General features: G+C 43.1%; 9 protein-coding genes and 2 pseudogenes across 22 annotated transcripts; 6 read left to right on the top strand and 5 right to left on the bottom strand.

The window, feature by feature from the left end:
• Window positions 1–33,265: 33,265 nt before the first annotated feature.
• LOC129863618 (calcium-binding mitochondrial carrier protein SCaMC-2-like) lies at window positions 33,266–65,965 on the bottom strand. The gene is made up of 9 exons (XM_055935732.1): window positions 64,584–65,965; window positions 45,233–45,359; window positions 44,836–44,923; window positions 43,734–43,845; window positions 42,429–42,587; window positions 41,591–41,743; window positions 41,034–41,309; window positions 37,127–37,277; window positions 33,266–34,126 (listed from the first exon to the last, which is right to left on the bottom strand). The coding sequence occupies exons 1-9, from the start codon at window positions 64,944–64,946 to the stop codon at window positions 33,942–33,944; spliced, it is 1,614 nt and encodes a 537-aa protein (XP_055791707.1). The 5' UTR covers window positions 64,947–65,965; the 3' UTR covers window positions 33,266–33,941.
• Window positions 65,933–68,745, top strand: LOC129863619 (nuclear apoptosis-inducing factor 1-like). The gene is made up of 3 exons (XM_055935733.1): window positions 65,933–66,516; window positions 66,750–66,797; window positions 67,041–68,745. Exons 1-3 carry the CDS (start codon window positions 66,072–66,074, stop codon window positions 67,505–67,507), a joined length of 960 nt encoding a protein of 319 aa, XP_055791708.1. The 5' UTR covers window positions 65,933–66,071; the 3' UTR covers window positions 67,508–68,745.
• Window positions 68,746–69,366: 621 nt separating this feature from the next.
• Window positions 69,367–153,057, top strand: LOC129863617 (early estrogen-induced gene 1 protein-like). Of its 3 annotated transcripts, XM_055935728.1 has the most exons (12): window positions 69,367–69,473; window positions 70,021–70,378; window positions 124,646–124,766; window positions 125,988–126,017; window positions 145,293–145,409; window positions 145,803–145,849; window positions 146,131–146,303; window positions 146,575–146,682; window positions 147,357–147,585; window positions 147,927–148,051; window positions 148,853–148,922; window positions 149,043–153,057. In XM_055935728.1, exons 2-12 carry the CDS (start codon window positions 70,233–70,235, stop codon window positions 149,086–149,088), a joined length of 1,212 nt encoding a protein of 403 aa, XP_055791703.1. In that variant the 5' UTR covers window positions 69,367–69,473; window positions 70,021–70,232; the 3' UTR covers window positions 149,089–153,057. The 3 variants fall into 3 exon arrangements, with proteins under 3 accessions (XP_055791703.1, XP_055791705.1, XP_055791706.1); XM_055935730.1 differs by lacking the exon at window positions 125,988–126,017; XM_055935731.1 differs by lacking the exons at window positions 69,367–69,473; window positions 70,021–70,378 and adding an exon at window positions 136,740–136,945 and having other exon boundaries at window positions 124,708–124,766.
• Window positions 153,058–154,538: 1,481 nt separating this feature from the next.
• Window positions 154,539–168,197, top strand: LOC129863616 (dolichol phosphate-mannose biosynthesis regulatory protein-like). The gene is made up of 4 exons (XM_055935727.1): window positions 154,539–154,605; window positions 155,068–155,157; window positions 155,365–155,467; window positions 167,109–168,197. Exons 1-4 carry the CDS (start codon window positions 154,603–154,605, stop codon window positions 167,162–167,164), a joined length of 252 nt encoding a protein of 83 aa, XP_055791702.1. The 5' UTR covers window positions 154,539–154,602; the 3' UTR covers window positions 167,165–168,197.
• A 97-nt stretch (window positions 168,198–168,294) lies between these two features.
• Window positions 168,295–195,688, top strand: LOC129863614 (phosphatidylinositol 4-phosphate 5-kinase-like protein 1). 3 transcript variants are annotated; one of them, XM_055935726.1, is made up of 10 exons: window positions 168,295–172,945; window positions 175,412–175,462; window positions 178,038–178,192; window positions 179,937–180,061; window positions 184,717–184,751; window positions 184,858–184,913; window positions 185,018–185,130; window positions 189,561–189,723; window positions 189,844–189,882; window positions 190,342–195,688. In XM_055935726.1, the coding sequence occupies exons 1-10, from the start codon at window positions 172,745–172,747 to the stop codon at window positions 190,802–190,804; spliced, it is 1,401 nt and encodes a 466-aa protein (XP_055791701.1). In that variant the 5' UTR covers window positions 168,295–172,744; the 3' UTR covers window positions 190,805–195,688. The 3 variants fall into 3 exon arrangements, with proteins under 3 accessions (XP_055791701.1, XP_055791700.1, XP_055791699.1); XM_055935725.1 differs by lacking the exon at window positions 189,844–189,882 and having other exon boundaries at window positions 168,295–171,436; XM_055935724.1 differs by lacking the exon at window positions 189,844–189,882.
• Window positions 195,689–207,722: 12,034 nt separating this feature from the next.
• LOC129863613 (myomegalin-like) lies at window positions 207,723–215,159 on the top strand. 2 transcript variants are annotated; one of them, XM_055935723.1, is made up of 12 exons: window positions 207,723–208,768; window positions 208,874–208,993; window positions 209,229–209,321; window positions 210,036–210,254; window positions 210,606–210,776; window positions 211,080–211,190; window positions 211,342–211,479; window positions 211,692–211,871; window positions 213,535–213,729; window positions 213,853–214,044; window positions 214,423–214,555; window positions 214,752–215,083. In XM_055935723.1, exons 1-12 carry the CDS (start codon window positions 208,463–208,465, stop codon window positions 214,898–214,900), a joined length of 2,007 nt encoding a protein of 668 aa, XP_055791698.1. In that variant the 5' UTR covers window positions 207,723–208,462; the 3' UTR covers window positions 214,901–215,083. The 2 variants fall into 2 exon arrangements, with proteins under 2 accessions (XP_055791698.1, XP_055791697.1); XM_055935722.1 differs by lacking the exons at window positions 207,723–208,768; window positions 208,874–208,993; window positions 209,229–209,321 and having other exon boundaries at window positions 210,040–210,254; window positions 214,752–214,931; window positions 215,071–215,159.
• A 6,778-nt stretch (window positions 215,160–221,937) lies between these two features.
• On the bottom strand, window positions 221,938–226,456 carry LOC129863185 (nucleoporin NUP188-like; annotated as a pseudogene).
• Window positions 226,457–226,907: 451 nt separating this feature from the next.
• On the bottom strand, window positions 226,908–238,744 carry LOC129863184 (nucleoporin NUP188-like; annotated as a pseudogene).
• Window positions 238,745–242,397: 3,653 nt separating this feature from the next.
• On the bottom strand, window positions 242,398–305,521 carry LOC129863612 (volume-regulated anion channel subunit LRRC8A-like). Of its 4 annotated transcripts, XM_055935719.1 has the most exons (4): window positions 305,396–305,521; window positions 304,189–304,331; window positions 281,530–283,651; window positions 265,869–269,837 (listed from the first exon to the last, which is right to left on the bottom strand). In XM_055935719.1, the coding sequence occupies exons 3-4, from the start codon at window positions 283,639–283,641 to the stop codon at window positions 269,562–269,564; spliced, it is 2,388 nt and encodes a 795-aa protein (XP_055791694.1). In that variant the 5' UTR covers window positions 283,642–283,651; window positions 304,189–304,331; window positions 305,396–305,521; the 3' UTR covers window positions 265,869–269,561. The 4 variants fall into 4 exon arrangements, with proteins under 4 accessions (XP_055791696.1, XP_055791694.1, XP_055791693.1 ...); XM_055935721.1 differs by lacking the exons at window positions 265,869–269,837; window positions 304,189–304,331 and adding an exon at window positions 242,398–242,479; XM_055935718.1 differs by lacking the exon at window positions 304,189–304,331.
• Window positions 305,522–333,306: 27,785 nt separating this feature from the next.
• Window positions 333,307–340,059, top strand: uck1 (uridine-cytidine kinase 1). Its single transcript, XM_055935717.1, has 7 exons — window positions 333,307–333,514; window positions 333,809–333,968; window positions 334,206–334,302; window positions 338,419–338,561; window positions 338,706–338,800; window positions 339,160–339,208; window positions 339,293–340,059. The coding sequence occupies exons 1-7, from the start codon at window positions 333,428–333,430 to the stop codon at window positions 339,478–339,480; spliced, it is 819 nt and encodes a 272-aa protein (XP_055791692.1). The 5' UTR covers window positions 333,307–333,427; the 3' UTR covers window positions 339,481–340,059.
• A 168-nt stretch (window positions 340,060–340,227) lies between these two features.
• LOC129863609 (rap guanine nucleotide exchange factor 1-like) lies at window positions 340,228–462,702 on the bottom strand. Of its 6 annotated transcripts, none has more exons than XM_055935713.1 (28): window positions 462,621–462,702; window positions 397,321–397,466; window positions 386,000–386,178; window positions 383,430–383,586; window positions 382,891–382,979; window positions 382,599–382,751; window positions 379,911–379,970; window positions 375,855–375,969; window positions 375,337–375,523; window positions 373,468–374,001; window positions 370,238–370,455; window positions 359,293–359,460; window positions 353,808–353,969; window positions 353,382–353,471; window positions 351,555–351,640; window positions 351,137–351,242; window positions 350,175–350,250; window positions 349,596–349,680; window positions 349,347–349,439; window positions 348,959–349,073; window positions 348,790–348,860; window positions 345,789–345,873; window positions 345,571–345,665; window positions 343,136–343,214; window positions 342,804–342,905; window positions 342,551–342,648; window positions 342,241–342,369; window positions 340,228–341,512 (listed from the first exon to the last, which is right to left on the bottom strand). In XM_055935713.1, exons 2-28 carry the CDS (start codon window positions 397,432–397,434, stop codon window positions 341,362–341,364), a joined length of 3,597 nt encoding a protein of 1,198 aa, XP_055791688.1. In that variant the 5' UTR covers window positions 397,435–397,466; window positions 462,621–462,702; the 3' UTR covers window positions 340,228–341,361. The 6 variants fall into 6 exon arrangements, with proteins under 6 accessions (XP_055791688.1, XP_055791685.1, XP_055791686.1 ...); XM_055935710.1 differs by lacking the exon at window positions 462,621–462,702 and adding an exon at window positions 461,657–461,932; XM_055935711.1 differs by lacking the exon at window positions 462,621–462,702 and adding an exon at window positions 461,657–461,932 and having other exon boundaries at window positions 351,137–351,239.
• Between the last annotated feature and the right edge of the window lie 7,323 nt (window positions 462,703–470,025).

The following is a 470,025-nucleotide window of genomic DNA, read 5'->3' as shown; positions in this document are numbered from 1 at the left end:
GATTCAGTTGCAGAGGGAGGTGTTTAGTCCCAGGGTCCTTAGCTTGATGATGAGCATTGAGGGCACTATGGTGTTGAACGCTGAAGTGTAGTCAATGAATAGCATTCTCACATAGGTGTTCCCTTTGTCCAGGTGTGAAAGGGCAGTGTGGAGTGCAATAGAGATTGCATCATCTGTGGATCTGTTGGGGCGGTATGCAAATTGGAGTGGGTCTAGGGTTTCTGGGATAATGGTGTTGATGTGAGCCATGACCAGCCTTTCAACGCATTTCATGGCTATAGACGTGAGTGCTACGGGTCGGTAGTCATTTAGGCAGGTTACCTTAGTGTTCTTGGGCACAGGGACTATGGTGGTCTGTTTAAAACATGTTGGTATTACAGACTCAGACAGAGAGAGGTTGAAAATGTCAGTGAAGACACTTGCCAGTTGGTCAGCGCATGCTCGGAGTACACGTCCTGGTAATTCATCTGGCCATGCGGCCTTGTGAATGTTGACCTGTTTAAAGGTCTTACTCACATCGGCTGCGGAGAGCGACACAGTCGTCCTGAACAGCTGATGCTCTCATGCATGTTTCAGTGTTACTTGCCTCGAAGCGGGCATAGAAGTTATTTAGCTTGTGTGGTAGGCTTGTGTCACTGGGCAGCTCGCGGCTGTGCTTCTCTTTTTAGTCTGTGATAGTTTGCAAGCCCTGCCACATCCAACAAGCGTCGGAGCTGGTGTAGTACGATTCAATCTTAGTCCTGGATTGACACTTTGCCTGTTTGCTGGTTCGTCAGACGGGATAGCGGGATTCCTTATAAGCTTCCAGGTTAGAGTCCCGCTCCTTGAAAGCGACAGCTCTACCCTTTAGCTCAGTGTGGATGTTGCCTGTAATCCATGGCTTCTGGTTGGGGTACAGTCACTTTGGGACAACGTTTTCGATGCACTTATTGATGAAGCCAGTGAATGTGGTGGTGTTCTCCTCAATGAACATATTCCAGTCTGCGCTAGCAAAACAGTTCTGTAGTTTAGCATCCGCTTCATCTGACCACTTTTTTTATAGACCGATTCACTGGTGCTTCCTGCTTGAATTTTTGCTTGTAATCAGGAGGATAGAATTATGGTCAGATTTGCCAAATGGAGGGTGAGGGAGAGCTTTGTGCGTGTCTCTGTGTGTGGAGTAAAGGTGGTCTAGAGTTTTTTGCCCCTCTGGTTGCATTTGACTGACCTCTTGAGGGGTGGAGGGAAGGCTTTAGGTGCAACACAGTAAACAGGGTCGTGTTCATTAGGCACCGAACAGAAGAAAGCAGATGTTTATTTTTTTTAATTGCAAAACGTTTTTAATGATTACGACCCAGTGTAACGAAAAAAAAAGGTTCTGTCCTGTGGTATGAGGGCCTTAGGTCGGGAGTGTGACAGTACCTTTCCAAATTGCCCTCGTCCCAGAACAGAGATGCAGTTGAAATCTCCCATTTGCATCCCACCATTCGCTTTCGTCCTGATCAAAGAGCGAAGAAGGAGGGAATGTGAAAGACGAGGGAGGGGGAGGTTAGATACCTAGGTAACAAACACCATTTCCAGTCCTGAGGGTGCTTAAATAATACGATGTGGATTTCAGTTACTGGTGTGCGTGCGTGCGTGCGTGAGTGAGTGAGTGAGTGAGTGAGTGAGTGAGCGAGCGTGCGTGCGTATAGGAGGTGGTTATAGTGGGTGAGAGGAACATACTTAGGAGTTGGCTTGGGTGTTGACCTGTTATCCTCTGCTGAAGTAACTTTGGAGGACTGAGTTAGGGAAAGGAGAGAGAACAAAAATAACCATGAAGACAGACATTTGACGAGCCCCTAAACATTGTGCAACTTCACTGGGAAAGTGAGACCACAGAAATAAAATGGCTAGAACCAAATCCTAATTTTAGGAGTGAAACTATGAGCGGAGACTTTGTAATGATTAGAAAAACAACAAGAACAATTTCGGACACTCATGAACCATAGTACAGTGTGTTAGGAATGTATTCAGACCCTTTGACCTTTTTACACATTTCGTTACATTACAGCCTTATTCTAAAATGGATGAAATATATATATTTTTTTTATCAATCTACACACAATGCATCCTGTTTCCATTAATCATCCTTGAGATGTTTCTACAACTTGGTTGGAGTCCACCTGTGGTAAATTCAATTGATTGGACATGATTTGGAAAGACACACACCTGTCTATATAAAGGTCCCACAGTTGACAGTGCATGTCAGAGCAAAAACCAAGCCATGAGGTAGAAGGTATTGTCCGTAGAGCTCCGAGACCAGATTGTGTCGAGGCACAGATCTGGGGAAGTGTACAAAAACATTTCTGCAGCATTGAAGATCTCCAAGAACACAGTGGCCTCCATCGTTCTTAGATGGAAGAAGTTTGGAACCAACAAGACTCTTCCTAGAGCTGGCCGCCCGGTCAAACTGAGCAACTGGGGGAGAAGGGCATTGGTCAGGGAGATGACTCCGATGGTCACTCTGACAGAGCTCTGGAGTTCCTCTGTGGAGATGGGAGAACTTTCCAGAAGGACAACCATCTCTGCAGCACTCCACCAATCAGGCCGTTATGGTAGAGTGGCCAGACAGAAGACACTCCTCAGTAAAAGGCACATGATAGCCCGCTTGGAGTTTGCCAAAAGGCACCTAAAAACTCAGACCATGTGAATCAAGATTATTTGGTCTGATGAAACCAAGATTGAACTCTTTGGCCTGAATGCCAAGCGTCACGTCTGGAGGAAACCTGCCACCATCCCTACGGTGAAGCATGGGGATGGCCGCATCATGCTGTGGGGATGTTTTTCAGTGACAGGGACTGAGAGACTAGTCAGGATAGAGGGAAAGATGAACGGAGTAAAGTACAAAGAGATCCTTGATGATAACCTGCTCCAGAGCGCTCAGGATCTCAAACTGTGGCGAAGGTTCACCTTCCAATAGGACAACGATCCTAAGCACACAACCAAGACAACGCAGGAGTGGCTTCAGGAGAAGTCTCTGAATGTCCTTGAGTGGCAAAGCCAGAGCCCGGACTTGAACCCGATCGAACATCTCTGGAGAGACCTGAAAATAGCTTTGCAGCGACGCTCCCCATCCAACCTGACAGAGCTTGAGAGGATCTCAAATCAAATCAAATTGTATTTTCACATACACATGGTTAGCAGATGTTAATGCGAGTGTAGCGAAATGCTTGTGCTTCTAGTTCCGACAATGCAGTAATAACCAACGAGTAATCTAACCTAACAATTCCACAACTACTACCTTATACACACAAGTGTAAAGGGATGAAGAATATGGACATAAAGATAAATGAATGAGTGATGGTACAGAACGGCATAGGCAAGATGCAGTAGATGGTATCGAGTACAGTATATACATATGAGATGAGTACTGTAGGGTATGTAAACATTATATTAAGTGGCATTGTTTAAAGTGGCTAGTGATACATGTATTGCATAAAGATGGCAAGATGCAGTAGATGGTATAGAGTACAGTATATACATATGAGATGCGTAATGTAGGGTATGTAAACATTATATTAACTTCTTGAGAATACAGGGGGTGCTGTTTTCGCATTAGCATAATTTCCTCTACAGATTAAACTGCCTCTTGTTCAATTATTGCTGTTACTATATGCATATAATTAATACCATTGGATAGAAAACAAGCTATGGTTTCTAAAACCGTTTCAATTTTGTCTCTGAGTGAAACATAAGTCATTTGACAGCACTTTCCCTGAGCAAGAAGAAGATTGCAAGATGTGTATGCTCGCTTCAACGCTCTGCCTATATATGGTCACGCCACCTATGACCCGAAACACACTTCATTCGTCTTCCTCTGGGTGTCAGGAAGACGTCAGAGGAGAATTTTTTTGTTTATCTTGTACTGACGTGAAATAAGACCTATTTCTTTAGCGTGACCGACAACTTCCGGTTTTCTGAAACGCGCGTTTTAGAGGTGCAATTGTCTTTTGTTATGCTGCCGTTACGGATGAAAACTATCTCCGTCTTGAAGTTTGTTTGATACATGTGACCATATCATCTTAATGTATGTTTTTTCAATATAGTTTAATCAGATTATTTGAATTTTTTCGGGAGTTTTGCCGTGTTCCGTTCTGTGAGTTTTTTAACTTTGGACAGAACCGTGCTAGTCGACCAGTACCTATGCTAAATGAAGAGGGAAAGTTGCCATTGTGAATGGATTGAACGACTCATCAGGACTAAGGACACCTTTATTTCACCTTTCATCAACATTCTGATGAAAGATCAGCAATAGTAAGACCCAATTTACGATGTTATTTCATATATCTGTCGTGCATGTGAACTGGTCGGGCGCGCCCAGCTGGTTCTGGCTGGCGTGGCTATGCTAATTTAGCGCTACATTTTGTTTTCGCTATAAAACGTTTAATAAATCTGAAATATTGTTTGGATTCACCAGATGTTGGGCTTTCAATATCTGTACGCTGTGTATTTTTTCTGAAATGTTTTAAGACAAGTAATTAGTTATATGACGTTGGTCTCTGTAATTGTTCTGGCTGCATCAGCACTATATCAGATTGCAGCTGCAATGTAGAACTGTGATATATACCTGAAAAATGCACATTTAAAAAAAAATAACTATGCTATACCATAAATATGTTATCAGACTGTCATCTTATGAATTTGTTTGTTGGTTAGTGGCTATATATATTTTCATTTAGTCGAATTAGTGATAGCTACTGACGCAGTGCTCCCGAATCCGGGTTAGGTACTCGGTAGAGGTTTTAAGTGGCATTGTTTAAATTGGCTAGTGATACATTTTTTACATGTATGGTGAGAAGAATGGGAGAAACTCCCCAAGTACAGGTGTGCCAAGCGTGTAGCGTCATACATGAAAAGACTCAAGGCTGTAATCGCTTCGAAAGGAGCTTCAACAATATTTCCGTTTTTTTTATATTTTATACATTTGCTTTGTCATTATGGGGTAATGTGTGTAGATTGATGAGGAAAAAAAAGATTGAATCAATTTTCGAATAAGGCTGTAATATAAGAAAATGTGGAAAAAGTCAAGGGGTTTGAATACTTTCCGAATGCACTGTATGCACTATATGATCTGACAGCCAGTGTGTGTATGTGGAGGTGTACTGACTGATTTATCTGTCCCACTGTATGTTGTCCACAGCGGAGATCAGTGCAGTGCTAAAAGTGGACAACAGGATGGTGGGCCGGACACACTGGAGAGTTCTGAGCAAGGACGCCTGGGACCAGAGCTTCAGTATCGAGCTGGAACGGGTTAGTGTTCTCTTTCGCACCAGTAGGAGCAGTTCAAGCATTACATTTCTTTTCTCAGATAACATCCTGGAGTTGCCAGGAGTCATGTTAAACTGTGTAAAAATGCCAAATGTTTACCCCCCCCCCGTCTCATCAATGCTTAAATCTTCAGTTGGAAGACAATTTTTCACCCCATATTGATAGTAAATATTCAAGTGGGGTAGGATTTAAGTGTCTGCTGTTGGAAAGCAGTCTGCTACGGACATGACCATCTCTCCCCCTCACGCACACGTGCCAGCAGCTTTCCTCCTTGATCATCTCCAGATAGACTAGTAATGATCTTCAGCTGCAACCATCAAGCTCCAGCGTGCTCTGACAGAAACTCTCACCGTGGCCATCCAGAGTCTCTGCTGTTGGGTAGCAGAGACAAATCACCCGTCTCTCACGCCTCCACTCCCACTCTGCAGATGTAATCCCACTGCTAATCCTAACATTTTCCACTAATCTCAATCCTTGCCTCCAAAAACCCTAACATGGGGCTATGATTCAGCTCCAAGACTACGTTCAGCTGAGCTGCTGCTCCTAGCGCGAGGGCACACACTGCTTTCAGTTCCAAGCTCTCAGCCTAGGTCTTAAAAGGTCACAGCTGAGTCGTGCTGCACTGTTCTTTGGGGTTGTGGGGCTGAAAGCCTCTGGAGTGGGACTATTTTAAGGGAAGTGAGATAAACAGTTTTTCTTGTAGAGGAAGATAAGGGAAGACCGTGTTGCAATCTGTTCAAGATGGTCCATCTTTTTACATTTCTTCCCCTGGCATTCTAAAAATCACTAATATGTGTGTACGTGTCCAGTCCTGGGAGCTGGAGATTGGGGTGTACTGGCGGGACTGGAGGGCTCTGTGCGCATTCAAATGTCTGCGTCTAGAGGATGATTTGGACAACCAGCGCCACTGCATGTGTCTCTACCTGGAGCCCCAGGGCATGCTCTTCGCTGAGGTCAGTAGCACCCGTATTTCACAATCACCCTTAATTTCACAATCACCATTAAACATGTTACAATCACTAATATCAACAATCACCATTAGACATTCAGCCCCACAACCCCAAAGAATTTGTCATTGGCTTTGATACTCTGATTGGTTAGAGATGATCCAAATAGCTGATGACTTTTATACAACACCCCTCATTTTGACGTCACCACAAATGACTTCAACGATGGCAGTCTTACTGAAGTATATATCAAATATAGAGCAGTGGGAGAAATCAGACTGAAATCAAAGCAAGGTGGTGAAACATATCCAATTCTTCCATGGTCATGAATGGTTGAAAGGAAGTGGTGTAATAACTAGTGATGAAACAAATAAAAAAAATTGTTACATATTTTGGATGATTAGTATATTGATACTAAAATAAAATTGTTCTAGGTAGAGTTAGCTAGCACTAGTAGGCTGTACCGCCGCTAAAACTCATGTTCATGTTCATCTTAGAGCTTGTTCTCCATCTTCTTTAGAAAATAGTGAGCCAACATGTTTTCAGCACTTTCATTTCCATGACTGAACCAAAGTACATTTTTTATGCTCTCATATACAGAGCAATATATTTGGAACATCAAATCGCAATATCGAATTGTAATTCATATAGAATCGTGAGAATCACAATAGATATCATATGGGTGTCACGGCCGTCGAAAGAAGTGGACCAAAGTGCAGCGTGGTGAGCGTACATTTCCTTTTATTATAGAATGTCGCCAACAAAACAAGAAACAAAATAAACGACCGTGAAGCTTCCGAGGGCTATAGTGCCACTAACAAAGTCAACTACCCACAATCACAGGTGGGAAAAAGGGTTGCCTAAGTATGATTCCCAATCAGAGACAACGATAGACAGCTGTCCCTGATTGAGAACCATACCCGGCCAAAACATAGAAACACAAATCATAAAAATAAAGGACATAGAATGCCCACCCAAATCACACCCTGACCAAACCAAAAAGAGACATAAAAAAGGCTCTCTAAGGTCAGGGCGTGACAATGGGCACCTAAGTATCGTGATAAGTGTTTTCCATAAGCATTAGTCGGTTACAGAGTGATTTTCACCCGGTTACATTTTCCAGGTCATATTAACTAGGCTACTTTTAATTTCAAAGTTTCAATTGGCTGGTCCGTTGAGCCCTCTCCCGCTAGATATGCATCTTCTAGCGATCTATTGATAGGATCGGCGCCTGTCAGTCATAAAGCGTGCGATGACAGGGAAAATCAGCAGAGGTGAAGAAGCGAAGTGAGAGGTTTCACTCTCACCAAAACCTGTCCAAAATAAGCACAATGCGCTTCTACGCGCTTATTTTGGACCTAAGCTTCTCACCTGCCTTCCACCGTTGGGACAACGACTCCCATTGTTAAGCCGGAAACATGAGCATCTCGTCATTATAGTCCTACAGATCTCGGGTTTCAATCGGTTCTCTTTACACGGAGGGGAGAGATCATGATGCTCATGAATTTACATGTCCCATGGTAACGCTGAGTCTAATGACTTAGCCTAATGATTGTTTTCTGACACATTCATTTATTTTCTTTTGTGTATTTCACAAAGCCAGCCACGCGAAGTCGTGACGCATAGACTATTTACTGTGCGTTGATTGACAACTGAACAGAACGTGTTGACTGGTTCATAAAAAGGTGTCAACCTGACTCTATAAAGTCGATCTCCTATATCCCTTTGCAATTGATAAATCACGCAACCTGGTTATACACCAGTTTAGCAGGTACACCAATCTACACTGAACAAAAATATAAAAACCCAACATGCAACAATTTTGATCGAGCTACAGTTCGTATAAGGAAATCAGTTGATTGAAATAAATGAATTAGACACTAATCTATGGATTTCACATGACTGGAAATACAGATAGGCATCTGTTGGTCAGACACCTTAAAAAAAAGTTGGGGCGCGGATCAGAAAACCAGTCAGTATCTGGTGTGACCACCATTTGCCTCATGCAGTACAACACTCACCTTTGCATGGAGTTGATAAGGCTGTTGATTGTGGAATGTTGTCCCACTCTTCTTCAATGGATGTGTGAAGTTGCTGGATATTGGCGGGAACTGGAACACACTGTCGTACACGTCGATCCAGAGCATCCCAAACTGCTAAATGGGTGACATGTCTGGTGTGTATGGAGCCCATGAAAGAACTGGGACATTTTCAGCTTCCAGAAATTGTGTACAGATCCTTGTGACATAGGGCCATGCATTATCATGCTGAAACACGAGGTGATGGTGGTGGATGAATGGCACGACAATGGGCCTAAGGATCTCGTCACAGTATCTCTGTGTATTTAAATTGCGATTGATAAAATGCAATTGTGTTCGTTGTCCGTAGCTTATGCCTGCCCATTCAATAACCCCAACGCTACCACCATGGGGCACTATGTTCACAATGTTGACATCAGCAAACCACTCGGCCACACAAACGCCATACACGCCATCTGCCCGGTACAATTGAAACTGGGATTCATCCGTGAAGAGCACACTTCTCCAGCCTGGCAGTGGCCATTGAAGGTGAGCATTTGCTCACTGAAGTCGGTTACGACGCCGAACTGCAGTCAGGTCAAGACTGTGGTGAGGATGACGACCACGCAGATGAGCTTCCCAATACGGTTTCTGAACAAGTTATGCAGAAATTCTTCGGTTGTGCAAACCCACAGTTTCATCAGCTGTCCAATTGGCTGGTCTCAGACGATCCTGCAGGTGAAGAAGCCGGATGTGGAGAACCTGGGATGGTGTGGTTACACGTAATCTGCGGCTGTGAGGCCAGTTGGTCGTACTGCCAAATTCTCTTCAACAACGAAGCCGGCTTATGGTAGAGAAATGAACATTAAATTGTCTGGCAACAGCTCTGGAGGACATTCTTGCAGTCAGCATGCCAATTGCACTCTCCCTCAAAACTTGAGACATCTGTGGCATTGTGTTGTGTGACAAAACTGCACATTTTAGAGTGACATTTTGTCCCTAGCACAATGTGCACCTGTGTAATGTAGAGGCAAAAGAAACACACACCTATTTAGGCGAGCTGCTGGCTAGCGGAGTAGAACACTTGAAAAATTTAAGGAGAGCCGCACACTAGGAGCTCAGATGCAATCATTTTATAACCTAACATCCAACTGTGTGGTGACTAGTTTATATTGTGTCAAAGGACACACACAGGTGTCTGTAATCATGGCCAGATGTGGCCTGATATCATTGGTTCATTCGCAAATATAAAAAAATAACATACCCAAAGGAGGGTCTGAAAACACATTATCAATACTGTCATCGGATCTTAGAATGTGCCAATGTTTGTGAACGATTCCCTTAATTTGTTCAGAGCACTTTGAATAGCGGGTAGTTAGAAGGCAAGAATGCTTCTTTTTGCGAGACTGTCCTTGAAAACGATCATGTCTCGTTTTGTTTAGAATTTTCTCAATGGCAGTATTAATCTGATAATTTTTGTACCCCCTCTCCTTGAATTTTCTTTGCGTCTCAGCCATATTTCTGTCGAAATCTGATTGTTTTTTGCAAATTCTTTTGATTTCGACAGAATTGGCTATAGGGCAAACTGTTTTTCAAGGGAAGCGGGTGACAACTATCAGCCCTCAAACTGTTACGATCAGTAGGTTTCCTGTAAAGATCAGTGTATAGAAACCAGAAGTTATCCTCACACTCAGCACAAGAGTTAAGAAAAGCATGGAATTCCTGGAGCTGTTTTGCATCACCCCTCCAAAGAACAAAAATGTAATCAATATACCGTTTCCAAATAATGATGTTAGGCAAGATTTTTTGTTGTTGAGAAGATTGAAAATGGACTGTTTCTCCATGTAACCCACATTCAAATTAGCATAGTTAGGAGCCATGGGGGATCCCATAGCAGTACCCTTTGTCTGAAAAAATAAATAATTTAGAAACATGAAGTAGTTGTGTGTGAGTACTATTTCAGCCAATATAATGCATGCACTGGAAGGTAGTTCATCAGTGTCACGTTGCAGAAGAAAATGTTCCATAGCTTCAATACCGCCCTCGTGTGGAATATTTGTGTACAACGACTCAACATCAAAAGTAACTAACAAAGTATTCTCAGGGAGAGGATCAAGAGATTCAATAATAGAGATCATACTGCTGGTGTCCTTTACAATGACGTATCGGATTGTAAATCATGCAAAGCTTGTTTTTCCTCCTTAGGTAAATTATGGAAAGATATGTACTCCTGTTTGTTCTTAAGGAGATGAACAACATCATTCAGAAATAAGCTTTTTGTGTGTATGGAAAATCTATTATTTCAGCTCATGAAACATGGGATATTTGCATCCAGGACAGCTTGAATTCTTTGAGGCATGGATTCTACAAGGTGTAGAGTTTAAACATTGCTCAATTGGTATGAAGGGACCTAACGTATGCCAGGAAAACATTCCCCACGCCTATACACCACCAAACTGTACTGTTGACCCCAGGCAGGACTCATGCTGCTTATGCCAAATCCTGACTCTACAGGAACCGGGATTTGTCGGATCAGGCTATGTTTTTTCACTCCATTGTCCAGTGTTGGTGATCGCGTTCCCACTGGAGCCGCTTTTTCTTGTTTTTAGCTGATAGGAGTGGAACCCGGTGTGGTCGTGTGCTGCAATAGCCCATCCGTGGCAAGGACCGACAAGTTGTGCGTTCCGAGATGCCATTCTGAACACCACTGTTGTACTGCGCTGTTATTAGCTTTATATTCAACATATTTTATTGCCTAGACACTGTCATGCATGAAAAGCCAAGGAGGCCGACTGTTTCTGAGATACTGGAACCGGCGCACCTGGCACCGACGATCATACCACGCTCGAAGTCGCTTAGGTCACTCCTTTTGCCCATTCTAACGTTCAAATTGAACAGTAACTGAATGCCTTGACGCCTGTCTGCCTGCTTTATATAGCAAGCCATGGCCACATAACTCACTGTCTGTAGGAGCGAACCATTTTCATGAACGGAGTGGTGTAAATAATAAACTGGCCACTGAGTATATGTCCATGGTATCGCATCGGGGCATGTAAACCAAAGGATTTTCTAGGTTTCCTTTCCTAGGATGTTGGGGCTTGCTAAACAGTGACGCTAAAGTGAGTGACTCTCGTCTCATCAGTCAGTGTAGCCTACCGAATCGCATCAGTGAGAGACGTTTATTTGGCTGTCTAATTTTCATAGGCTACCGGTAGGCCTAGGATTTTGGGCTATTATCTGCAGATAAATGATGTAAACATTCAATGAAGACTTTGAATCATAACTGCAGGAACAATAGGTAGTGGAGAGCCTCATTCTGGTCCAAATATGATAATCATGGATACATTTAATCAGTGATTCGTATTTCTGAAGAAGCAACGAGAATGCCCGTCTGTGTGTGTGCGGTGTGCGCGCCTTGCACTTTGTGTAGCCGTTAGCGATATTGCTAATGAAAACAGTCTTCTGGTAGATGGAAAGGCTTTCCCAAAAAACTTCTCAATTAAATGTTGAAGCTGCATAATGTAACTTTTTGGGCGACCTGACCAAATTCACATAGAATGTGTTATAGATCTGTCACTCATTGAAGGCAAGTCTAAGAAGCAGTAGATATGTTCTATATGCGCCATTTCTATCCTTCCCGTTCTTAAGTTTCAGTTTTGCATCTTTTACTTTTGCACACAAGCTTCAAACAGCTGAAAATATAATATTTTTGGTTATGGAAAAGATTTCACAGCTGTTTAGATGGTAGAATGATTATTTACACTATACTTGCTTGTTTTGTCACATAAACTGAAATTAGGCCAAAGTAGCCTCTGCTTAAATGGCAGATATCATGATTATTTTAATAAATCCACTGGGTATTTGTTTTGAATCTAACATCACGTGTGCCACAAAAACACAGCTAAACAACAGCCTCTTTCTAGGTGCACACTTGAATTAAAAAGGAACTATACCCAGAAATCTAAATTTCACAGATTTTTCCCAGACCTCAAAAGTGGTCTCCTGATGTGGTTTAAGCAATTGTTGGGAATTAGAATATATCTATATATATATTTATATTAAAACATCAACCTTACCATTACTCGTTCCTACTGCTAATAGTATGTTTTAGATGTTTTTATCCAAAAGCACATGGAGTAGCCAGCAAAATCGAAAAAGTAGGCAGCCAGGCTCCCCCCGGCTAGGGGGTGTTAAGATTTTGGTGGCCCCTATCAGGAAATAACAATGCTCAAATTTTTCACACTTTTTTACAGTTTTTTCTACTGACCGTTACTGCACTTTTGGACATTTCGTCAACTTTTAGGGAACGCGCTTCGTGACTTTGGATTTGTTTACCAAACGCGCTAACAAAAGTAGCTAATTGGACATACATAGCGGACATTATCGAACAAATCAAGCATTTATTGTGGACCTGGGATTCCTGGGAGTGCATTCTGATGAAGATCATCAAAGATAAGGGAATATTTATCATGTAATTTCTGGTTTCTGTTGACTCCAAAATGGCAGCTAATTTGACTATTGTTCTGAGCGCCGTCTCAGATTATTGCATGGTTTGCTTTTTCCGTAAAGTTTTTTTGAAATCTGAGACAGCGGTTGCATTAAGGAGAGGTATATCTATTATTCCATGTGTATAACTTGTATTATCATCTACATTTATGATGAGTATTTCTGTTGAATCGATGTGGCTATGCAAAATCACTGGATGTTTTTGGAACTAGTGAACGTAACATGCCAATGTAAACTCAGATTTTTTTATATAAATATGAACTTTATCAAACAAAACATACATGTATTGTGTAACATGAAGTCCTATGAGTGTCATCTGATGAAGATCAGCAAAGGTTAGTGATTCATTTGATATCTATTTGTGCTTTTTGTGACTCCTATCTTTGGCTGGAAAAATGACTGTGTTTGTCTGTGATTTGGCGGTGACCTAACATAATCGTTTGTGGTGCTTTCGCTGAAAATCCTATTTGAAACCGGACACTTTTAACAACAAGATTACATTTAAAATGGTATAAGATACATGTATGTATGAGGAATTTTAATTATGAGATTTCTGATTTCTGAATTTGGCGCCATGCATTTTCACTGGCTGTTGTCATATTGATCCCGTTACTGGCATCTCAGCCATAAGAAGTTTTTAAACATGCTACACAGAAAGCAGAAGTTGACTACTCCATTGTCAACACTGATTAAATCAGTAGACCTATACCAATATCTTTGAAAATACCATATAAGTATCATTAGCTTAAAAAAAAAGGTTATTTTATCATATTTTGGACCAGAGTGAGATGATCTCTCCACTAGCCTACCTATTTTTCCTGCACTGAGGAGGATTCACCATTTTCATCGAATGTTTTCATAATTGATATGCAGATAATAGCCAACAAGGCTACCAGTAAGCAAATTAGGGCGCTAAATGAACAGCTCTCTTACAGATGCAAATCCGTAGGCTACTGACGAGTCACTCACTTTAAAGTCACTGTCTGGCAAGTCCTGATGTACTTCATATCTAAAATACAAACGACATCTTTAGTTTACCTGTGTTGATGCGATACAATGGAGATATAATTACGTTGTATGATTTATGAATGGCAAGGATATATGAGATCAACTTTATTCAGTCAGTTCGACAACTTTGATAAACTAGTCAAGCTTGCTGTACGCCAATCAAAGCACAGTAAATAGCCCATGTGCCACCACACGCTGCCCCTTTTAAGACAAACGTTCCAAAAGAGATTGACATGGCTACAGTTGGCTAGCCAAGACTAATGCTTCGGAGTCTTTTGGTAGCTTTCATTTTGCAGACTATCACCAGTAGTCAGCATATTGCTAGTATGTTCACTATTGAAGGTTTACCTCTATAAATCACTTTCCCTAAAATAAGCTCAGCGAGTAGATTGATGTGCGGTTCTTTTTGCTCTGGAAGGCATCAACTCTTGTACTGTTTGAGTTGTGACTCGCAGGAGCGTGGTGGTGCTTGAATGAACGGTCAATCATATTGAATACAAATATCATGACATTTACGCGTGTTGTCTTCAATTGTTGACCACTGTAGGGAAAATGTTGAACAGGAATGCAAAAATGCGTTGAAAGTTACTGACGTGTTTACTGGCCCAGGTGTGCCATTAATGTCGGACTCTGCACGCAAAAGAAAATACATTCAAAGGTGCCAGAAAACAATAGGCTAAGGGGATTTTGACTCATCATTACCACATTATATGGGACTTGCAAATTCATGCACTTCTCCCTCTGTGTAGAAATTCGATAGCAACCACAGCGCACAGAACACACACGCACTCAGGTACCGAGAGGCAGAGCCGTCAGCAGACTGTCAAGCCAGCAGTGTTTCCCTGTCATCGCTCACTTTGTGACTGACAGGCGCCTGTCCTATCAATATATTGCATATAGTTCATTCTAGCGGGAGAGGGCTTGGCAGACCTTTTTTCTGACTAGCGAATTGAGAAGTAACAAAGTTAATTTAGGAGGAAAAAGTACTGACAGCCGGCGCTAGTGGAAAACACTGGTAGAGTGGGCATCATTTGTAAGAAATGTCATATTGTCATCAAGATGATCGTCATCATGATTAATACTAGCCTGTTTGTGCTGTAAAGCCAACTCCTATGTCCATAGTCATTGTCATGTTTGGTATGACCATAGAAGTTGGCTTTACAACACAGACAAGTCTGAGACCAGTCATGATTATCACCTGTGAGGCGATGTTGCTGAGCACCTGCAGCTTTCAACAAGTACCCTGACTGCAGTGTGCAATTCGGGGGCGGGGTGCAATGTGCTCGGAGTCAAAACGTTTGACCCCGCTCACCGTTTTTTTTTTTTGTCCATCTGAGGTTTGACAGTCACACTGAATACAAACACACACGTTTGTGCAAGGCACGCGTTGAAGACAAAACGTATTTCATTTTTGAAGATCGTAAGAAATATTATATAAAGTGGTACCAGCACATTACCAGCACATACCACTACTTTTGCTTCATGCTATATTTGAGAAAAGCTACTGATATTGTTGCAGTGAACAACAGACTTGTTATGTATGTCACTTACTGTTAAAATTGTGTTGATAAATGTTATAACTTTGTAATTATATTATTTAATTGAGCATTATTATACACAGTTACTACCTATTCTGATTTATAATGCTATTTACTTTCCTCATGAGAATGGAGACAGACTATACCATATAGAGATACTGACAAGCTGAATGTGCTTTGTACATTAAGTTATACCAGCTCCAGTAAAAAGATCAGAGACTCGGGTGACTTCTACGTCATCTTTACTAAACAACACAACACAATTAACAATTGAAACAATTAACACAGCAGAGAAAAACAAGGTTTGACCACTCCTCAAAAATGGCTTCACTCTTGCTCCTCAAAAGAGGCAAAGACAGTAATATTCTTGTTGTCAACTGCCTCCACATAGAACATCTCATAATCTCTCTTTAACTGGAACATGAATGGTTCCTTGAGGAGAATATTTCTACATCATCCTGAAATATATTGGAGAGAGGGGGGGTTAAGTCTTTAAACATTGGTTTAAGACTATACCACTCATCCTACGACACCTCCTACCTGTAGTGTGTTTTGTGTTCGCCGCCATTTTCGATCTTTCAACGTCTCTTCTTCAGACCTTAGTGAGTGAATGACATACATTCATATCGCAAATATATTCAGGTCAGTTTGGCTACAGTGAAACAAGTGATTTTAAGGATTCAAATGAATTTTTAAAATAATGTTCAAGACTTACAGCATGGGAAAGTTCTGCAGGAGAACTAGGCACCGACATTGCCTAATTTGCTGCATGTTTTCCTTTGAAAAAGAAAATCATACAATCGGAAGGGTATCCCAAAAATACATTATATCAAGTAATGATGAGAATTTCATAATTTATATATACCTCAGTGAAATCACACTGCTTCCATTGCAATGTACAGAGTGTACTGTAAGTCAAGAAAGAGTAGGTTGTTAAGTTTGATAGATATGATAACACTAAATAATAATAATGCCACCCCCCCACCAGGAATATATTTCAGGATGTAGAAGACATACTAAGACAGACTCCCAAGAAGTCACAGCATGTCACATCAGCATCCAGCTCTGCAGGAGTTTGATGTATTTAAAAAAAAAAATTTCACCTTTATTAAACCAGGTAGGCAAGTTGAGAACACGTTCTCATTTACAATTGCGACCTGGCCAAGATAAAGCAAAGCAGTTCGACACATACAACAACACAGAGTTACACATGGAGTAAAACAAACATACAGTCAATAATACAGTAGAAGAATAAGTCTATATACAATGTGAGCAAGTGAGGTGAGATAAGGGAGGTGAAGGCAAAAAAAGGCCATGGTGGCGAAGTAAATACAATATAGCAAGTAAAACACTGGAATGGTTGATTTGCAGTGGAAGAATGTGCAAAGTAGAGATAGAAATAATGGGGTGCAAAAGAGCAAAATAAATAAATAAATACAGTAGGGAAAGAGGTAGTTGTTTGGGCTAAATTATAGATGGGCAATGTACAGGTGCAGTAATCTATGAGCTGCTCTGACAGCTGGTGCTTAAAGCTAGTGAGGGAGATAAGTGTTTCCAGTTTCAGAGATTTTTGTAGTTCGTTCCAGTCATTGGCAGCAGAGAACTGGAAGGAGAGGCGGCCAAAGGAAGAGTTGGTTTTGGGGGTGACTAGAGAGATATACCTGCTGGAGCGCGTGCTACAGGTGGGTGCTGCTATGGTGACCAGCGAGCTGAGATAAGGGGGGACTTTACCTAGCAGGGTCTTGTAGATGTATGAATTGTGTATGTAGTGTAAAAACTGTAGGAAATAGGTCCCAAAAAGTGTCAAGAATAATAAACAAGAAAAAGTATGAGCAATAACAAGTGTGCTTTGCATGATGCAAGCACAGAAATAATAATAACGTTTCATATGTTATAACAGAAAATAGGACTAATATAATATACTGAATAGCCAGCATCTTACCATCAAAACAAACATCCCACAGTTGTTTGAGAAAACTTGCTTTGGAAGGCCCTGTGGTGTGAACAAGTCTAAGGGGTGTTTAACTGGCGGCAGAGAAGTCAGACGCATGAGAGAAATAACTGTTTCCAACGGCGCAGTTTATTACAAAAAACCCCACCGGAAAACAGCATAATAAAAATCAACGGGTAACATAACCCGACGCGCACCAGTACAGACGTTCACAAACACTTACAATAAACAATCTCCGACTAGGACATGAGGGGAAACAGAGAGTTAAATACACAACATGTAATTGATAGGACTGAAACCAGGTGTGAAGGAAGACACGACAAAACTAATGGAAAATTAAAAATGGATCAGTGATGGCTAGAAGGTCGGTGACGTCGACAGCCGAACATCGCCCGAACAAGGAGAGGGACCGACTTCGGAGGAAGACGTGACAGTGTTGAGGGGCACTCTTACGGTTTGGTGACAGCCCGCCGCAGCCTCTCAGCTGCCTCCTTGATCTTGAGCTCCCGCTAGATCTCCTACCTCAGCAGGATGCGCGCATCCTCCAGCCGCTGCTGGAACTCCGGGTTCAGGATGTCACCCTCGGTGATTGTCAAGAAAATAACTGCTGGTCTCACGGCCAATGACCGTTAATTAACAGACACATGGTCTGCATCAGTGGCTTGTAGGCTTTTGGAACATCTACATTTTAAACAGTCCAATAAACCCATGTAATATAGCCTACATCTTCACAATAAATCCATTATTTATTTTAGACAGGCTAAAGAAACATGATATGAAGAAAATGTAGTCTATTTCAGAAGAACATACTCTGAGTTGTCTTCATGTTAGGTCCTAGGTCCTCATCTAGCTTTGCAATATGGCTGTGGGCTATACTAGTTAATTTAGCGGACAAGATTTGCATAGAATTCCGTGGCATTATTTTGTAGTATGAAGAATACAATTGAACAAAGTTGAATAAAATAGAAAGGTGTCACGTTCTGACCATAGTTCTTGTGTGTTTTGCTTGTTTTAGTGTTGGTCAGGACGTGAGCTGGGTGGGCATTCTATGTTGTGTGTCTAGGTTGTCTGTTTCTATGTTTGGCCTAATATGGTTCCCAATCAGAGGCAGGTGTTTTGTGTTGTCTCTGATTGGGAATCATATTTAGGTGGCTTGTTGTGTGCTGGGATTTTGTGGGTGGTTGTTTCCTGTCTTTGTGTTTTCTCTGCACCAGATAGGGCTGTATCGGTTTGCCACATCTGTTATTGTTGTAAGTGTTCACGTTATTCGTCATTAAACATGTTGAGCACTGGCTACACTGCGTGTTGGTCCGATCCCTGCTATAACTTCTCTTCTCGTGAAGAGGAGGAAGGCTGCCGTGACAAAAGGATGATTTGTGTTTGTAAGGGTGCGTGCTGGTGGCAGGGAAGTCAGGCGCATGAGATCGAACTTGGTATAAAACGGAGCAGTTTAATAAGTGCTCAAAAACTCAGACAACCAAAATATACAAAATAATACACGTGGGTACAAAACCCGTCGCACACCAGAACATATCTTGCACAATGCTTACAAACAAACAATCACCAACAAGGACAATGAGGGGGGAACAGAGGGTTAAATACACAACATGTAATTGATGGGATTGGAACCAGGTGTGATACAAGACAAGACAAAACCAAAGGAAAATGAAAAGAGGATCAGCGATGGCTAGAAGGTCAGCGACCTCGAACGCCGCCCGAACAAGGAGAGGGACCAACTTCGGCGGAAGTCGTGACAGTGTTGAGCGGTTAACAAAGAAATAGATACTCCTATATGCTTAATTTAGTTATTAATGTAACTTTAGTTGTTCTACAAACATCTGGCTGTATGTTTTGATTCTTAATACATTGTAAGGCTGCATGATGCGACTAATGATGATTTGAAAAACGTTGCTTGAAAGGCATAAGCTCTGCTTAGTTATTTGCACAGGCTGTACACAGTTCATCAGTTTCTCATTCAGAATTTGACAAGGACTTGATAATGTCTCCGGGCCGTAATGCCCCCTAAAAAAATGCATGCCTTTTGCAACCAGTGGCCGTTGTGCCCTTGGGCAAAAACTAATAATAATAATTCCCTTCTCCCTGACAGCTGCATGCTCCGAAGCACCTCTCACTCACATGGCTCTCCATCACGTGATCGGGTCTTTCTCACAGGCTACAAGTGAAGACAGACACATTGGGGACGCAAATGTGCGCGTCCTTATCCAATTCCGAGGTGCATATTGAAGATATTGTAAGAACTGTTCACCTTTAGTTTTCGTCAGCCAACAAGATGAGTACGTAGGCCTAACGAACAGCAAAAGCACCAGGCTATGTCTACTATCGTCCACAGTACAAAAGTTGACCAATTCTATTCTGTGCGAGAAATAAATATTCCAAATATAGTCTGGGACAGTTGTGGGATGCAATAGATCCCAAATTAATTCCACCACTAGCAACAAAAAACTTGTTTTACGCAATGAAGCTGACACAACAGATCAGAACATTATCTTCCCAAAACTTGAAACTCACTTACTGCTTATGTATGCCAGTTAGGCTCTACAACCCTTGTAAAGGGGATTAATGTGCTTCATTTTAAGAAGTTATTTGGCCACTTTAGTTGTGATGCAAACCTTATCAAAACATATAGGTCTATGGGCTAGGCTACATGAGGTGTGACACTATGATTAGAAAAAGTCGCAAAAAAAGGGCATTGTTTCTTACCTTATGCTGGGCATCATTCACAATTAATAATAAATCATTCACAAGTGATAGGTTAATATTGTCACCCATCAGACTATTCTTGATTTAATCTTGTCTTTACATACAGTAAATAACATGTGTGTGGAATTTGTTTTGATTTAGAATGGACCATTATCATGCACCTGTCTAGAAACAGGGGCAGGGTAAAAAAAGACATGTCATCTATGCACTTAAAATAGCGAATGGAGGATGCTTTTCCTGTGGTTCATTTTCATGCCAGCCAGGTAGGCTATACTCCTGTTGTAAAGAGAAGCAATGTGCTTAATATTAGGAAAGTTGAGAAATAAATATAGTAGGCCTAGCCTATAGAAAGCTGATGGGATCCTCCTCTTTTTAACAGAGGCCCTCACACTGTTTTCTCATGCAATTGCATAGCCTAAAGAAATGTTGCCCAACATGAGCTCATGGGCTCTCATTAAGTATTTTATTTTTGATAACAGGACTCGCTGCCAAAGAGGAATCTAATATACATTGACTCAGGGGTGTGAATATTTATGTAAATTTGATATTTCTGTATTTCATTTTCAATAAATGTGCATGTTTTCACTTTGTCATTATGGGGTATTGTGTGTAGAATGGTGTAAATGTTTTATTAATTAAATGCATTTAGAATTTAGGCTGTAACACAACAAAATGTGGAATAAGTCAAGGGGTATGAATATTTTCTGTATTTTCTGAAGGCACTGTATTCTGAATCGGGGAGGATGGACAATTTTTTAAAATTGTTTTATGTTGATAAAAAAAAATTGGGGGGGCTTTCAATCTTCAATAGCTCTTACACAAAGCGTGCCGTGACTATGGAAATGTAATATTCAGAACAGTGGCGGTCAGTGCCGTTTATGATGAGGGAGGACAATTTAATTTGTTCATGAGCATGGCCTTATTTCTAATACAGCATGTTGGATGACTGTCATTCATATTCCATTCACACTGTTCAATGTTTAGGCAGGTTTAGGCTACTACATGATACTGAAATTATCCCTATACCCATCACGAGGGTATCACCTAGTCTAAGAATGAAAGTTTACAACGTAGGTGCACACAGGTCGAGAGACAAATTTGAGATGACAGAGTGACACATGGACAGACAGTGACACATTCAATACCGCCTTGCATCTAGCTTATCTAGGGTGTAATCATTAGTCCAACAGTTGCAAACAAGAGTTTCTATTGGACAAATTCTGTTTTTTTATCCCTGTTTTGTTTGCTTCCAAGTCATTTGCTAGCGAAGTAAGTGAAACTGAAAAAAATTTAACTCTTGCTTCTCCATTTTTGAATAAATTAATTTGTTTAAAACTGTTGAACTATTGTCTTTCTCTGAGTCAACTACTCACCACATGTTATGCACTGCAGTGCTAGCTAGCTGTAGTTTATGATTTTAGTACTAGATTCATCCTCTGATCCTTTAATTGGGTGGAGAACATGTCAGTTCATGCTGCAAGAGCCCTGATAGGATGGAGGACGTCCTCCGGAAGTATCCATAATTACTGTGTAAGTCTATGGAAGGGGGTGAGAACCAAAAGCCTCCTAGGTTTTGTATTGAAGTCAGTGTACCAAGAGGAGGATGGAAGCTAGCTGTCCTCCGGCTACACCATGGTGCTACCCTACAGAGTGCTTTTGAGGCTACTACAGACAATTACAAAACAGTGTGTTTTAATCAATTATTTGGTGAATATGTGTGAATATATTTAGTATAGTTTTACCTAAAAAGGATAACTTTTTCAATGTTTAAAAAAAAAAAAAAAAAAAAAAAAATCCTTGAGGGTGAGGGTCCTCCCCTTCCTGCTCGTCGGACATCTCATTCCAAAATCATGGGCATTAATATGGAGTTGGTTCCCCCCCTTGCTGCTATAACAGCCTCCACTCTTCTGGGAAGGCTTTCCACTAGATGTTGGAACATTGCTGCGGGACTTGCTTCATTCAGCCACAAGAGTATTAGTGAGGTCAGGCACTGATGTTGGGTGATTCGCCCTGGCTCGCATTCAGTGTTCTAATTCATCCCCAAGGTGTTCGATGGGGTTGAGGTCAGGGCTCTATGCAGGCCAGTCAAGGTCTTCCACATCAATCTAGACAAACCATTTCTGTATGGACCTCGCTTTGTACACAGGGGCATTGTCATGCTGAAATAGTAAAGGGCCTTCCCCATGTTGCTACAAAGTTTGAAGCACAGGGTCTTATAGAATGTCAGTGTATGCTGTAGGGTTAAGGTTTCCCTTCACTGGAACTAAGTGGCCTAGCAGGAACCATGAAAAGCAGCCCCAGATCATTATTCCTCCTCCAAACTTTACAGTTGGCACTATGCATTGGGGCAGGTAGCATTCTCCTGGCCAAACCCAAATTCATTCGTCGGACTGCCAGATGGTGAAGCGTGATTCATCACTTTAGAGAAGGCTTTTCCACTACTCCAGAGTCCAATGGCGGTGAGCTTTTCACCACTTCAGCAGATGCTTGGCATTATGCATGGTGATCTTAGGCTTGTGTGCGGCTGCTCGGCCATGAAAACCCATTTCATGATGCTCCAGACGAACAGTGATTGTGCTGAAGTTGCTTCCAGAAGCAGTTTGTAACTAGGTAGTGAGTGTTACAACCAAGGACAGACGATTTTGACGCGCTATGCGCTTCAGCACTCGGCAGTCCCGTTCTGTGAGCTTGTGTGGCCTACCACTTCGCGGCTGAGCCGTTGTTGCTCCTAGACGTTTTCACTTCACAATAAGAGGACTTACAGTTAACCGGGACAGCTGTAGCAGGGCCGACATTTAACTAACTGACTTGTTGGAAAGGTGGCATCCTACTGTATGACGGTGCCACATTTAATGTCACCGAGCTCTTCCGTAAGGCCATTCATTTGCCAATATTTGTTTATGGAGATTATAAGGCTGTGTGCTCGATTTTATACACCTGTATAACAGGTGTGGCTGAAATAGCTAAAACCACTCACTTGAAAGGGTGTCCACATACTTTTGGCCATGTGTATATACACTGTGCTTTCGGAAAGTATTCAGACGCCTTTGACTTTTTCCACATTTTGTTAAGTTACAGCCTTATTCTAAAATGGATTACATTTTTTTTGTTCCTCATCAATCTACACCCAATACCCCATAATGATATAGCAAAAAACAGTATTACATTTTTGCTAATTTATAAAAAATAAAAAATAAAAATGTATATGACATTTACATAAGTATTCAGACCCTTTACTCAGTACTTTGTTGATGCAACTTTGAATCCGATTACAGACTCGAGACTTCGTGGGTATGACGCTACAAGCTTGGCACACCGGTATTTGGGGAGTTTCTCCCATTCTTCTCTGCAGATCCTCTCAAGCTCTGTCAGGTTGTATGGGGAGCATTGCTGCACAGCTATTTTCAGGTCTCTCCACTGTCATGAAGTGCCCCTTTTGGGTGAGGATCATAGCCCCCTCTCTCTCTCTCTCTCTTTCACCACAAGTTTATGACGGTCGTAAATACCGAAACTCCTTTCTCCACTCTGCCAAAAGGAAAATTTAGAATCTCTTTGTTGCCACAGAGAAAGACTTTGCAGTACGGTAACCTCAAAAGGTTGAATAATGTCGCAATATTTCTGTATTCAAACCAGTTGAAATTGTCCTTGGGTATTTAAAGAACAATCCTGTTGAATTTGTTAATAATTTGTAATGTAACTAAAGATGGTAGAACAACATAACTGTATCTCTTAATGTATATATTTCCCAGATGTCAGGTTCACATCCAAATGTGTGGTAACATATATGATTAAATATGAAACTATTTGTTAGAAGATGAAATGTGATGTTATTCTTCTAAATGAGAAAATGTTTTTTTCATGTAAAGTTTATCCAATCAGTGGCCACGCCCCCATCAGAACAGACATTATACCCAAACGTCATGGAACGCCTCTTTCCACAGAGTTCATAAAAGGACTTGTGACAATGTACATTCAGTCAAGATAACACAGGGCCGGGGTCCCTACGTTGAAATGGCTAAGAAATCTACAAACTAAAGACCAATTATTTAGTCTGCAGCTGTTTAAATACTTTAGTCTGGTAAATGCATCCAATCTCGGAACAATCATACTCTGAAAGATCCATTCTCAAGAACATTTCCGAATGATACGCCTGACGTATCCATTATAACAAGCTACAACTACGAAAGACCTCTGGTGATCTCTGGTGGACAAACCAGACTTTCTGTCGACAATCTATCCAGCAGATGGACCCGCGACCACAGAGAGAGAGACAACAAAGGTATACACTCGTAAATATGTAAATTGCAATTTATTTTCGAATGAGCGGCTGTCCATGTTCAAAGTATTAGCATTTCCATGAGTGTAGTCAACTGTATGTCCGTGGGTCCACTCTGAGTTTCCTACTCTTGAGCTGTCCCTACCCCTTTCCTTTGTCTACCAAGCCATCATAGCGGTTTCCTCCACTAGGGACTTTTCTTTGTGTCATGTTAGTAACCAATATATGACCTACATTGGTTACTATGTAATGACCTACGTATGACCTATGTGTGTTTATGTAATTCTGTGATTGATTAGTTAGTAAATAAATAAGCCAATTTGTATATCGCTGATTCATGATTTATGTTAGGGTTCGTGCAGATACCCAAGGGTTTGCGACGTTCAGGAATGAGACTGGTGAGGTAGTAATACACAAATAGAAGACTGTAATCTATAAGATATGAAAATATCTGAAGAGTTAATTCGGGAAATAGAGACTCTTTAAACATTTTCCCGTGGTGCCCCGACTTCCTAGTTAATGAACGTTTACATGATTAGTTTAAACATGTAAGGAATAATTACACATAGAGAATTGATTTGATAATATAACAGTGTTCACATTTAATGATAGTCACGTTACGACACCAGAGATGTTCGATCGGGTTCAAGTCCTGGCTCTGGCTGGGCCACTCAAGGACATTCAGAGTCCCAAAGCCACATCTGCGTTGTCTTGGCTGTCTGCTTAGGATCGTTGTTCTGTTGGAAGGGAACCGTCGCCCCAGTCTGAAGTCCTGAGCGCTCTGGAGCAGGTTTTCATCAAGGACCTTTCTGTACTTTGCTCCGTTCATCTTTCCCTTGATCCTGAATAGTTACCCTGTCCCTGCCACTGAAAAACATCCCCACAGCATGATGCTGCCATCACCATGCTTCATCGTAGGGAGAGTGCCAGGTTTCCTCCAGACATGACGCTTGGCATTCAGGCCAAAGAATTCAATCTTGGTTTCAACAGACCAGAGAATATTGTTTCTCATGATCAGAGTTCTTTAGGTGCCTTTTGGCAAACTCCAAGTGGGCTGTCATGTGCCTTACTGAGGAGTGGCTTCCGCCTGGCGACTACCATAAAGGCCTGATTGGTGGAGTGCTACAGAGATGGTTGTCCTACTGGAAGGTTCTCCAATCTCCACAGAGAAACTCTGGAGGTCTGTCAGAGTGCCCATTGGGTTCTTGGTCACCTCCCTGACCAAGGCCTTTCTCCCCCGATTGCGCAGTTTGGCCGGGCGGCTAGCTCTAGTAAGAGTCTTGGTGGTTTCAAACTTCTTCCATTTAAGAATATTGGAGGCCAGTGTTCTGGGGGACCTTCAATGCTGCAGAAATATATTTGGTACCCTTACCCAGATCTGTGCCTCAACACAATCCTGTCTCGGAGCTCTATGGACAATTCCTTCAACCTCATGGTTTGGTTTTTGCTCTGACATGCACTGTCTACTGTGGGAGCTCAATTCCGAGTCACATAAGAAAGGGTCTAAATACTTAAGTAAATAATATATTTGGTTTTCATTGTTAATACATTTGCAAAAATGTCAAAAAAACAGTTTTTGCTTTTTCATTATGGGCTATTTTGTATTTATTTATGGATCCCCATTAGCTTGGCAGCTACTCTTCCTGGGGTCCGGCAAAATGAAGGCAGTTATACAATTAAAAAAAACATTACAATACATTCATTAAAGAATTCACAACACATTAAGTGTTTGCCTTCAGGCCCATACTCCACTACCACATATCTACAATACATGTGTACGTGTGTATATAGTGCGTATGTTATGTGTGTGTATGCATGTGTCTGTGCCTATATTTGTGTTGCTTCACAGTCCCCGCTGTTCCATAATTTTTATCTGCTTTTTAAATCTGATTCTACTGCTTGCATCAGTTACCTGATGTGGAATAGAGTTCCATGTAGTCATGGCTCTATGTAGTACTGTGCACCTCCCATGCATGTCATTAATGTTAGCTCTCCGTGTACTTTTAAGGCCCAGCCGTGCTGCTCTGTTCTGAGCCAACTGCAATTTTCCCAATTCCCACTTTATGGCACCTGACCACACTACTGAACAGTAGTCTAGGTGCGACAAAACCAGGGCCTGTAGGACCTGCCTTGTTGATAGTGTTGTTAAGAAGGTAGAGCAACACTTTATTATGAACAGACTTCCCATCTTAGCTGCTGTTGTATCAATATGTATTGACCACGACAGTTTACAATCCAGGGTTACTCCAAGCAGTTTAGTCACCTCAACTTGCTCAATTTCCACATTATTCATTACGAGATGTAGTTGAGGTTTAGGGTTTAGGGAATGATTTGTACCAAATACTATGCTTTAAATTTTGGAAATATTTAGGACTAAGTTATTCCTTGCTACCAATTCCGAAACTAACTTCAGCTCTTTGTTGAGTGTTGCAGTCATTTCAGTCACTGTAGTAGTTGACGTGTATAGTGTTGAGTCACCTCAGCTACCCTTCCTGATTCTACCTGGATTATGTTTGAGAGGCTTCCATTGAAGAGCACCCTCTGTGTTCTGTTAGACAAGTAACGCTTTATCCACATTAGTGTCTAGATTGATGAGGATTTTTTATTTATTTAATCAATTTTAGAATAAGTCTAACGTAACAAACTGTGGAAAAGTCTTTCCAAGTGCATTGTATATGAGTGGAACACATTCTATTTCAGTGCCAGCAATATGGGAGGGAAAGGAAGAGATTGTTATTAGATTTAAGGAGTAATGGTGTTGAAGAGCCAAGCTTAAATTAACTGCTGGTAAAATCTTCAGGGGATGTAGTATTTAATTATCAATTTATTTTTCAAGAATAATGGATAGGATTTACACCTTCCCTATCGGTCCACACTCCCAGTCCAGTTGGTGGTGGTAATGCACCTTACAGTTTGTAGCTAACTGTAATATAAAACCCACAGTAGAATCCATTGCGCCTGTTTCCGGACTGATACACACCGACCGACCACATGACAGAGGAATGTACACAACGACAAGAGGCATAGAGACATTTTGTGAGGTAGCTCTAACCGATTGATAGTTGTAGTAGTAATTAGCATTCTTAAAAGTGTACCATATCACAATAATTTTTTTCGGTTTCAATTTACACTTCACAAAATATAAAACGCAACTTGTAAAGTGTTGGTCCATGTTTCATGAGCTGAAATACAATATCCCAGAAATGTTCCATACGCACAAAAAGCTTATTTCTCAAAAATGTAGTGCATAAATTTGTTTACATTCCTTTTAGTGAGCATTTCTCCTTTGCCAAGATAACCCACCCACCTGACAGGTGTGGCACATCAAGAAGCTGATTAAACAGCAGGATTATTACACAGGTGCACCTTGTGCCGAGGACAATAAAAGGCCACTAAAATGTGCAGTTTTGTCCCACAACACAATGCCACAGACGTCTCAAGCTTTGAGGGAGTGTGCAATTGGCATGCTGACTGCAGGAATGTCCACCAGAGCTGTCATAAGCTGCCTCCAACGTTGTTTTAGCGAATTTGGCAATACGTCCTACCTGCCTCACAACCACAGACCACATGTAAGGTGTTGTGTGGGCGAGCGGTTTTTGATGTCAACGTTGTGAACAGAGTGCCCCATGGTGGCGATGAGGTCGTTATGGGTAGGCATAAGCGACGGACAAAGAACAATTACTTTTTATCCATGGCAATTTGAATGCACAGAGATACTGTGAAAAGAGGCCCATTGTCGTACCAATCATTCGCCGCCATCACCTCATGTTTCAGCATGATAATGCATGGATGGCCCCATGTCACAAAGAGCTGTACACAATTCCTGGAAGCTGAAAATGTCCCAGTTCTTCCATGGCCTGCATACTCACCAGACGTCTCCATGTTTGGGATGCTCTGGATCAAACAGTGTGTTCCAGTTCCAGCCAATATTCAGCAACTTCGCACGGTCATTGATGAAGAGTGGGACAACATTCCACAGGTCACAATCAACAGCCTGATCAACTCTATATGAAGGAGACACGCTGCATGAGGCAAATGGTGGTCACACGAAAATATAAACACAACATGCAACAATTTCAAAGATTTTACTAATGGATATGAATTAGGCCCTAATCTATGGATTTCACATGGCTGGGAATACAGATATGCATATTTTGGTCACAGATACCTTAGAAAAAGGTAGGGGCGTGGATCAGAACCAGTAAGTATCTGGTATTGAAATTGTTGCATTTACATTTTTTCCCTTATGCAAAACACCTTTGGAGATTGTATTTTTTAGTCTACATTGCATTTTTCCTTAAAATGTTGTGTGAAGTTTGTGGGGGTTAATTTGGTAGCCTTTCACAGGCCAGATAGATTGACCAATACTGCCACCCATATGATATTAGTACTACAGGGTGAAGGCTCACTCTTTTCATAGTTATACATGCTCTGCCGGTTGCTTTTGTCAACTGCCATCCCAGTGCAACAGTGACAAAAGCAGAGTTAAAATATAGTTTGACTAATTTTCACTATGGTCTGAGACAAGTTTCATGTTTGGTCATGTTTTATTTGCTTTACAATCTAACTCCCTCTCCAACTATGTCAATGAGGCCTGATTGGCAGAGGCTGGGACAGACATTGATCCACCATTTACTTTGAAATATTAGTACATAGTGCTCAAGATGTGAAGAGATTCAGATGTGGGCAATTTAAACCATGACTCAATACAAAAGTATAATATTGAGTTACTTTATTAACAGTTGTTCCCATATAAGCATAAATACATTTAGCTTTACATTCATTCAATAGATGCATTCTTCTACAAAGGACAACAATGGTTCATTTACATAGTTTCCAATACATTCAATAATTTTCTAAATGCATTGAGCTCCAAAAGTATTGGGACAGTGACAAATTGTTTTGTTGTTTTGGCTCTGTACTCCAGCACTTTGGTAAATAATGTATTGATACTTTTTGGAGTCACTTATTGTAAATAAGAATATATTATTACTTCTAAACACTTCTACATGATTACGGATAGTGCTGAATGTATCGTAAATAATGATGAGTGAGGAAGTTACACAAATATCATACCCCTAAGACATGTTAACATCTCACCATTCAAATAACGGGAGGGGAGGTTAGTATTTTTTTCGTGGGGGGGGGGATGTCATGTGTGTGTAACTTTCTCACTCATCATTATTCACGATTCAGGATTATCTGTAACCATGGTAGCATAAACATTAATGTAGAAGTGTTCAGAAACATTCTATTCTTATTTACAATAAAAGCGACTCCAAAATGAGCGACTCCATTAATTACCATTAACTTCTATTGGGCACAAAATAATCTGAAACAAAAACAAACAGCAAATGCATCCAACAAGTTTGTAGAGTAACAAGCTTGATGTAATCATTGTGTGCTAGGAATATGGGACCATATACTATACTAAACTTTTGACTCCCTAAAATGGAGGGATTATGTACAAGTGCTGTAATTTCTAAACGATCACCCAATATGGACTGTTTAGAATATGGACAAAAATACCCTAAGATTAAAGCTAACAGTCTGCACTTTAATCCCATAGTATCATTAGGAATCCAAAGTGCTGGAGTACGAACCAAAACAATGTCACTGTCCCAATACTTTTGTAGCTCACTGTAAATCAGGATTTTTAGTCTGGATGTTTTGCAAAATATTTCAATACCGTGAATGAGCTGTTTTGATTCAAGAGACCACCTAAAGACTCTACTGAATATACCAAACATTAGGAACACCTTCCCAATATTGATTTGGCTGGATGTCCTTTGGGTGGTGGACCATTCTTTATACACGCAGGAAACTGTTGAGAATGAAAATCCCAGCAAGATTGGAGTTCTAAAACACAAACTGGTGCGCTTGGAACCTGCTAACAAACCCCGTTCAAAGGCACTTAAATCTTTTGTCTTTCCAATTTACCCTCTGAATGGCACACATACACAATCCATGACTCAATTGTCTCAAGGCTTAAAAATCCTTCTTTAACCTTTCTCCTCCCCTTCATCTACACCGACTGATGTGGATTTAACAAGTGACATCAACAAGGGATCATAGCTTTCACCCAGATTCACCTGGTCAGTCTACGTCATGGAAAAATAATGTGTTCTTAATGTTTTGTATAGTGTATAGATATACTATACATTTTAGCCTTCAGCGATATATATGAATTTCAAGTTTACAAAAGCGATGAGTCAAATTTCCTGCTCGTCAATGCAGGAAATAAGGCGCTATATTTCAAGCAGTATGGAGTGGTATCCCTTAGGTGGGGTACAATAATACAGACGCAGCCTTTTCCATCTTGTGGAGAGAATATATGGATTCAGGTATTTGCTCTGAAGCAAAAGTACAAAAGATAACTACATATTTTTGTGGAGCTGCACCAACTAGAAAAAGCTGCACCAACTAAAAAGCATTTAGCCAAATAGTGACAACCGACTAAACTCGAACAAGTCCCAAACTCAAGAAATACTAGCTCAAAGACCGTCAGATTATGATATTGAGTAATTTCATTTTACCGTCCAAAGAAAATCTATGCAGGCGGCTTTATACTCGTATCCCCGTGGACCGGTTTGTACATAAAACATTCTCCATTCAGGCTGCAAAGGAGTCAATTCCTTCCTTAACTCGATTTAATGGAGAGAAGACCGAAAAAAAACAGGGAAAATGTCTGTGCTTTCTTTATGAAACACCATTGTCTACCATCATGCTACAGTGAATAATGCTAGTCCCGGATGTTGTGCATCGGGTTGCAGCAGTCTGTCTTTTCCCCCTGAGCGTGTTCGAATACTGATACACTAACTGTACTATTTATGACGTGAATTGAGTATATAGTATGCTTATTGGTAATAGTATGGATATAGTTAGTATGCCAAAAGTTTACCAAAATACAAAGTATACATGCAGTGGATACTTTCTGTGCTTTTAGGGCCCATAATGCTATTCAGAAAATGGGTGTGGCTTCACCTTTTCAGATTTATAGAAAATGGCGTAAAATATGTATCCGAAGTCCGACGAGAGTTGATACAAATTCATTGCTTTAACTAATTTTGACAAATGTTGAGCAATGTAATGACTTTTCAAATAACTTTTTATTTTATTTTTTTTATCCCATTTTCTCCCCAATTTTCGTGGTATCCAATCGCTAGTAATTACTACCTTGTCTCATCGCTACAACTCCCGTACGGGCTCGGGAGAGACAAAGGTCGAAAGCCATGCGTCCTCCGAAGCACAACCCAACCAGCCGTACTGCTTCTTAACACAGCGCGCCTCCAACCCGGAAGCCAGCCGCACCAATGTGTCGGAGGAAACACCGTGTACCTGGCCCCCTTGGTTGGCGTGCACTGCGCCCGGCCCGCCACAGGAGTCGCTGGAGCGCGATGAGACAAGGATATCCCTACCGGCCAAACTCTCCCTACCCCGGACGACGCTATGCCAATTGTGCGTCGCCCCACGGACCTCCCGGTCGCGGCCGGCTGCAACAGAGCCTGGGCGCGAACCCAGAGACTCTGGTGGCGCAGTTAGCACTGCGATGCAGTGCCCTAGACCACTGCGCCACCCGGGAGGCCCTGACTTTTCAAATAACTTACACTATTCTTACGAACTATATAGCATTACAGCAGTATGTACAGGTTTGTTAACTAGTTACTAAAACATCAAACTTGCCAGACAGTATATTAGCTATCTGCTATCTAACTAACTACCCAACGTTTAGTGACATGATTATTTACATAATTCTTAGCTAAGTGGTATAGTCTTGCGTTTCAATGGCTATCTACTCCGATTTCAGAGCCTTCTCGTATAGAATAACTGATGAATTTACAAACGCTCAACACCCGTTGAATATGGCCGGTGTGTCAGTAAACGCTGGCCAAAAAAGGCGTAGTTAAATTGTTGCCAACGCTCTGGATAACATGAAAACAGCCTAACCAGTTCTGCTAGGGTGAGTAAAATGGTCAAAGTGAAGTGTTCTCTCATCATTTGTGTCTGGAAGTAGCTAGCCAACGTTAGCCAGTTAGCTTGGGTGCTTGACTGCCGTTGAACGCTCGGATCAACCCTACTCCTCGACCAGAGCTTCCAGTGTGCACTCTTGAACACTCCGAGAGCGAAACGCTCTGAATTTGCAAATGGACAACACTCTGGATTTACAAATGCCCAGAGCGCACTCTATCACTCCAGATTGAATTTACAAACACACCTGAAATCGTAAAATGTTTAGCTAGTCATTTGTTACGCTAACAAGCTAGCAAGAGGTTCCATAGCAACAGCATCAACTTCCGGGCACAAGTGATGCTCTAGTACGCTCAACTGAAACGATGCCGTTTGTTTACCGTATACTAAAATTCACTAATAGTATATAGTATGTTAGTATGGGCATTCAAAAACCGCTATAGTTTCAAAATGCTACTGTGGACCGGGGCTAGAATTAGCCACTGTAGCATGGTGGTGGAAAATGGTCTTTCATAATGAAAACATGCACATTTTCCCCGTTCCCCCCCCCCCCCCCCCCCCCCAGAAACGACTCAATATCGCCATCTTCCTGTCCGAAATGTTACACAGGAAGTGACAGCGTAACGTCTCAAACCTTAAATCAGTAGGTAGGTAATCATTATGTGTTGCATTGTATCTTGGAAAACAATATTTTAACAGTTTCTGAATATGTTATAGTATAGTAACTAAACATCTGCTAACAGTATCTATTCTTTGAGCGCTGCATGTCTTGGACCATATTTATTTAAATATCTGGCTACAATAAAAAAATGTATTAGCATCAAGACATACACACTTCTTACCAGCTGTTTTAAGACTAAGTGGACAATAATACACTATGGGCATCCAACCTGCATTGCCCTTTCTGTTCAAATCAGTTGTTTAACATTCTCATCAAGCTATACAATGAGAAAAAGGAGAAATATGGAATTAACCAGATAAATCAAAATTGTGAGTTGAGGTTTTGCTCCCTCCAGACAAATTCATAACAGCTAATGCCCTAATAGTTGCAGCCTCTTACATTTTAATGAATGCTGCATTAAGGCGGATACATATTACATAGGACAACTTTAGATGACAATTAGAAAATCAGTCTTTCACAAGCCAGATAGGTTGACTAATACTGCCACCTATAGGATAGTACTATTGAGTGAACATAACAGTAGCCGCCACAGTGCAACGGACAAACAAAAGCAGATTTTTGGTCCCTAAATACATTTCCGTCAACAAATTTCAAGCAGGTTGGAGAATACTGGAGTTCCAGTGAAGAGATTGCTTTTCAGTTAACCTGGGTCTTCAAATTTGATAATAAAAAGCCAACAGTGGACTCATGTTGAAGTGCCTCTGGATTGATAAAATAACTCCTTACATAATGATACTTTAAGATTACAGCTATGTGAGAGGATCTCCATCCCCACCTTTCTTCCAGTCATAGTGTCCGTTCCCATCTCTCCATTGCTTTTTTTGTCCTTAGTGTTGTAATATGTCTCTTCCCTCCCTCCATGTACATCTCCCCATCTGTCTTCATAACATTTACAGAATGAGATGGTCTCTAACAACCCCAGCTCTGTCTGCTGAGATTCCTCCCTTTTTTCCAAGTCACCCGCACCGTTGCTTGGCAAAGCAAAAATGAACAACTTGGTCTTAAGGGGAGGTGCTACCTCCCTCTGCCCCCAGACCTCAACGTGACACCACCCCCAGACTCATCTTGAGGTTCTCGTAGACCACATAGCTGATGCTGACCGCTGGAATGACCTTCATGAAGTTTGGGGCCAGGCCTCGGTAGAGTCCAAATGCCCCCTCAGTCTTCACAATGTGTTGGAACAGCCCCGACATGGTCATCTGGGGACCGCCCTCGATGGTGGCTGAGGGGAAAAAACATAAGATGAGCGACATGAAATACACATCAACACTAGGGATGCACCACTCTGGAAACTGGGTCAATGTTGATATTATTAGACATGCTGGTCAATGCTGATGTGGCAACTATATACACAGTGCATTCGGAAACTATTCAGACCCCTCAACTTCCCACAATTTGTTACGTTACAGCCTTATTCTAAAATGTATTAAAATAGTATTTTCCCCCTCATCAATCTACACACAATACCCCATAATCACAAAGCAAAAATAAACTGAAATATCACATTTACATTAGTCAGACCCTTTACTCAGTACTTTGTTGAAGCACCTTTGGCAGGGATAAGTCTTGAGTCCTTTTGGGTATGACGCTTCAAGCGTGGCACACCTTTATTTGGGGAGATTCTCCCATTCATCTCTACAGATCTCCTCAAGCTCTGTCAGGTTGGATGGGGAGCGTTGCGACACAGCTATTTTCAGGTCTCTCCAGAGATGTTCGATCGGGTTCAAGTCCGGGCTCTGGCTGGGCCACTCAAGGACATTTCAGAGACGTGTCCCCGAAGCCACTCCTGCATTGTCTTGGGTGTGCGCCTAGGGTCGTTGTCCTGCTCAAGGATCTCTATACTTTGCTCCGTTCATCTTTCCCTCAATCCTAACTAGTCTCCCAGTCCCTGCCACTGAAAAACATCCCCACAGCCTGATTCTACCACCACGATGTGTCATTGTAGGGATGGTGCCAGGTTTCCTCCAGATGTGACACTTGGCATTCAGGCCAAAGAATTCAATCTTGGTTTCATCAGACCAGAGAATATGGTTTCTCATGATCAGAGTTCTTTAGCTGCCTGTTGGCAAACTCCAAGTGGGCTGTCATGTGCATTTTACTGAGGAGTGGCTTCCGCCTGGCGACTCTACCATAAAGCCCTGATTGGTGGACTGCTGCAGAGATGGTTGTCCTTCTGAAAGGTTCTCCCATCTCCACAGAGAAACTCCAGTGCTCTGTCAGAGTGCTCAATGGGTTCTTGTTCACCTCCCTGACCAAGGCATTTCTCCCCCGATTGCGCAGTTTGGCCGGGCAGCCAGCTCTAAGAGTCTTGGTGGTTCCAAACGTCTTCGATTTAAGAATGATGGAGGTCAGTGTGTTCTTGGAGACCTTCTGCAGAAATGTTTTGGTATACCCTTCCCCAAATCTGTGCCTTGACACAATCCTGTCTCAGAGCTCTACGGGCAAATCCTTCGACTTCATGGCTTGGGTTTTGCTCTGACATGCACTGTCTGTCAACTGTGGGACCTTATATAGACAGGTGTGTGCCTTTCCTAACCATGTCCAATCAAATGAATTTACCACAGGTCGACTCCAATCAAGTTGTAGAAATATCTCAAGGATGATCACTGGAAAATGGATGCACTTGAGCTCAAATTTTGAGTCATCGCAAAGGGTCTGAATCCTTATGTAAATAAGGTATGTTTATTTTTATAAATTTGCAAAATGCTTAAAATATATATGTTTTCGCTTTGGCATTATAGGGTATTGTGTGTAGATTGATATAAAAAAAAATCTAAATTTAGAATAAACGTGGAAAGGTCAAGGGGTCTGAATACTTTCTGAATGCAATGTATACAGTACCAAAAGTTTGAACTCTTTCAAGGTTTTATTTTTTACTATTTTCTACATTGTTGAATTATAGTGAAGACATCTAAACTACGACATAACACATATGAAATCATGTATTAACCAGAAAGTGTTACCCAAAATACATTTGAGATTCTTCAAATTGCCACCCTTTGCCTTTATGACAGCTTTGCACACTCTTGGCATTCTCTCAACCAGCTTCATGAGGTAGTCACTTGGAATGCATTTCAATTAACAGGTGTGCCTTGTTAATTTGTGGAATTTATTTCCTTCTTAATGCATTTGAGCCAATCAGTTGTGTTGTGACAAGGTAGGGGTGGTATACAGAAGAAAGACCTATTTGGTAAAAAAGTCGATATGTGAAAAAAGTCTATATTATGTGATTGAGTGCTGCATCAGATGACCTGGCATCCACAATCACACGACCGTAACACAATTGAGTTGGATTGGGATGAGTTGGACTGCAGAGTGAAGGAAAAACAGCCAACAAGTGCTCAGCATATTTTTTGCAACTCCTTCAAGATTGTTGGAAAAGCATTCCAGGTGAAGCTGGTTGAGAGAATGCCAAGAGTTTGCAAAGCTGCAAAGGGTGGCTACTTTGAAGAATCTAAAATATAACAAATATTTTTTATTTTTGAACACTTTTTTGGTTACTACATGATTTCATGTGTGTTATTTCATAGTTTAAGTTTTCACTATTATTCTACAATGTAGAAAATAGTAAAAGAAAGAAAAACCCTTGAATGAGTAGGTGTGTCCAAACTTTTGACTGGTACTGTATGTGTGATATTTGTTTTGATTTAGAATAGACCATTATCATGCACCTGTATCAAAACAGGAGCAAGTGGGAAAAATACATCTTATTTTTGAACTTAAATAGCAAATAGAGAACACTTTCCCTGTGGTTTATTTTCATGCCAGCCAGGTAGGCTATACTCCTGTTGTAAATATAACCAATGTAATTAATATTAGGAAAGTTGAAAAATAAATATAGTAGGCAAATTTACACTGTTATACAAGCTGTACATTCACTACCTTACATTGTAGCAAAGTGTAATTTCTTCAGTGTTGTCACATGAAAAGATATACTCAAATATGTGAGGGGTGTACTCACTTTTGTGATATACTGTATATACTACCTCAATAAGCCTGGCTAACCGGTGTCTGTATATAGCCTTGCTACTCTTATTTTCAAATGTATTTTTACTGTTGTTTTATATCTTTACTTACCTACACACACCTGTTTTTCCGCACTATTGGTTAGAGCCTGGAAGTAAGCATTTCACTGTAAGGTCTACACCTGTTGTATTCGGCGCACGTGACAAATAAACTTTGATTTGATTTGAAATAGGTTTTGGCAGTGGGTGTGGTGTACCTTGAGCCTGCATTCGGGTCCTGACCAGGGCCAGGGGGTAGCTGGCCAGCTGTCCACAGGTGCTGGAGGTGGTACCGCAGGCTAACAGGACGAACACCCCCGGGTCAGCACTGTCTGTGGCATAGCGCTGCAGCCATGAGTTCTTCAGAGTCTGGATGGAGGGAGACAAGAGTGGGGAAAAAGAAAGAGATAAAATGGTTAGCTGAAGAGAGAAAATGTGTGGTCCTGAGAGATAAGAACACCAGAGAGGAGACTGGATGTCCTAATAGTATTACAAAGCCTCTTAGCAACACACACACACGGTTTCCGTTACAGTAATTGCTGGCTTTTGGCCAAAAAATAAATAAATAATTTGCTGGCCAAATCGATTAATTGATGGAAATACCAGTCGAGTGTGTGTTTTCATTAGTCATCATGCATCTTATTTACCTAACAACTATCACATACGCACAGCACAGGACTACAAAGCCGATTTTCAGCGTCTCCCCAGTTGGTTGCTGCTGGAAAACGTGCTTTTATAAGCCAAGTCATTGGGCAACAATTCTAAATGCTTTGATGGCCACGATAAAAAAAATTATACTATTTTTTATTTGGTAATTGAATATAGGCCTACTGCTGCATTGGCCTAGGCTTTAACTTCCATTGTCAACCAAAAGTAAAAATACCTTTTCAACATTTTGTTACATTACAGCCTTATTCTAAAATTGATTAAATAACTTTTTCCCCCTCATCAATCTACACACAATGCCCCATAATGACAAGTGAAAACAGGCTTTTAGAAAATGTATTAAAAATAAATACATGCCTAATTTACTTAGGTATTCAGACGCTTTGCTATGAGACTCGAAATAGAGCTCAGGGGCATCCTCTTCCCATGGATCATCCTTGAAATGTTTCTACAACTTGGAGTCCACCTGTGGTAAATTCAACTGATTGGACATGATTTGGAAAGGCACAAACCTGTCTATATAAAGTCCTACAGTTGACAGTGCAGGACAGAGCAAAAACCAAGAGGTCGAAGGAATCATCTGTAAAGCTCAGAAACAGGATTGTGTCGAGGCACAGATCTGGGGAAGGGTACCAAAACATTTCTGCAGCATTGAAGGTCCGCAAGAACACAGTGGCCTCCATCATTCTGAAATGGAAGAAGTTTGGATCCACCAAGACTCTTCCTAAAGCTGCACTCCCGAGTGGCACAATGGTCTAAGGCACTGCATCTCAGTGCTTGAGGCGTCACTACAGACCCTGGTTCAATTCCAGGCTGTATCACAACCGGCCGTGATTGGGAGTGCCATAGAGCAGCGCACAATTGGCTACCCGGGCAAACTGAGTAATCGGGGGAGAAAGGCCTTGGTCTGGGAGGTGACCAAGAACCCGACGGTCACTCTGACAGCGCTCTAGAGTTCCTCTGTGGAGATGGGAGAACCTTCCAGAAGGACAAACATCTCTGCAGCAGTCCACCAATCAGGCCTTTATGGTAGAGTGGCAAGACAGAAGCTCCTCAGTAAAAGGCACACGACAGCCCGCTTGGAGTTTTCCATAAGGCACCTAAAGACTCTCAGACCATGATTAACAAGATTCTCTGATCTGATGAAACTAAAATTGAACTCTTTGGCCTGAATGCCAAACCTGGCACTATCCCTACGGTGAAGCATGGTGGGGGCATCATCATACTGTGGGGATGTTTTTCAGCAGCAGGGAAAGGGAAAGATGAACAAAGCAAAGTAGAGATCCTTGTTGAAAACCTGTTCCAGTCCTCAGACTGGGGCGAAGCCCGGACTTAAACAAGATTGAACATCTCTGGAGAGACCTGAAAATAGCTGTGCAGCGACGCTGCAGGGAAAAGAAGAATGGAAGAAAATCCCAAATACAGGTGTGCCAAGCTTGTAGCGTCATACCAAGAAGACTCAAAGCTGTAATCGCTGCCAAAGGTGCTTCAACAAAGTACTGAGTAAAGGGTCTGAATAGGTTAGGTTAATTCAGGTTATTTCTATCGCTTTCATCTCTCTACTCAGCCGGTTTGCATCCCTTTTTCTCTTTTTTGACTTGGACTATTGCTAGTGAAGTGCAACATTGTATCATATCAATCAACTGGGTTGGCTGAAGTTGTCACTAGCGAACTTGCGGGTTGATCACAAACAGTATATCGCTCTTATGCGGGGGAAAACTTTGGAACATGAGCTCAATTGCTGGTGTTAAGGTATTTAAGTTCTTTATTTTTAAACCTATTTTCGCTTTGTCATTTTGGGGTATTATGTGTAGATGGATTAAATAAAACACTCATCAATTTTAGAATAAGGCTAATAACGTAACAAAATGTGGAAAAAGAGAAGGGGTCTGAATACCTTCCGAATGTACCGTATATACAGACACTTAGGCGGCCAAATAAAATCCCCCGCGGGCCAAATTCGATAGGCAGCAACGACGAGTGAGAAAGTTAGTGGCATAAATATCATACCCCCCAAAAAACGTTTTACCTCCCTTGTTATTGTAATTAGAGGTTAGCATGTCTTGGGGGTATGATATTTGTGCTTCCATCTTCCCCACTCATCATTATTATTCCTAATCCTTTAATCATGGAAGCAACCACATTAATGTAGAAGTGTTTAGAAACATATTCTATTCTAATAAAAAAAAAAAAAAAAAAAAAAAGTGACACCAAAATGACAGTACATTATTTACCATTAATTTATATTGGGCACAAGATAATCTGAAACACAACCAAAACAAATGCATCCAACAAGTTTGTCACAAGCTTGAAGTAATCATTGCATGTTAAGAATATGGGACCAAATACTAAACTTTTACCACATTAACACACAAGTCAATTTGTCAATTGGTCCCCTAAAATGGAGGGATTACACACAAAAAGTGCTGTAATTTCTAAACGGTTCACCCAATATAGATGAAAATACCCTCAAATTAAAGTTCAGTCTGAACTTCAACCTCGCAGTCACCGTATCACTTCAAATCCAAAGTGCTGGAGTACAGAACAAAAACATAATTGTCACTGTCCCAATACTTTGAGCTTACTGTACATATACGTAATGGGGAATTTATCAAAAATAAACTATCAAAAAGGGGAAAACCAAGTCACACAATGAATGCGCAAGAATTGGCGAGAGACAGCTAAGTGCATTCTGGAGAGGGACGTCCCTATATCTTCGCCACACACCACCCCCCTTGTCTAAAAATTTTAAATTATACTCAAGATACATTATCTTCACACATATTTTAGATGCTTTTCACTTGGCCAATTGCCACGAGTTTTGCCCATATTGGCATAAGCCTATACAAGCTTGTGATTTGAAACAATCCACAGCAAAAAACATTTAAGAAGCTAATGATCCTTGATTCTTATGTTGCTAAGTCATGCTCTCTGGTGAAGTACTTTGAATAGACAGGAGTAATTAAAAATGTTGGGCTAATTTAAATCAATTTACTTTAGGGGAAGCTTTGAAAGACTTCCTCATATGCCATTTGTCTTCTGTTCTATTGGTTTTCATATCAACTTTCTTTCGTTGTCCAGAAGCACAGTCATAGTCATATTATCAACCGTTTGTAACTGAGATTTTCATCTGTCACATAGGCTCATGGAACCGCTCGCATCAGGTGCGCTGTTTAGAATGTTGTTTTCCCAACGAATTGCATTTTGGCAAATGTTTGAATAATATGTTTAATTGGCGGCTTCTTTACAGGAGTTGCATGTTCTGTTATGATGCATTACCCATAATCTAAATGTGATTTCTGTCATTCTGAGCACTGTGGTAAACACGCTAATGGGTTACACACCTAATGCATATGGGTCCCGTAAATTTCCCATAACGGACGGTTAATTTAAATCTACCCGGTCACCTTGTCCGGCGTCACATTTTCCTAACGTAAACCTTGACACACACACACACACCTCGTAGACAGCCAGGTCAATGCCAGCGTAGGGGATGATGCCTATCAAGTTGGGAATGTATCCCTTGTAGAAGGCGGCCATGCCCTCCTTCCGGAAGATGTGTTTGGCGCAGTCAGCGATGCCAGAGAACTGGCCTGTCTTCCTCAGGGCTAGGCGGGTCTTCAACACCTCCATGGGGTAAATACTGCTCTGGGCAATGGCTCCAGCCAGAGATCCCGCCACAAACCTCTCCAGGATGCCCAGTGTCTCCTGGTTGCTGCCTATCAAACGTTTGATCTGCACAACACAACTCTGGTTAGTGACAGTCCTCAAAAGCATTTGAGCTCAACTGTGAGAGGCCATGAGAGGAAGTAGTCAAGGCCAACTTGGTAAGTGACAGGAGCTTATAGTAGTATTTCCTCTGAGTATTTTCTAGACAAAGTCTGAAGGAAATATTTTTTTGCCGAAGGACAGTAAACTACAGAGCGGTTAATACCAAAACGTTCATTGACTTCAACTTGACAGCACTAGAAAGGGTCTCGCCATATTAAAGTAAAGGTGCTGAACAATAGGGTTACCTGCTCGTAAGCCATGAACTTGATGGCTGACTCAGGGGCGATCTTGATGACGTTCATGCCATTGCCTCGCCATAGTGACCTCATACCGCCCTCGCGTATCATGTGGGTGAAGCCGCCGGAAATGCACATGCTGTTGGTACGGGAGGCGTGGACCTGGCAATGAGACCGTAAGACAGATCGTTACATCATTCAATCGCCATGTTGGCAGGTGAACTCAAGTTTTTTAACTGACTTGAAACAAGGAGGAACCGTAAGCCACTTTTTCTCCTCTCTATGATGTTGGTGGAATGTGTCAACACATTGTTCATGTTTTCATGTCATTTTACTGTTATAGTGCTCTGTTTCCATCTATCCGCTCATTAAAAAAAACACTGGGAATGAGTGGACACCGATAGATGGAGCATGGGATGAAAAGATAAAGAAAGAAGAACGAACTCTGAGTTATCTATCCCAGTGGGCTTCTGCTGACACGAGTGCTTCTGTTCTGTGCGTCTCAATCATTGCGGGTGCTATGAGTGGAATTGCACTCACTAGCAGAAAGTGTCCTATGGACTTATGCAATTGTCTCTCTGCAATAGGATATATACATAGGTTTTATTAATAGTGTATAAGCTAAAGGTGGGGTGAGGTTTTAAGCTTGTTTTTAATGTGAGCCAAATATCCTGACTGGCTGTTTAAAGTTCAAGTGAGATAAGAATGGTTGCATTAAAGAGGATCGGGGTTCACTTGCAGTGTGAACACAAAAAGAACTGGAGTTTTTGTCCTTTTTCATTCTTAACTGAACTGAGGTCAGTTTTTTTTAATAGTTTTTTAAATAAATATTCTCTCATGTCCTTACCTGCATGAGCACTTTGAGCCGGTCCAGGGGTGCGGTGCAGGTTCGAGACACGGCGCCGGCTGCCCCTCCAGCCACCAAGTGTCGCCACCACATCCCAGTCTTCTTTTCCTCGGCTGTAAACTCATCTGGCACCATCAAACTCTCCCCCACATCGAATATCTACAGAAAGACAGGAGCAGGTCAGGGCAGTGGAAGGAGGACGACACACACACAGCGGGGTACCACGATTGACATATGAAGTTGTTGGACTGGTGGGTCAATTTTCCTGATTCTAACCTGTGACCAACAGTATTATGAAATCAGAAGCCAACACATATAGGCATCCCATTGGGATATAATTGAAAGCTTTGTTTTGACAACTGTAGAGGGGGGTCCAATAAGGCAGAGAAGCATCACAGGTTTTCAGTATGTAAACCGGTATTACAACACAGTTCCACCTCCTGCAGGGGATCAGCCAGTCGGTGCCCCATGATAATTTAAACAGGAATGTCTCTTGACATTAACTGTGAGCTCTTAGAAGGAGGTTGGGGGTCACGACAAATCGTGAGTGCACCAACTGTATTTCAGCTGCGAGAGACGCTTTTAACCCATTCAAATTCCCTTAAGTTCAAGTCCACTTAGAGAGTGGTAGTCTCCCAATTCAAACAGGTCCCCCTGTGTCACACGGAAACGTACCGTGATAGCTGGTCGAACCGATGAGGATATAACATTCACCGGGGGAATCAAATAAAAAGGCATCCTGCTCCAAAACTCTAATTCATGAAAGCGACAGTACTTCTTACGGTCCCGTGTCACTCCAATATAAAAATGGACCTTTATGAACACGACGAGTGTGTGAACTGAATCTCCACTATGATCTACAGGAACGGCTGTCTGCCCTCCTGGCCTAACAGGTAGTGGAAAAGCTTGCTGATTGACGTCAGCGGAAGGTGGTTAGTTGATCTCTTCAAGGGGATTAAGCAGGATCACATTGACCCGTTTGGCTCCTTTAGGGAGTATTTCCGGGAACCCTAGGCAGGGCCTAGACGGCTAATATGGCTGGGGCATGGAGAGCGTCTGTGGGACCATTAACAATATATGAACACAACTATGCTTTTCTATAAAGAAAAAAAGGACAAACAGCCCTTAAATTCCTTCCTTTGTTTACAGTATTTGTCATTCAAAGCATTAATAGCTGAAGACAGTTATACAAACGTGTTTCATACTATCCTGGTAGATTTTACTTGATGAAAAAAAAAACAAAGCGTGTTATTTTGAACAACCCTGAGAGAAAAAGGGCTGTTTGTCTTTCTAACTTAGTCTTACCGTTGAGTGTTTCCAGTGCAGGATGATCTCGGGAATGTTATTGGCGGGGTGCAGTAGGTGGTAGTCTCTCCACTCGTTCCAGTTGATGGTCATCGTGCCATTCTTGTCCATGCTGTTGACAGAGAAACAGAAAAAGACCAGAACCATTACAATGTAGCTTTTTACAGCGCATATTCTCTTTTGTTTTACCAGACCACCTATGTGTGTGTGTGCCTGAATTCAGAAGCAGTATGCTCACACATACACACCTTTTGGATAAAAGGTTCAAAGCCTTTAAGTGCTGCTTTTTTCCCTTTCCAAATTGAAGCATGAAATGGGCATTTTGTGTGTTGGGAATCATTCAGTACTCTTCTTAATTTGGACTTTTCACAAGTCATTGAAGGGATGACGGAGAGGATTCCATTACTTACTACATTATTCTGAGACCAGCAAGAGGTTGAAAGAGAAAGAGAAAAGGGAGAGGGGAGGCACAGAAAATGAGAGGACAGGGAGAAGCACACACACACATTTAGAACTAAAAAGAAAGAAGGGGGATATCATGGAATCTTAGTGATTCAGTGATTCCATATTGGACATGGTAAATGGCTAAATATGTAACAAACAAAAAAATAGATCTACATATTGGTATTAAAACAAAGATGCAACACTTCACTTCAGTCAGAGAAGAAAATAAAGCTAGGTTTATATTAACCAGAGTAAATTATAATTTCCTCCTCTAACCAATATGCCTAAAAAGTGTGCTTCCTTATATCTATAAAAACGCCAATCCCCAAAAAAGCCATGACAGCATAGGAGTGGCAGCTCTGACCAGGGCTAGCAGGCAGTATCCCAGTGCTTGGAGGGAAACACTTCTGTGGAAGGTTCTGGTGGACTCGGGATACCCAGATGATCCAAGCATCTAGCTAACCGGTTCGCCAGTCAGGATTTAGAGGTGAAATGGAGAAAGGGGGCAAAAAAGAAGAGAGAGTAAGAAGTAGAGGGAGTATGAGGTAGAGAAGAGACAAAATGCATGCTGGACTGACTAACACAAACAGACAGTTAGAGCTAATGGTTTAGACAAGAGTGTTGGGTGAGACACGTCAGCCCAGGTTGACAGCCTTACCTTTTGAGGATCTTCTCTGCCTGCTGCTCGGAGATGTTAACCCCCAGGTCTCGAAGGGACTGCATGATTTCCTGCTTGTCAATACGACCTGCGGGGCAAAAGAGTAAACATCAACATCAGCCACTCGTAAGGGGCTGACCGGATCTCACTGACCGGATATTATATCAAAGTTTTTACTACCAGCTTATAAAAGAGTATCTTAATGTATTAGACCTAAAGGCTGAATTTCCTCAGTTAATGTCATTGTGTATGCACAGCTAAAACCAATGCATCATTTCCCCCCAAGTGAATAGTACAGCATAGCACTTTGTAGGCTAAACCGTGGTTTAAGATAAACATAGTGAAAGCATTCAGTGGTTGTGTGGCTCCGGCCTATGCGGCCCCTCTGTGTTCTTACCATCGTTCTTCTTGTCCAGGCTTTTGAAGACCAGCCGGAGCTTCTTTTCGTGGTCTCTAAGATAGTGGACAAACTCCTCAAAGTCCAGCTGGCCATCCAGGTCCTTATCTCCCGCTTTAACTATTTTCTGTCAGAAAATAAGGAGGAGAGGATTTTTACACTTCAATAAGAATTCAAATATGAATTTACATACGGGCTGAAGAGTAGCAAGGATAGAACTGTAAGTTTATAAAGAAAATTGACGATTCTCAAGGCAAGTGGAAATTGAAGCCTATGTTTAGTTAAAACTATGACAAAGGGTGAGCCTGTTACATTTGGATAAGGAGACCAAGACAAAGACATGGACTGAGTGATTTGAGAACAGGAGTGTAGATCAGTGAGTGGAAGGTTACAACCACAAGCCACCTGGGTCTTGTTTGCTCCAGAGTGGTCACATAGTTGACATCACCTGGTCCACCTGCTCCATTAGTGTGGAGTGTTTAGACCAGGGCTGCCTAAATTTCAGTTTGTTTCTACCTGGTAGTTAATTGCACTCACCTGGTGTCCCAGGTTTTAATTAATCCCTGATTAGAAGGAGAGGATGAAAACCCTCCAGGACCGGAATTGGGCAGCCCTGGTTTAGACCATCACAGGCACGTTGAACTCTAGCTCAGGCCTAGCTAAAGGAGCACACAGGCTGTTCAAGCCATTTAATTTAGTTTATTAATTCGACCATAAAAAATAAATAAAAATCTGTTAAAACATGAAAAAGCCATACATGCACATGAGTAAAATCATGGAGGATAACACATAATAAAGCCTGGGACTTATTTCCATTGTGGTCCTCTTGAGACAAGATGGCTAGGCAAGATCGAACACAGTTAAACACAGTATGGCATTGAGATAAAACATAAAAACAACATCTCTCTCATTGCAGTTACATCGTAGGGGTTATTCACATGGGCACAGAAGACAAACATATTTTACTTTATTTTTAAAGCTGCCCAGAGGACATTGTTTTTATGGGCAGATGCAACTCATTCCATTCTGAGGCTCCAGTATACAAGAAAGTACCCTTTCCCAGCATTACTCCTGAACCTGCATAAGCACACATCAGCAACACCTGATCTGGTGCTGTGATTGTGTGCATCCCTAACACGAGGAAAATAAATAAGATTTGATTTAATTTAATTAGTTAGATATCTGGGCGCAGAACCATAAATACTCCTGTAAACCAAACAGTCTAATCTTGGGCACCCTAGCCTCAACAGGCAGCCAGTTAAGTTCCCGAAAGCAGCTCCTGCCTATGTGGGTACGTGGACTCACCTTCAATACTACCCTGATCAGCTTATTTTGGGCTATCTGGAGCTTCCCCATCATAAGTTTAGATAAGCCCCCAAACCAGGAAGTACTAGCGTAGTCAAAATGGCATTGAATGAGGGCTGTGGCTAGTACTTTCATGGAGTCCTTATCAAGCAGTTTGGACTTTCTAGCCAAAAACTTAGTCCTGGCATTAACCTTCCCTAGAACTTTATTGGCCATGCTCACACCTCAACTTCCATCAAGGATACATCCCAGGTAGCTAACAGAGGTTTTAGTAGTCAGCACCTCACCACCTAACTCCACTCTGATTTCAGAGGACCTACTCAATGTAGGTCTGGATCCCAAAATAATTGCCTCAGTTTTACCTAAGTGCAGAGATAGCTTATTATCTCCAAGCCATTTGCTAATGTTAGTAAGCTCTGTGCTAAGTATGCTCTCCAACATAGTTTACTTTTGTGAAACACCAGAAGTGTAGTCATCCGCATAAAGGAAAAGACGGCAAGAACAAGCATCTTTCATATCGTTAATATACAGTAAAAACATTAGAGGCCCAAGCACGCTCCCCTGCGGAACGCCACAACTCATTGGTTTTGCCTGAGACAGTGACGCACTAACCTCTACTACTTGCTTTCTACCTGATAAATAAGACTTTACCCAGCCTAAATTGATGGTGCTTAACCCCAGTGCCTCCATTTTGGAGATTAGGAGACAGTGGTTAACTGTATCAAAGGCCTTTGTAGTAGAGGTCGACCGATTAGTCGGAATGGCCGATTAATTAGGGCCGATTTCAAGTTTTCATAACAATCGGAATGGTTATTTTTGGACACCATTTTTTTTTTTTACACCTTTATTTAACTAGGCTAGTCAGTTAAGAACACGTTCTTATTTTCAATGACGGCCTAGGAACGGTGGGTTAACTGCCTTGTTCAGGGGCAGAACGACAGATTTTTATCTTGTCAGCTCGGGGATTCAATCTTGCAACCTTACAGTTAACTAGTCCAACGCTCTAACCACCTGCCTCATTGCACTCCACGAGGAGCCTACCTGTTACGCGAATGCAGTAAGAAGCCACGGTAAGTTGCTAGCTAGCATTAAACTTACCTTATAAAAAACAATCAATCAATCATAATCACTAGTTAACTACACATGGTTGATGATATTACTAGTTTATCTAGCGTGTCCTGCGTTGCATATAATCGATGCGGTGCGCATTCGCGGAAATGTCGTTGCTCCAACGTGTACCTAACCATAAACATCAATGCCTTTCTTAAAATCAATACACAGAAGTATATATTTTTTTAAACCTGCATATTTCACTAAAAGAAATCCAGGTTAGCAGGCAATATTAACCAGGTGAAATTGTGTCACTTCTCTTGCGTTCATTGCACGCAGTCAGGGTATGCGATAATAATAGACTTTTGTTTTCGAAATGATAGTTTCCGGATTCGACCATATAAATGACCAAAGACTTGTATTTCTGTGTGTTATAATTAAGTCTATGATTTGATATTTGATAGAGCAGTCTGACTGAGTGATGGTAGGCAACAGCAGACTCGTAAGCATTCATTCAAACAGCACTTTCATGCGTTTTGCCAGCAGCTCTTCACTGTGCTTCAAGCATCGAGCTGTTTATGACTTCAAGCCTATCAACTCCCGAGATTAGGCTGGTGTAACCGATGTGAAATGGCTAGCTAGTTAGCGGGGTGCGCGCTAATAGCGTTTCAAACGTCACTCGCTCTGAGACTTGGAGTAGTTATTCCCCCTGCTCTGCATGGGTAACGCTGATTCGAGGGTGGCTGTTGTCGATGTGTTCCTGGTTCGAGCCCAGGTAGGAGCGAGGAGAGGGACGGAAGCTATACTGTTACACTGGCAATACTAAAGTGCCTATAAGAACATCCAATAGTCAAAGGTATATGGAATACAAATGGTATAGAGAGAAATAGTCCTATAAATACTATATTAACTAAAACCTAAAACCTCCTACCTTGGAATATTGAAGTCTCATGTTAGAAGGAACCACCAGCTTTCATATGTTCTCATGTTCTGAGCAAGGAACTTAAACGTTAGCTTTTTTACATGGCACATATTGCACTTTTACTTTCTTCTCCAACACTTTGTTTTTGCATTATTTCAACCAAATTGAACATGTTTCATTATTTATTTGAGGCTAAATTGATTTTTATTTATGTATTATATTAAGTTAAAATAAGTGTTCATTCAGTATTGTTGTAATTGTCATTTATATAAATCGGTATCGGCGTTGAAAAATCATAAATCGGTCGACCTCTACTTTGTAGGTCAATTAGTACTATTCCACACAGATTTCCCTCATCAATCTCTTTCCTGATGAAGTCAGTGAAGTAAAGAAGACATGAATCAGTGGAGTATGTTTTTCTAAAACCCAACTGAAAATCATACATTAGACTTTGTTTGTTGACATATTCATAAATTTGCTCAAGCCCAACTCTCTCCAGGATCTTTGATGTTACACTGAAGATAGATACAGGCCTATAATTCCCAGGGTCAGACTTTATCCCCTTCTTATACAGAGGTATAACTTTAGCTTGCTTCATGTCTCTGGGAAAGAAGCCCTGTTCAATAGAGATTAACGATATCTGTAATACAAAGGCCAATTTGCTCAGCAGAATCTGAGAAACCTTGCAGGAATATTATCCAGGCCTGTGGCTTTGGGGCATTTAAGCTCTGCTAGCATACTGACTATTTTGGCTGTTGCTACCTTTGAAATAGAAAAAGAGTATGGCTGAACCCCTAACTCTGCATAATACTTTTTCACTTGTTTGTTTCCATACAAACCAGAACTGGTGGGTAGCTTGCTAACCAGCTTGCTGGCAACAGAATAAAAAAAAAAAGAAAGAAAAAGAGTTGAATTCATTGGCAACCTCTGCTTTTTCATATACCATCTCCATGTTCAGTCCAATACTGATTAGTTTTTTGTTGTTGTTAATACTACCTAGTTCCTTAAATGATTTCCAAAGCTTTTTAGGGGTCATTTTTTCTCTCATATTTTCTCAGTAAAGTAATCCCTCTTAGCTTCATCCATCCTGCTCTGTGATGTTTATATAGGACAAAATCAGGCTGCTCTTGAGAGTTCTTACATTTCTTAAAGGCCTCATTCCTTGCTTGGATAGATTCTAGAATCTCATGATTAAACCAAGAGCTAGATCTCTGCTTTACCTTGACCCGTCCAATCGGAGCAATCACATTCACCACATCAAGGAATCTACATTTAAAGGCTTCCCAGGCACTGCCTACCACTACACTATCCAGCACAGGTGACCAGTCAATTTTACCCACTTCCTCCCTAAACATTTCAACACAGTATTTTGAGTCCTCTGATTCTAACTTTTGTGACACTTAAATATATATATTTTTAAATCATCCTTGAGAAATGGATGGGATGCATTAACCTCTACCACAATGGGCTCTGAGCCAAGGAAGGGGAAGACCCTCTATTGATAGGGAAAGCTAGGCCTCAGATCTGCTCAGGGATTTGAGTATTGTATCTTGTACAGTCAATCTTCACTCACAGTTATGAATGTTGGGTGAGGAGTTTATCAGTGGGCGTAGGCAAGCTCAATTAGGCAATATCTGAACTACTGACCTTTAGGGAACATGTTAGTGGACAGATAAAAGAGTAACCCTTAGTTACCTTAGAGGCTTTTCTGATTGATGAAAATTCAAGGAGAAGCAATTTACATAATATGTACAGTACCAGTCAAAAGTTTGGACACACACACACTCATTCTTCTTTTTTTTTTCTTTTTTTTTTATAAACCATTTTCTTAATTGAAGAATAATATAGTGAACCAAAAAAGTGTTAAAATCAAAATATATTTTATATTTGAGATTCTTCAAAGCCACCCTTTGCCTTGGGTGTAGCACCTTTAAAAATTGTTTGTTTACCCTCAGAAAGAAGGAGACACCTTTGACTGAACATAAGATAAACTCATCCATGTGCACAAGTTGGCTATTATTTCTGCAAGCGAAAACGTTGGGGCAGATTGGAAAGGAAAAGTGGACCTATGTCCACCAGTTGTTTATAAAAGAGAGAATTTTCCAGGTAAAGGCCAAATTATTGAGGAAGTACATAAGTCCTAGCGATTAAGGAAATTAGTTCGAAGTCCAGTAGTTGACACTTCGATTAACTATTGCGCCATTTTCTTACACATTCCTCAGAATTCATTCAAGTTAAGTTATTTTGACCACAAGCAAATATCAAGCAATGCATTAATCCTGTCTGTTTCTAGAAGTTTTTTTTAGACACCTCGTTCCACAGGAAGTGTCTGTGCATGGTAATTCGCTGATGGATACCTGCCAAACCCCTGATCTAGCCTGGAATAATTTAATACTCTTAACTTCTCTAGGATATGTGGGACGCTAACATCCCACTTGGCCAAAAGCCAGTAAAAATGCAGTGACAAATTCAAATATATTACTATAAAAATCAAACTTTCATGAAATCACACCAAATTAAAGCTACACTTGTTGTGAATCCAGCCAACATGTCTGATTTCAAAAAGGATTTACGGCGAAAGCACACCAAACGATTATGTTAGGTCAGTACATAGCCACAGAAAAACAGCCATTTTTCCAGCCAAAGAGAGGAGTAACAAAAAGCAGAAATAGAGATAAAATGAATCACTAACCTTTGATGATCTTCATCAGATGACACTCATAGGACTTCATGTTACACAATACATGTATGTTTTGTTCGGTAAAGTTCATATTTATATCCAAAAATTTGAGTTTAGACGGGACGCTACTGTCTCACTTGGCAAAAAGCCAGAGAAAATGCAGAGCGCCAAATTCAAATTAATTACTATAAAAATTACTATAAAAATCTAACTTTCATTAAATCACACATGAAAGATACCAAATTAAAGCTACACTGGTTGTGAATCCAGCCAACAAGTCAGAATTCAAATAGGCTTTTCGGCGAAAGAAAACGATGCTATTATCTGAGTTAGCACCATTGTAAACAAAGAGAGATAAGCATATTTCAACCCTGCAGGCGCGACACAAAACGCAGAAATACAAATATTATTTATGCCTTACCTTTGACGAGCTTCTGTTGTTGGCACTCCAATATGTCCCATAAACATCACAAATGGTCCCTTTGTTCGATTAATTCCGTCGATATATATCCAAAATGTCTATTTATTTGGCGCGTTTGATCCAGAAAAACACCGGTTCCAACTTGCTCAAACGTGACTACAAAATATCTAAGGTTACCTGTAAAGTTTGCCAAAAAAATTCTGTGATCTGTGTTCAATACAGGATTAAAACCAACTATAGCTAGCTTTCTGGTCACGCGCTTCTATCTAACAGGACACTTCAAGTGACTCTCGTTCAAGATGGCCCTACTTCTTCATTACACAAAGGAATAACAACCAATTGCTCAAGACTGTTGACCTCCAGTGGAAGCGGTAGGAACTGCAAGCAGGTCCCTTAGAAATCTGGTTTCCCAATGAAAACTCAGTGAAAAGAGTGACCTCAAAAACAAAAAAAATCTGAATGGTTTGTCCTCGGGGTTTCGCCTGCTAAATAAGTTCTGTTATACTCACAGACATGATTCAAACAGTTTTAGAAACTTCAGAGTGTTTTCTATCCAAATCTACTAACAATATGAATATATTATCTTCTGGGGATGAGTAGCTGGCAGTTGAATTTGGGTATGCTTTTCATCCAAACGTGAAAATGCTGCCCCCTATCCTAGAGAAGTTAAGAACCAGTTCAGTGTCAAGAGTATGAACAAAGTCTAGCCTCTCGCTCATGTACCAAAGCCTGTGGCAGAGTTTACTGAAGTCTGACATCATTGCCATTGGATTAAGTTACAAAGCACTTAAATGAATGTCAAACTCATGGTTATCAAATTAATTGGTTTAGATACTTTGTTGGCAGTGATCATTATGGTCATATTTGACCCCTATGAAAGACCAATAGACCAAGTAAGGACAGTGGATGAAGCACATTCAAATTTCAAGGAGGTTCTGGGGTTCTGAGGATAATGCATTGCTGACTGTTATTTAACCAGATATCATATGATATCTGGTTAAATAACAAAAAGTTATTAATAAAAATTATGAATTTACAATTTATTATTTGGTGCAATTGGAAGACCAGATTAAATTAAACAAAATAACTTGCACAAGTATAGCCAACGATAAGAGGTGGACATTTTTTGTAATAGCGGTCAGATTATTAGTGCAATATTACTCAGAAGATAATGGTTAGCTGTAGGAGCCAGATGGCTTTGGAATGTGCTGGTTAGACTGGAGGAAGTCACAGGATTGCTATAAGGGATACGAGTGGACATTTTTGGATTAGGAAAATGAGGTGTTGAGGTCAGAAATGATGGTTTATTACCCTATTACTTCATCTTCCTATCGAAGAGAAAGAGTGCCTAAATTGGAGTATATACAGTTGAAGTCGGAAGTTTACATAAACTGAGTTTTAATGTATTTTGCGAAGGTGTTTCACAATTCCTGACATTTAATCCTAGTAAAAACTCCCTGTTTTAGGTCAGTTAGGATCACCACTTTACTTTAAGAATGTGAAATGTCAGAATAATAGTAGAGAGAATGATTTCAGCTTTTATTTCTTTCATCACAATCCCAGTGGGTCAGAAGTTTACATACACTCAATTAGTATTTGGCAGCATTGCCTTTAAATTGTTTAACTTGGGTCAAATGTTTTGGGTAGCCTTCCACAAGCTTCCCACAACAGGTTGGGTGAATTTTGGTCCATTCCTCCTGACAGAGCTAGTGCAACTGAGTCAGGTTTGTAGGCCTCCTTGCTCGCACATACTTTTTCAGTTCTGCCCACAGATTTTCTATGTGATTGAGGTCAGAGCTTTGTGATGGCCACTCCAATACCTTGACTTTGTTGTCCTTAAGCCATTTTGCCACAACTTTGGAAGTATGCTTGGGATCATTGTCCATTTGGAAGACCCATTTGCGACCAAGCTTTAACTTCCTGACTGATGTCTTGAGATGTTGCTTCAATATATCCACATATTTTTCATCCCTCATGATGCCATCTATTTTGTGAAGTGCACCAGTCTCTCCTGCAGCAAAGCACCCCACAACATGATGCTGCCACCCCCGTGCTTCACGATTGAGATGGTGTTCTTCGGCTTGCAAGCCTCCCCCTTTTCCCTCCAAACATAACGATGGTCATTATGGCCAAACAGTTCAATTTTTGTTTCATCAGACCAGAGGACATTTCTCCAAAAAGTACAATCTTTGTCCCCATGTGCAGTTGCACCTGGCTCCCTTGGTTAGCGCGCACTGCGCCCGGTCCGGCCCGCCACAGGAGTTGCTGGTGCGCGATGAGACAAGGATATCCCTACCGGCCAAACCCTCCCTAACCCGGACGACGCTAGGCCAATTGTGCGTCGCCCCACAGACCTCCCGGTCGCGGCCGGCTGCGACAGAGCCTGGGCGCGAACCCAGAGTCTCTGGTGGCGCAGCTAGCGCTGCGATGCAGTGCCCTAGACCACTGCGCCACCCGGGAGGCCATTCTTGAAATGTTTTGACTGACCTTCATGTCTTAAAGTAATGATGGTCTGTCGTTTGTCTTTGCTTATTTGAGCTGTTCTTGCCATAATATCGACTTGGTATTTTACCAAATAGGTCTATCTTCTATATACCACACTACCTTGTCACAACACAACTGATTAGCTGAAGCGCATCAAGGAAAGAAATTCCACAAATTAACAGGCACACCTGTTCATCGAAATACATTCCAGCTGACTACCACAGGAAACTGGTTGAGAGAATGCCAAGAGCGTGCAAAGCTGTCATCAAGGCAAAGGGTGGCTACTTTGAAGAATCTCAAATATAAAATATATTTAGATTTTACACTTGGTTACTACATGATTCAATGTGTGTTATTTCATAGTTTTGATGTCTTCACTATTTATTCTACAATGTAGAAAATAGTTCAAATAAGAAAAACCCTGGAATGAGTGTGTGTCCAAACTTTTGACTGGTACTGTATACTATATACTTAATTTTAGTATACTCTAAACAAACTGTATTGTTTCAGTTGAGCATACTAGAGCATTGACTGTCTACCGGAAGATGCTGCTGTTGCTATGGAACCTTTTGCTAGCTTGTTAGTGTAACAAATGACTAGCTAAACATTTTACGATTTCGGGTGTGTTTGTAAATTCAATCTGGAGTGATAGAGTGAGATCCGGGCGTTCGTAAATCCAGAGCATTGTCAGATTGTCCATTCGTAAAATCAGTGTTTCCCTCTCGTAGCGTTCAAAGGGCACACTGGACGCTCTGGTCAAGGAGTAGGGCTGATCCGAGCGTTCAACGGCAGTCAAGCACTCAAGCTAACTGGCTAATGTTGGCTAGCTACTGCCAGACACAAATGAGAGAACACCTCACTCTGACCATTTTACTTTCCCTAGCAGATCTGGTTATCCAGAGCGTTGGTGACTATGTGCTGCTGGCAACAATTTAATGACGCTTTTTTTTTGCAGACCTTTTCTGATACCAGCCATATTCAACAGGTGTTGAGCGTTCGTAAAGTCATCCGTTATTCTGTGTGAGAGTGCTCTGAAATCTGAGTAGATAGCCAGAATGAACCATGTCCGTTTGAAACACACAATGACCATACCACTTAGCCAAGAATGATGTGAATAATCAAGTCACTTAACGTTGGTTAGATAGCAGATAGTTAATAATTCTGCCTGGCAAGTTCGATGTATTAGTAGCCAACTAACGTTAACTAGCTAACATACCGGTACATACTGCTGTAATGCTATGCGGTTTGTAAGGATAGCGTAGCTAGAAAATTGTCAGCCAAAATAACGTGTAAAGTAACTTATGAAAAGTCATTACATTACTCAATATTTTCCTAACATTTGTCATAATTAGTTAAAGCAATGAATTTGTATCCGCTCGTTGGACTTAACCTGTCTAGGATCAGCGTGGCGCTAGCGGCACACCCCCCCCCCCCCCCCCCACTGAAAAACCAGTGCCGCGAAATTCAAAAAAAATATTTTTTTAAAATATTTAACTTTCACACATTAAAGTCCAATACAGCTAATGAAAGACACAGATCTTGTGAATCCAGTCAACATTTCCGATTTTTAAAATGTTTTACAGGGAAGACACAATATGTAAAGATGTACATCTATTACCTAAAAACACATTAGCATAATCCACCATCTTTTATTTGTCCACCAACACCAGTAGCCATCACCAATTCGGCTAAACTAAGATATTTATAGCCCCTAACCAACAAAAAAACTCATTAGATGACAGTCTGATAACATATTTATGGTATGGGATAGGTTTTGTTAGAAAAAAGTGCATATTTCAGGTAGACTTCATAGTTTACAATTGCACCCACCATCACAAATGGACTAGAATAATTACAATGAGCAACGTGTTTACCTAACTACTAATCATCAAACATTTCGTAAAAATACACAGCATACACGAATCGAAAGACACAGATCCTGTGAATACAGACAATATTTCAGATTTTCTAAGTGTCTTACAGCGAAAACACAATAAATCGTTATATTAGCTTAGCACATAGCAATTAGCAGCCCAGCATTGATTCTAGCCAAAGTGAGCGATAAAAGTCAACATCGCCAAAAGATATTAATTTTTTCACTAACCTTCTCAGAATTCTTCCGATGACACTCCTGTAACATCACATTACAACATGCATATACAGTTTGATCGAAAATGTTTATATTTAGCCCCCAAAATCATGGTTAGACAATGTGAAATGTAGCTCAGTTGGTCAGAAAATGTCCTTGCGCCACTTAGACAGTGATCTACTCTTTACATAAATACTCATAAACGTGACTAAAAAATACAGGGTGGACAGGGATTGATAGACAATTTAATTCTTAATACAATTGCGTTATTACATTTTTTAATTTATCCTTACTTTTCAATACAGTTTGCGCCAAGCGAAGCTACGTCAAAAAACATGGCGTCCTAAGCCACTAAAATGTTTCGACAGAAACACGATTTATCATAATAAAAATGTCCTACCTTGAGCTGTTCTTCCATCAGTATCTTGGGCAAAGGATCCTTTCTTGGGAGAAATCGTCTTTTGGTGGAAAGCTGTCCTCTTGCCATGTGGAAATGTCAACTGCGTTCGGGATGAACTGAAAAGCGTGCCCAACTTTTCACATCGTTGCAAAAATAAATGTCCCAAAATCGCACTAAACGGATATAAATTGCTATAAAACGCTTTAAATTAACTACCTTATGATGTTTTTAACTCCTATAACGAGTGAAAAGATGACCGGAGAAATATAACAGGCTAAACTAACGCTTGGAACAAGTGCGCGCCGGTGTCCTCTTGGCTCATGACGCAGCTCCCAAAGAATGACTAGCTTCAGGGTTTTTTCATTTGTAGGGCCTGTGAACGCGCAATCGACCCCGTTGGAATCGTCATCACGTAAAGGCATCCAGGGGAAGACGTAAGAAGTGTCCGTATAGTCATAGCAACGACAGTGCCCTTTTAAATGACTTCAGAACAGTGGCCAACATTTCTCAAATCTGACTCCATGTCAGGGAAATTGCTGTAGAATGGGCTCTGTTCCACTTAGAGACAAAATTTCAACTCCTATAGAAACTATAGACTGTTTTCTATCCAATAATAATAATAATATGCATATTGTACGATCAAGGATTTTGTGGGAAGCCGTTTAAAAAATTAGCCAAATTAGCATAAGTAGTCTAAACAGCGCCCCCATCCCCAACAGGTTATTAAGCTACATATTTTCCGCCATTTTCTTCAAATCTGAAAACGCTGTGAAGCCACGCCCATTTTCTGAAGAATTGCATTATGGGCCCTAAAAACACGGAAATAGTGTCCACTGCATGTATACTGTACTTCGTATTTTGCCTAATTTAGTATGACATCCGGGAACTTTTGGCATACTAACTTTATCCATACTATGACCAATAAGCATATTATATACTCAATTCACATCACAAATAGTACAGTTAGTAGGAGTATTCGAACACAGCTAATGCTTTTGAGATAGTTCTTATAAATTAAATTAAACTGTTCCACAAAAATGTACAGATGAAAACCATAACTGGCCACAATCAACAGCAACTCTATGCGAAGGGGATGTCATGCTGCATGGGACAAATGGTGGTCACACCACCATATTGACTGGTTTTCTGATCCACGCCCCTACCTTTTTGTTTCATGTTCTAGTATCAAAAAAAGTTTTGGTATACCGTGCAACACTACCAGTGTCTAGTTGCATCTTTAGATTCCATAGTTACCACAGCTGAGAAGCACATCAAAAGCAGCTAAAAGTCCTCTGGTAAAAATAACAAAAACTCTGTCCAGCAGTTGAAGCAACCATTCCGAAACAATGTACAGAAAACCGCACACATGAAAAACACAATGGTCCTTGGCTCCAGGCGATGAGATGATCTGGGAAGATCTAAGCTGGTTTCTCAAATCAAAACAACTAGCTAGTTGATTGGAGAAGTAGTCAAATATCCAAACCAATTCAATGTTGATAACCAAAATGTCTGTATTCAAAACTTGAATAGTTATCAATATTGTTTTTAAGGTTGATTTTAAAAACAACGCAAACAAACAAACACTTGAAACAAATAATTATTGAGAAATTACAGGAGTAAACTACCAAGGCTGCCACATCAACCATGGATGTTGGGGTCGTGCTGACGATGATGAATATGAAGTTGACAAATTGGGAAATTTCTTAGTCGTCTGGTGGTCAAAGCAAGAGTGTGAAAAGTCTGGACAACCTCTCCCTGCTCTTACGGACTCCTACCCATGAGCCCCCTCTCGTTCCAGTTACTGTAACCAGCATCCTCACCCACTGAGCACCAACCGACACCGGACGTCCATGGACGTTGAAAGGTAGATGAAATTAGGTCAGTCACCCTGGCCTTGATTTCAACATCCACAGGCGTTGTTTTTTTGGTCCGGTCCGGACCAGCCTTGATTTCTACTACTTCATTTGGCCCAAACATAGACCTCCATGACTGGTTCACACTTGGACCGATCTAGACGAGACCAAATCTGAACCAATCATAGACGTCTGTTTCACAACGTTTGTACAGTAAAGAAAAGTATAGTTCACTACGTTAGTCTTATAGAGCACACAAGTTAAGTACACTATAATGTACTATACTTTATTGTACTGAACTATACTCTACTTGACTATACTCTACTGTGCTGTGCTTTGATGTCAAACTTGTGAAACATTGATGTCTATGATTGTTTCAGATAGGCTACCAAATGTGGTTTTGTTTGGTGGCAGAGCTCATTAAAAGAACAGCCAGTGTGTAGAATAATATTCCCAGGAGGATATTGCACATTTCTACCTTTTTGCGTACCTATTTAGGGCACATCACCATAAAGAGAATGACATTCATATCCATAATAATGCTTTTCTGTGTAGTACAGATCATGGACCCATGATGAAATTATTTTACAACAAATATGTTACTGGTGTAAATCCACTTCACTTGCTGTATAGTTCAATAACCAAAATAGATTCTCAAACTCTGTTATGTCAAAGCTGACACCCCATTCCTTCAGCAGACATCTTTGAATCTAGATTCTGAGCAGATATTTAAGAGTTTTTAGAAAATGTGTTCCCATAAAAATATATAAGATTTCCCCAAAATTCTGTTACCGAACTATGCATTTGCACAGTTCTTCCAGTAAATGCTTTTTGTAAAATGTTCAATGTAAATTGTTAAAAGTAGTCCTTAGAGTTGTATGGTTTGTTAAAGTTTGAAATCAGTGTTTTTTGTTTGGAATACATTTTAAGTAAGAAATCAGTCGGCACTATTGTTTTACAGTGGAATTGTCCAGTAACACCATCTGAATTATCAAGGTTTCATACAACACCGCTCTTTGAACACCCCTCTTTAAATTAGGCTACTCTTATTTTACAAGCACATTCACTTATTTGAACCAAAATGATTATACCCAGGTTGTTTATTTTTTTTTTTCAGTTAGAGGATTCACTTTTTTCATTTGGCGTTTGTGTCTGTCTGCTGATTTGGGTTTATGGCAAACTGACATCCATTGTTGTGTGTAGGCCTAAGCTACTAACACAAGACAATTGTATTTCTTCAAGAATGTCAGCTTTGCCAGGATTTACTTTAAGATAAAGATAATACCTTCTTAAATTGCCATCCAAAAATAGATTTGTCCTCCTACACATTTCTGGCCATGAAGTAATAGTTACAGAACTAGGGAGTTGACACTGGCAGCCAGTCATGACTCATGTCCATCAGATCTGGTGCTGAGGATGGCGACTGATCAGGCGCTAGGAGACCATCTCACAGGAGAAGTAGAGGTTAGGAAATACAAGAGGAAGATAAACAAGAGGGTACAAGGGGTTCCCTCGAGGGAATATGGGGGAAATTGGAGATAATTAAAGATAGTTGGACAAGGAACGAGTGGTTCTCACAGCAGTGAGGAGACAACTACTCATACAACAAGTTACAAACAAAATTAAAATATTCTAGTGAAGTCCAACAGGCAAATCAAATGTTTAGTCACATGCGCCGAATACAACAGGTGTAGACCTTACAGTGTAAATGCTTACTTACGAGCCCCTAACCGACAGTGCAGTTTAAAAAAAATATGGATAAAAATGAGAAAAATAACAAGTAATAAGCAGTAAAAAATAACAATATATACAGGGGAGTGCCCGTACAGAGTCAATGTGCGGGAGCACCGGTTAGTTGAGGTAGTATGTACATGTAGGTTGAGTTAAAGTGACTATGCATAGATGACAACAGAGTGGCAGTGGTGAGGGGAGGGGGGGTGAATAGTCTGGGTAGCCATTTGACTAGAAGTTCTGGAGTCTTATGGCCTGCGCTACCCTCTATAGTGCCTTGCGGTCGGAGGCCGAGCAGTTGCCATACCAGGCAGTGATTCAACCAGTCTGGATGCTCTCGATGTGCCAGCTGTAGAACATTTTGAGGATCTGAGGACCCATGCCAAATCTTTTCAGTCTCCTGAGGGGGAATAGGTTTTGTCGCGCCCGCTTCACGACTGTCATGGTGTGCTTGGACCATGTTAGTTTGTTGGTGATGTGGACACAAAGGAACTCTCCACCTGCTCCACTGCAGCCCCGTCGATGAGAATGGGGGCGTGCTTGGTCCTCTTTTTCCTGTAGTCCACAATCATCTCCTTTGTCTTGATCACGTTGAGGGAGAGGTTGTTGTCCTGGCACCACACGGCCAGGTCTCTGACCTCCTCCCTATCAGCTGTCTCGTTGTTGTCTGTGATCAGGCCTACCACTGTTGTGTCATCGGCAAATTTAATGATGGTATTGGAGTCGTGCCTGGCCGGGCAGTCATTGTTGTTACCTACCCTTACCACCTGGGTGCGGCCCATCAGGAAGTCCAGGATCCAGTTGCAGAGGGAGGTGTTTAGTCCCAGGGTCCTTAGCTTATTGATGAGCTTGAACGCTGAGCTGTAGTCAATGAATATCATTCTCACGTAGGTGTTCCTTCTGTCCAGGTGGGAAAGGGCATTGTGGAGTGCAATAGAGCCTGCATTATCTGTGGATCTGTTGGGGCGGTATGCAAATTGGATTGGGTCTAGGGTTTTTGAGATGTTGATGTGAGCAATTACCAGCCTTTCAAAGCACTTCATGGCTGCAGAAGTGAACGCTACAGGTCTGTAGTCATTTAGACAGGTTACCTTGGTGGTCTGCTTAAAACATGTTGGTATTACAGACTCGGACACGGAGAGGTTGAAAATTTCAGTGAAGACACTTGCTAGTTGGTCAGCGCATGCTCGCAGTACACGTCCTGGTAATCCGTCTGACCCTGCGGCCTTGTGAATGTTGACCTGTTTAAAGGTCTTACTTGCATCGGCTTTGGAGAGCGTGATCACACAGTCATCCGGTACAGGTGGTGCTCTCATGCATGTTTCAGTGTTATTTGCCTCGACGCGAGCATAGAAGTAGTTTAGCTCCTCCGGTAGGCTCGTGTCACTGTGCAGCTCTCGGCTGTGCTTCCCTTTGTAGTCTAATGGTTTGCAGGCCCTGCCACATACTACACCGTCTCTGACGCTCATCAGATGACTCAGTCTTAGTCCTGTATTGACGCTTTGCCTGTTTGATGGTTCGTCGAAGGGCATAGCGATTTCTTATCAGCTTCCGGGTTAGAGTCCCGCTCCTTGAAAGCGGCAGCTCTCGTCTTTAGCTCAGTGCGGATGCTGTCTGTAATCCATGGTTTCTGGTTGGGGTATGTACGTACGGTCACTGTGGGGACGACGTCATCGATGCACGTATTGATGAAGCCAATGACAGATGTGGTGTACTCCTCAATGCCATTGGAGGAATCCCGGAACATTTTCCAGTCTGTGCTAGCAAATCAGGTCTGTTGCTTAGCATCTGCTTCATCTGACCACTTTTTATTGATCTAGTCACTGGTGCTTTCTGCTTTAATTTTTGCTTGTAAGCAGGAATCAGGAGGATAGAATTATGGTCAGATTTGCCAAATGGAGGGCGAGGGAGAGCTTTGTATGCGTCTCTTTTAGAGGTCGACCTGGCCAATTAATTCGTTTTCATAACAATCGGTAATCTGCATTTTTGGACGCCGATTATGGCCGATTACATTGCACTCCACGAGGAGACTGTGTTCAGCAAGGAGCCAAGGTAAGTTGCTAGCTAGAGCTGCTCTTTTTATGACTGAGTTCATGTTGAAGTTTTTAAGCACTGTTAACACTTTCACGAACCATAAAACATGCTTCTCCCTATAACCAACCAACACACTGCAGCTGCAAGGAATGAGCAGCCAAATGTAGCCTATTGATAAGCCTGCGTTTTATTATTTGCGGCTCATCATTTCTATTTTAATATCAAGGAATATTTGTGCATGAGGCAAAAATAATGCAGTGCAACTTGAGTTTCAACATCGTGCAGGACGGTGCCCACTCTCTCTGGTCAGTCTCACTTGAGGACGGGAGAGAGAGCAGGGACTGTGAGAGAGAGGCCCTCTGCTGCTCTATCCCTCCATTCCCTGAGACTGACCATGAGAAAAATCCAGTAAAACAAAAAAGCTAATTATTTGTATTTATGCTCAGCTGTGCCTCTTTAGTAAAACTGATTTATTTAAGTTTTGAAATATAATATGGTCTGAGAATAACAATATTGTCAGGTCAAGCAATTAGGCTACTGCACAAACCTCATTCCTACAGAACAGTTTTTATTAGGGTAATGTTGCGTAGGTGAACACTTTTTAAGTCATATTTTAACAAGTTAATCTGAGTGGTAAATCTTGGCTTGGTTTTTAACGACCCGAAAGTGATAGACTCAGAAACAGTTGGTGACTACTGCTTTACTTACTAGCTTTTGCCCATAGTTATAGAATAGATTATTATGTAAACACTGAACAGGGAGTCAACATTAAATCAGTTATTCCTGTCACAGTGTTAATTAGCTTGCTTGAACTTATTGTGTTTCACCTTCAAGTTATTAATCTTTAGAAAGATATAGTGCATTCGGAAAGTATTCAGACCCCTTGACTTTTTCCACATTTTTTGTTACATTATAGCCTTATTCTAAAATTGGTTAAAATTGTTTCCCCCCTCAATCTAAACACACTATCCCATAATGAAAAAGCAAAAGCAGGTTTAGACATTTTTGCTAATGTAGTCAATAAAAAACAGAAATATCACATTTACATAAGTATTCAGACCCTTTAACTCAGTACTTTGTTGAAGCACCATTGGCAGCGATTACAGCCTCAAGTCTTTTTGGGTATGACACTTCAAGCTTGGCACACCTGTATTTGGGGAGTTTTTCCCATTTCTCTCTGCAGATCCTCTCAAGCTCTGTCAGGTTGGATGAGGAGCGTTGCTGCAGGTCTCTCCAGAGATGGTATATCGGGTTCAAGTCTGGGCTCTGGCTGGGCCACAAAGACATTCAGAGACTTGTCTTGAAGCCACTCCTGCGTTGTCTTGGCTGTGTGCTTAGGGTCGTTGTCCTGTTTGAAGGTGAACCTTTGCCTCATTCGGAGGTCCTGATGGCTCTGGAGCAGGTTTTCATCAATGATCTCTATACTTTGCTCTGTTAATCTTTGCCTCGATCCTGACTAGTATCCCAGTCCCTGCCAGTGAAGAACATCCCCAAAGCATTATGCTGCCACCACCATGCTTCACCGTAGGGATGGTGCCAGGTTTCCTCCAGACGTGACGCTTGGCATTCAAACCAAAAAAATCAATATTGGTTTCATCAGACCAGGTAATCTTGTTTCTCATGGTCTGAGAGTCTTTAGGTGCCTTTTGGCAAACTCCAAGCGGGCTGTCATGTGCCTTTTACTGAGGAGTGGCTTTCGTCTGGCCACTCTACCATAAAGGCCTGATTGGTGGCGTGCTGCAGAAATGGTTGTCCTTCTGGAAGGTTTTCTCATCGCCAGAGGAACTCTAGGTTCTTGCTCACCTCCCTGACCAAGGCCCTTCTCCCCCGATTGCTCAGTTTGGCCAGGCGGCCAGCTATCGGAAGAGTTTGTGGTTTCAAACTTTTTCCATTTAAGAATGATGGAGGCCACTGTGTTCTTGGGGACCTTCAATGCTGCAGAAATGTTTTGGTACCCTTCCCCAGATCTGTGCCTCGACACAATTCTGAGCTCTACGGACAATTTCTTCGACCTCATGGCTTGACCTATGGGAACTTATATAGACAGGAGTGTGCCTTTCCAAATAATGTCCAATCAATTGAATTTACCACAGGTGGACTCAAGGATCTCAACGATGATCAATGGAAACAGGATGCACCTGAGCTCAATTTCGAATCTCATAGCAAATGGTCTGAATACTTCTGTAAATAAGGTATTTATGTTTCTCATTTATAATAAACTTGCAAAAAAATCGAAACCTGTTTTGCTTTCATTATGAGGTATGTTATGTAGGTTTAAGAAAATTGTTTTAATACATTTTAAAATAAGGCTAACTAACAAACTGAATAATGTTAAGGGTCTGAATACTTTCCAAAGGCACTGTATTAAAACGATACACTTACCATAAGCTCGAGTTCTGTGCGATGAACCCCCAGTTTCTTGAGCCCAATGGACAGGTCGTTGACGCAGATGCCCCCATCACCATTCACGTCCAGGACTTGAAACAGCACTTTCAGTCTGTGGTCCTGCTCGGGTCCACCACAAAGTTCGCATGGATACGATGGCTCACAGGAGTCATCACAGGAACCTGTTTTCTCTCCTGACAACGGCCGCTCCCGAGCTGGAGGTGGGGATGGGAAGGATGGACCCCCAGTATCCTCGACCCCGCCACCTGGGTCAGATCCCCGGTGCGCCTCATCTGCTTGGCATTGACAGAAGACCACGCTGAGCAAGGGGGACACGAACGACCCTTGCTTGTGCATCATACGGGTGGAACCAATATTATCAAACTATTAAAATCGATAGCCGATATTTTACTATATCTAAATTTAATGTGAATTGGGGTAGCTTGGCTAGCTGCCAAAAATGGACAAGTCTATTTTAGCCACCACGTCACGTGCGTTCTAACTAAATTGTTCAGAAGGACTACTAAAAGTAGTGCAGACAAAACAGTCAAATGTAAACCTTGCAATGTAACCATCTTATTCCACCGTTATCCAGGTTTAGCCCATAACGGTTGACTTCTTTAATTCTCTGCTAACTCGGTTGGCTTACTAGCAACCGGTATAATAGCTAGCTAGCTAACGTTAGCTATTTTAGCTACGTCTGCCAGCTGAGAAGTGATGAGGTGGATGCTGAGCCTCGTTACAATGTAACTTAGTCAATATACTGTAAATTTCAACAAGTTTTTGCTGTAATGTGCCACGAAAGTCACTTCAGTGATACCTTCTACTGGTATTGAAGATGTCCACAGCCCTTTCTTGGCTATAGCCGGTGAATTCCTCCCGTTTGACTTGGCAGTTGGATTGATAAGTGATACCACAAAAAAAAAGCCGGTGCCGTAAAGGGCTCTTCCTGCCTACTTAGCATTTTCAACCTAGGGTTCCTGCCAGGAAATGACTAGTGAAGAATGAACAGTGAATAGGGAGGGTGTTGGAATGTGCATGATGGATAGGTCCAGTAGCCAATCACCATCGTTGATGTAAATTTGTAAAACCCAGAACGAAACCGGTTAAAATGAATCCATAAATGAAAAAAAAACGAATCTCATGAAAAACATCCACATTACAACACAGCCTACATTCATATTGATGCAATGTTGACATTTTGTCAATTTGTTGTTGTTTTTTACTACATGGAGCGAGATAATTACTTTAATTGGGATAAACAATTGGCATTTAGTTTAGCCAACCGCAGCAGGCAAAACTGGAGGAATGTAACCAACCACAGTTGGTTGGGCGGAGTTCTAACCACAACGAAGGTAAGCGTTGTTTGTAGGAAGAAGAAGCCGATTCTGGAAGCCATTACGTTGCACAGATCAATTGAGTAAATCCTACTATTTTACGTACAATACGCACAATTATTTAAAAGAAACAGCAATTTATGCAAATATGGCATCGAATGGCAAAAAGAGAAAAATGAATTTTTCGGAGAGAGAGGTCGAAATTATTGTGGAGGAAATTGAGAAACAAAAGCACATACTCGTTAACCACTTCAATGCGGGAGTCACTCACATAGCAAAGAATAACGCATGGATAGAAATCCTGAAGAAGGTGAACGCTGTAACAACCTCCCCAAGAGAATTGGCCGAGGTCAAGAAGAAGTGGTCAGATATGAAGACCGAGGTGAGGCGCAAAGTGGCACAGGCGAGGGCGGCAATTGAGGAGACCACTACCGACTGCACTCCGGTTTCCGTTATCCTCACTGCTATGCAGCAGCGTATTTGTAACCTCTTGGGAGAGGCGACTATCATCAGTTTACCTGCTGGAGACCCAAATGCTGAGATAACTTTACCTGTTACTATGAGCTCAGTCACCACCGTGACACTCACGGAAAGTATGCTTTTCATACGTTTCTAACCAGGCTGCAATGACTTTGGCAAGAAGAGCTAGAGCAAATTCCAGTTTTTCAAAGCTCAAATTTCCCACATTACTAGTATGAAGATGATAACGTTATTTATTTATGTCACAATAACCATTTATTCAGGTTGCCACCCCAAATGAAAGGGAAAACATTCGCTTTTAATACATTGCTTAACCCATTCAAAACACTGTTTCTGATATTTGTAGGCCTTCAGACAGCTTCAGCATCATGCGAGGAGACGAAATCCCTAGATGGTAAGTCGTTTTTTCGGTTTGAAGTGTCTGGTTCTGTAAATTGTTATGGAGGCAGTCGCAAGGTGAACAGGCTTTTCTTACAGCCCAGCACTAACACATATGATGCAGCTAATCAAGGTCTTAATTTTAATAGTAGAATCAGAAGTGTTAGTGCTAGGCTGGAGAAAAATCTTACACAGCCTGTAGCTCTCTGGGACCAGGAGTGAAGAATCCTTTTCTAACAAGCTGTCTTTTTCCCACCAGCTGAGACCACGTACCACACCCTGGAGGAAGGCGGCATGGTGGAGTACTGCACCACCACCGAGGCCACACCCACCGTGGTGACCGCCATGGAGTCGCATCCAGTGGAAATGCTGACGGCAGTGTCTTCGACCCAACCGCCCAGCCAGGCCAAGCCCCAGGAGCTGAAGAGCCGCATTGCACTCAACTCGGCACGGCTCCTTCAGGAACAGCGGGTCACCAATGTGCACGTGAGGCAGATCGCTCAGCATCTGGAGGGCCAGAACCAATTAATTCAGATGATCCGTAGGTCCCAGGAGGCGCAGGCCTACGCCCAGGAGAGGCAGGCCCAGGCCCTGGAGGGCACCCATGCAGCCTTGCTGGCCCTGGTTCAGATGATGAGGCCGGCTCTCAAAGACCTGAAGAAGTTCCTGCAGAGCGGGACTGACAACTCCAACAACTCGGGGACTCCTGCAGAGGGCTCGCAATAGAGGCCCAAGATCCCGTTGCCACAGCCAGCCGAGAATGAACAATGTGTGTGTGTGTGTGTCAGAGAGAGAGTGTGTGTCAGAGAGAGAGTGTGTGTCAGAGAGAGAGTGTGTGTGTCAGAGAGAGAGTGTGTGTGTCAGAGAGAGAGTGTGTGTGTCAGAGAGAGAGAGTGTGTGTCAGAGAGAGAGAGTGTGTGTCAGAGAGAGAGAGTGTGTGTCAGAGAGAGAGAGTGTGTGTCAGAGAGAGAGAGTGTGTGTCAGAGAGAGAGAGTGTGTGTCAGAGAGAGAGAGTGTGTGTCAGAGAGAGAGAGTGTGTGTCAGAGAGAGAGAGTGTGTGTCAGAGAGAGAGAGTGTGTGTCAGAGAGAGAGAGTGTGTGTCAGAGAGAGAGAGTGTGTGTCAGAGAGAGAGAGTGTGTGTCAGAGAGAGAGAGTGTGTGTCAGAGAGAGAGAGTGTGTGTCAGAGAGAGAGAGTGTGTGTCAGAGAGAGAGAGTGTGTGTCAGAGAGAGAGAGTGTGTGTCAGAGAGAGAGAGTGTGTGTCAGAGAGAGAGAGTGTGTGTCAGAGAGAGAGAGTGTGTGTCAGAGAGAGAGTGTGTGTCAGAGAGAGAGTGTGTGTCAGAGAGAGAGTGTGTGTCAGAGAGAGAGTGTGTGTCAGAGAGAGAGTGTGTGTCAGAGAGAGAGTGTGTGTCAGAGAGAGAGTGTGTGTCAGAGAGAGAGAGTGTGTGTGTGAGAGTGTGTGTGTGAGAGAGTGTGTGTGAGAGAGTGTGTGTATGAAATGTGTTTGTGAGCTTGCTCATGCTTGTATGAAATATGAGAACTTTGAGAGAAAGATAACTGCAATGAGTTCCCTTAGAATGAGCATGCACAGAGGTTTAGGGTTGTAGTTCTAGATAGACATACTACATATCTAGATAGAAATAAGTTGCTGTAATGGTTGTAAAATGAAGTCACATTTTCCACTATTGATTGGTATAATTGACCATAGCCATACTTACTAAAAAGAGTATATAAAATCTTCAAAAACATATTCTTCTTAGAAGAACTAAATTGACCCAGGCAGAGCTGTTCTATTATTTCAGTTGTTATTCCTTATATGAAATTGGAATGGAAGCCATTTTTCTTTACAGACAATGGGCCAGAATTGCATCACGATTTTGTATCTGTGCAGAATTGTTTATTTTTCCAAGTGATATCAAATATTTAAAAAATCATAGCAACAAAAATAAACTTTGTTTAAATGATACCATGAAATATTCGTCTTTACTTTAGTCTTTTTCAACCTTTTCTCTATGTTTATGTTATTGCATTTGTAGGACTGAATCTGACCCATTCATCTCTGTAGTGTTTTGAATTGTTTAACTATTTCATTAACTGAAATATTGGGGATCTGATGGGAAAATACAGGTAGTTGATGCTGATACCACTTACTGTAAAATGTGTGCTTTAATGCAATACGAATCTGGGGATGCAACGTCAATGTTACAATTACCAGCAGATGGCGGTATATGTTAAGATTTAAATCACAATTTGACATTACAGCGTGTAGACTTATTTTAGTGATTTCTCAGGTCTACAAATAAACCTACGTTGATGTTTTCACATAATAGTCATATGTTGAGAGTAGATCTATAGAGGAACGCAATTTTCCTATGTCGTTTTTTTAATCAAATTAGCCTAACATGTTGATTGAGGTGTATTAATGAACAGAAAATTATATCACTTTTGGCTGGATAAAATAAATTGATTCTAATGTTTAAGATGTTTATATATGTAAAGACTGTATCAAGTCAGGTGACTTATTAAACATAATGCAAAACGTAACCTACACGCTTCTCTAAGCCAATAGGCGGTGCTTAGCAGCTCTGTTTGGAAGAGAGGAGGGACAATACCAGCCCACCCTGATTCAAAGTAAAGTGTGAATGTCCTTTTATTGGCCTGAGGAGATGTCCTGTTGTCTTCGTTGAACATGAGGTAAACTACTTCTTTGACATAATTTCACTGCCTTCGAGTTGTGCTTGTGTTGTGTATCACCTTGGTGAATTAATGTCGGCCTGTGGGTGAAATGCGATTGTGTTTGCGTGGAGGGTTGACAAGAAATACTTGGTAAAATGTATGCAGAAGAGTCGAATTGGATCATGGGACGAACGAACTACCTTTCATTGTTATTGTTGACGGATGCTGACTCCTGGAAATCACCGATTAGCGAATAAATGTGTGCATTAAATTGTTTGGGGAATGGTGTAGTTTATTGTAATTTCTTAATCCCATAACCAACACGGTGTAAAGAAAAGCCAAATCTTTACAAAGCATTTATTCTGTGTAGGGTATGCCTTCAAAATATTTTCTTTAGAGTTGGCCAAATTGAATACCGTAAATAAGTTTGTTATAGATATTTAATGAAAGGCTTATTACCTATGTGAGATAAGTTGGGGATAACATATGAGATGTGTTTGTAATCATCTCCAGCATATATGATCGTAATAAAGCACCTATTATTGTATTTTTTCCCCTGCTCCAGGTCCAAATCAACACTGGGTCATCAGAGATACTGAGCCAACACAATCAAGGACTTCCAAGCTCCTGATTGAAAACGATTTACAAAAAAAAAAAACTTTGTTTCATTTCCTATACTTTTTGTTGGTCAATCCCAAAGGTTAAATTTAGGAATATGTCTGCTGCATAAACCTATCAATTATTGACATATTTCAGTTCACCAGTTCAACCGTCTCAATGGCGTTTTTAATGAAAAAGAAGAGGTTTAAGTTTCAAATCCATTTTACATTGGAGGAGCTCACAGCCGTGCCGTTTGTCAACGTGGTACTTTTCTGCAAGATCCGATTGTTGGACGGTGGGGACTTTGCCGTCTCATCATCCAGGTAAAAAACAATTATCATGTCAATGCATTTTTTACATGGGGTAGGGTAGGCTATTGCTAGCCTGGCTACCAGTCTGTTTTACATGACAATTCTGTAAGGGGGTTACAAGAAAGCAGGAACAGGCTGGCACCCAGGCTAGGCTATTGCCTGAATGTCCTGAAAGCTTGATTTGATCCATGTAGGTTGGCACAAGAGTTTTATCAATGTAGGGCACAAGAAGGATTAGCCTGAGTAGGCCTACACAATAGATGACAAGTGGCGCACACCTATTAGTATTGTAAACAGAGGATTATTAGGTAGCTATAATAAGCAAGGTCAGTTTTCTAAGCATAATATATGTTTCTTTAAGAGAATAATAGGATCTCGAGAATAATAGGTGAATTGGCTACTTGGATCCCTGCCAAAAGTTGCAACAAACGTAATAACAATTTTATGTTTAGGTTTTGTGCATTATATTTGTTGCTTTTTGCAGATTTGTCACTCTGCCTGTTTAAAAAAAAAAAAAAAAAATCTGTGCGCAGACACCAAATAATAATTTTAGCAGTTTGTTTAATGGAATGATATAGGGATATCTCCATATTATCCTTTTTGGCAACAATTACATTTTTGTATATGTACATTTATGTATAAGTAGGCCTACTTGCAGGTAGGTAAATGGCACAGATGTTTAATTTGTATTGCGTCAAATTGCTTACATTTACATTACATTTAAGTCATTTAGCAGACGCTCTTATCCAGAGCGACTTACAAATTGGTGCATTCACCTTATGACATCCAGTGGAACAGCCACTTGCTGTGATTGTGTGTGAGTGCTCCTATCGTTTCCCTGTCACACTCAGCGCTCGAGGTTGGCAGATGGCAGTGACCTTTCCAAGCAATTATTTTCCTTATAAATTGTTTTGAGTTAAATATCAAATGTAGACCGACAAGGTGGAAACAAGTGCTTTTGTAGACAGTTATCCTTCATAGGCTTGGTTCATTTCAATTAATTGCATTCCTACACTCATCTTACACCATCTGGGAGTCTCCATTTGTAATTGTGTGTTTATATCTCAGCATGGGGGATATGTTCAGGCATGGGGGAAATGTGGAAATCCATGGATGTAGTACTCCAAAGCAAGTAGTACTCCAAAGCAAAACAGTCCTTCTCATAACAGTTGTAATCCTCCTAGAGCTGTATGTCCGCCAGACAGGGTGGCCTACATGTTAATCGATCTATAGTAGCGGTCTGTTAAGTGGTACCCCGTCCCACCGTCTACCAAAAATTATCAGCAGCAACCCCCCCCCCCACCCACCAGTGTGTAGCATCCTTTTACTATATTCCTGCACTAGTCCACTTACTCTAACCCTTCACGTTAGCGCAGGACTAGCCCTAGTCTATGTACACTAGGCTACAGCCCTAGTTCTCTGCTACAGTTGTTTTTCTCCTTCCCCCTCTCGTCATGTTTTGGGTAATGATCTCATCCACTCTCTCCCTGGAATTACTGTCTTTGATTAAGACACCAGGGTCTAGTTAGCCTCTGCAGAGAGAGAGAGGGAGATCTGTCAGGGTATTATGCAGATTTATACAACGGGTGGTTCTAATCCTGAATGCTGATTGATTAAAACTGCATTCCAGCCGGTGTCTGTTCCACAAGTTACCACCAGCTAAATCTATGGCGTTAAAATGCATATTTACTCTGTTCCATCTGACTGCGCAATCCACTGTCTCATCAGCCCAGCCAGGAAATTTATAAACTTGATCTCCACTATAAAAAGCATCTAGAAATTATCTCACATTTCTTTTAGACTAACATTTAGTTTTCAGCAGCAGAGATTTCTATAAACCTTACTGTCTGTCTCTCCGACATTTGCAACATTGTTTCAATATTCAAATTCGATTTTCAGTTGTCCCATAGTAATGAACGCATCATTTTTACTGATATATACAAAGAAATGTCATTTGAAAAAAGGTCAAACGAAACGAAGTACAGCTAGTTTGCAGTCTTTCCAGCTTCTGCTTGAAGTGATTGTGTTAGCTGTGTTGTTGGCTAGCTCCTCTGAACAACAGTGTCCTGACGAGCGAGCACATTTTCCATGCCAGGCTAAATCGCGCCTCATTAGCTCATCGTTATGGATGTATTGAAATAAATGTCACTAGAAAACAGCTTAAACAAATGCAAATGCTGCTACTTTGTTTTTTTTCTGGCTGCACTGTTTGACGTGGCTGTAAATTAGCCGTAGTTGGCTGGGTTGCCTTTGCCTTGCTTAATGGAGAGAACTCTGTCGTCAAAGCACTTCATTTCATATTGTCAAGGTGTAGGGTTTGAAATAGTGGATTAGATATATGGCTAGATCCTACAGTGCTGGCCAACATTATTGCCATCCCCAGGGACTGTGTTACAAGGGTTGTTGTTGTTACATCTCTCATTCTCGTGCATATGTTGCTTGTATGAAAGGGCCTGAATTGAAAAAGAGACGTTGATTTGTGTTTCAACTCTGGAAGAGACTGAGTTGGCAACTTTGACGAGACATTGCTGTAATGTCGACAAGGCAACGCTGAATCAAAGGACTCTGACCTAACGTTGAACCTCTTGGATTGTCAGCTCTGCAAACCAACCAACCAGATTTCTAGTTTGGGTGCAAACTGTAAATTTGTCAAAGCACCTAACCACCACGTACGTATACAGTAGATACATAAGTCAAAGTATGATGTATTAGTAGTTGTAGAAGTCTTAGTGTCATTATTGTCACGTTCGTTCTCCTCCTCATCTGAGGAGGAGCATGGATCGGACCAAAACGCAGAGTGATATGAATACATCTTCTTTTATTAGACACGAAGACGAAACGAACACTATACAAACTAATACAAAAAACAATAAACCACGAACGTGAAGCTACAAAAGAAAGTGCACACAAGCTACTAACGTTAGACATAGACAATTACCCACAATAGCCTAATGCCTATGGCTGCCTTAAATATGGCTCCCAATCAGAGACAATGAATGACAGCTGTCTCTGATTGAGAACCATTCAGGCAACCATAGACATACCTAGACACCTACACTCAACACAAACCCATACACTCTACCCAAAACCCCCTATACCATACAACCACCCAAGACGAGACAAATACACAAACATCCCCCCCTGTCACACCCTGACCTAACCAAAATATTACAGAAAATAAAGATAACTAAGGCCAGGGCGTGACAGTACCCCCCCCCCCAAAGGTGCGGACTCCGGCCGCAAAACCTGACACAGAAGGGGAGGGTCCGGGTGGGCCTTCCTACGGCGGCGGCTCGGGTGCGGGACGTGGCCCCCACTCCACCATAGTTAATACCCGCTTTGGTGGCTCTGGCAGATCCTGGCTGACTGGCGGCCCTGGCAGATCCTGGCTGGCTGGCGGCTCTGGCAGATCCTGGCTGGCTGACGGCTCTGGCAGATCCTGGCTGGCTGGCGGCTCTGGCAGATCCTGGCTGGCTGGCGGCTCTGGCAGATCATGGCTGGCTGGCGGCTCTGGCAGATCATGGCTGGCTGACGGCTCTGGCTGGTCATGGCTGGCGGACGGCTCTGGCTGGTCATGGCTGGCGGACGGCTCTGGCTGGTCATGGCTGGCGGACGGCTCTGGCTGGTCATGGCTGGCGGACGGCTCTGGCTGGTCATGGCTGGCGGACGGCTCTGGCTGGTCATGGCTGGCGGACGGCTCTGGCTGGTCATGGCTGGCGGACGGCTCTGGCTGGTCATGGCTGGCGGACGGCTCTGGCTGGTCCTGTCTGGCGGACGGCTCTGGCTGATCCTGTCTGGCGGACGGCTCTGGCTGATCCTGTCTGGCGGACGGCTCTGGCTGATCCTGTCTGGCGGACGGCTCTGGCTGATCCTGTCTGGCGGACGGCTCTGGCTGATCCTGTCTGGCGGAAGGCTTTGGCTGATCCTGTCTGGCGGAAGGCTCTGGCCCTGCCAGTGCGGGGAGGTGGAATAACCCGCACCGGGCTATGCACACGTACAGGAGACACCATGCGCTCTACCGCATAACACGGTGTCTGCCCGTACTCTCGCACTCCACGGTAAGCATAGGGAGTTGGCGCAGGCCTCCTACCTGACTTTGCCACACTCCCCTTTAGCCCCCCCCCCAAGAATTTTTTTGGGCTGACTCACAGGCTTCCTACCGCGTCGTCGTGCTGCCTCCATTCGCCGGTATCCCTCCTCACACTGCTCCAGAGAATCCCAGGCGGGCTCCGGCATTCTCCCTGGGTCGATCGCCCACCTGTCGATCTCCTCCCACGTAGTATAGTCCAGACTCTGCTCCCATTGCCATAAATCCTGTGTAGGTTGCTCCTGCTGCTGCTTACCACGCTGCTTGGTCCTTGTCTGGTGGGTAATTTTGTCACGAAAACTAAGGCCAGGGCGTGACAATTATTGACATCCTTGGCTCTATGGACTCTGCAAAGTAAAACAAAGGATTTGTTGACAATAGTAACGAAGGTCAGGTGGACTCTGAGTACTAGACAGCTGTTTCACCGTATGCCACTACTACCGACCTAGTGTGTGTAGCTCAGTGGTTCCCAACCTTTTTTCTTACTGTACCACCAACTGAATTTTGCTCTATCAAGAGAACCCCTGAAGTGCCCCCTCATGTGCATTTTTCCAGTAAGCCTATGGGTCTTCTCAAGTACCCCCTGTGGATAGGCCAAGTACCCCCAGGCGTCTTACTGGTTGGCAACCACTGGTTTAGCCTAACCTTTTAAGTTCTCTGACACACAGACATGTGTCCATTGGCTGTCCTGTTGTAGCCCAGTGTGGTGGCTGGGGTTTTGAATACGGGGAATAATGAGAATAACAGTTACAGTAGAGAACTGCAATGTCCTCTGAAAGAGGAGCACACCGTCTTGTCTGGTGTATCCGTTTTCTAGTTTGAATACTGGGGGGTCAGTGAGCAGAGCTATATTGACCTATCAGGCGTATGCAGCAGTCATTGTTAAACACAGCCATGCATATTCCACAGGAACTTGGAACTCAAACACACTTCTCAAACTTGGTTGTTTATCATGGGTATAGCTGTAAATGTTTGTATCCTCCAATCCAGAGGTGTTGTCAATGACTGCATGTGTGTTGTGCATGTGTGGCCCACTGCACCATCTGATTAAGTGTGTATATTTGAAAAGATTTGAAGGTGGAAAATATGACAATATAATCCACACAATGTGTTTTTCTCAAATAATGCAAGTCTTTTTATGATTTAACTAGGCAAGTCAGTTAAGAACAAATTCTTATTTACAATGACGGCCTAGGAACTAGAGGTTGACCGATTAATCGTAATGGCTGATTAATTAGGGACGATTTCATATTTTTTTTTTACACCTTTATTTAACTGGGTAAGTCAGTTAAGAACACATTCTTATTTTCAATGACGGCCTAGGAACGGTGGGTTAACTGCCTTGTTCAGCGGCAGAACGACATATTTTTACCTTGTCAGCTCGGGGATTCAATCTTGCAACCTTACGGTTAACTAGTCCAACGCTCTAACCACCTGCACCTAACCACCACCATTGCACTCCACGAGGAGCCTGCCTGTTACGCGAATGCAGTAAGAAGTTGCTATATAGCATTCAACTTATCTTATAAAAAACAATAATTCAATCATAATCACTAGTTAACTACACATGGTTGATGATATTACTAGTTTATCTAGCGTGTCCTGCGTTGCATATAATCGATGCGGTGCGCATTCGCAAAACAGGACTGTCGTTACTCCAAAGTGTACCTAACCATAAAGATCAATGCCTTTCTTAAAATCACTACACAAGTTTTTATTTTTAAACCTGCATATTTAGTTAATAATGCCTGCTAACATGAATTTCTTTTAACTAGGAAAATTGTGTCACTTCTCTTGCAACAGAGTCAGGGTATATGCAGCAGTTTGGGCCGCCTGGCTTGTTGCGAACTGTGTGAAGACAGCCAACTTCGCCAAACGGGGGATGATTTAACAAACGCGTATTTCCGAAAAAGCACAATCGTTGCACGACTGTACCTAACCATAAACATCAATGCCTTTTTTGAAATCAATACACAGAAGTACATATTTTTAAACCTGCATATTTAGCTAAAAGAAATCCAGGTTAGCAGGCAATATAAACCAGGTGAAATTGTGTCACTTCTCCTGCGTTCATTGCACGCAGAGTCAGGGTATATGCAACAGTTTGGGCCGCCTGGCTCGTTGCTGTCACGCCCTGACCTTAGTATTCTATGTTTTCTGTATTATTTTGGTCAGGTCAGGGTGTGACGAGGGTGGGTATGATTGTTTTGTATTGTCTAGGATGTTTGTATGTCTAGGTGTCTGTGTGTAGTCTAGGCATATGTAGGTCTATGGTGGCCTGAATTGGTTCCCAATCAGAGGCAGCTGTTTATCGTTGTCTCTGATTGGGGATCCTATTTAGGTTGCCATTTTCCAGTTTGGTTTGTGGGTTATTGTCTATGTGTAGTTGCATGTCAGCACTTGTATCTTATAGCGTTCACGTTCGTTTTGTTTTTTTGATAGTTTGTTTAGTGTTCTTCGTTTTATTAAAGAAGAATGTATTCTTATCACGCTGCGCCTTGGTCTCCTCCTTACAACGAACGTGACAGAATAACCCACCATAACAGGACCAAGCAGCGTGAAAAGGAGGAACAGCGCTTAATGGGGAAATGGACCTGGGAGGAGATATTAGATGGAGCAGGACCCTGGACACAGCCGGGGAGTATCGCCGTCCTAAGGAGGAGTTAGAGGCAGTGAAAGCGGAACGGCGATACTACGAGGAAAAATACCGGAGAATAGAGGAACGGCAACGATATGAAGGTACACGGCTAGCACGGAGGCCCGAGAGGCAGCCCCAATATTTTTTTGGGGGGGGGCACACGAGGAGATTGGCTGAGTCAGGTAGGAGACCTGAGCCAACTCCTCGTGCTTACCGTGGGGAGCGTGTAACTGGTCAGGCACCGTGTTATGCAGAGATGCGCACGGTGTCTCCAGTTCGCATTCTTAGCCCGGTGCGCTCTATTCCAGCTCCTCGCATTTGCCGGGCTAGAATGGGCATCCAGCCAGGACATATTGAGCCAGCTCTACGTTCTGGATCTCCAATGCGTCTCCACAGTCCAGTGTATCCTGTTCCTCCTCCCCGCACTCGCACTGAAGTGCGTGTCCTCAGCCCGGTACCACCAGTTCCAACACCACGCACCAGGCCTCCAGTGCGCCTCCAGAGTCCAGTACGTCCTGTTCTTCCTCCCCGCACTCGCCCTGAGGTGCGTGTCCCCAGCCCGGTACCACCAGTTCCGGCACCAGGCATCCAGTGCGCCTCCAGAGTCCAGTACGTCCTGTTCTTCCTCCCCGCACTCGCCCTGAGGTGCGTGTCCTCAGCCCGGTACCACCAGTTCCGGCACCACGCACCAGGCCTCCAGTGCGCCTCCAGGGTCCAGTACTCCCTGTTCCTGCTCCTCGCACTCACCCTGAGGTGCGTGTCCTCAGCCCGGTACCACCAGTTCCGGCACCATGCACCAGGCCTACGGTGCGCCTCGGCAGTCCAGAGCGTCCGGTGACAGTACCCAGTCCAGAGCGTCCAGCGACAGTACCCAGTCCAGAGCGTCCGGCGACAGTACCCAGTCCAGAGCGCCCGGCGACAGTTCACAGACCGGAACCTCCAACGACGGTCCCCAGCCCAGGGCCTACGGCAAGGATCCGCAGTCCAGAAACTCCGGCAATGATCCACGGGTCAGTGCTACAAGAGCGGACTCAGTGTAAAGAAGGGGGGCGGCTTCCAGAACCAGAGCCGCCACCGAGGGTAGATGCTCACCCGGACCCTCCTCTATAAGTTCAGGTTTGCGGTCGGGAGTCCGCACCTTTGGGGGGATACTGTCACGCCCTGACCTTAGTATTCTATGTTTTCTGTATTATTTTGGTCAGGTCAGGGTGTGACGAGGGTGGGTCTGATTGTTTTGTATTGTCTAGGGTTTTTGTGTGTCTGTGTGTAGTCTAGGCATATGTAGGTCTATGGTGGCCTGAATTGGTTCCCAATCAGAGGCAGCTGTTTATCGTTGTCTCTGATTTGGGATCCTATTTAGGTTGCCATTTTCCATTTTGGTTTGTGGGTTATTGTCTATGTGTAGTTGCATGTCAGCACTCGTGTCTTATAGCGTTCACGTTCGTTTTGTTATTTTGATAGTTTGTTTAGTGTTCTTCGTTTTATTAAAGAAGAATGTATTCTTATCACGCTGTGCCTTGGTCTCCTCCTTACGACGAACGTGACAGTTGCGAACTAATTTGCCAGAATTTTATTATGACATAATATTGAAGGTTGTGCAATGTAACAGGAATATTTAGACTTATGGATGCCACCCTTAGATAAATACGGAACGGTTCCGTATTTCACTGAAAGAATAAACGTTTTGTTTTTGAGATGATAGTTTCCGGATTCGACCATATTAATGACCTAAGGCTCGTATTTCTGTGTTATTTTGTTATAATTAAGTCTATGATTTGATAGAGCAGTCTGACTGAGCGGTGGTAGGCAGCAGCATGCTCGTAAGCATTCATTCAAACAGCGCTTTCGTGCGTTTTGCCAGCAGCTCTTCGCAACCACCTGCCTTACATTGCACTCCACGAGGAGTCTACGTGGCAGGCTGACTACCTGTTATGCGAGGGCAGCAAGAAGCCAAGGTACGTTTCTAGCTAGCATTAAACTTATCTTATAAAAAACAATCAATCTTAACATAATCACTAGTTAACTACACATGGTTGATGATATTACTAGTTTATCTAGCGTGTCTTGCGTTGCATATAATCGATGCGGTGCCTGTTAATTTCTCATTGAATCACAGCCTACTTCGACAAACGGGTAATGATTTAACAAGCGCATTTGCGAAAAAAGCACTGTCGTTGCACCAATGTACCTAACCATAAACATCAATGCCTTTCTTTAAAAACAATACACAAGTATATATTTTTAAACCTGCATATTTAGTTAATAGTGCCTGCTAACATGAATTTCTTATAACAGGGAAATTGTCACTTCTCTTGCGTTCCGTGCAAGCAGTCAGGGTATATGCAGCAGTTTGGGCCGCCTGGCTCATTGCGAACTGTGTGAAGTCCATTTATTCCTAACAAAGGCCGTAATTAATTTGCCAGAATTGTACATAATTATGACATAACATTGAACGTTGTACAATGTAACAGCAATATTTAGACTTAGGGATGCCATCCGTTAGATAAAATACGGAACAGTTCAATCTGTTCCGTATCTGTTTCGATGTGAAATGGCTAGCTAGTTAGCGGGGTGCGCGCTAATAGCGTTTAAAACGTCACTCGCTCTGAGACTTGGAGTAGTTGTTCCCCTTGCTCTGCATGGGTAACACTGCTTCGAGGGTGGCTGTTGTCGATGTGTTCCTGGTTCGAGCCCAGGTAGGAGAGAGGAGAGGGACGGAAGCTATACTGTTACACTGGCAATACTAAAGTGCCTATAAGAACATCCAATAGTCAAAGGTATATGAAATACAAATCGTATAGAGAGAAATAGTCCTATAATTCCTCTAATAGTTACAACCTAAAACTTCTTACCTGGGAATATTGAAGACTCGTGTTAAAAGGAACCACCAGCTTTCATATGTTCTCATGTTGAGCAAGGAACTTAAACGTTAGCTTTCTTACATGGCACATATTGCACTTTTACTTTCTTCTCCAACACTTTGTTTTTGCATTATTTAAACCAAATTGAACATGTTTCATTATTTATTTGAAAGTAAATTGATTTTATTGATGTATTATATTAAGTTAAAATAAGTGTTCATTCAGTATTGTTGTAATTGTCATTATTACAAATTTTTAAAAACAATCGGCCGATTAATCGGTATCGTTTTTTTTTTGGTCCTCCAATAATCGGTATCGGTATCGGCGTTGAAAAATCATAATCGGTCGACCTCTACTAGGAACAGTGGGTTAACTGCCTTGTTCAGGGGCAGAACGGCCGATTTTTACCTTGTCAGCTCGGGGATTCAATCTAGCAACCTTTCAGGTACTGGCCCAACGCTCGAACCACTAGGCTACCTGCCGCCCATGGCTTGTATTGCGATTTCTATCTTGAGCCTGTTGCTTTTAATAGTCTGTGAGGAGCATGTTCGTGAGTCAGTGTCTATTTCAATTTATTTGTCTGCTTCAATGGCTTTTTCCAGAACTGTGTGTGTGAGCAAGACAGTGGGCACTGCTGTTTGTCAAGTCCCGTGGTAGAATTGGCTCAATCTCCTTGTACCAGGCACTGGCAGTCCCATTGCACCCATATATCCTACTGAGTCAATCCTTGGTCTCAACAATTGTGTGTGTGTGTGTGTGAGAGAACAAGGGGTAGGCTGGGAGTTATGTCATGAATGTTCCAGACCATTGCCAGTCAGTATTCAGGGACAGAGATGAGGGATAGCGACAAGTATGGAGGGAGAAATAATGAGATGGGAAAACTGATACTGCAGACACTAACAGACAGGTTTTTGTTTTCCAAGTCACTGCTCTCTTGCTCTCTTTCTCTTGTTCTCTGGCTCTCACAACAGTACAGGCAATAGAAGGAAGACACTAGCTCAGTGTCATTTTTTATGTGTTTTAAATAAAGTCAAATGCTTTTGTGAATATAATGTATATCTTATGCTGAAACTACACTGCAAACATTGCCTGTGTACCGTGACTTTTGATTCACATAATAACATAAAATTATGCCCCTGTCTGTTTCTCCTATGCATAGTGCATACATGATGCTTGGTGGTGCATCAGTAGCCAATCCAGCACAGTGTCAATTGATTGAATTCAGCTTAAAGTTATTGAGTAGGACAGGGCATCTGGATATGAAGGAAACTTGTCTGAAACATTATTTCTCTTCTATGGGCAGAGTGGAGGGACTGATTGAACTTAAAACTGTTTTAATTCATCTTTTCATTGTGAATGATTGTCTCAGTGTTACGCTCGACTGTTTCCAGACTCCATATAATGAGGGTATCATGGCACCGATCATCAAATTCAGAAAGCAAAACAAACGACAATACCCGCTGGCTGGCACCTTCATTAATGTTTTGAGGGTGGCCGAAAACCACTGGAGTGGCAGGGGAGTTACAGTATTTAGCGTTGGGGGAGTTAATGTTAGCCCCTGGCTCTGCTGTTAGCTCTGCTGTTATGTCACACTTTGTTCCCGACATTTACTGTGCCAAGGTCACCGCACTCTGTGTTACCCTTTAGCTGGCTCTCTCCTGCTGTTCCTATGGGAAGGGCTCTCTCGCTCTTTCTCTCTCTCTCACAGGGTTGAAAATTGTCACCCTGGTGAAACATTGGACGTTTACCATAAAAGTTGTTAAATACGTGTCAGTGGCATTGTTTACTTACATTATTATTACGTTGTTGTAAAAAGTTGAAAGTTGTAAGAAGTTTGTGCACAAGAGGAAAAAATGACCTGTTATTTGTTTTGGAGTTGGTCATGTTTGTTGTTCCCCAGCGTGCTTGGTGATATGTTTTGTTCAACGGGGATAAGTTACCATGGAGACACCTGTGCATTGTCAGTGTCACCCCCCGGGCCTGAAATCTCCTCTACCTCCCTCCCGTTCTTTCTAGGTCTTTCCCCTCTCTGTGTGTTTCTCTTTCTTTCACTCTCTGACCCTTTCCTCCACTCTCACAGGAAATGTGTTTCAGCTGAACGTTTAGCTTTTTCCAGCTTGACTGAAAAGAAATGTTCCAAATCTGTGTTTTTTTCTTAGATTTTCCCTCGTCATATAACTGGCATCCCATCCAAGAAAGAATAGTTCAGATTGTGTTAAATTAACACGACCAGTCAAAAGTTTTTGGATTCAAGGGTTTTTCTCTATTTTGTACTATTTTCTACATTGTAGAATAATAGTGGAGACATCAGTCCTATGAAATAACACATATGGAATCATGTAGTAACCCAAAAAGTGTTAAACAAATCAAAATATATTTTATATTTGAGATTCTTCAAAGTGGCCACCCTTTGCCTTGATGACAGCTTTGCACACTCTTGAAATTCTTCAAGTGCATTTTTAATGTCTTCATTATTATTCCGGGGAGTAGCCTAGGCTTGATCTTCATCATTGGGTGAGTCAGTGCCACTGGAATGTTTATTTAGTAGCCTACTGTAGCCTATAATATATATTTCTTTCTAACAATCTGCGTGTCTCTTCATTGGCCTGGGCTATTGTTTGCATTCAAGACCAGGTTGTTTTTATTGATCTCAGTTTGTCAGAGTAGCCACTTATTTCAGTTGCTTGTGTGGCATTAAAAAATATTCTGCTAATGCCTTCAGTTTATTTTTATTTATTTTTATTTCACCATTATTTAACCAGGTAGGCAAAATGAGAACACGTTCTCATTTACAATTGCGACCTGGCCAAGATAAAGCAAAGCAGTTCGACACATACAACAACACAGAGTTACACATGGAGTAAAACAAACATACAGTCAATAATACAGTAGAAAAATAAGTCTATATACAATGTGAGCAAGTGAGGTGAGATAAGGGATAAGTAAATACAATATAGCAAGTAAAACACTGGAATGGGTGATTTGCAGTGGAAGAATGTGCAAAGTAGAGATATAAATAATGGGGTGCAAAGGAGCAAAATAAATAAATACAGTAGGGAAAGAGGTAGTTGTTTGGGCTAAATTATAGATGGGCTATGTACAGGTGCAGTAATCTGTAAGCTGCTCTGACAGCTGGTGCTTAAAGCTAGTGAGGGAGATAAGTGTTTCCAGTTTCAGAGATTTTTGTAGTTCGTTCCAGTCATTGGCAGCAGAGAACTAGAAGGAGAGGCGGCCAAAGGATGAATTGGTTTTGGGGGTGACCAGAGATATATACCTGCTGGAGCGCGTGCTACAGGTGGGTGCTGCTATGGTGACCAGCGAGCTGAGATAAGGGGGGACTTTACCTAGCAGGGTCTTGTAGATGACCTGGAGCCAGTGGGTTTGGCGACGAGTATGAAGCGAGGGCCAGCCAACGAGAGCGTACAGGTCGCAGTGGTGGGTAGTATATGGGGCTTTGGTGACAAAAAAATTCTTCTGTTCCCAGAACATTTTTTAAAAACGTTTTCAAGTTGAACCTTTTACTGCAGTGGGCTAATTCAGGGCCACACAGAGTGATTCTTGGTAGTCTTAAACAAATCTACTTTGAAACAAAAGTCTACACCTCACACACATGGTTATGGGCTCAAAAAAGAAGAAGACACCTGTACCATGTCAGGTATAGAGTTGTAATGTGTTCAATTTTGAGTTTGCATCCCAATATTACACTTTATATACATCACAGAAGACTGAAATATAAAAAACTGATTTACATAGAAACATCGGATTTTTGTCATTTCTTTTTAATTCATCTTCATTAATTATGAAAGATATGAATAACGTTTCAGCCATAAGGCCGCCTTTGGTCATTGACTGCAGGAAAGGGCTACAGTCAGGAAACAGTATGGCTTCATTTCCAGAACCAAAGGGAAACATAAAAAAGCACATACCCTCGACTTCCAAGGAACCATATATGCTAGTAGGGTAGTGTGCGGTGGCAGGCTATTTATTAAGCAAGATTGTAGAGCTGGGCGACATAGACCAACATTCATATTGCGATAAATTGCCTGATTTGATGCGATAACAATAAATAGAATGATACGCTTATCATTAATGTACACCCGTTTTTTAAATTCTCCTTTAAACTTCTAGTAGTTTATGGTTGTAGCCATCAATTGTCCCATTAACAATCACCCATATTAGCAAAAGTATTTAATTTCAAACTCTCGTTTAGGCTACTTATCATAATGAATGATATCAGCAAAATGCCGGCGATAAGTGATCGGTATGGTCGGTGTCGATCATTTTCGGGTTTATCGTCCCAGCTCTACCCTAGTGCACTAAAGAAGCTAAAGTGTGTTTTAGTGGAACAGGTGTGTGCGTGTGTGTATGTTTGAGTCTGTGATTCTGAGGCTACTATGATTGTCAAGCAAGTTGATTACCTCATCATGATCTCACCATTGCTCATTGCTGATGGGGATCCATACCCTATGTGCCATGGTTTGCAATATGAAAGCTCAGTTATGTCCACAGACTTTCTTCTCCACTTCTCTCTTGCTCTCTCTTCTCTGCTTTTCTCTCTCCATGAGTGCTGAAGGAAGCAGCATTGGCCTTTTGGGAGGGGCAGAAGAAAGGGAAAGACTGATAAAGTTGGAGTGGTGGAGAGGAGAACTCAATCTAGTAGTGTTCAACTAAGAAGTAGGTGAAACGAAGCCACCGGCAGTGAGAGAGAGGGTGGAGATGAAGAATGACCAATCGCTTCAAACACACAGTCATTCCCCTATACGCTCACACACACAACAGTAACACATACACAACAGCACACTCTTAGCGCACACAAAAACGTATCACAAAAACTCAGTGTTTCCCTCAGAGCAACCTTATGGCAACCACATTTGATTCCCTCCACTCCTATGTGAACCCATTCTCTCAGAATGTGAGGAGTTATTGTGTGCTTCCCTGCCGTCCTTTGCCTTTAGGCCTATATTAGCTGAGTCAACATGGCTTCATGGCTTCTTCCTGTCTGTTCTGTTGTTTAGTCGGGGACTTCTCAGGTTCTGAGGTATTGGAGGTTCCCTGTTGTCTCCCAGCTGCTCTGCCTCAGCCCTCATTCCTCCTCAGAGTTATTGCCCCTTCCAGAAACTACCCCTACCCTCTCCCCCTGAGGCACTTCATGTATGTCTGAAAGGAATAGGACTAGGGGCTTTAAGCCCAAAAGCCTACAGCCAGAAACTTCAGCCTAGAAGTCAGACCAACAACTAGGTCTGGTAACTAATCAATTTGGTATTACAGTAGATCCACCTTGCCCTTGGCTAAGCTAGGTGGAAAGTTTGCTGTAGTGCTTATACCTAAAAAGTCTACATTAAGTTTTTAGGGAAAAGGAACTAGGTGTTGTTACTGGACAGGGCCTTTGTCTGCGCTCTGCTGGCTTCACTCAATCACGGTTCGGTTCAAAGGTCAGAGGTGAAGGGGTGAGGTGGTCAACCAGCACCACTGTCCAGTCTGTGTCCCGTTGCAGTAGGAAGGTGGGAATGTCTACATGTGGGAATGTCCAGTCTCTGTGTGTGGGAATGTGCAGTGTTTGTGTTTTTTTTGTGTCTGTCGATATGATGACTTGGAGAATTCCACAAGGCTGGCCTCGCTCTTTCCCTTTACTGCTCTGTTATACCTCTCCCTGTCTACTCCTTTCTCTTGACTGCATAAACACACACTCCCATTCACTTAGGAAGTGCCAAGCTATCAGCTCTCTTTTTTTTCATTCAGCCTACTGAAGCTACACTGGAGGTATTTACCCACTGGGAACAAACTGGTTAAATCAACATTGTTTCAACGTAATTTGTCAACGTATTGTGACGTTGAATCTATGTGTAAAATACATTGGATTAGAAAAAATGTATAAACGTAAAAAAAAATGTTTTGAAGGTGAAATTTCAACCACGGGATTATGTCATCATGGTAACCAATTTTCAACATAGACAAACCGTTTAAAATACGTTGAATTTGTACCTTGAAACAACGTCAGATCTTCAATGTAATATGCACTATAGGAAAATCAACAAAAGGCTGGTCAGCATCTTCTACTGGAGAGTTGATCTATCTACAGCACCTCCTACTGGAGAGTTGATCTATCTACAGCACCTCCTACTGGAGAGTTGATCTATCTACAGCACCTCCTACTGGAGAGTTGATCTGTCTACAGCACCTCCTACTGGAGAGTTGATCTATCTACAGCACCTCCTACTGGAGAGTTGATCTATCTACAGCACCTCCTACTGGAGAGTTGATCTATCTACAGCACCTCCTACTGGAGAGTTGATCTATCTACAGCACCTCCTACTGGAGAGTTGATCTATCTACAGCACCTCCTACTGGAGAGTTGATCTATCTACAGCACCTCCTACTGGAGAGTTGATCTATCTACAGCACCTCCTACTGGAGAGTTGATCTATCTACAGCACCTCCTACTGGAGAGTTGATCTATCTACAGCACCTCCTACTGGAGAGTTGATCTATCTACAGCACCTCCTACTGGAGAGTTGATCTATCTACAGCACCTCCTACTGGAGAGTTGATCTATCTACAGCACCTCCTACTGGAGAGTTGATCTATCTACAGCACCTCCTACTGGAGAGTTGATCTATCTACAGCTATCCCTCTGGTCTCCCATCCAGGGTTCTAACCAAGCCAGCTTTGATATTTGCCACTGCCTCTTACCAATGTGCTATCGTGAGAATGATTTTTGAGAAATCTCCACTTAATAGATGAATTCCCACTGGGCACAAACATCAACGTCTAGTTCTGATTTTCATTTGGTTGAGTTGTCAACTAACGTGAATTCAACAAAAAATGTCAACACGTCATTGGATTTAGGTTAAAATTGCAATGAAAAAAAAGACAAAATTGCCATACGTTGATGACTTTTTGCAAATACAATTATCCACGTTGATTCAATGTCATCACATAGATTTTTTGGTTGTTAAAATGACATGGAAACAACGTTGATTCAACCATTTTTTCCCCCAGTGGGCTGTTGCTATTGAAGTCATTCCAAATGGCAGGTTTAACAGAGCAAATGAAATGTAACCATACTTTATCAATCATACATCATCAATGATGCAATTTAGGCCTAAATACCATTTGGGAAGTCATGGACAGCTATTGTTTCAATTCAACCCAGGATTCAACTAAACATAGACAATGCAAATGGAATCTATAAGTTAATAAAACATATGTTGGATTCACATCTCTATCAAAATGAAAGAATATGACTAAACCAAATCAAACTGTATTTAAAGTGCATTTAAAGTTTGATTTGATTTAGGCCTATTCTTTAACTTAGTTTTTTGGGTTGAAATGGAGATGTGAATTCAACATATAAATTATGAATTTGTTGACAAACTGGAATTAAAGCCACACTCATTGGCACAGATGGAACTAACCAAGCAGAAGAAGCAGACTCCCTCAAATGTTGATATTTGGTTACGTCGACAACCAAACACAATTCAATATCACTTTTGTAATACAGTAAATAGCCTATTAACCTTTTCAACATGTGAGTTCCAAATATCTCTAACGGTCGCCCCAGCGTGAGTTTTTTTTATGCGTGTGATGTCAGAATGCATTCACTGTTACAAAATGTGATTGTTACGCAACAGGACAGTTAACCCGCGGTGCCCTCAAACCGAGACACATGCTGCCTGCTAATTATCTATAGGTTATATTTCAACTTGCCAATTTTAAATTATTTTCGAACAAGTTTTTTTTTTCTAACAACAGTTTGAAATGAGATGTGTTCCACCTCCTCATTAATTCACATAGAAGTTGCCCATTTCACTGTTGTGGACAATTTATGTTTGAGGCTTTACCAAACTGGAAAAACTTCTCTCTTCAATGACAGCACAAGCACCTTCCCAGTGTTTCCCCAGATCAAGTATGCAGACATTTGCACAGTCTAGCACAAACTTTTCCTCCCTGGCACATGTTCTGGCTGGTGCTCGCATTGCCTTCATTGTTGTTTTGCTTACAAATAATAACTGTGGACATGTGTGCATTCCAATCAAAGTAAGTGCCTTATTTCCTGTATCATGCATTCTGATTCTTGCACAGATTGTAATGGACACATACTGTATGATGTGTGTAAAATATGGTTTTTAAAGGTTGTACTGATTATGATGCGCTAATGCTAAGCTATTTTCCAGTGTGTGGTGCCATGTTTGTTGAAATTATAGCAATGCATTCTGGGTGTCACGTAAACATCTGTCCGATCAAAGATGTTATAACAAAATGAGGTGAGGGGTGGTTCACTCATCTTTCGAGTAAACTTACGGAAGTGAATAAAGGGAAGTGGATGATGGTAGACAACACACCCCCTTCAACACGCATACTGCAAACAGACCAAACTCATCTTGTCTCCTCTTCTTATCTCTGGTTGACCCCAAAAAACAAACATGGCTGCATGCACAAACTACCCATTGTCTGATTTTTGTTAAAAAAAACCTCAATTATTTCGATCAATGGCGATGTGATAAATTGTAAATAGTCTTTTCTATTAGCTAATTCATATTATTGTTTCTGTCAGCCTAGAGTTAGCTAAATATGACCGCTTGTGTTAGGTCAATCTTTCCTCAGCCATAGGACTAATGTAGCCTATATTTTCCAGTTTGGATGATTGTGTTATGGTGTCGCTACTTCTGTGAATGTCTGAACATTGCATCCACAAATAAACTGGTCACATTCAGGACATAACTTTGTAAGGACTGTGTTTGTGCAAAATGTTTCCGGGAAAAAAACAGTGTGGCCAGCTCGAACGCTGACTGTGGTGTCAATTGAAACTGGACGTTCTAAATAAGTGTTCTAATCACACCAGTTTGAGCGTACACTGCAGGGACCACTAGAATGATCACACCCGTGTGTTGGTACGCATTAACAGCTTCTACCCTCTAGCCATAAGACTGCTGAACAATCGTACCAGTACCTCCTGTATATAGCCTCGTTATTGTTATTTTATTGTGTTACTTTTTATTTTCTATTGAATTTTTTACTATAGTTTATTTATTGAACTGTGTGGTTGGTTAAGGGCTTGTAAGTAAGCATTTGACAGTAAGGTCTACACCTGTTGTATTCGGCACCTGTGACAAATAACATTTTATTTTATTTGAAAGGTTGTAGGGCTATGGAGATCTTCATAATTCCTATAATAATCTGCGCAGAATCTCGAACGGTATTGATCACTTGTACGACGTTCTCTAATAATCTCAATTGCAATCTGGGTCATTTGGCTGTGCTAGATGAACCACAGTGATAACACATGAAGTTGTTGTATAAATAAACAAAAGATCTGCCGCTGCATTTTCATTTGAACTTTGTTGTGCTTTTAAATGGTTGAAAGTGCAGTGATAGCACAACTAAACCAAAAAATCAGATATTGGTTTTACGTTGGAACTGGGTTGTGCTTTTAGATGGTTGAAAGCATCGTGGTAACACATTCAGAATTTGAGTGGGTGAAAATAGGTTGTAATCTCATTGATCAACATATCAACCAAATATTACCTAATTATTCACATTAAAATGACATGGTGTGCTCAGTGGGTAGTCTCTAGCATTTACGCTCTAGGAATGTCTGTATACTGTATGTATGTGTTATGTAACACAAAGCATTGTCTAAGTGTTTGTTAAACATTGTCAAAGCATTTGTAAAGCGTTTTCTAATCGTTGTTTAAGCGGTGTCTAAGTTTGTTCTCTATGGGTCTGTCAAACTGACACAGTCAAGTTTTTTAACTGTTAGAGGAGAGGGATATGGACTCTGCCTACGAAGCAGTTTACACAGCTTCTGGGAAATGGGAATTGGGATCCTCCTCCACAAGAGAGTGCGGACGGACGGGCTCTTCAACTACCCAAGCTGACTGTCTGGCACCCTTGCCTTATGTCCCCAGGACAGAGTTTAGTTAAAAAACAGACAGCCTCCCAATTTAGACAATCTTAAATTGTAAAAAAAAAGAGAGACAAAGAACATTCTAAGTAACTAAAACCATTAGCTTATATTCACATTTCTTTCAACTGTGTGAACCTTTGTGTTCACTCTTTTAGTGAGGCCCTTGTCATCTTTCTCTTTTTCTCTCCTACTCTTTCCATTTCCTCCCTTCAGTGGCTCTGAGATATCTCTCTCTGTCGCTTGATCTTTTTCAATCTTCTGTTTACTTAAACACTCAGAGCCACACTCTGTTCTGCCACTTTGGACAATTCTCCTCTCCCGTTCCCAGTCAGTTAGAACCGGCACGCTCCGATTCCAATCCCTGGGCTTATCTTTATTTTCTTCATTTATTTTATTGAACCTTTAATTAACTAGGCAAGTCAGTTAAGAACAAATTCTTATTTACAATGACAGTCCACCAAAAGGCAAAACAAGCGCTTCTTAACAACCGCTCGCTTAACCCGGAAGCCAGCTGCACCAATGTGCCGGAGGAAACACCATTCAACTGACGACCAGGCGCTCGGCCCGCCACAAGGAGCCGCTAGGGTGCTAGAACGCGATGAGCCAAGTAAAGTCCCCTCAGCCAAACCCTCCCCTAACCCGGACGACACTGGGCCAATTGTGCGGCCGGTCACGACACAGCCTGTACAACCCCAGGCTGTAGTGACACCGCAACACAACGATGCAGTGCCTTCGGCCGCTGCGCCACTCGGGAGGCCGATCCATCGATATTTTACTGAAAGTCTCCCTTGATAAGAGTGTATGTTGACCAAATATATATATGTGTGTTTTTTAAATGTAACCTTTATTTAACTAGGCAAGTCAGTTAAGAACAAATTCTTATTTACAATGACGGCCTACCGAGGAACAGTGGGTTAACTGTCTTGTACAGGGGCAGAAAGTCATATCTTTACCTTGTCAGCTCATGGGTTCGATCAAGCAATCTTTCGGTTACTGGCCTTACGGTCTAACCACTAGGCTACCTGCCACCCCCAAGAATGGCAAAAAGTATAATTATTCAAGTGAACACAAATCCCTCCCTCTTTACTCTAGCTAGAGATATCTCAATAACAACGATTTGGGTCAATTCTAAATTCAAATCAGGAAATTAAATGAAATTGAACCACTGGCACACTATCACAGGTCCTATGATGATTAGATTACACAAGTGAAATAAGGTCAAATACATACTGTAGGGTTATAATGAACTTACCCTAGTATTATATTTTCTCTTTATTCCCACACTCTCTATCTCTACTTTACCTGTTGCGATCTGTCTACGTTTTTCTGTGTGTGTGTTCGTGTGTGTGTGTGTGTGTGTCCTCTTCCTTCCTAGCGCCAGGCTGGGATCTATTGGAGTGTGTCTCTAATGAAGTAATCAATCAGCCAGCCACGTGGGTTGTTCTGCTCTGACGTCCTGTGTGTGTGTGTGGCTCGAGGATCACCAAAGGTTAATGAAGGGACTACTGGGAGGCAGGGAGGCTTTGAAAGAAAATACATCAGCACCACAAAGGACACACACACAGGCATTTTCTGTGACGGTCTTCCAATTCACCCTAGCCTGGTCCTAAGTCTGTTTGGGCTGTCTTACCAACTCCTATGGTATTGCCGTGTGACAATGACAGTAGCAGTTGGCAAGAAGGCACAAACAGATCTGGTACCATGCTATATTCACCCCAATAAGTCATAAAAAATAGAATAGTCCGAGAATTATCCGTCCTTTTCCTATGGCTATAAGTGGATTGCATCATAATCCATATGTACCCCATGTTGACTATCAAGTTCTACTTGAAGACAGCTGATCAAAAAGAAGACAGCTGATCAAAAAGAAGACAGCTGATCAAAGAACCATACCATGTTGTCATATCCATGGTGTGTTTACATTGAACAATGTCCAATATGCCTAGCGTTTAATTACAGCGAGTGGGAATATGGGGTGCAGATCAGATTTCTCATGGTTTAGTTGAGTCACAGGTGGCTGGTAGCCTTTGGCATGACCTTAGTTGGATAAGATTGTCATGTACCTATGTCCTGTAGTGCCCACATTGGCATTGGGCTGCAGTGCACACTGGCATAGACTGGTATACCTTCCCTCAGTCTCCGGGTGCTCTTGTGCTTTCTCTTTTGTTTTTGTCTTGCTATCTCCTCTTTCGGTTTTTCCCAAACTCTCCATCTATCTAATCTCTATCTTTCCTTCCTGTCTGTGCTCTCTATCTATCCATCCTCCTTTTTTCTTCTTTGTCTCTCTTCTCTCCATCTCTCCATGTTTTGTATTAGACACAGGCTGGCTGCATGTGGTTCTAACTGTTCTGTGTCTGATGTCATCCATTGCCGTCACTGTAATACTATATAGCACCAGAGGTTGGAGTTACAGTATGACCTAGCCTACATTATGCAACAGTCATGTGCTCCTAGGGCCATGTCTTGGTCTATAAAGGCCAGTTTGCCTGACCAACACTGGGAAGAGAACAAGACACCCACAACTAGGACTGTTACGGTGACCATATTACCATCACACCGGCGGTCACGAGTCATGATCACAGTCAAATTCCACTTGACCCCTTAGTCACAGTAACAAGGCTTCTCCAAAACTGCACTCTGATGTTGCTGGTGATCATTAGTAGCCTACCAAACCAAACTGCCTAGTACTCTATTGTCCCTCTAATCACTCAAAAAATCTATACAAATATAATCGAAAATCAAATTAAACACCTCATGAGAGCCCATGAGCTCATGTTGCGCAACATTTCTATAGGCTATACAATTGCGTAAGAAAACCGAGTGATAGCCTCTATTGAAAAAAGGAGAATCCCATCAGGCCTACTATTATTATTTCTCAACTTTCCAAATATTAAACACATTGCTTCGCTTTACAACAAGAGTATGGCCTACCTGGCTGGCATGAAAATAAACCACGGGAAACGTGTCCTCCATTCGCTTTTTGAGTGCATAGATGACATGGTTTTTCCCCCCTGCCCCTGTTCTGAGACAGGTACATGGTCCATTCTCAATAAAAACGTATTATTTAGTGTACAGTGTCTTCGGAAAGTATTCAGACCCCTTGACTTTTTCCACATTTTGTTACGTTACAGCCTTATTCTAAAATGGATTAAATATTTTTTTCCGTCATCAATATACACACAATACCTCATAATGACAAAGCGAAAACAGTTTTTTTTAAACATTTTTGCAAATGTATTAAAAATAAGAAAACAGAAATATCTTATTTACATAAGTATTCAGATTCTTTGCTATGAGACTCGAAATAGAGCTCAGTTGCATCATGTTTCCATTGATCATCCTTGAGATGTTTCTACAACTTGATTGCATTCAAGGACATGATTTGGAAAGGCACACAACTGCCTATATACAGTGCATTCAGAAAATATTCAGACCCCTTCACTTTTTCCACATTTTGTTACGTTCTAAAGTGAATTAAATGTTTTTTCCCCTCATAAATCTAAACCCCATAATGACAAAGCAAAAACTGTTTTTTGCGCTAATTTATATTAAAAAAAATATCACATTTACAGAAGTATTCCGACCTTTTTCTCAGTACTTTTTTGAAGCACCTTTGGCAGTGATTATAGCCTTGAGTCTTCTTGGGTATGGCGCTACAAGCTCGGCATACCTGTATTTGGGGAGTTTCTGTCATTCTTCTCTGCAGATCTTCTCAAGCTCTGTCAGATTGGATGAGGAGCGTCGCTACACAGCTATTTTCAGGTCTCTCCAGAGATGTTTCATCAGGTTCAAGTCCAGGCTCTCGCTGGGCCACTCAAGGACATTAAGACTTGTCCCGAAGCCACTCCTGCATTGTCTTGGCTGTGTGCTTAGGGTTGTTGTCCTGTTGGAAGTTGAACCTTTGCCCCAGTCTGAGGTCCTGAGTGCTCTGGAGCAGGTTTTCATCAAGGATCTTTCTGTACTTTGCTCCGTTCATCTTTCCCTCAATCCTGACTAGCCTTCCAGTCCCTGCCGCTGAAAAACATACAGCATGAGGCTGCCACCACCATGCTTCACCGTAGGGATGGTATTGGCCAGGTGATGAGTGGTGCCTGGTTTCCTCCAGACGTGATGCTTGGCGTTCAGGGCAAAGAGTTCAATCATGGTTTCATCAGACCAGAGAATCTTGTTTCTCATCGTCTGAGAGTCCTTTAAGTGCCTTTTGGCAAACTCCAAGCGGCTGTCATGTGCCTTTTACTCAGGAGTGGCATCCGTCTGGCCACTCTACCATAAAGGCATGATTGGTGGAGTGCTGCAGAGATGGCATGTCCTTCTGGAAGGTTCTCTCACAGAGGAACTCTGGAGCTCTGTCAGAGTGACCATCGGGTTCTTGGTCAATTCCCTGACAAAGACCTGTGTAAAATAAATAATGCATTTATTGTGATGGTGTAGGCTATATGACATTGATTTAGTATACTTTTTTAAAATGTAGATGTTCCAAAGGTCTGCATCAGTGGCTTGTAGGCTGTGTGTGGAAGTCAGGAGTTGGTAAATATGTTTATGTTAATTAACGGTCAATTACCGTGAGACCGGCAGTTACTTGCTGCCAACCTCATCCTCTGTCTAAGACATCCTTTCTGATCTGAGATCCCAACGTACTTAACATCAAACTAAATGGCATTAACTCTAAGCTCAGTGCGAAATGTGACAACCCTGGAAAATGCCTGACATCAATAACAAGATAAACATCAACACGGGGTGCCTGGATGAGGCACAGGGGCGAATTGTATCCATGGAAACCTCACTGGCAGACGCCATGGAAACAATAGCATCTGCTAGAAAGAAAATGTAGCATATGGAGGAGAAAACCTGGAACCTGGAAAATAGGGGGCAAATGAGGCATTTTCAGGGGATTCAAATACCCAAACGAGTTCAGGATTCTTCACCAAGAAGCCCTGCGACACTTCAAAACTCCCGAAGAGGCAAAAAGGTTTTTTGAAGGACAATCCTGGCCACTGAGAAATGGAACAATGACAAAAAGCGATTACTGTTATTACTATTGGAGGTAAGACAACATATAGCCGCCATTCAATGACCCACCCGCCCCGCTAAATGTCATTATAGATGTCTATTTTTATTTTTTATTTTATTTTGGCTGCAAGAGGGACAGGCCCTATAGCCTAGTAATGTTTCAGCCTACTTTTATTTCCCCTTTTATGTCAAGTGAGAAAATGAACCATTTCTGTCTGTTATCTTGTCTGTAGAATATAGGCTAATTGGCAGACAAGGTGATCAGACACTGTCAATTTATATTAGGCCTATAGCCTACTTTTTAATTTGTATTTATAATTTTCACATAGGCCTTCACCATTGATAGCCTGTCAATTACGACCCATCTACAGACCTAACGAGAGGCTCAGTATGTCAATTTTATGCCTATGGTTATGACCGCCTTATCCTGTTGATAGTTTATTTTAATAATAACAAACAACTTATCCTATCCTCTTAGGGACTTGCTCCCTCATTTCAGTTTTATTTAGTTCAAATGATTATTGACTATGTCCTTTGGGGGATGTATTTGTAGGCTGGGCTGCTGATTTTATTGATTTTATTTCTCCCTCTCATTTTTACTGTGGTCTGGATGGGGGTTACGTTGTCATTTACATAATGCGGGGCAGACAGGATGATGCATTTTTCTCTCTCTCTCTCGGGAGATGTTGTGCGTTGCGGACTTTTCCCGTTTTTTGGAACGCAGAATTGTGACTGAGCGTGGGTTTAACAGATCCAACAGGATATGTCGAGTTGTTTGGGAACTCGGCTGGGGTGTTCAGAGATTGTTATTTTATGTAAACCATTTATTTTTCTTTTATGTGATTGCAGCTGTAACTACTGTCCACCTTTACCCAAAGATTACTTTCACTAGAGTTCGATTACTGTTCGATGACGTTGACTAGTACCTTAAATCTACTGACATGCAACTGTCATGGTCTAGGCCATGCAATAAAACGGGAAAAAATACTATGTGCTCTAAAAAAGGAAAAAGCAGACATTGCGCTATTACAAGAGACGCACCTCTGTGATGCAGAATATGCTAACCTCCCAAACACGGATACTCCTGCTTTCATGTCGAAACATTATAACCCTGTTCAATGAGCATTGTGTTTCCTTTGTCGTGCTGGCTGGAGATTTTAATTGTACCCTCAACTCAACTCTGAACAAATAATCTCAAGCCCCCACCGCAAACCCTAGATCTGCAAAGATGTTGAACTCTCTTTCTAAAGAGATGTGACTGATAGATATCTGGAGAGAGACTAATAGCTCATCTGCGGACTATACATACTACTCCAATGTCCATAACACCTACTCATATAGACTACTATCAGGAATCAAGGTAAGACCCAGATGCAGACACGTCGACTTGACAATGGTTCAATATTCCAACAGGGGCAGGCAATAGACAAGTCAAGGCAGGCAGGGGTCAGTAAACCAGGTGGGGCAACGGTACCGGACGGCAGGCAGGGTCAGGGTAGGCAGAGGTCAACAAACCAGAGGTGGGGCAAAGGTACAGGTCGGCAGGCAGGCAGGCTCAGGGGCAGGCAGTGGTCAGGCAGGCGGGCTCAGAGTCAGGACAGGCAAGGGTCAAAACCAGGAGGGCGAGAAAAAGAGAGACTGGGAAAAGCAGGAGCTGATAACAAAAATGCTGGTTGACTTGACAAACAAGACGAACTGGCAACGGACAAACAGAGAACACAGGTATAAATACACAGGGGATAATAGGGAAAATGGGCGACACCTGGAGGGGGTGGAGACAATCACAAGGACAGGTGACACAGATCAGGGTGTGACAGATTACATTTTTATCCCAAAAATGTTAATAAATTATGCCACTTGTACAGTCGTTCCCATAGCACTTTCAGATCACGCCTTTGTCCGCCTCCAGAGGTCAAAGAGATGGAAATGCAACACCTCCATGGTATCAAATTAAGCATTACATACATTGGTTACTACATGGATAGACAACTACACACAAGACAACAAAGACTCAACAAAGACTTAGTGTGGCTTTGGGATGCTGCCAAAGCCACACTAAGAGGTCATCTAATTGCATATGCTTCCTCAAAGAAAAAAGCAATGAAAGCACACAGGTTAGATCGTGAGAGGGAGCTGGAACACTGTGAAAAGGTACATAAGCAATCCCCAGACAGCGCCTCCTGGAGTCAACTTAAAGCAGCCAAAGCCAATCTAAACATGGACTATACTCGGGAGATAAAAAAAGTTGTCTTTACTAAACAGAAATACCCTGAGTATAGCAATTGGCATAGCAGATTGCTTGCCTACCAATTAAAAAATTTGCAGTCAGAGCGTACAATCATGGCCATCCGAACAGCAGATGACAAGGCCACATCTGATCCAAATAAGATACATTTAACTTTTTGTGATTTTTACTGCAAATTATATACTTCTGAGAGAAAACATACGGATGCAGGACACCATTCCTTCCTAGAGGGAATCGTGCTACCAAAACTATCAGAGACCGACCAAACAGATCTCAACTCCACCTTCACTCCTGAGGAGGTTCTAGATGCAGTTATCTCCATGCCACCTAACAAGTCCCCAGGCTCAGACGGTCTTTCGGTCTTTTGCTAAATAGGGCTATCTTCTGTATACCACCCCGACCTTGTCACAACACAACTGATTTGCTCAAACGCATTGAGAAGGAAAGAAATTCCAGAAATGTACTTTTAACAAGGCACACCTGTTAATTGAAATGCATTCCAGGCGACTACCTCATGAAGGTTGAGAGAATGCCAAGAGTGTGCAAGCTGTCACCAAGGCAAAGAGTGGCTACTTTGAAGAATCTCAATTATAACATATATTTTGATTTGTTTAACACTTTTTTGGTTACTACATGATGTGTTATTTCATAGTTTTGATGTCTTCACTATTATTCTGCAATGTAGAAAACATTAAAAAAATAAAGATAACCCTTGAATCAGTAGGTGTGTCCAAACTTTTGACTTGTACGGTAAGTCATTGTTCTACAGTACTGTACGTACTGTGTGTATTCCAAGTTTTCTTTCATGATATCTTTCCTGTTTTCCAAAATTCTAAGAAAGCTTAGAATTATTCTTACCCCTACATGGTTCTCTTACAATCACATTTGAAGATAATTGTGGGTGATTTCAATCTCTTCCATGACCCCCTTGTTCTCCCTACGTCACTTGAAAGGATTCCTTGGGGGTCTGTTCAGAAGGGTTCAACGTTACACATTCAAAAATATTGTGTGTTCTCTGTTGTGCAGAATTGAGCATCATGTCAGCGCTATTCACTGCATTTCCTTCTGCAACGTTCTGAACATTTTACATCAATGAATACACCCCAGCTAAACGCTGGCAGTGTTTTCAGCGGATGTTTGGGTGATGCGTGAGCACTCTATTGGATTTTCCTGATTTGCTTCCGCCCGTTATGTTTTCATCATGTTTTTCAGTCTGGCTCTGGTTACCGTTGATGGGGTCCTGGAACTCGTCGGAATTGTTAATGAGAGACTTTGTAAACAGGACTTTCCTCTCACTTCTCTCTTTCCCTATACTCTGTCTTTCTGCTCTTTCTCTGTCTCTCTCTCCCACTCTATTGCTCTCTGTCTGTCTCTTTCTCTCTCCTAACCACGTAAAAGATATTATAGTATACTGATGTGTAAATACTATAGTATTCACTGTAGTGTTTTTGCGGACTTTACTGTAGTTTGACTGCAGTATTTACTGCAGTATACTAACGTAGCCTGTGACGCGGTTAGCCCTTATGGCTGGGACCACGGATTGTCCAGCTTGTGACTGTCTAGATCCCTGCAGCTTCATTAAACAGTACTCACAAAACACCAGTCTCAACGTCAACAGTGAAGAGGCAACTCCGGGATGCTGGGCTTCTAGGCAGAGTTCCTCTGTCCAGTGTCTCTGTTCTTTTGCCCATCTTAATATTTTATTTTTATTGGCCAGTCTGAGATATAGCTTTTTCTTTGCAACTCTGTTTAGAAGGCCAGCATCCCTCAGTCGCCTCTTCACTGTTGATGTTGAGACTGGTGTTTTGTGGATACTATTTAATGAAGCTGCCAGTTGAGGATTTGTGAGGCGTCTGTTTGTCAAACTAGACACTCTAATGTACTTGTCATATTGCTCAGTTGTGCACCGGGGCCTCCCACTCATCTTCCTATTCTGGTTAGGGCCAGTTTTCGCTGTTCTGTGAAGGGAGTTGTACACAGTGTTGTACGAAATCTTCAGTTTCTTGGCAATTTCTCGCATAGAATAGCCTTCTTTTCTCAGAACAATAATATACTGACAACTTTCAGAAGAAAGTTATTTGTTTCTAGTCATTTTTAACCTGTAATCGAACCCACAAATGCTGATGCTCCAGATACTCAACTCGTCTAAAGAAGGCCAGTTTTATTGCTTCTTTAATCAGAACACAGTTTTCAGCTGTGCTAACATAATTGCAAAGGGTTTTCTAAAGATCAATTTGCCTTTTAAAATGATCAACTTGGATTAGCTAACACAGTGTACCATTGGAACACAGGAGTGATGGTTGCTGATAATGGGCCTCTGTACACCTATGTAGATATTCCCTTAAAAATCAGCCGTTTCCAGCTACAATAGTCATTTACAACACTAACCATGTCTACACTGTATTTCTGATCAGTGTAATGTTATTTTAATGGACCAAAAAATTGCTTATCTTTCATAAAAAAGGAAATGTCTAAGTGACCCCAAACTTTTGAACGGTAGTGTAAGTATTCAGACCCTTTGCTTTGAGACTCAAAATCGAGCTCAGGTACATCCTGTTTCCATTGATCATCCTTGAGATGTTTCTTCAACTTGATTGGAGTCCACCTGTGGTAAATTCAATTGATGGACATGATTTGGAAATGCTCATACCTGTCTATGTAAGGTCCTACAGTTGTCAGTGCATGTCAGGGCAAATACCAAGCAATGAGGTTGAAGGAATTGTCCATTGAGCTCTGAGACAGGATTGTGTTGAGGCACAGATATGGGGAAGGGTACCAAAACTTTTCTGCTTCATTGAAGGTCTCCAAGAACACAGAGGCCTCCATCATTCTTAAATGGAAGATGTTTGGAACCACCAAGACTCTTCCTAGAGCTGGCTGCCCGGCCAAACTGAGCAATCGGGGAAGAAGGGCCTTGGTCAGGGAGGTGACCAAGAACCCGATGGTCACTCTGACGGAGCTCTAGAGTTCCTTTGTGGAGATGGGAGAACCTTACAAAAGGACAACCATCTCTGCAGCACCAATTAGGCCTTTCTGGTAGAGTGGCAAGACGGAAGCCACTCCTCAGTAAAAGGCACATGACAGCCCACTTGGAGTTTGCCAAAAGGCACCTAAAGACTGTTAGACCATGAGAAACAAGGTTCTCTGGTCTGATGAAACCAAGATTGAACCCTTTGGCCTGAATGCCAAGCATCAAGTCTGGAGGAAACCAGGCACCATCCCTACGGTGAAGAATGAAAACCTGCTCCAGAGTGCTCAGGACCTCAGACTGGGGCGAAGGTTCACCTTCCAACAGGACAACGACCCTAAGCACACAGAAGTGGCTTCAGGACAAGTCTCTGAATGTCCTTGAGTGGCACAGCCAGAGCCTGGACTTGAATCCGATCGAACATCTCTGGAGAGACCTGAAATTAGCTATTATTTTGGGGTGTTGCTACAGGCCACCGAGTGCTAACAGTCAGTATCTAAATGATGTGTGTGAAATGCTTGATAGTGTATGCGATGTAAACAGAGAAGTTTACTTTCTGGGGACCTGAATATTGACTGGTTTTCATTAAGCTGTCCGCTCAAGAGGAAGCTTCACACTGTAACGAGTGCCTGTAGTCTGGTTCAGGTAATTAATCAACCTACCAGTGTATTTACAAACACTACAGGAACAAGATCATCCACATGTATCGATCACATTTTTACTAATACTGTTCTAAAGCTGTGCCCATACCCATTGGATGCAATGATTACAATATAGTGGCTATATCTTGGAGAACCAAGGTTCCAAAAGCTGGGCCTAAAATAGTGTATAAGAGATCATACAAAAGATTTTGCTGTGAGTTCTATGTGGATTATGTAAAAAATATTTGTTGGTCTGATGTGATTAATAAGGAACATCCAGACACTGCACTTTATGAATTTATGAAATTGCTTCTTCCAATTATTGATAAGCATTCACCTGTTAAGAAACTGGGTGTTATAACTGGCTGCACATCTGACTGGCTGACTTACTGCAAATGTAGTAATTATGTGACTAAACTTAACAAAAAGAAGAAGAAACTGTATTATGAAGCCAATGTCAATGATATAAAGAATGATGGAAAAAAATCTCTGCCGTATTTTAAATGAAATTATGGGCAGAAAGACAAATTCAACTTAATCTTTCATCGATTCAGATGGCTTATTCATCACAAAAGAATTTGATGTTACCAATTATTTTAATGATCACTTCATTGGCAAAGTGGGCAAACTTAAGCAGGAAATTTAAACAACGAACATTGAGCCATCATATTCATGCATAAATAAACTAATAATGAAAGAAAAGCATTGTAAGTCCGAATTTTGTAAACGTTAATGTGGGACAGGTGAAAACAAACATCCTGGCACAAACAACTTAGATGGAAGGCTACTGAGGATGGTAGCTGACTTTATGGCCATCTCCTATCTGTCATATGTGGTGTACCGCAGGGCAGTTTTCCAGGCCCTCTTCTTTTTCCTATTTTTACCAATGACATACCACTTGCATTAAACAGAGCTTGTATGTCCATGTATGCTGATGATTCAACCATATATGTGTCAGAAACCACAGCTGATGAAGTCACTGAAACCCCTAACAAGGAGTTGCAGTCAGTTTTGGATTGGGTGGCCAGTAATAAACTGGTCCTCAACATCTCTCAAACTAAGAGCATTGTATTTGGTACAAATCATTCCCTAATCTCTAGACCTCAGCTGAATCTGGTAATGAATGTTGTGGGTGTTGAACAAGTTGAGGAGACTAAATTACTTGGTGTTACCTTAGATACCAAACTGTCATGGTCAAAACATATAGATTCAATGGTTGTAAGGATGGGGAGAGGTCTGTCCATAATAAAGAGATATTCTGCTTTTTTGACACTACACTCCACAAAGTCGACTCTAGTTTTGTCTTTTCTTGATTGTTGTCTAGCCGTGTGGTCAAGTGCTGCTAAGAAAGCCCTAGTTAAGCTGCAGCTGGCCCAGAACCGATCGGCACGTCTTGCTCTTCATTGTAATCAGAGGGATAATATAAATACTATGCATAAGAGTTGAGACTGACTGCATCACTTATTTGTTTTTATAAGAAACATTAATGTGTTGAACATTCCAAATGGTTTGCATAGTCAACTTACACACAGCTCTGACACATACACACTTACCCCACCAGACGTGCCACCTGGGGTATTTTCATAGTCCCCAAATCCAGAACAAATTCAAGAAAGTGTACAGTATTATATAGAGCCATTATTGCATGGAACTCCCATCTCACATTGCTCAAATGAACAGCAAACCTGGTGTAAAAAAACAGATAAAGCAACACCTCACGACACCATGCCTCTCCCCTATTTGACGTATATATTTTGTGTGTATGTATTGATACGGTATGTAGGCTATGTGTGCCAGTTTTAAAAGTATGTAGTTCTGTCCATTAGCTGTTCTTGTCTATTAATGTTCTGTATTATGTCATGTTTCATGTTTTGTGTGGACCCCAGGGAGATTAGCAGCGGCTTTTGCAACAGCTAATGGGGATCCTAATAAAATACCAAAACATTTAAAAATACCAGTATACTGTTGTATTTACAGTTAACTATATTATCAATACTGTAATAAAAGCAAACTGTAGTATATACAGTTAGAATCAGGAATTCCCCAGGGTAGCTGCTTAGGCCCCTTGCTTTTTAAAATGTTTACTCACGACATGCCACTGACTTTGAGTAAAGCTAGAGTGTCTATGTATGTGGAAGACTCAACACTATAAACGTCAGCTACTACAGCAACTGAAATGACTGCAACACTCAACAAAGAGCTGCAGTTAGTTTCAGAGTGGGTGGCAAGGAATAAGTTAGCTCTAAATATTTCTAAAACTAAAAGCATTGTATTTGGAACAAAACATTCACTAAACCCTAAACCTCAACTAAATCTTGTAATAAATAATGTGGAAATTGAGCATAACATTTGATTTAAAAAACAGATTAAAAACACCTTATGGAACAGCAGGGACTGTGATGCAACACAAACATACGCACTATACATACACATGGATTTAGTACTGAAGATATGTGGTAGTAGTGGAGTAGGGGCCTGAGGGCATACAGTGTGTTGTAAAATGTGTGAATGTATTGTAATGTTATTAAAATGATATAAACTGCCTTAATTTTGCTGGACCCCAGGAAGAGTGGGGATCCATACTAAATACAAATATACTACAGTAATTAATGTAGTATTTTTGCAGATTGTAGTATACTATAGCATTTACTGTAGTGTTTTTGCAGACATTACTGTTTTATTTACTGTAGTGTTTTTGCAGACTGTAGTATACTGTAGTATTTACTGTAGTCTTTTTTCAGACATTACTGTAGTATTTACTACAGTGTTTTTGTTTTATTATCTTTGACATAGAAGTGGAGACTTTCTCCTTCAGGAAATCTACTGGAGAAATGCTAAAAGAGCACATTTTCCTTAACCTGTTAGGAGGTAGAGAGGACTGGGGTGTGAAAGGATAGCTCAGAGTTTTGCTCTTAATTGTAAGCTGTAGGGAACACAATATATGGTCTATACTTGGCATGTGGGTTTTTCACTTATGGGTGGCACAAATTGTGATATGGGGGAGGGGAATGGGCAGGTTATATGCAAATTAAATACTGAAGTTTTTAAAATTTTAAATGTTATTTTATTTATTGAAAATTCGAAACATACTTGCAGTGAAGCCGCTCAACAACTACATCATACCAGTCATCCAACAGATTCCCATTCAGAGTGACACCCAGAAGCATCCAGGGTCAATGCCCTGCTCAAGGGCATGTTGACCGATCTACCACCAGGCCAAAAAACGTGAACCCGAAACCTCCAAGATCATCCCCACAGTTCCCCAATAGCTGTCCCTCAACCATTCGAGACCCCTCCCACAGTCCCCCCCAGGAAGAAAAATAAAAAATACAATTAATTCCATTCCCCCAAGAACCCACCAATGCACCAACAACCAAGAGAATAAACCCCCACCCCCAAGACCCCCCACCCAATGCACCAACAACCAAGAGAATGAAATAAAGAGAAAAGAGGAAAAGGGAGAAGAAAACAGCAAACAACAATGCAAAAAAAGTTTAATAAAACAAAATAATACATTTGAAACAAAGGACATCAAGAATAACTAAAATCATAACAGCAATGCCAACTGTATATGTTTGTGTGCATGTCTGGCACTATTACATGTATGTGTGTGTTCTTGTATGTGTTTATTTGAATGAGAGTGTGTGTATATGCATGTGTACAAACACCTGCACGGCATCAGCCTCAGGCAAACCACCATTAGTTGTAAAAACACAGATACTTAGTGTCATTCAAATGTACTTTTTATTATGTTTTATTTTGACTGTTTATTTTTAATTTTTTTACTTTTATCTTTGACCATTGTTATATGTCCCACACAGCAACTCCACTCCCACTTGTCTCCAATTTCACATACCAACCCTCAGCTTCCCTCAGCCCATCCCATCTATCTCTGCTGGACACCCACTTCGGGTTTCTACGCAACACATATCTTTCAACTATGCTGTGATGTTTAACGTACAATTTCAATCTTTCTAATCAAATAGAATCCACATATTGCGAGTTGAAGATACATACTTTTACTAAGAATATTAGTATATGAGTAATTGACTGACCCGTCCTCTCCAGATCTCCTAACAGTACTATTTCTATGGTCAATTTTAGATCAATGCTATGCATTTTCAGCCATTCCTGAACCTGAGACCAGAAACAGGGCAATAACAAAATAAATGTTCTATTGATTCTGTATCCTCACAACAAAATCTGCAGAGCTTCAATGATTTTATGCCCCAAATATTCAACATTTTGTTGGTGGCAAGAATTCTATATAATAATTTTAGCTGAAAAGCACGAAGTCTTGAATCTTGCTTTGTTTTATATATCAACTCATACACATTTATGCTATTTTTATTCCTCCGACAGTTTTGATCCTTTATATTGGGCAGACAGACCAGTTCCCTACCTCCTCCCGCTGCCACCTGCCGCCTCCATTTTTTGGGTAATGCTGTAATCAATTGTATGTACTCTTGGATTGATCAGACCTTTCTGTACAATTCTGATAACTCCATGAAGGACTATTTATGGTATTTTATCAACCAGCACAGTTGAGTTCAGCCATAATATTTGTTGTAATATTTGTTCTATCTTTTCAGGGGGATGAAATTGAAATTGTAGCCAGCTCTGCAATGCTTGTTTGAAAAAGAGAGATACTTTGAAAAAAGTATCATTTTCAATTAATTGAACGGCAATCTGCACAAAGGCAAAAAGGCAATTTTTAAACAATCTTAGTAATCTACTTGAGAACCATTTAGGGTTCAAATAATAATAAAAAAATGAGTGAAGCTTTTATATTTAATAATCTCAACCCACCCTATTCATTGTATAGATAGGCATGTTTTATTTTTTCTGGTTTAGCGTCCCAGATAAAGCTAAATATTTTTTGCTCATATGATTTGAAAAACAAATCATCAGGAGTTGGCAGCACCATAAGTAGGTGAGTAAACTGAGATATAACTAAGGAGTTGAATCAGGGCAATTTTTCCATAAATAGACAGGTATTTACCTCTCCGTGGTTGCAGGATCTTGTCTATTTTTACAAGTTTTCTATTGAAATTCATTGTGGAGAGCTTATTTATATCTTTTGTGATATGAATACTGAGTATGTCTACTTCACCATTAGCCCATTTTATAGGTAAACTGCAGGGTAATGTAAAAGTTGTATTTTTTAAGGATCCAATATATAATATTGTACACTTATCATAATTGGGTTTTAGTTCAGAGAGTACAGAAAAGTTATCTAGATCTTCAATGAGACATTGTAGGGATCTAGTGTTATGCTGGTGAATGAGGACCCAAAAGCGACTTAACATAAACAGAGTCTTTATTCCAGTCTTAAACAAAAACGATACTCCTGGATATATCTTAGGTGACACCTGCTCACACGCAGCATCTGAAGAAGGCAAAAACACGACAGGGCGGAACAAGGACACAGAAAAGCAAACATCAAACAAGGATCCGACAAGGACAGAAGCGGAAAACAGAGGGAGAAATAGGGACTCTAATCAGAGGGCAAAATAGGGGACAGGTGTGAAAGAGTAAATGAGGTAGTTAGGAGAATGAGGAACAGCTGGGAGCAGGGACGGAACGAAAGAGTGAGAGCGAGAGAGGGAGAGAGGGAGGGATAGAAAGAGGGAAAGAACCAAATAAGACCAGCAGAGGGAAACGAATAGAAGGGAAGCACAGGGACAAGACATGATAATCAATGACAAAACATGACAGTACCCCCCCACTCACCGAGCGCCTCCTGGCGCACTCGAGGAGGAACCCTGGCGGCAACGGAGGAAATCATCAATCAACGAACGGTCCAGCACGTCCCGAGATGGAACCCAACTCCTCTCCTCAGGACCGTAACCCTCCCAATCCACTAAGTACTGGTGACCACGTCCCCGAGAACGCATGTCCATGATCTTCCGTACCCTGTAAATAGGTGCGCCCTCGACAAGGACGGGGGGGGGGGAGGGAAGACGAACGGGGGCGCGAAGAAAAGGCTTGACACAGGAGACATGGAAGACAGGGTGGACGCGACGAAGATGTCGCGGAAGAAGCAGTCGCACAGCGACAGGATTGACGACCTGAGAGACACGGAACGGACCAATGAACCGCGGAGTCAACTTGCGAGAAGCTGTCGTAAGGGGAAGGTTACGAGTGGAAAGCCACACTCTCTGACCGCGACAATACCTAGGACTCCTAATCCTACGTTTATTGGCGGCTCTCACAGTCTGCGCCCTGTAACGGCAAAGTGCAGACCTGACCCTCCTCCAGGTGCGCTCACAACGTTGGACAAAAACCTGAGCGGAGGGAACGCTGGACTCGGCGAGCTGGGACGAGAACAGAGGAGGCTGGTACCCAAGACTACTCTGAAACGGAGATAGCCCGGTAGCAGACGAAGGAAGCGAGTTGTGAGCGTATTCTGCCCAGGGGAGCTGTTCTGCCCAAGACGCAGGGTTACGAAAAGAAAGGCTGCGTAATATGCGACCAGTCGTCTGATTGGTCCTTTCTGCTTGACCGTTAGACTGGGGATGAAACCCGGAAGAGAGACTGACGGAAACACCAATCAAACGACAGAACTCCCTCCAAAACTGTGACGTGAATTGCGGACCTCTGTCTGAAACGGCGTCTAACGGGAGGCCATGAATTCTGAACACATTCTCAATGATAATTTGTGCCGTCTCCTTAGCGGAAGGAAGCTTAGCGAGGGGAATGAAATGTGCCGCCTTAGAGAACTTATCGACAACCGTAAGAATCACAGTCTTCCCCGCAGACGAAGGCAGACCGGTAATAAAGTCTAAGGCGATGTGAGACCATGGTCGAGAAGGAATGGGAAGCGGTCTGAGACGACCGGCAGGAGGAGAGTTACCTGACTTAGTCTGCGCGCAGTCCGAACAAGCAGCCACGAAACGGCGCGTGTCACGCTCCTGAGTAGGCCACCAAAACCGCTGGCGAATAGAAGCAAGCGTACCCCGAACGCCGGGGTGGCCAGCTAACTTGGCAGAGTGAGCCCACTGAAGAACAGCCAGACGAGTAGAGACAGGAACGAACAGAAGGTTACTAGGACAAGCGCGCGGTGACGCAGTGTGAGTGAGTGCTTGCTTTACCTGTCTCTCAATTCCCCAGACAGTCAACCCGACAACACGCCCCTCAGGGAGAATCCCCTCGGGGTCGGTAGAAGCCACAGAAGAACCAAAGAGACGGGATAAGGCATCAGGCTTGGTGTTCTTACTTCCCGGGCGATAAGAAATCACGAACTCGAAACGAGCGAAAAACAACGCCCAACGAGCTTGACGTGCATTAAGTCGTTTGGCAGAACGGATGTACTCAAGGTTCTTATGGTCAGTCCAAACGACAAAAGGGACGGTCGCCCCCTCCAACCACTGTCGCCATTCGCCTAGGGCTAAGCGGATGGCGAGCAGTTCGCGGTTACCCACATCATAGTTGCGTTCCGATGACGACAGGCGATGAGAAAAATAAGCGCAAGGATGGACCTTATCGTCAGAATGGAAGCGCTGGGACAGAATGGCTCCCACGCCCACCTCTGAAGCGTCAACCTCGACAATAAATTGTTTAGTGACGTCAGGAGTAACAAGGATAGGAGCGGATGTAAAACGCTTCTTGAGGAGATCAAAAGCTCCCTGGGCGGAACCGGACCACTTAAAGCACGTCTTGACAGAAGTCAGAGCTGTGAGAGGAGCAGCCACTTGACCGAAATTACGAATGAAACGCCGATAGAAATTAGTGAAACCGAGAAAGCGCTGCAACTCGACACGTGACTTAGGAACGGGCCAATCGCTGACAGCCTGGACCTTAGCGGGATCCATCTGAATGCCTTCAGCGGAAATAACAGAACCGAGAAATGTGACAGAGGAGACATGAAAGACGCACTTCTCAGCCTTCACGTAGAGACAATTCTCTAAAAGGCGCTGGAGTACACGTCGAACGTGCTGAACATGAATCTCGAGTGACGGTGAAAAAATCAGGATATCGTCAAGGTAAACGAAAACAAAGATGTTCAGCATGTCTCTCAGTACATCATTAACTAATGCCTGAAAGACAGCTGGAGCATCAGCGAGACCGAACGGCAGAACCCGGTATTCAAAATGCCCTAACGGAGTGTTAAACGCCGTTTTCCACTCGTCCCCCTCTCTGATGCGCACGAGATGGTAAGCGTTACGAAGGTCCAACTTAGTAAAGAACCTGGCTCCCTGCAGAATCTCGAAGGCTGGCGACATAAGGGGAAGCGGATAACGATTCTTAACCGTTATGTCATTCAGCCCTCGATAATCCACGCAGGGGCGCAGAGTACCGTCCTTCTTCTTAACAAATAAAACCCCCGCTCCGGCGGGAGAGGAAGAAGGCACCACGGTACCGGCGTCGAGAGAAACAGACAGATAATCCTCGAGAGCCTTACGTTCGGGAGCCGACAGAGAGTATAGTCTACCCCGAGGGGGAGTGGTACCCGGAAGGAGATCAATACAACAATCATACGACCGGTGAGGAGGAAGGGAGTTGGCTCTGGACCGACTGAAGACCGTGCGCAGATCATGATATTCCTCCGGCACTCCTGTCAAATCACCAGGTTCCTCCTGAGAAGAGGGGACAGAAGAAACAGGAGGGATAGCAGACATTAAACACTTCACATGACAAGAAACGTTCCAGGATAGGATAGAATTACTAGACCAATTAATAGAAGGATTATGACATACTAGCCAGGGATGACCCAAAACAACAGGTGTAAAAGGTGAACGAAAAATCAAAAAGGAAATGGTCTCACTGTGGTTACCAGATACAGTGAGGGTTAAAGGTAGTGTCTCATATCTGATACTGGGGAGAAGACTACCATCTAAGGCGAACATGGGCGTGGGCTTCCCTAACTGTCTGAGAGGAATGTCATGCTTCCGAGCCCATGCTTCGTCCATAAAACAACCCTCAGCCCCAGAGTCTATCAAGGCACTGCAGGAAGCAGCCGAACCAGACCAGCGTAGATGGACCAACAAGGTAGTACAGGATCTTGATGGAGAGACCAGAGTAGTAGCGCTCACCAGTAGCCCTCCGCTTACTGATGAGCTCTGGCTTTTACTGGACATGAAATAACAAAATGTCCAGCAGAACCGCAATAGAGGCAAAGGCGGTTGGTGATTCTCCGTTCCCTCTCCTTAGTCGAGATGCGAATACCTCCCAGCTGCATGGGCTCAGTCTCTGAGCCGGTGGGAGGAGATGGTTGAGATGCGGAGAGGGGGAACACCGTTAACGCGAGCTCTCCTCCACGAGCTCGGTGACGAAGATCTACCCGTCGTTCTATGCGGATGGCGAGTGCAATCAAAGAGTCCACGCTGGAAGGAACCTCCCGGGAGAGAATCTCATCTTTAACCTCAGCGTGGAGTCCCTCGAGAAAACGAGCGAGCAACGCCGGCTCGTTCCAGTCACTGGAGGCAGCAAGAGTGCGAAACTCTATAGAGTAATCAGTTATGGATCGATCACCTTGACATAGGGAAGCCAGGGCCCTGGAAGCCTCCTTCCCAAAAACCGAACGATCAAAAACCCGTATCATCTCCTCTTTAAAGTTCTGATAATCGTTAGTACACTCAGCCCTTGCCTCCCAGATAGCTGTGCCCCACTCCCGAGCCCGACCAGTAAGGAGTGATATGACGTAGGCGATCCGAGCTCTCTCTCTTGAGTATGTGTTGAGCTGGAGAGAAAACACAATATCACACTGGGTGAGAAAGGAGCGGCACTCAGTGGGTTGCCCAGAGTAACATGGTGGGTTATTAACCCTAGGTTCCAGAGACTCGGAAGACCAGGAAGTAGCAGGTGGCACGAGACGAAGACTCTGAAACTGTCCTGAGAGGTTGGAGACCTGAGCGGCCAGGGTCTCAACGGCATGACGAGCAGCAGACAATTCCTGCTCGTGTCTGCCGAGCATTGCTCCCTGGATCTCGATGGCAGTGTTGCGAGAATCCGTAGTCGCTGGGTCCATTCTTGGTCGGATCCTTCTGTTATGCTGGTGAATGAGGACCCAAAAGCGACTTAACATAAACAGAGTCTTTATTCCAGTCTTAAACAAAAACGATACTCCTGGATATATCTTAGGTGACACCTGCTCACACGCAGCATCTGAAGAAGGCAAAAACACGACAGGGCGGAACAAGGACACAGAACAGCAAACATCAAACAAGGATCCGACAAGGACAGACGCGGAAAACAGAGGGAGAAATAGGGACTCTAATCAGAGGGCAAAATAGGGGACAGGTGTGAAAGAGTAAATGAGGTAGTTAGGAGAATGAGGAACAGCTGGGAGCAGGGACGGAACGAAAGAGAGTGAGAGCGAGAGAGGGAGAGAGGGAGGGGGAGAGAGAGGGATAGAAAGAGGGAAAGAACCAAATAAGACCAGCAGAGGGAAACGAATAGAAGGGAAGCACAGGGACAAGACATGATAATCAATGACAAAACATGACATCTAGCTTGCGGACTTAAAATAAAACTTGAGTCATCGGCATACATGGACACCTTTGTTTTTAAGCCTTGGATTTCTAATCCTCTAATGTTGTTATTGGATCTGATTTTAATAGCTAGCATTTTGATGGCCATAACTAATAGATATGGTGACAGCGGACACCTTTGTTTAACTCCTCTTGACAATTCAAAACTCTCTGAGAAGTAGCCGTTATTTACTATTTTACATCTGGGGATGCTATACATTATTTTTACCCATTTTATAAGAGAATTACCGAACTTGAAAAAAACAGGCATTTATAAATAAAGTCCAGTCTTACTTTATCAAATGCCTTTCCAAAATCCGCTATACATACCATTGCTGGCTTCTTATATGTTTCATGATGTTCTATTATTTCTAGTAGTTGTTGTATATTATCTCCAATGTATCGTCCATGTAAAAAACCTGTCTGATCAGTGTAACGGATGTGAAATGGCTAGCTAGTTAGCGGGTACGCGCTAGTAGCGTTTCAATCAGTTACGTCACTTGCTCTGAAACCTATTAGTAGTGTTGCCCCTTGCTCTGCAAGGGCCGCGGCTTTTGTGGAGCGATGGGTAATGACGCTTCGTGGGTGACTGTTGTTGATGTGTGCAGAGGGTCCCTGGTTCGCGCCCGTGTCGGGGCGAGGGGACGGTTTAAAGTTATACTGTTACATGATGAACAATACCTGGTAAAACCCTTTTAATTCTGAGTGCTATGCATTTTACTAGTATTTTTGCATCACAACATGGAAGTTTAAGGGGCCTCCAGTTTTTTAGATAGACTGGGTCTTTATATTTGCCATCTGGGTCTGAGTACCTGACAGACTACCATTTCTATAGGAGTAGTTAAAACAATCTAACAATGGAGCTTTTAGTACATCGTAAAATACTTGATATACCTCTACCGGTATACCATCAAGCCCTGGGGTTTTTCTAGACTGAAAGGATTTAATAGGCTCAAAAAGTTATTTCTCTGTAATTTGGCATTCACACTGATCTTTCTGTACATTTGTTAATTTTCAATTTTTTATATTATTTGGAAATAATTCCTTACCATCATCTTCATTCGGTGGGAGAGGATGAGACAGAAAAGAAAGCATCTGCCTAAAATAATTAGCTTCCTCTTTTAAAATAACATTCAGAGAATCATAGATGACTCTGTCTTCAGTAACGAGTTTCTGCAAATAATTTTTGTTAGCGTTCCTGTATTGGAGATTCAGGAAGAATTTTGTGCATTTTTCTCCATATTCCATCCAGTTTGCTTTATTTTTGTAATAGATTACATTAGATCATTCTTGAATAAGTTCCTCAAGTTCTTTTTGTTTTTCCTCTAACTTATTTTGTATCTCTGTAGTATCGTTTTTATTGCTATCTACCTGTACTATTAGTACATGGATTTCCCTTGTTCATCTTATCTCTTTAGCCAGAAACTGCTTTTTTTTTTATTATTGATGAATATTGAATTGAATGACCCCTGAAGGTGCATTTAAAGGTATCCCAAACAATAAGGGGATTTGATAAAACCTATATTATACTGGAAAAATTCAGTTATAAATGATTTTGTCTTAGTTAAAAATAAGTTGTCCTCCAGTAAACTTTGATTAAATTTCCAATATCCCCATCTACGTGAAAAATCTATAAGAGTTATGTGAAGGCCAATTAGATGATGATCCGATCGCATTCGGTCTCCTATTAAAACTTTTAAAATCTTTGATGCAAGAGGGAAAGAGACAAGAAAGTAGTCAAGACGACTAGCTTGATTAAGTCTCCTACATGTATCTCACTAGGTTGGGGTTTTTCAATCTCCAAATATCCACTATTTCTAATGTGTCCATAATATTTCTGATATATGTATTATTTATTATTATTTATTTATTATTTATATAGTATTTATTTCCTTTAGGGCACGGTGATGATAGTTTGTAGAGTGATTACCTTTACGGTCCATTGAGGTACTTAACACTGTGTTATAGTCTCCTACCATAATGATTATATCATTTCTTGCCTGTAAGTTCAATACATTGGTATAAATGTTTTTGAAGAAGTGTGGATCATCCTGATTTGAACCATATAGATTAACGAGCCAAATCTCTTTTTCGTCTACTTTCATATTCAAAAGGATCCACCTTCGTTGTGAATCATTCCTGACTATTTGCACATTCAGATCGAAATGTTTGTTAATTAATATCATCACACCCTTTGAGTTCCTTTGTCCATTACAGAAAATTATTTCACCACCCCATTCCTTTTTCCATTCAACTTTATCTAAGGATGTAGAGTGAGTTTCCTGTAAACAGTATATGCTATATTCCTTTACTTTTAGCCATGCAAAGACTTGTCAGGACCCGGTGCGAGAAACGGTCACTAATAATCGTCAGAACCCAGAAGATGAGGCAGACACAGCAGTACTAGAGATGGTGGTTTAATAAAATAACAAAATCTTCAGGCAAAGAAACTAAATCCACAATGTCCAAAAATAAAGCCAAGAGGCACAAAATGGAAATCCTCCAAAATACAAAAGAAACTCCACAAAGTGGTAAAAAACAGCAGGGAAAAACAAACCTCAAAAGACTACTCAAATAATACACAAGAACTAAACCAGAGAACCTCTGGAAAATCCAACAAGAGAAATATCTGTATAAAACAAGGCTTGGGCTGGGTGCTAACTTACAAACACTGAGCAAGGAACTGAGGAACACACAGGGTTTAAATACTAACAAGGGAATGACCTACAGGTGCAAACAATAATTAGAGCAAGAAAAACAAAAGGTACAAAAAAGGTGCAATGGGGACATCTAGTGACCAAAACCCGAACAGTCTTGGCCAAAACCTGACAAAGACTGATCTTCTTTTTTTATAATCTGATAAACCATTACAATTTTAGGCTATACTTATTTCACCCCTTACCATAACTAGATACTATTCTCAGTCTAAATTGACCATACTTAGTGCTTGTAAAGTTACTGCCATCAGAGGTATTATGAAGGTCAAAACTAGAGCTTTCAAATGTCTGATATTTAGAATTCAAGAAATAGGTTCTAGTAATATTTGTTTTATTCCCTTGTCTGTTTGCCTGTAAGCCAATGCCACAGATGTTAGAAAAGTGAGACAAGATATTATGTGTGTAGCAAATCTGAGTAGGTTGATGTGTATGATATTGGATGTGATATAGTGAGAGTGTGTACGAAGTCTGTATAAGAGTAAGAGTATAATGTGTGGTGTCCAAATAAATAATAACTCTGCCAATTTGCATGGTTGAGTGTCTATGTGTGCAACATGTAGTGCGTATAGCCTTAATATTCATGATGATAATTGTAATCCATATCGTATCACCATCATAGTTGCATCATAATTACCTTTAACATAATTGAAAACACATCCGAGCATTTCCATAGCAATGGACGTTTCACACGATCATGAAAGAGACCTTGCATTACTCTAGAGATGGCTTCACTACAGTACAAATGTATTCCGTACAATATGTTATTATTCCCCAATGCTCCTATTCTGACATCTTCCCATTGCTTGTTGTAAACAAATATAAACTTGTAGACAAATAGATAAAAAAGATAGACAAACAATAAACACATTAAATTATAAAACAGTTCTCGACAATAGAGAGAGAGGGAGAGAAGAGAAGAGAAAAGAGAGAAAGAGAGAGTGAGAGAAGAGAGCGAGATCAGGTGTGTGTGTATATGTATAAGTCCGTATGTGTAAGCAAGCATGTAATTGAGTACGTGTGTGCTTTTATCCACTTCATAATGTTCAGATATTTTTACAGTTCCCATACCTTCTTTTTTTTGTAACCTGAAGTCTCTGTAGAATTTAGTACAGTCACGGTGTTATGGAGCTGTCTCGGAATAGCTGTCCATCTATAAAGAGTTTGTCCACAATGATAAAGGCACGCTTACCATTCTCCCTTTGTTGTCTTTGTACCGGATACAGTCTCTTACGACGTTTGTTTATCTCCCTTGGAAATTGGTCATTGAGACCGAATTTGGTACCTTTAAGCTCCCTTCCCCTGCTTTTGATCAGCTCCTTTTGTTGGTAGTGTTCAAATTTTGCCATGATCGGTCGGGGACCCTTGGTCTTGTCGCTCCGAGCTCCATGTCTGTGTACTCGTAAGTAAATTGTCCGTGTCTGTAGATTAATCAGTTTTTCTTTTTTTTTAGGGTTAAAGTTATTTTGTGAGATGGTCGATCTTTCCATGATGGAGAATGTTGTTCCTCCATAGCGTAAAGCTGTTGGTACTCGTCGATTTCCCTCAGGATCTGCTTAGTGTCCAGATTGGCTCTTTACTGCAACCAGTTGTTTTACGAAAAGATAACAATGAGTCTTTCTCACAACGACAACAGGTGTCTGTAGTACAGCCAATACTGCAGTTTTTAATGTAGTTAAAAAAGTGGAGTAGTGTTTTTTCAGATTGTAGTGTTTTTGCGGATGTTACTGTAGTATTTACTATAGTATTCTACAGTATGCTACAACGTTATATAGTAAGTCCTACACATGATTGAGGGATACTAGAGTGTGTAGTATAGTATTCTACGGTATACAGTACTTAAATTTACTATAGAATTCTTTAGTAATTTCTGTAGTATTCTATAGTAAGCTGTAGTATTTTTTCATGTGGGTATCCTGATGTTCACTGTAATCTGTCGGCGGCTTTTCCATTTATGCAGCCCAGATTGGAGACAGATGTGTTCCATCTGCATTTGGGGTGCACACGTGTCTGTGTGTGTTTTTGTTTGTGTGTATGTGTTCTACAGCACATGAAGCGTTGTTTCTACATGTACAATTAAACTCTAAAATAGATAGTTACTGTTCATTGTGTTGTGCAGTGGATCTTTCTAGCCAACGGCAAAGTGTGTGTGTGTGTGTGTGTGTGTGTGTGTGTGTGTGTGTGTGTGTGTGTGTGTGTGTGTGTGTGTGTGTGTGTGTGTGTGTGTGTGTGTGTGTGTGTGTGTGTGTGTGTGCTTGTTCGTCCATGTGTGGATCGCACGGTCAAGGCCACATCAGCAGATCTGTGCAGTGTGTGTGTGTGTGTGTGTGCGATATTGTGTCTGATCTGTGCAGACTCCCTCTTTCCTTACTGCTAGCCTGGGATTTCTTACCTTTTCATAATCGTTTGTATTTTGTTATTTCTGTGTGTTGTAACTCAGTTATCTTTGTCAAATGTTGAATAAAGATTCATATTATATAAGAATGCAATACTTACTCATGTCACACACCGTACATCTGTAGACTCCAAAGTTTTTCAGGGGGTTCATATTTTTTTTTACCTTGCCTTAGGTCACATGCATTTTCATTTAACAATCCTATCTCAAGTTATAAGGAACACAAGGACAAAGTAGGTTTTTGGAAATACAATGTGTTTATTTCAATTAGCCTAATTAATACAAATAAATTCAATATACAGTACCAGTCAAAAGTTTGGACACACCTACTGATTCAAGGGGTTTTCTTTATTTTTACTATTTTCTACATTGTAGAATAATAGTGAAGACATCAAAACTATGAAATAACATATGGAATCGTGTAGTAACCAAAAAAGTGTTTAACAAATCAAAGTATATTTTAGATTTGAGATTTTTCAAAGTAGCCACCCTTTGCCTTGATGACAGCTTTGCACACTCTTGGCATTCTCTCAACCAGCTTCACTTGAAATGCTTTTCCAACAGTCTTGAAGGAGTTCCCACATATGCTGAGCACTTGTTGGCTGCTTTTCATTCACTCTGCGGTCCAACTCATCCCAAACCGTCGGGTGATTGTGAAGGGTCATCTGATGCAGCACTCCATCACTCTCTTTCTTGGTCAAATAGCCCTTACACAACCTGGAGGTGTGTTTTCGGTCATTGTCCTGTTGAAAAACAAATTATAGTCCCATTAAGCGCAAACCAAATGGGATGGAATATCGCTGCAGAATGCTGTGGTAGCCATGCTTGTTGAGTGTGCCTTGAATTCTAAATAAATCACAGACAGTGTCACCAGCAAAGCTCCCCCATACAATCACACCTCCATGCATCACTGTGGGAACCACACATGCGGAGATCATCTGTTCACCTACTCTGCGTCTCACAAAGACACGGTGGTTGGAACCATAAATCACACATTTTGACTTATCAGACCAAAGGACAGTGGTTTATTTGCAGCAACTCGACCATGAAGGCCTGATTCACGCAGTCTCCTCTGAACAGTTGATGTTGAGATGTGTCTGTTACTTGAACTTTGTGAAGCATTTATTTGGGATGCAATTTCTGAGGCTGGTAACTATAATGAATTTATCCTCTGCAGCAGAGGTAACTCTGGGTTTTTCCATTCCTATGGCGGTTCTGATGAGACACAAGTTTCATCATAGTGCTTGATGGTTTTTGCGACTGCACTTGAAGAAACTTTCGAAGTTCTTGACATTTTCCAGATTGACTGACCTTCATGTCTTAAAGAAATGATGGACTGTCATTTCTCTTTGCTTATTTGAGCTGTTCTTGTCATAATATGGACTTTGTCTTTTACCAAATAGGCCTATCTTCTGTATACGACCCCTACCTTGTCACAACACAACTGATTGGCTCAAGCACATTGAGAAGGAAAGAAATTCCAGAAATTTACTTTTAACAGGGCACACCTGTTAATTGAAATGCATTCCAGGTGACTACTTCATGAAGCTGGTTGAGAGAATGCCAAGAGTGTACAAAGCTGTCATCAAGGCAAAGGGTGGCTACTTAGAAGAATATATTTTGATTTGTTTAAAAACAAATTGGTTACTACATGATTCCATATGTGTAATTTCATAGTTTTGATGTCTTCACTATTATTCTACAATGTAGAAAATAGAACATCTTCAATGAGGCGCCATCGGACAAACCTTCATAGGTTTTCTTCCGTGGCTCTACAGTAGTCACTGTCACAGCAGTCCTTTGGCAATACAGAGACATATAATAGAATATTACTTTATTGTCCATCTCACAAAGGAAATTACACATGGCAGGAGCACAGGGGCCCTGGAACTAGGATACTTACCAATATCGTCCTCTGGTCTCTTCCACTTAGAGCAGTAGTTGTCAACCGGTTTCTGTTCCCTTTCTGTTTATCCATGAGGGTTAAAATCCCCTTGTGCGTTTTACCAGTAAGTCTATGGTCTCATGATTCTTCTCAAGTACCCCTTGTGGATAGGCCAAGTACCCCCAGGGGTCCTAGTACCCCTGGTTGAGAATCGCTGTCTTAGAATGTGCCCTCACTGGCACTATCGCTGATCTGGGACCTGCCTGGGTGAGACCCTGCTTGGCCCTCTGGGCCTGGAGCCTCCAGGGTGGCTAGAAGTGGATGATGCTACAGCTCTGCTAAGGCAGGCCTTTGGCACTACAGAGACATAGAATAGAATGGTACTTAAGTGATTTAAGGACATTTATCTTTTGCTATGCTCCCAGTCCAAACTCGCACAGATACCACAAAAACACACTTTTTAGCAGGAACACAGGGTCAGCTGCCCTTAGAGTATTTTAGGGGTTAAGAACTACCTTGACTACTGACTAGGCTACCTACCGAGATCATCCACATCCTCTGGTCTCTTCCTCTTAGAGGATTTTGATCCCATGCTGTTCGTGCTCCATGACCTCCAGGCTGAATATGAAGGGAATGTTGAATCTGTCTAATTTAGAATGTGTCATTCTAGAATTGTTTCCAAGACCTGAAAAAGTTATAATAACTGAATTTACTTCAATATTTGAAAATACACTGCTCAAAAAAATAAAGGGAACACTTAAACAACACAATGTAACTCCAAGTCAATCACACTTATGTGAAATCAAACTGTCCACTTAGGAAGCAACACTGATTGACAATACATTTCACATGCTGTTGTGCAAATGGAATAGACAAAAGGTGGAAATTATAGGCAATTAGTAAGACACCCCCAAAAAAGGAATGGTTCTGCAGGTGGTGACCACACACCACTTCTCAGTTCCTATGCTTCCTGGCTGATGTTTTGGTCACTTTTGAATGCTGGCGGTGCTTTCACTCTAGTGGTAGCATGAGACGGAGTCTACAACCCACACAAGTGGCTCAGGTAGTGCAGCTCATCCAGGATGGCACATCAATGCGAGCTGTGGCAAAAAGGTTTGCTGTGTCTGTCAGCGTAGTGTCCAGAGCATGAAGGCGCTACCAGGAGACAGGCCAGTACATCAGGAGACGTGGAGGAGGCCGTAGGAGGGCAACAACCCAGCAGCAGGACTGCTACCTCCGACTTTGTGCAAGGAGGTGCACTGCCAGAGCCCTGCAAAATGACCTCCAGCAGGCCACATTGTGTTGTCTTACTAATTGCCTATAATTTCCACCTTTTGTCTATTCCATTTGCACAACAGCATGTGAAATTTATTGTCAATCAGTGTTGCTTCCTAAGTGGACAGTTTGATTTCACAGAAGTGTGATTGACTTGGAGTTACATTGTGTTGTTTAAGTGTTCCCTTTATTTTTTTGAGCAGTGTACATTTTGGCTCAGTAATTCTGCTATCTCTCTTTCTAGTGTTGTGTTAGCTTATAACCCCTACATTCTGCATTTCCTGAGTTAAACTATAAGGCATGGATAGCGAAAGGAGGAAGTGAAAAAGAAAGAGAAAGAGAGGAAGACAGTGAGACCGAGACAGAGAGAGACATTGATGACACGTTGCCTGTAGTCTAGACCAAACAAAAGGGGAAAGATTCTCTGACTAAAAAATCTCACTTAAATGAACAGGGAACTTGTAGCACTCTGCTGACATAGATGGAGTAGTGAAAGTTTACATTTCCTGATTTTTTTAAAAGTATGGCCTGTGAGCAAAATGAAAGGATGGCCTTTGTATGGACATCCCGTTGTTATCAAGTTTGGTTGTGTAGTACCAATAGTCTTCTTCTCCTCCTTTCATTCACTACTGTCTTTCATGACTACTGTGTGTTCCATGGTTGTCATGGCGCCATGAGGTCACCTGGTTGGGGTTATTGTCTTGCTGGAAGATCCAATTGCGGCCAAGTTTCAGCCTCCTGGCAGAGGCAACCAGGTTTTGGGCTAAAACGTCCTACTGGATAAAGTTCATGATGCCATTGACGTTAACAAGAGCCACAGGACCAGTGGAAGCAAAATAGCTCCATAACATCAAAGATCCACCACCATATTTTATAGTAGGTATGTTTTTTTTTCAGTATATGATGCCTCTTTTCAATGCCAAACCCACCACTGGTGTGTGTGGCCAAAGAGTTCTAATTTCATGTCACCTGACAATAGCATGAAATCAAAATCAAATCAAACTTTATTTGTCACATGCGCCGAATACAACAAGTTTAGACCTTATCGTGAAATGCTTACTTATAAGCCCTTAACCAACAGTGCAGTTCAAGAAGAGTTCAACTAAAGTAAAGTAAGCCTTTTGGTCCTAGACTTGGCACTCCGGTACTGCTTGCCTTACCGTAGCAGAGAAAACAATTTATGACTTGGGTGACTGGAGTCTCTGACAATGTTATGGGCTTTCCTCTGACACCGCCTATTATATGGGTCCTGGATTGCAGGAAGCTGGCCCCAGTGATGTACTGGGCCATACGCACTACCCTCTGTAGCGCCTTACGGTCAGATGCCAAGCAGTTGCCATACTAGGCGGTGATGCAACCGATCAGATGCTCTCGATGGTGCAGCTGTAGAACTTTTTGAGGATCCCCCAGATCCCCAGACCCATGCCAAATATTTCAGTCTTCTAAGGGGGAAAAGGTTTTGTTGTGCACTCATCACGACTGTCTTGGTGTGTTTGGACCATAATAGATTGTTGATGATGTGGACACCAAGGAACTTGAAACTCTCGACCCGGTCCACTACAGCCACGTTGATGTTAATGGGGGCCTGTTCGGCTCGCATTTTCCTGTAGTCCACAATCAGCTCCTTTGTCTTGCTCACATTGAGGGAGAGGTTGTTGACCTGGCACCACACTGCCAGTCCAGGATCCAGTTGCAGAGGGAGGTGTTTAGTCCCAGGGTCCTTAGCTTAGTGATGAGCTTCGTGGGCACTATGGTGTTGAACGCTGAGCTGTAGTCAATGAACAGCATTCTCACATAGGTGTTCCTTTTGTCCAGGTGGGAAAGGGCAATGTGGAGTGTGATTGAGTTTGCGTCATCTGTGGATCTGTTGGGGCGGTATGCAAATTGGAGTGGGTCTATGGTATCCGGGAGGATGCTGTTGATGTGAGCCATGACCAGCCTTCTTGAAACATGTCGGTATTACAGACTCAGTCAGGGAGAGGTTGAAAATGTCAGTGAAGACACTTGCCAGTTGGTTTGCACATGCTTTGAATACACGTCCTGGTAATCCATCTGGCCCTGCGACTTTGTGAATGTTGAACTGTTTAAAGGTGTTACTCACATTGGCTACCGAAAGCGTTATCAAACAGTCATCCGTAACAACTGGTGCTCTCTTACATGCTTCTGTGTTGCTTGCCTTTAAGCGAGCATAAAAGGCATGTAGCTCGTCTGGTAGCTCATCACTGGGCAGCTCGCGTCTGGGTTTCCCTTTGTAGTCTGTAATAGTTTTCAAGCCCTCCCACATCCGACGAGCGTCAGAGCTGGTGAAGTAGGATTCAATCTTAATCCTGTAATGACGCTTTGCTTGTTTGATGTATCGTCTGAGGGCATAGCAGGATTTCTTATAGGCGCCCGGATTAGTGTCCCGCTCCTTGAAAGCGGCAGCTCTAGCTTGTAGCTCGATGCCTGTAATCCATGGCTTCTTGTTGGGATATGTACGTACGGTCACTGTGGGGACGACGTCGTCGATGCTCTTATTGATGAAGGCGATGACTGAGGTGGTGTTCTCCTCAGTGCCATCGGAGGAATCCCGGAACATATTCCAGTCTGTGCTAGCAAAACAGTTCTGTGGCGGAGCATCCGCGTCATCTGACCACTTCCGTATTGAGAAAGTCACTGGTACTTCCTGCTTTAGTTTTTGCTTGGAAGCAGGAATCAGGAGGATAGAATTATGGTCAGATTTGCCAAATGGAGGGCGGGGGAGAGCTTTGTATGCATCTCTGTGTGTGGAGTAAAGGTGGTCTAGAGTTTTTTTCCTCTTGTTGCACATGTGACATGCTGGTAAAAATGTGGTAAAACTGAATTAAGTTTGCCTGCATTAAAGTCCCCAGCCACTAGCAGTGCCACTTCTGCGTGAGCATTTTCTTGTTTGCTTTTGGCCTTATAGAGTTGGTTGAGTGCGGTCTTAGTGCCAGCATCGGTCTGTGGTGGTAAATAGTCGGCTATGAATAATATAGATGAGAACTTTCTTGGTATATAATGTGGTCTACAGCTTATCATAAGGTACTCTACCTCAGGCGAGCAATACCTCGAGACTTCTTTAATATTAGATATCGCGCACCAGCTGCTATTGACAAATCAGTTCCAATCCAAGTGCCAATGCCATTTACCAAACTCCAGGAATTTACATTTGTTGGATGACATGAAAATAGAGCTCTTTGGCCACACACACCAGTGGTGGGTTTGGCATCGAAAAGAGGAATCATATGCAGAAAATAACTTCATACCTATGCACCAAGCAAGCACACACACCCACACACTTACAATCTGACTTTAGGTTTCATTCTCTAGTTAGTCATTGGTGGCAGTGTAGTAGCATTGAGCATTGAACGTAAGGGGCTTTCCAAGCAGTAGATCTCTGTCTTTGGCAGTGTAATGTATCTGATGTGTGTAATAGTCCCTTTACTACAGCCAAATATATTTATAACTAACCCAAGATAGTTAATCTGTGTCATTTACAGTGTTAGCAAATTAAGCTTAGTAGGCAGAACAATCAAGGAGGTGGGAAAAGCCAAGCACGAGCTAGTGAGATCCTATTGGCGCTTTGCAACATGTATTTGCATATTTCCGTTAGGGAACACCACCTCTGTGAAGTGCGCGTGTGCACAAACTCAATTCGACCTTGCACCTCTTCTAAACAACGCAATTTTTTAAAACTGGCAAAGTATCAAGTCTATAAAACTTTGTGTACTGTGTTCGTAACAGATTCTAGTTTTGGGAGCAGAAAAATGTATTGAAATTAGATGTTTCATCGATGAGACATTAGCAGAATATCGGCCCAGTTTCACCTAGTTCCATCCTCTTCCACTACCCGCGTCTGGACTTCCTTTAGCCTCTCTGGGGTAGGTGGGACACCTGGCCAATAGCCAGGGAAAATGCAGAGCGCCAAATTCAAATAAAATTCTATAAAAATCAAACTTTCATTAAATCACACATGTAAGATACCAAATTAAAGCTACACTCGTTGTGATTCCAGCCAACGTGTCAGATTTCAAAAAGTATTTTCGGCGAAAGCATAAGATGCTATTATCTGATGATAGCACAACAGTAAACAAAGAGAGTAGCATATTTCAACACTGCAGGCACGACACAAAACGCAGAAATAAAAATATAATTCATGCCTTACCTTTGACGAACTTCTTTTGTTGGCACTCCAATATGTCCCATAAACATCACAAATGGTCCTTTTGTTCGATTAATTCCGTCGATATATATCCAAAATGTCAATTTATTTGCCGCGTTTCATCCAGAAAAAACACAGCTTCCAACTTGCGCAACGTCCCTACAAAATATTTAAAAAGTTACATGTAATCTTTACCAAAACATTTCAAACTACTTTTGTAATACAACGTTAGGTATTTTTATACATTAATAATCGATCAAATTGAAGACGGGATGATCTGTGTTCAATACAAAAAGAAAACAAACTGACGCAACTTTTCTCGTAATGTGCCTCTCTTAAACAATTCACTTCAAGTGACTGTCATTCAAGATGGCCGTACTTCTTCATTACACAAAGGAAAAACCTCAACCAATTTCTAAGGACTGGTGACATCCAGTGGAAGCGGTAGGAACTATAAACAAGTCCCTTAGAAATCTGGTTCCCAATGAAAACTAATTGAAAAGACAGTGACCTCAAAAAAAAAATCTGAATGGTTTGTTCTCGGGGTTTTGCCTGCTACATAAGTTCTGTTATACTCACAGACATGATTCAAACAGTTTTAGAAACTTCAGAGTGTTTTCTATCCAAATCTACTAATGATATGCATATCGTATATTCTGGGGATGAGTAGCAGGCAGTTGAATTTGGGCATGCTATTTATCCAAAAGTGAAAATGCTGCCCCCTACCCCGAAGAAGTTAACTACAATATTTGGTGGTGAGAAAACTTTCTAAATGGATGCTTCAGCTTTATAGTCTGTGACGTGTCTGGGTTACCCCTTCTGTCTGTGCTACAGCAGAGCAGGTGGTTTTCATTTGCTGTACTTTTGAGCTTGGCTCTTGATTATGTACTGTACAGTAAGCATTGGCCGGAGAGATGCCCAAAACAGAGCTAGAGAAACTGATAATATTGACGATGATAATGGTATGAGGATAATGATTGATGATGATGATCGTGATGGTGATCTCTGTCTGTCTATAGGGAGGAGGTTCAGCAGAACTGTGTTCGTTGGAAAAAGAAGTTCTCCTTCGTCTGTAAAATGAGTGCCAATCCTACCACTGGAGTCCTGGACCGATGCATCTGCAGGGTTTCTGTACGCAAGGTAACTACATCTCCCATCAACCCCTGCTCTAGTCATTTACCCTGCCAAATAATGGTACTGTCTATTCTGTAGTATTTTACCGTACCAAATAATGGTATCGTGTAGACAACATTGGGGAGATATTTTCCTAGTGCAAAACAGCCTATGTAGTGAGAAAATGTTGCCCTGCTGTAGTGTCTTTCTAAAATGTTATGCATATTTTGGGCAACTTTTACTTACTGCGTAAGCTTTTTTGCCCAGGCTCTCTTTGTCTCAAAAGTGCCTTTTAGTTACATTGTTAACCTGTTATAAGAAAATGAATCTGTAGTTACTCTGGTATTAAGTATACCTTGTTAATGGAAGCCTTCTCCCTTACTTTTTTATCGCCAACTCTGATGTAAATGAGACATTCCCAGACTTTTCACACACCTACTACACACTAGATCAACTTTGACAGGTGTTTTTCAATGTATTTTTTTGCAGTCAGCGTAGAAGTTCTATGGACTCTTTTATATTTTTTGTTGTTTACTTTACGCTCTTATTAGCGACAATGCTAGCTGCAGTACATTTAACTAATTTAGTAGACGCTCTTATCCAGAGTGACTTACAGTAGTGAGTGCATACATTTTCATACTTTTTTTGTACTGGTCCCCCGAACCCACAACCCTAGCGAATCAAACGCACAACCCTTGTGTTGCAAGTGACTTGCTCTACCAACTGAGCTACACGGGACCAGTACTCCTCCCTATGGTGTTACCATGGTATCAGCAAATATGAGGATTGAAAAATGTGACTCTACCTTTATTGTATCAGTAATGACTGATTGGAGATCAGGGTGTGGCTAGAATCACACAGCTCAGTATCTGCTACTATGACATGGAGTCCTCAGAACTCAGATCAGTTCATCTGTAGGGAGTGGGGACACTATAATGTAATGCATGTAAACTGTTGTTAACGTCTCAGCTATACACTTTGTGGTTTTATAAGACACATTTTCTTCTAGTGTAGCATACAAGTGCCCACTGTTAAAACCACATTCTGTAAGATTATTTAGAATGAAAAGATTGATTGTTTATAATCAAACTTTTCAAGTGGTTCCTTCCTTTAATTTGTAATTTGTTCCTTTAATCCTGCTGTAGAATTGACTATAGAAGGAAAGAAGGTGTGTTTCTTCTGAAAGTGTTGGCAGCACACAGGAGTTTGTGCTTCAGGTATTTCATCTGCTTCTTCTTGTCATTGCAGGAGCTTAAAGGAGGAAAGACGTTTTCAAAGGTATGAAGACAAAAAAAAAATGGCCGTCTAATTTTTCAGCGTACCTCCACTACTTTATCTTTAGCGGGTAGATCAGCTTTAACGTTGCTGATAGATTGTGGCTTCCATCAATGTTATTGTCTACATCATTTCCAATCCCCAATATATACTTTTTGTAAATATACGGTACCAGTCAAAAGTTTTGACACACCTACTCATTCCATGGTTTTTCTTTATTTTTACTATTTTCTACATTGTAGAATAATAATGAAGACATCAAAACTATGAAATAACACATATGGAATAATCTAGTAATTAAAAAAGTGCTAAACTATCTACAGTAGCTGCAAGTTATATTGTATTATTTTATTTATTTTTTATCCCAGGCCCCTGTCCCCCAGGAGGCCTTTTGCCTTTTGGTAGGCCTTCATTGTAAATAAGAATTTGTTATTAACTGGCTTGCTTAGTTAAACAAAGGTTAAATACAAAATAAAATTAACAAATTCAAATATATTTTAGATTTGAGATTCTTCAAAGTAGCCACCCTTTGCATTGATGACGGTTTGCACACTCTTTGCATTCTCTCAACCAGCTTCACTTGGAATGCTTTTCCAACAGTCTTGAAGGAGTTCCCACATATATTTTGATTTGTTTAACACTTTTTGGTTACTACATTATTCCATATGTGTTTTGTCAAAGTTGTGATGTCTTCACTATTATTCTACAACGTAGAAAATAGTAAAATAAAGAAAAACCCTTGAACGAGTAGGTGTTCCAGGCTTTTGCTTGGTACTGTATATTTTACTTTATTATTTTCCCCTAACCCTACCACCCCGCCCCTATTTGGAGTAAACTAATGGACGACAACGCTTAGTCTTCTACTTCCAGTTTATACATACTATATACATTTTACGGACGCAGTATATTTTACAACGCTTATCTTTTTTGTATTTAGTCCCATCCTTCTCTCAACCCATCCCATATATCGCTGAAGACCATCCAGACCACACCGTTTGATTTTTATTTGACATGTATTTTTCAACTGTGCTGTTTCACAAAAGTTCTGAACTTATATATATTTTACGGACACAGTATATTATACATTAGTTATCTTATTATTTTTAGTCCCCCCCTTCAGCTCCACTCAACCCCTCCCATCTATCTATTTTTATTTATATTTGCCTTATATTTTTCAATGCTGCTGTGATGTTTCACAAAACTTCACAAAAGTTTTACAAACATTTTCTACAGATTGTAAATTAATGATAAACATTAATTAATTAATCACCCAGCAGTGCTATTTCGTCACGCCCTGACCATAGAGATACTTTTATTCCCTATGTTGGTTAGGTCGGGGTGTGACAAGGGTGGGGTATCTAGGTTATTATTTGTCTATGTTGGCCTGGTTGCACTGCATTTGACTTCACGGTTCGTTTTTGTTCTGTATTGTTTTGGTGAGTTTCTTTAATTAAACATGTGGAACTCTACGCACACTGCGCCTTGGTCCATTAATTGTACAAACGACCGTGACAGAAGATCCCACCACTCACGGACCAAGCAGCGTGCACAGGAGGAGAGGGTATACTGGGCCTGGGAGGATATCCAGGAGGTAAAGACATCCTGGACTTGGGAGGAAATAATGGCAGGAGACAAAAGCCTGCCATGGAAGCAGGCGAAAGCAGTGAAGGAGGGACAGCGACAACACCGGGGTTCGCGGCCACGACGTAGGCCCAAGAAGCAGCCTCCCAAATTGTTTGGGGGGGGGGGCACACAGGGTGGTCGGCGGAGCTGAGGGGTGAGTCAGAGACCTAGGAGGAATATTGGGATAGATTGAGCGTGGAGTGGTTGGCGAAAGTTGAGGAGAGTGATGAGAGAGAGCTGTTGGTTTGGCTGGAGAGGCAAGACAGTCGCCCTGAGGAGCATGTTAGCCCTCCGATGCCACCTGTGCCAGTTCTCCGCACTCGCTTTGAGGAGAGTGTCATCGTTCCGGTACAATGTGTGCCGGTTCTACGCACCGTGTCTCCAGTGCGCCTCCACAGCCCGGTACGTCCTGTGACAGCTCCCCGCACTTGCCGTGCGAAGGTTGTCATCTGTCCAGCACACGTTGTGCCAGCTTTACGCTCCAGACCTCCAGTGCGCCTCCACGGCCCAGTACGTCCTGTGCCGGTTCTACGCACCGTGTCTCCAGTGCGCCTCCATAGTCCGGTGCGTCTTGTGCCAGCTCCCCGCACTTGCCGTGCGAAGGTTGTCATCTGTCCAGGACACGTTGTGCCAGCTCTACGCTCCAGACCTCCAGTGCGCCTTCACAGCCCAGTACGTCCTGTGCCGGCTCCACGCACCAGGCTTCCTGTGGGTCTCCCCAGCCCGGTACGGCCTGTGCTGGCTCCATGCTCCAGGCCTCCTGTGCGTCTTCCCAGCCCGGTACGTCCTGTGCCGGCTCCAAGCACCAGGCCTCCAGTGCATCTCCCCAGCCTGGTACGCCCTGTGCCAGCTCCACGCACCAGGCCTCCAGCGACGGTCTGCAGTACGGAGCCTCCAGCGACGGTTCCCGGTCCGGAGCCTCCAATGACGATCCACGATCCGGAGTCCCCGGCGACGATCCACGGTCCGGAGTTTCCGGCGACGATTCACGGTCCGGTTCCTCCGGCGACGATCCACGGTCCGGTTCCTCCGGCGACAATCCCCGCACCGGAGCCACCCCCAACGTTAGATGCCCACCCAGACCCCCCCCTAATGAGTCAGGTTTTGCGGCCGGAGTCCGCACCTTTGGGGGGGGGGGGGGGTACTGTCCCGCCCTGACCATAGAGATCCTTTTATTCTCTATGTTGGTTAGGTCGGGGTGTGACTAGAGTGGGTTATCTAGGTTATTATTTGTCTATGTTGGCCTGGTATGGTTCCCAATCAGAGGCAGCTGTTTATCGTTGTCTCTGATTGGGGGTCATATTTAGGCAGCCTGTTTTCCACTGGGTTTTTGTGGGTCTTGTTTGTTCTTGTGTAGTTGCCAGTTGCACTGCATTTGACTTCACGTTTTGTTTTTGTTCTGTATTGTTTTGGTGAGTTTCTTTAATTAAACATGTGGAACTCTACGCACGCTGCGCCTTGGTCCGTTAATTCTACAAACGACCGTGACATATTTGCAGAGTTAGCTCCAGGTAAATGTTGTAATTCTTCAGTCATTCCTGAACCTGCGACCAAAAACAAGCTACATATGGACAGTACCAAAACAAATTATCTAATGATTCTGTCTCTTCGCAGCAAAATCTGCAACGCTGGGATGGTTGTATCCCCCATATATATATATTCTATTGTATGCAAGAATTTTGTATAATAATTTAAACTGAAAGGTTTTGAATACAGCATTGTTTTGTGCATCAGTTCATAAACCATGTCCAATGGAATTGGTACATCGAAAATCTCTTCCCAACTATTTTGTAATCTATATGGCACAGCTGTCAATGTTTTGGTCCTTAAATGAAACTGGTATACTTTTTTATTTATCACAATTTTATTTTTACCAATTTTGGTATTTAATGCAGGGTTGACAGGCAAGTTCCTTACTTTCTCTCCCTTCCACTTGCCTCTCTTTTGTGCTAATGCCGCAATTAGTTGGTTGTCATTTTGAGTAGCGCAGACATTTCCATTTTGTTAGCTGCATGTGTGACATAACTCCACCAGTCCTATTTATTTATCATTTACAATGATTATACAATTTTATTTAGAATTAAAAATGTATATATTTATATATATACATTTGTATATTTGAGTTTAACCATCATATTTGTTGTAATATCTGTTCTGTCTTTTCTGGTGGATTAAACTGAAATTGCAACCAACTTTCCAATTTTTGCTCATATAATTAAAAAAAACTGTTTGCTAGGTGTAGGCAAGGCCATAAGAAAATATGTCAACTGTGATATGACTAAAGAGTTATTCAGGGTGAGATTTCTACAAATAGACAGGTGTTTTCCTTTCTATGGTAGCAAGATCTTATCTATTTTTGCTAACTTTCTATTCAAATGTATTGTAGTGAGATTATTTATTTATTTTGGGAATGAACACTGAGTATGTCCACTTCACCGTCAGACCATTTTATTGGTAAACTACACAGTAATGTAAAAGTAGCATGTTTTGGTGATCCAATATGTAATATTGATCATAATTTGGTTGTAGTCCAGAGAGGTTAGAAAAATGATCTAGATCCTCTATGAAGCTGTGGAGGGATCTAAATTGTGGATTTAAAAGAAAACATGAATCATCAGTGTACAATGACACCTTTGTTTTTAAGCTCTGGATTTGTAGCTCGTTGATATTATTGTTGGATCTGATTTAGCTAACATAGCTAACATTTAGATTGCCATAATAAATATAAATGCCGATAGTGGACAACCTTGTTTTACTCCTCTTGACAGTTGAATACTTTCTGAGAACTAGCCTTATTTACTATTTAACACCTAAGGTTACTATACTTAACTTAAACCCATTGTATAAGAGTTTCTCCCAAATTGAAATATTCCAGACATTTATATATGAATTCCAGTCGTACTTTATCAAAAGCCTTTTCAAAGTCAGCTATGGTTTCCCAGATTTGTCATAGTGTTCTATTGTTTCCAGTGCTTGTCTTATATTATCTCCAATGTATCATCCATGTCTGATTAGGATGAATAATATCTGACAATACCTTTTTAATTCTATTTAATTATCCTCCCTCTCTCATTTTTTTCTAGAGTTTTTGCATCACAACACTGACGTGTAAGGGGCCTCAAATGTTTTAAATGGACTGGATCTTTATATTTACCACTTGGGTCCTGTTTCATTAATAATTATATAAGACCTTATTGAGTATCTTATGATTTACCATTTTATTAGGACTGGTTAAAACATGCTAATAATGGTCCTGTGAATACATCAAAGGTTTGGTATACCTTAACTGGTATGTCATCCAGCCCTGGAGTTGTCCCAGACTTAAAGTCTTCATTTACATCAAGTTCCTCCTCTGTAATTTGGCCTTCACATGAGTCGTTATTTACGACTGTTCATTTTACATTATTAATAGCAACAACAAAAAACGTGTAACAAATTTGGTAGCATTTCTATGTTGAAGGTGAAAAAAATAATTTGATGCATTTTCCCCCATATTCCATCCAGTTCGCTTTATTTAAAAATATACATTACACTTGATCTTTCTTGAATAAGTTCCTCCATTTCTTTTTGTTTTTCCTCTAACATATTCTGTGCCTCTATGATACAGTTTTTATTGATATCTATCTATACTGTTAGTCCCTCTATTTCCTTTGTTAATATGAATTATTTTTGACCTAAATTGCATTTGTTTTAACGATTGAATTGCATGACCTCTAAAGGCACATTTAAAAGTGTCCCATACAATAAGGGAATCTGCTGTACCTATGTTATTTATGAAAAAGTCAGTTCTAAATTATTCTGTCCTGGTTAAAAACAAGTTGTCATCCAAAGGCTTTGATAAAATGTCCAATATCCTCACCCACATGGAAATTCTGTAAGAGTAATGCATATGCTAATTATTTGATGGTCCGACTGCATTTTGTCCCCTATCAACACTTTTTAAACTTTTGGTGCCAGTGTGAATGACATAAGAAAGTAATCAAGACATCTAGCTTGATTAAGCCTCCGCCATGTATATCTCACTAGGTCAGGATATTTCAGTCTCCATATATCCACTAGTTCCAATATATCCATGATATTTGTGATTTCCTTAAATTCATAAGGGTGATAGTTTGTTGTGTGATTTCCTTTACATTCCATTGAGGTATTTAAAACCGTAATATAATCTCCCACCATAATAATAGAGTCTTGTATTGCTTGTAGGCTTGATCAATTATTATATACAGTTGAAGTCGGAGGTTTACATACACTTAGGTTGGAGTCATCAAAACTTGTTTTTCAACCACTCCACACATTTCTTGTTAACAAACTATAGTTTTGGCAAGTCGGTTAGGACATCTACTTTGTGCATGACACAAGTCATTTTTCCAACAATTGTTTGCAGACAGATTATTTCACTTATAATTCACTGTATCACAATTCCAGTGGGTCAGAAGTTTACATACACTAAGTTGACTATACCTTTAAACAGCTTGGAAAATTCCAGAAAATGATGTCATGGTTTAGAAGCTTCTGATAGGCTAACTGACATCATTTGAGTCAATTGGAAGTGTACCTGTGGATGTATTTCAAGGCCTACCTTCAAACTCAGTGCCTCTTTGCTTGACATAATGGGAAAATCAAAAGAAATCAGCCAAGACCTCAGAAAAAAAATGGTAGACCTCCACAAGTCTGGTTCATCCATGGGAGCCATTTCCAAATGCCTGAAGGTACCGCGTTCATCTGTACAAACAATAGTATGCAAGTATAAACACCATGGGACCACACAGCCGTCATACCGCTCATTTAGGAAGGAAACACATTCTGTCTCCTAGAGATGAACGTACTTTGGTGCGGAAAGTGCAAATCAATCCCAGAACAACAGCAAAGGACCTTGTGAAGATGCTGAAGGAAACAGGTACAAAAGTATCTATATCCGCAGTAAAACGAGTCCTATATCGACATAACCTGAAAGGCCGCTCAGCAAGGAAGGAGCCACTGCTTCAAAACCGCCATATAAAAGCCAGGCTACAGTTTGCAACTGCACATGGTGACAGAGATTGTACTTTTTGCAGAAATGTCCTCTGATCTGATGAAACAAAAATAGAACTGTTTGGCCGTAATGACCATCGTTATGTTTGGAGGAAAAAGGGGGAGGCTTGTAAGCCAAAGAATTCCATCCCAACCATGAAGCATGGGGGTGGCAGCATCATGTTGTCGGGTGCTTTGCTGCAGGAGGGACTGGTGCACTTCACAAAATAGATGGCATCATGAGGGAGTAAAATTATGTGGATATATTGACGACATAAGTCTCAAGACATAAGTCAGGAAGTTAAAGGTTGGTCGCAAATGGGTCTTTCAAATGGATAATCATCCCAAGCATACTTCCAAGTTGTGGCAAAATGGCTTAAGGACAACAAAGTCAAGGTATTGGAGTGGCTATCACAAAGCCCTGACCTCAATCCTATAGCAAATTTGTGGGCAGAACTGAAAAAGTGTGTGGAGGCAAAGGGGGTCTTCAAACCTGACTCAGTTACATCAGCTCTGTCAGGAGGAATTGGCCAAAATTCACCCAATTTATTGTGGGAAGCTTGTGGAAGACAACCCGAAATGTTTGACCCAAGTTAAACAATTTAAAGGCAATTTGTGGAGTGAATGACTCCAACATAAGTGTATGTAAACTTCCAACTTCAACTGTATATATACACTGAGCAAAAATATAAACGCAACTTGTAATGTAAAGTGTTGGTCCCATGTTTCATGAGATTAAAAAAAAAATCCCAGAAATGTTCCATACTCACAAAAAGCTTATTTCTCTCAAATTGTGTGCGCAAATGTGTTTACGTCTCTTTTAGTGAGCATTTCTCCTTAGCCAAGATAATCCATTCACCTGACAGTTGTGGCATATCAAGAAGCTGATTAAACAGCATGATCATTACACAGGTGTACCTTGTGCTGGGGACAGTAAAAGGCCACTTTAAAGTGTGCAGTTTTTTCACACAACACAATGCCACAGATGTCTCAAGTTTTTAGGGAGTGTGCGATTGGGAACTCACAGGATCAACACAAGGAGCTATTTGTATTGTGGGACTTTTTGTCATTTTGTGTCCTCTTGCCCGGTAAAAGACCAGGGTCACCAGTAGGAGCGAGTACTCTGGTGAGCCATATGGAGAACTTTTCTGCTTCCCTTTCTCGCACCCCTTTTCATGTCATTCTGCTGTGGGGAAACCAGTCCAAATCTCTCCTGGAAGTAAGAGAGATTTTAGGGTCCTCAATGACTCTGGGGCCGATGAGAGCTTTTTGGACGTCACACTGGCTTCCGAGCTGAACATCCCCACTCAACCCCTCTCCATTCCCATGGATGTTAGAGTGCTGGACGGGTGCGCTATAGGTCAGGTCACCCATAACACCACTCCCATCAACCTACGTGTGTCAGGGAATCACAGCAAGACCATTCAATTCCTTCTCATCAAGTCCTGCCAAATTCCCGTTGTTTTGGGATTCTCCTGGCTCCAGTGACACAATCCCCTCATCAACTGGTCTACGGGTGCTATCATGGGCTGGAGTCCGTTCTGCCAACGCCATTGCCTGAAGTCGGCGCAACTTTCCCTGGGATGTCTTCCTGGGGGCTTGGAAGCTGCTCCGGACCTCTTTGCCATTCCGGCGGAGTACCAGGAGGTGTTCAGCAAGTCCCGGGCCACTTCCCTTCCGCCACACCAACACTATGACTGCGGGATTGACCTTCTCCTCAGCACCACGCCGCCCCGGGGACGTCTGTACTCTCTGTCGGACCAGAGTTCAAGGCTATGTAGACCTACATTGGGGACTCCCTAGCTGCAGGATTTATCCGTCCCTCTTCCTCTCCCGCTGGCGCAGGGTTCTTCTTCATGGAGAAAAAGGACAAGACCCTGCACCCGTGCATTGACTATCGGGAACTCAATTACATTACTGTGAAGAATTGTTATCCGCTACCACTAATTTCCTCTGCCTTCGAGCCGCTCCAGGGGCCCACTGTTTTCTCCAAGCTGGATCTGCGAAACGGCTACCACCTGGTGCGGATACGAGAGGGGGATGAGTGGAAGACCGCCTTCAACACGGTCAGCAGCCACTACGAATATCTGGTCATGCCCTTTGGCCTCACCAATGCCCCTGCCGTGATCCAGGTTCTGGTGAATGATGTTCTCCGCGACATGTTGAACCGGTTCGTCTTCGTCTACATTGATGACATCCTCATCTTCTCCCGCTCCCCCCAAGAACATGTGCTCCACGTCCGACAGGTTCTCCAGCGCCTTCCGGAGAACCCGTTGTTTGTTGGAAAAGGTGGAAAAGTGCGAGTTCCATCGCTCCACCACTCCCTTTCTGGGCTACATCATCTCTGCCGGGAGTGTCCAGATGGATCCCGAGAAGGTGAGAGCGGTGGTGGATTGGCCTCAGCCTACTTCCAGGGTGCAGCTGCAATGCTTCTTGGGGTTTGACAACTTTTATCACCACTTTATCCGGGTTTACAGCACCCTGGCCTCCCCCCTGTCTGCAACTCAGCTTTACCAAAAATCCGGGACCTTAAACACCACTTCACCACTGATCCTATCCTGGTTCATCCTGAACCTTCCCATCAGTTCGTGGTGGAGGCCGATGCTTCAGATGTCGGAGTGGGGGCTGTCCTGTCCCAACGTTCTGCCCTGGACCTTATGCTACATCCCTGCGCCTTCTTCTGCCACCGCCTCAATGCCATGGAGAGGAACTATGATGTGGGGAATCGGGAGCTTCTTGCGGTGAAGATGGCGTTGGAGGAATGGAGGCAGTGGCTAAAAGGGGCGGAACATCCGTTCATTGTGTGGACCGACCAAAAAACCAAGCGCCTCAACTCCAGGCAAGCGAGATGTGCCCTGCTGTTTACACGGTTCAACTTTTCCCTCTCCTACCGGCCGGGGTCCAAGAACGTCAAGCCAGATGCCCTGTCTCGCCGCTATAACCTCACGGTTACCACCCCGGAGCCCGAGATCATCCTTGCCACCTTGTGCCTGGCGACGGCACTCATCTGGGGTATAGGGAAACCGGTCCGGGAGGCGCAGCGGTCCGAGCCACACCCTTGGGTCGGGGCCAGATAACCGGATGTTTGTGCCTGACACTGTCTGCGGTCCTGGAGTGGGCCCATTCCTCCAGGCTTGCCTGTCACCCGGGCTCTCGTCGCACCCTGGCCTTCGCGCAACAACGCTTTTGGTGGCCTACTATGGTTCTGGATGTTGCCGCGTTTGTCGCCGCCTGCACGATCTGTGCACAGAACAAGACTCCTCGGCAAGCTCCGGCTGGTCTTCTCCAACCACTGCCTGTCCATCACCGTACCTGGTCCCATATATCCCACTGCCATCCTGAAAGCCGCCCACTTCATTCCTCTTCATAAACTACCCTCGACCAAGTAGACGGCCCAGCACGTCTTCCAGATCCACGGACTCCCGGTGGACATGGTCTCCGAAAGGGGTCTGCAGTTCTCGTCCCGGTTCTGGAAGGTGTTCTGCTTGCTCATTGGGTCATCGGCCAGCCTGTCATCCGGATTCCAACCCCAGTCCAACAGCCAGTCGGAGCGAGCGAACCAGGACTTAGAGACGACTCTTCGCTGCCTAGTTTCCACCAACCCTGCCACCTGGAGTTAGCAACTGGTATGGGTTGTGTACGCCCGCAACACCCTTCCTTGCTCTGCCACGGGTCTCTCGCCCTTCAAGTGTTCCTTGGGATATCAGCCTTCGCTCTTCCCTGAGAAAGAGGAGGAAGTCAGCAATCCCTCTGCCCAGATGTCCATCCGCCGCTATCGCCGTACCTGGAACTGTGCCCAGGCCACCCTGTTGAAGACCACTTCCAGGTATAGGCGACAAGCGGATCACCACCGGACCCCTGGGCCACGCTATCGGCTTGTGCAGAGGATATGACACTCCACCCCGGGACCTGCCCCTCTAGGTGGAGTCCCGTAAACTTTCCGCCCCATTTCATCGGCCCGTTCCCTATCTCTAGAGTCATTAGCCCCACTGCTGTTTGTCTTTTATTACTCCGTACCCTCCGTATTCACCCACCTCTCCATGTGTCTAAGATTAAGCCTGTGTCTCACAGCCCTTTGTCTTCTGTTTCCAGGCCCATTCCCCTTCCCCGTGTCATCGATGGCCATCCGGCGTACATGGTGAAACGCCTCCTGAGTGTTCGACCACGGGGCAGGGGTTTCCAGTACCTGGTTGACTGGGAGGGTTATGGCCCGGAGGAGAGGTGCTGGGTCCCCGCTAGAGACATCCTGGACCCAGCCCTTATCGCCGACTTCCACTGCCGGCACCCCTGTCAACCAGGTATGCGCCCAGGTAGAACACCAGGTGGCACCACTAGAGGGGGGGAGTACTGTCACATCCTGATCTGTTTCACCTGTCTGTGATTGTTTCCACCCCCCTACAGGTGTCGCCAATCTTCCCCATTATCCCCTGTGTATTTATACCTGTGTTCTCTGTTTGTCTGTTGCCAGTTCGTCTTGTTTGTCAAGTCAATCAACGTTTTTTGTCTCGGCTACTGCTTTTCCCAGTCTCTCTTTTTCTTGCCCTCCTGGTTTTGACCCTTGCTTGTCCTGACTCTGAGTCTGCCTGCCTGACCACTCTGCCTGCCCCTGACCCTGAGCCTGCCTGCCGACCTATACCTTTGCCCCACCTCTGGATTATTGACCTCTGCCTACCCTGACCCTGTGCCTACCTGCCATCCGGTACTGTTGCCCCACCTCTTGTTTACTGACCCCTGCCTGCCTTGACCTGTCTATTGCCTGCCCCTGTTGGATTATAAACCATTGTTAATTTGACGTTGTCTGCATCTGGGTCTTATCTTCATTCCTGATACTGAGGGTGGGTGGAGGGGTGCTGAGGAGTATTTCTGTCTGTAATGAAGCCCTTTTGTTGGGAAAAACTCATTCTGATTTGTTGAGCCTGGCTCCTCAGGGGTGGGCATGGCAGCCACATGGGTAGGCCTATGTCCTCCAAGGCCCACCCTTGGCTGCAGTCCTGCCCAGTCATGTGAAATCCACCCCACCTAGAGGGAGGTGGAAAAAATCACATCTCCCAACTTCCGGCGCCGCCAGAGATGGCCGCCTTGCTTCACGTTCCTAGGAAACTATGCAGTATTCAGTTTTTTTATATATTATTTCTTACATTGTTATCCCAGGAAATCTTAAGTTTTATTACATACAGCCGGGAGGAACTATTGGATATAAGAGCAACGTCAACTTACCAACATTATGACCACGAATACGACTTTCCCAAGGCGGATCCTCTGTTTGGTCCACCACCCAGGGCAATAGATCGGATCATAGCCGGCGACCCAAAACAACGGCGCCACAGAAATGGCAGATGGAGCGGTCTTCTGGTCAGGCTCCGTAGACGGGCACATCGCGCACCGCTCCCGAGTATACTACTCGCCAATGTCCAGTCTCTTGACAACAAGGTAGATGAAATCTGAGCAGGGGTTGCCTTCCAGAGAGACATCAGAGATTGTAACGTTCTTTGTTTCACGGAAACATGGCTCACTCGGGATACGTTATCAGAGTCGGTACAGCCACCTGGTTTCTTCACGCATCGTGCCGACAGAAACAAACATCTCTCTGGTAAGAAGAAGGGCGGGGGTGTATGCCTTATGATTAACGAGACGTGGTGTGATCATAACAACATACAGGAACTCAAGTCCTTTTGTTCATCAAGAATTCCTTACAATCAAATGCCATCCGCATTATCTACCAAGAGAATTATCTTCGATTATAATCACAGTCGTGTACAGTGGGGCAAAAAATTATTTAGTTAGCCACCAATTGTGCAAGTTCTCCCACTTAAAAAGATTTTTTATGAATTTATTTGCAAATTGTGGTGGAAAATAAGTATTTGGTCACCTACAAACAAGCAAGATTTCTGGCTCTCATAGACCTGTAACTTCTTCTTTAAGAGGCTCCTCTATCCTCCACTCGTTACCTGTATTAATGGCACCTGTTTGAACAGGTGCCATTAATAGGTGACCAAATACTTATTTTCCACCACAATTTGCAAATAAATTCATAAAAAATCCTACAATGTGATTTTCTGGATTTTTTTTTCTCATTTTGTCTGTCATAGTTGAAGTGTACCTATGATGAAAATTACAGGCCTCTCTCATATTTTTAAGTGGGAGAACTTGCACAATTGGTGGCTGACTAAATACTTTTTTGCCCCACTGTATATCCCCCCCAAGCAGACACATCGACAGCCCTGAAAGAACTTCATTGGACTCTATGTAAACTGGAAACCATATTTCCTGAGGCTGCATTTATTGTAGCTGGGGATTTTAACAAGGCTAATCCGAAAACAAGGCTCCCTAAATTTTATCAGCATATCGAATTACCCGGGCTGGTAAAACCCTGGATCATTGTTACTCTAACTTCCGCGACGCATACAAAGCCCTCGCTCGCCCTCCTTTCGGAAAATCTGACCACGATTCCATTTTGTTGCTCCCAGCCTATAGACAGAAACTAAATCAGGAAACGCCCTTGCTCAGGTCTGTTCAATGCTGATCCGACCAATCGGATTCCACGCTTCAAGATTGCTTCGATCACGTGGACTGGGATATGTTCCGCACAGCGTCGTACAATAACATTGATGAATACACTGATTCGGTGAGCGAGTTTATTAGCAAGTGCACCGGTGATGTTGTACCCACAGCGACTATTAAAACCTTCCCCAACCAGAAACCGTTGATTGATGGCAGCATTCGCACAAAACTGAAAGCGCGAACCACTGCTTTTAATCAGGGCAAGGTGACCGGAAACATGACTGAATACAAACAGTGTAGCTATTCCCTCCGCAAGGCAATCAAACAAGCTAAGCGTCAGTATAGAGACAAAGTAGACTCGCGAACTTAACGGCTCAGACTCGAGAGGTATGTGGCAGGGTCTACAGTCAATCACGGTCTACAAAAAGAAAAACAGCCCCGTTGTGGACCACAATGTCTTGCTCCCAGACAAACTAAACAACTTCTTTGCTCGCTTTGAGGACGATACAGTGCCACCGACACAGCTCGCTACAAAAACCTGCGGGCTCTCCTTCACTGCAGCCAACGTGAGTAAAACATTTAAACGTGCTAACCCTTGCAAGGCTGCCGGCACAGATGGCATCCCTAGCCGCGTCCTCAGAGCATGCACAGACCAGCTGGTTGGTGTGTTTACGGACATATTCAATCTCTCCTTATTCCAGTCTGCTGTTCCCACATGCTTCAAGAGGGCCACCATTGTTCCTGTTCCCAAAAAAGCTAAGGTAACTGAGCTAACTGACTATCGCCCCATAGCACTCACTTCCGTCATCATGAAGTGCTTTGAGAGACTAGTCAAGGACCTTTATGGGGAAGTGGAGAAGTGGTCTGTGGTCACCACCTGCAGAATCACTCCTGTTTTGGGGGGTGTCTTGCTAATTGCCTATAATTTCCACCTTTTGTCTATTCCATTTGCACAACAGCATGTGAAATTTATTGTCAATCAGTGTTGCTTCCTAAGTGGACAGTTTGATTTCACAGAAGTGTGATTGATTTGGAGTTACATTGTGTTGTTTAAGTGTTCCCTTTATTTTTTTGAGCAGTGTATATTTCGGTTCAGTATATATAAAAAAAATCTTGCATATCTTAATTTATTTCCACAATTAACAAATAATATGCGTAATAATGTAGGCAGTTCATACGAAGGATTGTTACCTATAACCAGGATTGGCATTACAATAATTACATTTTTGGCAAGCAATTATATTTTAGCAAACAATATTTGTGATTCATCTTCTATTGATTACCCCATAGCAACCGATGTGGGATACATACACACACACTCACACTCACACACACACACACACACACACACACTCCCCACCCTTCCCCCCCAACAACCACAAGCTCAGATGTTCAACAGTTGTTCCATCCACAAGCCCAACTCAAGAGATGACTAGATGTGCGAATGCATATACAGTTGTAGCTGTTTGAGAAGGCATCCAAGAGTGGGGCGATTTGATTAACCAATACCAAGTCCTAGCTGATGGAGCTCAGATACCCCCCTACTCTAAAACACACACACGCTGGTCCCCCGTTGTGACCGTTTTCCCAAGTATCTCTGTGCAGTCAGACCTTTTGATTGTTTTGTGCCACAAGAGCTGCAATAATTTGCCCCCTCTCTAATTGGGGCGGCAGCGTAGCTTAGTGGTTAGAGCGTTGGACTAGTAACCGGAAGGTTGCAAGTTCAAATCCCCGAGCTGACAAGGTACAAATCTGTCGTTCTGCCCCTGAACAGGCAGTTAACCCACTGTTCCTAGGCCGTCATTGAAAATAAGAATTTGTTCTTAACTGACTTGCCTAGTTAAATAAAGGTAAAAAAAAAAAAAAAAAAAAAAAAAAAAAAAAAAATTGTCCAAGTGTGACCTCCTCCCCATGGGTTACTGCAGCTAGTGTAGTCAGCACTGCCACTACTTGGGTGGGGGCACCTAACTGAAATTCCCACCGGCTAGGTACAAGGTCATCAAGGTTCTCATTAGCAGCTTTGATAAATCCCTTGTATATTATGCTCACCCATCAGGGGACTTTAGCTTTGTAGGACCAACCCTGCCAGGCAGGAGCAGACTCTTGTAGTGCCAGTGCTGCTTTAGTGGGTCTCTGACCGTGTTTATCTTTCTGTCTTGGCTGCGTATCGGCTACAGTAGGACTATAAAACAAATATGGACTTCTCCTTAGGGTGTGGTTCGCTCAGGTGGGTGTCTAGGGTATAGGGTTGGGGACCGTTCCATCATGATAGGACAAGAAATAAATCAACTATATTTATAATTTATTTTAAAATGAATAACCCATATCTACACAAAATTGAAGGCTCCACTACTTTTGTGTGGATGCCCTTTTGGGCGTGTCTGTAGTTGGCACAGTGTTTGTGTGTTACAGAGTGTGTTACAGTACATTTTACAGCCTCAATAACGGTAAAACCGCTGTGGTAAAAGTAACTTAATCGTAATCGGTCCATAGCTCAAGCCAACTAACTGTAGTATGACATACATGTGACAAAACATTGTGACACAGGATGGGACTTTTGGGGATGTTGGGAAAATAGGACAGTGACATGAAATACTTTTTCCCTGCCTTATTTTCCATCCATAGTGTTTGTAGTTTATAGGGTTTCCACTAGTTGACAGTCAACTGTGTGAAGTACCTTTTTAGCTCTTCAGTGACCCTGACCTAAGTTTTTAGGTGTGACCTACCAAGTAACCCAGCCAGTGATTAACACAGGTAACTAAGGGTGATGTCTGGATTGGCTACAGCGCATGCATTTTTGCTAACCCTAACCTAATTCTCCTTACCTACTTTTATTCTCCTAACCTGCTGCGTAAGTTCTCCTAACCTGCTACGAAAAGTCAATTTTAAATAAGCTGTATTCTATCCAGTCAAAACCATAACTAAGTACTGTGGATAGTGCCACCATTACCAACAGGCCCTTTGGATTTCTAGAAATGACTGACATAGTATAGTATAGTGTCTATACTTGTGCTTCAGAAGACATACTGCATTAAGGTATTATAGCATCTTTAGTCTCTTGCCACACACTGTTTAGTAGGAAAATGGATTGTCCTTTTTGACATTGAAGACAGTGCATGGGAACTGGGAAGCACTCATAGTGGGAAGAGACAGGGCAGAGGCCAATCATGATTCTAGTGCTGATTATTGAAAAGGCATGTGACTGGTGGCCTTAAGGCACCAGTTTCTTTATCTAAGAGGAAAGTGTGAGGACATGGACCTCCCCTTGTCCATTAAAGAAGGAAATGTATGCATGCGCGTGTGTGTGTGCGTGCGTGCGTGCGTGTGATGTGTGTGTTGGCCTGCGTCTCTGCCTGCCTGTGTCTGTGTGTTAAGGCTGGGTGGATGTTATCATTGAGATTGTGCTTCCCTGTCCCCCTTGTTTCCTCCATATTTGCTGATCCCGTTCATCCGGGAAAAAGGCACTGTACCGGAATGTCCTCTGAATTAGCCGAGAGAGAGAGAGAGAGAGAGAGAGAGAGAGAGAGAGAGAGAGAGAGAGAGAGAGAGAGAGAGAGAGAGAGAGAGAGAGAGAGAGAGAGAGAGGAAAGAAAGGTTTTATGTTGTGTGAATTGTTAGATATTACTGCACTGTTTGAGCTAGAAACACAAGCATTTTGCTACACCCGCAATAACATCTGCTAAACATGTGTATGTGACAAAATAACATTTGATTTGATTAGAGATGTAAAGAGAGATAATGATACTCTAGGTCAGCTTGCTCTGCAATTCACTAGCCACAGGGCATGTGGCATGGGAGTATAGGAGGTCTTTGACATCTCTGGGTCTGTAGGCGTTTGACACAGAGGGCAAGAGGAAGATGACTGTGGAAAAGGACTATTAGTTCTCTGAGTTTACATTTACATTTTTACATTTAAGTCATTTAGCAGACGCTCTTATCCAGAGCGACTTACAAATTGGAAAGTTCATACATATTCATCCTGGTCCCCCCATGGGGAATGAACCCACAACCCTGGCGTTGCAAGCGCCATGCTCTACCAACTGAGCCACACGGGAGTTCTGATGTGTTTGCCCAGTCCTGCTTCCTCTCAGTAGTGCAGGACAATGTCTGTCCAACTTACAGTAGTCTATAGCTTGTCACTCAGACTCATGGCACTCCAGCCCAGAGATGTGTGTCAGAGATTGAGTGGCTGTGTCTGTGGGAAGATACGAAGCTAACAGTTTGCGAATGAAAATGCTCCAATACATACAGCTATTGTGGATACAACGAGAAAAGATTTGTGATCCGCACGTTGGTTTTGAAACCTTGTCTTCTGACCACGTTAAAACAGTAGGATAATATGTTGATTCTAACACGACTCACAATTTAGATGACTGGTCCGACTGGTTGATTATAGCCCTCGAAGGCAAAAGTCTGGGGATGTAAAAAAACATATATGAAAAAAATGAATACAGTACTTTTACTGGTGGTGACCATCAGTCAGTCGAACTTGGCGTCTCGACTGTGTTGCTATGACAACCCGATTATGAGTGTGTGAGTGCATTAAGCCCCAATCTCGTGTTAAAGCTGCTTTCTGCCGGAAAGTTAACGATCTACCCATGGCCTTTCGCCTGTGGTCACCATACGTGTCCTTAAACTGTGGCGAGTCACACTTACCAACTAATGGCCATTAATTAGGTGACATTGAATAAAGTGGGAAAAAGTGAAGCTGATGGCATGTCATGAAGCTGATGTGCATTATTTGCTGTATTTGCTTGTCATAAATACAACTTTACACTGTCATAAGCATGACATAACAGATACCATTAATAACCATTTCTGTCAGGATATGACACCTAACAACCTTTATTCATATTTGTTTTATACCCAAATAAGTTTCTTTAATAGACATGATTTGCGTTATATTGTATACAATAAAACGAAGGCCTAGAAGAGGACCTACAATGACGTTTCTAACATGGTTTCAGTGTCCGATGTGGTCTCATAAGCAACCATGACGTCCAATTGCGTAATCCTGTCACTAGGGAGGTAGTCACATGACTTCAAAGGCTCTATGTTGTCAGGGAAACAGTAAAAAGGTCAGTGTCATGTTTACCCAAGATTGTGCTTGTTTGTGTAGTGGTTGTGAATGTTGTCACAATGTTAGGGGCTAGTCGTTTTGTATATTAGCTATCTCTCCACTGAACATCATCTTTGGAGTGGAACATTCATTTAAGTCAATAAACCATTATTATAAAGACCTCTGGCTCTGTTTTGAGATTGATTAAGATTTGAGCGAGAATTGAGTGAGTCGATTCCTGCGTGCTAAACGAATCAATGTGGAGCATACCGAAGACAACAACTAGCAGGAAAATCTTTAGCCTCTATAAGTAAAATATGCTTTTGAAATCCTGATGGAATTCCCTCAGTTGAACCAACGTAACAACAGCACCATACCCTGTCAGCAATGGTTTCGCTGGCTGGTGACATTATGTTATGGCATATTTGTGTTCATCCGGATTGGCTGGAGGCTGAGACAGAAAAGAGAGGGGTAGATTAAATGGATAGAAGGAGAGAGAGAGAATAGTGAGATAAGGGGACAGAGAGAAAAAAAGAGAAGAAGAGAGGAGACCGAGAGAAGTAGGTGAGGGAGCACTAGTTGTCCCTAATCGAGTGAGAGGCATCACGGTTGGGTGACCTCGCCAGCCTCATATGGATAGTTATGTAACGGCTCTTTGGGGGTGGTGTGTGTTAGCCCTTCGCTCATCTCCCACCCAGTAGAGTAAAAATACTGGAATGGCATGCCGAAAGCGAGCATACACATCATGCTTATACAAAATGCATGATGTGTGTATGCGCCAGTCCCATTGGGGAGCTGGTTTGAAACCACCCATCTCACATTGAAAGGAAGCATGCCTAAGTACAGCAATACCAAGGGAAGCCTTATTACAATGGGGGCAGGTGTATTTAATGCAGAGTTGGTAACCACATGAGTACCGGTATACCAGAGAATTGTCATTCTATTCTGATAACGGTATACAAATTTTCTATATGCAATTTGTTATCATCATCATCATCATCATCTCTCTTTCTTCCCTCTTCTCCCTTTCTCTCTCTCTCTGTTTCTCTTTCTCTCTGTTTCTCTTTCTTTCCCCCTCCCTGCAGCTGGGCTTTGCTGACCTCAACATGGCGGAGTTTGCTGGCTCAGGCTCCACCGTGCACTGCTGTATTCTCGAGGGCTACGACACCAAGAACACTCGACAGGATAACTCCATTCTCAAGGTAACCACACACACACACACACGTTCACATGAGCTCATCGAAGCCCCATGTGCAGAGACATGTCCTCTGCACTCTGCACAGAGAGGTCAAGGCCATGCTGAGACTTGTTCAGGTTGAATGAACGGTTAGCTTTCCAACTAGACATTTAGAGTGGACAGTTATTTGCACAGTAAATGGATGAATAGACTGATCTTGCCAGGTGCCACTCTTTTGGCTTATTTTTAACCTGACGGTTTTTATCAAACTTACTCACATAGCTACCGTACGTGCTGTAGTTTTGAATGCAACGAGGGGAAAAAAACAGTAGTTGAAGTGTTCTGTTGTAACATTTTACAATAATATCAATAAAGATGATGTATGATAATAATTATAATATTGTTGTCTATTTTCTAGGTTACTATTGGATTCACACTTTTGTCAGGAGATCCCTGCTTTAAAACGTGAGTTGGACCTCTGGCGCCACCTTTTGGCCAAAATTGATATCATAAAGTAAATCACCTCAGATTCTGGAAAGTCAGGATTTCCTCCTTTAACTCTCTTTCACTCTCATCCCAAAGAGTTTTCCTCACTCATTGTCTTTTCTGTCTTTTGGGGCTCTTGGTTAAAATGATATAAAATACGATCCAATTAATGTGTGTATTTAGTGCTTACTATGATTACTTCATAATATAACTACGAAATGATTGAATGGTTTATTTTTATTTGACCTTTGATCCTGTAGGCCCCCCAGCACTGCCAAGTCCGTCTCTATCCCGGGCCAGGACCCCTCCCTGCAGCTGGACTGTAAGGGCGAGGGCACCGATGCCAACTATAACCCTCCCCCAGGGGGCGTCACCAGGACATCATCAGGACGGCCCCTCAAACCCAGACTCCCCTCAGCTCCCATCAACTCTGGTACGACAGTGAATCACATCTGATTGCTGAAACTTTATTAATGGGCCAATCTGCAGTTCAAACAAAACAAAAAAATATATATATATATATATATATATATATACCCAATGCAGATTTTCACTTTAATTTATTATCTATGTATTATCAATTTAATCGTTTATTTGTGTATTTTTTAATAAGTTGACTCTCCTGTTGTCCATGTGGGACACCATTTGTTGAATTTCATGCCACAGAAGCTAACATCATCTTGTGTGTTGTGTTGTGGCCCCAGGTCTACCTAGGGAGCAGTTGGAGCAGAACCTGTCCAGCCCAGATGAAGTGTTTCACGCAGGACACTCCCGGAACTCCAGCTACGCCAGCCAGCAGAGCAAGATATCAGGTCAGTTAACTTCTTTAAGATTGCCAAACTTACTATTGTGTATGTTGGCAGGAGTAGGGTGAAGTGGCCCCTAGGCTCTGATTTTGGATCAGATTGGCATTTTCCCCACTAATGGTTAAGGTTAGGATTGGTGGAGGGGAAGCTGATTGTAGATCTGTACCAAGGGGAATTTTTGCCCTGGAGCATGTTGCCACAGGGCCATAGCTACTCAAGTCCCCCGTCCCGTCACCCGTCCTGTCACCCCCCCCCCCCCCCCCCCCCCCCAAAATGCACTGACTTTCTTTATAACTACTACTTTATTGAGGGAAAATGTACTTGCTACGACTGTGATATGTGGTTCTCTCGCCCAGCTTTCATAAGATGAATGCACAAATTGTAAGTCACTTTGGATAAGAGCGTCTGCTAAATGTAAAAATGTAAGTCAGGGCGTTCATCTTAGCCTTGGACTAACTCAATTTGGTTTGATTGAGTTGATCTAAACGATTCCTTGATTTCATGACTGGGGAGGAGAATGATGGATAAATAATATCTGTCATAGGGTTATATGACAATCCTGTGTGTGTATGCGCGTGCCAATGTGTACTGTTTGTGCGTACACGTGCATCTGTACTGTATGTGCATGCACAGTGTGTATATGGGGGTCTGATTTACTTGTCCCTCCCCTTCTCTCCCAGGCTACAGCATGGAACACTCTCGCTCCTCCAGCTTGACAGACCTCACCCACCGCCGCAATGCCTCAACCAGCAGCAGTACCTCCGGGAGCCTGGGCACCCCTACCCAGACCCCCCACGTCTTCGCCCACCGCCTCGCAGCAGACCCCCAGACACCAGGAGAGCCAGGCACCAAGCCTGAGAGACCCATACGGCCCCTACGCCCTGTCCTGCTCTCCAATAGACCCTCCAGGCAAGCCACACCACACGCACACATAGACAGACACAGACACATACACACAGACACACATTTAGATTTTTCGAGGTCATTACATTTATTCACAAATATCCAATCTGTTGCTGGGTTGCTGGTTACTTTTCCGCAGTAATATATCGAACCCTGTTTCGGCGTACCGTGTCAAATAGATACGCGTCAAAGAACAGTATTTGACATTTCATATAATGAGACTACTACGACCTAAAAAGCATTTGATATTAATAGCCTTGCTCAGGTGTTAACTGCACCGCAATCACTGATGACTGAGAAAGCCTCGATCAGGTGTTGTTGGTTAACCATGTCATGTGACCTGCCAGGAGGAAGAAGGACTCTGTGGAAAGCCACCCCACCTGGGTGGACGACACGCGCATCGACGCCGACGACATTGTGGACAAGATCATCCAGAGCCAGAACTTTGCTGATGTCAACAACCACAAAGAAGGTATGCGGAGGGGAGTAGCCATGATGGAACGGTGAAGACTAGTTGTGAAGATTGTGTATTTATTTTGTATATTTTTTTAACCTTTATTTAACTAGGCAAATCAGTTAAGAACATATTCTTATTTACAATGATGGCCTACCCCGGCCAAACCCTAACCCGGACGACGCTGGCCCAATTGTGTTGATGGAATAGCTCGTAGAAAATGACCACACAAGTGATAACGTTGTGCTTCTCCATCTTCTTCTCACTATTTTATCCTATACCTATTTTATCCCTCTGTGTGCCCTCTCTCTCTTTCTTGTCTTTTTTTATTTTTTATATTTATTTATTTATTTATTTTTTGGGGGTGGATCAGCTTAATATTGCGGAAAGAATGTTGCTTCCAATGTAATTGTCTGCATCATTTCCAATCCCCCATATCTTTTTGGGTAAATATATATATCCATTCACGTATGCATACATATACACATATATACATACACATACCTACATAGACATACATACTTTTTTTAAAGAGTATACCTTTATTATTATTCCCCGCAAACCCTACCACCGATCCCCCAATTGGAGTAAACTGATAAACATTTCTGTTTTTACCTTCAATTTATACATCTTATACACATTTTACAGACACAGTCTACTTTATAATAGTTCTCTCTTGTTTGTTCTTAGTCCTTCCTCTATTTCTGTTGTCCATCCAGTTTGATTTCCACTTGTAACTGTGCTATTTCACAATAGCTCCGCACCTATACACATTTCACATTTCTCTTTCTTGTCTTTCATTCCTGCTTCCACACACAGACAGCAACCTCAGATTGTTTGTCAGCAAAGATGGGACTACAGCCCTGAGTGGGACACAGCTGGGAAACAGGTGATTTGTGCATGCAAGATTATCTGTGTGTAGTATGTTATGAGGATCCAGAACATATCATTTGTTAAGGTAATAAAAGAAAGAATTGAACCCCTTCGTCTTCTTATGTGTTTGCTGTAGGGTGATTGCTGGTGCCTTTGAGCCAGTAGTGATCGAGAGCCACTAACGATGAAGATGGATGGATGTCAAATCACTCTACCCCCCCTCCCTCCGTCTCACTCATTCTCTCAGCTGGTGGGCAAAGGGTACATGAGGGACACTGAAGACAACTCCACTGTTTTGAACTGTTTTGTGTGTGTGTGTGTGTATGTGTGTGTGTGTGTGTGCACAAATGCACATACGACTGGCTTCCTTTTGATATACACCACTTCAACAAACACCACTATACAACAGGCATTTAAGCAGATATTTAAGGTGATGTAGGTGGGAGGTGTGACGTATGAATAATCCATTAATGTAGAAAAGCTTTTAAATCGATGCTTTCATCTGGGGGACCGTAGGTGTAAAGTGTGCAAAGTGCTTGATAGAGAGAGAAATGGAAAACAATCGCATCGTGGAAATTGTAGTGCAACACTGAAAATCAGGAAATGGCATTGGAGTCAAATGTGGCTGCCTCAAGTTGGAACATTATGGTTTACCCTATGTGTATAATTTTGTGTATCAATTCAAGTGAGGGGAGTGTGCTAAAACCAAGAAAGATGTGGATAAATTGAACAGACCATTTGAACTAGGCTTCAATGGGTGGTTTTCAATGTGAAATGTTCTATTTTCGATGAACCCCTTGCAATCCTCAGATTCCAGAACAACAGTACTAGACCTGGGGTCAAAGTTACTGTATAGCCCAAATAACCCATGTTATAGAATTATAAAGTTATAGAATGTTATAGAATATATGCATATAAATATGTAATATCACAATAGATAATGTTTATATACGGACCTGAGAACGAGAAATGTGTGCACATATGGCTGGCCATATGCAACTGTACATACTGCCATTGTCTATGTGTGATTCATCAATTACTCTCGGTAAATGCAGGTAGGGTTGGTAATTGATTAGTCTACGCCCTTGGTCTTCTCCTCCCTTGGGTCTTTTATATAGTCTGCTTTACGTCCTTAAAGTAAAATACTATCCTGAAGTTCACCAGCTGGCTTGGTGACTATACTGTAAAAGTAGGAAAATCAGACTCAACTTTTCTTGGTTCCTCTATTTTTGTTGTTAGTCATGTGTCTGTCTTAGGATATATGGATGGTGGGTTTCCCTGTACTGTTTTGTCCCTGGCCTGTCACTCATCTGTCATGTACGTCAGACCTAATTGATTTGAGTCACCACGCCCATGGCATCAGTCCCTGTTCTCAAGGACAGGAGCTGTCCGTTACCAGGTTTCTGGGATGATTATAAAACTTCTTGAGCTGCTAAAAAGCACTTTTGGATCGGTGTTCTAAACAAACCAATGTTTACAGTGTGACGCATATTATTTCAAACTTGCTTTCTCGCTACAAGGGAAGAGTATTGTTTTTTTTAAACCTGGTTACTGATTTTGATTGAATTGGGGCCCATAATATGTTGTTAAGTTACTGAAGTGGGGTACTAAAGTTAGCCAGCTAACTTCACAATCCTTCTTTGTGAAATACTTTCGATGTGGCCTTGGCTATATGAGCTGTCCAACGGTTGCCGTTCCACTTAAGTCGCAATATCACCCGAGATGTTGCCTCGTTATCAAGCGAAATCAACTTACAAGTGAATAAGGGCTCTAATGACACAACTGACAGTATCTGGTCATCTTCTCCAAAATGACCAAGCTATTCTATTTCCTGAGGGGAAATGTAATTTCATTTCTGTCGCCCCCGGATTTTGAATGTGTCAGAAGAACATTGCATTGTAGGTATGGTGTAGTCAGAGCCAATCAGAGCCAATGAGTCAGTCTCATACAGCTGCCCCATGTGGCACAATGCACCTGGTGTGCACTGGCTAACAATGGAGGGTTTTCAGAAGAAGCTCCACCCTCATCCCCAAATGACAATGTCCTTTTGTATGCGTGCTTGTGCCTGTGTGCCTGCGCACGTCTTTGCGAGGGACGGAGAGGGAACGAGAATGTGTGAGTTTGTGTGTAAACGTCTGCATATTGTGCGCGTGTATGTCCGTGTGTGCATGTGTGCGTCTGCCTGTGCACGCGTGTTCGTGCATGTGTGTATGTCTGTGCTGCAAATGTATGTGCGTGTGCAAGTCGAATTGTTTATGTGTGCTGAGATCAAAACAGCTTGCCACTCGCCTGTCTTACGGTTCTTGACCCCTGAGTATCCTTTCAGTTGACCTGAGTCCTCAGCAGGAAAACGGACCTATTACTTAGCCTGTCTTTTCGCCTTTAGTCTGCTCATGTAAAATGTCTTTCAAAGGAAAAAGTGATCATGGGCTTTTATCTACACACATGTAGCCTCAACATACTGTATCTTCCTAACAAGGATGTGTTTTATTTACACCATGCCAGACATTCATAGCATACTGAGATTTGACATTCAGAGGCATAGAGAGAAAATGTCCAAAATCCTGGCCCTTGAAAAATAAAATTGGTATTTTTGTGCTGTTGCAATGTGCTTTTGTTTTTGTTTCACTTTCCAATGTGCATCATTGTCGTTGTAGATGTTGCTGTGCATACCGTATGGGTGTACTCTGTGTCCTTGAGAAAAAGGAAACATTAAATGCATAAGCTAAAACTCCTCTGACATGAATACACACGCATGGGAAAATGTTAACGACACAGACATTCTTCGTAGCTTTATTATAATAAATGTGTCAAATTGATGTGGACCATTCACCTCTATTTCATTAACTTGATATGAGTAAGACACTGAATCTGTGTATTTTAACAGGGGCTTTTACAGCAAAACGACTATCTTTCACTCTGCCTCTCATTACATTACACTGTCTCTTAGTAGTATAATAATTATTTGTATTAATGATAAACTGATAATAGTTCTAATGTCAAACACTTAATTCATATTTTAGTTTTTTGTATTTCCAAACCAGCTGGCTGGTTTACTTTGTGCTCTCTCTTCTTTGTAACACGAAAAAAAATTGTATACAATTTACAAACATTTTTTGGTCTACTCTAGAGTTAAAATAATTGATGTTTCTGATTCTCCTGCTACTGATTTTATGTGTACAAGAGGGCTTGTTGTATAATCCTTGTATTGTTTGGGTTCTGTTTTCCTACGTACTTGACTGTTTGTAACCAGAGTAGAACCATGTTAACATGAGGTTCTGCTGCCATGAATGGAGCGCCAAGGATTTTATCCTGCATATTTGAAATATGAATGCATCAACACAGGGTGAGATTTCTCTGGTGCAACACACCATCAAATATTTGTCATTGCATTTTAAATCAACCAGAATATCCACCCCATGTTGTGGGTTGAAGAACTTGCTACAGTAGGTAGAGGATGGCAGTCAACACTGAGATTGCTCTCTGGAAGATAGAGGGGGAGTACTGTAAATCACTTTCATGGTTCAAAAACTCACATGGGCCGTTCCTAAGGCTCATCAGCTCAGTAGGTAGAGTAACCATGCTTGAATGGGGACCAGATATGCTATTCCTAGATTCATAACAGCACATAGGTCTGGGCAACTATCTTGACCTAACATTTCACCTATTTTAATTATTTAACCTTCATTTTATACCTCTTATTTTGTCATCTTTGTAAATTGATTTTAAAGCTATGCACACGAGTCCAAGACTCTGAGGGTCCACCCAAACTCATGACCTTGATTAAGATTAAAGATGAGATTTTTCTTTTAATGATTTAAAAATCAACATTTCATGAATTTATATCAATAGACGACTATTGAAATGACAATTTTTCAGATTTTCCAGAGTTATTGTGAGATATTTATTTTACACACACACTTACAGGCATTGCTCCAAAGTTTTCTCATCTTAATTTTTTCTCCTAAAATGTATTTATTCTATTACTTTAAACTCACATGTGGAGGTACACTGTTACATGATGAATTGGAACTATATTTCTACACACTATTCTAATGTTTCCTATTTTAGATTGTAAATGTCTACAGTGTAAATGTCAGTGTAAATGTCATATTTTGTGGAAATAAAACTATTGTTGGGCATCTGAAAAACTTTTGGGCTGATTTATTACAAATCCATAATACAATGTAGCTCAGAATTTCATATAGGAGTCTATACCTCGGTGATGATCATGCTGTTACTTTGACTCCATCTTGTAGTTGAAATATGTCTGAGTTACATGTGTACACTAGCATCTCAAGGACACACCCATCACTTACATGTGATCGAGATTTCAGGTCATGAATCCTCCAGCGGGTACAACTATGACAAGATGAATCCTCCAGCGGGTACAACTATGACAAGATGAATCCTCCAGCTGGTACAACTATGACAAGATGAATCCTCCAGCGGGTACAACTATGACAAGATGAATCCTCCAGCGGGTACAACTATGACAAGATGTTGGGTGGCCACATTCACATTTACCAAGGAGGATGTTGAAATAGATTCATAGGTGGTAACACTCTATTATGGTACGCCTACTAATTTGAGAGGTAACCCAACAGCAATGGACAAATGGCAGTGGTGGAAAAAGTACCCATATTTTCATACTTGAGTAAAAGTAAAGATACCTTAATAGAAAGTTACTCAAGTAAAAGTGAAAGTCACCCAGTAAAATATTACTTGAGTAAAAGTCTAAAAGTATTTGCAGTGGTGGAAAAAGTACCCAATTGTCATACTTCTAAAAGTCTAAAAGTATTTGGTTTAAAATATACTTAAGTATCAATAGTAAATGTAATTGCTAAACTGTACTTAAGTATCAAAAAAAAAGTAGAAATAATTTCAAATTTCTTATATTAAGCAAATCAGACGGCAAAATGTTCTAGATTTGTTTATTTATGTATAGCTAGGTGCATACTCCAACACTCAGGCATCATTTACAAACTAAGCATGCGTGTTTAGTGAGTCCACCAGATCAAAGGCAGGGGATGACCAGCGATGTTCTCTTGATAAGTGCGTGAATTGGACCATTTTCCTGTCCTGCTAAGCATTCAAAATGTAACAAGTACATTTGTGTGTCAGGGAAAATTTATGGAGTAAAAAGTACAAGTAAAAGTAAAAGTTGTAAAAAATATGAATAGTAAAGTTCAGATACCCCCCAAAAACTACTTAGGTAGTACTTTAAAGTATTTTTATTTAAGTACTTTACACCACTGACAAACGGAAGAACAGTAATGTATGTAGCAGGCCTAATAGTAAATTATGATAACATAATTATTTTCAATTTGAATCACCATTTGGCAAGGTGCTCTAGTCTACCTGACTTGTACAGAAAACCTTTATAGATGCTGGCATACAACCGAAGTGGGAAACCTTTTTAAACAACAACTCCCAAGAAAACTATGTATATAGCGTGACCCTGTATATAGCTTACTTACTTTCTCGTGGTCATCTTATTTCTATTCATTATGTGTTTTTGTTCTACTTAACTTTTTCGTTATAGTACTACTGATATTGATTACTGCATCGTTAGGCAAGAGCATGCAAAAAAAGGCATTTCACTGTAATGGGCACGTGACAATGAAAAAAAAAAAGATCCGGGTCACCTTCGCAGTTTACGGAAGTGATTCATACGCGGAAACAACACGTCAGAAATGGTGAGAGAAATTACAAAGTTGTGATTTACCCTGCATAATGCTGCCATTTTTATTTATATCCACAAATATATTTAATTATATACGAATTAGCTGGTAAAATGTCGTTAGGGAAGCTCCAGAGACCAAGTCAAAGCCAGAAAAGGTGTATGCTAAACTGAATTAGCTAGCTAGCTTCCTAGATAATCTCTCAAACCTGTCTGTACTGTATGGTAGTTACAGCAATCTATCACACTATTGTCTTTTTTGTGTCATGCCTGGTTAATTTTATCACCTGGCCAGATTGTCAAATGAAACTTCGTAGTGTTAGCTAGTTTACCTGGTTAGTTATATGAATCACCGTATACTTAAAGCTATCTAACCATGCGTACTAAGTGTTCTTATTATTAGTAATAATAGCTATTCATATGATGCATTAGCTATTTTTAACCTCACACTCATACATTTGGTCTTAATTTCTTGTAGGCCACAGGGGAAGACCAAGCAGTTGGCATGGGCCTTGTTGGCTTCAGCCTCCTGTTGTTTACATACTACACAATATGGGTAATCATTCTGGTAGGTAATTTATAGCCTAGATCTGCTATTCTGGTCCAAGATCTGTTTGTGCTGTTTTGCCAACACCTGCCATGTTAGAACAATGATTTTCCAAGACAGCACAATCCATTCTGGGACCAGGCTATAGATTAGATCTGCAATTAAATTTGTTGCCTGAAATCGTTTTTGTGTCCACTGACTAACTGACTGATAATGTACCTTTTCCAGCCGTTCGTGGACAGCGATCATGTGGTCCACCAGTATTTTCTTCAACGGGAGTATTCTGTGATTCTACCTGGGATCGCAGCATTGATACTGCTGCTCAGTGTAGGTGAGTTCTGGAATGCTACATTGGATGGGTTCTAATCCAGTGTTTTGGTCCCTTCCCCGTTCCCTGCCTCCAGCCAGTAGATCTGAAAGAACTGGATAGACATAGGATCTATGTATTCTAGGGCATTCTGTTTGTTCACAACGATCTCCCTGAGCTAGGTGCTGCTGTGATGTCTATCTGGTGGTCTACAAATCACCAGAACTTAAAGTGGTACTGACAGTGTTTTAACTACTTTGCTAATATGAAACAAACATATTATCAGTCAAAAATATCAAATTCCCAGTTTATGCTTTGAAACCAATTCAATATGAGGTTTTAAAAAGAGGTTCTATTTGAGTCAAAATTCCATGACATACAGTAACGCATTGTTGGCAAAATAGATGGATGCAGTTCAATGCATGATTAATATAATTCACCAATACATTTTTTGGTAGTCTAAAAAATATTGTTATCAGGTTGTAAATCACAGCTAGCCTGGCACATTGTTTGCTGCCTCCACCCATTCGGGATGCTCTGTTTCAGTTTTCATTACAGAAATATTTTGGGGGGGAAATGGACGACTGTAACTGGGAATGTCAGTACAATCAAACTAGCAAGGGAAAAGTCAGTCATAACGTGAGTAAGAGGCTAGCACACGTGTCAAACACAAGGCCCGCAGTCTGAATATTACGCACAGGCGAGTATAAATGACTCAGTCGAGTCATCTACTTTATGAAATTACTGCCTGATGTGGTTGCATAGGTGAATTCAATTGCGCTGCATTTGTGTTCCATTTACAGTGCACAGTGGAGGGAAAGAGTACAGACACATGCCACAGTCCTAGCTAGGCTACTAAATTGTTGCTGTCTGGTTTCGTTTTTTAAAGCTTGACAATGAATAACTAAAAAAACAACCTGCAACGAAACACCATGCAAAGGAAAAACATGTAGGCCTATTACAGCAAAATCAGAGCAGTAGCCTAGGCTGGCTATTCAACTACAATACGTTTTGAGTGCACCATACAGCAATGCTGCATTTAACCACACCGGTGATCCATGCAGTGCAAACATTTTTTATTTTTTAAAACAGCTTATAGCTAGGTTTTTGTTATGAAATACTTTTTGATTAAGGTCGCAGCATATTATGCAAGCATAGCAGCAAAGGCAGGACAAATATTATTTATCTTGTTTGTTTTAATGTTAAAATGCTATACACAGTATCCTATGTACATAAGTGGACATTATAAAGGGCCATATTTTTTTCAAAATAATACAGTGCCCGGGTTGGTTCGCAGTTCCAAGTTTCTTTTTTTGTAAAAAGAAAAATGGCTAAGTCTGGGCCACGAATTCATTTTTTTTTTTCAATCTGGCCCATGCACTGATTGAGTTTGACACCCCGAACTCTATTTATGTAGCTATTTATTTAGCATGCTAAAAATACGGAGCCTAGCTAGCTGCTGGGAGGATGTCATGTCGTTGGAGGAGTGGGTGAGTGACCGACTTTTCCCAATCATACCGTTTTTTGTTGGCTACAGCTAGAGATCACTTTCCTAACTAGCTAACTATGCTGAACTTGAATGACTTATCCTCAGTTAACATATATCTTAGTTGTCAATCACATTTATTTGGCATAGATCAAATGGGTGGGTAGGCAAGTTCCCATTCAGTTGTCAAAATGTGGGTTCTGACAAGCATACATTGCAGAAGTACGAGCAGGCTACTATTCCCCATCGTTTATCAGTGCAATTTTGAAGGCCAACTAGCTGAAAAAGTTTGAGAGGGTTTATCTAATGTTCTCTCATTAGCAGGGATATTAGCAGGGATGCACAATAGTCCCCTTTCGTCGTTTTGAATCCAAAATAGGTGACATAGCTTTGTGATTAGTGTAGGTCCGATGAGAGAAGTTTGGGAGGGAGGTGGTTTGGATCACTACTGGCTGTAAGCGGACGAGTAATGCGCGTTTGGAGCAATACTGGCTGTATCCAAGGCTCAGCCAATCCTTTACATAACAACAGAATGCAAGAATGCAGCGCAGCAAGCGACTGAAGAGAGAAGAGAAAACCAATTTGCTAGTTACAGCATCAGCGCGCGCTCTGGTAAGACAGCATAGAGTAGAAAGGCAGTTGCAGCAGCGCGTCTCCTGAACCACAATGAAGAGGTAACGTTAGAAGCCTGACCACGGAGACGGGGGTGAGAAGGTGATGAGAAGGTGATAAAGAGTACTTCATGAGCTGTAACTGAAAAACAACTGAGATTTGGAAAGTTTGAGGTGAGGGAGAAAGTGTGGTGGAACAAGTATTGGCATTGTTAAGTATCTTGCTAGCTGGATCGAATTCTCCGTTAACTAGCCAGAGAAATGTTGCGCAACATTAGCCAACTCATCTGATAAAAAGTTTATGGTGTGACAATTAGCTTGCTAATAGTCAGACAGCTAGCTAACGTTACAACATCAGATGAGCTAACATTAGTGTAACGACCCGGTATTGTGTTCTGTGTTTGTGGGTGTGTTATGGTTCTCATGGCTACTAGCAGGGGTTAAATATGTCAGGACAGATGGAAAGGTTGGGGGGGTATGATGGGTAATCCCGCGGGATTTGGAAATGCATAAAGAGGGATGAGTGTCTCATATCTCTCTCTTCTGTTCGGGCCTTGATCTGTTCCTTGGAGAGTGACCTTAACTCGACATGTATAATTGTGTACGTTCGTCATTAGCGGCGTGGGCTGTGGCCTGAACAATAGCCCAGTTTAGGAATAAACCTGTGTTCTGACCTGTACACCTGGAGTCTGTCTCTTTTCTCTTTAATGACCCAGCCGGGTCATTACATTGGTGTCAGAAGTGCTTTCGAACTAAGGGATCGAGACTAGGCGAGTTAGCTGTTCAGTATAGGCCGGGTTAGCTTTAGCGTGACTCGCATCTACGGTCATGATGCCTGGGGCGAGGCGGAAAATTAAGGAAGAGTCGGACAAAGTGTCCGTTGTGAGCTCGGGGGTACCCGGTCGGGAGGGTCAGGCGGCGACTGCCGTGGAGGGGCTTGAGAGCCACTTGGCGGGAGTTAAATTGTCAGTCAGCAAGATGGCAGAACTGGCGGGTTTTCCTTCACATCGCTCGAGAGCAGACGTCACGGCGACGGGGATATCGACGTCACCGGGTGCGGAAATGGCTGGGCCTGCTTATGTAAACAGAGATGGCGGCGACCTATTGCCATTAGCCACGGTAGCGGCTAAACTACCAAAGTTCAACGGACAAGGTAAATGGGAAGTTTTTTTCACTCAATTCGAGTTGTTGGCTAGAGCTGGGAGGTGGTCTGACGAGACGAAAGCGTTACAGCTTGCCCTGAGCCTGGCGGAGGAGGCGTCGGAATGCCTGCTAACGCTAGCCCCGGGCGATAGGGGCGACTACGGTGCGCTAGTGGAGGCATTGGGGGGCCGTTTCGGCAGCGACGCGCAGCCCAACATGCTGCGTATTGAACTGTGTAACAAAAAGAGACTTCAGGGGGAATCATTAAAGGCGTTGGCAAGTGGTATTCTGAGCCTGACCAGGCGGGCTTATGCAACTATGCCGATTGGGGTGCAAGACGAGCTGGCACGGGACAGTTTTATTAGAGCGCTCTCTTCCACCGAACTGGGTAAGCATGTTCAGATGGCGGACCCACCATCTCTGCAGGCTGCAGTGGAGATAGCTAGGAAGAGGGAGCTGATCTGGGGTGAGGGAGTGAGAGTGGAAGTCACCAGTCAACCAGAGGTGAGAGCAGCGGTGGCTGGGGTGCCAGGGGTCACAAAGCCAGAGTGGGTTGACGAGTTGGGCGGGCTAGTCAAGACTGCTTCGCTTGTCATGGAGAGGGGCTCCAGGCAACGTCGCAGTGTCAGCTCAACTCCTATTGTCTGCTGGGGTTGTGGCCAACCTGGCCACATTCAGCGGGAGTGTGGCAGATTCCCCCGTCACCAGGGAAACGACAACGGGTTCTCGCGCAGGGGGCAGCGCGGGCCCACCCCCCCGCCCCCGAACCCAATGTAAGCAAAGGAGGTACCCAGCAGCGCAGACAAGAGGGTGGGGACCTGCTCCCCCAGGGTGTAGCTGCCGCCGTGTTTCCTAGTCCGGTAGTTGTGGTGGGACGTACCACCGTTGGGGACTTCTGCAATGTCGTCGTCAAGGTAGAGGGGGTGGAATGTTTGGCCCTGGTCGACACGGGCTCTACAGTAACCCTGGTGAGACCAGACATACTACCTGTTGGGGTGCGGGTGGAGCCGACCCATGTCCAGCTACGGACTGTCACGGGGGATCTAGCCCCCATGCTAGGGAAGTGTCAGCTATCTGTGACTGTGGGGGGGAGAACTGTGGGGTGTCCGGTGTGGATAGCAGCGGTGCAGGACCCCTGTATACTGGGAATGGACTTTTTGAAAAACTGTGGGGCTCAGTTGGACTTAGCGTCAGGTACTTTGAGGCTGTCGGGGGGGCCCACAGTGGGAATGTCGCCTTCGGGAGGGCCAGCAGGGGGCAGGGCTGTTCCTCCGTCTTCCTCCAAGCTTGCAGAAACTCCACCGGTCATCCCGGCTGCTCCCTTGGTCGTTGTGCCATCCCAGCAGCTGTCTCCGGCGGCGACGGCCTTCACTCCCCATCATGGTGCAAGCACAGGCAGCCCAGTAGCCCAAAACACACTGGCCCCTTCAACCCATCAGCCCGACGGGGGGAAGGAGGAAGCTATCGACGCCGTCGAGGCTGTGTGGCTGAAGAACTGTCAGGGTTTGGATGAGGGACAACAGAGACAGTTAAAGCAGCTGCTGTTGGACTTTAAAGATAGCTTCGCTTGGGGGGAAGATGAGGTAGGACAAACGCACCTAGTTCAGCACGAAATAGACACTGGGGACGCCCGACCCATTAAAATTCGGCCCCGTCGTATTCCCCTTGCCAGGAGGGAAGCAGCAGACACAGCTATTGTTGACATGTTGCGGGCTGATTTCATTGAGCCATCAGATAGCCCATGGTCCGCGCCGGTCGTCATGGTGCCTAAGAAAGGGGGTAAACTTAGGTTTTGTGTTGACTACAGGGGCCTAAATTCTGTCACCACTAAAGACTCTTATCCCCTACCGAGGATTGATGAGTCGCTAGACCACGTGAGAGGGTCCTCGTGGTTCTCCTCCCTTGATCTGCGCAGTGGCTACTGGCAGGTGCCCCTCTCGCCAGGGGCACGTGAAAAAACGGCCTTCTCCACAGATAGGGGCCATTGGCAGTTCAAGGTGCTGTGCTTCGGGCTCTGTAATGCTCCTACCACCTTTGAGAGGCTCATGGACAGAGTGCTGGCGGGGGTTCCGAGAGACGAGTGTGTTGTGTACCTAGACGACATATTGGTGCACGGCACATCGTTTGAGGGGGCACTGGGGGCAATTAGGCGAGTGTTGGAGAGAATCTCGGGGGCGGGGCTAAAATTACATCCGGGAAAGTGCCATTTCATGCAAAGGGAGGTGGCGTTCCTGGGGCATCAGCTGGGTGGTGAGGGCATCAGCACGATGCCAGACAAAGTAGAGGCTGTGAGGGGGTGGCCAGTTCCAGGGGGAAAAAAAGAGGTTAAGAGCTTCCTGGGGCTGGCATCCTACTATCGTGGGTTTGTGAAGGGGTTTGCGGGGGTAGCGGCTCCTTTGAACCAGCTACTCAAGGAGGACACTGTTTTCCAGTGGACCGAAGAGCACCAGCGGGCGTTTGAGGCCCTCAAACGGGCCCTGATGGAGGCCCCTGTCATGGCCTCACCAGACCCGAACCGTCCGTTCATCCTGGACACCGACGCAAGCAATGAGGGGTTGGGGGCTGTGCTGGCTCAGCGGGGTCCTGATGGGGAACACGTAGTAGCTTATTACAGCAGGACTTTTGATAAGGCTGAAAAACGCTACTGCGTGACAAGGAGAGAGCTTTTGGCTGTCGTGGCAGCAGTACGCCATTTCAAGTACTACCTGGGGGGCCTGCCGTTTGTGGTCCGGACGGATCACTCCGCCCTGCAGTGGCTTCTCTCCTTCAAGGAGCCAGAGGGTCAGATTGCCCGCTGGCTGGAGGAGCTACAACCCTACGACTTCCAGGTGGAGCACAGAGCCGGCCTTCGCCACAGCAATGCAGACGCCTTGTCCCGCCGCCCGTGTGCTGAGGATGGCTGTGGGTACTGCGCCAAACGGGTGGAGCGAGAGAGAGAACTGTGCAGGGAGGAGGGAGTCACCGCCACGGTGAGTCAGCTGAGTGTGACAGAGTGCCGGGAGCTTGAGGCTGTGGATGTTGGGGAGTGGAGGCGTCGCCAGGAGGAGGACGCAGAGCTGCGTCCTGTGCTGCGGTGGGTGGAAGAGAGAAGACGACCGCCGTGGGGGGACGTAGCCCCTCTATCACCAGTCACCAAAGGACTGTGGGCTAAATTCACAGTCCTTAGAGTGGCTGAGGGAGTGCTCCAGAGGGGGTGGAAAAAGCCAGCGACTGGAGAAATTACGTGGCAGGTAGTGGTGCCCAAAAGGCTGCAGGGGAGCGTGTTACAGCAGCTTCATGGGGGAGTAGGCGCAGGGCATTTTGGGGTCTCCAAAACGTTAAAGCGCATGCGTAAAGGCTTCTATTGGGCCAGGCACAGGAGGGATGTTGAGGACTTTTGTAGGCAGTGCGATGAGTGTGCTGCTAAAAAAGGACCTCCAGGTCAGTCACACGCCCTCCTACAACAATTCCCAGTAGGGGAGCCCATGGAGAGACTGGGGGTAGACATAGTAGGGCCGTTTCCAACCACAGACAGCGGTAAGAGGTGGATTCTAACCGCTATGGACTACTTCACCAAGTGGCCGGAGGCTTACGCTCTCCCAGACCAGGAGGCGGGGACAGTAGCTGATGCGTTGGTGGGGGGAATAATCAGCCGGTTCGGGGTGCCACAGTCTATTCACAGCGACCAGGGGAGAAACTTCGAGTCACGGGTGTTCACAGAGTTGTGTAGACGGTTAGGCGCGGAGAAGACGCGCACTACTCCGCTTCACCCCCAGAGTGATGGGTTGGTGGAAAGATTCAACAGAACATTAGCACAGCAGCTGGCCATCGTTACCTCAAAACACCAGAGAGATTGGGACACCCACTTACCGTTTATTCTTATGGCGTGTAGGTCGGCTGTTCAAGAATCGACTGCGTGCTCCCCAGCACTACTAATGTTAGGTCGTGAGTTGCGCACCCCAGCCGAACTGACGTTTGGCCACCCTCCTGATAGTGGCGACCGGGTTTTGCCTGGCCCGGACTATGTGTGTCGTCTGCAGAACCGGTTAGAAGCGGCTCACACCTTCGCAAGAGAGCAACTCGAGAACGCAGGGTTGCGCCAAAAGCGCCACTACGACTCGCGCGCTAGGGGGAGGCACTTTGGAGCGGGAGAATGTGTGTGGCTTCACAACCCCACGCGCAAGAAGGGGCGGTGCCCAAAGCTGGACAGTGCATGGGTGGGGCCGTGTCTGGTGATAGAGAGAGTGGGGGAGGTGACGTACCGGGTGGAGGTCCCTCCACGGAGCAGGAAGGTGGTGGTCCACCGGGATCGATTGGCACCCTACAGAGGGAGGAAAACGGTAGGGAATGGGAGTGAGGTCTCTGATGTGAGCCCACGGGAACAGTCTAACGAGGGGACTCTAGCCTGGGGAGGGGGCTGCTTCTTCGGAGGGCGCTGGAAATGACATTGGGGCAGAGGAGTGTTCTGGGGGTTCACCGGGGAGAGTCACGGGGAGGCCCAAGAGACTGATGCGACCTCCGGGTCGTTTTAAGGATTTTGTTGTGTAACCCTAGGGGCTAGGGTTTAGAAAGGGGGGGGCTATGTAACGACCCGGTATTGTGTTCTGTGTTTGTGGGTGTGTTATGGTTCTCATGGCTACTAGCAGGGGTTAAATATGTCAGGACAGATGGAAAGGTTGGGGGGGTATGATGGGTAATCCCGCGGGATTTGGAAATGCATAAAGAGGGATGAGTGTCTCATATCTCTCTCTTCTGTTCGGGCCTTGATCTGTTCCTTGGAGAGTGACCTTAACTCGACATGTATAATTGTGTACGTTCGTCATTAGCGGCGTGGGCTGTGGCCTGAACAATAGCCCAGTTTAGGAATAAACCTGTGTTCTGACCTGTACACCTGGAGTCTGTCTCTTTTCTCTTTAATGACCCAGCCGGGTCATTACATTAGTAACCTAACCAATCCGCTTATAAGAAATCCCTCTATGCCCTCCGACAAACGATCAAACAGGCAAAGCGTCAATACAAGACTAAGATTGAGTCGTACTACACCGGCTCTGACGCTCGTCGGATGTGGCAGGGCCTGCAAACCATTAGACTACAAAGGGAAGCAAAGCCGAGAGCTGCCCAGTGACACAAGCCTACCGGTTCAGCTAAACTACTTTATGCTCACTTCGAGGGAAATAACACTGAAACATGCATGAGAGCACCAGCTGTACCGGAAGACTGTGTGATCATGCTCTCCGCAGCCGATGTGAGTAAGACCTTTAGACAGGTCAACATTCACAAGGCCGCAGGGCCAGACGGATTACCAGGACGTGTACTGCGAGCATGCACTGACCAACTAGCAAGTGTCTTCACTGACAGTTTCAACCTCTCCCTGTCCGAGTCTGTAATACCAACATGTTTTAAGCAGACCACCACAGTGCCTGTGCCCGTGCCCAAGAACACTAAGGTAACCTGCCTAAATGACTACCGACCCCGTAGCACTCACGTCTGTAGCCATGAAATGCTTTGAAAGGCTGGTCATGGCTCACATCAACACCATCATCCCAGAAACCCTAGACCCACTCCAATTTGCATACCGCCCCAACAGATCCACAGATGATGCAATCTCTATTGCACTCCACACTGCCCTTTCCCACCTGGACAAAAGGATCACCTATGTGAGAATGCTATTCATTAACTACAGCTCAGCGTTCAACTCCATAGTGCCCTCTAAGCTCATCAATAAGCGCAGGACCCTGGGACTAAACAACTCCCTCTGCAACTGGATCCTGGACTTCCTGACGGGCTGCCCCCAGGTGGTAAGGGTAGGTAACAACACATCCGCCACGCTGATCCTCAACTCAGGGGTGTGTGCTCAGCCCCCTCCTGTATTCCCCATTCACTCATGACTGCACGGCCAGGCACTACTCCAACACCATCATTAAGTTTGACAATGACCCAACAGTGGTAGGCCTGATCACCGACAACAACGAGACAGCCTATAGGGAGGACGTCAGAGACCTGGTCGTGTGGTGCCAGGACAACAGCCTCTCCCTCAATGTGATCAAGACAAAGGAGATGATGGTGGACTACAGGAAAAAGAGGACCGAGCACGTCCACATTCTCTTCGACGGGGCTGCAGTGGAGCAGGTTGAGAGCTTCAAGATCCTTGGTGTCCACATCACCAACAAACTAACTTGGTCCAAGCACACCATGACAGTTGTGAAGCGGGCACAACAAAACCTATTCCCCCTCAGGTGACTGAAAATATTTGGCATAGGTCCTCAGATCCTCAAAAGGTTCTACGGCTGCACCATCGAGAGCATCCTGACTGGTTGCATCACTGCCTGGCATGGCAACTGCTCGGCCTCCGACCGCAAGGCACTACAGAGGGTAGTGCGAATAGCCCAGTACATCACTGGGGCCAAGCTTCCTGCCATCCAGGACCTCTATACCAGGCGGTGTCAGAGGAAGGCCCTGAAAATTGTCAAAGACTCCAGCCACCCTAGTCATAGACTGTTCTCTCTGCTACCACACGGCAAGAGGTACCGGAGCACCAAGTCTAGGTCCAAAAGGCTTCTAAACAGCTTCTACCCCCAAGCCATAAGACTCCTGAACATCTATTCAAATGGTTACCCAGACTATTTGCATTGCCCCCCCTCCCTCTCCACACCACTGCCACTCTCTGTTGTCATCTATGCATAGTCACTTCAATTAACTCTACCTACATGTACATACTACCTCAACTAACCGGTGCCCCCGCACATTGACTCTGTCCCGGCACCCCCCTGTATATATTATTTTTTACTGCTGCTCTTTAATTACTTGTTACTTTTATCTCTTATTCTTATCTATATATTTTTTATACTGCACTGTTGGTTAGGGGCTCGTAAGTAAGCATTTCACTAAGGTCTACACCACATTGTATTTGGCACATGTGACTAATAAAATTGGCTTTGTTTTAGTATTAACTTGTATACGACTTGCCGTTCAAGTTATAACGTGTTAGTTGCTTACTGGACCCTGGCAATCTGTGTGAAATGTTAACTAGCTAATGAACTAACCACTATCTGTTAACTAATGTTTTCCCTCTACGGTATGCGGTTAATTTTCAGAATGAGAGAATTAGGTGAAAAATGAGGCGTTGCTTGTTATACAAGTGGATTCAGGGATCAAGTGTAGCTGGAGCTGGGCCTGGCTTAAGCTGGATGCCACTATAGAGGTGAAAGGAACACCACACACTTTCCCTCTCTCACTTTTGCTGGCACATTGTAGATGGATGTCCGTAGGCAGAACGTGTATAATGTGCAGTGTAGCCCAAAGATATCGTTTTTGTTGTGTTGAACTTGACAGTAACGTGTGTGTGTGTGAGGGTTTTAACTCGGGGAACGTTATTTTTGCACACGTAGCCTTGTGCACTTGATCGATGTCTATAGAGCAAAAATAGAATGCCTGTTTGTTTCATTCTATTTCTACTTTAAGATGTTTTTTCCCCAAGTGCAATATTTAGATGTGTGTGGTCATAAGCGTTCTATTATAAAGACTGTCATGGCTAACTGCAATATTAGTGGGGTTTTTTTCATTACTTTTTTTTTGCATTAAAGTCTAGGCAACAAATAACATTGGATTGCTTTCTTTAGGTTCACAATAACCACTTTTTTATCTTACACAGAGACTGATCATGTAGATCATATTCTTTGTTGTTTAATTAGTTAACCTGCTTTCCCCCCTAGCAGGGATTTTTTTTGCATGTTTCAGCCCTTTTTGGGCCCTCACCAGTTTGCATCCCCGCATTAGATTTTAGCGCCTCGCTCTGGCTAGCATTAGTTGTTGATATGCATAGGCAATTGAGGGAAAGCGAGCCTACCTTTTTCATGGTTCTTTGATCAATCGGATTGTGAAGTTTTCAAATGTAAATGACTCCTGTGGTATTAACATAATTGCAGAAATCCATTCAGGTGTATTTTGTTGCTTTTGGCGAATGTGTTGTAATGTTATAAAGTTGCGCTGTTGCTACTGCCTGTAAACGTCCAGTCAAAGTGAATGATGGCAGGCCTGTGTCGCAAATGGCTATTTGCTTATAGGTCTGATTGGTTATGGCGCACCGGTCTGCGTAGACGCCGGTCCTGGACAGATGTTTTTATTTGCTTTTATTGACTGCAGTGTCTATTAATTATACAAACCAACGGTCACTTTCCCACTCCTATATTGCTGTAGAATTTTCATAATTGCCTTACTACACATTTTTTGGGTGAAAATGACCAAATCAAAGTGCTCGCCTGACAGAAAATGTAAAATAAAAATGATTTAATGTTGCTAAAATGCTGGCATTTCCACTTTAACTGCAGATCCATATTCAGTACACACGTTGGTTATTCTGTGTGTTGCATCTACTGTATTTTAGTCTGGCCTTTATGAAGTGACCATATTATTCTCCTTAAAACAGACATTTTCTTCTCCTCCTCAGGTACCTTCATTGGAGTGGTCACCTGGAAGAATCGCAAGCCTAAGAAGGTGGACTAAGAGGGATGGTGTCACAGAGGTTAGACGCTTGAGGATGTCGAGCTAGAACTGAAGCTACTGTGGCTTCCATAGAACCTCCCTGGTTCCAACGTCTTTCCAACAGTCCAGCTGAAGAAACTACAAATAAAGTCTGGACTTGCTTCTCTGTGACAGCTGATGAAAACATCTAATGACTGAAAGACATAAGATAAGATAAGATTTGAAGAGCTGCAAGGGACAAGGGGTCCAAGACTGAGACCAGAAGAATGCGAGTCCAATTCAAGACCAGGATTGTAATTTTGTCAAATAATCATCTGGTGTGTGGAACTGTGTGTTTTATTGCAGTGCGCTTGCTGTTAGCCATCTCTTTGAAAATGTGAAACATTGTGTTTTAAAGTGGAACTGACAGCATTTTAGCAACCATTACATTTGATTAAAATCTGTTCAGATACACCCCCAGGAAAAATATGACACTTAAAAAAAAAAAAGTACACTGAGAAGCGACCACTTAGATATGGTAATTTTCATAAATTCTTAGAATGTTTGGGAATTATGTATACTAGGGCATTTGTGAAAATGCTATAGCAATATAGATTGGGAAAGCAAAAAGTCAGTCACTCACCTACTCTTCCAATGACATGACATCCTCCTAGAAGCTAGCTATCTAGCTAATGTTAGACTGTGTTTTTAACTTGATACATAAAGATACATACTAGCCTATTAGCCACGTTAGGACTGACTTGTGATCATTGCCCTTGCTAGTTTGATTGTATCGAAATCCCTCGCCTTAGTTAAATTCGTACGTTTTTTGTCCAGAATATTGAGTCTTTGAAACTGAAACCGTACATCCTGAATGGAGACACAGAACTATGTACCAGGCCAGCTGTGATGTACAACCTGTTAGCAATATAAATGTATTGGTGAATTATACTAATCATTCATTGAACTGCATCCATCTATTCAGTCAACAATGCCTTAGTGTACGGCATGGTACGTTGAGTCAAATAAAACCTATTTTTAAAAACCTCTTATAAAGACGGTTTTGTAGCATAAACTGGGAATTTGATATTTTTGACTGATATTATGATTGTCTGTTTCATATCTGCGAAGTAGTTAAAACACGGTCAGTTCCACTTTAGGTCACTGGTTACTTTGTATGCAAACATGAAATGTTTTTTGCAATGGGAAGTAATAGCTATTCAATTAGGAAATGCTTAATGGTTGTTTTTATATTATGATTGGGAGCTACTGGCTTATTATGTCTGAGTTTATGGACTGCTTATCCTTTAGCATCTTATTTTACCTTTAACAATGCGAGTCAGTTAAGGACAAATTGTCATTTTCAATGACGGCCTAGGAACAATGGGTTAACTGCCTTGTTCAGGGGCAGAACGAAAGATTTTTACCTTGCCAGCTCGGGGATTCAATCTGGCAACCTTTCAGTTACTAGTCCAACATTCTAACCACGAGGCTACATGCCACCCCCTCATACTGTGTGTGACTGCTGTCTTTCCATTGGCCCTATGCCGTGGTGTAGTGGTGCCTGGAGAAGTGGGTATACTCTTAATTTTGCAAAAAAGTTCACAAAGGAAAGGCGCCCTGTGTGAAAATGTATATATTTGTTAATGCACTTTCCTTGAACATTTTTGGATTTTCACTCAAAATCACATTTTTTTATTTATAAATAAATTGATGGTCTATGTCCACAACAATGTTGAAAGCACATCAATCTAATAGGGTGGGCCTGGCTCCCCAGTGGGTGGGCTTCTGTCCACCCAGGCCCATCCATGTCTACGCCCCTGATGCAAACGGCGCATGATGACAAATGTGCGTCACAAAAAGCCTACTAACCAACACGTCGGACTAAACCTTTTCAATACATGGTTGGCATACCTATTGTTGCATTAGTTAGCATTTACTGGTAGATATAATTAGATGAAACGTCTTTCCTACCCTACCTGCTGTCCTTTCAGATTCATGAACCTGTCACACACCGAAGGCCTATAGGTTTGCCACTGCGCAAACATGTCTATAATATATATAAAGGCTTTAAAGATATTTTTTCAAGAAAGGTGTGTATATATTTGGCCTGGCGAAGCGGTTTTATGCGCTGACTGAATGGAAGCTGATAATTCGTTTTTTACTCCGCTGGTTTCAGGAAGAAATTATGAGTCCTCACTGTCCCGAGACAGAGTCAGTACCGACACCGAGACGAGACCGAGAGTACTACAACACTGTTTAAAAGTCTGTTGAGTTCTAATGGAGTTGCTAAGAATGATAAATATCAATTGTTTAGTAACTGTAGTCTACACAGAATGAAAAGGCCCAATTGATTAATGTAAAATGTTTGATTTCCATGCATATTTACTGTATCCATAGAAGTATTGTAGATAGGCTGCACTGTGTGGCAAATGAGGGAATCTGGCATGGTCTGAAATATCGTATCTGTACTATTATGGCGTCTGAGAGAGCATGTGCAGTGCCGTTGAGGCCATCTCCAGTTTGAAGTAGTACATTTTCTTCTCCTACCACTTCTATGAGTTGCTAAACAAACTGAAAGGGTGCATACTGCCATCTGGAGTCTATTGTTTGAACAGGTATAAAGCCAGGGTTGGCGATTTACTGTTACCTACAGCTATGGAATGTTTCCTCAGGTGTATAATTAATTGGATGATCCCTCCAGATGACTTGGATGGAATTATGCGGTCCTTCCTTATGTGGGCAACCGAGTGGCGCAGCGTTCTAAGGCACTGCATCTCAGTGCTTGAGGCGTCACTACAGACACCCTGGTTCGAATCCAGGCTGTATCACAACCGGCAGTGATTGGGAGTCCCTAGGACGGCGCTCAATTGGCCCAGCGTCGTCTGTGTTTGGCTGGTGTAGGCCTTCATTGTAAATAAGAATTTGTTCTTAACTGACTTGCCTAGTTAAATAAAAAAAATCCTTAACCCATAGGAAGTTCCACCCAGTTGACTACTCAAAATGGTGAATGTCTTCAATGGTGCTGCCCATGTTAAAAAAGTATTTTGGGCACTAGAGTCCTATATCTATCTATATAGAGTCCTATATCTATCTATATCTATCTACTACACTTTGGTAGTTCATGTACAAAATATACTGAACAGAAATATAAATGCAACATGCAACAATTTATGAGTTACATTAAGGAAATCAGTCAATTGAAATAAATTCATTAGGCATGAATCTATAGATTTCACATGAATGGGTAGGGGTGCAGCCATGGGTGGCTCAGTTTCATCAGCTATCCGGGTGGCTGGTCTCAGACAATCCCGCAGATGAAGAAGCTGGATGTGGAGGTCCTGGACTGGCGTAGTTACATGTGGTTTGCGGTTTGTGAGGCCGGTTGGACGTAGTGCCAAATTCTCTAAAACGGCATTGGAGGTGGTTTATGGTAGAGAAATTAACATTAGATTCTCTGGCAACAGCTCTGGGGCCAATTGCACGCTCCTTCAAATGTTGTGACATCTGTAGCATTATGTTGTGTGAGACAACTGCACATTTTAGAGTGGCCTTTTATTGTCCCCAGCACAAGGCACACCTGTGTAATAATCATGCTGTTTAATACTCTTCTTGATATGCCACACCTGTCAGGTGGATGGATTATCTTGGCAAACGAGAAATGCTCGCTTACAAGGGATGTAAACAAATTTGTGCACAACATTTGAGAGAAATACGTGTTTTGTGTGCATGGAACATTTCTGGGATCTTTAATTTCAGCTCATGAAACACGGGACCAACACTTTACATGTTGTGTTTATATTTTTGTTCAGCTTCTGCTATGATTTCTGCTATGATAGCCCATTTTCTAAAGTCTTGAGAAAAACAATGTCTAAAAATGTGGAAGGTATATAGGCTAAGAGTTATTTGTGGTCACGAAAAACATGTTTATATTGATAATTCTGGTACAGAATGTTTAGAATATGGTCCATAATCAATATGCATTGATTCAAATAATCAATTTGAATTGTGTATCCAGGTCATCACTGATCATATCAAACAATTCCTCATAGTCTACTGTATATGGCTTTTGAATATATACTGTGCGCCCTAGTGTTTTCAGCTACAAACATGCGGTAATGCTTTGTGAAACGATGAGATTTCTGGTGCAGCATGTTGGGGGTTTCGCGCAGTGTCAGTGTCACTACATTACCGCTTGCATGCATTTATTGAAAGAACGGATTGCAATGTCAATCGGAGGAATGCGCTGAGCTCGGGAACTATAGAGCAGACACAGGAGGGCCTGAATTAGCCTCATCGATGAGCCAAACTGAGGCAAGTACCTTCGTATTATGGTCTATATTAGCCTACTAATGTTAACGCAAATATTATTTGGATATTGGTTGTTTTGTTAGGATATGTTTTGACCAAATGGGTGCGGCTTGCTGTAGTTATTTTACGCGTTGTAAACTTACTGTCAGAATGTATATTCCATGGGCGCAATGAAAATGACAGGGGACCGGATAGGCGACATGTATCTGATTTGTGTGTGAAAAGTGTAATTTAGTCAGCAGGCGTAGGATCATATTCAAACCATCTGCCCAATATTGTTTTCGGAATTGTTGGTGGCAATATTACCGTTATGCGCATGCAATAACCTTTTATTGGGTAGCCTGTTCTATAGCCTATATTTGATTGTATACCCTATATATGGCAAAAGAGGCCCTACTTTATTATGCTGCGGGTGTGGTGTCAAGCCTGTTCCACTGGTTAGTCGGTCAGCGTGGAGCAGTGCAGATTCTCAAATTGGAGTCCTCATTCAAAGATTCTGACATGTTGATAAAAAAACAACCTATTTTCTTCCCTATGTTTTATCAACGGTTTATCCTTGATTCATCATGATTTAACATTAAACTACTATTGAAACTGTTACTAATGTATATGCCTCACAACAAGGACCTCCTTAGTTACAGCCCCTTGAATAGATAATGAAGGGCTTGTACTACTGCATTGAGAGTAACAGCAACATCTAGGCCCTAAGGACTTGAAAATACTTGTTCCTCTCCTGCTTCTTGTCAATGACACAGCTGGTTGATCCATAGAATTAGGAATCGGAATACAAATGAATGTCATTTAAAAGGATTTCTATGGGTTTACCCATGATCACTGGTGGGTCATATGTGGGAGAAGGAGAGAGTGAGAGACTAGCCTATATAGTCCTTAGTAATCTCCCAGCCGCTTGTTCCAAACCTAGGAAAGGCTGCTGGTGTCAAATGGATGTCGCTGGTTTGGTTCCACTGTCAATCAATAGCAGGCCAATAAAAACTTTCCAATCTCTGAGGCCTATAGAGCCACTGGACCTTTGTGGCCGTGGTCACTTTCTGCATGCCTCGGGCAGATCCGGTCTGTCTAGGTAAGACACGACTGTTATTGTCATCCTCTGGGTTTCCCAGCAACGAGTTACCACGCATGTTAATCGATCGGAAGACTAACCTACATGGTCTTACCGGTGTAGTTGTATGTGCTTTGTTATGGCACTCAATTGGAATCGGGGGAAAAAAGCCCTATTATTGATGTGGCATTTTGCAGAGATGGTTGCAAGTGCTGGAGTACTCATTTGTGTGTGTGTCATCCCCACCCCAGATGGAGATGTCTGCGGGTCCAGCGGGGGGCACGCAGAGGACTGGTACGGTGAAGGGGAAGATGTGGGGGGGCCTGAGGCAGCAGTGGAAGCTACTGGGCCTGTTTGAGATTGACCAGCAGCACGAGTTCTACAGCCTCACCTCTATGATGAAAGAAGGCCTCTCTGCAGCCGTGCAGAACACCATCGACAACCCACCACCGGTGAGCACCCACAGGTCATCAAATGTGGTGCAAGTAAATAAGCGTTGCATTTTTTTTACAAGGGATAAGTCGTTTGAATTGAGCAGTATCTTTAGCTTGTGCAATCACATAGTGGTCTTAAGCTAACTGAATGGACCAAACAAACAAAAATGCATACATCTATTATGTGCCATTGCCAGCATTTAAAATGATTGGTTGCAAACTGGTTTCATTTACCGTGGATGCTGATGCCTCTCAATTCCTCCTTAATTTGCATCACCCATCGTGTTCCCCAAGAGGTCCATGAGAAGGTCAAGAGTGGGGCTGAAGCATGAACAAAAGGAGCTCAACAGAGAGAGCCATGTTTCATCCATCTGTAGTTACTCAAGGCTAAAGGCCCCTGACAAAAGAGCATAGGGTCATGTTTATTAGGCACCAAACAGAAGAAAACTTGACTGAAACAGGAAGGGACTACTGAACTTGTAAAACGCTTGTTTTCGTTTTCTTTTGCAAAACGTTTTGCACCGTTTTCTGTTGCGTGCCCTAATGAACATGGCCCAGGCTAAGGCTGGATTCTAACCTGTTATTGTCATCATCATTTGTTTTCCACTGGTTAGCCTACTAGCTACAATGTCAAAAGATCTCTGAAACAATCATTTTGTTAAAGACATATGCCCCATTTAGACTTTACATCATTGAGGAGTCTTTGGATTCCAAACGGAAAACCTGCTTCCTTCTATCTGCCCTTAACATCTTGCCCTTGTGGATCTGAGAAAGCGTTGAGGCGTTACCATATTGCTTAGTCCTATCTGGTGGCCTCCGACCGTAAAAGTCATCCGCATCAAGGGCAGAGGGAAAGGGGGTAAGTTTCCAGTTTGCAACGGAGTATTTGACTGAGCTATGGGAGGTGGCTATTAGTGGCTCGCTCTTTGTTTAGCCTTCTGCCTGCAGTGCTAGATGTTCCCCAATGTTCCCTGGGCAATATGGGGTTGTCTGACCAACCCCATTGTTGTCCCTACAGAGGAGAAGGGATACAGAACACAGGCTTATATTAGAGCCAAGTGGGACGTAGGGGTTTGGATTGTGGAAAATGACACGAACATTTCCTTTTATATTCCAAGGAAATTTGATTTGATGTAGGTGTATTCATGATCTAATTTGCAGCAACTGTTATTTTGTCCTTCGGCATTTGGTTACTCTGCCGGATCCTATGGTGGTGAATAAGAGGTCACAAGGGAGTTATTCATGCACGCACGCACGGACATGCACGCACACGCACGCACACACACACACGCACGCACGCACGCACGCACGCACGCACGCACGCACGCACACACACACACACACACACACACACACACACACACACACACACACAGCATCAGACCCATTGAAACGGAGCCTGCTGACTCAGCGGTGTGATACATGGTTGTCTCTTACTCACATATTCCCTTACACACACACACACACACACACACACACACACATACTCACTTCTTGTTGATCCACCTCTTGTAGCATGTTAGCATACTTTGGGCTGGGGGGCCATGTTTAGATTTCCTGAAATGTTGAGTTGAGTTCAACAGAAAGGGGTCTGTAATTTTTTGTTGTTGGTGGACTGATGACTGATGATGACTTGATGACTCCTTGCTGTCCCCAGTCCACCTGGCCTTGCTGCTGTCCCAGTTTCAACTGTTCTGCCTGCGGTTATGGAACCCCTACCTGTCCCAGACCTGCTGTTTTCAACTCTTAATTATCGGCTATGAAAAGCCAACTGACATTTATTCCTGATTATTATTTGACCATGCTTGTCATTTATGAACATTTTGAACATCTTGGCCATGTTCTGTTATAATCTCCACCCGGCACAGCCAGAAGAGGACTGGCCACCCCTCATAGCCTGGTTCCTCTCTAGGTTTCTTCCTAGGTTTTGGCCTTTCTAGGGAGTTTTTCCTAGCCACCGTGCTTCTACACCTGCATTGCTTGCTGTTTGGGGTTTTAGGCTGGGTTTCTGTACAGCACTTCGAGACATTAGCTGATGTACGAAGGGCTATATAAAATAAACTTGATTGATTGATTGATTGATTGACTGTCATTGCTGTTAATGGTCTTTTGTGTTTTTCGCACTTAACAGTTTCCCATGTGTATCAATAATGGTCCACCACCCAAAGGACATCCAGACAACTTAACACAACTGTGGGAAGCATTGAAGTTCACACAGGCCGCCATCCCTGTTGACTGCCTTCGACACCTTGTAGACTCCATGTCCCCAACAAATTGAGTCTGTTCTGAGGGGAAAAGGGGGTGCAACTCAATATTAGGAAGGTGTTTCTAATGTTTGTATGCTCAGTGAATCTGATTCACAGTGATTGTAAGACAACTTGGAATTGTGTCTTGCTTTACTCTCCCCAAATCCTTCTCAAAAGATAACTGGATCGTTAGTATATTTTACAAGTAGTAATTATTCCTTTTCTTCTTTTATCGTAGGATGAATTGTCGGAAGATGACTACAGATTGGAGGTCACTCAAATACATAAGGTATGTTGATTAAAAAAATTGTAATACAGTTGCAACACCAAAGGTACAAATCGGGAAATTCTTATCTCACAATTTCAGTCTTCACAAAGATGTGAACAAGCAAGTTTTTTCCTTATAGTGACATGGGGCCTCATTTATAAACCATGCGCACATACAAAATGTACCACAAAATAACTGGCTTTTATAAAAACTGAACTTGACTCCATGCCAATTTCAGACCATGCTATGCTAGAAGTTGCACATCTTCTTTTGGTTGAAGTATTGTATTGCAAGTCGGCCAAAATATTTTGCGCAAATGGGGGATGTGGCACGCTTATTCATAAACAAATTCATAATAAGATGCATCCATTTGCCGTTTAGTGAGAAGAGCAAAAATCACGTGTTTGATTTTTGGAATCTAAAATAATTAGACGTAGGAATCTGTTTCCTGCTTATTTTAGTTTCATAACCATTACAGAATAAATTCCTCACGTTTTCTGGAAGTAGCCTACCACAAATGACCATGCGCATCTCTCATTTAATTGGGCCTATGTAGATATAGAATATCTAGGCCTATTTCCAGTTTTGCTGTATGTGATCCCATAGGCAGCAAAGTTTATAACCTACAGAGGAATTTAACAGGTGAACATCACGACAGTTGATCTTTTACTTTTGAAGTACGGTGCATTCGGAAACTATTCAGACCCCTTGACTTTTTCCACATTTTGTAACGTTACAGCCTTATTCTAAAATGGATTAAATAAAAGAAGAATCCTCAGCAATCTACACAGAATACCCCATAATGACAAAGTGAAAACAGGTTTTTAGAAATGTTTGCACATTTATAAAGATTCAAAATATAAATACCTTATTTACATAAGTTGTCAGACCCTTTACTATGAGACTCGAAATTGAGATCAGGTACATTCTTTTTCCATTGATCATCCTTGAGATGTTTCTACAAGTTGATTTGAGTCCAAATTCAATCGATTGGACATGATTTGAAAAGGCAAAAACACCTGTCTATATAAGGTCCCACAGTTGACAGTGCATGTCAGAGCAAAAACCAAGCCATGAGGTCGAAGTAATTGTCCGTAGAGCTCTGAGACAGGATTCTGTCAAGGCACATTACATTTACATTTAAGTCATTTAGCAGACGCTCTTATCCAGAGCGACTTACAAATTGGTGCATTCACCTTATGATATCCAGTGGAACAACCACTTTACAATAGTGCATCTAACTCTTTTAAGGGGGGGGGGGGGGGGGGGGTTAGAAGGATTACTTTATCCTATCCTAGGTATTCCTTAAAGAGGTGGGGTTTCAGGTGTCTCCGGAAGGTGGTGATTGACTCCGCTGACCTGGCGTCGTGAGGGAGTTTGTTCCACCATTGGGGTGCCAGAGCAGCAAACAGTTTTGACTGGGCTGAGCGGGAACTGTACTTCCTCAGGGGTAGGGAGGCGAGCAGGCCAGAGGTGGATGAACGCAGTGCCCTTGTTTGGGTGTAGGGCCTGAAGGTACGGAGGTGCCGTTCCCCTCACAGCTCCGTAGGCAAGCACCATGGTCTTGTAGCGGATGCGAGCTTCAACTGGAAGCCAGTGGAGAGAGCGGAGGAGCGGGGTGACGTGAGAGAACTTGGGAAAGTTGAACACCAGACGGGCTGCAGCGTTCTGGATGAGTTGTAGGGGTTTAATGGCACAGGCAGGGAGCCCAGCCAACAGCGAGTTGCAGTAATCTGGGAAAGGGTACCAAAACAGCATTGAAGGTCCCCAAGAACACAGTGGCCTCCATCATTCTTAAATGGAAGAAGTTTGGAACCACCAAGACTCTTCCTAGAGCTGGCCCCCCTAAAATTTCTAAAAACCTGTTTTCGCTTTGTCATTATTGGGTATTGTGTGAAGATGAATGGGGAAAACTATGAATTTAAACCATTTTAAAATAATGTAACAAAAGGCTGTAACACAACAAAATGTGGAAAAAGTCAAGGGGTCTGAATACTTTCCTGTATGTAGCCTACTGTAATTTTAATTTCAATTGGTTTTGAGTAGCCTAGAGAATGTTTTGTAATTCATGGGCAGTCCAGCATATTAAGGTTGGAGGGCAAAAGTCCATGCAAAACATTGTTGAATTCAACTGTTCTGCTGACAGGTCCACAACAATGTTTCATTGTTTCCTCTTTCAGAAACTGTCACATTCCTTTGTCAAATACAGCATATATTACAGTTTTTTTTAACATTCTGCCAACACAGTAAATTGACCGGTAGCTTATGTAAGATATTTGACCGTATTCGCAGGCTACAGTACTGCTGTGCGATAGCAGCGCAACATCATAAACCTATTTAATCACAGAGCCTATACTAAGTCAGGACAGACATGGAAACACAATAATCTATTGATGAACAAAATATTGAACAACAATTGTGTCTGTGCAAACAGCAGGTATTTAATATGGCTAAAACATCTTGTGGAGTTCTTCAAGTATCAATTGTTGGACCTTTGTTGTTTCTTACCTACATCAATGTATCTACTACCGTTTGCTGATACCAATATGACTTTAACTCTTAAGACATCTATCTTTCTCTCCCCCTCTCTCTGAAGGACTTCAGAATGGAGACGTTTGCAGGGCCAGTGTTTGCCAGCTTGCGTCGCTCCCTGGGGATGACAGAAAAGGAGTATCAGCACTCTCTCTCCGACGAAGGTTCCTACCTGCAGTTCATCAGCAACTCCAAAAGCAAGGCCGACTTCTTTCTCACGTGCGTAAGCATATTCTACTCCTCTCGTTCTTTCCCTTTGCTGTAAGAGTATATCTCTCTCACATGTAGTGCAAATATAGAAAAGCTACTTTGTTACTCTTATCTGGCCAAAGTATATGCTCAAACACAATACACAACGAACACACTAGGAAAGAACACACTAGGCACTTCGACATTAAGGTCACACACACATACAGGTATATGAACTCAGCAAAAAAAGAAATGTCCCTTTTTCAGGATCCTGTCTTTCAAAGATAATTCGTAAAAATCAAAATAACTTCACAGATCTTCATTGTAAAGGGTTTAAGCACTGTTTCCCATGCTTGTTCAATGAACCATAAACAATTAAGGAACATGCACCCGTGGAACAGTCATTAAGACACTAACAGCTTACAGACGGTAGGAAATTAAGGTCACAGTTATGAAAACTTAGGACACCAAAGAGGCCTTTCTACTGACTCTGAAAAACACCAAAAGATAGATGCCCAGGGTCCCTGCTCATCTGCATGAACGTGCCTTAGGCATGCTGCAAGGAGGCATGAGGACTGCAGATGTGGCTAGGGCAATAAATTGCAATGTCCGTACTGTGCAATGTCCGTACTAAGTCAGCGCTACAGGGTGACAGGACGGACAGCAGATCGTCCTTGCAGTGGCAGACCACGTGTAACAACACCTGCACCGGATCGGTACATCCGAACATCACACCTGAGGGACAGGTACAGGATGGCAACAACAACTGCCCGAGTTACACCAGGAACGTACAATCCATCAGTGCTCAGACTGTCAGCAATAGGCTGAGAGAGGCTGAACTGAGGGCTTGTAGGCAATGAGGCAGGTCCTCACCAGACATCACCGGCAACAACACTATGGGCACAAACCCACCGTCGCTGGACCAGACAGGACTGGCAAAAAGTGCTCTTCACTGACGAGTCGCGGTTTTGTCTCACCAGGGGTGATGGTCGGATTTGCGTTTATCGTCGAAAGAATGAGCGTTACACCGAGGCCTGTACTCTGGAGCAGGATCGATTTGGAGGTGGAGGGTCCGTCATGGTCTGGGGCGGTGTGTCACAGCATCATCGGACTGAGCTTGTTGTCTTTGCAGGCAATCTCAACGCTTTACAGGGGAGTCATCCTCCTCCCTCATGTGGTACCCTTCCTGCAGGCTCATCCTGACATGACCCTCCAGCATGACAATGCCACCAGCCATACTGCTCGTTCTGTGCGTGATTTCCTGCAAGACAGTAATGTCAGTGTTCTGCCATGGCCAGCGAAGAACCCGGATCTCAATCCCATTGAGCACGTCTGGGACCTGTTGGATCGGAGGGTGAGGGCTAGGGCCATTCCCCCCAGAAATATCCAGGAACTTGCAGGTGCCTTGGTGGAAGAGTGGGGTAACATATCACAGCAAGAACTGGCAAATCTGGTGCAGTCCATGAGGAGGAGATGCACTGCAGTACTTAATGCAGCTGGTGGCCACACCAGATACTGACTGTTACCTTTGATTTCCCCCCCCTTTGTTCAGGGACACATTATTCCATTTCTGTTAGTCACATGTCTATGGAACTTGTTCAGTTTATGTTTCAGTTGTTGAATCTTGTTATGTTCATACAACTATTTACACATGATAAGTTTGCTGAAAATAAACGCAGTTGACAGAGAGAGGACGTTTCTTTTTTTGCTGAGTTTATGTATGTGTTATAACTCACTATCTGTGCTAATCACTGCATTTCTCTGTCTCATCCAGGAACGATAAGCGGTTCTTTCTGAAGACCCAGAACAAGAGAGAGGTGCAATTCCTCCTGTCCAACCTAAGAATCTACATGGAGCACCTAGAGAAGTATCCTCATTCACTGCTGGTCAAGTTCTTAGGTAAGTCACAGGACTCTGATCTTATAGTCCATTGGCCAGCGGAAAAATGTGTTCACTTTGGCAGGGGTGGCATGCACCCCAAAAATCTAAGGGAGCACCAAGTATGTTAGAAAGGCTGGGGTGAGAATTTAGCATTTTTCAAACACCTGAAACAACTTTTTCCTGCAATGTAGAGCCATAATCTTAATTCTTTGTAAAAAGACGTCTATTTATCTAAGCATACCTCTTGACCTTTATGTATCCTCTTGACTGGTGGTTATTTTTTAAAGAAACTAAATAGGCTTCTCTTCATCACTGCTAAAATCTGGGTTCAAGAGTGTGAGTCTTATTCAGTACATTCGTTTTTGCTTGCTTTTCTAAAGTATACCAATCTTTCCAGCAGGCATGCCAGCTAAGATAGTTAGAGTAGATAGCTACTCTATCTTCTTTGACAGGGCTGGGGAGTAACTGATTGCATGTAATCAGCATGTTGTATGTGAGTCTAAGCAATAGAAGGTTTGCAGGCTGATTAAGGAATGCTGAAACAAGTTGCTCACGTGCTCATCGTAAATGACTGGGATTTGGTTAATTTTTGCCATCCGATTTAATGATGGCAAAATCATAGCCATGCAATTAACCCTAATTGCTCCTGTAAGTCGCTCTGTATAAGTGTCTGCTAAAAACGAAAACAGTTTTTTTCATTTATTTTATTCCAGGGCTGGGGTCAATTTGAAATTGAAGGCAATCAATTCAGGAAGTTAACTTAAATAACAATTGAACATTTGAAAAAACAGCATCTATTTTCAATGACTTCTCTATAAACTGAGAAGTCCGTTTTTACATTTTTAATTTGTAATTAAAATAACTTCCTGAATTGACTGCCTTAAATTCAAATTAAATTCAAATTCAAACTGGCTCCAGCCCTGGTTGATTCCCTCATCATCAGACGATTTGTTAGAATGTTATGTTGGAATGCAGTGTATATGACAGGATTCAAGACATATATTTTATATTTAACAATTATAGCATAATTTTGCATATCAGTATAATCACTACAAACTAGTAAAATATCCCTTTAGGAATATTATAGATACATTTTTTATTGTTTGAAAATAAAACATAGAAATTAGAAATTAGGGTTGCAAATACTGACCAAAAACAGTCATATAAATAGTGTTTTTGGCACATTTTACTAATATTTTACAAAGATTATATATTTTGAAACCCTGGCTGAATTGGTTGTGTTATCTTGATAACTATAATAAATGTTTTTATTATCATTAGGCATATTCTACTTATTAGTAAAAGAGGTGTGGCAATGTCAGACCAATCCAAGTTAAAACAATGGAGCTGGTTGGTGGCCATATTGGAAAATGTGTACCCTATGGCCTATGGTTAAATCAGCAATAGCTAGGCATCATTGTTTAGACTTATTTTCTAGCTTTATGTAAAGTTTGGTACACCCATTATGAAGGCATTTTGTGAAAATTGATTACCTGTATCTCTTTGCTGGATGTAAGGTATTCCTATGGGATGTCATATAGGGTGCAATGTACTGGGCAGGTTTCACATCACATTTCTTGATATTTAATATAATTTAAATTAATAGATATTAATCATATGGTGAATACTTCTAGAACATGTTCTATGTGTTTTAATATAATATATTTGAAACGGCTCTGCAATTCTGACAGCTTTTTTGACATATTTTTACCACTTCCGGTAATATTTTGCTAAATACATATACAGTGGGCTCCAACAGTATTGGGACGCATTTTTGGTTGTTTTGGCTATGTACTCCAGCACTTTGAATTTGAAATGATACAATGACTATGAGATTTCAGTGCGGGACTGTTAGCTTTAATTTGCGTGTACTGTATTTTCATCCATATCGGGTGAACCGTTTATAAATTACAGCACTTTTTGTACATAGTCCCCCCATTTTAGGGGACCAAACGTATTGGGACAAATTCACTTACACTACCGGTCAAAAGTTTAGAAACACCTACTCATTCAAGTGTTTTTCTTTATTTGTACTATTTTCTACATTGTACAATAATAGTGAAGATGTCAAAACTATGAACGAACACATATGGAATCATGTAGTAACCAAAAAAGTGTTAAACAAATGAAACTCTATTTTATATTTGAGATTCTTAAAAGTAGCCACCCTTTGACAGCTGATGACAGCTGTCACGTCTGCTTCCAACTTTTCCAACTCCCCTGAACGCAGCTCACTTTCCAGATCCCAATCACCTGAATTCTAATCACCTGTTCACACACCTGTATGTCATTATCACATTATTTAGTTCAGTTCTTTGTACCCCATCACTGTGAGGTATTGTTTGTTTTGTGACACACGTCTTTCAGAGCTCTGTTTTTCCTGTGATTTACTCCCGCCGTGTATGATAGTTTTTGCCTGCCTCACTAATGACGTCTTTTGCCTATTCCATGCCTGTACTTTAGCCTATCGGATTTCCTGTTATCTACCTATTGCCTGATCTCCCGGACTACGTGACTAACCTTTTCCCTGCCTGTACTGTTACCCCTTTGGACCCCCTGTGTATGACCTTCTGCCTGCCCCTGGACCCAGCTACCTGCCTCCTCCTGTGGTCCTTTGCAATAAACACCTGCTGCGCCCTGCGCTTGAAACCAGCTCTCTGTCTCCCCTCGAGTTCATTACAACAGCTTTGCACACTTGGCATTCTCTCAACCAGCTTCATGAGGTAGTCAGCTGGAATGCATTTCAATTAACAGGTGTGCCTTGTTAAAAGTTCATTTGTAGAATTTCTTTCCATCTTAATGTGTTTGAGCCAATCAGTTGTGTTGTGATAAGGTAGGAGGGGTATACAGAAGATAGCCCTATTTGGTAAAAGTCCATATTGTGGCAAGAACAGCTCAAATAAGCAAAGAGAAACGACAGTCCATCATTACTTTAAGACATGAATGTCAGTCAATACGAAACATTTCAAGAACTTTGAAAGTTTCAAGTGCAGTCGCAAAAACCGTCAAGCACTATGATGAAATTGACTCTCATGAGGACCGCCACAGAAATGGAAGACCCAGAGTTACCTCTGCTGCAGAGGATAAGTTCATTAGAGTTACTGCCTCAGAAATTGCAGCCCAAATAAATGCTTCAGAGTTCAGTAACAGACACATCTCAATATCAACTGTTCAGAGGAGACTGTGAATCAGGCCTTCATGGTCGAATTGCCGCAAAGAAACCACTACTAAAGGACACTAATAATAAGAAGAGACTTGCTTGGGCCAAGAAACACGAGCAGTGGACGTTAGACCGGTGGAATTTAGTCCTTTGGTCTGGAGTCCAAATCGGACATTTTTGGTTTCGACCGCTGTGTCTTTGTGAGACGCGGTGTGGGTGAATGGATGATCTCTGCATGTGTATTTCCCAACGTAAAGCATGGAGGTGGTGGTGTTATGGTGTGGGGGTGCTTTGCTGGTGACACTGTGATTTATTTAGAATTCAAGGCACACTTAACCAGCATGGCTATCACAGCATTCTGCAGTGATACGCCATCCCATCTGGTTTGGGCTTAGTGGGACGATCATTTGTTTTTCAACAGGACAATGACCCAACACACCTCCAGGCAGTGTAAGGGCTATTTGACCAAGAAGGAGAGTGATGGAGTGCTGCATCAGATGACCTGGCCTCCAAAATCCCCCGGCCTCAACCAAATTGAGATGTTTGGGATGAAGGAAAAGCAGCCAACAAGTGCTCAGCATATGTGGGAACTCCTTCAAGACTGTTGGAAAAGCATTCCAGATGAAGCTGTTTGAGAGAATGCCAAGAGTGTGCAAAGCTGTCATCAAGGCAAAGGGTGGCTATTTGAAGAATCTCAAATCTCAAATATATTTAGATTTGTTTAATACTTTTTTGGTTACTACATGATTCCATATGTGTTATTTCATAGTGTTGATGTCTTCACTATTATTCTACAATGTATAAAATAGTGAAAATAAAGAAAAACCCTTGAATGAGTAGGTGTTCTAAAACTTTTGACCGGTAGTGTATGTGTATTAAAGAAGTCAAAAGTTTAGTATTTGGTCCCATAGTCCTAGCACACAATGGCAACATCAAGCGTGTGACTCTACAGACTTGTTGAATACATTTGCTGTTTGTTTTGGTTGTGTTTCAGATTATTTTGTGCTCAGTCAAAATCAATGGTACATTTTGTATTGTGTCATTTTGGATTCACTTTTTTTTGTAAATACGAATATAATATGTTTCTAAACACTTCTACATTAAGGTGGATGCTACCAAGCATGACCTTTTACCTCCCCATGGTGGGCCCATAGAGATGTTATTGCTATTAACATTAAGTTTCATAACTTAATGTGTTGTATTATGAAGTTAATAACATATCGAATTGGCTTAGTTTGAGAAGATTGTTCCCTGATAATACAAAATTACAGTTCATACCCTCAATTCTGTTGGCCCAACTAACTGAATAGGGGTCATAACATATAATGCAGTGATTACCACATTTAGCTACCTAAGATATGTGGCTATCATACTAAAATAGAACCTTAATGGACCTTAATGAAAATTATGATTAGTCTTTGCCACCGCAAAGTGGACAAATATGTGAAATTTGGCCTGCTGGACCATGGAAAATGTTTGTAGTTGACTGAAGTTTAAATTTTTTGTTTTCAAGGTGTCCACAGGATCAAAATCCCGCATAGGAGGAAGGTACTGGCTGATTATGGATTGTTATTCATAGCCATATGATTTATTATTATCATAATTTATTTGCTACAACTTAGTTTGTTCATGCCTTGTCTTACCTTTTTCACAGAAGTACTTTATTGTAATGCAGAGTGTTTTTTACCCTGACGATCGAATCCATGCCAGGTAAGCCTGTTTCAGAGTAAAACAAAACAGTCTGGTGTGGGAAACGTATTACAGGCACTGTGGTAACAACACTGTTTAACTGATTTGTTGCCTGTTGTGGCAAGGTATGACATCAAGGGTTGTGAGGTGAGCCGGTGGTCAGCCCCAGCCCCAGAGGGAAGTCAGGTTATCGTTGTCCTCAAGGACTTGAACTTCGAGGGCCAGTACATCACTCTGGGTAAGGGTAACGAATCCTGTCATAGTATGTTACAGCATTAAATATATATACACTGCTCAAAAAAATGAAGGGAACACTTAAACAACACAATGTAACTCCAAGTCAATCACACTTCTGTGAAATCAAACTGTCCACTTAGGAAGCAACACTGATTGACAATACATTTCACATGCTGTTGTGCAAATGGAATAGACAAAAGGTGGAAATTATAGGCAATTAGCAAGACACCCCCCAAAACAGGAGTGATTCTGCAGGTGGTGACCACAGACCACTTCTCAGTTCCTATGCTTCCTGGCTGATGTTTTGGTCACTTTTGAATGCTGGCGGTGCTCTCACTCTAGTGGTAGCATGAGACGGAGTCTACAACCCACACAAGTGGCTCAGGTAGTGCAGTTCATCCAGGATGGCACATCAATGCGAACTGTGGCAAAAAGGTTTGCTGTGTCTGTCAGCGTAGTGTCCAGAGCATGCAGGCGCTACCAGGAGACAGGCCAGTACATCAGGAGACGTGGAGGAGGCCGTAGGAGGGCAACAACCCAGCAGCAGGACCGGTACCTCCGCCTTTGTGCAAGGAGGTGCACTGCCAGAGCCCTGCAAAATGACCTCCAGCAGGCCACAAATGTGCATGTGTCAGCATATGGTCTCACAAGGGGTCTGAGGATCTCATCTCGGTACCTAATGGCAGTCAGGCTACCTCTGGCGAGCACATGGAGGGCTGTGCGGCCCCACAAAGAAATGCCACCCCACACCATGACTGACCCATCGCCAAACCGGTCATGCTGGAGGATGTTGCAGGCAGCAGAACGTTCTCCACGGCGTCTCCAGACTCTGTCACGTCTGTCACATGTGCTCATGTGCTCAGTGTGAACCTGCTTTCATCTGTGAAGAGCACAGGGCGCCAGTGGCGAATTTGACAGTCTTGGTGTTCTCTGGCAAATGCTAAACGTCCTGCACGGTGTTGGGCTGTAAGCACAACCCCCACCTGTGGACGTCGGGCCCTCATACCACCCTCATGGAGTCTGTTTCTGACCGTTTGAGCAGACACATGCACATTTGTGGCCTGCTGGAGGTCATTTTGCAGGGCTCTGGCAGTGCAACTCCTTGCACTAAGGCGGAGGTACCGGTCCTGCTTCTGGGTTGTTGCCCTCCTACGGCCTCCTCCACGTCTCCTGATGTACTGGCCTGTCAGCTGGGAGGAGGTGCTCTTATTCTCCATGGACTTCACAGTGTCCCAGAACTTTTTTGAGTTTGTGTTGCAGGAAGCAAATTTCTGCTTGAAAAAGCTAGCCTTGGCTTTTCTAACTGCCTGTGTATATTGGTTTCTAGCTTCCCTGAAAAGTTGCATATCACGGGGGCTGTTCGATGCTAATGCAGTACGCCACAGGATTGTTTTGTGTTGGTTAAGGGCAGTCAGGTCTGGAGAGAACCAAGGGCTATATCTGTTCCTGGTTCTACATTTCTTGAATGGGGCATGCTTATTTAAGATGGTGAGGATGGCGTTTAAAAAAAATAACCAGGCATCCTCTACTGACGGGATGAGGTCAATATCCTTCCAGGATACCCGGGCCAGGTTGATTAGAAAGGCCTGCTGGACCAGATTCTCTGGGTTCGCGCCCAGGCTCTGTCGCAGCCGGCCGCGACCGGGAGGTCCGTGGGGCGACGCACAATTGGCCTAGCGTCGTCCGGGTTAGGGAGGGTTTGGCCGGTAGGGATATCCTTGTCTCATCGCGCTCCAGCGACTCCTGTGGCGGGCCGGGCGCAGTGCACGCTAACCAAGGGGGCCAGGTGCACGGTGTTTCCTCCGACACATTGGTGCGGCTGGCTTCCGGGTTGGAAGCGCGCTGTGTTAAGAAGCAGTGCGGCTTGGTTGGGTTGTGCTTTGGAGGACGCATGGCTTTCGACCTTCGTCTCTCCCGAGCCCGTACGGGTGTTGTAGCGATGAGACAAGATAGTAATTAATGGCGATTGGATACCACGAAAAATTGGGGAGAAAAGGGGATAACATTTTTATACTTTAAAAAATATATATTTTATTTTAAAAAAAGAAAGCCCTGCTGGCTGAAGTGTTTCAGGGAGCATTTGACAGTGGTGAGTGGAGGTCGTTTGACCGCTGACCCATTACGGATGCAGGCAATGAGGCAATGATCGCTGAGATCTAGGTTGAAGACAGCAGAGGTGTATTTAGAGGGCAGGTTGGTTAGGATGATATCTATGAGGGTGCCCGTGTTTATGGCTTTGGGGTGGTACCTGGTAGGCTCATTGATAATTTGTGTGAGATTGAGGGCATCAAGCTTAGATTGTAGGATGGCTGGGGTGTTAAGCATGTTCCAGTTTAGCAGCACGAGCTCTGAAGATAGATGGGGGGCAATCAGTTCACATATGGTGTCCAGAGCACAGCTGGGGGCAGAGGGTGGTCTATAGCAGGCGGCAACGGTGAGAGACTTATTTTTAGAGAGGTGGATTTTTAAAAGTAGAAGTTCAAATTGTTTGGGTACAGACCTGGATAGTAGGACAGAACTCTGCAGGCTATCTCTGCAGTAGATTGCAACATCACCCCCTTTGGTCGTTCTATCTTGTCTGAAAATGGTGTAGTTAGGCTACGTGTGCACCACCAAATCTGAAATAGTAGGCACAATTAAGAGGGGAAAAGTGACCAAATTAGGGTGAGGCACATGGGATACTAACATCTTACGACACAACACACACTTAGTATTACTTTCTTAGCTACAGTATACATATCTCCCTGGCATATTACATAATTTATGCAGGAGCATACAATACCTTTTTGGACTCACTTTGTTGTGTGCTGTGCTCACTTGAACAGAACGTTTTTTTTAGTGGGAAAATTTTGTCATCAAAGTCTTTCATTCTCTGGATTTATGGTGCTTTCAAGACAACTGGGAAATCAGAAAAAAACAAGCATGAATCATGATGACGTCAGTGATCTTCCGGTCGTAGCTCTAGAATGAGGCCCGAATTCCCGATTTACAATTCCGAGTTGGATGTATTTTCCCAGTAGGAGCCTGTTTTTTCCCGAGTTCCCAGTTGTCTTGAATTCGCTGAAATCAGATTTCCTAATCCAGAGTTTCCAGTTATTTTGAGCGCGGCAGAAGTTATGTTGGATTGACAGCGTTGGAAAAGAGACCCTTAAACCCAGACCTGGGACCACACACCCACTCCACTGAATAGCAGGCTAGTGATTGCTTTGCAATGCTTGCTGTTAGCCACAGATTCCTTCCAAACCACTGACTGTTGAATTTGCAATTTCCAACTTGTTGTGTAATGTTTGTGTCCAATGGCCAATGAGCACCAATACGTTTTATCTATAATTTCTCTTCATTATTTCTCTTTATATGTCCCATGTGTAACTCTGTGTTGTTGTATGTGTCGAATTGCTATGCTTTATCTTGGCCAGGTCGCAGTTGCAAATGAGAACTTGTTCTCAACTAGCCTAGCTGGTTAAATAAAGGTGAAAAAAATTACAAATAATAATAAATATGACAAGGATTAAAAAGGATTTGCCAGTAGATTGTCGACTTGATTCCTGATGATGACTGCTAGCTAAGATTTTGAAAGTATGATGTTGACATGAGTCCAATCAAAGCTACTGTAGATATAACATGTTTGATGTCATTTTAGCTGTGGCCAATGACCTTGAGCCTTCTTGGATGGGCACTTCTAATGTAACTCTATGGCAGCACCCAAGGGGCTTGAATTTTCGAGCTCTACCCTTAGATGTGGCGGTGTCCCAATGAGTGACAGAACACTGAGCCAATCATGGCGCAATTAGAGCTGCTGCCCAACCCTACACTCCGTATTTTCCACTGGCTGCCCCACCAGCACAGAAAGCACTGAGCTAGGCTGAAACACCTGCATTTTGGAGCTGCCTTACTCAAGAAAGCAAAAAAGAGACCATGTTTGTATTTTTCTGAAAGTCACACTTGATAAGAGTGTATGTTGACCAAATATATATATATGTTTTTTAAATGTAAGCTTTATTTAACTAGGTAAGATATTAAGAACAAATTCTTATTTACAATGACGGCCTACCTGGGAACAGTCATCTGTCATGTTCAGGGGCAGGGGCAGAATGACAGATTTTTACCTTGTCAGCTCGGGGATTTGATCCAGCAACCTTTTGGTGACTGGCCCAACACTCTAACCACTAGGCTACCTGCCACCCCAAAATGCATCTTTATTAATTCAATGATTATTATATTATTTCTTTTTTTACATTGTTTGCACACTGATATGTAACATGTATTAACGCCAAAATAACATGCAAAACAGGCACCCCCCCACCCCACCCAAAAAAGGTGGGGCTCAAAATGACGGGCGGCACTGGTAATGACACTGTAACAGGGTAGTAAGTGGTACATACAGTTATAGAGTCCTAACCAGTTTTGCAATATATGTGCTTGTGTTGTTAGACCAGCATCGTCCATGGCTGCTCCGGCAGGTGGAGATTGACACGTCGTTCCTGCAGAGACTCAATGTGCTGGACTACAGCCTCCTGGTGGCTCATCAGCCCCTGCACCAGGATGAACGCCACCAGTGCCTGTCCTTCGCCACCCTTATCATGCGCACTAAAAAGTGGGTGGGATTTTTCTTTTTTATCCCCTTTCTTGTATAATTTTTTTCTCTTTCTTTATGTTTTAGTGACATATTCAGGCCTCAAAAGAGGTGTAATGATGAGATCAATATTTTCCCCAGGTCCTGGTCTTTCTTCAGGACAAAACCAATGACTTCCAGGCATGTAGTTACCACAAAAATACTTCTTGGCTATACAATAACATGCATAACCACCACGAGCAACTATCTAGTATTTGTCTACTCTAAAATCAGTTAACATTGGTATTTTTTAGGTTGGCCATGCTGCCTCACTCTTGGCTCTTACCCTTCCCTCTTTAACCTCTCAGGTAGACATGCTGGCTCTAATAACTTTGTTACCCTTCATAGAGATGGATAGAGGCTTTACTTGCCACAAAGACTGTTTTAACATGGGCAGTGCCATGGAGTGGAAAAAAATGGAACTGCTTATTTTTAATAGAGATATCCCTCAATGGCACTGCCCATGCTATCACAGAAGTGTTCATGGCAAAGATAAGTGTGCCCTGTTTCTATATCTGTTACCCTCTCCTCTTTAATCTTTCAGGTGGCCATGTTGGCTCTAATAACTCTGGGTTCCCCCTCTCCGCTTTTACCTCTCAGGTCAGTGATCACATGCTCAAGCCCCACCCATGCGGGAATGCCCACAGTTCCGGGGGCGGTCCCAGAGGAAGATTCCGCCCTGTTGGTATCAGAGATGGACGGCGGGACAGGAAGTTGCAGAGTTACTGAGTCACAGGTAGGAAGTGACCTGGGCAGTGCCCCTTCCGGGAGACCCTGTACTGAGCAGCCGGTGGGAACGGTCACGGATTCGATGGAACTGCGAGACTTCCAGGCCCAGAACCGCCGGCTGCTGCCCAACTTCAGAAACCCGCTGCACGTCATTGACGGACCGGAGCATCGCTACTTTGTGGGCATCATCGACATCTTCACTGTCTACAGCTTCAAGAAGAGGTTGGAGTATTGGTGGAAGAGACTGCGGCACCCAGGGCAGGCCTTCTCCACCGTCAGCCCCCCCGCTTACTGCCATAGGCTCTGCCAGTGGGTACAGGACCACACCAGGTAGACTCAGAAAGAGGAGAGGATGAGGATGAGGATGGTTACTCTCACTAGCACACTGTCTGCCCAGGGACACACATGCACGCAAATACACACACACTAGCAACTGTGTCGCTGTTCAGAGACATAAAGCTATTCTTTTAAAGCGCTGTAATTTCAGATTGACCAAGAGGCAGTTATTTTCACATTTCCACATGTCCAGACCAAAGCCAAAACGAACATAAACCATTATATGGAAATATATTCACCACCGGGTTCTCCCTCTTCATATTCTTTCATTTTTCTTAAGTAACAAAGAAAAAGGTGCAACATTTAACATCTAGTGCTATGAATTGATTAGCTGATTTTCCAAAGTATAAGTTTAGTTAGTTAATCAATAATGAAAACAAAAATGATTTCGCAAATTTGCCATCTGTTTTTTTTATATATATTTTTTTACGTTTGACTCCTATGGATTTTTTTTCTCCCAATTTAACTTTGACGTTTTGATACCTGTTGTATATTGTTGTATGTTTTTTTTAAATGCCTTTCTTACGCACTTCTCAGTAGTTGGTATTCAGACTTACCTTATGCAGGTGCGTGATGGGCTTTGCAGTCGTGGTTGACTTGCGCGCGCTGAATACATGTATCTTTAAATACGGTGCTGAATACATACACCTTTAAATACGGTGTACCTTTCATTTTGACGACACTCACTAGAATGGGTTCAGAATATAAGGATCAATGAATGAAACCCATCTAAAGATATGCATATTCGTGTCCATTTCAGGACCAACTAGTCGACCAACTAGTTTATTTAGGCACATTTTGGGTTAAGAATGTATATATGAATTGTAAAAAGGTACAGGGTTTGGAGAGCCTTTACACACTAAATACAGTGCATTCGGAAAGTATTCAGACCCCTTGACTTTTTCCAAATTTTGTTACATTACAACCTTATTCTAAAATGGATAAAACAATCTACACACAATACCCCATAATGATTTTTGCAAAATGTATAAAAAAAAACTGAAATATAACATTTACATAAGTATTCAGACCTTTTACTCAGTACTTTGTTGAAGCTCCTTTGGCAGCAATTACAGCCTCGACTTTTCTTGAGTATGACGCTACAAGCTTGGCACATATGTATTTGGGGAGTTTCTCCCATTTGTTCTCTGTGCATCATCTCAAGCTCTGAATAGGGAGTGTTGAGGCACAGCTATTTTCAGGTCTCTCCAGAGAAGTCCGGGCTCTGGCTGGGCCACTCAAGGACATTCAGAGACTTGTCCCGAAGCCACTACAGCGTTGCCTTGGCAGTGTGCTTAGGGTCTTTGTCCTGTTGGAAGGGGAAACCTCACCCCAGTCTGAGGTCCTGAGCGCTCTGGAGCAAGTTTTATAAAGGATCTCTTTACTTTGGTCCGTTCATCTTTCCCTCGATCCTGACTAGTCTCCCAGTCCCTGCCGCTGAAAAATATCCCCACAGCATGATGCTGCCACCGCCATGCTTCACCATAGGGATGGTGCCAGGTTTCCTCCAGACATGATGCTTGGTATTCAGGCCAAATAGTCCAATCTTGGTTTCACCAGACCAGAGAATCTTGTTTCTCATGGTCTGAGAGTCCTTTAGGTTCCTTATGGAAAACTAATTTTACTGAGAAGTGGCATCCATCTGGCCACTCTACCATAAAGTCCTGATTAGTGGAGTGCTGCAGAGATGGTTGTCCTTCTGGAAGGTTCTTCCATCTCCACAGAGGATCTCTGGAGCTCTGTCCGAGTGACCATCGGGTTCTTGGTCACCTCCCTGACCCAGGCCCTTCTCCCCTGATTGCTCAGTTTGGCCGGGCAGCCAGCTCTAGGAAGAGACTTGGTGGTTCCAAACATCTTTCATTTAAGAATGATGGAGGCCACTGTTCTTGGGGACCATCAATGCTGCATCATTTATTTTTTTTGTCTCAGAGCTCTACGAACAATTCCTTTGACCTCATGGATTGTTTTTTTCTCTGACATGCACTGTCAACTGTCAACTGTCAACTGTCAACTGTCAACTGTCAACTGCAGTTTAGAAAATGCTGTCATAATGCTGTGCTGATAAACATTTACAATACATACAATCAAGTTGTAGAAACATCTCAAGGATGATCAATGGAAAGAGGATGCACCTGAGATCATTGCGAAGGGTCTGAATACTTATGTAAATAAAGTATTTTTTTAAAAAACATTTGCAAAAATTTCTAAAAACCTATTTTTGCTATGTCATTTTGGGGTATTGTGTGTAGATTTAGGTGCATTCATTGGTGCGGCAGGTAGCCTAGTGGTTAGAGCGTTGGACTAATAACCGAAAGGTTGCAAGATTGAAGCCCCGAGCTGACAAGGTAAAAATATGTTGTTCTGCCCCTGAACAAGGCATTTAACCCACTGTTCCTAGGCCATCATTGAAAATAAGAATTTGTTCTTAACTGACTTGCCTAGTTAAATAAAGATACTAAAATAAAAGATTGATCAGGGAAAATGTTTATTTACTCCATTTTAGAATAAGACTAACAAAATGTGGAAAAAGTCCAGGAGTCCCAATACTTTGTGAATGCACTGTATATTGATGGATAGAAAATACAGTGGTTTGATTCATCGTGAAAGTTTAAGTTCAATCCATGAAATATTGGAAGGTGTAAAAAAAAAAGTGTACAATAGGGGTTGAACAATAGTCCTATAAATCTACCCTATCATCACTAATCGTGGAACTGTATGACAATGGTCCAGTTGTGGTAGACCGTGCACCAGGCTCCAGGTTTAACCTGCTACGAGTGGCCTGAGTTCCATAATGATTAAAATGTCCACAGTGTTAGCCTAATATGATCCACTAATGCTCGCGACCCTCAGGAACAACATCACGGACGTGACAGAGGAAAGAAAGGTCAACGGAATGGAATGATGCAAAATGTAGGAAATTGACAGTTAGAAATGTTGTGGGTATTACGGATGATGGCTCCCAATTGTGGCTAATATTTAACATGGTACAAATTGTAAAACAAAACGTAGAAAAGCGCGGGCAAAGAATTATAACTAGAATCATAAATCAATTCGGTAGGTTGGGTGCTATACTGTCATTTGCGCATTGGCTATAAAAGCCTATACTAAAGCTTGGGTCTCTATATTTAATTCCTGCAAGTTATAAGGCCATCATTTTATAAACTTCACTGTGTGAAAGTTGACATGTTGATTTGCTTCAGTTTGCTGCCATGACTGGTTTCACATTTGTCTCCAGCGATCATAATAAGATAATATAGATCTAAAACAAGTATTATTTATATTTACAATCCCCTTATCCAAATGGTTTACTCATTTCCTTACCTCTGATCAATAGCTCTTATCAATTTCTAAATTACAGTGCATGGAGAATGCTGTTATTTCATTCGCAAAAAGAAAGTAAATGCTTTTTCCACTTGGAACAGGTGGGTTTGCTCGACCTTATTCATAGTTTCCTCCCGCAGAAAGGTGGTGAAATGATGAGTTGAGTTAAGTCAAGCTCAGAATATGGCGTATCTGTAGGCATACCTCCGCCACACCTTCATTTCTTAGATCTGCACCCTGAACGAATAGCGGGTGAATAGCATGCTATTCTACTTCCCCAGAGTCTGATGAACTCTGTGTGGAAGTTAGAGGTCATTTTGTGAGCCAATGCTAACTAGTTTTAGTGCAATGACTAGAAGTACAATATATGGGTATCTAGTAGCATGCTAGCAGATACCTATAGACTTCCAGTCATTGCGCCCATGCTAGTTAGCAATTGCGCTAGCGCTAGTTAGTAACTTCCTTCAAACTGCACCATTGCCAAAATACCAAAGTATCCCTTTAAGTTCAATGTCAGAATACATATAGAGAGAAAAATGCATAAAAAGGGCATTTTGTTCCTTTTACGCGCGCATAACTCTGGTCAGAATTCCACCCCCAAGTGAATATACTCTCCTGATACCACTGTGCATGACTGTGGTTCTGCAGTATATTATTTATTTATTCTTTGTGCAGTTATGGCAAGGTCAGCATAAAGGGGTAATGTTTAAAAATGCTGACAAACAGCTGTCATTTTATACGACTGCCTAGTGGCGCAGCGGTCTAAGGCGCTGCATCTCAGTGCAAGAGGCGTCACTACAGTCCCTGATTTGAATCCAGGCTCTATCACATCCGGCCGTGATTGGGAGTCCCATAGGGCGGTGCATAATTGGCTCAGCGTCGTCCGGGTTTGACTGGGGTAGGCCATCATTGTAAATAAGAATTTGTTCTTATCTGACTTGCCTAGTTACATTAAATAAATAAATAAAATTGTTATTCTGATGGTTTTTACGTTCTAGCTTATTTTTGACTAGGTATGAACTTGGGACACCCTAGGTAAGTTGAAAACAAGCTAAAACTTGTGAACTATCCTTTTAATGCTATGTTGCCTCGGCAGAGATATTACTTACACTGTCCAATTTTACAGCAAAATGCAGGCTACACACTTGGGGCCTCGAGTTCTTAGTATTTGCTGTTGAAAATATAACCCAAATGTGATTTACACCTGCTCAAGTGCGCCTGTCAGTCAGGTAAATATGTGGATATCAGAGTTTTTTCACATTGACTGGGTCAGAATTGTTTTTGAAAGTAAGGCACTGTATTTACAGGGTTTTAGTTGTCGCTGGAAAAAATTATAAATACCCTGATTTAAGGACTGGGATATGTGGGGACCACATGTTCACTAATGTAGCCTACTTCATTGATACAGTAAGGGTGTGGATTGGCAACTCCAACTCTCTCTTGGCTCTTGTTTAACCCTACCCCTTGTTTAACCCTACCCCTAAGTCATGTTTGTGCCTTCTGCCTGCAATAGGTATGTGCTGAAACCTTTTCTCAATGCATAAATAACTTTAAGAGTTAAGTTGTGTGTGAAGTTTGCTTATTTGCTTACTGGGCTGTATCTAACTTTGTTACCCTCTCTAATCCTATACTGGCCAATTCCACGGTAACAGAGTGATGATGGGACTAAGATGTGTCACTTTAAAATGTATGTCAAACAAAAATCTATGATTGCCATGTTAAACAAACCATTTCTACTGAAAATGAAACAAAAACACATTTACTTGAAGAACAGCGCAGATGCAACATTTTGTAAGAATGTGCCATCATTCAAGTTACCAAACTTTGCCACTAAGTTAGTGGAAGAAAAGAAAAACACAATAGCACAATTCAAACAGTATATCCTACACTACAGGTATACAGGTAACTGCCAAAATAACGTAAACCCAAACATAAAGTCTCTTAATAGGGCGTTGGGCCACCACGAGCCAGAACAGCTTCAATGCACCTTGGCAGAGATTCTATAAGTCGGGTTCAGTCTAAACAGTCTAAGCCGGGGAAGGGGGGTTCTACTAAGCTAAATGGAATTGTTTTAATAATGTAGCTATTTATTTGGCCTTACTGCTGTTAGCCCATATTAAATGCATTGAATAACAGATTCACTTACATGGAACAACAAATAATCTCCCACAAAAAATCTAAAGGAAGTTTGTCCCGAAGTGTCTGTCCTATATCTGAGAGATACAGTATAAGAAAGATCAGGCTTTTTGTTTCGTTTTTTTGTACATGTATTTAACCCCTTATTTTTGGCACTAAACAGTCTCCATATATACTTTACTTCCATTCATTTTTTCAACTGGTATCGGGGGACCTTCTTGTGAGGCCTGTGGCGCAAGCAACCAACATCTACGTGTTCGTGAGAGTCTCACCTTTCCACAGAGGGGTCATATTAGTTTGTAGCCCAAACTGTGTGGACTCTACAGCTAGAAGTTGTCAAATTGGCTGTACCCGACTTCAGACGAGTCCCAAGACACTTGTGGGGGTCGTAGAGAAAAAACGGAGAACACCATCGTGTTCGTGGGAGTCTCATCTTTACATAATAGTTTGTAGGCTGAGCCGTTCGGACTCTACAGACGATTTTGTGAGAAGACCCATTTTCAGGATGTCTCACCGCTCTACCTCTGTCACCTTTCACCGCAGATGCAGAAGTGCGATATAGGTGGGTGCGGTTGGTTGAGATGCATCCAATGCAAAAAAACATCTCCATCTTAAACTGACAAGATTTTTTCTGGGGATTTAAAAAAAAAATGCTATTTCGCGGTGGGCGGACATCGACCTCAGGGGGTAAAGCTTATTTCCTGAAGTTCTGCTGGGGGACCCCTTGGGAACTGTGTCTGGAATTCTATTGGAAAGATGCAACGCCATTCTTCCATGAGAAACTCATTTGGTCCTTTGTTGATGGTGGTGGAAAACGCTGTCTCGGGTGTCGCTCCAGAATCTCCCATAAGTGTTAAATTGGGTTGAGATCTTGTAACTGAAATGGCCATGGCATATGGTTTACATCATTTTTATGCTCATCAAGCCATTCAGTGACCACTCATTTCCTGTGGATGGGTGCATTGTCATCCTATTGGGGCTTAGGCATTGTAGCCAAAATAATGGTCTGCCCAGCATTTTTATACATGATAGCACAGCCACAATTGGAAAATTGGTTATAGCCTTTTGTAAAAATGTATGCAAACAAAAATGTGTGTTTTGGTCTTAATTTATGGTTAGGGTTAGTCGTATGGTTAGCAGTGTGATTAAGGTTAGGTTTAAAATCTAAATTTAAGAAGATAAATTGTAGATTTCTGACAAAAAGCCAATCTATTTAGATGCTAGTCCTGGGTTTGTATACTACATCATCACGAGAGGATTCCCTTTGCAATGGACACTAACAAGCCAATGTAGCTGTGCACACACTGATATGGTGGATTTCAATCTCAAAAAGCTTTCTTCTGACGCAGGCGTCTTCACCCGTGCATTGCAGGTATTTAGCATATACATGTATATATTATTTGAAATTCCATGAATAATTGTTTTTGTTGTGTGCTGACCGATAAAGTGCGTATGATGTAATTAGGCCTATTTTTATTCTGAAGCTAAAGGAATTCTAATGTGTCGCCCTTCCCAAATAACGTTGCAAACACCAAACAAAAACTGTCACGTCAAACATTATTCGTTTAGATTTTTCTCCCAGTTAACGTCATTGTAATACAATATTTCTGGTTGAGCCCGACTACATTATTTATGGTTGTTCTCGGCTGCCGAAGTGTGCATGTGACAGTGTGTAACGGTCCTGACCTGTTTTCTGTTGTTTTTGTATGTGTTTATGGTCAGGGCGTGTGTTTTGGGTGGGCAGTCTATGTTTTCTGTTTCTATGTTGGTTTTGGGTTGCCTGGTATGGCTCTTAATTAGAGGCAGGTGGTTTGCGTTTTCCTCTAATTAAGAGTCATATTTAGGTAGGGTGTTCTCACTGTTTGTTTGTGGGTGATTGTCTTCCGTATCTGTGTTATGTTTTGCACCATACGGGACTGTTTGGTTGTTCGTTCGTTTTTGATGTAGTCTGTTCCTGTCCGTGAGTTTTACGTTTTAGTTAAGTAAGTTCATGTTCAGTTTTTCGTCTACGTCGTTTTCTTGTTTTGTATTTTGAAAGTGTTTTGTTTTCGTGTTGCCGTCGTTAATAATAAAGAGATGGCTTATTTCCCTAAAGCTGCATTTTGGTCTACTGATCCTTCTCTCCTCTCCTCGTCCGAGGATGAGGAGAACGACAGCCCTTACACAGTGGCATCCTTTAACCTGTGTTGCCAGGTCAAGCTAACATTTCTATCCCAATGACCACTCAAAACTTACCCACAAGGCCTGAAACTAGCCCCAAAAGTTTGCACATTTATCCAATAGGTGTCTTCATAATGACAATCTAAATACTTATGATATACCAAATGATCTAATCTTAACTATAGAAGTGATTATTGATTTTTTTTGTGAAATAGAGTTAAACAAGGCACATTGGGGCGGCAGGTAGCCTAGTGGTTAGAGCGTTGGACTAGTAACCGAAAGGTTGCAAAATCGAATCCCTGAGCTGATAAGGTAAAAATCTGTTGTTCTGCCACTGTTCCTAGGCTGTCATTGAAAATAAGAATTTGTTCTTAACTGACTTGCCTAGTTAAATAAAGGTCAAATAAAATGAAAAATTGCTATAAAATAATCATATTCCTTTAACTAGAGTATAAAAATAAAAAAGCCCCACAGTCTTTGTTTCTCCAGGGGTACGCACAATGCCGTTGGGGGTACGCCAAATAAATCTGTATTTATAAAATAAAATAAATCTTCACATTTTCAAACAGTACGTTTATATTTTCCAACAGGGCTATACGTTTGGGTGAGTTTATTTTTTCACTGCCAAAAATAATATTAAACCATCTAGTGTTCAACGAAATAACAACACAATGTCAAATACGGATAGCCTAGTCAAATAATTAACATCCAACCGCATTAACCGTTACTCTCTCGCGGGAAACCTTCACTCTTGTGCAGACATTTAGAAACGAAACATGACAATTTGAAAAATAAGCCACAGGAATTTTTTGAGCGAGAATAAAGACAACTTTCGAGTCGTAAGACATGTATAAAAGCATCAGATACCATTAATAAGAAGGGGCTAGAAGCGTCTTATATGGTGAGATACCGAGTGGCTAGGACAGGCAAGCCCCATACTATTGTGGAGGATGTAACGGCTTTCCTCCTCCTCTTCATCCGAAGAGGAGGAGCAGGGATTGAACCAAAATGCAGCGTTGGAATATGACATACTGATTTATTGAACAAGACGAAAAAACACGAAAACACTTTAACAAACTACAAAACAACAAACGACGTAGACGCACCTGAACATAAGAACTTACATATAACGAAGAACGCATGAAACAGGAACAGACTACATAAACCGAACAAACGAACAAACAAACCGAAAACAGTCCCGTGTGGCGCAACATACACAGACACAGGAGACAACCACCCACAAACAAACAGTGTGAAAACACCTACCTTAATATGGCTCTCAATCAGAGGAAATGAAAACCACCTGCCTCTAATTGAGAGCCATATCAGGTCACCCTTAACAAACATAGAAACACACAACATAGACTACCCACCCAAACTCACGCCCTGACCGTCAAACACATACAAAATAACAGAAAACCGGTCAGGAACGTGACAGAGGACTTAATTCTTCCTGCTGCCGCGGATATGGCTGGGACAATGCTGGGGGAAAAGGCCCAAAAAACTATACAGACAATGTCTTCATCAAACAAGACTGTTTCACGATGCATCAGTGACATGGCAGGAGATGTTTTGAAACAATTATGCATACAAGCCAGTGAATTCTATGCGTTACAGCTGGATGAGTCAACAGACGTGGCTGGCCTAGCACAGCTCCTGGTATGTTGTTTATGTGGGGTCAATTAAGGAAGATATCCTCTTCTGCAAACCACTCGAAACCAGGACAACATGAGAATAAATGTTTTAAGTACTGGACAGCTTTGTGACATCAAATGGACTTTGGTGCTCAGGATGTGTTGGTATCTGTACTGATGGCACAAAAGCCATGACAGAGAGAAATAGTGGAGTGGTAATGCACGTGCAAGCAGTTGCTCCCGATGCCACTTGGGTACACTGCAGCATCCACCGAGAGGCTCTTGCTGCCAAGGGAATGCCTGACAGCTTGAAAGGCGTTTTGGACACAGTGAAAATGGTTTACTTTGTTAAAGCAAGGCCCCTGAACTCTCGTGTATTTTCTGCATTATGCAATGATATGGGCAGCGACCATGTAACACTTTTACAACATACAGAATTGGGTTAGGGGCAAAGTATTAACATGCTTTTTTGAATTGAGAGACGAGAGACAAATTTTGAATTGAGAGACGAGCTTAAAGTTCTTTACTGACCATAATTTTCACTTGTCTGACTGCTTGCATGATGACGATTTTCTCACACGGCTGGCCTATCTGGGTGATGTTTTTTCTCGCCTGCAACTATATTCAATGTGCGGGACAAAATTGAGGCTATGATTAAGGAGTTGGAGCTCTTCTCTGTCTGCATTAACAAGGACAACACACAGGTCTTTCCATCATTGTATGATTTGTGTGCAAATGAACTCAAGCTTGTCAAATGTGATATAGCGAAGCACCTGAGTGCGCAGTTATGCAGGTACTTTCCCGAAACAGATGACACAAACAACTGGATTCGTTATCCTTTTCATGCCCTGCCTCCAGTCCACTTACCAATATCTGAACATGAGAGCCTCATCGAAATTGCAACAAGCGGTTCTGTGAAAACTTTATTTAATCAGAAGCCACTACCAAATTTCTGGATAGGGCTGCGCTCAGAGTTTCCTGCCTTGGCAAATTGCGCTGTTAAGACACTGATGCCCTTTGTAACCACGTACCTATGTGAGAGTGGATTCTTGGCCCTCACTAGCATGAGAACTAAATACAGGCACAGACTGTGTGTGGGAAATGATTTAAGACTGAGACTCTCTCCAATACAACCCAACATTGCAAAGTTCTGTGCATCCTTTCAAGCACACCCTTCTCATTAACCTGTGGTAAGTTATTCACAATATTTGATGAACAAATAAGGTTTTATATGTAAGATGGTAAAATAATGAGCAAAATTATTGATCATTATTATATTATTATTTGTGTCCTGGTCCTATAAGAACTCTTTGTTACTTCCCACGAGCCGGGTTGTGACAAAAACTCACTCATTCTTATGTTTAATAAATCTATCATATAGTGTGTGTGTGTGGCAGGCAAAAACAACATTTGAGAGTGCGCTGACCCTGGTGCTAGAGGGGGTACGAAGCTGGAGGTTGAATATTTGAAGGGGTACGGGACTATAAAACGTTTGGGAACTACTGATCTAGAGGATGAGGTGATCGCAATACAAGTTGGTGCTGCTGCCTATAAGCAGTCTATGGACAAGGTAATACTGCTTACAGCCAAGTGACTTTCTATGGAAGTAATCCGTTAACAGGGGATGGACAACATAGAACGCACAGTATATCAATCTTTTGGGTATGCAACAATAGTTGACTGGAATGAAACTTTTAATGGACCAAAAAAGAAAATTAATACCCGTGCATTTTCATACATCTTTGTAACGTTCTTCGTCAGGCGAAAGAGAGGAGGACCAAAATGCAGCGTGATGATTATCCATTTTAATAGAATACTTTAACAACGAACAAAAACAATAAACCGACAAAATGAACGAAGACGAAACAGTCCCGTAACGTGAACACAAACACAGGAACAATCACCCACAATACAAAACTGGCTACCTAAATATGGTTCCCAATCAGAGACAACGACTAACACCTGCCTCTGATTGAGAACCATATCAGGCCAAACACATAGAAACAGACAAACTAGACATACAACATAGAATGCCCACTCATATCACACCCTGACCAAACAAAACATAGAAACAAACAACGCAAACTATGGTCAGGGCGTGGCAATCTTCATATGTCTCTGTGTAGCTGTAGCCTACAGGTCAAGTCCTACATTGACCCTTGCACAAAACTTGCATTTAAGAGTTAGGCAAACGTTTGAGATGTGCATGTATCATCTCTGGGTAGGATTTGAATACACTCCACACTCTATAAAACCATAATACAGTATTTAATATTGAACAACAATACAATTCATCTTGATCAAGAAGGGAAATGTGTAGCAAACGGTACATACTATGAAATCAATGTATTAATAAATTAATTATAACATTTAAATAGGTTAGCTTTGTCAGATGGAAAGAGCTTACAAACTAATACCTGCATGTTACAGGATTTCAAAATGTGCCTTGGAACATACATGCACTGATCTTACTAAAAGTATGCATGGAAATAAAATAAAATTCTACACAAACGGCATATTTTAGATTTGGTATCAGGACGTTTCCGTGTTGGTGTAGTGTCTACACTGCCAGTAAAAGGAGTCACATTGCTATTAGGGAATGATATTGCTGGTGGTAACGTTACTCCTGTGTTAGAGGTAGTAGACAACCCAGAAATCAAAATTGCAGATGAGAAATTGGTTCAAGCATTTCCACATGTTTTTCCTGCTTGTGTGTTAACGAGGGCACAATCTCGCAAGCTTGGAGATGTGGTGGATTTGGCTAGTTCCATTTTTGAGAATATTGAAGTAGAAGACAATGCACCGAGTATTCCTTCTGCAAGTCCGACAGTTTTTACTCCTGTTCCCTTTATTTTTTTGAGCAGTGTATTTCTCGCTGATGTGAAAGATAAGGTCCGTATGCTTCCAAAACAGTACTGCAAGCAATGTGTGTTAATGCTCAGACCAATCGTCGGGGCTCTAAAACAAACTCCCCTGTATAGAAGATGCCTTCATACAATAAATCTTATGTGTAATGTAATGGAACTGAGTCATGATCAATGGCTATTGAGTGCCGCCCTATGGGATTCCCAGTCACAGCTGGTTGTGATACAGCCTGGAATTGAACCAGGGTCTGTAGTGATACCTCCAAAACTGAGATGCAGTGCCTTAGACCGCTGCGCCACTCGGGAGTCCCAATGACTATGAGGTTAAAGTGCATACTGTCAGCTTTAATTTGAGGGTATTTTCATACATATCGGGTGTACCGTTTAGAAATTACAGCACATTTTGTACATAGTCCCTCCATTTTAGGGGACCAAAAGTATTGGGACAAATTCACTTGTGTGTATTAAAGTAGTCAAAAGTTTAGTATTATGTCCCATATTCCTAGCACGCAATGATTACATCAAGCTTGTGACTCTACAAACTTGTTGGATGCATTTGCTTTTAATTTTGTGCCCAGTATTTCGTGCCCAGTAGAGATGACTGGTAAATAATGTATTGTGTCATTTTGAAGTCACTTATTGTAAGTAAGAATATGTTCCTAAACACTTCTACATTAATGTGTATGCTACCAGGATTATAGATAGTCCCAATGAATTGTGGATAATGATGAGTGAGAAAGTTACAGACGCACAAGTATCATACCCCCAAGACATGCTATACTCTCACTATTACAATAACAGCGGAGGTTAGCATTTTTTGGGGGGGGTGACATAAGGGCTATGTTGAGAGGTAGCTTGCAAGTAAGCATTTCATTGCGCTGATTAAACCCCGCTGTATCCTGTGTATATGACAAATAAAATTAGATTTTTGCCATTTCAGGAGTCATAGTTCTAAAAGAGAATCCTGGTTCTTTATGGTAATGCGGGCACGTTATGGGACAGAGGCCTGGTCATAATCAATAATACTTTTTTTATAAGAAAATTGGTGAGACCAAATCATGTGCTGGTGCCACCAACTGAAAAGTTAGTTTAGATCCCTGTCATGCTTAAAATTGCCAGAACCATCTAAAATACCAAAAATATTTTGGGGCTGTCCTGGCATGAAATCGCCCAGTTGCCAGCTGTCTAAATTCTACCATCCACAAACTAAGACCAAATATTGCTGAAAGAAAGAAATATATCTGATAATCGCTGCATAAGATGACCAGTTGCTTTGCCTCTTGGTGGCATTGTGATGCTGTGTTGTTAACATGGAAAGCTTCCTCCATGTCCTCTGAAACAGCTGTGTGTTTTCACTGCCCTAATGTGGGTTAATGACAGTAAAGATGTTAGGCAGCACTGAAAACACTTAGGGCCTAGTCAAAAGAACAAGTTCACTATTCCAAGTTGACTATGACTTTGCCATGTACTGTATGTTGCGTTATTTATTTGAAGGGAGTTGATCTATTTCACAACTGCACAGAAGTTATTACAAATGAGTGAGTGGACCTCTCTGCCCTAGCCTATATGTCACAGAGTCCCAGTCTAGTTGAGTGTGTCTGTTTCTGGGGTGTGATTAGGAGCAGAGCAAATCAGAAGAGAGAAGGAGTGGGCGCTATCTGTAAGTCTGTCTCTGGCAGTGCCCATGTTAGACTAGTCAAGGACCATATCACCTCCACCCTACCGGACACCCTAGACCCACTCCAATTTGCTTACCGACCCAATAGGTCCACAGATGACGCAATCGCAACCACACTGCACACTGCCCTAACCCATCTGGACAAGAGGAATACCTATGTGAGAATGCTGTTCATCGACTACAGCTCAGCATTTAACACCATAGTACCCTCCAAACTCGTCATCAAGCTCGAGACCCTGCGTCTCGACCCCGCCCTGTGCAACTGGGTCCAGGACTTCCTGACGGGCCGCCCCCAGGTGGTGAGGGTAGGTAACAACATCTCCACCCCGCTGATCCTCAACACTGGGGCCCCACAAGGGTGCGTTCTGAGCCCTCTCCTGTACTCCCTGTTCACCCACGACTGCGTGGCCATGCACGCCTCCAACTCAATCATCAAGTTTGCGGACGACACTACAGTGGTAGGCTTGATTACCAACAACGACGAGACGGCCTACAGGGAGGAGGTGAGGGCCCTCGGAGTGTGGTGTCAGGAAAATAACCTCACACTCAACGTCAACAAAACAAATGAGATGATTGTGGACTTCAGGAAACAGCAGAGGGAGCACCCCCCTATCCACATCGACGGGTCAGTAGTGGAGAAGGTGGAAAGTTTTAAGTTCCTCGGTGTACACATCACGGACAAACTGAATTGGTCCACCCACACAGACAGCGTTGTGAAGAAGGCGCAGCAGCGCCTCTTCAACCTCAGGAGGCTGAAGAAATTCGGCTTGTCACCAAAAGCACTCACAAACTTCTACAGATGCACAATCGAGAGCATCCTGTCGGGCTGTATCACCGCCTGGTACGGCAACTGCTCCGCCCACAACCGTAAGGCTCTCCAGAGGGTAGTGAGGTCTGCAGAACGCATCACCCGGTGCAAACTACCTGCCCTCCAGGACACCTACACCACCCGATGTCACAGGAAGGCCATAAAGATCATCAAGGACAACAACCACCCAAGCCACTGTCTGTTCACCCCGCTATCATCCAGAAGGCGAGATCAGTACAGGTGCATCAATGCAGGGACCGAGAGACTGAAAAACAGCTTCTATCTCAAGGCCATCAGACTGTTAAACAGCCACCACTAACATTTAGCGGCCGCTGCCAACATACTGACTCAACTCCAGCCACTTTAAAAATGGGAATTGATGGAAATTATGTAAAAACGTACCACCAGCCACTTTAAACAATGCCACCTAATATAATGTTTACATACCCTACATTACACATCTCTTATGTATATGTATATACTGTACTCTATATCATCTACTGCATCTTGCCATCTTATGTAATACATGGACCACTAGCCACTTTATACTATTCCACTTTATGTTTACATACCCTACAGTACTCATCTCATAGGTATATACCGTACTCTATACCATGTACTGCATCTTGCCTATGCCGTTCTGTACCATCACTCATTCATATATCTTTATGTACATATTCTTTATCCCTTTACACTTGCGTGTATAAGGTAGTAGTTGTGGAATTGTTAGGTTAGATTACTTGTTGTTATTACTGCATTGTCGGAACTAGAAGCACAAGCATTTCGCTACACTCGCATTAACATCTGCTAACCATGTGTATGTGACTAATAAAATTTGATTTGATTTGATTTGTTTGCTCCACACTCTTTGCCCAGGCCATTAAGTTAATACAGCAGTAGCACCCGGCAAGCGAGAGTTGCCCTCACAGGGTTATTCATAGATTAACTTTATATAAAAAAATATAACCCCTGTTGGTTTCTGTCTGGGCTGTCTGTCAGATTAGATTAGATGGTTTAAGTGGGTAAAGGAGGCCAGGCCACAGGTGGGTTGTTGAAGATTTTGTGCGTGTGTTTGAAAGTGTCAGAGAGGGACACACACAGAGGTCTAAGGTATCACTGTGGTCCTATCATGTTGTCTGAGGTGAGGCAGGTGGTGGCACAGAGGACTGAGGACCAGGTGAGGCCATCTCTTAATCTCAAATGAGATAAATCAGATTTACAGGAGGACAGCCAAGGATAGGGTTACCAGCTACTACCACACCTTAACCCACCCCCAGTCAAAGTCAGTCTTCACCTGTATAGACCTAGGGCCAACCCAGAGCCTGTTGTCCTTGTGAGTGCAGCTAGGCTAGGTAGACAGGCCAGTGGTCTGATGGGGCAGGATTACGAGGACAGCCGTAACACAGGAGATCACAGCGGGTCGAATCCAGGGGATTTAGTCTGATTGAATGTGTGGGGCAGTGGAGGAGGGATTAGGGGATAGGTAGCAGGGACAGATCTCTTAACGCTTACGCTGATCTCACCAGGAAGAGCTCTGTCAGTCTCTCCTCTTCAGTCAGAGAGAGAGGGAGAGTAGGCTGTGTGCCATGACTGGCAGGCAGACGACCACGGGACAGCGGAGTGTTATTTAGGGTCTGTAGTAGACTATTTGTGTTGGACTAAACTGTGAGCTTACTGCGCTGTCACTGACACAGAGATGGAGAGAGAGCATTTTCCGTGTGCCATGGCTGGCAAGCTGACGACTGTGGGACATCGGAGCATTTATACAAGGAGCCTATCTGAGTGTGTCTGAACTGCACCGTACTGAACTGTGATCTCTTGTCATCACCATGAAGGACCCGTGCCGCGTATGCGGCGTGCGCCTCATCGGCAGCCAGTGCCGCTGGATCTTCAACCCGTCGGGCAAGCGGCAGCTCCAGGTCATCCTGTCCCACGTGCTGGGGTGCCAGGTCGACCGCGACCCAGACGGCCAGGCCTCAGAGTTCCTGTGCGGCAAGTGTGTGTTCACACTGGAGCGCGTGGTGCAGTGCGATGTGCAGATAGGCAGGCTGCAGGAGGAGCACGCCACTCTGGTGCAGCAGCTGCAGCAGGAGAGGGAGCACCTGAAGGAGTGTGTGGCCCACGTCTACGGACGCCATAACCCCCTGCCTAAGAGGCCCGATGTGGGGGAAGAGAACAATGTTGTTGAGGTCCCCCTCTGGAGGTCCTCTGAAGGTGGTGGAAGCCCAGAGGATTACGGGGGAGGGCAGCGTATGTCAGAGGGGCAGACCAAGGAAGGCGCGGGGGAGGGGGGTGGTCGGGGGAGGCGCTCTGTGAGTATGGACCTCCTGGGTGGACCGAGTGGTCCCGGGCGAGTCGCAGGTCGGTCAAGCTCAGTCCCCAGGAGTGTGCAAGCAGGGACAGATCTTTGCCCGGTGTGCCAGGTGAAGAACCCCTGGCTCCAGTCAGCACGGCTCCGCTCCAGGAGCCTGATATACCTGGACCTGGTCTACCGCAAGGGTACTCTCTCCTCTCCCGGCCCCAGGCTCCGCTCAGCCTCGCTCCAGTCCCTCAACCTTGACCACCCTCAACAAACAGAACCCCTGTGCCCCCTGCCACAGAGACAGTGCAGAGATTCGAAGATACCATTGAGGGAGCGTTCGCCCTCAGTTGGCCCGGCTACCAGCACTACCACACCCCAGAGAGCCCAGCCTTCCATCATCTCTGACCTGCTGCAGCTGCTGCGCTCCATCCCCAGACCACCAGTGCCAGGTGCCCCTGGAAGCCGCATCCCCATACCGCGTAGGAGGCCCAGCGTCGGACAGCCGCTCCCCCCAGGACGCAACCTCACCCCTTGGGCCTGGCACAGACTGAGGGAGGCAGAGTGGAGGTCCCTCCAGGACCTCACTGAGGAGTTTAATGATGATTACATGCCGCTCAGAGTCGAGGTAGTCCATTCAGCCCAGACCCTTACTCTGTAGAGAATCTAAAGGCCCTGGAAATGTTGCCTGGTTAAACTACTGAAAGCTGTGCTCATGTGGCATTTATACAGAATTGGAATCATAACTTGTTTTGAATGATTAAAGATCAAAAACTAAATGGGATTCAAAGCTGTTCTGTGCCCATGTGCCTTAGTATTGGACACAATAATACAAATAATCCCTCTGTTAACGCACTGTCCTTTTGTCAGCCAACTCATCCCTCTTTGCTGATGAATATTCCAGAATCTTGTGCCTTACTTTTCCAGGGTTTCACTGAGCATCAGAGTGAGGTGAGCAGACTGGAGACAGCCCACAGGCAGTTGAGTGAGGAGATGAACCAGCTCAGAGCAACCAACCAGAACCTCTCCAAGACCCTGGAGGACACCCAGAACAACAACAAGGTAGATTGAGGTGGAAAGAGAAAATGACCAATCTAACATGTTAGAGGCAGATGCATCTACTGTTCTGGCTACTTGAGGTGCCTGACTCCTGGTGTGTTTTAATAGGCGCTGTCTGGTAAACTGGAGGATACTGAGAACGAGCTCACCTCTGAGAAAAATAACACGCTGAAACAAGACAAAACCATCCAGGGACTCACTCTGGTGCTCAAGGAGAAAGAAAAAGAGGTAAGGTTGATTTGTATATTGCTTTTTCAACTGCTTTTCTTTCTCCAATGAGTGTTGACCATGACAACACCATTTGATCATGTGAAATGATAATATACCGTTATAAATATATCAATGTATTACAGAACGTTGACCATTATAGTTTCTCCCCATATGCTATGCCATCTGTGTTACGCAGACTGAGGGCTTATGTAACATCGTCACACTAACCTGTCTGTCTGTCTGTGTGTTCCAGATTGAAGAGCTGTACCATGAGATTGAGGACAGGGACGAGGTTTTAGTCAAAGCCAGGGAGACGGCGCACAAAGCCCAGCTCCAGAAATACCAGGCAAGACGTCAGACCAGACACTTAGCATTGGTCACGTTCCAGGCTCAATACATTGCAGTCGCACTAAACTCATCAACCAATTGCTGTGTGCCATGTCATTCACTGCGCAGTCGGGCTTGCTATGTCATATGATGTCATTAGCTAAACACCTATAAAAAGCATTGTAAGATCTAACAGGCAACTATAGTGTGTCCATCTACTCTGCTGTAATTCCAATGTGCTGCCCCTCCAGGATTCCGCGATCGAAACCAATTCTCCCCATATTGTGCGAGGGCTTGCAAATTTGACCAATCACCGCAATGTTACCTCATAAAACATTGAAATCAGCTCAATATTAGCACATAAAACTGACACATCACCGCAGTTCAAAAAGAGGGCTCGCAATTTCAACCAGTCAATGCACATTTACCTCACATGGTTCAATCAAGCCCCAATCAAACTTTTCCCCTTGTCAGCGCATTTTCGTGACAAATTGGAGAAAATCACTGCATATTGCCATGCAAAATATCTGAATTGTCACAGCAGAATCAAACATTTTTGACCGCAAAATATCACATAAAATCCCCCTGAAGTCCTGGAGGGACTGAATGTGTGTACAGTATCTGCGTCTTAACAAAAGTTCACAAATGCAGACTCAACACGCACACCACACACTAAAAAGACAAAAAAGAGGGCTCCCTGCTTCTCTAACTGTATCCTAATTTCATGCTTTAGGGTGTGGAGGAGCACCAGAGCCTTTTGATGGAGAAGCAGGAGAAGCTGGCCCAGCTCCAAGGGGAGCACCAAACCAAGCTGCTGGAGGCCCAGAAGCTGCAGCGCTCCCTGGGCAGGCAGAAGCAGGAGCTGTCTGACCTGCAGCAGGCCAAGGAGCAGCTGGACCAGGAGCTGGAGGAGTTGCAGCAGCAGAAGAAGAAGGTCGACAAGACCCTCAATGTAAGCCCATGGGAGGAATTTCTATTGTGTCACTGTGAGGGAAAGCTTTGCTAATGGAAAGCTGGCAGCAGGTCTGCTGTTTTTTTTTTCCCCACATGGTTTTAGACGCATGTAATATAATGCCGAGTGTATTACCCAAAGCCCTTTGCCCAAAAGATGAGGGTGACTTATTTTCAGTGGTTTTGCTAACCACGTGACCCGACCAGGAAAGAAAACACCTGACCCTACCTGTAAATCAATGTACCTTATGAGCACGAGACGTTGAAAATACTGTATGCGGTTTTGGTTGAAAAGCCATTGAAAATACGTATTTTCAATGCAACCACTCAGTGTCATTGTTCTAACCCCCAGGAGGTGCAGAACCAGCTGCAGAAACTGACCGGGGAGCTGGGCGAGAGGGAGAGCAGCCTGAAGCAGCAGTGCCAGGAGCTGCTGGAGCAGACCAAGAGGAGGCTGCAGGGTCACGAGGTCACCATCCAGCGCCTCACCACTTGCCTGACCGACAAGGAGCAGCAGCTGCAGGTAGAGAGATATAATGCAGGAGGGCAGTGAAGAAGAAATGGATAGTCTAAGAACTAGAGTCTCTAGGTGAAACCATGGAAATATAATCTATAGAAGGGGCTTAGAGCCTCTAACCGTGACCATTTGAAGAGGGCCGTTCTATTGATTCTATGGGTGAAACTAGGTAAAGACGGTGTGCTAGCACGGGAACTGGTTCTTTTCTTTCTGTCTCTATTCTACCTTGTTCCTTGTCTAACTTTCACACTCTATTTTCTCTCACATTCTCTACCTCCCCTCTCTGTCTATTCTCTCTCTTCCTCTCAGGAGTACATGAACATAACAAGAGACATGGAACAGAGCAGAAGTCCCGGGGGAAGCGACACCATGCTGTCAAAGCTGCGAGAACGACTGAAACAGAAAGAGAAGGCTCTGGAGGTGTGCTTTCTAGCAATGTCTTTTTAAAATAAAATGTTTCACTCACACACACACACACTTTCTCTCGTGTTCTAGATCCGTCTCATCTGACAAAGAATGTTGCAAGCATCCACAGTCCTCATTATCAGCCTGTTGTATTGCTCCTCCACAGCAAGCGCTGGATGATAAGTTTGCGGCGCTAGAAGAGAAAGACAACGAGATCCACCAGCTGCACCTGTCACTCAGGGAGAAGTCGAGGGACCTGGAGAGACTCAACAACCTGCTGTCTCACAACGAGGACACCATCAATGTAGGGACCACTAGTGCTGTTCACACTACCATGACTGCTCAGTGCTCACACTGTTTGCAATCCCTGGACACTTGTGGAGATCTAAGAGGATTTGATGGTGATAGCTCCACCTTGCCTTACTCCTGGGCTAAAAAGCATGTTCAATGAAGTCTCAGACGGCACTATCTTTCACACCTCTTGGTCTCACACATTTCCTCTCTCCCTAACTCCAGAGTTTTGACACGTTGATAAAGGAGAAGGACGTGGAGCTACAGCACCTGGTGAACATGCTGAAAAACCTGCAGCAGGCCAAGCAGGACGTGGAGGACAACCTGAACTGGGCCTGCAGGGAGAAGGACGCCATCATTAGCCAGCTGCAGCTCTGCCTGGAGTGCAAGACCAAGGACATGGAGGTAGGCTGCTGAGACACGCACTAAGAAACATGCTAATGCACGCACTCACTCACTCATCCACCCACCCACTCATTCATAGACACATACTTACGTACACACCCCCATAGATATACAGTCAAAAGTTCTTTATTTTGACAATTGTCTACATTGTAGAACAATAGTGAAGACATCAAAACTACGAAATAACACATATGGAATCATGTAGTAGCCAAAAAAGTGTTACATCCAAATATATTCTATATTTGAGATTCTTCAAAGTAGCCGCCCTTTGCCTTGATGACAGCTTTGCACACTCTTGGCATTCTCTCAACCAGCGTCATGGGGTAGTCACCTGGAATGCATTTCAATTAACAGGTGTGCCTTGTTAAAAGTTTATTTGTGTAATTTCTTTCCTTCTTAATGTGTGTAGGCCAATCAGTTGTGTTGTGACAAGGTAGGGGTGGTATACAGAAGATAGCCCTATTTGTTAAAAGACCAAGTCCATATTATGACAAGAACAGCTCAAATAAGCAAAAAGAAACAGCAGTCCAGCAGTAAAAAGCAGTAAAAAGGTTTACTTTAAGACATGAAAGTCAGTCAATCCTGAAAATGTCAAGAACATTGAAAGTTTCTTCAAGTGCAGTCGCAAGAACCACCAAGCGCTATGATGAAACTGGCTCTCATGAGGACCGCCACAGGAAAGGAAGACCCAGAGTTACCTCTGCTGCAGAGGATACGTTCATTAGTGTTAACTGCACCTCAGAAATTGCAGCCCAAATTAATGCTTCAGAGTTCAAGTAACAGACACATCTCCACATCAACTGTTCAGAGGAGACTGCATGAATCAGGCCTTCATGGTCAAATTGCTGCAAATAAACCACTACTAAAGTGCACCAATAAGAGGAAGAGACTTGCTTGGGCCAAGAAACACGAGCAATAGACCGGTGGAAATCTGTCCTTTGGTCTGATGAGTCCAAATTTGAGATTTTTGGTTCCAACCACCGTGTCGTTGTGAGACGCATAGTAGGTGAATGGAGGATCTCTACATGTGTGGTTCCCACTGTAAAGCATGGAGAAAGAGGTGTGATGGTGCTTTGAGATGGTTTGGGATGAGTTGGACCACAGAGTGAAGGAAAATCAGCCAACAAGTGCTCAGCATATGTGGGAACTCCTTCTAGACTGTTGGAAAAGCATTCCAGGTGAAGCTGGTTGAGAGAATGCCAAGAGTGTGCAAAGCTGTCATCAAGGCAAAGGGTGGCTACTTTGAAGAATCTCAAACATTTTTGGTTACTACATGATTTCATGTGTTATTTTTATTTAATAGTTTTGATGTCTTCACTATTATTCTACAATGTAGAAAATAGTAAAAATAAAGAAAAACCCTTGAATGAGTAGGTGTGTCCAAACTTTTGACTGGTACTGTACATTCACATAACACATTGACAAACACACATTTTGCAATATACTCACAATACAGAAGTAAAAAAAAAAGTATACCCACAAAAATGGACACTCACTCGACACAGTCATACAGTAATAATATACTGCCATCTTAGATCACGTCTCTCTTGGAAAAAAGGTTTATCTCCAAGGGAACAAAGCTGGATAAATAATGGTTGAACAAAAATATATATTCAACTCATTCTTTCTCTCCGTCTCTCTCCACCCCCCTCTCTGTGTGTAGGAGATTGCGAATCCCCTGCTTAGTCAGTCCCAGTCTCAGGCCTGTGACCTTGCAGAGCAGATGGGTCAGAGGTTAAAGGTGACAGAGGCCATGCTGGTGGAGGCGGTCAAGGCCCGGGAGAGGCTGGTGGCGAACAACAAGAGCACCGTGGAGGGCCTGCTGTCCACCATCAGCAGCAACGACCAGCTGCTCAAGGTACACACACACACACACGTTCATATCCTCCGATCTGTCTCAGACACATTCATCTACACCCAATCATTTGTCATTTTTACAGGTTTAGTTTTATGATCTCTCATGTCTGTGTTGTCTTACCAGGAGTCAGCGGAGCACTATAACCGCATACTGTCTGAGCGCACCCAGGAGATCCAGGAGCTGAAGCGACAGCTGTTTGTCCGGCAGCAGCAGCTGGCCTTCGCAGAGAAACAAAGTTCCGAGGCAACACAGGAGGGTTACCTGGAGGCTGCTGAGCTCAGGGCCCTGCTGACGGAGAAGGACTCCATCATCAACGTAAGTGGGACAGAAAGCGCTACTCAGTTATTTGGTTAGATGCATTGTAAAAGAAAAAGAGACTATTTTGTAAAGTGTGGGGGTCATTTTTAAGAGTTTAGGATTTAGATGGGTGCTGGCTTCACTATGTGTAGGATTTTGCTCCTGCCCAACTCAAACGCACTCAAAATGGAAGACACTTTGGTTATTTGTGTGTTAATGCTGGGCTAGAACAAAAGCCTGCACGCATCATTGGCCTGCACACATCATCCCTGATTTCCCTTGCAATAATTGCTCCTCGTAGAATAACGTTGAATAAAGATAATTGCAAGGTTATTCAATTGCAAGGTTATGAACAAGAGAGCTCCAGTGTGTTAAACATTTGATTTCCTCTTCAAGAAACTTCTGGAGCGTGGGCAGGAGAGAGACCAGTTCCTGGCTGAGTTAAGGCAGAAGGAGCCTGCACCGCCCCAGGTGATGGAGATCAGACAGACCATTAAAGTGCTGCAGGAGAGGCTGGAGGAGAGGGAAGGTGAGAGACTCGTATCTCTTGAGCTACAGGCAGGTCACCAGTAATGTGAGACCAATGACTTCAAGCTGAGGACGAAGGCATTTTCAAAGCATTCAGGAAACGGGGAAAAAATTTGTGTTGAACGTTGCTTTCTTTAGTCTCTCTGGGAAAGGTAACCCACTAACATTGTCCTAAACTGCACTGTCCCTCTCTGTAGCGCCGCTCTCCAAGAAGAACAACGAGGACAACATGGAGAAGGTCCCTCTCACCAAGAATACTCTGGTCATCCTGAAGAAGGAGCTAGCTCAGAAGACTGATGATCTCAAAAAGGCTCTGAAGAGGGAGAATGAACTCAAAGTGAACTAAAAGAACACACTAACACCCCTGCTCATTCAAGGTGTATCACTTTTTGGGTGTTTTGTTGGCTCGTCATTCTTAGGCACAGATCTAGAATCAGCTTACCCTTCACAAATCCTAATATTTAACCATTAGATGGAAAAACACAAAACTGACCTTGATGTCTTCCTGTGTTCCAGATGTCCCTGGCTGATCTCGAGTCAGTGTTGTCTGAGCTGGAGGGGCGTATCGAGGTCCAGGCGGCCAGTATAGACTCCCTCACCCCCACCCTTGGGACCAAAGACAAGATTATAAATGGGTGGATGGCCAGTGGCATCTTCACACACTGCTACTAATCTACAGGTTACCTGGTGCCATTTGGGTTCACGGGTAGCTTTCATAGGGTTAATCCATTTGGCTAACCTTGAACTGAACTTATCCGTCACCACCTGTGCTACTCTTGAGCGTGGCTTTAAAGTTGAAACAATGTATTGCATTCGTTGTAAATTGTAAAAGGAAATTGGGTGAACATGTCAATACATTTACTTCAATACGTTTGGTTTTTCAACCCTTTAAGGGCCCTTTTTAATTTGCTGTAAGTTTCCCTCAGTCTCTGCTATAGTGCCTTTAGAAAGTATTCATACCCCTTCACTTTTTTCCACGTTTTGTTGTTGCAGCCTGAATCTAAAATTGTTTAAAGTGAGATTTTGTGTTACTGGCCTACACACAATACCCCCATAATGTCAAAGTGGAATTATGTTCTTAGAAATGTTTACTAATGAATTAAAAAGGAAAAGCTGAAATGTCTTGAGTCAGTAAGTATTCAACCCCTTTGGTATTCATCCCCTTCAGGAGTAAAAATGTGCATAAGGTGCATGGACTCGCTCTGTGTACAATAATAGTTAACAAGATTTTGAAATAACTACTTCTTCTCTGTACGCCACACATACAATTATATATAAGTCCATCAGTCAAGCAGTAAATTTTAAACACAGATTCAACCACAAATACCAGGGAGGTTTTCCAATGCCTCGTAAAGGGCACCTATTGGTAGATGGGTAACATTTAAAAAAAAGCAGACATTGAATATCCCTTTGAGCATGGTGTCAATTACACTTTGGATGGAGTATCAATACACCCAGTCACTATAAAGACACAGTACAGGTGTCCTTCCTAACACAGTTGCCGGAGAGGAAGGAAACCGCTCAGGGATTTCACCATGAGGCCAATGGTGACTTTAAAACAGTTACAGAGTTTAATGGCTGTGGTAGGAGAAAACAACAATGTAGTTACTCCACAATACTAACCTTAATGACAGAATGAAAAGGAAGCATGTACAGAATAAAAATGTTCCAAAACATGCATCCTGTTTGCATTAAGGCACTAAAGTAAAACTGCAAAAAATGTGGCAAAGAAATGTACTTTGTGTTCTGAATACTAAGTGTTGTGTTTGGGGCAAATCCAACACAACACATCTCTGAGTACCACTCTTCATATTTTCAAGCATGGTGTTGGCTGCATCATGTTATGGGTATGCTTGTCATCGGTAAGAACTAGGGAGATTTTTAGGATAAAAAGAAACGGAATAGAGCAAGCAAAATCCAAGAGGAAAACATGGTTCAGTGTGCTTTCCAACAGCCAATGGGAGACAAATTCAAATCAAATGTATTTATATAACCCTTCTTACAGCAGCTGATATCAAATTGCTGTTCAGAAACCCAACCTAAAACCCCAAACAGCAAGCAATGCAGGTGCAAAAGCACGGTGGCTAGGAAAAACTGCCTAGAAAGGCCAAAACCTAGGAAGAAACCTAGAGAGGAACCAGGCTATGAGGGGTGGCCTGTCCTCTTCTGGCTGTGCCGGGTAGAGATTATAAGAGAACATGGCCAAGATGTTCAAATGTTAATAAATGACCAGCATGGTCAAATAATAGTAATCATAGTGAACAGGTCAGGGTTCCATAGCCGCAGGCAGAACAGTTGAAACTGGAGTAGCAGCACGGCCAGGAGGACTGGGGACAACAAGGAGTCATCATGCCAGGTAGTCTTGAGGCATGGTTCTAGGGCTCAGGTCCTCCGAGAGAGAGAAAGAAAGAAAGAGAGAATTAGAGAGAACATACTTAAATTCACACAGAACACCGGATAAGACAGGAGAAATACTCCAGATATAACAGACTGACCCTAGCCCGACACAAAATACTGCAGCATAAATACTGGAGGCTGAGACAGGAGGGGTCAGGAGACACTGTGGCCCCATCCGACGATACCCCCGGACAGGGCCAAACAGGCAGGATATAACCCCACCCACTTTGCCAAAGCACAGCCCCCACACCATTAGAGGGATATCTTCAACCACCAACTTACCATCCTGAGACAATCGCCCGTCTGGACTACTGCTACTCTGTTGGCTGGGCTCCCCACTTGTGCCATCAAACCCCTGCAACTTATCCAGAACTTTCCTAAGTTTTCCCATGTCACCCTGCTCCTCTGCACACTCCACTGGCTTCCAGTTGAAGCTCACATCCACTACAAGACCATGGTACTTGACCACGGAGCAGCAAGGGGAACTGCTGCTGCCCCCCCCCCCCCCAGGCTATGCACAAACCCTACACCTTAACCTGTTAGTGTGTAGGGGGCGCTATTTTCACTTTGGGAAAAAATCGTGCCCAATTTAAACGGCCTCGTACGCTATTCTAGATCGTACAATATGCATATTATTATTACTATTGGATAGAAAACACTCTCAAGTTTCTAAAACCGTTTGAAATATATCTGTGAGTAAAACAGAACTCATTTTGCAGCAAACTTCCTGACAGGAAGTGAAAAAAAAATGAAATCGAGGCTCTGTTCCAGGGCCTTCCTATTAATTTGCCTGAAATCTATGGATATACATGCACTTCATACGCCTTCCACTAGATGTCAACAGGCAGTGGGAGGTGGAATGGGGTGTCTAGCTTGATCTGAGGTCGAACAAGAGCTTTTGGATGTGTCTGGAAATGTCATTGTCTTCGAAGGCGCGAGAAGGAACCCCAGATTGCCTTCTGAAAAGATTTCGGTATACACGGTAGATATCTCCAGCTCTGATTTTATTTGATAGATGTGATAAAAACATCATAAAGTAGTTTTTTTCAACCGAGATGTATCAGTTTATTGAACGTTTATTGCGAGTTTTGGAATTTTCTTTTCTTTGCGTCAGGTGAAGTTGGGCACGTTTGCGGCACATGGCTAGCTATGGTTGCTAATTTGACAGGAGAAGAGGACATTCTAAAACCAAACAACGATTATTCTGGATCAAGGACTCCTTGTACAAGATTCTGATGGAAGCTCAGCAAAAGTAGGAACCATTTATGATGTTATTTCGTATTTCTGTGGAAAATGTTTAGTCCTATTTTCCGCCCTTATTGCGGGCGCTGTCTCGCTATGGCGTAAGCTGTTTGTTATGGTAAAGTTATTTTAAAAAATCTAACACAGCGATTGCATTAAGAACTAGTGTATCTTTCATTTGCTGTCCAACATGTATTTTTTAGTAAAGTTTATGATGAGTTATTTGGTCAGATTAGGTGAGTGTCAGTATTATATCCAGAGATTCTGGGAAAAAGTTGCTACATTTTCACAATGTATAACCACAGTTTTCAGCTCAAAATATACACATTTTCGAACAAAACATAAGTGTATTGTATAACCTGATGTTATAGGACTGTCATCTGATGAAGTTGGTCAAGGTTAGTGATTAATTTTATATCTTTTGCTGTTTTTTTGCGATCGCTACCTTTTGCTGCTGACAAATGCGGTTGTGTGTTTGGCTATTGTGGTAAGCTAATACACTGCTCAAAAAAATAAAGGGAACACTTAAACAACACAATGTAACTCCAAGTCAATCACACTTCTGTGAAATCAAACTGTCCACTTAGGAAGCAACACTGATTGACAATAAATTTCAAATGCTGTTGTGGAAATGGAATAGACAAAAGGTGGAAATTATAGGCAATTAGCAAGAAATAAAGGAGTGGTTCTGCAGGTGGTGACCACAGACCACTTCTCAGTTCCTATGCTTCCTGGCTGATGTTTTGGTCACTTTTGAATGCTGGCGGTGCTTTCACTCTAGTGGTAGGATGAGACGGAGTCTACAACCCACACAAGTGGCTCAGGTAGTGCAGCTCATCCAGGATGGCACATCAATGCGAGCTGTGGCAAGAAGGTTTGCTGTGTCTGTCAGCGTAGTGTCCAGAGTATGGAGGCGCTACCAGGAGACAGGCCAGTACATCAGGAGACGTGGAGGAGGCCGTAGGAGGGCAACAACCCAGCAGCAGGACCGCTACCTCCGCCTTTGTGCAAGGAGGTACACTGCCAGCGCCCTGCAAAATGACCTCCAGCAGGCCACAAATGTGCATTTTCGCTGTAAAACACTTAAAAAATCTGAAATTTTGGCTGGATTCACAAGATGTTTATCTTTCATTTGCTGTACACCATGTATTTTTTCATAAATGTTTTATGATGAGTGTTTAGGTATTTCACATTGCTCTCTGTAATTAGTCTTCGGTGCTATTTGTGATTGTAGCTGCAATGTAAAACTATGATTTATACCTCCAATATGCACATTTTTCGAACAAAACAAATGTATTGTGTAACATGTTATAAGACTGTCATCTGATGAAGTTGTTTCTTGGTTAGTGACTAATTATATCTATATTTTGTCAGTTTTTTGAAAGCTACCTATGCGGTGGATAAATAGCGTTGTGTGTTTGGCTATTGTGGTGAGCTAACATAAATATATATTGTGTTTTCGCTGTAAAACATTGTAAAAATCAGACATGTTGGCTGGATTCACAAGATGTTAATCTTTCATTTGCTGTATTGGACTTGTTTATGTGTGGAAGTTAAATGTTTAGAATTTTTTGTTGTTGAATTTCGCGCTCTGTGAAGGCAGCGGAATGTTGTGGATGTTCCTAGCGGAACCCAGGGGTGAGAAAGGTTAACCAGAGCCCTCCGTTCTGCCACCTCGGGTCTCTTGGCCGTCCGACTCCCTGTCAAAGTTCTTCTCTGTATGGTGGTGGAGCGAGCTTCCCCCTGATGCTAGGACAGCAGTGTCTCTGCCCATCTTCAGAAAACATCTGAAACCCTACCTCTTCAAAGAGCATCTTAACCTGTCTAGGACTGGGGTTCCGCTAGCCAACAGCCAATGAAATTACAGGGTGACAAATTCAATCAACAGAAATATCATAATTCAATTTTCTCAAACATACAAGTATTAGACACCATTTTATCGATAAAATTCTCGTTAATCCAACCACAGTGTCCGATTTCAAAAAAGCTTTTCGGCGAAAGCAGAACATATCATTATGTTAGGTCAGCAACTAGTCACAGAAAGCATACAGAGATTTTCCAACCAAAGAGAGGAGTCACAAAAAGCTGAAATATTGATAAAATCTATCAGTAACCTTTGATATTCTTCATCAGATGACACTCGCGGGACAACATGTTACACAATACATGTATGCTTTGTTCGATCAAGTTCATATTTATATCCAAAAACCTCCGTTTACAGTGGGGAGAACAATTATTTGATACACTGCCGATTTTGCAGGTTTTCCTACTTACAAAGCATGTAGAGGTCTGTAATTTGTATCATAGGTACACTTCAGCTGTGAGAGACGGAATCTAAAACAAAAATCCAGAAAATCACATTGTATGATTTTTAAGTAATTAATTTGCATTTTATTGCATGACATAAGTATTTGATCACATACCAACCAGTAAGAATTCTGGCTCTCACAGACCTGTTAGTTTTTCTTTAAGAAGCCCTCCTGTTCTCCACTCATTACCTGTATTAACTGCACCTGTTTGAACTCGTTACCTGTATAAAAGACACCTGTCCACACACTCGATCAAACAGACTCCAACCTCTCCACAATGGCCAAGACCAGAGAGCTTTGTAAGGACATCAGGGATAAAATTGTAGACCTGCACAAGGCTGAGAAAGAAAGAGGCAACAACTATTGGCGCAATTATTAGAAAATGGAAGAAGTTCAAGATGTCGGTCAATCACCCTTGGTCTGGGGCTCCAAGCAAGATCTCACCTCGTGGGGCATCAATGATCATGAGGAACGTGAGGGATCAGCCCAGAACTACACGGCAGGACCTGGTCAATGACCTGAAGAGAGCTGGGACCACAATCTCAAAGAAAACCACGGATTAAAATCCTGCAGCGCACGCAAGATCCCCCTGCTCATGCCAGCGCATGTCCAAGCCTGTCTGAAGTTTTCCAATGACCATCTGGATGATCCAGAGGAGGAATGGGAGAAGGTCATGTGGTCTGATGAGACAAAAAATAGAGCTTTTTGGTCTAAACTCCACTCGCCGTGTTTGGAGGAAGAAGAAGGATGAGTACAACCCCAAGAACACCATACCAACCGTGAAGCATGGAGGTGGAAACATCATTCTTTGGGGATGCTTTTCTGCAAAGGGGGCAGGATGACTGCACCGTATTGAGGGGAGGATGGATGGGGCCATGTATCGCGAGATCTTGGCCAACAACCTCCTTCCCTCAGTAAGAGCATTGAAGATAGGTCGTGGCTGGGTCTTCCAGCATGGCAACGACCCGGAACACACAGCCAGGGCAACTAAGGAGTGGCTCCGTAAGAAGCATCTCAAGGTCCTGGAGTGGCCTAGCCAGTCTCCAAACCTGAACCCAATAGAAAATCTTTGGAGGGAGCTGAAAGTCCGTATTGCCCAGCGACAGCCCCGAAACCTGAAGGATCTGGAGAAGGTCTGTATGGAGGAGTGGGCCAAAATCCCTGCTGCAGTGTGTGCAAACCTGGTCAAGAACTACAGGAAACGTATGATCTCTGTAATTGCAAACAAAAGTTTCTGTACCAAATATAAAGTTCTGCTTTTCTAATGTATCAAATACTTATGTCATGCAATAAAATGCAAATTAATTACTTAATCTACAATGTGATTTTCTGGATTTTTGTCTCTCACAGTTGAAGTGTACCTATGGTAAAAAATTACAGACCTCTACATGCTTTGTAAGTAGGAAAACCTGCAAAATCGGCAGTGTATCAAATACTTGTTCACCCCACTGTACATTTGGGCTCTGGTCAAAAGTAGTGCACTATGTAGGGAATAGGGTGCCATTCGGGATGCACCCTATGTAATTCCCTCCTCAGACAAATGCCTTTGTCTTCAACTGAAAATACACGTGCTGTGGGGAACTGAACCCAGAGACACAGAATGTGACCCGTAACCCAGTGACCAACTGCGTCCCGTTCAGACTCATCATCACTTAGGTCATTTAGCCATTTTATATCAATGCTTTTATGTCATGTGCATCCATGTTGTGGTTGTGTGTTACCTCTGAGGCTCCATTGGAGGGTGCTGCATAGACACTAAGCAGAGGGAGACAGACACTCGATGACGCTGCCCCCTGGAGTACAGGGCACAGAACATGGTCAATGGCTGAAATGCAGAGTACATTTTCATGTTTAAATAGGTTTGTCTTTTCAGAAGAGATAATGATATGTAATGTTACATCTAAGTCTTTCTACAGTACTCCACATTGTGCTATTGGGTGTGACAATTGGTGTCATTCTGTACCTGTGGTGGGTGGGGGAATGAATGAGAGAGAGACAGACAAAGTGGGTTCCTGTGGTGGGTGTGTAATAGAGAAAGACCAATATGTTTTCTTTTACATTTACATTTAAGTCATTTAGCAGATGCTCTTATCCAGAGCGACTTACAAATTGGTGCATTCACCTTATAATATCCAGTGGAACAACCACTTTACAATAGTGCATCTAACTCTTTTAAGGGGGGGGGGGGGGTTAGAAGGATTACTTTATCCTATCCTAGGTATTCCTTAAAGAGGTGGGGTTTCAGGTGTCTCCGGAAGGTGGTGATTGACTCCGCTGACCTGGCGTCGTGAGGGAGTTTGTTCCACCATTGGGGTGCCAGAGCAGCGAACAGTTTTGACTTTTAGGGCCGATGCCGATTTTTGGGGGGACCAAGGAAGCCGATGGACGATATTTTATGGCGATATTCAATATCATTACATTTGAAAATGTTTGTAAACATCTCCCAGAGACATCCATACATGCATCAATAAATCAATTATACAATCATATCGATTTCACATTTAAAAAAAAAATCTAACTACATAACATAAACGGTAATAATTTATTTGTATGCTAAATCTCTATTGATACACTGGTCAGTAGCCTAGGCCTACTCACAATACAGGTGAATGCATATTCAATAGATGTGTGTGAATGCAATGAGTTACTGAGCTTGCTACGGCTGATTTCAGTGTAGTCTAGACGGGTTGGCTGACAACGACCGAATACGATGCACACGCTTCAATGGGGCAAGTAGTCCTTGAGTAGTTGATTCTGGATGGCCAGATCGCTACCAATAATGACAAGAAACTGCCATGTGGGAAATCATACAGCTTCCAAAATATTACCAAGATCTAGGAATGGTGGCTTCAAAACAGTGCCCTCTGTCAGTCATCTAGTGTATATTTATAAATCATTGGCTGGGCTGCTGGCAGCTGAAAATTAGTTCTCCGATCACAGATAATTATGATTACATTTTTAAAAAATAATTATGTGCAGCATGATTGGGGAGCTAGCAAGAGATGCAGCCCAGAGGTTACTCAGGCAAAGCCAGCTGGCAATGAGTGAGTGGCGCCGACTGTAGCTTGCAACACAAGAGGCACGGTGCGCACTCGCTAGAAAGGGGACATCGGCTGTGCCGATAGTCAAGGGTCGATAGACTAAGAAAGGGGTAATACTGGCCCTAAATATCGGCCAAACCGATTATCAATCGGTCGTTGACTAGTGTGTCCCTGTTGCGTGTGTGTACCTGTGGCGTGTGTGTACCTGTGGCGTGCGGGCCAGAGTGAGGAGCAGGTGCAGGGCAGCCTCAGTAAAGTAGAGGTTGTGTTTGGATCGCAGGCTCAGTTCTAGAGCACTGAGAACCGAGTGGGAAACTTCCTCATCACTAGAACCCAGTGATCCCCGTCCTCGTCGTCACGACACAGCTCCTTAGCCAGGTGTAACGCCAGCACACACACCTGAGAGAAAGAGATTGAAAGGAAGAGGGGTACAGATAATATGAAGGCAGAACACTTAGTCAAATTGCTTTACATAAACTACACTTGAGAGACGATCCACCACAGACATGTAACATAGATCATTCTGACTGCTGAGTTGCCTTGACTAAGTTCGTCATAGATGATCATTTATTCAGCACATAAAATTAACTCTGCATCTTTTATCAATTGTTTGGGTATGCTTTTTCAAAACACTTGGAACAACAGGTAGGCACTGTGTGCGTTTAAGAAGAGTAAAATGGCGGCCTCTGTCTGGTTGTGTGACTCACCCCATCCCTCTGGTCCTTCTGGACGCTACTGGGGGCATGCGTCTCCATGCGGTCCTTGTCCTCGGGGACATCCCCTGCCTGGGCCGTGTGACGCGTGCTGTCAATCAGTACCAGCGCCTCGTCCTGCACAGTCTCACACACACACAGCAGTAGCTGGGGAAGTTGGCAGATCTCACCACCTGGTAAATGTAATGAGCAATACTGTTACAGTGCTGTACATGTCATGTATACAGTGGCATACCCAGTGGTGAAAATAAGGAGCTACAGTCCGGTACGGCGTCCTGGCAAAATAAATAGTGGGGGTAAGCCGTACCAGTAAAACATGAGCCTATCAAAACAAAATGTCAAGAAAACTGTAGGCTATTAGACCGTTATTTATCATTACCACATGTCAGAGGCATGGAACAATTGCGAATGGACTTTAAAACGGGTGGTATAGTCTACGCTCCAAAATGGGATGTGGTTCGACAAGAAAACGTACATTTTGCCATGGCAGAGATGAATGGCCGACAGACACACGCGGACAGCAGTGGACGCCAAATGTCATTAAACGTTTTGGTGTTTTGTGTAAAAGGTGTCTCTTTCCATTCACCACTATTTGGAGGCTTGAAATACACTTTATGACCCAAAAGTATGCAGAGACGTGCTCGTCAAACATGTCATCCCAAAATCATTGGCATTAATATGGACTTGGTCCCTTCTTTGCTGCTATAACCGCCTACACTCTTCTGGGAAAGCTTTCCCACTAGATGTTGGAACATTGCTGTGGGAACTTGCTTCCATTCAGCCACAACAGCATTTGTGAGGTCGGCACTGATCTTGGGCGATTAGGCCTGGCTTGCAGTCGGCGTTCCAATTCATCCGAAAGGTGTTCGATGGGGTTGAGATTCTGTGCAGGTCAGTGGTTCTGTGCAGGTCAGTCAAGTTCTTCCACACCGATCTCGACAAACCAGTTCTGTATGGACCTCGCTTTTTGAATGGGGGCAGTGTCATGCTGAAACAGGAACTTCGCCAAACTGTTGCCACAAAGTTGGAAACACAGAATCATCTATAATGTCATTGTATGCTGTAGCGTAAAAATGTCCCTTCAATGGATCGAATGGGCCTAGCCCGAGCCAAGATAAACAGCCCCAGACCATTATTCCTCCTCCACCAAACTTTACAGTTGGCACTATGCATTCGGGCAGGCAGCATTTTCCTGGCATCCGCCAAATCCAGATTCGTCCTTTGGACTGTTAAATGGTGAAGAGCGATTCATCACTCCAGAGACACGTTTCCACTGCTCCAGAGTCCAATGGCAGCGAGCTTTACACCACTCCAGCAGACGTTTGGCATTGCGCATGGCAGCTCTGCCATGGAAACCCATTTCATGCAGCTCCCGACGAACAGTTATTGTGCTGAAGTTGCTTCCAGAGGCAGGTTGGAACTCGGTAGTGAGTGTTGCAACCGAGGAAAGACGATTTTTACGCGATTCTATGATTAGGCCTGCAGGCGCGTGCACACATAGCAGGTCCCGTACTGGGAAGAAATGACATCTACTTTCACCCCTGGGTATACCATACACACACACATGCAGATACACACCCACACCTAGACACACACACAGCGGTTGTTCCCTCCCTTATCATCGAGGCCCTGTATCTGCAGCGCAGAGATGAGCAGAGAACACCTTGGCCTTGGTCTTTGCCATGAGCTGCTGGTCGGTCTGCAGGGCACTCTCCAGGACCAGCCACCACACTGCAGGATGGGGGAAAAAGGAGGATGATGGAGGGAGGATGGGTAAAAAGAGGGAAAGATGTTAGAGCCAAGATATACACAGGTTGGAGATGATTTTCAGCATCCTGATTTTTCTACCTGAGTTGACACAATGTGTACCTATTACATCAATCCAAACACACACACACACACACCTTCTCCACTGTTTGAGCAGGGTAGCCATCGTGGATCCCAGACGTAGACAGTGCACCGATCTGGGCACCAGCAACTGGAAAGACAGTGGACGAGAACATGAGTGAAAAGATGAGTGAGACAGGGATGATGAGAAAGCAAGTGAGTTAAAAGGAGTACAGAGATTAAATGCAAGAGAGGAAGTGACAGCAAGTACACATTGCAGCAGTTGCCATGGTGACTAACTCACAGCAGCTTTGGTCCCATCCAGCACATCCATGAAGAGCTTCAGTCTGGCAGAGTCCTCATTCAACTGCATCACATCTGACTGGAGACAATACCACACATCAATCAACCAACCAATCACATTGACATATCTGCATTTCACTCTCGACAAAATACATGTAAGACTCAACACACATCAGGTTTATATAACATACAACAACAAGTTCTAGTACCATTCTGGTGGAATGGAAACAAGCCCTCTCATTTTATATAAAGATATTTTTGTTTAACCCAGTCCCTGAATGAAATCTCAAGGAGAGAATAGAGCATAATTAGGAAAATAAGCTGAATACTTTAAGATTTTAGATATCATTTGTGATTGTTTTGCAATGAATACTATATTTCGAATGAGTAGTACAAAGAGTGAAATAGGTGTATTGTTTTGAGCAGTCTTTGTTTTTAAAAATCATAGTACCGCTGTGTGTGTGTCATAGTTAACTTAACTAATACAACTGATCACATGAAATTGGTAGTCTCACATTTGTGGCCTGCTGGAGGTCATTTTGCAGGGCGCTGGCAGTGCACCTCCTTGCACAAAGGCGGAGGTAGCGGTCCTGCTGCTGGGTTGTTGCCCTCCTACGGCCTCCTCCACGTCTCCTGATGTACTGGCCTGTCTCCTGGTAGCGCCTGCATGCTCTGGACACTACGCTGACAGACACAGCAAACCTTTTTGCCACAGTTCGCATTGATGTGCCATCCTGGATGAACTGCACTACCTGAGCCACTTGTGTGGGTTGTAGACTCCGTCGCATGCTACCACTAGAGTGTGAGCACCGCCAGCATTCAAAAGTGACCAAAACATCAGCCAGGAAGCATAGGAACTGAGAAGTGGTGTGTGGTCACCACCTGCAGAATCACTCCTGTTTTGGGGGGTGTCCTGCTAATTGCCTATAATTTCCACCTTTTGTCTATTCCATTTGCACAACAGCATGTGAAATTTATTGTCAATCAGTGTTGCTTCCTAAGTGGACAGTTTGATTTCACAGAAGTGTGATTGACTTGGAGTTACATTGGGTTGTTTAAGTGTTCCCTTTATTTTTTTGAGCAGTGTATATTCCATATATACAGTGTATACCAAACATTAGGAACACATTCCTAATACTGAGTTGAACCCTCCCCTGTTGCCCTCAGAACAGCGCCAATTCATCGGCCCATAGACTTGAAATCGTTCCACAGGGATGCTGGCCCATGTTAAATCCAATGCTTCCCATAGTTGTGTCAAGCTGGCTGGATGTTTCTTTGGATGGTGGACCATTCTTGATACACACCGGAAATGGTTGAGCGTGATAAACCCAGCAGCGTTGCAGTTCCTGACACAAACCGGTGCGCCTGGCATCTACCCAGTTCAAGGGCACTTAAATCTTTTGTCTTGCACATTCATCCTCTGAATGGCACACACACAATCCATGTCACAAATTTCTCAAGGCTTAAAAATCCTTCTTTAACTGGTCTCCTCCCCTTCACTGATTGAAGTGGATTTAACAGGTGACATCAATAAGGGATAATAACTTTCACCTGAATTCACCTGGACAGTCTATGTCATGGAAAGAGCAGGTGTTCTTAATGTTTTGTACACTCAGTGTAGGTACATGCATACATATATTTTGTATACATTATTGGGTCGTGACGTACGTGACTGGTGGAGAGGATGAGCAGCAAGCGCCAGGCCGAGATGACCATCTGGCTCTCGGAGAGTGAGTGCATGTCGTCTTCCTCAGTCTCAGCAGTGGGACCAGTATTCGTAGTGGAGAACTTCTGCAGCGCGTCCTTCAGAGTCTGCTCCAGGGAGCCACTGGGGATCAGAGGTTCGTTCAGATGGAAGAGTACTGCATAGAATAGATATGAATGTATCTCAGGTAGGATAAGGAATTGTGACTTATCTATCCATTACATTTCAAAAGTCCATCTCATTTAGTTTATTTCATATCTCTTTTTGACAAATTTTCACAATACGTTTTTTTGCATTTCGCTCCAATTCACAAAGATATACAAAACTTAACACTTCACATGCAAATCGGGTAGAGGGAGCCTTTGATACCCGTATCAACTCAATCCACCAAATATACCGGCTGGAATTGCTGTATGCAACAATAGAAATATGAGCATGTAGCCATGTTACCTGACCACATAGTAGACCTCAAGGCCGATGATTTTCATGACGAAGGCACAGGTCTCCAGAAAACAAGGCTCTGTGATGTCTGAGGGGAGGTGGAGGGTTCCAAACAGAGGCACTGTCAGGTTTTCCCAAAACCTATCTCTGTGGGAGGAAATATCATAGATTTAATATATTAAAAATCATAAAAACAATGTTACTGTATCATCTCTCATGTCGGTCTGTGTGTGGGCGTGTGTTCACGTGTGTGTCTCAGGTTGTGTGCGCACCCAGGCAGTGTCATAGCTCACTCACTTGGTGCGTAGGACAGAGATGGCGCTGTCCCGTCGGTCCTGCCACAAGGAGTGGAGGAAGGCCAGGGTGGCGCGGTGCAGCAGTTGGGGGACCAGTACTTCCCCTGCTGTCTCGAGTCGATCAGGTCCAACACCACCTGCAGACAGCTCCACTCACCCAGCAGAAACTCCTGAGAGAGAAGGAGGGAGGGAGAGAGAGAGAGAGAGAGAGAGAGAGAGAGAGAGAAAGAAAGGTATTTTAAATGACTGAACTCTGAGTCCACAGCCTTGAGATGGGAAGACGCAGAAACTCAAAAAAAGAAACTCACCTACACTGAACAAAAATAAATACTACATGTAAAGTGTTGTTCCCATGTTTCATGAGTTGAAATAAATGATCCCAGAAATGTTCCATACACACAAAATGCTTATTTCTCTCAAAATGTGCACTTTTTTTGTTACATCCCTGTTAGTGAGCATTTCTCCTTTGCCAAGTTAATCCATCTACCTTACAGGTATGGCATATCAAGAAGCTGATTAATACAGCATGATTATGACACACGTGCACCTTGTGCTGGGGACAATAAAAGGTCACTCTAAAATGTGTTTTTGTCACACAATGCCACAGATGTCTGAAGTTTTGAGGGAGCGTGCAATTAGCATGCTGACTGCAGGAATGCCCAACATAGTTGTTGTCAGAGAATTTAATGTAAATATCTCTACCATAAGCCGTCTCCAACATTGTTTTAGGAAATTTGGCAGTACGTCCAACCGGCCTCGCAACCACAGACCACAAGCGGTTTGGAGGCAAGCGGTTTTCTGTTGTCAACGTTGTGAACAGAGTGCCACATGGTGAAGGTGGGGTTATCGTATGGGCACGTATAAGCTACAGACAATGAACACAATTGCATTTCAGTCCTATTCTCAGACTGCCCAGTCTAGCTCCTCACCTTAGACCCCTCTGTGCTGTCCTTGACCTCCAGGTTGAGGAAGAGCTCAATGAGGCCCGGCTGGGTCTCCACGGCCACGGTGAGAAACTCCAGGATCATGACCTTGATCCTCATGACCTACGTCTTGCTCTGCAGCCGCGTCAGGAAGGCATCCCGGCCAGGCAGGCATACACCGGCATGGGCGCCACCTGAAAAATCAACAGGTTCCGTAAATATTACACTGGATATTCATAGACTGGTGGTGCTGTAGTCTTGGTCAAAGGAAATGTGAACAGCTGCTCACTGCTTTCTCTCCACTTTCAACCACTGTACAACCTGGGGATGTCAAAAAGGCTATACCATGAGATTTTAGCAGTCAAGGCATTTTTGTACTTGGCCAGTCAGATGAACTCGTAGGTACCATTTTCATGTCTCCGCGTCCAGTATGAAGGAAGTTAGAAGTAGTATCACGAGCCTGATGCTAACTAGCATTAGCGTAATGACGAAGTAGAGCTCTACAGTAGCATACCTGTAGATTTTTTGGGCTCACTAGCTACTAGGGAAGATTTTAACGGTATTGCTACTCTTACTGATACTGTTTATCGACCCGGTACTTTAACGGTATTCTTAACGGTTCTTTTTGTTATTTTTTTACCAAATGTAAAATAAATAAAAGAAACAATTATTTACAGCAAAAGAAACAGCAATGTTTTGAACAAATCACTATTATAGACTAATGTTGTGATGAAAATGTAAAACAAATGAAATAAACAATATTTTCCTGCAAATGAAAATACAGTGGTATACAGCAACACGGATGGGGCATGCAGGTAGGCTGCAAAAGGACAAAGAGTTCTTAGCAGTTCTTCTGGAGAAAGATCAACATATTTTTCTTTTCTGGCAGAAGTCAGGACCTCTCCTGGCTTATTTTGTTCCCTGCAGTCGAAAATACCCTCTCGCTAGGGGTGAAGGAGGCTTGAGCACAAAGGTAACTTTTTGCAATGTTTGTGAGTAGGGGCAGAGTAGCTCTCTTCTCTCATCACCACATCACAGGATCTTCAGCCATGGGGATGGGAGGCATGCCTTTGTAGAGCTTGACCTCTAGGTCAACATGCTCGCTGAGGGTGAGGGACAAGGTGTCCTGTTGGATCGTCAACCTCAACTCCCTGTCCTCCTCTGAGAACAGCTCCTCCAAGGCACTCCTTGTTTTGTAAAATGGAGGGACTGTCTTCTACTTCAGACTCCTCCTCCTGTTGCTGGTGCTCTGTGTCTGTCTGCTCCTGCTCCTCTGACAACCCTGGTGTTGCTCCTGTCAAATTGGCCTCAACAGTTGCCTTCCTCAGCCTGTCCCAGGTGGCTTCACTCACTGGCCTCCCTTTAAATCTGGGGTCCATTGTTGTGGCCTCATGCCGGAAGGCTTGAATGTCCTCATCCTGATAGGGCTCGGAGAGGTGCTCCCACACCTTCGCTTTGATGGTTGCCATAAGCGTTGTATCTTCATGCTTCACAGTGAAGTGCTCTTCCAGTTTTTGGAGGATGGGTATGATCTGTCCACAGGGGGCATTCTTTTCACATGACACACACAGTGGGGATGTATAGAGGATTCTCATGAGCTGGACAAACTCCTCAGCCTTATGGAAGTCTTCGTCCTTCAGACGGTCCAGGTTGTCCTTGGTCCTTGCTTTTCGCAATCATGGGTCCAAGGCTGCCGCTTGGATCGCTGGATACTGCTCCATGAATCTCTCTATCATTAGATAGAGCGAGTTCCATCTGGTCTTGACATCAATGATTAGTGAGTGTTGCGGAATGCTTAAAACAACAAAATACAACAGATTTAATTACCTTGAATATTGAATTAAATTGTTAAATGTGGGAATTTCAAAATAATACTTTAATAGACTGAACTGGCTTCTTACCAAGAAGCTGCTGCTTTTCCTTCAAGACTGTTTTGGACATCAAGGATCTCTTGAACCACATGACCACTGCTCTGATTCGGGCTGCCTATTTATCAATGGAAGTCATTTTGTAGATTTTCAGTGTGTGTGCCAAAGCATCCTATGTTTAGGATGTGTAGCCTCTTGATGGCAACATCCATATTGCCAGCACTATCAACAGTCAGAGCCGAGCAAGATTGTAGCTGTATCTCAAACTCTTCCAGAATATCTGAGATCTCCTCTGCCACTACTCTCCTCTGCCACAGTTTGCAATTTGTACACTGGCCTGGTGTGGAGGACCTTCTGTTCTACACTGCCCTGGCTTGTGTAGTACACTTTAACAGTGAGATAGTGGTTCTGACAGAGGCTGGTCCACCCGTCTGATGTGATGGCCAGCTTTGGCACGTCCTTCAGCTCAGTGATCACATTGGCCATTTCTACACCACACCAGGTAGGAATTAATGTGTCACTAAGGTAACTCCTGGAGGAGGGGTATATTTGGGGTTGAGTGCCTTGCTCATCTCCCTACAGTAAAAAATATATAGTTTTCATGTGTTGAATTATCATTATTGTGTTGTTGTGGAGTGATGGGACCAACATACAACCCTTTTATACTACACTATCCTAAAAATTAATACAACTCAATATATCCTGACAGACTGTTACCTAAAGCCTTCGGACTCCACTACTGCAAAGCGGTGTAGGCCTTTCACTATGAACTTAGCCAACTTGCCCTCCAAAGTCATTTCAGCACACTCTCCTCTATCTTTCCTCTCTACTTCTGTCCTATCCAATATGTAAAAAATGTGTACCAAGTGCCACACTCTTAAAAAAAATAAAAAAATGTTGCAACTCTAAACACTGCTTTTCTGTCTGCATGCAATGTTCTAAACGTGGCTCCCCTTCTGATGCACAGGTCACTGGTGTGAGCAGTGTTTAGCTGTAGACCTACAAAGTGAAGAATGTGAGTGACGTGTTACCTGCTGGGCTGAGCAGCCAGGACCCCGTCTATGGTGTCCACTCCTACCCCCATGATGTTGACCACCGCCTGGCCAGCCTCAGTGTTAGCCAGACTGTAGATACACAGAGACTGGAGGGTTGGAGTGCCGGCGAAGAGAGACAAGAGTGATGAGTTTAGAATAGTACACCACAAGTACTTTGTTTGATATTAATACTATGCGGATAAGGTCCATCTTGGAGTATAAAGAGTCTAGCCAGCCTTCAACTCAATAATTCAAATCTATGATTTTTTTAACCATTTTCTTTACTCATGAGTATTACATTGAATACAAGCAATGTAATGGCGTTGAGGTAAAATGAGGAATTATGCTGATTTGATATGAGCAGTAGCCCTACCTGCTACTGGCCTCTCCCTCTGGACTGAGGTTCAGATTGGCATGGACCAGCTCCAGGATCAGAAAACCTACACGAAGAAGGAGAAGGAGGAGAGAAGGAAGAGGGGAAGAGAAAGTAGCGAGAAAGAGGATTCAGAATATTTTCAGTCTGACTGTAGTTTATATAGCCAGCCCTTTCTCTACGGCTAAGGCCATGCTCAACTGCTAAATAAATCCCAGATGAATTTCAGTTAATACAATGACGGTTGTTATACCATCAAGCACAGACTCAAATCAATAGACAAAACAGTATTGTGAAAGTGACAAATCAAGTTCATTTTATATATACACCCACATGGCAGTCAGACACTGAAATACATAGGTATGGACTAACATCAATAAATAAACCATTATACACAATTTAGACTCAAGAGTATTATTAATAAGGTGGCAGAAGTAGGGTATGGGGGATTTCTGTTATCTCTCAGTCCTGGCATGGAGGACATAAATGATGCTGTTGCTAACCCTTCAAATTATAAGGAAAAATATATATAAACGCAACATCTAAAGTGCTGGTCCCATGTTTCATTAGCTGAAATAAAATATTCCAGAAATGTTTCATACGCACAAAAATATTATTTCTCTAACATGTGCACAAATTTGTTTAAATCCCTTTTAGTTAGGATTTCTCTTTGCCAAGATAACCCATCCATCTGACAGGTGTGGCATATCAACAAGCTGATTAAACAGCATGATCATTACACAGGTGCACCTTGTGCTGGAGACAATAAAAGGCCACTAAAATGTTCCATTTTGTCAATGCCACAGATGTCTCAAGTTTTGAGAGAGCTTTCAATTTGCATGCTGACTGCAGGAGGTCCATCAGAGCTGTTGGCAGATAATTGAATGTTAATTTCTCTACCATAAGCTGCCTCCAACGTTGTTTTAGGGAATTTGGCAACACCACATTTAACCACGCCAGCCCAGGACTTCCACATTCGGCTTCTTCACCTGCGGGATCGTATGAGACCAGCCACAACCAAAGAGTTTCTGCACAAACTGTCAGAGGGAAGCTCATCTGTGTGCTGTTTGCTAAAATTCTAAATCGTTTGCCTAATTTCCGTTTATGTGACAAAACAAGCAAGTATAGTGTAGAGAGTCATTGTATCGTGTAAACCGCTGAGAAATATATTTTCTGTAACCAAATCTGTAACCGTATATTGTACTTTCAGCTGTACAAAAGCAAAAGTAAAAGATGCAAAAACAAAACTTGAGAACAGGAAGCATAGAAATGACACACATAGAACATAACACCCCGGCAGTCCTACAATCTAAGCTAGATGCCCTCAATCTCACACAAATCATCAAGGAACCCACCAGGTACAACCTTAAATCTGTAAACATGGGCACCCTAATAGACATTATCCTGACCAACTTGCCCTCCAAATACACCTCTGCTGTCTTCAATCAGGATCTCAGCGATCACTGCCTCATTGCCTGTATCCGCTACGGGTCCGCGGTCAAACGACCACCCCTCATCACTGTCAAACGCTCCCTAAAACACTTCTGCGAGCAGGCCTTTCTAATCGACCTGGCCCGGGTATCCTGGAAGGATATTGACCTCATCCCGTCAGTTGAGGATGCCTGGTCATTCTTTAAAAGTAACTTCCTCACCATCTTAGACAAGCATGCTCCGTTCAAAAAATGCAGAATTAAGAACAGATATAGCCCTTGGTTCACTCCAGACCTGACTGCCCTCGACCAGCACAAAAACATCCTGTGGCGAACTGCAATAGCATCGAATAGTCCCCGCGATATGCAACTGTTCAGGGAAGTCAGGAACCAATACACGCAGTCAGTCAGGAAAGCAAAGGCCAGCTTTCTCAAGCAGAAATTTGCATCCTGTAGCTCTAACTCCAAAAAGTTCTGGGACACTGTAAAGTCCATGGAGAACAAGAGCACCTCCTCCCAGCTGCCCACTGCACTGAGGCTAGGTAACACGGTCACCACTGATAAATCTGTGATAATCGAAGACTTCAACAAGCATTTCTCAACGGCTAGCCATGCCTTCCTCCTGGCTACTCCAACCCTGGCCAACAGCTCCCCCCCCCCCCCCCCCGCTGCTACTCGCCCAAGCCCCCCCAGCTTCTCCTTTACCCAAATCCAGATAGCAGATGTTTTGAAAGAGCTGCAAAATCTGGACCCATACAAATCAGCTGGGCTTGACAATCTGGACCCTCTATTTCTGAAACTGTCCGCCGCCATTGTCGCACCCCCTATTTCCAGCCTGTTCAACCTCTCCTTTGTATCATCTGAGATCCCCAAGGATGGGAAAGCTGCCGCGGTCATCCCACCCTTCAAAGGGGGAGACACCCTGGAACCAAACTGTTACAGACCTATATCCATCCTGCCCTGCCTTTCTAAGGTCTTCGAAAGCCAAGTCAACAAACAGATCACTGACCATCTCGAATCCCACCGTACCTTCTGCGCTGTGCAATCCGGTTTCAGAGCCGGTCACGGGTGCACCTCAGCCATGCTCAAGGTACTAAACGATATCATAACCACCATCGATAAAAGACAGTACTGTGCAGCCGTCTTCATCGACCTGGCCAAGGCTTTCGACTCTGTCAATCACCATATTCTTATCGGCAGACTCAGTAGCCTCGGTTTTTCTAATGACTGCCTTGCCTGGTTCACCAACTACTTCGCAGACAGAGTTCAGTGTGCCAAATCGGAGGGCATGTTGTCCGGTCCTCTGGCAGTCTCTATGGGGGTACCACAGGGTTCAATTCTCGGGCCAACTGTTTTCTCTGTATATATCAATGATGTTGCTCTTGCTGCGGGCGATTCCCTGATCCACCTCTACGCAGACGACACCATTCGGTATACTTCTGGCCCTTCCTTGGACACTGTGCTATCTAACCTCCAAACGAGCTTCAATGCCATACTACACTCCTTCCGTGGCCTCTAACTGCTCTTAAACGCTAGTAAAACCAAATGCATGCTTTTCAACCGGTCGCTGCCTGCACCCGCACGTCCGACTAGCATCACCACCCTGGATGGTTCCGACCTAGAATATGTGGACATCTATAAGTACCTAGGTGTCTGGCTAGACTGCAAACTCTCCTTCCAGACTCATATCAAACATCTCCAATCCAAAATCAAATCGAGAGTCGGCTATCTATTTCGCAACAAAGCCTCCTTCACTCACGCCGCCAAACTTACCCTAGTAAAACTGACTATCCTACCGATCCTCGACTTTGGCGATGTCATCTACAAAATAGCTTCCAATACTCTACTCAGCAAACTGGATGCAGTTTATCACAGTGCCATCTGTTTTGTTACTAAAGCACCTTATACCACCCACCACTGCGACCTGTATGCTCTAGTCGGCTGGCCCTCGCTGCATGTTCGTCGTCAGACCCACTGGCTCCAGGTCATCTACAAGGCTATGCTAGGTAAAGCGTCGCCTTATCTCAGTTCACTGGTCACGATGGCAACACCCACCCGTAGCACGCGCTCCAGCAGGTGTATCTCACAGATCATCCCTAAAGCCAAAACCTAATTTGGCCGCCTTTCCTTCCAGTGCTCTTCTGCCTGTGACTGGAACGAATTGCAAAAATCTCTGAAGTTGGAGACTTTTATCTCCCTCAACAACTTTAAACATCTGCTATCTGAGCAGCTAACCGATCGCTGCAGCTGTACATAGTCCATCGGTATATAGCCCACCCAATTTACCTACCTAATCCCCATACTGTTTTCATTTATTTACTTTTGTGCTCTTTTGCACACCAGTATCTCTATTTGCACATGATCATCTGATGATTTATCACCCCAGTGTTAATCTGCTAAATTGTAATTATTCGCTCCTATGGCCTATTTATTGCCTACCTCCTCATGCCTTTTGCACACATTGTATATAGATTCTTTTTTTCCCCTACTATGTTATTGACTTGTTTATTGTTTACTCCATGTGTAACTCTGTGTTGTTGTCTGTTCACACTGCTATGCTTTATCTTGGCCAGGTCGCAGTTGCAAATGAGAACTTGTTCTCAACTAGCCTACCTGGTTAAATAAAGGTGAAATAAAATAAAATAAATAAAAAATCTACCGCTTCTTTGACTTGCTTTCAATGAGAATGAGAGATCTATAACACATTTCTTTGTGAACTTCTTCGTGTCGCCCATAAAGTTACATATTGCAGCTTTAAGATAGTCTTTATTACTTTGGAATCGCTACAATGCCAGTGGAATTCAATATGGTTCCACATTTGCACTTTGTGCCTGACCAGGAGGAGCTTGAGTTGGACTATGACTGGCTAACTGATTCTGACCGGGCCAAAGAAATCACAAGAGCGATAGGTAGACTATGTTTATATACAGTGCATTTGGAAAGTATTCAGACCCCTTCCCTTTTTCCACGTTATGTTAAAACCTTACTCTAAAATGGTTTAAATAAAATATGTTCCTCATCAATCTACACACAATACCCCAAAAAGCGTAAAACAGGTTTTTAGAAATGTTTGCAAATAATAATAAATCAGGTGCATCCAGTTTCCATTGATCATCCTTGAGATGTTTCTACAACTTGGAGTCCACCTGTGCTAAATTCAATTGACTGGACATTATTTGAAAAGGCACACACCTGTCTATATAAGGTCCCACAGTTGACAGTGCATGTCAGAACAAAAACCAAGCCAGAATCGTCTAGAATGTCATTATATTATGTAGCTTTAAGAGGCCTAGCAAGAACCATGAAAAACAGCCCCAGACCATTATGACAATTTTTACGCACTACACGCTTCAGCACGCGGCGTCCAGGTCTTTGAGCTTGTGTGGCTTACCACTTCGCGGCTGAGCAGTTGTTGCTCCTAGACGTTTCCACTAAACAATATCAGCACTTACAGTTGACCAGGACAGCTCTAGCAGGGAAGAAATTTGATGGACTAACTTGTTGGAACGGTGGCATCCTATGACAGTGCCACGTTGAAAGTCACCGAGCTCTTCAGTAAGGCCATTCTACTGTCAATGTTTGTTTATGGAGACGGCATGGCTGTGTGCTCAATTTTAAAAAGCCAAATCCACTCATTTGAGGGAGTGTCCACATACTTTAGTATATATAGTGTATTACCCTATTGCTTACACCTGTGAAATCCAAATGGGATATCACTGATGTAATGAACCACCAAAGACTTGAACAGCACTCATCGATTCTCTCTCGGACACCGTAAGTGTTGTAGCGCCACTTGTGGTAGGTGGGCAGCATCTCCTTGAGCACCAGCAACACACAGGGGACCAGGCCCTTGTTCTGGATGCTGCCCAGCTGGCCCTGAAGACAGGAGGGGTACATAGACCATCAGTACACACTCCTTCACCATGACAGTCAGTAATCCAGTTTTAAATAAACTCTGAGCCCCTAAATTTATCCCATAGACCCTTCTGGAGGTCTGAGAGGCATGGATCATTTTTATTGCATTTTTCCCGTCATTTACTTTAAATGGCATTCTCATTGAAAACAACAATAAAGACATTGAGATTGGATAAGTGTAAGCAATTTCCTCTGGGGTTAATAAATCATTATTATAGTTTGAATGGACAAGAGAGAGCGTCACCTTGACCAGGGTTGTGACGAGGCGCAAGAAGGCGATGGTCACAGCGTACTCCCCTTCGGGTTGCTCAATCAGGACCAGCAGGTTGCCATAGTTACCTGCCTTCATCCCCTCAGCAATGGACAGATACATATTTGATATTATATATTTTGTATGACTTGACTTTCACCCAAGTGCAGTGAAACAACACCCCTCAAAGACCACTGTTAATATTAGGGCTGGGAATTGCCAAGGACCTCACGATACGATATCACGATACTTAGGTGCTAGTATTGCGTTTCTCACAATTTTATATGTATTGTGATTTTATTGCAATTCAATGTTCCAAACCTATTGTGCACCATACAGTGGGGCAAAAAAGTATTTAGTCAGCCACCAATTGTGCAAGTTCTCCCACTTAAAAAGATGAGAGAGACCTGTAATTGTCATCATAGGTACACTTCAACTATGACAGACAAAATTAGAAAAGAAATTCCAGAAAATCACATTGTAGGATTTTTAATGAATTTATTTGCAAATTATGGTGGAAAATAAGTATTTGGTCATCTACAAACAAGCAAGATTTCTGGCTCTCACAGACCTGTAACTTCTTCTTTAAGAGGCTCCTCTGTCCTCCACTTGTTACCTGTATTAATGGCACCTGTTTGAACTTGTTATCAGTATAAAAGACACCTGTCCACAACCTCAAACAGTCACACTCCAAACTCCACTATGGCCAAGACCAAAGAGCTGTCAAAGGACACCAGAAACAAAATTGTAGACCTGCACCAGGCTGGGAAGACTGAATCCGCAATAGGTAAGCAGCTTGGTTTGAAGAAATCAACTGTGGGAGCAATTATTCAGAAATGGAAGACATACAAGACCACTGATAATCTCCCTCGATCTGGGGCTCTACGCAAGATCTCACCCTGTGGGGTCAAAATGATCACAAGAACGGTGAGCAAAAATCCCAGAATCACACGGGGGGACCTAGTGAATGACCTGCAGAGAGCTGGGACCAAAGTAACAAAGCCTACCATCAGTAACACACTACGCCGCCAGGGACTCAAATCCTGCAGTGCCAGACGTGTCCCCCTGCTTAAGCCAGTACATGTCCAGGCCCGTCTGAAGTTTGCTAGAGAGCATTTGGATGATCCAGAAGAAGATTGGGAGAATGTCATATGGTCAGATGAAAACAAAATAGAACATTTTGGTAAAAACTCAACTCGTCGTGTTTGGAGGACAAAGAATGCTGAGTTGCATCCAAAGAAGACCATACCTACTGTGAAGCATGGGGGTGGAAACATTATGCTTTGGCGCTGTTTTTCTGCAAAGGGACCAGGACGACTGATCCGTGTAAAGGAAAGAATGAATGGGGCCATGTATCGTGAGATTTTGAGTGAAAACCTCCTTCCATCAGCAAGGGCATTGAAGATGAAACGTGGCTGGGTCTTTCAGCATGACAATGATCCCAAACACACCGCCCGGGCAACGAAGGAGTGGCTTCGTAAGAAGCATTTCAAGGTCCTGGAGTGGCCTAGCCAGTCTCCAGATCTCAACCCCATAGAAAATCTTTGGAGGGAGTTGAAAGTCCATGTTGCCCAGCAACAGCCCCAAAACATCACTGCTCTAGAGGAGATCTGCATGGAGGAATGGGCCAAAATACCAGCAACAGTGTGTGAAAACCTTGTGAAAACTTATAGAAAACGTTTGACCTCTGTCATTGCCAACAAAGGGTATATAACAAAGTATTGAGATAAACTTTTGTTATTGACCAAATACTTATTTTCCACCATAATTTGCAAATAAATTCATTAAAAATCCTACAATGTGATTTTCTGGAATTTAGTTGAAGTGTACCTATGATGAAAATTACAGACCTCTCTCATCTTTTTAAGTGGGAGAACTTGCACAATTGGTGGCTGACTATATACTTTTTTGCGGTTTCCGAGGGTCCCCCCCCAGATAGTTTTTATGTAGAAGGACTTGAGAAGCGCAGTTCTGGTGTCTTTTTAAAAAGGACATTCTACTCCAAAATGAAATTATGCTGAAATATATTTTTCACCTCCAGAAATGAGCCCAATAACATATTAGTAAAATTATTTGTTAAAAGTACTTTAGCATATTGGACCACGCATATAGCCCGGGGCTCTCCAATCCTGTTTCTTGGGAGCTACCTTCCTGTAGGTTTTCACTCCAACTCCAGGTGAAACTAACCTGATTCAGCTTATCAACCAACCAATTATTAGAATCAGGTGGGCTAGATTAGGGTTTGATTGAATACGTACAGAACGGTAGCTCCCCAGGAACAGGGTTGGAGAACCGTGATATAGCTTATACATGGTCCATATCATCAGTATGCTATTAGCAATAAGCATGATCACCTGTAGCCCAACTAATGCAGCAGAGTGGCTATAAATAAATAGGCTGAAGCATGGGGTTTCTGATCTGCATTTACCCTATTGGGCTAATCATTAGCTAGATCCCAAATGTAATATTTTAACTAGTTAGCATTATATTGATTAATTGATGACCCCAAAAACTTGCATAAACACAGTGAATATAATGTATACCCTGTTAGGGTAACTTGAGGTAAACCGCCACCCGGGTTAACACGCCCTCACCTGTACTTCTCACAGAAACCACTTCATGTCACTTTCCTTGGTTGCCACTACTCTTGCTCAACTACAAATGTCATCTGCCTCATCACAATTTTTTAAGTCACTCCCAAAAAATTATTTTAAGGCAGGGTGGAATTTTACCCAAAGTTACTCTACGACTGACCCATGTTACATTTAGCCCCCCCTCTCCCGCATGCACTCACAGGAATTGTGGAGCAGTAACATGCTTAACCATGCAGCTGCTAAAACCTCATGATTTAAAATGGTGCAGACCCCCCCCCCCCCTCTTTATTAAGAAAGGCCATTAAAATGGCTGTTTACTCCACAATTGCAACAATAATTGTTTTGCATTGACTGCTTGTCAGAATGCATGTTTCCCTCCCTATTGCACTCGAGAGGAATATTTATTTTGCATAGAACACAAAACAAGACAACTAGGGGATTGCCAGATTTTTGTATTCATTACCAGTTCTGTTTTCAGAGGAAAAGTAAATGTGGACTGTTCTAGCATCTTCAGTGTGCCTCGGCAGAAATATTTTTTTAATGTACCATATTTTTGGGGCGTGGAGGCAATGACATATTGCAGCGCCACAGCTAAATTACTGCAGCGAAAACATTGGAATATGATATGGGGTGACCCAACCTACCTGATGGACTGTGCCATGTTGGTCAGAGGGGAGGAGGCAAAAGGCAGGAAGCCAGTCTGGTGTAAGCTGCACCAAACCTACACAGAGAGACACAGACACACACGTTAATGAATGCTAAGTCTGATGAAGGCAGTGAAGGAAAGATTCAAATATCAATCCCAAATCACCCCATCAGAGCTCTAAAAAAATACAATCTGTAACCCACCTTGCCGGGCATCCTAGCAGCCAGGACAATGAGGCACTTCACACAGGACGCTATCACATCCACTGGAGGGTTGATGACTGACGTCAACCTAGCCAAAAGAAAGACATCACTCCATGAGTCAAACTAATAATACAAAAATTACAACAGAATGAAATGCATCTTTATTAATACATTATACAGAGACAATGGAACAAGTCAACCTTAAAAGCAAACAAGGAAGCAAAAATAAGCATTTTATTACTCCATATGAAACAGATGAGTTCTGTACTGTATCAAGTGTTGGCTGTGTGTAGTGTGTGCGTAGCGTCTCACTTCTGCAGTAACATGTAGATGCGGGAGCTGAGGGGCAGCAGACAGTCAGACACGGTCCACTCTGTACTGATGGGCTTCACACGCTCGCAGTGTAAGATCACATCTGGACCAGACAGACAAAGAAAACAGAGAATGAGAAACACACACACACCGTACATAACCAGTCAAATTCATTCCAGGGTTTTTCTTTATGTTTACTATTTTCAAGATTGTAGAATAATAGAGAATACATCAACAACTATGACATAACACATCTGGAAATACAAAAAAAAGTGTTAAACAAATCAAAATATATTTTATATTTGAGATTCTTCAAAGTAGCCACCCTTTGCCTTGATAACAGCTTCGCACACTCTTAGTATTCTCTCAACCAGCTTCATGTGGTAGTCACCTGCATGCATTTCAATTAACAGGTGTGCCTTGTTAAAAGTTAATTTGTGGAATTTCTTTAATGCGTTTGAGCATTTCTTTAATGCGTTTAATGCGTCCATCATTACTTTAAGACATGAAGGTCAATCCGGAAAATTTCAAGAACTTTTCAAGTTTATTCAAGTGCAGTCGCAAAAGCCATCAAGCGCTATGATGAAACTGGCTCTCATGAGGACCGCCACAGGAAACGAAGACCCAGAGTTGCATCTGCTGAAGAGGATAAGTTCATTAGAGTTAACTGCACCTAAGATGGCAGCCCAAATATAGGAGACTGCGTGAATCAGGCCTTCATGGTCGAAATTGCTGCAAAGAAACCACTACTAAAGGACACCAATAAGAAGAGATTTGCTTGGGCCAAGTCCAAATTTGAGATTTTTAGTTCCAACTGCTGTGTCTTTGTTAGATGCAGAGTAGGTGAATGGATGATCTCCGCATGGAGGAAGAGGTGTGATGGTACTTTGCTGGTGACACTGTCAGTGATTTATTTAGAATTCAAGGCACACTTAACCAGCATGGCTACCACAGCATTCTGCAGCAAGGAGAGTGATGGAGTGCTGCATCAGATGACCTGGCCTCCACAATCACCCGACCTCAACCCAATGGAGATGGTTTGGGATGAGTTGGACCGCAGAGTGAAGGACAAGCAGCCAACAAGTGCTCAGCATATGTGGGAACTCCTTCTAGACTGTTGAAATTAATACAACCACTAGCATCAAAAAAGTATTTTTTTATGCAATGTGGCTGACGCAAAAGATCAGAACGTTTAGCTTAAAATGTTGATAAACTATCAGGCTATTTCTCCACATCATAAGCGCAGCAATGTGCACACAGTGGTAGGACATAAGCACGAATGTTCCATTAGAAGGAAAACACCATTACCAAAAGTGACCGCAAATGCAATTATGCATTTATTAATAAATTATGCATTTATTATAAAGGTGCATTTTTATGGTGAAAACATGAAACTCATGCGCTGCTTATATATGCCAGTTAGGCTCTACACCCCATGTAAATTGGATGAATGTGCTTCATTTTACGAAGTTATTTGGCCACTTTAGTTGTGATGCAAACCTTAGCAAAACATTTAGGCCTATGGGCTAGGCTACATGAGGTGTGCGACTAATTCAAAAAGTCAGGAAAAAAGTCATTGTTTCTTGCCTTACATCATTCCCAAGTGATAATACATAATTCACAAGTGATAGGCTAATAGTCACCCATTACACTATTCTTGATTTAATCTTGTCTTTGCATACACTAAATAATATATGTGTGAAATTTGTTTTGATTTAGAATGGACCATTGTCATGCATCTGTCTCGAAACGGGCAGGGGGAAAAATACGTCATCTATGCACTTAAACAGCGAATGAAGGATGCTTTCCCAGTGGAAAGCATTTCCCTCATTTTCATGCCAGACAGGAAGGCTATACTTCTGTTTAAAAGAGAAGCAATGTGCTTAATATTAGGAATGTTGAGAATAAATATAGTAGGCCTAGCCTATAGAAAGCTGATTTTAATAGAGGCCATCACTCTGTTTTCTCAAGCAATTGCATAGCCTAGAGAAATGTTGAGCAAAATGAGCTCATGGGTTCTCATGAAGTGTTTGATTATATACTGTATGATACATTTGCATTGATGTCTGAGTGACTAAAGGGAGAAGAGTGCGGAGTACCAGGCAATTAGCACATTTGGTAGGCTACTTATGACGATCAGCACCATCAGAGCTGGGAGAAGCCTAATTACTGTGACTAAATGGTCACGTGGAATTTGACTGCCTTCATGACTCGTGACCGCTGGTGTGGCTGTAATGCGGTCACCGTAACAGCCCTACGCCTGGCAACTACGACTATATCACGAAAGACAAGAATTGTACTTTTGAATTCCGTTAAGTCAGTGCGGAAGAGGTGAAAAAATGATTGTTGTCTATCAACAATGACAAGCCACCGGGGTCTGACAATCTGGATGGAAAATTACTGAGGAGAATAGCAGATGATATTGCCACTCCTATTTGCCACATCTTCAGTTTAAGCCTACTAGAGAGTGTGTGCCCTCAGGCCAGGAGGGAAGCTAAAGTAATTCCGCTACCCAAGAATAGCAAAGCTCCCTTTACTGGCTCAAATAGCCGACCAATCAGGCTGTTACCAACCATTAGTAAACTTCTGGAAAAAATTGTGTTTGACCAGATGCAATGCTATTTTACAGTAAACAAATTGACAACAGAATTTCAGCACGCTTATAGGGAAGGACACTCAACAAGCCCTTACACAAATCACTGATGATTGGTGAAATTGATGATAAAATGATTGTGGGGGCTGTCTTGTTCAACTTCAGTGCAGCTTTTGACATTATCGATCATAGTCTGCTGCTGGAAAAACTGGTGTTATGGCTTTACACCCCCTGCTATAATGTGAATAAAGAGTTACTTGTCTAACTGAACACAGAGGTTGTTTTTTAAAACCTGTTATGGCTGCAAGGGAAAGTATTGAGTAGCCAGATAAAAGATGCCCATTTCAAACGGCCTCGTACTCAATTCTTGCTCGTACAATATGCATATTATTATTACTATTGGATAGAAAACACTCTCTAGTTTCTAAAACCGTTTGAATCATTTCTCTGAGTGAAACAGAACTCATTATGCAGCACTTTTCCTGACCAGGAAGTGGAATGTCAGAAATATATGCTCTGTTCAACTTCCTGCCTATACATGGTCATGATACGTAAGAGTCTACGTACACTTCTTACGCCTTCCTCTGGGTGTCAAGAGGATGTGAGAGAAGAAATTTTGTGTTTATCTTGGTCTGAGGTGGAATAAAAGCTATTTCTTTGACGTGACCGTCCACTTCCGGTACTCTGAAGCGCGCGACTTGGACATGGATATGCGTTCTGTTTTGCTCCCGTTATGGACGACTAACATCTCCGTCTTAGATTTTATTTTGATACATGTCACCATATCATCGTAACGTATGTTTTTTCAATATAGTTTCATCAGATTATTGAATTTTTTTCGGGAGTTTTGCCGTGTTCCGTTCTCTTCCGTTTGTTTACATGGAGAGATCCGTGCAACCCGGCTAGCACGCTTGCTAAATGGAGAGAGAAAGTTGCCATTCTGAATCCAAACAACGACTCATCTGGACAAAGGACACCTTGTTCAACATTCTGATGAAAGATCAGCAAAAGTAAGACCCAATTTATGATGTTATTTCATATATCTGTCATGCATGTGAACTGGTCGTGGGCGCCCAAGTGTTTCTGGCTATTGTGGCTACGCTAATATAGCGCTACATTTTGTTTTCGCTGTAAAACACTTAATAAATCGGAAATATTGTCTGGCATCACAAGATGCCTGTCTTTCATTTACTGTACACTATGTATTTTTCAGAAATGTTTTATGATGAGTAATTAGGTATTTGACGTTGGTGTCTGTAAATATTATGGCTGCTTTCGGTGCAATTTCTGATTGTAGCTGCAATGTAAACTATGATTTATACCTGAAATATGCACATTTTTCGAAAAAAACATATGCTATACAATAAATATGTTATCAGACTGTCATCTGATGAGGTTGTTTCTTGGTTAGTGGCTATTTATTTCTTTATTTGGCCGAATTTGTGATAGCTAGTGATGGAGTAAGAAACTGATGGAGTAAGAATAGTGGTGTCTTTTGCTAACGTGGTTAGCTAATAGATTTACATATTGTGTCTTCCCTGTAAAACATTTTAAAAATCGGACATGTTGGCTTGATTCACAAGATGTGCACCTTTCATCTGGTGTCTTGGACTTGTTAATGTGTGAAAGTTAAATATTTAAAAAAATATATCTTTTGAATTTCGCGCCCTGCACTTGAGCTGGATGTTGTCATAAGTGTACCGGTGTCGGGCTGCAGCCCAAACAGGTTAATGGAAGCCTATCAAATATAATTCAGTTAGAATCAGGAATTCCCCAGGGTAGCTGTTTAGGCCCCTTGCTTTTTTCAATTTTACTAACGACATGCCACTGACTTTGAGTAAAGTCAGAGTATCTATGTATATGGATGACTCAACACTATATACGTCAGCTACTACAGTGACTGAAATGACTGCAACATTCAACAAAGAGTTGTAGTTAGTTTCAGAGTGGGTGGCAAGGAATAAGTTATCCCTAAATATTTCTAAAAATAAAAGCTGTGTATTTGGAACAAAACACTCACTAAACCTTAACTAAATCTTGTAATAAATAATGTGAAAATTGAGCAAGTTGAGATGACTAAACTGCTTGGAGTAACACTAGATTGTAAACTGTCATGGTCAAAACATATCGATGCAGTAGTATCTAAGATGGGGGGAAGTCTGTCTATAATCAATAGATGCTCTGCCTTCTTAACAACACTATCAACAAAGCAGGTCCTACAGGCCCTAGTTTTGTCGCACCTTGACTACTGTTCAGTCGTGTGGTCAGGTGCCACAAAAAAGGACTTAACAATATTGCAATTGGCTCAGAACAGGGCAGCACGGCTGGCCCTTGCATGTACACATACAGCTAATATTAATAATATGCATGTCAATCTCTCCTGGCTGAAAGTGGAGGAGAGATTGACTTCATCACTACTTTATCTATGAGAGGTATTGACATGTTGAATGCACCGAGCTGTCTCTCTAAACTACTGGAACACAGCTCGGACACACATACATATCCAACAAGACATGCCACAAGAGGTCTCTTTACAGACCCCAAATCCAGAACAGACTATGGGAGGCACACAGTACTACATAGAGCCATGACTACTTGGAACTCTATTCCACATCAAGTAACTGATGTAAGCAGTAAAATTAGATTTAAAAAACATTTGTTTTTAAATAAAAAATGTAAACTTATGGAACAGCGGGTACTGTGAAGCAAAACAAACATTGGCATAGACACATGCATACACACACACAACAATAACATACACACACATGGATTTAGTACTGTAGATACAGTTGAAGTCGGAAGTTTACAGACACCTTAGGCAAGGTGCCAGAACCGGCTGATACCCCAGTACGCACTGGAAAAGGGAGACGTTAGTGGAGGAGTGGCGGAGTGAGTTTTGGGCCATCTCTGCCCAGGGAATGAACGCCGCCCACTCCCCCGGCCAGACCTGGCAATATGACCGCAGAAACCTACCCACATCCTGGTTTACTCTCTCCACCTGCCCGTTACTCTCGGGGTGAAAACCTAAGGTGAGGCTGACCGAGACCCCCAGACGTTCCATGAACGCCCTCCATACTCTGGACATGAACTGGGGACCCTGATCAGAGACTGTGTCCTCAGGCACCCCGTAGTGCCGGAAGATGTGAGTGAACAGGGCCTCCGCAGTCTGTAGGGCCGTAGGGAGACAAGGCAAAGGGAGGAGACAGCAGGACTTAGAAAACCGATCCACAACGACCAGGATCGTGGTGTTGCCCTGTGAGGGAGGAAGATCCGTCAGGAAGTCCACCGACAGGTGCAACCATGGCCATTGTGGAACGGGGAGGGGTTGTAACTTCCCTTGGGCAGGTGCCTGGGAGCCTTGGCCAAGGTGGACCACCAGTACTTCCCACTAAGGCAATGCTCCGTCCGACCGATGCCAGGATGACCAGAGGAGGGTAACGTGTGGGCCCAATAGATCAAATGGTCGCGGACAGCAGACAGAACGTACAGATGCCCAGCTGGACACTGGAGAGGAGTGGGCTCTGTGCGTAACGCCTGCTCGATGTCCGCGTCCAACTCCCACACCACCGGTGCCACCAGGCACCGCTCATCTGTGTCATACATCCGGGACAGTGCGTCAGCCTTAGTGTTCTGGGAACCTGATCTGTAGGACAGAGTGAAAACAAAATGGATAAAGAACATGACCCACCTTGCCTGGCGAGGGTTCAGTCTCCTCGCCGCCCGGATGTACTCCAGATTGCGGTGGTCACTCCAGATGAGAAAAGGGTGTATGGCCCCCTCAAGCCAATGTCTCCACGCCAGAGCCTTGACGACAGCCAACAGCTCCCGGTCCAACACATCATAGTTTCGCTCCGCCGGGCTGAGTTTCTTCGAAAAGAAAGCACGGGGCGGAGCTTCGGTGGCGTGCCCGAGCGCTGGGAGAGCACGGCTCCTATCCCAGCCTCGGACGCGTCCACCTCCACTATGAACGCCAAAGAAGGATCCGGATGAGCCAGCACGGGAGCCCAGGTAAACAGAGCCTTCCGGTGACCAAAAGCCCTGTCCGCCTCAGCTGACCACTGCAAATGCACCGGTCCCCCCTTCAGCAGTGAGGTAATGGGAGCCGCTACCTGACCAAAACCCCTGATAAACCTCCAGTAGTAACCCTAGAAACGGCTGCACTTCCTTTACCGTGGTGGGAGTCGGCCAATTACGCACGGCTGAAATGCGGTCACTCTCCATCTCCACCTCTGAAATGCGGTACCCTAGGAAGGAGACGGACTGTTGGAAGAACAGACATTTCTCAGCCTTGACGTACAGGTCATGCTCCAACAGTCGACCAAGCACCCTGCGCACCAGGGACACATGCTCGGCGCGTGTAGCGGAGTATAACAGAATGTCGTTGATATACACCACTACACCCTGCCCGTGCAGGTCCCGGAAAATCTCGTCAACAAAGGCCTGGAAGACTGATGGAGCATTCATCAACCGGTACGGCATGACGAGGTACCCTGAGGTGGTATTAAATGCCGTCTTCCACTCGTCCCCCGCTCGGATACGCACCAGGTTGTAAACGCTCCTGAGATCCAATTTTGTGAAGAAGCGAGCCCCGTGCATTGACTCGATCGCACTGGCGATAAAAGGCAGCGGGTAGCTGTACCTCACAGTGATCTGTTTGATACCCCGATAGACAATACACGGGCGCAGACCTCCATCCTTCTTCTTCATAAAAAAGAAACTCGAGGAGGCAGGTGAAGAGGAGGGCCGAATGTATCCCTGCCCCAGAGATTCGGAGACATATGTTTCCATAGCCGCTGTCTCCTCCTGTGACATGACTCCTGTGAGTATACACGTGACTCCTGGGAAGTGCTGCATCTACCAGGAGATTTATCGCACAATCCCCCCGTCGATGGGGTGGTAATTGAGTCGCCTTCTTCTTACAGAAGAAGCCAAATCGGCATATTCTGAGGGGATGCGCACGGTGGAGACCTGGTCTGGAATTTCCACCATAGTTGCACCGATGGAAACCCCTACACACCTCCCTGAGCACTCTCGTGACCACCCCTTGTGAGCCCTCTGTTGCAACAAAATAGTCGGTTCGTGACAGGCCAACCAGGGTAGACCCAGCACCACGGGAAACGCAGGAGAATCAATAAGGAAGAAACTGATTCTCTCCTTGTGACCCTCCTGCGTAACCATGTCTAGTGGAGCGGTGGCCTCCCTAATCAGCCCTGACCCTAATGGTCGACTATCTAGGGTGTGCACAGGGAAGGGCATGTCCACGGCAACAAGGGGAATCCCTAAACTATGGGCAAAAGAACGGTCAATAAAATTCCCAGCTGCACCTGAATCTACGATCGCCTTATGCTGGGAATGCGGGGAAAACTCAGGAAATTTGATAACCACATACATGTGAGCAACAGGGAGCTCTGGGTGAGCCTGGTGCCGACTCACCTGGGGTGACACGACAGTGCCCTGCCTGCTGCCTCGACTCCCTGAGGAACCCCCACCCCCCCCCAGCACCGACCAGCAGTGTGCCCTCTGCAGCCACATATGGTGCAGAGAATGGCCCCTCCTCTGGTCACCCTAAGTGCAGCACCTCCCAGCTCCATGGGCGTCGGAGCGGATGTGCTGGGGGATGGAACTGACAGGCCCCAATCCGGACGTCCGCGGGCAGTCAGCAGGTTGTCCAGCCGGATGGACAGGTCCACCAGCTGGTCCAACGTGAGGGTTGTGTCTCGGCAGGCCAACTCCCGACGTACGTCCTCGCGCAGACTGCACCGATCAGGGCCCTGTCGTTCCATCCTGCGCTGGCGGCCAGGGTCCGGAAGTCCAATGCAAAATCCTGCGCGCTCCTCGTCCCCTGCCTCAGGTGGATCAGTCGCTCACCCGAACTCTGCGTAATGGTCCGTCTTTGTCACTCCATACGGCGTTGGCACACTCCAGCGCTTTGCCTGAGAGGCAGGAGACGAGGGCGGACACGCTCTCACGTCCCGATGGAGCCGGGTGGACAGTCGCCAGGTAGAGCTCCAGCTGTAGTAGGAATCCCTGGCATCCGGCAGCCGTCCCTTCATACTCCCTCGGGAGCGCGAGCCGAATCCCGCTGGGACAGGGTGAAGGAGGGGTGGACAGTGGGGTCGACGGTAGTGGGGCTGGTGGAGGCGCTGGAAATCCTCCTCCTCTCTCCCAACGATCCATCATCTGCAGCACGCGATCCATGGTGGTGCCCAGATGTTGCAACATGGCCGCGTGCTGCTGGACGCGCTCTTCTACCGCCACAGGGAAGGCGTCTGCTCCTGCTGACTCCATTCGTTCGGGTGAGTGATTCTGTAAATCAGCCTGTGTGTAGCTGGTGTGGAGGAGTCAGGCGCAGGACAGCAGATATGAGTAAGGAACGTAATTTACTCAAGGAATCAATAAATACAACACAATAAACTAGCCCACAATAACGGACCGTATACATACAAACAATCACTCCCAAAAACCATGGGGGAACAGAGGGTTAAATAATGAACAAGTAATTGGGGAATTGAAACCAGGTGTGTAAAACAAAGACAAAACAAATGGAAAATGAAAAGTGGATCGGCGATGGCTAGAAGGCCGGTGACGTCGACCACCACCCGAACAAGGAGAAGGATCGACTTCGGCGGAAGTCGTGACATCATCGTAGGTCGGCTCTCTCCCAACAAAGTCTTGCAGGAGATAGGTGCCTTCAGGGGTCCGCTCCATACGTCAGGTGATACCACCTAATAGGGGGAAGGGGGAGTCAAGTTGATACAACTGAGACCATGGTTTGAATTACATACTAACTCTTGTAATTCAAAATCTGTTTGAGACAATGTCAGTCGTTCTCAATTTTCTTGAAGTTGTTTTGAAATCTCAAAAGAGGAGCAGCTGAGATATGCTTAAATCACCAGTCCCGGGTCTTGGCACCAATAAATGCTCCAAAAGGCTACTGAACTGCTTCTACCCACATACCATAAGACTGCTGAACAGTTAATCAAATGGCTACTCTGACAATTTGCATTGACCCCTTGTTTTTTTGTTTGTTGTTGCATTGGCTCTATGCACACTCACTGAACTGTGATTGTAAATAAGGACTGCCCTTTTTATCATAAATTATGTGAAACAGTTCATGGGGTTGATATGAGATGGGGGACATAAACAGAGCAGTGTGTAGTATTCAGTGTTAAACTGTATCAGTCGGACTATCTGTCGTGTGGATTACGAACTAGCTGGGAAATCTTACCTGAATCTTAGGTGAATGAGTGTCAGTTCTGTGTAAGGCTCATAGGCATGGAGCGATATTGGAGACGAAATAGGAGCATGAATAGATTATGACCCACTGCTGCTGACTTACTGGATCTATCTTATAGAGTCTTGTCAAAATGTTATCAAAAGTACTGCAAGATAAGCACAAAATCGAATCAATCAGGACTTGCAACTCACTGTGTCCAATTTGTTGAGAGAGCTTTCTTTTGGCATGGTGAAATCTCCTAAAGCAAGTGACATGCTGCCAGTCAATAAAACCAGCACATCACATTCTATATTGCATCACATCTCAGTGAGGTGACAGAAAAACATTAATTCATAACAAGGCTCACCTGTATCATCCAAAACACCCTTTTCAAATAAGAAGCTGATCTTATGAAGAAGTCAGCATTTCCCTGCTTATTTTATTTCTTATGATCCCCATTAGCTGACGCCAATGGCGACAGCTAGCCTTACTGGGGTCCGACACATCAAGACTTTACAGACAAAAGACCTTAGAATTGACATAAATGTAAAAACATGAACATGTGTGTGTGTGTGTGTGTGTGTGCGCGCGTGCGCATCTATCAGTTACACGTGTGTGTATTTATATCAGTACATACACACAACAAGTAGGTCACATGGGGGTGAGTCGTTGTGCCGTGAGGTGTTGCTTTATTAGTTTCTTAAACCAGTTTTCTGTTCACTTGCATACATAAGGAACGCATGTGGCAGCCCCCTAATGATTGATGAGGATTTTCATAGGGCATAGTCCCATACTAGACGTCTGGGGGTGCTATTAAAATTGGCCGACGGCCTCAGGTCGCCCCCCAAGGCCTGGTCTTCCAGGAAGTGAAAAAATAAAGTTTCCAGGACACTCGATTTCCAAGATATAATTTTTTGTTTAAAAAAATTCTGCTGTACCGAAAAATTCCACCAGATGGCGACTGACTGTATATGGCAAATGGACATTTCATAACCAAATGGACATGGCCGTTTCTCGTAAACGGAACAGACTTCAAAGACGAAACTTGGTGAGCACAGGGGTGGCCGAATGTACTTTTAGCCCAGAAATAAGATCGCATTGAGGCCACAATGCTCTTTGAGTTAATGCACATTTTGTGGGATTGAAAACGGTAATACAGCGCTAATTTGACCGCTTCACGTCAAAGTACATAAACCTATGGTGTAAGGAAAATAGAATTAGCCATTTATTTCTCGTAGTTTACGAGAAATTGTACATCGTCCAATTCATGATGCTAAAACAAACGTTATTTAAAAAAAGAAAAGTAATAGATCCAGTTGAGGCGTGTTAAGGCGAATCCGTTAAGGCGGAAACAGCCTTGTCCATTTGCAATATCTTCAATTCATTTTTAACGTCGTGAAAATGACGACATTTATAAAAGTCACAGAATCACAACACTAGGTGCATTGAAACTGCCTCAGCCCATGGAGACGGACCCTACACACTTCTCTCTGATAGCTCTTTCAGGGAACGTAACTACGTGTTTTAATTTTTTTTTAGGCTTTTAACCTTTCTAGCGCAGGCGTTCCGCTAGCGGAACCCCTCGACAACATTCCGCTGAAAAGGCAGCGCGGGAAAATCAAAAATATTTTTTTGAAATATGTAACTTTCACACATTAACAAGTCCAATACAGCAAATGAAAGATAAACTTCTTGTTAATCTACCCATCATGTCCGGTTTCAAAAAGGCTTTACAGCGAAAGAACAACATATGATTATGTTAGTTCAGAGCCAAGTAAAAAAAACACAGCCATTTTTCCAGCCAAAGATAGGAGTCACAAAAAGCAGAAATTTAGATAAAATGAATCACTAACCTTTGATGATCTTCATCAGATGACACTCATAGGACATCATGTTACACAATACATGTATGTTTTGTTCGATAATGTGCATATTTATATCCAAAAATCTCAGTTTACATTGGCGCGTTACGTGCAGTAATGTTTTGATTCTAAAACATCCGGTGATTTTGCAGATAGCCACAGAAATCCCAGAAATACTCATAATAAACATTGATAAAAGATACAAGTGTTATTCACAGAATTAAAGATAGACTTCTCCTTAACTTCTTCTGGCTGCAAGCCCGAGGCCGCCCACAATATGACAACAGCCACTTCAAGTGCAGGGCGCGAAATTCAAAATATATATTTTTGAAATATTTAACTTTCACACATTAACAAGTCCAATACAGCAAATGAAAGGTACACATCTTGTGAATCCAGCCAACATGTCCGATTTTTAAAATGTTTTACAGCGAAAACAGCACGTGTATTTATGTTAGCTCACCACCAAATACAAAAAAGGACAGACATTTTTCACAGCACAGGTAGCATGCACAAAGCCAACCTAACTAACCAAGAACCAACCAAACTAACCAACAAACAACTTCATCAGATGACAGTCTTATAACATGTTATTCAATAAATCTATGTTTTGTTCGAAAAATGTGCATATTTCAGGTATAAATCATAGTTTACATTGCAGCTACAATCAGAAATTGCACCGAAAGCAGACAGAATAATTACAGACACCAACGTCAAATACCTAAATACTCATCATAAAACATTTCTGAAAAATACATAGTGTACAGCAAATGAAAGACAGGCATCTTGTGATTCCAGACAATATTTCCGATTTCTTAAGTGTTTTACAGCGAAAACACAATATAGCGTTATATTAGCTTACCACAATAGCCAGAAACACAAGCCATTCCCCAGCAGTAAAAGTTAGCGATCGTAACAAACCAGCAAAAGATATATAATTTTTGACTAACCTTGATATTCTTCATCAGATGACAGTCCTATAACATCAGGTTATACATACACTTATGTTTTGTTCGAAAATGTGCATATTTAGAGCTGAAATCAGTGGTTATACATTGTGCTAACGTAGCATCTTTTTCCCACAACGTCCGGATATTTTTCTGACACTTTTTCTGACACACATATTCTGACCAAATAGCTATTCATAAACATAACAAAAAAATACATGTTGTATAGGAAATGATAGATACACTAGTTCTTAATGCAATCGCCGTGTTAGAATTCTAAAAATAACTTCATTACGACATCCAGCTTAGGTATAGCGAGAGAGTACCAAAAAGCTGGGCGCAAACGACTAGCACAACATGTTCGACAGATATATGAAATAGCATCATAAAATGGGTCCTACTTTTGCTGATCTTTCATCAGAATGTTGTACAAGGGGTCCTTTGTCCAGAACAATCGTTGTTTGGATTTAGAACGGCCTTTTTCCCTCTCGATTTAGCAAGCACACTTGCCAAGTGGCGCGAATCTCTCCATGTCAACAAACGGAAGAGAACGGAACACGGCAAAACTCCCGAAAAAATGTCAATAATCTGATTAAACTATATTGAAAAAACATACTTTACGATGATATTGTCACATGTATCAAATAAAATCAAAGCCGGAGATATTAGTCGTCCGTAACGACAGCTTATCAGAAGGCAAATCCAGGTCCCTTGACGCGCTCTCCAGAAAACAGGAAACTGGTGACACGTCATACAAAGAGCAATTATACGAGCCCAGATCAAGTTACACAGTTCATTTCTTCTCTCACTCCTTGTCGACATCTAGTGGAACACGTATGAAGTGCATCTAAACGAATAAATCTCAAGGACTTTAATAGGCAGCCCGTAGAAGAGAGCATCGATTTCAGATTTTCCACTTCCTGTCAGGAAGTTTGCTGCAAAAGGAGTTCTGTTTTACTCTAGAAACTAGAGAGTGTTTTCTATCCAATAGTAATAATAATATGCATATTGTACGAGCAAGAATTGAGTACGAGGCCGTTTGAAATGGGCACCTTTTATCCGGCTACTCAATACTGCCCCTGCAGCCCAAACAGTAATGCAACCGTTGTGTCAGATTTCAAAATAACTTTACGGAAAAAGCATAATCTGAGTACGGCGCTCAGAGCCCAATCCAGCCAAAGAAATATCCGCCATGTTGGAGTCAACAGAAGTTAGAAATAACATGATAAATATTCACTTACCTTTGATGATCTTCATCAGAATGCACTCCCAGGAATCCCAGTTCGACAATAAATGACTGATTTGTTCCACAAAGTTCCATAAAGTCCATCATTTATGTACAAATAGCCACTAGTTGTTAGCGTGTTCAGCCCAGTAATCCATCTTCATGAGCACTACGTCCAGACAAAAACTTGAAAAGTTCCATTACAGGTCGTAGAAACATATCAAACGATGTATGGAATCAATCTTTAGGATGTTTTTAACATAAATCATCAATAATGTTCCAACCGGAGAATTCTATTGTCTGTAGCAAAGCACTGGAATGAGAGCTAACTCTGTCGGGAGCGCGCATCACGAGCATGAGACACTCTGCCAGACCCATGACTCATTCAGCTCCCATTCCCCCCTCCTTTATAGCAGAATCCTGAAACAAGTTTCTAAAGACGGTTGACATCTAGTGGAAGCCTTAGGAAGTGCAACTTAACCCCATAGACACTGTATATTCGGTAGGCCAAGCTTTGAAAAACTACAAAACTCAGATTTCCCACTTCCTGGTTGGATTTCTCTCAGGTTTTCGCCTGCCATATGCGTTCTGTTATACTCACAGACATCATTCAAACAGTTTTAGAAACTTCTGAGTGTTTTTTATCCAATACTACTAATAATATGCATATATAAGCATCTGGGACAGAGTAGCAGGCAGTTTACTCTGGGCACGCATTTCATGCAAAAGTGAAAATGTTGCCCCCTATCCCAAACAGGCTGTGAATTTTGGCCGGCTCTGAAATATGTGATGGTTAGATTCTAAACGAGTTGGATAAAGTGGGTTTGGTGTCAGTACAAATCTGTTTGGTGCCAGTATGATATCTTATTGACTGATGGATGGCTGACTTGATGGCTGATTTATTGTCCATTTCCAATAAGTTTAAACAGTGATTTACCATTACCAAAGGGACAAGCTGAAATCATCACTGAAAGTGTTGTCATCATCGTAGTTTCTAGGTCTGACCGCAGCGACTGTGCAAAAGGTATGCCCAGAATGAAGCCCAACTAGTAATGATTTCAGCATGCTTTTGACATATTGTGGCCTCTGGGTCACACAGTGACGCCGTTTTCGACTGGGGTCATTGGGGGAAGGTTGGGGTGGATAAGCCACAAAGTTATTCTAGCTGCGCTTGCCGGTTGATGTAGTTTGACACAATCGAGTTTCTCCCTTATGATTACATTGGTTTACATGTTATGCTCTAACTCAACTTCTGTGCAAGCAATTTTCAAAATTCCTTTTGCCACATGTTCAGGGTCACCTACAGATCTCAACATGAAAAAGATTGAATGGTCCCCTTCATATCCTAAATGGGAAGTATGAACTTTACCATCAAATAGGGCGGAAATCAACAATTGGGCAGGCTAAAATCATCACTGAATGGGAAACAAATGGCATCACCATAATCTCTAGGCCGTACCGAGTTCCATGGGGTGCCCCACTTGACCGTAGCTTGCTCGGTCTGACCGCAGCAACTGTGCAAAAAAGTAGGCCCAAAATTAAGCCTGACCTAAATTTTAGGTGCTTTTCAGTGACAGTGGCAGAACCGTTGAGGCTAGAAACACAATTCAACCACAGGAACGTTCCTAAGGTCCCTCCCAGCCTAACCTTGACCATGTGGATTTAACCCTTAACAGTGAAAACAGGGAGTATTTATTCTAACAGTTGACATTGACATTTCTCCCCACAGGAATACATTGCCTGCTGCCCTAACTTCAACCTGATGCTTATGTGAGTTATGACTGCCATATCAACCTGTCCTCAATGACAATCCATCAGGCCACTATAACGATTAGCCGTGTTGATTCTAAGATTCCTGGAGTAACCGGAAGTGGTTACAACTGGGTCATAGGGGGTCTTAGGGGCAGTGCCTATTTCCATTAAGTTCAAACAGTAATTTACCATCACCAAATGGATAGGCTGATGGATAGGCTATTTGCGATTGTGAATATGGTTGGCCCAATGCCAATAAGATGCCATTCATTTTTGGGGGTCTTCCCTTACACTATACAGTGTTTTCGGAAAGTATTCAGACCACTTGACTTTTTCCACATTTTGTTACATTACAGCCGTATTCTAAAAAAAAAATCGTCTCAAAAATACTATTTCGATATCTGAATGTTTAAGCATAGTAGTGGTCATTCAGCTGATCACACATCCCAAGTCCATTTGCCAGGCATAAGGTTTCATTCTCCTGAGAAATGACAGGAAAGTATTCTACACAAGTTGGATGGGGAGCATTGCTGCACAGCTATTTTCAGGTCTCTCCAGAGATGTTCAATCGGGTTCTAGTCCGGGATAATTCAGAAGCCACTGCTGCGTTGTCTTGGCTGTGTGCTTGGGGTTGTTGTTCTGTTTGAAGGTGAACCTTCGCCCCAGTCTGAGGTCCTGAGTGCTCTGGAGCAGGTTTTCATCAAGGATCTCTCTGTACCTTGCTCTGTTCATCTTTGCCTCGATCTTGACTAGTCTCCCAGTCCCTTCCGCTGAAAGAATTCCCCACAGCATGACGCTGCCTTCACCATGCTTCACCGTGGGGATGGTGCCAGGTTTCCTCCAGACGTGATGCTTGGCATTCAGGCCAAAGAGTTCATCAGACCAGAAAATCTTGTTTGGTCTGAGAGTCTTTCAGTGCCTTTTTGGCAAACTCCAAGCGAGTTGTCATGTGCCTTTTTATTGAGGAGTGGCTTCCGTCTGGCCACTCTACCATAAAGGCCTGATTTGGTGGAGTGCTGCAGAGATGGTTGTCCTTTTGGAAGGTTCTCCCATCTACACAGACAAACTCTGGAGCTCTGTCAGAGTGACCATCAGGTTCTTGGTCACCTCTCTGACTCACCTCCCCGACTACTCAGTTTGGCCGGGCAACCAGCTCTAGGAAGAGTCTTGGTGGTGCCAACCATCTTTCATTTAAGAATGATGGAGGCCACTGTGTTCTTGGGGACCTTCAATGCTGCAGACATTTCCCCAGATCTATCTGCCTCAATACCAATCCTGTCTCGGAGCTCTACGGACAATTCCTTCGACCTCATGGCTTGGTTTTTGCTCTGACATGCACTGTCAACTGTGGGACCTTATATAGGGAGGTGTGTGCCTTTCCAAATCATGTCAAATCAATTGAATTCCATTCAAGTTGTAGAAACATCTCAAGGATGACCAACGATACACCTGAGCTCAATTTTGAGTCTCATAGCAATGGGGATGAATAGTTATGTAAATAAGATATGTTTTTATATAGAATAAATTAGCAAAAATGTCTAAAAACCAGTTTTTGCTTTGTCATTATGGGGTATTGTGTGTAGATTGTTGAGAAAAAAAATGTCATCCATTTTAAAATGAGGCTGTAACACAACAAAATGTGGAAAAAGTCAAGGGGTCTGAATACTTTCTGAAGGCACTGTATAAGATGGAAGGGAATTCCATGCACACATGGCTCTGTATAATACTGTACGGTTCATTGAATTTGTTCTGGACCTGGGGACGATTAAAAGGCCCCTGTTGGCATGTCTGGTGGGGTAAGTGTGTGTGTCAGTGCAGTGTGTACGTTGACTGCAAAAAATATGAATTTCCAACACATTGTTTCTTATAAAATCAAGAAGTGACACAGTCAGTCTTTCCTCAACTCTTAGCCAAGAGAGACTGGCATGCATAGTATTAATATTAGCCCTCTGATTACAGTGAAGAGCAAGACGTGCCGCTCTGTTCTGGGCCGGTTGCAGCTTAACTATGCCTTTCTTTGCAGCACTTGACCGTATGACTGGACAATAATAAGATAAAACTAGAGCCTGCAGGACTTGCTTTGTGGAGTGTGGTGTCAAAAAAGCAGAGCATCTCTTTATTACAGACAGACCTCTCCCCATCTTTACAACCATTTCATCTATATGTTTTGACCGTGACAGTTAACAATAGTAAAGTACAGATACCCCCCAAAAATACTTAAGTAAAAATACTTTAAAGTTCTTCTTAAGTATTTTACACCCCTGATTGGTTGAATGGTTGAATCTTCAGCATACGTGGACACATATGCTTTTTTAAATGCCAGTGGCAGGTCATTGGTAACAATAGAAAAGAGTAGAGGGGCTAGAGAGCTGCCCTGCGGTACACCACACTTTACATATGTGACATTAGAGAAGATTCCATTAAAGCCCTCTGAGTTCTATTAGATAGCTCTGAATCCACGATATGGCAGACTTTGAAGAGCCATAACACTTATGTTTTCTTAACAGGTTATGGTCAATAATATCAAGGCTGCACTGAAATCTAACAGGACAGCTTCCACAATCTTCTTATTATCAATATCTTTAAACCAGTCATCAGTCATTTGTGTCAGTGCAGTACATGTTGTGTGCCCTCTATAAGCATTTTCTTTAAAAAAAATATATATTTTACCTTTATTTAACTAGGCAAGTCAGTTAAGAACAAATTCTTATTTTCAATGACGGCCTAGGAACAGTGAGTTAACTGCCTTGTTCAGGGGCAGAATAACAGATTATTACCTTGTCAGCTCAGGGATTTGATCTTGCAACAAGTCCAACACTCTAACCACTAGGCTAGCTGCCACCTGCTACCTGCATGCTGAAATTCTGTTAATTTGTTTACAGAGAAATAACATTGTATTTAGTCAAACACCATTTTTTCCCAACAGTTTGCAAAGAGCTGGCAGCAAGCTGATAGGTCTGCTGTTAAAACCAGTAAAGGCCGCTTTACCACTCTTGGTATGACTTTGGCTTCCCTCCAGGCCTGAGGACAAAGACTTTAATCTAGGCTCAGATTAAAGATATGACAGCTAGGACTGCTATAGAGTCAGCTACCATCCTCAGTAGCTTTCCATATAAGTTGTCATTGCCAGGAGGTTTGTCATTATTGATCAATAGCTAACTTTACAAAAATATAACTTGCAATTATTTTCTTTAATGATTTGTTTTGAGTACAAAGGCTCACTGTTCGTGTTTGGCATTTCCTGCCTAAGTTTGCCAATGAAGTACCATCAGTACCACGGGGGCCCCTCAGGGGTGTGTGCTCAGTCCCCTCCTGTACTCTCTGTTCACTCATGACTGCACGGCCAGGCACGACTCCAACACCATCATTAAGTTTGCCTGATCACCGACAAGAGACCTGACCATATGGTGCAAGGACAGCATCTCCCTCAACGTGATCAAGACAAATGAGATGATTGTGGACTACAGGAAAAGGAGGGCCGAGCATGCCCCCATTCTGTAGTGGAGCAGGTTGAGAACTTCAAGTTACTTGGCATCCACATCACCAACGAACTAACATGGTCCAAGCACACCAAGACAGTCATGAAGAGGGCACGACAAACCTATTCCCCCTCAGGACACTGAAAAGATTTGGCATGGGTCCTCAGATCCTCAAAAGGTTATATAGCTGCACCATCGAGAGCATCCTGCCGGGTTGCATCACCGCCTGGTATGGCAACTGCTCGGCCGCAAGGCACTACAGAGGGTAGTGCGTACGGCCCAGCACATCACTGGGGCCAAGCTTCCTGCCATCCAGGACCTCTATACCAGGGGGTGTCAGAGGAAGGCCCTAAAAATGTTCAGACTTTATAGACTGTTCTTTCTGCTACCGCACAGCAAACGGTACCGGAGCGCCAAGTCTAGGTCCAAGAGGCTTCTAAACAGCTTTTATCCCCAAGCCATAAGACTCTTGAACATCTAATCAAATGCCCCCCCTTTACGCTGCTGCAACTCTATCATCTACGCATAGTCACTAGGTAGTAACTCTACCTAGACGTACATATTACCTCAATTACCTCGACTAACCAGTGCCACACATTGACTATATACCGGTACCCCCTGTATATAGCCTCGCTATTGTTATTTTACTGTTGCTCTATAATTATTTGTTACTTTTATTTTTTATTAGGTATTTTTCTTAACTGCATTGTTGGTTAATAAGGGCTTTTAAGTAAGCATTTCACTGTTGTATTCGGGGGTATGTGACCACATTTGATTTAAAGAAATCATTAAAATAATTGGCAACATCAAATGGTTGTGTGATGAACAAGCTATCTGATTTCATGAAAGTTGGAGTTGAATTTGTCTTTCTGCCCATAATTTCACAAGGGACAAGTAACCAGATGCAGCTGACAATGTACATAGGTGACAGCAGGCCGGGGGTCACTCACTCACGTAAATTATGACTATAAAGGACAATGGAGACTATGTACAGTGGGGCAAAAAAGTATTTAGTCAGCCACCAATTGTGCATGTTCTCCCACTTAAAAAGATGAGAGAGGCCTGTAATTTTTATCATAGGTACACTTCAACTATGACAGACAAAATTAGAAAAAAAAATCCAGAAAATCACATCGTAGGATTTTTAATGAATTTATTTGCAAATTTACTTGCTTAGGCAAGAGGCCCGCGGGCATACATATACCCGTAGTATATTTACTGTCTAGGCACACTAGGTAAGACCTGGGCGGACCACCCCCTGTATTTTGGTTAGGGCACCAGACGGTGCTAAGTTAGGTAAGTTAAGTGGGTAGGCAGGTTAGATAGGAGAGGGGGAACTTTGATATTTACTTTCTTTGCTTTGGTTCCGTCCAGCCCCTTTTCCCCATATTACCGTGTAAGAAAATAAATTCTAGTAAACGGTAAATTCTGCTTTTGTGTCATCCTTACTCGCACCTACAGTCCATACCTCTTGCACTTCAGAGAGTTGAGTTGTAGCAGGGAGTTGCGTTCCCTCTTCTCAGAGGCGTGCGTAACATAATGATTTTACAAGGAAAAAAACTGCAGTTTTTCCCAAATATCTTTTTATTATTATATGCTGTGTACATTTTTCAAAAAACACTTTGAAATCAAATGTTTTTCGTTTGCCATACATGTCGTTACAGGAAATAAATAATAAAATAACGTATCAGAATAGTAAAAAAGGAGCGGTAAAAACCTGCCGTGGGGTTGTGAAGGCTAAAATCTCCCACTGTTACAAGGGCCTGGGGCATTCATCATTTCTCCACTTCGAAAGCTAGTGTTCACTCATTTTGGCAACAAAGTGGGCAACCATAATGGTGATGAAGAAATACAGATGGTTATTTGTTTTCACTTTTGACACAGGTCCACGTTATATTCTGCACTTAAATGAAACAAGAACATTATAGTATGCCACTGTGCGTGGCATACCATGTGTAGGTTGAGATGAATATAACCATCCACTGATCAAAGAAGATGGAAAGGAACCAAAATCTGACTGGAACAAAGGCCAGCATAGAGCACACTCGGGGCCTTACAATGCCAGCCAGCCCTGTTCTAGATTGAAAGGGAGATACCTAGTCAGTTGACTCAACTGAAATGTCTTCCGCATTTAACCCAACCCCTCTGAATCAGAGTGAACACAAAACAGAGTAAAAACTCATTCAGTTGGCTGACTGAAATATGTATCATTGGCCTGTCAACCACCCAAATACGTATGGCTTATAAGAAATATATTTTTTTACAAACACACATTCTGAATTTCCATGGGCCTTCCAACACTGAGAGAGCATGCCTTGTCCATGTCCATTTGTCATGCTGCTGAGCTATTATTTAACTAATGCCATCTTACCGTGTCAACCTTTTGCACCTGCACTTTTTGTAGCTAAGCCAAGTGCATTAAGTAATGAAAGTAAAAAGCATTTTTTCTACCTCAGCCTCCCTAAAATGTTTCTATAGGTTTTTAACTCTATCATGAACTTCAGCCGGTAGTGCAGGGTTTCCAAAACTCGATCCTGGGGACCCCGAGGGGTGCACGTTTTGGTTTTTTCCCACCACTGATTCAAATAATCAACTAATCATCAAGCTTGGATCATTTCAATCAGCTGTGTAGTGCTAGGGCATAAAACAAAATGTGCACCCCTTTGGGTCCCCAGAACCGAGTTTAAGAAACGCTGAGGTAGTGCCTGTTTATGCATATGCTCATTGTTAGGATTTCAACAATAAGTTGCTAACTGAGAAACTATGCCCCTAAACATGTACAATACATACGCATGAGAAGCATCAAAGCTGCTAAGACTATGTAAAAGACCACAATTCGGTATGCTACCCAAATTATGGATTGAGAACGCCGTTCATTTCTCTAATCTTCATGGACAGACATTTGTGATATTTTTATGGTAATACACAACCGTAGAACCCTTTTCTTACATTACAAAATTAAGGCCTACCCAGTGCTTACACGGGGGCGCTCCACCCACACTGGATGCACAAAAGGATTGTCGAAGCAAGGCATGCATCCCATGGAGCAATGAAGACCATTTCTGTGAGAATTAGAATTTTGCTTGTGAAAGCAAGCTGTCAGTCATTCTGCAGAAACATGTTTACATAAAGGAATTTGTGGACATGTACAGTGCCAGTCAAAAGTTTGGACCCCTACTCATGCAAGGGTTTTTCTTTATTTTTACTATTTTCTTCATTGTAGAATAATAGAAGACAAACTATGAAATAACACATATGGAATCATGTAGTAAGCAAAAAAATTGTTAAACAAATCAAAATATACCCAATTGAGATGGTTTGGGATGAGTTGGACCGCAGCCAACAAGTGCTCAGCATGTGGGAACTCCTTCAAGACTGTTGGAAAAACATTCCAGGTGAAGCTGGTTGAGAGAATGCCAAGTGTGCAAAGCTGTCATCAAGGTAAAGGGTGGCTACTTTGAAGAATCTCAAAATATTTAGATTTTTTAACACGTTATTGGTTACTACATGATTCCATATGTGTTATTTCATAGTTTTGATGTCTTCACTATTATTCTACAATGTAGAAAAACCCTTGAATGAGTAGGTGCCCAAACTTTTGACTGGTACTGTATGTAAAATATGCAAAACCGGCACATTGCTGATGGGAGATTACAAAAAAAGTGACAGGATATGCATCAACTGTTGGGACCATGGCATGACGACCTACCTAAAGTACCGGCACAGTGGGGGAAGGTGCAGAGGTCTTCCCCAAAGACTGATACAAGATCACATACTATTTAATCTCCCTAATGACTAAGCTCATAATTGAGGGTATTGCAATCTGACCCTAGATCTGTCGTTAAGGGCAACATGTAAAGCCAGATACCGTTCCTACAGGGGCCTGAGTCATCATGTAATCAGATATTTTCTGCGGGTCACACACACACTTCCAGGTTCCACTGCTCTGTAAACACTTGGCTGACCTCACCACCGGTCCTTTAACTCGCCTGTTCCCTCTATGGTGACATGCTGGAGTGGGGTGGGGATAGATGTTCAATGTGCATTTAGGGGGGAAGGTCTGCAGTCTTGTGATTCAAAGGTGAAAGTGTTGCCACTGTGTCGAAGGTCAGGACAAGTACAAAACAGATATTAATTTTAGCTTGTTGGGGGAGGGGCATGGAAAGGACATAAAAAGCTAGAGAGATGAGTTAGATATAAATAGTTAATTAAAATAATGTTTTAACAGTGTAAAAACAGTACATGAAGCAGAGTTAGATGTGATACAAAACAATAGCATGTAACCATCACCTCAGCTGAACATAAAGAGGCTTACATGAAGAGGGGTGATTTTTTGTGACGCTATAAGGCCGTTAAAGTATTACTTTAATTATATACATCTATATATGGCCACAGCAAAGAAGAGAAATACTCTGAAATATATTATACAGTTTTATTTGCAGAATCTCTATTACCTACTCTGAGTCAGTCAGCGCTAACTGTTATCATATTCACCCTTTCAAGCCCGCGCCACACTAAAGCTGTGAATCAATGAGCTCTCCAGTGAAGCCCTGAGATTAAATCCTCTGGCACTCAGATCAGTTTTGGTCATCAATCATAACAGCCCTGTTAAGGAATGACCCGGAGTCCATATGAGAGCTGTTCCTGTTTGCAGTTTCAAATATTCTAAAAAGCCTGGAACAAGTCAGAGAGGAATACTTGGACTATACAGTATGTCTGTAGTCGAACAACGATTTATATGTATACACTAGATGACTGTTGGGGGGTGCTATGTTGAAGCCACCGTAGCTCCATCTTGGTACTCCCCCACCGTTATAAAAAATATTTTAGAAGCTATAGAAATGCATTTATTAATGTCTACATTCGTTTTTGCCACATGTATTATATTACAGACACCTTAATGCATACTTATGTGAGTTAAACATACAAATAGAAAATGAAAAAATATATAAACATTTTCCTTAAAGCATAATTTTTGGAGATTAATAATATTAAAGTACACTTTTTGGGGGGATTAATGTTACTTTCCCTACTACAAACAAAACAATTCTTAAATACATGCAATTTTGTAGTGAAACATTTAATTGAAATAAAATCAGCAAAAAAAGAAACGTCCCTTTTTCAGGACCCTGTCTTTCAAATATAATTCGTAAAAATCCAAATAACTTTCACAGACCTTCAATGTAAAGGGTTTAAACACTGTTTCCCATGTTTGTTCAATGAACCATAAACAATTAATGAACATGCACCTGTGGAACGGTCGTTAAGACACTAACAGCTTACAGACGGTAGGCAATTAAGGTCACAGTTATGAAAACTTAGGACACTAAAGAGGCCTTTCTACTGACTCTGAAAAACACCTAAAGAAAAATGCCCAGGGTCCCTGCTCATCTGCGTGAACATGCATTAAGCATGCTGCAAGGAGGGATGAGGACTGCAGATGTGGCCAGGGCAATAAATTGCAATGTCCATACTGTGAGACACCTAAGACAGCGCTACAGGGAGACAGGACGGACAGCTGATCGTCCTCGCAGTGGCAGACCACGTGTAACAACACCTGCACAGGATCGGTACATCCGAACATCACACCTGCGGGACAGGTACAGGATGGCAACAACAACTGCCCGAGTTACACAAGGAATGCACAATCCCTGCATCAGTGCTCAGAGTGTCCGCAATAGGCTGAGAGAGGCTGGACTGAGGGCTTGTAGGCTTGTTGTAAGGCAGGTCCTCACCAGACATCACCGGCAACAACGTCACCTATGGGCACAAACCCACCGTCCCTGGACCAGACAGGACTAGCAAAAAGTGCTCTTCACTGACGAGTCGCAGTTTGGTCTCACCAGGGGTGATGGTCGGATTTGCGTTTATCGTCGAAGGAATGAGCGTTACACCGAGGCCTGTACTCTGGAGTAGGATCGATTTGGAGGTGGAGGGTCCATCATCGGACTGAGCTTGTTGTCATTGCAGGCAATCTCAACGCTGTGCGTTACAGGGAAAACATCCTCCTCCCTCATGTGGTACCCGTCCTGCAGGCTCATCCTGACATGACCCTCCAGCATGACAATGCCACCAGCCATATTGCTTGTTCTGTGTATGATTTCTTGCAAGACAGGAATGTCAGTGTTCTGCAATGGCTAGCGAAGAGCCCGGATCTCAATCCAATTGAGCACGTCTGGGACCTGTTGGATCGGAGGGTGAGGGCTAGGGCCATCCCCCCCCAGAAATGTCCGGGAACTTGCAGATGCATTGGTGGAAGAGTGGGGTAACATCTCACAGCAAGGACTGGCAAATCTGGTGCAGTCCATGAGGAGATATACTGCAGTACTTAATGCAGCTGGTGGCCACAGCAGATACTGACTGTTACTTTTGATTTTTAGACCCCCCCCCCCCCCCTTTGTTCAGTGACACAGTATTCCATTTCTGTTAGTCACATGTCTGTGGAACTTCAGTTTATGTCTCAGTTGTTGAATCTTATGTTCATACAAATATTTACACATTTGCTGAAAATGAACACAGTTTAGTGAGAGGATGTTTCTTTTTTTGCTGAGTTTACTATAGAATTCCATGCATTCCTATAGAGGACTGCTCCTACTGGGGAGTGCCAATATGACCGACCAGTGGCCTCTCAATGGCCAATACATAGCATCAGCAAGCCAGGGTTTATATAGATCATTGGTCTCAACCAGCGAGCCTTTGCTCTGGGATCGTTTGCTCCTTTCTGATGCACTCCTACTCTGTGAGCGTTGCTCCATTCATTCACATCTGGGCCCTCCCTTTTACTATCAAATCCAAAACCGCTAACTTTTCAGAACAGAGCTAGATTCAAAACACCTAGCTGGAAAGTTTTCATCGCTAAGTAACATTGCGAAAAAAGGGAAATGGCATATGTAGTTAATACATAAAATGAAAATAATTGTGTGAACAAAGATGAATTAATCTCCCTTTCCTCCAAAGTTAGGCTTTCCTCTCCTAAAATAACTCGGGACAGTTGGTGAGAAAAATAAAACCATCGATGCCTATGCTCGAAACAATTTTACAACAGCTATACATTTGTCTGCATATTTAGCAAAATCATGAACATTATGGTTTTAATCATAGACAATGTGGGACGTACAGCACAGCACCCAAAAGGTAAGGCCATATTAGTAACAAGAGTTGCCTGGCTGGTCTTGAAGGAATCAGCTGAGGTGGCAATTTCCCTCCAAATTATGTTGTTTACTACAAGTCCCATCGATAAAAGTGTCTCTTCTTTGATTTCCCGGCAGAATATATTGCACAATAACGTGTACTGTATAAGCCATCATTTTCATTAGGGCACAGTATCAAACGTTTCAAAACATTTAGCAACAGAAAACAAAAATGTGTGTTTCTTATTGATAGTCCCTCGGTTTCAGACCATTTTCTTCCATTTGGTGGCTAATGAACAGGGCCCTGCTTTGGATGTATTGGCCATCGAGATGTGTTCCCTTAAGCCAGTCGGATCCTGTGTCCTCTCACTGCCGTTTGGATAAACACATACTGCTGGTATTTGTGGACTGTATACTTTAAAGTGAAGATGATGGAAAACAGGGCACACACACACATTGCTTGGTAGGCTACATGAGCCTTCCACTCCCATACAGCGTCTCTTTCATGTTGACCGCTGGCTTTCTAGCAGTGGATCAGTTAGGCAGAAGATACTATTTTTGAGTTCTAGGAGTGTGTGTGTTTTTATTTTCACCACATGGGCGAAGCGTGGGGGTACTGCTTAGCTTTGTAACCCCTTGTCCCTTTGTGGTCTCTGTCTATACGGAGACGACTCAGTACTAAAAAAGGGCCACGATCTCAGAGAGGTTTATGTCTGGTTAGTCTGTTAAAGAGCATCTTGTGGACCTAAAAAAACAAATTCAAGCCAGTAAAACCAAGACACCAACCAACCATCCTTCTCTAAATGTACGTCCAGAAATATTGACACCTCTCACCCCTTTCTCCTTCCCGATACCAGTGGAGGCTGGTGGAGGGAGAAATTGGAGGATGGCTTCTGATTTAAAATGACATCATCCTCCACTGCCCAATACCCCTTCTCTCTCCCGCTTTCCTCCTCTCCTTAGGCTTTCTGGAGTCTCTCCTCAGACCGGCTCTTTGTCGGCCCTCCACAGCTGCTCTTTGACCTCGGGGGGCAGGGTGTTAAAGAGGTCCTCCTCCACCACTAGGCCGCACCTCTTCAGCAGCCTGCATTCTCCCAGCTCCACGGGCAGGCACTCCAGACGGTTCCCCCGCAGCTCCAGCTGGGTCAGGCCCGTCAGCTCGCCAAAGCGCGAGGGCAGAGTCTGCAGGCAGTTGTTGCCCAGGTTAAGGGTGCGCAGCTTCTTGCACTGGAACAGATCCGGCGGGAGGGACTCGATCTGACAGGGACAAGGAGGGAGAACAGAGAGAGGATGAATGTTGAAAAATAGGAGAAAGGTTCTTGTATTTGTACCTTCTCCCCATAGTTAACAGCTATATTTGTAATAGCAGACTTGGAAAAAGAGAAGAGAGAAATCCGTGCACTGTTCCCACCGTAGTTACCCAATCAAAAACCAGTCACACACCAGCCCATAGAACTTTAAACCAATCAGAAACAAATCAAAACAATCTGCCCTAAAGCAAAGACTGGCATGATACCCGAGCCCAGAATCTAGAGTAAATTATTTAGGTAGAGGTACAGACATACCGTGCATTCGGAAAGTATTCAGACCCCTTGACTTTATCCAAATTTTGTAACATTACAGCTTTATTCTAAAATCGATTCAATTGTTTTCCCCCCTCATCAATCTACACACAACACCCCATAATGACACATCAATATTAGTTTTTTGACATTTTTTGCAAATGTGTAAAAAAGTTACAACGGAAATCACATGTATATAAGTATTCAGACCCTTTAATCAGTACTTTGTTGAAGTACCTTTGGCATTGATTACAGCCTTGAGTCTTCTTGTGTATGACACTACAAGATTGGCACATATATTTGGGGAGTGAGGGTTCATTCTTCTCTGCAGATCCTCTCAATCTCTGTCAGGTTGGATGGGGAGCGTCGCTGCACAGATATTTTCAGGTCTCTCAAGAGATGTTCGATCGGGTTCAAGTCCGGGCTCTGCCTGTGCCACTCAAGGACATTCAGAGACTTGTCTTGAAGCCACTCCTGCGTTGCCTTGGCTGTGTGCTTAGAGTCGTTGTCCTGTTAGAAGGTGAACCTTCACCCCAGTCTGAGGTCCTGAGCACTCTGTAGCAGGATTTCATCAAGGATCTCTCTGTACTTTGGTCTGTTAATCTTTCCCTGATTCACCGTAGGGATGATGCCAGGTTTCCTCCAGACGTGACGTTTGGCATTCAGGCCAATCTTCGTTTTATCAGACCAGAGAATCTTGTTTCTCATGGTCTGAGTCCTTTAGGTGCATTTTGGCAAACTCTAAACTCAAATCATGTCCAATCTATTTAATTTACCACAGGTGCACTCCAATCAAGTTGGAGAAACGTTTCAAAGATGATCAATGGAAACAGGATGCACCTGAGCTAAATGTCAAGTCTCATAGCAAAGGGTCTGAGTAGTTCTGTAAAAAAAGCTCTATTTAGATTTTTTTTATACATTTGCAAAAAACTCTAAAAATCTGTTTTTGCTTTGTCATTATGGGCTAGTGTGTGTAGATTGATGAGGAAAAAATACTTTAATCCATTTTAGAAAAGGCTGTAACATAACATGTGGGAAAAGTCAAGGGGTCTGAATACTTTCCGAAGGCACTGTACATGTACATATTCTATAATAACTTATCCATCATGCCCACACTAACACCTGTTATTAATGGCTGCCATCTGTTGGGACAACAGCACAATGAGTGCATCCTATATAGATTATGTTAATTTAAGCCAATTACGATCAGAGTAAGACGATTTACGAGCCTAAAAATAGCCTTATCAAATTACAAATTGCTTTTCTTAGCCTCATGCGCTGAAGATGTGAGATGGCTGGGGCTACTTAGGCATTGTTCTTCGAGCAAAAAACTAAACGTAGCACATTGGTGTCCAGCTGCGAGCATCGAGTCCTCGTTAGGGCCCACCTGGGAACGACGTTTTACAAATTGCACAACTCATTTAAGTAGATAATGTGCAAATCGCAAAGAGAAGACTCCCGGAGAGGGTCGTAACAACAGAACACACCAGAGGGGTTCCTTGTAAACGGGGCTAATTCGAGATGCATAATACTCTGGTCGAGGACTATTTTCAGTGTGGACAAGCAAAGGGTGTAAAATAGTTTTCGAACTTCATTGGGAGGAATGATGTTTGAAATTCTTTTTACATTTTTATCACTTAAAAAAAAAAAATGATAAAAATGGCATTTTTTAGACCTATACATGTCTTCTGTAAAACCATATGACCTGTGAACGTGATAAAGACAACATATTGGTGCCATTATACTACTTATACTGTGCTATAAAATATGGAGTATGTCTTGATTCTAAAATACAATTTTCACATTCATTTATTAAACTAGCCTTTTTGAATTTGTTTATTTCAAGACATATTGTTTGGAACAATATACTCCACAAGTACATCACATTTCCAGAGTGGGCTCTCTGCTAATTCTGAAGGTATGTCAAATTTTTACAAGCACCACCAACACAGTGAATGGAAAAATGGATTCAAAGGGAACTCCCTCTGCTGGTGACTTGCTGAATGTGCAATCTTAAATGGGGTCTGTGATTGGTTAACCTCCTAAGGTCGATGTCTGCGCCCGCACAGAAATCAAATTAGCATAATAAAAAACATCCCATACAAATCAAGTCAGTTTTAGCTAGAGATGTTTTTTGTTGTTGCATTGGATGCGTCCTAATCAACCTCCTATGTAACACACACAATGTATCTGTAGTGAAAGGTGACAGAGTTAGAGCAGTGTTTGTCAGATCATGAGACATCATGAAAATCTGTCTTCTCACGAGATCGTCTGTAGCATCCAAATTATTATGACCCCTCTATGGAGAGATGAGACTCTAACAAACACGTACATGTTGGCTTTGTTCTAGGATGCCCACATACCTCACAAGACTTGTCTGAAGGTCCCCCGGTACAAGTAGATTTTTTTTAAATGAAAGTATATATAAAAACTGTCAACTGACTGTCAACTGTGTTTATTTTCAGCAAACTTAACATGTGTAAATATTTGTATGAACATAAGATTCAACAACTGAGACATAAACTGAACAAGTTTCACAGACATGTGACTAACAGAAATGGAATAATGTGTCCCTAAACAAAGGGGGGGGGGGGGTCAAAATCAAAAGTAACAGTCAGTATCTGGTGTGGCCACCAGCTGCATTAAATACTGCAGTGCATCTCCTCCTCATGGACTGCACCAGATTTGCCAGTTCTTCCCCCAAGGCACCTGCAAGTTCCCGGACATTTCTGGGGGGAATGGCCCTAGCCCTCACCCTCCGATCCAACAGGTCCCAGACGTGCTCAATGGGATTGAGATTCGGGCTCTTCGCTGGCCATGGCAGAACACTGACAATCCTGTCTTGCAAGAAATCACGCACAGAACGAGCAGTATGGCTGGTGGCATTGTAATGCTGGAGGGTCATGTCAGGATGAGCCTGCAGGAAGGGTACCATATGAGGGAGGAGGATGTCTTCCCTGTAACGCACAGCATTGAGATTGCCTGCAATGACAACAAGCTCAGCCCGATGATGGTGTAACACACCACCCCAGACCAATGACGTGCCCTCCACCTCCAAATCGATCCCACTCCAGAGTACAGACCTCAGTGTAACGCTCATTCCTTCGATATATATATATATATATATATATATATATATATATATATATATATATGACTCGTTTCAGGAAGCTAGGCGTGTGTCACACATCACTACTTCACAGGAGCAGCATTTGACTAAACATTTTTTTATCAAAATGCGTTGTTTGGCAGAAATGCCTTTTGGAACATGTGAACGTTCATGTGCCTTAATAACAAAGTTGTATTCCTTCCATAAATATGAATAAAATTGTTAAAATTACGAGCTCAGTTTGTTTAGCCATGGAAGAAGACAGGACCCTTACCACTAGCCATGATTAGCTGAGAATGTATGGGCTGGACGTTGAGTTGAGTTTGGATTGGTCGGCCATGTAGCACGCTTCTGTCTATAACGTGAGCTGTTCAGTATGTGTTGACAGTCCTTTCTACGGCGCCGTTTTTAAAAGACATAACGTTAGCCATCGAGAACTACAAAAGTTTTGCTACTTTTCTCAACAATGTTGTCTTGAATTTAGCAGGTGCTACCGACAGATCAGTAGACAAAGTGATGGGCCAGTTTCTGCACACGCCACGGTCAGTGTGAACCGGAGTGACTTCACACAAAGCTGGCCAAACAAGTTGAAGCTAAAAACAAAACAAAGTTAAATGGTTCCAGTCTGCCGTGAAGCGTTCATCCACGTATACAGGTAAAAGTCTAGCTACATTTTCCAGATAAGTTTCTAATTTTGTATTGCTAGTTATATGATAATGTTAGCTGGTTCACATTGAACCTAGTTTGTTAGCTTTAGCTACCTACATATTCATTCTATAGCTAAGACAATTTGTATTGGTAGTAGTATGAGTTGGGGTTATGCCGGTTCATTGTTTAGCTAGCTAGTTACATATCTAAACAAAAACGACTCCACTTCGGCCCGATTATTACATGACCCATCAAATTAGTAGGTGTGTCTGGGGGTGATTACGGCCATCAATTGTATTTTATGAACATGTGTACATGTCTAGACAATAGTGACCCATCCACTTAGCTAGATGTGGGTAGGGGGTGATTACGGCCATCGATTGTATTTTATGAACATGTGTACGTCTAGACAATAGTGACCCATCCACTTAGCTAGATGTGGGTGAGGGGTGGTTATAGTATTTCCTTTACATGACCCATCAATTTAGACAAGTGTGTCGGGTAAGCGTCATCTAATAACGATAAAATGTTTATAAAATAGTTTTAATCTGGACACTTTGTTTTTGATATTGCTCCTATGCAAGTACTATCCCTGTACCGTTTACACCTTCTGTATCCTGTGCATGTGACAAATAAACATAGATTTTATTTGATATAGTGTGGGTTTACCACATGGCCTCACATGTGAACCCTTAAGAGGGTGTGAACGATGCTGAATGGGTGTAGACAAAGATGAGCTCTCCAGTAGGTGTACCAAAACATTCAAGGGCCATTTTAGTTATAGCCTAATATTAGCTAGTTAACATGGAACCTAGTTTGTTACCCTCTGAAAAGTGGGGTTATAAGTTTATCAACTTTAAATGCAGAATTACTTTCCCACTGTTCCTCCACGCTCCCGAGTGGCACAGCAGTCTAAGGCACTGCATCTCATCTCTGCATCCCTGGTTCGAGTCCAGGTTGTATCACATCCGGCCGTGATTGGGAGTCCCATAGGGAGGCGCACAATTGGCCCAGCGTCGTCCGGGTTTGGCCGGGGTAGGCCGTCATTGTAAATAAGAATTTGTTCTTAACCGACTTGCCTAGTTATATAAAAAAATACAGTGTGTGATATACAATTTTCTCTACTTTATCCAATATAAAAAACACAATTTCAAATTTTGCTACATAAGACCGAATTGAGGCGGTTGGTCACATATGGAGAGTGTTTAGTAACAAAAATAAGGGGTTAAATACGTACATGTAAAAAATGCAGTGTTTCTTGTTCTTTCTTATATCTCTCAGATATAGGACAGACTCTTCAGAACAAACTTCCTTTAGATTTTTTGGTTGGACTATCTGTTGTTCAATGTAGTGAATCTGTTATTCAATGCATTTGTATGGGTTAATAGCTTAGACTCTTATGGGTTAAACATCCTTCCTCCCAATGAAGTTTCTATGTGAGAATTGCCAGAACATTCTGAGATAACAAAAATATTTTTTGCTCCCGCTGGAGCGGAATCGCCTTAAAAACCATGATAATAGTATCGTTTAGAGTAACCATCCGATCCCACACACAGCAGATGCCCACCAGAACACAACAGGGAGAATGTTGTATAACCTCCCAGAATTCCTTGGAAGCCCTCAGCATGTTTCTCACTGTGAACTCGATTCCTAAATAAATCAATTGGACGAACGGCGTGTTTAACCCCGCGGTAATGCACTGGCTCACATTAGACATTACAGGCAAATTGGTTGTAAAGAGTCTGAGGTCAGCTTATCAGGTGATCCGAGTGTTGTTCATGCAAAATTCACAAATTGGCCCATGCAAAAACACAAATGACCAGAGCTATGGCTAAGTCACCTCACATTTATATAATTAAAATGATATTAAATTATGTAATGTGTTTACATTATACATTATGTATATTTACATGATATTACATTTAGTTAGTGTTACACTTTCAAGTGTAACTTACAAGAGCTAGCCTACACTAATATTATTCTCAAAACTCTCTCTAAAAGTCAGAAATGAGTTAGACAAGAATTCGCATAAATCCAAGTTCATGCAAATAATCTTCTTAAACAATTCACAAAACTCCTGAATGAGTCTGACAGCATCACCCTGATGTGTTCTGTACAGAAGACAGTAAATCTTTTCCAGCTATCATTGGGGTGGCAGGTAGCCTAATGGTTAGAGTGTTGGGCCAGTAACTGAAAGGTTGCTAGATCAAATCCCCAAGGTGACAAGGTAAAAAAAAATATGTCGTTGTGCCCCTGAACAAGGCAGTTAACCCACTGTTAGGCCGTCATTGTAAATAAGAATGTGTTCTTAACTGACTTGCCTAGTTAAGTAAAAGGTTAAATGAAATGAAAAAAACTGCTTAACAAGGCTGAGTTGAATCTAATAGGGTGTTCAAAGAATGACTGTTTTAGAGGAGCTTGACTATACTAAATAGTCCTAAAAATGAATTCACTTGACATTTTGACTTCATATTGGTTTGAAGATGCTTACATTTGCAGTTACTAAAAAAATAAGTACAGTACCAAAATAGTGAACATCACCCCAGAGACAAGTTCTCTTTATCTGCAGCCAGAAGCGTGACAAAGTCATTAGCATAATACAACTGTTCATCCGTGTACCGGTACTTAAAAAAATATGTTTTATTTATTTATGAATTTTCTGCTTTACAAAACAGACAGATAATGACAGCAAACAATACATTCAGAATACCCCCACCCCTCAACTGGAGACAAAAAAAATGATTCAAAAACAACAGAACACAACATTGCTCTTAAGGAATTGGAACCTTGCTTCAATGATATTTGACATACTGTACAGTATAAGGACTATGCTCGACATTAAAAATAATTACTGTGGATCAGGGTTGGTTGCAGGTTGTATGTTGTTTCCCATCATCACGTGAAAGATACGTGATAAAGGGCTGCCATATCTTAACAAATGTATTAGATCTGCCAGAGATATCATGTTGAATCCTTTCTATATGTAGCAAGCTGGCGACTTCAGCTAACCAGGTTTTAAAAACAGGTACAGTCTCCTTATTCCAAAGGCTTAAAATGTTTATTTTTGCAATAACCATGCCATATTGTAATGTTTTTTGTTCCCAGTGGGTTAAAGTCGTTAGGTGCTGTGACCTGCCTAAAACAGCAGTATCCGGGGCTGGTATGAGGTTACAGCTGTGTACTTCTGAGAAACACGTAAAAATATCCTGCCAGAATGTGTGCAGTTTGGGGCATGACCAGAAGAGGTGACCCAGGGTACCCTCTGCAGATTTGCACTGAGGGCATATCGGAGAGACCGAGGGGTAGAATGAGTGTAATTTGGTACAGGAATAGTGTAGTCTGTGAATCACTTTGTATTGAATAAATTGGTGTCGGGAGTTTATTGAGCACAAGTGAATATCTTGAAGCAATTAACCCAACAGTCATCAGTCATCTCCATAACAAGGTCTTCCTCCCAGGTCTCCTTCAAATGTTACAGAGTAATATGCTGTAAAGTTATCTACAAAGCTGGAGATTAAGCTCTTGGAGCCAGGGGAAAATATACAACTCGCGGCCAGGTGTAATTGCCTCAAAATGTGGTATATTTAAGCAAACGTAGTTTCTTATCTGAAGATATCGGAAGAAGTTAGATGCGGGGAGATCGTACATTTCCCTCAACTGTGCGAATATGGCAAAAATATTGATGTAAAGGTCTGCAATAGTAGTAATGCCCTTTCTCTTCCAGAATAAAAAAGGGTGTTGTCAGTTGGTGGGGGGGGGGCATGGTTATGGCAAATAGTAGTACAAACAGAGGTCTCCGGGAGATCAAGTGTTTTTCTTATGATACCATTTTATTTGCATAAAGTTATTGCCAGTAATACCTGTAGGGGATTTAGTTGATGAAAATAAAAGTGCTGGAAGAGAGGTGTTGTGTATATCTTGGATCTACCATGACAGGGTATGCATCCTGCCAATAAACCTAGCATTTGCTGCCCAATAACAATGTTAAAAATTTGGTAGGCTCAGGCCACCTAATTCTTTGGGCTTGATTATATGTTTTTTAGAGATGTATTTTGTATCCCCACACAAAAGGCAAGATAATAGAATCCAAGGATTTGAAAAAAGCTTTACTGAAAAATATAGCCAGATTCTGAAAGAGATAAAGGAATCTGGGGAGTGTAACCATTTTAATAGCGTTAACACGGCCTATCATCGATAGAGGCAACACTCTCCAGATCTCAATGTTGCGTTTCAACTTCTCTATCACGTTGTGGTAGTTCAATTTAGGGTCCTTGGGGATGACAACCCCTAAATATTTAATTTTGTCTCCTGTGAATTTAAACAGTATATGTTTAAGGAACTCTGGGTTTAAGTCTCCTTTAAGAGGCATGAATTCGCTTTTATCCCAGTTTATGGTATACCCAGAGAGCTCTCCAAATGATTTGATGAGCTCCATCAGCAGTGGAAATGCCTATGTTTAGCTAAAGCAATGGCAGGATGGCTTCTGATACTGATAGCTAGGGGTTCCATAGCAATGGCAAATAGCAACGGACTCAAGGGGCATCCCTGGCGGCAGGAACGTTAAAGTGAAAAGGAGGGGATTTATTGTAATTAGTGAGAACTGAAGCCGTCGGGCACGCATATAGTATTTGAAGCCAAGAGACAAAACTCTCGCCCAGACCAAACTCATTTAATGATTTCTGGTGCGTTAAGTGCAAGTATTGCAACTTTAGAATAAAGATTTAGTAGCTCTTCATACTGTCCCTCAAGGGTGGCGATGCATGTCTCGTGGTCACCTGCGTTTCCTTCCAGATCAATAATGTGGGTTGTATGTTCAGCCAGTGAGGTTTGCACTGATTGTAAGGATGAGTCGAGATGATTAAATCGAGCGTTCATGTCCTCTTCCATTTTCTTGATAGCTGCTAATATAATAGTCGGTGAGGGCTCCGAGTCAGGCTTAGCCATGCTAGCCATTACGGCCAGGCTAACGCAAGCATCGCCATCCTCGTCTTGTGCTGTGGTGGGGACTTTACCAACTTGTGAAACATAGACATCTATGATTGTTCAGATTTGGTCCGATCTGTACCAACCACATTTGGTCTTGTTTGGGAGGGAGTTCATTGGAATAATAGCCAACGTGTTGAATAATACCCAAACATGCCAAGGAGGATATTGTGCTTTTCTACCTTCGTGTACCTATTCAGGATGCATCACAATGAATACATTGCATATTCATAATTATGCATTTCTGTATAGTACATATCAGGGATACATGATGTCAGCATGTTACCGTCATTCTGTTATCAGGTGTTAATCCACTTCACTTACTGTAGCTCAAAATGCAAAAGAGATTTTTCCGAACTCCAGGTGTCATTATAATGAAGTGATAATGCCCGTGAAGCCAGTGTTTGGAGGATATATTGGCCATGGGGCATTAGCACATTCATACAGTGGGTTACCAACATATTCAAATAATGATTGACATATGTTCATTACACATGTTATTTTGATGAATTCATTCATACTATTACATCCTTCCACAAGATATAGTCCCAACACAAATCTAGGGTTGCTACCCAAGCCGGCTAGTCAGTTGACCCAGTTGTTCAGTCTTTTTGTTCTGTATCTACGTTCGTTCTAAATGTTCCATTGCCGTGCTGGCTGGCAACGTTCTTATCCCTGGCGTGCTAGCTAGCCAACTACGGGTAAATTACAGTCAAGTCAAAAAGTGCAGACAGAATAACAGCAAAGTAGCTGCATTTGCATTTGTTTAAGCTGTTTACTAGTGACATTTATTTGGATACATCCATAACGATGAGCTAATGAGTTAAGATTTCGCCCGACACAGAACATTTGCTCACTCGTCAAGACACTGTTGTTCAAAGGAGCTAGCCAACAACACAGCTAACACAATCACTTCAAACTGAAGCTGGAAAGACTGCAAACTAGCTGTACTTAGTTTTGTTTGACCCTTTTTCAACTGACATTCCATAAAAATTATGCCAGCTGATTCAGGATTTCGAACTGGCTGAGAAGCGCTTCCTGCATGTCTGTCTGTCTCATTCCCCGACACTTTCATTACTATGGGACAGCTGGAGATCGAATTTGAATATTGAAACAGTGTTGCAAATGTCAGAGAGACAGACAGCAAGGTTTATACAAATCTCCGCTGTTAAAAACTAAATGTTAGTCTAAAAGAAATGTGAGATAACCCTTAGTTATGATACCCTCTTCCCTCCCTATTCCCTTCCCAACCGTCAAATGGTTGTAACTGTTGCTGTTGACACTGATCTTGTTGCTCTCTCTGCCCCGTACATAAACCATTACACATTACCCCATATCTCTATTGTAGGCGTGTCAAACACAATCAGCGCACGGGTCATATTGAGAGAACACAATGAATTGGTGGGCCAGAAATGGCCTATTAAGTTTGTTTTTACAAAATAAACATGCATACAACTGTCTGTGACCCAAACTGGCGATTGTTTTATTCTAAAAAAATATGGCCCTTTATAATGTTGATACAGCATTGCGTGTAGGATTCTCTATAATCAAAAATGATTTAATAACTCCAAATAACTAAAACGTAGAAAGGTGCACTTGTCACGCCCTGACCATAGAGAGCTGTTTATTCTCTATGTTGGTTGGGGCGTGATAGTGTCTAGGGTGGGTCATCTAGGTGAATTGTATTTCTATGGTGGCATGATATGGTTCCCAATCCGAGGCAGCTGTTTATCGTTGTCTCTGATTGGGGATCATATTTAGGCAGCCATTTCACCATTGTGCTTTGTGGGATCTTGCCTACAGATAGTTGCCTGTGTGCACACCAGTAGCGGCACGTTTCGGCGTTATTGTTTCGATTCATTAAAATATGTGGAACTCTACGCACGCTGCGCCTTGGTCCAATCCTTATGACGAACGTGACAGCACTGCATGGCTTACCAGCAGTTGAATGTGGCATCCGTGTTTCTCATAGAGTTGCTCATTGTAGCAGTTTGGTCGGGCAAAAGTAGAATTTAAATCAAATTTAAGCAATGGTGAGGAGGTAGTCGGAAGAAGCGTCTACTCCACGGTGCTCACCATCGCCCCCCCCCCTCATCTGTGTACTTTTAAAACTCTGGCACATTGCATCACATCAGACAGTTACTTTACTTGAACTAATTTGAAACATATTATTAGCACTAACAGGGTAGGCTGTTACTTTCTCAGAATATTGGGCAAATAAACTATTGAAGCGATAATTTTACCTCAATGGAACTATGGAGACATCTCGGTCTACTACACAAAACTCTACAATGTGTACTCTACAATATGTGCACAAGATCATTAGGGCAAATTATCCCTAACATAACCACGTACCGGTCTTCATCATTATGCTAAGCCCTACCTTCCTATGAGCCCATTCACATGTGAAAGAGGCAGGTAGAAGGGAGTAGGGCTTTTCAAGAACAAATGTCTAACATTTTCCTGTGACACACAGATAAATGCAAAGACAAGTGTTTTTTGCCCATTTGACCTGACCAGGAAATAATCTGGGCCCTAACAAAGATAGCTAGAAAAAGATAGAAGAAAAACTGTTGGTTATAGAGTTAGTTCCAAGTGTGTATCAAATATTTTCTCAGGGACGCTCAAATACTAGATCTGTACTCACCCTGTTGGCTGTCACAGCAAAGTACTGCAGGTTCTGGAGGAAGCCCACGTCGGCATGTATACTGGTCAGGTTGTTGTGACTCAGGTCCAGAAAGCGCAGTTTTCGGCAAAAGAACAGCTGGCCCGGGATGTTCTCGATCTTGTTGCGGTTTAGGTAGAGCCTCTCCATGTTCGTCAAGGTGCCGATCTGGATGGGGATATAGGCGATCTGATTATACCACAGCTTTAAGTTTACCAGACGGTGCAGGTGCTGGAAGCTGATGATCTCCTCAATGGTCTTAAGGTTGTTGTCCTTCAGGTCAATCTCCTGCAGGTTGTGCAGGCTGAAGATGGAGTGCGGGATACGTTCCAGGTCGCAGCGCAACAGCTCGAGCTCTGTCAGGTTCACCATCTTCTTCAGGCTGTTGAGCACCATCAGCTTGGTGCCCTCATTGTTGATTGACAGCTTCTGGAGGTGGACCCCAACGTCTGTCACCACCTGAGGCAGCTTGGTCAGGTTACTCTTCAGACGGAGCACTTTGAGCCTCTTGAGCTCTCGTAGACCGTCGATGACAATGTAGCGGTTGTTCTCTGCGCTCAGGTTCCCTGTGAGGTGCAGCTCGCTCAGGTTCTTCAGGCTGTAGATCCATAGAGGGATCTCCTTGATGTCAGTGAACTTGATGTGGAGGGACTTGAGGTTCTCCCTCAGAAAGGCCAAAGCTGGGGCCTCAATTTTTGCCGGTGTGTGGTAGAGCCACATCTCTCTCAGGCTGACTAGCTGGGCAATGATGGGGGGGATGGTGACATCAGGGATGAGCTCCAGCTTGAGCACCTCCAGTTCTATTAGGTCAAACACTGTTTCAGGGATTCCGTTAAGCATGAACAAGTGCAGCTCCAGTTTCTCCTGGGAGTTCTTGGTGATGCGTTGCCGCAGCTTGTCCAGCGTCCACTCATTGTTGAGGTTCAGCTGACGCAGTTTGTTCTCGCTAACCTCCGACAGGAAGACCGCAAAGCGTTTGGAGTAGAGCGGGTCATACTGGTCTATCATATGCAACATGAAGGCAAAGTCGTTTTTCACGTCTGGTATGTCACTGTATCTGCTCTCCTCGCGGATTGACTCAAAGGAGTAGCGCTTAAGCGAGCGGCTGAGCATCCAGCAGAGGGTGTACATGCAGATGAGACCGTAAATCCCCACCAGGCTGATATAGAAACATGCCAGAATCTTGAAGAGTGTAGCCAGGGGGTGAGCACAGTGGTACATCCTATAGCCCGTCAGCTTCTCAATGTCCACCGTGCAGATCACACTGAACTTGATGTAGTGCACATAGTAGGCCGTGTAGCAGATGATCAGGATGAACTTGATGACTTTGATGATGGTCTGGCGGATGTAGAGCCGGTAGACAATGTCCCCTTCTTCGACGTGGATCCGGAACTTCTTGACCTTCTCGAAAAGAGCTTTGGCCTGCTCGCCTTCCTTCTTGTCCAGGACACCCGTGTCGGAGCGGTCAACAATGCCCTGCTCGATGAGGGACTTGGTCCTTTGGAGCATGGGCACGCTGGCCTCTACGTCCTCGCTGATGCATGATGCCTTCTTGTCCATGGTACCGTTCATCTTCCCCAGGGGCTTGGGGTCGCTCTCCTCCACTACAGTCTCAGACAGAGCCCTGGTGGTCCATGGTGAGTCAAAACACTTGAGCAGGATGGACACAAAGTGCTCCAGTTTGGAGCTAGTCCGGGGGAACTTGAACCAGAAGTTACTGCAGGCCAGGAAGATGAGGGTGTGCAGTAGCACCAGGTAGGGGAAGTACTTGGCAAACCAGTGCAGCTTGTTCTCATAGCAGACCGCGTCAATGTAGTTGTACTGGTGCCGGTCCAGTTCATACTGGATGCCTTTTGGCTCTGGGTCAAAGGGGTCACGGAAGCTCATATTGAGGTACTCGCAGGATTTGTTGACCACCCACTTGCAGGGCAGGCAGATCATCTTGTCCTGGGTTACCTGTAGCGTGCCCCCAAACACAGCAATCATGAGCATGACGATGGAGATGTAGTCTGTGAAGACGTCCCACCATGGCTTCAGGATGCGGTACGCCGGCTGTGTGTCGGCAAAGTACCGGAGCTCTGTGATGGGGATCATGATGGTTTACCTATAGAAAGGGAGAGAGAAAAAAATGAATGCAAGACATTTACAATGCCACTCATATACTTCAAAGTTCATTAGAGTAAAATCTTCAAAAGGTTGGCTCCAACATGCTTGAACTACAAACATAGCTCATCAAATCGAACAGGATTGCACAATAAAGTCAGAGAATTATTTCCGTTGTGGTGAAATACGTCATGTCAGCATGAGTTAGGGCTGGGCCATATACCGGTATTGATACACGGACCGGTTTGGGTTTTTACTTTACCTTCTATAACCGTATTTGAATGTTTGGTTTGTTAAATGTGATACGCCATGTGTAACGTGCATTTTTATGGTTTACTTCGCTACTTAAGTCATCTCTCTCTGCTCTCTCTCCATGCCTCTTTCCACACAGACCTAGCCCCGCCCGTCACTCAAGGAGCGGCGGTAGTTCTTCAACCACGAGATACTTGCATCCAGTCTCTGCATGATTAATGCAGCACATGAAACAATGTTGAAGACAAAGATGCTGTTTTCACTTTGCTTCTTAATATAAATCCACTAGTGTTCTATTAGTTTGTGTTTCTTATATCTGCAAACAGCTAGATTGTCTTTTCTTAGCAAATTGGGCCTGAATCTTGTTACCCGCTAATGCTAATCACTAACTAGCTAATAAATGTACTGAGTCAGAGCAAATGTAACTAGCTATACAGCCTGATAATAAGTGATGATGTAGACCTACAGTACCAGCCAAAAGTTGACACACCTATTCATTCAAGGATTTTTCTTTATGTGTACCATTTCCTACATTGTAGAATAATAGTGAAACTATGAAATAACACATATGGAATCATGCAGTAAACAAAAGTGTTAAATCAAAATATATTTGAGATTTGAGATGCTTCAAAGTAGCCACCCTTTGTCTTGACAGCTTTGCACACTCTTGGCATTCTCTCAACCAGCTTAACCTGGAATGCTTTTCCAACAGTCTTGAAGGAGTTCCCACATATGTAGAGGACTTGCTGGCTGATTTTTATTCAGTGTGCGGTCCAACTCATCCCAAACCATCTCAATTGGGTTGAGGTCGGGGGATTGTGGAGGCCAGGTCATCGGCATCTCAGTGCCGTGATTGGAAGTCCTATAGGGCGGCGCACAATTGGCCCAGCTTTGTCCGGGTTTGGCAAGGGTAGGTCGTCATTGTAAATAAGAATTTGTTCTTAACTGACTTGCCTAGTTAAATAAAAGGTAAAAAAAATAAAATAATAATAATAAACACTATTCTCATTCGTAACCCCACATATTTATATCAGCATGCAAACCCCATGAAGACCAATTTGAATGCTTATTATGGGAAATTCCATCATACTAATGATACCATCATGACAGATCAGTTTGTTCAGGAATACAAAACATATTTTGGACGTAATCCTACTTGTAAACTAATTTCATTAGTTATAATAATCCCTACAGCCCAGGGGTTCCCAACCTAGATGATTAGGTATTTTTTTATTACAATTTGCGATTCTTTATATCTAAAACAACACATACATCTGCTGTACTTTAGGCTGGAAACAAGCGACTCTGATGCACATGGGAATATCTTTGGTTTGTCTAACATTCAGAAGCTGAGTTACGACCTTCTAAACTCGGAGTCAAAGAAATTGGACTTTGCTTGGGGAGTAATCTCATACTGTCACTATCAATTGATCGAATCACTATGTAAAAGAGAATATGTATAATTAAATTAAGGGTTCATATAAATGGTCATAAAACATATATTTTGTAGCAGAATAACATTTGGGGAAATCAGGTCCAGGCTTAATTTTCCTTATCCATTATTATCATCATCATCATTAAATAGCCTGCCTAAAATATGTCAGTCTTTTTAAACTACGTACAATTTCAGGAAATTAGCTTCAAAACAACATTTTCAAATGTCCAAAAGGGGGCGTTGGGGAAAATATTTTGGGAACCCCTGCTACAGCCAAATGTTTAGGCTAAGCTTCACCACCAAGTTAGTTCAAACAATTAGGAAGTCGTCTTTATGATGCGTTTTACAATAGGCCTACAGCCCAGTCAGCTATTTTCAGGTCAAGCCAGTGTGTGGGTTGCCAGAGTGGTGTGTGTGTGTGGGGGGGGTCTACTCCATGTCAGGGACATCCCAGACATCCTGTGAGCAGACAGAGAACACTATGTGACTCCAAGAACACAGAGGAAGCTGGATGCAGAGGGGAACAGAAACTGACACCGCACACAGATGCTAAAGTAAGCAATAAATGTAATACATGTATTGTTACAAGACCCCGCACAAAAATGAGTAATCATTGTGACTCGTACTTTAAAAACACAAAGTAATATAAAGGACAAGCCCATCAGGTAGGCAAACTTGACATTGTAAGGAAGGCGAGCTTTTGAGATGTTTATTTTTTAAATATTTTTTGGGAGAATTAAGAAAACAGGGACTGGCTGCAAGAGTGACCATGTTTCTTACGGTTTACTTTCTGAGGACATATTACTCAATGCGGGAGATTTAAGGACGGTATTTATGGGCCAACAGCTAAATGTCATAGACAGCCTGTCTGATTATAATAAAACCAATGCTGAATCCATTAACATGGCTGGAATGTGTTTTTGCCCGAAAAGGCTCACATCCTCATGGTGTTCCATCTGTTATGTCTAGCTCAGCTATAGGCAAACTGTATCCTCTCCACCAGTGATATTTTATCTCCCAGACAGCACAGACATGGACAAATTTAAGGTTACTTGCGTAACCCTGGTTCTCTGATATTATGAGTGAGATCTCTTCACTAAGACTGCCCACCCTCTCGGAAGTGCCTATCAAAAGTGTTTGTTGGAGACAGACAGGTAAGAGTGGCGAATGAGGTGAAACCCTCACACTTCCATAAAAGGAACAACTCTCCCGCCTTCTGGTTATTCTCAAGCATGCTTTTCTTCCTCATGCGAGCAGGGGAATGCGGTTAGATATCTCATACCATAATATCAGAGAACCAGGGTTATGAAAGTAATCTTTAGTTCTCTTTCAATTATTTGTTTTGATATCTCACATGGGGATATGGCCAACTCCCGTATTGCAAAACATGCTCTCCAAAGCCAGGGAAGTCCCAACATCAGCAACCCTCAGAGGTCCCGAAATGAATGGAGTACGTACCGAAGGGGTGCAGAGACAACCCAACAGGGGGAAAACTTAATAAAGTGAGGGGAAGCCCAATATAAGATGCATACAATCTCAGTTTAATGAGATATGCTCCAAAAACAGTGCCCAAGAGGTAAACTCCTTTGTAGGAGAGGAACCTTCCAGGCACCTCCAAAGATTATCGCCCCATTATAATGGTTCCCATGATTCGGCAGGATATCGTCGAAAAGAGAAGGGCCCAATAAATGATGCGCATAACACCCTTGCCCGAGCTCTCCTACAATCCAAGTAGATGCGAACCGCACGTAATGGACAACAGGGACGCCCTTCTAGAGAAGCCAACAGGTGAAAAGCCATCGGCTCCAAGGTGCGACAATGGGAAAAAGTCGACCCGAGCCAAAGACAGGGTTAGGTACATTGACCTGAAAAACCCCAGGGCAGACTGTGGGCGCGAACAGTGACTGGTTAAGCACAGTCCACACATACGCTTAGTGATGCCAAAGGCCTTAGTAAAGTGAAAGAAGGAGGAATATTACATCTCCACACTTTCCAGTGGCTGATAGCTGCTGTGAAAGGGTTTTAAGCACAACAGACACGTCCCAGGATGAGCTAAAAGCTCAGAGACTGGGCTTAAGCAAAGCGCCCTGCTTAGAGACTATACAACAGTTATGGATAATCTGTTTCAACCATCTCTGAACTTTGCTCCATTCATCTTAGCCTTGATCCTGACTAGTCTCCCAGTCCCCGCCGCTAGAAAACCTTACGCCTTGGAAGGCCAAAAAAGTGGCTAAAGGGCCATAACAAAGATGAACCTTCTTGCACTCCAACAAATCCTGCAAGGAGCATAGGACCATGGAAAACAGAGTGTAGTGAATAACAATCTGTCTAGTTGCACCACTTCTCCACAAAAAAAAACACACACCAACCCAACTGTGAAAACAGGAAGCTTGCATAAGTGGCTGCCACTCTTTTCCAAGAGTTGCAGGCCTGTCTCTTTCCCTTTTTTCCTAAAGAATCTGGGTGAGGATGGGGAATTGCTTCGTTCGCTAGGGTATAAACCCTGCATGACGATAGTCAGGGTTGGGGAGTAACTGATTAATGTATTCTGATTACAAGAAATGACTTTTAAATTCAGAAAGGATGGTCGCGAAAAAAAAGACACAAAGTCTTCTTCTAATGCATCTTAATACAAAAGTAACGGAAAGTAAATGAGATTACATCACTGAGTTTGGGTAGTCCAAAAGTTACATCACTGATTACAATTCGACATGTAACTAGTAACGGATTACATTTAGAAAGTAACCTACCCAACCCAGACGATAGCTGCCAGGACTAATCGTAAGCACAGTTGTAACTGCCGACCAAAAAAAAAAAAAATCACTGGTCATCAAGGAGCTCAAAGATGAAGAAGATAAGAATAAGGCATCACCCACTTCTCCTGGGTATCAGCTCTTCCATCTTTTTGGGATGGGGAAAGTAAAGTAAGGAATAACTAATTGTGCATGTCCAGGATTGGGGTACCCTTAGCAAGAATCCTGCTAGTGAGGGGCTCTTAGCTTCCCTGAGGCAAGGGCAAACTGGTACTGCGGGGAGCTGTTAATAAAAATAAAATAAAAATCAGGGCTTGAGTCTTTTCCCGTTGTATAGATCCATTGACGGGCGCTGAGCCACTACAGGGGATGGCCACCCGATGTCCAGTCTGGTCGCAGCCGCTTTCAGACATAAAAGAGCCCAAACTTCACTGGAGGTGGTCTGTGGGCCTGAAAGGGTGGGAGAACGGGGTCGTCAGTCCCCATCTCCTGCACTATCTCAAGGATCTCCATGATATTAATCCCATCGTGATCCCCCAACTCGCCTTCCCCTGACACTATGTCGTCAGCCATTGAGGGGAGAGAGTCGAGGCTAGTGGGGAGTTAGCTAGCTAGAAGCTACCTTGTGGTGAAGGTGTGCCGTGGCTAGCTCAGTGCTGGCCAAGTTAGCCTTCAGAAAGAGCGCTTCCGCAACCGAAGGTGCCGTGAAGGCTGAGAAGGTCAGTCTAGTAAACACAATAGGTGAATGTAGACGATAAAAGGGTGCTCACAATGCTACCGTGTTGCAGGTAGGGTATGGTAGCAAGGTTAGCTTGCCTCTCAGCAAGGTAGCCAAGTTAGCCAAGAGTCTCAGTAGCTAGCGGAGACTGAGAAGTAGAAAAGGATTTCTGTCAGGGGTTGTGTGCGGAGAATATTTGGAGTCAAACACAGGACACAGGTGTTGAGCGAAACCACAGAGATTTACTCACGAAAAATGCACAATTCCACAAATGGAACATAAACAGATACGAACACGTATCAAAATACAACACCTAACGCACAAACAATCACGGACAAACAGAAATGAAAGCAAGAGGGTTAAATAGGGAACATGATGGGGGAATTGAAAACAGGTGTGGATAATACAGACAAAACAAAACGAAACTGAAAAGTGGATCGATGGCAACTATAAAGCCGGTGACGTCGACCGCCGAACACCACCCGAACAAGGAGAAGGGCCGACTTCGGCGGAAGTCGTGACAATTTCAAAACTAAACCTTCTTGTTAGTACTCAACCTCTCGACAGGGTATGAAGACCTACAGTTGAAGTCGGAACTTATCCTTCAGGGTTCATTTCTGGGTATCCAATCGATATGAGGCGAGCTAGAGTAGTGCGACCATTCACGAGGAAGAGAAGCAAGAATACCCAGAGGGTGGGAGAGTGGCTCCTTTTATAGAAGTGAGGGTCTCACCTCATTCGCTACTCTACCTCTGTCTCCAACAGACGCTTTTGATAGGTACTTCCATGAGAATAGGCGGTCGTAGCGAACCCCCCACATGTGAGATATCAAAATGAATAATTGAAAGAGAACGACCCATTTATTGGGACCAGGAGTTTTTACTGATCACATGACCTGATTAGGGAAAATAATCTCTACCCTGGTCAGGACAAGAGGTCAGAAACACCTTTGTCCTGAAACATTAATACTACTACTACGGTCTACTGGGGAAACCAGTAGACCGTAGGACATTCTTCAAGAAATGAAATCATTATTCAAGTACACAAGTCCTCCGCATTTGGACTGTTTAACCCAGACACGCTACTTAATGAAAACATCTCAAACTGAGATCATAGAGTGCCTACCTCCAGCAGAACAACCCCTTCCAGTATCACAGACAAATTTCAGACATCAGCCATCTAATCAGTTGAAAGAGATTTCCTGTTTCCTTTTTATATGTGTGAGGTCAGTTGGGGTGGACTGGGTGTAGACTTTAGTTTCTAGCTCCCTCTCTCCATGTGCACCTCCCCTTCTACCTGCAGGAACTAACAGGAAGAGAATAAGGGAGTGTGGTCAATGGAAGCTCACAAAAGAGCCTCATCCAGTCCAAACCAGTCAGACGAAGCCATCTTAAGTCGCTCTATAACTATGGATCGCTGCCCTCTCTTACAGTAGCTCCCGGTTTGTCAGAAGTCTAGTTTAAACACTCCGACAGAGACTGAACAAAAAAAAATATTTTCTCTCTCTCTACGCTGTCCATTCCCCCCTCCCTCCATCCCCCCCTCCCCTCTGTAGCACGAATCAAGTAACCTATCAAATGAAGTCTTTGTTTGCACAAATTTCAAGTCGTGGTGGCATGACTTCTACAATTCCGTCTGAGCGCATAAATAATGAATAATGTGTGCCAGCCTACTGGGTGACTCAAACAGCCCGTTATACAGCTGCTCAGTTCACAGTGCACCTAGCTGCGCACTGAGCACTATCTGGCAGATCTAACGATGTAAGGGCACTAAGGGCAGTTCACATGGATCACTGTACGGCAGCTTGATAAATCATTCCCGTTTGCCCCTGGGGTATTAAACATATGGAGATCCATCCAACAACAGTACACAAAACATACTTTCTCTCTTCCTGCTGGAGTTACACTACCAGTCAAAAGTTTTAGAATACCTACTCATTCAAGGGTTTTTCTTTATTTTTACTATTTTCTACATTGTAGAATAATAGTGAAGACATCAAAACTATGAAATAACACATAAGGAATCGTGTAGTAACCCAAAAAAGTGTTTGTATGTATGTAATATAATAGATTTTATATTTGAGATTCTTCAAATAGCCACTCTTTACATTGATGACAGGTTTGCACACTTGGAATTCTCTCAACCAGCGTCATGAGGTGGTCACCTGGAATGCATTTCAATTAACAGGTGTGCCTTCCTAAAAAGTTAATTTGTGGAATTTCTTTCCTTCTTAATGCATTTGAGCCAATCAGTTGTGTTGTGACAAGGTCGGGGGATACAGAAGATAGCCCTATTTGGTAAAAGACCAAGTCCATATTATGGCAAAACAGCTCAAATAAGCAAAGAGAAACGACAGTCCATCATTACATTAAGACATGAAGATCAAAGACCAAAAATGTCAAGAGCTTTGAAAGTTTCAAGTGCAGTCGCAAAAAACTAATCTAATTTTATTGGTCACATACACATGGTTATCAGATGTTATTGTGAGTGTAGCAAATTGCTTGTGCTTCTACTTCTGACAGTGCAGCATTATCTAACAAGTAATTTCTAACAATTCCACAACAAATACCTAATACACACAGATCTAAGTAAAGGAATGGAATAAGAATATATAAATATATGGATGAGCAATGAACGAGCGGAATAGGCTAAGATGCAATAGATAGTAAAGAATACAGTATATACATATGAGATGAGTAATGCAAGATATGTAAACATTAAAGTGGCATTATTAAAGTGACTAGTGTTAAAGTGGCTAATGATTTAAAGTCTGTATGTAGGCATCAGCCTCTCTGTGCTAGTGATGGCTATTTAACACATCTGATGGCCTTGAGATCGAGAGACTGAAAAACAGCTTCTGTCTCAGCTTTGATGCACCTGTACTGACCTCGCCTTCTGGATGGTAGCGGGGTGAACAGGCAATGGCTCAGGTGGTTGTTGTCCTTGATGATCTTTTTGGCCTTCCTGTGACATCGGGTGCTGTAGGTGTCCTGGAGGGCAGGTAGTTTGCCCCCGGTGATGCGTTGTGCAGACCACACCATTCTCAAGAGAGCCCTGTGGTTGTGGGCAATGCAGTTGCCGTACCAGGCGGTGATACAGCCCGACAGGATGCTCTCAAATGTGCATCTGTTAAAGTTTGTGAGGGTTTTAGGTGACATGCCAAACTTCTTCAGCCCCCTGAGGTTAAAGAGGCGCAGTTCTTCACCACACGGTCTGTATGGGTGGACCAATTCAGTTTGTCAGTGATGTGTGCACCGAGGAATTAAAAAAAAACGTTCCACCTTCTCCACTGCTGTCCTGTCGATGTGGATAGGGGGATGCTCCCTCTGCTGTTTCCTGAAGTCCACAATCATCTCTTTCGTTTTTCTGACATTGAGTGAGGTAAATTTCCTGACACCACACTCCGAGAACGCTCACCTCCTCCCTGTAGGCTGTCTCGTCGTTGTTGGTAATCAAGCCTACTACTGTTGTGTCGTCTGCAAACTTGATGATTGAGTTGCAGGCGTGCATGGCCACGCAGTCATGGGTGAACAGGGAGTACAGAGGGGGGCTGAGCATGCATCCTGTTGGGGCCCCAGGATCAGCGAAGTGAAGATGTTGTTTCCTACCTTCACCACCTGGGGGCAGCCCGTCAGGAAGTCCAGGACCAAATTGCACAGGGTGGGGTTGAGACTAGGGATACACCGATGACATTTTTTGCCGGTACCGATATCTAATATATTCCTTGCCAAATAAAAACCGATACCGATATTTTACATTTTATCGGCCATTTAGGCATTCTATTACAATCAAATAGTTGAAACACACACACACTGACCAAAAATATATTTTGTTGGCATTTACGTATGTCCCCATTACCAGTAAAGCATAACCAAAACCCATTTCTTTCACTTACTTGCTGTGCTGTTTTGTTGTTCATTTGTTCAGTCTCAACCAGGATTTCATTATACATGTCAAGCAGTGAAGTTTCAGCTCTGTCTGTCCGTGGCCTCTCTTCCTCGGTGCGCACTGTCACTGTGTCCGTTTCCATCTTGTCCAGCTGTGTCTAACATTTCACGTAAACCCTGTACCTTGTGTGCATTGAAGTAGAGGTCCTTGTACCTAGCATCGAGCATGGTGGCGACACAGTAAAGAGGCTCAGAGAGAATGGCACGAATCACTTGTTCACAGCCTTGAGAACTTTTGGAAGTTTTAACCCTACTGTCTGTGTCGGTAGTTTTGTTGAGCAGGCATTTCAATGCCATGACAGAGGGTATCACGTCTGCTGCAGACGCAGTTGATTAGCTTATTTCTCGAGTCAGCTCTTCGAATGGAGCTAGGGGTATGTTCATAAGTTTCAAACATGTTCTCAAATGCCATTGAAATGGCAGCAGCGGTATGAGAACCAGCACATTCTTGAAAAATCTGAAAAATAGCGCCTACTTGGTAGTGTGTACCGGGGGCTCGAGGTGCTTGACCAGTCGGAAAAAGCCAACAACATCCATGACAGAGAACAGTTGATTGTCAAGGTCAATGAACTCCATTATCTTGGCGTTAATGGATGTCGCCTTTGAGTTGTCTCGCTGAAAATGTCTTACTCTTTCAAGTGACTGCTCAACTTGAACTTGTTTAGTTGTTGGAAGTGTGCCCTTAGTATTTTTCTGCTTTTGTTCAGTGTAGCGCTGTATTTTTGTGGCGTCATTACGTCATCTACCTACGTTTATATAGGTATGCACGTCAGCTTTGACATTGGTTTTGCACATTGGTGTTAAACTAGACACTGGGCCGATGCTGTCCTTTTTAGAAATATATCGTGCATCCCTAGTTGAGACGCAGGGCCTCAAGCTCAACGATGATCTTGGAGGGTACTATGGTGTTGAATGCTGTAGTCAATGAACATCATTCTTGCATAGGTTGTCACGTTCCTGACCTGTTTTCCTTTGTTTTGTATTCATTTTAGTTGGTCAGGGCGTGAGTTGGGTGGGTTTGTCTATGTTTTGTATTTCTATGTGGGGTTTTGTGTTCGGCCTGGTATGATTCTCAATTAGAGACAGGTGTGTATTGTTTGTCTCTAATTGAGAGTCATACAAAGGCAGCCAGGGTTTCACTGGTGTTTTGTGGGTGTTTGTTTCCTGTGTCAGTGGTTGGACCACACAGGACTGTTTTGAGGTATGTCACGTTTGTTGTTTTGTAGTTTGTAGTGTTTTCCTGTTATTTTCATTAAATCATGAACACTTACCTCTCCGCATCTTGGTCTGATCCATGCTCCTCCTCGTCTGAGGAGGAGAACGACATTGACTGCCATAACAGAAACACCCACCACAACAGGACCAAGCGGATTGAGGAAGGAAGGCAAGAACAACAGCAATGGGGAAAAGAGGAATGGACTTGGGAGGAGATTCTGGACGGAGAAGGACCCTGGGCAGAGCCAGAGGAGTGTCGCCGCCCCAAAGCGGAGCTGGAGGCAGCGAAAGCGGAGAGGAGGTTCTATGAGGCAAAAGCACGTAAGAGCGGCTGGAAGCCCGAGAGGCTCACCCAAAAATTTCTTGGGGGGGGGCTAAAGGGGAGTGTGGCGAAGCCGGGTTGGATACCTGAGCCAACTCCCCGGGCTTGCCGTGGAGTAAGAGGGCGTCGTACTGGTCAGACACCGTGTTATGCGGTAAAGCGCACGGTGTCCCCAGTACGCGTGCTTAGCCCAGTGCGGGCTATTCCACCTTGCCGCACTGGGAGGGCTAGGTTGGGCATCGAGCCGAATGCCATGAAGCCGGCCCAACGTATCTGGCCTCCAGTACGTCTCCTCGGGCCGGCGTACATGGCACCAGCCTTACAGGTGGTGTCCCCGGTTCGCCTGCATAGCCCAGTGCGGGCTATTCCACCTCGCCGCACTGGCAGGGCTACGGGGTTCATTCAACCTGGTAAGGTTGGGGAGGCTCGGTGCTCAAGAGCACGTGTCCTCCTTCACGGTCCGGTATATCCGGCGCCACCTTCCCACCCCAGCTCAGTACCACCAGTGCCTACACCACGCACCAGGCTTCCAGTGCATCTCCAGAGCCCTGTTCCTCCTCCACGTACTCTCCCTATGGTGCGTGTCTCCAGCCCAGTGCCTCCAGTTCCGGCACCACGCACCAAGCCTCCTGTGCGTCTCCAGAGCCCTGGACGCACTGTTCCTTCTCCCCGCACTCGCCCTGAGGTGCGTGCCCTCAGCCCGGTACCTCCAGTTCCGGTACCACGCACCAGGCCTAGAGTGCGCCACGAGAGTCCAGTGTGCCCTGTTCCTGTTCCCCGCACTCGCCCTGAGGTGCGTGCCCTCAGCCCGGTACCTCCAGTTCCGGTACCACGCACCAGGCCTATAGTGCGTCTCAGCCGGCCAGAGCCATCTGTCTGCCCAGCGCCGTCTGAGCCATCTGTCTGCCCAGCGCCGTCTGAGCCATCTGTCTGCCCAGCGCCGTCTGAGCCATCTGTCTGCCCAGCGCCGTCTGAGCCATCTGTCTGCCCAGCGCCGTCTGAGCCATCTGTCTGCCCAGCGCCGTCTGAGCCATCTGTCTGCCCAGCTCCGTCTGAGCCATCTGTCTGCCCAGCGCCGTCTGAGTCATCCGTCTGCCACGAGCCATTAGAGCCGCCCGTCTGTCCCGAGCCAGTAGAGCCGTCCGTCAGTCAGGAGCCGCTAGAGCCGTCCGTCAGTCAGGAGCTGCCAGAGACGCCCGCCAGTCAGGAGCTGCCAGAGACGCCCGCCAGTCAGGATCTGCCAGAGACGCCCGCCAGTCAGGAGCTGCCAGAGACGCCCGCCAGTCAGGAGCTGCCAGAGACGCCCGCCAGTCAGGAGCTGCCAGAGATGCCCGCCAGTCAGGAGCTGCCAGAGACGCCCGCCAGTCAGGAGCTGCCAGAGACGTCCGACAGTCCGGAGCTGCCCTACAGTCCGGAGCTGCCGTACAGTCCGGAGCTGCCGTACAGTCCGGAGCTGCCCTACAGTCCGGAGCTGCCCTACAGTCCGGAGCTGCCCTACAGTCCGGAGCTGCCACTCAGCCCGGACCTGCCGGAGTCCCTCAGCCAGGACCTGCCGGAGTCCCTCAGCCTGGACCTGCCGCCCCTTGTCCCGGTGCTGCTCCTTGTCCCGGTGCTGCCCCTTATCCCGGTGTTGCCCCTTGTCCCGGTGCTGCCCCTTGTCCCGGTGCTGCCCCTTGTCCCGGTGCTGCCCCTTGTCCCGGTGCTGCCCCTTGTCCCGGTGCTGCCCCTTGTCCCGGTGCTGCTCCTTGTCCCGGTGCTGCTCCTTGTCCCGGTGCTGCCCCTTATCCCGGTGTTGCCCCTTGTCCCGGTGCTGCCCCTTGTCCCGGTGCTGCCCCTTATCCCGGTGCTGCCCCTTATCCCGGTGCTGCCCCTTATCCCGGTGCTGCCCCTTCATTTAGGTGGGGTTAGTGGGAGGGTGGTCATTGGGAGGGGGATAAAGAAGCGGGGATTGATTATGGTGGGGTGGGGACCTCGTCCACCGCCAGAGCCGCCACCGTGGACAGACGCCCACCCAGACCCTCCCCTAGACTTTGTGCTGGTGCGCCCGGAGTTCGCACCTTAAGGGGGGGGTTCTGTCACGTTCCTGACCTGTTTTCCTTTGTTTTGTATTCATTTTAGTTGGTCAGGGCGTGAGTTGGGTGGGTTTGTCTATGTTTTGTATTTCTATGTGGGGTTTTGTGTTCGGCCTGGTATGATTCTCAATTAGAGACAGGTGTGTATTGTTTGTCTCTAATTGAGAGTCATACAAAGGCAGCCAGGGTTTCACTGGTGTTTTGTGGGTGTTTGTTTCCTGTGTCAGTGGTTGGACCACACAGGACTGTTTTGAGGTATGTCACGTTTGTTGTTTTGTAGTTTGTAGTGTTTTCCTGTTATTTTCATTAAATCATGAACACTTACCTCTCCGCATCTTGGTCTGATCCATGCTCCTCCTCGTCTGAGGAGGAGAACGACATTGACTGCCATAACATAGGTATTCCTCTTGTCCAAATGGGATAGGGCAGTGTGCAGTGTGATGGCGATTGCGTTGTCTGTGGACCTATTTGGGCGGTAAGCCAATTGAAGTGGGTCTAGGGTGACAGGTAAGATGGAAGTGATATGATCCTTGACTAGTCTCTCAAAGCACTTCATGATGACAGAAGTGAGTGCTATGGGGTGATAGTCATTTAGTTCAATTACCTTTGCATTCTTGGGTACAGAACAATGGTGGCCATCTTGAAGCATGTGGGGACAGCAGACTGGGATAGGTAGAGATTGAATATGTCCGTAAACACTCCAGCCAGCTGGTCTGTGCATGCTCTGAGGATGTGGATAGGGATGCCGTCTGGGCCGGAAGCCTTGCGAGGGTTAACATGTTTAAATGTCTTAATCACAACGGCCACAGAGAAGGAGAGCCCACAGCCCTTGGTAGAGGGCCGTGTCGGTGGCACTGTATTATCCTCAAAGCGGGCAAAGAAGGTGTTTAGTTTGTCTGGAAACAAGACGTCAGTGTCCTTTTATGGTCCATTGATTGTCTGTAGACCCTGCCACATAAGTCGTGTCTGAGCAGTTGAATTGTGACTACACTTTGTCTCTATACTGACATTTTGCTTGTTTGCTTGCTTTGCAGAGGGAATAACTACACAGTTTGGCCATATTCCCAGTCGCCTTGCCATGGTTAAATGCAGTGGTACGCGCTTTCAGTTTTGTGCGAATGCTACCATCTATCCACGGTTTCTGGTTAGGGCAGGTATTATTTTTTTTTTAGCCCCTTTTCCCCCCAATTTTCGTGGTATCCAATCGCTAGTAATTACTATCTTGTCTCATCGCTACAACTCCCGTACGGGCTCGGGAGAGACGAAGGTCGAAAGCCATGCGTCCTCCGAGGCACAACCCAACCAAGCCGCACAGCTTCTTTAACACAGCGCGCCTCCAACCCGGAAGCCAGCCGCACCAATGTGTCGGAGGAAACACCGTGCACCTGGCCCCCTTGGTTAGCGCGCACTGCGCCCAGCCCGCCACAGGAGTCGCTGGAGCGCGATGAGACAAGGAAATCCCTACCGGCCAAACCCTCCCTAACCCGGACGACGCTAGCCCAATTGTGCGTCTCCCCACGGACCTCCCGGGTCGCGGCCGGCTGCGACAGAGCCTGGGGGCGAACCCAGAGACTCTGGTGGCGCAGTTAGCACTGCGATGCAGTGCCCTAGACCACTGCGCCACCCGGGAGGCCCAGGGTAGGTTTTAATAATAGTGGGTACAACAACTCCTATACACTTCCTTATAAACTCACTCACCAAATCAGCGTATAGGTCGATATTATTCTCTGAGGCTACCTGGAAAATATCCTAGTCCGCGTGATCAAAACAATCTTGAAGCGTGGATTCCGACTGGTCAGACTAGCGTTGAATAGTCCTTAGTACGGGTACTTCCTGTTTGAGTTTCAACCTATAGGAAGGGAGAAGCAAAACGGTCAGATTTTCCGAAACGAGGGCGGGTGAGCATTGTGGAAGTCAGAGTAACAGTGTTTGTGTTTTTCCCAGCGCGAGTGCTACAGTCGACATGCTGATAGATTTTAGGTAGCCTTGTTCTCAAATTTGCTTTGTTAAAATCCCCAGCTACAATAAATAGGATATGTGGTTTCCAGTTTGCATAAAGTCCAGTGAAGTTCCTTGAGGGCCGTTGTGGTATCGGCTTGAGGGGGGGGATATACACAGCTGTTACAATAACCGAAGATAATTATCTTGGGAGATAATACGGTCGGCATTTGATTGTGAGGAACTGTAGGTCAGGTGAACAAAAAGGACTTGAGTTTCTGTATGTCTTTACAATTACACCATGAGTCGTTAATCATGAAACATACACCCCGCCCTTCTTCTTCCCGGAAAGATGTTTATTCCTGTCGGCGCGGAGCACTAAGAATCCAGGTGGCTGTACCGACTCCGACAGCATATGCCGAGAGAGCCATGCTTCCGTGAAACAGAGTATGTTAAAATCCCTGATGTCAATCTAGAAATCCACCCTTGTCCTGATTTTGTCGACCTTATTGGACATTAGCGAGTAATATACTCGAAAGTGGTGGGTGGTGTGTGCACCTCCGAAGTCTGACTAGAAGACCGCTCCAGTCTCCCTCTTCTCCGGCGGCGTTGTTTTGGGTCGGCCCCTGGAATCAGTTCAAACGCCCTTGGCTGGAGCGGACAAAGGATCTGCGTCGGGAAAGTTGTATTCCTGGTCGTAGTGCTGGTAAGTTGACATCGCTCTGTTATCCAATAGTTCTTCCTGGATGTATGCAATAACACTTAAGATTTTCTAGGCTAACAATGTAAGAAATAATACATAAAAAAACTAAATACTGCAAAGTTTCCTAAGAACTAGAAGTGAGGCAGCACTCTCTGTCGGCGCCAGCTTTCACAACCATCAAGCACTATGATGAAACTGGCTCTCATGAGAACCGCCACAGGAATGGAAGACCCAGAGTTACCTCTACAGCAGAGTATACGTTCATCAGAGTTAGAGGCCTCAGAAATTGCAACCCAAATAAATGCTTCAGAGTAACAGACACATCTCAACATCAACTGTTCAGTGGAGACTGATGAATCAGGCCTTCATGGTCGAATTGCTGCCAAGAAACCACTACTAAATGACACCAATAATAATAAGAAAGTCACTTGGGCCAAGAAACACTTGCAATGGACATTAGACCAGTGGAAATCTGTGCTTTGGTCTGATGAGTCCAAATTAGATTTTTTGGGTTCCAACCACCATGTCTTTGTGAGATGCAGAGTAGGTAAACGGATGATCTCCGCATGTGTGGTTCCCACTGTGAAGCATGGATGTGAAGGTGTGATGGTATGGGGGTGCTTTGCTGGTGACACGGTCTGACAAGGCACACTTAACCAGCATGGCTACCACACGATTCTGCAGCCATACGCCATCCCATCTGGTTTGGGCTTAGTGGGACTATCATTTGTTTTTCAACAGGACAATGACCCAACACACCTCCAGGCTGTGTAAGGGCTATTTGACCAAGAAGGAGAGTGATGGAATGCTGCATCAGATGACATGGCCTCCACAATCCCCCGACCTCAACCAAATTGAGATGGTTTAGGATGAGTCGGACCACAGAGTGAAGGAAAAGCAGCCAACAAGTGCTCAGCATATGTGGGAACTCCAGGTGAAGCTGGTTGAGAGAATGCCAAGAGTTTGCAAATCTGTCATCAAAGCAAAGGGTGGCTATTTGAAGAATCTCAAATATAAAATATATTTTGATATGTTTAACACTTTTTTGGTTTCTACATGAGTCCATGTGTTCTTTCATAGTTTTGATGTCTTCACTAGTATTCTACACTATTATTCTTGTCACGCCCTGACCTGAGATATCTCTGTTTTCTTTATATTTTGGTTAGGTCAGGGTGTGACTCGGGTGGGTACGCTAGTTTTTTTTATTGTCTAGGGTTTTTGTAGGTCTAGGTGATTTGTATGTCTATGCTGGCCTGATATGGTTCCCAATCAGAGGCAGCTGTTTATCGTTGTCTCTGATTGGGGATCATACTTAGGTAGCCATTTTCCTTTTGGTGTTTGTGGGTTCTTGTCTATGTGTAGTTGCCAGTCAGCACTCATTTGTATAGCTTTTGGTTAGTTTGTTCAGTGTTCATTCTTTTAATAAATTAGAATGTACGCATACCACGCTGCGCCTTGGTCTGATTCATACGACGCACGTGACAACAATGTAGAAAATAGTAAAAATAAAGAAAAACCCTGAACGAGTAGGTGTTCTAAAACTTTTGACCGGTAGTGTACAGTGGCAAGAAAAAGTACGTGAACACTTTGGAATTATCTGGATGTCTGCTTAAATTGGTCATACAATTTGATCTGATCTTCATCTACTCACAACAATAGACAAACACAGTCTGCTTAAACAAATAACACACAAGCAATTATGAGTTATGTCTTTATTGAACACACCGTGTAAACATTCATAGTGCAGGGTGGGAAAAGTATGTGAACTCTTGTTTTAGTTCAGCAATATTCTTGTGATGTGTGAACTGCTCTCGAGGTCATGCCACAGCATCTCATTCGGGTTGAGGTCAGGACTCTGACTGGGCAATTCCAGAAGGCGTATTTTCTTATGTTGAAGCCATTCTGTTGATTTACTTCTGTGTTATGGGTCGTTGTCCCGTTGCGTCACCCAACTTCTGTTGACCTTCAATTGACGAACAGATAGCCTTACATTCTCCTGCAAAAAGTGTTGATAAACTTGGGAATGTATTTTTCTGTCGATGATAGCAAGCTGTCCAGGCCCTGAGGCAGCAAAGCAGCCCCAAACCATGATGCTCCCTCCACCATACTTTACAGTTCGGATGAGGTTTTGATGTTGGTGTGCTGTGCCTTTTTTTCTCCACACATTTTGGTGTGTGTTCCTTCCAAACAACTCAACTGTAGTTTCATCTATCCACAGAATATTATGCCAGTAGCGCTGTGGAACATCCAGGTGCTCTTTTGCGAACTTCAGATGTGCAGCAATGTTTTTTTTGGACAGCAGTGGCTTCTACCATTCTTGTTTAGTGTTTTACATATCGTAGACCCGTCAAAAGAGATGTAAACATGTACCAGAGATTTCTGTAAGTCTTTAGCTGACACTAGGATTCTTCTTAACCTCATTGAGCATTCTGCGCTGTGCTCTTGCAGTCATCTTTGCAGGACGGCCAGTCCTAGGGAGAGTAGCAACAGTGCTGAACTCTCTCCATTTATAGACAATTTGTCTTACCGTGGACTGATGAACATCAAGGCTTTTAGAGATACTTTTGTAACCCTTTCCAGCTTTATGCAAGTCAACAATTCTTAATCTTAGGTCTTCTGAGATCTCTTTTGTTTGAGGCATGGTTCACATCAGGCAATGCTTCTCGTGAATAGCAAACTCAAATGTTGTGAGTGTTTTGTATAGGGCAAGGCAACTCTAACCAACATCTCCAATCTTATCTCATTGATTGGACTCCAGGTTAGTGGACTCCTGACTTCAATTATCTTTTGGAGAAGTCATTGGCCTAGGGGTTCACATACTTTTTCCAGCCTACACTGTGAATTTTTAAATTATGTATTCAATATAGACTAGAAAAATACAATAATTTGTGTGTTATTGGTTTAAGCACACTGTGTGTGCCTATTGTTGTGTCTTTGATGAAGGTCCGATCAAATTTTATGACCAATTTATGCAGAAATCCAGGTAATTCCAAAGGGTTCACATATTTTTTCTTGCCACTGTGTGTGTGTGTGTATATATCTATATATAAACATAATCTCCAAAAATGTCAGACAGAATTATAATCACATGGTGAAACCTTGCCTGATTGAACTGCAACATAACTTTACCACATTAAAGTGTTTCCCTGACAGTTGCCTGACATAGTATTCAAGTAGGCAGGTAGAGAGCTTTAGGCTTACCTGCCACCCCTCCTGAATCTTAATTTATGTTATTCCCCAGGTAGATTGATCAACGTAGTCTGATCGTCTGGGCTACAGAAATCTGAAAGCATACCACTAACAGAACAGTCCTTGTGTAGAAGTGGGGGTACAGGAGAATAGTAATGCCCAGCTGAACACTGGACGGTAATGCATTTCAGTAAGAGATTACCAGAGTTTGTTTTACGTCTCCCTCCAGAACAAGCAAAGATGATGACCAGTCTGTTAAATAGTATGGCTTGTTTTATGTAAGGCTTTGAGGAGAGGAGTAAAATAAGAGAATTTGGTGGCCGATTCCTGAACAACGTCTATTTGCGCCCCTACTGGATGGAAATTACAAGTGTAATGGCTGTGCTCAATGCAATGGCACTTATACATGCAGATCCTTCAAACACCCACAAACAGGGAAATCGATCCCAATCAAAGGTGTTATTACGTGCTCCACTAAGGCAGTTATTTATCTTATAACTTGTCCTTGTGGTAAAAATTATGTGGGTAAAACAAAGCGCGAATTAAAAGTACGTATCTCAGAGCATTGTAGCACCATTAGGTGCAAAAACTTGACTTATCCAGTTGCGGCCCACTTTTTGGAGGCAGGCTACTCAATTTCGTCTCTACGTTATATTGGCATCGAACATGTCACCCTCCCTAGGAGAGGGGGTGACCTTGATAATTTATTGTTAAAACGAGAGGCTGTCTGGATCTTTAATTTAAAGACCCTTGCTCCCTTCGGTCTCAACGTAGACTTTGATCTGAAGCCATTCTTGTGATTATTGTGACTTTGCCATTGTAATTGTTTGTAAGCTTGTGTAGTCTAAAATGAGTCTATGATCGTATGCTATCCATTTGTTTTTTGTATGCTGTTCTTTGTATGTCATTTTAATATTTGAGAATTAACCAATGATATTAGGCCACTCTTGGCCATGATTACAGACACCTGTGTGTCTTTTGACACTATATAAACGAGTCATCCCGCAGTGTTTGTGATTATACCCTGATGAAGACAGCTTGGCTGTCGAAACGTTGGTAATAAAATTTTTGCATCTGAGCTCCTACAGTGTGCGGCTCTCCTTTATTTTTTTAAGTGTTCTAATTCCGCTAGCCAGCACCTCGCCTAAAAAGGTGTGCGTTTCTTTTTCTTCTAGATGGTTTTCAGATCCTACCCTCAGCCTTATGTAGGTACAGTGAGTCAGTGCTCCCACCTTCTGAAGACAAAGCTACCATTGTCCAGGCAGGGCTGCGTTGTCCAGGCAGTGTTGACTGGCATACATTAGAAAAAGGGCCAAACATAGAAATATAATTACTAGAAGGCCCATCACCACTGCGATTTGTATGTACCATGATGGGTACACTAAATTGGAGATGCTAGTTCTAATAATTATATTTCTATGCGGCCAAACCTGAGCCAAACTTATATCCCTGAGTCAAGGCCAAATAACCTCCTCCAAGGGCATTGCCGCTCTTTACCTGGAACTACAGGGAGTCATTCTTAGAGAAAATATCAAAGAATGTAAAAATTGGGAACAAATACCATCCCTCTTTAAGAGCATTAAGACGTTGAGTGATGTATCTGAAATTCATCAGAGGGTGATTTGCGCTGCCAGAGGATCCAAGGACAGTTGAGACACTCAACATTTAAAAAAAAAAATGACATTTGATTTACAAACATGGTGGTGCGTAGTAGACAAACAAGCATTTGTTAGCACCCTAATCAACACCAAGTACTCGACAAAGAAGTTAGAGGTCAAGTTGTTTGCAACATTTTTACACACAGGGTAATTACATTACGTGTCCCTCTTTATGTCAGCCTTGTAAAAGAGATGTTGTCTTTCTTCAACAATGTTTTGAAAGTAGACCAAGGCTGAGACAGTAGAACAGTCCAGTGCATAGGATTAGCATGAGGGCTATTTGTGTTTGTTATGATCTGGTGAGTAACTTCAAAAATAACACTTTGCAGAACATACCAGTGACCTCACCGATGTCCAGCCCCGGGGACAGACAGTGTCACAGAGAGACAAGATGATGTCATCATTTTATGTCCGGGCATCCATGCTCAGGTGTTATAATTGGGTGGAGGGGGGAGACTTGTAGTGGTTGGTGGCCGTTACTTTTGGGAAAAAATAGCAATTTTGTGAACAGTTTCACCTCTCTGAAATAAAAACACTCCAATTTAGCCTTGATGTCCAACTCACATACAGGGTTCTGATGGCATCAATGTGATGTGTACATTTAATTTATAATTTTCTCCATGAGGTTCAGTGGACAATGTTAAGTGGCCTGGCTGGCAGTCCTATATGATGTTCTGGACAGTAGCCTACCTGAGGTGCCCCCAGGGCAGGTAAAATGCCAACAGACAGAAGAATATTGCTTTTGGCACTAGAGCCAACTAACGCTAACTAGCAAAACATAATTTTTTTCGAAATCGATACTTGGAGTCAAAGTATGGATATGTCGTCCAAAATAATATCGCGAAATGTAACTAGATACATTCTTCCCCCGTCACTATCAAAATCCATTATTTGTAGAAATGCAATTGCATAGAATGACATGTTGCCAATTGATGTGTTATTACAGACTGCAGATAATCCAAGACAGGTGAGCATTTGAAGGCCCACTCAGTATGTGCTTCTGTGTGCCATTGTTTGAGCTCCCTTAAATTACCTGTTATTAGATCTCTTTTTTTTTTTTACAATACATGTTGTAAGGCCTACTTTACATTTTTCCAAATATTCATTCCATATTGAAATATCATCCCATGACATTAATTAACAAGTGTATATCCAGAAATCATTATTTATCGTCACTAACATGTTATCCACATTGCAACGATTTATAGGAAAGTGGTATACAATTGCCTACCTAGACTGGTGTAAAATTAAATCGCTGTGAAATCATAAAAAGACTAACAGTCTGCGTGTGCCAGGTGCCGGTTGAATGGCACGTGTTATGGCTCCAACAAAATGCACAAGCTGATAATGAAGCAATAAACCACAAAATACAGTTTAAGTTTATATATAAAGTCGTTTCGTGTCTATAACAAATGTAGAATTACGTTATCACCGACAGTCTTTGTTGGATTCCCAAACAACACCCCGGTGACGCTGTTACGATGTCATACACAGAAGTCGACATTTTTCTCTGAACATCATAATGTATAAAGTCCTTACTCACCTAATTTGTTACAGAAACTGTCTTTATCCTTTTCCGCACATATTTGAAACATTTCGTATTGGTTCACAGAGGGGCAACGTTAAGGTTCACACTAACCATCCGCAGCACGTGTGTGTCGTGAGCAGCATTAGCATATAGTGGAATCGGCGGTTCGCCTTCAAAATAAAAGTATTCAATTGAAACTGATGCAAACGGATAAAAAGTCAAAACATGCCACAATTGGACTATAATTATATACAAATGAACAAGATACAATTATTAGTTCATTTGAACCCCCAAAAAGTAGAAATCAGTTGAAATCACACTGGAGATGTATTTGAATTCAGAATTTCATTGGGGGCATACGTATATGCACTGTACAGACTAACCTATGGATTGTTCACCCAAGAAATGGGATATCAGCCACTCAGTGACACCCACAGAACACAACTATGTAGAATTTACACAAATATTAGTGTTTTAGCTCTTATTGCAAGACTTTAACTGTTGGAAATCACCATCCCAGTCAGTATATTGTGTGTATTGAACATTCATATTGAACTGCACAGCCTGACCTATGGATTGTGCACCCATGAAACGCAGTGTGGAGAAGCTACTCTGGAAGTATAGTTTATTAGGTTACCATTTACTTCACTCTGGAAGAAGTTAAGCTACACTAAAACTACCCTCGCAAAATATACATTTCTTAACTAAAGTTACTTTGATGGATGGAAACTACAAATGTAACAGCTGTGCTCAATGCAATGACACTCATAAATGTAGATCCTTCAAACACCCCCAAACAGGGAAACAGATCCCAATCAAAGGTGTTATCACATGCTCCACTAAGGCAGTTATTTATCTTATAACTTGTCCTTGTGGTAAAAAATTATGTGGGTAAAACAAAGCGCGAATTAAAAGTACGTATCTCAGAGCATCGTAGCACCATTAGGTGCAAAAACTCGACTTACCCAGTTGCGGCCCACTTTTTGGAAGAAAATCACTCGATTTCGTCTCTACGTTATATTGGCATCAAACATGTCACCCTCCCTAGGAGAGGGGTGACCTCGACAATTTATTGATAAAACGAGAGGCTGCCTGGATCTTTAATTTACATAGACTTTGATCTGAAGCCATTCTTGTGATTATTGTGATTTTGCTATTGTAAATGTTTGTAGGCTTATGTAGCCAAATTGTATCTATGATTGTATGTTATCTATCTATGTTTTTTGTATGTTATTTTAATATATGAGAATTATCCAATGATATCAGGCCACAACTGGCCATGATTACAGACACCTGTGTGTGTCTTTTGACACTATATAAATTAGTCATCTCGCAGTGTTTGTCATTATACCCTGATGAAGACAGCTTGTCTGTCGAAACGTTGGACATAAATATTTTTGCATCTGAGCTCCTAGAGTGTGGGGCTCTCCTTTATTTTTTTAAGTATTCTATTCCGCTAGCCAGCACCTCGCTTAAATAGGTGTGCGTTTCTTTCGCCTCTAGATTGCTTTGAAAAAGTAATTCACTACATCCAAACTACTTTGCGATGAATTATCATATGTAAATCTGAAATGTCATCACTTTGGGGTCATAGATGTAGGATCTTAATTTGAGTATAATCATGCAACAACAGGGAATGAGAATTATAATGAATTAACATTTTTGTAGGGGTTGATACATTTTTTGTGAGGAAAAATCAAGTCTGACATTTCAAAGCGGAAATTACTCATTTCAGAAGCCCTTTTAAAACCTGCATTGCAGGAATGTTCTCCTGCAACACGCTGATCAAATTAAGATCCTACATCTGTATGTTAACATAACATGTCATTTAGTCTATTAAACACAAAAAGAGTTTCAAGTGAGAATTAGGCAGGTCTGATGCCAAAAAGGAAAAGAAATGGCCTAATTCACCCATATTTTATTTTTGTCAAAAAAGTAGTGTATGTAACAGATATCCAGCGATGACAAGAAGTACTTCGTAACTCTCTTGCATTGTGATTTTAAAGAAAGGAATGCCCAGCCAGCGGTCCCAGTTGAATGGTGTTTATTCTGAAGATAGACACAAGGAAGCATAGTAGATGTGCAGGACAACAGTATGTTAATGGCTGTAGATTCGGGACTCGTAGCTTGAAAGTCAATATCAGACTGGGAAGAATTGACCTTCGCAAGCATGACCAATGGCACACCTTAATGATAGAGTATGTAAATTCAACCAACCAGTAGGGATACATAAACATTGAATACATATTTTTGCAGTGGCAAGTGGAAACATAACCTAACCTGTTACATGTTGTTCCAATAGACAGCTAGGACCTACACTGCAAAAAAAGTAATTAATAAGGCTTGCGAAGCAAGAGTCCCCACTTCAAAACTTTGACATACTTCTTAGGTTGGACTTGCCAAGCAAAAGTCCTGACTTGATATCTTTGTCATTGTGGTGCAGCAGGGCTAGGGGAACAAGCTCCAGATGAGCACTGTTCCCTTAATGAGGTTGGCAGCCCTCTGACTGCCTAAAGACTTATACAGTTGAAGTCGGAAGTTTACATACACTTAGGTTGGAGTCATTAAAACTCGTTTTTCAACCACTCCACAAATGTCTTGTTAATAACAAACTATAGTTTTGGCAAGTCGGTTAGGACATCTACTTTGTGCATGACACAAGTCATTTTTCCAACAATTGTTTACAGACAGATTATTATAATTCACTGTATCATAATTCCAGTGGGTCAGAAGTTTACATACACTAAGTTGACAGCTTCTGATAGGCTAAATGACATCATTTTAGTCAATTGGATGTGTACCTGTGGATGTATTTGGATGTATTTCAAGGCCTACCTTCAAACTCAGTGCCTCTTTACTTGACATCATGGGAAAATCAAAAGAAATCAGCCAAGACCTCAGGAAAAAAATTGTAGACCTCCACAAGTCTGGTTCATCCTTGGGAGCAATTTCCAAATGCCTGAAGGTACCACGTTCACATAATAGTACGCAAGTATAAACAACATTGGACCACGCAGCCGTCATACCGCTCAGGAAGGAGTTCTGTCTCCTAGAGATGAACGTACTTTGGTGCGAAAAGTGCAAATCAACAGCAAATTACCTTGTGAAGATGCTGGAAATAGGTACAAAAGTATCTATATCCACAGTAAAACAAGTCCTATATCGTCATAACCTGAAAGGCCGCTCAGCAAAGAAGAAGACACTGCTCCAAAACCGCCATAAAAAAGCCAGACTACGGTTTGCAACTGCACATGGGGACAAAGATCGTACTTTTTGGAGAAATGTCCTCTGGTCTGATGAAACAAAAATAGAACTGATCATCGTTATGTTTGGAGGAAAAAGGGGGATGCTTGCAAGCCGACGAACACCATCCCAACCGTGAAGCACGGGGGTGGCAGCATCATGTTGTGGAGGTGCTTTTCTGCAGGAGGGACTGGTGGACTTCACAAAATAGATGGCATCATGAGGAACAAAAATTATGTGGATTTGTTGAAGCAACATCTCAAGACGTCAGTCAGGAAGTTAAATGGGTCTTGGGACAATAACCCCAAGCATACTTCCAAAGTTGTGGCAAAATGGCTTAAGGACAACAAAGTCAAGGTATTGGAGTGGCCATCACAAAGCCCTGACGTCAAGCCTTTAGAAAATTTGTTGGCAGAACTGAAAAAGCGTGTGCGAGCAAGGAGGCCTACAAAGCTGACTCAGTTACACCAGCTCTGTCAGGAGGAATGGGCCAAAATTCACCCAACTTATTGTGGAAGGCTACCCGAAACGTTTGACCCAAGTTAATCAATTTAAAGGCAATGCTACCAAATACTAATTGAGTGTATGTAAACTTCTGACCCACTGGGAATGTGATGAAAGAAATAAAAGCTGAAATAAATTATTATCTCCTATTATTCTGACATTTCACATTCTTAAAATAAAGTTGTGATTCTAACTGACCTAAGACAGGGAATTTTTACTAGGATTAAATGTCAGGAATTGTGAAAAACTGAGTTTAACTGCACATTGACTCGGTGCCGGTACCCCTTGTATATAGCCTTCTTATTATTTTATTGTGTTACATTTTCTTACTTTTATATATTTAGTAAATATTTTCTTAACTTTTATTTTTGTTAAAAGTGCATTGTTGGGGTCTTGTAAGTAAGCATTTCACGATAAGATTGTCTTCGGCGCATGTGACTGTAACGCTCGTCGGAAGAAGACCAAGGTGCAGCGTGGTACGTGTTCATGCTTCTTTATTAAAAAACCGAACACCAAACAAAACAACAAAAGAACAATGAACGTAACGTCTTGAAGGCTTACCAGAGCTAACAAAAACAAAATCCCACAACCTAAAGTTGCAAAACAGGCTGCCTAAGTATGATTCCCAATCAGAGACAACGATAGACAGCTGTCCCTGATTGAGAACCATACCCGGCCAAAACATAGAATCACAAATCATAGAAATAAAGAACATAGAATGCCCACCCCAAATCACACCCTGACCAACCCAAATAGAGACATAAAAAGGCTCTCTAAGGTCAGGGCGTGACAGTGACTAATGACATTTTATTTTGATTTGACTTTCTCTGTTTTACTTTTAGCTTGCTTGGACAGTTTCACCACCACCACCATGTGAGTTACCTTGTTTTCCCTTACAGCTTAGACTAGAAACAGTCAGAAAATGCAGAGCACAGAAAACACACACACTTAGTATTTCACTGTAATTCTTTACCTTGTATTTCTAACAGTTTATCAGAAGGCCACCAGACCACATTAGAGTTGGTAAGTGCATGAGAAAACAATACATTTACTAATTCATCTGTTTTTGATTCTTTGTTTCATTTGGAGCTCAATTAGTCCAGTAGTCTACTAGTTAAAGTTGAGTAGGTTGTCTTTTGCTACTTCAATATATAATTTGCACTTTTGTCACTGTTTTTCATGTAACACACAGATGTTCTGCAGATATTCTGAACTCTGTCCCTCATCTGTCTCCTGACCTCCCCAGTTAAAACAGAGCCTGTGAACAACAGTGATATTGACTACCACAGAAGGCCGCACTAGACAGCCATGCAGGCGACGATAACACCACACACAGTTTCAGCCTCTCATTTCTCCCTTTAAAACGGAGCCTAAGACACATGCATACTCACAGATGTTGTTGGTTTAACAGCCATATTAAAACCAACTATCACCAAGTTTACCATTGCAGACATCCGTTTCCCTTCACACCAATACACATAAGCTGTTCATGTGTTGTCACCATTACTCTCACTCTTGCTATAAAGTCAGCTTTTACCATATTTATTCAATCTCGTATTTTCTTTCTGCTAGGAATTATATTTTATTTATTGCTGGTGAAATGGACAATCGAACACGTCAGGTGTGGCTTGATTGGATAATACAATTGCCATGCAACCTTATATCTTGTGCAATCTGTGCATTCTTTTGAAGGAATGTGGATTGACCTGCATGAAATTATCTGAAGGATGAGGAAAGAATCTACTGGAATTCTTTAGAACCCATAGAGGCCTTCGATGGCCTTTCTTTAAATGAATATAGCTGCCGCGAACGGTCTTGTTTTTCTAACAATAACGTCTCTGTCAATAACACAAAATTAACGTGCTAACAACTTGTTGTAGTATTCGCATGGCTGTTGTCATCAACCAGACACCGGAAACAGGGTATGCGGTCATTAAATTTTTTTGTGTGATAAAAAAAAAAAAATCATTACCCAAAATGCTTGAATGATTGCTTTCTGTCTCATCGAAATAGCTCCAGCATTTAGCTGTGTATACTGAGCTAACTAGATGGCTGTTTTGTCTTGTTTCTACAAATGTAATTCATATGGAAACGGCCCAAGCTGCTTGCTATAGCTACCTAGTCTGTCAGGCAAGAAAAGTTGTGTGCCGGGAAATGTGGGCTGCGCTCTTGAAGCATCAACCTCAGCTGTCACTTTCTCTAGCTAGCCATACAGTCAACCAGCTAACTAGCCACCAAAATGGAGATTAGAGCAATTCGTGTTGATCTGTTGGGATATGGTTATAGTTTGTCATGTTTGGGAGGTACAGATATTCATAGGCTATACGTTGCTCTTTTCCTCTTATTTGACAGTTTAGCTGTCGTCTTAGGGTACATGCCCGCGCAGTGGAACTCATAAGAAACATAAATTGATCATGTCATTTCAGATACGTGATGGTAGCCTCTCAATATTATCCACCATTAATTGGATATTTGAGTGATATAAAATTAAAGTGAACTATACAAGCATGAGTGGTTTAGGTTAATTTCTCGTCCTTTGTGGGCTCCGCCTTTCAAGCAGTAGAAGGGTGCATTTGCCGTGCAGTGGTAAGTAGACCTAAGGCCTTTTCACACTGCATTGTTCTTAGCCCCGGAGTATCTTAGCCCCAGGAGACTGGCACTGGGCTAGTTTAGCTTGTGTTCACTTAGCTTAGCTAGCTAGCTATGTGCCAAATGGATAGGCTAGCCTCGGGTATCTTAATAAATTACATAATCAATTGATGTTTACTGATCGTGAAAAGCATGCAGTTACTGCTGTATAACTCAGATTATATAGATACATGTGGAATAATCTGAAAAGTGTAGTTCTGAGTGAATTTAAAGGTGACGATATTAAAATCCAATAGTTTTATTATAACATTTATTTAACAATCCCTTGAAAACGGCACTTAGTTGTCAATGGTTTTAGCAGTTTGGCGTCTCCTTGCCCCCCAGCAGCCCAATGGAATGCTCTGCACCGTATTGTGACGTTTTATTTATAACAGCCCATTAAATGTTCTATCCTTCGTTTTCTTCTCCACTTTCATGGGATTTCCTCGGTATTCTAAAAGTCCCATTGTGACATCATGACTTACAACATTCCATTCACTGTAAATGCAACAATGCAACTTTTGACACAAATCAGCTACTTTGCCAACAATGTAGACACACAAATAGTGAACACAACTACCAACCACACAAATTCTGACCACAACCACACAACTACTGACCACAACCACACAACTACTGGTGACAACAACACAACTCCTGACCACAAGTACTGACCAAAACCATACAACTACTGATCATAACTACTGATCCCAACCACACAACTGACCACAACCACACAACTACTGGCCACAACTACATACCATAACTACTGAACACAACTTCTGACCGCAAGTACTGACCATAACCACTGATCACAATTATTGATCACAACCACAAAACAACTGATCACAACCACACAACTACTGACCACAACTACTGACCACAACCACACAACTACTAACCACAACCACACAACTAACGGCCACAACCACAAAACTACTGACCACTACTGACTACAAATACTGACCACTACTACTGAACCACACAGTACATTCAAATCTAGGTAGTGTTTTCAGTAGCTAAATAGATGGTAACTTTACAAGTAAAGTTGTGGGACTTGCTTTAGTTATATATAGTCAAAGTTAAATTTAGTAAAATAATTGGTCTGATTACTTTGATAGACTACTATATCAACCTTATTACTTTTGGCTCCAATGCCTTCCCACTGTAGGACACAATGTCACTATTTTCATTCCATTTCCCCCAGTGGTGTAGATTTTGCGCATACTGCCACGTTCAGAACAAGTTCCCGAGTTGGAATTCCAAGTTGGATGACCGTTAAAATAGATTTTTCCCAGTCGGAAGTCGGAGATTTCCGAGTTCCAAGTTGTTTTGAACGTGGCATACGGGTGCACACAGTTGGTGTTTTCAAGACAACTGTGGTGCGTTCAGTTCGCTTAAACATTTGCTGTTGCGGAACAGTTTGTACTGAAAGACAAAGCAGTACATGCTGACCACGCCGCCCGCGAGCGTTGCAAAATAAATGTACACAGAAGTTATTCAATCATTGCACCCACACTGTTCATGCACGTCTGCGTAGCCAGGCACTAAAATAGAACTTGGTTATATTGACGTGCTGCAAGTTCCGCCTCTCCCATCTCCTCATTGGTTTTTAGGAGCATATACCCATGTGGGTGATTGAAAGATGAACTGAGGTCCACACTCCAGTCCAGTTGGTGGTGGTAATGCACCTTAAAGTTGGTTGCCAAACGCCTTATAAAGTCCAAACAAGAAGAAGCCTGAAGGAGGAGAGGTTACTAGAAAATAACTTGGTTTACCCTTTTATCTGTCGATTAATTGTCAGAGTAGAGGACCTTGTAAATTTCAGGTAAAATGGTGTAGAGAGGAGTAGGCAGGAGGCAGTTGCAGGTTTAGAACTCCTGAATATATTTAAGCACCATAGATCAAAGCGGGACAAAACCCAAACGCTGTTGTGATCAAAATAGATCTTCATAAACAAAAAGGCACAGGGCGAACCCAAAGTGCAAAATATAAAGTACTCAAGAAATAGTAGGAGAGATTCCTCTCAGGAAAACAAGTAACATTTACAATGACTGACAAAGACAAATGGCAGAGGGAGTGTATATATAGAGTGGGGGATTGGAACTAGGTGTGTGTAATGTCACATGTCCGGGGTTGACGAGTGAAGGAAGTTTGCCAGCAGTGGGTTCGGCAGCAGGTAGAAGGCCTGCGACGCCAAACACCTGAGCTGGACAGGAGGCGGAGCCAAAGCGAAGGCTGGTGTGACAAACCCAATTGTTATATCCCAGGACAAATTAGCCAGCAACAGCAAGCTAGCTAGCTAAATTGCCATAAATGTTTAATGCTTTTCGACCTGCCCCTAAATGAATATAGTTGGTTCAGAGTTTGTTTTGATATTTCAACCTGCATGTCCTGATTGTGTGTGGGTGGACAAAATCAACATGCGTAGGTTGGCGGATGCACGCACTCGCGCAAGCGGTAGTCAGCATAGAGTAGCCTACAGGTTGCCGAAAACTAGCTAAAGTCAAATCTAATTTATTTGTCACATGCGCCGAATACAACCTCACAGTGAAATGCTTACTTACAAGCCCTTAACCAACAATACTTTAAGAAGTTTAAAATAGATATGTAAAAAAATAGAAAATTAAAGTAAAAAATAATTCAACAGCAGCAGTAAAATAACAAGTGAGGCTACATACAGGGGGTACCGGTACAGAGTCGATGTGCGGAGGCACCGGTTAGTCGAGGTTATTGAGGTAATATGTACATGTAGGTAGAGTTAAAGGGACTATGCATAGATTAGAAACAGAGAGTAGCAGCAGCGTAAAAGAGGGCTCTGGGTAGCCCTTTGATTAGCAGTTCGGGAGTCTTATGGCTTGGTTGTAGAAGCTGTTAAGAAGCCTTTTGGACCTAGACTTGGTGCTCTGGTACCGCTTGCCGTGCGGTAGCAGAGAGAACAGTCTATGACTAGGGTGGCTGGAGTCTTTGACAATTCTTATGGCCTTCCTCTGAGACTGCCTGGTATAGAGGTCCTGGATGGCAGGAAGCTTGCCCCCAGTGATGTACTGGGCCGTACGCACTACCCTCTAGTGCCTTGCGGTCGGAGGCCGAGCGGTTGCCATACCAGGCAGTGATGCAACCAGTCAGGATGCTCTCGATGGTGCAGCTGTAGAACCTTTTTGAGGACCTGAGGACCCATGCCAAAACTTTTTAGTCTCCTGAAGGGGAATAGACTTTGTTGTGCCCTCTTCACGACTGTCTTGGTGTGTTTGGACCATGGTAGTTTGTTGGTGGTGTGGACACCAAGGAACTTGAAGCTCTCAACCTGTTCCACTACAGCCCCGTCGATGAGAATGGGGGTGTGCTTGGTCCTCCTTTTCCTGTGGTCCACAATAATCTCCTTTGTCTTGATCATGTTGAGGGAGAGGTTGTTGTCCTGGCACCAGACGGCCAGGTCTCTGACCTCCTCCCTATAGGCTGTCTCATCTTTGCCGGTGATCACTGTTGTGTCATCGGCAAACTTGATGATGATGTTGGAGTCGTGCCTGGCCATGCAGTCATGAGTGAACAGGGAGTACAGGAGGGGACTGAGCACACACCCCTGAGGGCCCCGTGTTGAGGATCAGCGTGGCGGATGTGTTGTTCCCTACCCTTACCACCTGGGGGCGGCCCGTCAGGAAGTCCAGGATCCAGTTGCAGAGGGAGGTGTTTAGTCCCTGGGTCCTTAGCTTAGTGATGAGCTTTGAGGGCACTATGGTGTTGAACGCTGAGCTGTAGTCAATGAACAGCATTCTCACATAGGTGTTCCTTTTGTCCGCGTGGGAAATGGCAGTGTTGAGTGCAATAGAGATTGCATCATCTGTGGATCTGTTGGGGCGGTATGCATTTTTGAGAGGGTCTAGGGTTTCTGGGATAAGGTTGATGTGAGCCATGACCAGCCTTTCAAAGCACTTCATGGCTACCAATGTGAGTGCTACGGGTCGGTAGTCATTTAGGCAGGTTTCCTTAGTGTTCTTGGGCACAGGGACTATGGTGGTCTGCTTGCAACATGTTGGTATTACAGACTCAGTCAGGGACTGGTTGAAAATGTCAGTGAAGACACTTGCCAGTTGGTCAACGCATGCTCGGAGGACACGTCTTGGTAATCCATCTGGCCCTGCGGCCTTGTGAATGTTGATCTTTTTAAAGGTCTTACTCAAATCGGCTACGGAGAGCGTGATCACACAGTCGTCCGGACCATTGGTGCTTTCATGCATGTTTCAGTGTTACTTGAAGAAAAGCGAGCATAAAAGTAATTTAGCTCATCTGGTAGGTTTGTGTCACTGGGCAGCTTGCGGCTGTGCTTCCCTTTGTAGTCTGTAATAGTTTGCAAGCCCTGCCACATCCGACAAGCGTCAAAGCCGGTGTGGTACGATTCAATCTTAGTCCTGTATTGACGCGTTGCCTGTTTGATGGTTCGTCGGACGGTATAGCGGGATTTCTCATAAGCTTCCAGGTTAGAGTCCCGCTCCTTGAAAGCGGCAGCTCTACCTTTTGATACAGTGTGAATATTCCCTGTAATCCATGGCTTCTGGTTGGGGTATGTAATAGATGTTACTGTTTCATCAGGGAGCGACAAAGATGAAGTAAACAAATGTAATGGATGTTACCGTTTCATCAGGGAGCCACAAAGATGACGTAAACAAATGTAATCGCTGAATTAACGTTGTTTGCTATTTCATGCAGCCACAGAATAGAAAGCTAAACAAATGATTTGGTATTCGAATTTCGCATTGTTTAAAGTTGAGATATGATTCACGCAAAGTAATTAGATTGGTTGCGCAAGTAATCCTCCACGATAATTGTAAAATTTGCCTCATGCTAGGTTTAGACGAGGGACACAAAAAGTGTCATACCAGTCGGTATAGCGGGACAAGAAAGCAAAAATGAGGGTGACGCAAAAGAAAGCCAGCATGACAATATGCATTGCTATGGTGATTATAGTAAATTAACAGTGCAAATCAACATCCGGTAGAAAGCAACACTATGGCAGAAGGCAGAAGTTAAAATATTTGAACTCTGGCGGCAAGGCCCGTCTACCGTGGCAGCTGACGGCATTCACCGCCAGTCTCAACAGCATTTTCCGTTGTGCTCTTATTGAAAACAATGACTTCCGGCTTGCCATCTACCTCCTACCATCTAAACACAGCATCGTGTAAGGACATATTCAGATCAACAGTTTTTAATGAAACCAGCAACGCAAATAATTATTCTCAGTGATTGACAGTATATAGGTATTATTGCATGCTGAATAAGTAATCACATTGAAATGAGATTTAAGGATCATGATCAGTTTTATATATCATTCATGACAGTTCTGTAAATTGGCTTGGTAGCGGTACTGACATTGTTGCTTGGTTAGCAAGCAATTCACATTCACATTTGGGAAAAATGGTCCCGCCGCTTGGTAGCTAGCTGTCGTTAGTTCAAATAAAGCAAATGATGTACTAATATGAAAGGGAAATTGTAGGCTAAACCATATAGTATGAACACCCCATATCTTAATTCAATGAATGAGGTCCCATGCAGAGGGTTCTCTGTTGAACGTGGATGTGCTTTGGACAGTCCTTGCACTTTGAAACCCATGCCAAACCGTCACATATAGCACCGCCCGTAATGCTAAATGGCGTGAAAAGAGTTGGCTTGTTTGACATTGCAGCCGACACTGCAGGCGACTGCCGACTGACTGATCTACAAATCACCTTGGATCATAAAAAACGACTCATAATTATTTGTAGATCAGTAAGTCACAATTTGCCCATGATACATCACGTTTTTTGAAGCTCTCGAACACAGTCAGTGTGTCCCTTCACACTGCGGCTGTACTTGTGCATCAAACCACGTGCAGTGTTGCAGACATGTTGAAATTGTAGTACCTGGATGTAACTGCCCCCCGCCCATATGGTAGAGGTGTTTGAGTTCTATCCACATAATTTGTCATGTCAAAATGATTTGCATATTCAGCACAACCTACACGCCCATCACATCACAAAATCCGGTGACAGCCAGCTCTGCTTCTTCGTAGACACTTAGGCCCCTATTAAACTGTAATAGTGACAGAATGAATTAAGTAGAAAGGAAATGCATTGATTTACGGTACCAGTCAAAAGTTGACACATTCGAGGGTTTTTCTTAATTTTTTTTAAATTACTGTTTTCTACATTGTAGAATAATAGTGAAAACATCAAAACTATGAAATAACATATGGAATCATGTAGTAACCCAAAAAGTGTTAAACAAATCAAAGTAGCCACCCTTTGCCTTGAGGACAGCTTTGCACACGCTTGACATTCTCTCAACCAGCTTTTACATTTTTTATTATGAGTTTTCAGGGCGTGCTGCAGCACCTTCAGCACCCCTACTTCCCACGTCTATGGCCATGAGTACAGTAGTTTGCAGAAGAAACATCACTAAGACTCAATCAAGGTAGCTCTGGTGATTGTTTGCACTGTCTGCATGGCCGATTAATTAGGGCCTATTTCAAGTTTTCATAATCGGTAATCGTCATTTTTGGATGCCGATTATGGCCGATTACATTGCATTCCACGAGGAAACTGCGTGGCAGACTGACCACCTGTTACGCGAGTGCAGCAAGGAGCCAAGGTAAGTTGCTAGCTAGCATTAAACTTATCTTATAAAAAAACAATCAATCTTCACATAATCACTAGTTAACTACACATGGTTGATGATATTACTAGGTTAACTAGCTTGTCCTGTGTTGCATATAATCAATGCAGTGCCTGTTAATTTATCATCGAACCACAGCCTACTTCGCCAAACGGGTGATGATTTAACAAAAGCCCATTTGCGATAAAAGCAAAATTGTTGCATGAATGTACCTAACCATAAACATCAATGCCTTTCTTAAAATTAATACACAGAAGTATATTTTTTCAAACCTGCATATTTAGTTAAAATAAATTCATGTTAGCAAGCAATATTAACTAGGGAAATTGTGTCACTTCTCTTGCCTTCATTGCACGCGGAGTCAGGGTATATGCAACAGTTTGGGCCACCTGGCTCGTTGCGAACTAATTTGCCAGAATTTTACATAATTATGACATAACATTGAAGGTTGTGCAATGTAACAGCAATATTTAGACTTAAGGTTGCCACCCGCTCAATAAAATACAGAACGGTTACGTATTTCACTGAAAGAATAAACGTTTTGTTTTCGAAATGATAGTTTCCGAATTTGATCATATTAATGACCAAAGGCTCGTATTTCTGTGTGTTATTATATTATAATTAAGTCTATGATTTGATATTTGCCAGCAGCTCTTAACAAAGCTTGAATCACAGCGCTGTTTATGACTTCAAGTCTATCAACTCCTGGCAATACTAAAGTGCCTATTAGAACATCCAATAGTCAAAGGTATATGAAATACAAATGGTATAGAGAGAAATAGTCTACGCGTCATAATTCCTATAATAACTACAGCCTAAAACTTCTTAACTGGGAATATTGAAGAACTGGGAATATTGAACCACCAGCTTTCATATGTTCTGAGCAAGGAACTTAAACGTAAGCCTTTTTACATGGCACATATTGCACTTTTACTTTCTTCTCCAACACTGTGTTTTTGCATTATTTAAACCAAATTGAGCATGTTTCATTATTTATTTAAGACTAAATAGATGTTATTTATGTATTAAGTTAAAATAAGTGTTCATTGCTCATTCAGTATTTTTGTAATTGTCATTATTATTATATATATAAAAGAAATCAGCCGATTAATCTGTATCGGCTTTTTTTGGTCCTCCAATAATCGTATTGGTATCGGCGTTGAAAAATCATACTCGGTCGACCTCTAGTCTTTATCTTGATCAATACAAGTGTAAAAAAGGCTGTCCTGCTCCCCTTCCCTCCACCTAACTCCACCTCACAGTCCCCTTAGTTTCTCTTATTGAGTCTAGGTAGTTTGGCTGCTCAGTTTAACTAGTTGTCACTCACCCATCATAGCCCTGCCATTCCCAACCAATCAGAGCTTGGAAATGCACATCTGGACATTGCACCCACCCACTCAGGTCAGTGTTATTGTTGTACAAAGAGAGAAGACGCACGGTTTCTTTTTGATTCTGGACAGTAACACTAACAGTGATACTTCTATGTCATACTTGAGTAAAAGTATAGATACCTTAATAGAAAATTATTTAGAATTATGGATCCGGACCCACTCGGGTCCAGGATCGGGGCTCGGGTATTCGGATGCAGGTAGATCTGTGAAGACCTCTACTCCACGGTAGGGTCAGTTCCCTGCCCCCACAGCAGGGTTAGAGTCTCCATCCTCCCTGGCAGGGTCAGAATCACAGAGTTCCCTTCCTTCCAGGCAGGGTTGGAGTTCCCTTTCTTCCCGGTTCTCGGACTGCAATAGTGCTAGGCCCCCAGTCCTCTGTCGTTCTAGGTCCACAGTTCCCTGTACTAGTAGCCCCTAAGTTTGTTGCTCTGCCAGGCCCTAGGTATTTGTTCTTAACTGACTTGCCTAGTTAAATAAAGGTGAAATAAAAATACATTAAAAAAAAGGCAAAAAACAACATTTGAGAGTGCGCTGACCCTGGTGCTAGAGGGGGTACGCAAGCTGGAGGTTGAATGTTTGACGGGGTACGGGACATTAAAACGTTTGGGAACCACTGCTCTATATCAATGGAATGCACATAATAATCCAATGAGTAAAATAAAATATAACATGTTCTATTCTAAATTTCCTTCATGCCCCAAATGTGCGTAGGCAGGGCATGAAAAACACAGATTCAACCCCAAAGAAGAGGAAAAAGAAGAGACCCAATGAGAAGGGGACCCAGGTTGAACTACGCATGCGGGAGGATATCCATGATCTTGAGCTTGCCCATTGGAGATTGGCTAGAGCGACATGGAGAACTGAGCGAGGAAACATGAGGGAGATTAAGGCACTGGATGGAGAAATATTTCGGCCGCATGAGCTGTTGGAGGAGGTAGCATCAGTTTTCTTAAATCAGACTTTCATAACAGTAGATGGTTGCTTTGCCCAATCCTGATATATGGAAATAATATGTAAATAGTCAAATAAAAGAAAGAAAAGCTGCACACTGGTAATATTCTTAGGAAGGTCGGCATTCTTGGAAAAGAGTTGAAAAAGAATGGAAGAATTTATGAATTGGAATAAATATTTTTCACCTTTATTCCAAGAGTGTGGACCTTGCTATTTTTCTAATAGGCTGAGATACAGTAATATAAATGTGTTTTCTCTATGAGATGTACTACCCATACACATAGAATTGTTTTAAGATAGTAATAACATGGACCATTAAGCTATTAAGTAATAGAAATGTGTCTGTCATCATACAGAGTGGGGTGGATAAAGGACTGATCAAGCAGTGCTCCACCTCCTCCATTCTTTGGCCCATCTCCCCGACACTGCCAGCTCTCCCTAGGTACAACCTCCTCAGGTAACTTGTCAACAGTCAATCGGAGCCTGACCAGCATGCCGCCACCACCCAGAAGGACCCGGCTAAGAAACACTGCATATTTTCCCCTATGGGCACACAGAGCTGCAAGATGGAAGGACATTAACATCTAAACTGCCCTCCATGCTGCCCGGACCAACACCAACCCCGGACCCCAGACCCGTCCTTCAGCCTCATCGCAGCATTGTCCCTTCACCACGTCCCACGTCACTCTCCACCCCCAGCCCTTCACCCTGGTTGAGCAGGCCACAAGGAGTGCCATCACTGACCTCCGGGTCTAGGGCTTCCTTGTGTGCCTGCTTGCTCCTCAGGTTGCCTTTCCTCCCCTTTATAGTTCCAGCACCAATTCCAGACCCAGCACCAACCCAGTTCCCGGTATCCAGCACCAGAACACTGGAAGAGGCACGGAGGAGAGACTAAACATCGGACCTTCACCCGGAGCGAGCAGGCCACAGGGGAGTGCCACCACCAACCTCCGGGTCTAGGGCTTCCTTGTGTGCCTGCTTGCTCCTTGGGTTGTCCTTCCTCCCCTCTGCAGATCCAACACCAGTCCCAGCACTAACCCCAGCACCCGACCACCACTCGAGGTGCGGCGGGGGGACCAAAGATCGAACCTTCACCCAGAGTGAGCAGGCCACAGGAAGGTGCCAGCCCTAACCTTACAGTCCTGGACTCCCTTGTGTCCCTGCTTGCCCCACAGGTTGTCATTCCTCCCCTATACAGTCCCAGATCCAACCCAGCACCTGCACCAACACCAGTTCCCGTCCCAGTACTAGTCCTGGCCCCAGTACCAGCACGGTTTCCAGCTCCGGCCACAGCACAAGCATGATTGGAGATTACTGTATGTGTATAAATGCAATTATCCAATGTCTTTATCCAAAAGGCTTCTGAACAGATTCTACCCCCAAGCCATAAGACTCCCGAATAGCTAATCAAACGGCTACCAGGACTATTTGCAATGTCCTCCCCACCCCCATTTTTACGCTGCTGCTACTCTCTGTTTATTATCCACGCATAGTCACTTTACCTCTACATATTACCTCAATTACCTCGACTAATAACCGGTGTCCCCGCACATTGACTCTGTACCGGTACTCCCTGTATATAGCCTCACTACTGTTCTTTTATTTTTGTTCTCTAATAATTTATTTTATTCATTTATTTTTTTACTTCAGTTTATTTTAGTAAATACTTTAACACTTTTTTTCTTAACTGCATTGTTGGTTAACCTGTTAGTGTGTAGGGGGCGCTATTTTCACTTTGGGAAAAAATCGTGCCCAAATGAAATGGCCTTGTACTCTATTCTAGATCGTACAATATGCATATTATTATTACTATTGGATAGAAAACACTCTCAAGTTTCTAAAACTGTTTGAATTATATCTGTGAGTAAAACAGAACTCATTTTGCAGCAAACTTCCAGACAGGAAGTGAAAAATCTGAAATCGAGGCTCTGTTCCAGGGCCTGCCTATTCAACTGGCTTATATCTATCGATATACATGCACTTCATACGCCTTCCACTAGATGTCAACAGGCAGTGGGAGGTGAAATGGGGTGTCTAGCTTGATCTGAGGTCGAACAAGAGCTTTTGGAGTGACAGGTCTGGAAATGTCATTGTCTTCGAAGGCGCGAGAAGGAACCCCAGATTGCCTTCTGAAAAGCGTTCGGTATACACGGCTAATATCTCCGGCTCTGATTTTATTTGATACATGTGATAATATCATCGTAAAGTATGTTTTTTCAACCGAGTTTTATCAGATTATTCAACGTTTATCGGGACTTTTGGAGTTTTTCGTTGTTTGCGTCGAGAGAAGATGGACATGTTCGCGCCACTTGGCTAGCTAAGGTTGCTAATTCGACAGGAGAAAAGGACATTCTAAAACCAAACAACGATTTATTCTAGACCAAGGACTCCTTGTACAAGATTCTGATGGAAGCTCAGCAAAAGTAAGAACAATTTATGATGTTATTTCGTATTTTTGTGTGAAATGTTTTGTCCTATTCTCCGCCCTTTTAGCGGGCGCTGTCTCGCATTAACGCAAGCTGTATGTCGTACTAAAGTTATTTTTTTAAATCTAACACAGCGGTTGCATTAAGAACCAGTGTAGCTTTCATTTGCCATACAACAAGTATTTTTATGTAAAGTTTATGAGTTATTTGGTCAGATTAGGTAAGTGTCAGAAATATATCCGGACATTCCGGGAAAAAGTTGCTACATTTTCACAATGTGTAACCACGGTTTTCAGCTCTAAATATGCACATTTTCGAACATGATGTTATAAGACTGTCATCTGATGAAGTTGTCCAAAGGTTAGTGATTTATTTTATATTTATTGCTGGTTTTTGCTAAAGCTATCTTTGCGGTGAATAAATGTGGTTGTGTGTTTGGCTATTGTGGTAAGCTAATATATTTCTATATTGTGTTTTCACTGTAAAACACTTAAAAAAATCTGAAATATTGGCTGGATTCACAAGATGTTTATCTTTCATTTGCTGTACACCATGTATTTTTCATAAATGTTTTATGATGAGTATTTATGTATTTCACGTTGCTCTCTAATTATTCTGGCTGCTTCGGTGCTATTTGTGATTGTAGCTGCAATGTAAAACTATGATTTATACCTCAAATATGCACATTTTTCGAACAAAACATAAATGAATTGTGTAACATGTTATAATACTGTCATCTGATCAACTTCATCTGTAGTTGTTTCTTGGTTAGTGACTAATTATATCTATATTTTGTCGGTTTTTTGAAAGCTACCTATGCGGTGGATAAATAGCGTTGTGTGTTTGGCTATTGTGGTGAGCTAACATAAATATATATTGTGTTTTCGCTGTAAAACATTTAAAAAATCGGACATGTTGGCTGGATTCACAAGATGTTTATCTTTCATTTGCTGTATTGGACTTGTTAATGTGTGGAAGTTAAATATTTCAAAAAAATATTTTTTGAATTTCGCGCTCTGCAAAGGCAGCGGAATGTTGTGGGTGTTCCGCTAGCGGAACCCCGGGGCGAGAAAGGTTAATGGCTTGTAAGTAAGCATTTCACTGTATGTGACAATTTCATTTCGGCACGTGACAAATACAATTTCATTTGATTTGATTCAACTAAAAAACTACATTTTTGTTTGTTTTACAGCACCGTATGATCACATTCTGTATGGATTGAAGGCATTGCTTTTAATGAGCGACTGGAGGACACCATGGAGGAAGAGGGAGAGTGTCCATGATAGGCAGTTTGCCATGGCTCTAAATGGGCTTTTGGATTTTTTTTTTCTATATCAAATAACTTCACAATAAAAATTAATTCCAAGCATCAGCGTTTTCTGTTTGATTGTGATCAGTGCAGTAGTAGTTGTAGGATTGGTGTAAACTCATTGTCTCTTCACTGCCGCATACCACACCTGCTGTTCTATTCTGACCTTGGCAACCTCAACCTGTCTCTCTCGCACCGAGCACTTCTGATCCCCAGCAAATTGACACAATACTACACATTCCTTTGTCCCATGCCCTCCTGCACACTTCTCATATATTGGAATCTCCCTCCTACACATTGCTGCAACATAACCATAAGCTTGGCATCTGAACACCTTAGTGGGTTTGGCACAAAAGCTCTCACTGAATAACTGACATATCCTAACATGGCTTTATCAGGTAAAAACTGCTTCAAAACTCAAATGGACAATGTCTTCTCAGTTTTACCACGCTCGCCACCGGGTCTGCGTTGCACCAAACGGTGTTCGTCAGACACAGGGAATTTTCCATTTCAGTCCACCTCAACACTTAATGCCACCCCAGTAATCACTCAAAGACGCCCTGCTCTGGAGAGCAAAGCCAGTCATAGGTATTGTCCCCAGTCACGTGACATGAAGCGCCTGCTCTCTCGGGATGGAAGAAACATGGATCAGGATGGGCAGGGATCCACTGCGGGTGCAGTGTCCAGATATGCATTTCCAAGCGCTCTGATTGGTTGGGAATGGCAGGGCAACAAAGGGGACTGTGAGGGGAAGTTAGGTCGAGAGGGGGGTGTAGGACAGTCTATTTTACAGACACCCCAATATTTCCTAATGGAAATATTAACTTCCACAAAAAGGCCTTTAACCTAAATGGCACAGTCTCTAATGTGGGTCTATAAAGGGGACCTAGTAAGGCAGGAGGCTCTAAACCTGGCGGAACCGGCAACTGCCAACCAACGAAGGCAGAGGGCTGCAATCCAAGCAGTGCAGGAGACTGCAAAACTGCAAACGGACCAGCTAACTTAGGGCCTAGCATGGCAGGGGACACTAAGCCTGGCAGGCTAGGATGCTGTGTACCCAATAAGGCGGGGATCTGCGGTCCGTGCAGTGCAGGATACTCCAGACCTGACGACAAAGCGAACATGTGTCCTAGCTAGGTAGGACATTTTTTTTATTTTACCTTTATTTAACCAGGTAGGCTAGTTGAGAACAAGTTCTCATTTACAACTGCGACCTGGCCAAGATAAAGCAAAGCAGTGCGACACAAACAACACAGAGTTACACATGGAATAAACAAACATACAGTCAGTAACACAATAGAGAAAAAATTGTCTATATACAGTGTGTGCAAATGAAGTAAGGGAGGTAAGGCAATAAATAGACCATTGTGGCAAAATAATTACCATTTATCAATTCAACACTGGAGTGATAGATGTGCAGAAGATGAATGTGCAAGTAGAGATACTGGGGTGCAAAGGAGCAAAAAAATAAATAACAGTATGGGGATGAGGTAGTTGGATGGGCTATTTACAGATGGGCTATGTATAGGTGCAGTGATTTGTGAGCTGCTCAGACAGCTGGTGCTTAAAGTTAGTGAGGGCGATATGAGTCTCCAGCTTCAGTGATTTCTGCAATTCGTTCCAGTCATTGGCAGCAGAGAAGGAAAGGCGGCCAAAGTAGGAATTGGCTTTGGGGGTGACCAGTGAAATATACCTGCTGGAGCGTGTGCTACAGGTGGGTGCTGCTATGTGTGAGCTGAAATAAGGCGGGGCTCTACCTAGCAATGACTTATAGATGACCTGGAGCCAGTGGGTTTGGCGACGAATATGAAGCGAGGGCCAGCCAACGAGAGCATACAGGTCGCAGTGGTGGGTAGTATATGGGGCTTTGGTGCCAAAACGGATGGCACTGTGATAGACTGCTTCCAATTTGCTGAGTAGAGTGTTGGAGGCTATTTTGTAAATGACATCACCGAAGTCAAGGATCGGCAGGATAGTCAATTTTACGAGGGTATGTTTGGCAGCATGAGTGAAGGATGCTTTGTTGCGAAATAGGAAGCCGATTCTAGATTTAATTTTGGAATGGAGATGCTTAATGTGAGTCTGGAAGGAGAGTTTACATTCTAAGCAGACACCTAGGTATTTGAAGTTCTCCACGTATTCTAAGTCAGAACTGTCCAGAGTGGTGATGCTGGACGGGCGGGCAGGTGCGGGCAGCGATTGGTTGAAGAGCATGCATTTAGTTTTACTTGCATTTAAGAGCAGTTGGAGGCCACGGAAGGAGAGTTGTATGGCATTGAAGCTCGTCTGGAGGTTAGTTAACTAACCCTGTGTAACCCTGTGTTAAAGAAGGGCCAGAAGTATACAGAATGGTGTCGTCTGCGTAGAGGTGGATCAGAGAATCACCAGCAGCAAGAGCGACATCATTGATGTATACAGAGAAGAGAGTCGGCCCGAGAATTGAACCCTGTGGCAGCCCCATCGAGACTGCCAGAGGTCCGGACAACATTCCCTCCGATTTGACACACTGAACTCTATCTGAGAAGTAGTTAGTGAACCAGGCGAGGCAGTCATTTGAGAAACTAAGGCTGTTGAGTCTGCTGATAAGAATGTGGTGATTAACAGATTCGAAAGCCTTGGCCAGGTCGATGAATACAGTTGCACAGTATTGTCTCTTATCGATGGCGGTTATGATATCGTTTAGGACCTTGAGCGTGGCTGACGTGCACCCATGACCAACTCGGAAACCAGATTTCATAGCGAAGAAGGTACGGTGAGATTCAAAATGGTCGGTAATCTGTTTGTTAACTTGGCTTTCAAAGACCTTAGAAAGGCAGGGTAGGATAGATATAGGTCTGTCGCAGTTTGGGTCTAGAGTGTCTCCCCCTTTGAAGAGGGGGATGACCACGGCAGCTTTCCAATCTTTGGGAATCTCAGACGACACAAAAGAGAGGTTGAACAGGCTAGTAATAGGGGTTGCAACAATTTTGGCTGATCATTTTAGAAAGAGAGGGTCCAGATTCTCTAGCCCTGCTGATTTGGAGGGGTCCAGGTTTTGCAGCTCTTTCAGAATATCAGCTATCTGGATTTGGGTGAAGGAGAAATGGGGGAGGCTTGGGCAAGTTGCTATGTGGGGTGCAGGGCTGTTGACCAAGGTAGGGGTGGCCAGGTGGAAAGCATGGCCAGCTGTAGAAAAATGCTTATTGAAATTCTCAATTATTGTGGATTTATCGGTGTTTCCTATCCTCATTGCAGTGTGCAGCTGGGAGGAGGTGCTCTTATTCTTCATGGACTTTACAGTGTCCCAGAACTTTTTTGAGTTCGTGCTGCAGGATGCAAATTTCTGTTTGAAAAGGCTAGCCTTTGCTTTCCTAACTGCCTGTGTATTTTGGTTCCTAACTTATATTGTGGGGGCAATGTGATGCTAATGCCGTACGCCACAGGATGTTTTTGTGCTGGTCAAGGGCAGTCCGGTCTGGAGTGAACCACGGGCTATATCTGTTCCTGGTTCTAAATGTTTTCAATGTGGCATGCTTATTTAGGATTGTGAGGAAAGCACTTTTAAAGAATAACCAGTCATCTTCTGCTGACTGAATGAGGTCAATATCCTTCCAGGATACCGGGGCCAGGTCAATTAGAAAGGCCTGCTTGCTGAAGTGTTTGACAGTGATGAGGGGTGGTCGTTTGACCGCAGACCCATTACGGATGCAGGCAATGAGGCAGTGATCGCTGAGGTCCTGGTTGAAGACAGCAGAAGGGTATTTGGAGGGCAGGTTGGTCAGGATGGTATCTATAAGGGTGCCTGTGTTTACGGATTTGGGGTTGTACCTGGTATGTTCATTGAAAATTTGTGTGAGATTGAGGGCATCAAGCTTAGATTGTAGGATGGCTGGGGTGTTAAGCATGTCCCAGTTTAGGTCACCTAACAGCACGAGCTCTGAAGATAGATGGGGGGCAATTAATTCGCATATGGTGTACAGGGCACAGCTGGGAGAAGATGGTGGTCTATAGCAAACGACAACGGTGAGAGACTTGTTTCTGGAAAGGTGGATTTTTAAAAGTAGAAGCTCAAATTGTTTGGGCACATACCTGGATAGTAAGACAGAACTCTGCAGGCTATCTCTGCAGTATATTGCCACTCCGCCCCCTTTGGCAGTTCTAACTTGTCGGAAAATGTTATAGTTAGGAATGGACATTTTGGGTTTTTGGTGGCCTTCCTAAGCCAGGATTCAGACACAGCTTGGACATCCGGGTTGGCAGAGTTTGCTAAAGCACTGAATAAAACAAACTTAGGGAGGAGGCTTCTAATGTTAACTAGCATGAAACCAAGGCTTTTACATTTACAGAAGTCAACAAATGAGAGGGCCTGGGGAAGATATCCCTCTAGTGGTGTGGGGGCTGTGCTTTGGCAAAGTGGGTGGGGTTATATCCTTCCTGTTTGGCCCTGTCCGGGGGTATCATCGGATGGGGCCACAGTGTCTCCTGACCCCTCCTGTCTCAGCCTCCAGTATTTATGCTGCAGTAGTTTATGCGTCGGGGGGCTAGGGTCAGTTTGTTATATCTGGAGTACTTCTCCTGTCTTATCCGGTGTCCTGTGTGAATTTAAGTATGCTCTCTCTAATTCTCTTTTTCTCTCTTTCTTTCTCTCTCTCGGAGGACCTGAGCCCAAGGACCATGCCTCAGGACTGCCTGGCATGATGACTCCTTGCTGTCCCCAGTCCACCTGGCCGTGCTGCTGCTCCAGTTTCAACTGTTCTGCCTGCGGCTATGGAACCCTGACCTGTTCACCGGATGTGCTACCTGTCCCAGACCTGCTGTTTTCAACTCTCTAGAGACAGCAGGAGCGGTAGAGACACTCTCAATGATCGGCTATGAAAAGCCAACTGACATTTACTCCTGAGGTTCTGACTTGTTGCACCCTCGACAACTACTGTGATTATTATTATTTGACCATGCTGGTCATTTATGAACATTGGAACATCTTGGCCATGTTCTGTTATAATCTTCTGGCTGTGCCGGGTGGAGAGGACTGGCCACCCCTCATAGCCTAGTTCCTCTCTAGGTTTCTTCTTAGGTTTTGGCCTTTCTAGGGAGTTTTTCCTTGCCTCCGTGCTTCTTCACCTGCATTGCTTGCTGTTTGGGGTTTTAGGCTGGGTTTCTGTACAGCACTTTGAGATATCAGCTGATGTACGAATGGCTATATAAATACATTTTATTTCATTTGAATGGGAGTGGAGCAAGGCACTGCAGGGCCTGGATTAACCTCTACATCACCAGAGGAGGAGTAGGATAAGGGTACGGCTAAGGGCTATAAGAACTGGTCGTCTAGTACGTTCGGAACAGAGAGTAAAAGGAGCGGGTTTCTGGGCGCGGTAGAATAGATTCAATACACAATGTACAGTCATGGCCAAAAGTTTTAAAAATGACACAAATATAAATTTTCACAAAGTCTGCTGCCTCAGTTTGTATGATGGCAATTTGCATATACTGTACTCCAGAATGTTATGAAGTGATTAGATGAATTTCAATTAGTTGCAAAGTCCCTCTTTGCCATGCAAATGAACTGAATCCCCCAAAAACATTTCCACTGCATTTCAGCCCTGCCACAAAAGGACCAGCTGACATCATGTCAGTGATTCTCTCGTTAACACAGGTGTGAGTGTTGACGAGGACAAGGCTGGAGATCACTCTGTCATGCTGACTGAGTTCGAATAACAGACTGGAAGCTTCAAAAGGAGGGTGGCGCTTGGAATCATTGGTCTTCCTCTGTCAACCATGGTTACCTGCAAGGAAACACGTGCCGTCATCCTTGCTTTGCACAAAAAGGGCTTCACAGGCAAGGATTTTGCTGCCAGTAAGATTGCACCTAAATCAACCATTTATCGGATCATCAAGAACTTCAAGGAGAGCGGTTCAATTGTTGTGAAGAAGGCTTCAGGGCGCCCAAGAAAGTCCAGCAAGCGCCAGAACCATCTCCTAAAGTTGATTCAGCTGCGGGATAGGGGCACCACCAGTACAGAGCTTGCTCAGGAATGGCAGCAGGCAGGTGTGAGTGCATTGGCACGCACAGTGAGGCGAAGACTTTTGGAGGATGGCCTGGTGTCAAGAAGGGCAGCAAAGAAGCCACTTCTCTCCAGGAAAAACATCAGGGACAGACTGATATTCTGCAAAAGGTACAGGGATTGGACTGTTGAGGACTGGGGTAAAGTCATTTTCTCTGATGAATCCCCTTTCCGATTGTTTGGGGCATCTGGAAAAAATCTTGTTCCGGAGAATACAAGGTGAGCTCTACCATCAGTCCTGTGTCATGCCAACAGTAAAGCATCCTGAGACCATTCATGTGTGGGGTTGCTTCTCAGCCAAGGGAGTGGGCTCACTCACAATTTTGCCTAAGAACACAGCCATGAATAAAGAATGGTACCAACACATCCTCCGAGAGCAACTTTTCCCAACCATCCAGGATCAGTTTGGTGACGAACAATGCCTTTTCCAGCATGATGGAGCGCCTTGCCCTAAGGCAAAAGTGATAACTAAGTGGCTCTGGGAACAAAACTCCCCAGACCATAATCCCATTGAGAACTTGTGGTCAATCCTCAAGAGGCGGGTGGACAAACAAAAACACACAAATTATGACAAACTCCAAGCATTGATTATGCAAGATTGGGCTGCCATCAGTCAGGATGTGGCCCAGAAGTTAATTGACAGCATGCCAGGGCAGATTGCTGAGGTCTTGAAAATGAAGGGTCAACACTGCAAATATTGACTCTTTGCATCAACTTCATGTAATTGTCAATAAAAGCCTTTGACACTTATGAAATGCTTGTAATTTTACTTCAGTATTCCAAAGTAACATCTGACAAAAATATCTAAAGACACTGAAGCAGCAAACTTTGTGGAAATTAATATTTGTGTCATTCTAAACTTTTGGCCACGACTGTACAGGTGTTTACATGACAGTTGCATCTCCACCCACTGTTGTGGTCTGAGGAGAGGGGTCACTGTGTTTTGGGTTACATACAGCTGTTCACCCACCATTGAACCACAGAGCTAGTAGGTAATGTTCAATTGAAGTGTGTGTGTGTGTAATTACTTCAGTATTCCATAGTAACATCTGACAAAAATATCTAAAGACACTGAAGCAGCAAACTTTGTGGAAATTAATATTTGTATCATTCTCAAAACTTTTGGCCACGACTATACAGACAAAGGTATGGTAGGATGTGAATACAGTTCAGGTAAACCTAGGCATTGAGTGACGATGAGAGAGGTATTGTCTCTAGAGACATCAATTTAACCAGGTGAGGTCCCCGCATGTGTGGGAGGTGGGACAAGAGGGTTAGTTGAGGCATATTGAGCAGGGCTGGAGGCTCTACAGTGAAAAAAGACAATAATTACTCACCAAAACAGCAATGGACAAGGCATATTGACATTAGTGAGAGGCATGCATAGCCGAGTGATCATAGGGTCCAATGAGTAGCTGGACGGGCTGGAGACACGGCGATTCAGACAGCTAGCGGGCCGGGGCTATCAGAAGGGCCTTAGAGGGACATCGTGACGGAAGAAGTCTGTTGTTGTAGCCCTCTCGTGCGGTTACGCCGGCAGACCAGTCGCGATGGATCAGCAGGGGTCCGTGTAGTAAAAGGGTCCAGGCCAATTGGCAGAATAGGTATAATAGTCGGAGACCTGGCCGGGTGGTGCCAGAATAATTCTCACAAGTATATTCCTATAGTTTGTCCACACAATCAGTTTAACCTCGATATTAAATACTTTTTTCCAAGTGGAAATTAAGAAATGTCTATAGAAATTATGGGACAACTGCAATTAGAAAGAAAAATATATTAATTAGAAAAAACCTAGGCACCTTATTGGGTGTCTATTAGGGCTCCCGAGTGGAGCAGCGGTCTAAGGCAAGCGGGCTCAGTGCGAGGCGTCACTACAGACACCCTGGTTTGAATCCAGGCTGTGTCACAACCGGCCGTGATGGGGAGTCCCATAGGGCACAATTGGCCCAGCGTTGTCCGGGTTTGGCTGGTGTAGACCGTCATTGTAAATTAGAATTTGTTCTTAACTGACTTGCCTAGTTAAATAAAGGTTACAGTGTAATTTCAATGTAGATTCACTCCAGTTGTCAATGGTAAGCTAAAAAAAATACTCTTCAGGATGCAGGCAGAGTTTTAAAAAACCTTTGCATTGTTTTTTTTTTTTTACTCATTATGACATAATTGCGACATCATATGGGGGACACCTGGTGCATTCAAAACAACTGGGAACTTGGAAACCTCCAACTTCAGTGCATTCAAGACAACTGTGAAAAAACAAGCCCTGACTTTCTGACCTGAAGAGGTCATGATTTGACATCATATTTTTCAGAGTTCCCAGTTGTTTTGAAAGCACCAACTTTGCCTGAATTTGGAATTTCAGTAGATACTGTGCTGTGTGCAGTTCCCCCCCTTAGACATTTGATTCTAAAATAGCCTACATGTAGAAAACGAACACTTGAACAACTGTTGAGTGGTTGTTAATCATCATTGTGCATCCCTCCACATAAGCATGGAATTTGATGCAGCTTATGATTGTTTCCATGAAAATGAAAATTATATTGGGCTCCTCCTGGTGGTCTTCTGTGAGTATTTTGTCCTTGCTATCTGGGATCCTTGAGACGTCCCCCCCCCCCGAGTTTATTTCCGCCTGCATCGATGCTTATCAGATAACCAGTAGACCTAAGCAATATAACATGATTATAACAGCTGAATGGTGGCCAATTGAATAACAACATTACAGAATACACACACTTAATTAGTTTCAAATGAGGACTCTTATTTTGACGTTTTTACAAACATTAGTTTTGCCCCAGGAAGTGCTTGGCCGTGTTCTCGCGTATTTACAAATATGAACGGGAACAGATTCTTGTTTTGGACGGCAGCTGACTAGCAACAAAAGCGTGCTGTTTTTCGACAATTGACCCGACATGACTGCTGCCAGACCGCTCGAGATGGAGCGGCCAAGGCACCGTCCGTTTCTGATCGGTGTTAGCGGAGGAACTGCCAGTGGCAAGGTAGGTAACGTTAACTAGCTACACAATAATAGCTATCTAGCTAGCTGTCAGCTAGCTGTCGTTTCAACAATCAGTAAAGTAGCTAGCTAACGTTAGCTAGTTTTCGTTTTCCCAATGAACTGAAAGCAAACACTGAAAGCAGACACATCAGGATGTCACTTGACACCAAGCCATCTATTAATTTATTGTCTTGTTTTCTGTCTGTGACAATTTTGAAATGTGCCAGCTACTTCACTCTGCTATGGCTATGCCCCAACCTTATCATCAAACTGAAATTATGTTTCTGATTTTTAGTCAACAGTATGTGCAAAAATCATGGAGTTGCTGGGCCAGAACAAGGTGGACCATCGTCAGAGGAAAGTGGCCATCATCAGCCAAGACAGCTTCTACAAAATCTTGACACCTGACCAGAAGGCCAGGGCACTCAAGGGCCAGTACAATTTTGACCACCCAGGTACTACAGGCCTGTATGGATATTGTAATAACATAAGTATAATTGTTGTAATAACATACACTCTATCAGGCACTTATCACTCACTAGATTACATTAAATGAATCAAGCAATGGCAAATGTTCTAACTGTAGCTGCAATGTGAAAAATGTAGGTTAACTTAAGTAATCATTATTATAAACATAAAATAAATGCATATCTGGATGGAAAAAGTGAATAACGTGGAAATGTTTATTACAGATGCTTTCGACAACGAGTTGATGTACCAAACCCTGAAGGATATTGTGGAGGGGACAGTGGTGGAGGTGCCGACATACGACTTTGTCACGCATTCGAGGTGAGGGAAACATTCCATATGGAAACATACCATTTCAGTTGGAAATGCCCTTCTTGAATTCAGACAGACCGGGTCAAAAAGGCCCACCCTACACATTCCAGAGCTCAGATAGTTGACTCTTGAACTAAGACATGACCTTTGACCTAAGATGTCTAACCCAGCTCATCTGCAGACACACCGAACAAAAATATAAATGCAACATGTAAAGTGTTGGTCCCATGTTTCATGAGCAGAAAAAATACATAAAAAAATTAATACGCACATAAAGCTTATTTCTCCAAAATGTTGTGCACAAATTGGTTTACATCCCTGTTAGTGAGCATTTATCCTTTGTCAAGATAAAGAATCCACTTGACAGGTGTGGCATATCAAGAAGCTGATTAAACAGCATGATCATTACACAAGGGCACTCTAAAATGTGTTTTGCCACACAACAAAATGCCACAGATGTCTCAAGTTGGGGGAGCGTGCAATTGGCATGCTGAATGCAGGAATGTCGACCAGAGCTGTTTTTTATATATTTATTTAACCTTTATTTAACTAGGCAAGTCAGTTAAGAACAAATTCTTATTTACAATGACAGCCTACCAAAAGGCAAAAGACCTCCTGTGGTGACAGGGGCTGGGATTAAAAATAAATAAAAAACATAAATATAGGACAAAACACACATCACGACAAGAGAGACAACACTACATAAAGAGACCTAAGATGACAACATAGCAAGCCAGCAACACTTGAGAACAACATGGTAGCAAAACAACATGGTAGCAGCACAAAACATGGTACAAACATTGGGCACCGACAACAGCACAAAGGGCAAGAAGGTAGAGACAACAATTCATCACGCAAAGCAGCCACAATTGTCAGTTAGAGTGTCCACGATTGAGTCTTTGAATGAAGAGATTGAGATAAAACTGTCCAGTTTGAGTGTTTGTTGCAGCTCGTTCCAGTCGCTAGCTGCAGCGAACTGAAAAGACGAGCGACCCAGGGATGTGTGCTTTGGGGACCTTTAACAGAATGTGACTGGCAGAACGGGTTTTGTAACCAAGTCTAGATTTAACTTTAGCCTGCAGCTTTGATATGTGCTGAGATAAGGACAGTGTACTATCTAGCCATACTCCCAAGTACTTGTATGAGGAGACTACCTCAAGCTCTAAACCCTCAGAGGTCGTAATCACACCTGTGGGGAGAGGGGCATTCTTCTTACCAAACCACATGACCTTTGTTTTGTTGGTGTTCAGAACAAGGTTAAGAGTAGAGAAAGCATTTATTACAAACCTGGGGAGGGTCCAGCTGAGTATAAGACTGTATCATTTGCATATAAATGGATGAGAGAGCTTCCTACTGCCTGAGCTATGTTGTTGATGTAAATTGAGAAGAGCGTGGGGCTTAGGATTGAGCCTTGGGGTACTCCCTTGGTGACAGGCAGTGGCTGAGACAGCAGATTTTCTGACATTATACACTGCACTCTGAGGTAGCTAGCAAACAAAGACCCCTCAGAGACACCAATACTCCTTAGCTGGCCCACAAGAATGGAATGCTCTACTGTATGACATCATTGAGGATCTTTAAGGTTTCAGTGACACATCCATAACCTGAGCGGAAAACAGATTGCATATCAGAGAGAATACTATAGACATCTAGAAAGCCAGTCAGTGGATTATTGACAAGTTTTTCCAACACTTTTGATAAACAGGGTAAAATAGAAATAGGCCTAAAACAGTTAGGATCAGCTTGATCTCCCCCTTTAAATAAAGGACGAACTGTGGCTGCCTTCCAAGCAATGGGAACCTCCCCAGAGAGGAGAGACAGGTGAAAAAGATCAGAGATAGGCTTGGCGATGATAGGGGCTGCAACCTTAAAGAAGGGTCTAAACCATCTGACCCAGATGTTTTTTTGGGGTCAAGTTTCAGGAGCTCCTCTAGCACCTCGGACTCAGTGACTGCCTGCAGGGAGAAACTTTGTAGCGGGGCAGGGGAAAAAGAGGGAGAAGCATTGGGGATAGTCGCATTAGAAGGGGTGGGAGATGAGGAAATGTTGGACGGGCAAGGAGGCATGGCTGAGTCAAATGGGAATCCTGACTTAATGAAGTGTTGATTGAAGAGCTCAGCCATGTGCTTCTTGTCAGTAACAACCACATCATCAACTTTAAGGGACATGAGCAGCTGTGAGTAGGAGGGTCTATTCTCCAGGTCTTTAACCGTTTTCCAGAACTTCTTGGGGTTAGACCCACTGCTCCTTAAAGTAACTCACTTTGGCCTTCCAGATAGCCTGAGTGCACTTATTTCTCATTTGCCTGAACGAGAGCCAGTCAGCCTGAGTATGTGTGTGCCGAGCCTTTCGCCAAATGTAATTGTTGAGGTGGAGTAACTCTGCAAGATCACGGTCGAACCAGGGGCTGAACCTGTTTTTAATTCTCATTTTCTTGACGGGGGCGTGTTTGTTAACAATATCACTGAAAATATCAATAAAGAATGTCCAAGCGTCTTCGACAGAGGGGATCAAGCTGATTCTATACCATTTTACAGAGGCCAGTTCATGAAGGAAGGCTTGCTCATTAAAGTGTTTTAGCAAGCGTCTATGACAAATCAGGACAGGTAATTTCACTGAGCAGCCATTATGAACACAGGCTGTAAAACAGTGATCACTAAGGTCATTACAGAAAACACCAGACTGATACCTATCAGGATTATTTGTGAGGATAACATCAATGAGAGTAGCCTTTTCTGGGTGTTTGGAGTCATACCTTGTGGGATTGGGAGTAATCGGAGAAAGATTTAAGGAGTCCCATTGCTTTAGGACTTGGGCAGGTGGTTTAAGCATGTCCCAGTTTAGGTCACCTAGCAGGACAAATTCAGACTTGGTGTAAGGGGCCAGGAGAGAGTTTAGGGCAGGTAGGGTACAGGCCGGTGCTGATGGAGGACGATAGCACCCAGCATCAGTCAACAAAGAGCTATTTGAAAGTTTAGTACTTAAAACCAGCAAATCAAATTGTTTGGGGACAGACTTGGAGACAACCGAGCACTGAAGGTGATCCTTGGTAAAGATTGCCACTCCCCCACCTATGGAAGACCTGTCTTGCCGAAAAAGGTTATAACCATTAAGGTTAACATCATTATTCAAAACACTCCTCCTTAACCACGTCTCAGTAATGACCAACACATCTGGATTGGAGCTGTGAACCCACACTTTCAATTGTTCCATTTTAGGTAATAAGCTTCTAGTGTTAACGTGCAGAAAACCCAGGCTTTTACGAGAGCAGAAATCAGTGAAACAGATATCAGAGCACAAGTCAGAAATGGGTCTAGCAACAGTAAATGGGCCAGGGTGTACATGCACATTTCCAGATATCATCAACAGTAATACAATACATCTGTTCCCAGAATTTAATGTTAATTTCTCTACCATAAGCTGCCTCCAACATCATTTTAGAGAATTTGGTAGTATGTCCATCCGGCCTAACAAATGCAGACCACGTGTATGGCGTCGTGTGGGCGAGCGGTTTGCTATTGTCAACGTTGTGAACAGAGTGCCCCATGGTCCGGGTGGGGTTATGCTATAAGCTACGGACAACGAACACAATTGCATTTTATCGATTGCAATTTTAATACAGAGATACCGTGACGAGATCCTGAGGCCCATTGTTGAGCCCACTGCCGCCATCACCTCGTGTTTCAGTATGATAATGCACGGCCCCATGTTGCAAGGATCTGTACACAGTTCATGGAAGCTGAAAATGTCCCAGTTCTTCCATTCTTCTTATACTCACCAGACATGTCACCCATTGAGCATGTTTGGGATGCTCTGGATCAATAACATGTTCCAGTTCCCGCCAATATCCAGCAACTTCACACTTCTTGAGGTGTATGGTGGTCACACCTACCTTTTATTAAGGTATCTGTGACCAATGGCAGAATATCTGTATTCCCAGTCATGTGAAATCCATAGATTAGGACCTAATGAATTTTTCAGTTGATTGATTTCCATATTTGAACTGTAACTCTTTGAAATTGTTGCATGTGGCATTTATATTTTTGTTCAGTAAACATACCAATCCTGCGAAAGTTATTCTGTCTATAGATGTGTCTTTGTGTGTACTAAATGTGTGTGTTCCAGGCTGCAGGACAGGATAACAGTGTACCCGGCTGACGTGGTTCTGTTTGAAGGGATCCTGGTTTTCTACTCTCAGGAAGTGAGGGATATGTTTCACATGAAGCTCTTTGTGGACACAGACTCTGATGTCAGACTGTCTCGCAGAGGTACTACTGACACACAAATTAAGAGGATGTACCATCTATAGATTGTCATATGCACTTCCATACTCATACTTTACTCTAGCATCTTTGATATACATATTTGTCACGTCTTGGTCCTGATCTGCTTGTTGTGGATTTTACCTACAGTTCTGCGGGATATGAAGAGAGGCAGAGACCTGGAGCAGATCCTCACCCAGTACACCACATTCGTTAAGCCAGCCTTCGAGGAGTTCTGTTTGCCTGTAAATGTCCAGTGCTGCCCCACTTACAATACACAAACCGATAATGGACACTAATTCATTATTAATAGGCCTAATTATGGACACAATATGACACATTTAACACGTTCAGTCAGCTGATTTACATCAGTGAGACGTTTAAATGACTCAATTACAAATGTGCGCAAAGCTATCAAGGCAAAGGGTGGCTACTTTGAAGAATCTAAAATACATAATATATTTGGATTTGTTTAACACATGATTCCATATGTGTTATTTCATAGTTTTAATGTCTTCACTATTATTCTACAATGTAGAAAATAGTAAAAAATAAAAACCAGGCGTGTCCAAAATGAGATGGATAATGGTCCTTTTTTTTCCAGACCAAGAAATATGCAGATGTCATTATTCCTCGAGGAGTTGACAACATGGGTAATAATAACGCTCATGAATCATGAAGAATCTCCATCCCTCTCTCCTTTCACCTCATTAATCTGCCTTTCTTTCTCGCCGCAGTGGCCATCAACCTCATTGTGCAGCACATCCAGGACATCTTGAATGGGGACCTCTGTAAGTGGCACCGTGGAGGAGCGGTCAACGGGCACAGCCGGGGCTTAAAGCGGGCCGCCTCGGAGCAGGGGGACCTGGCCAACTTCCCCCCAGGGAAGAGGGTCCTACCAGAGCCTAGCAGTCGCCCCCACTGAGACAAAAATCTGTGTTTACTGTCTGTCAGTCTGTCTACTATATATATGTGTGTGTTTTGTAGTATGTATTTAGAATTTAGGGTTGATGCTTTTACTGACTAGGTCTGGGATGGGGGAGAGCTGGGGGGGGATTAGCTCCTGTAGCTCACCTGCAGACTGCAGAGCATCCAATCAGATAGGGAAGACTTGAGAATACATCCAAAATAATTCATTAATATATCACAAACGGTTAGAGCAGGTATGACACAACTCTTTTTAAAATGACTGTCTTCCATGTGTACATTTTTACCCTGCAGTGGTTTGACTACCTCCGGCTGACAGGAGTGAGATGGTGGAATAAAAGCTTTTTTCTTTTAAATGTCTGTTTTGATTTTGGCTTTGTTTGCTGCTTAAAATGTGAAAATCAGATAAGTACAATATTTATCACCTAATGTGTGCACTTCAGTAGGCTGTTTGGATTGTGAAATATCTGCTGGATCATCCCTTGATGCCATGGTAAATTCATGCCTTGTGAGTTAATTTTTTAAAGCATTTTCCTAATGACCATGATATTTAAGAAATAAAATATGTTCACTATCAGAGGCTTGTGGTTATTTTTTTACCCTAATGTGCGAGCACAACAAGCCTCCCATTGACATCAATGCATGACGATGTAAAAGTTACGAGTGCAGGTCTTGTTGGGATTTGGCCCATAAGAGGAAGTAAGTAGCATAGTATGACAAACCTCTTCCATTCTGCAGACAGTGATGTATAGAAACTGAGCAGTTTTATTGGAGTTGGAAAGCACAGTGTGATGAGTTGGATGAAACCATTATTCCAAAGGAATAATGACTAACTACAGCACACAATGGACTGACAAACACAGATCCCACCCAGACACACAGCCCCTCTTTACTGGGACACACGCCTGGTTGCCTGACAGTTCTCTTACTCAAACATGGCACACGATGATTGAATATGACAGACATAGATCACAGCATCTTTAGTACTTCTCTTTTTGTGGGTTTAGTTTTTTTTGCTTTGCATTTTTGAGTGCACATTTGTATGGCACTTCTTCTCTTAATAGACAATCCTTTTTAAGAACAAAAGGAGCACTGTATATAATAAATCATAACCACATATGATTCATAATATTAATAATCTTGTTACAAGTCTAGTCCCTTTGTGGTCCTCCACCTCGCCTAACCCCTCAACTGACCTTTTCCAAAACCACACTCCTGCCCAGTCAAGTCTGCATTGTGACAGAGTTCATGGCAGAATATAGTCCGGAACACTGAGGAGGATTCCATGGATACAAGGAAGTTCCTCTTCCTTCCATGTTTGAGGGAAGTTAAGTCAGGAGAGGGAGCAGTAGGATGGCCCACACTCTGTAGGGTGAGGGAGGGACTATCTGAGCATCTAGAGGAGCTTTCACCTCACACACTCATTTATACATTAAAATGGGACAGGACAGGGAGCAGTCTCTTCCGTTGTTCGACATCTCCACCTCTCCTTATATGAAGTTTTCCTCTTCTCCTTGGCACCAGTCTTTTTCCTCTCTCACCTCCCGTTGGTTAGGAATTTCTCTCCTGCCAACTGCAGTTCTGGGTGGGGAGAACCCAATGTAACTCCAATCATAACCCCCCCCCATAATCTCCCAGTGTATCAGAGCAGCACAGTCACTGTAAACCATGGCAGTCTTTCCCCCCCCTACTAGCCTACTGTATATCCTCTGGTCTGGTCCGGCCCTAGTCAGTCTTTCTTCCCGTTAGTGAGGTCCAGTTGATTGTGTCCATCCATCTATCCTTTCTGTCCATCTGTAGCACAGTGGAGGTCCCTCGGCGAGCCCTGGCTGTGGTCTCGGGGCCACGCCGCACCGCTAAGCCCCCCCCCCCCCCCCCCCTAAGTCTTCTCCTCGCGCTCCGTCCGCCGCCGGGTGATGTTGCGAGGCTTGATCTTCAGTGAGAGCTCCCACAGCGCCTCCTCGGCCAGGTGGTCGCTGAAGTCGTTGAAGAAGCAGACTATGTCGTCGTTACGCTTCAGCTCGTAATGCCTGGGGTGGGTGGGAAAGACAGAACGAGTCGATCAACGAGATGCCTATGTCTTTCCATGACAGACTGACCAGGTCAATTCAGATGAAAGCCACAGTGTAGATGAAGGGGAGGTGACGGGTTAAAGAAGGATTTTTAAGCCTAGAGACAATTGAGACATGGATTGAGTATGTGTGCCATTCAGATGTGTGCCATGTATGTGTGCCATCCCAACACTGCTGGGTTTTTCATGTTCAACAGTTTCCCGTGTGTATCAAGAATGGTCCACCACCCAAAGGACATCCAGCCAACTTGACACAACTGTGGGAAGCATTGGAGTCAACATGCACCAGCATCCCTGTGGAACGCTTTTGACACCTTGTAGAGTCCATGCCCCGGCAAATTGAGCCTGTTCTAAGGGCAAAAGGGAGGGGGGGTGCAACTCAATATTAGGAAGGTGTTCCTAATGTTTGGTATCCTCAGTGTCAACCTCGTCAACCTTCTGTTGTATGGGGGTTAACATGGAGGTTGTAATGTACACTGTGGATAATTATTGTAGTCTTATTGAATGACATTAAATATAACATATTCATCTATCATAATGTGAGGTTACCACACTCTCAATCTGTTTGGAGATTTGTGGATGCTTTTCTCATGGGACAACAGTTCTACTCACACTTGGCCACTCGTATCAATGGGTCTCAATGGGACTTACCTGCTTAAATAAAGGTTAAATAATATAAATACTCACACTTGCTGGAAGCGCCTCATACTGTCCAGGATGTTGAACTGCTGCCAGCGCTTGGAGAAGTTGACCTTCCCGTCGATGAGGTCGGGGTTCCCCAGGTGGACGAAGGTCAGGTCCTGCAGGATCAAACCGCTGGAAAAGGAGAGAAGAGAGAAATGGAAGAGAGAGAGAGATTAGGCTAAATATAGACAAACAGTCCTAGGAAGAATAGGAAAAACACACAACCACATACACACAAACACAAACACTTTCATTGAACATTACCTAGCTCAGTTGCACATGTACCGAAACACAGACATAAAAACAGACTTACAGGTATGGGATGCACGGAGGATCCACGTCGGCCAGAGCCGCCCGGTACGCTCTGAAAGACGACGAGCTGTCAATCAACGTACAGTATTCCTCCAATCCCTGGGAGAGAACAAGTGTGTTACAATGTGTTACACCCATAACACACCCCGGTACCTGAGTATATTAAAAGTGAGACCCCATAGGAAGAATTGAAACACGAGTATGAATATCTAGATCTCTGTGTGTCAGACTTGAGCCACTACTGTCTGACTCACCTCTGAAGTCTGTTTCTGCCACTCCAGCCTGCGGATGGGGGCCGAGTCCAGGGCAGACAGTATTGCCAAGTATGAGTTGAAATTGTTCAACTTCCGTAAGTGCTACACGGGGAAAAGAAAAACCGGACAAGAACAGTCGTCCAGAGAGTTAACCATCAACTATTCTAGTTATATACTAGTTCAAATCAATTTATATAGCCCTTCTTACATCAGCTGATATCTCAAAGTGCTGTACAGATACCCGGCCTAAAACCCCAAACAGCAAGCAATGCAGGTGTAGAAGCGCGTTAAGGGGAAGAGCTGTGGTTGTATAAAATGTCGAGATTGGTTACCTTCATGATCTTGATGAACTTGAGGAGCAGCTTCTCTCGGTCCTGGGCTTTCTCCTGCTGAATGATTAGAGAGCGCACCCTAGAGGACAAACAAACAGTGTTGCATGTGAGAGAAGTAGAATTAGGATCTGGCTGAAAATACTCGAATCAGTTATAGAACCCATTGCCCTTTATGGTTGTGAGGTCTAGGGTCCGCTCACCTACCAAGAATTCACAAAATGGGACAAACACCAAATTGAGACTCTGCATGCAGAATTCTGCAAAAACATCTATGTACAACGCAAAACACCAAATAATGCATGCAGAGCAGAATTAAGCCGATATCCACTAATTATCCAAATCCAGAACAGAACTGTTAAATTCTACAGCCACCTAAAAGGAAGCGATTCCCAAACCTTCCATAACAAAGCCATCACCTACAGAGAAATGAACCTGGAGAAAAGTTCCCTAAGCAAGCTGGTCCTGGGGCTCTGTTCACAAACACAAACAGACCCCACAGAGCCCCAGGACAGCAACACAATTAGACCCAACCAAATCATGCGAAAACAAAAAGATAATTACTTGACACATAGGAAAGAATTGACCAAAAAACGGAGCAAACTAGAATGCTATTTGGCCCTTAACAGAGAGTACACAGTGGCAGAATACCTGACCACTGTGACTGACCCAAACTTAAGGAAAGCTTTGACTATGTACAGACTCAGTGAGCATAGCCTTGCTATTGAGGCCACCGTAGGCAGACCTGGGTCTCAAGAGAATACAGGTTATGTGCACACTGCCCACAAAATGAGGTGGAAACTGAGTTGCACTTCCTAACCTCCTGCCAAATGTATGACCATATTAAAGACACGCATTTCCCTTTTTGTTCCCATTTCCCTTTTGTACTTTAACTATTTGCACATCGTTATAACACTGTACATAGCCATAATATGACATTTGAAATGTCTCAAATCCTTTGAAACTTTTGTGAGTGTAATGTTTACTATTCATTTTTTATTGTTTATTTCTGTTATTTTCATTATCCATTTCACTTGCTTTGGCAATGTAAACATACAGTACCGGTCAAAAGTTCGGACACACCTAATTTTTCTTTATTCTCATTCTTTTTAAAAACTATTTTCTACAGTGTAGAATAATAGTGAAGACATCAAAACCATGCAATAACACATATGGTATCATGAAGGAGTTCCCATATATCTGCAGCTCAACTCAACCCAAACCATCTCAATTGGGTTGAGGTCAGGTGATTGTAGAGGGTCATCTGATGCAGCACCATCATTCTCCTTCTTGGTCAAATAGCAATGATAGTCCCACTAAGCGCAAACCAGATGGGATGGCGTATCGCTGCAGAATGCTGTGGTAGCCATGCTGGTTAAGTGTGCCTTGAATTCTAAACAAATCACAGACAGTGTCACCAGTAAAGCACCCCCACACCTCCTCCTCCATGCTTCACGGTAGGAACCACACATCTGGAGATCATCGGTTCACCTACTCTGCGTCTCACAAAGACACAGCGGTTGGAACCAAAAATCTCAAATTTGGACAGATTTCCACCAGTCTAATGTCCACTGCTCATATCTCTTGGCCCAAGCAAGTCTCTTCTTATTATTGGTGTAATTTAGTAGTGGTTTCTTTGCAGTAATTCAACCATGAAGGCCTGATTCACACAGTCTCCTCTGAACAGTTGATGTTGAGATGTGTCTGTTACTTGAACTCTGTGAAGCATTTATTTGGGCTGCAATCTAAGGTGCACTTAACTAATGCACTTATCTTCTGCAGCAGAGGTAACTCTGGGTCTTCCTTTCCTTGTGGCGGTCGTCATGAGAGCCAGTTTCATCATAGCGCTTGATGGTTTTTGTGACTGCACTAGAAGAAACTTTCAACGTTTTTGAAGTAATTAAAGTAATGATGGACTGTCGTTTCTCTTTGCTTATTTGAGCTGTTCTTGCCATAACATGGAATTTGTCTTTTACCAAATAGGGATATATTCTGTATACCACCCCTACCTTGTCACCCCACAACTGATTGGCTCAAAAGCATTAAGCAAAGAAATTCCACAAATTACCTTAATAACTGTTAATTGAAATGTGCATTCCAGGTGACTACCTCATGAAGCTGGTTGAGAGAATGCCAAGCGTGTGCAAAGCTGTCATCAAGGCAAAAGGTGGCTACATTGAAGAATCTAAAATATATTTTGATTTGTTTAACACTTTTTTGGCTACTACATGATTCCATATGTGTTATTTCATAGTGTTGATGTCTCCACTATTATTCTACAATGTAAAAAATACTAAAAATAAAGAAAAACTCTGGAAGAGTAGGTGTGTCCAAATCGTGAGATGTTGACTGATCATTACAAAGCTAGTTGATTTATATGGTGGGAGTTTGGTAATGCATTGACAGGCTGTATGTATAGGCTCAGGTACAGCTCTCACCAGTAGCTCATGTTGTTAAAGTGCTCTGTGAACTGAGTCAGATTCGGACTCTTCTCCTCATTCTGCTCCTTGGCCCAAAGCAACACCTCAGGAATCTATCAAAATAGAACAAATAAGGAGAGAAGAGATATTGAGTTAAATCCTTCACTGGAGCAGAATGTCAATTTCTCTGCAGTGAAGGTGAAGAAAAGCAGAGATAGTTAGGGGCTCTCTGGTACCTCAATTTTGTAGAACAGTTCTGCATCCAGTAGTGTGAGCTGATCGGCAATCTCATGGCTGCGGAAGTCATGCAGCGTTCCGGGCCTGGAGTAACACACACAAGTTATGTCCTTCTATCCTCGTGGGGACCTAAAATCAATTTCCATTCAAAATCCTATTTTCCCTAAGCCCTTACCCTAATTCTAACCCTAACCACTAAGCTTAGAATAGACTATAAAATACAAAAGTTCATGGACAACCCTTCAAATTTGTGAATTCGGCTATTTAAGCCACACCCGTTGCTGACAGGTGTATAAAATCGAGCACATCGCCATGCCACCTCCATGGACAAACATTGGCAGCAGAATGGCCTTACTGAAGAGCTCATTGACTTTCAACGTGGCACCGTCACAGGATGCCACCTTTCCAACAAGTCAGTTCGTCAAATTTCTGCCCTGCTCAACTGTAAGTGCTGTTATTGAAAAGTGGAAACGTCTAGGAGCAACAACGGCTCAGCCGCCAAGTGGTAGGCCACACAAGCTCACAAAACAGGACTGCCGAAGCGCGTAAAAATGGTCTTTCCTCGGTTGCAACACTCACTACCGAGTTCCAAACTGCCTCTGGAAGCAATGTCAGCACAATAACTGTTTGTAGGGAGCTTCACAAAATGGGTTTCCGTGACTGGGTAGACGCACACACGCCTAAGATCACAATGCGCAATGCCAAGTGTCGGCTGGAGTGGTGCAAAGCTAAAGCTCCTTAGTTCCAGTGTAGGGAAATCTTAAAGATACACCATACAATGACATTCTAGACGATTCTGTGCTTCCAATTTTGTGGCAACAGGTCCATACAGAAATAGTTTGTCGAGATCGGTGTGGAAGGACCTGGCTGGCCTGCACAGAGCCCTGAACTCAACCCCATCTAACACCTTTGGGATGAATTAGAACGCCGACTGTGAGCCACGCCTAATCACCCAACATCAGTGCCAACCTCACTAATGCTCTTGTGGCTGAATGGAAGCAAGTCCCCGCAGCAATGTTCAAACTAGAGGTCGACCGATTATGATTTTTCAACGCCGATACCGATTATTGGAGGACCAAAAAAGCCGATGCCGATTAATCGGCCGATTTTTAAAATGTATTTGTAATAATGACAATAACAACAATACTGAATGAACACTTATTTTAACTTAATATAATACATCAATAAAAATCTATTTAGCCTCAAATAGTGAAACATGTTCAATTTGGTTTAAATAATGCAAAAACAAAGTGTTGGAGAAGAAAGTAAAAGTGCAATATGTGCCATGTAAAAAAGCTAACGTTTAAGTTCCTTGCTCAGAACATATGAAAGCTGGTGGTTCCTTTTAACATGAGACTTCAATATTCCAAGGTAAGAGGTTTTAGGTTTTAGTTAATATAGTATTTATAGGACTATTTCTCTCTATACCATTTGTATTCCATATACCTTTGACCATTGGATGTTCTTATAGGCACTTTAGTATTGCCAGTGTAACAGTATAGCTTCCGTCCCTCTTCTCGCTCCTACCTGGGCTCGAACGAGGAACACATCGACAACAGCCACCCTCGAAGCAGCGTTACTCATGCAGAGCAAGGGGAACAACTACTCCAAGTCTCAGAGCGAGTAACGTTTGAAACGCTATTAGCGCGCACCCCGCTAACTAGCTAACCATTTCACATCGGTTACACCAGCCTAATCTCGTGAGTTGATAGGCTTGAATTCATAAACAGCAGAGCTGCTGGCAAAACGCACGAAAGTGCTGTTTGAATGAATGCTTACGAGCCTGCTGCTGCTTACCACCGCTCAGTCAGACTGCTCTATCAAATCATAGACTTAGTTATAACATAATAACACACAGAAATACGAGCCTTTGGTCATTAATACGGTCGAATCCGGAAACTATCATTTCGAAAACAAAACGTTTATTATTATTGCATATAACCTGACTCTGCGTGCAATGAACGCAAGAGAGGTGACACAATTTCACCTGGTTAATATTGCCTGCTAACCTGGATTTCTTTTAGCTAAATATGCAGGTTTAAAAATATATACTTCTGTGTATTGATTTTAAGAAAGGCATTGATGGCATTGATGTTTATGGTTAGGTACACGTTGGAGCAACGACAGTCCTTTTTCCGCGAGTGCGCACCCCATCGATTATATGCAACGCAGGACACGCTAGATAAACTAGTAATATCATCAACCATGTGTAGTTAACTAGTGATTATGATTGATTGATTGTTTTTTATAAGATAAGTTTAATGCTAGCTAGCAACTTACGCGAATGCAGTAAGAAGCCATGGTAACATGTAGGCTCCTCGTGGAGTGCAATGAGAGGCAGGTGGTTAGAGCGTTGGACTAGTTAACTGTAAGGTTGCAAGATTGAATCCCCGAGCTGACAAGGTAAAAATCTGTCATTCTGCCACTGAACAAGGCAGTTAACCCACCGTTCCTAGGCCGTCATTGAAAATAAGAACGTGTTCTTAACTGACTTGCCTAGTTAAATAAAGGTGTAAAAAATAATAATAGTAAAATCGGCCAAATCGGTGTCCAAAAATACCGATTTCCGATTGTTACGAAAACTTGAAATCGGCCCTAATTAAATCGGCCATTCCGATTAATCGGTCGACCTCTAGTTCAAACATCTAGTGGAAAGCCTCCCCAGAAGAGTGGAGGCTGTCATAGCAGCAAAGGAGGGACCAACGCCATATTAACGCCCATGATTTTGCAATGAGATGTTCGACAAGCAGGTGTCCACACAGACTTTTAGTCATATAGTATAGCCTTTGTCCTCCATGAGACGTGGGAAATGTTCCTCACGAGGGAGAATGTTCCTCTTGGTTATTCTATCCACAAGGACAGTAAAACAACTCAACCCACCCACATAAATGCTTAATGACAGAGAAAGCAAACAAATCAATAGTACAATCAAATGCAAGAAGAGGTTGCTCTAGCCCCCTCCCATACTCTCCTGACCCTCGACCCCATGTCGATCCCTACCTGGCGGACACGCCCCGGGCGGCCAACGGCTTGAGAGAGTTGGTGCAACGCAGCAGCTTCTTCTGCTCCACCTGGACGACAATACGTTTAGAATTGCGTTTCTATTTTATCTACGGTATATAGTACGGTGCTTTTCATTTCCAAACAAAATGTCAAACAGAAAACAGACCTTGTCCAGGATGTTCTTGCGGAGCACGCGGGCCAGGCTCAGCTCGCCGTTACACACCAGCCTGAACACCAGGTCCATCAGCTGCTTCAGGATGTCCTCCGTCAACTCCACCAGACTGGGCGGGAAGACAGAGAGGGAGGAAAAGAGCAGGGGATAAGTGAGTCAACGCCTCCACATCTGGACATCACCATCTATCACTGTAATATATATTTGTTTAATAATGTGTCAACTAATCCTGTAAGACCAACTTGACAGTTTGACAATAAATAAATAACTCCTTCAAAATGTCTTCAATCTGGCTACAGGCCAGAAAAACTGTTGTCGACCCGTGGGACTTTCTTGGAGTAAAAAGCCATGTGTGGCTCTACGGAGAGAGATCCATACTCACCACAGCTCATCCACCACTCGAACCAGCACAAAGAAGGTGTTCTTGCTGACCCGCTTCTTAAATGTGTCTGGACTGTGACAGAACCTGGTGTATGTGCTTGGCGGTGAAGGAGAACACGTATTCGGAACTCTTTCTCCTCATAGTAAATACACACGCACACATTCTCCACCCTCTTTCCAACAACACACAGCAGCGAGCCATCGAGACACTCGAGGCGACCGACATGTCCAGTGGGTTTTCAAAGGATATCTGTAGTGCAGCTTCTTAATGAGGTCCTCTGGGCTAATGAATGTCCTGTACGTGGTCAGGAAGGCTTCACAGTACAACACCAGATCTGTCGGGGGGGCAGAGGAGAACACCGCCCCTTTAAGTCTGAGGTCGAGGAACTAATGATGGATCCTATGAACTTTAGAAAGCATGGAGAGGAGGACGTGAATAGATAGGCAATAGGTCATCTCCATTCTGACGGAGAAAAATGATCTGGAAAACAGGAATGTTCTATCTATCGCGAGATATATCTATTCTATCTGTTCACATGTCAGAGTGAAAAGAGAGAATATACTAACATCACTGTACTGTATAACAATTTGACAGAAAGTGTGATCGGATCCCGTCCAGTTTGAACACACACACACACACACACACACACACACACACACACACACACACACACACACACACACACACACACACACACACACACACACACACACACACACACACACGCACACACACACGCACACACACACGCACCCCCCCCTGTGCCACTGACCCACAACCACACATTCTAACGGGGGCTGCTGTCAAACGGTGATAAACGCGACCTACCTTTGCGTTCCGTCTCTGTGGCGTGGACTAACAGAATATCCCCCGATCCAGCACGCACGTCAGGACCATCATCATTCTGAGAGAGAGAGAGAATGAGAAAGAGAGATGGAGGGAGAGATGAATAGATGGAGAAAAAGAGCACCAGGGGGCATAGAGGGAAAGAGAGAGGAGGGGGGTGAGGCAGAGAGAAAGAGGGTTAGGTAGAGAATTGATGAGGATTAGGGCAAAAATGCAGTCTAGCCCAAAATGCAGCTCTCTCCTCTCTTGTCCATGCTCACCCTCCCTCCCTTCCAGCCCTGCACCAGCTCCACTGACGAGTGAGAGAGGTGGAGAGAGAGAGAGAGAGAGAGAGAGAGAGAGAGAGAGAGAAAGAGAGGACTGGCATACGCAGGACACAGGCTGATCACACAAGCTGACAACCCCCAACAATAATACCCTTGTTTACCGCTACAGCTGTCCTTTGTTGTTTAATCAGACCTCCCTTCTCTTATCCCCTTTCCTCCCTCCCTCCCTTTTCTCTCTTGCTACATCTGACCTTGCAGAGTGGGGACCACCATTTCACACAAATCACACACACAGACTCTCCTGCCTGTCAGACTGCACCAAACAGAAAAAAGGAAAGGACATTTTAATGGAGAAACGTGCCCTGCAGTTCCTGAGAATTTATTCTAGAGGTCAGTAGTGGACAGAGTTTTCTGATTTGGAGTTTTCTGTTTCAGCGTCTCACTAACATTCATGTAACATGAATACATGGGACCACGCATTCTTAAAATGCTTAAAACGGATGACTTACTAGTTTTGAATAAAAGTGTCCGCTAAATGGAATATATTATATTGTTATTATGAATAGAATCCCATTGAAAGAAAGCGCAGTAGCCAAAGACAAACACATACTTTTCTCTATACAATGCTTAGCCAATAGACATTACTGTTAGTGCCGTAACGAATGAGGGCTATGTTACCTCTTGTTTTAGTGTAATCCTGGACATGATCTCTTTGTGGTCAATGAGAGAGAGCTCGTCCACTTCCTCGTCACAAGGCGCAGAGTCTGTTGACTTCTGCCTCCTACTGACACAGACAGACAGACGGACGGACGGAAGCACCATTAGATCAGTTTACCTGGATTTATATACATAGAAATAGAATGACTACCTATAATAGAATTGTCACCCATGAAAAATGTTCCATTCAAATTGATGAATGGACTTTGTCTCTTCAAATAATTCTCTCTATGCTTACATATAGAATTGGTCGTTAATCAGTATCCATTTCATTCAATTGGCGTTTAATCTTCGAGGATCACCGGATCAAGTAATGACGTAACGGCCGAAGGGGAGAGTGTTTATGCAATGTGACCCTAGTGGCCACTCAATCCCTTACCTGTCCTTGTCCAGAGCCTCCTTGCTATTGGAGGAGGGCATCTGTGGAGAGGGGTCTTGAAGGACGTTGTCAGCAGAGTTGGGCTCCTGTCGGGGAAGAGTAAGCTCTGTCAAGGTAGGATGAGGAGCAGGAAACATGGGACACCACCACATCATGTACACAAATGGTGTCTTCATAAAATAACTGTTGGCACAGGTAAAAGATATTAACCTCTGATACAGGATCAGATCTTTGATCATCCCCCCTAATGGTTACTGTTAGGATTGTGGGTAGAATGATTTGATCCTAGATCTGTGGTTGGGACATAAACTCAGCAAAAAAAGAAAAGTCCTCTCACTGTCAACTGCGTTTATTTTCAGCGTGTAAATATTGTAAATAAATGTGTAAATATTTGTCTGAACATAACAAGATTCAACAACTGAGACAGAAACTGAACAAGTTCCACAGGCATGTGACTAACAGAAATTGAATAATGTGTCCATGAACAAAGGGGGGGGTCAAAATCAAAAGTAACAGTCAGTATCTGGTGTGGCCACCAGCTGCATTAAGTACTGCAGTGCATCTCCTCCTCATGGACTGCACCAGATTTGCCAGTTCTTGCTGTGAGATGTTACCCCACTCTTCCACCAAGGCACCTGCAAGTTCCCAGACATCTCTGGGGGGAATGCCCATAGCCCTCACCCTCCGATCTAACAGGTCCCAGACGTGCTCAATGGGATTGAGATCCGGGGCTCTTCGCTGGCCATGGCAGAACACTGACATTCCTGTCTTGCAGGAAATCACACACAGAACGAGCAGTATGGCTGGTGGAATTGTCATGCTGGAGGGTCATGTCAGGATGAGCCTGCAGGAAGGGTACCACATGAGGGAGGATGTCTTCCCTGTAACGCACAGCGTTGAGATTGCCTGCAATGACAACAAGCTCAGTCCGATGATGCTGTGACACACCGCCTCAGACCATGATGGACCCTCTATCCAAATCAATCCCGCTCCAGAGTACAGGCCTCGGTGTTACGCTCATTCCTTCTACGATAAACGCAAATCCGACCATCACCCCTGGTGAGACCAAACCGCAACTCGTCAGTGAAGAGCACTTTTTGCCAGTCCTGTCTGGTCCAGCGACGGTGGGTTTGTGCCCATAGGCGACGTTGTTGCCGGTGATGTCTGGTGAGGACCTGCCTTACAACAGGCCTACAAGCCCTCAGTCCAGCCTTTCCCAGCCTGTTGCAGACAGTCTGAGCACTGATGGAGGGATTGTGCGTTCCTGGTGTAACTCAGGCAGTTGTTGCCATCCTGTACCTGTCCCGCAGGTGTGATGTTCGGATGTACCGATCCTGTGCAGGTGTTGTTACACGTGGTCTGCCACTGCGAGGACGATCAGCTGTCCATCCTGTCTCCCTGTAGCGCTGTCTTAGGCAACTCACAGTACGAACATTGCAATTTCTTGCCCTGGCAACATCTGCAGTCCTCATGCCTCCTTGCAGCATGCCTAAGGCACATTCACGCAGATGAGCAGGGACCCTGGGCATCTTTCCTTTGGTATTTTCAGTAGAACGGCCTCTTTAGTGTCCTAAGATTTCATAACTGTGACCTTAATTGCCTACCGTCTGTAAGCTGTTAAGTGTCTGAACGACCGTTCCACAGGGGCATGTTCATTAATTGTTTATGGGTCATTGAACAAGCATGGGAAACAATGTTTTAAACCCTTTACAATGAAGATCTGTGAAGTTATTTGGATTTTTACAAATGATCTTTGAAAGACAGGATCCTGAAAAGGGGACGTTTCTTTTATTGCTGAGTTTATGATCTAGGTTGAGTGTTACTTACTCTGAGGCAGAGTGGCAGCTCCAGCTCCCCGTTGGCCTGGCTGGATGAGTAGAGGTTGACATACTCACCCTCTCCACCCTCGTCCACACTCTACGTGAAGAGAAGAGGGATGACCATGGAATTAAATAGAACAGATTTTTATCTCTATGGGGACAGCAAGCTCAGAGGTAAGATGAAACTTGGAGAAGCACTTCCACTCAACTACATTGTGTTGTATGGTTTCTACTGTACGTAACTGTCAATAATTGGCCACCAGGTGGCACTGGTGATTAGTGTTTAGTCATGTACAGTATTTCAGTAAAATGTGTGTCTGTTACACATGATAGTGAATAGGAGAATAGAGTCACAAGTTAGGATAATAAAATAGCCAAAATATAAGGTCTGGGAGTTAGATTTGTCTGCCTGCCTGCCTTTCTGCAAGCTCACCACGGCCGAGGTGTGGAGGAGAGAGTCAGTGAGAAGAGAAGTGGTCTCAGAGGAAGGAAGACAGACGGCCACAGAGCCCAATAGGTCGGCCAGGGAACAGTCGGGCCCTTCCCCGCTGCCAGCCAATAGGGTGGCATTGGCAAAGGCGACCTGGTCCGAGCTCTGCGATTGGTGGAGAGTAGGAAGGGAAACCAGGAAGGAGGAGAAAAGAACAAGGTAAAGACAGCAGAGAGAATCAGGTCAAAGTTGAAAAGGAAGTGAACAGTTGAAAGTCTCCAGCACCTCCTAAGCTCCTACTAACTTGGACTAACGTCATTCAACATACTATAACAATACATGGAATGATATCAAATCTTTCTATGCCTTTCACATAGCCAAGAACACACCTGAACATACAACACACCTGAAGCAATGATTTCACCATAAAAACATTTCACCATAAACACCACCGGATGAAAGTATATTGTCTGAGATTGTGTGTGTGAAACGTTGTGCATATCAACCCCGTCATGTTCCTGCATACATACCAGCACACACAGAGCAGCCAGCACATAGATCACTGATAAACACCACACACACACTGGCATGCGTACCCCCCCCACACACTACACTTAAAGCACCTAGGGTATGCAAAAGAGGAGGGAGAACGAACTATGATGTTTCCACTGAAAACTTAAGGACAGCTTATTTTCTTTCCATCCCCAAAATGTTCTACATACTATTCTCCACAAACGTACAACCATAAAATATACTTGACAACACAGGTCTGCGCGCACACACAGACAGACACAGAGACAGAAGACACAGACAGAGACAAAGACAGACACACAGAGACAGACAGACACACACAAAAACACAGACAGACAGACAGACACACAGAGAGACAGGCGCAGAGACAGACAGGCGCAGAGACAGACAGGCGCAGAGACAGACAGGCGCAGAGACAGACAGGCGCAGAGACAGACAGGCGCAGAGACAGACAGGCGCAGAGACAGACAGGCGCAGAGACAGACAGGCGCAGAGACAGACAGGCGCAGAGACAGAGACAGAAAGGGAGAGAGAGAGAAAGGGAGAGAGAGAGAAAGGGAGAGAGAGAGAAAGGGAGAGAGAGAGAAAGGGAGAGAGAGAGAAAGGGAGATAGACAGAAAGGGAGATAGACAGAAAGGGAGAGAGACAGAAAGGGAGATAGACAGAAAGGGAGATAGACAGAAAGGGAGAGAGACAGAAAGGGAGAGAGAGAGAAAGGGAGAGAGAGAGAAAGGGAGAGAGAGAGAAAGGGAGAGAGAGAGAAAGGGAGAGAGACAGAAAGGGAGAGAGACAGAAAGGGAGAGAGAGAGAAAGGGAGAGAGAGAGAAAGGGAGAGAGACAGAAAGGGAGAGAGAGAGAAAGGGAGAGAGAGAGAAAGGGAGAGAGAGAGAAAGGGAGAGAGAGAGAAAGGGAGAGAGAGAGAAAGGGAGAGAGAGAGAAAGGGAGAGAGAGAGAAAGGGAGAGAGAGAGAAAGGGAGAGAGAGAGAAAGGGAGAGAGAGAGAAAGGGAGAGAGACAGAAAGGGAGAGAGACAGAAAGGGAGAGACAGAGAAAGGGAGAGACAGAGAAAGGGAGAGAGACAGAAAGGGAGAGAGACAGAAAGGGAGAGAGACAGAAAGGGAGAGAGACAGAAAGGGAGAGAGACAGAAAGGGAGAGAGAGAGAAAGAGAGAGACAGAGAAAGAGAGAGACAGAAAGGGAGAGAGACAGAAAGGGAGAGAGAGAGAAAGGGAGAGAGACAGAAAGGGAGAGAGAGAGAAAGGGAGAGAGAGAGAAAGGGAGAGAGAGAGAAAGGGAGAGAGAGAGAAAGGGAGAGAGAGAGAAAGGGAGAGAGACAGAAAGGGAGAGAGAGAGAAAGGGAGAGAGAGAGAAAGGGAGAGAGACAGAAAGGGAGAGAGACAGAAAGGGAGAGAGAGAGAAAGGGAGAGAGACAGAAAGGGAGAGAGACAGAAAGGGAGAGAGACAGAAAGGGAGAGAGAGAGAAAGGGAGAGAGAGAGAAAGGGAGAGAGAGAGAAAGGGAGAGAGAGAGAAAGGGAGAGAGAGAGAAAGGGAGAGAGAGAGAAAGGGAGAGAGAGAGAAAGGGAGAGAGAGAGAAAGGGAGAGAGAGAGAAAGGGAGAGAGAGAGAAAGGGAGAGAGAGAGAAAGGGAGAGAGAGAGAAAGGGAGAGAGAGAGAAAGGGAGAGAGAGAGAAAGGGAGAGAGAGAGAAAGGGAGAGAGAGAGAAAGGGAGAGAGAGAGAAAGGGAGAGAGAGAGAAAGGGAGAGAGAGAGAAAGGGAGAGAGACAGAAAGGGAGAGAGACAGAAAGGGAGAGAGACAGAAAGGGAGAGAGACAGAAAGGGAGAGAGACAGAAAGGGAGAGAGACAGAAAGGGAGAGAGACAGAAAGGGAGAGAGACAGAAAGGGAGAGAGAGAGAAAGGGAGAGAGAGAGAAAGGGAGAGAGAGAGAGAGAAAGGGAGAGAGAGAGAGAGAAAGGGAGAGAGAGAGAGAGAAAGGGAGAGAGAGAGAAAGGGAGAGAGAGAGAAAGGGAGAGAGACAGAAAGGGAGAGAGACAGAAAGGGAGAGAGACAGAAAGGGAGATAGACAGAAAGGGAGATAGACAGAAAGGGAGATAGACAGAAAGGGAGAGAGACAGAAAGGGAGAGAGAGAGAAAGGGAGAGAGAGAGAAAGGGAGAGAGAGAGAAAGGGAGAGAGAGAGAAAGGGAGAGAGAGAGAAAGGGAGAGAGACAGAAAGGGAGAGAGAGAGAAAGGGAGAGAGAGAGAAAGGGAGAGAGAGAGAAAGGGAGAGAGAGAGAAAGGGAGAGAGAGAGAAAGGGAGAGAGAGAGAAAGGGAGAGAGAAAGGGAGAGAGAGAGAAAGGGAGAGAGAGAGAAAGGGAGAGAGACAGAAAGGAAGAGAGACAGAAAGGAAGAGAGACAGAAAGGGAGAGAGACAGAAAGGGAGAGAGAGAGAAAGGGAGAGAGAGAAAGGGAGAGAGAGAAAGGGAGAGAGAGAAAGGGAGAGAGACAGAAAGGGAGAGAGACAGAAAGGGAGAGAGACAGAAAGGGAGAGAGACAGAAAGGGAGAGAGACAGAAAGGGAGAGAGACAGAAAGGGAGAGAGACAGAAAGGGAGAGAGAGAGAAAGGGAGAGAGAGAGAAAGGGAGAGAGACAGAAAGGGAGAGAGACAGAAAGGGAGAGAGAGAGAAAGGGAGAGAGACAGAAAGGGAGAGAGACAGAAAGGGAGAGAGACAGAAAGGGAGAGAGAGAGAAAGAGAGAGACAGAGAAAGAGAGAGACAGAAAGGGAGAGAGACAGAAAGGGAGAGAGAGAGAAAGGGAGAGAGAGAGAAAGGGAGATAGACAGAAAGGGAGAGAGAGAGAAAGGGAGAGAGACAGAAAGGGAGAGAGAGAGAAAGGGAGAGAGACAGAAAGGGAGAGAGAGAGAAAGGGAGAGAGACAGAAAGGGAGAGAGAGAGAAAGGGAGAGAGAGAGAAAGGGAGAGAGAGAGAAAGGGAGAGAGAGAGAAAGGGAGAGAGAGAGAAAGGGAGAGAGAGAGAAAGGGAGAGAGAGAGAAAGGGAGAGAGAGAGAAAGGGAGAGAGAGAGAAAGGGAGAGAGAGAGAAAGGGAGAGAGAGAGAAAGGGAGAGAGAGAGAAAGGGAGAGAGAGAGAAAGGGAGAGAGAGAGAAAGGGAGAGAGAGAGAAAGGGAGAGAGAGAGAAAGGGAGAGAGAGAGAAAGGGAGAGAGAGAGAAAGGGAGAGAGAGAGAAAGGGAGAGAGAGAGAAAGGGAGAGAGAGAGAAAGGGAGAGAGAGAGAAAGGGAGAGAGACAGAAAGGGAGAGAGACAGAAAGGGAGAGAGACAGAAAGGGAGAGAGACAGAAAGGGAGAGAGACAGAAAGGGAGAGAGACAGAAAGGGAGAGAGACAGAAAGGGAGAGAGACAGAAAGGGAGAGAGACAGAAAGGGAGAGAGACAGAAAGGGAGAGAGACAGAAAGGGAGAGAGACAGAAAGGGAGAGAGACAGAAAGGGAGAGAGAGAGAAAGGGAGAGAGAGAGAAAGGGAGAGAGAGAGAAAGGGAGAGAGAGAGAGAGAAAGGGAGAGAGAGAGAAAGGGAGAGAGACAGAAAGGGAGAGAGACAGAAAGGGAGAGAGACAGAAAGGGAGAGAGAGAGAAAGGGAGAGAGACAGAAAGGGAGAGAGACAGAAAGGGAGAGAGACAGAACGAGAGAGGGACAGAAACAGACAGAGCGACAGACAGAGCGACAGACAGAGCGACAGACAGAGCGACAGACAGAGCGACAGACAGAGCGACAGACAGAGCGACAGACAGAGCGACAGACAGAGCGACAGACAGAGCGACAGACAGAGCGACAGACAGACAGGCAGAGCATAGAATAACAATTTTCCACTGAAATGACATTGTTGGCAATAAATCAAATTCCTTTAAATGACTCCCATCTCCATGACATCGCCTCAAAACATCATGCCCCGAGGACTTGAGGAATGTGAACATTCCACTGGCAAACACACAGGGTAGGGGGGAGGCAAGATATGTGTATCAGATAGAGGAGGGAGATGCTGTGATGTTGAAATGAAACTAGGAAAAATGTTGGATTTGATTTAAGGGGCAGAAGAGGGCAGAGGTCAGCAGGAAGGGAAAGAAAGGGGTAGAGCAGGAGGTGGTAGAAGAACGAGAGAGGACGAAGAGAAAGAAGAGTAGGACAGGAGGAGGAATCTGTTTTACATCAGGCCAGGTCCAAATGGCATGCATTCCTCTAGATTCCACAGGAAGATACACACCACTTCTCTCTGAGAGGAGGGGGGGGTCAAGCTCACCCCCCCACCCCCCACCCCCACCCCGACCTCCTCAGTGTGCCCCTCACACCCAGGGGTCACACGGGGTCAGGCCACACCCTAAGACCAACATCATCCGCCTCCTATCGAATAGAGGTTTGAGGTTATGAGATGGAAAACAGTGTTAAGTGTTAAACTCGGTCATGAGCTCAGCTACCCACCACAACCTCCTTCATCCCCAGGTTTCTATCTGCTATAGAGGTCCCTGCTTTGTAAGATTGACATCCTCTTTGACTCCACTTGTTCCACAGTACACATAAACACTCCTGTGTCGGTTGTTTTCAGGAAAAATAAAAAATCCCATCAGAAATGCATTATTTTGCATCTTATGATACCAAACCTAAGTATTACAACACATGGCATTAAATGCACACGTAAGTACACACACACACCATGTGTGTGACAATAGCACACCGCCATGGTCATCAATGTCGGAACCATGCCAGGGACAAACAACAACACACAGGGACCATGTGCCATTCAGTAGAATCAGAACCACACCACGTGGATCCAGGGATATCATACAGGCAGTTCCACACAACACACAAGACCACAGCACCAAACGGAAACTGAACACACAGCACACGGGAGGCCCGGCCTCTGGGCCACCGGGGCCAATCAGGTAGACTCACCATGGGCGTGGTCAGCGAGGAGTGTCCACTAAGGTAGGAGGAGCTAGAGACCGATAGGCTGAGCCCCAGGCCAGAGCCCACCTCCTCTGCTGCCGCCACCAACGAAGGCTGGAGGTGGCGCGGCAGAGAGGAGGATGAGGAAGAAGAGGGGGAGGAAGAGTGGGAGGCCTGAGGAAGAGAGAACGAATTTAAAAAAGGAGAGGGGATAGACAAATAAGAAGAGAGGGGCAGTGAGAATAGGAATTAAAGAGAAGAGAAAAATAAGAATTAAAGAGAAGATGAGAAGGTAGAAGAAGAAGGTAGAAGAAGGTAGAAGACACAGAAAAAATAAAGAAGACAGAACTTTATCACACTAAGAAGAGAAAGCAGAAGCAGTTTAAGATCAAATCCCGTTTCAGAATTAGAGCGATGAGAAAAAAGAAACCCCCACAGTGCTCTTGATAGTATCACCGCTCTTTAATAAGCTTTACGTATCGGCCTCACAGCCTTCATCAGAGCTATAAAAGACAGAGTTAAAGAGAGTTAAGTTGATAGCATTAGTACAAAATGAAGTCTTGTGAATGTAGACATGCAGAAACTTCTACCACAGAAGAAGAAAAACACAGAAGACGCCTTGTTGGGGACACTGGACATGAAGCCAGCCACACGGTCAGAAAAGGTCATTGCTAAGTGTCATCTCTAAGGGTTAGAACACACAAAAGAGTCAAGACCTGTTTAGCCCGTCGCTCAAACAGTGTTTGGATCTGACCATCTTAAACCTAACGTCTTGCTCTCTGAACTGTTTTGCTTCAAAGAAACCAGGTCAAACTACACACCTCGAAACAGGAGAAATATGACTTTCGCTGTCTCTCTTTTTCTCTCGCCATCTTATTATCTGACTGGCAGACCATCTAAATTGCTTTTATTTTCTCAAAGCCGTGTAAAAATCAGAGTTTTTAAAGCCTGTAACATGGTGGCTTACTGGAAGGCAGGACGAGGACTAGGAGATACAAACAGGCTTATCCTACCCAGGCCACAACCTCTTCAAGCCCCCTACACCACCAGCCAAGATTACCAGGAGAGACTGAGGAGGAGGAGCAAGGAGAGAAATACAGTTGGACTGTACAGTTGTGGCCAAAAGTTGAGAATGACACAAATATTAATTTTCACAAAGTTTGCTGCTTCAGTGTCTTTAGATAATCTTGTCAGATGTTACTATGGAATACTGAAGTATAATTACAAGCATTTCATAAGTGTCAAAGGCTTTTATTGACAATTACATGACGTTGATGCAAAGAGTCAATATTTGCAGTGTTGACCCTTCTTTTTCAAGACCTCTGCAATCCACCCTGGCATGCTGTCAATTAACTTCTGGGCCACATCCTGACTGATGGCAGCTCATTCTTGCATAAGCAATGCTTGGAGTTTGTCAGAGTTTGTGGGTTTTTGTTTGTCCACCCGCCTCTTGAGGATTGACCACAAGTTCTCAATGGGATTAAGGTCTGGAGGGTTTCCCGGCCATGGACCCAAAATATCGATGTTTTGTTCCCAGAGCCACTTAGTTATCACTTTTGCCTTATGGCCTTATACGACCCACCACTGCGACCTGTATGCCCTAGTCGGCTGGCCCTCGCTACATGTTCGTCGTCAGACCCACTGGCTCCAGGTCATCTACAAGGCTATGCTAGGCAAAGTGCCGCATTATCTCAGTTCACTGGTCACGATGGCTACACCCACCCGTAGCACGCGCTCCAACAGGTGTATCTCACTGATCATCCCTAAAGCCAAAACCTCATTTGGACGCCTTTCTTTCCAGTTCTCTGCTGCCTGCGACTGGAACGAATTGCAAAAATCTCTGAAGTTGGAGACTTTTATCTCCCTCAACAACTTTAAAAATCTGCTATCCGAGCAGCTAACCGATCGCTGCAGCTGTACATAGTCCATCTGTAAACTACCCACCCAATTTACCTACCTCACCCCCATACTGCTTTTATTTATTTTACTTTTCTGCACTTTTGCACACCAGTATCTCTTCTTGCACATGATCATCTGATGATTTATCACTCCAGTGTTAATCTGCTAAATTGTAATTATTCGATTTATTGCCTACCTCATGCCTTTTGCACACATTGTATATAGATTCTCTTTTTTCTACCATGTTATTGACTTGTCTATTGTTTACTCCATGTGTAACTCTGTGTTGTTGTCTGTTCACACTGCTATGCTTTATCTTGGCCAGGTCGCAGTTGCAAATGAGAACTTGTTCTCAACTAGCCTACCTGGTTAAATAAAGGTGAAAAAAAAAAAAAAAAAAAAAAAAAAATGGCAGGGTGTCATTCATGCTGGAAAAGGCATTGTTCATCACCAAACTGTTCCTGGATGGTTGGGAGAAGTTGCTCTCGGAGGATGTGTTGGTACCATTCGTTATTCATGGCTGTGTTCTTAGGCAAAATTGTCAGTGAGCCCACTCCCTTGGCTGAGAAGCAACCCCACACATGAATGGTCTCAGGATGCTTTACTGATGGTAGCGCTCACCTTGTCTTCTCAGTAAAGCTTTTTCCCGGATGCCCCAAACAATCGGAAAGGGGATTCAGCAGAGAAAATGACTTTACCCCAGTCCTCAGTAGTCCAATCCCTGTACCTTTTGCAGAATAGCAGTCTGTCCCTGATGTTTTTCCTGGAGAGAAGTGGCTTCTTTGTTGCCTTTCTTGACACCAGGCTATCTTCCAAAATTCTTCGCCTCACTGTGCGTGCAGATGCACTCACACCTGCCTGCTGCCATTCCTGAGCAAGCTCTGTACTGGTGGTGCCCCGATCCCACAGCTGAATCAACTTTAGGAGACGGTCCTGGCGCTTGCTGGACTTTCTTGGGCGCCCTGAAGCCTTCTTAACAACAATTGAACCGCTCTCCTTGAAGTTCTTGATGATCCGATAAATGGTTGATTTAGGTGCAATCTTACTGGCAGCAGTATCCTTGCCTGTGTAGCCCTTTTGTGCAACGCATTGATGACGGCACGTGTTTCCTTGCAGGTAACCATGGTGGAATGAGGAAGAACAATGATTCCAAGCACACCCTCCTTTTGAAGCTTCCAGTCTGTTATTTGAACTCAATCAGCATGACAGAGTGATCTCCAGCCTTGTCCTCGTCAACACTCAAACCTGTGTTAACGAGAGAATCACTGACATGATGTCAGCTGGTCATTTTGTGGCAGGGCTGAAATGTATATTTGTGTCATTCTCAAAACTTTTGGCCCTGACTGTACAGTATAGTAGAGTAAAGTATACAACAGAAATCATCAAACTAAAAGGCTGTGAGTCTTAAAATGTGGTTGGTGGTTTGCAGAAGGAGAACAGCATACCAGGCCACTAGAGGATTATGACCCCCTCCGTCTCTTAGTGGTAGGTTACGTATAGTATTGTACTGTAGTGAGGTCTGCAGGAGTGCAATCTGAACGTGAAATCCAGGCATGGAATTGGAATACATACACATATCTCCCACAGACACCCATGCATGATTTACATATGTCTAATCCAGCAGGGTAATTTCATTTTCTGGTTTTCTAGTTGTGGATAAATCAGGCACTAAGTGCAATATCCACTCAAGAGTGCAGAATCCATTGCACCCCTACTGGCTCACAGTCAATAGCCCATGAGTCCATTGGGCAGTTCCAGTCGCCATCTAGTTTCTACCCATGTGTAGTCTTCAGCAAAATGGCTGACAAACCACATGACACCAGTGTGTAACTGGTGAAACAAAAAAGGTTCACCTCCACAGGTTAAAGCAGAATCTAACCTCTTTTATACCTCAACCCTCAGCCAAGTTGAACCAATCCCCATTAACCTGAAGAAGTTTGGGCCAATCAAATCCATCTGACCTCCCCCTGACCTCATTAGCCCCGCCCCCTGGGTTCCCCCCTCCATTGACTGATTGACCGACCGGACTGTCAATCAGACAGACGTCTCAATTAACCTAGGGCAACCAGGATTAAGATAAGATGACTGGATTTGATAGAGAGAATGATATTGAGAAAGACAAGTCTCATCTTCTCTGGTAGGCGTTACCACCGACATACACCACTTAGAGCGAGAAAGAGAGAGACTAGGCAGACTGCTAGCGGTAAGGATTTGTGAGTTCATTGTAACCTGTGACGTCACTTCCTGTTGAATCTGCAGACGTGTTGCTGTGCGTTTTGTTGCTGTGCGATTTGCTGCGAACTTTACTTTACTTTGCTAGCTGACAACTTTACGTTTTTTGTTTTGTTTCTGTTTTTAATTACCGTTTATATTTTTAGTTTTTCCATCGCAACTTTTTTCCCTCATTCAACCTTTTCACTCCGGACGCTTTATCTGGACATGGTTCGTCAACACCTTCAACAGCCGAAGCTAAGTAGTAACATTAACATGATGTCTTCTAATTGCAGTCGCTGTACTCATAATATACAGGAGAACGATCGCCTTACGGCGAAAATAGCTGTGCTGCAAGCCCAGCTTCAGACGCAATCGTTAGGCAAGGGTATTTTCAGTGTAGGAAAGGAAGAAACAGCGTCTGTGCCACCAGTAAGTACAGATAGTAACGTTAGTATAAATCCCCCCGCACAGTCCCCGCAGCCGGACAACTTTCTCATGGCTTCTGGAGGGAAATGCTGTTGGAATGCTCAACCGGTGTCGCTCATTCAGCCGACAGAAACTTTCAACCGGTTTTCCCCATTATGTAGCGAGTCGGAGTCTGAGTCTGAGTCTTCTCTTGTCTCTACTCCTCCCGTTACGGGGTCTGAGACGCCGAAGGCTCCCACCGTTAGCTCTGACAAATTGAAAACCCTAGTCATTGGCGACTCCATTACCCGCAGTATTAGACTTAAAACGAATCACCCAGCGATCATACACTGTTTACCAGGGGGCAGGGCTACCGACGTTAAGGCTAATCTTAAGATGGTGCTGGCTAAAGCTAAATCTGGCGAGTGTAGAGAGTATAGAGATATTGTTATCCACGTCGGCACCAACGATGTTAGGATGAAACAGTCAGAGGTCACCAAGTGCAACATAGCTTCAGCGTGTAAATCAGCTAGAAAGATGTGTCGGCATCGAGTAATTGTCTCTGGCCCCCTCCCAGTTAGGGGGAGTGACGAGCTCTACAGCAGAGTCTCACAACTCAATCGCTGGTTGAAAACTGTCTTCTGCCCCTCCCAAAATAATTTGTAGATAATTGGCCCTCTTTCTGGGACTCACCCACAAACAGGACCAAGCCTGACCTGCTAAGGAGTGACGGACTCCATCCTACCTGGAGGGGTGCTCTCATCTTATCTACCAACATAGATAGGGCTCTAACTCCTTTAGCCCCACAATGAAATAGGGTGCAGGCCAGGCAGCAGGCTGTTAGCCAACCTGCCAGCTTAGTGGAGTCTGCCAATAGCACAGTCAGTGTAGTCAGCTCAGCCATACCCATTGAGACTGTGTCTGTGCCTCGACCTAGGTTGGGCAAAACTAAACATGGCGGTGTTCGCCTTAGCAATCTTATTAGGATAAAGACCTCCTCCATTCCTGCCATTATTGAAAGAGATCGTGATACCTCACATCTCAAAATAGGGTTACTTAATGTTAGATCCCTCACTTCAAAGGCAGTCATAGTCAATGAACTAATCACTGATCATAATCTTGATGTGATTGGCCTGACTGAAACATGGCTTAAGCCTGATGAATTTACTGTGTTAAATGAGGCCTCACCTCCTGGTTACACTAGTGACCATATCCCCCGTGCATCCCGCAAAGGCGGAGGTGTTGCTAACATCTACAATAGCAAATTTCAATTTACAAAAAAAAAAATGGCGTTTTCGTCTTTTGAGCTTCTAGTCATGAAATCTATGCAGCCTACTCAATCACTTTTTATAGCTACTGTTTACAGGCCTCCTGGGCCATATACAGCGTTCCTCTCTGAGTTTCCTGAATTCCTATCAGACCTTGTAGTCATAGCAGATCATATTCTAATTTTTGGTGATTTTAATATTCACATGGAGAAGTCCACAGATCCACTCCAAAAGTCTTTCGGAGCCATCATCGACTCAGTGGGTTTTGTCCAACATGTCTCTGGACCTACTCACTGCCACAGTCATACTCTGGACCTAGTTTTGTCCCATGGAATAAATGTTGTAGATCTTAATGTTTTTCCACATAATCCTGGACTATCGGACCACCATTTTATTACGTTTGCAATCGCAACAAATAATCTGCTCAGACCCCAACCAAGGAGCATCAAAAGTCGTGCTATAAATTCTCAGACAACACAAAAATTCCTTGATGCCCTTCCAGACTCCTTCTGCCTACCCAAGGACGTCAGAGGACAAAAATCAGTTAACCACTTAACTGAGGAACTCAATTTAACCTTGCGCAATACCCTAGATGCAGTTGCACCCCTAAAAACGAAAAACATTTGTCATAAGAAACTAGCTCCCTGGTATACAGAAAATACCCGAGCTTTGAAGCAAGCTTCCAGGAAATTGGAACGGAAATGGCGCCACACAAAACTGGAAGTCTTCCGACTAGCTTGGAAAGACAGTACCGTGCAGTACCGAAGAGCCCTCACTGCTGCTCGATCATCCTACTTTTCCAACTTAATCGAGGAAAATAAGAACAATCCAAAATTTATTTTTGATACTGTTGCAAAGCTAACTAAAAAGCAGCATTCCCCAAGAGAGGATGGCTTTCACTTCAGCAGTAATAAATTCATGAACTTCTTTGAGGAAAAGATCATGACCATTAGAAAGCAAATTACGGACTCCTCTTTGAATCTGCGTATTCCTCCAGGGCTTAGCTGTCCTGGATCTGCACAGCTCTGCGAGGGCCTGGGATCGGGAGAGACACTTAAGTGTTTTAGTACTATATCTCTTGACACAATGATGAAAATAATCATGGCCTCTAAACCTTCAAGCTGCATACTGGATCCTATTCCTACTAAACTGCTGAAGGAGCTGCTTCCTGTGCTTGGCCCTCCTATGTTGAACATAATAAACAGCTCTCTATCCACCGGATGTGTACCAAACTCACTAAAAGTGGCAGTGATAAAGCCTCTCTTGAAAAAGCCAAACCTTGACCCGGAAAATATAAAAAACTATCGGCCTATATCGAATCTTCCATTCCTCTCAAAAATTTTAGAAAAAGCTGTTGCGCAGCAACTCACTGCCTTTCTGAAGACAAACAATGTATACGAAATGCTTCAGTCTGGTTTTAGACCCCATCATAGCACTGAGACTGCACTTGTGAAGGTGGTAAATGACCTTTTAATGGCGTCAGACCGAGGCTCTGCATCTGTCCTCGTGCTACTAGACCTTAGTGCTGCCTTTGACACCATCGATCACCACATTCTTTTGGAGAGACTGGAAACCCAAATTGGTCTACACGGACAAGTTCTGGCCTGGTTTAGATCTTACCTGTCGGAAAGATATCAGTTTGTCTCTGTGAATGGTCTGTCCTCTGACAAATCAACTGTACATTTCGGTGTTCCTCAAGGTTCCGTTTTAGGACCACTATTGTTTTCACTATATATTTTACCTCTTGGGGATGTTATTCGAAAACATAATGTTAACTTTCACTGCTATGCGGATGACACACAGCTGTACATTTCAATGAAACATGGTGAAGCCCCAAAATTGCCCTCGCTAGAAGCCTGTGTTTCAGACATAAGGAAGGGGATGGCTGAAAACTTTCTACTTTTAAACTCGGACAAAACAGAGATGCTTGTTCTAGGTCCCAAGAAACAAAGAGATCTTCTGTTAAATCTGACAATTCATCTTGATGGTTGTAAAGTCGTCTCAAATAAAACTGTGAAGGACCTCGGTGTTACTCTTGACCCTGATCTCTCTTTTGACAAACATATCAAGACTGTTTCAAGGACAGCTTTTTTCCATCTACGTAACATTGCAAAAATCAGAAATTTTCTGTCCAAAAATGATGCAGAAAAATTAATCCATGCATTTGTTACTTCTAGGTTAGACTACTGCAATGCTCTACTTTCCGGCTACCCGGATAAAGCACTAAATAAACTTCAGTTAGTGCTAAATACGGCTGCTAGAATCCTGACTAGAACCAAGAAATTTGATCATATTACTCCAGTGCTAGCTTCCCTACACTGGCTTCCCGTTAAGGCAAGGGCTGATTTCAAGGTTTTACTGTTAACCTTTAAAGCGTTACATGGGCTTGCTCCTACCTATCTTTCCGAGTTGGTCCTGCCGTACATACCTACACGTACGCTACGGTCACAAGACGCAGGCCTCCTAATTGTCCCTAAAATTTCTAAGCAAACAGCTGGAGGCAGGGCTTTCTCCTTTAGATCTCCATTTTTATGGAACAGTCTGCCTACCCATGTGAGAGACGCAGACTCAGTCTCAACCTTTAAGTCTTTACTGAAGACTTATCTCTTCAGTAGGTCATATGATTGAGTGTAGTCTGGCCCAGGAGTGTGAAGGTGAACGGAAAGGCTCTGGAGCAACGAACCGCCCTTGCTGTCTCTCCAGGGCCGGTTCCCCTCTCTCCACTGGGATTCTCTGCCTCTAACCCTGTTACTGGGGCTGAGTCACTGGCTTGCTGGTGCTCTTTCATGCCGTCCCTAGGAGGGGTGCGTCACTTGAGTGGGTTGAGTTACTGACGTGAACTTCCTGTCTGGGTTGGCGCCCCCCCTTGGTTGTGCTGTGGTGGAGACCTTTGTGGGCTATTCTCGGCCTTGTCTCAGGATTGTAAGTTGGTGGTTGAGGATATCCCTCTAGTGGTGTGGGGGCTGTGCTTTGGCAGAGTGGGTGGGGTTATATCCTTCCTGTTTGGCCCTGTCCGGGGGTTTCTTCGGATGGGGCCACAGTGTCTCCTGACCGCTCCTGTCTCAGCCTCCAGTATTTATGCTGCAGTAGTTTGTGTCGGGGGGCTAGGGTCAGTTGGTTATACCTGGAATACTTCTCCTGTCTTATCCAGTGTCCTGTGTGAATTTAAGTATGCTCTCTCTAATTCTCTCGTTCTCTCTTTCTCTCTGAGAACCTGAGCCCTAGGACCATACGTCAGGACTACCGGGCATGCTGACACCTTGCTGTCCCCAGTCCGCCCGGCCTTGCTGCTATTCCAGTTTCAACTGTTTCTGCCTGCGGTTACGAAACCCCTACCTGTCCCAGACCTGCTGTTTTCAACTCTTAATGATCGGCTATGAAAAGCCAACTGAGATTTATTCCTGATTATTATTTGACCATGCTAGTCATTTATGAACATTTTGAAAATCTTGGCTCTCTCTAATTTTCTCCTTCTCTCTTTCTTTCTCTCGGAGGACCTGGGCCCTAGGACCATGCGTCGGGACTGCCGCCCGTGGTGACTCCTTGCTGTCCCCAGTCCGCCTGGCCTTGCTGCTATTCCAGTTTCAGCTGTTCTGCCTGCGGTTATGGAACCGCCACCTGTCCCAGACCTGTTGTTTTTCAACTCTTAATGATCAGCTATGAAAAGCCAACTGAAAATTATTCATGATTATTATTTGACCATGCTTGTCACTTATGAACATTTTTGAACATCTTGGCATAGTTCTGTTATAATCTCCACCCGGCACAGCCAGAAGAGGACTGGCCACCCCTCATAGCCTGGTTCCTCTCTAGGTTTCTTCCTAGGTTTTGGCCTTTCTAGGGAGTTTTTCCTAGCCACCGTGCTTCTACACCTGCATTCTAGCCGTTTGGGGTTTTAGGCTGGGTTTCTGTACAGCACTTCGAGATATTATCTGATGTACGAAGGGCTATATAAAATAAAATTGATTGATTGATTGATTGAAGAGGACTGGGGGTAGATGGAGAGATAGAAAGAGAAAAAAGAACGAACAAGAGACTTGTCAGACTGATCTGAACAGAAGAGGGGAGAGATAGAGAAAATTGATGAGGAATGGATTCCTGCAGGAAGGGAGCTCTGGAATTACTATCCTTCCCCGCCAACCAGCCTGCAACCACTACACTAGTGCAAGTTACCTCAGAATTCTTATTCTGGCTCGTGTTCATCAGGCCTCAAACGGATGAAAAAGGACTGAAACAGGATAGGGACTACCTAGAATTGTCCAATAAGAAATGCTCAATTTAATTGAACTGTTTTATGTTGCGTGCCCTCATGAACACAACCCTGCTTCACATTCACCTCCATAGGGGGTAGTTTTGTTTTATTAGTCGTACGGGATACACATGGCATATATCGTCCAACTAGAGGCTTACTTGCAGGTTCCTTCTCGGCGATGCAACAACAATAAGAAATAAAACATAAGAACATGAACATAAAAGTAAATGACTCAGCAGAAAATAATAAACATTTGGATTAACTATAACACAGGAAGGCACAATTTGCAGTCCAACATTTACATGTTTCGGGGTAGGGGGATTTGGGGGCAAGTGTTTAAATAATTTATAGTTGACACATGTTCCACACCACTGGTTGCCAATGACCTATAGACAGGGCTCAACTGTCCTCTGGGGTGTCATCCAGCATATGACCACCGTGGGAATCGGACCTCTCACCTTTGACCTCCAGGCAATAACTACTGTTGTGATCTCCACAGCATGCAGCACCACGACCTCACTGTGTCACCACAGGGGGCTTAAACTGTCACCTTTAACATGTCCTCATTTAATTGTTGATTTAAAACTACGTTAAAAGTGTTAAATCACCGACCTTAAACTCCTACAAGTAAAATATTTAATCATTCAGCACTCAGCCATGACTGCATGGATGTCCACCTGGAAAGGAGACCTTACACAAGAAACCTTTGGATCCAAATTCTCCATGCTTTCCCAGTGTGCACTTGCACGCTACACCATCGTAACCAGTGCATCGATCTCTACGGAGGAGTGCGAAATTCCACTGGTGAGGTCTGAGGCGGGGTGGTCAGTAAGGGTCAAATAATGTGTGATTGGGTGGTGAGGACTTGAGGAGGAACACACACACACACACACACACACACACAGACACTCACCAGCTGCCTCTGCTTGGGGGGCAGGGCGGGAGGTGGGAAGAGGGGTATGGGCAGGGGCTCGTGGACTGAGTCTGTGCTGCTGAAAGAGTCGTTGAAGCCGTAGACCTCCTGGAAGCGCTTGTTCCTCTGCTCGTAGATGCTCTCGCTCTGCGGCGTCTGGTAAAACACTGAGGGCTGGGGCTCCGAGTAGTCCTCCACAAACTGCATGTAAGCCAGGACTGGGGGGGGGGGGTACACGGCGAGACATTAAAAGTTATTTCAAGTGAAATGTTAATATGCACACTACCATGCATCAATCATATGTGATGCAGGGAATTATAACTGCAAGAATAAGCGTAATTATTGAAAAGGTAACTCCCTTAAACACAATATTAGCTCTGCATGTTCCTAAGATAGGAGTGATGTAATGTTAAAAGGGGTCAGTTTGACAAGAATTGGCATAGCTGACAGGAAGTGGCATCATAGTTCAACAGTCGCGAGTGGGTCAGTTGGTAGAGCATGTAGCTTGCAACGCCAGGCTTGTGGGCAATGTTCCCTCAAACATTTTTTGGCACTGAGCAAATTTTAGGTCTGCTGAGCGCAAAAATTATGTGCAACATCAAGCGCACATTTACTGTGAACACTGAGGCTGTACCCGCTTTAAGTTACAGTTTTAACAGTGGCCAAGTAGGCTACTGTGGCTACTTATAATGTAGGTCTACCAGAATGGCCTGCCATCAAAAACAATGGAGAAAATGCATCTCATAACATTTTAACATGGAAATAGCGGTTCTATAATTCAGCCTACAGTAGCAGCCAATGTGTGGTGTTCAATGTAGGCATGAGACTTTTGAAAAAAAATCATGCAGGGCTTGACATTAACCTGCTTATCCACTTGTCCTTCAGACAAGGAGGTGACTGAAAATGTTATTGTGTTGTTTTGCAAGAAACCATTTTACAAAATAAAATGCATTATTATAGAGAATCAGACAAATTATGCTACCCTATGCCTATTGGCAACTTAGCTTATGCAAGCCTGTCTCAAAATACAACACTGTCCATTTTAAGACAAAAAATAAGCTCTTTACCTGATTCGCTTTTCAAAGATGTCAAGAAATGTATATGTTTTGTGCTCTGTAGGAAGCAATCACTCCTCTATTACTGAATACAAATAATCTATAACTGGGCTAATAACTCACTAACTAGCAAAGGATATGAACAAAATATGCACACCTGGCTACATGCAGCTCTCACTGACCTCAAAACAAGTGCATTTACCCACGACCACTCATGCTGTTAACACAGTCCAGTTCAAAGTAAACGGCAGAGATCCATATAGGGCAATGGTCTATTTGCATATAGGCTTACCGCAGCTCTGATTTTTTTATACTACACCGGTCTGTGTAGAGTATGGGCTGAGTAGAGCATGTCAATGCAATAGAAATCCTACTCCGATGCGTTTTGCCTGCGACAAAATCTCTTGCATAGTTTGGTTTGTTATGTTGTATTGAAAGTGACTCGTATTGCGTTGATTCGATCACTATTGCCACAGTAAAGGGAAACGTTGATAGTGTTAACAGGGACAACTCAAGAACAGTGGTCACCAACCTTTTCTGAGTCAAGATCACTTGGGAGTCAAAGACTCAGATTTTTTTTTATTTTTTACATGACTTAAAAATTTAAACCTATGCAACATTAACCAATTAAAAACAGCAATGAGGTTTGTGCAGTGAGCTATAGGCCCAAAACATAGTCACTGCACATTGGCTTTGCTTGAATTGCCCTGCCAATGCATTCTTGTTCGGTGACATTTTTTAAAAATGATTTCAAAATTTAAGGGAGGCTATATGATCGCACCGGTAATTGATCTGTTGTATTACTTGTGAAGCACAGCTGAGTGAGCATACATTTAAAGAATTTGAATTTATTTTATTGGGCTGATGGTGCCTGCATCGAAATGGTCAGTCTCAGAGGGAGAGAGCAGCAGACTGAAGGTCCACCTCTCAACATCCCTCCGCTATACCTTACCAAAAAGGGACAGAGTCTACCAGATGGTGGCAAAACTAGAGTCGCACGGTATTATTTCTGCCTCATGCACAAATTCATGTTGTTACTCCAATGAACTGAGAAAGGGAAATATTCCTCAATATTAAAAAAGACCCTGGCCGCTAATAATAACACAAGCCTATAGATACTTTCCTACTCATTCATTATTGCTGCAGTGCTTCTTGTAGCGCTGAGTGAAAATAGGAAGAAAACACATTTTATGGCTTAGAACTGTCAACACTTTTCTGAGTAACAACTTAAACATGAACTCCCTCATAAAAACAGCATCTCTTTGCTGTATTCGTTGACAGTCTCTCCCCAGACATGGTTTTAAACGTTTTGAAATCTCACAGTATCAACTTTGCTGTAGCTTTCATTTATGTCTGCTACATTACTGCAGACATGGTCATCTGAGCCATCCGATTGGCCAGCGGTAGGCCTACAGTGCACTTGAGTTGCACTCTGGGCCCGCCGGGAAGGCAGAGTTAAAATGGTTCAAAATGGCAACAGTTCGCCTACCTGGCGTGCACGGCAGCTGAGTCGGGTGCATCTACAGCCAACAGAAATCGGATGCATCTACCGTTTTTTACAGAAATGTTTTGCGATCGACCAGTCGACCGGTTGGTGACCACTGAACTTCACTCAACTTTCTGGAGCAATCTCGTGCTTCTCTCTGTGGGCTAATATTTCTGCGGGGCTACTGCGCCCACGCAGCTTAGAGGGAACATTGGTTGTGGGTTCGATTTCCGCTCTGGAGCGTCCACTAAATGACAAAATTGTAAATATAAAAAATGTCAACAGGAAATGACATCATAGCTTGGCAGGAAGTTACATAATTGCGACCTCTGTACCCAACTGCCAGTGGATCAGGAGTCCATTGTGCTTGTCCTGGAGTTACACTTCCTCCCTCTATCCTCTGTGGCAGATTTCCTAAACATGAGTCATGCATGAATGACACTGCAGCTAAGTTAACACTCTAACCACCTCTCTCCCTCAGTCTTTATCCTTTCCTCCCTCAATCTTCCTCTTGTTTAATTTCTCTCTCACAGTGTTTTGCTCAATTATCTCCCTAAACCATCTCCTTCCCTTCCTCAATCATCCTCCTGCTCTTTTTCTTTCCTTCTCCCTCTCAATTTTCCTGTAATTCTCTCTCTTCCACTCCTTCTATCCTTTTTCCCCCCACACCCCATCTCTCCATCACTCACCGTGCTTGTTCCTCTTCTCGGGCAGCGGCGGTGGACTAGAGGGAACGTCTGCGTTCTCGCTGGCCAGGTACTGGGCCACAAACACGCCCCCGTTGCTCTGGGGCATGGGTGAGATGGGCGTGAAGAGGGGGAAGGGGGGCGTGGGGTGCAGCAGCTCCTCTTCCGACAGGTTATCGTACTGCGAGGGGAACCTCTCGTACAGGGGACCCCGCGAGGAACCACCCCAGCACCCGTCCGGATTGGGCGACACCTGAGCGCTGCGCCGCTTCTTCTGGGGTAACGCTGGAGGCGCGCTGAGGCGGCAAGGGTGCAAGGGGCTGATGTGAGAACCGGGCTGGGGGGTCCAGTATTCGGAGTGGGGAGCGGGTGGGGAGCTAAAGCGGGTGGGAGGAGGGACGGGGGAGGATGACTCGCTGTGGGACTCAGGGAGGGGCGACAGAGAGGTGACCACTGAGGGGGCGAGGGGGTCCCCAGTGAAGACTGAGAGGTCCTGGTGGAGGAAGTCATAGTCCGGGTCGTAACTCTCAGTGTTGTCTGAAGAGAAACAGAGGAGAGATCGAGAGAAAGAGATAGAGGGAAACAGTCTTTGAAATGCAGTATTGGTGGTTACGGTTAAGCTGTTGACATTTGAAGTGAGTATTTTAAAAATAGAGTGCTATCGTGTGTGAGAGAATATGCCTCTGGGTATGATAAGTGCACACGTAAAAAAATGCCCCGCCCCCAGAATTTGGGGCAACCAATCGCAGCGCTCCGTTGGATAGTAACTGTCTCTAATCATGCTCGTGTCCGTCATCCTCGGACAAGCTCTCGTTTCAAATCCATGGAAGCCAAACAGCTGTTTGTGTGTGTATAACATATGTGTGTCCCTGACCATTAGTGTGTGTGTTTACATGGGTGTTTATATATATATATATATATATATATATCGGAAGTTTGCATACACCTTAGCCAAATATATTTAAACTCAGTTTTTCACAATTCCTGACATTTAATCCTAGTAAAAATTCCCCGTCTTAGATCAGTTAGGATCACCACTTTATTTTAAGAATATGAAATGAAAGAATAATATTTGAGAGAATGATGTATTTCAGCTTTTATTTCTTTCATCACATTCCCAGTGGGTCAGAAGTTTACATACACTCAATTAGTATTTGGTAGTATTGCCGTTAAATTGTTTATTTGGATCAAATGTTTTGGGTAGCCTTCCACAAGCTTCCCACAATAAGTTGGGTGAATTTTGGCGCAGGCCTCCTTGCTCGCACACGAGTTCTGCCCACAAATTTTCTATAAGATTGAGGTCAGGGCTTTGTGATCTCATCTCTAGGAGGCAGAACGCATCTCCTTCCTGAGCTGTATGACGGCTGCGTGGTCCCATGGTGTTTAAACTTGCGTACGATTTCTTTTGATTTTCCCATGATGTCAAGCAAAGAGGCACTGAGTTTGAAGGTAGCCCTAGAAATACATCCACAGGTACACCTCCAATTGATTCAAATGATGTCAATTAGCCTATCAGAAGCTTCTAAAGCAAAAAAAAATTCTGGAATTTCCCAAGCTGTTTAAAGGCACAGTCAACTTAGTGTATGTAAACTTCTGACCCAATGGAATTGGGATACAGTGAATTATAAGTGAAATAATCTGTCTGTAAACAATTGTTGGAAAACTTACTTGTGTCCTGCACAAAGTAGATGTTCTAACCGACTTGACAAAACTATAGTTTGTTAACAAGAAATTTGTGGAGTGGTTGAAAAACAAGTTAATGACTCCAACCTAAGTGTATGTAAACTTCTGACTTCAACTGTATGTATGTATGTATGTATGTATGTATGTATGTATGTATGTATGTATGTATGTATGTATGTATATCCCTACCCAACGTTTCACAGCTAGTATTTTGGGAGCACTGTCCGCTGTCCTGTTCCATGGAGCAGAGATGCTCGTCAGACTTGCTGAGCTTTCCCATGCTGCTGCAGGGCGAGAGGCGCGGGGAGTTGCCCCTGTACGACTGGCTACCGCCTGAGAAACGCCTCTGGGGGAACTCCTGCTCATAGTCCTGCTGCTGCAAAGACACAGAGACGGAGACAGACAGGCAGGTGGACAGACAAACACAATGAAAAACAGGCACAGATGTCAGCAACAGTTTCCGGAAATAATAGAGAACTTTGTGGAGCTAGGATCTGTTAATGGCTGGCCTAATCAAGTCTGATCACTAGTCTGTATTGGCCCATTATAGTCTGGTAATCCACCCTAATCAACAACATACTCTGACAAAGTTTCTCTAGACCACTGTACTTCCATTACCATTGGACAAGTGGAATATGTGGGTGTTACTCAACAATAACCGTACAAAGTACTGGTATGTGTCTCTGGTGAGGTGTGTATGTTGGTACCCGTCTATGGACGCTGCAGGGCAGGCTGGAGCCACGGCTCATGGGGGTCACCACTGCCACCCGGGTGGGCGACGGGGCCGACTGGCGCTTCTTTGGGGGCAGGGCCGGAGGAGGACTGGAGAGAGAGAAGTAGGATGTAGGACCATCAGTGAGAATGGAGCTTTTTCGGCAGGTTTGGGGTCAATTTGAATTTCAGTTACTTTCTGAATTGACTGACTTCAATTCAAATTGACCACAACCCTGTTTTTCGGGCTTCTGATACACAACCAGCTCACAAATACAAGTAGGGGCATTGGTACACACACACAGTTTACTGCTCCTTGAGCTGGATGACAGTCGCTACATTTCCATCCAATTGGCGACAGATTTTCATGTGAATATACTACAATCCGCATAAAAACAATACGCACATTTTCCCACCAGAGATGAGTTTCCATTAAATTGACCTGTTGCGGATCAAATCCTCTGCGTAATTACCTAGTGCACATAAAAAGGTTTAATGGGGTTCCATCGTATTTTCAACTCCACTGATGGTTTTGTCAAAAATAAATGTTGTGTATATGCCCACTCTGGTCTTGGCACGTGTGCTCTAGCCAACAGCTCGCAGATACAGTGCGGGTGGGATAGCCTACACGATGAGATTATTATGGACAAAAGAGAGAGATTATTTTTATTTGTCAAAAGGCAGCCAAAGCATCGATCATCATGACACTAGAATAAGACCCTAGATATTTATTGGAAAGCAGCATTAATCACTGCATGCACTTTCATCATAACTTATTGAATCTATAGCCTAATAAACTGCAATCTTTATCGAGTCGTAGTGGGAGGACCACACAACATATCATCTCGTGAATCCAATTTTACTTCGATATGACGGTTATTATATCAATATTTGCGCATAAAGGCATTTCCGTCGCCATCTCTCGCGTAATACATTTTACAGACACAGAAGATCCCACCTTGTCTAGCGTATTTTGTTTTATCGACATATGGAAAGTTTACTAACAAATGTGCTGTTTCCAACATGTACTTTGCTCGCATAAAAAGGTTGGAAACCTAGTTACTGAGGGGTTATTATGGTAAAATCCAGAGGTGGGACCAATTCACTATTATTCGAGTCACAAGCAAGTCTCAAGGTCCAAGTCTCAAATCAAGTCCCAAGTAGAACCGGTCCAGTCTTGAGTAAAGTCCAAGTCGTGCATACTAAGAGCAAGTCAAGTCAAGTTTTTTCAAGTCAAGTAAAAAAAAAAAAAAATCTATACAGACAATGACTTGTTCAGCTACAAATCTTTGTCTATTTATTGAGGCTACCAAACAGCCCTTTCATTATTTTGTCTACAACACATTAGCAGTCAATATCAACTAGGGATATCCTGTCACATTGGACTCCAGAGAAGTGACAGAGTAAGCAGGATGATATGGCCTACCTGTACGCGGCAGAGTTTGCAGGACTGAATGGAAAGCATGATCTGTCTGTAGCCCTTTTCTTCCCCACAAAATTGTATTTGCCAGAATATGTTACATCTTCGTCCCATAAGTATCGAAGGTAGTGCAATGTTAAAGCCATCTTTAGACATATAGCCAGTATCACCACTGAGGTATATACTTATAACCCAGCCAAACTAGGCCTATCTGAAATATGAGAAGGATCAATGAAATCACCAGGTAGCCTATTGTTTTGGCAAAGATACATCCGTAGCAGATTGCTAAATGGTACCTTCTATGGATTATATTAATTTAGGTAGGCTACTCTGTTTTTGCCAGGCAAAACCAGAGAAAATTAAACAAGCGCTTTCTGGTCTGCCTTTGTACACCAATGCTGATGACTGGTTATTGGTCAAGAGTCAAGACCTGCAACTCTTTGGTTCTAAAGCACGGATAAGATGTTTAAAAAAAATAAAATACGAATTTGGTCCAATGCCGTAGGCCTATGTTAGTGACCAGATCGAATAAGCAAAGGTATAAATATAAAATACAAATGGTAGCCTATATGTAGCCGATAAAATAACATTCTCAATGCGCTAGCTTGTTGATTGACAATTTGCTGGTCAAATCAGAGAGCCGAGTTTGCGTTTCACTAGCCAATACATTTTCCCCCCCAAGTGTGATACGGTCTCTGGCTGCGTGGAGAGTAATCCATGGAGACTCTGTGCCACAAAAAGAGTGACAAAACCTGGCCAGATCATTTAAAGCCATCAGTCTCAAGTCAAAGTCGAGTCCCGTGTCTTGACACTCCAAGTCAAGTCAGTTTATTTTCTATTAGGTCAAGTCATCAAATGTAACTCAAGTCAGACTTGAGTCCAAGTCATGTGACTCGAATAAAAATCAGCATTACGTCCTTAATGCCTCGTTTTCAATGACATCTGGAATACCCCAACAGAAGTTGGTCCTTCCAGGTTATCACACTGCAATCACCACAAGTCAATGTCAGGTTAAAGAAACAGCATAAAATCAGCAAGCCATGGAGACATGGGGACCATGACAGGGAAAGTAACAGGGTTGGGGTCAGCTTCATTTCATTTCCAGTCAATTCAGGAAGTACACCGAAATTCCATTTGGTGTACCTTTTTAATGTTACACATAGAATTTGTTTGAATTTTTGTATTGTAATTTCAGAAAATGTCCATTATATATGTGGTGCTAATAGTGAAATGATAGTGTTTCACAGTATTATTTCCACACCAGTATTATGGGCATTCTCTGAAATGAAGAAAATCTTGTTTAACACCTTTAAATGGAATTGACCCCAACCCTGGAAATTGATGACGTGTACGCACCATAGACATACATATATACAGTTGAAGTCGGAAGAACAGCAAATTACCTTGTGAAGATGCTGGAGGAAACAGGTACAAAAGTATCTATATCCACAGTAAAACGAGTTCTATATCGACATAACCTGAAAGGCCGCTCAGCAAGGAAGAAGCCACTGCACCAAAACCGCAATAAAAAAATCCGGACTACGGTTTGCAACTACACATGTGGACAAAGATCGTACTTTTTGGAGAAATGTCCTCTGGTCTGATGAAACAAAAATAGGACTGTTTGGCCATAATGACCATCGTTATGTTTGGAGGAAAAAGGGGGAGGCTTGCAGGCCGAAAGTCACCATCCCAACCGTGAAGCACGGGGATGGCAGCATCATGTTGTGGGGATGCTTTGCTGCAGGAGGGACTGGTGCACTTCACAAAATAGATGACATCATGAGGAAAATTATGTGGATATATTGAAGCAATATCTCAAGACATCAGTCAGGAAGTTACAGCTTGGTTGCAAATGGGTCTTCCAAAAGGACAATGACCCCAAGCATACTTTCAAAGTTGTGGCAAAATGGCTTAAGGACAACAAAGTCAAGGTATTGTGTGGCCATCACAAAGCTCTGACCTCAATCCTATAGAACATTTGTGGGCAGAACTGAAAACGCATGTGCGAACAAGGAGGCCTACAAACCTGACTCAGTTACACCAGCTCTGTCTGGAGGAATGGGCCAAAATTCACCCAACTTATTGTGGGCAGCTTGTGGAATGCTACCTGAAATGTTTGAACCAAAGTTTAAAAAAAATTAAGGCAATGCTACCAAATACTAAGTGTATGTAAACTTCTGACCCACTGGGAATGTGAAGAAAGAAATAAAAGCTGAAATAAATCACTCTCTCTACTATTACTCTGACATTTCACATTCTTAAAATAAAGTGGTGATCCTAACTGACCTAAGACAGGGAATTTTTACTAGGATTAAATGTCAGGAATTGTGAAAAACTGAGTTTAAACGTATTTGGCTAAGGTGTATGTAAACTTCCGACTTCAACTGTATGTATGATTACATGACATCATTGGTACACAATCATGCACCAAGCTTTCCCCTGATTGGACTTGGGCTTCATTGTACGCCATGAGGCAATTACGCATAATTAGGAACTCAAACGTGCAAGACACAACCACTCCACCAATCAGTTCCTCCAGCAATCAAGACACTTCCGGGATCCAGATTGGATAGTTATAAAGGGGGCGGGATTTCATGATGCAGGGTAATGACCCTATAGGCTAACATACGTGTCAGTCTTTGTGGATCTCCTTTGGGCTGCTACAAAGTGGTCAGTAGCCAAGTGTGCTCTGTTCCCCAACAGACATGGAGAGAGGGATGGAAAGCACAGATAGAAAAATATGAAGTGAGAGAGGGAGGAAGAGGGAGAGAGGAGAGGAAGAGTGAGAAAAAGAGAGACAGCAGTGCAATTCAAAAGCATAGTTGTCATATTATCTGATCTTCTGGCTAAGCCCAATGTCTATGGATTTGTCAAAGCTCTGCTTCCTTACGCACACAGTGACTGAATAAGTGACTGCCTGCCTGTAACCCTCAGTTTCCAACCTCTTATGACTATCCTTTTCAACTTAAGAGAGGAAGATCTTCTAGGCTTAAAAACTCTAGAGTATTAGAATTCCCCTTTGAGATCAAATATTTTAAAAGTCTGAACATAGTCTGGTTTTTCCACTGACAGTGGATGTCCCAAATGGCACCCTAAATCCCTATGGTCACTGTTAAAAAATAGTGTACTACATAGTGAATACCCTATATAATGCTCTGATTTTAACTAGAACACTATGGGGCACTGGTCAAAAGTAGTGCACTACTATTTGGAACACATCCTTAGCACTAGATGAGATACCATGAAAGTGAGTTTCACAGACTCAATTAGGCTTAGTTCATAAATAGACCCTCTTGTCAATAAAAAATTATTCATGTTGACTTAGTCAACGTTTCAGTTGTATTTTCGCTTCACTTCCTCTTTGGTAGAATTCTATACAGAACAAAAATATAAACGCAAAATGAAAGAATTTACTGAGTTACAGTTCATATAAGAAAATCAGTCAATTGAAATAAATTCGTTAGGCCCTAATCTATGGATTTCACATGACTGGGAATACAGATATGCATCTGTTGGTCAGATACCTTAAAAAAAAGTAGGGGTGTGGATCAGAAAACCAGTCAGGTATCTGGTGTGTCCACCATTTGCCTCGTGCAGCGTGACACATCTCCTTCGCATAGACTTGATCAGGCTGTCTGTGGCCTGTGGAATGTTGTCCCACTCTTCTTCAATGGCTGTGCGAAGTTGCTGGATATTGGCATGAACTGGACCACGCTGTCGTATACGTCGATCCAGAGCATCCCAAACATGCTCAATGGGTGACATGTCTGGTGAGTATGCAGGCCATGGAAGGACTGGGACATTTTCAGCTTCCAGGAATTGTGTACAAATCCTTGCGACATGGGGCCTTAATTATCATGCTGAAACATGAAGTGATGGCGGCGGATGAATGGCACGACAATGGGCCTCAGGATCTCGTCACAGTACCTCTGTGCATTCAAATTACAAAAAAAAAAAAAAACGCAATAGTGTTCGTTGTCAGTAGCTTAGGCCTGTCTGCCACCATGGGACACTATGTTTACAATGTTGACATCAGCAAACCGCTTGCCCACACAACGCCATACACGCTGTCTGCCATCTGCCCGGTACAGTTGAAACCGGGATTCTTCTGTGGAGAGCATACTTCTCCAGCGAGTCAGTGGCCATCGAAGGTGAGCATTTTCCCACTGAAGTCGGTTACGACGCCGAACCATAGTCTGGACGACGAGCAAGCAGATAAGCTTCCCTGAGACGGTTTCTGACAGTTTATGCAGAAATTCTTTGGTTGTGCAAACCCACAGTTTCATCAGCTGACCAGCTGTCTAAAAACTTAGGACATCTGTGGAGTTGTGTGACAAAAACTGCACATTTTAGAGAGGAATTATATTGTCCCCAGCTCAAGGTGCACCTGTGTAATGATCATGATATTTAATTAGCTTCTTGATATGCCCCACCTGTCAGGTGGATGGAATATCTTGGCAAAGGAGAAATGCTCACTAACAGGGATGTAAACACATTTGTACAGAAAATTTGAGAGAAACACACTTTTTGTGCGTATGGAAACTTTATGGGATCTTTTGTTTAAGTTCATGAAACATGGGACTAACACTTTACATGTTGCTTTTATATTTTTGTTCAGTTTAAAAACATATTTGCCTACACTGAAGAACAAGTTGAGAAGTTCTAATGCTACAGGACCACAGAAGCAGTCGCTGACACAATGTGGTCTGCAGAACCGCTTCTGCTTTTTCTGACCGCAGACAGTCGAGAATGCAGGACCATGTCCGGTTCCTTCTTATAGACTGTGGGAAGGGGGGGGAACTTCTCTTTCTACATAAGACCGTGGCGGGGGAGGTTGCATGGGTCTACAGTAGGCCGATAGATGGCAATATCCATCCGGACGTTCAAAGCGGGGTGGAATGTTCCATAATGATGAAAAGTTTTTCATGAGTGAAAAAGTTGATCTACATGACCGCTTAAAGACGAACAGACCACTCTCACATGGGTGCATCTCAATAGTCTAAAGTAGCTTCCTCACCTTGTCTCCAGTGTTTTTTTTAAATATCTCAAAGCAAATTCAATTCATTGCAGATGAAGACAGGGGGGGATGAGAAGATGAAGCCCTATAAGATTATTTGAACATTTTGAATACGCCATAAATAAGACCCTGAGTTTCTTCTTACCACCTGACTTGACCAGGAAAACTGTGGGCCCTAGTGTTAAAACTTTAGGCCCTAAAAGCAAAAGGCCCAAAGATTCGGTCTGGTGGGACCTGCTGCATACTATTGATAAGACACTGTTGATTATATCTAAAGATGGCCCTCCCAGTGTTCCTAACCTGAGCGCATCCATCTTCAGGCCTGGGAGGGGGGGTTTGGGCGGGGCTATATCCTCCTCTGCCATGTCCGTCATAGCCTCGGTGGGCGGGACAGTGGGCGTGGTCTTACTCAGGATCTCCCGCTCCCGTTCCGTCAGGGGCAACTCGGATGTGCTGGAGACATAACAGGAGAATGTGTCAGTGTGTGTGTGTGTGTGTGTGTGTGTGTGTGTGTGTGTGTGTGTGTGTGTGTGAGAGAAATGGTCAAGTCTGGTGTGTGTAGGGGTGTTTGTGTGCGCGCATGTCCACTTACCTCTCCGGTGTGGCAATAGGTGGTGGTGGTTTGTTGAGAGTGGTGGGCGAGGGTTGCTCCTGTTTCTCTATGGTGAGTTTGACCAGTTCCTTTAAGAAAAGCACACAACTCCAGTCAACAACTATTGATATTTATTTAAATGTACATTACACACTACAACTACTGTTATAAGTGGTGTCAATTTATTGTAAGGGACAGAGGTTAAACTAGTGTCCAATACACTATCATATTGAATGACTTGTTAAAGAATTTGACCAGGTTTCACGTGGGAAAGAGGTCTTCTGACCTCAATGGGACTACCTGGTTAAACAAAAATATATTTGAGATGCACTTGATTCAGCTTGGCATTTGTACTTTTTGGGACTTAAACAATGGTTCCATTGTACCAGGCAAACTAAATCAACTACAGCTTAAGTATTTGAAAGTAGGCATATTTGACAAATGTATTCAACCTAGGGAGAAACAGGGAATATGACCCTCTGTGAGCCCCAGAGAGCTGAAAACTATCGTTTCACATTCCCACGACCGTCTCTTCTCACCTTGACCCCGTCTAGCACAGCCTTGATAACGGTGGTGACCGCGACCACGTTGTCCTTGTCTTCCAGGTCGATGTCATCCAGCATGACCTGGTCGGACCAGCGGATCAGGTTGGCCAGGCTCTGGTACACACGGTTGTGACACGACGACACCGCCGAACTAAGGAGAGGGAAGGGGGAGGTCACGAGTGATAGGTGGGATGGGGGGTGGGAGGGAGTAGATTGCCATAGATTGAGAACACAGACAACTAGACTAAAGGACTACTAGGGTATCTTTTCACCAGCTCTGAGGCAGGCATATGTATCCACACATGGGGTTAACTCAATATTTCCCCTGTGGTGGTACTACATGCAGAATGTGTTTGTGTGCTGGAGGGATTTGTCTGGTTGGTAACTACAGTATAGTGCCTGTGCTGAATTGAGCATTGAGAAACAGTAGGGTGTGGTGAAGGTTCAGACCAGTCCCAACACGCTGCAGCTGATTCACAACTCTGGAATATCCCTCCACTGCCTCTACAGGAATCAGCTCATAGAAATATTATCTATAGAACGAGCCTCCCCATGAGTTTACTAGTCAAATTGTCAGGGTTAGAGGTTCCAAGCCCCGTCTATAGATTATATTTCTATGGCACAGCTACATTTGGGCTGGGGGCTGTATGGGCAAAGTGGAGCCAAAGACTAGGGCTAAGGCTAGTAGCCAGGATGAACTAACTATACAGGCAAGAGGAGAGTCAAGCAAATGACTCAGCAATAACAACTGGGGCTGTATTCATAAGCATCTCAATCAGTTTTTTGCTTTTAAATCACAATAATAAAGATTACATGGACAGTGGGAACTTGATCCTAGATATGACTCTTTATGAAAATGGGCACTGGACCCAGGTTCTTCCAGAAGCAGAGGTGTAGGACTCGAGTCCCCGAGGCTGGGGCGTGATCGGTGATCTAGATCTGTATGGTTATTACGATAGGCCTGTTAACCTGGGGATTGTGAGTTTGACCTCTAGGGGCCTGAGAAGTAATATCAGGTTTGGGGTCTGCGGCTGGAATGGCACAAGGAGGCTGATGTGTGTGTGAGTTGAGGAGGTCAGACCCCCAGAGACCCATTCCTCAACCACTGTAAGCACTTTGTCACTCAGCACTAAAAACAGGGTCCGGATACAAAACCTGTCACATCTGACCCCCTTCAACAATGACTGATGGTGCCGTGCTAGCAGTACGCAAGTTCTGGCAAGCACAGCCATTCCAGAGGAGAGAACTCCAAGTCTCTCTTTCAGGACTTTACAAAGACAGACTGTTCTATAAAATATACTGTTAAGTGAAGGATTTGTTGTGGGCTGTATTCATTTGGCAGCAAACAGAAGAAAATGGACTGAAACAGGACTACCTGAACTTTGTTTTCTGTTACAAAACATTTTGTTACGGTGTGCACTAATGAATGCGACCCAGTTCTCTTTCTAACCAGCTGTAGGTGTTCTAAACAGCTACGGTCGATTACATTTCCCCCCATTCTTTTCCACCACAGCGAGTCACATTCCAGATGAGGAGATTAATAGGGACAACATGAACATGATGGTATGAAATACCTGACCGGGTCAAGATGTACACTGAATAGTCCAGGAAGGTTATTATGCCTCACTATTAGGCTTGGGCAATATACCATACACCACGGTATCTATACATACCTTTGGTATGATTTTCAATACTGGGGTGCATACTATGCCACTGTTTAGCTATATCTAAGATGTGCCAAATCAATTATATCCAGCTCAGGGCTCCAGCTATGTATTTGGTTTGCCATCTTGCTAGACGGCAAGATCAAGCTTCTTGCTTACAGCAGAGACAATCAATCCCCTCCTGGAATCAATCCCCGAAATTGTTTTGTGTGCCCAAATGCATTTGTATTTTTTAAAGAAATAGCGCCACTTGTATGCACTTCCTGAAATACCATATGCCCCGGTATGGTACACATATATGTCAAGTGTAGATCCTGATCATTTTGCAACATCCGTACCTTTTTTTTTTTATAGAGAAATGTTTACAACAGGACACGACACATTACTTCTAGCAGCCACAAGCAGCTAGCTAGCAGTTAGCGATCACACCATTGGATTTGTGCCACAAATGCTAAACATGTTGCATTTCAAACAGTGGCCAGGTAAACAAAACCAAAGCATGGATCGCTGTCATACCTTGTCCATAGACTCCTTTACAGGGTAAGGAAACCAATAGATAAAGTGATATCTCATCCAAATCACAAAATTAAGTTACATCTTGGGGCCACCATTTGTTTATGTTATTTTGTGGCAAATCTGCAAGAATGCTTTGTGATGTAGCAAAGCCCATATCACTAAGTTGCAACATGCCTAGGCTACAATATGAGAAATGACAGACTAAGATGCCACTAACCTATCCTAAATACTCACCTAAGCCCATCTACTTTTACCTGCATACGAATTTGCATGCTAGCCCCCTATGACATTGAAAACACGTTGAAAATGCATATTTTTGATTGAAAAGACATTTTAAACATCTTGTGCTCACTATAAGCCCTTCTACATTCTCAGCCCACATACCTGTGTGTTATGCGGGCCTCCACCTGCACCAGGGGTAGAATGGCCTCCAGGACTTTGCTGGCCGAGCCAGGCAACATCTCCAGCACCTTCTTCTCCACCATAATCTTGTCAACTATGGTCTTGAAGTAGCGCAGAGCGCTCACCACCTCTTTCTCCTGCTCCTCCAGCCGACTCACCTTCTACAGAACAGAATGAATGAAAATCATGGTCAGCTTAGAGGAAATCGGAGTCGTTTTCAGTAGGCAACAAAAGGATGGAAACAGTGAATCGGGGAGGTACTATTTGAACCTGTTGTCATTTTCTATCGCAATAATCTATTGCCATTGGCGTCGACTAATAGGGATCCTAATAAATCTAATCAAATAATGAACACAATGAAACATGGTAACTTGGAGGAAGCCATATTCCCATGATATAATAATTGATGGATGGAAAAAATTAGCATTTTCAAAGGAAGCTTAATCCAGCCCTTAAAGCAGGGTTGTCGAAACTAATTTTTCCCATTGCTTGTGGAATGTAATGCTCCCTGACTGTCTAGTGATTATTAGCGAGCTGCACAGCCATTAAACTGTATGAATATAAGTCCATTATAATTTCTACACAGTTTTCATTTGGTTTTACTCAAACCACCCGCGGGCCGGATTGGGCAGTAAGTCTGTCACTCCAGCCTTAAAGGGATGGTTCGGGATTTTGGCAATAAAGCCCTTTCTCTACTTCCCTGGAGTCGGATGAACTCATGGATACCATTTTTATGTACCTGTGTCCAGTATTAAGGAAATTTTAGGTAGTTTCGCAAGCCCCTGCTAACTAGCATTAGCGCAATGACTGGAATTCTACAGGCACAGCTAGCATGCTAGGTCATTGCGTTAACGCTGTTATCAATTGCGCTAACGCAAGTTAGCAAATTTCTTCAAACTGAACACAGACATAAAAATGCTATCCATGAGTTCATCTGACTCTTGGGAAGTAGAGAAAGGGCGTTATTGCCAAAATCCCAATCTCTCTCTTTAAAATGACAGCACACATTTTGACAAAAACAATACGAAATGTAGCATTGTCCAAAGAGACAGATTCCACACATACACAGTGGTTCCGCCTTTAATAGTTGTGTCATACTGCGGACACTGCGTGCTGCAGCATTCTGTGGCACGTCATTTAATTCTCTGCCATTTCTTATGTTACTGCAAGTTATTTCTAGTTTGACCACCAGAGGGCATCTTTGAGAAGCATTTGATGGCATTACCAGAGAATTTAAAACCTTTTTTGTAATAACATAGTATATGGGATTGATGTGAAGAAATTTGGCTTAATTAATGTGATTAATATTATGGTGTTTCCATTCAGAGAAAAACGAAACCCTCGGGGTTTCCGTTAGGACGGAATGGAAAATATCCCGCTGTACAACGTGATGATTGGGAGTAGGCTACAGGATTGGAGATTCTAAATTGTTTGCCTTCATTTGACAACTTTGTTCCAATATTTCTGTTAATCAGTGATATTTATTCCCATACATTCATTATGGATCAATAACTAAATCAACATCTGCATTTTTCACCCTGCCAGCTCCTATTAGTTCTATTGAGCACCGTGGCACCAACTCGCCTTCCGAATGTTCTATTCCCAGCATATCGTTCAACGTCACAACGCCTGCTTCGCTATTGTTGGCAATGAGACCTGCTCACATTGTTTTATAGTTAAAATGTAAACAAAAATAAATATTGGAACTGTGGTCTTCCCATTGTTGCCTATGTGGGAAATATAGGCATGTCTGTCTATTTGGCCAAATATCTTGCAATGTGTATATTTAGATTTATTTCAAGTCGGACTCGATTTTAAATCATGAGAATCTCCTCTTTCAATTTATGTAAGCCTGGGCAGCTAGCTCGGTTGTCATCAAATGCTAGCCCCAAAAAACTTTTTGCCCTTGGAACACTGAGCTCCCCGCATTGTTTTCCTATGGAGGCATGCCGGTCTATTTCGCCAAATATCTCACTGTTTATATTTCGTTTTTTTTTCGAGTCGGGTGTAACCGGTGTGAAATGGCTAGCTAGTTAGCGGGGTGCGCGCTTATAGCGGTTCAAATCGGTGACGTCACTCGCTCCGAGACCTTGAAGTAGTTGTTCCCTTGCTCTGCAAGGTCTGCAGCTTTTGTGGAGCGATGGGTAACGATTCTTCGAGGATGGCTGTGTTATGTGTGCAGAGGGTACCTGGTTCGAGCCCAGGTAGGTGCTAGGAATGGAAACAAAACTGTTACATGGGCACCATTTTAAAATCAGGAGAATCTCCTCTTTGACATTTATGTAAGTCTGGGCAGCGAGCTCGTTTGTTATCGATCGCTAGACCAGAAATAGTCAGGTTATATTTTTCCCCTACTTTTTTATTACGCAGACATAAGCAACGTTGACACCATCGAGGTGCGAATGTTTACTTTCTACACAAGTTTTTTTCTTCCAATTTCGTCCGACAAACAGATTCTAGTGGTAAAATAAAAAGGGATACATTTTTAATGGAATTCTAAGCATCACTCCAGTCAAAACAGGCACTGCGAACATTCAATTCCATTAATTTGCTATGGGCTCGTGCTAGTGTTCCAGTTTAGCCAACGTTCTTAAGCCGTTTTTCAGCCTTGGGTGAATTTTGACTCGTTCTATTGTCGTAAGGACAGCGTAGCTAACAAATTGTAAGCCAACATAACGTGTAAGGTAACTTATTTGAAAAGTCATTCCTTTATTACATTGAGTAGCAAGCTACTCCTTGGTCGTAGCAAGCTGCCTAGGGTAGCCTAGTGGTTAGAACGTTGGACTAGTAAACAAAAGTTCAAATCCCAGAGCTGACAAGGTACAAATCTGTCGTTCTGCCCATGAACAGGCAGGTAAACCCACTGTTCCTAGGCCGTCATTGAAAATAAGAATTTGTCCTTAACTGACTTGCCTTGTTAAATAAAGGTAAAAAAGGGCAAATCTGGTCTGTGATAGGACCTAGTTTGGCTATTAGACTATTCTTTAGTAAAGGTTGAATAGTCTATTGTTCAGCTATTAGCCCCCCTCCCCAACCTGCAACAAATCGCTGTTCCCATCTCATTCCTTTCCCCCTTTCCACGCATCATCATTCTGCTCCTGAGTGGCTCGCTTGTGAGTGTGCTGGCAGGATTTGGCAACATTTTCGGTTGTGCGTCAAGAATTCTGCATACAGTAGCAGGTTTGTATGAAGGTGTAGTTATTCACATGAAAATTGTTATATGCTATGGGGTACATTTGTGTCGAGAGCAAAACCTTTTTCATTTTCAAATAAAAAATAATTGTTCTTAAAGCAACTTTTTTCCGACACAAAGGAAGTCAAAGCGGACACCTCCGAAGAAGGACTGTGTGATGATGGCATCTCAGGTAAGCAGCACTGGGCTGTATTGACGTATCCTAAAAATGACATCTGCTGCTTTAGATTGAACGGTCATATCTCAGTTATTGTTTTCATATCTATAAAAAAAATAAGCTGTTTTCTTTACTTTCAGAGAGCTAGCTGATCAAGGGGTCGAAAATGTAGATATTGCTAGATGTTCAATGTCTAAGGAACAGGCCGTGGAAGCTTTACTGTGGAAAAAGTGTCCATAACCAGAGGTAATTAAACTGTTCTGTGTTATTATTCTCCATCTCTGCCTGTCTTGTACATGGAACCTGTCTCACATGCATTAATTTAAAAAAAACTTAAGATGTAAGCTGCTAATTTTCAGATTTACACCACATAAACACAGCCATTACAGTATCTTCTATTGACATTATCTTCTATTGTTTGTCCTCATGTGTCTGTTTTTCAGCATAAAGTACTCTGTAAACACAGTGTGGACACCAGGTGAGACCACACGCACACAATAAGACTCTCTTCTTCACTTTCATCCCTCTCCCGAAATCCTCTAGGTTATATCAGCTGGTTTGGTGAACCCCCTCCCGCATCTGATCTGGCTGACACAGAGGGCACAGCATGATCATAGGTGAGAGGTCACTTGGTCAGGTTAACAGGAAGTATTATTGAAGAGATGCTTTACATTGAAATAATAATAAATTAGAATTAAAAAAAAACATGGCATAATTATGCTCTCTATCCATCTGTCACTCGTCTGCAGGTATGTTTTTATGTGAGAGAGGAAGCCAGTCCCGTCATCGCCACCTCACCCGCACAGCCTTGGGCCCCCAGTTGGCCCGAAGGTTAGGAGACACCGAAAACGTGATGAACTGAGAGAATATTAGGGTAGCACTGTAATTCAAGAATCATATGCTGTCTGCCGCTGTTCTTACCTCTTTCCCTTTCCGTCTTTTACAACTCTCTCCCTACCTCGTTTTATAAAGCACACCATATGTGCATTGTACAGATTGAACTTGTATTTATAATACAATATTACAGTGATCATAATTATAATGCATTTATAATACCTGGATAATGAACTTATTTCAATAAAAGCGTTTCACATTCTCCACTGGTTGAAATTAAGTATCTCATTGAAATACTATCCTGTGTCCTCAGATCAATGAGGACGAAGGGAGTTAGATATGCATCGTTTTCCCCCCTGTATATATGAATTACAAATCATGTTTCTAGTCCATTGCATAGTTACAATGTGTAATCATTGATGTCCCAGGAGCAGGAGTGGTTAAACACTGTTGAAGTGTATAATTGTAATACATACATGCAGACACAGCATCATTCAAATATGGAGTTTGACATGACTGAAAAAGAATGTCTCAGATTCATACCTGAACCGCACCTTTATTTGCCAAGGAAGAGTACATGATGATCAGTGAATATATTCAAATATACAGGCTACAATGTGGGAATCTCATGCGTGGTAATAACTACAGTGCATGTGTAATTAAGGACTTGCATCCTTGGCACAATAAAGCTATTATATTTTACTCTATCCATATGTAACATTATAGCTTCCGTCCCTCTCCTCGCCCCTACCTAGGCTCGAACCAGGGACCCTCTGCACACATAGACAACAGCCACCCTCAAAGCATCATTACCCATCGCTCCACAAAAGCCGCAGCCCTTGCAGAGCAAGGGGAACAACTACTTCAAGGTCTCAGAGCGAGTGCCGTCACCGATTGAAACGCTATTAGAGCGCACCCCGCTAACCATTTCACATCGGTTACATCACCCCCCTTTTGACCTTTTCCGCAGCAAACAGTGATCTGGGTCAACAGCATCAATGTAACAGCTTTGTTTCCGTCCCTCTCCTCGCCCCTACCCGGGTTCAAACCAGGGACCCTCTGCACACATAGACAACAGCCGCCCTCGAAGCATCGTTACCCATCGCTCCACAAAAGCTGCAGCCCTTGCAGAGCAAGGGGAACAACTACTTCAAGGTCTCGGAGCGAGTGACGTCACCGATTTGAACCGCTATTAGCGCGCGCCCCGCTAACTAGCTAACCATTTCACACCGGTTACACATAGGCTTCATTAATGCCATTCAGACTTTAAGTTGATACAACAACTATGATAGCTGAGGTTTACAGATTGGTATTAATATTAGTTCAGAACCTAACATTTTAGGGTCCATACACAGATCGGCTACATACTGTAGCTAGCTACACATCCATAGGCATACAGTTATTTTCATCCTCCAATACACAATAAGCAAGTTAATCGTTAGCTATGTTACTTAAGCTGCATTGCAAGACAAGCTTACACAATTGTACATTCAATTTGCAGTAAATGCTTTAGCTAGCTAGATTCTTTACATCCACTGTTCCACAAGACGACAGCCTGGTTTGCTGGTATTCTCAGGAGTCCCTAAAACATTAAACACGAATTACAAATTCATTCTCCATTAGCTAGATGGCTAGCTGGCTAATGTTAGCTAGTCAGAAAACTTGCTAAATGGCGATTTTCGTAAATTAACTTTATGACAAAAAAATATGCACAATCGTTTGTCTCGACATTAACATATTCCTCTCAATTGTAAATGTTTCGATTGACTCATTATGACGTTATAACAACTTACATTTGGTTCCACCGTAATGTTTTGTCAGCAATCTTTGTTGAAGAACACCAGCAGGCACGGGTGGCTGGCGTCAAAATTCGTCCTATGATTGGTCATTGGGAACCAAATGCATAATGAGTGCTCTAACTCCCCCTTGTGGTGGTCTGGAGTAATGAAGCCGTGACGCTGGGTACCTCTAAGTCCCGCGGTGCAAGCTCGCAACTTTGACACAAATACCCTAACTAGGTTTAGGCAATGTCAACATTTGATCTATCTATCTATTTATGTACCCATAAAACATTGTGATACACGATGCTATCGTCCCTATTGGCCTATTTTTAAAACTTTTATTTTGATTTTTTAGATAAAATCAGCGAAAACAGTAGGGATATAGCGCAAAATCAAATGCAACTGGACGAATCATGACAAAAGATAATGTTGAAAGCCTGGGCAGAGGTTAAGTGCAGGCAATGGCAAATCTTTTCAAATATTCCTTTCTGGTGGAAGAGCAGAACAGGTTTGTGTGTCTGTGTGGCGTGATGGAGCGGTGACTGATGAGGAACAGGCAGGTTTATCGTAATGAGCTAGGTTATAGGCCTACATCATGGGCTGGATAGAGGCAGTCTTCAGAACTGGATAATTGCTTTGTTTGCCACATAAAAATAATAGAAAAATTAAATGTTTGTTCTATCCCTCAAAGATGTGATTGAGAATAGCCTAGGCTTAGCTATAAACGTTTACTCTTGAAAGCCATCAAATACTTTAGGACAACACCTTCAGCTAGAATATTTGGGAAATAAGCTACTTTTCATAACTTCATTACTAATTAGTAATCTTATTTCAATCAAGTACAAGAGAGGAGCAAAAACCCCCAGACACTTGCCATCTGTGGAATTAGTTTTTGACACATCTTAAAGTTTTTATGATAATGTATTTAAACCCTGGATTGCGGATGCTATGTATTGGACAGTGACAGGCTTTGAAGAGACCGGTTCACCATATTGGCACTCCCCAGAAGAAGTAGTCCTCCATAGTAATGTATGGAATGCTACAGTTTTTCAATTAGAATGTTTCAAGGACAAAATTACATGTATACAAGTCTTTTTTTGTTGTAGTGGGGACAGTAATATAAGAATGTTCAAAAAAATTATACCTTAAGGAATTTATTTTATTTGTTATGAATGGGGCGGCAGGTAGCCTAGTGGTTAGAGCATTGGGCCAGTAACCGAAAGGTTGCTAGATCGAATCCCCGAGCTGACAAGGCCGTCATTGTAAATAAGAATTTGTTCTTAACGGACTTCTCTTGTTTAATAAAGGTTAAAAAAATAATCTTAAAATAATTTTTATGTTTAGCTCAAATAACATTACTTAAAAGTGTGCGTTAAGGTGTCTGTAATAGAATAAACAAAAAAACAAATGTAAACATTAATAAATGCATTTCTATAGTTTCCTAAATAAAATAAAAATTACAATGGTGGGAGAGTGCCAAGATGGAGACCCGGTGGCTTTAAAACAGCACCCTGTCAGTCAACTATAAATCATTGATTATTGGCCATTTGGTTTTCAACCTCGCAAGGAGGGATTTTCCTTGTTCTCTCTTATTACTAGGGACTGCACATTGTTTATAATGAGGGATACCTGGAGAAAATTGGACCTTGGAAATAAAAATGGATGGCCCTCCCTTCAGTAAAAATAAAAGTTTTCCTGAACCGCCCTGAACGCTTGAAAAAAAATGACCCTCCCCTAAACCCAAAATAATATTTAAAACAATGTGGATAGCAGAGGACATGCTTAAGCTTTTTGTGCTAATTGAACATTTCTGGGATGTTTAATTTCAGCTTATGAAACATGGGACCAACATGTTGCATGTATTTTTTTGTTCGGTGTAGTTGATTTCCTACTAAGTACATTTTTGAGGGGAATATTGTTGAATTCCGTTTTAATCTCTGGATTCCGTGATTCCGTCCGTATACCCCGCAAAGCAGATTTTATAGGGCCCTACATTCATTGTTTGATGGTGAGAAACCCTGCATAAAACGATGAAGTGCGACCTTCAGTCATATTCATGGCCTATCGAATGGCGAGAAGGGAATAGGCTTTTTTAAACAGCTAAACACAAGAATGTCATATATATAATATAAATATATTTATTTTTTCATTTCTTCTTAATAATTTTTTTGACCTTTATTTAACTTGGCAAGTCAGTTAAGAACAAACTCTTATTTACAATGACGACCTACCCCGGCAAACCCGGACGATGCTGGGCCAATTGTGCGCTCTGTCAATTCTCCACTCTGTCTGGCTTTACATTCCTCTCTTGCGTTCCTGTAGGCTATATAATATATTTATTGAAATAGGAACAGGCAAATTACTCAGAATGTCACTTGCTCCCCTGCTGTGCGCTGCAAGACTCAGCTATTTTATGCGCATCGCCAGTCAACCTCAAGTAGGCTAAACAATTGTCTGTCACATCACAATGTCGTCACCATCAACGATTGCAGTCAATCATCGTTGATAGACGATGCTATCGTAATATCACCCAACCCTAAATCAAACCCACAACTCCAGTGTTACACCATCCACCATGAGAATCCCTATCTAATATGGCACTAAGCCATATACAACACTGTTGGGGAAGTCAAGTCACTATCCTAATAGCCTTGGGAATGAGTGTTCGTTTATGAAACTGGCCAGCTTCAGCTCCATTCATGTCTGTATGGGTGTCTCCACCAAACGGCACCCTATCCCCTATATAGTGCACTAGTTTTGACCAGGGCTTTATGGGTAATAGTGCACTATATAGGGTATTGGGTGCCATTTGGGAAGCAGCCTGGGTCTCACGCTTTGAGGCAGGCACCAACACCCCCAGCCAGCCCAGCAACACAGAGAACCCACGGGAACCTCTCACACACAATATGGCAGAGCAATTGAAAGGCACTGGATGGAAAACAACACACACACACACAGGTAAACAAGAGCATGGGATAGGTGGGAGAGCTTGGTTTCCCACGACATGCGAGTACACACACTAGCACCCCTCCCACTAGAGCTGGAACGATAAACCGAAAATGAAAGACTCCGACATTGCCCTCCTCTTACCACAATGTCCCCTTCCCGAAGCCATTGGTAATTTCGGTGATTAGGCTACACAATGTTTCTGATGATTATTTGGTTATAAAATAATTATTTGGTCAACAGTAACGTGCGTGAACCTGTGTGAAGGGAGAGATGCATTCTGATAAGCGCAAGCATACCGTGCTTTCAGAAAGTATTCACACCTTGACTTTTTCCAAATATTGTTGTGTTACAGCCTGAATTTAAAAATGATTACAATTTTTTTTTTTTTTTCCCATGTCACTGGCCTACACACAATACCCCATGATGTCAAAGTGGAATTATGTTTTTCAGAAGTTTTACAAATTCTCAAATGTCTTAAGTCAATAAGTATTCAACCCCTTTGTTATGACAAGCCAAGTTCAGAAGAAAACATTTGCTTAACACGTAACATAATGAGTTGCATTGACTGTGCAATAATAGTGTTTAACATGATTTTTGAATGACTACCTCATCTCTGTACTCCACACATGCAATTATCTGTAGGGACGCTCAGTCGAGCAGTGAATTTCATACACAGATTAACCACAAAGACCAGGGAGGCTTTCCAATGCCTCACAAACAAGGGCACCTATTGGTAGATGGGTAAACATACAAAACGCAGACATTGAATATCTCTTTGAGCAGGGTGAAGTCATTAATTACACTATGGATGGTGTATCAATACACCCAGTCACTACAAAGATGCAGGCGTCCTTCCTAACTCAGTTTCCCGAGAGGAACGAAACGGCTCAGGGATTTCACCATTAGGTCAATGGTGACTTTAAAACAGTTAGAGTTTTAATAGCTGTGACAGGAGAAAACTGAGGATGGTTCAAAAACATTGTAATTACGCCACAATACTAACCTAGTTGACAGAGTGGAAAGAAGGAAGCCTGTACAGAAAAAAAATATTTCAAAACATATATCTTGTTTGTAACAAGGCACTAAAGCAAAAAAGTGGCAAAGCAATTCACTTTTGTTCCTGAATAAAAAGTGTTATGTCTGTGGCAAATCTAATACAACACATTACTGAGTAACACACTCCATATTTTCAAGCATAGTGGTGGCAGAATCATGTTATGGGTAGGCTTGTAATTGTTAAGGACTGGGGAGTTTTTCCGGATAAAAAAATACACGGAATTGAGAACATTACAGGAAAAATCCTACAGGAAAACCTGGTTCAGTCTGCTTTCCAGCAGATACTGGGAGATCAATTCACCTTTCAGCAGGCCAAGAAGACAGTGAATGTTCCTGAGTGGCCGAGTTACAGTTTTGACCTAAATCCAATTGAAAATCTATGGCAAGACCTGAAAATGGTTGTCTAGCAATGATCAACAACCAATTTGAAAGAGCTTAAGGAATTCTGAAAGAATAATGGGCAAATGTTGCAAAATCCAGGTGTGGAAAGCTCTTTGAGACTTACCCAGAAAGACTCACAGTTGTAATCGCTGCAAAAGGTGTTTCTACAAAAGTATTGACTCAGGGGTGTGAATACTTATGTAAATTAGCCATCTGCATTTCATTTTCAATACATTTGCAAACATTTCTTAAAACACTTTGTCATTATGTGGTATTGTGTGTAGATGGGTAACAACAAATATATTTAATTCATTTTGAATTCAGGCTGTAACAATATAAAGTGGAATTAGTCAAGGGGTATGAGTACTTTCTGGAGGCATTGTAGGTCAGTTGAGCAACATTTCAAAATTGAATTGCTACTGTAACTGCTGTTAAAAAAGAGGATAGACTCAGCTTAATGCGAGTATAACAATTATTTCTCAACTCTCAATATTTAGGAAATAATGGAGTATGTAATTCAGATGACACGCTGGCGGAACAGAGAGGAATGTGCCATTTGCGGTGAAATTCCTGTTTGATCAATTGCATGACTATCTAGCAACAATATCATACTTAGCCAATGTGTTTTGAGTTCCTACTTCCTCAGGTGGTGAATAAATGTAGCATAGCCTAGGCCAAAATGCACAAAAGAGATGCCGGCAAATTCATCTATAAAGAGCCAAAAAGAGAAATCTGATAATTCTGGATCCTATTTTGACATGTTTGCGCATCAAAATATCCATCATGCATTCCCTGACCATGTTAGATGAAATAGTCAACTCCTTTTATGTCCCACTTGGCACTGGAAAAGGTCAGTCTAAAGCCCTAATGGAAAGTAACTGTGCATAAAAAAAGGTCAATTTATCACAATATAACTTTTTGTATTGCCTAGCTCTACCTCCCACCCACCCACCTTGTTGACAGGTTTCTCTTGGCTCTTGACGGCTGGCTCGACCTGCAGCTGCTTGCCCTTCTTCGATGGGGTCCTCTTGATCTTTGGAGAGTGGAACCTGTCCTTCAGCTTCATGGTGAAGGAGGAGAGGTGGGAGCGCTGCGAGTCTGAGGAGGAGGAGAGGAAGACAGGGAAGATACGTCAGTCAGAGAGGAAGGAATGGCAGAGAGGGGAAGATTGAAGTAGCCTATTAGATATGTAGTACTCAGAGAAGTAGGCTAAAGCACAGACCAGGGTCGTGTTCAGCAGGCACAAAACGGTCTGAAACTGGGAGTTACTATCTGATCTTGTCCAAGAGAAAACACACATTTTTGTTTTCTGTTGCAAAGCGTTTTGCTACGGTGCCTTAATGAACACCACCCAGGCTAAAATATAAGGCAGAGATAAATAATATAATTAGAAGCAGATCAATAAGAGAGTGCCAAACAATGATCATAGCCCTGACAAAATACCATTGCAGTAGATGTGTGTTTGTATCAGTGCAGCAGGGCCCAACAGTATCAGCCCAGCAGCAGCCAGGCCGGTGTAGTCCTATCTGTGTTCAGCTGAGGGTACAACAGAGATGCTATCAGGTCTAATCATGTTCACATTTCCACGCTGTCCACAGCGTCCCCTGGTCGATAACACTGCTGCTGGTCGCAGTCTGGTCGACTCACTGCCAGGCTTGGCTCCTATCTTGAAGAAGCCAGGCTGATAGTGAGTGTGCGGACACACGCAGCCACGCACGCATACAGCAGCTCACAGGCACTCAAGCATCTGCACGCACACATGGAAAAAAGGTGCTGTCCTCGACCAAATGTATGAATAATTGTTAAGCACGAGGCAGGTAAAATTATAATAAAATAATGGCTTTTTTTATCTAGGTTTAGTGAAATGACTGTGAATCTTACTAAAAATATAATAGCGAGACAATTGGTTATCATCATCATTATACAAGGAAATTGGTGTTTTTCATTTGAAATGACAGAATATGATTATTGATTTAAAGACAGAACTAAATAGTGGGTATCATTAAAGCTAGACTCAGAGAGTCTCATTTACTCTAAATGGCTATTCTAGACCCAATTCAGGAAACTAGGCGTATGCCGCAAGTCACGATATCACAGGAGAGCCTTTTGAACGTACATTTTTTTTTTTATCAAAATGCGTTTGTCAGAAATGCCTTCTCGAACTTTCATGTGCCTTAATATCAAACTTGTATGTCATCTGTAATTACAAATAAAATTGTTAAATTACGAGCCTAGTTGGTTTAGCCACGGTTTTGGGGTCATGGTTCGGTTTTGGTATGGAGGGAAAATTAAATGCCATTCACAATGTTCCTGGCACTGTCTGTTTCTACTCTGATGCTGCATTTGCAACCATGTGGGAGGTGGACATTTACCAGTTGTGAAGTTGTAAATGGATGCATTCATGTGATTTGAACTCGTCGAGGAACACTGATTGGCTAATGGCCAACAAGCTACGTCAACCATAAACTAAAAATACATCATTGTAAACAAATTATAGAGTAAAAAATAATGATATTGCTTTTCATTAGGGGTGTAACGGTACATGTATTCGTACAGAGCAGTCCACAATTTGAACCCTAATGTATACATACAAAGCCATATTTAAACCCAAAAATATATAGCAGGGTTAATCAACTATATTTAGCCGTGGGCCGATTTTTTTCTTGAGCGGATGGCCGGAACATAACAAATAATTAACAAATTGTCCACCAAAACAGATATATTTGACTAAAACAATCATTTTAAACCCTGCTTACATTTGTATCATATCATGTGTCTTCTATTATGCGTTGGAATACTTGGGAACAGATTTCCAAAATTATAAATCACTGGAGCTGATTTCCTGGTGTTTTACAGTATTATGTTCAACAATGAAAATGTAACAAAAAAAAATCTAATATAGAGCGGGTACTAGGCGTTTGCTGAAATGGGTGCAAGAGGGAAGTTCGTAACGTGGCTCCAGAAATTTCACTGTGCTGAAATCCCCTATTCTCAACCCCCGAGAATGGGCGCATATCCGTAGCTATAAACCAAAGACTGTAAAACATAGCCTACATATTGCTCTTGTAATTTCTTTGGCCCAACCAGAATCAGCTGCCAAGGGCTGCTTGAATGCAGAGGGGCAGCTCGCAAACAAGGACCTCCGTGGCGGAAATGAGTAAAACATTTAAACGTGTTAACCCTCACAAGGCTGCTGGCCCAGACGGCATCCCTAGCTGTGTCCTCAGAGCATGCGCAGACCAGCTGGCTGGTGTATTTACGGACATATTCAGTCACTCCCTATCCCAGTCTGTTGTCCCCACATGCTTCAAGATGGCCACCATTGTTCCTGTACCCAAGAAGGCAAAGATAACAGAACTAAATGACTACCGCCCCGTAGTACTCACTTCTGCCGTCATGAAGTGCTTTGAGAGGCTAGTCAAGGATTATATCACCTCCACCTTACCAGCCACGCTAGACTCACCTCAGTTTGAATACCGCCCCAACAGGTCCCCAAATGACGCAATCGCCATCACACTACACAATCCCATCTGGACAAAAATAATACCTATGTAAGAATGCTGTTCACTGACTGCAGCTCAGCATTCAACACCATAGTACCCTCCAAGCTCATCATCAAGCTGGAGGCCCTGAGTCTCAACCCCACTCTGTGCAATTGGGTCCTGGACTTTGACGGGCCGCCCCTAGGGGGTGAAGGTAGGAAACATAATTTCGCTGACCCTCAACACTGGGGCCCCACAAGGGTGCATGCTCAGCCCTCTCCTGTACTCCCACGACTGCGTGGCCATGCACGCCTCCAACTCAATCATCAAGTTGTCAGACGACACAACAGTAGTGGGCTTGATCACCAACAACGACGAGACAGCCTACAGGGAGGAGGAGAGGGCACTCAGTGTGGTGTCAGGAAAACAACCTCTCACTCGACAACAAAACAAAGGAGATGATTGCGGACTTCAGGAAACAGCAGAGGGAGCTCCCCCCTATCCACATCGAAGGGACAGCAGTGGAGAAGGTGGGAAGTTAAGTTCCTCTGCATACACATTACAGACAAACTGAAATGGTCCACCCACACAGACAGCATTGTGAAGAAGTCGCAAGAGCGCCTCTTCAACCTTAGGAGGCTGAAGAAATTTGGCTTGTCACCCAAAACCCTGACAAACTTTTACAGATGCACAATCAAGAGCATCCTTTCGAGCTGTATCACATCACAGCCTGGTACGTTAACTGCATCGCCCTCAACCGCAAGGCTCTCCAGAGGATGGTGCGGTCTGCACAATGCATCACCGGGGGCAAACTACTTGCCCTCCAGGACACCTACACCACCCGATGTCACAGGAAGGCCAAAAAGATCATCAAGGACAACAACCACCCAAGCCACTGCCTGTCCACACCGCTATCATCCAGAAGGCGAGGTCAGTACAGGTGCATCAAAGCTGGGACCGAGATATTGAAAAATGGCTTCTATCTCAAAGCCATCAGACTGCTAAACAGAAATCACTAACTCAGAAAGGCTGCTGCCTACATTGAGACCCAATCACTGGCCACTTTAATAAATGATCACTAGTCACTTATACAATGGCACTTTAATAATATTTACATATCTTACATTACTCATGTCACATGTATATACTGTATTTTATACCATCTATTGTACCTAGCCTATGCCGCTCAGCCATCGCTCATCCATATATTTATATGTACATATTCTCATTCACGCCTTTAGATTTGTGTGTATTAGGTAGTTGTTGGGAATTGTTAGATTATTTGTTAGATATTACTGCACTGTCGGAACTACAAGCACAAGAATTTAGCTACACTCACAGTAACATCTGCTAACCATGTCTATGTGACTAATTATATTTGATATTTTGTTTATTTGCGGTTGTGTCTTCCTCCGGGTATACTGGGGGATGTCGGTGTAAATGTGTCAACATATTTTAGATGTTGGCAGCTTCATACGCTAATTTCGTTGAGCGTGACGATATACCGTTTTATCCACTATGGTCTGTCCATCGGCATTGTAACCTACAAGGAAGCCAAAATGCTCCCAACCTGGAGAATTAAACAATTATGGCGGATCCTCCAATTCTTGTTTATCGACCCCACCACTCGCCTTCGAACGGTTTGGTAAAAATACGTGTGTCATTACACCCTTATTTTGAAGTGACCCAAATGGCAAATTAATCTTTCGTCTCTACATTTTTAGATAATTTAAACCAGGAAAAAAAAGATACATTTTATTTGGGACCGAGTCTGGCTTTAAACCTTTATATTAACATGAATTATGTCATCACACCCGAGGACACATTCAAAGCACTAATGCATGAAATGCTTCATTAATTGGACATAAAATCTAAATTGAAGGTAGCCATATAACATTGAGTTGTTTAGACAGTTTATTTACTTTAATTTTTAGAATTAATACTTTTTTTTGGTCATTATTTAGCTGAGTTTCCCCAAGCCGCCGAAGTTTGTTAGAGATTTGGGAGAGAGGGGAGTGATCCATGCTTCTCTCCTCCTGGGTGAACCCCCCCCCCCCCTCCTCCCCCACAACACACACAGACTGACAGAGGCAGGAGATAAATACTAAACAGCACTATTGTAAGCCACCAGGAAAGAGAGGTTAAAGAGAAAGAAAGAGACAAATAGATGTCCCCCTCTTCACAGTATTTATCTGGCCAATATGTCCACGTATTATGCATGTTTGTAACATTGTGTTATATGTGAAAATGTGATTGTATTATAAATTGTATTTTAATGTTTAAGGACTCTTGGAAGATTAGTCCAAATGAGGACTAAAAGAGATCCTAATAAAATAAAATCCCTCTCTTCCTCCATCTCCTCATAACCAGCACATGAATGCAGCCATAGATCAGCAGGCTTCTATCTAGAACAAATAGCACGTGTTTGGTGTGGTTATGAGACATCCATCCAGTATGACTCGTGGACACACCTTCATTACAGTGAGATGACGTCACTCACCCCTAGAAGGAGAGCTAGTAATAATATTGAGATATCCATCCAGTTATAGCCAATCGTGAACTGCATGAACCCATTTGACCTTTAATTCAGTCTATTTCTCAGAAATATGATTGAGCAGTGTATTGCTATTTGATCCAACATTTAGCCTGATATCAACATGATTGGCTGCCCCCAAACTACAATGCTCAGATAATGTCCGACTCATTTTCATACAGAATCATACTGACTATTTGGATTAGAAACGCTTCAAAAGACTTGACATTCATTCAAGAGATAAAAACTGCATCACTCGTTATCAATTCTAAGGGCAACGAAACGATCTAAAGGATTTTCTTTTGCCTGCTCTTTTTACTTTACTCCATTTGTGGTACCTAATACACATGAAATGGCCTAAAATCACAATGGCTGAAAGACTGTAGAGCTTCAGATAGGCAGCTATTAGCTAGTGTTCTCTTTAGAGGGGATAGCCTATAAATAGTGCGTGTTCGGTCTATGTCGGTCTCTTTTAGTGCCAGCAGCAGTAAGTGGAACAGAGAGGGGGGGGGGCACTGTCTAGACACATGCAGTACAAACCCCGCGGGAAGAGAGACAACGCAACACATTGCTGCTCCTGTCTCTCTCTCTGGCTCGATCAATAGTCTCTTAGACTAGGTGCTCCTTTTAGAGCAGTGGTCGCCAACCTTTGAGTCAAGATCACTTTGAGTCAAAACGCAAGCCGAGATCTACCATTCAGATTTTATATATTTAAAAAAAAACATAAGCCTGTAACATTGACATATTTAAAAACAAAATGGTAGTAATTAAGTTTGTACAGTAGGCTATAGGCTTAAAACACTATCACTGCATATTGGCTTTGCTTGAATTGCCCTGCCAATGCATTGCTGTTCTTCTCAGACCATTTAAAAATACACTGCTCAAAAAAATAAAGGGAACACTTAAACAACACAATGTAACTCCAAGTCAATCACACTTCTGTGAAATCAAACTGTCCAATTAGGAAGCAACACTGATTGACAATAAATTTCACATGCTGTTGTGCAAATGGAATAGACAAAAGGTGGAAATTATAGGCAACTAGCAAGACACCCCCAAAAAATGATTGATTCTGCAGGTGGTGACCACAGACCACTTCTCAGTTCCTATGCTTCCTGGCTGATGTTTTGGTCACTTTTGAATGCTGGCGGTGCTCTCACTCTAGCGGTAGCATGAGACGGAGTCTACAACCCACACAAGTGGCTCAGGTAGTGCAGTTCATCCAGGATGGCACATCAATGCAAGCTGTGGGAAAAAGTTTTGCTGTGTCTGTCAGCGTAGTGTCCAGAGCATGGAGGCGCTACCAGGAGACAGGCCAGTACATCAGGAGACGTGGAGGAGGCCGTAGGAGGGCAACAACCCAGCAGCAGGACCGTTACCTCCGCCTTTGTGCAAGGAGGTGCACTGCCAGAGCCCTGCAAAATGACCTCCAGCAGGCCACAAATGTGCATGTGTCTGCTCAAACGGTCAGAAACAGACTCCATGAGGGTGGTATGAGGGCCCAACGTCCACTGGTGGGGGTTGTGCTTACAGCCCAGCACCGTGCAGGCCGTTTGGCATTTGCCAGAGAACACCAAGATTGGCAAATCCGCCACTGGCGCCCTGTGCTCTTCACAGATGAAAGCAGGTTCACACTGAGCACATGAGCACATGTGACAGACGTGACAGAGTCAGGAGACGCCGTGGAGAACGTTCTGCTGCCTGCAACATCCTCCAGCATGACCGGTTTGGCGGTGGGTCAGTTATGGTGTGGGGTGGCATTCCTTTGTGGGGCCGCACAGCCCTCCATGTGCTCGCCAGAGGTAGCCTGACTGCCATTAGGTACCGAGATGAGATCCTCAGACCCCTTGTGAGACCATATGCTGACACATGCACATTTGTGGCCTGCTGGAGGTCATTTTGCAGGGCTCTGGCAGTGCACCTCCTTGCACAAAGGCGGAGGTAACGGTCCTGCTGCTATGCTTCAGCCAGGAAGCATAGGAACTGAGAAGTTGTCTGTGGTCACCACCTGCAGAATCACTCCTTTTTTGGGGGTGTCTTGCTAATTGCCTATAATTTCCACCTTTTGTCTATTCCATTTGCACAACAGCATGTGAAATTTATTGTCAATCAGTGTTGCTTCCTAAGTGGACAGTTTGATTTCATAGAAGTGTGATTGACTTGGAGTTACATTGTGTTGTTTAAGTGTTCCCTTTATTTTTTTGAGCAGTGTATATATTTCAATATCTGAGGTAGGCTAAATGATCACACTGGTAACAGATCAGTTTTTGTATTACTTGTGAGGCACAGCAGAGTGAGCATAGCTTTTAATAATTAGCTTTTTATTTTACTGGGCTGATGGAGCCTGGTCAGTCTCAGCGTAGGGAGAGGGCAGCAGCCTCAGAGGGTCTGCCTCTCAACCAGTGAGAGGCAGAGGAGTTAGGGGAGGACCATCCTCCTCAGCAAAAAAAAAAGAAAAAAAAAGTGAACTATAAAAAAGTTATCATATTTAGATAAATCTACACTAAATATATTCACGTCAACAAATAATTTATTAAAAACACACTGTTTTGCAATGAAGGTCTACAGAAGCCACAACAGCACTCTGTAGGCTAGCGTCATGGTGTATTCGGAGGACAGAAGTCCGTCCACTTCTGGTTACATTGACTTCAATACAAAACCTAGGAGGCTCATGGTTCTCACCCCCTTACATAGACAGTCATTATGACAACTTCCGGAGGACGTCACCTCCAACCTATGTATGGAACGCAGTATGGGTCGTTACGTGTCAAAAAAGATACGTCAAATAACACTATTTGACGTGTTAAATAAGCTTTTAATTTGAGACGTCAAATAACACAGTTATAAAGGTTAAAAATAATAATATTAGTGTTGTAGCTCTTATTTGAGGGACTGTGACTGTGTGAAATCGCCTCCCCAGTCAGCTTATTGTGTGTATTGACATTCACATTGCATTGTACAGCTTTACCTAAAGATTGGGGATCAATGAAATGGGGTATCAGTCTACTCAAGACCCAACGTCCTCCTCAGAGTTATCAGACTCCAAAACATCCACGCAGTATTGTTTTTCCTCGGGAATGGTGTTCAACACACATGGGTTGACAAGAAATGCGGCTCAATTAAGAGCTATGACGCTAATGTTTCTATGGGTGTCGCTGAGTAGACTGATACCCCATGTCATTGATCCACAATCCATAGGTAAGGCTGTACAGTGAAATAAGTATGCCCCCAATGCAATTCTAAAGTCTAATAACAACCAGTGTGATTTCAACAGCTTTTCGTCAAATGAACAAATTGTTGCCTTTTGTTGACTTTATATAACAACATTTCAACCTCGTTTAGCATGATCTATTTAATTATGGCATCATTCTATTTGTATTAAATTTGCATCACTGTCAATTATATACTTTTATTTTGAAGGATAACCGCAAAGTCCACTATTGTTGCTAGCTTCACATAGATGGGTCCAACCACCATTAATCATATAAGAACGGTCTTATAAATTAGGGTTATTTTAGATGACACCTAGCTATAGCTAGCTACTGAAACAGATGTCGTTTTGCTATGTTTTTGGGGAAGGACATTGTTCGCATTCATGAGCTAGCTAGCTTTTTATGACCAGCACTGTTGGTGCGCGAGACAACCTTACCAGCATCATAGCATGCGTATCGATGAATCGTTGTGACATATGAAATACGAGTGATAGTGTAATCAATGTGTAATAACTACGTTAAATTGTGAATGCATTAAATTATGTGATATTCAGGTCCTGATTGGTCAACAAGCTTATTTGACACGTCAAATAATGTTATTTGACGTGTATCTTTTTTGACACGCAAAGACCCCTAACGGCGTTCCATACCTATCAGAGCTTTTTCAGCATGAAATTACGTTGTCCACCCAATCTTAGGATCAGAGAATGAATCTAGTACTAGGGATGCACAATATAAAAAAGGTAAGCATATCAGAAACAGGTGATATTAGCTAAAAATGCCAACATCGTCATTGGCCCGATGTCTAGTTTAACGCCGATGTGCATACCTATATAGCGTAGGTAGATGACGTAATGACGCCACGATAAATACAGCCCTACACAGAACAAAAGCAGAAAAATACTAAGCGCACACTTCCAACAACTAAACAAGTTGAAGTCGAGCAGTCATTTGAAAGAGTAAGAACATTTGAGCGAGACAACTCAAAGGCTAAAAACATTAACGCCAAGATAATGGAATTCATTGCCCTTGAAAATCAACAGTTCTGTCATGGATGATGTTGGCTTTCGCCGACTGGTCGAGCACCTAATGTGAATAAAGAGTTACTTGTCTAACAGAACCCAGAGGGTGTTCTTTAACCTGTTGGGGATGGGGGCGCTGTTTAGACTATTTATGCTAATTTGGCTAATTTTTTAAACGGCTTCCCACAAAATCCTTGATCGTACAATATGCATATTATTATTATTATTGGATAGAAAACAGTCTATAGTTTCTATAGGAGTTGAAATTTTGTCTCTAAGTGGAACAGAGCCCATTCTACAGCAATTTCCCTGACATGGAGTCAGATTTGAGAAATGTTGGCCACTCTTCTGAAGTCATTTAAAAGGGCACTGTCGTTGCTATGACTATACGGACACTTCTTACGTCTTCCCCTGGATGCCTTTACGTGATGACGATTCCAACGGGGTCGATTGCTCGTTCACAGGCCCTACAAATGAAAAAACCCTGAAGCTAGTCATTCTTTTGGAGCTGCGTAACGCGCGTGCTGGACACCGACCCGCTCCTGTTCCAAGCGTTAGTTTAGCCTGTTATATTTCTCCGGTCATCTTTTCACTCGTTATAGGAGTTAAAAACATCATAAGGTAGTTAATTTAAAGCGTTTTATAGCAATTTATATCCGTTTAGTGCGATTTTGGGACATTTATTTTTGCAACGATGTGAAAAGTTGGGCACGCTTTTCAGTTCATCCCGAACGCAGTTGACATTTCCACATGGCAAGAGGACAGCTTTCCACCAAAAGACGATTTCTCCCAAGAAAGGATCCTTTGCCCAAGATACTGATGGAAGAACAGCTCAAGGTAGGACATTTTTATTATGATAAATCGTGTTTCTGTCGAAACATTTTAGTGGCTTAGGACGCCATGTTTTTTGACGTAGCTTCGCTTGGCGCAAACTGTATTGAAAAGTAAGGATAAATTAAAAAATGTAATAACGCAATTGTATTAAGAATTAAATTGTCTATCAATCCCTGTCCACCCTGTATTTTTTAGTCACGTTTATGAGTATTTATGTATAAGAGTAGATCACTGTCTAAGTGGCGCAAGGACATTTTCTTTACCAGCTTGTCTACATTTCACATTGTCTAACCATGATTTTGGTGGCTAAATATAAACATTTTCGATCAAACTGTATATGCATGTTGTAATGTGATGTTACAGGAGTGTCATCGGAAGAATTCTGAGAAGGTTAGTGAAAAAATTAATATCTTTTGGCGATGTTGACTTTTATCGCTCACTTTGGCTAGAATCAATGCTGGGCTGCTAATTGCTATGTGCTAAGCTAATATAACGATTTATTGTGTTTTCGCTGTAAGACACTTAGAAAATCTGAAATATTGTCTGTATTCACAGGATCTGTGTCTTTCGATTCGTGTATGCTGTGTATTTTTACGAAATGTTTGATGATTAGTAGTTAGGTAAACACGTTGCTCATTGTAATTATTCTAGTCCATTTGTGATGGTGGGTGCAATTGTAAACTATGAAGTCTACCTGAAATATGCACTTTTTTCTAACAAAACCTATCCCATACCATAAATATGTTATCAGACTGTCATCTAATGAGTTTTTTTGTTGGTTAGGGGCTATAAATATCTTAGTTTAGCCGAATTGGTGATGGCTACTGGTGTTGGTGGACAAATAAAAGATGGTGGATTATGCTAATGTGTTTTTAGGTAATAGATGTACATCTTTACATATTGTGTCTTCCCTGTAAAACATTTTAAAAATCGGAAATGTTGACTGGATTCACAAGATCTGTGTCTTTCATTAGCTGTATTGGACTTTAATGTGTGAAAGTTAAATATTTAAAAAAAATATTTTTTTTGAATTTCGCGGCACTGGTTTTTCAATGGGGGGGGGGGGGGGGGGGGGTGTGCCGCTAGCGCCACGCTGATCCTAGACAGGTTAATGGAAGCCTATCAAATATAATCCAGTTAGAGTCAAGAATTCCCCAGGGTAGCTGTTTAGGCCCCTTGCTTTTTAAAATGTTACTAACAACATGCCACTGACTTTGAGTAAAGCCATGTATGTGGATGACTCAACACTATACACGTCAGCTACTACAGTGACTGAAATGCCTGCAACACTCAACAAAGAGCTGCAGTTCGTTTCAGTGGGTGGCAAGGAATAATTTAGACCTAAATATTTTTTAAACTAAAAGCTTTGTATTTGGAACAAAACACTCACTAAACCCTAAACTTCGACTAAATCTTGTAATAAATAATGTGGAAATTGAGTAAGTTGAGATGAATAAACTGCTTGGAGTAACACTAGATTGTAAACTGTCATGGTCAAAACTTATTGATGCAGTAGTAGCTAAGACGGGGAGAGGTTTGTCTATAATAAAGCGATGCTCTGCCTTCTTAACAACACTATCAACAATGCAGGTCCTACAGGCACCTAGTTTTGTCGCACCTTGACTACTGTTCAGTCGTGTGGTCAGGAACCACAAAAAAGGACTTAGGAAAATTGCAATTGGCTCAGAACAGGGCAGCACAGCTGGCCCTTGGATGTACACAGAGCTAATATTAATAATATGCACGTCAATCTCTCCTGGCTGAAAGTGGAGGAGAGATTGACTTCATCACTACTTTTATTTATGAGAGATATTGACATTTTGAATGTACTAAACATGTTGAATGTCTAAACTACTGGCACACAGGTTGGACACCCATGCATACACCACAAGACATGCCACAAGAGGTCTCTTCAGTCCCCAAGTCCAGAACAGACAATGGGAGGCACACAGCACTACATAGAGCCATGACTACATGGAACTCTATTCCACATCAAGTAAATGACGCAAGCAGTAAAATTTGATTTAAAAAACAGAAAAAAACACCTTATGGAACAGCGGGGCCTGTGAAGCAACACAAACATTGGCACAGACACATGCATACACACACACGATAACATATGCACTATACATACACATGGATTTAGTACTGTAGTTGTAGTAGGGGCCTGAGGGCACACAGTGAGTTGTGAAATCTGTGAATGTATTGTAATGTTTTAAAATTGTATAAACTGCCTTAATTTTCCTGGACCCCAGGAAGAGTAGCCAAAGCAGCAGCTAATGGGGATGCATAATAAATACCTCTAGCCCCGGTACACACTACCAAGTAGGAGCTATTTTTCAGATGTTGCCCTACCGGAGTTACACAGTATTGTTGAAACGCACATCTATGGGCTACTTGCTATGGGTGTCACTGCTATTACCTTCACAACTGACATTTGGACCAGCGATGTCAGCCCCATGAGCATGCCGAGTCTGACAGCACAGTGTGTTGTCGAGGATTTCGTACTGAAGAAAGCCGTATTGCATGCTCAAGAATGTGCTGGTTGTCATACCGCTGCTGCCATTTCAATGGCATTTGAGAACATGTTTGAAACATGAACAGACTCCAATCTCCATTTGAACAACTGACTCGAGAAATAAGCTAATCAACTGCGTCTGCAGCAGACGTGATACCCTCTGTCATGGCATTGAAATGCCTGCTCAACAAAACTGCCGACACAGACCGTGGGGTTAAAACTTGCAAAAGTACTCAAGGCTGTGAACAAGCGATTCATTGGCATCGTCTCTGAGCCTCTTTACGGTGTCACCACCATAATCAATGCTAGGTACAAGGACCGCTACTTTCGATGCAGACAAGAAACAGGGTTTACGTGAAGAGTGTTACAGACACAGCTGGATAAGATGGAAACTGACAGTGACAGTGCGCACCGAGGAAAAGAGGCCACGGACAGACAGAGCTGAAACTTCACTGCTTGACATGTATGATGAAATCCTGGTTGAGACTGAACAAAAAACAAAACAGCACAACAAGTGAAAGAAATAGGTTTTGATGATGTTTTACTGTTAATGGGGACATTTCTAAATGCCAATAAAATAATTTTTTGGTCAGTGTGTGTGTGTGTGTTTCTCAACTATTTAACTCTACTAGATTGCTTAAAAGGCCGCTAAAATTGTAAATAAGTATCGGTATCGTTTTTCTTTGGAAAGGAAAATATCAGATATCAGTATAGGCCAAAAATGTCATATCGGTGCATCCCTGTCTTGTACTGAAAGCATAAGCTACAGCTAGCTAGCTAGCACTGCATAAAATATGGTGAGTAATTGACTCAGAAAGACAATAGTTACAGTTTAACAAATTGATTTATTTAAATATGGAGAAGCAAAAGAGGGAGAACTAGCTATATTTCGTAGCATTTTTTTCACTTAGCTAGCGAATGCAGCTAACTAGTTTAGCTTACTCGATAACACCCGGTTCAAACAGAGGGATGCTATGTTCGCTAGCTGGCTATGGATATCCAACACTGGAACTCTTACAAGTCAAGGTAAGCTTTTGGTTTTATGAAATTTATTGCCACAGGTGTAACTGCTGCACTGCTTGTTTATTGCACTGCATGATTGTAGCGGGTTTACTAACGTGTTAGTTCTAGTCGCTATGAACACAGATACAACAATGAGCCAGATATTTCACTGGATGTACACTGCTCAAAAAAAAAAGGGAACACTTAAACAACACAATGTAACTCCAAGTCAATCACACTTCTGTGAAATCAAACTGTCCACTTAGGAAGCAACACTGATTGACAATAAATGTCACATGCTGTTGTGCAAATGGAATAGACAAAAGGTGGAAATGATAGGCTATTAGCAAGACACCTCCAATAAAGGAGTGGTTCTGCAGGTGGTGACCACAGACCACTTCAGTTCCTATGCTTCCTGGCTGATGTTTTGGTCACTTTTGAATGCTGGCGGTGCTTTCATTCTAGTGGTAGCATGAGATGGAGTCTACAACCCACACAAGTGGCTCAGGTAGTGCAGCTCATCCAGGATGGCACATCAATGCGAGCTGTGGCAAGAAGGTTTGCTGTGTCTGTCAGCGTAGTGTCCAGAGCATGGAGGCGCTACCAGGAGACAGGCCAGTACATCAGGAGACGTGGAGGAGGCCGTAGGAGGGCAACAACCCAGCAGCAGGACCGCTACCTCCGCCTTTGTGCAAGGAGGAGCAGGTGGAGCACTGCCAGAGCCCTGCAAAATGACCTCCAGCAGGCCACAAATGTGCATGCGTCTGCTCAAACGGTCAGAAACAGACTCCATGAGGGTGGTATGAGGGCCCGACGTCCACAGGTGGGGGTTGTGCTTACAGCCCAACACCGTGCAGGACGATTGGCATTTGCCAGAGAACACCAAGATTGGCAAATTCGCCACTGGCACCCTGTGCTCTTCACAGATGAAAGCAGGTTCACACTGAGCACATGAGCACATGTGACAGACGTGACAGAGTCTGGAGATGCCGTGGAGAAAGTTTTGCTGCCTGCAACATCCTCCAGCATGACAGGTTTGGCGGTGGGTCAGTCATGGTGTTGGGTGGCATTTCTTTGTGGGGCCGCACAGCCCTCCATGTGCTTGCCAGAGGTAGCCTGACTGCCATTAGGTACCGAGATGAGATCCTCAGACCCCTTGTCTGACCATATGCTGGTGCGGTTGGCCCTGGGTTCCTTCTAATGCAAGACAATGCTAGACCTCATGTGGCTGGAGTGTGTCAGCAGTTCCTGCAAGAGGAAGGCATTGATGCTATGGACTGGCCCGCCCGTTCCCCAGACCTGAATCCAATTGAGCACATCTGGGACATCATGTCTCGCTCCATCCACCAACAGACTGTCCAGGAGTTGGCGGATGCTTTAGTCCAGGCCTGGGAGGAGATCCCTCAGGAGACAATCCGCCACCTCATCAGGAGCATGCCCAGGCGTTGTAGGGAGGTCATACAGGCACGTGGAGGCCACACACACTACTGAGCCTCATTTTGACTTGTTTTAAGGACATTACATCAAAGTTGGATCAGCCTGTAGTGTGGTTTTCCACTTTAAATTTTGAGTGTGACTCCAAATCCAGACCTCCATGGGTTGATAAATTTGATTTCCATTGATCATTTTTGTGTGATTTTGTTGTCAGCACATTCAACTATGTAAAGAAAAAAGTATTTAATAAGAATATTTCATTCATTCAGATCTAGGATGTGTTATTTTAGTGTTCCCTTTATTTTTTTGAGCAGTGTATAAATGTGAAGCATCCAGTTGTTTGCACTCACTACCAAATATGGTGATGAGAGGAAGCCCAGTGGCCGGCAGTGGGAGAAGATGGAGCGAGATTAATTTTGTCAGACATTATGCAAATTTAGTCATTGATTAAACATTTTATTACCAAACAGTTTTCTGTTTCCAAAGCTAGAATCTTTAAGAGTGGACTGTGTTTTATCGACTTTACCCTTTGTTTATAAAAACTGCATTGTTTAGGAGGGCAAATTGAGTTTCTGCATACGCACACTAAACAGAGTAGGCGTTTCCTAGAGGAAATAGGTAAATAAATATTAGAACGTGCCAATAGGATCTCACTGGCTCTGCCCACCTCCTTGCTTGTTCTGCCCACTACGATTAATTTGCTCCCATTGGAAACGACAGGCTCTAGTCTATCTTGGGTTAGTTATAAAAAATCATTGGTATGACTTTAGCTAATATGGTGACAACGATGTAGGTTGTGTGTAGCGGGTATGAGATGAAGGTTTGGCTTGGAAAGGTTTTTTCGCATGGTCACAGACAGCTGGTTGTCTTTCTGGAAGATTCTCTCATCTCCATAGAGGAACTCTGGAGCTCTGTCAGAGTGACCATCGGGTTCTTGGTCACCTCCCTGAACAAGGCCATTCTCTCCCGATTGCTCAGTTTGGCCGGGCGTTCAAAACTTCTTCCATTTAAGAATGATGGCGGCCACTGTGTTCTCGGGGATCTTCAATGCTGCAGAATTGTTTTGCAAAGCTGTTATCAAGGCAAAGGGTGGCTATTTTGAAGAATCTAAAATATATTTTAATTTGTTTAACACTTTTTACTACATTATTCCATTTGTGTTATTTCATAGCTGTGATGTCTTCACTATTATTCTACAATGTAGAAAATAGTAAAAATAAAGGAAAACCCTTGAATGAGTAGGTGTCCAAACTTTTGACTGGTACTGTATGTAAAGAAGGTATCAGTTGTCTAAAAACCTGTTTTCGCTTTGTCATTATGGGGTATTGTGTGTATAGAGTGATGAGGATTTTTTTTTATTTAATCCATTTTAGAATAAGGCTGTAACGTAACAAAATGTATAAAAAGTCAAGGGGGCTGAATAATTTCCGAATGCAATAACGGTGTCTCATCTCAAGCAGAGAGTAAACGGATGAATTTAAAGATTGAATTGCCATGTCAGGTGTTTACCACACACTGTGCTGCTGTGAGTGTGAATCACCAGGTCTGTCAGTTAACAGATTGACCCGGTCAGTCATACTGTATGTACAGTCGTTGCCAAAAGTTGAGAATGACACAAATATACATTTTCAAAGTCTGCTGCCTCAGTTTGTATGATGGTAATTTGCATATACTCCAGAATGTTATGGAGAGTGATCAGATGAATTGCAATTAATTGCAAAGTCTCTCTTTGCTATGCAAATGAACTGAATCCCCCAAAAACATTTCCACTGCATTTCAGCCCTGCCACAAAAGGACCAGCTGACATGTCAGTGATTCTCTCGTTAACACAGGTGTGAGTGTTGACGAGGACAAGGCTGGAGATCAATCAATCAATCAATTTTATTTTATATAGCCCTTCGTACATCAGATAATATCTCGAAGTGCTGTACAGAAACCCAGCCTAAAATTATTATGAAGAAAAAATACATCTGTTTAACTTTGTAAACTAAAGGTGTGTTTAGAATTATTTTTGTTGTATTAATGCTATTTAATCTCTCCTCAGACTAATATTATTCTGTTTGTCCTGTGGGTACCTTTGCCACTGTTCCACCCCTTGTGTATTGCGCCGTCATGTTGTATTTGAGATCACTCTGTCATGCTGATTGAGTTTGAATAACAGACTGGAAGCTTCAAAAGGAGGGTGGTGCTTGGAATCATTGTTCATCCGCTGTCAAACATGGTTACCTGCAAGGAAACACATGCCCGTCATCATTGCTTTGCACAAAAAGGGTTTCACAGGCAAGGATATTGCTGCCAGTAAGATAGCACCTAAATCAACCATTTATCGGATCATCAAGAACTTCAAGGAGAGCGGTTCAATTGTTGTGAAGAAGGCTTCAGGGCGCCCAAGAAAGTCCAGCAAGCGCCAGGACTAAAGTTGATTCAGCTGCGGGATCGGGGCACCACCAGTACAGAGCTTGGTCAGGAATGGCAGCAGGCAGGTGTGAGTGCATCTGCACGCAGTGAGGCGAAAACTTTTGGAGGATGGCCTGGCGTCAAGAAGGGCAGCAAAGAAGCCACTTCTCTCCAGTAAAAACATCACGGACAGACTGATATTCTGCAAAAGGTATTTTCTCTGATGAAAATCCCCTTTCCGATTGTTTGGGGCATCCGGAATAAATCTTGTCCGGAGAAGACAAGGTGAGCGAGCGCTACCATCAGTCCTGTGTCATGCCAACAGTAAAGCATCCTGAGACCATTCATGTGTGGGGTTGCTTCTCAGCCAAGGGAGTGGGCCATGAATAAAGAATGGTACCAACACATCCTCCGAGAGCAACTTCTCCCAACCATCCAGGAACAGTTTGGTGACGAACAATGCCTTTTCCAGCATGATGGAGCACCTTCCCATAAGGAAAAAGTGATAACTAAGTGGCTCTGGGAACAAAACATCAATATTTTGGGTCCATGGCCGGGAAACTCCCCAGACCTTAATCCCATTGAGAACTTGTGGTCAATCCTCAAGAGGCGGGTGTGGACAAACAAAACCCCATAAATTCTGACCAACTCCAAGCATTGATTACGCAAGAATGGGCTGCCATCAGTCAGGATGTGGCCCAGAAGTTAATTGACAGCATGCCAGGGCGGATTGCAGAGGTCTTGAAAAAGAAGGGTCAACACTGCAAATATTGACTCTTTGCATCAACTTCATGTAATTGTCAATAAAAGCCTTTGACACTTATGAAATGCTTGTAATTTTACTTCAGTATTCCATAGCAACATCTGACAAAAATATCTAAAGACACTGAAGCAGCAAACTTTGTGGAAATTAATATTTGTGTCATTCTAAACTTTTGGCCACGACTGTACAGGTGTTTACATGACAGCTGCATCTCCACCCACTGTTGTGGTCTGAGGGGTCACTGTGTTTTGGGTTACTTACAGCTGTTCACCCACCATTGAACCACAGAGCTAGTAGGTAATATTGAAGTGTGTGTGTGTGTGTGTGTGTGTGTGTGTGTGTGTGTGTGTGTGTGTGTGTGTGTGTGTGTGTGTGTGTGTGTGTGTGTGTGTGTGTGAGTGAGTGAGTGAGTGAGTGTGAGTGTGAGTGTGAGTGTGAGTGTGATTGGAGGCTGCTAGGCTAAATGATGACAGAGGGAGAAACATAGGTCCCGGTGCCAGATGTTAAGTAATGGGAAGAGTTCAATGTGACTGCCATTAAGAGCGGGAGAGAGAAAGGGGAACAGAAAGAGGGTGAGAGAGCGAGAGAATATCAGCTAAAAGTAGCTCAGGGATGATTAAATGAGTGAATCATCCGCTTAACAAAAGCAAGACTCCCCCCATTTCATCAAAGCACATCATCAGAAATTGGTGTGTGGAGAATGACTAAATGAGAGTTAGCAATCACTTCCCTGTTCTCTTCGTAGTGAGACACAGTACAATGGGAGGCTGGGCGCTACGGACTGTGTGTGTGCGTGCGACACTATGAAAACACCAGTGATGTAGAAACATGTGTAGTTAAAAGCACACGATCAGAAGCATTACAAACAGCTTCACTAAGTGGCTGACATGAAGAGACTAGACACACACCACGCTCACCAGCGCACGCAGTCTCAATAGTCTAAAATAACTCAGCTGTTGTAATCGTACCCCCAGATCGGAAACGTTGCATTCGTGACGCCGAAGGAGAGAAAGTCTGTCAGCTGCAAAAAAAAACAAGCTAGATGTAGATGTGGCTACGAGAGCAGCTTCTGCTATTACCACAACCACGGTACATACACACGCTAAGTCTTCGCATAAATGAATACTTATATACTGGAACTACATAATGGCAAAATGAATTATAATACAGGAGATATATATAGTGTATTACTGAAAAAGTGCCGTGAGACCTCGCAGAACAGAGGCTAGTGCTAACAGGGCTCTAAAGTGTAACCAATTTGGTCGCATATGTGAGAAAATATTTTTCTGTGTGACTAGTTGTTTTATTTTGGGAGCACTGTGCGACAAGGAAAGACATCTCCTAGATAATAATGGTAGTAATAATGAGGCTTCGCTGTACCATAGTTTCCGTTACTACAGCGAAAACGGCTTCCTTATAGCCCAAACAGGTCAAAATATCTGACCCATATTACCAGTGCAACATTCTTATCTTCCTATAGAGGATCGCAGGAACCGCATTTTACTACATTCATAAACCATTCTAAAACTACTTGCGCGTCGTTAACCATTTGTTACACTTTGTTCAGTCATGTTATTGGCTAGCTAACAATCTGGTAACTTGACCAGTATATCCAAACATTTGGGGCCAAAGAAAGGAAAAGGCACAGTTTCTTCAGAAGATCAATGAACATAGCAATGAATGAATGACCACTCTCTTGTATGTTGTCATCACAAACCTGACGTTTTTTAAAGAGACAGTGTACAATTTAATGTAATGCATCTCAATAGGAAAAGTGTGCTTTTACACAATGTAGTTAACCTACAATTCCACAAATGACCTTGTAAATACATTGACAGGTATTCGAATCAACATTTTAGCCTTTATAATAAACAAATGTCTTTACAGTGTTACATATCAGTTTCTAGGGCACAACATTCAAAAGCATCTAGAACTCATGTTGCCTGTATCTCAATCAATAAAAAAATACTCATTTTCTGGTGCTCCTAAATTTCATGTGGTTCTCCAAACTTACAAAAAAGAAAAATTGGGAGCACCCTTTAGAGCCCTGAGTGCTAGACTATCTGCAATGCATCTCATCTCAGTCACTTATGAAGACCCCACTAAGAAACAGCTGTTAGCCTACGTTTTAAACGAAGACCACAGAAACCTGTGAGGCTAAACTAGGTTCAACCACAATGAGGCCACAACCAAGTATAATCTCTAAGCAAGAGCATGGCTCTAACGCTGACATTTTTTACAAGTAGCAGAAAAGAAGGAGCACAATTAAAGTATTTAAGGAATAGTTTTTATGATAAGAAATAACTAAAAGTTCATGAATAAAAAGGTTTTTGGAGTGTTCCATGCTCAAATCAAGCACTATGTACCCTCAAATATTTGAGTCACTTAGGTGAGACCAAAATGTTCTGCTGCCCCTTTAAGGGTGGGATGTAACCATGGTAAAGGGGGAACTCACATGTCTGTCTGTGAGACATGAGATTCTACTACATCTCTTCACTAGCAGTTGAGCAAGCGCAAACTAAAATGGAAAAAAAACGAATCTAGTGTGTGAAAAAAAGTAAATAGCCAAGAAAACACGAGGACAAAGTCACAGACTTCCGGGTCAATTCGACCAACACCTAAAAAATATATATTTCAACACTTCACAAAATGCGCAAGCACTAACGATTAGGGTTCTGGACGATACAGCAGATTTTGAAGGACCAAAGAGTGTTGTCTGCTTCGTGTTTTCATTATTGCCATGGAAAGATATTGCGATACTGGTATCATCGCAGCCCTAGGTAGTATTTATGGGACTCTGCATAGTTCTTTGTATGATAAATTACCAGTTATGAAAACACGGCAGAAATACTTTGAAAATAGCTACAGCAACACATTTTCAAAATCACAACTCGCACATGTGCTCATACTAGGCTTGAGTGTTATACAGTATATACCGTAATCCAGGGTATTTGGAAATAGCCACGGTATGATTTTAAAAACTGCCAATAGCAAAATAAATATACTTATTTTTGAATAAATACCTACAGGCAACTTGTGCACTAGGCTAATAGATACAGAAGATTGTGTTCTTAATTTCACCTATTGCATTATTTTTTCATTACATAGCCGTTCCCCAAAGCAACTGATGAAGCTAGTCACATGGTATGTTTGTTTACAAAGAGCTCACAGAGAAAACGTAAGCTTTCGTGATGTACCTATCCACTGTTGTGCAGCGCAAGAGAGACAAAGTTACACTTGAATTTCACTGCTAAAGCTCGCTAAACTCAGCAAAAAAAGAAACGTCCTCTCACTGTCAACTGCGTTTACTTTCAGCAAACTTAACATGTGTAAATATGTGTATGAACATAAGATTCAACAACAGACATAAACTGAACAAGTTCCACAGACATGTGACTAACAGAAATTGAATAATGTGTCCCGGAACAAAGGGGGGGGGGGGGTCAAAATCAAAGGTAACAGTCAGTATCTGGTGTGGCCACCAGCTGCATTAAGTACTGCAGTGCATCCTCCTCATGGACTGCATCAGATTGTCCAGTTTTTGCTGTGAGATGTTAACCCATTCTTCCACCAAGGCACCTGCAAGTTCCCGGACATTTCAGGGGGGGAATGGCCCTAGCCCTCACCATCCGATCCAACAGGTCCCAGACGTGCTCAATGGGATTGAGATTGGGCTCTTCGCTGGCCATGGCAGAACACTGACATTCCTGTCTTGCAGGAAATCAGCCATACTGCTCGTTCTGTGTGTGGTGGCATTGTCATGATGGAGGGTCATGTCAGTATGCGCCTGCAGGAAGGGTACCACATGAGGGAGGAGGATGTCTACCCTGTAACGCACAGCGTTGAGATTGCCTGCAATGACAACAAGCACAGCCCGATGATGCTGTGGACATACCGCCCCAGACCATGACGGACCCTCCACCTCCAAATCGATCCCGCTCCAGAGTACAGGCCTCGGTGTAACGCTCATTCCTTCGACGATAAACGCAAATCCGACCATCACCCCTGGTGAGACAAAACCACGACTCGTCAGTGAAGAGCACTTTTTGCCAGTCCTATCTGGTCCAGCGACAGTGTTGCCGGTGAAGTCTGGTGAGGACCTGCCTTACAACAGGCCTACAAAGCCCCAGTCCAGCCTCTCTCAGCCTATTGCGGACAGTCTGAGCTCTGATGTAGAAATTGTGCGTTCCTAGTGTAACTCAGGCAGTTGTTGCCATCCTGTACCTGTCCCGCAGGTGTGATGTTCGGATGTACCGATCCTGTGCAGGTGTTGTTACACGTGGTCTGCCACTGCGAGGACGATCAGCTGTCTGTCCTGTCTCCCTGTAGCGCTGTCTTAGGCTTCTCACAGTACGGACATCGCAATTTATTGCCCTGGCCACATCTGCAGTCCTCATGCCTCCTTGCAGCATACCTAAGGCACGTTCACGCAGATGAGCAGGGACCCTGGGCATCTTTCTTTTGTGTTTTAAAGAGTCAGTAGAAAGGCATCTTTAGTGTCCTAAGTTTTCATAACTGTGACCGTAATTGCCTACCGTCTGTAAGCTGTTAGTGTCTGAACGACCGTTCCAGAGGTGCATGTTCATTAATTGTTTATGGTTCATTGAACAAGCATGGGAAACAGTGTTTAAACCCTTTACAATGAAGATCTGTGAAGTTATTTGGATTTTTACAAATTATCTTTGAAAGACAGGGTCCTGAAAAAGGGACCTTTCTTTTTTTGCTGAGTTTAGTTACATATCTTAGACCTATAAAAGTTTAACCATATAAAATGTGCCAAATAATTTCTCTCGAACTCAGGGCTCCAGCTATGCATTTGGTTTGCTAACTTGCATGCTAATGTAGTACTTTGTTAGACTCATTTAGCATATCCCTTGCTCATAATTAACTTTTTCAGTTCGCACATCTATTTTTAGATGCAAATGTGAGTAAATGGTCACACTGTAGAGCACTGAGCAAGAGACCTACAGAGAAATGGAATGAAGGAATGGAATGCTAGACTACTCTAGGCACGTGAGATGAGAAGTCATGGAGGACTGGGTCCAGTCCAGCGATTGGTGGGGTTGTTCCTGGTGGGTTTCCGGTCTGAGCCGTGCTCCAGAACAATGAGCCACAGGAAGGAGTGCTGGGGCGGAGAGGAAGTCAGACTGTGTAAAGGGGAGCGGTGTCGGTGCACACCCCTGTGGGACTCCAGTGACCAACCACTCTCCATCTACTCCCATATAGAGTGGTTGACTAGTGTGACTACGCACGCCACATGTCAACTCAATGACTTGTAGGCATGGGGGGGAAGCTTCCTTCCTCTGGTGTGTCTACCCATTCTTCTAGGAATTAACAGCTCTTTTTGAACAGATCATTTAGGTGAAAGGGACCAAATCGCATCAGTGAGAGTCAATCATTTGGCTCTCTAATGAGCATACTGCTTTTTTGGCGATTATATGCAGATAAATTATAAACATTCGATGAAGAATCCTCACTGCAAGAACAATAGGTAGTGGAGAAAGGGAACAATTCTGGTCTGAAATATGCTAAAAGAAAACAGATTGAAGGTCATTAAAGCTAAAAATATTTATATGCTATTATTAAAAGATAGATATAGGCCTACTGATTTGATTAAAGTGTTGACAATGGAGTAGTCAGTTGCTGCTTTCTGTGTAGTAGAGCCCATGTTTAACACCTGCTTCATTCTTCAATCATACCTGTAGGACTACTCATGGGCGCCTGACTTTGTATAAAAGTGGGGGTGCACAATCTGGCGGGGGTGGGGGGGGGGGGGGGGGTCTGTTTTTTTGTTGCATTTATAAAACAATTTTCCTGCAATTCTATATTGTTTCATAAATCCATGTCGACTTGACAGAATCCTTTTTTAAATTATTTTTTCCACAATAAACAGAAATTTAAAGAGTAGATTAGACAAATTTCTCTGACTAGATTACTAATCTATGGTGATATCACCATATTTTTGTAATTGCTTATGGTATGACGGTATGTTTTTTAATAATACAAGGTTTAAATATGCTTTATGAGTAGTTCATGACCATAGGGTGGCAACACAAATAAGTGATTTCAATAGGGCTTTCTCCATTTATACTGTTCAATCCAACTCCAAACAAAAATAATATCCAGCGTTTATGAATTTCCTGCAGTTGTATCATGTCCACACTGTGCCAAGCAGCATGATATGGGCAAAAAATATAGGCCTAGTTAATTGGTGAACTGTTGGAATTATGTAAAAATAATGATTATTCTAATTCTATTGTTGGAATATAGTGGGCAGCACCTTGCATACATTGTTGTTTGACGTGACAACGAATTAATAAACCAGGGTATTACTGACAGGGTAGGAATCAAAGTGTTTGTCAGTGTTTCCAGGCGACCCTAATTTAGATGTTACATTACATGTTTTTTTATATCATGTTGCTAGCTAGCTAGACAACATATTCATTACTTGTCTATTCCTCTCTGATAAGATACCGTTGCAAGAAGAAGCTTATCTAGGCCTACACCAGCACCAGGCAGTATTAGCTAGCTAGCTACGTTTGCTCAGACTCTTAGTACATTTAGCAAGCTAGCTGGCCAGCTAACTAGCAATTAGCATTAGCGGCTAACAAATTATTTTATCAACACCTTGCTAAGAAAAGACAAACTAGCAGATAGTAGTTTGCAGACAGTAAGATGCAAACTAATAGTGTATAAAACGCTTATGGAAAGCAGCATGTCACCAACATTGTTGCATCCATCTGACCATGTAGAGTGAACAGCAAGAAAGTGCTCTCTACTTGAGTGACAGGGCGCAGGGCTTGGTGTGGTTAGTAGTATGCAGCAGCAGGAGGAGAGGGAGAGAGATGACACAAGTATCAAACGGAGTTAACTATAAAAACTGACATACGCACCAGAGTTGCATATCACATTTAACAAACCAAATATTGCAATACCATTATAGAAGGTAAAGTAAAAACTCAAAACGGCACATGCATCAATACCGATATATAGTAAAATAGGGTTTTACCGCCCAGCCCTACTACCGCCTTCCCGCAAAGTCCCTCAAGGTCTGAAACCCTACCAACTCAGACTCAAACACCCTGCCCCCCTCCCATGACAATCCCACCCACAGTGATTGATAGGCCAAACTATTAAAAGGGCTATTTCACCCAAATAACAAAAATGACATTGTTTCCCTTACCCTAAGTGTCCACAGCAGTAGAAACAATAAAATACATAATTTGAAGAACAAAATTGTCACAAGTCATATCTTTCAGTAAAACTGAAAATATGACCGTAATCTCAAGAGAAGACAGGTTTAATGTTAAAAAAGGTTATCTTACTTAGAAAAAAGTCCTAATCATATAGACATTTGAACATTTTAGTCATTTAGCAGACACTCTTATCCAGAGCGACTTATACTAGTGAGTGCATACATTTTCGTACTGGTCGGGAATCTAATGGGAATCGAACCCACAACCCTGGAGTTGCAAGCACCATGCTCTACCAACTGAGCCACATGGGACCCTAGGCCAAGACGATATCTAAAACTACTAACACTGAATTCATACATTTTCAGTCATTTTAATTGTAATGTCTTTCTACTCAATACCACAACTAATTTTACCAATCAGGTAGTCTTTTAAAGTATTCAATAATTTAGCTGTGTATTTTTGGGATGGAATCAAAGCATTAGATATGTATTAGAGGCCACCAAAATAAAGCTTGTTCTGCATGCCCCCTGGACAAACTCCCAGCCCGGAACTCCCAAGATTTACAGAAAACACTGGAGTTAATGGGAACTGACGGACTGGTGGACCATGTCTAACAGAGCATAGTGAGAATGCAATGTACAGACAGATCTATAATCAGGACTCTATAATAGACAGTACTAGTAGATCTATAGTACTATTATAACGGACACCTTGGAATGTGTTTTGATGTCCTTCTATGGTTGTGACACCACTATAAAATCTATTTTTGACAAACTTGATATTCGCGTAGGCTCTAAACTATTATGCCTGCATATGTCTACATCTAAGGCTGATGAGGAAGTATGCCTATCATGCCACTATCTGGGGGAAATCCAGCTCAGTCTTATTTATCACTGCCAAATTAGTCACGATCACACCTTTAGAAAGACAAGAAAATAACGGCAGCCGTGATGATGTTGTATACAGCGATCACTGACACAAACTGTGACTCCAAACAGGAAATTAGAAGCTCTTTGGTGACGAGATTCAAAGATAACTATATGTGGGGGTGTTAAAGCTTATAAAAAGGTAGCCTAACTTAAGATGCATGTTGTTTAAACAATACTGAATGAGCCATAGCCCACTAATTCCATTCCAATACACTGCGTCGGGACTACAATGATACCACTTAGTCGTAAAGTCTTCCTTCGAAGACTAGAACTACGAGAAACATGCTCCAACACCTACTCAGAGAAGCCATTGTGTCAAATGTAAGACAGTAACACTTTGACAGTAAGGAAATGGCTGGGATAAGGGTTTGTGTGTACATTGTGGGGAGCACACAAACACTGACCGAGTCTTGTCTCAATGCCCCTCTGTTCAACTAAGTACGGAGCCAACAAGGCCCCATCACACCCTCTCTCTCTCTCGTACTGCCTTGGGGAGTGACATTTCTCACTAATGGCGTGTTGATTATATGGGTGAGTGGTGCAAGGCACAAGCCGTATTAGGGCCGGCGCTAAAACACAATGCTACACCATAAGGGCCCCGAGGAGAGGAAAAAAAACAAACACACAAAACCCATTAAATCTATGAGTCTCTCCTGTCGCACACACGCTGCATCAAAGAGAATAGCCTAGTGGTACAAACTAAAGGCCTGTGTGTGTGTCCGATATAGCCTATCCAGCATATTCAAACAGCCCAGCAACTAGCAGAAAGCCTCCTGGGCTTATAACTAATCCATATGCAAAAGGCTGGAAAAAGGCTAGGTCAACTATTTCGATTCAATAGTAAGGCTGAAACTGAAGTACTCCCGCTCCCCTTTCCAGCGTGTTCCAAATAAAGTCGAATTATTGGATTGAATGTTTCCAAGTGCAGTGGGCGTACCAGGCATACACATGTGTACGCCTACATAGAATCCATGTGAAAACGTTATTTTGACGACAGTTCTTTGAGGGCATGCCACCAGTTCAAGTTAGCCAGTAAGGTGCGATTTTGTACATTCAGCATCACTCCATCAAGGGAAATATGGTATTCTTTCTGACAAAGATATCTACATGTATTTCAGGATGTTGCGTATCCCTGGAAATAAATTAGAATTCATGTAATCATAACAGTTTTGAAAACATAGCTTGTCTATGTTTTCAAAAAAAAAAAGTGGTTGCCACTACCGTTTTAAAACCATGTCCATCTTCATTTCCCAAACACAATTCAACCGCAATCTTTTTTTTGTATTTTAATAATCTTTTAACACAGGCTTAACACCTAACAAACACTTTTTTTATCCCCAAAAAATGTTTTTATTTTTATTATTATTTTTTTTTTTTACATAGGCCAGGCCCTGTTGTTACCCCATATCCCAGCGATAATGCCTTGCATTACATTTTGACTATATTAGCCAACAAAGCTATAAGGATGCACTTTCATGATAGGTTCAGGACCTTATATTGAAGCTTATAGGAGACCCCAACTGATGTATAGAACAAAATAAAAAATATTAACTTTGGTTTAGATATAAGCGTCATGAATCCTCTAACATAATACATTTGTTAGACTTGATGAAAAAACTTTGGGGGATCTGTTTCTTCTTTCCATGAAATGATGACCTCTTCCTAAATATTTGGTCAAATTATTCATTTTGTGTATGGTTTCCTAAAAACAATGGTGGCTCAACTTACCCTTTGGCTCAAATCACCCCACTCTCCCCTATGGGTGTCCATGGGGGGCAGCACAGTGCCTGGGGGCTGGGTCATTCAATTGTCCTGTATATGCACACACACTCATGGAACAAAAACGCAGGCACACACTCATGGAACACACACAGACACGAAGCTTGGGCGGTACCCAGATTGTCATCCCGACCTTGTGCCATACCGGGATATTCGGTAACACAGACACTGAACACATGGGACACTACTTGCAAATAACAACTGAGCATGTGCAATCTGTAGGTTAGCAATGCTAACAAGCTTTTGTCATCCGGAGGTTAGCAATGCTAACAAGTTAATGTCAAATCCCATAGAGAATGCTCACTAAATGCTAACGAGTGCATTACGAAAATTTTACAGTCCCTGACCTAATGCATTTGCAGGAAAGACATCCCAGCTGATTAAGTTATACAAGTACACACAAAACTATATTAGACAGCAAGGCTCTTGATCCAGGAGGGTATTGTCTGCTGTTATGAAGCTTGATTTAGAAATAAGCTAACCACTACTCAAATGTATACATAAAATAATCGAATACATCGTTTCAACATTATTGAAAAACCCTCCCGTGGCTATTTCCAAATACCCCGGTATACAGTATACCGCCCAAACCTAAAAACACGGACAAACACACACAGGCACACACACGGACCCAAAAACACACACTCACAGTGCTCACTCACACACACAAAGACGACTCTAGGCTATTCTTGAGGCTATTCATCCGAACCGTATAGCTGAGAGGATGCAACAGGCCCTGCCAACGACAACAATAACACCAACAAGAGAAAAACCGACTGACTCAACATAGAGACTCAAATATAGGGGAAAATCCTCTAATGGAATTCCGCTGATATTTTTATTAAGATTTTATGCCAAACAAAAACCATTGATTTCAAAATGTAACAAACCATACAACTCTATTGTGGCTAACACCTAACTCTCGAAGTCCTCTTGATCTCAGATTCTGCAATGGCTCTTTAATGTTGGCACAATCTGTCGATAATGAAGGGGGCTATACTTTTACTTGTTGGCTCTCCTCTGTGTCTTTCTCACTCAAACACTCACAGCCCACGAGCACCGCCCCTTACAAACAACGAGAGGTTAACTCCCAAGGGGAAAAAACATTTGAGAGAACCAATCAAAGCCCTCGCACAATTTCTGAGCGAATATTGCATTAACAAATGGCCTCCTTTCCAGACCAGTGTGGTCACAGCTCTCCCTGCGTCACGTCAGCCAGGCCAATTACTTCAGCTGGCTGGTGTGCGACCGTGGCAAAGTTGGTTTGACATTGGATAGCCTATCTCTGGCGCTAGTAGGGACCATCAATAATGTACACAACAAAACTGGGACAATATTTTTACATTGCATAACTTTGTCGTCAATATCCATCTATACTGAACAAAAATATAAATGCAACAATTTCTAAGATTTTGCTGAGTTCAGAAATTAGTCAATATAAATAAATTCATTAGGCCCTAATCTAATCTATGGATTTCACATGACTGGGCAGGGGCACAGAAATAGGTGGGCATAAGCCTACCCACTTGGGAGCCGGGCCCATCCACTGGGGAGCCAGGCCCAGGCCCAGCCAATCAGAAGTTCGTTTATCACCAACAAAACGGCTGTATTACAGACTGGAATACTCCTCAGCAAAACTGGTGCAAAAGTGCACCTGTATAATGATCATGATGTTAAATCAGCTTCTTGATGTTAAATCAGCCACACCTGTCAGGTGGATGGATTATCTTGGAAAAGTTGAAACGCTCACTAACAGGGATGTAAACAAATTTGTGCACAAAATTTGAGAGAAATAAGCTTGGATTTCTGGGATGTTTTATATCAGCTCATGAAACATTGGACCAACACTTTACATGTTGAGTTTATATATTTTTGTTCAGCATAGTAGAGCATAGTTCAGTACAGTACATTCGTGAACTCAACACTAGTGTGCTCTACTGTGTACTGTACTCTATTCCACTCTACTGTACAGTACAGTATAACAAGATGGCGCCGACAGACACGTCCGTCCTGTTTCAAGCTCCTAGCCAACTTACCGGTATTTTTTTATTTTCTTAAATTATCTGCTCAGAACATTTGTAGTATTATTACCTACCGCCGAAAATAACTTTTGGAAATAAGGTATTTTTCTGCCATTGAAATCCAGCATTTTTTCGAGAAGTCCATGTCCAAACAGTGTAGTTTTCCATTTTTGGGATAGAAAAATGCTCAGTGTACACTTAAATGACTGAAACCAGATAAAGTATGTAGACAAGATAATGGACAAATATATTTTTTTATAATATAATCTTTGAGAACTATCAATCACCAAAACAAAAAGCTAGACAGTAGCTTGGTTTCCATCCAATTTACGACAGATTTTCATGCGAATATTCTAGAATACGCATAAAAACTGCACATTTTCTTACCAGAGAAGTGTTTCCGTCGAAAATGACTAACAGATAAAAGGCTGGCTTAATGACATAGTGCATATAAAAATAGCTTTTGCGGTTAAGTTCCCATGTACCGACTAAAAAAATATAAGTTAAATGGGTTTCCATCGCATATATGACTTAATTTCTCCCCCCAAAAATACGACTATTAGCTTTCATTTGATGCCAGATTTGACATGCTCCTATGAACTTCACAGTTACTGCTCATGGGTCTTTTTATATAGAAATGGCCATAGGCAAGAATGAACCAACTGCTCTGAATTCAAATGGTTTTTGCTATTGATGCTGTGATCCAAACACTAGTGTAACACTCAATACACACTCTCAAATACGTTCACAAGCAATACAGTGCATTCGGAAAGTATTCAGACCCATTGACTTTTTCCACGTTACGTTCCAGCCCAATTCTAAAATGTATAAAAACATAATAAATTTTAGAATAAGGATTTCTTAAATGTACACACAATACCCCATACTGTCAAAGCGAAAACAGGGTATACATTTTTGCACATAAAAAAATAATGAAAGAGAACTTATTTACATGAGTATTCACACCCTTTGCTACGAGACTCGAAATTGAGCTCAGCTGCATCCGGTTTCCATTGACCATCCTTAAGATGTTTCTACAATTTGATTGGAGTCCACCTGTGGTAAATTTAATTGACTGAACATGATTTGGAAAGACACAAACCTGTCTATATAAGGTCCCACAGTTGACAGTGCATGTCAGATTAAAAACCAAGCCGTGAGGTCGAAGGAATTGTCCATAAAGCGCAGAGGGAGGATTGTGTCGAGGCACAGATCTGGGGAAAGGTACCAAAACATTTCTGCAGCATTGAAGGTCCCCAAGAACACAGTGGCCTCCATCATTCTTAAATGGAAGAAGTTTGGAACCACCAAGACTCTTCCTCGAGCTGGCCGCCCGTCCATACTAAGCAATCGGGGAGAATGGTGGTCATTCTGCAGAGCTCTAGAATTCTTCCGTGGAGATGGGAGAACCTTCCAGAAGGACAACAATCTCTGCAGCACTCCACCAATCAGGTCTTTATGGAAGTGGCCAGACGGAAGCCACTCTTCTGTAAAAAGGCACGTGACAGCCCACTTGGAGTTTGCCTAAAGGGACCCATAGGATTCTCAGACCATGAGAAACAAGAGTCTCTGGTCTGATGAAACCAAGATTGAACTCCAAACGTCACGTCTGGAGGAAACCTGGCACCATCCCTAAGATGAGGTGTGTTGGAGGCAGCATCATGCTGTGGGGATGTTTTTCAGCGGCAGAGACTGGGAGACTAGTCAGGATCGAGGGAAAGATGAACAGAGCAAAGTACAGAGAGATCTTAGAATTTTTTTAAACTGTTCCAGAGAGCTCAAGACCTCAGACTGGGGAAAAGGTTCACCTTCCAACAGGACAACGACCCTAAGCACGCAGCCAAGACAAAGCAGGAGTGGCTTCGGGACAGGTCTCTGAATGTCCTTGAGTGGCCCAGCCAGAGCCAGGACTTGAACTCAATCGAACATCTCTGGAGAGACCTGAAAATAGCTGTGCAGCAACGCTCACCATCCCACCTGACAGAGCTTGAGAGGATCTGCAAATAACAATGGGATAAACTCCCCAAATACAGGTTTACCAAGCTTGTAGCATCATACCAAAGAAGACTTGAGGCTGTAATCGCTGGCAAAGTTCCTTCAACAAAGTACTGACTAAAGGATCTGAATACTTATGTAAATGTTATATTTCCATTTTTTTGTTTTAATACATTTGCAAAAATGTCTGTTTTAGAATAAGGCTGTATTGTAACAAAATGTGGAAAAAGTCAAGGGGTCTGAATACTTTCCGAATGCACTACATCTAGGCCTATACAGCTTAACACCATTGTGTCCAAAGAGCCTATCCTCCTATTATCCTTTGGATAATGATTTTATGGATATTTCTATCACATCCCCTCCAGTCAGTAAGACCAAAACATGACTACCGTGACCAGGTTTTCTACTGTTCTGTGGGAGAGCTAGACGTGCACGCCAGGCTGACAACACACACACAAGATAGCCACACACACACACACGAGATGCACGCCACACACACACACCAGCCAGGCCTTTCAAGTGACCTTTTGTGTATAGTTACTGTAGTTTGGTGCATTTCTCAGCATTTATTTTGGCCGCCAGCCCTGCTGTGTGTTTCAGCGTACTGTTGTGAGAGGCTGGGCTGGCTGGCTGTCAGCAGGTCACCTGAGGTGAAACAAGCAGGCTAACTAAATAATCACAAACTGATAGAAATGTGCATCAGTCGTGCATGCAGTGACAATGAGATTAACTCTGGTCTTTGTCTCTTATATACTGAAATTGTGCCAATTGTTTTGTCATCTTTCCTCCAGTCTTGTCTAGAGTCTTTTCTGTATTGATATAAACGCAGTCAATAGCTCTAACACCAGCTGCCACCTAAAATCTGATCCAGGGAGAAAAACACTATGGGTCACTTCCATGTAAAAGGACCCATGAGCACCAACGTGAAGTTTATAGGAGCATGTCAAATTGGTTGTGACATGAAAGCTAAGAGTCTATATTTTTTAAATTAAGGGATGGCTACATGGCAAAAGTATGCGGATACCTGCTCCTCGAACATCTCTTTCCAAAATCATGGGTATTAATATGGAGTTGGTTCCCCCTTTGCGGCTTCAACAGCTTCCACTCTTCTGAGAAGGCTTTCCACTAGATGTTGGAACATTTCTGCTGGGACTTGCTTCCATTCAGGCACAAGGGCATTAGTGAGGTCGGACACAGATGTTGGACGATTAGGCCTGCATTGCAGTCAGCATTCCAAAGGTGTTAAATGGGGTTGAGGTCAGAGCTCTGTGCAGGCCAGTCAAGTTCTTCCACACCAATCTCAAACCATTTCTGCATGGACCTCGCTTTCTGCACAGGAGCATTGTCATGCTGAAACAGGAAAGGGCTTCCCCAAACTGTTTCCACAAAGTTGGAAGCACAGAATCGTCTAGAATGTCATTGTATGCTGTAGCATTAAGATTTCCCTTCCATGGAACTAAGGGGCCTAGCTCGAACCATGAAAAACAGCCCCAGACCATTATTCCTCCTCCACCAAACTTGACAGTTACCACTATGCATTCAGACAGGTAGCGATCTCCCGACATTCGCCAAACCCAGATAAGTACGTCAGACTGCCAGATTGTGACGCGTGATTCATCACTCCAGAGAACGCAGTGGCGTGCCGTGGGCCTTCAGTGAGGTACTACACAGTCCCACCCGAATTAATCCACCTCATTATGATGCCATGGCTCTAGAAACTATACATTTAGACAGAAACGCAGTATAACCAGGCATTGCGTCACCTTGAAATTGACAAATTGACGGGCTGCACAAGCAATGGTGCTTTTGAAAACTTTTGGGGACACCGGAGTGGATCGACAGCTCAAAGAACAAACGCGCAGGGCAACGGAGCTGCACAATGAAAAGGTGAAGGGAAATATTGAAAAGATTCATTGATTGTGTCATGTTTTTGGGTAAACAGTGTTTTGGTGTCTCGTTGCTGCCTTGGTTATAATAGGCCTTCCCAGCAGTACAGTTTGCAGTGCTTCTCGGAGCCAAGGAGCCTGTGAGCCATTGACAGCGCTCGTAGTTGAAACTTTGAAAGTGGCGAGCGAACGAAGCACTTTCCCGCCTGTGACAGGCTTTGTGGCGTCGGGCGACCTCTCCTTACAATGTCTAACTTTTCTTGAAAAGTTCGTCTTGAGAATGGCGTTATAATTATATCCTCGACCAAATCGATATCTTCTCCTCCTTCCGCCATTGTGGGTTGAAAAAACAGCTTAGTAGTATGCGAATTAATTCGTTTATCAAATTCAGTTTCCTAGATCTCCATAGGACCTGCCTCTCAATATTGGTAATCCAATCAAAAGACGTGCACACACTACGCCTGCTAGCTGGCTCCTGTGTAACACTGGAGCCAGCCAGAAGGCGTACAATAGCCAACTCTAAAGCTGATTGGTTGACACTAAATTTTCATTTCCATTCACTATAAGCTACAAGCGCCCGCACTGTTGATTCTGAAGGCCTGAGGGCAGATTTTAGACCCCTGGCAACACATGATGGCTGAATATGATTGGATAAAAGATCTAACATAAAGACCAGCCCTCAAAATCTCAACCTGGGGCTGGAAGCAGTGCAACCAAGAGGAAAGCTATGAAATGAAGAGTATAACTCTTACTCTGGGGAATAATTTAATACATATTTGTGGGAAAATATATTTAAAATAAAATTATATTCTGATGATGTTTAGGCCAGCAGAGAAGGCCTTGCAGGCCCTGACGGCCCACCACTGAGAGAACGTGTTTCCACCACGCCAGAGTCCAATGGCGGCGAGCTTTACACCACTCCAGCCGACGCTTGGCATTGCGAATGGTGATCTTAGGCTTGTGTGTTGCTGCTCGTCCATGGAAAAACATTTCATGAAGCTCCAGACGAACAGTTCTAGTGCTGAAGTTTCTTCCAGAGGCAGTTTGGAACTTAGTAGTGAGTGTTGCAACTGAGGGCAGACAATTTTTACGCACTATGCTTTTAGCACTTGGCAGTACCGTTCTGTGAGCTTGTATGGCCTACCACTTCGCGGCTGAGCCTTTGTTGCTCCTAGACGTTTTCACTTCACAATAACAGTACTTACAGTTTGACATACTGACTTGTTGGAAAGTTGGCATCCTATGATGGTGTCACATTGAAAGTCACTGAGCTCTACAGTAGGGGTCCTTCTACTGCCAATGTTTGTCTATGGAAATTACATGGCTGCGTGCTCGATTTTATACACCAGTCAGCAACGGGTGTGGATGAAATCGGCAAATCCACTAATTTGAAGGGGTGTCCACATACTTCGTGTATATGTACAGTGCATTCGGAAAGTATTCAGAACTCTTTACTTTTTCCACATTTTGTTTCGTTACAGCCTTATTCTAAAATAAATTAAATTTCTCTCAATCTACACACAATACCCCATAATGACAAAGCAAAAACAGGTTTTTAGAAATATCTTAGAAATTGAGCTCAGATTCATCCGGTTTCCATTGATCATCCTTGAGATGTTTCTACAACTTGATCGGATTCAACTTGTGGTAAATTCAATTGATTGGACATGATTTGGAAAGGCACACACCTGTCTATATAAGGTCCCACAGTTGACAGTGCATGTCTGAGAAAAAAACAAGCCATGAGGTCGAAGGAATTGTCCGTAGAGCTCAGAGTGGCCTCCATCATTCATAAATGGAAGAAGTTTGGAACCACCAAGAGTCTTCCTAGAGCTGGCCACCCAGCCAAACTGAGCAATCGGGGGAGAAGGGCCTTTGTCAGAGGTGTGACCAAGAACCTGATGGTCACTCTGACAGAGCTCCAGAGAGTTCCTCTGTGGAGAAGGGAGAACGTTTGAGAAGGACAAATCTGTAGCAAGCCATAAAATCAGGCCTTTATGGTAGATCGGCCAGACTGAAGCCACTCCTGCAGTTTGACAAAAGGCACCTAAAGGACTCAGACCATGAGAAACAAGATTATCTGGATGCCAAGCGTAACATCTGGAGGAAACCTGGCAGCATCCCTACGGTGAAGCATTGTGGTGGCAGCATCATGCTGTGGGATGTTTGTCAGGGGCAGGGACTAGTCAGGATCGAGGGAGAGTAAGGGTGTTCGAGCGGCTACATGTTCTTTACCATTCAGCCATCAGATTTGCCACCAATGTTCCTTATAGGACACATCACTGCACTCTATACTCCTCTGTAAACTGGTCATCTCTGTATACCCTTCGCAAGACTCACTGGTTGATGCGTATTTATAGTGATGCACCGATATGACATTTTTGGCCGATACCGATGTCCGATATTTTCAAAGCCCCCCCAAAATTATACCGATAACCGATATTTAAAATGTTATCTGCCTTTAAGCATTCTAGTACAGTTAAATAGTTAACACACACACACACACAGCGGTCTAAGGCACTGCATCTCAGTGCAAGAAGCGTCACTACAGTCCCTGGTTCGAATCCAGGCTGTATCCCATCCGGCCGTGATTGGGAGTCCGGGGTAGGCCGCCATTGTAACTGACTTGCCTAGTTAAAGGATTTTTATTTATTTTTTTCTTACAGAAATGTATAGAATATCACTCAGATGATCAAAAATAATAACATTCAAAATGGGTGAACATTTCCTTCAAGATATGACTGCCGTTGTGCTGTAGAATGTGTTAATTGTCTCTTGTACAAAAAATTCTAAACATTAGTTCATACTGGATTAAGCATACATTTTCATTAACTTCAAATTCATTAGTTATGCTACATCTTCCCTATCAAATGTGAAAGACGAGGCGTATGTTGCGCGTCACTTTACAGCAGAGCCATTTGAACATATACTGTTTTTTTATCAAAATGCGTTTTGCAAAAGAAATGCCTTCTGGTACATGCAAACTTGTATGCCATCTATAAATACGAGAAGAAAAAAAGCGTGGTTGGTTTAGCCACAGAAAAAGTCAGCAAACTTCACGTTAGCTATGATTGGCTGAGATAATGAGTGGGCTGCACATGCCGGGAGATGAGTTCGCATTGGTCTGACATATAGCACACTTCTGTCTATTTGAGCAGGTCAGTATTGGTAGGTAATCCTGTCTAACGCAGCTTTTTATTTATTTATATGTATACAGTTGAAGTCAGAAGTTTACATACACCTTAGCTAAATAAATTTAAACTCAGTTTTTCACAATTTCTGACATTTAATCCTAATAAATATTCCCTGTCTTAGGATCATCATTTTGTTCAAAAAATGTGAAATGTCAGAACAATAGTAGAGAGAACGATTTATTTCAGCTTTCATTTCTTTCATCACATTCCCAGTGGGTCAGAATTTTACATATACTCAATTCGTATTTGGTTGCATTGCCTTTAAATTGTTAAGCTTGGGTCAAACGTTTCGGGTAGCCTTCCACAAGCTTCCCACAATAAGTTGGGTGAATTTCTGCCCATTCCTCCTGACAGAGCTGGTGTAACTGAGTCAGGTTTGTAGGCCTTTTCACGCGTCTTCAGTTCTGCCCACAAATGTTCTATAGGATTGAGGTCAGAGCTTTGTGATGACCACTCCAATACCTTGACTTTGTTGTCCTTAAGCCATTTTGCCACATCTTTGGAAGTATGCTTGGTGTCATTGTCCATTTGGAAGACCAATTTGCAACCAAGCTTTAACTTCCTGACTGATGTCTTGAGATGTTGCTTCAATATATACACATACTTTTCATTCCTCATGATGCCATCTATTTTGTGAAGTGCACCAGTCCCTCCTGCAACAAAGCACCCACACAACATGATGCTGCCACCCCCGTGATTCACTGTTCGGGTGATGTTCTTCGGCTTCCAAGCCTCCCCATTTTTCCTCCAAACAAAGATGGCCAAACAGTTCTATTGTTGTTTCATCAGACCAGCAAAGCAACCCCACAACATGATAGGGTTGTGCAGTTGCAAACCGTAGTCTGGCTTTTTTATGGAGGTTTTGGAGCAGTGGCTTATTCCCTGCTGAGCGGCCTTTCAGGTTATGTTGATATAGGATTCGTTTTACTGTGTTGTACAGTTTTACTGTGGATATAGATACTTTTGTACCTGTTTCCTACAGCATCTTCACAAGGTCCTTTGCTGTTGTTCTGGGATTGATTTGCAGTTTTCACACCAAAGTACGTTCATCTCTAGGAGACATAACACGTCACCTTAATGAGCGGTATGAGAGCTGCGTGGTCCCATGGTGATTATACTTGCGTACTATTGTTTGTACTGATGAACAAGGTACCTTCAGGCGTTTGGAAATTCCTCCAAAGAACGAACCAGAGTTGTGGTCTACAATTTCTTTGAGGTCTTGGCTGATTTCTTTTGATTTTCCCATGATATCAAGCAAAGAGGCACTGAGTTTGAAGGTAGGCCTTGAAATACATCCACAGGTACACCTCCAGTTGAATCAAATTATGTCAAATAGCCTATCAGAAGCTTCTAAAGCCATGACATCCTTTTCTGGAATTTTACAAGGTGTTTAAAGGCACAGTCAACTTTGTGTATGTAAACTTCTGACCCACTGGAATTGTGATACAGTGAATTATAAAAGTGAAATAATCTGTCTGTAAAGAATTGTTGGGAAAATGACTTGTGTCATGCACAAAGTAGATGTCCTAACAGACTTGCCAAAACTATAGTTTGTTAACAAGAAATTTGTAGAGTGGTTGAAAAACAAGTTTTAACTTATGGCTGGGAGCGCTATTTTCACGTTCGGATGAAAAGCGTGCCCAGAGAAAACTGCCTGCTACTCAGGCCCAGAAGCTAAGATATGCATATTATTAGTAGATTTGGATAAAAAAAACTCTGAAGTTTCTTAAACTGTTTGAATGATTTCTGTGAATATAACAGAAATCATATGGCAGGCAAAAACCTGAGAAAAAATCCAACCAGGAAGTGGGAAATCTGAGGTTTGTAGGTTTTCAAGTCTGTGCCTATCCAAGATAGTGTAAATTTGGTCCGATTGCACATCCTAAGGCTTCCACAGGTGTAAACAGTCTTTAGAGCCTTGTTTCAGGCTTCTACTGTGAATGGGGAGCGAATAAGAGCTGTTTGACTAAGGGGTCTGGCAGAATGCTATGAGCTAATTCAGGCGTGCGGCCGTGAGAGCGAGCTCTGTTCCTTTTCATTTCTAAAGACAAAGGAATTGTCCGGTTGAAACATTATTGAAGATTTATGATAAAAACATCCCAATGATACATCGTTTGACATGTTTCTACGAACTGTAATGGAACTTTTGACTTTGTCTGGACTTGCCCACGCCTTGTTAATTTGGATTTGTGAACTAAACATGCTAACAAAAAGGAGGTATTTGGACATAAAGATGAACTTTAGCGAACAAAACGAACATTTATTGTGGAACTGCGATTCCTGGGAGTGCATTCCGATGAAGATTAAAGGTAAGTGAATATTTATAATGCTATTTCTGACTTTTGTTGACTCCACAACATGGCAGGTATCTGTATGACTTGTTTTTGTGCCTGAGCGCTGTACTCAGTTTATTGCATGGTGTGCTTTTGCCATAAAGCTTTTTTGAAATCTGACAGCGGTTGCATTCAGGAGAAGTATATCTTTAATCCCATGCATAACACTTGTATTTTCATCCACATTTATGATGAGTGTTCCTGTAAATTGATGTGGCTCTTTGCAAAATCACCAGATGTTGGACCCTCACTGGACCCTTATGATCACTCGATTAAGCATGCCTCTCCTTAATGTAAATATGCCTTGTCCATTGCTGTTCTGGTTAGTGTTTATTGGCTTATTTCACTGTAGAGCCTCTAGCCCTGCTCACTATATATCCAACCTCTCAGTTCCACCACCCACATATGCGATGACATCACCTGGATTCAATGATGTTTCTAGAGACAATATCTCTCTCATCATCACTCATTACCTAGGTTTACCTACACTGTATTCACATCCTACCATACCTTTGTCTGTACATTATTCCTTGAAGCTATTTTATTGCCCCCAGAAACTTCCTTTTACTCTCTGTTCTAGACATTCTAAACGACCAATTCTCATAGCTTTTAGCCGTACCCTTATCCTACTCCTCCTCTGTTCCTCTGGTGATGTAGAGGTGAATCCAGGCCCTGCAGTACCTAGCTCCACTCCTATTCCCCAGGCGCTCTCTTTTGATGACTTCTGTAACCGTAATAGCCTTGGTTTCATGCATGTTAACATTAGAAGCCTCCCTAAGTTTGTTTTGTTCACTGCTTTAGCACACTCTGCCAACCCAGATGTTTTAGCCGTGTCTGAATCCTGGCTTAGGAAGACCACCAAAAATTCTGACATTTTCATCCCTAACTACAAGATTTTCAGACAAGATAGAACGGCCAAAGGGGGCGGTGTTGCAATCTACTGCAAGGATTGCCTGCAGAGTTCTGTTTTACTATCCAGGTCTGTTCCCAAACAATTTGAACTTCTACTTTTAAAAATCCACCTCTCTAAAAACAAGTCTCTCACTGTTGCCGCCTGCTATAGACCACCCTCTGCCCCCAGCTGTGCTCTGGACACCATATGTGAACTGATTGCCCCCCATCTATCTTCAGAGCTTGTGCTGCTAGGCGACCTAAATTGGAACATGCTTAACACCCCAGCCATCCTACAATCTAAGCTTGATGCCCTCAATCTCACACAAATTATCAATGAACCTACCAGGTATCACCCCAATTCCGTAAACACGGGTACCCTCATAGACATCATCCTAACCAACTTGCCCTCCAAATACACCTTTGCTGTTTTCAACCAAGATCTCAGCGATCACTGCCTCATTGCCTGTATCCGTAATGGGTCAGCGATCAAACGACCTCCACTCATCACTGTCAAACGCTCCCTGAAACACTTCAGCGAGCAGGCCTTTCTAATCGACCTGGCCGAGGTATCCTGGAAGGATATTGATCTCATCCCGTCAGTAGCGGATGCCTGGATATTTTTTTTAAATGCCTTCCTCACCATCTTGAATAAGCATGCCCCATTCAAGAAATTTAGAACCAGGAACAGATATAGCCCTTGGTTCTCTCCTGACCTGACTGCCCTTAACCAACAGAAAAACATCCTATGGCGTTCTGCATTAGCATCGAACAGCCCCCGTGATATGCAACTTTTCAGGGAAGCTAGAAACCAGTATACACAGGCAGTTAGAAAAGCCAAGGCTAGCTTTTTCAAGCAGAAATTTGCTTCCTGCAACACAAACTCAAAAAAGTTCTGGGACACTGTAAAGTCCATGGAGAATAAGAACACCTCCACCCAGCTTCCAACTGCACTGAAGATAGGAAACACTGTCACCACCGACAAATCCACTATAATTGAGAATTTCAACAAGCATTTTTCTACGGCTGGCCATGCTTTCCACCTGGCTACCCCTACCCCGGTCAACAGCACTGGCCTCCCCTCTGCTACTCGCCCACGCCTTCCCCATTTCTCTTTCTCCCAAATACAGTCAGCTGATGTTCTGAAAGAGCTGCAAAATCTGGACCCTTACAAATCAGCCGGGCTAGATAATCTGGACCCTTTCTTTCTAAAACTATCTGCTGAAATTGTTGCCACCCCTATTACCAGCCTTTTCAACCTCTCTTTCGTGTCGTCTGAGATTCCCAAAGATTGGAAAGCAGCTGCGGTTATCCCCCTCTTCAAAGGGGGGGACACTCTTGACCCAAACAGCTACAGACCTATATCTATAATACCCTGCCTTTCTAAGGTCTTCGAAAGCCAAGTCAACAAACAGATTACCGACCATCTCGAATCCCACCATACCTTCTCCGCTATGCAATCTGGTTTCAGAGCTGGTCATGGGTGCACCTCAGCCACGCTCAAGGTCATAAACGATATCTTAACCGCTATCGATAGGAAACAGTACTGTGCAGCCATATTCATTGACCTGGCCAAGGCTTTTGACTCTGTCAATCACCACATCCTCATCGGCAGACTCGACAGCCTTGGTTTCTCTAATGATTGCCTCGCCTGGTTTACCAACTACTTCTCTGATCGAGTTCAGTGTGTCAAATCGGAGGGTCTGTTGTCCGGACCTCTGGCAGTCTCTATGGGGGTGCCACAGGGTTCAATTCTTGGACCGACTCTCTTCTCTGTATACATCAATGATGTCGCTCTTGCTGCTGGTGAGTCTCTGATCCACCTCTACGCAGACGACACTATTCTGTATACTTCTGGCCCTTCTTTTGACACTGTGTTAACAACCCTCCAGGCGAGCTTCAATGCCATACAACTCTCCTTCCGTGGCCTCCAATTGCTCTTAAATACAAGTAAAACTAAATGCATGCTCTTCAACCGATCGCTGCCTGCACCTGCCCGCCTGTCCAACATCACTACTCTGGACGGCTCTGACTTAGAATATGTGGACAACTACAAATACCTAGGTGTCTGGTTAGACTGTAAACTCTCCTTCCAGACTCACATCAAGCATCTCCAATCCGAAGTTAAATCTAGAATCGGCTTCCTATTCCGCAACAAAGCATCCTTCACTCATGCTGCCAAACATACCCTTGTAAAACTGACCATCCTACCAATCCTCGACTTCGGTGATGTCATTTACAAAATAGCCTCCAAAACCCTACTCAATAAATTGGATGCAGTCTATCACAGTGCCATCCGTTTTGTCACCAAAGCCCCATATACTACCCACCACTGCGACCTGTACGCTCTCGTTGGCTGGCCCTCGCTTCACACTCGTCGCCAAACCCACTGGCTCCAGGTCATCTACAAGACCCTGCTAGGTAAAGTCCCCCCTTATCTCAGCTCGCTGGTCACCATAGCAACGCCCACCCGTAGCACGCGCTCCAGCAGGTATATCTCTCTGGTCACCCCCAAAACCAATTCATCCTTTGGCCGCCTCTCCTTCCAGTTCTCTGCTGCCAATGACTGGAACAAACTACAAAAATCTCTGAAACTGGAAACACTTATCTCCCTCACTAGCTTTAAGCACCAGCTGTCAGAGCAGCTCATAGATTACTGCACCTGTACATAGCCCATCTATAATTTAGCCCAAACAACTACCTCTTTACCTACTGTATTTATTTATTTTGCTCCTTTGTACCCCATTATTTCTATCTCTACTTTGCACCTTCTTCCACTGCAAACCAACCATTCCAGTGTTTTTTTTACTTGCTATATTGTATTTACTTCGCCACCATGGCCTTTTTTATATATTAATATATTTTATTTGCCTTCACCTCCCCTATCTCACCTCACTTGCTCACATTGTATATAGACTTTTTTTCACTGTATTATTGACTGTATGTTTGTTCTAATCCATGTGTAACTATGTGTTGTTGTATGTGTCGAACTGCTTTACTTTATCTTGGCCAGGTCGCAATTGTAAATGAGAACGTGTTCTCAATTTGCCTACCTGGTTAAATAAAGGTGAAATGTTTTGGAGCCTTAACATTACTGACCATAACGCGCCAATGTAAACTGAGATTTTTGGATAGAAATATGAACAGTATCGAACAAAACATACATGCATTGTGTAACATGAAGTCCTATGAGTGTCATCTGATGAAGATCAAAGGTTAGTGATTAATTTGATCTCTATTTCAGCTTTTTGTGACTTTAGCTGGAAAATGGCTGTATTTTTCAGTGACTAGGGGCTGACCTAACAATCAGATGGTGTGCTCTCGTTGTAAAGCCTTTTTGAAAATAGGACACTGTGGTGGGAATAACAACAAGTTTATCTTTAAAATGGTGTATAATACTTGTATGTTTGAGGAATTTTAATTATGAGATTTCCGTGGTTTGAATTTGGCGCCCTGCAATTTCATTGGCTGTTGTCAAATCGATCCCGTTAACGGGATTTCAGCCGTAAGAAGTTAATGAATCCAACCTAAGTGTGTAAACTTCCGACTTCAACTGTATATATAGACACTGGACAGAGTTCTTTTGCCAATCTTAATCTTTTCTTTTTATTGGCCATTCTGAGATATGGCTTTGTCTTTGCAACTCTGCCTAGAAGGCCAGCATCCCGGAGTCACCTCTTCACTGTTGACGTTGAGACTGATGTTTTGCGGGTTCTATTTAGTGAAGCTGCCAGTTGAGGACTTGAACCGTCTGTCTCAAACTAGACACTAATATACTTGTCCTCTGCTCAGTTGTGCACCGGGGCATCCCACTCCTCTTTCTATTCTGGTTAGAGACAGTTTGCGCTGTTCTGTGAAGGGAGTAGTACACAGCATTGTACGAGATCTTCAGTTTCTTGGCAAATTTTCGCATGGAATAGCCTTCATTTCTTAGAACAAGAATATACTGACGAGTTTCAGAAGAAAGGTCTTTATTTCTAGCCATTTTAAGCCTGTAATCGAACCCACAAATGCTGAAGCTACAGATACTCAACTAGTCTAAAGGTCCGTTTTATTGCTTCTTTAAATCAGCACAACAGTTTTCAGCTGTGCTAACATAATTGTAAAAGGGTTTTCTAATGATCAATTGGCCCTTTAAAATTATAAACTTGGATTAAATAACAACATGCCATTGGAACACAGGAGTGATGGTTGCTGATAATGGGCCTCTGTACACCTGTGTAGATATTCCATACAAAAAAAAAATATATATATATATATACTGCTCAAATAAAGGGAACACTTAAACAACACAATGTAACTCCAAGTCAATCACACTTCTGTGAAATCAAACTGTCCACTTAGGAAGCAACACCTATTGACAATAAATTTCACATGCTGTTGTGCAAATGGAATAGACAAAAGGTGGAAATTATAGGCAATTAGCAAGACACCCCCAATAAAGGAGTGATTCTGCAGGTGGTGACCACAGACCACTTCTCAGTTCCTATGCTTCCTGGCTGATGTTTTGGTTACTTTTGAATGCTGGCGGTGCTTTCACTCTAGTGGTAGCATGAGACGGAGTCTACAACCCACACAAGTGGTTCAGGTAGTGCAGCTCATCCAGGATGGCACATCAATGCGAGCTGTGGCAAGAAGGTTTGCTGTGTCTGTCAGCGTAGTGTCCAGAGCATGGAGGCGCTACCAGGAGACAGGCCAGTACATCAGGAGACGTGGAGGAGGCCGTAGGAGGGCAACAACCCAGCAGCAGGACCGCTACCTCCGCCTTTGTGCAAGGAGGAGCACTGCCAGAGCCCTGCAAAATGACCTCCAGCAGGCCACAAATGTGCATGTGTCAGCATATGGTCTCACAAGGGGTCTGAGGATCTCATCTCGGTACCAAATGGCAGGCTACCTCTGGCGAGCTCATGAAGGGCTGTGCGGCCCCACAAAGAAATGCCACCCCACGACTGACCCACCGCCAAACCGGTCATGCTGGAGGATGTTGCAGGCAGCAGAACGTTCTCCACGGCGTCTCCAGACTCTGTCATGTCTGTCACATGTGCTCATGTGCTCAGTGTGAACCTGCTTTCATCTGTGAAGAGCACAGGGCGCCAGTGGCGAATTTGCCAATCTTGGTGTTCTCTGGCAAATGCCAAACGTCCTGCACGGTTTTGGGCTGTAAGCACAACCCCCACCTGTGGACGTCGGGCCCTCATACCACCCTCATGGAGTGTGTTTCTGACCGTTTGAGCAGACACATGCACATACACATACACATGCACACAAGGTGGGGGAAAAAAAACAATAATCTATGTGCCATCGAGCAAGACACACCAGGTGTGAATCCACTTCACTTACTGTAGTTCAATAACCAAAACAGATGTTTTGAAACTGCTCCACAAACAGAGAGGAGACAGACCAGCTAGAGAGAGAGATAGATGGATAGAGAAAGGCCGCCAGCCACTGTAAAGCTCTTCAGTCAGACACTCTTGAGCACACAGTCCCCAGAAGAGCCAATTACACTTAAGCAGCGAAGAGAGTACTACTAGCCTCTCCCACACTCTGCCTCTCCCGCCACACAATCCTCCTGTTCATTCAGCTCTCTGTCAGTGCTGAAGATGATATCTCATTGCTGGCGAGAGGTGAGGACGATGGCGGGCATCAGCTGGGAAACATTTCACACACAGGAAAGGCTCTGAGTGGGGCAGGACTTGCCAGGTTAGGTCCCTGCCTCGGTCTGGCTTCCAGACGGCCTGTTGCAGGGGGAGAGGAGAGTTTTGGGCAATATTACAATAGCGTCGCCTATCGATGATGATTGACAGCCATCGTCAATGGTGACGACATTGTGATGTGACAGAAGATGGTTTAGCCCAGGGCTATTCAACTCTTACCCTACTAGGTCCGGAGCTTGCTGGTTCTGTTCTACCTGATAATTAATTGCACACACCAGATCTAAAATCTGTCCATAATTACAGGGGAACAATGACAAAAAGCAGTGGAACTGGCTTCGAGGTACAGAGTTGAGTTTGAGGACTTGAATTTGATTGGCACGGAGTCTCGCAGACCACAACAGGGCAGCAAGTGACATTCCGAGTAATTTAACTATTTGCTATAGCCTATTTCAATAAATATGTGACACAGAATGCAAGAGAGGAACGTAGGCCAGACAGAGCGGAAAATTCGACCAAAGCAGCACAAAATGTTCAGTCAGAAGATCTTGTTCTCTCTGTCGGATGGCATGGGCTATAGCCTAAACCTGTTCATTAAAAAAAAAAAAAAAAAATAGAAACAGATACTCCTTAAATATCTTGTGTTTAGCAATTTAAAAAAGGCGTTGCCTATATTCCCATCTCTCCACAATCGATAGGCTATATAAATATGAAAGCTACGCGTCGTTGTTTTATGCATGATTTTATTTGGTTATTTGAATAGGCTAAAAACGTAAGGTAGTCAGGAGACTAATAATGAGCGAGAGCAAACAATATCATCAGCCTATAGAAAAACAAAATGACAAGGTGAATCAAGTTTAAGCTTATTAAGAAATGACCCATACAGGCCGGGAAAATCCCTCCGAGCGAGGTTGAAAACCAAAGGCCAATAACATATCATAAAAGTTATGAACAATAGCTTATTTCCCAAATATTCTAGCCTACGAAGGTGCTGTCCTAAAGCTGGGTCTTTCAAAAATAACAAGAACGAAAGTCTATAGCCTAAGCTATTCTCAAAATCACAGCTTTATGATAGAACAAACAATTATTTCTTTTTCTATCATTTTACGAGGCAAATAAAGAAATGATCCAGTTCTGAAGACAGTAGAATGCTTCTATCTCGCCCATGACGTCACTATGGTAAGACCGTTTCTCAATAGACAATCACTGCTCCATCCCAGCGCGCCACACACACACACACACAAACCTGCTCCATGCTGAATCTCCACCAGAAAGGAATATTAGAAAAGACTTGCCTGCACTTAGCCTCTACCCAGGCTTTCAACGACAGTATATTTCACCATCATTTGTCCAATTTCATTCTATTGGACGGGGGGGGGCAATAGCGTTAAATCGAATGCAACTGGGCGAATCATGACGAAAGATACGGTTTGGATAGCAGGGCTGGGAATTGCCATGGACCTCACGATACGATATTATCACGATGCTTTGGTGCCAATACGCATAAATATTGCGATATTGTCAAAATAATATCCAGATATGTAACTATTAGTGGTGCAACAGATCACAAACCTCACGGTTTTGAGTCAGATTGGTGAGAGGGCAAACCCTGCCATAGGGTTGGGAAGAGAGGGAATGAGGTATCACCCCCCCCCCCCCCCCCCCCCACTCTGCTTCCTATTTCAACTGGGTTCAGAGATGGGAAAATGGTCATGTGATACTCAGCTGCCATGGAGTGAAGGAATATCCCTTCTTTCAAATACCCCTCCATTCTGTCTTTTGATACAGCTCTGCCCCGCCTGTTTCCCAGCCCCCTCTCTCTCTCTCACACACACCTAAAAAGGGAGCCCTGGAGTTCCACATTCCCCACATGCCTCGTCCCATCCCCTAGTCAGCCTGGGCTGCTGCCATTTATGCTGCCCTGCTCTGCTGAGGCTACAGAAACATAATATTACGCAACACAGCAGAGGTTGAGTCCACATTACATACACAGACTGCTGCAGGACAGGCACAGTGGGTTTTTCTGTGATGCATCCATATTAAGTATATTATTGATTACCCAATATCCAGAGTGTGCATTTGTGTTGGAGAAGGTCAAGAGTTGGTTCTGTCGTGATACGAAGCAAATAAGTGGACATGACATATCAGCATGACATTTTTAGGCAGGGACCCGCCTCCACTGCCGCATGGCTCAGCTGTGGTTGCAGTGTCTAACCACTATAGCTAGCTGGTCTTTAGATCTCACACCAGTATGCTGCTTGTCGGACACAAGAGTCTATTACTCACACACACTGCTCAGCTGAGGTGACTGAACAGGCCACGGTGGACTCTCTCACACACAAAAACAAGGCATTACCCCACTCTTGCGCTGTGTAATTAAACAATGATGGACTCAACCACCTCAATTATGGAGCCTCTCTCTCTATGCGAAGCTAGCAGCACACCAGGGTATCTCGGTTCACACACTGCTAACAGGCTGAGCCAAAGAGGCAGTTATTACGAAGTCACAAATGAACAGGGCTAACGTGGCTAATGCTAAATATTGCAAGTAAATGTTGCCGCTACTTTTCACATGGCACAGACAATCAAGGCCACTGACTAGTTTGAAACAAAACTGACCTAGAATAAAGTGGAATCAATGTTTTTCAGTTATTTTCTACAATTGAATATCCTGACCAAAGTTTAAGACTAACATGCAAACCTCACCGGCCACATTGCACGAACATCTACGTAGTGAAGAGCTAAAATAGAACTTTGTTCTATTTGAGACGCTCCATGCGCTGCAAGTCCCCTCCTTACTGGATATCAGGGAAGATACAAACCCACGTGGATGCTTGAAGGACAAACGAGGAGAGAAGAGAGATAAGAAACTAAATATACAGCACGTTTTCAAATCAAACTCTCTTTGCCACATGCGCCGAATACAACAAGTGTAGACTTTACCGTGAAATGCTTACTTACAAGCCCTTAACCAACAGCGCAGTTCAAGAAGAAAATATTTACCAAGTAGACTAAAATAAAAAGTAATACCGAGTCAGTGTGCAGGGGTACAGGCTAGTTGAGGTCATTTCTACATGTAGGTTGGGGCGAAGTGACTATGCATAGGTAACAAACAAACAGCGAGTAGTTGCAGTGTACAAGAGGGGGGGGGGGGGGGGGGGGGGGGGGGGTCAATGTAAATTGTCCGGTGGCGATTTTTATGAATTGTTTAGAAGTCTAATGGCTTGGGTGTAGAAGCTGTTAAGGAGCCTTTTGGTCCTAGACTTGACTGGAATCTCTGACAATTTTATGGACTTTCCTCTGACACCACCTATTATATATGTCCTGGATGGCAGGAAGCTTGGCCACAGTGATGTACTAGGCCATTTGCACTACCCTCTGTAGTGCCGAGCAGTTGCCATACCAGGCGGTGATGCAACCGGTCAGGATGCTCTTGATGGTGCAGCTGTATAACTGAGGATCTGAGGCCCATGCCAAATCTTTTCAGTCTCCTGAGTCGTGTGCCCTCATCACGACTGTCTTGGTGTTTCTGGACCATGATAGTTCGTTGGTGATGTGGACACCAAGGAACTTGAAACTCTCGACCCACTCCACTACAGCCCTGTCGATGTTAATGGGGACCTGTTCAGCCCGCCTTTTCCTGTGGTCCACGATCAGCTCCTTTGTCTTGCTCACATTGAGGGAGAGGTTGTTGTCCTGGCACCACACTGCCAATTCTCTGACCACCTCCCTATAGGCCGTCTCATCGTTGTCGGTGATCAGGACTACCACTGTTGTGTCGTCAGCAAACTTAATGATGGTGTTGGAGTCGTTTGGCAGTCGTGGGTGAACAGGGAATACAGGAGGGAACAAAGTACACACCCCTGTGGGGCCCCAGTGTTAAGGATCAGCGTGGCAGACACGTTGTTGCCTACTCTTACCACCTGAGGGCGGTCCGTCAGGAAGTCCAGGATCCAGTTGCAGAGGGAGGTGTTTAGTCCCAGAGTCCTTAGCTCAGTAATGAGCTTCGTGGGCACTATGGTGTTGAATGCTGAGCTGTAATCAATGAACAGCATTCTCACATAGGTGTTCCTTTTATCCAGGTGAGAAAGGGCAGTGTGGAGTGCGATTGAGGTTGCGTCATCTGTGGATCTGTTGGGGAGGTATGCAAAGTGGAGTGGGTCTAGGGTGTCCGGGAGGATGCTGTTGATGTGAGCCATGACCAGCCTTTCAAAGCACTTCATGGCTACCGACGAAAGTCTCACGGGGCGGTAATCATTTAGGCAGGTTACCTTCGCTTCCTTGGGCACAGGGACTATGGTGGTTTGCTTGAAACATGTAGGTATTACAGACCCGGACAGGGAGAGGTTGAAAATGTCAGTTTAGACACTTGCCAGTTGGTCCGCGCATGCTTTGAGTAGACATCTTGGTAATCCGTCTGGCCCAGCGTCTTTGTGAACGTTGACCTGTTCGGTTCTGTTCACATCGGCTACCGAGATCGTTATATCACAGTCATCCAGAACAGCTGGTGCTCTCGTGCATGCTTCAGTGTTGCTTGCCTCGAAGCAAGCATAAAAAGCATTTAGCTCGTCTGCTGGGCTCTCGTCTGGGTTTCCCTTTGTAGTCTAATAGTTTTCAAGCCCTGCCACGTCCGACGACTGTCAGAGCTGGTGTAGTAGGATTCAATCTTAATCCTGTATTGACGCTTTGCTTGTTTGATGGTTCGTCTGAGGGCATAGTGGGATTTCTTCTAAGTGTCTGGATTAGTCTCCCACTCCTTGAAAGCGGCTCGCTCTATCCTTTAGCTCGATGCGGATGTTGCCTGTAATCCATGGCTTCTGGTTGGGATATGTACGTACAGTCACATCATCAATGCACTTATTGATGAAGCCGATGATTGAGGTGGTGTATTCCTCAATGCCATTGGATGAATCCCGGAACATATTCCAGTCTGTGCTAGCAAAACAGTCCAGTAGTGTAGCATTCGCGTCATCTGACCACTTCCGTATTGAGCGAGTCACTGGTACTTCCGGCTTTAGTTTTTGCTTGCAAGTGGGAATCAGGAGGATAGAATTATTGTCAGATTTGCCAAATGGAGGGCGGGGGAGAGCTTTGTATGCATCTCCGTGTGTGGAGTAAATGTGGTCTAGGATCCCCCCCCCCCCCCGGCTGCACATGTGACAGGCTGTTAATTTGGTAAAACTGATTTAAGTTTGCCTACATTAAAGTCCCAGGTCACTAGGAGCGCCGCTTCTGGGTGAGCATTTTCTTCTTTGCTTATGGCCTTATAGAGTTGGTTGAGAGCGGTCTTAGTGCCAGCTTCACTTTGTGGTATTAAATAGACGGCTATGAATAATACAAATGAGAACTCTTCGTAGATAGTGTGGTCGACAGCTTATCATAAGGTACTCTACATCAGGCGAGCAATACCTCGAGACTTTAATATTAGACATCGCGCACCAGCTGTTATTGACAAAAAGACACAGACACACCCCTTGTCTTGCCAGAGGTAGCTTCTGTTCTGCAGGTGGAATGGAAAATCCAAGCAGCTCTAGATTGTCAGTTTCTTCGTTCAGCCACATCTCGGTGAAACATTAACTGTAATATCTTATGTCCCGTTGGTAGGATACTCTTAATAGTAGGTCATCAATTTTATTTTCCAACGATTGCACGTTAGCAAGGACAACGGAAGGCATTGGGAGTTTACTCGCTCGCCTCCGGATTCTCAGAAGGATCCCCGATCTGCGACCCCTTTCGCGGCGTCTTTTCTTCATGCAAAAGGCGTGGATCTGTGCCTGTTCCAGTGAAAGCAGGATATCCTCGTCAAACTCATTCAAGGAAAACTTTTTTTCCAGTCCGCGGGGAGTAATCTCTTTTCTGATGTCAAGAAGTTATTTTCGGTGATAAGAGACAATAGCAGCAACATTATGTACACAATAAGTAAAAAAATAAAGTTATACAAAATGCAAAAAAACTAACAAAATTGAACAATTGTTTGGGAGAAAACGTCAGCCATGTTCTTCGGCGCCATCTTTTCAGTTGGTCAGTTGGAATAACAGTGTGCAAACACATTTCCTAATTGAGGCTACTACTGTTTTCAATCCATCTGAAGCTGGTGGATGTAACGAGATGGATCAGATGGATGAAACAGTGAGACGACTCAGGGTTGAGAGCCCAGGCCCATGCAGTCTACTCTGCACAGGCCAGACTGTGGAGAGCTGTTGCTAGTGTACTCCTCTGGCTGGCTGGGTCCACCCTAAACTGCAGTACAGCAAATGAGCACCTTTACAAATGCCACAATACACAAAAATCCCAGGGAGGAATGTCCCCGGTGCTTCATTCCTGCCAGCACTTCTATTTTTCTTTACATAAAAGCTCTAAAAACAGGATGGCTTTGAATGGCTTGACTTTGAGAAGAAAATAAGAGGTTTTTCCATCCATCCCAAAAGAACAAAAAATACAAGTGTGGATGCATTTAGCGCAAGAAAAAAAAAAAATAGGCCTACTGAGGTGCAAGAGTGAAACAAACTGACAAATGAAGACTTCCATTGGTCTACATCTAATCAACAGATCAGGTCAAATAAAACTGGTCAACCAACGACCACTGTAAAGAGAAATGCTTCAATATGAAACACGATCAGTCAGAGTTTGTTTTGTGATCAGCGCAGCCAAACATTTGAAGCTGAAATAACATTCAGCTATACATTCCCATAGTCGTCTAATTACTGTTGATGTGACCAGGTGTGCGTTGGTTTTAAACTACCTGATTGTTCCTCATCTAGTTCTCCATGTAAAGAATCTGCATCTTCAGAAACGCCTTGGCTCCTCCAGCTTGTGTTTCCTATCTAGGAGTCCTGCAGTCCTCCGTTCAGACACTTGGTCCAGGTTGTCCAATTGGACAGTAACTCAAGGTTGAGTCAAACCATTGTTTACAGTCAGCTCAGGGGAATGTAAGCTAGGCTACCTAGATAATGATCACCGACAAATTCACAGAGTAGAAGTCATTTCACAACTGTTGTTGACAGTCAAGCTGCTGCTATGATGAACTCCACACGTCAAGTAGACAGAAGATTGGCCAATTCAGAGTCTACGTGTGTCCATGTTTGTCACTCATGCCGTCCTTCGACCACAAAACATGGGCAGAAAGATCATAGAAATAGAATATCCTTAACGATGAGCTGGCTCAAAACTGTCCCTGACTCACGAGAGGTTGAAGAAAAATCCTGTATAAGTATTGAGAAATAGGCTACAGGAGTAACATACTCCAGTATCCTTTAGCAGAGGTTCTTAGCAAACAAGTCCAGGCCAGTCATCAAGGGAAGCTAGTCCATGACTGTCTGAATCAGTGACATCCAGAGAAGGATTAATTGAATATTGATTGGCATTTAGAACTAAGGGGTCGGAGGTCGGATCCATGATGTAAGTACAGGAATCAAATCACTTGGTCCTACTGCATCAAATGACCGAACACCACAGATAACCCGGAATTCATTGGAACCGGGGTGGAGGCTGCACAACCCCTGAGAGAATCACTTCAGTGCTAAAAGGATCTGTACAAGAGGGGTTTCATAAAAGAGTACAGGGTTGCAACTCCTAGCACAATTTTTACTGGGCTCCCCAACTGATGCCAAAAGTGCAACAGTGTCCTCAGTAGCTACTGTAAAGCACTCTGACCATGAAAATCTTCTGTTGGAAGAAGATTGCGTTCCTCCAATGTAGTATTCAGCTCTGCATTGCTCTCCTCCATCTACGTGTTTATCCCATCCTTGGTTCCTCCAGATAGGACAGTACTCAGTAACTCCATTCCAACCAAGCCTCCAGTCGGTTTCCGCCCTCTCTGGCTCTCCCCCACACACGTGTGCGCTCCCAAACACAATTAAAGCACATCTAAAGCTCTACAGAGTAAGTGCAAGTCTCTCATTCCAAGGGACCGCTAAAATACTCTAAATTGCAGCACCACGGCTGAGCACTCTTTCAGTCACCAAAACCTTATGAGCCCTGTTGTCACAATCAAAGCTACCGTAATTTCCGGACTATAACCCGCTACTTTTTCCCACGCTTTGAACCTTGCGGCTTATACAATGACGCGGCTAATTTATGGATTTTTCCCGCTTTCACAAGATTCATGCCGCCAAAAAACTGAGCACCGTCACATAATGTGACGTAAATCGAGCGCGCTCAAACTTGCCATCATTCTGATTACGGTAGTCATTTTGTCACCCTCATCATGGCAAAGACACGGAGAAATGCATATGATGCAGCTTTCAATTTGAAGGCGATCGATCTGGCTGTTGGAAAAGGAAATAGAGCTGCTGCACGGGAGCTTGGCCTTAATGAGTCGATGATAAGACGTTGGAAACAGCAGCGTGAGAAACTGACTCAGTGCAAAAAGACAACAAAAGCTTTCAGAGGAAAGAAAAGCAGATGGCCCGAACTAGAAAATGAGGCTTGGATGACAAGTGGGGAGAAATCCTTCACTAAAACGGGCCGCATGCGAAGAGCAACTTATGGTCAAGTATGCCAGTGGGTCCTGACAGCGTGGAGCATTGTCAAAAAAAATAAAAAAATCCACTATCATCAACGGGTTTCGAAAGGCTGGACTGCTGCGTATTGAAGAGGGCAGCATGAGCTCAGTGGGGAATTTGCCTCCGGATGAAAGTGACGAGAGCGACAATGAAAACGATCCAACATCGGATGAAGCAATTCTGAGGCTATTCAACTCCGACACCAAAGGAGATGACTTCAGTGGTTTCAGTGCACAGGAGGAAGATAGTCATTGGTCACTATCTTGGCAGGCTACTGTTTACTGCTATTTTAATTTTTTTTGTTACAAGTTGTGTTTCGTTTAAAAGCCTATTTATTTTCGTTTAAAGGCTGTGTAAAGTTCATTTGTTTCAATGTACCGGTAGGCACCTGCGGCTTATAGACATGTGCGGCTTATTTATGTACAAAATACATATTTTTTTTTTAATTCAGTGGGTGCGGCTTATATTCAGGTGCGCTTAATAGTCCAGAAATTACGGTACTTTGTATCGTTCGTTTGTTTGTAGCACACTGGAGAAGGGAGACTATCTCTAGTCTATACAGTGCAGCAGAGGCTAAATATATTTATTTTTTATGCCGCCAGTGCCGCTGTGCTACCTGCTCATCCAGACGACTTGTGGTCTGGCCTGTAAGGCGTGTGCATGCATGCACACAAAAGCTAGGGGTAGGGCAGGCAGAGGGGCTAAAATAAGGAAATGGATGGATCAGTTACGCTGTGGCCAGCTGCTCCGTTGGCTCTGTCCGGTCAGACAGAAGTCACTGAGCTAATTATAAAGCCTGTGTTTCTACACTGACACTATTACTAACAGTGACATGACATACCACCACTGCCCACGTACATCAGCTATCTCTATGTGGGGAAAGAGCCTCAAAACATCATCATACTCCTAGATAGAGTCATATGAATAGCTCAGCCCAAGCAGCAGGAACCCAAAACAGTCAGTCAGACAGTCTGTTTACTGTGGAGGATGTTGATGTTACCCAATGTGCATTTCTTAATTGCCCCAGAGAGGGCAAATAAAGTTGCATTGAATCCAAAGTGTTTCTATATAAAGGGAAAATGTCTGTCCCTGCCTATGAGAGATACTTCCTAAATCCCTCCAAAGTCGAATTTTGTACCAAGACAACACGAAACCGAATACTTAAAGCTACATTCGATGTGTCAGAATTGTATCGCTGCTGTTCCTACAGTTAAAAGTACTCCCTTGCTGGCCCATTTACACAGTTCCCCCTCCCCCAGGGATAGAAGTTATGTTGAGATTCCATAAACTAAAAATATTGCCTCAAGAACAACTGTCAAAGCAACAACATTTACAGGCACAAAAAGGACAATTTAACAGGCAAACACACTGCGTGTAGTAGTAAAATGGATTCCCATTAATCAAACGCACTTCAAAACAGCCTTGAGGAACCTATTTTCTTCTGAGTAATAAGACAAGCAACACACACACACGCACACACACACGCGTGTTTAAAAGCGGAAACCGGGTTAACGAGATTTCCCGCCCAAACCCACACCCGTTTCCCGGGATAAATAACTGCGAGATAACAGTCAATTATTTATACAAACAGCATGACGTGAACTGTTAAATTATATGCAATGTCTAAAATCTGGCTCCTCGATGGCCTTATCTGCATGATCAATCCTCAATGCTTAGTATGTGTCTGTGAGTGTGTGCACTTTCGTAATAGTCTATCAAACTCAGCAAAAAAGAAACATCCCTTTTTCAGGACCCTGTCTTTCAAAGATAATTCGTAAAAATCCAAATAACTTCACAGATCTTCATTGTAAAGGGTTTAAAACATTGTTTCCCATGCTTGTTCAATGAACCATAAACAATTAATGAACATGCACCTGTGGATCGTCGTTAAGTCACTAACAGCTTACAAACGGAAGGCAATTACGGTCACAGTTATGAAAACTTAGGAAACTAAAGATGCCTTTCTACTGACTCTTTTAAACATAAAAAGAAAGATGCCCAGGGTCCCTGCTCATCTGCGTGAACGTGCCTTAGGTATGCTGCACGGAGGCATGAGGACTGCAGATGTGGCCAGGGCAATAAATTGCGATGTCCGTACTGTGAGATGCCTAAGACAGCGCTACAGGGAGACAGGACGGACAGCTGATCGTCCTCGCAGTGGCAGACCACGTGTAACAACACCTGCACAGGATCGGTACATCCGAATATCACACCTGCGGGACAGGTACAGGATGGCAACAACTGCCCGAGTTACACCAGGAATGCACAATCCCTCCGTCAGTGCTCAGACTGTACGCAATAGGCTGAGAGAAGCTGGACTGAGGGCTTGTAGGCCTGTTGTAAGACCGGCAACAAAGTCACCTATGGGCACAAACCCACCGTCGCTGGACCAGACAGGACTGGCAAAGAGTGCTCTTCCCTTACGAGTCGCGGTTTTGTCTCACCAAGGGTGATGGTCGGATTTGCATTTATCGAAGGAATGAGCGTTACACAGAGGCCAGTACTCTGGAGCGGGATCGATTTGGAGGGAGGGTCCATCATGGTCTGGGGCGGTGTGTCACAGCATCACCGGACTGAGCTTGTTGTCATTGCAGGCAAACTCAACACTGTGCGTTTCAGGGAAGACATCCTCCTCCCTCATGTGGTACCCTTCCTGCAGGCCCATCCTGACATGACCCTCCAGCATGACACTGACACCAGCCATACTGCTCATTCTGTGCGTGATTTCCTGCAAGACAGGAATGTCAGTGTTTTGCCATGGCCAGCGAAGAGCCCGGATCTCAATCCCATTGAGCACGTCTGGGACCTGTTGGATCGGAGGGTGAGGGCGAGGGCCATTGCCGCGCAGAAATGTCCGGGAACTTGCAGGTGCCTTGGTGGAAGAGTGGGGTAACATCTCACAGCAAGAACTGGCAAATCTGGTGCAGTCCATGAGGAGATGCACTGCAATACTTAATGCAGCTGGTGGCCACACCGGATACTGACTATTACTTTTGATTTTGACCCCCCCTTTGTCAGGGACACATTATTCTATTTTGGTTAGTCACATGTCTGTGCAACTTGTTCAGTTCATGTCTCAGTTGTTGAATCTTATGTTCATACAAATATTACACATGTTAAGTTTGCTGAAAATAAATGTATTTGACAGTTATAGGGAAATAAAAATAGCTGAGTTGATTTACTATATTGTTCATGCATATTGTTTGTGTTGAAACTGTACACCTTGAAATGCAGCTAGGTCTACAAAATGTAGCCTATAGGTGGTTCGACAAGTGGATTGATCGGACAAGCAGGTCTACACCCCAACACTTGCAGGCAAGGGCAGAGACGGGGCTTCAGAAAGTGCAGAGGGGGCTTTAGCAATCACCGGGCGATATATATCGAAGTAATTCGAATTTGTTATAACGTGATGTTCCAAATGCCTGTATCGCAAGAATCAAGTTTCTGTTTTTCTTTACAGTTTTTATGAGGCAGCAGGTAGCATAGTGGTTAGAGCGCTGGGCCAGTAACCGAGAGGTTGCTGGATAGAATCTCCGAGCTGACAATTTAAAATATGTTGTTCTGCCTCTGAACAAGGCAGTTAACCCACTGTTCCCCGTCACTGTAAATAAGATTATTATTTTTTTTACTGCCTTGCCTTGTTAAAAAATGAGCGTTTGTCTTTTTGGTCTCATCTCCTTCAGTGCTGTGTGCACTTTCACTCGCAAGCAGACACCAAGCCCCTCCCCCTCACAATAACAAAGACGAAATGAAATGTCTTCCTCTGACAACAAGCAGTTTCAACATGCTATTTGCATTTGAGGCTTGGTCCAACAGAATCAGTCATATGGACACTGAAACACATCGAGACATTATTTTACTGTAATAGAGAACTTTTTTAAATTGTTACTCTAAGTGTTAACATACCCAAAAAACGGAGCAGACTCTACTAAAACGGGTGTATCAACGAACACGAATGTAGAAAATGTTCTGCCACGGGCGGCATTGCGGGTGCCACATACCGCTAGCCGCATTTTAGACTTGTGCTCAGGGCTCTAAATCCTCTCCCCCCCTAATTTAAAAAAGTAAGGAGCACCAAACATAATGTGGGAGACCCAGAAAAATAAATATGTTTTTACTGCAAATGAATGTCTTATTCTTAATTGTCATCCGTTGTTACCTTGATGTAGAACGCGTCACTAGAGAGTGGGCAAGACAGAATTAAAACAACTATTGTTAATTGTATTCAAAAGCGCAACTGCAAAGACATTTACATAGGTGATTAGAATTGGACAAACAAATTTAGAAAAACAGAACATTGATTGTATTCAAAAGTGCAACAGTAAACATATTTACAGTGCATTCGGAAAGTATTCAAACCCCTAGACTTATCCGTATTTTGTGACATTACAGCCTTACTTTAAAATGGATTAAATCATATTTTCCCCTCATCAATCTACACACAATACCCCATAATGACAAAGCAAAAACAGGTTTTCAGAAATCTTTAAAAATGTATTTAGAAAAACTAAAATATGCCATTAACACAAGTACTCATATCCTTTACTCAGTACTTTAAGTACCTTTGGCAGCGATTACAGCCTCAATTCTTCTTGGGTATGACGCTACAATCTTGGCACACCTGTATTTAGGGAGTTTCTACCATTCTTCTCTGCAGATCCTCTCAAGCTCTGTCAGGTTGGATGAGGAGCGTCGCTGCCCAGCTATTATCAGGTCTCTCCAGAGATGCTCGATCGGGTTCAAGTCAGGGCTCTCGCTGGACATTGAGACTTGTCCAGAAGCCACTCCTGCATTGTCTTGGCTGTGTGCTTAGGGTTGTTGTCCTGTTGGAAGGTGAACCTTTACACCAGTCTGAGGTCCTGAGCATTCTGGAGAAGTTTTTGTCAAGGAGCTCTCTGTAAGTGATGATTGTCCTTCTAGAAGGTTCTCCCATCTCCACAGAGGAACTCTGGAGCTCTGTCAGAGTCACCATCGGGTTCTTGTTCACCTCCCTGACCAAGCCCTTCTCCCCGATTGCTCAGTTTGGCCAGGTGGCCAGCTCTAGGAAGAGTCTTGGTGGTTCTAAACTTTTTCCATTTAAGAATGATGGAGGTCACAGTGTTCTTGGGGACCTTCAACGTTACAAAAATGTTTTGGTACCCTTCCCCAGATCTGTGCATTGACGCAATCCGGTCTCAGAGCTCTACAAGACAATTCCTTCAACCTTATAGCTTGGTTTTTTGCTCTGACATGCACTGTCAACTGTTGGACCTTATATAAACAGGCGTGTGCCTTTCCAAATCATGTCCAATCAATTGAATTTATCACAGGTAGAATCCAATTATCATCAAGGATGATCAATGGAAACAGGATGCAACTGAGCTCATTTTCGAGTCTCATAGCAAAGGGTCTGAAATAGAGGTCAACTGATTTATTTTTATTTATTCATTTTATTTCACCTTTATTTAACCAGGTAGGCTGGTTGAGAACAAGTTCTCATTTACAACTGGCCAAGATAAAGCAAAGCAGTTTGACACATACAACAACACAGAGTTACACATGGAATAAACAAAACACACAGTCAATAATACAGTAGAAAAAAAGGCTATATACATTGTGTGCAAATGAGGTAAGATAAGGGAGGTAAGGTAATAAATAGGCCATCGTGGCGAAGCAATTACAATATAACAATTAAACACTGGAGTGATAGATGTGCAGAAGATGAATGTGCAAGTAGAGATACTGGGGTACAAAGGAGCAAGATAAATAAATAAATACAGCATGTGGAAGAGGTAGTTGGATGGGCTATTTACAGATGGGCTATGTACAGGTGCAGTGATCTGTGAGCTGCTCTGACAGCTGGTGCTTAAAGCTAGTGAGGGAGATAAGAGCTTGTGATTTTTGAAGTTCGTTCCAGTCATTGGCAGCAGAGAACTGGAAGGAAAGGTAGCCAAAGGAGGAATTGGCTTTGGGGGGGGTGACCAGTTAAATGGGTCAGGCCCTCTGATTTGACACACTGAACTCGATCAGAGAAGTAGTTGGTGAACCAGGCGATACCGATTATTGGAGGACCAAAAAAAGCTGATACGGATTAAAATTGGCCGATTTTTATATATTTGTAATAAGGACAATTACAACAACACTGAATGAACAATGAACACTGACTTTAACTTAATATAATACATATATAAAATCTATTTAGTCTCCAATAAATAAACATGTTCAATTTGGTTTAAATAATGCAAAAACACAGTGTTGGAGAAGAAAGTAAAAGTGCAATATGTGCCATGTAAAAAAGCTAACGTTTAAGTTCCTTGCTCAGAACATGAGAACATATGAAAGCTGGTGGTTCAATATTCCCAGTTCTTCAATATTCCCAGTTAAGAAGTTTTAGGTTGTAGTTATTATAGGAATTATGACACGTATACTATTTCTCTCTATACCATATTCCTTTGACTATAGGATGTTCTTATAGGCACTTTAGTATTGCCAGCCTAATCTCAGGAGTTGATAGGCTTGAAGTCATAAACAATGCTGTGCCTCAAGCATTGCTAAGAGCTGCAGGCAAACGCAGTAAAGTTCTGTTTGTGCTTACGAGCCTGCTGCTGCCTACCACCGCTCAGTCAGACTGCTCTATCAAATCATAGACTTAATTATATAATAAACACAGAAATATGAGCCTTTGGTCATTAATATGGTCAAATTCGGAAACTATCATTTCGAAAACAAAACGTTTATTCTTTCAGTGAAATACGGAACCGTTACGTATTTTATTGAACGGGTGGCAACCCTAAGTCTAAATATTGCTGTTACATTGCACAACCTTTAATGTTATGTCATAATTATGTACAATTCAGGCAAATTAATTATGGTCTTTGTTAGGAAGAAATGGTCTTCACATAGTTCGCAACGAGCCAGGCGGCCAAAACTATTGCATATACCCTGACTCTGCTTGCACTGAACGCAAGAGAAGTGACACAATTTCCCTAGTTAATATTGCCTGCTAACATTCAATCGGTCGACATCTAGTCTGAATACTTATGTAAATAAGGAATCTGTTTATTTGTAATACAGTTGCAAACATTTCTAAAAACCTGTTTCACTTTGTCATTATGGGGTATTGTGTGTAGATTGATGATTAAAATAATAATATGTAATCCATTTTAGAATAAGCCTGTAACGTAACAAAATGTGGAAAAATGCAAGGGCTCTGAATACTTTCCGAATGTACTGTGCATACACTCTCCCCCTTTAGTTCAAGTATTGCCCGGTGTCAAGGAATTGGACAAATGATCTCTTCCTGACCATAAGACCAAGCGCTCTGAAGATTCCTCTTACAGCCCACACAGACACCCTTTCATCTTTCCTTCATTCCCTCGCTCTCTGGGGAACAAAACATGTGTTTTCCTCCAGCTCTCCTGCAGTAGCTACACATCCAGTCCTTGTGCCACTGGTGTGCCTCAGCTTAGTTTGTTTCCATGGCGCCCACGCCGGGCCTAGTCCCTCTTTCCAGCTTACTTGCATCCAACATAGTGTGTCTGTTTGCCCTGCCCTGGGGGGACAGATCTGGAATTGATGGACACATATAGAACAGAGCGGCAAAGACAGCAGACTGAACAGGTGACCTGGTAAACATGCGCAGGCGGACAAATCCCACGGGACCAGCCAGGCAGCCACACATGGCATTCAGTCGTTCTCATAGCGCAGAAAACATCTACTATAATCGGAAAGTATTCAGACCCCTTGACTTTTCCCAACCTTATTCTAAAGTGTATGAAGTAGTTTTTTTCTCATCAATCTAAACACAATACCCCACATTGACAATGTGAAAACAGGTGTTTAGGAACTTTTGCAAATGTATTATAAAAAATAAAAAAACAGAAATACCTAATTTACATAAGTATTTAGACCCTTTGCTATGACACTAAAAACTGAGCTTAGGTGCATCCTGTTTCCATTGATCATCCTTGAGATGTTTCTAAAACTTGAGAGTCCACCTGTGATGAATGTAATTGATTGGATATGATTTGGAAGGGCACACACCTGTCTATATAAGGTTGACAGTGCATGTCAGCACGAAAACCAACCATGAGGTCAAAGGAATTGTCTGTAGAGCTCAGAGACAGGATTGTGTGAATCTTTATTTGTGGACAAAACGCAGCCTGTAATGTCATATCACTCTGTCATACATATGCACACATCCAAGGCAGCTCAGACAATCAACCTGATCTCAGAGCATTTAGTATTATTCTGTACGTAAATCTGTGTTGTTCCATTTAGTATGATTTTTTTGCATCGAACGGTATGTTATTTTGTGGATGTCCATCACTCATTTAATATGATGTTACAAATTACAATTTGTATTATGTTACAAATTTGAACAACATACTAGATGTTACGAATTTGCTAAACGTAAATGTCACGAATTCTAGCTAGCTAGCTGACATTAGCGAGGCTAGGGGTAAAGTTTAGGAGTTATGTTAAAGGGTTAAGGTTAGCTAACATGCTAAGTAGTTGCTAAAAAGTAGTATGAAGTTAGTGGCTAAAAAGCTACAGCTGTCCATAATGAGATTCGAACTGCTACCTTTGGGTTGCTAGATGTTTGTGTTATACACCCACCCAGCCTTAAGTAACCATACCAAACATACTAAATTCTGTCTTGGATTTACGTACAGAATAATACGAAATGATCTTAGACCAGGTTGCAACAATCCAATGGCTCAGCTACTGCCATAAGAACTAATAGACATACAGTCAGAAACTTTACGTCTGTTTGGTGGGCCGTCTCTCTGTGGACAACACACTCCCACCACTGCCCAATGTGTATTGTGTGCAACCGTGAACTGCAGGCATCACCGCCCAGGTCAAGAGGCGAAACGGAAAGACAGCTGGAAGGGTGGGCTACTAGCGGAGATAGTTCCCTTCACAAGGCGATGTAGTCAGGCCTCCCATTGTACTGAACGCCATATTCATAGATAAGGATGCCTTCACTTTATATTACACACATTTAACTTTTGTATCACAGCGTGGACACTGTAAATATTGTCAGACACTGCTGCAACAAATGTCATTGCAAAGCAGATATGCCACGTGCACAATGGAAAGTCCATTTGACAACACAGGGAGGACGGGTGACATTAGTCCGATGTGATTGCAACCCCAGTTAAAGCTGGAGGTCAAATAGAGTTCCTTAGCTTGCAAATAAGTTGTCTAGCACAGAAGATATGCTTGCTTGCTGTGTGGCGTTGTCCCACTGGTTTAAAACTTAGCCAACACAGCTGGTTAAGCTAACATTAACTAGCAAACATCTGCAAAGGAGAAAGGTATCTAGATAAAGTTGAGCTAGCTTATATTTGGTCATTTCTTCGAGTACTAGCAACATTTGTAAGTTAGTAACATTACTATCTAACAAGGTAAGGAAAAGCGCTAACGTTAGTTAGCTAGAATGATGCTGGTCAACATACGCTAACTAGCGAGCTTTTCTACACCGTTATCCCGACACAGCCATGGTGTGGAAAACCCGTTTACTCTACTGGGTAAGAGGGAGAAAAACATGATCCCCTGGCTGCACACCAACACGGCTAGCAAAATAAGCGTGTCCTATGGAAAATATGTGAAGACTCCCGGACGCAACGAGACTCCCAAGCCGGGCCTACCCGTCCCCAATGTGTGTGATATCCCAGTCCCCGGCATGGAGCAGTGGTATGAGGAGCCAGTCGGCTGGACTGCTTACCTTGCTTGCTCTCTATTTTCCCCGACATTTCGTCGCCAGCAGTGATTTCACTCGCAATAAAAAACAAGAAACCGTCGCGCCGTGTCTCCCTCAATTATTTCCGCATTGTTGGTTCACACGTGTCCGTGAGATGAATTTGCTGGAGGTACGAGACCAGATTTGTGGCACACACATATACATGAAACGATGTATTAAACTGTTTCTTGTCGGTCTCCAAGCAATTTTCACTGAGCGAGGAGCGGAGACCAACACAGCACTACCGTGAACCGTGCGTCCTCGACATGGACAGCAGCGCCTCCTTGCGCCTGGAATTAGCTACGTAATTTTGTCAACAAGCGGGTGGGTTTCAATTTCAGTGGAAAGTGCCCCCTGTGGCTACTACTATCTGTGAAGACTTTTGGGCTGCTCAGATGTAGAGGGAGCAATACAATTAAACCATTTATATAACAATACTCTGACCAAATAATATAGGTCTGTATAATTGTTGACAGAGTGCCCTATAATGGAGAGAGTGCCCTTTACAAACTAAGTATTGTATATGTTTTTTTATATTATATGCCTTATAAAGTATAATACTATATGAGGTCTCTGTCTGTCAACCCCAGTGGGCCTAACAAACCAGGCTAGCCTACATGATCTTGGTTTAGTGCCGAAATAAATTAACTCACAAAGCAGCATGTCTAGCATGAAAAAGTCTGTGTGAGAATGCCCTTATCTTCTTGTTCTGAATAATTGAACTGACTGGCAGAGTGGATCTGCATTCCCTTCTGTCAGTGTTTAGTGATCTGGATCATCCTTTATACACCCACTGCTTTCCCGAGGGGCCATGGGAGAAGCCATAGAATTAGGAATTAGAATACCAATACTAGTAATTTAGGAGAAGCATGGGGTGGAATCTTGGACCTCAAGTGAAGAGGTTGACATTGACCTGACTCAAGCTTTTCTAAAAAAAATCTAAGCATACCTTTGTTGTATATCCCCGTTGAGTATAGTACCTTGTCCTTCAGTGTGTGGAGTCAATCTTAATTGCAGCAGAAATATTCATAGTGTGAGTGTGTAACATGTCACGGGAAGCAGGTCTGCCCTCTGACTTTAGGGAATGTATGTCTCAAGGCTATGCTGAATGTTGGTGCGTGTATGTGTGTGGGTGTGTACACTGTGTGTGTGGAATGCATTTGCTGGGGCTATGGTGAAATCACAGAGGAAAAACAGAACAATGAGTTCCTGAGCAGAGACAGGCCTGTCAGGACAGGATAGAACTCTGCTCACTGACAGAATAACTGGCCTCTAGTTGTAGTTGCTTTTCTATGGGTGCCTCAACATACAGCAAAGCCAATGCCTCTGTCAGTTTCTTCACTGTAGCTGTAAGCGCCGCTGTTTACTCCATATCACTGATTAGGCAATGCAATTTCATAAAAATGTTTCATTGGCTGCACGTTAGTTTTGTTTGATAGTGTCAACCACAGAATCCCAAAGCCTAGGACCAAGAGGCATTGAGAGGTAGCCTTTAGTTACTATGCCCCCAGCCTCTGGAATAGCCTGACAGAGAACCTGACAGGGGTCGAAACAGTGGACATATTTGAAAGAGATCTTAACACACCTTTTTAGCTCTGCTTTTCCTTGGGGTGGTTTATAGTCTCAGTTTTTATTGTTATTCTTTCGTTTTTTATCTTCTGATGTTTGTTGTGTAGTAGATATTTCTGTTTTAATTTACATAGTTATTTTTTTCTCCAGTGAAGCGCATTGCATCTATGTCTGAATTGTGCTATATAAATAAAGCTTGATTTGATTTGAATGTGATGTAGAGAACTTAGTGTACTTTGTACAGTGGTGAGTAAAATGACCAACTTTGCCCGGGGAAAGTTAACTTGGAAAGTGAGAAAAAAGGAAGGGAAAGTGGAATGTTGATAATGTTGATGCAGCTATCTATTTCTATGAGGGTAGTCAACTCAAGGGTTGGTCACTTTATTGATATGTTACATAGAGCATCCCAATCTTAGTCCTGAGGACCCAAAGGAGTGCATATTTTTGTTTTTGCCCTAGCACAATTTAACTAATCAACCCATCAGTCCTTTGATTATTTGAATCAGGTGTGTTTGTGCTAGGGCAAAAACAAAAATGTGCACCCCTTTTGGTCCCCAGAACCATTATTGGGAGGATTGGGAAAAATTTCACATAGTGCTACAGCCACTGCTTATATTTAATCCAAACAGTGACAATGTAACCTATTTCATTACCTTTCTACTATAGTGATTACCTGGAAGGTGTGTTGCTTTGTCACCATTCTCGGTAGAATCCAAGATTGTGCAGTCAGTTTTCCAGTTTCCATTCCTCTGCTCGAATCAGAACCAGGCTAGAATAGCTACTGGCTGACACCTAGGGGCCATACGTTGACAACACACCCTGAGTGCCAAAAAAGAAAAGACAGAGTGTGCTGTGTTAGTGCAGTTCCGCTCTAAACACACGTTTCTGTCTCAATTGAACAAAATGTGGAATTGGATTGAGTATAAAGGAAGGGAAAGGAGGATACCTTGTCAGTTGTACAACTGAATGCGACTCCGGGATGCTGGCATTCTAGGCAGAGTTCCTCAGTCCAGTGTCTGTGTTCTTTTGCCCATCTATTTAATCTTAATTAGTTTTTATTGGCCAGTCTGAGATGTCTTGTCTTGTTCTTTTGCAACTCTGCCTAGAAGGCCAGCATCCCGGAATCGCCTCTTCACTGTTGACATTGAGACTGGTGTTTTGCAAGTACTATTTGATGAAGCTGCCAGTTGAGGACTTGTGAGGCGTCTGTACTTTCACTTTCTCGGTCCCTGTGCCCAAGAAAGTGAAGGTAACCTGCCTAAATGACTACCGCCCAGTAGCGCTCACGTAGGTAGCCACGAAGTGCTTTGAAAGGCTGGTCATGGCTTACATCAACAACATCATCCCGGAAACACTAGACCCACTCCAATTCGCATACCGCCCCAACAGATCTATAGATAATGCAATCTCAAACGCATTCCACACTGCCCTTTCCCACCTGGACAAAAGGAACACCTATGTGAGAATGCTGTTGATTGACTACAGCTCAGCGTTCAACACCATAGTGCCCTCAAAGCTCATCACTAAGCAACTGGATCCTGGACCTTCTGACGGGCCGCCCCTCAGTTGGTAAGGGTAGACAATAACACATCTGCCACGCTGATCCTCAACACGGGGGCCCCTCAGGGGTGCGTGTGCTTAGTCCCCTCCTGTAATCCCTGTTCACCCATGACTGTATGTTCAAGAACGACTCCAAAACCATCGTTAAGTTTGCTAACAACACAACGGTGGTAGGCCTGATCACCAACAACAACGAGACAGCCTATAGGGAGGAGGTCAGAAACCTGGCAGTGTGGTGCCAGGACAACAACCTCTCCCTCAACGTGAGCAAGACAAAGGAGATGATCATGGACTAATGATGAAGTAGGGCCGAATACGCCCCCATTAACATCGACAGGGCTGTAGTGGAGCGGGTCGAGAGTTTCAAGTTCCTTGGTGTCCACATCACCACCAAACTATCATGGTCAAAACACACCAAGAAAGTTGTGAAGACAGCATGACAATGCCTTTTCCCCCTCAGGAGACTTGAGATTTGGCATGGGTCCTCAGATGCTCAAAAAGTTCTACAGCTGCACCATTGAGAGCATCCTGACCGGTTGCATCACCACCTGATATGGCAACTGCTCGGCATCCGAGAGAAAGGCATTACAGAGGTTAGTGCGTAAAGCCCAGTACATCACTGGGGCCAAGCTTTCTGCCATCCAGGACCTACAGTACCAGTCAAAAGTTTGGACACACCTACTCATTCAAGGGTTTTTCTTTATTTTCTACTATTTTCTACATTGAAGAATAATAGTAAAGACTTCAAAACTATGAAATTATCAGGTTTGAAGGTAAGACCCAGAGGCAGAATGTGTCAAAGTAACAATGTTTATTACAGCAACAGAGGCAGGCAAACAACAGATCAAGGCAGGCAGGGGTCGATAATCCAGAGGTGTGGCAAAGGTACAGGACGGCAGGCAGGCAGAGTGGTCAGGCAGGTGGGCTCAGAGACAGGAAAGGTAAGGGTCAAAACCAGGAGGGCGAGAAAAAGAGAGACTGGGGAAAAGTAGGAGCTGAGACAAAATGCTGGTTGACTTGACAAACAAGACTAACTGGCAACAGACAAACAGAGAGCACAGGTATAAATACACAGGGGATAATGGGGAAGATGGGTGATGCCTGGAGGGGAGTGGAGACAATACCAAAGACAGGTGAAACAGATCAGGGTGTGACAAATAACACATATGTAATCATGTAGTAACCAAAAAAGTGTTAAACAAATCAAAATTTATTTTATAAGTGAGATTCTTCCAAGTAATCACCCTTTGCCTTGATGACAGCTTTGCACACTCTTGGGATTCTCTCAACCAGCTTCACCTGGAATGCTTTTCCAACAGTCTTGAAGGAGTTCCCACATATGCTGAGCATTTCTTGACTGCTTTTCCGTCACTCTACGGTCCAAATCAACCCAAACCATTTCAATTGGGTTGAGGCTGAGAGGATTGTGGAGGCCAGGTCATTTGATGCAGCACTCCATCACCCTCCTTCTTGGTCAAACAGCCCTTACACAGCCTGGAGGTATGTTGGGTCATTGTACTGTTGAAAAACAAATTATAGTCCCACTAAGCGCAAACCAGATGGGATGGCGTATACCCGCAGAATGCTGTGGTGGCCATGCTGGTTAAGTGTGCCTTGAATTCTAAATAAATCACTGACAGTGTCACCAGCAAAGCACCCCCACACCATCACACCTCCATGCTTCACAGTGGGAACCACACATGCGGAGATCATCAGTTCACCTACTCTGCATCTCACAAAGACACGGCGATTGGAACCAAAAATCTCAAAATTGGACTAATCAGACCAAAGGACAGATTTCCACCGGTCTAATGTCCATTGCTCGTGTTTCTTGGCCCAAGCAATTCTCTTATTATTATTAGTGTCCTTTAGTATTGTTTTTTGCAGCAATTCGACCATGAAGGCCTGATTCATGCAGTCTCATCTGAACAGTTGAAATGTGTCTGTTAAGCATTTATTTGGGCTGCAATTTCTGAGGCTGGTAAAAGTCAGTCCTCTCCAGCAGAGGTAACCCTGGATCTTCTGTTCCTGTGGCGGTCCTCATGAGAGCCAGTTTCATCACAGTGCTTGATGATTTTTGCGACTGCACTTGAAGAAACTTTCAAAGTCCGAAATGTTCCGTATTGACTGACCTTCATGTTTTAAAATAATGTTGTTTCTCTTTGCATATTTGAGCTGTTCTTGCCATAATATGGACTTGGTCTTTTACCAAATAGGGCTATATTCTGTATACCACCCTTACCATGTCAAAAGACAACTGACTTTTTTGATTACTACATGATTCATATGTGTTATTTCATAGTTTAGATGTCTTCACTATTATTCTGCATTGTAGAAAATATAAACAAATAAAATAAAACCCTTGAATGGGTAGGTGTGTCCAAACTTTTGGTAACCTGTACCCCCGCACATTGACTTGGTACCGGTACCCCCTGTATATAGCCTCGTTATTGTTATTTTATTGTGTTACTTTCCATTGAATTTTTTACTTTAGTTTATTTAGTAAATATTTTCTTAACTTGATTTCTTGAACTGCATTGTGGGTTAAGGGCTTGTAAGTAAGCTTTTCACAGTAAGGTTGTATTCGGTTCATGTGACAAATTTGATTTGATTTGATGATTCCAGAATTTTTCCATACACAAAAAAACATATTTCAGCTTTTATACACACATTTGTTTACATCACTGTGAGTAAACATTTCTCCTTTGCCTATGTAATCCAGCCACCTGACAGGTGTGGCATATCAAGAAGCTGATTAAACAGCATGATCATTACACAGGGACATCTTGTGCTGGGGACAATAAAAGGCCACTTTAAAATGTGCAGTTTTGTCACACAACACAATGTTACAGATGTCTCAAGTTTTGAAGGAGCTTGCAATTGGCATGCTGACTGCAGGAATGTCAACCAGAGCTGTTTCCAGATGATTTAATGTTAATTTCTCTACAATAAGCCGCCTCCAGTGTCATTTAAAAGAATTTGGCAGTACGTCTAACTGGCCTCACAACCGCAGACCACGTGTAACCACACCAGCACAGGACCTCCACATCCGGCTTATTCACCTGTGGGATTGTCTGAGACCAGCCGTCCGGACAGCTGATGAAACTGAGGAGTATTTCTGTCTGTAATAAAGCCCCATTGTGGGGAAAAACTCATTCTGATTGGCTGGGCATGGTTCCCTAGTGGGTAGGCCTATACACTCCCAAGCCCACCTATGGATGCACCCCTGCCTAGTCATGTGAAATACATAATTAGGGCCTAATGAATTCATTTCAATTGACTGATTTCCTTATAAGAACTGAAACTCTTTAAAATCATTGAAATTGTTGCTTGTTACGTTTATATTTTTGTTCAGTATATTTGACATTTGTGTAATTGAGAAATAATGAATTGAAGTTGGAACCTTTGTTGGCCTTACCCATGCCTCCTTTAAGACTTGCTAATGTTTCATCTGTTGGTGCTAAAAAGCTACATTTGATGTCATATGACGCTTTACCGCTTGCTCTGTAATACGAGTAGTATTTTTATTTCAATAACAATTTTCTTACCTTTATTTATTCATATTGAAGAATATAAAACATGAATATTGACAAAATAAAAAGTTGATTTGGCTAATGTTATGTCAAACATAATATATGGGGGCATATCAAAGTTCCGGAAAGTTCCGGAATGGGATCTCTGCTACTTTTAGAGTTATGACCCAATTCAATAGAGTGAATGTGAAAATGTATAAAAAATGGTCGCCCCCTGCTGGTGATTTGCAGGATAGTTACATAGATGACTACACTAACTTTAATAAATAATTTCTCAATTATGCTTTAAGATACAAATGTCAAATTTATGTTAACAATCCTTCCTGCAAAAGGCTCTTCTAAGGATTACATTTTGTGAAAATCCCCCAAATCATGATCTTTTTTTGTTCTCATTCTGCGAGGAATCACAAAAATCACAGCTATAGAGCTGAACTGATTCTGACTGCTGGTCTCTGATCTGGTTTAACTTACAGCCTTATTTTAAAATTTATTAAATCGTTTTTTCCCTCATCAATCTACGCAGTACAGAGGGAGCAGAGAGACAAAGCCTGCGTTTGATTTCCATAATGGTAGCCTCAGAGCGGAGAGTTCAAACCCAGGCTTCCGTTAACCTTGGGCCGGCTACCGGGACTCTCCGTCCCTCACACGTCAGAGAGCCGCGGAGAGAGGGAGGGATCAATGGGGCTTATGAAGATTGAATACATTTTAGGAGGATACAAAAATAGAACAACCAACAACAAATGAAGTCCTCTGTCTTTGGCCCCTCTGCAATGACACAACCCATGGACTGCATTTCTCAGAAGCGTTTTGTTCAATGGCGGAATCAGAGTGGTGCCAGGAAAATAGCCTCTCCCTCAACATCAACAAAATTAAGGAGCTGATTGTGGACTTCAGGAGACAGCAGAGGTAGCACGCCCCCATCCACATCGACAGGGCAGCAGTGGAGAAGGTGAAAAGCTTCAAGTTCCTCGGTGTACACATCCCTGACAATCTGAAATGGTCCACCCACACAGGCAATGTGGTGAAGAAGGCGCAACAGCTTCTTCAGGAGGCTGAAGAAATTCAGCATGGATCCTCACAAACTTTTACAGATGCACCATTAAGCACATCTTCCTGAGCTGTATAACGTATAACCAACTGATATGGCAACTGCAACGTCCGCAACCGCAGGGCTCTCAAGAGGGTGGTGTGGTCTGCCCAACGCATCACTGGGGGCACACTGCCTGCCTTCTAGGACATCTACAGCACCCGGTGTCACAGGAAGGCCAAGAAAATCATCAAGGACCTCAGCCACCCGAGCCACGGCCTGTTCACCCATCCAAAAGGTATGGCCAGTACATGTGCATCAAAGCTGGTACCGAGAGACTGAAAAACAGCTTCTATCTCAAGGCCATCAGCCTGTTAAATAGTCACCACTAGCCAGCCTCCACCCAGTACCTTGCACTGAACTTTAGTCACTGTCACTAGCCGGCTACCAGCCGGTTACTCAACCTTGCACCTTAGAGTCTGATGCCTATGTACATAGTGTAGGAAAAAGGAAACCGCACACTTCTCTTGATAGTATCACCGAACTAAAAAAAAAGCTCTGACGAAGGCCGTGTGGCCGATACGTAAGCTTATTAAATATCGGTGATACTATCAAGAGCAGTGTGTGGTTTCCTTTTTCCTTCATCTTGTTCAATTGTTGCCATG

Source organism: Salvelinus fontinalis, chromosome 10, assembly GCF_029448725.1.
Source record: "Salvelinus fontinalis isolate EN_2023a chromosome 10, ASM2944872v1, whole genome shotgun sequence".
Classification (NCBI taxonomy): Eukaryota; Metazoa; Chordata; class Actinopteri; order Salmoniformes; family Salmonidae; genus Salvelinus; species Salvelinus fontinalis.
The sequence above is the reverse complement of the archived record's forward strand: the minus strand, read 5'-3'. Positions and strand labels throughout refer to the sequence as shown.

Excerpts from the sequence above, each read along its gene's own strand:
- LOC129863618 (XM_055935732.1), bottom strand. The coding sequence starts at position 64,946 with ATGATGCACAAGCAAGGGTCGTTCGTGTCCCCCTTGCTCAGCGTGGTC. Across the intron at positions 44,924-45,232 it reads CCTGGACAAGAAGAACGATG|GTCGTATTGACAAGCAGGAA; the intron begins GTAAGAACACAG and ends TTTGCCCCGCAG. Across the intron at positions 34,127-37,126 it reads GACCCGAATGCAGGCTCAAG|CCACCATCGAGGGCGGTCCC; the intron begins GTACACCACACC and ends TTTTCCCCTCAG.
- LOC129863619 (XM_055935733.1), top strand. The coding sequence starts at position 66,072 with ATGGCATCGAATGGCAAAAAGAGAAAAATGAATTTTTCGGAGAGAGAG. Across the intron at positions 66,517-66,749 it reads CACCGTGACACTCACGGAAA|GCCTTCAGACAGCTTCAGCA; the intron begins GTATGCTTTTCA and ends TGATATTTGTAG. Across the intron at positions 66,798-67,040 it reads GGAGACGAAATCCCTAGATG|CTGAGACCACGTACCACACC; the intron begins GTAAGTCGTTTT and ends TTTTCCCACCAG.
- LOC129863617 (XM_055935728.1), top strand. The coding sequence starts at position 70,233 with ATGGCGTTTTTAATGAAAAAGAAGAGGTTTAAGTTTCAAATCCATTTT. Across the intron at positions 124,767-125,987 it reads GCAGGGTTTCTGTACGCAAG|GAGCTTAAAGGAGGAAAGAC; the intron begins GTAACTACATCT and ends TTGTCATTGCAG. Across the intron at positions 146,683-147,356 it reads CCAGCAGAGCAAGATATCAG|GCTACAGCATGGAACACTCT; the intron begins GTCAGTTAACTT and ends CTTCTCTCCCAG.
- LOC129863616 (XM_055935727.1), top strand. Across the intron at positions 155,158-155,364 it reads CAATATGGGTAATCATTCTG|CCGTTCGTGGACAGCGATCA; the intron begins GTAGGTAATTTA and ends TACCTTTTCCAG. Across the intron at positions 155,468-167,108 it reads GATACTGCTGCTCAGTGTAG|GTACCTTCATTGGAGTGGTC; the intron begins GTGAGTTCTGGA and ends TCTCCTCCTCAG.
- LOC129863614 (XM_055935726.1), top strand. The coding sequence starts at position 172,745 with ATGGAGATGTCTGCGGGTCCAGCGGGGGGCACGCAGAGGACTGGTACG. Across the intron at positions 189,724-189,843 it reads CTTATCATGCGCACTAAAAA|GTCCTGGTCTTTCTTCAGGA; the intron begins GTGGGTGGGATT and ends TATTTTCCCCAG. Across the intron at positions 189,883-190,341 it reads ACAAAACCAATGACTTCCAG|GTCAGTGATCACATGCTCAA; the intron begins GCATGTAGTTAC and ends TTTACCTCTCAG.
- LOC129863613 (XM_055935723.1), top strand. The coding sequence starts at position 208,463 with ATGATTAAAGATCAAAAACTAAATGGGATTCAAAGCTGTTCTGTGCCC. Across the intron at positions 209,322-210,035 it reads CCCAGCTCCAGAAATACCAG|GGTGTGGAGGAGCACCAGAG; the intron begins GCAAGACGTCAG and ends TTCATGCTTTAG. Across the intron at positions 211,480-211,691 it reads ACAACGAGGACACCATCAAT|AGTTTTGACACGTTGATAAA; the intron begins GTAGGGACCACT and ends CCCTAACTCCAG.
- LOC129863612 (XM_055935719.1), bottom strand. The coding sequence starts at position 283,641 with ATGATCCCCATCACAGAGCTCCGGTACTTTGCCGACACACAGCCGGCG. Across the intron at positions 269,838-281,529 it reads TTGCTGTGACAGCCAACAGG|ATCGAGTCCCTCCCGCCGGA; the intron begins GTGAGTACAGAT and ends TGTCCCTGTCAG.
- uck1 (XM_055935717.1), top strand. The coding sequence starts at position 333,428 with ATGACTGCTGCCAGACCGCTCGAGATGGAGCGGCCAAGGCACCGTCCG. Across the intron at positions 338,562-338,705 it reads TGTCAGACTGTCTCGCAGAG|TTCTGCGGGATATGAAGAGA; the intron begins GTACTACTGACA and ends TTTTACCTACAG. Across the intron at positions 338,801-339,159 it reads TCGAGGAGTTCTGTTTGCCT|ACCAAGAAATATGCAGATGT; the intron begins GTAAATGTCCAG and ends TTTTTTTTCCAG.
- LOC129863609 (XM_055935710.1), bottom strand. The coding sequence starts at position 461,684 with ATGTCGGGGAAAATAGAGAGCAAGCAAG. Across the intron at positions 397,467-461,656 it reads GAAAATAGAGAGCAAGCAAG|ACTCGCAGCGCTCCCACCTC; the intron begins GTAAGCAGTCCA and ends CCTCCTCCTCAG. Across the intron at positions 353,970-359,292 it reads CCTCGCTGACCACGCCCATG|AGCTCGGACCAGGTCGCCTT; the intron begins GTGAGTCTACCT and ends CACCAATCGCAG.